This window comes from Myotis nattereri, assembly GCF_964212035.1.
Source record: "Myotis nattereri genome assembly, chromosome: 16".
Lineage (NCBI taxonomy): Eukaryota > Metazoa > Chordata > Mammalia > Chiroptera > Vespertilionidae > Myotis > Myotis nattereri.
This window is the reverse complement of record NC_138091.1, coordinates 39,152,565-39,617,017: the sequence shown is the minus strand read 5'-3', so window position 1 is coordinate 39,617,017 and position 464,453 is coordinate 39,152,565. Positions and strand designations below refer to the sequence as shown.

Genomic DNA, 464,453 nt, shown 5'->3' with positions numbered 1-464,453 from the left:
ACATAAATAAGTTTCCTTGTGCCTTCCTTCAGTCAACCTCTCCTCCCCAAACTCACTATTCTGATCTTTATCACTATAGATTAGTTTTGTCTGTTCTACAATTTAATATAAATGGGATTATACAATTTGTACTCTTTTGTGTCTGGCATCTTTTGCTCAACATAATATTTCTGAGATTTAAAACAAGAAGTTTCCTCCTGGTGCTGATGTTTTGCTTTGTTTTTGGATTTTATTATCCAAAGAGGTAAGGTAGGGGACAGATGACACAGGACTCATCGGGCACTGGTAACACTTCTCCCCAGATAGGTCTGGGAAAGCGTCAGGAGAGAACTGGTAAGTACCTGCTCCCATGGGAGTGAATGGAAAGCTCTGGGAGTTGCTTGGGTCCTTGTGCAACTAGCATTTAGCCACTTGCTAAAAAGCAATTGAGAAGCAAGGGTGGTGGGTGCGGTTGTAAGTTTGAAATGTGGGCTCCAGGGTAAATGTTGTATGCGCCCTCCTTGGGTCATGTCTTGCTTCCTAACTCACAGTCACTGGGGATGCAGGGACGTGCATCTGTCAGTTTGGGAGGGAGATCGGGCTTGGAAGACAGGAGCTCTCAACTCAGTTCCTCTCAAACGAGGACGTGGTGAAGTGGAAAAGGACCAACCCGCCTTGCATTTGTACAAGACTTTAGGACGTACCAGACAAATACTCTTCTGTTCAGCATCCCGTTAAATTCTTTTTAAAAAAAAGTATATATTTTCATTGATTTCAGAGAGGAAGGGAGAGGGAGAGAGAGATAGAAACATCAGTGATGAGAGAGAATCATTGACCGGCTGCCTCCTGCACCCCCCAGTCTGGGGAAGGAGCCCATAACCTGGGCATGTGCCCTGACCAGGAATTGAACTGTGACCTCCTGGTTCACAGGCTGACGTTCAACCACGGAGCCCCACCAGCCCGGCTGATTAAATTCTTAAGAAACTCCTAGGTTAGTTAAGACGATCCCCATTTTTTTAGATGGAAAACTATAGATTTGGAGAAGTTAATTTATCCAAGTTCCACCATCCAGTAAGTGCTGGAGCTAGTACCTGAACCCCGGTCTCCTGAGAGCCACACCTTGTGCCACAGCTATGGCAGGAAAACAGAAGCAAAGCGAGAAAAACACTTTATGGAGGAAGCTGGAATACTGGACACCAGGAGCTCCGAGGGCAGTCCACTGTGGACTGTGGCTAAGGAGTGGGTAAGGGACAAGAGTTTTACATAAACCACTCTGGTTTGGAATCATCAATTTAGTGGCCTGGCTTTGATCCCAGCCTCCAGACTCTGGGTCCCCCTGCTCTAGGCAACACCTCTTGAGAGTCTCAAGCTCACTCCTCTAAAGGCAGAGGTCACAGAGGAGGGATCAGAAGGATCCTACAAACTCCGTGTTCTGTCTACCATTCTCTACCATTCCCTTTTCTTTCCTGCAGGGTCCCCATGAAACAGCAGATGTAAAATAATCAGGGCCCTAGCCGGTTTGGCTCAGTGGATAGGGTGTTGGCCTTTGGACCAAAGGGTCCTGGGTTCCATTCCAGTCAAGAGCATCTACAGGCTCCTCCTCGGCCAGGGGTCCTGGTCAGGGCTCATGCAAGAGGCAACCAATTGATATGTTTCTCTCACGTTGATGTTTCTCTCTGTCTTTGCCTCTCTTTTCCACTCTCCCTAAAAATCAATGGAAAAACATACTTGGGTGAGGATTAATAATAAAAAAATAAAATCGTCAGGAATGCCCAGACTGACTCCCCACTCCCTCCCCAGGGGTTCTTTCTGTAATCCCCTCCACCTGAGGGCTACCCAAAGTGGTTTCTCAGGTGGATGGGCCAGGGCCACCTGTGGTCACATTCCCCTCAGTCCTTGCCAGGGGCAGTGTTACACTGCTTGATAATTCTCTGCTCCAGGCGCACCCCACCCCACCCTTCCAGTTGAGCTGAGCTATAAGCAAGCAATTGAGCACTCAAGCTTAGCCCAGCTATCAATCAACAAACTTCCAGTTAGTTCTCTCCACAAGGAACAACAGTAATAAATGAGGCAAGAAAGCAAAGCCACAACCTGAAATAAAAGCAATGTATTTCTCCATCTGGTCTACCCACTGCTGCCATCAGTCACTCTGAACATAGATGTGCAGGCTGCTGCCAAGGCCCATTAGTTCTTAGCTCATCGTCCCTATTACTTTGTTCAGGAATTCCACTATCAGCAACCCCAGCTTCCAACTCCCCCATGTCCTTCCTCCACCATCACATCAAGGCATCAGATAAATAGAAAGAAGCTTGTCTTCATAAAATGTGTGAGGACCTTTGTCTCATAAAAATGGCTGTGAGGAAAGAATCATTTGTTTCATTCTACTGTGCTCCCTTTGATTTACGATTATTAAACAACTAGAGGCCCAGTGCACAAATTCGTGCACGGTGGGGTCCCTCGGCCTGCCCAGCGATCAGGCCGATTGGGGCAATCGGGGAGGGACCACGGGAGGTTGGCTGTGGGAGCACACTGACCACCAGCGGGCAGCTCCTGCATTGAGCATCTGCCCCCTGGTGGTCAGTGTGTCATCATAGGGCCCAGTCAACCTATCATAATGGTTGCTTAGGTTTTTATATATATAGATTAACATCCACGGCTTGAGATGCCTAGGGTGTTTGGTGGAGAATTGGATCTACTTTCCCATCCTTTTTTTTTTTTTTTTAAAAAAAACTCCTTTGACTGGAGAGGCCTCTATGTATGGTGAAATTTCTAACCAGATAGAATATCAAGCAGGTGCCGTCTCTTTAAGCACCAACTACACTGGCTGAAGGGATTGGACATGGGTCAGTAGTGTGTGTGTGCCCCATGAAAGGCCAGTCAATAGCTTGCACATGTTAAAATATAGAAGACATTCTTATCATCTAGCACTCAATTAGGCAATGTTAAAAAATGGTCACCTGACTTAGTCTATGTGAAATGCTCTAAGATAGTACATAGCTTAGAATTTTTTTTTTTTTTTTTTTTTACTTCTTGAAGGGTTAAACAACATGTTTTCTTTCTTTCTTTTGGATGTTATGGATGTCAATGGCATTTTATTTTATTTTTCACCCATCTTCCACCCTCCTCCCCTTTGACAACCATCAGCTTGTTCTCTGTATCTAAGGGTCTGTTTTTGGGTTTTTCTCTCATTAAAAAAAAAAAAGATTCCACATATAAGTGAAATCATACTTGTCTTTCTGTCTGACTTATTTCACTTAGCATAATACCCTCTAAGTCCATCCATGTTGTCACAAATGACTAAGATTTTATTCTTTTTGATTGCTGAGTAATATTCTATTGTGTGTACATCTATACTCACACACATCCTATATAATAAAAGCCTAATATTCCAAGTGTCCAGTTGTCTGGTTGGCCTTTCAAACAATCAAAGTGTAATATGCTAATGATATGCTATGGCCGCTCAACTGCTTGCTATGACGTGCACTGACCACCAGGGGGAAGACGCTCCGACCTGGAGGTTAGCTTGCTGCTGGAGTCCAGCTGATCCGGACTGAGCGAGATTGGTGGGACACACCCTGGAGCCCTCCTGTGTCCCCTCCCTGGCCCCGATCGTGCACTGGTGGGGTCCCTTGGCCTGGCCTGTGCCCTCTCACAATCTGGGACCCCTCAGAGGATGTCAGAGAGCTGGTTTTGGCTCGATCCTGCAGGCCAGGCCAAGGGACCCCACTGGTGCATGAATTCATGCACCAGGCCTCTAGTCTTCCTATAAGATTATATATTTCATGTGTACAATTCTATAATACATGATCTGTATATTGCTGTGTGCCCACCACCCAAAGTCACATCTTCTTTATCCATTCATATTGGTGAACTCAGGTTGCTTCCATCTCCTGGCCCTGGCAATTGTAAATAATGCTGCAATGAACATAAGGGTGCATATGTCTTTTTGAATTAGTGTTCTTGTTTTCTTTGAATAAATTCCCAGAAGTACAATTGCTAGGTCTACGGCAGCTCTGTTTTTCAATTTTTAAAAATATGTTTTTATTGATTTTAGAGAGAGAGGAAGGGAGAGAATGACTGAGAAACATGGTTGTGAGAAACACCTTCTGGCTGCCTCCCACACGCCCCCTACTGGGGATCTGGCAGCAACCTGGGCACCTGCCCTGACCAGGAATCAAACCAGCGACCTCTCTTGGTGCACGGAGGACACTCAACCAACTGTGCCACACAGGATAGGGCTCTACTTTTAATTTGTTGAGGAACCTCCATACAGATTTCCATAGTGGCTGCACCAACTTTCAATCCCACCAACAGTGCACGTGGGTTCCCTTTCCTCCACATCCTTGGCCAACACTTGTTGATTTTTTTGATGACAGCCGTTCTGACAGGTGTGCGATGGCATGTTCACTTCCTTGATGTCCTCAGCTCATAAAGTTGACTTGTGAACCTCGTGAATCTGACCATGAAGTTAAACACTAGTGAAATGCCGGGAGAGGGTTGTTTCCCTCGTGTATTTTAGCATCCTCCAGGCAGAACTGATAAATATTCAGCAAGCGATTAGTGGGTGCATCCCCAGTGCGTCTTTTGCATATGCATGCCAGCTATCCTTTCACAAGCACTTTCACTTGGTAATTTACTAATGTACTGGCTGCACTCCACACCTGCCATTACTGAAGTAATTAGCTTAGTATGCAAACGATTTCTAAATTAAAGTTCTGGACTGGTAAAATCAAGAAAGCCTGATGATCAACGCTGTAACTGTGGCAGACGACAAGTAAGGGGATAGATAGGAACAAGTCCTTTCGCTAACCTACGTGCAAACCAGAAGGCTATACGAGGCGCAGGTGAAATATAGGGCCACGACTGGAGACGAGTGAAAGGGTCAACATTCAATGATTTTGTTTTTATTAAATGTATTGGGGCGACTTTGATTAATAAGATTATATAGGCTTCAAGTATACAATTCTAGGATACACGATCTGTTTATTGCATTGTGTGCACACCACCCAAAGTCAAATCATCTTCAGTCCTCATATATTTGGCCCCTTTACGCTTTACTACCCCTCACCTCCCTTTCCTCTGGTAGCCACCATGCAGTTGTCTGTGTCTCTGAGTTTGTTTTATAGCCCACACGAGTGAAATTTAGAATCGCTCCCTTTCTCCCGCCATCCATATATAAACAGCGAGAAGGTGTGGGGGAAAGGCATTTTAAGGCACACACAATTAGAGTAGTGTTAGCCAGGCAAACTTCAAATTGATACAAGTTGGTAAAAGGGGCGGCGGCGGTGCGTAGGAAGCTGGGCAAAGGTGGGAGCAGGTCCGACCAGGCGGGCGGCGCTGGCGGCCCATCCTGGGACCCAAGGCTCCTCTCGGCCTCGCACGGGCAGCGCAGGCCTCCCACCTGGAGAGGAGAAAAGAGAAGCGGGGAGGACGAGAGGAGCTGGGGGGAGCGAGTGGGGATGGGAGGAGGGAGACGGGAGAAGAGCTAGAGGAGCGGAAGCAGAGGAGGGAGGAGAGGCGGGCAGAGGAAGGGGAGGAAAAGGGAGGAAAAGAAAAAGGCGGCGGAGGAGAACGGGTGCGCCCCGCCCAGCGTCCGCCTCCGCTCCCAAATTCGGACAGGCTCTCCCCGTCCGGTTTCTGGGCTCTCGGAAATCGCGGAGGCTGCAACTGCCCGGCATTCGCGTCCTCGCCGCGCCACTCAGCCCCGCGCGCCCCCGCCCCGCGCGCCCCCGCCCCGCGCGCCCCCGCCCCGCGCGCCCCCGCCCCGCGCGCCCCCGCCCCGCGCGCCCCCGCCCCGCGCGCCCCCGCCCCGCGCGCGGCTCTGGCGTCGGGGCATGCGCAGGGGGCGGCGCCGCTCCGGGCCGCCTCTGCCGCCGGGAGTAAGGAAGCGCGAGAGCCGGGCGCCCGGCTGTCAGTGAGCGTGGGGCCAGCCAGCGAGTGAGCGGCTCCGCTCCCGCTCCGCGCCGCTCCGCCCGACTCTCCCCGGCCGCCGCCGCTGCCGCCGCACCTCCTCACAGCGACCTCCACCGCCGGCCCGCGCCCCTCGCCCGTGGTCGCCCGCGCCCCGCTGCTCCGCCCCCGCCCACCCGGCCCTCCCGGGCTGCTGCTCCCCGGCGGAGGCAAGAGGTGGTTGGGGGGGACCATGGCTGACGTTTTCTCGGCCAACGACTCCACGACGCCTCTGGACGTGGCCAACCGCTTCGCCCGCAAAGGGGCGCTGAGGCAGAAGAACGTGCACGAGGTGAAGGACCACAAATTCATCGCCCGCTTCTTCAAGCAGCCCACCTTCTGCAGCCACTGCACCGACTTCATCTGGTAGGTGCGCTCGGGCGGGGCGCGCGGACCGGCCCCTGGACCCCTCTCGCGGCGCCCACGGCCGGGGGGCCAGTCCCTCCCCGGTAGTCCGGGATCCTTTCGCCCCGGGGACCCTGCTCACGCCCCCAGCCCGGGTTCCAGGGGTGCGCACTCCAGGGCTGACTCGCTCGGGGAACTTGGAGAGCCGGCGGGAGTCCGAACTCTCGCCTGGAATGAAACGCGCGCGCCCGGCCGCCCGGGCCCCGGCCGCCCACGCGGGCAGGACTCCCGGGGAAGTCATCGCCCGATCACACGCCCCCTGCCGCCGGGGGGCGGCTGGCCGCGCGCGGTAGTGACAGGGATCCCTTCCACGAGCCTAGTGGCCCCGCGGCCCCGGGCGCGCCCGCCTTCGGTGCCGGCGGCGGGGCGGCCGTGCGCCGGGTGTGTGTGAGCCAAGGGGAAAGTGAGAAGCAGGATCCAGAGGGCAGAGTTTGCCGGGGAGCACGCCCGGGAGGAACCGCGGCGGCCGCGGCGACTGCGCCTCGCGGTCCAAGTTGGCGAGCGTGGCGGGGCGCACTCGGGGGCGTGTTATTGTATGTTTCCCAGCGGGCGTGGACTCCACTGGAGCCTTGGGTCGCTGCCTACTGTAGCTTGTATCTGCTGGGCACGGAAAGGTTTTGACTTTGCTGGGCGAGCCCAAAGACAGACGAGGCAGCAAACTGTTGAAAGCTTGCAGTGGGGGAGGGGGGGAGGGGGGGACTCAAACAGCCGGCAAAAGGCCGAGGAACAGAGGGAGTCATTTAAAATAGACCCTGTCAACACCAGATTAGACCCGTAACCCTGTCGATGAGGACAGCAGCCTTATTTAAGAAAAATACTGTAAGGGCTGAAGGTGTCAGAGTGCAGGTAATTTCCAGTGTCCTCAGCTATTCTTAACTCGGGGTGGGGGAGGTGAGGGGTTTGAGAGGCACTGGTAAATGGATGGGCTTCAGGGGCCTCTGAACCCTGTAAAACTAGGTGAAATTGTATGTGCTCTTTAGTGGTGAGATAATTACAGCTTCCTTTTAGACGATTCTTGAAAGATCGGTGACCTTTCCCTCCCCCTCCCTCGCCCCCTTAAAAAAAAAAAAAAGAAACTCAAAAGTTTAGAAAGCTGGAATTAAGGGAACTCCAGCTCTGCAGTTTGGGGAGCTGCAGGTTTTTGTTGGTTTCCCCCCTAGGTTGCCGGACAGCCTGCCCTTTCTGTGGCTTGTGCATGGGTAGCTTCCCAAGGCCCCCAGGTCAGAGCCGTGGCTGGGGTTCCTTAGCTCTGCCCTTTCCAAGGGGTGGACGGAGAGCTGCACCCGGTGACAGTGCCACGGCGTGCGCCCCGCCGCCAGCTGGCTGTATCTTGCTGGCGGCCTGGAGAGCAGGATGGGTGGCTCTGTGTGAATCCATCCCATGTGGGAAAAACATCTCAAAGGGCGAACCCCACAAATGTGGTGCTAAGGTGCTTCGTTTCTCCTTTTCTTTTTAGAAATCTGCTCAAAAGTGCGCTTTTATGAAAAGCACAGCCACCTCTATGAATGATTTCCATTGTGTAGTCAGCCTACGAAGCAATTGCTCTCAAAGGAGTAGGTAATTGTAGATAAGGCCATTTAAAATAAGTTCTTGGAGCATCAGGGGAAAGAGGATATTTAATGCAAAATCCCCTTAAAAGGGAACAGCCAGGCTGCTGGTGACTTCTGCAGGATAGGTAGGCAAGTTAGGAAAGGGTCTACACATACATACCCAGGCTAGCAACTGTTTTTCCACTACCACCAGCTGCCCTGGAGAATTAGCCTCTGGTGACCTGATGTGGGAGTCAGGTCACCAGGTCTAAGGTGAAGTGGAAAATGAAGGTCAACCTCTGTTCTCCGCCCCCACCCCACCCCGGAACCCCAGCAATGTTTCCCCACTCAGCTGTAAAGCTGCCGCGTGGAGGTTGCAGGATAATGATCACCAGGCTTGTCTAGCCCTGGTTTTCATTTTTCAGTGTTTCTCTGGGTCCTCGATTTGAGTTTTATTTAAATCTTCAAGCACTGGTAACTTAAACTAAGTGTTTGGGTTTCAGGTATTTTGTGTGTGTGTGTGTGGGGGGGGTATGACTAAGTTAATTATAAAAATATATGATGTGTTTTGTAAATGTAAAAAGCTAAGTAAAGCAAGAGATTAGGACCAATCACCTTCTGAAAAAAAATTCAGTTCATCCTAGTTGGAACCCTGTTGGTAATTTAATGCCCATGTCAAGGTTCTCCACTTGGGGAGTGAATTCTTTACAAAAAACAGCATAGCCTCCATATGTGTTTCAAATGCTCTTGGTTCTTAGTAAAAATTAGATCATAATGTTAAGTGCAGACAGTAGGAATGCTTTGTAAGACCTGGCTCCTTTAAGCTAACATTTAATAAAAGAGTGATGCTGTTTGGTAATTTCTAGACAAATAATATTTTAAACAAGTTCATAACAAATGAAGAAACCACTTTTTAGCTGTCTTTAGGGAGAAAAAAATTTTTCCAGTTGGTCTTTAGGGACCAAATTAAGGCACTTTGACTTTTTTTTTTTTCCTTCATCATAAGGTCCTTTTATGTTACTTGAATGTTGTGGCCAACTGCTTTGAATGTACAATTATGTGCTTGTCTTGAAATTTAAGTGTTGGTAACAGTGTAAAATTTTGGAGAGAATCTGGATACATGGGAATAGTCCAGTGAGCCCTGAGAGGCCAGAGAGATTTTTTTCCAAGTTGAATTTACGCAGTCCTTTGAGCTGTGTAGGCATGTTTTCCCAAGTAAATCATTGGGTTTTATGTACATACCTTTAACGCTGTAGAATACTTTGTCACATAACTGGCTTAAAATATGGCGTCCAACACAAGATATGTTAAGCTATTTTGTTCTTGTTTCTGTTTTTCAGGGGGTTTGGGAAACAAGGTTTCCAGTGCCAAGGTAAGCTGCCATGTTTTCTTTTCTTTTCAAGTACAACGTGAAATTGGCATTCCAAACAGGGACTGTATTTTCTTTGTCATCCAAAAAATGTTATTTAGATATATTCAAAATATGAGGGCTGGACATGTGGGCCTTAAATAAGCATCATGCAGTGTTGCCTAGTAGTCTACATATAGAGCTGCCTTTTTCTCATTGAAAAAAAAACACACACACACCACCAAAACCTTCCTGTAATTTTATCGTTCGCCAAGAACATTCTTGTCAGAAACTGCTGTCTTTGTGTGGGTGTTCAGAAAAAAAAAAAGAAAAATGGAAATCGCTTTGTAATCCTGTGGCCTTTCTTGTTCTTCATCCGTTTTTGTTCATCTCTTACCCATGCATTGAGTTGGACTCCTAATTTTAGGGCACACATTATACTAGGAAGTTGTTTGTTATTTGATTAGTGATAGTCACCTGGAACAAAGTTTGCAGGTTAAAGTTGGGTAGATGATTGGATCATGACTGTGTGCTGTGACACATGGCACGTTTTTCCTTCAGCTTAAATCTGTGACAATATATGATACTGTCCATTACAGAAAGAAATCTCTGATTTCACACATGTAAAATATATAACTTTTTAATCTCTCCATTCTATTTGTTTATGTGTTGGTTTTTTTTTAAAGCATTTTGTAGTTTGTGAAGGCATCCCAGGTTTTATTAGCCTACCTTCTGGCTCTCCTGCTCACTGTCTATATTATGTTTATTTAGTGCTGGTTACATTTCCCATCTGGGCATAGGTTTATTATTAGGGCAAGTGGAAAGTACATTCTAGCCTGGAAAATATTATCCTAACACTGTGTAATATTTAGTGCAGGAGAGAGAAGACCAGATTTTCTGTATCTTTACAAAAAGTTGTGCTAGTAAATTGAATTACATTTAAAACCTTCTGCAAATTGGTGAACTTTTTTTTTTTTTTTTTTATATGCAGGGTAGGGCAAAAGTAGGTTCACAGTTGTAAGTACAGGAAACAGTTTATTCTTGTATTATTAAGTATTGTATTTTCCATACAAGTAACTGTAAGTCTACTTGTGCCTCAGCCTGTGCATTTTCTAAAGATTTTAGGTGTGGGTATTTTATGGTGTGGTTAATACTTGACCTTTCTTCAAACCCCTGTGCTTAAAACCCCTATCAAATAAATCCTTTTGAGAGTTACATTAGGAAATCAAGGGATATTCCTTTAAAAAAAGAGACTAAAGAGAAAGATGTGTTGCGCCAGTATCTTCATAAAAGATGAAGGTGTAACTCTTTCCATCTCCCAAGTGGTGGACCTGAGCTTCTGAGGCAGTGCTTGGGCCCACACTGGAACATGATGTTAGGAAGCTTAAAGATGTGAACGTGAGCTAAGGTGGATCACATCGGTTATTGCTGGTAATGTGTTTGGGTGGGGACCTATGGAAACCTGTAAGAAAAAAAAGTATTTACTAAGTTTTCTAAATAATAACTAGTAGAAAGTGGGTATGTTATTTTAAAAACTATGATTTTCTTCATATAAAGAACTCTGGGTCAAGTTGGTCCCTTTTAGACTTGCTCTTCGGAGCAGATTTTATTGGTAAAATCAAAGAATGGCTGCATTATTGGGCCACAATGGGGAACCTGAGTTTCCTCCCCTCACAGAGGATCTGTTGAACTTTTGGTGACTTAGCAGATTCATAGTCTCAGCATAACTCCCTTTAACCCGAATTATGATAGTGATAGTCACAAAAATTGTGAACACGTTATAAAAATAAAATTGTATTCTTTTCTCCCTTTCCACCCTCAGTGACAACTTCCGTTTAAGACAACCATTCATTTAGTGTTTTAAAAAGTGATCAAATTTTTAATCATTCTGCAACTTAGTTTTTTCACTCAGCAGTATATGGTGGATACCCTTCCATGTCAATATATCAGTTCTACCTTACTCTGTGTAGTGATTGTATGTGAGATATAATCAGGTTTACTCACCTATATCTCTCTTGATGGGTATTTTAATTGTTTCTACGTTCTTAACAGTACAAATATTGTTGTTGATAATATCCTTGGATACTTGTGTAGGTATTTCTACAATAGATACATAGAAGAGTGTGTATATACATCTAAAAATTAAAAAAAACGTTTTATTGATTTCAGAGAGAGAAAGGGAGAGGGAGAGAAGGATAGAACATCAATGATGAGAAAGCATCATCGATTGGCTACCTTCTGCACACCCCCTACTGGGGATCAAGCCCACAACTCAGACATGTGCCCTGACTGGGAATTGAACCCGGTGACCTCTTGGGTGATGCATGGGTCAACATTCAACCACTGAGCCACACCAGCCGGGCATGGGAAGCACTTTTGAATCTTGAGCCTTTTCCCTATTAAGATTATACCAAACATTGTACTTACCTGTGTCTCTCCCTGAAACTCTGCATTTTTTAGGAGTTAAGGGTTAAAAGCAGCCTTTGCTGAGGACATTCCATTGTGAAGGCCTGCTTCGGGGTAGCTGTTTCCATCAGCTCACCTGAGCAGGGTGGTGTTTTATATTCCTCCTCTAAGAATGAAATGAGATGTTCGAGGGAAGAGGAAGAATAAAGAATGAGTCCCCCTTGGCCACACAAGGTGAGGAATTCCAGAAAATCAAGCCAGTGAAAGGGAGGGTGACCTTTAACAGAACGGGGATTGAGTTGGCAGCTTTTCAGAAAAGAATGTCTAGTTATTCTAATCAGAATGCAGGGTCTGAGAGCCAAGAAGTGCAGGCACCAAGTGCCAGGAGATAGGAATGGGCTGAGGTCCAAGTTGGGTGGAACATGAGGTTGGCCCCTTTAACAGAGCATTTGTCCTTCCTATATATGGGGTTGGCCACCTCTGAACTCAAATAGGCCATTGATTTTTAAAATTGATCCCAATATTTTTTTTTCATTTTCAATTACAGTTGACATTCAATGTTTTATTTGTTTCACGTGTACTGCATGGTGGTTAGACATTTGTGTAATTTACAAAGTGATTCTGACCCCCCCCCCCCATAAGTCTGGTACCCACCTGATGTCAGGATTTTCCATCCTTCATCTTCAAAACATGGGTCAGCCTCTTGGCACCGCACTTTTCATTGGTTACCCCGGATTAGAAGCTGTGCTAACCATAGATGAACTCTTGGGGTTATCTATAGAGTGCCAAAAAGACAGGCCCATGGAAGAGTGAGTGTAATTTGAACGTTTTACACTGAGGTCAGATCAAAGCATTCAGATTTGAAGATGAAATTGTCAATAATACCTAAAATATGGAAAACTGTGGTGGTGGTGGGCAGTTAAAATTGCTTTTCGCCCTGGCCCATTTGGCTAGGTTGGTTGGAGCATCATCTCATGCATCAAAAGGTTGTTCGTTCAATTCCTAGTCAGGGCATATGATCAGGTTTTGGGCTCAATCCCCAGTAGAGGCCATACGGGAAGCAGCCAATGGATGTTGCACTCTCACATCAATGTTTCTCTCTTACCTTCTCCTTTTCTCTCTCTCTCTCTCTCTCAAAATCAATAAAAAATCTAAAAGAAACACAAAAATCCCTCTGCTTTTCTTTTCAATAGTTCCCCCCCCCACCCCCACAAAGATGCATTAATACTTGCTAGAAATGGGACACATGGGCAAAACTAGTGTTGGGTATTTCCATTTGATGCTATATACTTGTCGTGAAATGATTTCTGATGCATGGCTTTCGGAATTGTACTTAGTACATTAAGTGAAAGTGTTTTATTGTTTTAGTCACACATCCCCACCCATAAGCTGATGTAGCATATGAGTGCTTATTCTTCCTACGAGGCAGTAGAAACCTAATAAATATGCATATTTTTGAGGATGAATCTGACATTCCAGTTTCCTTTTCTAATTTTTTGATGAAATGATTTACTGCCCTCTGAGTGTTTCACCCTCCCGGGATGCTGTTATTCAAATTTAAATTTTTTAGGCACCTTCACCCTTCCCTTGCTCACTCATTTTCCTTCTGAGGATTCAGATTTCAAGCCGGCATTCATTTCAGAGCTTCCCTCTCAGCTGCAGGCCATCTCCTGGTCTCCTTAGTGGGAGGTTCTGTCTCTACAGTCCTGCTGCCTTGCTTTTGCAGACTCCTCTCAGGATGCTTCCTTCTCCCCGTCCTCCCAGTCATTCTGAACACATTGCCGTTTCCCAGAAAGTGTTTTCTTTCTCCAGTTCTTTCCCTGCCCTCTTTTTGCCCCTGAAATGTCTGTTTCTCCAGGGAGTCGTGGCCCAGACCTTTCCCGTCCTCTGCCCTCCCTGTCCTAGGCCCCTCACCTTGTGTGGCTTCGTGTCGGTCCCTCCGCCAGCCAGCGAGCAAGGGCCGAGGCTTAGTTCGGTCTCCAGTGTTTAAGGCAGCGCCTGGCGCTCAGTGGACGCCATGTAAACATTAGGAGAGATATGATATGCCGGGAGGATTACAGTGACTTCTGCCTGCCTATTTTTTAAAAATCTAGTTTATGATCCAAAGTTATGTCAACTAGGGTAGATCTTTAGGTGGCTGAGGAAAAACTGCTTTCCAAAGCTAAGTCTACTTATTCAAAACATGGAGCAGAAAACTTTAATTTGTACCTCTAACTAGTTATATGTAATGCTAACCTTACAGCATTAGTACCATAGGAGGAAACCACTTTATGTGCTCTCCTATCTTTAGAGAGGTACCCAAGCGTCAGAAATGAATTGTCACAAATAAAACGAGCATGTTATGGGCCACAGCAGGAGGGGGGAAATGTCCTGGCTTTGGGGGACGGGGAGGGCGGGGGAGGGATGAAAAGCAGCCCCCATCCACGTGTCTGGTGCAGCCACTGAAGGGTCCCGCTTTATTTCGAGATTGCTCATAGCTGAAACCTGGCCCTGCTCCAGAGGCAGTAGCTCAACACGACTGGTTCTGGTTTTCTTCAACAAGAAACGTACCCAAGACGTTTCTGGGCCTTGATGTGAGAGGAATGGACGAGGGCACAGTAAGATGCCGGAGGAGGACAGTTATACCTGCATTACAGCCACTTTAAAAGTTTCATCCGACCGGAAGGAAAGACAGAGTATGGTGAATTAGACGGTGCAATAAGCTGGACCTTCAGGAGTTCTCACATTGTATATAGTTCCGTTCCAGAAGCATCCCATTAAGCAGGGGATGGTATCCCCTCCTTAGAAACGAGCCTGCGGAAGAATCTACCAGGCCGGCGGGTGCGGCCTGGGTTCAGATTCTGACTGTTCTGCAGAAAACATCTTTCAGAGCCAAGTGGAAATTTTTTGGGTGCTTACGCAGCCTGGATTTATATTAAGAGAGGAAAGAATGATGGCGTTAAGGGAAATATGGAACATTTCTTGGTGACAGAGAATTAAGGCTTCCCTGTCCTCGACTGTCTGTCAGAATTTCCATGACACACCCTTTATTTAAGGTCTTGTTTTCTACCAAGCTCTGAAACCTCATGGTCGACTTGAACCCTATCCGTGAACATCTCAGTATTGGCACAGTATTAACAGTAAAATCTAATTGAGATTACTAAGGCTACATTTTTTTTTAAGCCCTCTGTTAAATTATATAAAGTGGAAAATGGTTTCTGGAAATAGATTTCTATCAAAAAAAAAAAAGGATGGAAGGGAATGATTTGATTAATTGTCAGCACAAGATAAGAATTATTTAAGAGGGAGTTCACAAAGTAAGATTGGCTTGAGGGCAGCTCATCTCTGGTGCTTTTACTGGCTATATTTTTTGTCCAATATCTCTAGTTTGGGCATTTGGGGAAATACCAGCTCCATCGATAATTTTCAGGGTGACCCCAGTAGGCACTCAGGAGATAAATCATGAGGGTAGAAATACAGGACGGGAAGGTGTTACAAGTTTAGCTCCAACTTGGACAAACCTGTATGAGAAAGGGATAAGAGGAGAGTCCAGGTACCAGCTGAATCCCGAGAGCCAAATTCTGTTTCAGAGCCGCTCGAACTCCGGCCAGCATCAGTGACCCTGTGGGTGAGACCGTGAGTGTTTAGAGATGTGTATAGTAGCTCACGGACAGCAGCGCACAAAGTCCGATGTAGATCATTTCCTGCACTCAGTGTTTCCTGATTGAAACACTAACCATCACCTGTGTGCTTATTCCTAGACACTGTTCTAAGCACAGAATGATTTCAGAGAGGAAGGGAGAAGGAGAGGTAGAAACGTCAATGATGAGAAAGAATCATTGATTGGCTGCCTCCTGCACGCCCCTACTGGGGGTCGAGCCCCCCAACCTGAGCATGTGCCCTGACAGGGAATTGAACCGTGACCTCCTGGTTCACAGGTTGACGCTCAGCCACTGAGCCACACCAGCGGGTATAAGCACTTTTCATTAACACATTTGATCCTCACGATTCTGAAATGGGTAAGCAGTGTTATTATTCCCCATTTTGCAGAGGAGGAAACAGGCACTGAGACACAGAGAAGTTTAGTAACTTGCCCAAGATCACCCAGTCAGGAAATGGCAGAGCTGGGATTCAAACCCAGGCAGCACGGGTCCAGGCTCCATGCTGGTAACCCAAGTGCTCTCTCTCCGTGGCCTCACAGTTCCCCTTGTGTCGGACTTAACCTGCAGCACCACCTCGGTTGTGGAGGTGTGGAAGAATGAAGTAACATTCACTCAACTCGGTCACACTGACGTGCTTACTACCTGTCGTGAGAGATAATGCCAGACATGAGGCCCTCCGTGGTATCTGTTGTGCCAGACACTACAGGGCCTGGGACAGTCTGGTGTCAGGGAGCGTAGAGTGGAACAGCCCCGATGAAACAACTCATTGTTGTCTAAGTCTGAATGAAATAGTGTTGAAGCATGCGAGGAGGAGGAGGATGTTTTCTGGGCTCCTTAGGCGGTGGCTTTGAATTGGGCTCTGTAGGATGCATAGAATTCCCTCTGGAGAGGTGTGGGAAGATGTTCTGCTGTAAGAAAAAATAACACAAGAAGTGGAGAGACTGGTACACTCAGGGAGCCCTGTAGACCAGGAGGGAGGCCAGACTCAGATGTTAGTGCCGAGCCCCCAGCAGGAGAGTAGCTTGCAGAAATGGATGTGGAGTCTGTCTTTTTATGTGTACGTCATGCTTCCTTTTCAGAAAAAAAATGTTGCAATTACAGGAGATTAAAGCTTGTATCTCCATGAAAGATCTGTGGTGTTGAAGCTTGGAAAATAACGTCTTGTTTTACAAACCGTGCTGCTTGGACACTAACCCAGGGTCTCTAGGATGACCAAGCTGTTACTGTTGGTTACAGCATCCTGTAGGGAATCCAGGGGTCTTACAGCATGGCTGTTACGAGCGGGGAGGATAGCTCCACTGAGTTACGCTAGGTATGTTCGTATGCCTTCATAAGGGAAATGGTAAAGAAAGAAAACATTTACATATTTAAAACCAGCACTTTCTATTTGAAAAACTCCATCCTGACCCGTTCCCATGTCTGCACTTCTGTTTCATTATTCCTTCCTTCTTCTCTGTGGGCCACACTCAGGAGAATGGTCTAACCCTAATCAGAAAGGATGTGAAGGATGGTGCAGGGGTGCTGCAGAGCGGCCCAGGTTGGGTTCTCACCCGGAGTTCAGACTTGCAGACGAAAAACTCACATAATAGCACTACCGTGATGACATGGACTTGTCGCTTTGCCCCCACTGCAGGGGGGCTGGCGTGGCTGTGCTCGCCCTGCGGGAGCGGACGCCGGGCCCAGCGAAGTAGCCAGCCTGTGGTCACGCGGCTTTGAGCCCCGCTGATGGAGTATGTGTTTCATCGCAGTTGTTTTTTAGCATCGGAAGCCATGCACTTAAGTAGCTCATTCCTTTTAGTCCTATCTTTGCTTTTGTTTTTTCTTCTTCCGTCAGGGTTTCTCATGCAGTATGATTTGTGGTGCTGTTTGTTGTCGTTGGTAAAGCTCTCCTTGATTCAAGTAAGTTAGGCTCACACGTAGGAAGGTTTTCTTTTGGTAGCTTCCATTGGGATGTGTCTTGAACTGAAGTGGCAGTAAATGAGCTTACATTATTTTCCTGTTGAATGTATGCAATGTCACTGCGTAACTATCCGAAAACGTGAACATGGGAGGTAACTCATTTATTGCACCTTGATTCTTAACCACTTACAATGTGGAAAGTAGTTTAAATCATACTTATTTTCTCATATTCTAAACAAAAGGTGCTCTTAAAAATGCAGTTGTAGTCATAAAAAGTTGTGCAAGGATGTTTACCGTTTCATAGGTGGATTATAAAATGCCATGTGGTGAGTCATTTGCCTAATAATAACTTTGAAATCTCCTTTTGAGTAAATCTCGTCCTTTCACATGCTGAGTGTTCTTGATCACTAAAGTGATTTTTGTCGCTCTGGTTTCACATTAGTTACTTTGATCTGAGTGACTCATTAATGTGGAAAACTTCATCGTTCTTCCGTTTTGATTTCATTTTCTCTCTATACCACACCTGTGCCTTTAAAAGTCAAATGATCATTCATTTTAAATAGTTCAAAAGGCGACCCGACTGATGTTTCTTTTTTCTTTTTCCTTTTCCTTTTTAGGTCCAAATTCAGGATTAGGTATAAGGGCTGAGGGATGAATTATCCTTATTTACCCCCCCCCCTCCTTTTTAAAAACAAAATATTTATTTAAAAATGTTTTTATTGATTTTTAGAGAGAGAGGAAGGGAGAGGGAAAAACAGATAGAAACATTGATCGGCTGCCTCCTGCAAGCCCTCTACTGGGGATTGAGCCCGCAACCCCAGGCATGTGCCCTGACTAGGAATCGAATTGGCAACCTCTTTGTTCATGGTTCAATGCTCAACCACTGAGCCACACTGGCTGGGATATTTTTGGTGCTTAATTGCACCATAGCACCTGCTGACAGTGAGCCAAGTCTGTGCCCGTGTGGTACAAATTAACTTGCAAGATTGCATTTTATACAGATGAATTATTGGGCGGGAGCTGGAATAGTTGGTATGCTTAAGACTTGCCTTGTGGTCTTAGAGGAATCTAATAAAATGCTGTGGAAGCATACGTAAGATAAAAGGTAAAGTACTAGAGAACATAGGAGCACTCATGATCGAGGCTCTGGGCTGATTAAATTCTTCAGTCACTATGATAATGAGAGGTGTAATACTGAGGTTTGTTGTAACTTATTTTAAATTTAAAGCATAAACTTGGGTAAAAAAAAGCATGTGTGATAATAAGTTTGATAGGATCATGATCTGAGCAATCAGATGTTTTCCTGGATCATAAATCAGACCACTCCTGTAAAACAATACTGTTGCATTGGAGTAATGCTCTTCTGGGTGGGTCAGCCTGTGGCCACTGTGGCTGCTGGGAGGCTGTCACTATGAGTGTATATTGCTTCCCGTTGTTGGGATCTTACTTACAAGCAGGATAATAGGAATGGAAGCCTATTCTGAAGGTCAGGGGGCTCCTGCCTGGTCTTTTCTGGAGAGATGAGCTAGGAATTCAGAGCTTCAGAGACCTGGAAAGCAGGCTTATGTGGTTCTCAACCTTCCTAATGCCGCAACCTTTTCATGCAGTTCCTCATGTTGTGGTGACCCCCAATTTCATTGTTACAAAGTGAACATAACTAAAGCATAGTGATTAATCATAAAAACAATATGTAATTATATATGTGTTTTCTGATAGTCTTAGGTGACCCCTGTGAAAGGGTCGTTGGACCCCCAAAGGGGTTGTGACCCACAGGTTGAGAACCGCTGTTCTAGACTAAGCATATCAAACTCACGGCCCCACAATGAAATTTTTGCAGCCCAGCCAACATAACGGTATGTAAGAAGCGTTTTCATAAAAGTTTTGTAACTTAATTTTTACACTATCCTGTTATACATAATTATTAATAACAAACTACAACGTTCATTCGCTAATGACTGATTACCATAATCGTGTTGGATTCATTTCCCTTACGCACCTTACGCACAGGCACACCATTTCTCTCCACTAATATTAGCCGCGAATATTTTAGCAGCCGATTGCCATGTCATTAGTCTTGGACTGACTTTTTTGGTGTGCACAGCAGGAAATATTTCACTTTTGGAGAACAAGAAAAATAGGTTTATTTGCCTTATGCTTCTTCATTTGTGCAGTTATTCAGTGTCTGGTAAGTTAATGTTCAAGTTAAGAATATTAATATTTATTAAAATGTTCTATTATTTTATGTTAACAATGACTCATTTATTTCAGCCCTTTGTATTAACATGTCTCTATAGAAATAAACCTGTTTCTATGAAAATTGTAGCTTTTGTTTTTTTGTAGCCCACATACACTTAAACCTTGTGTATTTGGCCCGTGTTAGCCTTTGAGTTTGACATGCTTGTTCTAGGCTATTGGCGTTCCATAGCATTTTGTGCGATGATGGGGATGTTTTCTAATCTGCACTATCTAATATGGCAGCCACTAGCACTGTCTGGCTATTAAGCACTTGAATTGTGAAACTGAATTTTTGTGGTTTTTTAAAAATAAAGTTTAAAGTTCAGTGGCCACACGTGGCAAGTGGCTACCACATTGGAGAGTTCAACTTTAGAGCATCCTTAGGGAGTAAAATTGGGTCATGCTTTCCTTGTAAAATAAAATGGATGTCTAAAACCACACAAAAAAATGCATGGTTTAATGAATTATTCTAAAGCTAACATCCCTGTAACCACTTACTCCAGTCGAGTAGTAGAAATGGGTCAAGTTTTCCGTCAGCCTTGTCTGTTCCTCCAAAGTCATTGTTGAGACTTTTAGACTCATCAGTTCTGTGCAATTTCTTTTAGTTTCATCATCCAAGTGGCTATGCGTAGACACGATAATCTTGTACATTTAAAAATAATTGCAAGTGTCCTTGAATCTTGCAATCTACAATTTCTTCCTCCATCCCTTCTTTCCCTTATTACCTATCTGGGAGAGGACCTGGGCTAAGCCCAGTAGAGCTTCCTGGGGCATTTTGCTGATGGCACACTCCTGGAGCTGGGCACCATATTCCAAATTGGCAGCTGGGTCTTGAGGTTTGACGGATTGGTCTTAGGTTCTGTCTGGGTCGGATAGTTTTTTAAAAAAATGTATCTTTATTGATTTCAGAGAGGAAGGGAGAAGGGAGAGAGAAATAGAAACATCAATGATGAGAGAATCATTGATAAGCTGCCTCCTGCACGCCCCCTATTGGGGATCGAGCCTGCAACCCAGGCATGTGCCCTTGACTGGAATTGAACCCAGGACCTTTCAGTCCACAGGCCGGTGTTCTATCCACTGAGCCAGATCAGCTAGGGCTGGGTCAGATAGTTTTTGAGATGCCTTTATAACTTCACATACTTGTTGGTTACATGTATGTCAGTGTGGAAAGAACACCAATGGAGTGTTTTCCATCAAAGGAAGTATCTGATTGAGAACAGTTGACCTGGTTAAATTGGCTTATGCTAAATTTTGCAGTATACAGTCTGCAACATGAACACTTCTGTGTATTACATGTAGAAAACGAGGTCTTTCTAAATGTGTGGTGTTCATAATACTTGTATGTGCATTTTAGTTTTTAGTAAGTACTTCTGTGAGCAAGAGGGGTGGGTGTGGGTATGGGTGTGGGTGTGTGTCTGCCTGTTGGGGGTGGTGGAAAGAATTGCTAATTGAGTTGTAATATAGTCCTTTGCCTGTCTAAACCTCACCCACATGGCTCTACGTACCCTCTTCTCTTGTTCTTGGTCTTTTAATTTCCAACACAGGGCCCACTTGGGCTTCAGAGTTATTTCTGTGCACTGGAATATCTAGGGGCAAAGAGAATAAGCCTGTGAAAAGTGAACTTGGTGTGTTCTTATTTGAAGAAGCAGATGGGTAAACAACTCTTGGACCTTCTGTGTACAGAACCTTACACAAGTTACTGATGTGGAGGAGGAAAGGTTTCTTAAGAATTAGAGGGCCGGTTCACTCTCATCGGGGAGTTTAAAATATAACTGGATAAGTATGACTAAGACACTCAAGAGTTCTTTTATTTAAAAATATCAACCTGCATAAGTGTAAGTGTAAAAAAAAAGTCAAAAGAGACCTTTCTCTGTGGCAAATAAGCACTAGATGGGAAGTGAGCTAATCTGGCGTTGAATCCAGGTTAGGCCTCTGTCCACTTTGTAACGGGGGAGCTGGGCTCTGTTAAGGGTAGTAAACGTGACGTTCTTGACAATTGCTGTGGCAGACAACACTAATTAATGTGGTCCTTTTTCAACTCCAGAATCCTTCCTAACTCAGTGCTCCAGAAGCCCATGGCACATCCCTTGGCTGGAATGGACAGGGAAGACCAACTCTACTTGTCTTCCCTGGTTTCCAAGATCCCTCTCCTAGCTCTTGTTTCCCAAGGACGGACATAGTTGGAAGTGCTCAATCTCCCTGCTACTCAGTTTTTATATATTTCTCCCTCTCCTTTTACTACTTCCACAGAAGCATCATATCTTGGAAAAACAACCTATGGTACTGAATTTTTTTTTTCTTTTAAAAATATTATCATGAAATATTGAAACTTTCATGCAAAACAAACCATCAGTTGCTGGGAATTGGCTGTAAGCCAGTAATGGAGTTGGTTTAGGATGAAAACACACACACACACACACACACACACACACACACACACACACCCTGTCCATGCCTGGATGTTGTTTTTCTTTTTGAGCAGCATGTAAAATGTTCGATTTTCCTGACTTCCGCTGAGTCCAAGACAATGTTTTTTACTCTCCAATTTATGTGAATTCCTTATAGTCGAAATCCGGTATTTGAGTCATGTTTTGGTTTCGTGGCGTTTTACAGAGCTCTGGTGACCCAAGTAATCACTCCTGCAGCCCGCCCGTCCCCCCTTTTCTCTCCTAATCTAGAGAGGAAATAAAATACTAGGAGTTGAGCTTTGTGTTTGATCTTGTAGGAACCATAATGAAGGCTGAAATAATGGTACCCTAAGCCCAGCGATGGCTGATGATAGCAGAGTACATAGCGGAGTACAGATTGCTCTATTCAGAAATGCACAGGAGAGGAAATTATGTTGGAAGCAGCCAGCCAGGATGCAATGTTCCTCAAACTGTTTGGGAACAGAGTTAAGGGAGAGGAGAGAAGCTCTGAAGGGTGGGTAGCTGTGATTCTTTTTTTTTTCTTTCTTTCTTTGAAAGCTTGCTTATAATCCTTTGAGCTAGATAGAGCCCCAGCATTACTTGGGGTTTATATACTACAAGCTTTTGCATGCACAAATCCTAGTTGTGAACATTAAAATAATTGTCATTACTGCCTCCCACCCTCTCCTCCTTTCTCCCTTTTTTAAAAAGCTGGCCACTGTGTGAACCTTTAGGTTTTGTGGTTGATGTTGAGGCCCTAAGATCTGCCTATTTGGCTGGCTACCCTCCATCTACCTATAATTATATATATTCAGTGCATATTACCAACCAGGCATGGTGTTAGTTGCTGGGGATAATAATAGTACCTAATGCTTAAATGAATATGTCCTTTGCGTATGGTCCAGTGTTAAGCACTTTGCATATACTAGTATGTCCTGTTTACTCTTCACAACCAAATGAAGACAGGTTATTTTATGGATGAGGCTCAGAGGTTGTTGCCTGAATCATACAACTAAGGGTCTGGGTTAGGTTAGTATTGGAATATCGATCTTGATTATTGATTCAGTTTGTTGATTTTTTGGGAGGGGGAATTTCATCTGAAACATGGTTTTTGAAAGGTAAATTCTTCATGGATTTGTATATTTTTTTTTTAATTTTTTTATTGCTTAAAGTATTACAAAGGGTATTACATATGTGTCCATTTTATCCCCCCGCCCTAGACAGTCCCCCAGCCTCCCCTATCCCCCAGTGGGATTTGTATATTTTTAAAAGCAATTTCCCCCCTTTGACAGCTTGGATCCAGATGTTGTCTTCCCTCCCTGGCGGCCCCCGACACCCATTACACTCAATAAAATGTAGGCACTCTGTCTGCAAGAACACGCTCTTTAATTTCCTGGTTTATATGTTACTGGTATATGGGGATGTTATAATACAAGTGCAGTCAAGCCTCACAAACATTAAATCTGGGAGGTTTCCGAGACACGTGGAATGGGTTTATAATTTAATAAAAAGATTCATTCAGCCCCAACAGCTTACTTGCTGGGAGTGTTCTCTTTTCTGCCCTCACCCGAGGTGGGGAGACACACGGTAACTGTGTGTGTGCTGTGTGCCTACGCTGTCCATCCTTTTGAAACGTTGAGATCAATTATGTTGACTTTATCCAGAGTCGGGAAGGAGTCTGGTTATCACAAACGTGGCTTCTCTTCGAGGTTGCTGTGTGTACTTACCCGTGTTCGTGGTGTGGGCTTCTATTTAGAGAGGCCCCTATTTTATCAGCGTTTGTGAATTCTTGATATTTTAAAGTTTGATAAAGGGGAGACCTGCCAAAAGTGATATCAGATGGTACCGTCGTTTTCCATTTGATAATCAGTTTATTTAAAAATAATTTTATTTAAAAACATTTTATGTCATCTACCACTTCCATAACCCCCAAATAGTTTAAATCAGCTTGGTAAACTTCTGTCCTTCTTCATCTATAGCACTTAATTCTTGCTGTTTTTAAATAATAATAATTTTTATTTTTTTTAAATGGATTTTAGAGAGAGAGGAAGGGAGACAGAGAGAGGTAGAAACATCTTTCCTGCATGTCCCCTACTGCGGATCATGCCCGAATCCTGGACATAGATCCTGACCAGGAATCGAACCGGCTACCTATTAGTGCATGGGACAGCACTCAACCAACTGAGCCATACCAGCCAGGGCCTTAATTCTTTAGTTCAATCTATTCTTTCAGCTCTATTTTTATATCTTTTTATTTCTTATTAATTTGAAATTTGAAGTCATCTTTTACTTAGCTTTTATTTGAATATTAGTGTGACAACTTTGGAGGAGAATTTCAAAAAATGAGGTCTAAAATTTTAGATGGCTATTAAAACATATATATATATCCATCCTACATAATAAAGAGCTAATATGATAATTAGACTGGATGGCAGAATGACCTTCCCGAACGACCGCTGGAACGACCAGTGGGTGGGGCTTTGAGGCAGCGAGGCAGCTAGGGTTTCAAGGGCCGAGGCAGCAGGGGCTGCGACAGCCAAGCCCCTTGCACGAATTTCGTGCATTGGGCCTCTAGTGTGAGTGTGTGTGTGTGTGTGTGTGTGTGTGTATGTATGTATATATACATATACATATATATGTATATGTGTGTATATATGTATGTGTATATATATATATGTATATATATATATGATAGCTATATCTGCCAGGCCTGGTGTCTAGTGCTAGAGCTATAAATAAGCCAAACTGAGACTGTTTATGCCATAATCCCTCCAGTAACAGACCCAGCCACTGATCCAGTAATCATGTGGACCAGCAATGATAGGCCGCTTATGGAATTGGAAAGGAAAGGGCCTCAGGTCTCTGGCTGTGGGTAACAAGGAGGCCTAACTTAGTCTGGGGGTCAGGGAAATCTCACCTAAGGAAGCAACATCTGAATGAGCTCTGAAGGGTGAATAGGCAGCTACCTAGGTGAAGAAGAGAGGAAAAGCCTCTGGGCAAGGCAGACACACGGACATAGGACAAAGGACAAAGCTGTGTGATCTAGGAAGGGATGCAGCCCTGTTCCCGGGTTGAGGAGAGCAGGGCCAGCAGGGGCTGGAGAGGAAGGCAGGGGCCATCTTGCAGGCCTTAGACCATGTTGAAGATTCCTCCGTCATCCATGGAAATCCATGGAAAGGCTTTCAGGAGGGAGGTAGCCTGATCAGGATTTCCTTGGGATCATGCCTGCTGGTACGCGGAGAGCTAATCAGGAGTGGGCAGGAGTGCCTGGGGCAGCTGACTTGATGCTGGTCCTCATTCTAGTGAGAGATTTGGTGCCTGAAACCTAGAGGGGTGGTGGAGGGGCTATTAGGAGGTGAAAGCAGCGGGAGATGGTGAGTAATTGGATGTGGAAGGGGAGGGGCAGGTCAAGGAGCAGGAGGGTGGAGCCCTTCACTGTTGGGTAGCAAGCTAGAGGAAGGACGACTAGGTTTTGGGAAAGAGCACGTGGCTTTGAACCTGTTGAGTGAGAGGTGGCCGAGGTCTCTAGAGCGGGGAACGGGGACTGCCAACTGGATTTGGCGCTGGATGGAAGAGGGGTGGGCCGTCTGAGAGGCATCTGCTCACGGTTGGGATTGATCGACTGGTAAGGATCAGCGTGCCGGGGAGAGGTCACGGGGAGAGGTAAAAGGATGATAGGGCTTATGCCCTCATGTCGTGGCAGAACCCTGACATTCATTGGCTGTGTGGGCAAGAATGAGCCTGCAGAAGAGAGAGGTGGGGGAGGGGTCAACGAGGCAGGAAGCAAACCAGGGGCTGTGGGAGAGGAAAGCAGAGGGAAGAGGCAGACCTGGTGCCCTAGGCAGAGGACGTTTTGGGACAGGAGCTGTGTTCGTGGGCCAGTGGGTTGGAGCTTTATTGTCATGGGGCAAAGAGGAAGGGGAATGGGGACAGTAACTCGCTGAGCAATAATGCCCTGGACCAGCGGTTCTCAACCTGTGGGTCACGACCCCTTTGGCGGTCGAACGACCCTTTCACAGGGGTCGCCTAAGACCATCCTGCATATCAGATATTTACATGACGATTCATAACAGTAGCAACATTACAGTTATGAAGTGGCAACGAAAATAATTTTATGGTTGGGGGTCACCACAACATGAGGAACTGTATTTAAAGGGCCAGAAGGTTGAGAAACACTGCCCGGGACGGTATGAGGACTGTTCAGTGAAATGCATCCGGTTGTTTGTTGGGGTAGTTCTAGCTCCCCAAGCATTGCTGTTAAGTAAGGTTCTGGCATCCTAGAGATGTCCGTCGCTATCAGCCAATCAGGGTAAAAATCCTCACCCTGCTTTCAGTCTTTAGAAAGGGATAAAACTGAGTTTTTTTAAAATTTTTAAATTTTTGTGCATTCAATACCCAGTTCCTTTGTTTGTTTTGTTAATCCTCACCAGAGGATATTCCCCCATTAATTTTTAGAGAGTGGAAGGGAGGGGAGAGATAGAGAGAAAAAGATCGATATGAGAGAGAGAAACAACGACTGGTTGCCTCCCACATGGGGCCCAGGATCCAGCCTGAAAGCAGAGGCACATGCCCTTGGCCAGAATAAAACCCGCAGGCGACCCTTCAGTCCGTGGTCGGACGCTCTGTCCATTGGACCAAACCAGCCAGGGCTACATCCAGTTTTTACTGAGCTGATCTCAGTCGACCTTCTCTCTGCTTGTCTCTTGGGTATTAATACAGAAAGAAACAGCTGGGAAGATAAGCTGTCCTCAGATCATTAATTTGGATGTGACTCAGGGAGGCATCAACCCTAACCATTGCCCCTTGCCTGTGTTTACTCAGCTAGGACATTTGTATGCATCAGTAGGAGGACTGTTGAATTATTTTTTTTTTAGTCACACAGCTGTAATACCTACTCATCGTATCAGAAAAGATAAAATGGATCAGTAGGCAAGCAAACATTTGTCGGTGTTTGGAAGAGATTTTATTAAGCTCGAATATTCTATTAGAGACTCAACTCCATTTTCAAGTATTTTGTTAAAAGGGTCTCAGGGAGATTGCCGGAAAAGGGGTATTTGGAGGTTCATGCGCTCAGACATTAGCTAGATTACAGAATTTTATGTGTAAGTTAAGATGGACTTTAAAACAGCCACGGGGGGAGCGATTTTGGACTCATCTGTGTGTGGGGCTGAGGCTGGTAGTGGTAGGATTATGAACTCCGACGGTGGGGATCCTGGGAGGAATGAAGAAGGCAGATGGCTGCTTGTACGTTCCTTCTACTCTCAGATAGATAGTTTATTTCTGTTCTTTCTTCCTAAGAATTTTGTCTGTATTAGTAACTGCTCCATGTTTTGAATCCCCGGAATAACTCCATGAGTTAACAAGGGGGCACGTTTAAGATGCTGCTGATAAGGGCAGCCCAGGTTCCGCTCCACCCTCAGCCTTCGGTGAGTGGGCTGACACTCTAACCACTGAGCAGCACCAGCCAGGGTGGTCTGAACCTTTTTAAGGCCTTGGATCCTTATCGTCATACTGCCTTCAGAAATGTTATTAAATTCCATTTCAACAAAGTGCTCATTTCATCTTATCTTTTCAGACACTATATATTATCATGAAAAGCAAATTGCCTATTAAGCCAAACAATGGCTTGTCATCATTGTTTTCGCTTGCATCCATTTTCTTACTAGTGACTTTAAGTAGGTTTCTCCCTTTCATTAATCGTGCCTGAAATCCAGGGAGTGCCTCATTCATTGAGTGAATTTGAGTCCCTCCAAGGTGCCAAGCCCCTTCTTAGGGCATAATATCAAACCGGACATACTGTCAAACAAGATTTATGCACGTTACAGTTTTCTTTCTGTGCTTACGGTCTAGCCGAAGCGGCACTTACACAATTACAATAAAATTGAAAGGTGCTATCAAATGAGAAGTAAGCCTGACATGGAAACAAATATTACTGGCTCTTAACCCAGTTGCAAGAGACAGTCTCCTCTGTAACTGAAGGGTGAACAAGAGGTGTCCACGGGGTGAAATGGAGCCCAGAGGAGAAGTAATGTTTCCAAAGAAGGTGCAACTCAAACTGACCATCTGTATCTATTTATCTATTGATATCTGTATATTTACATATTTTTATATGTAGGTTTTCTATATATTTATTTTTGTTAGGATTTGGCTACTCATTATATTTTGCTCCCCCCCCCCCCCATTCACTCATTCCCTTTTTTTCTGGTTAATTTTCAAGTACCGTTTAAATTATTTATTTTATTATTATTTATTTTATTTCTTTTGCCACTCATAGATACAGGGTCTCCCCCCAAAAAATGTACACACACCTTCACAGCTGATGGCTCAATTGCTGTTTCTCTCTTTAATAATTACTCAAAGTGTGTATACAGTTTTTGGGGACACCCTATGTCTTAATTTTGTATCTTTCTTTGGTTTATACCCCCTCCCCCGTAACTTTTGCTTGTGATTTTTTTATGACAGTCGGTGGCAGGAAGGACCTGGCACAGAAGAGAGTCCAGAGGAGGGGACTGTGCTTCCCCACATCTCAGGCCTGCGTCTGTGCACGGGGGCTAGGCCAGCACCCTCTCCACCCTCTGGACCGTTCGCGCCCCCCAGGCTCTGATCTGGGCCAGCACGTGCTCGTTCTGGGACGTGCCAGGTCCCAGCTGGATCCCTGCACGGAACCAGAGATGTCAGCATTTATTCCGACTTCCTAGGAGGCCTCTGCTGATGGCCATGTCTCCTGTATGTTTGTAAGAGTCTGTTTAATGAGAGTAGATCATTATTGTCACTTCCTCCAAAAGAGTCAAAGTAAAGATGCTGGAGGGCAGGGAAGAGTTAGGGGTTGGGGAGTCTTCCCCCGCTCGTCCCCCACTGGGGACCCTGAGCCGTCTGAGGGCTTGGACAGGATGGCAGGTGAGGGAGTGGAGGCAAAAATACAGGCCACCGGCCCAGCACCCTTTCACGTTCTCTCCGGCCTCAGCATTGTAAGTGTCTCCCACCTTACAAACCAGGAAGGCCAGTCTCCATGAGGTACGTCACTTGCCCAAGTTCAAAGAGCCATTGTTGGTGGCGGACCGACGACGGAAACCTGGCTGGACTGGTAACGAAACCGCCTCTTTTCCTAGTGCACCTCAATGCTTTTTGTTAGATAAGTAAGACTTGGCATTGGCCTTTGGACTTTGAGTGCCAACAGCTTGATTCAGTGGAATTCTTGAAGAAATCCTAAATGCTGAAGCTTCAGCCCGCGATGAATTAATCAGTGTTGCACTGTCCCATGAATCCAGAAGTCAGTCTTTAAAGTCTTGTTGCTAAAATGTATAAGTAGCATAGATATATATTTTTTTTAACCTGGATTTTTTTTTTTTTGGCTGGAATTTTTCACTTTTGATAGGTGACTTATTCTCGGTGAGGTCATGTGAACCCTGTGGATTCCTCCAGGAAGGTGTCCAAGGGTATTCTGGGGTAACCTAGCCTCACACGTCATCTTGCTTCTGTTCAGGGAGCATTGGGAGTTGGCACCGCCTGAGGCTGCCAGGTCTGTCTGTCGCAATCCCCAGAAAACATGGGCTTTCTCTGGTCTCTCACCAAACGCGTCACTTTTCCTTTCTGCCTGGCTCTGAACTGAAGACTTCAGTCCAGTTTTCAGGACTGGCTGTTTGGCCTTCCTGTGCAGAACCCCCACCTTGGCCGTGAACCATGCTCTGCATATTAGCATAAGTACCTAATGGGGCTTCACTAAATTGTTGTCGCGAGGAGACTGGGCAAAGACTGGCAGCAGGAGCATCTGCTGGGGCTGGAGGTGTTCCTTGCACTGGTTTTTCTGACTTCTAGGATGATTTTCATGATGCAACTATTAAATAAGCAAATTTAGTATGCTAAAGACATCCCATCCCCCCCCTTTCCCCCAGGCATTTTAAACACGGGGTCTGGGGGTTAATGTTCAAGCTGTCTTATAGACTGGATTTTTAAAATATAAATGAACCAACACTCTGCAGCTGCATCTGGGCTCCGACAGTGTTCTGAGGCGGTTACAGCAGGAGGAAGGAGGGGGAAGCATATTTTGTGGGATGGACAAATAAGCTGTTTTTGCAATTTTAATTGGCTCTTCCTGGCAGAGGTTTCATACAGCTGTTTCTCAGAGCCACTGACACAAACTATTTATGGTACAAGGGGTTGTAGATAGCCACAGACACTCACCAGGAGTATTGCTACCCCACTCAGAAACAGGTTTCCTGACCCTCAAGGTAATACAAGGAAATGAAGAGGACATGCTTATGGCCACTCATCATCCTAGGCCTACTCGTCTGGCTGTGTTTGAGTTTTGCCTTTCTAAGGTGTTAATTGCTGCAATGCAAAAACAGGCTTTGGTCTGTCTTGCTGTTGTCATTCCCTAGCTACTTATTGAAGGAGATGGGTGTATGTCTGAGAGGAGAAGAAGATAGGCTGGGGTGGGGGTGGGCGATCGTTTTGATTCCGATACCTCTCCTGCTAAAAGGAGTGGAATAGGCACAAGTTCAATGGTTACTGTTACAGTGACAACTGGAACAAGGGCATGGCTGGATGTTGAAGCTGACTCTCAGCACTCGGATCTGGAGCTGCCACCTTCCAGGGTGTTAAGCGAATGTACTTCTTACATCACTGCCTCTGAGCTGGCATTGTGGCCCTGTGGTTTCTTTGTCATAGTATTGAATCCATCTTTTTTTTTTCTTTTTTCTTTTTTTTTAAATTAGGCCTTCTGAAAACTGAGAGGCTCAAGAGGGAAATGGATTCTTTTGTAAAACCCACATTTCTTAAGCTTATACTCGGACCAGGAGTCCTCTCATTCACTCGGGGATGTTTCTTTTTAATTTTTTGTTTATTGATTTCAGAGAGAGGAAGTGGGGGGGGGGGGGAGATAGAGGAGGAAGGGAGGCAGGGAGGGAAGGACTTCGATTTGTTCCACTTATTTATGCATTCATTGGTTGATTCTTGTATTGCCCTGACCAGGGGTCAAACCCTGAAACCTTGGCGTACCGGCGACAAAGCTCTAACCAACCGAGCTACCCAGCCAGGACAAGGTTTTTCTTCTTTTTACAGACCACTTTGAAGCTAACTTAATTTTAATTTTAGTGTATGCTAAAACAATTTCTTACATGACTCCTACAGTTTTCCTCGAGTTATTGAAATGCCATTTCTGTAAAGGAAGTTTCTATGCTGCTGTTCATTTTACCTATCTAATATTGTTTTGTCATTACTGCTTGAGGGGAACTTGGATTTAAAGAAATATGACAGCCATTCTGGAGCACTTGAAAGGACTGTAAACTCCAGAATCTGTTGTTTTTCTTTGCCTCCCTCCTCTCTCCCCAAAGACCTTTAAATAGAAGCTGCTTCCTTTGCTGCGCTCGCCCCAGACCCTATCTGATTTCTCCAGTTGCCGAGCAGAGAGAGGGTGGCGGCTTGCCTCTGAAGGCCACCCGAAAGGACAGAAATGTTTTATGGAAATAGCCTGATGTTAACGGAGGAGGTCCTCAAACTGGAAAGCAACAAAATAACCCAATACGAAGAGCCCATCTTGAAATCTGCCAGTTCTGATACGAATGCATGCTTAATCAGCTCTCCCCATGCTTTTACCAGAGGTGAAAGTGCACGGTCTGAATTAGAACTTGGATTGCATGAGCTAACGTAAGCCCTAACATTTGATGTGTACTTTATTTACTCCAGGCGTAACAGGAGGACCATTTGTATGTGTGTGTGTGTGTGTGTGTGTGTGTGTAAACATGGTGTGGATTAGTTCTGGGTTACACACGCCTTCATCTTCTTACTGTGTTAAACTCTTTGGGGGAACAGATAAAAAGGACATTGAAGCCTTAGGAACAAACTGCACACCATAAAATGTTTGTCTCAGACAACCGTGCAGACACGAGCCAGGGACTTCTGCTTGAAGACAGGCTCATAATGGAAAACAATTTCGAAGGCCTCGAGTGGGTGGTTGACCTTCGGCAGGCACTGGGGGATCCTGGCTGGTGTCAGAGTGTCCGACGTGGTTTGTCAGCATGAGGCCTCGGTGTGGCTCAGCTTGGGAACAGTCGAAAAGCTCCAGCCGAGACCTGGTGCTTCTGACATGCAAACACTGTTTTCCCAATAGATGAATTTGGCCCATGTGTAACTGTGGCTCCTTCGTTTCTTTAAGGGAGGGAGAGAGAACATAACTGTTCAGGGAGAAAAATTAGAGCATAAATGTTTGGATATTGAAAATGTTCGAGGGAGAGCAAAGAAAAATGTCATAATTAGGTGGCGCCTCTGGTCTGAGCAGGCAAAGCCTATCGGGATTGGGGTATCGCAGAAATCCCTTATTTAAGAAGTCATTCCTGTTCATCATCGACAGAGCAACTGTGAGCGCTGTTAGGCCAGCGCAGTCATTCTGCTAGAGGGGAGGGAGCCAGTTGCAGCCTGTAGGGCCCGGGAGGAACTTGAGGGCGAGCTCCTGTTAAAAGGGCCCATGCCAGCAGTCGGAGCAGCCCAAGGCTAGTTATGTGGGGTCAGAGGAGAGCAGGGCAGTGGGGGGCTCATGTCCTCTGTGCCTGCAAGAAGGACAGGTAACTTCTTATAGATCCGGAACGTCATGTGCATGGTAATTTTCTTTTTTTTACTTTTTTTTTTTTTTGAAGGGCGGGGCGGGGGGAGGGCGGGAGACTAAAAAGAACAACAACCCCCACCTCATGACACCTTGCTGAATCTTTATTTTTTGCTGGTCTCAGACCCCTGTCTCTAAAAGGCTGCCAGCTCCCTACTTTATGATATAGACATTTAGGGAAATATGGCAAGACTCCTGGTTTCTTCACTGTGAAGCTATTTGCTGGCAGTAAATATTAAGTGAGCTCTTCACATTCAGTTTCGTCCCATCAGATCACGGCCACTTCTTCTGCGTTTAACCTCTAAGGTGCAAATGGATAGGTATTAAGTATTTTAAAAAAGCGATGTCTTCTGTTCTGTGTGAAGCCTCCTTGTGCAGGTGCAGAATTGAGGGAGGGATGTTGTTCCGAAGTGTGTGCTGGGGACTTGCATTGTGACCGCTTATTAATTTTGAATATCTTGCCTTGAAAGGTGTTTGAAAGGCTTTTTAAAAAGCACGTTATAAGCAACCTCAGGGCTTTGACTTTTTGAAGAGTGGTTATAACTACGGAACTGTTCTGATGACGTGAGTTATAAATGGTAATCAGTCACAAATAATTAACTAGATATTTGACCGTGCCAGGACGATCCTAGCACAGTGTGATAGCAACTTGGAATTTGAAATTGCACTTGACCTGGTTATCTTCTGCATGTTGGTTTTTCTCTTATGTGACGAAACATCTTTTGTGCATGTTGCCCTAAACATTTATATAAAAAAGCCACCTTCAGTTTATTGCAATGTATTAAATAGAGGTCTCAAACAGGAAGGCAGCTTGTACAATTGTGATAATTATTTTTAGTGAATTACTTTCTTATAGCTCTTATACAAGGAGTTCAAGATTTTGAATTACCTTATAGGTGCCACAGATATAATATAGCTGGTTTAATAGAAAAACTCTTTATATACTGTGTTTGCTATAAATTACACTATTCAGCAAATGTTTTCAGAACACCTACTATCCACAGACACTCGGGGTGCAGCAGTGTGACTCTACATTTAAAAGGGTGCTGAAATCCATCCAAGTCCAAGCTGTGCATCAAAACGAGGAATTCAGAGATAGAGATACTGTAGGAGGAAGGGTGAGCATCTGAACCTAATTAAATAAATGTAGGTGGAACCAATGTCAAACAATTAAGGAATTTATGGGAACAGGACAGAATGTGAAAATTACATCCTTTTTTTTTTTTTTTACAGTCTCTAGGTTTGTAACTGAACAAAAATATGAAGGCAGAGAGAAAAAATGAGAGGAAGTATTAGCATTCTGGTAGCCACATCTTTCAAAATAGAGTCAACCAATTCTGCCTAAAATGGAAGCACATCATTTAAAAAATTACTCCAGTTTCTATATATATATAATACATATATATTATCATCTCTTCATTTTAAATTCTGTTTTATTACAGGCAAGCACATTTAAATTTAATATATCACAAATGAAATAGCATGTCGACTATGATCCCATTTTCATAAAATTATTTCTGCGTACCCATGTCCTCATTCGTCCATCCATGTATGTGAAAAGATGCCTAGAATGGCTTTTGCCTAATATTAATGATATTATTTCTGTTTGTTGGTGCTTGAATTTATCTAATTTTGCGTTTGTCTTTTTTCTCTGCATAAATCCTTTTAAAAATATTTAAAAATTGTGGAAATATGCCAAGACCTTAAAAGTAGATGATTTGGGGTGTTAGGGATATGAAGAGTTACTATTTTTGAATATTTTTTATTTTTTTAATTTCTAAAATTAGAGAAGAGGGGAAGTGGGAGGGAATATTGGTTACTCTACTGAACATTGGTTATGTTACACATACTGCCTAAGTCTCCAAAGTAACTAAGAATAAGGCCTGTGGATATTTTTGATATTTCATTCCTCCCTTCTCTGCCATGCTTAATTTTTTTCCACATCACTTTCTTCCCCCTGCCCCCAACCTGTTCCAGGGTGTGTCCCACTCATAGACTGGTGTGGTTTCCTTTCAGTGACAGCTTTTCCCTTGTTTGTTTAGGTGGGTGTGAGGTGGGGGAAGATGGTTTTGATAGGATGCCTTTTAGCACTTCACCCAGCCTGCGGTACAGAGACCAGGCTGGAGGGAGACCAGAGAGAATGTGAGTGGACCAGTTGCAGCATTACTGAAGCCATCCTGCCCAAGGCTGACAGCGGCCTGGGGCAGAGGAGGTGGACATAAGAGAAATGGACAAGACCTATCGGAAGATTGGTTGCAGAAGGGGGAGTGAAAGAGGGAGTGCCCAGGGTGACTCGTAGGCTCTGAGTTTGCACAATAGGATGGATGGCGGTGCCAGGCCCTGAGAATGAAGCATCAGTGATGCAAGACAGCCTTGATGTTGGTACACCTGACTCATGACACCGGACCAGGTGACCTTAGGCTTCATTTCAAAATCGATAGCCCGTGAATGGGCTTTTTGGGACCCCTCCCTCCGGAACTTAGAGTACTTGTCAGCAGCATTTTCTGAGGAGAGGTTCCTTCCCTGTCTTTCATCAGACTCTCTGGGAGGGCCTGACTCAAGAAAGGTTAAGAGCCACTAAGTATGTTTCATCACAGTTACCACTCAGTACATACTTGTCATGGGCTCGTGAAGCACAAGAAACAATACTGACAAATGGGAATTTCCTGTTCAGCTTGGTCACAGGGGATTTGAACTGTTCTTCCCCGACCACCTGAGACCAGCGATCTCTCTCCCTCTCAATTTCTTTGGCAGTTACTATGCTTATTACTTCTGCCTTATTTTTATATTTTTTGAGTACGTCGCTTAGCCTTTAGAATAGAAACAGCCTGCAGTGATTAGCATATCCCTGTGATGGGTGGTTTATGTAAATATCTCTGTGAGATTAGTATTGGCATTCCCATTTAACACGGGAGGAAACTGAGGTGTAGACAACATACAAGTGAATGGTAGGTAGTAAGTGGCGGAAGTAGGATTTGAATTCAGTCTAAAGGACTCCAGAAGCTCGCGGCTTTGCAATATATAGACACGTCCTGTTGGCTGGCAGAAGCACTGCCTGTTCTTAGATCTTGGCTGGCGCTGTGTACTCAGATCTTTGCTGAAAGCATGAATAAGCATACTGTAGTTTGATCAAGCCTCTTTTATGTAATGCCCAGAGTAAAAAATTACCCCTTTTGCTTTTCTAATTTGTAAACAAAATGCCCTTTCTTATCCTCTATAGCTGGGTTTTCTTAGCAACTTATATATCCTATCTTGTTTTGGAAAAAGCAAAATTATTCAGGTTCACAGAATTATTATACCCATGTCACATATTTGAAATTTATTTCGCTGTGACCATCCTTAGCTCCCAATCCAGTTCCTAGCTAGTTTTTAAAGTACGTGGTGGTGCTGCTTGTTGTTATTTGAATGAAAAACCTTGTTAGGAAGTTGAATTTCTGAAGGAGTCATTTATGTTCAGGCTGTGTAACTAATGGACAATTACCTTTTGGTTTTCTCTGGAATCTTGCTTTAATGATGGTCACAGTAGTGTTTACATATGCCATCGCTTGCCTGATTAGTTTTATAAGGACATCCATGCAGTCTTGGGGCAGCCACCATTTCTCTTCGCCCTCACAGGCATTCTCTAGGTCCCCCTTCAAGTACTGAAGACTGGTTCTCCCTGAGCTCCTGGTCAGGGGACCAGTCCTTCACCCAGGAAAAGGGGAGAAGGTGAGCGTCAGGGGTGGGTGAGAGTACCAGCTTTTCTGATTGTCAACAAATCTCTTCCTCTTATCGTGAAACTGAATTTTTATCCTGAAATTGTGGACAGGACACATGACTATAGCAATGGCCTTCAGATTTAGGGTGAAAAAATTTCTTAACACCAACAAATGTGGAAATGAGCAGAAGCTGAGAACATTTGAAAAGTATTCAGAGCCCTGATGAAAAGTGCAGTGAAGTACATCAATACTTTGGTTCTGAGAAGATGGCCAAGTGCAGTGCCTGGCATATAACAGATCATGCGTTAATCCTATCGAATGAATGCATAGGTAGAGATAGGTGGATGAATGCCGCCAGAATATAAACTCCATGAGGGCAGAGTTGCTGTATTGCTAGTGTTATATAGAAAATATTCAATAAGTAGATCATGAATGGATGACTGAATGAATACATATAAGCTATAGACCCTAAGAGATAACAAAGTATGCTTGAAAAGTCAAGCTTGTTAGAAATATCCCTGATTTTCTACCATACCAGAACCCCATTTTTAAATTTGAAAATATTAAATAAAAACTTACATTTTGAATTTTTTAATATAAATTATATTAAGGCTGTAGTTCTTAAACTTTTAGGTCTCAGGACCCCTTTATACTAAAAAATTATTCAGGACTTTAAAGAGCTTTTGTTTATGGAGATATTATCTACCAATATTTACCTTATTAAAAAGGAAATTTAAGAAGGATTTTTTAATTAACTTAATATCAAAGTAAAAAGTAATAAACCCTTTACATGTTAACATAAATTACATAATTTCATGAAAAAGGGTATTTTTCAAAACAAAATTTAGAGTGGTATTGAAAATCTGTGTGATGTCCGACTTGAATACAACACTGTTGGACTCAGCTGGTTTTGCTTTCGATCAGTTGTGATATGTTGCTTTGGTTGAAGTGTATATCTAACACAGATAATGTAATGATAAGAGGGAACAGCACTAAAAATATACTTTTTAATCCTCACTTGAGGATATTTTTCCATTGATTTTTTTTTAATTTTTATTTTTTAGAGAGAGAGTGGATGGAAGGGAGAGAGGGGAGAGACATCAATGTGAGAGAGAGACAACTATTGGTTGCCTCCCACATGCAGTCCGACCCAGGGCCAGGGATCAAATCTGCAACCCAAGTACATGCCCTTGAAGGGGAATTGAACCCAAGACCCTTCAGTGTGCAGGCTGGCACTCTGACCACTGAGCCACACCAACCAGGACTGGAATAGTATTTTCACAGCCTTTTCAGATGATTGGAGGCATTTTTGTTTGATAGTGATAGTTGGCAAGTGAGCGCTGAAAGTTTAGTTAGAATATGAAACCACATCTGTGTCCATGGGTCTGTCTGGAGTGCCTCTGCCACATACATGCCTGTATGACCTCATTCTTTGTTTGGAAAACACCATTTCATTTAGCCCCACAGGTCTTCTGAGCGTTGACATGTTTCATTATACAACATCAAAAAGTCAGTTGTTAAGATCAGCATCAATCTCATAAAAAAAACAAGACCTTTCAGCACTAGGAAGCTGTCAAGCGCATGGCTGGTACATGTTTTCCAAAGTTCTGTTTTTCACTCGGAAGCTTGAATTTTGTCATTGGCAGGAAATACTGCCAGTTCTTTTCCACGAAGTGACAGGCTCTCACTTCATTCATTTGCAAGAAAGGATCTGCCAACTAGCCTCGTCTGGAGAACCCTGGTTTGTAGTTTTTTCAAATAAAAATGGGGTTCCGTGGGAAGAGTAGGCGAGACAGCCCCCCTGCTCGGAGTGCAGCCTAAGTGCTGTATGCGTCACACAGGATGTTAACATAGAATCGACGCGCCCTCAAGACATTCTTAAACATGAAACTGGCATTAAAATATAACAAGCCCTGGCCGCGCGGCTCAGTTCATTGGAGTGTCGTCCTGTTCACCACAAGGTGGTGGGTTCAGTTCCCAGTCAGGGCACACGCCCAGGTTTTGAGTTTGATTCCTGGTTGAGGAGCGTATAGGAGGCGAACTGTCAGTGTTTCTCTCTTGCATTAATGTATCGCTCTCTCTCTCCCTGTCTCTCTCTCTGTCTTTCTTTTTCTCTCTCTAAAATAAATTTAAAGAACAAAAACAAAACACAGACCTGGGATTTCACAGTGGGATGAATGTCATGCCATGCAGAATGGCGCTGCTGCCTTGGTTCTTGCTACGTCGCCAGTGGTCTTACCAGCATCGCTTTCCCACCTTCAGCCCGATGTCAACACAGGGAAGAAGGCAGATAGCGACTTGGCATTATCAGGAGAGTAGTTTCATCGTGCTGGTGCTGGGAGGTCTGAGGAGCGTGCTTGGAACAGACATAAAGAGTTTGGGAATAGCCCATTGAAATTCATACTTCACAAATTGAAATTGTGGTACCAATTGTCCAGAACAACACATAACTCAAAATTCAGATTTATCTTGGAGGAGTGCATTCCAAGGCATTCACCATCGCTTCCTTGTTTTGCTTCTGTGTGTATTAAAATTGGTTTGCATACCCTTGGCCTGTGTCAGCAGGTTCTGGACATTGGATCCAGGGGCAGGTTGGACAAGAGAGCAGGGGGACAGCCTGAAGCTAGGAGTAGTGGACAAATGAATCATCCACATGTGGATGGATAATGGAGCTGGAAATGGCTCTTTGCTTTCGTCAGCTGCTTAGTCAAAAAGCAGTGAAAACTATACACAGTTAAAAATTACAGGTCTCCAAAATAGATACTTTGTGCAAACTGGCTTTATTTAGTTAGTTTTTATTGACTTCAGAGAGGAAGGAAGAGGGAGAGAGAGACAGAAACATCAATGAGAGACAGTTATCGATCGGCTGTCTCCTGCACGCTCCCTACCCAGGATCGAGCCCGCAACTCGGGCATGTGCCCTGACCGCCAATGGAATGGTGACCTCCCAGTTCATAGGTCGATGTTTAATCACTGAGCCACACAGGCCGGCTGTGCAAACTTTCAATGTAGCCATTTAACTGAGAATGAATGTAGCATCGGGTTGAGAATTTTCATAAAGCCTTTGTCTTAAGAGCTTAAGTAATTCCTCTTACAAAGCGTTCAAACTGCACCGGAGGCTGCACAAATGTCAAACGCTGAGGCTGCTCTTCTACGGATCACCATCATGCGGGGCACCTGTGACCCTCTTCCTGTGCATATTGGAGAGTCGTCCAATAAAAAGAAATTATTTTACACCTATGGCAGCAGGTCTAGAGCGAACATTTTATTTCTGCCTGCCACTGAAAATGTGAGACTACGGATTTTCTCTCGAGATCTGTATTTTAAAAAGGAGGAAAATTAAAATTCCTGCAGAGGCTGGGTTTCTGAAGGCACCTGTGCCTTTGGTGTGCTGTGAACTCCTTAGGAACAGGGTAGGGAAACAGTAGCTTGCACAAAACGCTGCCACATAAACCAGCCTTAGTGAGGACAGGGCTATGCAGAGCTTTGCAAATAAGTTGTCACATCCTTTGTGTCCTCGCTCCTCCCGTGTTTAATTTTTCTCCTGGCCTGAGGGGTGGAAGAAATGAATCACCCTTTTCTACCAGTTTGGCTGCGAAGGGCTCGCCCACGTGGTGGACTTTGGCAGGGCAGAGAGGGTTTTCCGGGGCCTCCCGGTTGTCCGGCTCCTGTGTTTCTTGCACCTTCTGTGGGCTGCTGACTGCGCACAAAACCCCAAATTCATTCCTCCGGTAGCAAAAACATTTGGCCCGCTTCCCCCAAACCGCTCATGCTCTCCTCACTTGCTCGGCTTTGATTGAGTGTTAGGTATCTCCCTGGCTGCCTCCGCTGCTTCTTATTTTTAGGGCCTTCGTGAATGTCTTCTGTGTGTGAAACATGAAAAGTGAGCCACAGCTGCTGGAATTGGAAACTTAGGGTTTTTAGGCCACCGGTCCCTTATCACATGGCCCTATCAGGTTCTTTAGTTACAGAGGTTAAAAAGAAGTCCATCCTAGGGGCTGGTAGACGGGTGTGGGGGACGGAGGAGGAGGCTGCACACCTAAGGGGCAGTGAAAAAAGATATTGTAACTAAAGCTCGGGCCAATGTCCTCAGAGCTATGGCCTTTCAGGTGCTGGCAGGCGTCTGCTTACAGCTCAGCCCACTTACAAATGAGGGGACACACTTGTGATAACAGTACTTTTTATTTCCCCCTGGGACTGGCTTCTCACATGTTGAAGTGGTGCTGAGGAAAACTTAGATGCCCCGTAGGCAACATGCATTTCTACCCTGAGAGGGAGGGCTCAGGAGAGGCACGGCCAGATGAGCCACGTGGGTGGCTGATGGAGTGGTCCGTCCAGCCCAGGGCACACCCAGGCAGGAAGCTGGGCTCCCTGGGGTGGGTGTCTGTGAACCTTTAAGAGACAGGGAGGGGTTGATTATAGGGGTGATAATTTCATCTCCTCCTTCCTGAAATAGAAAAATGAAATAAAGTAAAAATATTTAAAATTTTGTTATTTTCCACCTTCGGAAGGCTGAGCATTTGTGTTGGGGCCAGGTCTTGATAGTCACTGCGGTTAAATGAGAATTCATAGCAAGTTCACAGGCCTCACTGAAACCTGAGGCCTGTTTGTTCTGGCTCCCTCCCTCCCAACGTGTGGAGCTACATAGAGCTTCTTTTCTCTGCAGTCCTGCAATATACTGTGTTTATCTTCTCACTTCGTCACAAACCACAGTACATTATACTTGTGCATTCATTTTCTCTCTCTAACTAAAGTGTGAATGACTGATGGAAGAAACTGTGGGCAGAGTCTTCTCCCCATTACATGGTACTGAACCTGGTACATGGTGGGGGTGTATATGCAGTGACTGTTTGTTGAATGGGTGGAATAAGTACAGCCAAATTTATTGGCCAAATTTTCCAAATTTATTGGAAAACCATGGATAGTCAGCGCTGCTCTGGTTTTATTTCTCCTTCCGACTGTAGATGCATGCCCTCTAGCATAACAGGACAGAGGCTGTGATGGCTAGAGGCTGTACATTACCTAGCCCACAGCACAGTTTGGGTACCTCTCGCTTCTGAGCCTTGAATGAGCTTTCTCAACATTATAGCAATTCCTTTGGTCTGTGTTTTAAATCTGTGAGACTCTTTCTGAATTTGAAGACTTGGAAGAAATACCTTTCACCCAAGGTCTTTAGATTTTAACATGTCATCCCTTAGGACAAGGAGACTATTAATACTTATTTAAACTTCCTCCTATCCATGTGGCTGTGTTTTAGAAAGGGCTATGGGGAAATTATAAAATATATTTTGAAATTGGAGACAATTATATTTTAGTACGTGCTGCTCAAGAAATAGTCTTCTAAGGGTTGTAAATCATTAGCTGTGAGTTTTTGAATGATTAAACATATGGCTACATTTTAGTAGTTACAAAAAAACAAGTGCCTACTGAAACAAGTTTAAGACCTAAAGGTAGGATTTATGTAAGGACCCACAGAGCACTTTGCAGGAGCAGGGACAGGAAATGCTGCCCAGCTACAAGGGGTCTTGGAACTGGGATCTGGCTGCATGGGGACCCAAGGCCCTTTCAACCTGAGGCCCCCTGGGGCCCACCCCACTCCCCTTCCTGGATTGGCTTCATTCCTCTATAGGGGAGCAGCTGGGCTTACTCCACTTCCCTGCTTACAGGGTCTAAAATGGCCAAGTCAGATCCTCAGAGTACAAGTGCAAGCAGATACAAGTCTCAGCTTAAATTCCTGGGAGAGAGCACGGTCGGGTGCCCACCCCGATCCCATGCATTCTGCCCGGGCAGGAGGAGTCTGGGGAATAAATGAAGCTTCAAGGGCTGGAGTGAGATGCCAGCGCCAGCAGCTATCTCAGGAGTCTGGAAATAGTCAGCAGGGCTGCACCCCTGGGAGCAGGCCACAGGGTCTGACGGCACCTCCATTCCTTTCCTCCCGATTCTTTCCCACTGTTTCTTTTGGGAAACGCAATGCCTGCCTGGAGACCCATCCTTGTGCGCGAGATGGAGTTTTCAGAGCTGGGCATGGTGTTGGCAGACCATCTCTGCCCTAGGGTTGTTGAAACAGACATTCTATCCAAGTGGTAGAGTTTTCATGGACAGCTCCAGAGCGAATGAAAGGGAAAGATGGTAGGAAAGAAAAGAACATCTCAAGTTTGTGGGTTTTTGGTTTTTTTTTAAAATTTCTGTTTTATGAGTTGTGTTGTTTTAAGGGGTTAGGAGAAGGGAAGTGGTGGAGAATGGTATGAAGGACATTCTTGAGTTTTTCTCTCAGATAAAAGAATTTTATCAGCCAACTTCATGGTTTGGAAATATTTCTTAGATATGGCCGTTCAGAAATGTTTTTAATAACAAGTTAGACATTTTAATCTGTCCAAGATTATTGTTCATTGTCAACTAACTTTACGCTGGTTGCAGTGAAGATAGTTTTGTTGTTATGCCAGGCTCTGAAGAGAACTATTCAACAGCTGGGTAGCTATGATTGCATTAAACTAATAACATTCCCTGGTTAAAGGGGTGTGTCCTAGATTTGACATTGGAAATCCTTTCCATTAAGTGCAGCACAGGCAGATTTTTCTGCACATTTTGGTGAAGCTTAACCATGTTCGATGGCTCACTTGGATCATAGTCTTTATTTATTTTTCTGATTGCTCCTGGTAACCTCCTGTTTGGGCTGTTTGCTCAGTGGCAATGCTGCTATGCCCCCCTTGTCACAGCAGATACAATGGGCTCATTTGATTCAGAAACTCAGTCTGTTCTGAAAGCTCTGAGGAGGCCCCGACAGAAAGACGTTGGGAAATACTTGGAAATGCGGGGCGCACGGTGGCGTGGGGTTTCCGTGGCTTGCTTTGAGTTTGGTGGCCCTTGTGGACTGCTTCCAGAACCTGGGAACAGATGCGAGGCCCTCACTTCAGGCCTCTAAGCATCCTCAGTTACTGGGGACTGTTCTTTCTTTCTTTCTTTTTTTTTTTTTTTTTAAATAAGAGTTGCCTTTTCATTGTCGTGAGTTAGAATGTCCAATAGAGAGAAGCTCATTACTGCTTTGCTTGTATTATTACCTTTGAAAATGTCCCATCTTGAACATTTCTTATGTTTCGGGCATCGAGCCCTTTAAAATAAATGTGTGTTGTCTGTTTTGTGGGAAGAGTTGTTGGCTGGGATTGTAGACATGAGCATTCCCTCATATTCGATTGTGTTCTTGTCCATACACATCTCTGGACTTCACAGTTTTGTTTTGCAAAATGAAGGAGGGTGGCTACAGTGATCTCTAAGATAACTTCCAACCCAACACGCCAGGGCTCAAGTTAGAGGCACTCGATTCTGTGTCATTTAAGTTCTCATTGGGCAGATTCATTCATCAGTTACATTAGCCCTGCTCCCTGCACGTGGGCTCTGGGTCTCACATCACTGTCACCGTGCTTACCATGGTAGTTGCGTCATAAACATGGCTGGCTGAGCCAATGAATGCACAGATGCATGGGGCCATCCTGAAATTGCTCTGTAGGATGCACGCCGTGTGTCAAGCCAACCTGAGTCCGACCTCTGTCACTTGGAGTCTGTTTTGAAAGTGGAAGATTAAAAATCTTCTCCCTGCAGATCACAATCTAAAGTCCCAGACCAACCTTGGATGGCCCAGGTCTTCCTCTGTGGGACATTTATTCCCAGAAGCAGGGGGGCTGTTCCTGTCTCCTGCTTGTTTGCCCTGGGACTGCCTCCCTGCCTAATCAGTTTAAGCTCTTCCCTCTTAGGCCGCTAATCCTATTTCTCCGGCCCAGAAGCATCAGGGTAATAGTAATGCGTCCCGTAGCTATTACAAAAATGACATTGCCTTGCACATAAATAAATAAAGTACTTATTATATTTTTTCCTCTGGAAAAGGATGATTAAGCAGAGATTTAATTTTCATTTATGCTTTTGTCTTTTTGTGATATTTCTTTATATCTTCCAGTGCAGTCAGGGGAGACATGATTTTATTGTTGTTGTCAGTGCTGGCTATATTCTACTTATTTTCAGCATCATAACTTCCAGGCTGCTTCCTTTCTCATATGTGCTTATGTTTTACCAAACCCATTATGAACCCTCGTTGCCAGAGGGGAGAAGACAGTGAAAATGGAAATGATCTTTGGCAAGTGGTATTTTCTGAAAGATTAATTTGAAATAAGCACATTTTTATGGTATTTGCTAATTAACAACATTCTCCAAATTCCTACAGGTCAAATTCTCATTGAACACTCTGCCCCCCCCGCCCCCAGCTTACATATGTAATGTAGAAAGGGCTTCATTAAAACTGAGATCATTCAAATTCAATGATAAGCAGGCAGTCAACCCAGATCTTTTAAAAGCCTGCTGTTTGTGCTAATGAAAACCCGGAAAGTGCTAAGGAAAAGGAGGTGGTGAGACTCCTCTGTTGCCTGCCGATTTAACTAGTAAATTTCTAGGGTTTTTGGAGTTAAGTATTGCAGCTGCTTATCTACTGGTGATGGAATTCCTCATGTTCAGCTGCTTTTGCTCCTGGACCTTGAATTCGCAACATTAACTTTTCAGCCCGGGGATGAGGGCGTGAGTGTTTATTGCAGCATTCTCTGAACTTGCGTGTGTGTCTGAGACATTTTCTCACCATCATCACGGCCGTCTTCGTTTTGATTCGAGAGTCATTCTGTGATGGGCTCTGGCTTCTGAGAATCAACCCGCAGGAAGTAATCTGAAATATGGAAGCTTTTTGCACAAGACACGTGTCCATTGCTGGTTTATTTATAACAGCAAGAAATGGGAAACATCCTTTATGTCCAGTTTTGGGGAAACTGGTTCAGTGAGGATTAGTGCTGTATATTCTTCTTTAAATCTTTATTGTTGCGAGTATTAGAGATGCCCACCCCCGCCTTCTCTTCCCCCTGGTCTCCTTCCACCCAGTCCCCAGCCCGCCCCAGGCTTTTACTACCCTCCTGTCTGTGTCCATGGGTAATGCATACATGCATGTAAGTTCTTTGGTTAATCTCTCCCCGCCCCCACCTTCCCTCTGCGATTTCTCAGTCTGTTCCATATTTCCATGCCTCTCGTAGTACTATATATTCAAGTAGTTGACTATTAAAGTGTTGAAAATCACTGCTTAGGGCAAATATGGAAAAATGCTCATGAAAATACTCTGCCACTTATTAAGACATTATCAGTGGTCCTCAACCTTCCTAATGCCACGAACCTTTAATACAGTTCCTCATGTTGTGGTGACCCCCAACCATAAAATTATTTTCATTGCTACTTCATAACTGTAATTTTGCTACTGTTATGAATCGTACTGTAAATATCTGATATGCAGGATGTATTTAGGCGACCCCTGTGAAAGGGTCGTTCGACCCCCAAAGGGGTCACGACCCACAGGTTGAGAACCGCTGCATTAGATGCTATTCACACTATGATGACAGTGATTAGGTAAAATCTGTAGGTAAAACCCGAACAGTGATGGTGATACGTGATGAGATGGTGGATGATAACTGGTTTTCTTGTCATCATTTTCTCTAATTTTCTATATTGTCCAGTTTTTTTTAAAAAGGGAACCCACATTACATATTTGTATAATGAAATGTCACATAGATGGATATTTTTAAAGTGAATAAGGCTTACAAAACAGGTGGAAATGGATGATTGGATAATCAAAGTATCCCTTAAAATGAGTTTTTTTGAGTGTAGAAGTCTTTTCTTTTGTAAAGGGAGTTTCAAGGGGACAGTGTTGCTAGGAGGTGAGAGTCTCCAACTAACAGCTCTGTAGGTCACGTGTCATATAGCTCCTGAATGCAGCTCTAAGTCAGGGGAAAGGGATTGGTGGAAAGAGAGGGAGGGCGCTGCGGCAGGTAGGGGGTGTTTCGGCAGGTGGGGTGCTGCAGCAGGTAGGGGGGATGATGTAGCAGGTGGGGGTGCTGTGGCAGATAGGGAGTGCTGCAGCAGGTAGGAGGGGGCACCAAAGGAACTGTGGTCTCATGTTTGTGTCTGGACCAGCTGTCTTGCATTCAGCTTTCTGTTTTATTGCTATTATATTTTTTATTGCCAAGTCAGCCTTGACTTAAGAATAGTAAGGTCTGCCCTGATCAGAGAGATAGCAGAGGTATAAACAAACAAATCTCAAATAATAATAATAATAATAAATAAAACTTAGATTTAGAATGTATTATGACCCTTATAGAAAGTGTATATCCCTAATTCTGTGTAACTGAGGAAGGTAGACTGGCTGCAGAGCTTTGGGATTAAACGGGGTTGAATCCTGGCCCTGCTGCTTAGTTGCTCTGAATTTTGGACAAGTCATCCAACTTGTTCCTGTCAGAGTTTCCTTATCTATAAGATGGAAAATACCTTTCTGCTAGGGCTTGGAGCTTATTAAATAAGAGATCGTGTACATTCAGGCTCTAACGAGAGAGTCTGATTCATTGTGAACTTGATCGATGATGGTTATCATGAGCTAACAGTAAAGTAAACGTTGTTATTTAAAGACCGACTGAGTGCTGTGTCATGGGGGACACAGTCTGCATCACAGTAGCTCAGAATAGAAACCTGGTCCAGATTCTAAATGGTTCCTTGGAAGTGCAAGTGGACCGCAGAATGACTGCAGAAGAGTTCCTTGGTAAGACTGTCTTTCTGGTGAACTCGGAAGCCAATAAAGGGGTAGCAAATTATAGAGAGTGTAATGCTATTAATCAGAATTAATATGACAGTTATAATCGAATTATCTTTTGTTTTGCTCTCTATTTAATATTTTACAATTTGTAATTCGATCTCTCAAGCAGTTTGAAAAGAAGAAATTCAGTGAAGTAGATTTAAATGTTAATGCTTAGGCAGAGTTCTTGTGTGTGTTTTTAAAAGACCGAATTTAAACATTATTCCCAGGAAGGCAAAGGAACTCTTAACTGAAATTGAATCATCCATGTCATCCTTGGTACCAGGTGGCCCAGCTGATGCTCTTTATTAATGGGTGCAAAATGTGTAAGTTCTTTGAGGTGAGAGCCTGACTCATTTTTTTGTCCTTTCAGTATCTAGAGTATTCTTTGCACATAGTAGTGAATAGATGGCAAACTATTTCAGTCCACCTAGTTCCTTTCTCATAGACTCTATTATACAGCTAACCTAATACTCAGAAAAAGAAGAAACACAAGCAGCTACTTTGCTCCTTACAGTGCAATGGCCAATTTAAGAATTTGTGGGACTATAGTATTCAGTTCTTCATTCATTCATTCATTCATTCATTCATTCATCAGTTCATTTATTCATTTACTCATCAATTCACTCATTGGCATTCAAAACACGTACCAGCACCTCCTTGATTGTTCTTTTAAAATTATTTTCCAGTCGATGTTGGCACATTTGCAGCGCTCACATAAATTCAAGATCTCATTACAGTTGATTCATGTAGTGATTAAAGTCCAAATGGCCCTACTCCCACAACGAAGCGTGTCTTATTTTCATACTAACAAGCGTGTTCTTCTACTTGATTTCCATAGTTATATAGACTGTCAATCTGAGGAGTGAAAAAGAAATTTTTTTTAATTGATTTTGTGAGAGAGAGAGGGAGAGAGAGAAACATTGATATGAAAGAGATACATGGATCAGTTGCCTCCCAAATGCACCCAACTGGGGCTGGGAATTGAACCTGCAACTCAGGTATCTGCCCTTGACTAGGAATTGAACCCAAAACCTTTCGGTGCGAGGGCTGACGCTCTAACAACTGAGCAATGCTGGCCAGGGCACAAATCAAATTTATAAATGATTTTGGAATCTGCTGAAAGTGTCTTTAAAAAAAATGACAGTTTCTTAGTATGTTCAGAACTGGATTTGATACACAGAAAACTGATTTCCCTGTCTCCTTAGGAAGCTATCATACCACATGACATAGACTTCTCAGTAGCTATAAAATTGACAGGATTGACGTTTCACTTATAGAAGAATCCCTGGCTGGCCATGTGGGTCTTGAAATTCTGGAGGGCTTATTGTCATCTAAAGAGAAGGCAACTCAGTGGTTTTATGTAGTAGAAACACCTATGATGTGTTCAGATTACGCAAGGGGTAGGTTGAAGGATGTTGACGGACAACTCAATAAATTGTGTCCCAAATGCTAATAATAACAATTCATTCTAGGCCAATACCAAAAATATTTCAGAGTTTTTTTTCGGCTTCTCTCAAGCAGTTGGGAACAGAAAAGGATTATAGAAATATTTATAGTAGGCATAAACTTGCATATAAACTCAAAGTACTTTAAGCAAGCTAGTTGCAGTTCTTTTAGAGAACTGGAATAAGTAATTCATTCCTTGTCGCCTCTGACTACTTAACTCCTCCTAAACCATGCCCATTCCTTCAGCGTCTCTCATTTAGTCTGTGTTTCATCCCTTAAACGTAATGTTCTCTAGACTGGAGTTACAGCGTGATGGCCAGGGCATCTTTAAAGACAATTAGAGTGTGAGAAGGCCATTTATATGTAGAACTGGGAATAGCTCCTGTCACTGTGAAATGGGACCAGCATTTCAGAATCGCCTTTCCACTCAAACATAGCTGGGCTTGGTTACCAAGACCCTAAATGTATTTTACTTCTTCATAATATTTGAATCTGGACGGAAGAGCTTCCTCCACGGCTGTCAGGTTCAGCAAACCAAGAGACCCTTTCACGCAGGCTGAAGGTGAGTGGGTATTAGAAATTATATCCATCCAATGATGGTCACCCTTAATTGATTGGAACTCCCCTTCAGTACTTGGGGGTGGGACGGGGAAGGACTGGAAGGAATCTGTCCTCCATGGAGTCTCAGTTGCTAACAAGAAAATTGCTCGCCGTTTCCTTGTAGCCTTGACACAGTATCTATTCCCTGATGTGTGTCTAAGCAAGCACGGCCCTGGTCTTGGACCTTTTCCTTAGCCCTCTGCTCGGAAGTTGGGAGGTGGGGACATGGACTGGACAAAGCCTTGGGGTGGGCGAGGAGCTCTTAGACATTGCGTGTGGCAGCAGGGAGCATGGGTGATCCCGAGGAAGGATCAGCTTTGACAGGCGGTTCAGGAGCAGCGGGTGGGTCAGGTTTGAGGGCTACATGGTGTGTATTTGCAGGATCTTTTCACCTGTTGAGGAGAGAGTCTCAAAGGTGTGCTCCTGATCTGAACTGGGCAATGCAGTGACTTGGCTTTTGTGGCCCTTGGTTGAATCCAGGGGTTAGAAACAACTGAGCTGGTGGGTGGTTGGTTCCAAAGTGGGGGAGAGAGAGAGAGAGAGAGAGAGAGAGAGAGAGAGAGAGAGAGAGAGAGAGAGAGGCTCTGTGAAGTGCTAAGGGAGATCAGGGAGTGAATTTGGAGTGGTTTCCTTTTTTCTGTTGAAGGAATGTAGGGGATAGTCTTTGTGTTGTGCCGTTTGACTTTCCCTTTTGTTTTGGGTAGGCGATGAAAAATAGAAAGGAGAGGAGGAGAGAAAGTTAGGTCTCAACAAGCACCCAGGGATCTGTGACTGTATGGCTTTCGTTGGCGGTTCTTTACAAGGTTGGGAGGCCTTGAGCGCTGCTTGGCAGGGCCCAGGGCATGAGACCTCTGAGCAGCTGCTGATTGCTCCTCGTGCACATGCAACATGGAACCTCTCAGCCAGTGACTTCCGTGGCCTCTCTCATTTCCACTTTTCCATCCCATCATGGTCTTCTGCAAACATCTAATTTTGGAACCATTGGTGTGATCTTTCCTATACGTGCATGGGCTCCGTGAATCCTTTAAAATATGTTCCCACTCGCAGACTATATCCAAACTGAAGAATGTAAAATCTAATCCCACCAGGCCAACGATTCCCATTATATGTGTTCATGACTCCCCTGTGTTCTATCTGTAAGACTCTCTTGTAAGAAATAATTACACCCTAAACATTGGAAGAAAAGAAAAGGGGACTCCTGTTAAAAGCCACGTTTATCTTCATGTCCTGATGTCCTTAGAATAGGTTCCTGCCCTTATCGTGCAGTTTTCTTGAAGCTTTTGGGAAGGGGACCAGCTGGAATGAGGAGGGCAGACTTTCTGGAGAGCCCCCGTGAAAGTTCAGCACTATGTTGGCTATGTAGTATGTATTGAGCCAGACAGTGGGCTGATAAGTCTTGGCACTGAATACATCCTGCATGAGAGGAGAGGAGGAAGGGGAGGAAGACTTCCAGGTTGGCTGGCTACTGACAGCCCAATACAGCAGAAGCAGAAAAAGCGGCGGGTATGAGGGGATGACCCAGCCCCGGGCTAAGCGCTTTACATGCGTGATCTCATTTAATCCCATTTCATCATCGGAAATTGCGTATCTTAGATAGATTTGACTCAAGAATGTATGCTCTTAACCACTCCACTCGCTTCTTTACTGATGATTTTACATTTCCCTTCTCTCATAGGTACTGTTACATTTACTTTCCCCCAATAGATTAACTCTTTCTCTACTCCGTGGTACCTAGAGTAAGCCTCATCGCATCCTAAATGCTCTGTGAATATTTGCTCACAGGAAGACGATTCTCCTTGACAGAAAACTGATTTTGTTCAATGTATATCCGCTGAGAAAACAGGCTTATGAATGTTTCATACTCCCCGATTACCATAGACTCCCTTATTTAAGCAGAAGGATGGAACCCATGCCAAAGCCTACCATAAATGATTTATGATGCACCGTTTAACGTTATCTGAGCCTTGGTTTTTCATTGTTGTTATGAATTGAGTGTTGACAGTAATGCAGCGTTCATGTTCTTTTTGTTTAGGCACAGAAAGCATTTGAAAAAGGTAACTGCTCCTTTCCCCAGCAGCCCAAGTGTGAATGGAGATGTTTAAGTTATTATGTGTCCACACCATGACTGTGCTACTTTTGTACTTTTGGAGTGTGCTTTGTAATTAAGAGCGTGGAAGCTACAAGTCTGCCACTGAAACCATCCCCGCATCGCCATGGTCTTCCCTGTTATACAAAGGCTCTCTTTCTGCATTTTTTGATTTGTAGCATTAAAAACAACTATCACATAGGTGACCTTTTAGATGTCAACACAGATGACCTTTTTTTTTTGGTATTTTATTTATGATGCAACTGTAGTACTTTAATGGGGGGGGGGGGGGATCCTTCCTAAGCCAAAAGTTTTCTAAGATTTTCAATAAATAAAATATAGATTGCTATGGGTAGAAAATGCACCTTAAAGCAAAACTCACTCTGTTTTCTGGGTGACTTTCCCAGCGAGGCTTATCCCTAGTCATATGCACCTGACGAGCTTATTAAAGACAACTGGCCTGTGTGTGAGCTCATTCCCAGGGCCTGGTACTGAGGTTAGAAGCTGGTTGGGAAGCGCTCCTTTCTGTCGTGAATTCAGAAGAGACAGTCACTGACTGACGGAATCGGGGCCCTGCGAGGTGGGGAGTTTGTCAGAGTTAAGTAAGAGCCATGAGTTGAAGGGGGGAAACAGCAGGACTGGAGGGGAAAGTGAGGAGTGAGGAGTGACTCTCGGGCAAGCTGCACTGTGGAGTAGAGGACCTGTAAGTGGCTGGCCCACTCCAGCTGACTTTCTTGAAAGGAGAGGATGGGGACTTGCCTACTCCAGTAAGTCTCACGTGTTCCTCACCCAAGAAATTGCCATTGACTCAATGTGCTTGAAGATCAAAACAAAAGACACGGGTGATCCAAAAGTCAGTCTTAAAAAGCATTTCAGCCCTGGCCAGTTTCTCAGTGGTTAGAGCAGTGGCTCTCAACTTTCTGGCCCTTTAAATACAGTTCCTCATGTTGTGACCCAACCATAAAATTATTTTCTTGCTACTTCATAACTGTAATGTTGCTACTGTTATGAATCGTCATGTAAATATCTGATATGCAGGATGGTCTTAGGTGACCCCTGTGAAAGGGTCATTCGACCGCCAAAGGGGTCGTGACCCACAGGTTGAGAACTGCTGGGCTAGAGCGTCAGCCCATGGCCAGAAGGGTCTCGGGTTCGATTCCTGGTCCAGGGCATGTACTCGGTTGCAGATTCGATCCCTGGCCCCAGTTGGGGCACGTGCGGGAGGCAACCAGTCAATGTGTCTTTCTCACATCAAAGCCTGTCTGCCTCTCTCGCTCTGCCTCCTCCCCTCTCTCTCCTCCATTCTCCTCTCCTTCCTTCCCCTTTCTCTCCCCTTTCCCCTTCTCCCTCCCTTCCACTCTCTCTAAAGATCAATGGGAAAAATATCCTTTGGTGAGGTTTAAAAAAAAACACATCATAATGAGTAAGAAATTTTAATTAAATCATTATCTTAAATGCATTAAATGATTTGAGAAGCACATGTGGCGTTCTTATTCCATGTTGGCCTTTGTAGACCAATCATTGTGATGTCAAAGTGACCGCGATAGGACAGTAATTGTGATGTCAAGTGACCCGCCCCTCCCTGTTTTCAGGTCATTATTTTGTCAGGGCAACTAAACTGTCTTGAAAACATTGCGTTCAGGGTGCCAGAAATAAGCTACATGTGACTGGTCTCCATTGACAAACAGTTTGGACGATTGGAAATTTATAACTGGACCATCCTGAGTTAGAAAAATCAGATTTCTCTAAAGGAAACAAAAGAGATCCGAGTGTTCTTGGTGGAATCGATGTTAGGAAATAGAAAGGAAGAAACCAGCCGTTCAGTCCCTGCAGAAGTAGCTGGGCCATTGGCCAAGAATTCCCCGACTTGGAACCTGAGCAAAGAAAAAGCCCCTGGTCACACCAGTGGATACAAGAGGAATGAAAGCTTGGAGCACAGGTGAAAAATTATGGTGTGAGTGCCAGAGGCTGTTAAGTAGAAATACAGGGGTGACAGAGGTATCGAGAAAAAGCCCTGGCCATACCTAAAATGAATTTACAAAGCAAAGTTTCAGAAATTTGCGGCTTTGCTATTTCTATGCTGTTCTGAATTCTGTACTCAGTCCTTCAAAATCTGTCCAGCTGTTGTCATTGTAACAATCTTGCTAGCAAATGGACGGAAATGGTCTTAGGATATTTGTCTCTCCTGGTGAAAGATAAATTGGGGTAAATAAAAGCAGGTCTGTTACATTTGAAACAACCCGTTCTTAGTCTCCTACGACCAGGTTTGCATCTGAGCTGCGTCCTTGCTGGCCTTTTGGTTCTCGGCCAGTGGTCAGCTTCGCCCTGTCGCCTCACTTATGGAATGGGGACAATGCCGACTTGTAACCCCTGCGGTGAGATGTTGAGATGGTACCTGTGAAAGGCCCTCCTGCAGAATGGGTGCTTGCCAAACCCGATGCCTGTGCCTGCCGACCCCAAAGAAGCAGTAAGACTGTCTGTCCCTCAAAATGAATTCCTGTGTGAGTGAAACACCCTGCAGGTGCGATGGGGCGTGACACGAATGAGTGACGTGAAGACATGACGCTGTACTGAGATGCTCGGGGAGCTGTCCAGATTGGTTAGCGTTGTGAACTCAGCACCCAACCCCGGTATCCCAGCTGTCCACGCAACGCCATTTCTGTTGGAACATGTTTAAGACAACGAAACTCATATAATTTTGGTGTTTCTTACCTTGAATTGAATTCTCTGATTTAAATTGCTGTGGCTGACCGGGCATTTTGCAAATCAAGGCTCAATCATCCCCTGTTCCAGTGACTTTGAGGCCTGGAGCAAATCACTTGGCCTGTTTATTTGATGTTTCTCATTCATAATATAAGGATACCTTCTTTAAACAGGGGAAGGTGCATGTGAGCCCAACTTTATAAAATATGAAGTTCCATACAAGTGCAAAATGTTGTGATTCACATGGAGCCTCCTGATTGGTTGTGGGGGCAGGTAAAGGCCTGGGTCTTACTTCCTGACCCAGAGACGTCTCAATCTCTCATCTGTAAATTGAGGGAGCTTGGCTAGCTGATTCCCTGAACCCCTTAACATTTTTTTAATTGATTTTAAGAGAAAGATAGAAACATCGATTTGTTGTTACACTTATTTAAGCATTCATTGGTTGCTTCTTGTATGTGCCCTGACCGGTACCAACCCCACAACCTTGGCATATCAGGACGACACTCTAACGCAGTGGTCGGCAAACTGCGGCCTCTTGAGTGTGGCTCTTCCACAAAATACCACATGCGGGCGCGCACATACAGTGCGATTGAAACTTCGTGGCCACACTCAAGGGGCCAAAGAGCTGCATGTGGCTTGCGAGCCCCGGTTTGCCGACCATGTCTCTAACCCACTGAGCCACCCGGCCAGGGCTCCCTGAGCCCTTTCTTCTCAAACATTCCATTCTAGTTGATCCCAAAGATCCTTGACTGGCACCTTCGTCCCAAGGGCAGTAAAAGGGTGGCTGATAAGCAGGCATGATGTCAGAGCTGTGAATTATCTGTAATTTAGATACTATTGTTTATAATTCAGCTTCTGTTGATTAAGCAGAAGTTCTGCCCAAGGGATGGGCAAGTTAAACATGTGAAGTGCTGGGTCTCATCCTAAAACCCTGCTACGGCAGGGCCTTGGGGTTCCCCCTTCTTAGTGAGCTTCAGTGAGTGTACCTGTCTAACGAGGCCTAAGATACTCTTGTACTTGTATGGGGAGTCCTGTGAAGATTGTTCTTTGTGCTCAAGATTCACTCAGAAAGCATCAGGGGTTTGTGGGTGGAGAGACGGGGATTTCTTCTCCTCCCATTCTCACTCCAATTAATTCCCTGAGCCTGACTTCAGCTAGTTGTTGGTCAGGTGAAAGCAACCGATGCTGAAATGAATGATTCATTAACTTGGAAATTTTTCACTTGGGGGCCTTTTAATTTCCCAGTATTTTCCATCCCTACCCCAAATAGTCTAGCAAAATGCATGGAAGCGTTGAGCCATAAACAGTCCACCTGTATTTTTTTCACTGTTGAATGTGGTAGAGTTCACTCTTTTCTGGAAAAACAGGGAGGAAGTGGGGTGACAGCTCACCGAGCCTCAGCCGTCTTCACCCTCCCGTTGAGGTGGCCGTGGCCCATGCTGGGCATCCCCACCTGACCTTTGAGGCCCAGCGGAGTGGCTGCCTCTTCCAGGTGTCTTTCCTGCTCTCCATTCTGTCAGGAGCGTCAGCAGCCTGTTTGTGTCACTGCTGTGGGACCCAGTAAGTGCTGCCACATCATAGCTTTGTGGGGTTTTTTTGTTCAGGTGTCTTATCACTAGGGTGGACATATAATTTATCATCCAAACCAGGACGCTTTTGACAGTGAAGCGGGGAGTGCCATTGACTTTAAGCTGAGACAGCAGGTGTTAAGCAGGACTGTCCAGGCAAACCTAGACATATGGTCGCCCTGCTTGTCACTTGTCCTTGATTGAAGCCTTCTCGGTGGGAAGGACCATCCTTGTTTATCTCAGCCTCCACAGCCACAGCGGCACAGGTGTAGTTAGTTCATTGAGTGACTGAATGAAACCCGTTGGTAAACTTGAGGATCAGGGGTGGTTAGTAACCAGGGTGGTTAACAGTTAACAGGCAGTATTGTCAGATGTCACAAAGACTGGGCCATTAGATGGCACCTTTCTTGTTCTACCGTATCACCTGGTGGCCTTTAAAAGGCACCCTGTAGCCTGGCCAGCATGGCCCAGTGGTTGAGATTTGACCTATGAACCAGGAGGTCATCAGGTCGATTCCCGGTTGTGGCACATGCCCAGGTTGTGGGCTTAATCCCCCGTAGGGGGGCGTGCAATGATTCTCTCTCATCATTAATGTTTCTCTCTCCCTCTCCCTTCCTCTCTGAAATCAATAAAAATATATTTAAAAATAGATAGATAAAAGGCAGCATGTAAATTATAGGTAAAACAGTTAATAGAACTCCTCTATGCCAGGCCCTATTATTCTAAGAACTTCACCTATATTGAATTAATTTCTATGGCAATGCCAGCGTAGCTAGTGGTACTATTATCCGTGTCTTACAGATCAAGAAACTGGCAGGAAGAGGGAGAGATGGGACCTGTCTGAGATCCCCTAGTCCTCTCTTTACCTCCACCTCCACCTCTCCCCATTTGACCCAGCCTGCCCCCACCCCCCAACCCGTGTTCACCTCGTCACCTGTTGTGGTGCAGAGTGGTTGGTGTGGCTGTAGGGGCCCTTTGAAGGTGGGCTGAGGTGTCTTTCCTCCCGAGAGACTGTTGAAGGCTATCAAGGTCGTATGGGTGTCACCTTGGTCTCCTCTGCTGTTTACTCGGCCTCATGCACGTTCCTTACCATGGGACCCATCCAGCTTAGAGGAGCCTCCGCTATCTAATTTCCTTCCTCATCCTCCTGTCCCTTCTGTACCTCAGCCCCTGAATGAGTTCAGCAAGCAAACAGTTCCCTGGCATTGTAGACAGGAGCTGGGTCCCAGGGTCGGAGGTCCTGGTCTTCTGGAGGGGAAAGTAATGACACGTTGCATCTGCCGCTTTACCGAGTGCCCACACCTGTGAGGTGCATCTTTCTATGTTGAATCTCTACCCCTGTGCATGGCGTGCGGGCTCGGGGCAGTTGTTAGTTTCATGGAGGTCTTTACCATCTAGTGCAGTGGTTCTCAACCTTGGCTGCACATTAGAATCACCTGGGAATCTTTTTAAAATCCTGATTTCTGGGTCTCATCCTCCAGAAATTCTGTTGCTTTGTTACTAATGTTGTGGCCTCACCCCATAACCAAAAAACAGAATTTCCGGAGGATGAGGCCCAGAAATCAGGATTTAAAAAAAATTCCCCGGTGATTCTAATGTGCAGCCAAGGTTGAGAACCACTGATCTAGTGGAAGGATTTATCATCTTACCTGTGTACCTACAGAAGATTTCTGGGGCCAGAAGTTCCGGGAGGATTAGGCAGGGAGGAGAAGAGAATGAGCAGAGTTGAGTTAGAAATCGTTCCAGCTGTAAGGGGAAGCATGTGAGGAAAGGGAAGTTCCTAGGTCGGTTAATGAATATTTATTGCCTGTCACGGCTTTCCACACAAGCAGCTTTTTTCCGTTTGACTAGCTAGCTGAAGACAGGTAATGATTCTCTGCCGCCTAGTGATGGATGGTTGGTCTTCCCCTAGTCTGCTGTTTCAGAAACAGAGCCAGTGATGCTCTCAGCCGGTCTTCTCGCCTGTCTGCATCTTATCCTGTTAGCTGCAACCCCTTGGTGAAGCCAGTGTAGCATCCCACTTACGTTGTGTTCCAGATTTTCTGTGTATGTCACACTTCCTTTAACAGAACATGTGTCATTGAAGCTTTGGGGGCAGAGTGTGTGTGTGTGGCTTCTCTACCATTTTTAAGGGTCAGTTTTGTGTTTTTTTTTTTCTGGGCTTGTTTTACCACTCGGATCATCTACCAGGGAAATGCTAAACTGGGGAGGAGCAGGTGCAATGAAGAGTAACATATAAAGACACAGAGGCTCAGGGTAGCTCCAGTGGAAACCTCACAGTCCCTGGCTTCTCAGCTTAGTCCGGCCCATCCGACCCGTGTGGAGTGGGCACTCATTTCTGTGAACCCTTCTGAGCCTGGGCCCCTCAGGCAGCTGTGAAAGGGGTGTTGCCACCTGCCTTGCTGATGTGTTGAGTTGTAAGGATCAGCCGAGGTCACAGATAGTGGAGTGCTGGGCACTTGAAAAACAGGATTGAGGATCTAGGTAAAGATCCCATTATGTACTCGGTACATGTTTACCGACTTCCTGCTGTAAGCTGGGCACATCTCCAGGCTGAGCTGGTGTAGAACCCAGGTTCCCAGCTGCTTATTTCTGTTGTCACTGATGCCCCTGTTCCGCGTGAAGGGATGAAAGGGGAACTAAAGAATCACCAATGGACACACTTGCACACACCATATTTTAATGTCAAGGTTCCTTTTGTTTTGTTTTGTTCAGCCACATGTTCCATTTTAAATGACAGATTTATTGATATAACTCACACGCCGTAAAATTCATCCTTTTAATGTATAATTTAGCAGTTTTCAGTATAGTCACAGCATTGTGCAACTGTCCACACCCCCTGATTTAGGGTCTTTTCGTCGTCCTGGAAAGAAACCCCACACTCAGTGCCTTCCCAGTCCCCACTCTCCAGGTCCTGGTAACCAGGAATCTACTTTCCGTCTCTTAGGATTTGCCTGTTCTGGACTTTTCATGTAAATGCAGTGATATCCGATGTGGCCTTTTGTGTCTGGGGTGTTTCAAGCGTCATCCATGTTGTGGCACGTACCATGCTCCATTCCTTGCTATCGCTCCACGGCATTTCATTGTATGCATAGACCACAGTCCGTTTTCCATTCATCACTTGGGGTGTTTCCACTTCTTGACGATGAGGAATGATGCTGCTGGGAACATTCATGTACACGTTTTTGTGTGGGTGTGTTTTTCATTTCTCCTGAGTATATGCCTAGGACTGAAACTGCCGAGTCATGTGCTCTCTATGTTTAACGTTTCAACGGTCCGCACAACTATTTTCCAAAGATGCCACCCCACTTTACCAGCAACAAAGGGTTCCAGTTTCCCCCCGTCCTTGCCAACACTTGTTATTGCTTGTCTTTTTTATTCAGTCATCCTACCAGGTCTGACGTGAGGTCTCATGGCTTTGGATTTTATTTTCCCAATGACTACTGTTGTTGAGCATCTTTTCATGTGCTTACTAGCCGTATCTCCTTTGGAGGAATGTCTCTTCAGGTTCTCGGGTTGTCTTTCTATTATTGTTATGCATTCTCCGTATCGTCTAGAGACACAAGTCCCTGACAAGACATTTGTAAATATTTTCTCCCATTCTATGGGTTGTCTTTTTCCTTTCACTTTTTTTTTTCCTTTCCTTTTCTTTTTAAAAAATCTTTATTGTTGAAAGTATTACAAATGTGCCTCTTTTCCCCCCCCCCCCACTGAACCCTTCTAGCCTACACCCACTCACCACCCCAGGTCTTTTCACTGTCTTAATGTTGTTCTTTGAAGCACAAACATTTTTAATTTTGATGAAGTCTAATTGATGCATTTTCCCCTTTGGTTGATTATATTCTCGGTGTCAGATATAAGCAACCATTGCCAAATGTAATGTTGGAAACATTTATTTCTTTGTTTTCTTCTAAGAATTTGATAGTATTAGCTATTATATTTCGGTCTTATGCTCCCTTTACAATGGAGTTTTGAAGCTTTTCTACTTTATTTTTATTCAATGTAATCTTTGGTTAGGGTTATTGAAGTATATAATAGATATAAAAAGCATTCCGACTTTTCTAAAAAGGACTGATATTGTTGAAATTACTAGCTACAGGATACAAAAATTACAGGTTGTGTTTTTTAAAGGAGTAAATGCCCCAGACTGAAATTAATTTTATTCTAAATTGAGCTGACTACTAAGACAAGATCCAATTTAGGAAGTGTTTTGACATTGCCCATTTTGAGAAACACATGTTACAAGAATAAGAACGTAAACATTCATGTGGGTTGCTTTGAGGGATTTTTTGGTAAGCATTGTATTTGACTTTATGGGAAAGGCTTGAGAGTATGTGACGTGGTGGTCTGCCGATACTTATACATATTCTTTAGATCTGTAAATAGACCATCTAGTTTTCACCAGGAAGAGGGTAGATACAGCTGCTCAGGTTCCTTATAATCACTATTTTAAAATGGGAACTGAATAGTACATATATGCCTTATGGGGTTGTGAGGATAATATTAGTTGATATATTAAAAGGCTTAGAATAGCCCTAGCTAGTTTGGCTCAGTGGATAGAGCACTGGCCTTTGGACTGAAGGGTCTTGGGTTTGATCTGGTCAAGGGAACATACCTTGTTTTCAGGCTCGATCCCTGATCTCAGGTTGGGGTGCATGCGGGAGGCAAACCAATCAATGTGTCTCTCTCATATGGGTGTTTCTCTCTCTCTCTCTCTCTTCCCCTTTCTTCCACTCTCTGAAAAGTCAATGGGAAAAATATCCTTGGGTGAGAATTAAAAAAAAAAAAAGGCTTAGAATAGAGCCTAATGCTTAGTTAAATGTTCAAGTGCTTATTGTTAAATATATCATTTACTTAAAAGATATGTCTAGTATACAGTTAAGCCGCCAGCATAAATTGTGCTTCGAGTGTTAAATACTAATATAATGTTCTTGAATTATTGTGTAAATATATGTTAATTATTAATTTTGCCCACAGTGAAGGAATAAAGTTTTTATGAGTAATTTAATGAGATCGTCTAATAACATTTAGATTATTTGTAACATTTTTTACTTAGTTATAATCTTGGCTCAGAAGATCATTGTAGAACAGCTTTGTGGGGAAAATGCTGCGAGGGTTTTCATGAATGGCCCCGATGAAGGCGAGAGCAAAACCAAACAGGGAAAAATGCTGCCTGCTGTAGAATTTGTTCCTTACGATTTGTTCATTTCTCCTGGAAAGAATTCTCTACTGAGACATTCTTTTTCTCCCAGCCCAGACGTGAGATAAGTCATGAGTTTGCAAGAGGAGCTCGTAGGGTTTTTTGGAGACAGCTTCAGGCCAGTTACAAGCCAGCATTTATAGCTCTGGGTTCCACCTCTGTCCGCAGGGAGTTCCCAGTTTAGGGGCGCGGTAAGGATGTGTTGGGTGGGTGGCCTGTGGAGGTAATGAATTCATCAGGTGGAAGCTGGTAGAAGACGAATCCAGGCCACCTGACCACCAGGAAGCAGCGTGTGAAGGAGGGCCAGGCTTACTTTGAGGGGAGGAGGACTGGGCAGTCAGGTCGCAGAGGAATTGGAGGCCAGTGTGGCCTTAATTTACAAGCCATCACGGGGACGTGCCGTTAGGTGTAACTAGCATGGGGCAGCAAAATAGAGGTGGATTTGCCAATGCGTAAAGTTGAAATACAATGTCATAAGGACTGTCTCCTCCTCTCCCCCTCTCACGGTGTATTAAACGACTGCTTCACTGGCTGGAGTCTGAGAAATGGTTTAACTTGTTTTGCTGTCCTTTTGAAGTAATCCTGTGATTTCTCTCTCATCTGTTGACTCCAAGGCAATAGCATGCAGCCAGCATGCTCCTTCCTGCTTGTTTGTCGAGCTCCGTGGTAATCGGGAAAGGGTTTTTGATGCTCCTTTTGAACTGCATGCTAGGGACGTGACGATGCATTTCATGGCTTCTCCGTGGAGAGTGAGGTTCTCGCGAGAGGACGGCAGCAGAATCCCAAAGCCTGTGGAGGAGATGGTGACACGGCGCATCTCCCTCTGTTAACTCCTATTACAGAAACTTTCAGATGTGGATTAATTCCATAGGAGGGGAGTGCACGGAGCAAGGCAGGGCAGTGCTGGGAGAGCCGAGCTGCTTTGGTGGAGACAAGTCTGGTGTCCCTCCAAGCCTCGGCCTTCAGAGCGGCCGCGGGGATGAGCCCCAGCACAGGAGGCCAAGGGCTGAGGTTGAGGAAAGAGAACCACCCGCCCTTTGGTCTGGACTGGAGGCCATGCATCCACCCAGGCTCTCAGCTTGGAGTTAGTCATTCACTATTGGCTTCTGCTATTCCCCTTTTTATTTTTAAAACTCTATTTTAGTATATAATACATAGAAAAATAAGAAAGCAGAGAAAAGAGAAAGTAGCTTCAACCTAGTGGGTCTCAGTCGGGTGATTCTGCGCGCCCTCCCCCCACCCGCCCCCCACCCCCCGCCGCTTTTGCGGTTGGGCATTTGGCAATGTCTGGAGACAGTTTTGATGGTCACAGCTGGCGGTGACAGTGCAGTGGCATCGAGTGTGTTTGGGTCAGGGACGCTGCTTGATGTCTTACATGCACGGGACAGACCCCACCGCAGAGCACGGCCCAGCCCCAAATGCCATCAGTGCTGGGGTCAAGAAATGCTGTGATGATCCCACTCTAACATACACTCATCCCACCTCCAATTGGGTTATGCTGGGTTATTTCCTGTCATTATTGTATATGCATATATATAGCTGTGCACATAGTGGTTGTATCTAGATCTTTTCACTAAGCATTATATCCTAGTTAAAAGGGCTCATCTGTAGTCTTCCAGACTTTGTATCCCATGTTGCTTTCCTGTAAATATTCTAAATTACTGCTCTTATGTACAACCCATAATGAACAACTTTGTGCATTTTGTCTTCCCTGAATTTCCCATTGTTTTCTAAGGGTAGGATTTGCAAGTGTTCATATTTTTCTAAGGGGTGGATTTAAATATATATATAATTTTTATTAATTTTCAGAGAACAAGGGAGAGGGAGAGAGACAGAAATATCAATGATGAGAGAGAATCATCAATCTGCTACCTCCTGCACTCCCCCTATTGGGGATTGAGCCTACAACCCTGGCATGTGCCCTGACCAGGAATCGAACCATGACCTCCTGGTTCATGGATCGATGCTCAACCTCTGTGCTATACCAGGTGAGCAGTTTTTAATTTTTTTAAACGTTAAGGTTTGGAAGCAAGCTGGTTCCTGCACTACTTCCTTGTACTTATCTCTCGTTTAGAGGACATGACAGCACATCTTGTGAAATGCTGGCGTGGTAATCTGAGCATTGTGTGGCTCTTGTGGAAGAATTGATGAAAATGTGAAGGAAATCAATGGTCCTTGGCCTTGTGGTTGCAGTGGTCTCCCTTACAGTGTGCTCCGCTGAGAGTAAAGGTTACTTCCTGACATTTGCATGTGAGCAGGCGCCTCCTGCCTGACAAAGTGTTGACATCCATTGGGACGACTGACATCAGCTTCTGGTAAAACAGGAACACTTTCTGAGACTCGCTTTCCTTTGCTTTGCGTAGGGTTGGAGGGAAGACACAAGCGAGACGCTAGGCTACGGTGAGAGGCACCGTCTCTGCTGGTGAATAAAGGCTGGACAGTCGTGTGGGCAGGAAAATGGAGGTTTCTGCCCGCAATACCTGGTGAGGCAGGCCTTGTTACCCGTCACCGGGTCCCATCACGTCCAATAGCTGGCTGCTCCCCGCGGGAAGGGAAGCTAGAGGAGGCAGACAGGGCTGAGCAAGAGGTAGCCGAGGGGCTCTCGGCAAAGCCTGGGGAGGACCCCGCCTCCTGGGAGAGCTCCCCTGTCCTGGAGTTGGTGGCCCTGTCCCCTTTGTGCAGGGACTCCTGATGGTCCAGGCAAAAAGCTGTTCCTCTAGACTTTCCTGAAGGCCTGAGAGGGAAGGGTCACCGGGCAAAGGGCCTTTACAAGAGCTTGAAGGTTCTCCCACACTGGCCTTGCTGCTGCTTACTTTGTCATCATCCTTCAGCATCTGCCCTCTTTCCCCCTGGTTCCCTCTAAGCAGGGGCCTCCTGGCTCAATCCCTGCCTGCTCACCCATGGGAGCCCCACAGCCCCTGCAGTGCAGGGCCGAGGGAGGGAGGTGCACAGGAGCTGGAGAAAGCCCGCCCCCTTGTCCTGTCTGTCAACTTTCTCGACTGCTGCTCACGCTACTGGGTGGGAACATGCCTCCCACAGCGCTCGGCCTTGACTGTGCTGGCCCTGGCTCCTTCCCACCTGTTCCTGCTCCATGGCGTCTAGACCTTTGTTCCAACGTTGGCTGTCTCTTGTCTTGGTGTGGAGCTCTGGTCTCCTGTTGAAAGAGGAACCTCAGCTTTAAGGCAGTGGAGCAGAGAGCCTGCGTCTGAGATCAGAGAGGGGAGGTGACCCTGGAGCAGGATGGGCGGATATTAACCGGATCCCTGGTCTGGCGGAGGCCCCCGGAGGAGCTTCCTCACAGTCAGCGTCAGGACCCAGAGAGGCTGTGAGAAGGGGAGAGGCGAGGGTTTAGGTTTCCATGGAGTTGTAGACATGCTTGCTTTTTTATTTTTTTGTAGAATCGAAGAATTCTGGAGACAGATTGGACCTTGGATATACTGGAGTCAGTGATAACAACCTCTTACTGGTCACAGTTCTCTTGCAGAATTTGGGGAAAACTGTGACCCTCTACCTTAAAAGAGGCACACAGTGTAATTGCAGTAAAAGCCTGTGTTGAGGTCCCCGCAGGGAGTTTCACAGGGGCGTGCGTCTGTGGGCTTCTCCGTCACATGAAACTTTGGGCACAGCTGAGCAAGGCCATTGGAGCTTATTCTCTAAGGCAGTGGTCGGCAAACTGCGGCTCGCGAGCCACGTGCGGCTCTTTGGCCCCCTGAGTGTGGCTCTTCCACAGAATACCACGTGCGAGCGCGCACATACAGTGCGAGTGAAACTTCGTGGCCCATGCGCAGAAGTCGGTATTTTGTGGAAGAACCACACTCAAGGGGCCAAAGAGCCGCACGTGGCTCATGAGCCACAGTTTGCTGACCACTGCTCTAAGGGAATGGCAGCTGTGAGCCTCCAAGCTGGAGGTGTAGATTGCTCCCCTACCCCAATTCGGAAAGGGAGGCTGGTCTCCCCTGTGCCGGGGATCAGTCAGACCGAGCCAGGCACCACTTCGGGGCTGTGCGCACACGGAGCCGAAGAACCAGACCTGCAGGGCCACCTCTAAGTGTTTCAGGGACGAAATCACACCTCCCGAGGCTTCTGGGGGATCTGGGTGTGAGAGGGGCTTTCCCATCGGACAGGTCAGGTGGCCTCGTCTTCAGCCAGCCTTTCAGCAGGTGTTAAAGTACTAACTGGCCCGCAGGCATCTCCCACTCTTCACCCTCGGACCACTAACCTTGGCTGCTCATGGCTCTACCTCGGCCACCCGAGTAGAGGGACCTGGGACGGGGCTGTGGGGAGAGGAGAGCGTCCGTCCCCCTGTTTCGGGTACATCTGGGCTGAGCCACAAGCATAGCCAGCCCTTCGCAGTGTCCACATCTACCATGTTGACAGGGAACAGGCACAGCCTTTCGAAGAAGAGCTTGCTATCTCCTCGGAAAACTCCTTCGCCTTTACCATATTTGGAGCCTTCGCTTTACAATTCCTCTGTGGTTTTGCAATAACCACACTTACTTCCTTCGCCTCTGGGGGGCCGGCGTTGAAGTGCCTTTAGTTTTGCTTGTGTTTGCTGGCAGGTTTGTGACTGCCGAGGGGCTGTGCGCCCAGCGACGTGTTTCGTCAGCTGGGCTCTCCTTGCTGTGCGACATGCTTAGAGCCACAGGCAAATCCGGCTCTGGCATTTAATCATCGCCCTGGCTTAATTTTGTAATTATGCTTAAGAATTCTCTGCATCTCTAAATGAAAGGCCCTGCAGGCCATTGCCAGTAGTCAGAACTTTGGCTGTTTCCACCATACACTACAGGGCTTTGCTAAATCTAAAAACATGCTCTGGACGCTGGAGGGCCACCTCTGGACCACTCTGGGGGGACTGCGCACACTTGCCAATTTCTTGAGGCGTACAAGATTCGAGCCACCGAGGGAGGCGCTTCCAGGCTGGGAGGCATTTCATTGGGTACCTAGGAGGGAAATTGCAGAAAATAAATATTCAGTATTGGCTTGGAGTGGGAATAACAAGAGCTAGAGTGAAATGGAGGTAATTGTGACCTTGGGCCCGTGGACACCTGGAACATAGGGAGCCCTGGGGAGAGGCGGAGGTCACCCTTCGCAAACCTGGGTCTGGACTCCAGACCTCTCTCTGGGTGGAGTAAGATTGACCACTGCTTGGTTTTGTTCGCATTGGAGCAGGCGGTGTTTCACTGGGAGAGGATCTCTAGAAGGTGTGGTGAGTGGGAAGATGTGGGATAATGCCAGGCAGTCCTTCCTAGGTACTCCCGGCTTTTGGTTGTCCCCTCTGTTCCAGGTGTGCTCTGGGTCTCAGGCACCGGCCACACACACACACACACACACACACACACACACACGATCCGCATTGTCACCCAAATCCAACTCGTAGTCGTCTCAGTTCAGTGAAGGACAAAACACCCCAAACAACAGAAGCCCACACAAAAGAAACCTGACAAAGGAACCCACCCCAGTGATGCGGGAGCAGCTCTGATGGACAGGAAGGGGCCACCCGTTTCCTGTCACAGACTTGAGCTCTGGGCCCCAGGGCCTGGGTTTGTGCAAAGTATAAGATAGAGCATGGTCAGGACTCAGGGCTTCTTTAAAGGGGGGGGGGGGGGGAGGGCGTTGTCCTCTTATGTCATTGGCCTTTAGAGCAGATGATGAGGAGGAGACTCCCAGTGCCAGGCAGACATCTGCAGAGGGGGAATCAGAGAAGGGCAGGTGGTCCCACAGTGGGCGTGCTTTGCACGGAGGGAGACTGTGGCCATATATGGGGATGGAGGCTCTGGCTTGGCATTTCACATGAACAAAGATTATTATTATCGCCTCCGGAAAGCAGAGGTCCGCAGAAGCCACGGCATGGCCAACCTCAGAATTCTTGGAACTGGGTGCTCTCCTCACTCCCAGCACCAGCCCACCCTCGGATCTGTTTGTGTGGGTGTGGGGGCAGTTAGAGAAAAAGTGAGAATGAATTTTCAAGGAATAACTCACATCCAGAGTATTAGTGAGAAGACGAGCTGGCTGTGTGAAGACCTAGGAATGCTGGTCTTGGTTATTCATATTCATTCATGATCTATTCCCCGTTGCTATGTGGAGTGCGCACCCTGGGTCCTAGGTTCTGGGTAGTTAGCAGTGGACAGAAGAGCCCTGCTCTAGTGGGGCTTCTGTTCTGTGGGTGGGGACCCCATCTGTGAACAGGGTCGGTTTGATGCACACCCTAAAAAAAGTAAGCAGTTTCGTGGCTGAGAGTAATTCTGTCTAAGAGAGATACAAGGTAAGCCACATGCAATTTCAAATGTTCTAGGAGCCAAGTAGAAAGAAATAAAAAGACACATTCAATCCAATATATATATAATGCTATCATTGTAACATCTACACTAATAAAAAAGAAAGATGCAAATTGACCGTACCTTCACAACACCCACCAGCCAATCAGGGGTGAGTATGCAAATTAACCCCACAAAATGGCAGGTTAATTTGCATATGCAGGCACCGAGTGGCCAGGGGCGGGGTGGGCTGCAGGCGTTCTGCACCACCCCAGCCTCTCCAGGCCTCTGGGCAGCGTGGGAAGGTGGAAAGGCGGCTCCGGGATGGAATGAAAAGCAGCTCCTGCTGGAGCGAAGGTGGTACAGGCAGCCAAGGGAAGGAAGGCCCATTCTTGCACAGTCTTCGTGCATTGGGCCTCTAGTGTAATATAAAAATTATCAAGATTTTTTTGCACCTGCCCTTGTAAATCTGATGTTTATTTTGCACTTAGACATCTCCATTTGGACTTGGATGCATTTCAAGTACTCAGTGGCATCTGTGGGCTGTGGACAGTGGAGGCTCAGCACTGGGGTGGGGTGCAGGCCCACTTTAGTTTGGGTGGTGGTCTATTAAGCAATGTCCCATCAGCTGAGGACAAGGAATAGTTCGCACAATTCATCTACCTTAAGCGTTGCAGCTAATATGCCCGCACATCATGGTGCATTATTATTTTTATCTTACTTCAGCGGATTAGAACAGCTGGCTTTTCTTTTCTTTTTTTAGCAGTCTTGCTCTGGGCACTGTTGCAAGGGATACCCTGAGGACAGGCAATAAGAGATCACTCAGTGTTATAGGAGGTGACAGTGGAGGGAGAGGGCTGCAATCCTTCAGGAAAAGCTTTGGGGCCTCCAGGGGCCACCTTCTGCCAGAGACCTCATTCTGCATGCGGGGAACTTGGTGGTGCAGGTTCTGTTCTCTCCACGGCTTTCCTTAATGATGGGAAGGAATCCCACCATCGTTCATGTGTGACCTGGAAAGTCTCCCACTGGGAAAAGTCCTTGGCACAGGCAGCCTGCCTATTTTTAACATTATTTCAGTGCGGGTTTGAACTGTTATTTTATTGAATATTGTAGCTATTCATTTTAAACTTAAACAGGGAAAGGTTACTGAATACAGTTTTGTTTCCACCTACTCAGCGTTTGGCTGGGTGAAATACTGTTTGTCAAATGGTATTAAAATTTCCTTCTGAGATTTTTCCGGGTCAGCTGCCAATCAGGGAATTGGTTTGGAATCAGTTTATGAAGGAGGTCTTGGAAAACATTGGAGAGTGTTGTGTGAGAGAGAACCAGGTTTGCGATGAAGGGAGTGGTAGAAAGTACTTGCAAAAAAACAGGCAAGCAGTTTTCACACATTAACTGCCCCTGCCTTCACGTGTAAAAGTAATATATGTTCTGTGGAGCCAATTTGAAAAAGACAGAAGAATAAATCATTCATAATTCGTTATCTTTTTTTTTCTGTACCTCTAGACATCTATTTTATAATGAGCTTTTGTGTGGTTTTTATCTTGCTTTTCTACAGTTAATGTATCCATGAGTATTTTTCTCATTTGTAAATATATTTTAAGAATACAGGGTGGGGCAGAAGTAGGTTTAGAGTTGTGAGTATTTGAAACAGAGTGTACTCTTGTATTCTTTATTAATTATTGTTTCATTTTCCATGCAAAATACTCTAAAATACTGTAAAAATACTCTACCTTATGTTCTGTCATTAATTTAAATTTAATTGACCCTCTATTGTTAGTTTCCATTTTTATTACAAGCAATGCTGAGATAAACATCCTTCTACATATATATTTATATGAAAATTGAACTATTACAGTATAAATTGCAAGAAGCAAAGTTATTGGGTTAAACAGTATAGATATTTGTTAGGGCTTTTGATATGTGCTGTCAAATTATCTTCCAAAAATATCACACAGATCTACATTCTTACCTACACTTGTGTGTGTGCCTTTCTCCCCACAGCCCAACTCATGCTGGGATTTATGGTTATAAAAGAACTTATTAAATTGATAAATGATGGGCATGTCTTTTTGATGCAAGACTTTAAAATTAAAAAGATGCTACATTAAAGGCACATTTTCCATTTTTCTTAGCCTATCTTTTGGAGCCCTGGTCTTTGACTAATATCGAGCAATGTCTTTGTGAGCCTTAACTAAGAGATGCTGGGAACAGGGGTCAGAGGTGGTTTTCATTGCCTTTTGTTTTGTTAATTCTCACCCAAGGATATTTATTTTTTCCATTGATTTTTTTTTTTTTTGAGAGAGTGGAAGGGAAGGAGGGGGAAAGAAAAGAAAAAGAGAGAGAAACACATTGATTGCCACAGGAGCCAGGAATCAAACCTGCAACCTGATATATGCCCTTCACCGGGAATTGAACCCACGGCCCTTGGATGCTCAAGCCGATGCTCTAGCCACTGAGCCAATGCCAACCAGGGCACGGGTGGGGAGGGGTTATTCTTGATGGTGCCATATTGGTGATGCCACGTTGATGGCTGAAGATACCACTTGAGTCCGACTCCTGAGTTTGGCAACATTTTCCACGGCCTCTGCAGAGTGCAGGAGCTCAGCAGGAAAATGCCGTGACATTGTTTAAACTCCAGAGGATTATAGCTAGTGTATTCCTAAAGGCATCTGGCATCTATTCTCACTGACCTGTATTCAGTGATTCTGTAACAGCCCATGAGCCTCCCCACTTTATTTCACGATTAATCCTCACAACAGCATACATGGTAATACTGTTATTTTCGTCATTTTATGGTTGATATGATCGAAGCTCAGAGTGGTTAGATAACTTCCTCAGAGTCACAGAGCCAGGGATGGGCAGACCTGGGGATTGAGTTGACTCTAAAGCCCATGTACAGAGTCCAGGCTCAATGTCCTTGATAACCGGAAGGCAGTGAGGCAGAGATTCAAATCAGAGTGAAAATCCCACCATTTGGATTCCAGCTCAGACGCTTTCTCTAACTGCCACACACAGACACGGTTTATACCGATAAACAAGGTCATATAGCAGCATTGTAACCAAATAGAGGCTCTGGGTGGCTTTGAAATGTTGGAGAAACATCAGGGGATGTTGGGTTAATTTGGAAGATTAAATGGAAAAGAAAAGTAGCTCAGAGGAGCTGGTTGGAGTGAGGGAGGCATTTGGGTGTGAAGAGAAGGAAGAAGTGGTGGTCAAGTTCCACGAGTGACTGTAGGAATTGTAGGGAACTAGAATATCCTGGTTCAATCAGACGGTTAGGAAGCAAGACAGAGAAGGTTCCCCAATTTGGAGGATGTTTGTCAGTGCTCAGGAAACCAGGACTGGAGGATCAGAAGCATATGTAATTGATGAATGGGAAAAGATAGATGGATGATGGGGAGGTGGGTGGTGTTATGTTAGTCATATGTTCTTTTAATAAGGAACACTAGAGGCCTGATGCACAAAATTCGTGCATGGGTAAGGTCCCAGGCCTGGCCAGTGATCAGGGCCGATCTGCAGGGTGACCGGTGGGGCGATGGGGGGACCCCGCTGGGACCCGATTGGCTGGCCTGGGGCCTGCAGTCTGGGGGAAGCTCCTCTGTTGATTGTCTTCCCCCTGGTGGTCAGTGCATGTCATAGCAACCGGTCATTCCACCCATCATTCCTCCCTTTGGTCAATTTGCATATTAGGCTTTTATTATATAGGATTATAGCATCATTTCATCTTCTCATTTAAAGCAAGGTTGTGCAATCAGACACCTGCCGCTGTTAAAAGCTTCCAGAGGTTTCAGTGCACGAGGCAGACAGGGTTACTGTGTTCACTTTAAGAATCAAATTTGTGCTCTTTCCAAAGACTTCATTTCATTTAATGCTCAATTTTTGTGTGTGTTTACTGGTTCTTCACTTTCTCATGTCGATTCAGATCCAACTTAGAGATGAAATATACGAGCAACGTCGCTGTGGAAAGCAAGGGGAAGGGTGGCATGGGTGTGAGGGTCCACTTACTTGGTGAACATCATTTTCATAGGGTCTTGTGGAACTTTCTTTTAAGAAAATAGCTATCACATGCAGGAAATCATTTCTTTAAAGCAGTAAATGGAATTTTGAGATGTTTCAGTCTGCAGTTGTTGTTTTTCATTGTGGTAGCAACGTATAACATACCATTTTTAAGTATACAGTTCGTAGCATGTACTCACACGTACTCACATTGTTGTGACATGGGTCTCCGAGCTTTTCCAGCTTTCAAAACGGAAACATTGTCCCTAATAAGCAGCAACTAACTCCCCAAAGCCCCTGGTTTTGAGGAAGAAGTTGAAGATTTAGGATAAAATAATGATGTACAGAGCCGAGTTCTAGAAGATGCCAGAGAGGGTAGGCTGAAATCTTTGTGAAGTCAGCATTTAAAAGAAAAACAGAGATGAAAGATGCAAAGTTTAATCTTATTGGAAAGACATTGAGGGAACGTGAATGACATTGGGTAGAGAAAAGCTCCTGAATATAGGTGGACTGGGCGCTAAAGAAAGATGCTTGAAGGATGGTATTGGTGATGAATCCACTGTCTCATCCTCAACGTTGTCACGGGCCCCCGCACCGACTCAAAGCCTACCTTCTGCCCATCCCAGGTGCAGCAGTTCTGGTTTCTTCCGCTGTGTGTTTATGGATCGAATCGATTCGTTACTCTCAAAATTGAGCTGCCATTGGGTACGGGACACTCCGTAATTTGAACAGCGTTGTATCAAGAAGAACCTACTGGGGTTTTCTTAATAGCCCAGTGACATAATAGCATGCATTACATTTTAATTGGTGACCTGTGCCAAGAAATGTTATGCCGGAAGCATGTGGAAATCATTGTAATATGGTTTAGTATTACATGTCTAAATACCAAGAGGCTTGTTGGACCTTCTGAAATATACCTGCATTCTGATCTAGCCTACAGAGACGTTCTTCCTGACCCTGATTCGGTTGAAAAATAAAGTGGTGCCAGTGTCTGATGAGGTCCCATTCCACACACACCTGCACAGTCTGCAGCGGAGTGCTTGCTGGGGGCGCGCTTCATTCCGTGATGCGCACACGCAGGTGTGACTCACATTATGTTACAGCCCCCGAGGAAGGTGCTGGCGCTGGTTACATATGAACTCGCCCCGTGAGCTATCATTCAGATCCTTGGCCGATCAGATGGGAAAATGAATCACTGGGAGTAATGATTTACTTAGAATCCATTAAAGCACTTTAAGTGCAAGTTTTCCAGGTATAAGTGCTCAGGTCTCTGCAGGAGGGCCAGTGGAGGCGTGGGCAGATCGTTATGAATGCACTTGGTGCAGGAGGGCGGGTGCGTATCACGCAGCCTTTCAGAGAACCCAGAGGCAGCCCTACATCCAGTTAGGAGCCATCCGAGCCGTAGAGCTCTGCCCCATAATGCTAGTTTCCAGTAATGTTATTAAGAAGAATCAGAGGTTTAACTCTAATGCATGGAGAAATGGGGCATTATACGTTTCAATCAGTAGGTATTAATTTTCAGTGGGTCCCGCCGATTCCATTATCATTGTTTCATTTATTGTTCAGGTTGTTGAATTAAGGTTGTTCAAACAGAAAACGAGGCGGATTCCAGGGAAGAGCGCTTGGCTTACGCTTTTTGTGAAGGACAGCTGTGGCTTTCCCAGAGCTACACACACTTCATAATGCAGAGGAGCAGAGTCCAGTAGTCAACGGGCTGCTCGCTTTATATCTTAAGAAGCAAGACTGCAGCCCGGCTGGAGTGGCTCAGTGTTTGAGCGTTGATCTATGAGCCAGGAGGTCACAGTTCGATTCCCAGTCAGGGCACATGCCTGGGTTGTAGGCTCGATCCCCAATGGGGGATGTGCAGGAAGCAGCCGATTGATGATTCTCTCTTATCATTGCTGTTTCTCTCTTTCTCTCTCTCCCTATTTTTTAAAACGAGTAAGGCTGCAGGCAAGCACCAGGCTTGTTATTCACTCTGAATTCTCACCATTTGCTCCCCAGTCTCTTCCACACACTCATATGCTGGGTCCCCACAATGGACATGAACTTAGTAGTTACAGTATCCAATCTAGGGCCTTGTGCTAGGAGATTCCCAGGAAATGTTTGTTGGTAGTTTTTGTTGTCCTTCTCAGAACGCCTCTGCAGAAAATCCCCTCTGCCTGTCAAGTATCATTTTTCAAACAATCAAGGAGGCGCTTCCTATTCCTGACTCCTCCAGGAAGAAGATTCTTAGAACTGCCTTTGGTCAAATGCATTGCCGCGTCGCACGCACCACTGAGCGGGCAACAGCGATTGGGTAATGATAGTCTTAGTGTCCGTGACTTGCAGTTCTGGTTGGTCTCACTGATTTGGGGCAGCTCACTATTTGCAGGCTCTGGGAGGTGAGCTGCAGGCTGGTCCTCCACAGCAATAACTTCAAGAATGTTATTCCTTTTGCTATCACGACCTCAATACTGCAGAGCTTGGAAGGCCTTCTTGATGTCACTGAAACCCACCTTCCTGGAATTTCAGCCCATCTCTTTTTTATCCTATCAGGAGGGATGCTGGAGAGCTTTGATCCTCCATATGGATGGCCTTTGTCACTTTGCCACAAGGGCACATATAACGCACATTTCTCAGGGATCTGCACATGGCGGGTGAGAGAGAAGGTCTTCCCATAGGCCATGTGTGTGTGTGTGTGGGGGGGGGGTTCATAGCCAGCTGGCCACCACACAGTCCCTGAGACATCATTACTTAAGCCCCGGTTTTGTCATTCACTTTTGATTGGCCTAAATGGCCCGTAAACACAGTGATGATGAGCCATGTTCCTCTGTTGTCCCTGGATTTACCTGTGGACCATCCATCCTCTTCTCTCCCGTGATGCTCTCTGGCTTGGGTCCAGCTGTCGTTTGATGTGGAAAACTTCTGCCTATATTTAGTGTCACCGCGAGATCTTCCAGCATCAGGGTTCTGTTACTGCATATCCTATATAATAAAGAGCTAATATGCTAATTAGACCATACAGCGGAACGACAGTTCGGACATTTTCCGGACAACCTTCCAGGGACTGCGAGGGCCGGGGCAAGCCAGGGTGCGAGGGTGGAGCCCCTTGCACGAATTTTGTGCATTGGGCCTCTAGTTCATTAATAATAAGATAAAAATCAACACACCCAGCCCTCTGTGCATGTGCTCTGTGAATTTCACAGTTAGAGCAGACATTTAAAGATGACATTGGCTTTACAATGTAAATGTCATAGTTCCTGGTAGGCGAAGCATATTTCTCTGAGGGTTTGTAATCCCATCATGCAACCCCTGTTCCTTTGCATGTAGAATGAATCCTCCCCAATAGGTGTAAATGCCTGAGCGGGAGGTGTCTGGAAATTCTGGGCAGAGGGCTGTCTGTGCTCTTCATTGGCAGTTCTTTGTCTTCCACTCACGGAATCAAGCATGTGGGTAGGAGACTGTGCTCTGCTGGGCTCGGCCAGGTTTTCAGTGGTCAGGCTCCTGTTAATGGGACTCAGGGGCTTCCTGTGGACAGTTATGACAGTTGGTTTGGAGGAAGAATGGCACACATTATTCTCACCTCTTTACCAAAAATGGGGGGTCGGGGGGAAGGTGGCTTCCAGCCAGCTGTCGGATTTGTGTGCCTGCCCCCGTTTGTGCCCCCCTGTCACACACTGAGTTAGTGGCTGAGTTAGAGTGATCGCCAAACACACCCAAACCTCTTCCTACAGGTGTCTAAGAAAACAGGAGAGGAGATTTGTATCTGGTTCAGTCCAGGCACACCTCGGAGATATTGCCGGTTCGGGTCCAGACCACCGCAACAGAGCGAGTCGCAATCTTTCTGCTGGAGGGTCTCGCCTTCAGTTCGTGAAAAACACAACATCTGTGAAGTGCAAGAAGGCAGGGCGCAATAAAACGAGGTCTGTCTGCCCACTGATTTCTTGCTCATGCTGACAAGAAGGCTCTCATTAAGGAAAGAAAAAAGGCTGCTTTGAATTAACAATGTGATTTCTTGATAGGCGTAGGCTCTCTCCTGGGATGACTTGCTGTCAGAAAGTTTCACTGGATACGCTCAGATATTTTACTTCATAAAAATACCCGCATTGTGCAGATGCTGGCAACACTTTGAACAGAAGACTTGTCTGGGTCACCGAAGGGTATGGTTGGAATCCAGAACGAAATTGGTTCCGGGGGCGCTAATCACCGCCTTCGGTATCCTGCCTGCAGGATGGCACTTCTCTTGCCAGGAGTTGTTGGCAGGGCGGACAGCGCTGCTGGGGCAGCTTTGTGAAGCATCGTGGAGCTTTTCCGGGTTTTTCCGAGGATCTGGCGGCGGATGTGAATCTGTTGTGCTGGTAGATATCCGTCTGGAAGTTAAAGCTTAAAAATCAAAGGAATCCATTTCGTCCTATGGACTGATTTCTGTAGCTGGTTGGGACCTGATACCGAGGAGGTCGAAATAAAGGCCCCACACCTTCACTCTGTCAGTTGCTGGCATGCCCTGCCCTGCCTGTGAGTGAGAGGTCTGGGGACTGTGCGGGGTTGTGTCCCTCCTGGGGAGAGAGCTCCAGTCTGCTTCTGACTCTGAACTCTTGGCAGCCGCATCTGTGGAAGACACTTCATTTCCAGGAAATCTAATTTCAAGACAGTGATTGCATTTCTGAAAGTCTTCTGCATGTGACCCCTAATCGGTCTTCCCGGCGTTGGAAAAGGAAGGCCCGGGTGCTGATGTCTTCCCCCGCCGTGTGGATTCAGTGCCCTGATTCTGTGCCTGTCCAGCAAGCATCCTGTAGAAACAGGAGTTAACTGTATGAATTGTGGTCTTGACTCATCGTTGTTTTTGTTTTATCTCTCCATCTATTTATTTGGACCTAAACATGTCCCAGAAGTTGTTAGACTGAGACTCAATAGACGTTTGTGTGATTCTGCTACTCTGAAAACCATTTTACATTTCCTGTAAAAAAAAAAAAATCAAATAAAGATTCCTTTACAGTTTAATCAGCCTATTTGCAATAGTGTTGCATTTTGTGGTCCATGAACAGAACGTTACCACGTCTTAACATGCAAGGACAATGATGTTCCTTCTGGAACATTGCAAGCAGCATTCAAAGTCTGTCTTTCACATGGGTCCACACTTTCCTGTTTGTTTCTTAGAAATAGGTGATGGATTAGCAATTTAAAAAATCATTATTTTGAAAGCCGGAATTCATTGTTTTGAAATGGGATGGGTCGGGACCTGAGTTTTTATGTAATTTGTTGTTAGAACCACCCAGGACTCCAAGAAGGTTACACTCAATTACATATTGTCGGAATTGGCATTGACACTAACTCACTTTCTGTTACCTCTTTTGGGTAGATGGATGATACACAGCATAAGGAAGATTTACTGGAAAACATGCTCTAATCAAAACAGACTCTCAAAGGCAATTGTAGGTCTACGACATGCTATTTGCAGATAACCTGAAATCATGCAAAAAGAAGAAATATTTGGAAGGAAAAGAATTTTGATCTGAGTATTTCATGTTTAAAAAGATGCTAGCTATGAGACTGTGTTGATTATATTTCATCAGTTGCATTTTAGGGCAGCATTTTAGTCTGTAGGTTGTCAAACATTTTAATGTCATAACCAGAACTTGGAAAACTAAGTTTGTAAAAAGAGAATATACTTCATCTATGCCAGCTAACCATGTGAGTTCATGATTTAAAATCAACCTTGGGTGTTGAGGTACCGTATGTGTGTATGAGAGTGCCCGTCCACGTGAGAATGTTCAGACCCCCAAATTTGTTACCTACCTTTGCATTTTTTGGTTTATCTCATTTTTTAAAAGAATCGGTTTTAGTCTTACTCCCTCCATTTTAGCGCAGATATTCTTTTTATTTTACCTCCGCCAGCGACGAGGGCAGGGAAGGAGAAGGCCAAACACAGGCCTGTGTGCTTGCTGCTTGCCAGTTGCTTTGATGTGAGGGAAGTGGAGCACTTTTGATGCAGTGTTTGGCAGCTAACAGAAAAGTTTAATTTTTTGGAAGCCTTTGGTTTCCACTACTAGGTGATGGCTGGAGGAAGTTTAGAAAGGATTTTAAAGTCCACTCATGAAATAAAGGGTGGGGTGGGGGAGGAGAGGGTAAAAAAGGCTTAAGGGGTCTGTCTTCCCTTTCTCCTCCGCTTCACTTGTTGAAAATCTTGGCTGTTTCCACCAGGTGTTGGGGGCTGGCCTGTGTATCCTGTACCCTCTCTCTTGCATTCACAGCAGGCAACACCCTCCTTATCTTGATAGCCTGTGTACAGTGTTTGTTCCATTGATGAATCATAATTTATACTAAAGATTATTCATGTTTCTAGGGAAGGGAAAACTTAGGAAAACAAACGCATTAATATATCCAGTAGACTTACACTGTATATCTTCTCACTCTTTCAGATGTGCTGGAACTGTTCACAATTATTTGCATCTCAGAAAATTAAACATTTGAGAAAAGTTTAATATTTAGATAGAAGTATGCTCTCCAGCCCTTTTTAAATAGATGAAATAAGAAGTTCTCCTTATTCTGAGAGTTCCAGATAGAAATCAGACTGTTAGCAGATCCTACTGGTCTATCTACCGTCATCTGCTATATTCATTCATTCATTTGTTCAGCCAACAGATACTAGCGGAACACCTGCCAATGTGCCAGGTGCTGTGTAAGGCTGGAGTGAATGTGGCAACGGCCAGCATCTCCCTAGTTCCTTTTTCAAAAGTTCATAGTATACGTAATGGTGGATTTCTGCCTTAGCAAATTATTTAATTTTGTAGGGGATATTACGAGGGATTTTAAAAATTATTACTAAAAGTCATATATATATATCCCCGTCATTATTTGAGGATGCCTTTTCTTTATGTGAGGAATATTTGTGATTCATGTAGACTATAAGCATTGGAAAAGACCTCCCAGTATATCTTAACAAGTCATGAGCGAATTTGCAAGTGGAGAGTTGGAAATGACTAGCCTGTTACTTTGTCACTGGAAACTACTGAGTTATTAGTTTTCCTGGTTTGAAAGACAATTTACAGTTGATCAAACTGCTCAGTAAATACCCTAATATAAGAAAACTTCATCTTGGACTTAAAAGAAAAAGTGATATATTGTTATTCTTGGTTTCTGAAAGCAGTTGTATAAATTTCGTTCCAGTTCATTGAGGTTCTTAAGTGGTTGAACTTTTGAACTTGACCAGCAAACGACTTCCTCAAATGTGTGCTTTACGGATTGAGGTGCTTCTCTTGCTTTGGCTCAGAGATGTGTCTACCCCTCACTGAGCCATAGTGAACCGACATCTGCAGAGAATTAGTATTTTCTGTGTTTGATTATTGTTTGCTGTTTCAGAATCCTTAAAAAAAAAGCAATCTTTTTTTTTTTGATGCCTTAAATATTTAAAGAGTATTTATGTACTTATTGTACACATAAAAGGAAAACCATACTGAAGTTCCTGTAGTTTTCCTGCCCTCTGGGCCAGTGGTCCTCAGAGTGTGGTCTGTAGATCCCTGGGGGTCTACAACGTCTTTCAGAGGGTCTTCAAGGTCAAACTTATTTTCATAATCACACTCAGCTGCTCTTTGCCTTTTAGTGATGTTGACATTTTCCGTGACAGTGCAAAAGCAATCGTAGGCAAAACTGCTGGTCCCTGGACCTGCGCTGTACTAGCAGTTGTAAAAATGTCCACTTACTGTCCTCAGCAAAGTATTAAAAATGATTAACTTTATTAAACCTTGGCCGTTGAGTTACGTGGTTCTTTTTATATTCTTTGTAATAAAGTGGGAAGTATGTGAAAAGGGCCTCTGCAGACTGCCGTTAGGTGGTTGCTTTAAGAAAAAAAGACTTGTGCAAAATTGAGTTATCAGCTGAACTAGCCACTTTTCTCATGGATCACCATTTTCACTTAAAAGTGACTGACCAGTCATGGTTATACAGACTTGGGCATTTGTTAGACATTTTCTTTACAATGCATAAAGTTAGCTTTTCACTTCAAGTAGAACAGCTGATAGTATCTGTCCTGAGCCCAGAAGTGTGGGCACTGCGGCTCTGGAAAAACGGGGGATTCCACAGGAGCGGGGGGACCCAGTGGCTCTATGAAATCCTGTCTGAGTCTCGTTTGGTCTGCTTTCAGGTACCCAAGCACTCCTTACTCATTTCAGCTGCAAAATGGATGTGTTCTGTTCTGGTTAATAATCTCATTAACAATATACCACTTTTCCCTGCTATTGTGTACAGAACCAGACATGTGTTTGCATTTCTTAAATAGGATGACTGGCTTGACAGCGATTCTGGTCTTCTGGGGTCTTTGCTACTAATTCTGCGTGGTTTCTGTTTATGGGTGACAATGTGATTGGAGCAGATGCTATACTTCATTGACTAGGTAGGTATTGTTTTAAGTAGGGCTGGGGAACGTCTGGCCCTCAGGCCGAATCATTTGGTCTGGCCCTTGCAAGGCAACTGCAGGTGGGACTCAAAATTCAATAAATTTAGGGGCTTTTTTCATAGCAGCATAATTTTTAAGTTGATCATTTTGTATGGCCTGCAAATGATGTTATAAGTATCCAAATGGCCCTTGGCAGAAAAAAGGTTCCCCACCCATGCTCTAAAGGAAATTGAAAACATAGGGGGCTGTTTCAATACTTTGTGACAGAGTATGAAGCCACTGAAAATTGTTCTTAAAGACTAATTAGTGACATAGTATTTTTAAAAACGTCAGGGTACAAATGTGTATATATCAACCCCAGAGGAAGCATATTTGCATTTACTCGGAAAAAAAAGAGTGGAAGGAAACATACCAGCATGCTAACGTATCTTTTTCTTTATATCTTTATGCATTTTCCAAATTTTCTAAAGTGAGCTTGGGTTACTTTTATCATCAGTAATTCAAATAAACCTTTTTTTTTTTTTTTTTTTACCAACTCATAGTGAAGTCTTTCATAGTAAAGTCTATATAATCTTTGCTGACCTTAAGTTCAGCAGCATTTATATAACTGTGATCAAGATAAAATATATTGTCCTTTAATTTATATTTTGGTGTGATTTTCATTTAGAAAATAGCAAGGTAGCAGGGAACCTCCTGTGGACTTTCTTCCTTTGAGGTCAGAATATCAGATTAGCATGAGGTTGACTTACACTTGAAGAGAATGATCTCTGTAATTTTCACAGGGATCCATAAGAGATTAGAAGCTTGCTCTGAGAAGCAGTTTACCTACACCTGCTCGGCTGTCAATTATTAACTTTTGGCCCAGAGGTAGCCCTGAATGTCCTAAGCTATTCATTCAGGAATACCTTTGTTGGAGGCCAGAGGTTTTAAAACCAAACTACTAAAGTTGTAAGAGCATTTAAAAAGTATTCTTCTTGTCATAAGATCAAAGATTTTCTTTTTTTAAAAAATATATTTTATTGATTTTTTACAGAGAGGAAGGGAGAGGAATAGAGAGTTAGAAACATCCATCAGCTGCCTCCTGCACGCCCCCTACTGGGGATGTGCCGGCAACCAAGGTACATGCCCTTGACCGGAATCGAACCTGGGACCCTTGAGTCCTCAGGCCGACGCTCTATCCACTGAGCCAAACCAGTTAGGGCTCAAAGATTTTCTTATATTGATGTTAGAGATGTTACCTTCAAAGAATGAAATCTTACCATGTGCGACAGCGTGGACGGACCTAGAGGATATTGTGCTAAGTGAAGTAAGTCAGACAAATACCATATGATTTTACTTCTATGTGGAATCTGGAACACAACGTAAATGAACAAACAAAACTGAAACAGACTCATTGACACAGAGCAGACTGATTGTTGCCAGAGGGCTGGGGAGTTGGGGACTGGGTAAAAAAGGTGAAGGGATTAAGTAGTACAGATTGGTAGTTATATAATAGTCCTAGGATTTAAAGTACAGCATAGGGAATATAGTCAATAATATTGTAATAACTATATAGGGGGTCAGGTGGATACTTGAAGTATCTGGGGAAACACTCTGTAAAGTATATGATTGTCTAACCACTATGCTGTACACCTGAAACTAATACAAAATAATATTGAATGCAAATTGTAATTGGGAAAAATACCTTAAGTTTTAATAATCTGAAACAAGAAAAGAAAAAAATAGTATTTGTTGAATGAGTAAAGAAGCTGACTCTTTTTCTGGGTTCTCTGTTCCTAAAGACCAAAGCACTGGCTTTGTCTAAATTTTGGGGAAAGTACAAAATAGTTACAATAAGAGGAAGAGAAGAGATTTGCAAGACTTCTGACAGGCTATTTTGACCAAGTCTTATAATTTGAGGCCAGCTTTTGATCAAGAAATATTCCGATGGTCCCTTTCCACCTGGAGTTCTGGAATTCAGTCATGTCCTTGAGCCTTGCTCACCTCCCTTTCCTGGTGTTTCCAAATCCTCTTTACGTCTGAAGCTGATAAAAAATAATGTTGATCCTGGCCAACGTGGCTCAGCGGTTGAGCATTGACTTATGAACCAGGAGGTCACGGTTTAATTCCCGGTCAGGGCACATACTTGGGTTGCGGGCTTGACCCGCAGTGGGGGGTGTGCAGGAGGCAGACAACCAATGCTTCTCTCTCATCATTGATGTTTCTATCCCTCTCTCCTTCTCCTTTCCTCTCTTAAATCAATAAAAACATATTTAAAAAGATAATATTGAGTGCAAACTGAAATTGAAAAATAAACTTAAAAAGAAGAAAAAAAAAAAAAGGCCCTCTTTACAGGGAGAAATCCCGAACAAAAAGGATTGGAATTTCTCATCGCTTATTGGTCATGCATCCATTTTATACTGAAATGGAAACATTCTTAGCTTCTAAACCAGGACATGACTGATGGTCACGGTCAGAACATTATTACATGATGGACCTTGCCCGGGAGCCATGAGAGCTCCTTCCACCACTTTCCCGCCCTGAGTTCCACATGCAAACCACCTCCTCCTGCTTTTACTCAGGGGAAAGAGAAGTGAAACCGAAAGGGTTTGGTTGAGTAATTTTGAAAGGGAAAAACTAAAAATCTTTGGCATTTGGGGGAATTTGTCACAGAAGTTCACAGGCTCCTGTCATGGAAAGTGCTGCAGCGTTGGTTGGAGGCGATTTCAGGGTTCCTCCACCTGGAAGGAAGGGGTGGCCCCTTTCCCTTTGACCACTCACTTCTAATGTCAGTCTGTACCAATGTGTCACCATTTAGCCAAGGCATTTTTACTTTTATTTTTTAGAGTGGGTCTATTTAGTGGTTTTCAGCTTTGTAGGGATATATGTGTTACATTCCTTTTCCCCTGCCTTTCACTTTTTACTCCTCTCACGGTTGCTTTGGGATGACTCTGTAGTGCTGGGACTTCCGGAGCTGGATTCTGTGTGTCTCAAGAGCTCAGTTTATAATCATCTTATGTGTCATGACTTAGAAGGGAGGGATTTTGTCTGTTTCATTCATTCAGTGATGCCCCTGTCACTGAAGCCTGGAGCAAAGCCGCAGTGAAGATTGAACGTTGGGCGGATGCGTGTCATGTAAGAAAGTTAAGGGAGAGAGCCATAAAGCCGTGCTAGTTTCCAGTTTTTTAAAAAGTAACTCAAAAGCAGCCTTGGTTTTCATCAGCCACAGGCCTCCATGCAGCGATGCTAAGATAGAGAGTCTTGCATTGGAGACAGCAGGACAGACTTCTCTTAGCCCTCACTTGACAGCACCATGAAACACAGCGTGTAAGAGATCCCATGTCAAGTCTTATTTTTTTTTTTTACACTATGAAACTATATTAAAAATGCGGTGCTTGGATCATGGATAGCAATCTTAAAATTTATTGAATCAACACAGGTAAGATAGTGCTCTGACTTCATTTGATTAAAGTATATTGCGGGGGGAGAGTGTCCTTAGAATGCTGGACTCCTAGGAAAAGGTTTGGTGGCCTGCCCGGCGTGGCTCAGTGGTTGCGCATCAACCTATAAACCTGGAGGTCACTGTTCGATTCTTGGTCAGGGCACATGCTCGGGTTGTGGGTTCGTTCCCGAGTGTGGGGCGTGCAGGAGGCAGCCCTTCAACGATTATCTCTCAGCATTGATGTTTCTCTCTCTCTCTCCCTCTCCCTTCCTCTCTGAAATCAATTATATGTATATATAGCATTGGGAGTTGCTGTGGAATTTCATCTCCTTTGTGATACCCAGACGGTGGTGTCCGCCAGAGAGCAGAGCAGATACTGTCCCTGCAATTTTCAAGGCAGTACTTTCTTTTTTGCTCAGATTCCTGCTCCATGCAACCTTTTCTGCACCACAGAAAATTGCTGTGCTTCTCTTTTTTATGATTCCATACTTGGACATCGTGTGATAATTAGAAATTTACAGGTTTGAACCTTTGAGAGTTCAGAGAGATTAGACTAAAATGTACCTTTATAAATGAGGGATTTACAGATCAAATTAATAGTATAGAATAACCCCACCAAGAAAGACTTAGATCTGCTTCACGTGGATGCCTTTAGAGGCATCATTTACATACAGTCATTGTTAACCTGACTCCGCAGGCAGTTTCCTACGGGACCCCGCCTGCCGGCTCTGGTCTCCTGCGTGGACGCTGAAGTAGGCTGGTACTGAGGCTTTTTAATGCATCCCGGTGTTCTTCCCAGGTAATCTGCCGTGATTATTACGGTTACTTGAATGGCCTGCCCCCAAGTGAGAAACACAATCATATTATGCAGTAAAAAAAAAATACTTAAAGCCTACTCCAGTTCCAGAATCTTACATGGATAGCTCTAATTAGCCTGGGAGCACCTCTCTGGAGTGGAATGTGTTTAAGAATTCAGTCTTTTAAGTGCTGGCGATGTCAGTTTTTCAAAACGCTGCATGCTGATCATGCCACTGCGAGCCCTCCGCTAGCTGCCCTGCACTTTAGCTATAATAGAATCAAGTGCTTGTGTGCAAGTTTTGCAGGAGCCTGAAAACCCTGTTTATTGCAACAGTTCTCTTTGGCACTTTGTAGCATTATGCTAATGCTGCCTTTGCAGAAGTGGAGGAGAGCTGGGAGCCCGGAGGGAGGCTGGAGAGGAGGACGATGCTTTCTCATGGTGTGACTTTGGGAGAAGCGGATTCTGGCCATTTCTTTCCTGAGACAGTGGCTGTTTCTCTCAGCTTGCACTGCACACCTTCAGGCCTTCCCGGCGAGAAGGAACGTCAAGGTTTCCGATACCGGCCCTGATTTTGTGCTTATGTAATAGAAACTCCCATTCTTCTAGAAATTCACATATTTCTGAGGTAATGTCCCTTGAATAGCAATTAGTGATAGGGAAAGAAGTCCTCTAAATCTAGAATTCCATTTATGGAAGATCCATAAGTAACCTGACTTTGCCTCATTGCTCCTGCACACCATGCACGATGCCTTTTCCACGTGGAAGTGTCTAGCACGGTGCCCTGTGTAGGCAGACATCCAACCCCGGTTGCTGGTCTGTTGCTCCTGGGAACTGTATAACTCGCACGGTTGCTGAATGGGTGTTGCCAAAACTTGCTGTCGCTGACTGCTGCCGGGGTCTGCCCTTTTCTGGTCAATGCGGAAAAGTGGCATCCCTGTGAGATGCCCCTCCCTCCACCTCTGTCAGCATCCACACGAGTCTCCCATCAAAGCCCCCCCACGCAGCCTGCTTCCTGCTGTCATCCTACCAGCCAGGTTTTCTGTACTCACCTTCCGTGTCTGGTTTTCTTCTCTCTGCCCTGCTCACCCCGGCCAGGGCTTCCCATGGTGCTGTGATGGTACTGCTATTTGCTGCTCGTTGTGTGGAGGAAATTTGTCAACCCTCTATCAGCCTGTTGTCTGAGGCCTTCTGTTTACATTGTCGAAGGTGTCAGTGATTGCACACTGGCAGTTCCACTGAAAAATCACAGTTGAAGGTCTATTCATAATAGCGTCTAGGGTGCGAGAAATGGTGTTTCTGTGGCCTGTTTGTCGGCACCTGAAACGAAACTTCATGGCATGGAAATTGATTACATGGAGCTCAGAAAAAAAAAAAGAAAGAAAAGAAAAAAAAAAAAAAAGAAAGCACTTTAGCCCAGCCAGTTTTGCTCAGTGGTTGAGCGTCAACCCAGGAACCAAGAGGCTACTGGTTCGATTCCCAGTCAGGGCACCTGCCCGGGTTGTAGGCTCAATCCTCAGGAGGGGGTGTGCAGGAGGCAGCTGATGGATGATTCTCTCTCATCATTAATGTTTCTATTTCCCTCTCCCTCTCCCTTCCTCTCTCTAAAAATCAATAAAAACATATTTATTTTAAAAACAGGACGTTGTGTCATTTTCAAACCCAGCCATTCAAAGTGGCACATGGCCCTGGCCAGTGTGGCTCAGTTGTTCGGAGCGCCATCCCATGTACCAAAGGGTGGTGGGTTTGATTCCCGGTCAGGGCACATACCCAGGTTGTGGGTTCAATCCCTAGTCGGGGCACATATGGGAGGCAACTGATTTATGTTTCTCTCTCACATTGATATTTCTCTCCCTCCCTCCCTTCCTTCCTCTCTCTCTCAAATCAATTAAAAAAAAAAAAGATTTTTAAAAAAATGGCGTATTATTTGTTTGCGTGTAACTTATGCTTTGGAAAGCCCTGAGGTACCTGCAGTAGGTTAACTCTCTTTACGTTGTTAATTTGTGGGAGTAGGAATGTTCTTGAAAGTTCTTGAATGTTCAGGGGCGGTGTGATTCAGGAGGAAGGAGGGGATTACTGCAAGCCTGGCCGGTGTCACCTACACCTTCCATCTTTACGGCGACTCTGAAGTACTCACGATGGCCCTGACTTTAGGGATGAGGACGATGGCTATCAGTGTAGCTGAGTCACATGGCAGCAGCAAGTGGGAGTCAGACCCAGACCTCCCATGTCTACGTGGGTTGCTTTCCTGTGTGTTCCAGCGTTGGAAACTGTGAAAGGGGTAGTTATTTGCAGAAGAGGGCGGCCGTTTCAGGTTGAGAAAGCAGCAAAAGAGAAGGTCTAGGAGAGGGCTCATGAGCTGAGCATGGGGCAGCGAGTCCTGCTGGAGTGGAGGGTTGGTGTAGGTTTGGAGGAAATGGCTGGCACAAGGTCAGACACCTGTGCAGACTAAGGGGTTGGTCTGTATTGGCTCACCCAGTGCTCAGTGGTAAGTCCTGATTGGTCTACGACAGTCGTGGGAATCCCCTTCAGGGGTGGGTCTGTGATTCTTGTCAGTGAGAGAGGTGGCTTCCGGTACAGGTTTCCTTACCCTAGAAAGGGACACAAGGAAGAAGCCATTTCTGCTTCTGCTGGGTGTTGCCATGTGTGCATGTTTCCCACTCTGTGGCCATGAGGAGGGCTAGCATTGTCCGGTGGCTAAGGTGGAGGGAAACAGGACCTTAGGGTATGGTTGAGTGGCTGAATTAATCCATCCTGGGATTTTCCTGCCGCAGGCCTTCCTTGTTTTGTAAGATAAATCATCTTTTTTGTTTAAGCCATGGGCCACCCACCACCTGTTTTTTTGGTGAATGAAGTTGTGTTGGAACACAGCAATGCCCACTTGCCCATGTGCTGACGTGGCTGCTTTTGCATTGGAACAGCAGAGCCAGTGGTTGGGAAAGAGATTATAAGGCTCACAAAGCCTAAAATATTTATCGTCTGGCCCTTGGGAGAAAAATTTGTTGACTCTTGGTTTAAGCTGTTTCTAGTTAGATATGCTATTTATTTGCAGCCAAAGTTGCTTCTGTATAGATGCTGGCCTTGTTTTGTACATAGTAACTGGAGACTGTTGTGTAGACAAGGGCTTTGTAGGTCACAGGCGTAGTCAGACTGAAGATATACGTTTGGGATTCAGTAGCAGGTCTCAGAAACCCAGGAGGAAAGGGTTTCCAACAGTGGGTGGTGGAGAATGTCGCCTTCTGGTTGGCTGCGATTTCAATACAATGGTGAAGAACAGGAGCTCCACGGCAGGGGTTAGAAAGAGGGACTGACCAGGAAGAGAAAGCCAGAGGGCAGGTTAGTGTGTTGTAAATTGAGATAAACATTCCAGAATTTCACCCAGGAAGGGAAGACATATCTTGATGGTCTTAGACATGGATATTAATGTTTAATCTGATTGTCCCAGACAAGGAAAAAGTTAATTATCTTTACAGTCTCTGTGACTCATTCTCTTGCTCCCTAAGAGTTAAGGAATACCTGTGACCCTTGGTTTAGGGCCATTGGACTTATGACCCTTAACTTTTATAATCTTTCTTATCATAGATGAGACCTTGTCCCTGTAGTAATGGCCCAGCTCATGCCATAGGCTGCAGCAGATCGCCTTCTCTGTGCCTGACCTGCTGTGAGCTCACTGGCCCTGGGGGTGGAGAGATAGATTTGGTGGAGGGATGTATGATTTGCAGGAAGCAATGAGTTTAGCAAAGAAATTGAACTGTGTTCAAAACTCTAACAAACAGGTCAGATGAGATGTCAAAAAGGAAGACAGCCTGAACCAAGGATGACTGACTTAATCACTTCGGGGGGGTGGGGGTGGGGGGAAGGGGAGTGGAAATGATTGGTACTAGATCAGCATTCAGGAGAAACTGCACACGACATTTCAAAAAGTTGAAAGGTGTTCCAGGAAAGTTAGGTTGAAAACTTTGTAGAGGAAGGCTACTCTGCTAACCACAAGTATTTAATCTCGATGAAGCGGTGCAGAGGGGATCACTGAAGAAGTTCAGTGGCCCTGGCTGGGTGGCTCCATTTCAAGAGTGAAGAGTGGAGTGCTGTGTCCAGTGACATCAGCTGCTGTGGCCCCAGCCTCCCAACCAGATAGCGACCCCCCGCATGCCTCAGGGCCCAGCAGATGGTCCTGCCCATGAGCAGCATCGTCCAGGTGTCGTCAGAAGCTGCGCGTGGGCTCTGAGCGCTGAGCCTGAATCAGGGGAAAGGGGGTCTTCAGAGGTTTGGGGGGCCTCCCTGTGGTGCAGTGAGCCCCAAGAAGGGCTCGGGATCAGAACTGACTCCAGATCTACCTCCGGGAGAGCTCGATTTTTATTCACGGGGAAGTTGCAGGAACCGAGTCAGTTCACAGCTCTCTGCTGGCACTGTTGCCGTTGCCCACACAGCTGAAATGCGAGGATGACGGGGAGCACCAGGATGTGGCCGGGTGGTGGGGCGTAGGGTGGAAGATGGCTGTTTCAGGCCCAGGCTCCCAGCAGCACCCCCGATTACTGCTTCGGTTCTTTTTCATGAATCCTTTACCTTTCCCGCAGAGAGGACAAGTCCAGCCTGCTGTCTGGCCCGGGCTTTCCCGGGAATTCACAGGACCTGTGGCGAAATGGAGTGTTCATTTGCTTCCTAGGGTGAGACTGCTGTGTGGAGCAGGGCCCGGCCTCAGGTTTTAATCAAACCACAGCCGGGCTTCCCCGTTCACCCTGGAAAATGTCGTTGTGTTTGTGCCTCGTGAGTAACCAGCTTTGAGAATGCTGTGCTTCTTCTCATAACTGTCCACCCGTTCATTGTCTTTTCCGACGGGAGGGGAAATCACAGTATATGTGGTCACCACTGCTCCGTGGGTGACTGAGTTTGTTTTCGAGACTTCAGACATTTCGAACGTGGAGCTTTATGTGGTGCGACATTCATGTTTATTAGGGCCATTTCATAGCAGATGGAACTGAGTTCAGTGCGGCTGTGCTGGATGGCAGGCCTGGGAATGAGTTCATTTTGTTGCCTTGTTTTTGCTTTCCTTTGATACTCCAGATTGTTTCTTTTTTGTTGTTGTTGAGATTTTAGTTATTGATTTTTAGAGAGAAAGAGGGAAGGAGAGGGGGAAAGAAATATTTTTTGTTGTTCCACACATTTATGAGTTCATTGTATGTGCCCTGACCAGGATCGAACCCATAACCTTGGCATATGGGCATGATGCTCTAACCAACGAGCTACCCAGCTGGGCCTTTTCATATTTTTCTTCCTTTTATCCTCACCTGAGGATATTTTTTCCATTGATTTTTTTTTTTTTTTGTAGGAAGGGAGGAAGAGAGAGAGAGAGAGAGAGAGAGAGAGGGAGAGAGAGATACCTTGATGTGTGAGAGACACATCGATTGGTTACCTCCTGCATGTGCCCTGACCAAGGCCAGGGATGGAGCCTGCAACCGAAAATGGAATCCACAGCCCTTTAGTCTGAGGGCCGATGCACCAACCACTGAGCATACTGGCCAGGGCTCATATTTTCCTTGATGGGACAGATCAGGGTCGTCAGGCAAGGTGCCCTCACGTTTTCCCCCACCTGCCAGGAAACGGTGTGAGTTCCATTGCCTCCTCTGGTTCCTGACCCAAGTGGGTCAGAACAGAAATTGACTGCATCAGAACAATTTTGTAGAGGTTCTGCCTCTGCCCTACAGAGGTCTGCAGGGGGAGCGCTGCTCTGGATGAAGCTGAGGGGCTTCGCCCCTCTGGGTGCCAGCATACCTCTCCGTGTTCATTAAGGCCCCCTCCTGCTGGTATTACAATTCAGTGCCTCTGAGACTGGGACTTGAGGACTCAGTGGAGTTGGCTGCTGGGTGGGATGGGGATGTAGTTCGGTTTTCAGACGCTCCTTTGCTATCTCCCCTGGTTGCCAGCTTCTTGGCTCTGCCCTGTTTCATTTTCAGCTTTTACTCTCCAGTAAGCGCTGAAAGCCAATAATGGAGCATATTAAATTCTATCTAAAACAAGGCCAAATTGGCACTGGGTAAACCTCAGGACTCCTCCTGTGGAAAAGCCAATACGTTTTCCCCACATTCTCATCCTTTAGTCATCTGTTCTGAGAGTCAGCCTTTCCAGATCACTTTCAAGTCCATTTCTCACTTCATCCATTGGCGGAAATGGGCCCCGAGAGGCAGGCAAAAACGTTTCCATGATTCCTGTCCAAGAAGGAGCCTCTAGTCCACATGGGAAGCAATACAGTGACTTTATTGCTCATATAAGTAGAGGAGGAGAGGTGCGCTTTGCAGACAGTTTCTCTGAGCCAGGCTGGGAGCTGGTCCCGGGGAGGGTTTGGGAAAGCATGAGGCACAGGGCCGGGCAGGTGTCAGGAAGGGGGCGTGAGTGGGCGTCCGCTGTCCAGGTCATACCTGTGAGCCTGTTGCTGATTGGCCTCCTGACAAGAACATGGGGATGGCCAAGCCTGTGTCCTGGTGCTGAGCTGCCATTGATCATTTAAACAGTGGTTTCTTGTTACCATGACTACAGGTCAGGTTTTTTTTCCCCCCAGGCCTGCCCCGCTTGGTGGTTCATTCTCAGACAAAGCTGCAGGAGACCTTCAGGGAGAGTCTTCCGGTTGTGATTCATTTTCCTTCCTGGTGATATTTCATTTGCAGAGGTCTGGATTTCCTTGCACTGAATATTCGAGAAAACTGGGGCTGAAGGAGATGATGTGGCTTTTCTTGGTGCCCAGGTGGTCATCGGGAGCACACAGTCACTGTAAATCCTCTAGGTCTTAAGCATCACGATACCCCCGGGCTCTGCCTTATGCCCATGGGTCTTTTTAGTGCTTCTCATACAGTAGGTGTGCAGCTGATGTTTGTTGATTGAATAAAGTGAGGCTGCCAGGTTTGGTTCATTCCTCAAAGCCCAGGTCCACTGAGTACTGTGGAAACCCTCAAACGCCCACCTTTACAGTCAGCACAGTGTCAGTCGGTGAGAGGGCAGCTGGACACGCCAGGCAGGCTGTCAGGCGTGAGGAACTGCAGGGGGAATGTCCTGCACAAGGCTCTGTGTGATCAGCCCGGGGAAGGAGGAAGCCCAGAAAACGGGGAGGGGCTGACTGGGGTTAAGAACTCCTAACCTTGTTGGATCTTTACTGCCTTACTTTTATTTTTTTAAAGCAGAGAGGATTCTAGAGATCAAGTCTTGCAATACCTGGGGTGCTCTGGGGAGGCTGCGTGTGGATTAGTCCGAGTGCTCCCAGTAGCACACGCCCGAGGAAATCCCAGAGCCTGAGCCTCCCCGCGGCCCTGGAGGCATCGTGTAATGAGATTACCTCCAGGGAAGTTTCCTATAAACAGTCTAGAGCAGCCTCTTCCTGGCCCTCGCCCTCTCTGGTCTGGTCTGTTCTCTGAAACACAGAGTGAACTTGTTTGTTGTCAGCACAGAGGGGCTGAAGGGACAGGGGTGGGGCTTGAATTCCTCAGCCCGGAGGTTCCCCCAGGACACCCGGGGAGTGTTTCCAAAGCCTCTGACTCAGACCCTCCACGGAGGCCTGGGCACTGGGTTGTTTCTGTAGAACTTTCCCGAGGACCTGGTACTCCCCCTTAAGGGCTCCGTTCTAGCCCAGTCCCTCGGCTGGTGGGTGGAGCAGGTGGGGCCCGCTGAGGTGAATGTCCTGGCCCAGGAGCAGTGGGGCCAGGATGGAGCCTGGCGTGTGGGCTCCCTGTGTGCTTACTCTTTCTCTCTTAACCAAAGGCTCCCTGGGGTTCTCGCAGCCCCCTGGACATGTCAGGAGCCAGCAGAGCGAAGAATCCTATTTCCGCTTGAGGTTTGGAGCAGCGTGGATGGGAGGCAGGGCAGTAGGTGATCCTTAACATGAACAGCAGCTTTGTTTTACCCAGCGGACAGTGCTATGCTGTCCCGACTCTCATCCCTGGATGAGGCTGTCAGTGTAGCCCCACGAAGGGGCGGGGCTGGGAGTGTGAATGACAGCCAGCTGCTCTCTACTAGACTTGATAATCAAATGCAGTCTGTGTGGGCCTCCTTAAGCTATTACGGACCCCACAGTGCTGTGGGGGACCTGAGTCAAAGGAAATCGATGTCTCTAAATGATGATTTGGGAAAGGCAGGTAACGGATGCATCGATCTGGTGGGGTAGGCCCTGTCCAGAGGCGAACGGCATTGCAGAAGCCGGAGGCCTGTGGATTCGTTCCAGCCGCCGCTGCGGGAATTGTTGAGTGGGGCTCCCCTTTCTTTGGTCTGCGCTGGCATTTCCCCCCTTGCTTTGGGCATCAGAAAGTGCAGGCCCCGCCGTGGCCTTGGAGTCGGGCTGTCCATTTCAGACGGCGGCTCTACGGCTTGCTAGCTCTGTGGCCTGCACAGGTTGCCTAACTTCTCTGTGCCTTCATTACAATCATGGTGCCCAACTGTCATCCTCGTTTCTCAGTAATAAAAGAATGCCATCTACCTCCTGGGGTGATTGGGAGGGTTAAAATACAGTCATAATGTTAAGTGCTCAGAGCCTTCTTCAAACACAGCGACTGCTCAATCGATGCCAGTAAAACCAGCGCCACCAGGAATCTTTGCTTTGAACATCCGCATTATTCCATCTCCCACACTGGACTCTTTCGGTTTGATTCATATTTCTCCAAATGCTGTTTTTCAAATATGTTTGCACTTTGCTGTTTGCATTCTTGTGGGCAACCTGTGATCATGTGTAAATGAAATAAACAAAAATTCAAACACCAGGCTCTTGCCAGGGAGTCCAGGGCGCTTGGATTCCGAGTGACAGGGAAGATTTTTCTAAGCACAGGGAGGCTGGCGCTGTGTCCTGACCTCCCACCTTTGGGCTGTTGCCTGCGTTTTGGTGCCTTCCCAGTCCTGTCCCTTCTGTAGTCAGGCCCACATAACGTCCTGGGACCGCGCCCCTGCCACACCAGCAGAGACTGAGACTCTTTCTTTCTTACTCTGACTTCTTTTCTCTTTTAATAAGATTTCATTGATTTTTTTTTTTTTTTAAGAGAGATAGGAAGGGACAGGGAGAGAGAAAAACATCGAACCTCGATGAGAGAGAAACATTGACCAGCTGCCTCCTGCACATCTCCTACTGGAGATCAAGTCCGCATGTGCCCTTACGGGGAATCGAACCCTTACTTCCTGGTTCACAGGTTGACACTCAACCCACTGAACCACACCAGCCAGAGCTCTGACTTCTTCTTAAAGGGTAGTTTCTAGTGTCAAATAAGCAGCTCCCAATGTTGTGGTAATCAGGCTTGGTTCTCTTTATCCCTGGCAGTTGAGCATGTTGGTGGGATGATGCATGTGTACCACTTCCTTATGAGGACCACAGAAGCCGCCACCGGGCAACTGTGTCCCATTAACAAAATTAGGCTCCCAGAGTAGGAGGGTGGACAAGTACATACTTAAAGAGTCTGCAACTTGGATGGGGGTTGGGTATATGTTAAATGGGGAGGGGAGTATATCAGGCAGTAGATACAAGACATGTGAACGGGTGTATTTAAAACAATACACATGAAGCACAAAGTCCCTGGACTGGTTCTAATGAGCAAGGCGGGAAGACTCTTTAGGAGTCAGTGATTCTGAGCTGGATCTTGGAGAGAACAGAGGAAGAGAGCTTTTCGGGATGGAGAGGGTGGCAGGTGTTAAGTTGGTGCAGGCACAGAGCTGAGGGTGAAGATGTACGTTTGGCACGACCACCCTGCAGGTCCCATACTCTGTTGGACCTGGTAGTGAGGTTGGACTTGGAGAGGATGAGTTACAAGGTGAGGAAGGCAGCTTTGTCATCACAGGTGCTGGGAAACCGCGGTAGGAGTAGATCTGTGATGCAAATAGAGGCCCCAGGTGCACACTTTCCATCAGACGGGAGCGAGCCTGAAGACACTGTAGCAATCGATGCAGGAGGAGACTGACGCGGCTGCACCGGATGCGGCCTCGGAAAGGGGGCCGGTGTTCAGGTATTATGGGGTGAACGTCACCAGGTTTGTTAAAAGAAAAAATGAATAGTAAAGGAAAAGGAAGAGGGAAGAAAAATATTTCTAAATCTCCAAAGCTTGGAACTGGTAGGATGTATGGTGCTAGTGTTGAATGAAGATCAGGTGAAAGCTGGAAATGCATAACTTGGCAGGAGGAAGGCGTTAGCTCTTTTCGAAAGAGCAGAGGAAGTACGTGTCCCTGGTTAGAAGTTTGAACCCTGGTCTCCAGACTCCTCAGACTGGTTCAGACTCCAGTACCACAAGCTACTTAACTGTGCAACTTTGGCCCAAGTTACCTCTATGTGTCTTTGCTTCCTCTTCTATAAAACGAGAATGATGCTCGGGCCTGCCTCATAAGGTTGTTGTGAGGACTGAGATAACTAACAACTGTGGAAAGTTTAGAACAATGCTTGAGGAGAAGTCTAGATTTGGGAGATGCTGATGATAAAACTCGGATCTTCCGAACAGAGTGAACCGCAGAGGTTGGTAAATGGGGTCCAATGCAGATGGAGATTGACTCCGTGGGTGCCTCGGGGGATACCCCCTGTGGATTAGTAGGAGGACAATAAAGAACCCAGGAAAGACACAGATAATGAATAACCCAGAGAATTAGGAGGCAAATCAAGGGACTGTGTTGTCATGGAAACCAAGGAAGGCGAGCAGTGTTTTTTTTCCCCCTTTTTTTGAAAAGATGTCATCCAAGTCAGATATAATGAGAATTGCGTGAAAATTGAGAGGGAAAAATGTGCCGCTGATTAGGCCTGGAGATTGTTAGAGATGCTAGATCAGTTCAGTTGAGGATGATTTAGAAGCCAAGTTCAAGGGAAATGAGAACCAAGATGAGAGGTGAAAGGCAAGAGATAAGATGGTTTTAGAGGAGCCAGCAGAGCCCGTGCAAACCCCCGACGTGCCCAGGAGAGAGTTGGGTGGGGTTTTTTTGTTGTTGTTGTTAATTCTCACCCGAGGATATTTTTTCCATGGCTTTTTCAGAGCGAGTGGAATGGAGGGAAGGAGGGGAAGTGAGACAGAGGAGAGAACCATCAGTGTGAGAGAGACACATCAATTGGTTGCTCCCCCCACAGTTCCGGACAGGGCCAGGGATCGAACCTGCAACCCAGGTATGTGCCCTTTGGTGCACAGGCCGATGCTCTAGCCCAGGGGTGGGCAAACTTTTTGACTCGAGGGCCACAATGGGTTCTTAAACTGGACCGGAGGGCCGGAACAAAAGCATGGATGGAGTGTTTGTGTGAACTAATATAAATTCAAAGTAAACATCATTACATAAAAGGGTACGGTCTTTTTTTTTTTTTTTTTAGTTTTATTCATTTCAAACGGGCCGGATCCGGCCCGCGGGCCGTAGTTTGCCCACGCTGCTCTAGCCACACCAGCCAGGGTGGAAGTTGGGCGTTTTAAAAGACATGAGAAAAGCAGCCAGTGGAAAACAGGAAATTGGAAGTACAGATGCAGGAGGGAACACAGGTGGCTGCCAGGTGGGGAGCTGGCGGCATGGCGCGGTGCTCACCGAGGAGGAGGAAACAGGGAGCCGGTGGAAAGGGCCTGCCCTGCAAGTTGAGGGGGAGAATGCCGGCGTGGAGGGCTGTGGGGGAGGGTGCAGGCCTGTACACAGGTTTTCTCTCTAGGAAAAAAGATCCACGGTTCTGACTTGTATGAATGTTGACGCGTCTCACACCTGAAGAGACGTCCGGGTTGGTTTTGTTTTGTTTGGGCAGTGTTTCTTATTCATAAGGCTTCCGAGCGCTGAGAAAGGAGCGACTTGGGGAGTTTTGAAAGCGTTTATTTTAAAGAGGTCATTTCTCCTAGGAAACATAAGTGTGGAAACATTCCCAAGTCTATTGACTGGAGCAGTGGCTGGGAGCCAGAGGCCCTGCCTGCGGGGCGGCCCCGAGCAGGTGCGGTTTAGGAAAAGGTGGCCCTGGGGAGCTTGAGTCATGACGCTGCGAGTTCCAAACATAAGTGGCCGGTTCTTTTACGTTTCCTCAGTTTCTGGCTTCAAATAGATTATCCCAGTGAGTAGGATAATGCCTTAGACCAGTGGTTCTCAACCTTCTGGCCCTTTAAATACAGTTCCTCATGTTGTGACCCAACCATAAAATTATTTTTGTTGCTACTTCATAACTGTAATGTTGCTACTGTTATGAATCGTCATGTAAATATCTGATATGCAGGATGGTCTTAGGCAACCCCTGTGAAAGGGTCGTTCGACCGCCAAAGGGGTCGCGACCCACAGGTTGAGAACCGCTGTCTTAGACAGTCCAAACCCATGGAGCCACATTGTCAATAGCTTTTAACAGGTTCCCTTTCTATGTGGACAGCATGGATCACTAAGTCATGTGACTTTACAGCTCCACAGCGGCTTCTTGGTGAGGCGGCACTGAGCTGTGTATAGGAGCTGCGGAGGGTTGGGGAGTGGAAAACAAGTTCCCAGCCGCAGAGAGGGCAGGGAACAGCGTCCTGGAAGAAGAGGGCTTCATGGGGAAGAGCTGGGGTCCTCTTCCCTCCACCTTCACGTTGCGAGACCAGGGTTGGGAAAAGCCCGAGGGTTTTGAGAACCTGGTGACCTCGGACCCTGTCCTGAGTGTTCGTTCAGTGTCCCCATCGGCAACGCAGCCCTGTGGGCAAAGGGCGGATTCGGGCTTTTCCAAGCCTCCGCACCCACAGCCTCTGCACCCGTAGCCTCCGCACTGGATGCCACCTGGACGTGTGTCTTGTGAAATGAGCGGCTGGAGTAGGAACATGAGCCCGCCCTCGGCTGTAGCACCCACCTGGGCTCTTTCCTGGCCATGAAAAGCTCAACGAGGGAGCACTTAGGAGAGGAAACAAGTTGCCTTAAGAACTTCGTTGGCTCAGCTTTGATCATTTTGCACCAGTTGCTTCACTTAAACCAGACGGAGAAGAGAGCATGAAGGGTGGGTGGGGGACAGGGAACCAAGCATCCCTCCCAATAGGGAGCAGAATACTCATCATTATTCTCAGCAGTCACTGGCCTTTAGTGAGGGCCTCCGCGCATAAAGCCTTGGAGTTTGTGTCTCATTTGATTTCATTCAACCCTCCCAGCAACCATAATGCACTGGATACCACTGTGCCCACTTTAGAGGGAAACAAGTGGTTGCTCCCAGCCTTGGGACACGTGGCACTGGCTGGCCTGGCGCCGGTGGTTCCGAAAGCGTTCCCCGGGGTGGCTCCGCGTTCGTACAGGGCCTCTCGTTGTCCTTTTATGTTGGTGCTCGAAGGTGTGCGACCCTTGGTGTTTGAGGTCCGTGGGAGCCCGCGGTTGGAAAACAGGGCAGGGGGCCCCCGCTGACCTGCATCTTTGTCAAAGGCCGAGACACGCTGGGGCCCTCTTATCTTCTGCTGAGGTTCCTGGCAAGAAGCCCCACTGTTCGTCACGGGACAGGAAAACCTTCTGTGCGTTTGACCGCAGGGACCTGATCCGCACAGGCAGAGAAGGGGAAGCGGCACCGCCGTTCCTGAGCCTAAAATAAGGGCGGGTTGTTGCTTTTCCATCCGTGCCCACACGCCCTGGAAATCCCAAAATCAGTGCAACAGCCTCTGCTGACGGATTTCCTAAATCTCCCCCAGGAAGTGCGGGCCTATACGTAGGCCCTTGGAGCTCAGGGGCTTGTCTTTGCCCTCTCCCCAAATGTCCTTTCCTATGAAACACCAGGAACGTTGAGCCCTAGGATAGCGTGCGGCTTCCTAGGGTCGAGAAGCTCGAGTTTCTGATGAGGTGAATCCAAATAACAGCTGTAATAATACGCGTCTCCAGTCCTCCTCCCACCCTCAAAAGCTACAGGACAGAAAGGCTCCTCGTCCTCTGTAGCTGAAGAGGGTGGTGACTGGGACATGTTTTCATTCTTTTCTTAAGATTGTATTTCATTCAGCTACTTTTGACTAGTGTGGTCCTTCAAGAATGGACAAATATTTACCAAGTTCCCCTTCTCTCAAGTCCTGCGGGAGATTCTGGAGATACAAAAAGGGGCTCCTGGCCTCACGGATTTCGGAGTTGAGCGAGGAGATGGATATTCAGCAATAAACCCAAATATTTACAGAGTCCTAATGACGGCGAGCGGCACGACGGTCACGTGCGGGGCGCTGAGCGTGCTGGTGACGGGCTGTAACCTGGTTTGGGGCTGGTAACCCAGGGGCATGCAACTGGGACTGCGGGTGGGCTGGCAAGCGCCGACGAGGTGGCGTGGGACCCTGTCCCCTGGAGCCCAGGACACAGCACCAACAAGACCAGGGTGTTCCGAGTTCACCGCTCCAGCTGGCTCCTTTCCCCCTGGCAGCGGGAGAACGCTGTCCCCGAGGGTGGAACCCACTTCCCCTTGCTCTTCAAAGTCTGTTTCTGTATCTAAAAATGAACCGAGGCCCCATCTGTCTGCTGATTTTTTTGAAAACCCTTGAAAATGTTTGTTATTTCTGTACGGCTCCATGTGACTCTCCTCTCGCGGAGGGAAGCTGCTGTCTCATTCAGGTGGTTTTGCGGTCATGCTCCCTTGGAGAGGGAGTGAGAGGCCCTGAGCGCCTCCCTCCAGAGGGGGCGGAGTTGGATGGAGCTTCCAGGCTGTTCTCTGCACGCAGCCTGTTTTCATATTGTCTGTATTCTCGACACAGTGAGTTTAATTCAGTTGAAGATGGAGAACATCTACCTAATTCACACAGAAATGACCTGCCCCCAGCCCGGTAACTAAGGCCGTGTGTTTATTTACACGGTGATAGACACCACTGGGTCACCTCCGGGTGATGGTTTTCATAGAAGGAATGCTCGCCGATTGTAAGTTTCTTGTGGTCTTAGTTACCCGAGGCCGCCTCACACCCCCTCTAAGTGTAGTAGCCTTTGGTGACTGGTGGGTGGGTGGATGAATGGCCAGAAATGCCACCCAGGACTATACCAGGTTGTGGCCCCAACGTTGCCAAAGGGAGATTTCTGCTTGGCATCATCTTATTCCATCATGGTGGCAGTCTCGCCTGCTCTGGGTCTGGCCCCCAACCTCTCAGCGGGTCTCCCGTGTCCTTCCCTGCCCCCTGGGTCACTGTCCCCTTCACTCCCTGCTTACGTTCCTTGAGAGGCTCACCCTAAAGGGTGAAGTCCAGCCCTGTGTCACCCGCTGCCCCTGCTGCTTTCCACAGCCCCTTCCCTTACTCTCCAGGCGCCCGGAGTGGCCCTGCTCCCTCCCATCCCAGGCCTTCGCCTGGCGGTTCCATTGGCTGTGAATGCTCTTCCCCCCTGACCACCTGGTTGGGCTGCTCCTTCCGTTAGCACCCGCCCCAAACACTGTTTCACTCGCAGGCCTTTTCCTTGAACCCAGGACCGTCTCAGGTCTCTCTCTGATTTGCTCTTACATCAGCCACATTTTTTCTTCCTAGTGTTCATGCTAGATGGATATATTTAGTCTTATAATTATTTAACCCATCGTTGTCTCTCCCATTGGTCTGCAAGCTCAGTGGGGCCAGAGACCTTCTTGCTGTTTATTTACCCTGAACCCCGACACTTAGCACATATAACTACCCAATATATATGTATCAGATATTCACTTTTAACACGTTTCTTTGCTTTTTCATACATTCACGTGCACATACTTATCATTTCTCTCTTTGGGGATAACGGTTCTGGGATTGGGTAGCTGTGAGCAGTCCCTGGGTCCCCGTGGGCCTAGCTCTGCCCACCATCTCACGTTAGTGTGCTTCTTGGATAGAGCAGTCACACACACAGTGTTTCCTTCAACTCAGGGGATTCCCTGGGTTATCGCGGACTCATTTTATTAGGCCAATAGCTGAAGCTCAGAGAAGGTCAGTACCTTCTCCGTTGCCAGTGGTGGACAAAGGTGTGGAATCAAGATCTTCTGGTTCTAGTTTGATGCTGGGGCTGTCCTTTCTGAATCGTGTCCATGCTGGTCAATTACATTTCATAACGACCAACAGGCGGATCCCTCCCAAACCGTACACTGATGGGAGCTCGAAAGGAATGAGTGAGAGTGACTCTGGGGCGACTCTCATGAGGTGGTTGGAGCCGTGGTCCCGGCGACGGACAAACCCAGCCGACCTCTGAGACGTCCTCGGGTGTGGAACTGAGAGCTTGTTTGCTCTGGCTCAGAGAACCCCCGTGAGATGTGTGGAAGGAGGGCCTTGGCTCAATAAGTAACTCACTGAACGGTTATACACTTTTCTTCGGCCGCAAATAGACGTCTTGGTGACGATGAGTAACAAATTGTGGTCCTTGTTGGGATACGTGAAACTGAGTCGACCGAAGCCTCCTGTGAGCCTCCCCATTCCCCAAAATGGGAGGACTGGTCCTTGGTAACCAGCTCACTGCTAACGGGGCTTGATGTTGTGATGTGTGGCCCACTGGATGAGAGGAATAAATTGTACAGTGGACGGAGGAGAGATTTAGATAATATTAAACTCCTGATCACACACAACCTGATGAAAAGGAATGCTTCTTCACTGCCAGAAGCCGTGAATTGGGCTGGCAAAAACCAAGGGAGAAGGGAAGGCATGTGGGTGGATTCCTGCCTCACCTGGGGAAAGACTTGTCCAACATGCAGGCTGGGATGGGAAGTCCCGGGCTTTGCACCCAGACCAACCTGCGTGGGAACTTGTGTCCTGCCTCTGACTAGCCTCAGGAGGCTATTTTGCCTTTCTGGGTCTCAGTTTCTTATTCTGTAAAATGGGAAGGTGATCACGCTACCTCACAGAGCCACTGGGAGACACACATGCCACACATGTGTGAGTTGCTAGTACATGCCTGGTGCATATTCACGGAGTGAATGGAAGGCAACCCTAAAAGTGGTCCTGGCGCACTGCTGTGGGTTCCGGTTCTCGCGACCCGGGACCTCCTGGTACAGCCTGGGCCATCTATTGTCGCCCGGTCTAATTGCATGTAAAGCACACATGTTTTCACATTTCCATGGTCTGTAATCCAGGGGTGTCTTACAATCGCTGGCATGTCATGGTTTAATCAGTAGCGTTCTTTTTTTCCTTAGAGGTACACCTTACAATGGATGGCATCTTGGGGTCCCTGTGACCTTTGGCCGCCTGGTAGGTGAGGCCTCAGAGCTCAGAGCCCTCCTCCTTCTGAGCTTCAGGGGCTCCCTGTTTCCTGGAGTTGAAGGAATTGCCTATCATGTGTGCAGTTTCTGGAGTTGCTGATGAAGGGGGGAGTGTCAGAGGGCTGAGGCTTATTTATCTTTGAGGCTGGGGTTCAGTGGGTTCATCGGGGAAGGTGTGTTGGCAATGAATCTGGGGGAGGATTTTCCCCTGTTGTCTACCTGTGGAGGAGTTTAATTTTAGCACTTGGGCTGGTGGATTATTTGTTGAAAAGTACTCCCACCTCGGAAGCCTTTGTTTGCACCTGGTGGGGAGAATGCAGCTATTAAGAGCAAAATATAATTTCCTTCCCTGCATGTTCCTTTTCTTAGTGTTTTAGAAAATTGCACTCAGTGTTCAGAGTCCTTGAGCACCTTTCCCCCCTGCTCAGGACACATACCGCACGCAACACAGTGCGCGCACACACACACACACGCACATGCACACGCACACAATGTACCACACCACACGCATGCACACTGACTGGCCTACGGGGCCTTGGCGGGCACTGGGCTTTGTCATGACACATGCCTGCCCTGACGTTGCCACCTGCCTCGCCTCTCGGCATCATGTCTGCGGCACTGGCCCAGGATGGGACTTCCGAGTAGAGCCCGTGTCCCTGTGTCTCCGGTTCCCTTCTCCCTGGGGTTTGAGTCCCTGCGTGTCTGGGTGTTGGGCATGCTTCCAGGCGTGAGACCCAGGCCGGGCTGAAAGAAAAGTGGGCGTGAAACTGAGCTCTGCCCCACGAAGAAGAGCCTGGACGCTGACATGTCCAGGCCGGCCGGGCACCATGGGTCTGGGGGCTGTTGAGTGGGGAGTCCAGGTGTTGGAGACCAGAGGCCATTCAGAACAATGAGCTCCGAGTGGAAGGCTTCTGGGGGCGAGAGGAGGAGGGACCCCTGGTTATTAGGGCACAGGCATAACTGAAACCCTCCTGGGAGGAGAAGGCTAATTGAGTGTGACCCCTAGAGGACCTGAACGTGTAGAAACACTCCTATGTGGCCTTACACGGGCCTTACACGTGGCCGGGCAGCTGAGCCAACACGCAGACACGTCTGCTCCCCAGCGCTCCGTGCCCACAGAGCGTGCTGGGTGCGCAGTGCAGACGGCAGCCACCCCCATGTTCCCTGGCTTCGCAGAGGAAGCGGCATGGCCTGGGCTTGTTTGTGGCGGTGGTTTCAGTGTCTGCGTTCGGGCTGGGTTCACCTTCATAGCGGGAGTTAAGCTGCACCTTTGAGCCTGGCCTTGTCTGTGACTCCAAGGACCTTGGCTCTGCAGGAGGTGCTGCTCTCTAACTCTCTTCAATGGTACAGTCTCTCTTCCCACCACCAGTGCCCACCCTCTTCCAGAAGACGGGGGCGGGCTGTGGTGGAGACAGCCATCCCCACTGTGGCCTGCCCAGGCGCCACAGGACAGCACCTGTATCTGCCTTCTCCATGGAAATACCTTCACTCCTTTCTGCTCAGAAACGGGGTGCCAGACACGTTCAGCACCTCTCGGCAGATCCTGATGGGGACCCAGTCTAGTTCTGTTTGAAAAGTAGAGGCTGGGGTTGGGTTTCGTAAGCAGCTGTAGTTTGAAGGGTTGTAGATTCGGGTCAAGGGCTCCGGAGCGCCGCCTGCCCTGGGCACTGGGGTCCGTACAAGCCGGTGGCTCACTGCGGTTTGCACTGTCAGTGGTTGTGCGTTGAGCGGGCCCTGATGCCCAGGGGCCTGCACACAGGTCACTCCAGGCAGCAGCACCTTGCTCTGCGTCTGCAGTGACTCATCCCAGGAAACCCAGGGCTGGGAGCCTGGAGAACGGAGGTCCCTCCTGGGGCTGACGTGAAAGGAGTATCTCTTTTGGGGGCCCTGGCGACCCCCAGATCTGTAAACAAAGAGACAGCTGACGTGAATAGAGGATTTGGTCAGGGTGTGTGGGGTCGGGGTGGGGGGATGTCTTCTTGCTCTGATCTCAGGATGAAAACTTCTAGCTTGTTTTGCTTTTCATCGCACAGTTGTTTCTGAAGACACGTGAAATCCCTCCAACAGCCGTAGGAATCCACTCTACTCATATTTACTTATTTATTTTTAGTGAAATAGACTTCATCTCTATAGGATCCATATGTTTATGAAATTCTTAAGTTAACAGCATCATTTTTTTTTTTTATTAAGTTGGCTCCTAGCCCAGAGTTCTTTCTAGCCAAGCAGGCGCTGGCTAAAACGAGTCAGGCAGACGGCGAGCGTGTCTCGTGGCAGCAGAGGGTGTCCACAGCCTCTGTGTGGACACGTTTTCCAGTCTCTCGAGCGTATGCCTAGGAGTTGGGTGGCTGAATCGTACGGCAACTCCATGCTCACCTCCTTGAAGTACTGTCAGGTTATTTTCCCAGCGGCCACTCCATTTTACATTTCCGCCAGCGAGGTTGGGTAGTTCCAATTCCTCCGTGTCCTTGGCGACACTTGTGGTTGTCTTTTTTATGGTCGCAGATCCTGCTGGGTGTGAGGAGCTATCTCATTGTCGTTTGAATTTGCATTTCCTGCATGACTAATTATATTGATCTTCTTTTCATAATTGTATTGGCCATTTACCTTCTTGGGAGAAATAGTTCTTTAGATCCTTTTCCCAGTTTTTAATTGGTTTGTCTTTTTATGATTGAGTTGTGAGAGTTCGTTTGTTCTGAGTGTGAGTCCCTTATCTGACATATTATTTGCAAATATTTTCTCCCATTTCATGGGTTGTCCTTTTACATTCTTGATGGTGTCCTTTGAAGCACAAAAGGTTTAAATTTTGACGACGTCCAGTTTATTTTTCTTTTGCTGCTTATACTTTTGGTGTGATAGCTAGGAAACCATTGCCTAAAACCAAGGTCATGAAGATTCATTCCTTTGTGTTCTAAGAGTTTTATAGGTTTAGCTCTGACATTTAGGCAGATGGTCCACTTTGGTTAATTTTTATATGCTGTGAGGTAGGGGGTCCAAAGTAGTTCTTTTGCATGTGTATTTGTCCCAACACCATTTGTTGAAAAGACTATTCTTTAAAAAAAAAATAGTTTATTTAAACTAAAAATAAAATTTACCCATTTCCCTCACTGCCCCCCCGCCACCTACTGCCTCTGGTAACCACCAATCTGTTCTCTGTCTTTATGAGCATTGGAATATATATATTTATTAGATTGCTCATATACCATGTTTTTCTCAGTTATTTTACTTAGCAAATGACTCCCTTTTATTTATTTATTTAAATATATTTTATTGATTTTTTACAAAGAGGAGGGGAGAGGGATAGAGAGTTAGAAACATCAATGAGAGAGAAACATCAATCAGCTGCCTCCTGCACACCCAACACTGGGGATGCGCCCGTAACTAAGGTACATGCCCTTGACTGGAATCGAACCTGGGACCCTTCAGTCCGCAGGCTCATGCTCTATCGACTGAGCCAAACCGGTTAGGGCCAAATGACTCCCTTTTAATTAAAGAATTAGTATGCTGTAGTCTTAAGTTCCAGAATTATTTTGATATCAAGCCATCAAAACGCCATGAAGAGGGTAAGTCCTATATTTGGAGGGCTAGCTCCCTGAGAATGTTTTGGCCAGAAACTTAAAATGTTGTTCCTGTGTGAACAGCGAGGGAAGTATCATATTCATGTACAGGATACAGTGACAGAGCTGAGAGGTAACGGGGAAAACTAGGGAGAGGGGATGTTAACAGTAGGAAGCAGTTAACATATGTCCTTTTCAGGTCTCTGTGGGGAGGGAGATGGACAGGCACATCCCACAGGGAGAGGCACCCAAGGAATGGAGAGCTTGGAACGGGACAGGGGTCCCAGGGCAGGTGGCACTGGTTATCCCCAGGGAGACTTCCACCCGCAACTCAGCTCTCTTTGCCCTGGAAGTTTTGGGGGAACATAAGGGTCTGCTGCTGTCACATACAGCGATGAGCACACAGCAGGTACTCCAGGCCAATGGTGGTCCGACGTTTAGGTTGCCCAGTAACCGGCTCCTGTGCTGTAGCCTGTCTGTCTTGAGTCAGTTGTGCTGTGTCATTTATGGAAAGTACTAACTCATGCACCTGGTAAGGCATTTTGATTTCTCCATTTTAACTGGGGAAGAAAATGGCATTGCTTGTAAGTGCTGTGTGGAGGTTTCCTGCGGAGGGATTTTTTAGAACCGGGCTGAAAGTAGAATGACCTGGTATGGGGCTCTCTCTGTCACTTTACCTAAAAAAAAAAAAAAGTTTGGTGATGGGAAGAAAAAGAAGAGATGATGAGTTTCCATCGATGCTGGAAAAACCACAAAACAGATGTAATCTCAGGACCTCTGTTCTTTCTTTGCTTCTTCAATTCATTACCCAAGTGGCACATTGATTAAAATGATGAAATTTAGGAAATTAGACATTGGTATTCATCTTTAGAAGGAAATGGACGGTGTACGTGCTAGCCTGGTGAAGCTGCATATTAAATTCTCTTACTGCGTAAGCTACGGGTTTAGTGTGTTTTTCCCTCCAGGCTTGATCTATAAGTGGCGGTTCTAACAATAGAATATTAGAATATTAAGGAGTGCTCTTAATTTAAAAAAAAATTGTTAAAGCCCAGACTAAGAAATACTTTTTTCCCTGGAACAAGTTAAGTGAAAGATGCTTTCGCTTGTGCGTCCTGGCTTTTGTTTTGCTCTGACAACATGCAGGCCACATGCAATCTAAGTTTTGCCGTCTCATCGAATGGCGAGAGCACTTTCCTAATAGAATGTGTGCACAGGATTTTAGTTGTCATGTCCTAACAATGTCAGAGGGTCGCACAGGTATTTTGCAGGAGTGGTTGTCCTTCGATCCCGTGTTTCCTTCTCCGTTCGCAGTGGAGCGGCTCAGGGAAGCCCTGGTGGACAGAGGGGCATGGACCGAGCCCTAGATCCTGCCACCCTTTCCACGGCACAGCCCACCCGCCACGGTGCCTGACTCTTAGGCTCCCCGGCAGAGCCGGTATGGGCCTTGGGCTTCCTGTGCAGTCAGCTAACTCTAGGGTGACCAGTGATAAAGACAAAGGCCAGGGGACAGAAATAATTTTCTGTTCCTGTTAGCAAATGCCTTTTTGATTCGGTCTCTGTCTGTCGAGAAAATTGGATGGAAAGCAGGACATCGCCGGGAAGTAAATGTGATTAGGGCTTCCTATGCCGCCGCAGCCTCCAACAGCCAGTTCATGTGACAGGACACGCCCCTCGTTTATGTAACGTCGTGTTATGGCCGCTCCTCGTAGCAGGGTCCCTCCCTTGCAGACTGACCCAGGGGACGGAGGCATTGGGCAACCTTCCTATCCTCGGGGCCTGGACGATTCCATCGATTGAAAAGCCTACACTGCTTTCATTTTGTCTAGAGAAGCGTCTCCCTTCCTTTGCCTTCTCTTATTTGGGTGCCTCTGATGATAACCACTGAAGCCTTGAGACAGGACGGCAGTGGGCGCCCAGGTCCAGGTGCAGCACTGGTGTGTCCGGAGGGCAGCCTTTTACTAGTATTTGGGCGCTTCTGGAAAGGGTAATACGTTTTTGAGCTTTCACAGGAAAACAGAAGTAGGATAGCAGGTAAGGGCCTGCCCACCTTTCTGCCTTGAGCTTCCCATTCCCTCTTGGGACAGTCCACATTCTAGGGACCGCGAGGGGCCTCTTCATCACCAGCTACGAACCCAGGGGTTGCAGTGAAGTCCGCAGGAATGGGCCTCTCCACTCCTGGCTGAAACGCCGAAACCCACTCAGGGGCTCCAGACTTCATGTCTGTAGTGACTAAGTCACAAACACAATGTCCCCCAGAAATTATGGGACTTGTCAGGCTGGGTTTGCAAACCCCGCTGTGCTTGGAGTATCGAGCTGTGCAGCCACCACATTCAACCATGCGTGTACGGGTGTTCTTCCCCCGCCCACCGCCCCGCCCCCCCCCCCCCCCCGCCCCCGCCATGGCGGTCTAGGACACAGAGCAGGAAGTCCTCCGGCCCCTCACTTCCCATTGGCTAGGTGGTCATGGGATGGAATTGCCCCAAGTCGAAAACCATTGCGGGTGGGGCTGTGGCTCAGGGTAGAAGCTGTGAGTGGCAGGAAGTAGGGACCTCAGGGGACCCCAAAAAGAGACTGGGGACCACTACCCGCCCTCCTCTACCATCAGACAGTTCTTCACAATCACCTTTTTCTCTGTTCCCCATCATCTCCAGAATTGGTCAGCTTGCTGCCCTTTCCCTTCCCATCATCTTTTTTGGGTCAAATTGGGTTGAAAGCAGGATATGACTGGGAAGTAGATTAGATTAGGGCTTCCTACCACATTTCTGGGTTTTCTTCTCCTAAAATTGGTCTCACTGTTTCCCACTAGCTTTCTCCCTGATGTAAACACATATCTTTTTGGGGTTTTCAATAGGACCATTTAGCTTAAAGGGGAGTCAGAATAAGTTAGGTTTTTTTCCAGACCAATACCCGGGACCTCCAGGTTTTATAAAATGTGAGATGTGATCTTTATGTATTGGAGCAAAATAATTTTTTTTTTTTTATCGATAACTCCACTTGGCAGCATATTTAGCTGTCAGTATTGGATATGAACCCAGCCCTGTGGAGACATTGGTTTCTTTCCAAAAACAATTCTTCCTCATGCCCTAATTGCATGATGTGATTTTAGCAGAATTAATATGAAATAACTTAAAATTATGCAATTAATGGCATTCAGCTTCCAATTACAGCTTGCGCTCGCTGTGGGGTGGCTGCTTGCCTGTGGAGCTACTGCGGGCACTGAGGCTCTGTGCTCCGTGGTCAGCGCGCCAGCGTCCCGGGCAGCACTTTGGGGCTGACAGTCTCCGATGGGCAGTGCCCAGTGGCTGCCACGCGCAGGGTGGACGTGGGTCTGAAATGCCGGGATACAGTACAGACCAAGGAGGTCAGCGTCATGGTTTTTGAGAGTGAATAACTTTTATTTTTATTTTTTTTAAATATTTTTTTATTGATTTCAGAGAGGAAGGGAAAGGAATAGAAACATCAATGGTGAGAGAGAATCGTTGATCGGCTGCCTCCCGCACCGTCCCCACTGGGGATGGAGGCCACCACCCAGGCATGTGCCCTTGACCGGAATCGAACCGGGACCCTTCAGTCCGCAAGCCGACGCTCTATCCACTGAGCCAAACCAGCTAGGGCTGACTTTTATTTTTTGAGAAGAAAACCCAGATTCAGGTACTTAGGGCTGGAGGAGGTAGGGTCCAGGCAGGTTTAAGGATTCAATGTTAGCGCGTCCACCATTAACCCTGGGCTAGGCCAGACGAGGAGAGATGCCGGCCAGGGGATGGAAGGGCTGAGGGACCAGGGGGCTTTGTGGAGGGGAAAGGAAGCTGGCGGAGGCAGATGGCAGAGAAATGGACTTATTTTTCTCAGATGAGGGATATCTTTAACTCAGCACAAATAAGTCAGGGACGGCCTGTATTCAACGTCTGCTTCCTCTGAATGTTCTTATTTTCTTCACAAACTGACTTTGTTCACACTGACTGTTTGGCAGTCCATGACCGAATTTGGAGCCTAGTTCTTTTTGGCAAGAAAAGTTCATTAATTTTAGTCAGCTCCCCACACATTTTACAAATGTGCTCAAAGAAATAAAGTGCCTCTTCTGGCCACACAGACGCCATGTTACTGCCAGGAGTGCAAGTGTTCAGGAGGAAAGGACCACCGTTGCTGTGGACACGATGGGAAAAAAAGACGGTCCCCTAAAGCATTAGGAGCTAGAGCTGGCAGGCAAGGACGCTCACCACTCAGTGCAGGCAGGGCACGGGCTTTATGTATCAGTCCCAGCTTTCCGAATCCATCTTCATCTCCTGGCTTCTGTGAACAGACATCCACTATGAAAGTGATGGGAGGCAAGCCTGGCAGGCATGGCTCAGTGGTTGAGCATCAACCTATGAACCAGGAAGTCACAGTTCAATTCCTGGTCAGGGCACATGTCCATTTGCGGGCTCGATCCCCAGTGTGGGGCAGGCAGGAGGCAATAGATCGGTGATTCTCTCTCATCATTGATGTTTCTATCTCTCTCTTCCTCTCCCTTCCTCTCTGAAATCAATATCTATCTATAAAGAATAAACTGTTTTCCGACTCACAACTGTTAACCTACATTTGCCCCCCACTCCCCTCTATGGAGCCCCAGCACAGCACCTGGCTCTCCTGAGTTCTCAGTCGTTATCATTAGCCTCTGGGATCACCTACTCGACATTTACAGGATGAACAAACGAGGCCTGATGCCCTTAAGAGTTCCTAGCGACGATGCAAGCCTGTCACCTCTCATCCATCAAGCCTGTTTGGAGCAAGCAGCCTGACATAAATATTATAACCGTCACAAAGTCATGCCCTGAAGGTGGTGATTTCCAAACGAGGCAGCGTAACACGAGAACTCCAAACTACTCAGTTGGTGGGGTACACCAATCTTAATTTTTTAAAATGGAGATATTGAAGCATGAAAAATAATCTGTTTTTCAGGACACACAGTAAGGGTCCTTTGTTAGGATCCGTGTGTGAATTCATGTACTTTCTATTTAGGCCATTGGAATAAAGTTATAGCTAAAACATTTATGTAAGGCTCAATGAGATCTAGAACTTTCTGGAACAGAACCTAGACTCAAATTAAACAAATACTGAATACTGGAAACAGCTATCCTCAAAACCCCTAACATCCATCCTACCCTGTCAGGGGCCCCCTGTAAGGCCCCTTTTAATATTCCTTACAGCAAGCATGTCAAACTCACTTGCCTTACAGGTTTGGCTACTGACTTTGCTAGTTTATATGTGGCTAGAAAAAGCAAAGGAAAAGGGTAGAAGGAGGGAAGTAACATTTATTAAAAGCCTACTATGTGCCAGCTGCTTGAGTTTATTATCCCCATTTTACAGATGGGCAAGGAGAGTCTCAGAGAGGAAAAGTCACCTGCTGACGTTTACCCAGCTACAAGGGTTGCCGTGTAGCTTTTCCACTCATGTGCGGACACTACATGGTGACAAAAAGCAATCTGACTTCAGAAGCACTAACGAGCTCCTTGCAACACTGTAACCAAAGATCAGCATAATCAGGACTCCCTGAAAGGTCAAGTTCATGTCATGCAGCTCCTGTTTGAGAAGGCAAGAAAGTACACACCACCATACTCTTTAGAAATATTAATGGTTCGCATTATTTTAAAAGTTTTGGTCGGTGCAGAACAAAGTTTGGATTTTCTGGAAAAGTTCTCCGGTGGAACCCCTTGCCCTTTTATGAAGCCGAATACATGATATTTCGCTGTGTCTCATTTTGATGAGAATGCCATCTCGTCCAGGTCTCCCTTGTTGAAATTAAGAAGCAAGGAGAGAGCGTGGTCAGAGGCTGGGAGTATTCCTGCTGATTTTCCCTGTGTTTATGATCCGAGTCCCTTGGGAGTGCTTTAAACAAATAATTACTTGGGATTTTGCTGGGCTTTTTTGTTTTCTTCTCTTTCGGTGTATAAGTATTGCTCTCCACCTCCTTCCTGGCAATTCTCCCCCCCCCCCACCCCCCACCCCCACCCCCCAAGTACTATCAAATGAGAGCGCATGCGGCCTGCTGGGTGCTGGTTGTCAGTATAACACGGAACACGTGCAGGAGGCTCGCGTCAGCGGCCTGAGTAATCCATCCGCAGTCTCACGGATAAATCATTCATGAGAGCAGCTTTCCATCCTGCTCACCGGCTTTTCTTGCAAAGTTGTTTTGTTTTTTTTAATTAACCTTTGCCTTTCTGTCTGTTTCTCACGTGGTTTTTGAAATATGAAGTTCACAGTGTTATATTGTGGTTAGTTTTTTTCTGAGTCAGTCCAAAGGCATGGGCATGGTTAGCACCAATGAGCATGCCACAGAATAAATTCTATAAATGAAATCTGTGAAGACTAATGATTGTGGACTTAGAAATACCCAGCAGAGTTGAACATGGTGTGTGGGTGTGTATGTATGCAAGTATATATTCATGATCTGTATACCTGAAGTCATGGTTCTTAACCATGACATCATGGTTCTTACTACTACATAAGGGTGTTTTTCTTGAGCTCCCTTGAGATTTTTTTCATTTAAACACTTCAAGTATGTAAATATCTTGTGTATATATATTTCTACACACACAATTAACATACAGGGTTGGTGAGCTAAGGCAAATCATCACCCCCAGGCCCACCTGTTTCATCCCTTAACCCCACCCCTCAAACTTGTGCATGTGTGCTGTGGGCACCTGTTGGTTCTAAATTCAGCAATGCAGGCGGGAGAAGCCCCTACATCCCTCTCTAGCCGCTGGTGCTGTTGAGGTCGAGTGGAATACACCTTGTCCTGCCCTCCCAGCGATCCCGCCTGCTGAGGCCGAGAACCTGCTGGGCTGCTGCACCTGGGAGTGTCGCGGCTGGTGTTGTGCCAACCTGCCAGGTGACGGGCACACCACCAGGCTCCAGTGTCTCCTTCGCTGTGAAGCAGAACATCATTCCCAGGGTCAGACACGTGGGAGGTGCTGCAGATTGGCGAAGCGGCGGCTAGAGGCTGCGCGTGCCCTAGCGCCTGCCCCGGGGTTTATTGCAGAAGCGGGGTGATGACTGAAACATGCAGCCTTCTCTGAGATTAGGTCTTAATATGTTCGGTCTTTAGAAAAGCACATCCAAGTACTTTTGAACGTCACATGCCAAATAACAAATGCTCCTCCCCCCGGGCTTCTGGGTCTTGTCTTGTGGAGTTGAGGTGGGGGGTGGGGGGGCAAAGATATTCTGGGGAGCATTTCTCTCCCTCTCCCCCCATGTCATTTTTCCTCCCCTGAGAACAAGACAGGCTCCTTTGCTGTGTGTTATTGACCGGGTTTTGGCCACAGTGAAGCTTTAAAAATGAATCAAAGATGAAATCTCAGCTATGGACAATTGACAAGAATTGCACATAGAATCTAGACGTCTTAATTATAGACATTAAGCCAACCTTATTTCTCCTTCTCTTCCGGTACAGGACACCACAAGTAGGACCTTCACACTGAGGTCAAGAAAGGGAAGTCAATATGGGAATTTGAACTGTGGCCTCTTCCTTCATTAGAAAAAAAAAAATACTCGTGTCCTCAGTTTAAGTTTGAGCCTGCCATTCGATACTGTGGAATGGTGGAACAATTTATTTTTCATCATAGCAAGAGATGTTTATGTGTGTGTCTATTGCATTGCATATTTGTTCTCTAAAAGTTAGAAGAAATTTTTTAGATGAAAGCAAAACTACGCCCACATTCAGAAGGAACCTACAATAGAGTTGTTTGCTGATGGCTTCTTTTCCCCCAAAACATGCATGATAGAAATGGCTCTTCATTTAGTAGCTCCTTATTCTCTTCTTTCTGTGAGCACCTTAGAGAAGGATGCTGACACCACGTCTTGCCCTGGTTCACAGATGGAGCTGTGGAGAGAGCTTTTCATAGAGGGGTCTACCAGCTGGCATTTCGGCCATAGCATGGTGCAACCCTGTCATGAGTGGGTCTCATGGATGCCGGTGTGTGGAATGGGGTGACGTTAACAGTATTCTAGTTTCATGTTCCATAGCCAGATTTCTTGCAGCTCACCTAGAGTTATAAACACTCCCATTAACAGTGGTTCTCAACCTGTGGGTCGTGACCCCTTTGGGGGTCGAACGACCCTTTCCCAGGGGTCGCCTAAGACCATCCTGCATATCAGATATTTATATTACGATTCATAACAGTAGCAACATTACAGTTATGAAGTAGCAACGAAAATAATTTTATGATGGGTGGTCACGATATGAGGAACTGTATTTAAAGGGCCAGAAGGTTGAGAACCACTACATTATAATATGGCGAGTTGACTGCCTCATTTTCCTCATCTATAACTGGGGGCTTTTGACCAAATGATAGCTTGGATTTCATCGTGAGCAAAACACTTGAAGAATGGCTAGCTTCAGCTGGGCAAACATGTTATTTTGCAGAAAAAAAGAACCCTGTAATGAATAGTATTCTGCACTCGTGCGTTTTAGCGTCGGCGTGCAATGTATTTGTGCTTTTATTTGTGAAACTTCTCTTTGCTCTGGTGAGTGTTGATGTGACGCTAATCGACTTCCTTAGAGTTGTGTCTCCTTGCTGGTGCGCCGTGGCCCTGAAAGCAGGCATCCCGGAGACGGTGCTCCTTTTGCTGACTCCTATAGCCACTTATTAGCTGCTTTCAGGAGCTGTGTTCTCCAGTCGACACTTCTTTTCCTTCTGGTCGCTAAAACGCAAGGCGAAGCCGTGTCTCTGGAATAGTAGTTATTCAAATAAGTACATCTTTTCCATTGGGTGCATTTTGGTTTACAGATATGGAAACTGTAGAGTGACTTTTCCCTTGACTAGGTCTATACTGTGTAGTTACCTATCGGGAAAGAATATGCACCAACCTCCTCTATTTTTTTAGTGAACTAGAAGGAAACAACCTACTTTTCGTTGTCTCCACGTCCTGGCAATTACTCTCCCAGCCACAGCACTGTGAGTGTCTACCATACAGCCGAGGAGGTCCGTGTCCTGTTGGGGTGGCTGGTTGGGTCTCTCTGGCTGTAGCTGAGGAGGTCCGTGTCCTGTTGGGGTGGCTGGTTGGGTCTCAGGCTGACAGCAGCTCACATTTGTTATCTCAGTGCAGCAGTTTGCAATTCGCTGACTGACTTGTTCCTGCGGATGCATATTTTGAGGGCAAATCATAATTCATGCTCTTTCCAAGGTCCGACACATTTGCAAGTGACAGAGCGTATCTGGCTGAGAAACAAGCTTCCTGCTGTCCTTGCTGCTTGTTTTCTGATGTGTTTGTTGGTGTACTTTCCCCGATAAGCTGACCGGGAATAAATGCCAGGGTTGTCCTTCTGGCTCTTCAAGTGGAGGATGTGCTCTGCAACCCAAGTACAGCAAGACCCCAGAGTATGCCCCAGAGGGAGGGAGGGAAATCAGGAAAGAGGGAGGGAGGGAGAAAAGAAGGGTGGGAGAAGGACTAAAAACAAAGGGAACTCCCCCTGGGTGTTGTCAGGGGAGAGAAGCAGGCTCACCACTCACCTTCCTAAATTACCATTCCTGTCTAGTCTGACATTCAGAAAGTTCTGCTTTTGTTTCTCCTTTCCTGGCAGGGGATGTAGCTCAGCTTCATTCTCTTTGGGAACTTCACTTTCAAGGTAGACGTCCTAGTCAGCTCCCAAAAGGATGGTATTCTAGAATCTTCATCGGGCCCCACATGGTCCAGCTTCCCCTGCCAGGACCTCCTGCATTTGTGGGGCTGGGCCACTGGGAGCGCCCCCTGGTGGTAGCCGGCTGCGGGAGGCATGCACTCCCTTTCTTCATGGGTTTCAGGTGCTTAGCTGTGAGCCAGTTTGCTGAAGACACAAAGGGCTTGCTTGGAACTCGTCGCCCCCTCTCTTTCTGCTCTGCCGTCGGCGTGAGGACCTGTTCAGCCTAGGCGTAAGGATGGCGGGCACTGGACTACCTATCTGTGTCCAGATACCTGTTGAGCAATGGATCTGTCATCCTGTGTAATCTTTATGGGCTCGTAGGAATGGTATGCTTTTGTATATTGGAGAGTCACTGGGCTATTAAACCTTTTCAAGCATAGTGTACGTTATGTGCTCACCAAGCTGCCAGATTCTGTCACTTGAGTTATTGATGAAGCTTTTGGAAGTAGAAGCAGCAGCTGCCTGCACATACATACATGTGCAGGGAAGTGGCTGTCATGCTGCTTCTGACAGACACGTGTGATCCATTGGGTTAAATCTCCCAGCCCCTAAGTACAAGAATTCCTGGGGTATTTTGAAATGAGAAAAACTCTGGAAGTGGTACTAAGTGCCAAGGCCCAATAGCCAGAGTCTTAGAGGAAATCAGAGTCAGGATCCATCCGAAGGAAATCAGAGTCAGGATCCATCCGAGTGTCCATAAACTTCAAGGCCTAGAGAGAACTGTTGGTTTAGCTATTTTTAAAAAAATATTTTTGTATTGATTTCAGAGAGGAAGGGAGCGGGAGAGAGAGATAGAAGCATCAATGATGAGAATCATTGATTAGCTTCCTCCTGCACGCCCTCTCCCGGGGATCAAGCCCCCAACCTGGGCAGGTGCCCTTGACTGGAATCGAACCTGCGACCCCTTCAGTCTGCAGGCTGATTAATTTATTTTCATGGCTATTAATATTTTAATGAATATTTTTCCATTGATTTTTAGAGAGAGTGGAAGGGAGGGAGGAGACAGAGAAACATCGATGTGAGAGAGACACATCGATCGGTTGCCTTCTTCACGCACCCCTACCAGGGCTGGGGATCGAGCCTGCAACCAAGGTACGTGCCCTTGATCGGAATCAGACCTGGGACCCTTCAGTCCAGAGGCCAACTCTCTAACCACTGCGGCAAACCGGCCAGCGCTTGTTGATAATCTGAAAGACTTTCAGCCTATCTGGAAAGATAGGCTCTTTTAGTCAGTAATCCTCACTAAATGTATCTGTCCATTGATGCGTTATGCTGTATGTGTGTTCTTTTTTTTCTTGATTTTTTTGTTCGTTTGTTTGAATGGGTCCTGTTTTAGGGGAGAAAAATGACAAGGTTTGGCTGTATGTCCCAGGAAGAGGCCACAAAAATGAAACCTCAGAGTCACATGCCAAGAAAGAAATTCCCCTGACATATTTCAAGCTGATGCTTAACGGACTGGAACCAGTTTGCATTTTTACAGGGCGGAGACCACCACAGGCGGAGCCCCCCCGGGCCCCAGCTGGCTCTCGGGACCTGTTCTGTGCAGTCCTGGTGATTCCCCGCCCGTCACGCAGCTCACACTTACTTAAAGGGTACCATGAGCTCATCACTTCAATCCCGACAATTGCCCTTTTGAAACGGTCTTGAAGGACTTGATATTTTAGGGTTTAATTATCAGGGAGACAGCAAAGGCGATGCAATGCAGCTCTGAAAGAAATGTCAAATACTCGAGTAGAAGAGGAAAGGGAGTGAATTAAAAGGTAAAAAGCAGTCTCCTGGTCAGCTCTCGCCTCCTGGGCTGATTGGGCACGGAGCAGCTGTACCTGAGTGTTAGTTAATTACACAGTGTGGGAGAGAAAGCCCACCCTTTTCTAAATCTTACGTCTGACCTGTACAGGGTCCCTATTTTTTTAGTTTATTTTGTGCCGTTTGCACAAGCTGTTCTATGAGTTCTGGAGCCTGAGGAAATATTGAATGAGTGAACTTCAATCTGATTTTGGACATATTCTCTAATTTCTGAAACTTCAGACTCATTTTGCATTTGCTGATATAGTTCATTTTCCTAGTGTTTTTGTTCCCACAAGTAGCATTTGCCAGAGCAAAGTTAATTTTACGTGGGTGGCATCCTCAAATCATACCTCACCAAGAAAGACTGGATGCTCTGTATCAGATACCTTCCCAGCTCTGTTCTCAGGCGGTGTGATGGAGGGTAATTGCAAGTTGTACTCCAGGGGAGTGTTTATCATAGGTGAGTGGCATTGTGTCTGTTACTAATTAGCTCCTGAGCGCCCTGAGGCTATTCATCTCTCCTGCGCGGCCAGTGTCTGGCACAAAATAGATGCCCAGTAAAGGTATATTGAACGGAATTGAGTGGCAACAATGGGTATAGACTGGACTGTCGCAGGAAAACATTGTCATCACGAGCAGAACCCTCAGCCCTCTGTGGTTATAGGGGAGAGCAAATCTAAACCTCATTTTCACACCTTTGAGTCTGAACCAGTTTGACAAACCGAATGAATGTTTTTCTGCACGTGGAACAGTGAAAATTACTTTTTCAAGCTGGAATGGGGAGCTGGAATGGCAATCTGATTTCTTACGCCCTCGGAGGGGAACATGTCTTGCTGTGCGGCCCTCCCTGTCCCTACTTGGTTTCGTGAAAAGGTGTGGCAGAGTTGGACTTGACCTCCGGAGAGAAAGTGGCTCACCTTCAGGGCCCCTGTGACCCACTCCGGGGTGGGGGTGGGGCGAACACCTATAGAAAGCCCCTGCAGGATTCAGAGGGGAAAGATGAGGAAGCAGGAGCATCAGAATTGGATCAAGCAGTGTGATCGATGAAGCTGAAACTGGGTTAACAGCCAGTGAAGCCACCCCTGGAGCCCGGGTGGGGTGGTAGCTTCTAGAAGACCTGAGCTTGGCCTAGCTGGTTCCCAGGGCTGTGGTCACCAGGGGAGGCAGGCACCCCTGCTCACAGCCCACCCAGCCAGGTGCAGACACCCCGTGAGTGCTCACTGAAGGCAACAGGGTGGAACCAGCCGAAATCATTACTGAGATAGCCCACGAGCCCTGTTAGCATTTCTCCAATTTCCCCTCTTTTGTCAGGAACAGAACTGCATTATCAGGTGTTCCCACAAAATTGACCTGGTATTTCCTCCCTGGGTTTAGTGCTCAATTGCCGAGAAGAAGTGAAGAGTCAGCAGTTTAGGTCAGTCGCTGGCAGTGAATGTCTCCAATGAGCAAGACTCGATCAAAATGGGTCAGGGCCTCCACCTCAGTGCCCGCCCCCCTTCCCCCGCACCCTCGTGCAAAGGAGGTTGTTGGAAACCAGGTCCAGTCCTCTTTGGGATGCTGCATGGATCCCTGGTGAAAAGCAGGGTGAGGATTGGGTTACGTGGGCAACAGCTGTAGGTCATTTTTAAATTTTCAGAGAAACTGGCGCCTTTTTAAGAGGCGGTAGCTTTTTCTGCCACTGTCTGAGGCTTGGACCTGGGCTCGCCTGGTTCGAGTGGTGAACGGGGCAGCCGGTGTTTACCAGGCTGGAGTCAGGGCTTAGCAGTCGGTTCCTCCTCCTCTTTCTTACCGGGGCACACATTGGCCGGAGCTGGACAACTACCTGCCTCTCCTCCCCCATCCTCCTTCCCTCCTGTTCCAGCGGCAGGGATTTCTCTGACCGCACTGGTGGGACGGACACCCCCCCTACACACACACACACACACACACACACCCGCGACCCAGTGCTTACACCTCGGCGCTGGGTCCCTGAGGCTCTGGTGCCTGTGCCTGCCTGTCTGCCCTGGGCCCAGATCCTCTCTGATTGTCCCCTGGCCTGGGGTTTCCCTGTCACCGTGCCTGCTCGCCACACCTGGGGGCGTTGCATGGGCTCAACCCGGGTTGCTACCCATCTGTTCCTCTCAGCCGGAGCTGCTCTGCCTGGCTCAGGATCTGTCTTCACACCTGGGTCCTGGCACGTTCCCCGGAGCACCCGCCTTCGGAAAGGGAACCCCTTGCTCTCAGGACCCTCAGTAACCATGGAGTTCCTCTGCCCGGCCAGTCCTTTACCGTCCTACTGTTGTTCAAACCCAAGTATGACAGGAGGGAGAACCAGAGCCCAGTAGTCACCATAGCCACGCCAAAAACAAGGGCCCAGGAGTTGCTGCCATGTCCTGGTAGAAACCTGAGCCCGCGAGCCAGACCGGCGGGTTGGGAAGTCAGCCTCCCGGGCATTAACCGTGTGACTCCGCGGTTTGCTTCCCTGCCGCACTCTCTCCTCACCCTTGGTGAACTTATTTAGTAAGCATATTATGGGGACTTACTCTCATTGTTCCTTATTTTCTCCTGTGGCCAGCCCAGGCCCAGTGACCCAACAGCGTGCGATAAAATTTAGAGATCCTCCCGCAGCAGCACCCCCAGATCGGGACCCCAGTGATGCCGGCGACATTAGCAAAGATCCCCAGTGACAGTGCTGTCTGTGTGCATTTGTGTGCACTCCTGAGGGCTTTAGCACTGCTCGGCGCCCTGGCCTGCAGCAGCGTGCTCCCTTGCCTGAGGCCCAGCGAGGCGTCTCCACGGGCATCTCATCAGCAGAGCAGGCCGTGGGGCCCGTGGAAAGGCTACCGTTGCTATGCAAATCGGAAAGGGACACTCTCCCGCTGCCCCCTGGGAAACAGCCGGGTGGCGGTGCGTCGAGGCCACGCTGTGCACTTACTAGCCGGAATACAGCAGGTGGAAAAGGGCCACGTTGGCAGCTTCCCGGCCCACATTCGAAGCCTTGAGCTTTCAGACATGCTGAAGGCCTTGTCCCATCCCTGAAAGCAAAGCAGCTTTTTCTCAGGTCTCCTTTGGGCGGGTGTTCTTGTACCGGAAGTTCATTTCTTTCCACTGAAGGACATGGTGAATAGTAAGTACAACTGTGAGAACTAGGATCGCTGCGGTTAGTGGCTCTGGTTGAATTTGGCTGTTTGAGGGTTTCGGGTGGCTATACTAACTGTAAAGTCCGTGTGTCATCTGGGGCCTGTGGAGTATCGGAATGTTTTCCCCGGTATTCACAAAGAGCAGTTTTCCAGGCTTGGCCCAAGCAACCAGCTCGGTGACCTCCCAGTCCTCCTGCAAGCCACCTTCATTTTCATACAGCCCTTACCTCATCCCCTCTTATAGTTAGCAGAAATGCGATACCCAGTCACTTTCTTTAGTCCTATAGAGTTTCCACCCTTTGGGGACAAACAGGACAAGCTTAATCCTTCCTACAAATACCAGACATTCAAGTATTTGCAAAGAGCTGAGTTGCAGGCTGTCTTCCCTTTCAGGCAGCTCCCCCTCCCCCCCACCCCCGCCTCACGCCCCTTCATTTTAAGATGTGATTCTGAGTCTCACCATCTTGCTTGTCTTTGGACATCCTAAACCAGAGAGAGACTGGAACCACAGTAATGAAAGCCCTTGAAACCCCAAGCCATGTCTCAGGAGGAAGAAGGAGTTGTGTGGAATTCTCACCTCCTCCATTCTAGATGGTAATACCTCTGTTAATGCAGCCTCATCCAGTAGTTCTTCTGGCAGCCATACCACATGCTTAACTGTATCAGCTAAAATGCCTCCGTCTTTTCATCTGTACTGTGGTTGATCTCGCTCTCTCTCTCTCACTCTGTGTAGTTTGGAGGCCAGATGTGGGAATTTGAATCCTGCTTATTATTCAGTGTCTTATTGATAGGGTCCGGTTTTTGGAACCAGCCTGGTCTATCTTTGGAATTTTCTTTGGGTTTCTAATTTGATCAGCCAGGAAGTATCCTGTGTTTCCCAGTTTCCTGTTTCCTGCCCAGTTGAGAACTTTGCCTCCCGTGGGATCCCCCAAGTCTGGAAGGGAAAGCTGGTTACCAGCCTTTACCTCGCATAAGGCAGTCTCCCTGTCGGCACACGTCCAGAATGGATGCATTTGCTCTCACCTGCCGGTCAGGAGTTTCTGTCACAGATGCAGGTGTTTGCACTGCAGACATGAATGGGCATGGAGTTGGGTTGGGGAAGGAGGGACTTGGGTGGCTCTCGATGAGGATTCAAAGGAATGCGTGTTGGCGAGGAGCCCTCCTCCCTGCTGTGGTGGTCCTTGTTTAATCTTGCCTAGCTTCCCCCCACGCCTGGACTGGAAGAGACCAGGGCTTCTGACGACCTTGGCAGCTGACCTCCTGAGACTGACAGGGGTCACACTTCTGCAGCCTTCACCTGTCCAGATTGAGTACGGGGCAGGCCCAGGCTCTGCTCGCCGGTCCCCTGGGGCCCGTGGCTCTCTGCACCAGGGCACCTCCTCCCCTTGTCCTGGCCCGGCTTCCTGAGGGGCCTGGTGAGGGGAGGCCCTGGGCTCAGAGGGAGGCTGTGAGGGGCCGTGAGAACATCAGCCAAGGCACCGGCTGCACCGAGGCTCTGTCAGCATCGGCTTTGGTCACCCTTCAGTCTGCGCGGTGGCTGTTCGCGTCCCCCGGGAGGCTGTCCCTCTGTTTCATAGGAAGCAGGAAGTGCTACCTTCTCCTGGGCCCATGGAGGCTGCAGTTGCCTGAGGCCCAGGCTGCCGTTGTGTCTCCCACTCATTGATTTCCATGTCAGCTGGATTCTGTCTTTCCATTTTTCTTTTCCCTTAATCTAGTCACTAGTTTCAAGTTATTTTGGAACCCCCTAAAAGGATGAGTATTTTTTAAAAATAAATTTCCTTTCTCTCCAGTCTGGTGAAAGGGAAAAAGAGTTATCTGTGGATGCCTACAACGTCTCAGATCTGGGCTGGAGCTTAATTTACACCACCCTGCCTGGCCCTTCACAACCCGGGGAGGTCGGTGGCGTTCATGTCCCCCATAGAGCTGGAGAGAATGGAGGTTTTGAAGTGAAAGTGCCCAAGATCATGTGGCTGGTGAGTGGCGGGGGGAGGATGGCACGGGACCCGCACTCTGGTCCTGCCAGACCGAGAGGCTGTGCTGGGCTCACATTGCCCAGAACCCCCCCTGCTGCGGTCCAACCCCAGCAGGTCCAGGGGTCCCCAAAGGTGTGGACGTAGTCGGCGAAGAAGGAATGACACGGAGACAGTGTTCAGTTGATCAGCAGCCTAGCCAGGATCTCTAGCCAAGTTCTGGTCAGGATCTCCAGCGAAGTTCTGGTTAGGATCTCCAGCCAGGTTCTGTGTCCATGTTCTCTTGCTAGGTTCTCCAGCCAGGTTCTCCAGGTTCTCCAGCCAGGTTCTGTAGCCATATTCCCTCACTAGGTTCTCCAGCCAGGTTCTGTTCAGGTTCTCCAGCCAGGTTCAGTCACCAAGTTCTAGTCAGGTTCTCTTGCCATGTTCTATCCAGGTTCTGTAGCCAGGTTCTGTCTCTAGGTTCTTCAGCCAGGTTCTCTCGCTAGGTTCTGTCTCTAGGTTCTGTGGCCAGTTTCTGTCCAGGATCTTTTGCCATGTTCTCTCGCTAGGTTCTGTCTCTAGGTTCTTTCTCCAGTTTCTGTCCAGGATCTTTTGCCATGTTCTCTCCAGCGAAGTTCTTCTGTCTCTAGGTTCTGTGTAGGTTCTGTGTCTAGGTTCTGTGTCTAGGTTCTGTGTCCTGTTGTCTTGTTACATCTGTATTTATACCAGTTGATTCCAGTCCTATCAATCTCTATTCCAAAGGTTTCTTATCTCCGTTCCAGGGAGTAAAGATTATGTAGCTTAAGCATGATTGTTCGTAGTTAAAGTGATTAATTACCCGCCTGGCACTTAGTTAAGGGGTTTTATTCCCTCCCTAACTTCAGGGGAAAATCCCTACCTGAGGAAACAACCTTTCTCAGAGAGGTGACCTTGATTAAAACACATAGTGCCAAGAAGGTGAGCAAACATATTAAGAACAGTATGCCGTATATGCCAGGTCCCTTGAAACCGCAAGGATGGACCGGCTCCCGGCACCCCCCGAGAACGTGCCCCAGGTGTCAGAACAGCACCACATCAGAGGCCCACGCTCCGCCCAGAAAACACAGAAATCTCCAAAGGGATAAAAATACATCCTTTCAATGTCGAGAAAATGATTTAAAATTCAGAAAGAAAGCATAAAGGTGAGCGGTATGAGCTGTCAGCGTTATTCAGGGACGCCGCTTAGCAAGGCCCACCGAAGGGTTATTGAATTATCCGGGGTGTGATACTGTTTCTGTTTATTTTGAGCGTTTCAAAAATAACTTTGAGATAATTCACATCATACACAATGCACTCATTTAAAGTGTTTTCAAAGCTGGGCACCCATCAACACAGTCCATTTCAGAGCATTGTCATCGCCCCAGAAAGAACCTGTCAGCAGTCCCTCCCCACTCTCTGACTCAGCAGGCCTTTCCCACAGTGAGTCTTGTTCAAACCAGCCAGCTCTACCAACTTAGTGGTTGCCTCATTAACAACTTGAGTAGTTTCAACAACTAGGCATAGTTTTACTACAGCTTTTATGGCTCGCATAGGAGTATCTCAGATGGACATCTGGTAACATAATTCCCATTGTTGGATTCTTAGCTGCCTTCCAGCTTTCTGACATTATCTATAATGCTGTTTTAAACATCTCCTGTGCCACATTTTTATGCACATCTCTGGTCATTTTCTCTTAATTAATTGTTGAGTGTGGAATTGCTGGTGTGCAAAATGACAAGTTTTTAAGCAGACAGCAATGAGATGTTATTCCCTTTTGTGTGCCTTTCCCCCCCTTTTGCTGGTCTCGGTCACTGTCCTTAAGCGCTTGCCGGTTCTGTCTTCTAGCTTCTGTTTCTGTGCACCCAGCAGCCTGAGTCTCGGAACCGTACAAAGTACCTGATGGACGTACCGAATGACAGAACACACTCAATTCTAAATATGTACTAAGGTTATGTTTTTAGGGTGATGACTTGGAAATCACTTTGGGAGCTTGTAGCCTGTTACTAGGAACATCATTTTTAAAGTCATATTTTTAGTTACTACACGAATGATTGAAGAAATTAGAAAAGAGAGGTGAACGAAAGGAAAGAAAAGTGAAATGAAATCTTCTTAGACACCATCTCAGACACCGTCCCTCCGCCACTTTGGTCTATATCCTTAGCACACTCTTCCCCACGGGGGCAAAAACAAAAAAAAAGCACATGCACATTTTTTAAAATTACCAGATGGCTCTCCATGACGATTATTGACAAATGTAAGTTTTTAAAACACGTGTGCAAGTGTAGATTAAAAAGCAGTTTGGTCTTAAAATTCTGAATCACAACTCATAGTTATAAGCACTGACTCTGCCTGTGGTGCCTGGCGGGCTGACTGGAAGTGCCCTGTGTTTGTTCCGCGAGGCTGATTTTTTTTGTTGCCTCCCCACTGTCCTTCTTTGTATGAAAACTCTCCTGGCCCCTTTATGTTAGGCCTCCCCAGTTGCTCCCCTTGTTCCCCGTGGTCCCCGTGGGCATCGGGATCCCTTGGACACCTTCACATTTCCTTTCTGGAAATTTCTGGCCTCATTGCCTTGTAATTATGTTGTGTTCCACATCCCTAGTGCTTTATTGGTTCCCAACATATTGGATAAAAGGGAGGTAATTAGTGGATTATGGCTTCTTTTAAGTTGTTCTCCAAGATAAGCAGAGGGAAATGCTGCTACATGGGTAAAAATTTACATCATAATGCGAACAGATTTTGTCGCCTAAGCTCCATGTAATCTGAAGAAAATTAAAGCATTTTATTTATGGAAACTTGGTTCATGTATTTATCGCTAAGAATTAAAAATCACCATGGCTTTGTGGTCGCCCTATAATTTTAGAAGCAATGCTGTACTGTTTTTTTGGTTAATCCTCACCCGAGGATATTTTTTCCATTGATTTTTGGAGAGCGTGGAAGAGAAGGGAGGGAGGGGGAAGGAGAGAAAGAGAGAGTGAGGGAGACACATTGACCAGTTGTCTCCCGCATGCACCCCGACCCGACCAGGGCAGGAAGAACCTACAACCCAGGTATGTGTGCCCTTGACCGGAAATTGAACCCTCGACCCTTCAGTGTGAAGGCTGATGCTCTGACCACTGAGCACACTGGCCAGGGCCCATGTTCACTTTCGGGAGGCCCCACATTTGTAACTAAACGTTAACGTCCTTCTTTCAATTCTGAGACAGTCCCCACCCCCATCCCATCATCGACTGAAAGAAAACCAAGCCAGGACATTACGAATGGAACACTTTTCCCCTCACGCACCCACAGGAGCTTGGCAATCATGTGACTAAAACAAATAAAATAGACATCACACTGGATTCTGAAATGAGAGTGTTTACGACAACATTTGGAACAACTTCATAATTTCTTTCTGTGAAGCATGACCCAAGGCAGTATTTTCTTGGTCGATATGAATCACATTTCTTTCCACCAGAGCGTGATTTTCCTCTGACCTCCTACCTGCCCCGTGGTTTGCATGAGGCGGCCAGGCCTGTTTTCATAATTTCACATCGGTGTTGCTGCCGACTGCCCCATGGCCGTCCCAATGAGGTGGGAAACCTCCCGGACTTGTATCCCTTCGGCCTGGCCACGGGCGTCCTTTCTGCCACAGGCCTTCCGTGAACCGGAGGCTGGAGTAAGAGCCCTTCCCTGGGCACTCACAGCCCACAGGCCAGGCTTCCTTCTTGACCGTGAAGTTATCTATTTGTGATTCTCTTCTCAACTAGACTCAAAGCTCGTGGGGCAACCTGAGCCGAGTTGATCTTGACCATCACCAGGGCCTATTGCAATAGGTGGGATGTAGCTGCTGTCAGTAACTATTTGTTGACCAGAATTTAAATATTTTTTATTGATTTATTTTTATTTTTTTTTTGAGAGCGAGAGAGAGGAGGGAGAGAGGGAGGGAGGGAGGGAGGGATGGAGAGAGAGAGAAAAATATTGAGGTAAGGGCGCAACATCGATTGGCTGCCTCTTGCATCTCCCCCCTCCTCCCCCACTCCCCCACCCTCCCATCCCCTGGGATCGAGCCTGCAACCTGGGTATGTGCCCTGATTGGGAATCGAACCAGCAGCCTTTCAGTGCAGGGGACAGCGCCCAGCCGACGGAGCCACACTGGCCAGGGCTGTTGGCCAGAACTGAACTGAACCGAAAGTTGCCTCTGTTTCTTTCCTGCCACCTGCATTGTGTTCCTCTGGTTTTACCACTGCCAAACCATGACCTCCGTGTGACATGACCCTGCAGTCCCTGACCCAACAGACTAGCCTCAGTCACCTTCCTTGGGCTTCTTGAGAGAGGGGCACTGTTGAAACGGCTCCCTCCTGGAAACGCTCCTGCCTTCAGGTTTCAGGCTCCGCTCTCCGCTCTCCCCTTGCCTCCCTCCCAGGCTTGTCTCCCCTCTTCTCCTGACTTCTGGCCTCACCCCGCAGGCACACCTGTTCCTAGACACTGCTTTCAGGGCGCCCACCGTCTCTTCTTGGGTGGCTTCCACCATCTCTGCTAAGCAGATGCTCCAAAGGCTCGTTCATGAAACCCAAAGGCCTCACACATCTGCCAGCCTCCCTGGCTTTCTGCTGGGAGCATCCCAGGGACTTGTGTAAAGGGGGACCCAGCTCTTGGCTTCACCCTTGACCTTCGGCTTGTAACCAGATGGTTTGTTTACTGACCGAGTATGTGCTAAGGATGTTGACTGTTGGTGAGGCTCCTAGGATATCAACACTTTGGCTTACGCATAAAGCAGGGATTAAACAAGAAGAAAGAGAGTCAAGGAAGGGGGGTAACCTTGTTACTCACCTGCCCGGACCCCCAAAAGGCTTCCGTTTGAAAACCACCATGGCAGGTTCTTTCCGAAGTCTTGTCTGATGCTGTTATCGTCGGGCCCTCGGCCATGTTTCCTGCTTGTAAATGAGTGATGTCCTCCGTGAAGGCGAGTGCTGCACGTCACGTCTCTGGGCTCCTGGGCTCCTGGGGGTTCCAGGTGTGTGTTTTCTGGGTGGGTTTATGCTTGTGCGGGAGCCTCCATTGCCTCCCCCGTGAAGACTGAGACAGAACTTTCTGTCATCAGCAAGCACCGTGCATACACTTATGAATGTGATTGCACATACCAGCCAGGATGTTAAACACGCCATATTAAGAAAAGCGCCAGTGGTTTTCATTTGGGGCTTCTGGTTACACTTCGATATTGAACCCTTTAAGTGTTTGGACTTTATTAAACTCCTTTGTAATCATGACCAAATGAGTCTTTACAGATGCCCCAGATGTATTTGAAATTTCACAATTTCCATTTCACACCCTCAGTTCGGGTTCAAATCACTTTTTTGCTTAGTCAGCCATCATCTTTGTGGGCGCTTATCTTTCCCTTTGGAGGTGTGAACAGGACCTTAGTTTATGAGTTTGCTGTTGTTCGTTGCTGCTTTGGACTGAAAGGCCCTCCCCGTCTGCATGGGTGGTGCGGGTCAGTGTTACGGACCCAGAGTAGCATGCAGTTCACAGGGGGAGGAGAGAACTGTCTCGGGCCGGGCGTTCATGCTGGAGGCAGGCCTGTGTTCTGAGACGTGAGCCACCTGGGATCCCAGGAAGCAAGTCCTGTTCCCCTAGAGCTGTGGTTCTCAACCTTCCTAATGCCACGACCCTTTAATACAGTTCCTCATGTTGTGGTGACCCCCAATTTCATTGTGACAAATTGAACATAAATAAAGCATAGTGATTCATCACAAAAACAATATGTCATTATATATGTGTTTTCCGATGGTCTTAGGCGACCCCTGTGAAAGGGTCCTTCTACCCCCAAAGGGGTCGCGACCCACAGGTGGAGAACCATTGCCTTAGTGCCTTGCATGTCTCTCACAAACCCCGCAAAGTTATCCCAGGCAAAAGGAAAAGACTTAAAAACAATGCAGTGAGAGTGATGTAAACTGTGGACTTGGGTGATTACAATGTATCATTGTAGGTTCATCAGTTGTAACAAATGTACCCTCTGGTGATGGTGTTGACCAGGGGGCGGGGCTGTGCATGTGTGCGGACACGGCGTATACACGGGAAATCTCTGTACCTTCCATGCAATTTTCCTGCGAACCTTAAACTGCTCTTAAAAAAATAAAGTCCCTAAAAATATATTGCAGTCCAGTATGAGGGGCGTGATGAAACCTTGTGTTGAAGGCATGCGATGTATTTTTTTAGGGTCAAAATGCACACGGGTTTTGGTGTTCACACATGGAGCTCGTATTGCCAAGTCACGTGGCTCTATGCCCTTAGGGACGGATGTAAAAGGAAAGTTGGATTCTTCAGGTGATTTTGAAATCCGCACAAAAACACTGCAGGATCGGAGCTTAAAAATCAACCCTTAGGATGTTCCCTCAAACACGTTGGCCTGATTTGTCATCAACTTACCTTTAAGGGATTTTTTTGTTTGTTTCCATAAAGCAGATGAGCCTTTATAATACAGTTACGGGGGCATTAAGATTTTATTACTGTGTATACCGATACACAGTTGATATCAGAAAAGTCTATTCCATTTCATCTGAGTTGAAGAATAAGGGATTGTGGAACTAAGTAAAAGGAAGGAGGCTGTTCAGCAACCACCTGTTGGCAAATGTGTTGCCACCATGATCTGCCTTTTCCCATGAGTGTGGCTTCGGGGCCATCACCGGCCAGTGATGGTCAGAGCTTCCCTGAACATTCTTTCTGCCCTCAGCCCCAGGCCCCGCGCTCTGCTGACTGCCTCACCCCCCAGACCACCTCCTCCTCTCCGCCATCAGCCACAGATGTGGGCTTCCCCATGACTCCACGGCTAGGAGTCCTCATTCACTGTGTTGCCTTCAGCCGTCAGCCACGTAGATGCCTCCCAAACCCCTGCGCAGTCCAGACTGTCTTTACACCTCCACCTTGACCTTCCACTTGCTTGCCTGACACATCCACCTGGGAGGCCCACCAGCACATCCTCCTCCACTTGTGCAAACGGAACCCCCTGTGTACACCACACAGAGGATCGTTTCTCCCGCAGTCCATATCCTTCCTGTGGACCGTGTTCCCAGGCTGCCAGTCCGCAGGTCCAGGTAAATTCTTTCTTACCTCCTGGTCTCTTCCCTTCATTTCCCACAACCTTCCAGACCTCCCTTTACATTTAGGGTTCTTTCTCTTACAAGTACCGAAAAGTCAGGCAACAATGCGCAAACAATGCAAGGCATGTATGATATGATCTTACGTGTTGAGGACTATTGACTTCTGCCATATGTATGAAGGCATAGATAGATGCGAAGAAAATGACATTTTAAAGGGTGTCCGGGGGTTCCCATACCTGAAAAGTCCGGAGGTGAGCGCCGTGCCAATGCGGAGATCTGACTTCTCTCCCCTGGCTCTTCTACTCTCTCAGTTTCACCCTCTTAGGTCCATGATGGTGACAGCGGTGCCCAGGTGCCCTGGCTAATAACCTAGGGCCACCCTTGGCTCCCCTTCCTTCACCCCTCATATTTAATCCCTCAGCCCTTTTCTTCAAAATGTATTGCAAATCCAACCAGGGAGAAACGCAGAAAAGGGAGCATCCGTCAGACTTGGTGACGTCAGAGAAAGGGAGCTGAGAAAAAGGTTAGCGATGATTCTCCCGGGGGAGGGGAGGAGAAATGGGGAGACCGGGATTCCGTGGAGAGTTTGATGGGCGTGTGTACCAAATGCCTAGAGCCCGAATCCGCGTGCTGCCTGAAGAATGGCCCTCCTTAGACTGAGATAAAACACGTGGACTTGATTTGTTTTTATACAGTTTGAACGTGGATCCCACGAGAAGACTGTTTTCACTGTTACAAATGTGAAACCAATAATTTTCTTTTAACGTGCAAATATAATATGAGCTCCGCTTTTCCTTACTTTCCCTACAAAGCCAAGAAACAGTTCACTCGCCTTAGAGACTTTCACTGTCATTGTGTTCGGATGTGCCGTTACCGTTCATCATCCCTTCCAGCTAAGCAAGATTTAATTAAAGCCATCTCACACGAAGGCAGCCATTTATGCCTCTAAAAAAGGAGCTCTCAGACATTCAGCTGCCAGTCTTCTGTTCTAAGCAAAGTTGAACTATTAAATTTAGTAGGTTCTCTCTGGGAGTCAGGATTTGCTACGCAATGGCTTTAACCCCATTAATTTGGGATAGCGGGGAACTTTTATGCATACTGTGTCTCTGTTTATTCATGGGGGATATGTTCCCAAACCTGCAGGGGGTACCTGAAACCTGGTAGCCCGGAGCCCTGCATGATGCATATGTTTTCTCCTATGCACACACGGCTGCGATAAAGCTTCATTTACACCTTAGGAATAGGAAGAGATGAACACAATAACGAAGACCAGCTATACCAGTGTAGTCTAATGCAAGTTATGAGGATGTGGCCTCTCGCAACTCTCTTACTGTCCTGCACGCATCCTCCTGTGGTGATGGGTGACAATAAATTGTCTTATCAAGTCGAGAACTTTCACCTCCTCTCTTAGGGGAAGTGCTCCGTGGCTCCTCTGTGGCACATCTGATCGCCAGCTCTTGGAGGGCTGACCCAGCTCTCTCCTCAGTCACTCAGGCCTGGGCAGGGTCTATATATCTTCCTTCAGATCATCCGTTCTGAACCCCAGGTCTTTGGACAGGCCTCCCTCAGGGTCTTTCTCCCTCAGGTAACCCACGTGGAAATGGGTCTCTGGAAACACACGAGCCTTCTCTCCATGTCCCTATGGGGCTTCCAGGCGCGTCTGGGTCCGAGACTTCCGTGGAAGGTGGGGGGCTCCCAGGCAGGCGGGAAGGAGTATTCTGGGGTCGGTGGTGGGGCTTTGTGCTGCCTGTAGATTATACTGTGCAGGGAGAGCCTGGTTCTTCTTAGGAAAAAACATGGGTGTGAGATTTGGGGGGCATATAGTAGAAATAGTGTTAGCTGGAGACGTACGATCGTGTGGCTGGGTTAGTGGGGATAGGAAGGACAAACACAGGAAAACAAACTGTCCCTCCAAAGGGATTTGATAAGTATGCCGAGCTGGATTAAGAAAAGGGGGAAAGAGAGATGAAAGACCCAGAATGTTTGAATGATTAAGTAGGGAATGAGAATGTTTCTCTTCCCTTTGAAACACTGTATCCATAAAACAGGCCCGCGAGGCAGTAAAGCTCCTGCCAGCCTCTTCCTTTAGTAACTTCTCCTGGCTCCAGTGCATGAAGGATGGCTTTGCGCCTGGGGAGAGGCAGCGGGTGAGACTGATTTGTGCATCAGGGCGCTGCCTTATGACTCATCCTTAGAGTGTGGCCGTGGACATGCTTTCAGCAGGAACACGGTGGAAAGGCCCTGATCGAGGGCTGGTAGGAGCTGGCACATTGGGTGCTGCCCAGGCAGCAGGAGGTGGGGTCGGGGGAGGGGGAGGGCGTTGGGGGGCTCTCTCCCACCCCCTTCTGCACCAATGTGCATGGCAGGCAGTGAATAAGAGCCCCTCATCCAGGGCATCTCTGCTCTAAAGTGACGCTCTTTTAAGAGCTCTTCAATTGTCGTGTTCCTATAGGTGGTTCCCTCATAGGTCCAGCTCTGCCTCCTCAATGCCAGGCCTGCATTTTCTTTTTGTTAAATGTACTGTTACAATGTATTGTATTATGGCAACCCTAAAAGATAATTATTTAAAGAGAAAACAATCCACCCTATCCTACTTCCCAGGCTCTGCATACCCATATCTTCGCCCTCTGGGCTTCATCCTTCTCTCTCTCTCTCTCTCTCTCTCTCTCTCTCTCTCTCTCTCTCTATATATATATATATATATATATATATATATATATATATGTATATGTATATGTATATGTATATATTATATATATACATATATATAGATAGATAGATAGAGATAGAGATAGAGATAGAGGTATAGATATAGATATAGATAGATAGATAGATAGATAGATAGATAGATAGATAGATAGATAGATAGATATATCTGTGTGGCCAGCAGACAGAAACAGGAAGGCGTGAGGGGGTTCGCCAGCCTTTCTTCATTGCAAAGGGCTGGTCCCCATGAACTGGGTTTGTGTCTTCAGGAGTGTCCTAGTTCAGAATTTTGCTCAGGGAGTTCTGTAGCCCGCATTTGGGGGTATCCATGTATTATTTATAGTTACAAACGCTCTGTACTTTACGTCACCTACAGGTTGTGGCATTTATAAACATGTACATGAGCGTGAGTGTGTTGGTATAGGACAGTGCAAAGTAATTTAACTTTCGATCCTGGGTTTATACCTTGAGACACTGTGTGCCAGTCTCTGCAGGCTCTCTTGTCCTCAACTGCAAACAGCGGGCATCGCGGTTTGGGAATCCCCAGCCGGGTCAGGGCTGGCGTCCTATGATTCTGTTATCTGCGAGTCTCATCGATACCAAATGTGGCTGAGTCCTGAATGAAATGTCTGGTTGATGTCTGAGGTCTGGCTGCACTGAAATTAAATGGACTCCTAGCAGTACATAGCCCGTGTCGGACGCTTGTATATACTAAATCCTGGCTATTCTAACTCTCACTTTCTTTTCTCTCCCCCAGTTTGCTGTTTTGTGGTTCACAAGAGGTGCCATGAATTCGTTACTTTTTCTTGTCCGGGTGCGGACAAGGGACCCGACACCGATGTAAGTAACCTGGGAACTACTGCTCGATGTCCATGCGATTTCCGACTTGAATGTTTTTAATGCCTGTACAGCTGTTCTGGGGCCCATCCTCCTGATGGGAAGACTTTCCAGTTAGTCTCGTGCTGTTTGCCTTGTGCTGATGAACAGATGTGCGGTCCTCTGAGCCCGGTTTGGACCATGTGGGGATCAGAGGAGAATTTCGTCCTCCCCTCTGGGCAGCCACATGGACTAACTCCACTAGCAGTAGCTTCCCCGAACACAGTGCGGCTTTTCCCGAAGATGCATTATACACATACAGTTTCCGCGAATTGCCCTTCAAGTTACTGATGGGCCTGTCATTGCTTTTGGCCCACGTAATACACTATTTCTGGTTCGTATCGTGAGAGCCTTGCTGCCTTTCACGACGGGTTACAAATGCTCCTGTTGATTTAAGGAAGTTCACATCTGCCGGGGGTGAACCCGCCGTGGTGCTGATCCGCCTTGTGCGTCTGCCTGTCTCCACGGAGCACCTCTGCGGCAGCGTCTGTGCGCCCAAGACAGGCTCAGCCGAGGAGAGTGGGGCATCAGAAACAGGGTGGGGCAAAGTAGGTTTGCAGTTGTTCGTGTGGAAAATAATGCAAGAGTGAATAGATAACACGACAAGAATAAACTCTGTTTCGCATACAACTATAAGCCTCCTTTACGTGCCCCCCCCCGCCCCCGCCGCCGCCCCCCATGTATGGAGCGGAAAGAGCCTTGGGCTGTTACACGGAAAGTAATATTGTAACTGAAGAAAATAGTGTTGCGTGGGAGGCCTGACGTGTAGGCCGGTCTACTCTGAATTGCCTTCCCCGGGTCACTGTAGTCACTGGTGCTTACATTGCGTGCTCTAAGGGATTCTACCCGTGGCTTTGGTGCCCGCCAGGAAACTGATTTCCCTGGGGCACGTGCGGTGGGGGCAGGGCTGGGTTCTCCCCTTCCCAGAAGAAGGCGAATCCATGGACTGGGCGCTCCGAGCAGCTCAGCATTGCGTGTTTCGGTACATGTACCGAAGGGACTTACCGTGAGGCCCTCAGCGTGTGGGAACCTGCCGCGTTCGATGAGGATGCGGGTGGAGGCAGCACAGCGTGGGTGCCTGGCTCTGAGCCACCACCGTCCCCACAAGGACTCTCAGATCGTGGGAGCCAGAGGTGACCTCCGAGATGATCTTGTTGTATGTCCTCGTGGGCCAGGACATGTTGAATGACTTGCCTTCATACAGAAAACTGTGGAGTGTCACGGCCCTACCTTTCCCATGCTCCCCATCCATGCCCCCATTTGGGGCACTTTTTTATAAAATGGGTGCAAATGAAGAGCAGCAGCTTTTCTGAAAGTTGGCCTGAGGCATCATGAGGTGGTCCTGTCACCTTCTTGCTCATTATTCTCAGCTCCATCTCCCACTGCTCATTTGTCTCTGTCTCTTCTCATTCCAGCCCCATCAAGAATTGGGGTTTGGGGAGGGAGTGCCAGGTACAGGGCTCTACACAGCTTTTGCCTGACCCCCTTCCTCCTGCTCCTTCCTCCTTCCCTCTTCATTCTTTTGGTTAACTACACCTTATGGAGAACTTAATATGGGGGAAGATAGAGATTAAATTATCACTAATTAAAATAGGATACAGGTGCATCTACCTGAGGGTTCTACTCTAGGTAGTAAGAAGGCTTCCCCCAAGGAAATGGCATTGAAGCCAGGCTCCCAGGGTAAATAGGACATGGGCAGTAAAACGGAGGGTGCATGCGTGCATGCTGGGGCATGAGGAGCCTTGCAGAATCCTGTTTCTGATAAAGGGAAGATCAAGTGGGAACTCCCTGGAGTGGGGAGGAGAGTTCCTGTACATGAAAGAACCCAAGCGGCTGGGCGTCAGATGCCTGGTTAGCGTTTTGAACACAGTCTCGGGAACAGTGAGGTCCCAGGGAGAGGTTTTAACCCAGGAATGACATGATCCTGTTTGCATCCTATGAAGGTGGCTCTGGTTGCCTGTAGAAGATGAGCGGGGTAGGAAGTGAGCTTGATGTGCAGGTGACAATGGGGAGGCATCCGTGGATGGAGAACCAGCACGAGGCCCTTGCTCTCAGGGCAAGAAGACAGAGTTTGGAGTTGGCGGAGGCAACAGGGAGGGACAAGTGAACCCACTCACGATGCCGAATCAGCACTTCTTGACCCTTGTGGGATCAGGGAGATGGAGCTGTTGAAAAAGACTTCCGGGTTTCTGGCCCAAAGGGAGAGCCTATTTGGGGCCCATGGGTAAAGCTGATCAAGGGAATGACCTTGGACATGTTTCATCTGAGAAGTAGGACATCGAGAGGACAGTTGTGTGTGAGTGTAGGAGTGGAGGTGAGCAGTGGGGCGAGTCCTGAAGATGCAGACTTTTTTTTTTTAAGCATCATCTGTGCGCCTTAAGGGAGGAAAGCTGCAAATTGGCCCTTTCAGAGAATCATACCAATGTCAGTCCTGCTCTTAAAGCCATAATGTGCATACACATGCATACACATGCATACACACACACACACACACACACACACACACACACACACATTGCCACGAAGCAAAAGTAATATCTGCTGTGAAGCTGGACGCTGTGGAGGGCTGCACATCCGGAAAGCAAAATTGCTTTCTGTTCTTCACGACAGTCTTGAGGATTCTCTGCTCTCAAGTTCTTTTTGGTGTCTTAGAAACGAATTGAATTTAAAAAAAAATAATAATAATATGTAAAGGCTGCTAAATTGTTTAAAATTCAACATTTCAAAGCTTCGTTTATAACAAAACTCAACACATTTGAAACAAATCTGGAAATAATTTTAATTAGCAAATCTATTTTCTCAAAGTGTGCTCTTACCTTTACTATGGAAATAAGACAGTTTTGTGAGCAAACGCAGTTACACCCAAAAGGTGTTTATACTCTTGAACTGACAAAGTAGAGAGAGACTTGTAAAAGGTGCAGGTGCTAAAAACGAGGCATTTGCAGTGCAGCAGAGGGAGCTCAGGAGGGCCCTGGCGTGGGAGCTGAGGTTCTGTCCTACCAGGTAGGTCACTGCAAACCTTCCTAGGCCTCGCTTTTCTTTTCTTTCCTTTCCTTTTCTTTCCTTTCCTTTCCTTTCCTTTCCTTTCCTTTCCTTTTCTTTTTTAAATAAATATGGAGGATGAACTTAGTGGTCTTTAACATTGTTCTCAGCGCTCAATTCCATTCCATCACTAAGTAGGTATGAAGGACTTCATGCTGTGAAGATGTGAAGGTGGAGACAGTTTCATTCCTGCCCTCCGAATACATTCTCTTATATCACAAGGATGAGCGAAGCAGGCAAATAATTATGATTGCATTTGGCCTGGCCGCCGTGGCTCAGTGGTTGAATGTTGACCTATGAACCAGGAGGTCACGTTTCCATTCTGAGTCAGAGCACATGCTCGGGTTGTGGGCTCAATGCCCAGTGGGGGGCATACAGGAGGCAGCTGATCAATGATTCTTCTCTCTCATCATTGCTATTTCTCTCTCTCTCTTCCTCTCTCTGAAATCAATGAGGACATCCTTTAAAAGGAGTTTGAATTTGCTAGCTGCATACGTGGCAAAGAAATAAAATGCTTTTGAGTTGGAGGGAGAGAATGCGGGAAGGCTTTCTGAAGGTGGTGACATGTTAAAATGGATTATAGTTCTTTTCAAAATTTTCTTTTACAAACAAACAGACCAGTGTTTTCGTGTCTCCCCTACTTAAGGGAGTTACATCTCTCGGCAAATGCTGTTAGTCCAGTGGCACACAAACTCAGGTGACACATACAGGTTGTCCCCCAAAATGTATGTGCACTTTAGAAGCTGATGGCTCAATTTTGAAAATGAACTGTATTTTAATAAACACTGCCTTTATACTTATTCAGGCTGCGTGTGTGTGCATTTTTTGCAAGAAGCCCTGTGGGAAGAACACCTGGGAGAGAAACCGAGAGAAACCCCAGTCCTCTGGGCTCCCCGCAGGGGCACCTCTGTGGACGCCCTCACCAGGTCCTGAAACCACCCCTGTGCTCGCCCACCCAGTACCACTCCTCACAGGCTGCGGCGCCACGGGAAACCTTAAAAACAAGCTATTTCAGGGAAATAAGCCTAACAAAATCTCCTGTGCTAATTCCGTCCCCAGAGGGTGGGCTCTTGTATGCACCAGATTCGCAGCAGCAGAAGCATGTCCCACAAGGGGAAGGGACTCCTGCTACTTTTGCACCAAATTAATTTAGCTTGGAATTAAAAATAGCCCCAAAGACGTGCCCCCCTCGTCCGCCGCAGTGCTGACGATGCGCCTGGGGAGACAGCCGGGCAGTGGAGCGCCCCTTCACCCCCTCCCAGGTTTTAGCCGGTGAGAAGTGTGCGTGGTTGATGACAGGGGCTTCAGAGTTTAGCCAAAGGCCTGCTTTCACAGGACCCTGGGGGCTTTTCAGCTCAGTCCGACAGTTGAGGGTGTCACTGCACAAATATCTTTGGAACTCCGCTCTTAGAATAGCACAGGAGGCCAGGAGCACATTCTTTTCAAAACCTCCCTCTTGGCAAATTGTCAGCCTTTGAGAGCGTGGGGATTGTTTGGGGAAAGCAGCCAAAAGTCAGGCGGAGCCAGATCTGGAAAAGGGGCGTGATTAGGTGGGCAGTGCTGTCGCGGGTCCAAGAGGAGGTCAGAGGATTTGGCAGGAAGTGATTTTTCTCGTGAAAGTTATGAACTGTCTCTGACATCAGGTTTGAAAGGGACTTGTGCGTGAAGCGTGCAGAGCACACAGGAACCCTCCAGTAGCCTTCAGGCCCTTTCAGTTAATGCCTGTGTGTTTTCTTAAGTTGTTGCATTGCTTAATGATGACGTGCGCAGTGGATGCTCCGTGAGCAGATCCTGTCTTTTCCCTTTAAAAGCAAAGAGCCCAGCCCATCGCCTGGCACAGAATGGATGCTGGAAACATATGGTTGAACCAAAGAGAACGAGCGGATGAAGGTCTGATAACCTAATTTGATCGCCCGCTGTTTTCATCTGGACTCCAGTTACTTGAGTAGTTTTCGCTGCACCTGAGATGTCACTGAACTGCCCCAGCATCGGGAGTGGATGTTTCGTCCACATCGTTATTATGGTGCGGGATCCACATGGCCGGCTTGCCTGCTTTTCAAAGCAGCCATTTGGAACCATTGTCTTATTTCTTTGGAGTTTAAAAAATGGTGGATCTGGACAATAACAGCCTTTGGACTGGTTGGGATCCAAAATGGATAGGATGGTTTCCTTATTTATTCTTCCTGACCCCTACAAGTGACTTAGGAATATCAGATAGCTGATGTATAAATAATCAAATTAGCCTGCCTCTGAGGACTGATGCTGAAATGCCCCCTGGGGAGCCTGGCACTGGAGCCCGACTCCTTGGGAGCCTGAGCTACAAGTTTGCTCGAGGTTTTGTGGGGGTTTTTTTTGTTATAAACCCACCTAAGACAAATGCCTTTCAGGCGGCAGTCTGCATGCTGCGTGCTCTCTGCATTTTGCAGATCCCTAGCCTGTCCCTCCCCACTCTCTTTCAGGACAGGAAGCTTTGTAGCATTAAGGCGGGGTAGGAATATTTAAAGCAGGAGAGTTTCAGACTTGGAAGTGATATTCTCCGTGGAGGAGGGTGATTGTAGGTTTCTAGATATTAAGCTGTATCATGACTCATTTGTTCTTAAACAGGTCGTTCCCCCGTTACTACAATTAATCACAAAAGGCCAGGGAAGCTTGAAAAAGAAGAGGAGTTGAACACAGCAGTTCCTAAGATTAGAAAGGCAGGCTGCTCTCTTGAGCATTTGCTAAGTTTGAATGATGCACCAAGGCTAAGGTAATTCACTTTAATCACGTGTTTGTGTGTGTGTGTTTTATTATAAATCTGTAATTTAGAGTAACTTAATGTGCAGAACTAGAATGGGGAAGCCAGTGGTAAGTCGAAAATTTAAAAAGGAATCGCATACCTAGGTGAGGCAGACCTTCTCTGCCAGTCCACATGCCCACTTCCGGTTAGGAGCTGTTGGCCTGTATCCCATCGTATCTTCACGTAGTAAACGCCTGTTCATCCAGGAGCCAAGTGATGGGAGACTGCAACAAAATAACCTCTGCAAAAATACAGTTTTCCCAGTTGCCTCCTAACTTGCTGCTCCCTCCTGCTCTTGTCTCCTACCGTGTATCCTCTACACAGCAGCCAGAGTGCGTTTTTTGTTTTGTTTTGTTCTTTGCATGTATCAGGCAGATCATAGGACTGCCCTGCTGTGTCTAAACCCTTCAGGGGCTTTCCTTGACCATTAGAATAAAATATGAACTTCTTCCCTTGGTCAACAAGGCCCATCGTGACTGACCTGGTCCCCGTCCACTTCCGGGAACAGAGCACGCAAGCTCATTTGCATCTCAGGGCCTTGGCACTGGCGGGTTCCTCTGCCTGCAACTCCTTCCCGGAGAGAGGATGCTCGTTCACACCACTCCAGTCTCTGCTCAGATGGCCCTCTCCTCATTATTGTCTGTTAGTCTTTCCTCCTCCCATGCCCTGCACAGCCCCATCCCACCTAAACCATACTTTTTATTTGTTGTTTCATGATTGTCTGTCTCTTCCACCACCATGAAAGCAGGGACGTAGTTGTGCTAACTCTTCTATTTAACCTAGAACTGGCACATAGTAAGTGCTCAATTAATGTTTGATGGGTGGATGGGCGACGGCATGTTACTTTTATGAGAGACATGAAAAATCTTACAGGGTCATGTTTGTTTGTTTCCTTCAAATAATATAACTGAAAGGAAATGTCCAAGGCTCCATAGAGATTTTTCGTTTTCTATGATTATAACGTCATACCACATGGCTAATAAACTGGCTGTGCCAGTTAAACCCAAGGCCTACTGTGTGATTGGGTGTATCTTCAACACAAACAGAAACCCACAGCATGTTGCTCTTCATAATCTCCCCCCCCCCCTCCAAATTTGCTTTATGTAATTGGGTGGGTATACATTAATGAACAAAACTTAAGCAAGATACACGTACACTTTAACTGAACCTGATAGTCTTATCTTTCATTTTTTTCTCAAATTCATCTGTAAGGCCCATAAGAAAATTAACCCACATATGGGTACTACAGCCAAATGCCAAGTCTTTCAGAAGTAGTTGACACCGTAAATGCCTCTGTAATGCAGCTATGAAGAAACTTGTGTTTTGTATGTAGAACAGTATCAGAGTCAAATTTCAGTTCACTGTAAAATAATAAGCATTTCTGATTTATTAGGTTGAAATTGCTTCTCCTTTTGCTAATGAATTATATTTTTTCAGCCATAACATCACTCAGCCGAACAAATAAATCACCTCTGAGTTCATAAGGAATAATATGCACCTGCCCAGTGGGTAAAACTCCATCCCTCCTAGACCATCTCTACCTCTAACCCTCAAAGCTTAGAGATTCTGAGCTCTCACATTAACTGCAAGAAAATGACACAGAGACATTCCTCCTTTTTTGAGATCACAGCGATGAAGTCATGTGGTTATACAAGTTCGGCACTTGTGTGCAAAATGTGAAATACATTTCTCTTCATTCTCCCTGCTCACTAGACTGCCGGTCAGCTAGCAGGACTTCCCAAGAAGCAGAAACTGAACTGTGTTTTATAACTTCAGTAACCTCAGCACTGCAGTAATAAGAGATGCAGTATCTTTTTGCTATGGTTCAAGCCAACACAGAAGGAGGTCACAGGAAAGAAGAAATGAAAATTGTTAAAACGTAGAAACTCTTCTTAGTTCTACCCTGGCGCTGCTGTCATGTTTGCACCAGCATCGTGGCCTAGTTCAAGCTCAATAAATCAGAAACCTCAATAATTAAAATATACGTTGACTTTTAATTATCACCATGTTAACCAAAATAGTTAGATAAAACACGTAGAAAAGGGCCTTGTGTCACTGAGCCCAAAGAGGCAGGAATTAGGAATTAAGATCATGCACAAAAGTTTCCTTAAAATTCCTGATTGACTGCGGAGGTTGGGGAAAAGTGTGCTGTATTTTAGAAACGTATGGGGAAAAGTAGGATGATGTTTTTATGGAAAGCCTTGACCCAGTGTTTAAATATGTCATTGTATTTGGACCTTGCTTTTCTCTAGTAAATAGGAATTTTGCAGAGTGTTACAGCAGCTGTATATGTTTAAATGTGTGTGTTGAACATCAGGAAGAAGGTAGTAGTTGTTTTTCTCAATGAAATAACTTTCTTCTTCCTCCCACCCAAATTCTTTTCTGAAGTTGCTGGCATTTATTTTATTTTTTAAAAATATATTTTTATTGATTTCAGAGAGGAAGGGAGAGAGAGATGGAAACATCAATGATGAGAGGGAATCATTGATTGGCTGCCTCCTGCACACCCCCCTCCCCGGGGGCCGAGTCCGCAACCCCAGCATGTGCCCTTGAACGGAATCGAACCCTGGACCCTTCAGTCCGCAGACTGATGCTCTATCCACTGAGCCAAACCAGCTAGGGCTGAAGTTTAGGTCAAGGTTTTATTAAAAGCTACATTCTATAACACTGGTGCATACACACACACACACACACACAGTTGTTTTAGGCTTGTTTTCCCAGTTCTTTTTTTCCCATTAGAACTGGAATTCATTGCCTTAGGTTTTTGTAAATAATGTATCATTATATTGTTGGGGCTGGCTTTATGCTTGAAAACCAGTTTACCTATAGCCTGTGATAAGTGCTGTCCCTGTTCGCAGTTAGGAAATGCAGGATCTGAAGTGGTCTCCTAGCTTATAAGCAAACTGAGATGTACTGTCCCTTTTCTATTAAAAAAAAAAAAAAAGAGTTCATGTGTCAAGAAACCAACTCTGGTCAATGGGGTTTCATGTTCCTCATAATCTTCATGTTAAGAATATGTGGCCGGTGAGGTTCACTTCTAAGTAGCATATCTGTAATCCACCTTAGAAGACCTCATCACTGCCAGGTTCTGGGTGGCAGCCATTCTGGATAAGTGGGACAATGTCACTTTAAAACCTTGAGAATAATGTTCATCTAATGGGATCAGCATCGAGCGTGCGGCGTGGCCGGATATTGGCCTGAGAGCACATTCTCCCCGTTAGGTTTCCCTCCGTAGCCATCGGTGTCGTCTACGCACATTCTTGCTGCTCAGCAGGCGGCTATTAAGTCGATTGTGATACATCAGTGTGATGGAAAGTGAGCAGGCATCAAGAGTGATGATTATAAAGACGTGGGAAAAATGCTTCTATGACGCAAAAGCTTAACCTAAAGCTGTTCCTATGATTAGCACGATGGATCTTGTATTAGTCCATGTAGTTCATAACTATGGTGAAATGGTTGCTTTTCTCTCATCATTGATGTTTCTCTCCCTCTCCTTTCCTCTCTGAAATCAATAAAAATAGATATTTTTAAACAATCACATTTGGCCTCTCTTCTCTCTGACCACCCTCTCCATCCCCGGACTCCTTTCCCCCACCCCATTCTCCCTGGGCTGCCTCTCTGGAGATGCTTATGATGCCACTGTAGCCGTCATGGTCTAGAGTGGCACCGAAGGGCACACCTGTCTCTCACCTCCCCATCCCCGGTGCTAACTCTCAGTCTGGGCTCTCAGGAAGTGACCATTGAGTTACAAGCACATGAAGAGAGATCAGAGAGGTCCTGCTCAAGTCAACCTCCATGTTATACAGCATCTCTGTGTCCCTCGAGCCAGCGGCAGTCTTTCAGCATAAGGGGTGGTCACTGAGAATAAGAATGGTACGCAATTCTTTGTACACGCGCCCTCTACTCTCAGCGTCTGGCTTCCATGCTTGTGACGAGGTTGAAAATCACCCCTGGGGCCTGTGTGTGCGAAGCACGCGGTGAGCACGTGGACTGCGGGGCAGGGACGGTGCTCAGAGGGACCGTGAGCACAGAGCTGCCAGCCTCGCTGTGGTTTATGGAAATAGAATAAACAGAGAAGAACAAGGCAAGTTTCAAAAATAACCCGGTACACACGTAGGTGAAGGAACCTTGCTTCCCAGTGGCTGCAAACAAAATAGGCTCCAGTTCCGGCTGCCATTCCAGCATATTTGTAGTCCGTGGGCCCTTTCTTCTCTGATCATCAGTGAATGAAGAATCAGGGTGGGTCAACGTGTTAGGCAGGGAGGAGGTTACTCGAGTTGCTTGGGGTTTCATTTTGGTTTCGCCTCATCTGTGAGAGAATAGCCAACACAGGAGAAAGGGAAAATGCCATTTCCCCTCTCGTATGTGTTGATAACACGAGATTTAGTGAAAATGGGCACCGCTCTGCATTGTTTTCAGTATGTGACTTGGTAAATGGTTTGATGGGCATTTGAAGGAACTCCTGCCTCATAAAATATTTCCAATTTTAATTTTTTTCAGAAACAAATTATGGTTTGGGGAGTTCCCTATAAGCTTGTAGCTGTTGAAGGAATGCCATATATTCACCATAGCATTTGAACTAGCAGCATTTCGCTGCTCTGGCCATCAGAGAGGTTTGGTCTATTTCTGCTACCATTTTCTAAGGGAAATTGATGAACCTGGTAACCTAATTTTAGATTTGAAATTTGGCAGATGGGTGGTATATACAGTGTTCTGAATGAATTTCTATTAGGTGTTTTAAAATAGCCACATTAGAGGATACATTCAAGAAAGAAAATACTTCAACCTCAAATCTCATGCCCAGAAAATTGCTTTTAGTCTCCTAAACTGGATATGCATTTTGGTAACAATTTCAAAAGAGCCTTTCTGCACCCTCTTCCTTCTCTTGCCTGTGTGATGCTGCTGTTGTCATGGAAACAGATCTTGGAATTGCTTTGTGATACAGTGTGAGGGACTCCCTGATAACGGAGAGTTGCTGCAGGTCATTATCAACACAGAGCCTTTATTACGTGTTGTGCTACGATGCACGTTGTAGAAAGCATGAAACTCTGTGTTTTGGGCGCTTACATGAAACACATACCTTTGACCCCCACAAACACAAAGCACGCATCCGGGTCGTCAGTTGTAGAAGCCTTGGAAAATGCAGGCAATGGCCACTGCTGTTTTTAACACAGGTGGTGCGTTCCATTCTTGGTCAGGGGCAGGTCATTACTGTGCACCAGTGAAGAGCTTGGCCCACAGGCTTATTGAGAAAGGAGGATTTGGGGAGATTGTTGAGTGGAACAGGACGAGGAGCAAGCCAAAAGTTAAAGGGGATTGTTGGAAATTCCCAGCAGAAATGTCCAGTGACCATGTAGAGGTGGAAATTGGCTCCCTAGACGAGAGATGGCCGTGCATAATTGTTCGAATGCTCCGAGGCCTCCAAGTTGGAATGTTTTATTAGCAAGTTGTCAGGTAGCCCACTCAGGTATTCATGCAGGGCGTTTCACCAAGTATGTGACTCTACTGATTGGGGTCTAGGTGGGGTGAAGCACCTGGAAGGTGTGGTGGCCCCTCACTGCTTGGTAAGTACTGCAGTGTTCCTGGGGGCAGTGGTCCTCAGAGCCCTCCACCTGCCACTCTACTGTTACCTGGGAACTCGTTAGAAAGGCAAGCACTCGGGTGCCGCAGAAGTGCAGTTAATGCAGTTAGCAACCATTTCCCCCCCTAAATTTCAGGGGTCTCTATTTACTATTAATTTATACTCTTTGCTTGAGCTACAGAAACAAGTGACCACATTCTTTGCTTTTTCTTAAATATATTTTTATTGATTTCAGAGAGGAAGGGAGAGAGAGAAACATCAATGATGAGAGAAAATCATTGATCGGCTGCCTCCTGCAAGCCGGATCGACCCTGGAACCCCGGGCATGTGCCCTGACCGGGAATTGAACCTATGACCTCCTGGTTCATAGGTCAGTGCTCAACCACTGAGCCATGCTGGCTGGACACAATCTTTTCTAACTCCAGCATCCTGCCTTCTGATTCCTGAGTGATGGTTGATGGCTGGGCTTCTAATACCCAGAAGATTTGTCCTCAGACTTAACAGGAAAAGTTGAGGGATTCCAGTACCACCTGCAGCTGCTATTTTAGACTCAGTGCAGTTGTCCTGGGTCTGTCATTCCCCATTTCATTTCTTTTTAAAAAAATCCGCTACAGAATATTTATAAAAAAAAAAACAAAAAACAAGTCTGCAGTGACTGAAAAGTCTCAAACCAGGGCATCGCTGGTATGTTAGGAGGCCAGGGGCCTTACTTTATGAGGCACTTCGGCTACCTTGTGACAGGCAGCATTGGCAGGACACTTTGGGAACCTGCCCACTCAACACAAACCAAATTGTAGCTTCAACTAATTTTGGTTTGGAAATTACCCCCCTGAAAAGAAAAGGACTAAAAATGTGTGACATTTACAGGGTTTCTGCCGCAGTCTGCAGTTTCTCTAACAAGGGTTTTCACAGGCGTTGAGGGAAGGTGGCAATAGCTAACTTGTTTTTATCTGGCGGAGGAGTACAAAGACAGTCCCGGTGGCATACTGGAGTGAGGGGAACGCAGACTGTGATGACGATCCAAGTCAGAATTCTCGTTCCTATCCTTTTCCATCGTCTCCAGCTTCCAGACGTAAACTTGTCTGTAAGGATAATGGTCGTGCGTGACCACAGAGAATTTTTTTTCTCGATTCTGAGTTGCTTTTCACGCTTACCTTTTCTAGTCAAAGTACTGTCTCTCGGGTCCCAGAAGAGTCGGGAAAAAATGAGAAGGAGAGGCTCAACTTTGTTCTAAGGAAAACTGAAATGTGATTTTTTTTTTCTTGTTGGCTAATTAGGACAACTAAGAGTAAGCATCCAGTGTCGGTGGTGAATCTGGTCTGGCCCGGCCTGTATTCTTTAAGGAGGAGAACGTATGTTGGAAAGAAGGCCAGTGTAAGACAAGATCCGATTTCCTGGAGAGGACGAAATGCTTTTGGTTTTACAGGTTTTTACCATAGACGTAAGAAAAGAAAATAGGGTCAAGTATTGTTTCATCCCTTTACTCTGGAAAACAAGAACACGGGCTTGGGAAATGGCAGGACCTGGTTTCTACTTTTGGATCTGTCTCCAAGATACTGTTCTCTGAAATAACAGAATGCTCGTGTGAAGAAAGAATTGAGGAGCTAACTCAAATTTAGCTCTGAAAGAACCCTTCCTCAAACCACGGCCCCCTTGGCTACTGGTCAGTCTCATTTCCCTCCTGGCCATATTTTGTCTCCTATTCTGCGTGACAGGGTAGGGAGACTTTCTCTTGGTCTGGACCACTAATCCCACCAGATGTCCAGCGGGAGCTGCTGGGGTCCTAGCTGCACATCCTCCTGGGAGCCGGGAGCCGGGAGCACAGGCAGCAGGCCTGCGAGGTCGTACCAGGTCTTGGGGAAGAGCTGACGGACATCCCAAGACTTCCTGTGAACTGGGGTGAAGCCAGTGAGGCTGGCTATAATGGGATGGGACACCTACCCATTACAGAGCATCCCTGCTTTTCTTCGGCTTCCTGCAATTTCTGTGTCTTTTGTTTTAGTATTTAGTACTGTCTTTATGAGTCAGCAGTGCTGGGCAGAAAGGGGTTCTGGGTTCTGAGCAGAGCCCGAAGGAGAGAACGGCTGAGGGGGAACAGTAACTGAAGCAGGAGAGACCCCTGATGAAGGAGAAACTCGGGGATGTATTAAAAGCACATGGTTGCACCCGGCCAGTGTTGCTCAGTGGGTGAGCATCAACCTACGAGCCAGGAGGTCGCGGTTCGATTCCAGGTCAAGACACATGCCTGGGTTGTGGGCTCAATCCCCAGGATGGGGCATACAGGAGGCAGCCAATCAATGATTCTCTCTCATCACTGATGTTCCTATCTCTTCCTCTCCCTTCCTTTCTAAAATCAATAAAAATATATTTAAACATTTTTTTTAAAAAAAATCCATACCCAAAAGAGGGGGGCTAGAGCATTAATCACCATGAAATCCCCATGAACAATGGAGCCTTGAACTCTGCTCCCTCCCGGGCTGTGCTGTCAGGACTGGCTTGGTCGACCCTCCGTGCTGCTCCTGGAACAGCTTCCTTGTGCCCCCGGGTCTCTGGGGGTATCCAGATAGGCCCTGGAGGGGTCCATGAAGGGCCTGAGCACAGGAGAGAAGACAGCACTCTGCAGTGTGTATGACCCGAGTCACCTGAGGAGAGCTGGTCAGGTTCTGGTCATCCTATCATTCGGTTTCAGTAAAACATAAGCAGGATCGATCAGTTAGGGTTGCAGAGTGTGGGGCAGTAACCCCCAAAGCTGGTGTGCCCCTGACTCATCTGGCACATTTTCCAATATGCATTTCCTGGGCCCCACTCCAAACTCAGCAGGTCTTAGTTGGAAAGGACCAGGGCTTAGCATAAACTTTAAGAGTCACATAGTCCTAGGGTTGAGTCTCAGCTCCAAATACCCTTCCTAGTTGTGTGACTTTGAGCAGGTCAGCTAACCTAGACAACCTCAGTTATTTGATCTAATGACAAGGGACAAATAATCATACTTTATAATAGAGTTTGGGGACGAATGACATGAAACGCTCGTAAAATGCTTAGCTCACTGCCTGCCCCATGAAAATCATTCAGTAAGTATTAGGCTCTGACTACACTTAGCCAAAATGTGCATGTGTCAGATGGCTGCTCAGTACTGTGGGAATGTGCAAAAGAACTAGGAAAATCATGCTCCCTGTCCTGACAAACATACAGTCTAGGTGGCCGAGAACAGCACGTGCACACGAATGTTTGGTGAGCTTTGGGAGAAGAGAGGACATTGTTGTGGCACTGAGATTGCTAGAAGGTTCTAGATCAGCCGTGGGCAAACTACGGCCCGCTGGCCGGATCCAGCCAGTTTGAAATGAATAAAACTAAAAAAAAAAAGACCGTACCCTTTTATGTAATGATGTTTACTTTGAATTTATATTAGTTCACACAAACACTCCATCCATGCTTTTGTTCCGGCCCTCCGGTCCAGTTTAAGAACCCATTGTGGCTCTCGAGTCAAAAGTTTGCCCACCCCTGTTCTAGAAGGATATGGTCTGGGCCTGAGGGGGCCCAGGGTGGTGCTGGTGGAAGGGAAGAAGGCAGTGACTCGGGAGCTGTTTCAGTGCGTCAAATGGGCTCGCAACGAACAGAGCTACCTTCGGGTGACGTCAGCGTGTCTAATACAAGATGCTGACTAATTGCTGTTTATAGTTGCTTATATTCAAAAGCTTGTTTATACCGCCGACGATGGTCAGCAGGGCGCAGTGGAAGGAGCTCAGCGCTCAGTCTCACCTCCTGAATTCCGGTCCCACTCCGCCCTCACTAGCCGAGCGACCTTAGACAAGCCACTTCGTTCTGAGGCCTCCGCTTCCGCGCTGTGGGAAGGGGGTCAGGCAACCGCCCCGGGCCCTGGCCTCCAACACTAACCACCCAGCATTCCAGCGTCGTTAACTGCACTTCCTGTGCAAAGCACCTCCTCTGTGCACCCCCGGTTTCCAGTTCCTGGTGCTGTGGACGCGCCATTGTTGAGTGGAGGACTGTGTGTTTTGCAGATTTCTTGCTCACAATTCGCATTCCTATAATGTTAACAAGGGCAGACATTCCCACTTCTGAAAGCATTTATTGTTCTGTCGGAATGATGCAGACAGTCTACTTCGTTCTGCTTTTTTTCAAAAAGCTTTCAGTGGCATTCCGGAGGATTCATCTGGGCACATCGTTTCTCTGCTCTAGTCCTGAGTACTGGTAGCCCCTGACATCTAAACAGTTGAGTTCCGATGACCCATACTCACAAGTTACCATGGTCTCGGATGTCAGACACGGTCCTCATCTCCCACTGCAGAACTGCTCGGTAATTTGCAGTTCAGAACTCCTAGGAAGCGTTCACCCTTTCATTTCAAGATCTTCATTGCTTGTCTGCTGTGGGCCAGGCCCTCTTCTGTGCACTGGGATCCATCAGTTGAACTAAACAGACACTAGACTAGTCCCTGTGCTCACGAGGCGTATGTTCCAGTCGTATTCGCCTGGAGATGCGCCTACCCTGTTCCCCCAGGTGAGGAGCAACCTGTGACAGGTGTCTGGGTGTGTCTTCCTTGATCCAGGATCACTTCCCCCCGACCTGTCAGGATCTTCCATGTGACTGCAGGGAGACTAAGTCATGAAAACTGCAATGCACCTTTACATAGAAATGGTAGAATATACGATTCAGAGGTACAGGTGGTATATTGCAAAACAGGGCCACAGATCCTCCATCCTTGTTGCCTGCTCCCCTGTAACACGGCTTTGCCACACCTTTGGTCAGGAGTGGAGTCCATTTCTCCAGTCCAGCGAGTCTAGACTAGCTTCATGCCCTCCTTTGACCCATAGAATGCAGCAGCAATGACCCTGTGGGGGTTCTGAGCCAAGGTTTTACAGCTCCCACTCCTTTTTTTAAAAAAACATTTATTTCCTCTTCACCCCAGAATGAAGATATTTTTCCCATTGATCTTTTAGAGAGAGTGGCCGGCATCCTGTTCAAGGCTGTTTTTGTAAACAGTTTCACTGGGACACAGTCGTGCCCATTCGTTAATGTATGTACTGTGCGTGGCTGCTTTGGCCCTGTCCCATGAATTGAACATGAGAACTTGTGACAGAGACTGAATGGCCCAGGGAGCTGAAAATAGTTACTGCCTGGCCCTCTACAGAAAAGCTTGCGACCCCTGTTTTATACTCTGCAATGGCATCGTGTATACGAAGCAAATTCCCTTGCAGTCTCCACCTCCCTGCCCCCCTCTCCCCGGCCCCCAGTTTCTTTTAGGTTTTTCCTAGTGTGTGTGCCATTCTTGCTCTTGTGTGTTTTTGTAACACAGAGCCAGTGGGGAGACCAGGTAATCCTGGCACCTGGATTTGGCAGGGGCAGCCGATACAATTTATGTCCACAAGCTACAATCCTTAAACCAAAGTGTACAAGCCGACAAATTGCAGACTATAGGACATACAAGTGGGAGAGCCAGTTGCTTGCTGCTCTGGCCTTGACTGTTACCGCTTTGTGGTTCTGCAGGTCATTCATGAGGTTGGACAATAGGGTGATTGTTCCGTTCTGCTGAGAAAGACAGTCTGATTGTGTTGTGTGTGGAATGGAGTGCCAATCTGCTCACCTCTGCTCCCATTGGAAACCCTTCTCTGCTCAGACCTCCCTTCTCTGTCAGCCTGGTGTGGGAGGCCCAAGCCTCCTGGGTCAGCATATACCCTATTTTCCTTCTTTTTCTTTTTATTAATAACACTCCTTTGTTGTTAAAATATTACATAAAAATGTTAAAAGAAGAAAAAAAACCCCACTGTATTATACAGTGGGGCCTTGACTTACGAGTTTAATTCGTCCCGTGACTGAGCTCGTAACTCAAATTACTCGTATGTCAAATCAAAAAGTGAACGAGTGAGACGCGTGATGGTGGGCTGATGTTGTGGCGTTCACTGTGACGTTCGCTGGGCCAACTAGCGGTGGGGTATCTGGCTCGTAACCCGAATTTTAGCTCGCAACTCAAAGCAAAAAATCGGCCGAGAGAGATGGCTCGTATCTCGAAAAACTCATTAGTCGGGACACTCGTAAGTCAAGGCCCCACTGTACGTACTACCTCCTCAGCATGTGGTTTTCTCAACCAGGTGGGAATTATATGGTCTTAAAATGATAATCTTGATGACTATGTGGAAATATGGAAAATGCTTGTGATATGGTCTTCCATAAAAAAAGATCACACAGACTTGCTGCTGGTACACCGTTGCAACCATGTCATCAATACGTGCTTGTATGTAGTAGACAGTATGTTACCTTTCGTGGCAGAAAGTGCTTTGCAGATGTGACTAACTTAAAGGTTCATGAGATGGAGAGATTATCCTGGAGTATCTTGGTGGCCCCAGGACAGTGAAGCAAGAAGGTCAAAGTCGGAAGAGGCCGGAGGTTTGTGCGCTTGGAAGATGGATGAGCCAAGGAACACAGTGTACCCGAGAGGCTGGACAAGGCACGGGAACAGAGGCCTCCAGAGGAACACAGACCCACCACCGTCTTGATTACAGCCTGTAAGATTCATTTCGGACCTCTGACCTGTAGACCTGTCAGATAATACACTTGCGTTGTTCTAAGCCACCAAGTCTGTGGTATTTCTGTTATAGTAGCAATAGGAAACGAATCCAGCACATATAACTGGAAGGGAAGATATGTCAAAATGGTAGTTGGACGTCATTTTATATGTTTTAGTTGGCTCTAGTGTTTTTTGATTGGGTGGTTGATGGGTTTATTTGGGTTGGGTGGTTAAGACTAGAGGCAGCAAGTGACCTGTCAATGTTAGAGGAAGGGGGAAATGAGAGAATTTGATGTTCAAAATCAAGCAAATGATATATAAACCTAGCAAAATTGTTCTCCAGTTTGGATTTTGCTGTGTCAGTGTGGCAAATGGCTCCAGCCTTAATAGGGAAGCCAATTTCTTTCTTTCTTTTTTTTAAGCCTCTCTCTGGTTTTAAACAGACTTTCTTTGAGCTGAGATGTCATTTTTTTATTACTGTTGATATCCTTGTACTTAAGATCTTTGCAGAAGTTGGAGTGCAAGCATTACGCTAAAAACATTTGCAAACTTCCATCAAATTCTATAAGGCGACCATAGCATGCTGTAACTTAGACATTATGTTATGTTCCAATTTTCTCTCCACCCCTATTTGCCCCACTAGTCCCAAGGTATAAGAGGCTGTTTCCTAGTCCTGCCTCTACGATTCCACAGTCATGTGACCTTGCAGAGAGTGGGTCTTCATTAGTAAAAGGAGCTCCTCCCGAATTTGATGAGCTCGTTGTTGGGTGGAATTCCAGAAGCTCATAGTTGGTCTTTGCATTTTTGGCCACAAGTGAAATGAGATTTTGAAAATTTTCATGTGTCCCAAGGCTGGTTTTACATATCTTGTGTAACTAAATGGAGATCACTGTGAAAATGTCCTTATGGAAGTCCTCTGTAGGGCTCATTGGGTGAGTCCTCGTGTGAAGTACTGCATATTGTGGTCCATGGCTTCTTAGCTAGTTAAGTCAGAGCCATGCTCTCCTTCAGCCTCACTATCAGCTAGCTGACGGTGATCCCACCTGATGGTGTGCAGGCGGATCAAGTAGACATGATGTTTCAGCTGACTCACTCCATAGCCTGTCCTTTGTTGCTCCTTCTCTGTCCTCTGTCAGCCCAGGTCTGCCACAGGCAGTAAGAGAAACTGAGTCAGAGAGGAGTTCGAGCTCCTTCCATCACTGTGAGTCAGATGAGGAGCCATGCTCTTGGCTTACTTGGGTCAGGTCAATATCCTGCACCGTTAGAAGTTCTTGGAAAGTAAATGATCGTAATTTGGCTCCTGTCCCAAGTTCAGCTCCCTCAGACTCCCTGCTGCATAATGTATCCTGTCTAGGCTCCGTCTATTCCAATCCTTACGCTCCTGACGTTCATCAACTATTTTGAACTCTCAAAGTAGGAGATGTAAGCCGAGTACATTTATTCCAAATGAGATCATCTTTAGAGTTGAGAGATGGAAGAAGGGATAAACACACGAATTATCTTTTAATTAAGCCAAAGACCATGGCCCCATCTTATTGACCTAGACAGCTGTGGGCGGCAGAATGAACTTCACCATTCACCTAGGTTCCTGAAAACCACTTGGGCAGAAAGAAAATACGCAACACCACGTTTTCCAGCTGCAGGCCGGGCTGGATGCAAAGGGCAGGATAGGACCTTCGCAGTCCCTTGCCTTTTGGACAGCCCTTGGTGTGGTGTCAGCTTCCATGAGGAATAAAATGGATGGCTTCCCGGCACCTTTGTTCTCTTCTGGAAGCGTGGAGTCCCAAAGCTTCTGTGTTGTTGTTAGAGGGGTGGACTGTTGGTAGCTCAAGCCCAGGACTCCCTGACCCACTTACAGGCGCCCTCCCCGCCAGCAGGAGAGTCCAGGGATCTGTGAGGCCTGCTCTTGAAATGCTAATATGCCTCCCCTGCCTCTCAAAGGTGGGAAAATTGGGGCAAAGGGGGAGACCTAGAAAAAAATCATCTTTGTGCTCCTGCCTTGCCCTGGCTGTGGAATAAACAGCCAAGCCTCTCCTCTCCTCTCAATATCTCTCTCTCTCTCTCTCTCTCTCTCCCTTCCCCAAGACCCTCCTATGTCCTCCTGATAATACTCAGTGGCTTAATTGATAACCTGATTGCCTAGATTTTTGTTGACAGTTCAGGGTTTTCCAGTGGCACTCTTTGCCCCAGTGGGACCCTCTGCTGCTTCCTACCCACTCAGCAAACACTAGAGCAGGGCTCCAAGACAGCCTGCGGCAAAGGGGCAGGGACTCACAGCTGGAAGGTGAAAAATCAGACAGAGGCCGAAAACCAGGGCTACAGGCCCTATTAGAGAAGGACCTGCCGGGCTGTCTCGCAAGGGGAGGACAGCAGCACGTGCAGGGGTGGGCACGCCTTTTGAGGGGCGGAATGAGAAGGGGTGGGGGCTTAGTGTACTTGGCGCACACTGATTGGTGGCTTACTGCATTGTCCATATAGGACAGGGCTTAGGGTATTTGGCAGGTGTGGATTGGTGGTCCAGTGTATAGTCCATATAAGATACATGGTTAGTCACTCAGGTATTTCCGGGCTGCCGGTTACATCATACTCCGCCCACCAGTTGGGGGAAGGGAGGATCTATCAGAAGGTAGGGCAGAGGCCTGAGGGGCAGGCCATCTACAGGAGCATCTGCAGCCTGGCAGGCGGTCCCTCTCAGGCCCCTATAGACCAGTGCTTCTCAGCCCAGACTGCACCTTCCAGTCATCTGAGCTGTTTTTAAAAGGAAGGCCAGGCCTGGGTGATCTCAGGATAAATTAAATCCCGGTGGCAGCCATGGCTTCCCAGGTGGTCCTGATGGGTGGCAGGAGCTGAGAACCTGGCTTTAGATTCAGTTCTTTTGCTTGTCTGGAGGGGAGAGTAGACTCCCTTCATGGCTGGGCCTGTCCTGCTGTGGTGGTGTGACTGTCTCAGGTGAGGTGGCCTGGCCCATGCTTTCAATGTCATCTTAACAGTGGTCTCCGGTCTGCCATCTCCCTGTAGGGCTCAGCCCCTGTGCTCAGCAGGAGCAGCAGCAAGCAGAGGTTCAGGTTCAGCCTTCTGTCCCCACCCCTCCTTTTCTGGCCCCCTCTTCCTCCCTCACCCAGTGCCAACCTCCAGGGCAGCACATGGATCCCACAGAGACCACCCATCATGGTGTCCGCAAGTGTCTGCTTCACAACCGGGATGCGGACGGAGAAAGTGGGCTTTCTTCCTAAAATGACTTTCCCGAGGCTTCACCTCCCCGTACCTCACGGTCTGGAGCCCGCATTTCCAGGGGTGGAGTTTGATTTCCCCCGAGAGGAGCCGCGTGCTTTGGCTGCCTGGCTGAGGAGCTAGGCAATCATGTGTCCCCACCCAGCGCCGGCCACATCTCTGGGTCTTGCTTCTGTGCACTTGCTTCTGCATAATTTAGCTCCTTCGCCGCCCGAGCACCGAGCACCGTGTTCCACTTCTAAGCAGACCAGGGTGAATTTCCAAGAAGGAGAACTACAGATGGCTTTGCCTTTGGGGGTGTTCCCCCCACAACACCCCCAGTGACTCACTTCTGGGAAACACCTGGCTCCAGCTCGAGTCCTGGTTGTCTCTCTCAACCACTTTTGTGCAGAAGGAATTTCAGGGCCAACAGAGGGCTTTTACAAAGCCATGTGGTAATTCATTAGCCTTTTTCTGGTTGTTTTTAACCAGACTCACTTCTTTTTTTTCCTAAGTACCATTCACTCCCTCCCTCTCCGCCCCGATAAGCCTCTATTTGTCCTTCTAACTGAATTACAACCCCCTGCATACCTCCCCCTCTTTGTGTGGGATAAAATGCCAAGGGCTGGCTTGGACTTGTGTTCTCACCCCCAATGACCTGACTTCGCCATTGGTGGCCGTGGCCCTGGCTGAGCCAAGTCCCACAGTGGCCCCCCTGAAAGTCAGCATCGCAGCCTCCCTCCTGAGAGCTCTGAGGTTCAGCTTGTTCCCAGCAACTCAGCTGCCGCTGTGGGTAGGGCTCAGGTTGCACGCACAGCACACCGTGGCGTGGAACGGTGCTTTCTCAGCACAAAACACATGTTCGCTTTCCTGTGCTCTGTGGAGGGAAGCCCGTGGCTGGGAAGCGCTTGAACGCAGTTGTAACTGGAGGCAGTCAGCAGCACTTCTGCCCTTTGAAATGAACTTTAAGGCCGACGAGACTTCAGACATTAGGGCTTCCCCATGACGTGTGCTATAGTGACCTTTTTATTCCCCGACTTCCTCTCTCCTTACTAAGCATCACTTAAAGCAGTGATGCTCAACCTTCCTAATGCCGCGACCCTTTAATACAGTTCCTCATGTTGTGGGGACCCCCAATTTCACTGTTGCAAGTTGAACATAATTAAAGCATAGTGATTAATCACAAAAACAATATGTAATTATATATGTGTCTTCTGATGGTCTTAGGCGACCCCTGTGAAAGGGTCGTTCGACCCCCCAAAGGAGTCGCGACCCACAGGTTAAGAACCATAGAAGGGATGCCCACACGTGAGCAGAGACGGGATAGACTCCGATTTCATGAAATTAGCCATTTTTCTTTCCTCACAGCTTCTCTCAACCAGTGTGACTGCATGCGCCTTGCCTGAGAGGAGAAACGTGTCCTGTGCTCCCACGTGTGCTGTTACTTCACACAGCACACGCCTCTCCCCCGCCTCTAGGAGGCACCAGCACATTGGCCACCCCCCTTGTCTCTGAAGTCCTTTCTGGGACTCCGTGCTTGCCTGTCCTGGACCCCATTGGTTTGCTTCATGCTAATTATTAGGCCGTGTGTCTTGGGACACGTCACATCCAAGGCTAGGAGTGGGCATGTTCACCACCTGGCTTATAATTAGGTCTTCATTTGGCTGAGCAGAGGAGGGCTGCATTAAGTGCCAGCCTTCTGCTTCCTCTTGAGTGACAGGCCAGTCTTGTCCATCGTTTTTCCCCTACGGCTCTATTTAACTGGATGCCCGTGGGCCAGCCACGGCGGCCAGGAAGGATGGGAGGACATTCTGCATGCCGCCTCCCACTCTGGCCTGCTGAAAGGGGCCATTGTCGGCTCAGGAACGCTGCTTCGGATGGCGCGGAACATTCCTGCCTCTGCCCAGGCGCCTGTCCCCCAGAGGAGGCCGTTGGACAGCGCAGCCCAGACAGCCGGCGTCTCCGGCATGAGAACAAGCAATGGAGGTGTGTGCTGGTGGCGGAAGTGGCCTTGCATTCTTTAGCACAGAAGCACTTCCCCTCCGGGGTGGGGGGGGGGGGGGGCGGGCAGAGCTCACAGTTCCAACCTACACTTTTCTGTGTTTCGAGTCAGTACACAGATCATGACCTTTGCTGACCTCATTCCCCACCCCAATTTGAAAGTGATTGGTTTTGATGACACTGGCCTTGACCAGCCCCTTCCCCGGGGGAGATGACTGTGGTTTGGTGTCAGAGCCCGAGGGTCATCTTGGCGCCCTCCCTGGGACGGGAGCCGCGCAGGGCTCGGCCGTTACGGTTCTCTCTAAAGGGCGCAGTCGGGGTCTCCGGTGCGTGAGGGAGCCTCCGCTGCCCTCGGTGGATTCTCGGTAAACCTGACGGAGGTGGCGTTTTAGCCCTAAGAGTCTGACTTCCTCTGGAGTTTTGGATTCTGATTCTGGACATTAAAAGTCGCAGGTTGCTCTTTTCCAAACTTTTGGGCCGAAGGTGTGTGGATAAATACATTTCCAGCGTGAGGGACACAGGCCAATGGACTCGAAGACATCACCATTTGACCCACGCCTGGATTATTGTCACCAACAAGGAAATAAAGGACGACCGCTCGGCAAGCCCAGGCAGCGTGTGCGGATTTTATTGATGGAAAGGGACACAATTTGGATATATTCCCATTTCAGGGCGGCCAGAGCACAAGGAGTGCTTCGCTGTCACCATCCACTGACACCAGCCCCGTCGTGAGAGCCGTTAGCCTTTGCCCCACACCTTCGCTTTTCAGTGGAGGAACTGTATTTAAAGGGCCAGAAGGTTGAGAACCACTGGTTTAAGCAAAAGCAAAGGCATGGGCCAAAAACAACGTCATGCCTGGGACATATGGGGCGGTCGACTTTTATTTTCTCCCCTCCGCTCCGTGGGTAGCTGTTGGCCTGCCCGTTGAGACTTATGTTCCCGTGATTTCTGCTTCTTCCCTGGGTTTTGGCTCATTGCTTGGGGGAGACATATTTTCTTTTTCTTTTTAAAGCCGTTTTTGCATGTGTCCCCCTTTTCCAATCCTGGCATCTATTTCTTGTGATCCCTCGGCCTCTGCCAACCTCCGCCCTGGACAGGGCACCGTTGTTGGGGTATGGAGATGGCCTGACAGGAAAGTGATGTCTCGGAGCTGTGCGGGGCGGCCGGACCCTTCCCCCGGAATTCATTCGTCTGATAGCTGAATGGATCCTCCTTTGGTCAAGGCAGGCTCCTTCTCAGAAGAGCCACCGAGAAGCACACAGATTGGAGAAGAAAGCCCCCGGGGACCGCGCTACGAGATTACAGCCTGTATTCGATTATGCCGTCTGGGCAGAGGAGGCTAATGCAAATGAAACTATCCGTATGTTACCAGCTCGACGTCCTTCTCCAGTTCCGGGCTCTGTGACTGTGGGCCACCTGCTTCCCCACTCTGAGCTGTGGAATGGGGGTGCTGACCCCGCCGCCGCCACGGCAGCAGTGGCAGCTGTCCCTGCAGGGCCCCTGCGTGGCTGAGCACACAGTTAAGTGCTGCGCCTTCAGAGGTTTGTCGCGGGGCTTAAAGGGGCAAATGCGTGTGAGTGTTCGGCACACAGCCGAGCTCCCAGCAGGCCCTGGGCCGAGCCCTACTCTCTCCCGGCCCCTCCCCGCATCTCTGTAAATAGTTTGGGAAAGTCCGATGCGTATTAGAAACACTTCCCTTAAATGGGGTCCAATCAGGGTTCCAGCTCAGAAGCCGTGCGCCTTAAACTAGCTGGAAGGTTGCTGCCAAAGAGTACCCTCGTTCCCAGGAATTAGGAATCAGCTACCCCTGTGTGCGAATAAGCCGCATTCCCAAGTAGAGAGGGAACCCAGCATCTCGGCATTGTTTTCTGTGGGAGCAGGGATGTCTTAAAGCCACGAGTTTTCTCTTGTGGTTAGTCATTGGGCGAAGAATGTGGGTGCTGGTCGGTCGGTGCCAGATAATATGGACGTTACCGACATGCTTATAGTTTCTTGTCTTCCTGTTTTTCTGTGATCTTGACAAGACTGGCCTTTTCTCATCGTCGTCATCTCACAGATTAGGAAGTGAGTCCAGAAATCTTAATCACCTCAGTAGTGAGCGGGGGGAGGACCTGGGGGGGCCCCCTCAGCTGGGAAGGGGTGGGAGCCTGGAAAACACCACGAGATGTAATTCTGGTGGAACTTGCTTCTGTGTAAGACTGATCATCTTCTCACCTTATCTTCGCTGTAGAAGAGTGCACAAGTTTCTCTGAACAAAATTGAGATAATTTCTGAAGTCCTTAAGTATGTCTGTCTCCGTTGAGTCAGAGTGTGCCTTCACTTTTGGGGTCCTTCCCAGGGTGTCTCTCTCTCTCGATGCTCCCGAAGACTCCATGTGGGGAGTAGTGCGGGCGGAGCTGGTCTCTCTGGAGGTGCATGTCTTTCAGTCACCTCACCTCTCAGCCTGAGTGTCCTCGTCTGCCAGATGGGAGGAATAATACACCCAGGAGAATGCCCAGCAGAGAGTGAGTGGCAGCTGTTGTGTTCATTTTTCAGCCTCCTGCGTGGCTGGCAGTACTGTCCTGGCCCAGATGTGGACATCACGGCATTTGGGACTCGAGCATGACCGATCATAGGCTGGAATGGACACCAAGCAACACAGAATTGTATGCTTAGCCAGGAGGCAGTCAGGGTCACAGATGCCTGACAGTAGGATGTGCCCACAGGACACGGGGGCGGGGGCGGTGGGGGGGGATCCTGGAGAGAAGAGCCACTGTTTGCCCGTGGTGACCTCTCTCACATCCTGTCTGTGCAGCCGCGTCCCAGGCGCACCAGGGGTCAGACTTCTGGACTTGGTCCTTTTATCTTCCAAGCCAGGAAAAGGACCTTCCGCCCCCTCCCAGCCCCTCCAGCAGCCATCTGAGCTCATCTGTGCACAGGCTAATGCACACAGTGATTTTTGAAGGCCGTTTTGTTTTTGCAACGTCATATTTCTTTGTAGCTTTCTCACATTTTCACTGTTGAGTTTCCTTTTAGTCTGTTTTAACCCCGTGACTCCCTCTGCCTTAAAAAAAGAAAAAAACACACACAAAAAATACTCCTTTGCATTCTTAAGAACATCAAGCTAGGGTGTGTGTGTGTGTGTGTGTGTGTGTGTGTGTGTGAATGAGTGCTATTGGTGGAGACTGTCTTTCTGTTGCATTAACAGTCATAAGGTACAACAAGAAAGGACACACGTCTAGTTCATGAATTATTCTTACATTTCCCGAGACTAAAGATTTCAATTTCAGCAGAAATGGTTAATCTTGACATGAGAGGGTGACGTGCGGAAACCACGTTGGGCCCATAGATGGTTCTGGCCACTCAGAGCATAGGCCCCGGTTTCCCTGCCCTGGGTTCCACGGCGCACTCAGACGTACGTGTACGTGTAGTCCTAGGTCACACCAGTTAAAAAGGAGTGAAAAGCATAAAACAGTGTTAGAAAAGATCACCACGCTTAGAGATAGGAATCCAGCATTGCTCATGCAATCTGAGGATTTGAAAAATCAGTTGAAACATCAGTTGAAACATGGAGGCCTCCTGTCTTTTTGTGGAGAAATCCAGTCTGTGTCCCTCCTTCAGACGGGGAGTTATAGAGCCGTTGCCTCTGCTGCTAGGAAGGCATAGTCCGTCCCCCTCAACCCTTCCCCCCGCCCCGAAACCCTAGGCCAGCAAACTTCTGGAAGCATCTGTGGAAGCTTTGAATGCTGCTATTTAAGAGCTGATGAAGAGGCAGCTTGCAGAAAAACCTCAAAAATAAATACTCTGATTCATCATTGTTGTTCAGGCTCTCCAGCCCGCAGAGCCAGCCCAGGGCTCCCGAGACAAAGGGTAACATTCAGCACCGAGCAGGTTCAGCCCCAGTCGGGAGCCCTGACTGTCAGTGAGGGGGTGGAGAGGGAGGCAGCTGGCTGCAAAACCCGGGACAGGCTCTGCGCAGAAGGGGCAGCCTGTGCCGGTTCAACTTCGTGGGGGGGGGGAGTGGAGAATCTAAAGACGGGCGTCTTCTGAGATCAGGGACTGTCTCATAAATAGCCCAGCGCAGTCAGCCATGTGGCTGCTGCAGTGCGGGGGCCGCAGGCGGAAGCAGAGCCTGCAGTGGGGGTGGGGGAGCGGGGCCTGCAGCCTTGAGCTCTGGACCCCCCAGCAGTCTGCGGGGGCCGCAGCGGCGGCATGGAAGGCATTGAGCCGGAACACCTGGATTGTTTGCGGACGGTTTCTAGGACTTGGGCCTGTGAGACCAGTATCCGAGGATCCCCAGTTCTGCCATCGCTTCTCTGGCTCCACCTTCTGCATCTCCGTGGGTCCTCCTGCCCGGGACAGAGGGATGGCCGGCCTCCCTTGTGGCGCTGGACTGCGCTGGCATGTGACAGGTGCATAGTCAGGGGTAGTTATCAGTGTGGCCTTTGACCTCTGGGTCTGGCAATCACTGGAGGTGTTTCCTTGTGCATTTCACTCTAAACCCTCTGAGCCTGGGTTTTCTCAGTGAGGAAAAACGGCAGCCCCTGTCCCGCCCCACCCTGCCGTGAGAGCCCAGTAAGACGAGGCGTGGGCCAGAGTTTAGTAGAACTCTACAGAGGTCGGAAGTGGCTGTTCCGAGTTTTCCCTCGTGCATCCATTCTCTGGCCACCACATGCTGGTTAGTGACTACGGCAGCGACAGGGAAGGCCAAGGTCTAGATGAGACTCTCAAAAGAGTCTGGCTTGTTCCTTACAATAGTTCTAGTAAGAGGGTTTGCTGAGCCAAGATGTGGAAGCGAGGGTGGGTTTGCTTCTTAACGAGACTTCAATCTGTCGTGTGTGTTTCTGCGTTGCAGAGGTGAGCGAGGGTGCAGTGTGGTCTTGGGGAAGGCGCTGTGCCTGTCCCATGTGCTCCTCCCCCTCGGTTCTTCAAAGGGACCGAGGAACCTCAGCAGAGCCAAGGGAGACCAAAAGATTCGGGAGACGTAGCTCTCTCATTTTTCCCCTCTGTGGCCTGAATTAATTTCTGCAACGGCGAGCAGTTGACTGAGATTCAAAGCTAGTTTGCCCTTCTGGGCGTGGATGTGGAAGGAGAACTAGTTCCCACTGTCCTGAGGCGCATCCGGGGCAGCAGCTGGCACACGCGGCTCTGAGACAGGCGTCCGTGTGGGAGGCAGGGCCGGCTGCTGAACCCCCACCCCCCTCCCCACCGTGTCCCAGCCTTTCAGAAGTGCAGCGTGTGTGACTCTGGTGTCGACTGTATACATACGAAAGCCACACAGGGAGGCAACCAGTGATGCCGAAAACCAAGGAAAAGTATTGCCATTTGATATTTACGTATCTGTATTGGGGGTTTCAGAAAAATATGTGCCCTGTAAAATGTGTAATTCTGTTGTTTAAAACTCTCTGAGTCTGTTCAGATTTTCCATCCATGTGTGCCTCTTGGTTATCACCTAAATGTCAAAGGCCTAAGCTTGCATGAGCCCCTGAAACATTTTTGGGTCTCACGGGAGATTTTCATAGATACTTTGACCATATTTGTTCTAGGTGAGGTTGATAATAAGGCACCAAGTGGAATCCCATGGTAGGAGTTTAGTGCCAGGCATTTACACGGGCCCTAAGCTTGTGTCACAGTTATTAATGGTGCTATACAAAGCCACAGGGCAGAGAACAGTTATTCCATGCCTTTAAAACTTAATAGTTAACATGTTAAGAGTTTATACAGAGTTAAGCCAAACTCTTTTCCTAACCTTAAAGATAATCACAGGGTGGTGTATCAGACAGTGTTAGAAATAGGATCTTCTTTCCTGTTTATTATGTCTAGGATTTCCATGGCACAGTTTGCAATTAGTTGACTCAGGTCACATTTACTCACATCATTCCATGCACAAGCTTCGTGGACATTCAGTGGTGGTACTCAGCCTAAAGAGCTTCTGGTATGTAGATAGGAGACGGGCAACTGGTAAACCCCTGGGATATGAGCAAGCCAGGGCACTGGAAGTGCCGAGTGCTGTGGAGGTGAGAGCTGGGGGGTTCCCTCTGCCCGAGGAAGGCTTCTTGGAAAAGAGAGCAGGTACAAAGGACCTGGGAAGATGCTACAGGAAGACTTGGGTGAGGGGACACTGCGGCCAAGGGCAGAGCATTCTGGGCAGAGGCACCATGTTAGGAAGTGTGAGAACTATTCAGATGGTTGGGCAGTGTTCGGTGAAGGCTGGGAAGATCAGTGGGAGCAGCTCGGAGAGACTAACGCCTTGTGTCTGCTTCTCTTGAAAAATGTTATCATGCTATTACATGACAAGGTACAGGTTAATGCCTATTCTTTTTGTTTTATTGAATTGAAATTATATTTGGCAGGTCATGATTATTCTAGTGTGTGCCCGTCAGTTTCTCAGAACAGGGGCAGCATGTTAAAGGTAGCATTTGATGAGTCAATGAGATCTTTCCAAGATCCTTCTGTACTTGAAAAATGTAATAGTTATAACGTAGCTTGGAGTTCCAGCTAAACAGTCAATGATTGCTTCATCTGTAAGCATCCAATTAAAGTCGATTTATCCTATTATTTTCACACAGTTGCCAAAGCTACACACTTCTGTAATCTCTACTCTTTTGATAGTCAGTAAAATGTTTAGCACAATATGCTTGACTGAGCACCTGACGATGTGTGAACTTTGCCTCCTACATGGTCACCTGCCTTTTCTCTTCGATGGCGGCAGGTTTCTGAGCGGTGAATGGAGCTGAAGGTGTCATGTGAACTATAATTGGGGGTTTTCTTTCCAACAGTTCAAGTGTACTAATTGAATGTTCCACAGAATGCCCATGTCTCATGGCTTCCTGGCAACCTTGAAACACCATGTGTCTCCTTCTTGCTCTTCTCGCCAAAACCCTACTCGAGGTCTCATTTACATAAGGAAAAACTAAGATACTAAAACATGTCACTGTGAGATGAGGCTTTGGATGTTATTTGAAAGAAACCAGCGCATTCCAGCTTCTCTGCCAGCATTCCTGAGGGCTCACAGTGCAGCGCTGCGGACACCAGATGGGGCAGCATAAGTGCTGGGATGAGGCCCATGCACCCTGCTCTATACAAGTAGCCAGCGGCCAGCATCCATTACCCAAAAGGAGCCCGTCCTCTGGCTCCCTGTGTTAAAGGTTTTGTTCAGGAAGACAGTAGACTCGTTGAGAAAAGGACTAAATTTCGTTTTTTTTTAATATGTTTTTGAAAATATGTTTTTATTGATTTCAGAGAGAGGAAGGGAGAGGGAGCGAGAGATAGAAACATCAGTGATGAAAGAGAATCATTGATCGGCTGCCTCCTGCACGCCCCCTACTTGATTTTCGGAATCAAGCCCAAAATCCTAGGTATATGCCCTGACCTGGAATGAAGCCATGACCTGGTTCATGGGTCGATGCTCAACCACTGAGCCACACCAGCTAGGCTAAATATATTTTTATTTAATTTTTAGAGAGAGGGGAAGGGAGAATGAGAGAGAGAGAAACATAGATGTGAGAGAGAACCATCAATTGGTTGCCTCCCTTACGAGCCCTGACTGGGGACTGAACCCACAACCTGGACATGTGCCCTGACCCCGAATCAAACTGGCGACCTTATGGTGCAGCAGGTGATGCTCAACCAACTGAGCCACACCAGCCAGGGCAGGACTGAATTTCAACAAGCCCAATAAGGAAATGAGACTGCTCAAGGCCACACAGCATAGAAACAAAAGCCCTGGATAGCTCACAGACCCCATCGCAGTGGAGTAGAATACTATAAACACTGATTCGGGGTTGTCATGGTGACCATTGAGAACATGTTTAATTATATTTATGTATTCTGTGTAAGAAAGCAGGGTACTTACAGACAGGTTAGAAATATTTGTATACACATTGGTTTAAAAAATAACCAACTGAAAACAAGCCTTTGTCCATAAAATGCTGATTTGCTTCTGTGGCTGATGAAAACAGGGGATGAGGACTGGCCAGGACCCCACACAGTCCAGCCGATCATTCCCTTCCACTTTGGAATAGGACTCACTTGAGGCCCAGACCCCTCTCAGGAAACGGAAATCTTGGGGAGAGGCGGGTGATGTGGGCAACAATAGACGTGACTGTGTTCTAGCCACCCCCTTTCAATCAGCACCAAAAAGGGGACAGACACAGAAAACTTCATACTGATTGATAGTCAGTAGTTGTGCAGGTTCCGCTTGGACTTCCTCTGGTTTGGCCTCTAACCTTGACCGGGAATCGAACCCTTCGGTCCGAGGGCCAGTGCTCTAACCACCGAGCACCCGGCCAGGGCTCAGCACTTTAAGTGAGACAGGTGCGCAGGAAGGGCTGCTCTTCCTTCCGATTGGGAGGCATGATGGATGGGGTGGAGCCATGTAGAGTGTGTGTCACCCTCTTTGACAGCCAACTTCTGGGCTGCAGCACACGAGACCTCCTGGACGGAAACCGCCCCCCACAGATCCCTCCCCACTGAGAACATGCTTTCCCGCCATCTTGCAGAATCCTGGCGGAGCGATGCTTTCCTCCTTAACTTCCTTTGGTGTTGCTCATCCCCCCGTGTCACTGGGTCACCTTTGGACGGAGAAGCCAGATTGCTGCCTCCCCACCCCATGTGGCAGATCCTCTTTACAGATGTCTTATCAAGTGTTCCTCCTGGGAAGTGTATCTTGTCAAAAAGCCTAGTTTCTAACTTTACCTGAGAAATGTCGAGGCCGTGTGGTGCCCATCGCCTCGTGTACTTGCACTACGGGGGCACCACGCCTCCCAGCTCTCCTCTGAATTACGGGGACAGGAAGTCTTTGGATTTATATTACTGTTGTTACTGGCACATCTGTTAGGAGCTACGCCCAATGACAGACTGTTTCCGTAGTAATTTTAGACTGTCGTTAGGTTTCCCCTTCAGGTGGCTGTTTAAGATGAAAAACCGTGTGGAATCCAAGAGGAACTCATAGAGTGTTCCCTTTGTCACACCTTGGCGATGGACGCAGCTAATTATTTTTGGTTCCTGTCATCAAATAGCCTTCTCTTTTGTTTGGCCGAATGAATTTCCAATCGCTACCGGTTTTTCTTAAGAACAACGTTCTGGGAAAAGGAAGGCATTGCTCCAGCTCAGCTCAGCATGGGGAGCCATCCCTGGAGCCGGCCCGGGGGCGGGCATTCTTTTCCCCTGAGCTGCCTCTGCGCAGGGAACACCTTACGCTCCCAGTTTTGAACACATTTGGGTCTTTTGCTGAAAGGCACTTTCAAAATGGAAGAATAGAAACATCTATTAAGTAGGCATCTGCCCCTGGAGCTGATACCAATGAGTTAATGTATGTGCTCTGAGAAGGATCTTAAAAAAAAAAAAAAAAAAAAAAAAAAAGTGAAGACAGTAGTTTTCATGGGCATTAGTGACCAAAGCTATCCAACGCCATTGTAGTCCACAATACATTATTCAAAGAGATTATGGCAGAGTGGACTCAGAAATGGAAATATTTGACCCAAGAAAGAGACAGTTGGAAGAGCTCAAAGCTGTTTTTAGACATTTGATAGGCAGTGGGTGATCCCCAGGGAAAGACCAGGCAGGACCAGGGCCGGGGAAGAAGGAAGCAGCAGCTCCAGGACCTGACCAGGCGGTTTCACCAAGTTGTAAGCCTCTTCAGAGGTGAGTGGGTGACTTCCCCCGTTCTCCCAGGGGCATTGCTTCAACTGGGGGAAAGGGATGGGTAGGACTCAATGAAAGGGTAGAAAACTTTCTACAGTCTCTGATTTTCTTAAGGGACTTGAGAAAGATACATAATGAATTATTCAGAGACACCTCCCTGTGAAGCAAGTTGCACCGAGCCAGACAACTTAATACAAATTGGAATTCTAAAATTGCTAGTAATAGATTTTCTTCATGCACTCTACTTACAATAGCAGCTTCCTGCTTGACATTTCTTAGACATATCACTCCCGCTCCCATAGTTACTCATTGAATGGATGTGGAATCTGACGCAGAAAATGATGTACGCTGTTGAATGTGTTATGCATGTCTTAAAATTTGGGGAGGAGGAGGGAAGGTTATTCATTAGGATTTTTCAAATGCATATATTCAATATAATTGTTGGTGTAACAGCTCTCTTCATGGAGTAGAAACCAAAATATGGTTTATCTTTTATATGGGGGGGGGGGCTTTTTTGAGCAATTTTAGCAAAGGTTAATGCCTCTTTTAGGGTGCATTGTAGTGGAGCCCACAGAGATTTCTTCAGCAGGCACAATGGTTGTTCATGTCATATTTTCAAAATTGGAAACATGTTCCCAGTATTTGTTTCCCTAATGAATGAGACGCACCTTGGCAGGTTGTCCTTAGGCGTGTGAGGGGACGTTTGCTAGACAGCAGTGTTTTGAGTTCATATGCAGACAGATGCATCAAAGTCCCGGATGCTCTCCCTCTCCCCCTTCCTCTCTCTCTAAAATTTATATAGATATATATCTTCAGCTGAGGATTAAAAACAAACAAACAAAAAGATGATCCTGACTACAGCCCTGAGAAAGAAAAAAAGGGAGAATGGGCAAGAGAGAAGGTGAGAGCAGCAGTGGGCAGTGGGCCATCGCAGTTGCTCAGGTGAAAGTCAGTAAAGCCCACACCTGGAGCGGGGACCGAGAAAGTGGAGGGAAAGGAAGGACAGCCAGGGGCTCGGTTAGGGACCAGGTGTGGGCCATCCCGCTGTGCAGCTTGGATAGGCTCACCACGGGCTGGGCGTGCTCTTGATGATCGTTCGAAGTCCTCTTACTAGAGAAAGTGAATGGGTCCCAAGCGGCACTCTGTGCCAAGCGGGAGCAGTGCTGGCGAGAACCGAGCTAGGCTCAGGTGGGGCTCAGTGCTGGAGACGTTCTCCCTCGCTGTGACGGCCCGTTAAGCATCCCTCTGGGCTCAGAGGCACAGCTCAGGGACCCACACATTGGAATCCATCAAAGCTTTTGTAGGAGACCATAAAGGATTGGGGCAAAGAGTCCTCGCGTCAGAGCCTGTTCCAGCAGGAATGAGGCGCAGGGGCCCTCTGGCGCCTCATCTTAAAGTTTGGGAAACGGAGGCTCAGAGAGGTTCCGGATTGTTCATCCAGAGACACGCAGCCAGGTGGGGACAGAGCTGGAGAAAGGCTGTCAATGGAAGCTCTCTTACTGAGAATTTCGAGTGATACTTGTGCAAATCTTCAATATAATCCTCCTAGGGTAGACTTTAACAAGTCCTTTTGGAATGAGTTTATTTAAGGATTAAGCCAGTCAAAAAGCACCAAAAAACACACAACCACCCAGGATTGTTTCAAGTAAACAGCTTAGAAGTGGATCTCAGTGTTCTGAGCATCGTTTCCCTCGTGCGTGCACTGTGCTAATTGGGCTCCAGGCTCTTCTGTGAGTCAACCAGTTTCAGATCGAATGAGTCCTGGCCTCTGGGGCAGGTAGATTTGGGAATTCACTGTTTGTGGTGTGTTTAAGTGTCACTTTCCCCCTTTTGTTTTAATAAGCTCTGAGCTGTAAGACGGCCACGGAGGCTTGGTGCATAGAAACGAGTGCTCTAAAACATTGTGGCGGGCCTCGCAGCCGCATGGTCTCTGGTTCAGATTTGGAGTTGAAGGTTGATTAGGATGCGGGCTCTTCCTCATACATGCGGAGGTCCTCTCCCGTGTGAACAGTGTGACAGTCATTTACCAATCGGGGAGCTGAGCATGTGGGTGTGCTTGGCAGAGAGCGATTCTCCTGCCGATGGCTGGCGGGGGACTGTCGCATTCGAGTGCCCAGGGGAGCTGTGTAGCAGCTAAATCAGAACTCGGAAGCAGTTGTCAGGGAGGGCCTCAGCTGAGCCCAGAGGAAATCGAGAAAACAAGAATACAATTTAAAATGTAAAATACAAACTGAAGTTGAAGCCATTTCTACAAAAAAAAAAAAAAAAATAGGAACATTTCGTAAGTATTGTAAGGCTCAGGAAAATAGAAGAGGTTGTCTTCATTTCAAACCCATCACCAGCGTGTTCTTTAGGGGGGAATTTCTGATTTTTTGTTGTTGTTAATCTTCACCCGAGGATATTTTTCCACTGATTTTTAGAGTAGAAGGAAGGGGAAGAGACAGAGAGAAACATCCATGTGAGAGAGACACATGGATTGGTTGCCTTCCACACGCACCCCAACTAGGGCCAGGTATGTGCCCTTGACTGGAATTGAACCCAGGACCCTTCAGTCCATGGGCCAATGCTCTATCCACTGAGCCAAACAGCCTAGGGTGAATTTCTGATTTTTGCCAGAGAGTTTTCCTAAGTTGGGAAGCATCCTGATGTAGAGGGAAGAAGTGGGCTGTCACTGTGCAGCCCCAAGTTGGGTGTGGGACTCTAGGCAGGTCACCCAAGCTCTGAGTCGCCATGTCCCCATCTGCAAAACAGGCATAGCAGCATGAGCCCATCTGACCACACTGCATTGTGGAGAGGGTCAAATGAGGCCATTTGTAAGCAATATGACACCATTCAGACAAAGTCTAAATTTCCTCCCAGCTCTGTGCTTCTTTAATTCAGGCTGTACTTGGAGAACTTAAAAATATCACCAGCCCCATCTCTGATATTTCCCTTCCACTTGGTTTTGGGTTGGCACCAGGTCTTGAAGGTTTTCAAAGCACTTGAGGTAATTAATTCTGGGCTAACCTGGCTGAGGCCTGACAGGTAGGGGGTGCTATAGGGAGTTTGAGGACCTCCATCTTCAAGAAGTCAGTCATCGGTCCAGGGAGATTGTTGGCCGTCTTCTCAAAACAGTGCTTCCTTTCTCTCTGCTCACTTCCTGACCCTCCCAGGTTTTCCCTGCAAGTTTCCCCATTTAAATAGTGATTCAGCCAAAGCCTGCTGGGGGTTGAAGTACTAGGGAGACAACTGCATGAAAAGGTGGGCCCATGGAGAGCAAGAGCTACTGTTTTCCTTAAAGCATATCATTTTGAGTGATTCTGCAGCCTGTTAAATTAGACTGATGAAATTAATCTGATAAGGTGGTAGCAGGTTAAATCTGCAGAAATGATCTTTTTCACATGCTGTTTAATTCAGTCAAGATTAATGATAGCTCTGTGTTTACTGATAGAGCGGAAGTTTAACGTGTCGAGTACAGAATTCATTATCCTGTTTTAATGAAGAAATCCTGCTTCCTTGTCAGCTTCCATGCAGTACAGCTCGATGCTACTTTGAGTTACAAAGATCACAAGGGTACAGGCAGAGGGAGCTGCGTTTTACCCTTCAGCTGGGTTAGCTTTGACCCTGCCACTGGGAATGTGTCTTCTAATCTGAAGAGAGCACATCCTCTTGGCTTTAGATTGCCCTTCACTGGGTGTCATTTCCACACCCGGGGATAATGCTGCTCTGAATAATAGGGTGTATGATCCAACATTTCCATTTGGGGGTATATACCCAAAAGAAATAAAAGCAGGGTATTGGGGTATTTGCACATGCATGTTTATGGAAGCATTCGTCACAATAGGCAAAAGATTGGAAGCAGCCCAAGTGTCCATCAGTGAATGAATGGATAAGCCAAATGGGGTCTATCCATACAGTGGAACAGTATTCAGCATGAAAACGGGAGGGCTTTCTGACACATGCTACGACATGGATGAACCTGGAAGACATCATGCTAAATAAAAAAGCCAGTCATAGAAGGACTAAGACTGTATGATTGCACTGACAGTCTATGCCTAGAGCAGTCAAATTCTTAGAACAGGGCTGGCGCTGGGGAGAGGAGAATGAAGGCGTAAGGTCTAATTGATACAGCGTTTCAGCTGGGGAAGATGCAGAAGTTCTGGAGACGAGTGGTGGCCATGGTGGCTCGGCAGGGTGAACGTCCTTAATGTCACTGAACTGCACACTTAAAAATGGTTAAAATAACAAAGTTTGTTATAAATCTTTTACCACAGTTTTTAAAAATTGTAAAAAAACAACAACAAAAGAATAGGTATGTCCGTAGGACCTCTCTGCCCTAATTCAGAAGGGTTCTACCCCAGGAAAAGGTGGTGAACTCTTCAGTGTTTTAGCCAGCATAGCAGCCACCATACTCTTCCTTCTTGCTTAAAGCTTTGGGGGATGGGGATGGGGGGAGAATAGCAGTTACTGAGAGGTGTTTAGGGCAACCTGGGAAGGAGATCTTGCAGGAACCCAGAGCGTGGTGAGGACAAATGGGAGGAAAGCCACTCTAGGGGTCCATTTTTCCCCTTATCAGTGGCTCACCCACATTTTTTAGGTCCCATGAGCCTTTTGTGTCCACCCTCTGGTGTTCTCAGATATCCCAGTGTATGTGAAAACAATCATAGTAACAACAGGAACACATGTTCCAGTACAGTAGGCCCTCGGGTTATGTCGGCAATCCCTTCCTACAGTGTGAGATAACGCGATTTTCGCCGTAAGTCGGAACCCACCTACATAAGCACCTTTGTCACCCACATGGAGCACACACACAGCAGTAATGAAGTGAAACAAAGACATTTAAAAGAAAGATAACAATTCCTGACCTTTACTTGTGGTAAATAAATAATAAGAAACATAAAGCATATATTTATATACGTCAAAATGACGGAACTTCTTTTTTTTTTTTTTATAAATAAATGGGAGATGGCGACGTAACCACAAAACGACGTACGTCGAGTCCAATGTAACCTGAGGACTGCCTGTATATGTGAAAATTATAAGTAACATTAAAAAATACTCCATGCCAACCCTTGTGAGAAACGCTTTAAGTAGAACAGCAACCGTAAAAGCTTCTGTTGTGATCTCCATGTTAGAGATGACCAAAGTGAGGACAGAGCAAGTAATTGTCCATGGCACACAGCTTGGCAACAGGCATCCGAGCCAGGATGGGACTGGCTCCCGCCTCTGTGGATGGCTGACGTGTGTCCAACTTGCATTATCTCCTCTGCATAGAGTGGGTGCCCAGACATTAATTAGCTTGGTAAATTTTTATACAGAAGGTGTTTTTTTATTCAGAATGGAATGATGGCCCTTTCCCGTCATGTCTGCTTGAAGGACCAGCAACTGTGGCAGTTATATCATCCTGTACACTTTTTAAAAAATTAACAGACTGTTTTTTTAAGAGCAGTTGTTTTAGGTTTATAGAAAAATTGAATGGCAATACAGAGTTCCTATATTAACATGCAATTTTCTGTTTTATTAACAACTTGTATTAGTATCATACTGTGTTATAATCATAAATTAGTATAGTTATAAATTAGTATCATACTCTGTTATCAATATTGATATATTATTAACTAAAGTCCATAGTTTATATTAGGGTTCACTCTTTATGATGTATGTAGTTCTGTGGGTTTTGATAGATTTTACATGTGTCTATCATTATAGTATCACTAGAGGCCCGGTACACGAAATTCGTGCACATGGCAGGGGTGGGGGGTGGTCCTTTAGCCCGGCCTGTGCCCCCTTGCAGTCCAGGACCCCTTGGGGGATGTCCACCTGCCACGGAGGCAGGAGAGGTTCCTGCCATGGCCACTTCGCTCACCAGCTGTGAGCCTGGCTTCTGACTGAGCAGCGCTCCCCCTATGGAAGCACACTGACCACCAGGGGGCAGCTCCTGCATTCAATGTCTGCCCCTAATGGTCAGTGAGTGTCATAGCAACCGGTCATATCGCTGTTCGGTCAATTTGCATATTAGGCTTTTATTATATAGGACTAGAAGCTGGTGCATGAATTCATGCACCAGTGGGGTCTCTTGGCCTGGCCTGCAGGATCGGGCCAAAACTGGCTCTCTGACATCTCCCGAGGGGTCCCAGATTGCGAGAGGGCACAGGCCAGGCTGAGGGACCCCACTGGTGCACAACTGGGGCCAGGGAGGGACCGTCGGAGGGCTCCAGGGCGTGTCCGGCCCGTCTCACTCATTTCCGATTAACTGGACCCCAGCAGCAAGCTAACCTACCAGTAAGAGCATCTGCCCCCTGGTGGTCAGTGCACATCATAGTGAGTGGTTGAGTGCCTTAGAATATCATTAGCATATTATGCTTTGATTGGTTGAATGGATGACCGGATAACTGGACATTTAGCATATTAGGCTTTTATTATATAGGATACAGAGTAAGGTGAGCCCAGCGCTCCCCCTGTGGGAGCACACTGACCACGAGGGGGCAGCTCCTGCATTGAGTGTCTGCCCCCCTGGTGGTCAGTGCGCATCATAGCGACCAGTCAGAAGGTCGGACACTTAGCATATTAGCCTTTTATATATATAGATAGGCCATCATTTGGATGTGCCACAGTTTGTTTATCCATTCACCTACCTAGGGACATATTGGTTGCTTCCAAGTCCTGCAAGCTTTTTAAAAATTTCCGTTTTCTACAGATTTGACCCTTGATGTCATAAGATAGGAAAGGCCATGAAAAACATTATTGTCTTTGCCCCATTGACTTAGGGTCTGATTAATCAAGACTCTAGGCCAGGGGTGGGCAAACTTTTTGACTCGAGGGCCACAATGGGTTCTTAAACTGGACCGGAGGGCCGGAACAAAAGCATGGATGGAGTGTTTGTGTGAACTAATATAAATTCAAAGTAAACATCATTACATAAAAGGGTACGGTCTTTTTTTTCAATAGTTTTATTCATTTCAAACGGGCCGGATCCGGCCCGCGGGCCATAGTTTGCCCACGGCTGCTCTAGGCCAAGCGGGCTGCATGTTTGACATGCTGGCAGGCTGTGCTGTCCAGTCGAGGAGCCACAGAGCCCATGAGCTTGGGAGCACTCGCGATGTGACCGGTCTGAATGGAGGTTTCGGTTCTGCCATGAAAAATATGCATCGCATTTCAAAGACTTTGCATAAACAAAAGGGTGCAAGATACCGTTAACAATTCCTTGCATTGATTATGTATGGAAGTGATAGTACTTTAGAAATCTTAAATAAAATATGTCATTAAAATCGTACTGGTTTCTTTTTACCTTTTAAATGTGGCCAGTGGGAAAATTTAAGTTATCCACGTGGCTCACACTATATTTCTGTTGGGCAGTGCTGCTCGAAAGAAGTGATGGTTGGCCTCTGTCTACTATGCGCCTCTAAGTCTGTCACTCAGCTGCTGTGTATTAGGCTCCCACTGTGTGGCAAGCACTATTAAGCACTTGAGATGAGTCAGTGACGGAAAGAAAAAGACCTATGACTTCGTGGGTTTTAGTAGATCTTAGATATGAATATCATACAATTACATTGGCATTTTTTTTCCCTCGAAGTGGTTCTCAACCTTCTGGCCCTTTAAATACAGTTCCTCATGTTGTGACCCAACCATAAAATTATTTTCGTTGCTACTTCATAACTGTGATGTTGCTACTGTTATGAATCGTAATGTAAATATCTGATATGCAGGATGGTCTTAAGCGACCCCTGTGAAAGAGTTGTTCGTCCACCAAAGGGGTCGCGACCCACAGGTTGAGAACCGCTGCTCTACAGAAAGCACTCTAAAAAGACTGGTGCCCCAGTGAAGAGAATGGAGGCTTTAGGAGTGGAAAAAACTGTTGTGATTGTGGCCCCAATACTCACTACTGGTGTGACTTTCAGTCGTTTCCTACCCTGGGAGCCCCCGGTGCCTGTCTGTACAATGGGGGGAAATACTAGTGGGAGTAAAGCAGGGGTCCCCGGGAGGTCCTTCTCACTCAGCGCGGATTCCACTCGAGCACTGCAGCCCCCAGATCCCAGTCCGCAGCCCAGCTCTGCAAAGACTGTGGGTTCTCAGGGCACTCAGGTGGGGAGAGCTGCACGGATTCAGTGCCCATTGTCTCTTCTCCATTTACATTTCCTGACCTTTCCCTGTCTCACCCAGCAGTGGCCCAGGAGGCCTGTTCTCTGAGGCACCCACCTGAGCTTTAATCCCAGCTTCAGCTCAAAGCCTTGAAGCAGAAGATGAAATCCTGAGCTGTGCTGTGGGATTTCCTTTGCACAGTGAAGGCAAAGGGCATTGCTCTGGCAGCGAGCTGAGGCTGTAGGGCAGCAGTGGCCTCAGGACTTGCAGCCTCAGGTTTGCAGCGGGTGGTCCCTTTTCTGGCCCTGGGGTGGTGCTGACCCCTGCTGGGGTGGTACTTCTTCAGATATTCTCCCAACACCTTGGTAGGTAGATAGCAGTACATGGAAAGGTCTGGAACCTGTCTGCTATGCTACTAAGGACTCCACTGTAGCCCGCTGATCTGCCCACTATAGGTGTGTCTTCATTTAAATGCTTCTTTTGAGACCATAGATGACTGGGAAATCAAAGTCAGCAATCACAGTCCTGGTCCTCAGGTGGCTTATATACCGAGGGATTATCTGTCCATACTTGAGTGAGAGCTTAATTGAGGGGCTGGAAAGGGAGCCCCAAGAAGGGCCATGGGCCCACCCAGCTGTGAAACAACAGCTTTCCCCACTTTGGGGTAATAAAAACCTTCCCCTCTTGAATGTTGTATTCGATGGGCCTCAGAGTAATGAGGGGAATCTTTTTTTTTTTTTTTTTTTTTTAAGGAAAAGGTAATTGATGCAAGTATAGTTGTATCTCATCAACAAGAAATATCCTCATTTATTAGACTGGTTTAGCAACGTGTCCTGAATGAGAGCCACCCTCAAACTTAAAGTACAAATAGGTTTTTCAGTCTCCTCTGTGACACCAGGTTTTCTTTGCTAAGAAACTGAATTAAGATGAAATATTTTAGAACATGTTAGTGTTTAGTAAATTCCGTGCAGTAAGGCAGGGAGCTTGGGGTTGGGGAGTCTGGGCAGCGCACCTCTCACTGGCCTCCCAGGGATGCAGAGAGGCTGTGTTTGGGGGAAGAGGCTTAATGAAAGGATGTTTTGTAATTTCGAAAGACAAAAGTTACCACGTAGATCATTGAAGCCTACATGGAAATATTAGAAAATGCAATTGTCACGTTATAAAACGTTTAAACATTTTCCATGGCACGTGGGAGTACATCCTGTACTTGCTGTGGAAAATGTGGAAAAGACAGACCCTTCTGCTCATGTAAGTAAATATCAAGGGGAAGTTCTCTGACACAGAGAACTTTCTCCAATCATTCCTCTAGCTCAGCATGAACATTTCAGTCTAAATATCAGCAACGAATTTCTCTAGTAAAATGCACTATTGAGCAAATAGGAAATGGGGTACTGAGGTGACTGCGTAGGAAGGCAAGTTGGGTAGTACTTTATGCAGCCTCACCAGTCAACTTCCAGAGCATTCCAGCCTGTAGCCCCATAGCTGGAGAGGCCATCTGTGTGGTAGGGGAGCCTGACCCCTGCTGGTGGGCTGTTACCAAATTGTGGGTGTTAAGGAAGCAGGTGTCAGTCCCTTAACTGGCCAAAGGTCCTACCAGGCTACATGCAGGTCTGTCCCTGAGGCCATGCTTTGCACCCACTCTTGATGCCCTTGGCAGAATTCCCAGTGAAAGGGGAAATGGACCTGGTAGGTTATAGTTTTTTGGTCCAAGAATCCACTGTTTCTACCCTCCTCCTATCCAGGACCTCACCGTTCTCTCTCCCCACCCTGCCCTCTGTCATCGCAAGGTTTCATGGAAATAAAGCAGTGGATCCCCCGTAACAGCACATAGAGGTTGGCAATATGATGTTCATCAAAGAAATATTTGAAAATATTTCATCTTAGACATGGAAATCAGATGGGAAGAAATCCCAAAATCTGATTTCATGTCACGACTGTGATATAAGCAAAGTCGCCGTGAGTTGATGGGTGCGGTGGGGAAAGGAAAGCGATCACGTTCCAGAAGACTATTATGTGCACATTTCCTGGGTAAAAATTCTACATAGAACAAAAAAAGCACCAAACACAAAGGAAAGGATTGATGTACTGGACCACATTGAAAAACAGAAGAACAGAGGTGGCGTGCCTGTTCAGGATGGCATTTTCTCCAGCTCCTGCTTGGTGATGCTGTCGGTGCTGCCGGTGAGGAGGAATCCACGGTTTACCCAATGGGAGCCCAGGTGCTCTCTCAGAAGTGCATATCTTACGTTAGCATATCAAAGACCAAGAAGGCTTGCACCGCAGGAGTCTGATTAGTTCTCACTCATGCAGCCAGTCACTGTCCCCTAGCACAGCTCTCTGGAAATAGCTGATGTGGAGTTAACGAAGGAGGGATGTTTCTGAAATCAAATGTAAGAAACGGGCTCTGAGAAGTACAGCAGGAGTTCCTGTACCCTGGTACAGAATGACATTGTCATCATTTCATTTTGAGACGATTTAAAAATCATACCCTCATGTTCTGTGGTCTAAAGCCTACCAGTCAGGGAAAATAATAATGTTACATCACTTAATGAAGTGGTGAAGTTGAGTACAAGGCCTTCCATCCTGAGACTTACGCTTCCTATTCATATAGGAATCACGCAAGGATACGTAGGGGAAAGGAAGGCTGAAAACTTGGGTCGTTGGGAGCTTTTCCTGTGTACATGTAAGGTCCACTTTTCTATAGTAAAGCTCTGTCTTCAACTGCTGATCAGTGGAGGAAAGGGTGGTATTTTCGGTAAATGAGGCTGGGCCAATAGGGTATCTATATTAAAAAAAAAAAAGCCTCCCCAAGTCACACCCTACCTGCCTGGGTTGCGGGCTCAATTCCCAGTAGGGGGCGTGCAGGAGGCAGCCAACCAACCAACATTTCTCTTTCATCGAGGTTTCTCTCTCTCGCTCTCCCTTCCTCTCTCTCTAAAAATCAATACGAACATTTAAATCAACCAATCAATAAAAAGAAAGTTTAATTTAGAAGGGCCTTCAAACAAGCAGGCCGGCTACCGGCTACCGTGCGATGGTGTCCGCAGGGAGCGCTGAGCATAGTGAAAGGAGGGGAGAGGGAGATTGTGCGGCCACATCACTCCCTTGCATGTGAAAGACGCCTCCTTCGCTCTTTTTTCCGCCTTCCCCGCCATCCCTTACTAGCTTTGGCAGCTTTCCTGTTGGAATGGCATGTAACGCCTGGCTACAGCTGCTCCTCTGGAGCCCAGTATGTAAATACTATCAACTCCTCAACCTCAAGGGTGGGAGTGACACTTGCACCAGCCGATGGACAGCGCCATCCAGTGGGCTGTAGTCTGGGCGGGAAGCCAGGGCCCTGGATTCCAGTTTCAGCTTCCAGTCCTCGACCTGGAACACGCGAGGTAGCCGTTCTCTGCAGATACTCCCCCCACCCCTAAAATAGGAACATGAAAGCTACATATGGAAATCATGCCGCCCACTCGGCGATTGCTGTGAGGGTAAAGCCAGGCAACATCTGTGAGCGTGCTTTCCAAATTGTGACAGTGGGGCGATGAGTCTGCCTGCATAAACCACACATTGCAGTGAGATTCCAGTCACGTTTCCATGTTTTTTACATTTCCTAGTAAATGCCTGTAGACATGCGAGGTGTGAAAAAAGCTCCGTTTTAAGGAGCACAATGGAGGAATTCTGGAGCAATCTTAATGTGCAGGATTTTCTTGTTCCTCGTGCCCTGTCATATTGCTGCATATCAGGTACTTATTTCTGTGTGTTCCTGTTAATGTCACCCACAGGGGGCGGCTGAACAGTATATAGGAGAGGCGCTAGCTCTGGAAATTATTGGTGTGTTACCCATATTTCTAACGTAATTTTTGTCAGTGTATACAGACATGTTTAAATGTAATTACTAGCCTGTTAACAAATCATAATATGCCAGATGAGCAATAATTTTCACACTGCGTAATCATTGTAACTGTTATCACTGATATTTGGGAGAGAAAGCTAATTTGGAACTTCTAGTCAAATAAATTGGTCAGGAGAAATATATCTGAGAAGAAGAGCCAAAAAAAAATAAAACACCAAACAAGCAAAACCCCAACACAATGAAACCCATGTTTTAAATAACTATACTTCAATTGAACAACCTTTCGAAGTGAATTCCTTGGAAATTGTTATTCTCAGAAAATAGACTATGGGTCTAGGCCAGTGGTTTTAAAGCTTTTGCTTAACATCAGATGTATATTTCTGCAGATAAAACCTTCCACTAGCCTTAGTTTATAGGGCAGATAAAATGAAGGTTGCTGTGTTGGAAGCAGGGGTGCAGAGGGGAGGTGTATTTGCTGAGATTTGAAAGGCCTGACGGACACAGTGGACAGCTGGGTGACCATTCCTCCATGCTGTGGTGGAGGGGACGTGCCATACGTGTGATGGCATTGTGTTGGAATTCTGCCCCCACGTGTCATCCCGTTAACTGGGGTGCTGTCTGTTCAGCAAACTGGTGGAGATAGAATTCAGTGACTGGGAGTCGGAGATGCTATGAGCCCAGACAAAAGAAGTCCGATCCCTAATCCCTCTAGATCAGCGGTTCTCAACCTGTGGGTTGCGACCCCTTTGGGGTCGAATGACCCTTTCCCAGAGGTCGCCTAAATACATCCTGCATATCAGATATTTACATTATGATTCATAACAGTAGCAAAATTACAGTTATGAAGTAGCAAGGAAAATAATTTTATGGTTGGGGGTCACCACAACATGAGGAACTGTATTAAAGGGTCGCGGCATTAGGAAGGTTGAGAACCACTGCTCTAGATGCTGGTCAGTTACCCTTCAGTTGAGTTTATACACTTTTCAGAATGAATACTGTGCTTTGTGAGGCTGTGAAAAATATCAACAATTACTCCAAGAAAATGCCCAACATGAACCAGCTCTCCAGGAATGTTTCAGTTAATCAAATTGTCCAGGTAACCTACATTTAACCTCTTAACCACTGAAACTTTCCTATGAGACTTTAACATATTTAAAAACTAGAGGCCCAGTGCACGAAATTTATGCACCAGTAGGGTCCCTAGCAGCTGCCAGCCACCAGCCGGGGCCTTCTTTCATTCCACACCACCCCCTGGTGGTCAGCACATGTCATAGCGAGCAATCGAACTCCCAGTCGGTCGAACTCCCGAGGGAACACTTTGCATATTAGGCTTTTACATATGTAGATATGTTACACAATTTTTGTTTTGTTTTGTACTAGTTTTAGCTAGTGTATGAGGGATGTATATCTGTCCCCTTTTCAGTCATTTTCCATTTTTAAAAACGCAGCATCAGTAATTCAGTAGGAGAGGCATTAGGGAAACCTTACTCTCAGTCTCACAGTGTGACACCACCCGCCACCAACATTTTTGAAAAGATTCTGAGAACAGCTGTTCCGGGAGCTTTACAAAGTGTGTCTGGCTGAAACCGGTTTGGCTCAGTGGATAGAGCGTCAACCTGCGGACTGAGGGGTCCCAGGTTCGATTCCGGTCAAGGGCATGTACCTGGGCTGCGGGCACATCCCCAGTGGGAGATGTGCAGGAGGCGGCTGATCGATGTTTCTCTCCCATCGATGTTTCTAACTCTCTAGCTCTCTCCCTTCCTCTCTGTAAAAAATCAATAAAATATATTTTTTAAAAAAAAGTGTGTCTTTGTTTTCATGCATTTGAAAGCTGAATTTTATCTACAGAGGAACTTTTTCCTGGGATCCCCCTGCCCCCACGACAGTTTATATAGAAACACTTGGATCGGGGGTCAAACCAATGAGAGAACTGTAGATTGTTAGAAATAACAGTAACTGTAGATTGCCGATAGCTCTAGATTGTTAGCAAAATGTTGACAAGCATTTATAATAGAACATAACACCATTCTTTGACTTCGTGCTCCGCCGTTGTTTTCCGTGAGCTATATCTGGCCTCCTAAGTGTTATGTCTCATTTTGAAGGGCCATATCTGCCCACCAGCTCATAAAAATATCCCACCCTCTCAAAAGATGAAATGCCACTAGTAAAGAAACGTCTAGAAAAATGGTCTCAAAGGTAATAAAACAATGGCAGACAAAATCCTTCTTATTTTTATTTTTTCTGTTAGATCCTTCTTATTAATGAAGGCGATCATAACACCTAGGGTTGGCAAGGGCGTTGCAATGAAAATGGCAATCGCATATCTCGTCTGCGACCTGCAAGTTTATGTGGTCTTTTTTGGAAATGAATTTGGCAAATATGTATCGATAAGCTTTTCTAGTTATAACCTTGACCTAGCAATGATTTCCCTTCTGTGTTCATTTACCTGAAGAAAGAATCCATATTTTAAAAGCTGCATTGTTAGAAAAATCGTAAAATGCTCAACCCAGTGGAGCAATGGTATTAGAGGGTGGGGCAAAAGTAGGTTTACGTTGTGAGTATGCAGAACCCAGAGTTTATTCTTGTGTTCTTATTGATTCAATTTATATTTTCCATACAAACGACTGTAAACCTACTTTTGCCCCGCCTTGTACTAACCTCCCAGTCCATGGACCACGCCTCAGTGGTACTTGAATTCAAATGGCTGTCCACCAGCTGTGTGCCTTGGGCGAGTTACTCAACCCCTGAGCCTCGGTTCCCGTACCTGTAAATAAGGATGACAGTCATCTCTGCCTCTGAGTGTATTTATGAGGATTAAAATAAAATTTTAATAGGCACATAGAAAACACACTTGTAAACAGGGTCCGTGTACAGCACTGTAAGCATTGTTGTATTAAATGAAGTAACGCTCACGCGCAGTGTCTGGATAATAGGTGTTAGTGTTAATATTAGTACCTAAAACTAGAAACACCTAGTCATCCAGTAACTGGAGGGAAGGCAACATAAATTATAGTGGTTCCAGATGGTGACTAAGACACAGCACCGACACTCACAGCGCAGAGGTGAGCTGAAGGGTGCCCAGGTGTGCACACTGTTGTTGCGTATAGGAAGACACACTGAAAGAAACTTCTCAATTGTAGTACCAACTTCTATGGTGATTGACAGCGTGCGGAAGCTTGGATGCTGACCTCCTGGAATGAATTTAAAGCATCAGAGAGACGCAAGCCCCTCCCACAGATGTACCATTAAGATGAAAGAAGAGCTTGAATCATTCCAGACCAGCCTATAATTTGCAATAAATGCCTTTTGACGCCCCAGAGCCCATGGATCTTTACTTGGGCGTGTAATTTGCTTCCTATTGATGTTTGCAAGGGGCCTGAGGACTTTTTTTCATGCTGGCATTCATTTCTGCGGTTCACAAAACAAGAGAAATTTGATGTCCATGTACAACTTCACCAGGCTCGAAATGCCATTGAATGTGCTTGCTCAGCGCATCACATAGAAACGGGCGGACTCAGATTTCGGGGGGGGGGGGGCACCCACGCAGGGGAGCACCCTGCCCTCCTGTCTCCTGAGCGAGGAGCCCTCCCGGCATTCCCACTCACAAAGGGGTCGTGGTGGGTGAGTGGGCTCCATCTCCCACGTCTCCCTTCTCCAATCCCTACATTGTTTCTCAGTGGAAAGAAGCGATTCCCTTTGTATCTGGACAGCCTTTAGTCAGGGGGTTAAAACTGATGAAACAAACCCTTGGGGGGTGGGGGGCATGGTGCCACCAGAGTTCTTGAGACGGGGACGTTCGCATTCCTTACTCCGTGTCTGCTTCTGAGTTCCACTCCTGGTTTTGGGCCAGGGAAGTACAAGTCCCCTTTCCAGACTAGAATGAAGGCGGATGAAGTCTCTGAGGCCCAGGACCTCCCAGGATGTGTCCTGTGGCCTGGGCAAGGGGTCCTCTGGCGATGGGGGAGGCGGTCAGCCACGGCCTCCTTGTACCCCCTCCCTCGCTCGACCATGGTTAGCCTCTCTTGGCTGCAGGAGCCGAAACTGCCCGCCCCCTCGCCTGCTTCAGACCTGGTGCTCAGTAGGCCTGCCGCTGCGGCCCTAACTGCAGCGGGGTTTCTGCTCCACCTTGAGCCCATGGAGGTGTTCATTGTGTGTGGGAGTGGACTCACTTCAAATGCCCTCTTTTCTAGTATTTCTCTGTGTGTCCATGTACTTGGTACTGAAGGAGAGGTCCAGAACATGAACTTACAATAGCATCTTACCCAGCAGTCCCCATCACACTTATCCTTAGAGCAGAGAATGGCTCTGGGAAGAGGTGGGGGTGACGGGAGGGGAGGGGGCTGCTCCCCGCCTGTTCCCTGATGCCCCTTGAGTCACTGTTTTCCATCCTGTGCACTTTCTTCCGATCCCTCGCCTCCCCTCCCGCTTCTACCCCCACCCCCAGCTGCCGGCTCAGCCTGCGCACCTGCCCTGGGGCACAGAGTAGCCCTGAGGCGGGTCCGTGGATGCCTCCTCCACCCCTGTCAGTTCTTTCTTTAACCTCTCTCCATCCACCCCCTCAGCTGCCTTCGAAATGCCAGATCCAGAAACTGCTGTGTTTTTTCATCTGTGAGCAAGGAAGAGACTGATTTTTTTTTTTTTTTTAAGAAAACACGGTGAAAAGAAACAATCCCACATTCATCATCTGCTTTGATACTTGCCTTCATCTTGCCCCAGAGTCAGGGCTCCCCCAGGTCAGCACACCCGTGAGACTGTCCCCCTGTGGCAGGGAGGATCCCACAGGCTGGGCGGGGCTGCCACTTACCTTGTCCGCGGGGTTCGGTCTCAGAAATCCTTCCATTCGCTGGGGTTTCAAGTCCTTGGAGAAGGATGACGTGGGAGAGGGATTCGGCAGAGGCGTCTGCCTGTGTTTTCACCACCTTTAAAAGGAAGACAGGCCAGGAAGCGCACCTTCCGGGCCAGGGGACAGCAGGTCTGCGAGGCCACAAGCAGTATCGGGGGTTGGCCTGGTCTGTACAGACCGTTCCTTCCTCCGAGTGGGGTAGAAAGAAAGAAAGAAGTGAGAGCGATTCCCTGGGCGTCTGGAGAAGTAGCCGGTCCAGGGGTCACCAGGTTCCAGCCTTTCTCATCTTTTGTTTAGAGTCAGGTCTCGCCTCTGCAGCCGGGGTGGTGGCTCCTGTTCCCAGTTTAGGTGAAAATCAGTTCCCTCCTGGTCCCCCGAGGCCCAGAGCAGGTGTCACTGGCCCTCTCTCCTCCACTGCATTGGGCTCCCCAACATCGGGGGGGTGTCCTCTTGGTGAGTCCAGCATCTCTCAGGGCCCCCATGCACAGCGGACACTCGACAGGTTTGAAAAATACAGGGAAATACATGTACAGAGCTACGAAGGCAGATGGTTTCCTGAGTAATTTGATTTTTCAAAGTCATCTTAAAAACTCCGATGATAGAGGGTTCCTCCTTGACCGAACTGCAGTCCTCTCCCAACTACCCTCACGCCCAGCCCTGACCTGTGGGCCTCTGTGTCTGTCTCCACATTGTCCGGTTCTAGCCAGGTTCCTGCTAAGTCAGCTCAACCAGAACACCCTCCCCCCCCCCCCTCCATTCCTCCATATCCGATCACCTCTGAATCTGATGGGGTTCCTCACCCTCCTCCGACCTCCAGGCGATGTCTGATCGCCCGGCCAGCCTTCAGCAGGAACCCCTTCCCCCCGATGTTTCCTGGGTGATTTTCCATCCACCGCCCTCACCCTGCTCTCGCACCAAGTTCCCACTCTTCCTCGTTGTGTTCAGAGCTGAGCCCAGCATCTCTCCCCTGCGACAGACCCTGTTGCAGTGGTCCCTGTACCCCGGGATAAAGGCCGCCTTCCTGTCTGTAGCACGTGTCATGAACAGTTGTTTCTCTAACCTTAACCCCAAGGAAAATAAATTCATTGTGGGGTACCAGAGTCTGCTGTGAACGCTGAACTTTCCGTTTCCTGCCACCACGAAGCTCCGGCTCACGCCTCCAGCTTCGCATTCTTCAGGAGTCAAAAGGTTCCTTGGCTGCAGCCAGCCCCACGCTGCCTGCTGGTGTGCCTGCGTTCCTGCTCTGATCCCCAAAACCCGGGACTCAGGGGCTCTGAAGCCAGCAGGATCCGGCGGTGGGGGCCGGGGATGGGAACAGCCTGACCCTCCGGGCTCTCCCCTGGAACTTGGCACCCCTGCCGTGCAGCGTGAGACCACGGAGCAGTGTTTGGGCTCAGACCTCTAGTTCCACTCATCTCAGTCCCTCAGACCTGAGGACAAACACTAAGCCCTTTAGCTGCCACACGGCCCAGTGAAAGAGAGGCCACCCATTTTCAGACATTCAAACATCCTTTTTTTTTTTCTTTTTTTTTTTTTTTTTTTTGCCCTAGCCGGTTTGGCTCAGGGGCTGGAGTGTTGGCCCTCTGACCGAAGGGTCACAGGTTTGATTCCTGGTCAAGATCATGTGCCTCGTTGCAGGTTTGATCTTGGCCCTGGGGCACATGCCGGAGGGAACCAATCGATGTGTCTCTCTTGCATGGATGTTTCTCTCCCCTCCCTCCTCCCCCTCCCCCTCCTCTCTCCTCCCTCCCTTCCATTCTCTCTAAAAATCAGTGGAAAATATCCTCGGGTGAGGATTAGAAAAACAAAAGCCATACTCTTTTTATTGATTGCTTGATTTTTTTTTGGAGGGAGGGAGGGAGGGAAAACATCAGTTTGAAGCTCCACTTATTTGTGCATTCGTTGGTTCTTTCTTGACCGGGGATGAAAGCCACAACCTTGGCATACAGGCACTCTAACCCGCTGAGCCACCCGGCCTGGGCCTGAGACACACATACGTCATAAAAACTGCAATGTCATGAGCCTGCAGCGAGCTGGGTTTTCGCCACCTGAACACACCCATGTGATCTGCACCCAGATCCAAAATGAGAACATGACAGCCCCCCTGTGCCCCCTCTTGTCCCGTCTTTTCCCTGCCCTCCCCAGGCAGGTCACAGCTGTCCTAGCGTCCTGCTGCCTGCATTCATTTTGCCTGTGTATGAACTTTATACCGATGGAATCATACAGTGTGCAGGAGGCTATATATCTAAGATGAAAGATGTTTTTCCTCCCTACAGTCCTCAATTTATCTCTTTTCTATATTTATCTCTTTCCTATGTCCTAGAAATAATAGAAGTAAGATGAGTGGAAAGTCAGCCTCATTAGAGGAAGATTATCCATCTAAAATCAAACACATTTGGCACAGAGCCACCCTTTCGAATTTATAGAATTCAGTAATTATAGTGACTGTTTATTGGTAAATTGTTTTATTAGTACATTACTGCCTTGCTTATTTTGTATCACCAGAAAAAGAGTGATTCCTCTAAATAAATTTTCTAGATCAGCGGCTGGCAACGTTTTCTTGCAAAGGGCCAGGTAATAGATAATTTCGGCTCTTCAGGCTGCATGGTCACGATCTGTCGTGGCCACGCGGCTCTGATGATGGGACGCAAGCCAGCCGCCGACAGGACATGTACAAGCGAGTGGGCTGGGCTCCAGAGAGCTTAATTCCCAGACCCTGAAATGTGAAGCTCACATGATATTTGCTTGTCATGAAGAATTCGTCCACCCATTTTTTTTAACCATATTTGAAAGGGAATCTCTGTAAAAATTTTAAACACTTATCTATATCCTCAGATAACGTTTTCTTAGTAAATGTGGGTAGTGGATAAATGAATGTGATATAGTCATACATTGGAATATTATTGGCTTATAAAAATGAATGGAATACTGATACATGTTCCAACATGGATAAACCTTGATGACATCATGCTAAGTAAAAGGAGCCAGACACAAATGGTCACGTGTTTTATGATTCCATTTATGTGACATGTCCAGAATAAACAAATGTAGAGACAGAAAGCAAGTCATGGATGGATGCCTAGGGCTGGGGGTTGGGGGGGTGGGGGGAGATCGAATGGGAATGGGGAGTAACTGCTACTGAGTCTGGGGTTCTTTTTAAGGGGTTAAAATGTTCTAAAATTGATTGTGGTAATGGTTGCAGGGCTCTGTACTAAACACCATTGCATTGTGTGTGGTACAGGAATTGTGTCTCAGTATCTGTACATATTTTTTAAAGGGATTGGTGAACACCTGTGCCTCCTCCCCAGCCCTCAGGAGTGGTTCAGCGTTGACATTCACCGAGGAAACCCGGTCTACCCGGTGCTTTCGGAGCCTAGTTTGTGAGCCTCTGTTTCACTGTGGGCCCTTGTTCCTCTGCGAGTGTTTGATGGTGGGAAGGAGGCAGCCCAGGAGCAATGCCAATGGTCACAGGCACTCACACGTTCCTTTTCATTCCCCTGCACCTCCCCAGGGGCGCTGAGGACTCCCCGCAGATGGCCTGTTTCATGTGCCCTTTTAAAGAAACCCTGCCCTCGCCGGTTTGGCTCGGTGGATAGAGGGGACCCTGCGGACCGAAGGGTCCCGGGTTCGATTCCGGTCAAGGGCACGTGCCCGGGTTGCAGGCTCGATCCTCAGTTGGGGGGCATGCAGGAGGCAGCCGATCAATGATTCTCTCTCATCATTGATATTTCTCTCTCTCCCTCTCCCTTCCTCTCTGAAATCAATAAAAATATATTTAAAACAACAAATAAATAAAGAGATCCTTTCTGGCAAGAGGAAGCCACTGACTGGACAGGACCCGTGATTCTAAATCTCAGGGCAGTGCGGGGCCTGAGCAAGGAGTCATGCAGACCAGCCGCTGCCACGACCCCCTTTACACTCAGTCTTTGCAGCATCAAGGCCGTCCCGGGTCCGCAGAGCAGACACTGTGGGGGATGGGGCTCTCGCCCCTGGGACCTTCCTTCCCCACCACAAGCCCTCGAAAACCCACTCCCTGTTTCAGGGTTTCCCTGCCTCACCAGGAGTCCGTGCTATAGAACAGCCCCCTTTATGACTGTGGCGCCAGAGCCCCTGCACGCAGCCCTCGGTCACCCCCAAGCGCACTGAGTTTTCCAGTGATGGGCTCTTCTGAGACAGTCATTAGCTGAGCAGCATGTCCCCAGAGGCCATTTGAGTAAGGAGAGGGCTTTCCTAGACGGTGTGCAGTGCAGCGAGATTGCAGTTGAAGAGTAGAATCCCTCAGCCGCCTTCGGGGACTCACTCACTCACAGACGCCCTGCACTGTGCTGGGCGAGGCCTGGGGGAGGCCAGGGTCCTGGAGCCAGTGTGAGGACACCTGCCACTACAGAGAGCAAAACAGCTGCACAGATGTGCTATGACTCGTAGTGCCCGTGGGAAGGACGTGAGAAGTGGCGGAGTCAGGAAAGCTGCCCCGCTGCGTCCAGGACACCTCGCGGCTGCCTTGGGCCTTCTGATCCTCCTTGGCTTTCCACACAAGTCATGCTCGCCACGTGAGGTGGAGAGACCACCACGGGGATGAAAGTTCGATGAAACCAGGGTTCCTTATTTAAAATATATATATGTGTATATTTTATTGATTTCAGAGAGGAAGGGAGACAGAGAGAGAGAGAAGCATCAATGAGAGAGAATCATTGATTGGCTGCCTTCTGCACACCCCACACTGAGGATCAGACCCTGACCAGGAATCAAACTGTGACCTCCTGGTTCGTAGGTCAGTGCTTAATCACTGAGCCACGCCGGCCGGGTGAGACCAAGGTTCTTGTTGGGCTTTCTTCCCCGTTTATAACTATACCTGACACATAGTAGGCACTCAACAAGTGTTTGTTGAATCAACAAATGAATGAATATTAGATGGTCCCCGGTAGTGAAAGACAGAAATTAAGGCAAAAGATGAACAAATAGCCCTGGCTGGTTTGGCTCAGTGGATAGAGCATTGGCCTGCGAACTGAAGGGTCCCGGGTTCGATTCCAGTCAAGGGCACATGCCGGGGTTGCGGACTTGATCCCCAGTAGGGGGCGTGCAGGAGGCAGCCAATCAATGATTCTGTCTCATCATTGATGTTTCTCTCCCTCTCTGAAATCAATAAAAATACATTTTTAAAAAAGATGAACAAATACTTAAGGTATGGAGCTAAACATCTGTGACAGGTATTAATAACAAATGGGAATTAACATGATGCAGATGCTGAAACAGACGGCTGTGTTTCTCCAGCTCTCCACCAATTTGTTTTTATTTTATTGACCAGACCCAGACCGTAGAATTCTGTTCCAGTTGTCAGGGCTGTTGCCTAGTTCTTACTCTCAAGATACTTCCTTCTGTTTAATATACATATATATGCACACATACACACAGCACAGACATGTATATCTTATATGTCTGTTACATATGTGCCTATGTTTGCATTCACACATACATACATACATACGTATATCAGTACAGTCATCAGTTTGTAACATAAATTAATGAGGTTCTGGTCCCGTCTTTCTGTGCCACCCACATTTTTCCAAGCATATCCTTCCCTTGTTGGAAAAAAATGCTGCTAAATTTAATTGTTCTTTAAATCTAAACTGCTACTTATCAATGGGAAGTGAAAGGTTACTCAATAATTATTTGGAATAAACTCATTAGTAATTTAGGAGAATAATTCATTTGATGCTTATTTCATACCATGCATGCAAATAAACCTAAGAGAGATCAAGGGGTTAAATATAATAAAGTTTAACCAAAGAAAAGCCAGGAAACGATAGAATTCAAGAAGTCCAGTGGAAGTTTATAAAGCTCATACAGATTTATAAAGGACTCCAGCAGATAAATGGGCAAAAGTTTTCAAAAAGAGACCTCACAACAGAAGGAATATAGTTAACAAAGAATGAATGAATGACTAGTTAAAATGAACAAATGAAAGAATGAATGATTGGCTAGGTAAAGGTGCCGGCGACTGAGTGATGGGACTCTGAAAATGTTTTCTTCATTTTATTTTATAATGCAGTTACTTTTAAAATTTTAAAACATTTTTATAAATAGCATATTTCTAAGGTTTATGTTCCCTAGGATATCTATTTCATGCAGATGATTTCAGTCACTAAAACTTAAAAGATTCAGGCTTACTTGACTGGCTTTCAAATTAAAATAATAATTAGGTAGTATTATCTTAATGAGAACATGTGCTTAAGACACATGGATTAATTCTACTTTTGCAAAAACACTCTAGAGTTAAATGTTTCTGTCGCTTTTCCAGTTCGCATAGTTCAGTGGAAAAATTCAGACATGTAATCAGTTAAGTGCAGACTTTGTTGCAAGCAAGCTATGAATTACCCTTTAGAAGTGTATCCCTTTGGGGGAGGAAGGCATGGACTGCCTATTCCAACCCCCCTGTTAAAAACATAAAAATAAAAATCTGAGTCTTGTTTATTTAAAAATAAACACACTTGATTTAATTTTTAAGAAGAGTTATTGTTGAGGTCCAGTTTAGGAAACACACCATGTCATTTTCTCCTCCTGTGTGTGTTGGTATTTATCCCAAGGAACATATGTCAGACTATACACATCATTTTTATTGTACTTTTTTGTAACAACATCTGGTTCCTTGGCCACCCCAGGGTACTTCCTACGTGGATGTGCTCAGAGCTCTAGCTGCTATGTCTAGGTTCCACCTCCTGCCAGCTGCTCACATGTAGCCCACTTTCTCTCAGGTACGTGAAGCCTGATCTTAAAGCACAGGGGCTGTTTGGGTGCCCACCAGGTCAACCAAGTTTCACTTCTCGATTTATATTTAACTAGAGGCCCAGTGCACAAAATTCATGCACTGGTAGAGTCCCTAGTGGCTGCCCGCTGCCAGCCGGGGTCTCCCTCCCTTCCCCCATCCGGCCCTGCCCCCTGGTCGAACTCCCGGACGAGCTCCCAGTCGAGGGGACAGTTTGCATACTATGCTTTTATTATATAGGATCCAGTGGACACTGTCATTTTGATTGTACTTACCCTCCAAGTAAAAGAAATTAAAAGCAGTGTTTAAAAAGGAACCGATTCATTATGAATTTGGGGAGCTAAGGATTTTGTGATCTCAGAGCAAAAAGAAGGCTCTTTGTATTGTAGTTGGAAAGCTGGGAAAAATGGCTTTTAAATGTGACTGCCTCTAAAGACATAGATGGTTTCTTCTGAACAAGACACCATCAGAATATTGGACTCATTTTGGAATCAAAAGTGGAAATAGATAATATAGATTTAGATTTAGAATTAGATAGATAGATATAGATATAGATATAGATATAGATATAGATATAGATATAGATATAGATATATTTAAGCAGTATCTGGTGAACCAAACAGCCAAATCCAAAGCAGAAGTAGGAGAGACCAGCCACATACTGGAGAATTAAGATGACAGGACTGTGACTTTGCCTGTTGGTCAGTTCCGTCAATAGGGCTTAACCTTCCAGAGCTCGTCAACAAAATATACAGTTGAGTTGCCTGTCATACAGATGCATCTTTTTGGTTTAGTTAAGCAGCTGGCCTGGCCAATTCAGTTAAAACTATGTCAAAGTGTCTGAATGATTTGACCTGAAGCTCCAAGAGATGAAGGAGGAGACAGAGAAGGAGGAGGGATAGAGAAAGGGAAACCCCGCGGAATCGAAGTTGAAGAGAATTATCATAGGAGCTACCGTGGTTTTTACTTTGGTGTGGCAAGGATTTTTTTTTTTTAATTGTGGAAAATGGGTATTGCATTGCTTTATTTTTTTGCTGTAAATATTTCTTTTAAAAAAATACACTTTTCCATATTTATTGTTTTTATAGTTTTATTAACATGCAATCGATGTAACATAAATTTCAGCCACTTGATGTATATAGTCCAGTGATTTTTGGTAGTATATTCATAGATTTGTGCGAATAAAACCATAATTTAATTCCAGAACATTTTATCACCCCTAAAAGAAATTCCATACTCATTCGCAGTCACTCCCTACTTCCCTGTTCTTCCTACCCCTGGCATCAACGATTCTACTTTCTGTCTCTATGGCTTTGTCTGTTCTGGCCAACTCATATGAATGGAATAATAGAATATAAGTGGTCTTGTGTGACTGACTTCTTTCACTTGGTATACTGTTTTCAAGATTAATCTATGTTGTAGTCTGTATCAATTTCATTCCTATTTTGTGGCCAAATAATATTCCATTGTATGGTGCATCACATTTCAAAAAGCTATTCATCAGTTGATGGATATCAGGCTGTGTCCACTCTCTGTGAATACCGCTGCTATGCGCATGGCTGTACAGGCTTGGTGGGGACAGGTTTTCAGCTTTGGTTATATATGGTATATGGTATATATTATATATGGGGCTGGGTCAGCTTTGGTTATATATGGTATATGGTATATATTATATATGGGGCTGGGTCAGCTTTGGTTATATATGGTATATGGTATATGTTATATATGGGCCTGGGTCATGTGGTAACTATGTGTTCAGCATTTTGAGGCATGGCCAAGCAGTTTTCCGAAGTGGCTGCACTGTTTTATAGTCCCATCAGCAATGGATAAGGGTTCCAATTTCTCCACGTCCTTGCCGATACTTAGAATTGGGGGTCTTCTTGATTCTTGTCATCCTGATGGGTGTGAAGTGGTGCCACATCGTGGTTTCTTCGGTTTTCATGTCCCTAATGGCTAATGATATCGAATTGAACCTCTTTTCATGCGTTCATTGGTCATTATGTGTCTCTTTTGGAGAGATGTCTGTTCGAATCCTTGACCCATTTTATAATTGGGTTATTTATCTTTTCATTGTGGAGTCGTAAGAGTACTTAATTTTGCATTATGCATGTCTCACCATGTGAGTAGAAAAATGAAAGGAAGAATAGCAAGTATTTTACACACCACAGAGACATTAGAACACTTTGATTGACTTATAATTCCATGTAACCTAGTTTCAGGGATCATTCTGGTAGTTGGAGAAATCTGACATTGATAGTATAAATGTAGTAAATATAGCACACATATAGAATCTTCAGTCCTAAGGGGAATACTGAGTTAGTGGAGATAAACTGTTTTACTGCGAGAACTTTTTGGTATCTATGAAGTTCTCACACATAATAAATTTGAAAGTCATGTGCGGTGGAGAATATTTGACAGATTCTGTTGGAGTTTGGTTTTTGGTGGGTTTTTTTTTCCTTTAGCTAAGTTGTATGGAAACCGAAGAGATAAGTATCTCATTTGTGGCATTGTGAAATTTTCCAGGGGAAGGAAACCTCTTTTTCTTGCAGGCAGTTGAAGGAAATTATCGTTTCTGTCTTTAAATTCTCATAATTGACTTTCTCCACCACAGGCCTATAAAACTATGGGGTATGTATAAAGCCATGAATACTTACGTTCATTTGCTCTTCTGAACATAAGTATTCTAAACCGAATCGTGTTAATTTCAGAAGAATAGGACAGTGTGTTTAAAATTAGGCACTTATGCGCAAGTTGTCATTGTGTACAGGGACTGCTTATCTTTCCAGGGTAAGATCTAATCTTATCCCAAAATCTGATTAGCAGCTGCTTATTGGTGTTTCTGGCATACAACAGCCGACTTTTCTCACCTCCATCACCAGCACACCACAACAAGGTAAGTAGAGCATTGACCGTTAATGAGAGCCCTCGGCCAGGTGCAGGCTCCTGAGAGTGGAGTCAAGGCCAGCACAGTCTGGGTGGGGAGGAACAGACCCTCGAGGTCAGAGGCACAGCAGTCTGCAGGAGAGAGAGTTTCCAGAGACACAGAACTGGACCTCAGGATTATAAACACTTTCAATCATCAGTGCTCTTTGATGCTCTAAGTCTGTTCCCAGGCTGTCAGTTTCCTAGGGATGCTGCAGCAAATCACCACAAACTGGTAGATTGAAGAGGACAGGAACGTCTTCTCTCGCAGTCCATGAATGTCCATCCCACTATTGTGTTTTTTCCTGGCTGTTTTGGAGGGTTGTGCGTGCCCTGTTTTGTCATCCTGCCAGAGAGGGTTTAGGGCAGAGCTATTGCAGACATCCCAATTCTCCATAAAGACATTGTTATTCACGGGCATATCCGTTAAGAATTGCATGCAGCTGTATGCCATAGAAAAGCCCCATATAACAGCAGATACAATAAGAGCCTTTGTTTCTCTCTCGTGTGAAGAGCGCACGGAGAGAAGTAGGCCAGGGCTTAGGAAGCAGTGCCACATCGTCAGGAGCCAGGCTGTGTCTCTGCTGCATCCTCTGAGCCCCTGGCTCCCATGCACAGTCCCCTCTGCCCCAAAGTGGCTGCGGGAGCTCCAGCCCTCGTGTTTATGCCGCATGCCACGGGTGGGCAAAAGGGCACGTCTCCCCGCTGAAGGACCTGCCTCAAGCAGCTTTTCAGGAAATCCACATGACACTTCCTCTTTTATCTCACTTGTCACAAGGCCACACTTAGCTGCTAGGGAAATGTTTTCGCTGCAGATCTCAGTGTGCCAGGTGAAGACAAGACGGAGGTTCTGCCAGGCAGGAGAGAGGGAATGGATGTTGGGATGGGTAACCAGCATTCTCTGCTCTGATGGGGTTATATTCTCGGGGCTCTGAAGACAACACTTTGGGACTGAGGGTCTGATCTGGGAAGTGACCTACATTTGTAGCCCTGGGGTGAAAATATCCTGCTCTAGAACAACAGCCTTGCAAATGATTCTTACGACAACCCTTTGGTAAGTTAGAGAACTGCCTGTGCTCCCCACTTGAGAGGAAAGCAGTGATTTGCATCTCCATTTTGATCATTTCCCGAAGTAGCCATTGGTCCTTCCAGGCCTGCGTATGCTCTAACAGGGGTGGGGAACCTCAAGGGCCATTTGGATATTGATAACATCATTCGTGGGCCATACAAATTATCAACTTAAAAATTAGCCTGCGATATTTAGTCAGACATTTAACTAACTCACCCTAATGCCTTGGCAGGGCCAGACCAAATGATTTCTCGGGCCTTATACGGCCCGAGGGCCAGCCGTTCCCCACCCCTGCTCTAGGAGATAAAGCAACGCTTTGGTAGAGCTGCCTCCAGTTTACAGCAAATCCACAAACTATAATTACTAAAACTCGCATCACAGTGCAATGAGAAGAGCCCCCCGCCAGGGGTCGGGACCCTGTGCCCATCTGGGGTTTACGTGAAATCCCTTTCCTGCCTGCACATCGGGGCAGGGGCTGGAGCTCCAGGTCCCTGTACACTGCTTGGGTTTGAACTTTGAGTGTTTACTTATAGACCCAGAACTAAGAAAAGTGCTCAGCCATTCTGCCGAGCGAGGTTTTAGGCGACAGGACATCCGTCACTGCTCTGGATCCTGGTTTTAGATGGCAAGAAAATAGACATATCTTTCTGTAATTCACAGCCCTTCCTGGGGGCCCAAGCAGAAAGTCTGGCTGGCCCCTAGCAAATCATTACTTGCTAATTGTCCAGGAATTTTAGTTCTGTGGAATATAGACAGTCCATAGTATGTGGACTTAATTTAGCACATTTAAGTAGCTGTGTGAGTCTTTGCCCCGTCACCTCCACCCTAGTCATGATGACAGAAAAAGCATTGTACATTCAACCATCAGGCTTGGATTCTAATTCTGCCCCAGCACCAGATAGCTGAGGATCTTTCCGCAAATCCTTTAACTGTAAAACATGTAAATCCTTTAACTGTAAATCATGAAGAGCCCTTAGAGCACTGAGATCGATTTACTCGTTTATCTCTTCAGTTCATTTTTCAGATGCCTTTGAGCAGGCCCTGTGCTCAGCACTGGGGGGCACAGGTGAATAAGGCCTGATGGCTGGTTCCATCCACCTTGGTGACTTATGCAAAGACCAGGCTTGGAGCTGTTACATGCAGAGGCACATCCGTCCCCAGCTACTGAAGATGGTAAAAACCACTGGGTGGAGTCTACTCTTTAATGAGACAGATTTGCTCTGAGCCTTGATCACACAATTAATTAATTAGTGAACAATCGTGGTAAATGTCGTAAGCTTATATTCCAGAGGAATCCAACTGGGAGAAGAAGAGCAGCGTGGCTGGAGGGTTAGGCAGTGAGGAGGCGGGAGGGGCCTGGGGCCAGGAGAAGCCCTCGGGAGCCTGGGAGCTCCACGCAGCCTAACGGTGGGGCCGGTCCGCTTCCTGATGGGAGCAGGAGTTCTAGCTTTCCTGTGGCTGCAGGGGAGGTCCAGGTTCAGGACACAGGCCTGAACAGCACACAATATTAACCAAAAAAAGGAATAAAATTAAGTTCCTCATTTATAATTCTGGCCGACACAGAACATTAATAAACAACAGGCTCTGGAAAAATGAGACAGAAGGCAGTGCGGCCTGTCTGTTCTCCGTCTCTTCTGAATGACACCTGTGAGGAGCCCCAGATGAAAGGCGGCAGGTGCCATGTCAGCTCAGGGCCCGACAGGGACAGGGTGACGGGAGAGTTTTAAATGTGGACTATCTGGGCTGTTTCATGTCTTCTGACCTACCAGGCATGGGCTGTTTTTCTTCATCTTTAATCTAGTTTGGGATTTTTTCCTCTCCCGGCCCATTGGCGGGATTTAAAGCCCAGCTTTGTTCTTCAGAAGGACCCTACTCCATCTGCCACCAGCTGTCTCCTGTCATTATCTGACTTACACCAGCTTCCTGGGTCTCAAAGAGGGAGCATCCCAGAGCCACTGAGATCAAACAGAGAGCAAATCTGATGATGAACCAGGAGAAACAGGCCAGAGTTTATGCCTCATCGGCCTGTTCCATTCATTTGGGTGAATTATGCAGGAACTGGCTGGGAGCCCCATCAACCGTAGGCAGCTCTGCCTCCCGCTCTCAAAACCCAGGGATCCAGAGATGGAAGAAACTGGTGGGCAACTTCCCGACTGTGGCCACAGATGGGCACATTGCTCACCCTCATCTCTTAGAATCCATACTGAAATTGGGTCAGAGCTCCATAGAACCGTCTGAGGACCAACAGCCTTTCCTTTGTCAAATCCTTGTAAAGAAGATGAAGGACTTTTGGAAATAAGGCACCTTGATGGACCATCGAGTATGGTAGGGACTTCTGTGTTACAGTGGGAAAGAAGCTGGCATTGTTTTGAACCAACGTTGAGATTTTATCAGACTAAGAGGCCGGGGCTGATTTTTCAAGGCCTTCTTGGTGGCAGAAACATACCGTGTCATGAGAGTTTAGTTGGCCCAATGTGGTCACCTGTTCACGTAGGCGCAGAAGTGCTACATTCATTTTTAAGTCAAGGGTAACTTTATTCTTTCAGTACACTACTGAGTGAGTCCTGACCTTGCTACACACGTTAAACATGGTTAGTAATCATTTAGGCTGGCAGGGGTGGCTCAGTGGTGGAGCATTGATCTATGAACCAGGAGGTCACGGTTCAATTCCCAATCAGGGCACATGCCCAGGTTACGGGCTCCATGCTCAGTGTGGGATGCAGCTGACCAATGATTCTCTCTCATTATTGATGTTTCTATCTCTCTCTCCCTCTCCCTCCCTGAAATCAATAAAAAAATATTTTTTTAAAAAAACTTCATCATTTAGCTGCTCATTCATGCATTCTCATGTATTTTTTCCTCCCTAAATGTTTATGTTTATAATCTTTGCTCTGTACCTAGACCAAACATGTCAAACTCGTGGCCCACGGGCCACATGCCTCATTTATTAGGTACGTTTTAGCCTTTGAGTTTGACTGCTTGACCTAGACTCTCTATATACATGTTACAAGTATTTTATTTGTAAAACAAATAGGTTATTTTTTGAACCTATTATTATGACTTTAAAAAAATCATGACAGTTTTCTCTGGTATTCCAAGTCAGTTGAAGGAGCAAGGGTTAGGAAAATAACTTGGCAAAATGGCAAAAGGATGGGTTCTTCCTGGAAATGGCTGTCCCTGAGTCTGCATCCTGAACCGTGGCATCATGGAAGCCAGAGCTGCTTGCAAAGGGAAACTAATAGGAGTCTCCCCTCAGTGGCCCTCTTTCTGGTCACCTGTGTGAACTGGTCTAAATTGGGGTGTGACTCTGGCAGAGGTTAACCCTCCGCGTGGCCGTGGATTTGAGGAAACCCTGAAGCCCAGGGTGGAGGCAGAAACATTTGACCTTTCAGAGCGAGAGCAATCGCCGTCTTCATCTAAGGAGGCCTGTTGGCTTTTTTCTTTTTCCTTTTTTCCCTGGGAGGAAGTGACAGCTGAAAGCCTGGCATTTTCACATGGCCTATTTTCCCCGTGGGAAATGTTTTAAAATATCCATTAAGGCTGCTTTGTATATGCAACAGAAGGGCATATCATGCCCCTCCAATGAATATCATTATCTTCGTCTGCAGAGCCAAGGCCTCTGAGGGGTCGCGAGGCTGTGCAAACTTCTTGAGGCCACAGGGTTTGGCAGAGCTCAACTGTGTTGAAATCAGTTCCTTCTCTTCCCCCCACTCTGTCTCAAGGCAAAACCTCAGTAAGCAGATGTTTCCAGGAGTTTGTTGTAGCCTCGTTTAGCCCTCGAAAAGGGAGGGAAGGAAAGAAGGAAGCTGGGAGTGAGGCTACCTGTATAATGTCCAGAAAACTATGATTTTTTTTTTTTTACCTTGGCTTTGCTTTCCTGTCTCATTATGAGGTTACACAGGAATGGAGGGGGTTAGACTGAGATGTGGGTAGTTGTTACTTAGGAACAGCCCAAAGCATTGAAGAAAACAGGCTTTGGGGAGGAATTAAAGATTTCTTCCCAGTAAGCCACACTGTCACGTGTTCCCGTAAGTGGCCACAATGGAGTCATGGTTAACTCGGGTCCATAAGCCTGACCAATGCAGAAGGGTTACCCGGCTTTCAAAGCAGGTTTCCCTTGGTGAGCTTCGTCACTCTGTCATATAAACAGCAAACGACAAGAGAAAGAAGCAGTGATTCGGTGGGAACGTGAAGAAATGGGTAAAAGCCACAAAACTGCTCAGTGACTCATTGGACAGCCTCTGGTGCCTGTTTTCCTGAGATGCTGAAAAAAAAATAAAAATCCAACTCCCTTTTTAAGAGAGTTGCCAAAAGGCTTCATGTCCAAAGAGGGAAGAGGATTTGCCTCTGATCATCAAATGACTATTCCACCTCCTGGTAGGAAGATGGAAAAGGGAAGCAACGCGGGGGGGGGGGGGGGAGTAGCACCTGTAACAGGACAGTAGGACGTGTTTAGAAGTGAGCCGCAGACTGTGTCTACATCTGATGGACCAGAGCTGTGTCACATGGTTACTTACATATTCTGTTAGCTAGACATGTTGTCAGTCCAACAAAAACCAAAGATCTCTGCTTAAGTGGGGGAAAAAGGAATCGATGTGGGTTAGGTATCTAATAATGTCTGCTGTGGGGGCGGGGGTGAAGGCACTCAGGCCCCAGTAAATGGAAACCGAGTGATTCTAACAAGTCAAAGTGAGCACGTTTTCCACAGCCCATTGACGCTGGATGGCGTGTGCCCTGTGCCGCTCTCGCACCGCCAGCTGTCCACAGGAAGCGTACAGTTGTTTCCCTGGAGAGGCACCATTCCCGCTGAACCTCTCTCCTAATTCTTCCCTTTATTCTCTGCATGTTTTGTAAGAGGAACTAGCTCCATCTCTCAGCTAACAAAATAGCCTTGAGGGTTGGAGTGCATTTTAGCATGGAGCGTCCGAAAATAACTCCGCGCTGAAGTTCCAGGATGAAGTTGTCCTCTGGCGATCGGGTAGAAATAAGTCATTATCCGTTCGTCAGCCCGCGTGGCGCTAGGCGCTTGCAGTGGCTTAGAGCTGGCCTCTGCACCTCCTTCTCGAGCATATGGACGCCTCATAGCCTGGCTCCATAGAGAGGACTCGGTGGACCCCGAGTTCATCAAGAAAGGAGGCTCCTGAAACATTGGGTTAATGGATTTGTCCCAATCGTGGAATCTTGGGGCCTTGGGCTGCAGAGACCCAACAGGGTCGACCCAAAGGAATGGCCGCGTATTTGAGTTGCATGACATGGCATTTTCTTGATGACAGTTCTGCGATTCAGGTTATGTCTACAAATATTTCTCTTTGAAGTGCATCGAAATCATGATTTTTATCCATTGAGGCATTTACATAAAAATTATTTCTTCACCAAGGACCCGCTGACCCCAGTTTCCTCCCTTTGCTTTATGTTTACCGACATACTTGGCTCTAAATGTACTGCTGCAAAGCCCAGGGTAATCGATTAAACTCTACCACCGGTTGTGATCGCTTAGCATTCAAGCAGGATGATCATGGGCTCCATGTAGGAAATTGGTAGAACCCTTTTCCCCTCTTCATCAGAACCAGATTTCTTTACAAAGCCTTTGATCCTTGGGGTGAGGGTTAAGTGGAAACATTAAAAATAGATGCTTCGTTGAAGGAGGAGGATGCACTTTGCAGGACAAATACCCGTAACCGATCTTTGTGTTGACGTGTTTTCTTAGAAAATGTCATGGAAACCTCAGGGAGCAGCAAGGATAAGAGCGGATACCCACTCCAGCCGCATACAACTTCCAGATGTGACCAGGAGAATTACATCTAAAGCAGAGTGCCTGGTTGTGTCAGAGTGACTTCTGATCCTCAGATGCCTGTGTAGTGCTAAACCTTAGCAGGGTTTTGCAACTAAATGCAAAGAGTCTACATTAAGAAGAGGGTCTTTAAAAAAAAAAAAAAAGAAGAAAGAAAGAAAGAAAGCGGTCTTAAAACAGAGAGAGAGAGAGAGAGAGAGAGAGAGAGAGAGAGAGAGAGAGGGAGAGGTTTAATAACAGTCGTCACAATTGTCTGCCTACAGACTTCTCAGGAATAGTGAGCTGCTCATAGTTAATTGCATGCACACGTGGCCGTCTCCATCTGTAATCTAAGAAATGAAATTAACAATAACAGAGGAAAGCTCATTACAAACAGATGTGTTTACCACCAAAACGTTAGCCCGGCAGAACAGATCCCTGCCCCCGAAGACGGCTCACTCCTTTTCACCAGAGCTCAAGGACAAAATAGCCGTGTAACCGAATCGTTTTAATGTGAGTCGTAATCAGACTTGACTCCCCGTGGTTGTCTCCCCTTAGGACCATGGTTTTCACACATTAACGTGGGCAACTGACATCCCCAGGAGATGAAATGTCAAAGGGACCCTGGCCTGTCGGGAGATCAGCTCCATAAACCGGAGAGGACTTACCTTTCCCAGGAAACTTCATTGGTGAGAAAGTTTAACAGCCAAGACGAGAACAAGAACAACAAGAACGGAAGGACACACAAGGAAGGGTTTTCTCTCCTCTCTTGCCCTGGGGGGAGAGCGTTGCCGCCTCATTTCTTTGGTGAGAGAAGGTGACGCCTTCCCCTTTCCCACCAGAAAACCTATGTCATCCCTCTTAGCCGTGTAAGTTCACCACTGAAATCAGTTAACATTTCTACAGTGTTCCTGAACAGGTGACAATGTGTCTCGCACTTGATTATCCCATCCTTAACCCTCGACCTTAGCGAGATGTTTTTATCTAGATGAGCAGCCCAACTTGCCCACTAGCTGCAGAGAGTCCGACAAGCCCTCCCGCCTGTCCCAGCCATCGTGGCCCTTTTCAGGAGGAGGAGAAAGGAGGTCCAAACACAGCATCTCTGGGAAGAGACATTGTCCCTCATGGTAGCCACTAGCCATCGGTGGCTGCTTAAACTTAAGTGACTTCAAAGTAAGTGAAAATTTAAAGATTTTGCTCCTGCCCCATTATCATGACTCAGTGGTTGAGCGTCAACCTATGAATCAGGAGGTCCCGGTTCGATCCCGGTCTGGGTATATGGCCAGGTTGTGGGCTCGATCCCCAGTGTGGGGTGTGCAGGAGGCAGCCTATCAATGATTGTTTTCATCATTGATATTCTCTCTTCCTCTCTCTCTCTCTCCCCCCCCCCTTCCTCTCTGAAATCAATAAAAATATATTTTAAAAGGAAAGATTCAGCTCCTTAGTAGAAGTCACTATATTTCAAGTTCTCTGCGTGTAGCTGGTGGTTACTCTGTAAGACAACACAGATACGAGACAGTCCTGTCTCTGCAGAGGTCCCATTGGACACTGGGGGGCTGCATCGTTAATTTCTCTGATGAACAAACCTTTCATCTTTCAAGACCCGTGAGAAAGTCTCCCAGGGTGAATTATGTGGCACACTACCTTCCCTGTCGCCGTTTCCATCTGCATCCACGAACAGAGGCCAATTAGACCGGTTTAGCTGTCAAGAGCTGCGGACTTGATAAAGGATCATAGAAAATGATCTTCCAGAAAGAACAGACTGTTTGAGCAGCTCGCATCCTGGAGGCTGAGTCAGATTCCGGCCTGACTTAACTTCTCGGGAACAGACTGTATCAAGAAGAGGACCGCAGGCTCCAAAACCCACATTCATTGGCACGGCTGTGGCAGCAGGAGCCCTCTCCGCCTCTAAATCCCTTCGACCTGCGGCCCTTGACCTCACCTGTTCCCCTCAGTAGGAATCAAGAAGTATCTGTTTTTCTGCTCTGGCTTGGACCTGTGGGCAATAGTAGGAATGGAAACCTAGAGATGTTGAAGGTGGGAGATGCTGCTACCTTTCATTCCCATCTCGTGATATACAGGCTGCGTCTGTATATGTTATCTTTTGTCCTGTCCTCAGAGGAAAGTGGTCTTCTAAAAGAAGTAAGTTTGGGCATCTCTGGGTCAAGTTCATCCTGACACCAGAACGAGCCTCTGCCCAGTACATTACTGAGTCTGCCCACCGTTAGTTCAGTAGGGTCGGACCCATCAGTTGAGTTAAAAGGCGAGAGTTGAAATCCTGGCTTTGCCACTTACCAGCTTTGGATCCTGCTTAAATCACTTTCCTGGGCCTCAGTTTCTTCATGGTTCACCTCGCCCTGTCCTCCATGACCCTCCAGGGCCATTTCACAAGGTAACAGGCAGTAATGCAAGCCCTTCGAGAGCTAAGCAGTAAGTGTTTCTGACCCCCTTTCCTGCACCAGAGCACCCTCTGAGGGAGGATGGACGAGCAGGTAAACTGGAAGCCTTTCCCATCCCTGTGTGTGCAGGCGGAGCAGCGGGCTGTGGAGCGGCCTTTGAACTGGTTACAGGGGCCCACGGCTACCATTTGGTTTTGTTACACTTCCTCTTCCCTTTTATTTTTTTAAACACATTTATTATTGATTTCAGAGAGAAAGGGAGAGAGAGAGAGAGAAATATTAATGATGAGAATCATTAATTGGCTGCCTCCTGCACGCCCCCTACTGGGGATCGAGCCTGCAGCCCGGGCATGTGCCCAGATCAGGAATCACACCTGGGACCCTGCAGACCCCCGGCCAATGCTCTACCTACTGAGCCAAACTGGCTAGGGCCCACTTTTCTTTTAAATGTTGACTTTTCTAAGGTTAAGCCAGTTAATAGAGGAAAGAATACTGTTGTTTTCTAGAATACTCGCCCTCACATTATTTCTGTGTCCTCAAATAAAAAGAACAGCATGTAGAGGTACGTGCACAAATGCAGTTTAACGGCACCCCCTCTGCAGAGAGGACAGAAGCACTGAAGACGAAACCCTTGGGCGGGACAGGCAGCGCTGAATTTCCGCCCTAATTGTGACACCACTGTTTGCTTCAAGTAGAAATCTGAGCCTGCCCTGAGTGATATTTTTGTTAGGCTTTTGTTTTGCTTTTTAAAAAATAAAACAGTAAAACAAATTTCAAATGTGCATAGCATGTTTCTGCCACCCTAAGGCCCAGCTTCCGTGTTTCACACGAGCTGTGCAAACAGAACCGCAGTCTAAGATGAAGGATCGGAGGTGTCCGACGCGGTTCGGAGGCACAGAGAGCTGAGCAAGTGCTGTTTTTGCCGTCCTTCAGGCTGAGCTCCAGGAGGCATTGCTTAGGATGCATTGAAAGTCCCAGTCGGAGGAAAGCGCATCAGCGTGACCTCCTGTTGTTTAGGGAGAGAGGAAGAGAGAGGCACGCGTGTGCCTGGCACCTGTGGGTGCTCCAGACTCTCCGGCACACAGCAGCCCAGCGCAGAGCTGCTTGGTGAAAACTGCGGAAGCGAAATGCAGAGTTCGCACAACAGGCAGGTAGGAGGGGACAGTTCAGGTGCACCTGTGACCGTGCTTTGCATGATGGAAGGCCAAGGTGAGTGTCTCACCAGTCCCATCTCCACACCGAGCCCAGTGCATCCGTGTGAGACTAAGCACCAGAGACGACAGCGGGCGAAAAGAATGGGTTTTTAAAAACACGGAAGATGTTCGGCTGCCGTGTGGATTCAGCCCAGCCGTCCTTCACTGACAGATGAACCTTCACTGCTGCTCAGCTCCCCGTCTTAGCAAAGAAACGAAGAGCCATCATGAGAAAGAACTGTCACTTCTTGAGGCCGGGGGAGGGAAGGCGGTGTCAGCCATCATTTGGGGGAGGCTCTCGGCAGGCACGGAGCGCATGGGAGCAGCCAAACTCCAAGACAGACGCCTGCACCTCACAAAAACCAAGTCCAGACCAGGAGTTAAAAGGCACTGGTTAGCCGAGATAGAAACTGGTTACTGACAAGCTTCTCCAGAGCAACCAGACGGCCTTGATCAGAACCAGACCCCCGGCTTGTCGTGGACGGGGAGCTTTTAAATTCAGTCTTTTCTGTTTATTTCGTGGCCCAGATCTTCACTCTGGCCTTTGTCCTGAGAGCTGATGAGCCCCTCGTGCAGTGTGGGCGCACAGACAGGTGGGTAGCGTTGCCTGTACGAGGGAGACTGGAAATCACCTCCATGCCCAGGAATATGGTGCATCCTTGTGATGAAATATCACACAGTAAAATGTGATCCTGCTTTATAGTTAACAGCATGGGAATTTGTTTAAGATGAGCTCTTAGGTTGTTGTTTTTAAGAAAAAACTAGAGAGCTAGTTTATTTAAGATCATTCCTAAGAAAACACACACACACACATGCACACACATCATTCTTGAATGAAACATAACCAAAACATTTATATATACATATCATTTTCCTTTTTGCTGCACTGTATCCTGTTACAACAAGTATGATCATATCTGCATACATGAAAATATCATATCTGCATACATGAACATGTGAATAAACAACTGAAAATAACAAGTGGGCGATGAATATTTTGCCATAGGCTGCATGTTTTCAAAAATAAAGCATGAAGTTATAGTTGCAAAGATCCTTGGGTGTCAGGAAGTAAATATCTCTCAACATAGCTACGCGGGGTGGCTATCTGGGAGAGATTAATTGGGAGTGATGAGTGACCTGCAGGAAGAATCAGAGGCACCTGAAGAAAACTGGGCCCCTTTGGACGTTGCATTCAAGAAAGAGACAGGGATCCACCTTCCACCGCCTCTGTTGGGTTTAATCGGTTGAATAAATGCCAGCTTCTGGGCAGTCTCCCAGCCTTCTTGCAAATAATGATAGGCTTTTCCAATCCGTGACAAAAATAAGGGCAGCATCTGGGGCACATTATCCACCTGCAGCAAACGTGAGGCTTCTGAGCATGTGCCACACCATCTCCTCAGGCCAGGCCAGGCTCCTCACGGGAACAACGGCCCGTTCTGTCTTCACTCAGTTAAACAAAGCTGATAGGATCTCGGATGCTCTCAAATAAACATGTCTCCATTTATCTCTGATTGGTTCTTAGATAGTCACATAAACTTGGCCTGGGTGGTTTTTATAGGAAACAGCTTTGTTCAGGACTGGCAGGGCATTACATAATGAAGATCCTTCTTGTATTCCTGTTTTATTTCCCTTCCAAACTATGGTCCTGGAGCTAACGAGGTCTTTAATGAGCAAAAGCCTGATTTGTGCTAAAATAAATTGCTATGAAACTTTATCTAATGGACATACCACCTGGTATACCGTAGGTGTACAGTGAATCATTTTTATATGTTTTTATTGATTTCAGAGAGGAAGGAAGAGGGGGAGAGTGATAGAAACATCAATGATGAAAGAGAAGCATTGATCGGCTGCCTCCTGTATACCCTCACACGGGGGATGGAGCCCCCAACCCCAGGCATGTGCCCTGACTGGGAATCAAACCGTGACCTCCTGGTTCATAGATCGATGCTCAACCACTGAGCCATGCCAGCCAGGCATGAATCATTTTTAAGATGAAATGAAGAAATGGGCTAGCTAACTAGGAAATGATAGGCTTTGTGGTTTGAATATCTGCACATTTTAAACATCTTATTTTAACATCAGAACTTCAGACAAAACCATCAAAGTTTTTTTTGTAATTGATGAGACAGTGACACGTGTCATGCTTTCGTCTGGAAGTGGTGACACCATAACTTTTTCTTACAAGTAGGGAGATGTAGCTTTTGTATGATAGAGCTTTTCATTAAGATTGCAGCTTTATTGATGGCCGGTAGTACCAATATCTGCACAGTGATCTCCGCAGATTGCTAGAGAAGCTATCGGCAAAGCCGTTTATCACCAGGTACAGCAGTTGTGCCCCAATTTCTCCCATCATACTGGGGTGTCCCTCTAATGCAGTGGTTCTCAACCTTCTGGCCCTTTAAATACAGTTCCTCATGTTGTGACCCAACCATAAAATTATTTTTGTTGCTACTTCATAACTGTAATGTTGCTACTGTTATGAATTGTAATGTAAATATCTGATATGTAGGATGGTCTTAGGCGATCCCTGTGAAAGGGTCGTTCGACCCCCAAAGGAGTCGCGGCCCACAGGTTGAGAACCGCTGCTGTAATGGCATCTCATGAACCAGTTGAAATATAACCACATATGTTCAGGTGGGCATCGTGGTAGTGTGGATTACAGAGATATGTATGAATTCTTTTTTTTTAACTTAAACCTTTTCAGGTACTATTTAAAGGCTCCTCTCTCTGCCATCTCCATAGCCCGTCTGTCCCCACATTTCCCGGGAGGCATGTTACTTATATATCTGTCCTGCTATGTTACCGTTCTGCGCCTGGCAGTTATATTTAACCCTGTTTTTACGTAAGTGACATTATATTTTCTGTTTCATCCTATGGCTTCCTCTTTCCATGAGACACTATGTCTTGGAGATCTGTCCATGTTGCTGCAGGAAGATTGAGCTCATTCGATTTAGCTGCTACATAGTATCGCTAGGTGTAAATATGTTCCGGTTCATTTAGCTTTGCCTTGCCGGTAGAGGTTTATATAGAACTTTATTCAAAGAGTTTGTCGACATAAGGATTAAAGCACCTTGCACAGCTTGGCAGAGGACCTATACGAATCTTTCTACCAGCAAAGCCTGGTTAGACAAGTTAGTACAGCTGTGAAGGCGGATGTTAATCACGAGAATAAAACAGGGCTACATTAAGAGCAAAAGTGAGCTGTCACCAGACATGGAAGTCCCTTAGTTCTTTCTTGGAACAGGCAACATGCAATGAGGCCAGTGTAATCAAAGGCAAAGTGCCCTCCCCGAGCCCGAACGGTCAGCCGGGCGGATTCGGGAGCCCGAGGCGGGCGGTGAGCACCTGGCTCAGTGCATGCCATCCAGTGTAATAACTATAATGGTTCCCAAGTCACATAAAATCACCCTGCTCATATGATCTGGTTTGGGTGATAGTCTCACATCAACAAAAAATTTTAAGTAGGAATTTAAAAAAGCAGAGAGTTAATAAAACAAACAAAAACACATACAAACCTGCTTCCCACGAAATTGAACATCACAGGAATGTTGCCAGATTCCGCTGACAGCAGTGTTTTTTTGGTGTTGCTTGTGTAGTCAGCACATGGGTGACATTTAGACCCAGGCTTGGCTTGCAAGCGTGATTCATGAGGACACGTCAGATGGCGAACGTGGGGGAAATTTCCCTTGGTGTTCAGAGGGAGCAGCTTGAAGGAGCCATGGAGCTCTGGGCGGTTGCAGAAGTCACACCGCAGGGCGCGCCCCCATACACACACACACACACACACACACACACACACACACACACGCCCGCCGTTCAAAACAGACTTGTCCAGAAACTCAAAATCTGAACTCCAGCCCTCAATGACAGCCATTTGGGTCCTTTAAGAGAAACATGTGGAAGGGAGGGGTTGAAGGGGGCCTAATATATGAAGATGGAAGATGATTTGATTTCGGGTGGTGGGCACATGGCTTAATATACAGATCTTGTATCATAGAAATCTACACCTAAAACCTATATGACATATGATTTTTTTAAAAAAAAAAAAAAGACAGGAAATTTAAGACCCACACAGCATCAGCATTTGGTGCAGCGTGGTCCAGGGGTTTATTTTTAACACTCTGTACAGTGATGGTGACGGAGGTGGCATTGCTGATGAGGAAAGACCTAGGAAGTCCTGATAGGAATGTTTTGAACACAGGCTAACAAAGCCCCTGCGTTTAGCAACAGACTCACAGAACTTGAAATGTTTGTTGTTTTTCCCCATAAAAGGTCTAGCTTCGGGTTTGTGGGTGAGACTTCATTCGTGCCTATGAACATTGGTTTAGCCGAAAATCTCTTTTTCCTCCCCCGACCGTGTATATGACGGAGCATCTGAGCCGAGCGTTTTCCACTTTCATGAGGCTGTGCTGGCAGGCGTGTGACCTGTGACCGCAGGGTTCCTGCTCCACTGAATAAGGGGCTGCCAGTGCCCGGGACGGAACGAGGAGGCTTTGCCTGCATCGCACTAAAGGGGGAAATGTTGCTAACTCGGCAAGAGTCAAGGCTGGGTGTGTGTGCCAGCCATTTCTGTGTGGCCTTGGGTGCAGCCAAACTTAGCTTACATGGGAGGCAACTTTACCTAGAACCTTCCAGTGAGCAGGGACAAAAGGATGCTTTGTTAAAGATTCAGTCGTTCCTTACACGTACTGAAGGTTCCAGCGTGTGTGAGACAATGCTGGGGGGGTGGGGGGGGTTAAAGACAGATTTCTGCATCCTGGGGCTTTGTAGTCCCAGAGGAACCTGCTGTGATTCTTTTCCCTTTTTGCTTTGGTTTCCAGGAAGCTCGAATGGAGATTAACTTAATACTTAAAACCTCATTGTCAGCCTTGGTTCTGGTCCAGTTGCGAGCTCCGCCACATGCTTTGGGAACTGTCTTTTAGGCTGCGGTGTCTGTCCCCCAGGTGTGTGTGTGTGCATGTGTGTGTGTGCATGTGCGTGTGTGTGTGCATGTGCGCGTGTGCTCTGCGAGGTCAGGGGAAAGAGGAACGTTGGCTCTGGCGCAGGCCTCTGGGGAGGCGTCCTGAGTGAGAGGAGGAAGCAGCCCTCACTGTTGCCTCTTTATGTGTTTCACAGGCGGGTCATGGCACACGTTGGTCCCGGCAGGTAGAGGGAGCAGCCACAGCAGGATGAGAGAAGCCTGGGTGCTACCTGGGGGTCACGCAAGCGAAGGATGGGGGTCCAGGTTTATGATGTAGGAAGGCATTCGAAGGCCCCGTCCATCAAACGGGGCTGCTCACAACCCGAGGACCAGTGAGACCTGTCCACCTGAGACTCCTGAGTCTCAGCGCCACTCCCCCCCACCCCCTGCCTCCCTGGCCTCACGGAGCCTCCTGTCACAAAGCCCATTGGAGCCAGTGGGGCGGCTCCTGCCACGTGATGTCCTGGAGGCGCCTGTTCCTCCGGCACCAGAGCTGACACACCGTTCCCTGTCCTTGGCCAGGCGGCACCGTGTATGAGCCCTCAGGCAGCCGGTGCCTCAACATGGTTTTTGTTTTGAAAAACTGATGAGAAAATTTTGGAAAGAGTATGTGTTTCCTTAATGTAGAGAAAAGCATTCTGATTCTACTTTTCAGACACATCTTTAGACTCGCCCTCCCATGACCCCTTCGCGTGAGATTCCAGGGGCTGTGCATTTTATAAATCAGTGACATGTACCAAGCAGATATCACTGTATTCCTCACGCGGTAAACAGTGCATTTCACTCACAAGCTGCTTAATAAAAGTGCAGGCACTGGCATTACGCATGTAGGAGCTGGCGAAACTCTTAACGCCTGCCGTTTAGGTAACGGTAGGGCATCGGTGTCTACGGGCTGGTCTTGCCACGTGCTGTGGTTGTGTAACCTGTGTCGCTGCGGAAGGCTGGCTGCGGGAGTGTATGGGAACATCCACACTATTTTTGCACATTCTTACGAGTCTTAAATTATTCCAAAGTAAAAACACGTTTGTTGTTGTTGTTTTCTGTTTTTGTGGGGTTTTTTAAAGCAAGACAGAATCAACGGGATCATCGAGTGTAGATTTCAAGCTCTAGTGTAGCAGTGGCTCCCCTCGCCCCTGGCATCCTCCGCAGCCCTGGCGCTCCTGCCCACGTAGGGCTCCGTGAGAGGCCCCTTCAGAGAGGATCACCCTCCCAACGCCTGTGGCTCCAGGTGGGGACATCGGGGCCCTCAGAAGTAAAACGCAGTGCTCATTGGTGATTATTGACGAGAACCTGGGGAGGGTTTAGTACCGTTGCTCTCTGTAAATCCCATAAGTCACAGTGTAGACTGGCTGCGACCCGGGAGACAGGAAACGAGGCTCTATGCCCCTGCATCTTCTTTCTGGTGTGTGGGAGAGGCCCTCATCCTACGGTCGATCCATGCACAGCCAGCTGGGTTGGCAGGAGGTGGCACAGTTTACCCCTCAGGGTGGGCGTTTGCCACAGAAGGCCCGTGTCCACCAGAGGCAGGAACCCGGGACCCGGGACCTGGAGGAAGTCCCCTGGCTGCTTGCCACCTTGGCGTCCACTCCGATCCCCAGGAGGACTGGGCTATTAGCGTTCCTCTCCCTTCCCAACCAGGCCCAGGTCACTGAAGTGAGGGAAGCCTGGGCACCTCGGCTCACTTCCAAGGAAAATACAATCGCAGTCATTTCCTCTCGTATTTGCTTACGGACTTTCAGGTCGCAAAGCCCTTAGATGTTCCCTAAGCTGCGCCTCGCTCCAGGCTCTCCCCTGGGCAGACTGGCTTTTTTCTATTTTATTAATAAGGGGCATGACCTCTCCAAGGTCATTCACTGGGTTTGTGTTGAGGCAGCAGCCACAGAAAACATGTCAGTGGATGAGCATGCCTGCGTGCCAGTGAAAGTTTATTCACAAAGCAGGTGGTGGTCTCGTTTCCAAAAAAAAAAAAAAAATTGTGTTGTGAATGCAGACGTTTGTTTAAAAGACGTTAAGACCAGAGCCTCATTCTGGGTGGATTTCTGAAAACCCTGGGGTGGGAATCAGTGTCAGAGACACAGATGCGGTCAAACCCGATCTCCGACATGCATTGGCCATGTGACTCTGAAGGTCACCATCACCTCTGTCGAATGAGGGTAATAAGTACAGTAGGTCCTCGGCTTACGTCGGACGTCCGTTCCTATGGCGTGACGTAACACGATTTTCTCCCGAAGTCGGAACCCACCTACATAAGCACCATACGCACCTACGTCACTCACATGGAGCACATGCACAGCAGTAATGAAGTGAAACAGTAAAAAAAATGTAAAAGAAAGATAACAATTCCTGACCTTTACTTGTGGTAAATAAATAATAAAAAACAAAGCACATATGTACATACGTCGAAATGACGGAACTTTTTTTTTAATAAATAAATGGGAGATGGCGACGGAACGACGGAACGACATACATCAAGTCCGACGTCACCCGAGGACTGTCTGTATACAGCGAAAAACTGGGAGAAATGCTGACGTTTATCAAGGCGGGTGGTGCTTACACCAGCGCGCAATTCCCTGCCTTCTCACGGTTCCCCACCTTCCTCCCTCCTCCTTCCTTTGCCGCAGCATCGCCACCAGGATGGGCAGGTGGCTCCCGGGGAAGGGAGAGGATGGGAGTGAGACAAACCCTTGTGTTGAGGGCTGACTTTCAATAGATCACAGCAAGGGCGCTGCTCTGCTACATACAAAACCCCAACCCAGAAGCAGGTTTAGCACCTTTGGGGGCCGGCCAGCAAGGGGAAGGGACCGCAGGAGGTTGACTGTGGGAGCACACTGACCACCAGGGGGCAGCTCCTGCATTGAGCATCTGCCCCCTGCTGGTCAGTGCACATCATAGCGACTGGTTGACCGGTCGTTCCGGTCGTTCTGGTCGTTCGGTCATAACAGTCGCTTCGGCTTTTATTTAGAGAGATCATCAGAGCCTTGAGAAAGAGAGGTGTGCACTGCTCCTCATGGATTTGCCCATCTGAGCACTTTACTAAGATCGACTTCTTTTGGCTTCATCCCAGCCTGGTTCGATTTGGAACCTCGACATGGGAATGGGGAGTCGGGGGAAGGGTGCTGGCCTTGGCTCTTAGCCCACAAAGGTGCCCTTTTGTGACCAAAATGAGCAACCTTGCTGCTTCTCCCCGCAGGACCCCCGGAGCAAGCACAAGTTCAAAATCCACACCTATGGAAGCCCCACCTTCTGTGACCACTGCGGGTCGCTGCTGTACGGGCTCATCCACCAGGGGATGAAATGCGACAGTAAGTACCTTCTCTTTTCCAGCCCATGGCCAGACTCCCAGCCTGGGCCCGGGGTTCCCTGCGCGCATCGGGTGCAGTAACGTTTCAGCTCCAACTCATCGAGAGGGAGCACTCATTCCGGTATAGACCAGACCAATAAAGTGTCGGATTTTTCCCCAGCCAAAGTTCTGGCTTATTAAACGACTTCACTGCCTCATTATGGACCCCAGAAAGCACCCAGTTGATCCACGACGTTGGTGCTGTCACAGTTTTTCGTGGTAGAAATCCTCAGTCCCTATGAAACGCAGACGCGTCAAACCCCGAAGCAGATGCATGCGTTGGAAAAAGACTCCACGCTCTGCGTTTGGTTCGGCTTCGGAGTAAGCTAAGCGATTATGGTCGCTGTCCTCCTGGGTCTCTAATGAGTGGGCGGATGTGGAAAAATCCAGGAGGTTCTCCTTAAACTGAAACCACAGTGAAAACAAGAGACAGGGTGGCATCTCACTGAAGTTCACTGGCCCTGCGTGTCCCTGGGCGGCTCAAATTTCTATCCGTTCAGTTAGGATGAAGTCACCAGCGACCACGGGTGAGGACAGCCACCCACCTCCGTGCCCCTTGCCTGTTCTGTGTGTATCTCCACTGGCTACCAGGGGAAAGAACAGCTATGGAACTCTTGGCTTTGACAGTTCCTATATGTTGAGATGCATTTCCCAGACTATTTATTTGCTTCGGTAAAAGTGTATACTTTGAGGACACGAAAGGTAATGACTAAGTCTGTTTTTCTAGTAGACAAGAAAGCGTCAGGGGAATACCAGCATCTGGCCATTCATTAACGACTGTGATTTCGGCCAGGAGCGCAATATGTGTATCCTAAATGGAGCAAACACGGGACATAAAAATAAAGACACATGAACTTCACAGAGTAGATGGGCAGTTTCTCAGAACACAGGGTTCTCCGCTTCAGCAGGCTGTGGAAAACTTTTTAAATCACATTAGTTTTTTTCTTTCCTTTTTCTTTAAATATATTTTTATTGATTTCAGAGAGGAAGGGAGAAGGAGAAAGAGATGGAAATATCCATGATGAGAGAGAATCATTGGTTGGCTGCCTCCTGCACGGCCCCCACTGGGCATGTGCCCTGACCAGGAATCAAACTGTGACCTCCTCGTTCAGTGGTTCTCAACCTTTCTAATGCCGCGACCCTTTCATACAGTTCCTCATGTTGTGGTGACCCCCAACCATAAAATTATTTCCGTTGCTACTTCATAACTGTAATTTTGCTACTGTTATGAATCGTCATGTAAATATCTGATAGGCAAGATGTATTTTCATTGTTATAAATTGAACATAATTAAAGCATAGTGATTAATCACAAAAACAGTATGTAATTATATATGCGTTTTCCGATGGTCTGAGGCGACCCCTGTGAAAGGGTCGTTCGACCCCCCAAGAGGTTGGGACCCACAGGTTGAGAACCCCTGTCCTAGTTCCCAGGGCGTCACTCAGCTGCTGAGCCGCACCAGCCGGGCCAAGCTGTGGAATTTCATAGCCTAACGTAACCCAGGGATCTCAAAGACATGGTTTTCAGGGCTCTGCAAGTGCACATTGGAGGTGCATTTGTAAGTACATTTGTCACTGCGTTCAACGTTGGAACAAAAAGGAGTGCTTGAATGTGTGACACACTCAGCCCTGACGCGTTGAGGGTGGCGTGGGAGACCGGATGCTGCCCGGCGTCACTCACTGAGAGGAATGTGTAGCCAGGTTTCTCCTGCTGCATCCACTGCACCGAAGCGTCCCCGGGCCTGGGAACGGGGAGCTAGACAGTGTTGCCGCTGGTGCACACTCTTCTGTAGGAGCCGGGGCTCTGGTCCGGCGTCACTGTAACGAGAAGCATCAGTAAACAAGTTCTTGAGGCCGAACTGGGACTTCACCCAGCATCCCTCACAGCTGGCTTCAAAATGTGTTTGGATCTGAGGGCTTTGTTGGTTGTTCATGAATGTCTTAATAATAAGTAAATGGTATAAATTTGAATTTATTATATGCTAATAAAAGAATACTCATCTGGTTTACATATTAGGATTCCGCTTAAGTCTTTATTGGAAAATGGGTTCTGTTGGTTTTTTTTTAAAAAAAAAAAATCTGAAAACCAGTGCTTTTAAAAAAATATTTATTTTTATTGATTTCAGAGAGGAAGGGAGAGGGAGAGAGAGATAAAAACATCAATGATGAGAGAGAATTATTGAACGGCTGCCTCCTGCACGCCCCACACTGGGGACCAAGCCCACAACCTGCGCATGTGCCCTGACCGGGAATCAAACTGTGACCTCCTGGTTGATAGGTCAGTGCTCAGCCGCTGAGCCACACTGGCTGGGCTGGAAACCAGTGCTTTTTGTTTTGTTTTGTGTTAAACTCCTTACCTTGGAGTCCTGAGGCCTCTGGGGTGGCTGCCTGTGCTCCTTCCGGGGGGGAGGAGGGGAGAAGGCAGGTGGGTGCCAGGACCCAGCCCCTCCCTTACCTTCTGCAGCAAAGGACCCTCTGCCTGCACGTTGTAGGATCGTAATCCTTTGGTGGGAAGAAGCTTATCAGCCACTTGTCTGGGCCAGCCTCTTAGTTTGCAGAGTAAGAAATGGAATCCCAGAGAGCAGATAAGCTTCCCAAGATATAAAAGCCACTAATGGGAGAAGCCACGACCAGAACAGAGCCCCGTGCGCCTTCACCTCCCTCCCCCTCCCCGTGGTCGGATCCTTCGCAGAGGCTGTGGCCTTTGTCTCCTTTACGTTGCAAATGCTTCCCAGGCGCTTGAAGGTACTTTCCAGAGTCAGTATCTTTGCTAACCCAGATACATGGCTTTGAACAGGTGACTTTGGAAATAGAAGCCTGTGCAGAACCACGTTCATGAATCAGCTCATTGTTCTTTCTTCCTGCGCCCATCATCCTGCCTTCCGGGCTCCATCCCAGCACACAGACATCCCCCGCCATGCTTTTTGCAATTTCGTTCACCCAATTGAAATTCAACCCTCACAACGAAATGGCATGATGGCTCCACCTCGCAGGTCACAGAAGGGCCCCGGGGCACCCCTGGGGGACCGGAGCCTGATAGTGCAGGGACCGGATCCTGACGGTGCAGGGACCCTGGAGCCTGACGGTGCAGGGACCGGAGCCTGACGGTGCAGGGACCGGAGCCTGATGGTGCAGGGACCCCGGAGCCTGACGGTGCAGGGACCCCGTGGCACCCCTGGGGGACCGGAGCCTGACAGTGCAGGGACCCTGGAGCCTGACGGTGCAGGGACCGGAGCCTGACGGTTCAGGGACCCCGGGGCCTGATGGTGCAGGGACCGGAGCCTGACGGTGCAGGGACCCTGGAGCCTGACGGTGCAGGGACCCCGGAGCCTGATGGTGCAGGGACCCCGGAGCCTGATGGTGCAGGGACCCCGGAGCCTGACGGTGCAGGGACCCCGTGGCACCCCTGGGGGACCGGAGCCTGACAGTGCAGGGACCCTGGAGCCTGACGGTGCAGGGACCGGAGCCTGACGGTGCAGGGACCCCGGGGCCTGATGGTGCAGGGACCGGAGCCTGACGGTGCAGGGACCCTGGAGCCTGACGGTGCAGGGACCCCGGAGCCTGATGGTGCAGGGACCCCGGAGCCTGATGGTGCAGGGACTGGAGCCTGACGGTGCAGGGACCCCGGGGCCTGACGGTGCAGGGACCCCGGGGCCGCAGCGCCTCCACGCAGCCTCGTGCCTGTGCTCTGCACAGGGTTCTTCACAGGGTGTCTCTGGTTCGCTGCAATGACTAGTCTTTTTTTCATCCTCCCCCGTCTCGCCCACGAAATGTCAGCCGGGAAGGAATGGCATATCATGCCAGGCGTGTATTTGTTGTACTTGCAGTAATATTTAAATATTTGAAGTCAGGTTTAAAATATCAAATACAAGTTCTTTAAACACACACACACACACACACACACACACACACACAATAAACCAAAAGCAATGCATTTAAGCCTTCTTGAAAATACAGAGTTCGCTTGGGAAAGGAAAATGCTATGAATTTCCTCTACTCAACCCACAGCTTCTCATGCCTTCTAAGTGGTGAGCTGGGAAGGCATAAGCAATTCTCTGGCAGAAAGTGGCCTCTGTGTAAAATGTGCGTGTTCTTTGCCTCTGTGTCCGTCGCGTGTGGATCCGTGTGGGCTCCGCAGGCACTGCCCGGTGCGTGCTGTGCCCTGTTACATCTCTGAAGCGGTCACAGAAGACCAGGCAGGGGGGTTGCTTCAGTTACGACTGAGCCAACATGGTGTGGACATTTAGAGGGGATTGTGGTGCACAGGACGCCTGTGCTGTAAGGAACATCTGCTCCCAGTTCTCCATGTGGCCAACAACATTATAACAAAGTATCCATGTCACCAACAACATTATAACAAAGTATCCATGTCACCAACAACATTATAACAAAGTATCGAGTTAAAGGGTGTCTCATTTTCACTTGCGCTCCTCCAACCAAAACACCGAGCAAGTGACGGTTCGGGTCCATATGCCCAGCCTCACTCACCCTCGCCTTCTCGATCCGCAGCCTGCGATATGAACGTGCACAAGCAGTGTGTGATCAACGTGCCCAGCCTCTGTGGGATGGACCACACGGAGAAGAGGGGCCGGATCTACCTGAAGGCGGAGGTCACCGACGAAAAGCTCCACGTCACAGGTAAGGCCTGCTTGGGAGGTGGCGGGCGCACAGCTTCCCGGCGGGCGGGCGGTCGGATGCGGGCCGGGGTGACACCGAGGCAGGGCGAGACACCTGGGCTGGTCGTGGCCTCGAGCTGGTCCCACTCAGAGCCACTGATCCCCATCAGCGCGTCTCCCAGGAGACTGCTCTGGACGCGGATTCGAGACGCTCAATGTCATTCAGAGTCGTCACTGCCGTGTGGATTGGGGTACTCTGACAGCGTGGCCAGTGTAGCATCCCCTGGCGACAGGCGGGCGGGGAAGGCAATCAGGCAGAATGCTGTGAGTGAGAAGAACTAGGGCAAGGGGAGGCGTCAGGCGTGATGACCTGGCAAGTCCATCTTAGTGACAGTAACAACAGCTTCCCCCCGCGTTAGGCATCATGCTGAGAACTCGGCGTAGATTAATTTATTTAGTCCTCACGACCACCCGGTTAGGAGCGTCATTTCCCAGAAAGGGAAACTGAGGCACAAAGAGTTCAGTAACTTGCTATGTCACAGAAGAAGTAAGGAGCCAGGCTGGGAACCAAGGCCTTTTGACTCCACGCCCTGTGCTCCTAAGGAGCCCATCACCTTCACCTCCTACAAACAGCCCGGCCCCGGGGCTGCAGTCCTGTCCACGGGCCAGGACACTCCCTCCTGGGGCTGTGACTGCGTGGGCTCCACTGCAGCCTGGCTTGGCCTCTGGTTGGCCCCCGCGTCCACTTTGGGCAAATCAACACACTCGATTGAGTTACCCTGGAGTCTCGCTGGCCCAGGACCGGTCCGGTGTCCTCAGATACCTGCTGTACTTGCCACGCGCCACTCATGTTGACTTGTGGTTCGGCTCTCAGGTGTCGCCCTCCTGGCCTTGCTCGGGGGGGTTCCCTCACGTACCTCCTTTCCTCGGACAAGGGCACTCATCTCCATGTGAGCAGCAAAGGTGTCACGTGGCCATTTGTATAGGAATGATAAGCGATGCTAAAAATGGAAAGACTAACTTTAATGTTATTGACTTGCAAATAGCAGAAGATACTATAGGAAGGGTGGGGCGAGGGGGGCGGGGAGAGACCAAAAGGGTCTATTTAAGGGGAAAAGAGAGAGAAGGAGCTACAGAGAAAGCTCACTTTTGGAAACATCCTCATATTTTTTTATTTGAAAAATAAGCAAATTTTCTAACCAAAGCTGTCCTCTCAGATAAGAATTCAGGGACAATTAAAGGGCTTTGAGGTATTACTCATAGGCTCTGGATAACCTTATGAAACAAACCAAATATAGCCAGCGGTCCAGACTGCATGGTGAATAAACTCCCCATCTCAGACACACAAGGAGCTCGGGGGGGCGCGGGGGCGGGGGGCGGTCTGCCCGCCTCGGCCCCACACCTGCTTCTCTCCCTGCGGCTAAGGCTCCTACCTTGTCGGACTCGTGTCTGGGGGGCACGGAGCATGCAGTTTAGGAGAAAATGACCCTAAAACATCTCTTCTTATGAAGGCACTAATCTCAGTAGGAGGTAAGGGATTGAGAAGTGGAAAGTGAATGCCTATGGGCTGGACACTTCAATGGTCATCCTTCGCTTTATGAAGCCACCGCCCTTGGCAATAGAATGGCCATCACGGCAAACTGTCAGAGCTTCCCGTGCGGTTCGCAGCTCCTGCAAGGCCAGAATGTAAGGCAACGTTCCTAAATGCCCAGCTCTCACTCATTGTGCTTCTGAATACAGCAAAGCACAGCCTGAGCGCTGGACCCGGCCTGGGGCTGCCCTGGAACGAAAGCAGCCACCGTCCGGCGCTGCCGACTTTTCCGGTCTCCCGTGGGCCCCGCAGGCCCGCAGCGGGGACACTGCACAGAGGGCGCCGGTGCCCTGGCTGGGGGCACAGGGCACCAAGTCGCAGAGAAAGGTCGGGTCGCATCCTGCAAGGACGGCCAGGCAAGTCCTCCTCGGGCCTCCCTGCTGCTTGCCCCACTGCTGCCCTCGGTTCACAGTCGTAGAGGCATCTCAGGGGACAGGCCCTTCCCGGAGGTAGGCACCGGCTTTTCATGAAAGCCAGCCAGTGTGGCTTACGACAGCAATCTAGGTCGCGTCTCTCGAGAATTCGTCTAAAGATGTTTGCATAGACACAGCTCTGCTCTGGGAATATGAACTCAGCAATCGTTTAATAACAGTCACAGCCACGGCAGCCACACTGATGGAGCCCTTCCCATAAAAGGGACGCTTTGCACAGATGCACATACGTGTACCCAAACCTCTGTGGAAGTTTGCCTTGTTTCTCTTCCTTTCTACATGAGGAACGTGAGGCACAAAGAAATTAAGTCACTTGTCCAAAGTCTCACAGATGGTAAATGTAATGCTTAGATGGTTCACGTAGAAAAGGAGAAATATTTTAATGATCGTCTCTCAACAACCATTGCAACTGTGTCTGCGTTCAGGCTGCTGTAACAAACACGCTAGGCTGGGTGGCTTAATGTTTCCCTCTCACAGTGCTGGAGACGGGGAAGCTCCAGATCAAGGCGCTGCCTACTGGCTGCTGGCCACAACCCTCTTCCTGGCTTCTAGCTATGTTCTCACCTGGAAGGGAGGGCGGGTGGAGGGAGGGAGTGGAAGCAAGCTCTCTGGTATCTCTTACGAAGGCACTAATCCCATCTTGAGGGCTACACCCTCATGACTAATCACCTCCCCAAGGCCCAGATCTCCAATCTTAACAAAGACAAAAAAAAAAAAAAAAATAGCTGTGTGTACACGCACACGAGTGTGGCAAGATGTGTGGCAAGATGGTAATAATTAGTGAATCTAATACATAGCTGGTCACTGCACTGTTCTCTCAACACTGTTTTTGAAATTTTCAAACTGAGCAAACCTGCAAAAATTTGGGCGAGGTTAAGTCAGAGTGCCCGGCCGTTTCCACGGCGTAGCTCCCACGTGCTCTCTGCAGGGGTCCCTCCGCGCTGGCGGAAAGCCGCCAGGTGAACCAAGCGAGCGCTCCCAATGGGGATGCTAACGCAAGGCCAGCCCATCAAAACACATGCCGGGTGTGGGAACGGGCGCGAGCAGGCCGGGGAAGCGGCTGCTGGCGGAGGGCCTTGCTCTCCCGGGAGGAGAAACCAGCATTGGCTAAACACCTTCCATGTACCAGGCCCCGACCGGATGCTTCCCTGTCTGTCATTGCATCACAACCGCCCTTATAACTGGGGAAACTGGCCGGGCGAGCTCCGCTGGCCTGTCCAAGGCCACAGGGCTGCCGGGCGTGCCCCGCCCATCCCTTCCCCAGCTGACACCTGGCGCTGGCCCCGGGAAAGGGAAGGTGACAGGCCGGTCCACGGCCCTCTCCCTTTCCTGGCCCAGGGTGTTGCCAATGTGCTGGCAATTCCACGTCTCCACCTGCAGTGAAGAGTTGAGGCTGCCCTGTGCTGGCTCTCAGACACCTGTCCTTACCGCAGTGTCCTGGGCACCATCGGGTGAGGGCCTGCCATCCTCCCCCCCCCCACCCCCCCCGCTCCTGACCTCCACCCCTCCGGAGCCTGCATGTCCCAAGGCTGAGGGAATGGCTGGAAATAAACATGGCAGCAGGGAATCTGGCTGCACTCCCCTACCTTCACGTGAAGAATTAAACGGGCGAGGAGGGAAACGTACCCCTTCAGGACGTGTTCTGGTTGGGCGTGTGTTGGCCAGACAGACATGTGACTTGACTTGGTCGTCCTTTCTCATCCTCCGCCTCTGGCTTTTCCTTACTGGCCCCGGTTCTTTCCCATCACAGACCTGTCCTTGCTGTCGCAGTGCCACAGTCCGTGGAAGCACCCATCTCTAGCCGTTGTCCCCCCGAAAGATGTGCTTAACACCCAAGCACATCCTTTGCCAAGAAAACAGGAACTACCTCTAGTCTAAGAGAAAAAGAAGTGGCAGTTTCTTGTGCCAGAAGGGGGTGTGCACGTTGCCCGTGCGGACGCACCTGCTTCCAGGTGATGGCTGGAATGCTGGTAACGGATGTATCGACTCAGCCTTCTTCTTGATTGGCCATCCCAAATATCAGGTGGCATATGTCGGTGGGACCCCTTCAGCAGCCAGAACCTTGCCTGCCTCCCCAGTTGTTTTTTAAGATATACTTTTATTGATTTTAGAGAGGGAGACAGGAAGATAGAAACATCAATGATGAGAAAGAATCATTGATCGGCTGCCTCCTGCACGCCCCCTACTGGCCATGAGCCTGCAATCCAGGCATGTGCTCTGACCCAGAGTCGAACTGTGACCCCCTGGTTCATAGGTCAGTGCTCAACCACTGAGCCACCCCCGCCGGGCCTGCCTCCCCAGTCTGATCCCTCATACCCTCCTCGCCATGTCCCTCCACCCTCGACACTGTTCCTATGATAAAGAAAAGCCGGTGCTGCTCCCCGTGGGCAGCTGCCCCCCACGCCACACCTCTGCTCGCGCTGGTCCCTGCTCCCTCTGGAGTACCTTTTCAACGTCCTGTTCCCTTACCTTTATGCAGCCTCTCCCACCATTTCCTGCCTCGCCGAAAATGACCACTTTCTCCGCCTGCTCTTTATAACATTTGTAATGGGCTTTCACTTAGGTTAGTTTATATGTTGATTTCCCTCCACCCCTGGAGGTCAGAGGTCGTGTCTTATCCCCTGTACACCGCCCAGTACCTTGAATGTGTGCTTGATACACGTTTGTTGAGCAGATGATGATAATGATGATGATGATGGTGGTGGTGGTGGTGGTGGTGGTGGTGGTGGAATTACCCAGTAGGCACAACATTGAAAAAAATCACTCAGCTTTATACTGTGCTGCTCCATCCCCAGCCCAGGCAGCTCTTCCCACTTTAACCCTATATCTGGATCAAGTTTAAATGACCCCCGTTTTAGCCTAATTCATGACTAGCCAACTGACTTCCGGGATCCTTCGGAGAAACACAGCCAAGGAAAGTTTGCATCTTCTCGGAGACATTTCGCTATTGCAGCCTGACGGGGGGCCTCGTCCTGACCTAGCTTTGGCAGAGCTGAATGTCAACTGTGTGCCAACGAGCCGTGTGCCTCCTCCGGGGGTTATTCCTGCGCCGTGCTCCGTGCACGGATCCCGCATCGGTTCCCACCCCGCGGCTTGGTCGCCGGGTGTCGGTGGGAGGCAGCCAGACGAGGGTGAGGGGCAGAGCCGCAGGTGTCACTTCCTGACGGCAGCGTTTGCCTTCGTCTTAAATTACCCAGGTATCCAAGCTCCAAGTGGCGTGGCTTCCCTTTCTCCTGCGTAAGAGGATCCCAAGCCCCTGGATTCTTTTCTTTTTCTTTACAATTTTTTAAAAAATTTATTTGTTCATTTGAGAGAGGAAGGGAGAGAGAGAGAAACATCGATTTGTGGGTTCACTTATCCATGCGTTTATTGGTTGATTCTTGTACGTGCCCCAGCCAGGGATCAAACCCACAACCTTGGCATATCAGGCCCACGTTCTAACCAACCGAGCTACCAGGGTGCCCTGGATTCTTTCCTAGGGCCTTGGTCTTCCATCCACTTGGACTTCAGTGCCTCCCGCCAGGAGGAAGCATCCTTGAGCTGGCTTTGAATGCCTGCATCCCCAGGAAGAGAGAAACAAATTATTTCTGGGGCCTCTTTCAAGATTACCCCGTTAGCATACAGGGACAGCCACACTCACTGAGCAGGTCATTCCGGTGCAGGATTTTAATTGCTTCTAATTATAGGATTATCATTTAAGCACAAGATTAATTGCCATGAAATTATTGCAAAGAACTTCATCTCCTTCTGGAAAGGAAATGCGTCAGCCAAGCGAGGAACCTCTCAGAAGCTTGCACATGCTGCTTTTTTAACCACTTCCTGGGAAACTTTCTTTTAACTCAGATGGGGGAGGAGGTGTTAAAGGGGTGGAAGTGGCACAAAGAGCAGATGGGTGCCCCTCTTGCTCCCCCACCAAAAGGTTGGAAAACGTGAACATTCCGTGTTTGGGAGTCATCTGTTCGCCAATGGAAACGTTTCCTCTCTGATCCAACCACGCTGGGAGCCGCCGGTGCTGCCTGATGGCTCCTTCCAGCACCAGGCCGCTCGGGTGCCCCCAAGCATTTGTTTGTCACGTGTTTTGTGCAGCAGCCTCCAGTTATCGTGTCTGCACGTGACCTGGTTATGGCGTCGCCGTGGAGCAGGGAGATGTCAGCTCTGTGCTTCTCAGCTCCAAGGCACTTCCACCCAGAAAATCCGAGCTGTGAACTGCTGGGGTGGTTCTAAAATACCCTCGTTCGAATCGAGGGGAAGGGCCACCTGCACGGAGCTCTGCCCCCGAGCCTTCCCACGGGGGACGGTCTTCGCTGAGAAGAACAGTGGTTGTACTGTACCTCCCATGTGGTAATTAGTGCAAGGTTTGCAGTTAATTAAAGCCAGTCGGGGTTCCTTTTCAAACCAAGGCAGGCATTTTTCTTTCCCTAGAATAATGAAGCGAGAGCAGGTGCCAGGCAGACTTCCTATCAGAGTTTCGAGGTGGGGGTGCTGAGCAGACAAAACAACAGGTAATGCCCAAGCCATGAGCCCTGAGCCAGGAGTGTGCACCAAGGTGCTTTGTGGGTAGGGACTGGAGCCCATGAAATGACTAAGGAGCGGCAGGGTCTGAGCTTCTGTACAAAAGTTGGATATGACTCATAAGTGCCTTTCGAACAAATGAACCTCTTCCTGGCCTGGCTAGTGTCCAAAAGCAGCCAAGGATAAAGAAACAATTTTGATTCAGCAACATGTGTCCAATTCAGCCGCCGGCCCATTCATCACCTCCTCTTGTTGGGAAGCTGTAAAACGCAGCACGCTGGACTTTCAGGGGAAAGGAGGCTTAGTGATGGCCGAGCCCGCAGGAAGCAGAGTTCTTTAAATGGGGCCACAGTCAGAACGACCCGGGAAAGGTGCCGGCCTGTGATTAGGGCAGGCGGACTGGACAAAGCCCACAGCCTGCGTTTTGAGCCTGAAACCACTCTCTCCCCTGGGCAACTTTGTGTGCAGGCTGCTTGCTTGCTTGGCCCTGGCAGTCCTGTGCCTCTCGCCCCCGGAGCTCGGCTCTCCTGAGGAAGTCCAGCTGTGAGAATGAACTAGTTGACAGTGTGGTAACAAAGCCCTGGATTCTTAGCCTCTCTCCGTGGGGGTGGGAGGGGGGCGGGGAGCCAGGCTACCTGGCTCTCGATCAGCCAGGAAGAAGAAAAGCCAGGTACATTTTACCTGTGAGTCATCACCACCCGTCACCCCACGGCTAGGAAACTGAGGTGTCTCCTGCTTCATTTGTAAACTGGGGTGATTATGCTGGGAACAGCAGGGCCCTCTCCACTCTGTCCTCCCCAAAGCACTTAGATCTCACAGGCCCACCTCGTAAGGCCTCACAGGGGCCAGCATCTCATCCTGTGGTTTGTCTTTGACTTGGGGGCCTACAACACTGGCCAGTTGATCTCCCTTCTGCTTGGCACTTCTGATTCAGTGAGTGCCTTAGCCCCATGGCCGGGTGTTGTGCAAGCACTTTGGTTAACTCACTGGATTAAAAGTGTCACACCCAAGCCCTGGCCCGTGTGGCTGTGCTGGTTGTGTGTCATCCTGTGCACCAAAAGGTCACCGATGCGATTCTCGGGCTCAGTCCCCAGCAGGGGGCGTGCAGGAGGCAGATGGTTGATGTTTCTCTCTCACATCGGTGTTTCGCTCTCTCTCCCTCTCCCTTCCTCTTTCTCTAAAATCGATTTTAAAAACATATTTTAAAATAATTTTACATCTGAGATACTCAGTCCCCAGTCTTGTCTTTGCAGAATTAACTGAGTCCCGCACTAGGTTGGGTGCACCTGATCCCCTTGTGCTGGTCTGAGATGGTGACAGGTGGGCCCAGTAAGACAGAGAGACCGAAGGTAATGAGATGGCCCAGATTTTTTTTTCCTTTTTTTGCATTTTGCCTGTGGTTGAGGTGATCAGAGGCTTTGCCAGGTAAACATCTCTTAGCCTTGACATCTTAAGTTTAATTACTGTTCATCTTCAGCTTCATATTCTCAGATTAAAGACTGCAATGGTATAATGAATGGCTAGAAAGGCTGAAAAATGGCTCATCATTATAACTTTCTCTGTCTCTGCAAGGAATGTATGTTCCAAAGATAAAGACTCATAGTCTCTCATTCACATGAACCCCCAATAGCCCCTGAGAGGTGTGTCCCTCAGAGAATCAGGTCTGAGGGCCTGCAGGTGGGGAGACAGCCCCGGGTGGGACAGCTGGTCCCTCTCCTGCCACTGATGGGGCATGTGGACTGTCGCCCGTAACGAGGCATCAGGCATGATGCTCAGCCAGGACATGCCTGCGGGGAAGCCCAGCGAAGGCCCCTAGGACATGGGGGACCCTCAGGTGAGTTCACAGACCAAGTTCCTGGGGTCCCGGCCTCCGAGGTGTCTGCACTGAACCCGTTGTGTACAGGTGATAGGAGCAGGTCTCCCGGGCTTTGTCTCCTGAGGAGTCAGCCACTTCAAGGGGAAGGAAAAAAAGAACCAATTTAAAAAAAAAAAGAAGAACCAACAAACATTTTTGTCTCTGTCTGCCACGCTGAGGTGAATGATTATGATTTTATTAGCAGCGGCCTCAGAGCCAGATCTGATTCAATTCAATTCCATCTCCCCGGCTCTGTTCAATTCGGCTCTGTCTGTTTCAAGCACAGATGGAGGGGAAGCGACCAGACCGAGGGGCACCACGTTCCACCTCCTGCGCGGCCTCGAAAATGGGGGCAGATCGCTCCTGTCCCGAGTCTCGCCTGGTACCAAGGCAAATGCACAAGGGGACCCCTAACCCCCCCGAGTCCCCGTGGAGCAGGGACTGGGGACGTGGCCTTGAGAACACGCTCCCGGACTCCCAGCTGTGGCGACAGCTCCAGGTCTCCCACCTTTCGGTCCTGGGTCTCACCAAGGGAGCTTCCGCCCGCTGGACTGACCTAGACGACCTCCTCAAACTGGGAGACCCTGGCATCCTCGATCTCAGAGCCACAGAGCGCCCCCGAGAGAAAGCTGCAACCACAGGACGATACCTGGACGCGGTTGGCCTGCAAGTCTGGGGAGCTTCCGGCCCGTCTCCTTAGGGAACTTGGCAAAGCTCTGCTCTGACCAGACACTGGCGGAGCCTGGAGTTTGTATGACAAGGTTTCTCTTAGAGCAGGATCTGGGCTTCTGATCTGTGCTCAGAACCCCACCCAACCTTCGCTCTCCGGGGCCAGGGAGACCTCCAAAATTATATGCAGAGTTCTATATGTACATCCTGGGAGGGCAAGCAGCCATAGCTCTCCCAGGCATCTGGTGACCCCCCCTCCCCAAATGTGAGAATTATTTCCGGGATGAAGGACAGTGTAGAGGACCTTTCAGCACCTAGTGTCCAGGTCACCTGTGGACATAGGCGAATCATCCATGAAAACCGGGGCATGAGCACACTGTCAGTCCGCATGCAGGCAGTTTGTGCTCACAGTGGAAGGAGTTTTGGAGATTTCCTACTCCAGGCAGCTTATTGCTTTCTAGACAGATTACATGGTTCACTAGAAACTGCCCAAGACAGCGGGTGGAGGGCTGAGCAGGCCGGAGACCCATGCTCCTCACCTGTGCGCTTCCCCGGCCTCTCCTGCCCTGTACGCCCCGCCCGGAACATCTGAAGGTTTAGTAACATCATAGCTGGAGGTGAAATGACCAACGAGACGATGTAGGACTGAGTCAAACAGACAGCTTTGACCTTTAAAGGACAGACCCCCACCGGGGGAAGCACGTCGGAGAGCTACCCACCCAGTGGCAAGGGGACAGTAAGACGCACAGGCAGGGTGTTTGCCATGAGAAACGAGGTGGGCAGCTTAGGTCAAACGGAGACTGGCATTCGGACTGAGTGGTCGAGAGGAATCGGTCCGCCTTCCGAGGAATCAAGCTTTTGAGAAGCAGTGGGATTCCGAGAACTGTTTCTACATTGAATTCGGTGAACCAGCTGGTGACCCCCGAAATGCAGCCTCTCCCGTGTCCCCTAGAACAGTAAGGAGACCCAGGAAAAGATAGAAGCCACAATGGAGACAAACCACCCACTGCCATCTGAAATTTCTCAGCCGACCTGGGTCTGCATTCAGAAAAAAGCTATCCGTGGTCTGGCCGTCCTTGGCCCATGAAACAGCAAAGCCCTGAGCTGCTGGGAGAAGGCAGGAGAGGTCTGTACGCCTCCCCGAGGCTCAGAGGCACAGGTCTTCTCCGGCCAGGAAAGCTGGGGGTCCCCCCTTACTGCAGAGGGTCTCGAACGCATCATTCCGCACAATGTCATTTCCAAAGGAGAAGCCAAGGACCGGCCATGGGGAAGGGCTGCTCTTGGCACAGTGCGTCCTGAGGGCCCTGAGCCCGTGGATGAAGGAGAAGGGGCAGGTCTGGAAGTAACAACCTCGGGGTCGGTGGGACCTAAACGGGTGCCATTGGCTCTGTGGGTGTGATGGCCATGCACGAGGGAATGGACGAGCGCCCTCCTGGGTCCACAAAGACACGGTGACACTGGGTCAGGAGTGCGCGTGCGGGTTAGTTTGAGGAAAGTTCTCCAGTAGCCAAGTAGGCAGTGGACAGAGCCCATGGGAACATCTTTTGGTTTCTTCATTTAAAAATGAGCAAAGAGCCCTAACCGGTTTGGCTCAGTGGATAGAGCACCAGCCCTCGGACTGAAGGGTCCCAGGTTCGATTCCAGTCAAGGGCATGTACCTTGGTTGTGGGCACATCCCCAGTAGGGGGTGTGTAGGAGGCAGCTGATGGATGTTTCTCTCTCATTGATGTTTCTAACTCTATTCCTCTCCCTTCCTCTCTGTAAAAAATCAATAAAATATATTTTTAAAATTAATAATAAAAGAATTAAATAAAAATGAGCAAAGAAAGAAAACATACACATATTATGTGACCCATGAATGAATATCCTATATAATAAAAGCCTAATATGCAAATTCTCCCCTCCACTGGGAGTTTGACGGGGCAGGGCCGGCAGCAGCAGTGGCAGGCAGCCAGAGGAAGGGAGGTGCCCCGACAGGCAGCCGGCAGCCACTAGGGACCCTACCCATGCATGAATTTCGTGCACTGGGCCTCTAGTGTGTATATAAAGGGCAGGGAAATATCATGAAGAATGTGTTTGAAAATGGGTTACTGAGTGAAAGACTACAAAAGGGGATTTGAGAAAACTCCAAATAAACTTCTGTAGAATGGGAGAATACACCTTCTCCATAAAACACGAACAGGAGACCATTTGAGCAAACAGGTTGACCGGAAATGCAAACAGTGATATTTTTTAATATATAATGACCGAGAGGTATAAAGAGATTTATCAGGTGAGCAGAACAAAGCAGCCGAGTGGCATTGCCCCTAGACGGAAAAGGCTATTTCCAAACCTGTTGGAAATGAGAACATTGGGGCACAGCCTTGTTGTAGGAACTGGCACAAAGTGGACTGTGGCCTGACAGACAGAAGCAGAGGCCACGGGGTCCAGTAGAGAAGGTGGGGCTCAGTCCCCAGTGTTGTCGGGTAAGTTGTCTGAGCATTTGCAAGAAAAAAATTAAATTCGATCTTGCCTCACCCCACACACCAAAACAAATTCCAAATGGATTTAAAAGTTAAACATAGAAAAGAAACAAAATAATAATAGAAAAAAATCCCAGAAAGGGCAAGGATTTTCTAAACTTAAAATAAATGGAGGAAACTTTTAAAAAATGTTTGACAGGTTTAACTGTATAAAAACATAAGTGCTGATGTTTCTAGAAGCAGTAAATGAAATCTAAGTGCATTTTGCAACAAATATGACAAAGAGCCATTATCATTCATTTACCTCTAAAGCGCTCTTCTGAGCCAGTAAGAAAATTCCTTAGCTGACACCCTGCAGGAAACTGGACGAGAGAGTAAGTCCAAGAAAGACAGGTGGCAAATAACCATATAAAACAAGTTAAACCTCAAAGGTCATCAAAGAAGCCAAAATTACAATGTCATTTTTTACTTTTCTCACCACACCCTCAGTAAGACTTTGGTACAGGCTTGAGGGAATAGCTTGCCAATATATGTTAAGCATCTTGAATGATTTTGTGCCCTTTGATCCACTTATAAGAATGTATCCTGAGGGGGAAAAATCAGAAATTCAGGTGAATATTTATGCATGAATGTGATCAGTTGCTGTTTATTTAATGCTTTTATTGATTTTAGAGAGAGAGGAATGGAGAGAGAAAGAGAGAGAGAGAAACAAAATCTATGTGAGAGAGATACATAGATTGGTTGCCTCCCATTGAACCTGCAACCTGGGCATGTGCCCTGACTGGGAATCCAACCAGTGACCTTTTGGTACATGGGATAACACCCAACCAACTGGCCAGGGCAGCTGTGTTATTAATGAAGGTGAAGAATTGTAAACTAGCTGGATGGCCCCCTACAGGGGTTGATTAAATCAATTATCATATAGCTGGATAAGGGGATGCTAGGCATTTAAATGTTTTCAGAGCATGCCTTGTTATGTTATAAAGGCAGGATCTAAAATTGTGTTTATAGATATAAACTCTATAAAAAATAAGTATTTCAAGCTAGATATATGCAGAGCGGAGAGTCTGGCAGGAAACACCACCAGTATGCCATCAGGGGTTCTCGCTTAGAGCGGAAGTAGGGGTGATTTTAATTTTCTTCTTTGTACTTTATGCATTTAGATTTTTTAAATTGAATTTATTGGGGTGGCATGGGTTTGTATTTAGATTTTTATATGATATGTGTATCTATTAGTCTTATAATCATATATATATAAAAGCCTAATATGCAAATTGTCCCCTCGGGTTCGACCGGGAGACCGGGAGTTCAATCGCTCACTGTGATGTGCACTGGCCACCAGGGGGCGGCATGGAATGAAGGAAGGCCCCAGCCAGCAGCCAGGGAAGGAAGGCCCTGCCTGGCAGCCAGAAGGCCCCAATCGGGCCTGATTGCTGGCCAGGCCTAAGGACCCTACCCAGGCACGAATTTTGTGCACCAGGCCTCTAGTAAGAAAAATATTTCTTAAAATATTTCTGTGTTGTGTATGGAGAATCATACTGGTCTCTCGATACCTAGAAACTATTATTTCTCTCACACCCAGATTCGATTTCCTTTCAGAACATCAGGCTTAGGGAACATTAGCAGAAATGTTTACTTTCCACTAACTGTCAAAGAAAAAGTGGTGAAATATTTACGATCTGTTCCCAGGGTCCACGGGCTGCCCTTGCTTGCCTCTCAGTTCTCTTTCATAAGTTCTATTCCAGTGGGACTTGGGTTGGAGCGTTGCTGGCTTATGTTTTTGGGGACGTGACTGGCCACTGAATTTACCGGGACAGAAAACGCATTCTTAGCACCAAGCAGTGAGTCTCACTAATGAAACAGGACGTTCACAAATAGGTGCAAAGTGTGAGATGATTGTGTCCCTGAGCCCAGGTTTTCGCATGGATTCTGCCCAGTGGGATGGGGATGGCTGAGCAGGTGTATTCTTAGTACGTCTCATTCTTCCTGCCTTTGTCTTTGGCCAAAAAGGAATAAATATTACAACGTATGGGTCATAACGTATCAACATGCAAGAGATCAAATCCAAAATTCTGTAGGTTTCATCAGTACAGACAGTGTCAGCTGACTTGGCACAGCAGAACGGGAACAAGTGGATCGAACTGAACAGCACCACCCAGCCGGTGTGGCTCAGTGGTTGAGCGTCGGCCTATGAACCAGGAGGTCATGGTTTGATTCCAGTCAGGGCACATGCCCGCGTTGCCCACTCCATCTTCAGTGTGGGGTGTGCATGTGCAGCCAATCAATGATTCTCTCTCATCGCTGATATTTCTATCTCTCTCTCCCTCTTCCTCCCTTTCTGAAGTCAATAAAAATATTTTTTAAATATTTAAAAAACACACACACAACTTAACAGCACCAAGGCCCCAGTTTGTTCGCAGAATCGCAGGCTGTGGTGACCCCATCACAAATCATTCATGGGTGATGACGTCTTTGCATTTCATTCTTGAAGTTCTGAGAATTTCTACACCGATTTTTTTTCCCCAGGAGAAAACGGCCCTTTCTGATACATTTTTCCTGAAACCTGGAGCCGTGTTTTCTGTCCTTTAGCCTTTGTGGGCTCGGCGATCATTTCTCCAGAGCACAGCCTGTTGTCTAAAGAGCGCCCGACTCCCTCTGGCCTGCTTGATCCTCCCGGCACAGGCCGTGAGGTTTCTCCTTGTCCGACAGTCCCTCCACATGGAAGCTTTATGTACTGCAACCAAAGACGACCGTGTGCAAGCTTTCCTGTCTGCTCTCGCTTTTCAGCCAAACAAGAATCCATGGGGCACTCAGAGGTTCTGCCTCACCCTGTGCTGACCCTGGAGCCGGGGTGGGAGGGCAGCTGGGGGAGGAGAGGGACAGGCCACACCCAGGTGTGGAGTGGGACGCAGCCTCCACTGCCAAGTGGCTGTCAATCTGTAGAGGTGACACTCTGGGCTGGGCTGGGCCAGCAGTAGATGGAAGGTCAGAGGAGATGGGTCTCGTAAGGGCCAGCACCCCTGAGACAGATGGACAGCTGTGCTCCAGGTGCCCGGGAATGGCAGCATGACCTCAAAGGCACAGGAATGGGGTGGCCTGGAGATGGTGAATTTTGCAGCCAGCGCGTGCCAAGGTGCTGTGCTAGGCAGTATGGGTTCAAAATAATTACCCACAAAGAGCCTGGCCTCACAGGTGTGGGTGGGGTCCCTGGGGTTCTATAAATAGTAAATGTGAGAGGTTGGGTGCAGTTAAATATTTAACGTATCTAGCGACCCACCCGTCAGAGCCGACACCAGCTCCCAAGTCCTGCCACCACGTACCAGGTGACTGTGGACCAGAGGAGGGAGCGTCCCTAAAATGCAGATTCGATTGTTGAGGAAAATAACAGAGAACACGGGCGATTGGCCTCTTGTCCGTATTTGGGAGCCTCAGACACACTGTGTCGCTCGAGCTGGGACTGAAAATCTCTCCGTTCTCATTTGTTTGTGAGAGAAGAAGGCGGCTTTTGTTTCTCCCTGCGGACAGTTTTATTGAACCCTGACCAGCGCTCACCTCGCCTAGCAGCATGCAGCCTTATTTTCCCAGACTGAGCTTGGCCTCTGGTGGGCGCCACTAACACGTACCCACCCCGTTGCCCCGGACGGAGCACCTTACTCACACCTCCCACCCAAGGGCAGCTCCCAGCCAGGTCTCCGTCCAGCTGCCAGGACCTCCCCCAGCGCCCAGCCCTCCTCGCCTCCCCGGCCACAGGAGGAGGCGCCTGGAGGAAGCTGCTGTCCCTTTGCTCTCAGCCCTTGGAGGGCCGGGCTGTCAGGGCAAACAGCAAAGGTCCTCAAGCCGGGGCCTATGGGTGCCTGCAAACTGTCATAAAGCTGTGATGCAGTGCTCTGGGCTGGGCTCGCCTCCTCTATCAGGGTTCTGGGTGGCACCTCAGGGTGTTTCCCAATCGTCATGATATTTGAATGGATTTAGGCCAGGAATGATACGTTACATTATCAGGACGTTAAATAACCTTTCAACCCAGGCTGGCTTTTCTAGGCTTGACGGCTGATCATTTCAAAACAGGCAACTCTGCCCAAAAGATGGTAAGATGGTTCATGCTCTGTATTCCTATTTAAGTTCTGGAATCAAGAACCGACTTTCATTCTGAAACTGCGAATTCCAGCGCCCAGACGGATTCCTCCAGCACAGATGTGTCCTTACGGTGGCTGCTGAAATGCTGACGAGAGGGACGAGGTGGGAGCGTGCTCCCACCTGCCTGCCTGCCTTCCCTGTGGGGCCCAGCCCCTTTGGGAGCACAGTTAGGGCTGCGGCAGCTGAGTGAGCAAGGGGCCTGCGTCACTTCTCTACGGCTGCATTTAGAGACCATCTACCTTCAGAATAGAGCTTTACCAGAAAAAAGTCTCATTCGCAATCGTTTATGGTTTTTTTTTTTCTATCTTAATTCTGTGGGTCAAAGCAGTTTGGTTCTTATGGAAAATAAAAGCCAAGAAATGAGGTGCTGTGTCCATTCTTGGCCCCCCTGGTGCTCATAGACTGAAACACCCCACACCCTTACTGCCTCAGAATTAGCAGCCCCCTGCCCCACCCCAGCTACTTCCCCATTGGGGCGGGGCCCCCAATGGGCTATGGCTGTTGGTCGTACTTTGAGACCATTTCTGAAGGTACTGAACTGACATTAAAAAGCATTAAATGACATGGTGAGAAAGTTATTCCCTTTTCAATCATCTTTCCATCTAGAAAAAAGACTCTCTCTGGGGCTGGAATCTTCTTAACACTCGAAGCCTCGTTAAGTTCCGCCTTTGTAACCAAGAGCAGGTCTCGGGCAGCTGTCTCCGCCAGAAATAAGGAACGCTGTTGTGTTCTCGTCATATTTATTTTCCTGGTAACTTTGGATGGATGGCAGACAATCCCGGTTTCCCATGTACCACAGTGGTCAGTTTTGAGTGATGCACTTTTAACTCTTGAATGTTAAAAAGTGAGTAGATTTTTTTTAACATGAATAAGGGTCTGAGTCCTCAAATGGTGCCAGTGATGCCAGTCCAGGGACCACACTTAGAGATACTCAGTTGGGAAGCCAACCAGATGCTCATGCCTGGGCCTCAGACCAATTAAATCAGACTCTCGGCGGCGGGGTGGGGGCGGGATCACTATTCGCTGGAGCATCCCAGCTGTTTCCGGCGCGCAGTGGAGGTGGAGACCCAGTGCCGGCCCCTGTTGGGGAGGGGAGGGCAGTGTCCTTACCCCTCTGACTGCATGGCCATTGCATTGCCCTTCTTTCTCTCCCCTGCCTCTAGCCCTTTTGATCATCCACTTCCACGCTTGTGTTGCCCACCCACCCCCCGCCCCCACCCCCCTCCCCGAGCTCCCCTCTTCCAGCGTCCCCACACCTGCTCCTGTCGGGGACGCCGCTGCGTGGTTGAACACAGTGCTGGCACCGTGCAGCCGCACCCACATTAGGAAATTTCCACATCGCGCTGCTCTTCACGGGTTTGCTTGCCAGTGCATGCGCCGCCTGTCCCGGGCATCCCTCCGTTTGCTGCCATCCCGATTCAGGGTTCGGCACGCTGTTCTCCCTGCAATCGGAAATGGGGATTTGGACCCACGTCTACTTCAGTGACATTGGGAACTGATAACCTCTTTAAACGTTCAGCTTGAAGGATAACGTCTCCATAGGAAGCCCACAGCTTTCAATGCTGTTGGTATTTTAACTCATCACCATTCAGGAGAGATGGGCCTGAAGTGACTGTGTCACGGCCGTACCCACAGTTGTTCCAGGAGGACAAGAGCTGTTGGCAGCCTCGACGGTTCCTATGAGACCGTCTGGAATGCAGCTCAGCGCTCGCTCGGCATGCGGGCTTTTCCTGCTTTTTAAAAGCTCTGATTCATCCCAGGGCTTAGTTGCAGGGAGGGACCTATGGCTCATCCCCAGGCCTTGTCCGGGAGCTTTCTTTTATGCTCCAGTGTTTAACCTTCTGTGATCCTTGGGCTGCTGTTGCAGGAGGCTGGTGCTCCTGCATTGCATTAGAAGCTGTCTGCCAGAGTTCCGGGGGGTTGGCGGGGGGCGGGGAGGGGCGGTTCTCAGGCAGCCAGAGGCAGCCAGGTCCCCTGGAGACCACCCCCCTCGTCGGCTGGGCAGAGTGGGCACTCACAGCGTGAATCTCTTTTCCCTCCTTCGTTTCCCAAACCACCAACTGTGTGAAGCACATAGCACCCCATTTCATTTAATTCTCCCAACAACGCTAAGCCACTGGAAACATGCCCCGTCCATTTCCCTAGCTGAGGAGAGAGGCTGGTGAGGGTGAGTTTCTCTGCGGGGTTCCCTGGTGAAGGAGGCAGGATTGGAAAGCAGGGCCACCAAGCCGCCAAGCGCGTGCTGTCCTGTCCACTCCCTGCTGGGTGGGGGTCGGTTTTCTCTCTCTCTCTCTCTCTCTCTCTCTCTCTCTCTCTCTCTCTCTCTCATTTCATCTTTCTTCCTTCTCCCTTCACAGTACAAGATGCGAAAAATCTAATCCCCATGGATCCAAATGGACTTTCAGACCCGTACGTGAAGCTCAAGCTCATTCCTGATCCCAAGAATGAAAGCAAACAAAAAACCAAAACCATCCGCTCCACACTAAACCCCCAGTGGAACGAGTCCTTCACGTTGTAAGTTTTGTCTTTTCTCCTTGACCGAGTGCCCTCCCTACTCACCACAAACCCGCTCGCCTTGTGGCTGGAGATCCTGTAGGGGGGCTTGTTATAGATGTCACTCAACATGGCTTCAATCCGAAGGCTTCGCAGGCTGCTGCTGGGAGGTGGGGGGGACCAGGTCACTCATGTCTGATGGTCAGTAACTTGGTTTACCAAGAGTTTCATGATGCCAACCCCGAATTATCATCAATCTCTACTCTGTACAAAAAGTCTCTTACATGACAGTTGATATAAAAGCATAAGGATCAAGGTATGATATAAGAATTTGAATAATAACTTTTAAAGCATGAAATAAATGAGTAACATCGACGACACCATTGCCACTGAAATGGGAAGGTCATCCTGACCTTTAAGCAGGGAAGACTTCTTGGAGGAGGTAGCATTTAAAGTGGGTCAGAGATAGAGAAGGTAGAGGAAAGGGGGTATAAATAAGTCAGGGATGACAAGGCACAGACAAGCGGTCCTCTTTGTAGACTAGAGCATAGGGAGCCATTCACCTGGGGTCAGCCATGAAGATAGCTCTCAATCGTATAGAATAGAGGCCGGCAAGCTGTGCTCTGTAAAGGGCTGGATGGTAAATAATTTAGACTTTACAGGCATACAGTCTCTGTTACAGGTACATAGTTTTTCTGTTCTAGAGTCAAAGCATCCATAGACCATATGTAAACAAACGGTTATGGTTGTATTCCAATAAAACTTTATTTACAAAAACAAGCCGTGGGCCGGATTTGTCCTGTGCTAACCCCTAGTTTAGAGCATTGGTTTTGCCAGAAGGCTGGTTCTTTGTTGGCAGTGGGGAGTCACAGGAAGAGAATTGAATATTGAGATTAATGCTTGCATTAATCTCAAGCTCAGATCATGAGCATGGGGTATCTCCCAGGAAACCACAATCAAGATAATCGTGTGTGTGTGTCTATTCATTTGTAGCAAATTGAAACCTTCAGATAAAGACCGGCGGCTGTCCATAGAAATCTGGGACTGGGACCGGACGACAAGGAATGACTTCATGGGGTCGCTTTCCTTCGGCGTTTCGGAGCTGATGAAGATGCCGGCCAGTGGATGGTAAGGAAGCCCAGGTGATGATGTCTGTGTCCACCCAGGGCTGGTCGCCTCAGAACCTCAGAGCACTTAGAGATCTGGAAACCAGCGGGTTCCCGTCTGAAAGGACGGGGCTGTGTGGTTGCCTGGCTGTCCTCCCCGTGGGGTGCCTGCAGCAGCAGCCAGGCGCGAGGTGAGGGAGAGGGGTTGCTGAGCCCGGGACCTGACTCTTCTCCCTCCTCTCTCTGAAAGGTACAAGCTGCTGAACCAAGAAGAAGGGGAGTACTACAACGTGCCCATTCCAGAAGGGGACGAAGAGGGGAACGCGGAGCTCAGGCAGAAGTTCGAGGTGAGGACACCCACACACCCCCAGGGCCCCTTTCCTTGAGAAAGCTTCGCTTCAGGCAGGGCCAGGCTGGTGTGGTCACATCCCACAGCAGAAAGGCAAAGAGCAGCTTAAATGCTGCTCTTTCTCTTCATTTGAAACCAGGAATATTCCCTGATCCGTGTTTCCTTTGCAAGCAGTTGGCATTCTGTGTCTCTTAGCATCTAGAGCAGCGGTTCTCAACCTGTGGGTCGCGACCCTTTTGGGGGTCAAACGACCCTTTCACAGGGGTCGCCTAAATATATCCTGCATATCAGATATTTACATTACAATTCATAACAGAAGCAAAATTACAGTTATGAAGTAGCAACAAAAATTATTTTATGGTTGGGGGTCACCACAACATGAGGAACTGTATTAAAAGGTCGCGGCATTAGGAAGATTGAGAACCATTGATCTAGAGAATGGAGACCAAACGTCCTGGGAAGAGGACGCGGCTGATCTCTGCATAAGAAACTGGTTCGCGCATCTTGGGGAGCCGGGCAGGGCTCCCGTGAGGAGGAAGGGCTGTGTGCCTCCAGATGGCAGGGGTCACTGTGGCCTTCACTTGGGAGTGTGTTTGGGGGCGATTGGTTCGCCAGCATCTTCATGTTGGCTCTAGATCTGTGGGGAAGGCCACCAGCTCTCTCTGCTCCCCATTGGGTATCTGTGTTTGCCTTCTAGTGTTTTCTAGCAGAGGTACACAGGGATGAACGTTAGGGTAGGGGTAGCTTCAAGCAACTTTGCCAGGCACAGCCCTTTTCCTATTTGCTTTTTTCTTCACTTGTTGGATTATCTACTGCCTCCTCCACCCCAAGCTGAGGACAGGAGCCCCATTCCCAATGCCACACGGCCCGTCTGAGAGATGACACAGCCTCACTGGCTGTCCCGCCGTGGAGCGGTCATTAGCGATCACAGTGGCGGGGGCCACGGAGGGGAACGGTGTCGGGCATCACGAGGGGGGCACCGCGTTGATGGCTGAGACGTCGCTTTGCTGGAGGAGAAACGTTTACCCACTTTCAGTGCTCCATTCCAGGGCTTCCTAGTGAGTGGCCTTCCTGTTTTTCTGGGCAGCGAGTCCAGCTTTTTATAAAGGTCAGAGTTCCAAACTCAAAAAAAGAAACACAGACCAGAGGGCTTGCGGCCAAGAGTGCAGCGTTTCGATTCTCCCCAGAGGCTGGTTAGCGGCCGTGTGTGCGCGTCCTGCCGGTGGCTGCCCTCCCTCCCGGGAGAGCCGTGCCCTTTGCGGTGGAGCACCGGCCGCGGGCGAGTCCCACCAGACGGGAAAGGTTATGTCCGCGGAGCGGCATGCGTGGGGCGCCTGTGCGAACTCGCATCCCAGCTTTCCCTTTGATGGACTTTCAGCGTGTGCTTCCTAGAATCTGCTGGGATTCTGTTAGTGTGTTTGCTTAGAGCGTTTGTAAAACACGCTGCAAGAGACTGGGCAGGAAGCCCCGAGTGATGGTGTCAAAAGTCGCCGAGGATGTTACGACACCTGCCGTCCTGCATTTACAGGGAATGTCCAGGTCGGACTCCAGGCCTGGGTTTGCTCAGACAGTGGCTTTTTGTGGGGGTTTGTAAACGTGATCGTTGTGACATTTCCCCAGGACCAGACTGTTGAGAAGATGGGGGACAGCCAGCCCTCCCAAATGGGGTGCCATTAGGCCTCAGGATGCACTTTGGGGGACTGGCTTTACCCCATGCCCTCCCGCTCAGGCCTCAGTCACAGTTGGATCGCTTCCCTGTCTCCAGCCTCCCCTCTCTGCTCCTTTCTCTCCCTGGACCTGCATTACAGACTTGCTTTCCATCATACCCGTCTGCCCACACCCCACCCACTCTTTTATAGACACTTTCCCAGCCTCTGGTAACAGTTTCATTCAGCTGAGTGCAATGTGTTTTCATTTAAAAGTCAGTGGTGAGTCAGATCAATGAAACACCACCTGGCAGCTGGTCCTTCTAGGGGCAGGACTCACTCATTGAACAGCATCCCTCCTCGAGGGCGGCGATTTTCAACCTGTCCATGTCAACCTGTGTGCGGCACATCAAAAAATATATTCTATCTTTTGCTGATCTGACCAAAAAAAAATAGGCATAACTTGGATTCATTCACATTGGACAGCTATTGTATTGGCTGTTGTCATTTTTTTTATTTGACAATCTAAAGGGAAAGAGGTCCGGGCCCCCAACTACATGGCCAGGTAGTACATGTTTAAAAATTCTTTTTTGTGGCACACCAGCTGGAAATCACTACTCTGGGCCATGCTTATTCTTTTCTAGAAAGAGTTCCCGAAATGTGGTTTTCAAATCCTTCCCCAGAAATCTGAAGTCATTCAGTCTGGTGAAAGAAAGAATAATAATAAAACACCCAGCAATCATAACTCTGCCACTGTGCTTGTATTCATCTGATAAGAACATGGAAAAAATTTCAAATTTGTTGTTGATTTTAAAAATCCTGGCCAACAGCATGATCAGTGAGTGAAGCTCTTAGGAGCCAGGGAAATTCCCGGGATGCCTGAAAATGACCTTACCCTGTAAGGCATCATCCCCTGGGAGCCATTCATCCGCCCGGAAGGCAAAACTGACCAGGACCTTGACCGCTGTCTCCCAGGCAGTGCGTCAGTGGGCCTTAACCTGTTCCATGGTCGTCTTCAAATGAAGCACAAGAGGTCCCTGAGTCAAAAGCGTAAAGTACATATCTGTTCTTTGTTCAATAATGTTCCAGCAATGAATGGAAGCCAGCAGTCCCTCTGTCTACCGGGTTCTTGTGGGCCCTGCTTCAAATCGTTTTGGAAATGAGGCAGGAAGCTGATTGAGGCATGAGCGTGAGGCCCCCTGTGCCAGTCAGCAGTCCTCCAGCCCGCCCGTCGCTGGCGAGGACATAAGGTGCCTGGGCTTCCTCTAGTCCCAGGCCTCCACTGCCTGCAGGGAGGTGTGTGCGAGAGTCGGAGAGGGTCAGCCTTCGCAGGATGGTGTAGCCCTTGCTCAGCAAACCTCTGTAAAAAGTCACGTAATAAATAGTTTAGGCTTTGCAGGCCTAAGGTTCAAAGTAAGTACTTATGAGGTAGGGGGTCTCTTTGGCAGCTCCCAGCTCTGCCTTTGTAGCACAAAAGCAGCCACAGACAACATGTAAGCAAACGGATGAGGCCGGGTGCCAATAAAACTTTATTTACAAAAGCAGGCGGCAAACCAGAGTGGCCAGTGGGCCAGTTTACCAGCCCCTGGCTCAGCCCTGGCTCCTGTTCTTTGTTAACCATCTGACCTCGCTGCACGTGGCTTCACTGTAAATGGGACTAGTGAGCAGCACTGTCTTAATAGTCGTGTGGGTTTGTGTTTTTTTGGTTTGTGATTTTTTTGTTGTTGTTAATCCTCACTGGAGGATATTTTTCCCATTGATTTTTAGAGAGAGTGGAAGAGGAGGGAGGGAGGAGAAAGAGAAGAAAAAAGAAACATCTGTGTGAGGGAGACACATCTCACATCCGTTGGTTGCCTCCCTCACACACCCCAACTAGGGCCAGAGGTCAAACCTGCAACTCAGGTATGTGCCCTTGACCAGGAATCGAACCCAAGAACTTTGGTGCACTGGCCAACGCTCTAACCACTTAGCCCACCGGCCAGGGCAGTCATAGTGTTTTAAAAAGATTAAATTAATCAATAGAAAAGTCCTCAAAGCAAACTTATATACAATCGTTAGCTCTTATCATTATCAAAATGTTTCACTGCAGAAACTGGGTTAAAGAGGGTGGGGTTGTGTGTGTGTGTGTGTGTGTGTGTGTGTCTTTTTTTAATTCTGACGCTTCCCTAAAAATATTTTTTTTTATTTTGAAAGTATGCTCTAAGAAATGGGCATGCTCTCTGTCCTGAAGTCGAGCCATTTTATGAAATAGAGGCCTATTAGAACATTACCACCATTTATAACATTGTTTCTGTGGGAAAATAGATCCCCATGTAAATTTAGATGGGTTTCTGGAACATGATGTGTTTGTGAATCGGGAACGTTGTGTATCTGGCAATGGGTCAGCTACTCTGGACAGAACAGGGTTTCGGCGGTTGTCAGGGAGTAGATAGCCTCCCACCGAGGAGTCGTCCGCACTGGCTTTGGGGTCCTCAGTAGAGACTCAAAAGTGAGCACATCTGACAGGCGTTGGACGTAAACCACACGGAGAAAGGGCACAGCGTCAGGGTAGCGGCAGCCATAGGTTAACCACAGAAACGGCACCGTTACTTGGTTGCTGATTGTGTTCACGGGAAAGCTCAGTATCTCTGTTGTTTCCACGTTGCTCTTGTACAAAATCTGGGATCTGGACCGTTCATTTGCCTCTGGAGCTATGCCTAGCGGGTGGTGTGCGACATTCCACTTCCAGGTGGAAGGAAAGGTATCATCTGGCCACGCCTTTTCCTTGTTCCCAACGTCTCCAGAGAATCTTAGTGTCCGCGTCCACGTTGTCGGCGAGCGTGAGCATGTCCCTGTCGTGTTTATCAGCCAGTGAGCCTTCCCCCGGGCCATTTAGACCACATCTACCTCCAGACGTGGGGTTGTCCTAGAATCAGGAAAATGGGAGGAGGCCTGGGGGAGGAGAAAGGCGAGGCGAGTGCCAGGACCACTTGTTGGCCCTTCCCTTGGAGCCCAGCCTCTCCCTCCCCAGGTCCTGTTCCCTCCTCTGCCCGCCTCTCCTCTGGTACAGAGCCTTCCTCCTCAGGCTCCCAGACCTTCCCCCATCCTGCTTCCCGCAGAGAAATGGAGCAGAAGGGCTGATGGCCCTACCTGGCGCCCTCAGGCCCACAGCACCTGAGGCTCAGCCCAGGAGTGCCCGCACTTTTCCTATCTCAGTGTTTAACACAATGAAACCTGAAATCCCTTGTTTTACTCCAGCATCCCGACGTCTGCTTCTGATTTGTCTGCCGATGCCTCTCTCGCTGCAAATGGACTTGAACTCATTTCCCGCGGTGGAGGGTGTGGGGTGGGGGAGGGCGCGCTTGCCTGCTGCACATGTTGCTGACAGTCACTGGAGGTCAGCAGCTTTCTTCAGTGAGGCACACCCTCCCTCCTGCCAGGGGCCAGGCTCTTTTGTTTTAGATCAATTTTTTAAAAAATGGAACAAAATAAGCTAAAAGCACACAGAGCCTTTTCCTGTTTTTATTGTAACTGTCGCCATTGGGACCATTCAGAACCGCGTGGGGTCTAAACCCAGAGAGGCCAGAATACAATGGATGCTCATGGCCCGTAAGCATGAGCTGCTCTGCGGGTGGGGAGAGACGTCCAGACTCGGTGGAAGGCCACCCTCCCAGTAGATGGCCTCTGCAGGTTGTCTGCGGTCACATATGTATCTCCTTTATTTATTCCACGGACACATTTTGAGACGGACCCTGTTGCTGATGAACAAGCGAATAGGATCCCATTCCTATTCTAGTTGAAACACTTAAATTAACATAGAGGACACTCTGTCGCTAGGTTATGTGTGGAAAGAGCCAGCAAGCACCTTTCTGTTTACCATTATGGAAACTGGATTTTCCAACAGCCTCCATTGGCTTTGAAGACTTTATCTAATCAGCTCATTGGAGACCTTCAGATAAATTGTAGGTATTTGTTGATTTGATCAGGCCTACTGTTACTGTTACTATGGAAACTGAGTACTTGCCAATGACCTTTTGAACACCAAACAGAAAATCTATGGATTCTGCCTTTTTTTTTTTTTTTTGTAATCCCTCATAGTTTATTTACTTTCTAAACTGTGTGGTGTTAAGGGCAGGGAGGGGGGATCTATAAAATGCACATCAGTTGAAAGATTTTTATGTTTTGGTAATAAATGGCATCCACTTCTTTTTTTTTAAGATTTTTTTATTGATTTTGAGAGAGAAACATTGATGTGAGAGTGAAACATTGATGGCTGCCTCCTGCACGCCCCCTACTGGGGACCCAGCCTGCAACCTGAGCATGTGTCCTGACCAAGAATCTAACCATTGACCTTTCCATGCACAGGACAACGCCCCTCCCCCAACTGAGCCACACCAGCCAGAGCAAGAGAGAGAGATTGTAATCTCTGTACTTCTGTTCTTCCTTGGAAGCAAAACCTTAAACTGAAATAAGACAAGTTTCTTTGTCCAGGTCCTAGTATCCCCAGCTCCCCAGACACCGGTGAAGCCTGGCTGCAGAAAGAGTATGCCTGGCCGGGTGGGCGTGGCATTCACAAGGACTCAGACCACAGAGGCCTCAGAGGACTCAGACCGCCGGCTCCCAAAGTGAGGCCCAAGCCATGCCGAGCATCTCTCAGGGCATCTCAGCCAGTCCAGGGTCCTCTGTACCTGGAGGTATTCAAGAAGATAGGGCATTTCTGTCAGAAAGGGGCCGGAGCAATGCCAGATGGCATTTCCCTTAAGGTTCTTTCCAACAGCAAGATGCCAACAAGGATGTTTTCATTGCTATTGTTGGTTCCCTTTAATCTCGACATGGATTAAGATCTCGCCTAAAATAGAGCTTTGGGGTTGGAATAAAACGGCCTATTTTGAGAAAAATTATAAATAGATGTGTGATTATGGATTTAAAGGAGCACAATTACATGACGTAATGGAAGACCATCTATCCCAGCAGTTCTCAACCTATGGGTCACGACCCCTTAGGGGGTCAAACAACCCTTTCACAGGGGTCGCCTAAGACCATCCTGCATATCAGATATTTACATTACGATTCATAACAGTAGCAACATTACAGTTATGAAGTAGCAATGAAAATAATTGTATGGTTGGGTCACAACATGAGGAACTGTATTTAAAAGGCCAGCAGGTTGAGAACCACTGATCTATCTGCATCTGTTCCAAGGGATGTGAGATCCACAGTGTGACCCGAGTCCTGTCTGAGCAGTCAGAGCCTCCCGCGTACAACGCGTCATTGGTTTGTCTCTGATCTTCGCTCTGTCCAGGCTCAGGGAGGTTGTGGCCCTTTCAGGCTGTGGAATTTGGGTTCAGAAAATCAGCTTCTCTCTCCGAGTTTTCTCCCAGAAAATGAACTTGTAAGATATTAATTCCACGACCGATCGTAGGGAATTCTGTTAGGATGCCTTCAATTTACTTGTCTCTCATTGGCCCCTGAGGAAGCGACGTCATCTCGTTAGGATGGGTTACTGTAGACAGGAGCTGAAAGGTAAAAAGAGGTAAATCTGAAAAGCAAAACCTGATTACCTGGCGTTTGGTCCTCCAGCTGCCTGAGCAGTTTCTGTTTCACCATCATCTCGGGTACTTTGAGATACTGCAGAGCCTCCTAAATCATCAGGAAAAGACTAATTTTGTTACAAATAGTGTTCATGGTCAGTGGGTTTGGTTTTATTCTCATTTATGGAATAATGGCCGTCTACGTATAAAATGATCAGGTGACTCGGCTGCTTGATTAACCAAATGCCCCATTACTCCATCACACGGACTGGCCAGAAGCAGAAGGAACACACCTGGAGGGGGAGAAGCTGTGTAGGCACGTGAACAGCGCAAGGGAGAAGGGAGAAGGGGCGCGGCTCCCTGTGGTTCGACACCCACCCTTCATCCCGCTCAGTACTCAGTCACGGCTGGTCCCCAGGGACCATTTCTCTCTGGTGTCCGTCTGAAAAGAAATGTCTTCCTGACTCTTGCCAATGATGTGGGTGGGCAGCCAGATTGGCACAAAACGGATGGCTTTGAGGGGAGGGGGGCAGTGTGGAGGAGAGGCAGCCATGGTTTTATTTCTTTTTTTTTTTTTTAGCATCTTTATTGATTTTGAGAGAAAGAGAGAGAGAGACATCGATTGGCTGTCTCCTGCACACCCCCTACCAGGTATCCAGCCTGAAACCTGGGACTGTGCCCTGACCGGGACTAAACCAGCAACCTTCCGGTGCACACGATGACACCCAGCCAACTGAGCACACAGGCCAGGGCATGGCCTCATGTCCTATTAGAGGTGTGCCTTCTGTGCCCCAGTTCCCCCAGGCCCTAGCAGTGTGTGGGTGCTCGTGGGGGCACAGTAATTAAATTATTTTAAATTTCATTAGCTTTTCCTCTGCCTGTTGACATCCTCCCCCATCCATTTCCAAGGCAGGGAACATCCTGTCCTCTCCCCTCCACCCAACCCCTCCCCCACCCCAAAGCTCCTCCTCAATGATCCCCTGCCACCCTGGAGACCCACCCTTACAGCAAACACTAGGACCTCTTGCCAGGGCAGGAGGGCACCGCCCTCCCAGTCTCATCTGTGCGAGGTCCTACCTACTGTCCCTTTGCTTCCTCGGAGCAATCTCTCTTCTGATGGCCCAGCCTGGCAGCAGCTCCTGAGCTCCACTTACACCCCCGTCACTGTAGCGGGGAGAAGCTCCCCACAGGGGAGGCAGGCAGTTGCAGTCCATTTTACAGATGAGGAAACTGAGGCCTCTGCCAAGTCAACCGTACCACAACCGGAGTTCCAGCCACATCTGATGGACTGTGACTTCAGCAGTTGACCCCCCTCCCGCCCCGCCAGCTTCCCCCGTCACCCCACTGCCACAGGGGCCCCGAAACAGCCCAGAGCCCTGCAGCTGCCACCCGCCTGGAAGCAGGTGTCCCATTGAGCTATAATTAGGCTCCTCATTTTAAAAAACTGGTGTGGCTTCAAAACACTCAGTGAAGATGGGATGAAATCAACAATTATGTAAATTTTGATTATGCTAAATGTAATTGCCATGGCCCCACTTTCAGAACGCTTGCGGCCATCAATTAGAGACATTTATAAAAAACTTACTTTGAGTGATTAAGCAGACATATGAGGATCACCTTTCTCTGTGGGCACCTCTTCGGCTAGGTGCCCAGTCCTGCCCACCTCTCCTGAAGGCTGCAGACAAGCAGAGAGAAGTGTCTGGAACCGTCCCCAGGGACCTGGGCTTTATTGCCAGTTATGGCTCTTTTTTTCTTTCTTTTTAATTCAGGAGATGCCATTCCGTGGTCATTTAGCTCCAATTGAATTTCCCCGGTGGTGGCTTTTTTATTGAATTCTGTCCTCATATGACTATCATCATTTCTCATTACTTCTCAGATTGCTCTGTGATTCTGCCTTAAAGATAAACCCGTGGCTCTCGCAGACCCCTCCAGGGCCCCCGGAGACCTCGGAGCCTCCCTTCCCCTCTTCTTGTACCGTGACCTGCACAGCCTGGGCCCGGCCACGGTTAGATTCAGAAGACAGAGATGTGTCTGGTTGGGGGGTGGTTGTTTTCTAGGAATAAAGCACCTGGAGATCCTAAAACACACCCGTGGCATCAGTCCACACCCGTGGGCTTCCTGCAAAGGCCCAGCTGTCTCGTGAGAGGTTTGAGCCGTCTCTGTGAAGGGATCGCTGGGCAGATGGAAGCTCTGCGTGGTTTGTGCCGTTTTGCAGCATTTATGGGAACTTGGACTCTTGTAGGCCAGACTGGTCACCTTAAGCACAGTTCTGCTGAAAGATCCCACTCAAAATGCAATCTGTTCAGCAAACAAATGCCACAAGAGGGCAGTGAAGATTTGCAAGTGAAAGGTCCCATGGAAACCTGCACGCAGGATGGCGGTGAACTTGTGCCCGCGTCTCTTTACCTTTGATGAATGTGGAGGTGGCATTACCTCGGGCCCCCAATTGTCCTGTGGTTCTGGGGTGCTGAAAAGGCAAGCCATCAGGGTTCCCCTAGGTCTGGTCGGCTCCCGCAGGCTATTCCGGCATATTTCACACCCACCCTGCGTCCTTTGTCCTTCGTGTGGAGAACTCCCCGCTTCTGAGCAGCGCTGGCAGGAAGGCAGTTAGTTGACTGTGATGCATTCCTGCGGCTTCTGATCCCACCACGGCCAGTTCACAAGCCGGCGCAGTGTCGGTTCCCGCGGGGAGCAAAGGACATAGGATCCCAAACCTACTAAGTGCCAAGAATCCTCTGACGGTAACGTGCTCACTCAGGCCTTTCTAAGGCGCCATCAGACGAATGTGCACTCAGCTCCCTGGTAGGAAAAAATGCCGTCTTTTTGCAGATGGAAAACTTAGAAATAGGGTGTTTTGGGTCTCTGTATCCTCATGTAAGTCTGGACTCTTAGCAGCTGGGCAGAACTAAGGGTGGCAGCTTGCTCGGACCCATGTAGCAGGTGAGACAGGTCGCACTGCTTCCGCCTGTTAATGGCACTCCGCCAGCCTAGGGCGTGTGTCCGTGTTCATCCGACAGCTCTGCGGCGACGGGAGAAAGATGGCTGGTGGAAACAACACAGCTGGATAGTTGAGGTGCATCATACTCGGTCCAAGAGAACCAGGCACCCTGATTTCCACAGCGGGCAAAGCACCAACATGTCACAGGTGCCACCTTCCTCCTCAGAGGGTGGCTCGGTTGCCATGACAACAGAGGCCCTCCCGCTTCCTGTGAATTTGTTTCCACAGGGCAACGGCATAAATGGATGTGTCCATAAAACTCTTTCTCATTAAGAAGATGGCTTAATGTGGTTTCCCTTCCGTTCCTGCTCCACGGAGTAAGCGCTGCTCTCCCTGCGCTGTCTGGCCGGCAGGCAGCTTTTTCCAGGGCTCATCAGCAAACCGCGTCTCATGAGCAGACTGGGTCGTAATTTAATTCAAGTGCATTTCAGGTTCTTAATTGGGGCTGTTCTGATAAGTTAGCAATGAAATACAGAAGTTTTACTTAAATCTAATTGCAAATGAGGATGACTACACTGGAGAACCGCCTGATCCAGGGCTGAGGTAGGCAAATTGGAGTCTGCCGGGCAAATTCTGGCTGCTGCCTGTTTGTGTAATTTAAGGTCTTACTGGGACACAGACACGCTCCTTCACTCATTCGTTCGCGTGGGACAACAGGGACAGAGCTTGGTTTGCAAAACCCCCAAAATTTCTTACCTGTCCTTTCATATTTACCTACCTTCTAGCCAGGAGCCCAGGGAGGAGGACGGGTTTAGACACATCACTGAGCCCCCGTGGCCTCAGTCTCCTCCTCTGTAAAGTGGGCGGCCTCGCTTAGCTTATCTCCAACTTCCTCTCAGGTACTAAAAGCTCCCTCACCCTGTGCTGTGGGTTAAAGACGACACCCCGGGTGGAGCAGCTCTTCGCACAGGGGCACGGTCCTCTGCAGGGAGATGCACGGCCCTGTTTCAAGGACGGATACAGAGGACACGCACTCCGGTCTTCCTCCCCCCCCCCCCCCCCCGCACGGCCACGCCCCTGTGCAGTGGCAGGCAGTGGAGCTAGTTCTCTAGGCCTCCGTGTCTCCCCCTGCACCAAAGGCAGGTCCGACCTTCCCAAGGACCCTCCTACGCTGACCGTCTGGTTCCGAGGAACTCCCCCCTCCCCCGGCAGGTGCCAGCGGGAGAATGAGGGATGCACCCTATGAAGTGCTGGTCACCTGTGAACCCCACTCCAGGAGGGAACACAGGTGTTGCCACCGTTGTCCCTGGGCCCCGTGCCTCCAGGTCAGAGCTGTGGATTGGATCGCCCAACCTGAAAGAGAAGTCCTGTTAGAACTTCCAGTCATGAGATTAGATACGAGACCCAAAAGAAACCAAGGTCCCGCCTTCAGGAGTGAGGCCGACCCTTGGGGTTTCCCCCTTTGACTCTGCAGGGTCAGGAGAAGAGATCTGGACTCGTCCACCAGTCTTTGCACCACCGACCCCTCTCGCCCCGGAGTTTCCACGTCAGGAATCTGTCCTGGGGAGACCAGGGGTGTGCAGGGAGGCAAGGGTGACCATGTTCATCGGCAACAGTGAGCGAAAACAGGAAAACGGGGGACAAGCGAGCTGTCCAACAGGCGGGGACTGGCTCAGGCAGCCGCAGGGAGCCCACAGCGGGGCACGTGCAGTCACGAGAGTGCTCATACAGAAAAAGCCCACGTCGCCTGAAGGGGAAAAGGGGCCACACACAGCATAACTATCCTATATGTGTCAGAGAAGGAAACATGAAAACGAGAATGAGGAGAAGAATATCCACCAACATGGTAACGATGATGATCTCTGGGTGATAAAATGATGGCTATTTAAAACTGCCTTCTCTTTTTCCTCATCCGTGCCTGTTAGGTTTTCTAAAATGAGCATCTATTACGTATAACAAAAAGCAGCGTCGTGGTAGAGATTACATAAGGGCAACCATTCTTCCTTTCAAAACGCTTTCTGTGAAAAGGGACTGCCTTCCGCTGTGTCCCTTCACCCACTGGCTCTAAAAGTGTTTGAGGGCCCTGCCCCAGGCGCTCTGCTGGGCGCCGGCACCACATCCGTGCAAGCGCAGATGAGGACCCTGCGTGCCTCCCGGTGGGGGGAGAAAGGGGAATATATATAACAGGTCGTGAGGAGAGCGTGAGGGGGGACAGGGTGCCGCACTGACTAGGGAGGGTGGGGAAGCTCAGGCTCGAAGCGTCACCCGAGCCGAGATGGGAGCACGCCCTGGGCCTGCACGGGTCCGAGGAAGCACGGAGTGCAAAGGCCCTCGGCGACAAGCAGGCTCGGTGTGTTCCAGGAGATGAAACCTTAGCCAGCGACCAGCAGGCATTTTATGCACCCAGGCGTGCTCCCCAGGAGGCCAGGATGGCCGTAAAGGAGCAGAATCTTAATCCGTTGCCCGGTGGCCGAGCAGGAGGTAACAGGCTCCGGGACTCATGGCTGGTTAGAGATACACAGGCGCAGCTGCACTCCGTTAACGGAGTCACTGAAACACCTTGTTAGTCCTTTGGGTTGTCGGCTCCAGGAGCCACGTGACTTCCCTGAGCTAGCTGCCGTGGCTGCAGGTGAACGGCTACCTTAGATGTAAGGCGCTGTGCTGAGGTCCCGGTTGTCCATGGCATCGCTGTTTCTGTTACCCATGGAGCGGCACCGAAACGCCATCCGCCTCCTATTGCTAGGGCTCTTGGGATGAGCCCTGAACACAGAGCATTTTCATCGTAGGGAGAAAATTTTAGAAGAAACACACAGTATTGGTCTGCTCCTATGGTTGGTCGCTGTTGGCCGTCCACCCTCGGGATCTTAGAAAGAAGCTTCCATTGTTCCCGGTCCCTCTCTCTACACTTTGCAGACATCTTCGATCAATATGTTCTTCCAAGCCGTGTTTTCTATTAGGCAAGAGGACACAGCATTGCCGGAGACATTCTCAGAATAGGTAGGAACGGACGCAGGGATAGTGGAATGGAGCTGAACAGTCCAGTATTCTTTGGAGGGTCAGCCAAAGGCTCTGTGGTCATAGGATGGACCCCTGGGAGACCTGGAATTCTTCGTCTCTGCATTCTCATGGTAACGAATCTTTGGGGTTAGGTTCCTACTGAAGAGTTCTTTCTCTTGGGCGCTGTCATATCAGCGGCTGGTGACTTAGGACTCCACACTTTCCCCTGGTCTTCATTCTGTCTTCCCACATCCCGCAGATAATACATCGTCATTATGCAAAACCCCAGCGTTGCAGAGTAGCTATGGTATTAAGTGAAACCATTTGGAATTGCCATTACTGTCAGACAGACAGTCCCATCTCATCAGTTACAAATGTTCCAACTGAGTAGAAAACGAACATCCCCCGCGATCCGACCCCTCCTAGCGACCCGGCGATGTAGTTTGGCGCATCCACCGCTCACGTTTAATTTGAAAAGTCCCCCACAGTGAGCTGCAGAGCCTCTCGCAATCCAAACATGGGCTTTAAACGCACCCACACGGCTCCACCCCACCTCCGAGAATCGGGCAGGGGCGGGAGGGGCGGGGGGGTGCCGTCCGGTTCACTTGTCCTGATGTGCTTTACAGAAACAGCAGCACAGGAGTCCTTTCAGGTGGGCGCGCCTTCGATGGCGGCAAACCATTGTGACTTTTCAGGAATAGCTCTTGTGTAAGAGGAGGTGTGTGTCAGTTATTAGTGAGTGAGTTTCCTGATGGGAGAACACTGCTCATCCCCACAACCCCAACTTATTAAAATGGCATAGGACATTTTAAAAGAGAAAAGAAAAACGGAAGCCACGGTACATAGTGCTATAAAATAAAATGACTTCAACTACTGAAGATTTCGCAGGCTTTTTTAAAATTAGGCTAAAACTCAGCATGGCTTACTGGCCATGAGTTAGCAACTCAGAATCCAGGATTTTCCCGTCCCTTGGAAGATGGCCTGGTAGCCTTAGGTCCAGTCTGGCCCTGGGGAGACTGAGAGGCAAGGTGTGAGCTGGGTTTTGTGGGGATCGTGAGGGCCTGGCTCCGACGGGAGGAATAACCGAAGACCCAGGGCAGGAGCGAAGCTGGCATGGCCGGGACAGAGGGCTGGGGCGTGGCAGGGGCTCCGGGCAGAGGCAGAGCCCAGCCAAGCGCCTGTCTCCTCGTCCTGTGTGAGGACGCAGCCTTTTCTCTCCGCCCCGTGGGGACCGGAGCCCTGGTTGGGTTACGGCCCCCACGTGCCTGGTGAAAAGGCCCATGTCAGTGTGGAGGCACCCCCACCGCCCACTGCCCCCCTTCTCGGCCCTGGCGTTGAAGAGTGTTGAAGGCGGGGGACGGTTGGGAATGCCGGTGAGGCGGAACCCCTGGCCTGGCCCGGCCCATCGCCGTGTCCCCCTGAGTTACAGGTGTGCACGCTCCGCAGCTGCTTCGAGCGCCCGGAGCAGCGAGTCCGCGGCGTTTGGGCCTTTTCAGATGTTGCTGCGGACGGCGCTCCTGATAACATAAACGTCATCTCCTTGCGCCTCTTTCTGATAACGTTTTCTTCTTATAAATCAGAAGAGCATGATAGAGTGGCTTAGCCGGCGTTCTCCTCTCAAACTCGAACTTCCCGGTTAGTCATTTAAAGTTAGAGGCAACCCAGAAAGCCTCTCAACGTGGGACGGGTCCCAGGGCAGCCGCCGGGAGGACGGGCTGGTCCTGAGGTTGAGGGCGGCTCTGGTGGGACCCGAGTCCTGGCTTTCCTGGCAAGTCTGTCTTAAATGGCCTTCCATCCTCTGTCGGAGGGGAGGCCGGTCTATGTGTCATGGCAGCTCAGGCTCTGGTTACAGAACATCCGTGTCCCCTGCGGCCGCTAAGTCCGCCTCCCACGTGCGCTGCCAGCAGGGGTTGAGTTCAGCTGTACTCAATGCTTTTGACCTTAAAGCAGAAAAGTAGGGCCCATTTTGTTGTTTTTTTTCTACCCCCCCCCCCCTCCCCGCGTGTTTTAATATCTCTGCTTAACTGGGCTGCTCAGCCCCTCCGAGCATGCATCCAGGCCATGAGGTTTGATCCCTATATAGACCAGTTTTGTTTTGTTTTTATAAAATATATTTTTATTGATTTCAGAGGGGAAGAGAGAGGGAGAGAGAGATAGAAGCATCGGTGATGAGAGAGAATCATCGATTGGCTGCCTCCTGCTAGCCCCCTACCAGGGATCGAGCCCGCAACTCGAGCATGTAACCCATGTAGCCAGGAATCGAACAGTGACCTCTTGGTTTATGGGTGGATGCTCAACCACTGAGCCCACCCAACGAGGGGTTACTATGCCTCTTAAAGGAGCAGTACATCATCCCCACAGCTTGCCACGGAGGTTCCTCTCCAGGGGTCGTGGTCTCCCTTTTGGCAGGGGTACGGTTTCCTTCTGCAGGGGAGCCTTCTGTTGGAAAATCTACCAATAAGGAAAAGATCAGCGCACAGTTTATTCCTTTCCTCGCATGGTAACTGTGTGAAGCCCCCCCCCCCCTTCCCCAGCCGTTACGTCTGTATCCCGGGGTGAGACCCAGCCTGCCCTGGGCAGAGCCCCAGACTTGGTTCTTGGTTAACCAGGGAGTTGTCTCTGCATAGGTCAGGGCGGCTTCTGGGCACTTTCCAAGTGTTGCCCTTCGTGTGAGTACAGCCAGTGAGTGGGAATAGATATGTCTCCTCAGGCGCCTCGCCCCCTTTCTCGCCGCCTCCCACCTCCCCCCTCCCAGGGGCATCAAGCCTGGTCACAGTGTTTCCTGTCTGTCTTTTCCCGGGGAAGGAATGTCTGACTGTGTGTCCCTGTCTGCTTGTTGTTCAGAAAGCCAAGCTTGGCCCCGCTGGGAACAGAGCGTACGGCCCCTCGCCAGACAGGAGACTTTCCAACAACCTGGACCGCGTGAAGCTCACCGACTTCAATTTCCTCATGGTGCTGGGGAAGGGGAGTTTTGGAAAGGTAAGAAGGAGGGCCCGGCCCCTGCCACAGCCGGGCCTTGGTCCCGCGTGCGGGGTCCGCTCATTCCTCCTGGCGCTTCCGGAGCAGCCTTGCAGGTTCCCCTGCTCCCTGTCCCTGCGTCTCAGGTGCTTCCCACCTCATTTCATTACAAACAACTGCATCCGAACAGCCACCGAGGGTCGCCGTGCAGCACCGTGCATCTCGGTGCTCGGAGCAGAGTGGGTGCTCCACGGTGTTGGCCGAGTGAATAGCTTTCACGCCTGAAAATTAAGCGTTGACTTGTAGTAAGTGAATGGAATCATTACGAGATGCCGAGCTGGGCGTCTTCAGCCTGTGTGTCCGCATTTGGCTTTTCTGGCCCCAAATCTCACCCTACATGCAGCTCATTGCTGTCCTGCCTGCTTCTTTGTCTTGGTTCCTGGCTCATGAGAAGCTTATGAAAGTCAGTCCCTTTTTTGCCCTCAGGATGCTCCCAGAGAAACGCACAGTCCCACCCCAACGCTGATAATGTCGCGTATTCCTATTAGCAGCCGCAACAGCGCCATCGTGTGGCGACAGCCTGCACAGGGTGCAAATCTGGCCGCCTTAAAAGAAAGGGCCGCGTGCGGGAGGGATTTAATTGGCAGTGACCTGCGATGTTTCCTAGTTTGCACATCAAGTGGAGCTTTATGAATGCTTTCACGTCACACGCTTCCATCGTGCACGCACTGTCTCACCGACCGGGCTGCCCCCTGCCCCCAGCCGGTCTCAGGTGACCCCTCCTCTGCTCTCAGGTGATGCTGGCGGACAGGAAGGGCACAGAAGAGCTCTACGCCATCAAAATCCTGAAGAAGGACGTGGTGATCCAGGACGACGACGTGGAGTGCACCATGGTGGAGAAGCGCGTGCTGGCCCTGCTGGACAAGCCCCCGTTCCTGACGCAGCTGCACTCCTGCTTCCAGACCGTGGTAAGGACCCCGACCCCGCACACCACGCGCTCGGGCCGCCCCGAGCCCACGCACCGTCCTGCCCACCTTACTTTGCAGAGAAGGTTGGAGACCGCTCAGCCCTGAGCCTTCTCCGCCCGGCAGAGGCGACCGGGGAGAGCCCCTCTGCGGTCAGTTCGGAGCGTCCCCTCCTGGTGGGGTGCCCTACTTAGAGAGTTGGCATTCGTTCCATTTAATTCAGCAAACGTTTGCATCAAAGGTTTTCTTCCTGCCAGGCAATGTGCTGGGACTTCGAGACGGAGCAACAATAAGATAACTCAGAGTGCTGGCTCGGTAGCAGGCCAGCTAGCCAGCTGCAAGCGTTGCCTGGGGACTCTCGGAGGCTCAGTTTTGTAAAAGAGTGTGTTCCTTTTCAGTGCACACAGCAGGGGTGGGCAATCTGGCCTGTGCTGTTCAGCCTATGAGCTCTAAGAACGGTTTAAGAAGCAATAAGAATTCCATTTCGTGGCATGTAAAAGGTAGATGGAGTTCAGGTGTCAGCGCCATGAGAAGGTATCTTGGCGCACAACCAGGCCCAGACAGTCACCGTCGTCAGTGGCCGCCTTCCTGCTACGAAGGCAGAGTTGGATAGTGGCAAAACACGCACACAACCTACAGTATTGACTGTCTGGCCCTTTAAGGAGAAAGTTTTTGCTAAGCCCTGTCCTAGGCAGAGGACAGAGAATATTCCGGAGCACTAATCAGCTAGTGGCGGGACCCGGGCCCTGGCGTGGTGCTTGCAGGTGGCCTGCAAGAAATCGGAACTCAGAGTTGGCACCCAGTGCGGCATCCCCAATGCTCAGCCGCTCTCCTCGCTAAGATAGGGCTCAGTCATCGGTCACTGTAACGTTACTGTGGCGGTTACAACTCCCTCCGCCAGAAATTGACTTTCTGTTTTCTGTCTCCCTTTAAAAATCTGTTGGGAGGCGCCCCCTTAAAGCTCTTGGATTTTAAAATCTCACAATGGCAGTGCAGCCGCACAAGATCAGACGTGGGGTGCAGAGCCGGGCGCGGCCATCGTGTGCCCGCCTCGCGCTAGGGCCCAGGCGGGCAGCTCCCCGCTCCCAGCAGCATCCGAGTAGCACTGAGGAGAGAGAGACAATGTGCGCGGGAGAGAGAGCCGCGTCTTGAATCCCAGCCCAGATCCTGTAACCCTGGTTACGCTGATTAAGCTCCAGAACGCTACAAAGCAGAGAAATAAAGATGAAATTAAAGTTCATAACGGCGAGGCTGGAGAAGGAAGCTCCCGGAGCCGTTTCCTGCCTGGTGGCAGCAGCTTCATCATTTCTCCTTCCCTGGGCAACACTTCAGTGTTTCATAACCTCTGAAATGGCGTTGTTTTCTAGAAGGGAACAGAAGCCAGCTGTCAGCTGGGCGTGCTGTCCCTGCGACCCCCGCTCCTTCTCCCCTCTGTCCCAGCACACTGCCCTCAGACGTATGCACATTTATTTGGTTCTATGATGTGTGCCTTCCTGGGGCCAGCGCTTAGCATACCAGTAAGAGAGGACATCAGAGCCACACGGGCATATTATGGATGCCAAAGCGCTTTTGATTTGCCCTCCATGCGGTCCCCTCCCCCACAGTAAATGTGGTTGAGCATTTATAATGCATAGGCCCAACCTGACTCTCCGGGTTTGTGTTCAGAAGCACCCAGCTAAACATATGACTGCATTGCTCTCGCATGCCTCTTCGTGCAAAGCAGAAACACTGGTTGAAACTAAATAATTGGCCCCTATGGATTCCTCAGTCGTCCCTAACTTAGGACAGTGTTCTGTGTGTGGGAGCAAAGGGTAGACCATTTGAGGCCATGACTGTCACAGGGAGCATACGTGACCAGAGGGGCCGTGACATCCGAGTTAGGTACTGACCACCTCCCCAGGGCCCTCACGCAGTAGGTCCGTGACTTACTCTTCACTGGGGAAGAGACGTGTCGAAGGGCGGCCCTGAGCGGACTGTCAGTGTGGCCCACGCTTCCCTAAGAGAAAGCCATGCCCGGTCTGGGAAGCGTGAGGGGCGCCTTCCCCCCACTCAGCTCACCTGTCGCACTTGGCCTTCAGGATCGGCTGTACTTCGTCATGGAATATGTCAACGGCGGGGACCTCATGTACCACATCCAGCAAGTAGGAAAATTTAAGGAGCCACAAGCAGTGTGAGTATTTTAAGTCCCTTAGTTTAGACATACAGCAGCCCCAGCTGGAAACTCCTGGCTGGGTGAGATGCAGGTGGGCTCTGCCCAGTTCAGGGGAGGGAGGGCTGTCACCTCTGGGGGTGGGGGGGGAGGTTTATTGGTGGGGTCCATCTCCGTGTGTCCTAAGGAGAGGGTTACGTGCTTCTTGTAAGTAGGGATGTGGGCGCAGTCCGCACTTGTTGGTTGGCTCAGCCCCTCTGCCCCTCAGTTACTGGACTCGTGGTCATGCGCACCCACCACGCCCCAGGCAGCGGGACGGTGAAGGCGTGAGCGGCCCCTGCCCTGGGAGCTCACCCTCTGGCCGGAGTGGGGGGACTCACTCGATAATTGTAACGCGTTGCCATAACATTAAAGGTGGCCCAGGACACCATGCAAGCCCCCAAAAAGCGGGGGGGTGAGGGAAGAGCATCCTGGGGATTGCCCATCGCAGAGGCTTAGGATGTGGAGGGGCAGTGGAGGGGGTACTCGGGTGACACTCCCAGTTGGTGCCAGGCCAGGGGACGGGAAGGTAGGTGTGGCCACGAGGAGGGGGAGATGGGAGGGCGGTGTGGCTGGTGAACTCTATGGAGAGCAGAGAACAAAGGGAGGGACTCGTGTGTTTGAGAAGTCTCTGGAGGAAGAGCACCAGACGTGGCGACTGTGCGGGTGAGCAGAGAGAAGCCTCTTCGTGTGACGCCCCATTTTAGGTGGTGGTGGGGGGGGCAGCCAGCCAGGAGGAGGGGGTGGGGCGGGGGGAATCGGGAGCTCCATTTGGAAGGTTTCATTAGGACGCGCCTTGGATGCCGGGATGGGCATCAGCCACGTGGGAGAGAGACCGGCTCCAGGGAAAGATGGAGAGGATTCCGTCCAGAGGCGGGCGTGGGTGCCTGAGAAGCCATCCCCCTTCTCTGGCCAGGAAGCCCCAGGCAGCACAGGGAGCAAAGCTGACACACAGCACTTCCTTCCCCTCCACGGGGACGCCGGTGGCGTGTGTCCCGAGGGCTCCCGTCTGCACGTGTTCATGGGACTCTGGCTGACGTTCATGGGAGAGTTGAGTCGGGGACGCTGGCCTGTGTGCAGGGCCTGCCCCGGGGAAGGTGGCGCAGGCCGCTGGGGAAGTCCGCTAGCAAGCGTAGAAACCGTGGAGGCGGGTTTCCTTCTCCTCCGTTTTCAGAAACGCCTGCCCTTACCCCCTCGCCCGTGTCGTCCGTCAGAAAGCCTTGGCGTGCTCGGACTGCGAGGGAAGCAGAGCTACAGAGCACGGCGCGGAGTAGCCACCTGTGTTATAAAGTGACAGAAAGGGCCAGTCCCCTTTCATGGTATTTGTGTTGCCAGGAAGGTTTTATTTTTAAAAAGATAGAAAAGCACGAAAAATATTGTCCAAGCCGCCTGTAACCCATCTCTTATTTCTCTCTGATCTCTCCCCTCTCCCACCAGCCCCCTCCCCATACACACACACACACACACACACACACACACACACACACACACCGGTGAGGGGTTTGGTCCTTGTGTTCGGGTTTTCTCGGCTCACGCCGACATCTGTGCTCACCTAGGCCTCCTGGGTCGATGTGCGCACAGGCAGTTCTGTGGCTCCTCAGACTTCAGAGCTTCCTGAGTATCAGCGTTTATCCTGCGTGTTAGACATGCACCTACGAATGACTCTGACGTGACGGCAGCCGCTGCTTTCTATTATGAATTATTTGGAAGGGTGAACTCGGGCATGAGTCAGCGTGTGTCCACTTACCCCGGCGCTCGGGGTGGAGGTGGCGGTGAGGAATCCAGCTCAGGAGCTCACCGCACACTCCGCTTCGTCTCCCAGGAATAGCCGTGTGTTTAACACGGATGCATTCTGTTCACGAGGAGGAACGTGGAAATCGGCTCTGCCGCAGTCCCCATCGGCTCTGGCAAAGAGCCGTCTAACAGCCACTCTTTAAAATATATATATATTGATTGGTTTCAGAGAAAGGAAGGGAGAGGGAAAGAGAGAACCATCAATGATGAGAGAGAATCATGGGTCAGCTGCCTCCTGCACGCCCCCTACTGGGGATTGAGCCCACAACCCAGGCATGTGCCCTGAATGGAATTGAAACCCTGACCTCCTGGTTCCTGGGTTGCCACTCAACCACTAAGTCATATCAGCCGGACTAACAGCCACTCTTTAAGAGATTGTATTAGGACCCAGCCAGTGTGGCTCAGTGGTTGAGTGTCAACCCAGGAACCGGAAGGTCAGGGTTCGATTCCCGGGCAGGGCGCATGCCCGGTTGCTAGCTCAACCTTCAGAGTAGGGTGTGCAGGAAGCAGCCGATCCACGATTCTCTTTCATCATTGATGTTTCTCTCTCTGAAATAAATAAAAAATATATTTAAAAAAATTTTTTGAACAAAGATTGTAGTAGGAAATTCTCTTATAAGTTACCTGCCCACCTGCCCCAGACAAAAAGTGCTTGTTTCTGGGCAGGACCTAAACCCATCTGGTTGGTTTTATTCGCTGTGTCATCTGTAGGGGCAGTTGGAGCGATGAACGGCAGAGGGAGGGGGAGGGGCGGGGGGCTGGAAGAGCAGGCATGGGGCGACGCTAATCTCTGACAATCTCACTTCCCCAGCGCCTGGACTAGGTGGGAAAGGGACCAAGTCTCCAAGAGTCCAGAGGTGCCTGACCAGCTTTTTCTCTCGCAGATTCTATGCAGCAGAGATTTCCATTGGACTGTTCTTCCTTCATAAACGAGGAATCATTTATAGGTGCGTGGCGAAACTCCCCCACCCTCCGTGCAGCTGGGCATTTGGCCGGACCCCTGGGTCTCTGTGGGCATGTAATTCTGGGATGGGGACTTCGTGGAGTCCATGACCCCCCAGGCAACAGATCCCTGCTGGGACCCTCCGGGCGATCGAAACCACCTTCTGATCTCAGGACCTCACATATTCGTCTCCTTTCTGCTTCCCACAAGAAAACATGCTTTTCTTTCCACCGACCGCTCCCCCTCTGCCTTGGATGTGGGAGGGAGGTCAGAGGGCGATGGAAACAGGATTTCTGTGAGACCCTCAGCTGGATGAGGACATGGGGAAGGGGGTGAGGCCAGGGAAACACTCCTGAGTTAAATCCTTCTGGTTGTCAGCTGTCACGAAGGTCTGGTGCCAAAGGCAGAAGAATGTCTTCCAGCATTGAGTGGAGAGAGATCGAAAGGGCCTGTGGTCCGAGGCAGGAGAGGGGACACGTGTGGGACCCGTGGGTGGTGCTGTACCTGTGGTCTGCACACCTGGGTCAGACCCCTCTGCGTGGGATGCAACTAAATCGGACGACTGGCCTGTCCCAGATCTGCTAACTCGGAATCTCTGGTGATTCCCTTGTGCAGCCAATGGTTGGGGACTCACTAGTTCGGCCATTTAGTCGTTCATTTAACACCCATCTATTAAGAACTTCCTGTGTCCTGGGCACTGTATGTATTACGCTCTGGAGATGAAAAAATAGTAGTTTCTGGTTCCTGGTACTTGTAGTTCATGTGCCGCTGAGGCGGCTGCTCGTCAGATATGCGCCTCAGTAGCTGCAGAGCGAGCCGTGCTCCCCACACGGTGGGCAGGGCGCTGACGCTGTGCCCTTCCCCGCAGGGACCTGAAGTTAGACAACGTCATGCTGGACTCGGAGGGGCACATCAAGATTGCCGACTTCGGGATGTGCAAGGAGCACATGATGGACGGCGTCACGACCAGGACCTTCTGTGGGACCCCAGATTACATCGCGCCGGAGGTAGGGACCCCCATTCTCCTGTTTCCTAGACCAGCGCCTTCACACTGCAGCCACTGCTCCCTCCTGGGGTGCGGAGCCGCCCTCGAGTCACTGTGTGGGCCTGTGACGGCAGAACGCACTACACAGCGAAACAGGAAGTAGAGACACGCACGCTCGTGCCACCTAGTCGGTGCACACCTTGTTTTTTTGGATCTTTGCTCTCCTATGTGCACGGTAAGCCAGTTGCACGGTAAAATGTACTTCGTGGTCACGGTCCAAACAGCTTAAGAAGCTGGGCAGGGAAGGAGGGCTCTGGCTTGTCAGGATGTTCTTCGTGGGAAAACTGGGTCAGATGGTGGTTCCGGCCCTGGCTTTTTCTCGAAATCGGAGTGATTAATGCTTAAAGGGCCCGTGGGCATTGACTGCGTGTTTATTCTGGGACGAACGCACCGTGTGGCTCTGAGCAGAGGGGCTCTGGGGTCTGTGTGCTGACAGCCGAGGCCGCGCTGCTTTGTCTTGGTGATGCTGCGTGGAGTGCTTTTCTTCCTGGGCTGTACCCAGGCGCCGTGCAGCCAGCTCTGCCCACACACCGCCCGCGGGCGGACCGTCGCTTCCCGGCGAGCTCCCGCAGCTGCAAGGGGGTGGCTCAGAGTCAGGCCAGCCCGCGGCTTTCCATGGCAGCTGGTGACGGCTTTATGGTATTTAGTCAACATATCATCCCTGGTATTTCTCTCGGAGGCAGTCGGGACAGTGGGAGTGACATGAGCATAGAAGTCAGACCCCGGGGAGCTTCCGTCCTGACTCTTATGTACAGGCGTGGGACCTCGGGCCAGCTCCTTGCCCTCTCAGAACCCGTTTCCGCAGGGCGAGCTGGGAGAATGATAAGTTCCAAGCAGCATTTGCTGTCAGGACTCCAGTGCCCAACATGATGCTTGGCACCTAGTCAACCCCCAGGAGTGGCCATTATTCCGGAAGGGAAACTGATGCATATCCCTTTGTTAAGGGCTTCTTGTTGGTTATATTCCTAGAGCATGTGGAAACATAGAGTTAGACTATATTTTTAGAAACTTAAACTCTGAATTACACGGGCAAAGGCATTATGTTATCTTGATGAGTAATTTATTGGGATTTTTCTCCCAAAAGAGCTCACACATTAGTATCCCCAGGCATAACATGAGCTGAAATAGCCCTATTTTCAAACATGAATAGCAAGATCTTACAGTAGAAATACCCCCCCACCCCACCCCCGGGCCATGTCATGCTAGGAACCTGGGAACAAGCTTTCAGACGGAGGGATCCTGAGGACACCTGGCAGAGAGAGGGATGCTGGGAACACGCCCTCAGAGAGAGGGATGCTGGGAACACGCCCTCAGAGAGAGGGATGCTGGGAACACGCCCTCAGAGAGAGGGATGCTGGGAACACGCCCTAGAACAGTGATGGCGAACCTTTTGAGCTCGGCATGTCAGCATTTTGAAAAACCCTAACTTAACTCTGGTGCCGTGTCACATATAGAAATTTTTTGATATTTGCAACCATAGTAAAACAAAGACATATTTTTGATATTTATTTGATATATTTAAATGCCATTTAACAAAGAAACATCAACCAAAAAAATGAGTTCGCGTGTCACCTCTGACACGCGTATCATAGGTTTGCCATCACTGCCCTAGAGAGAGAGGGATGCTGGGAATGTGCCCTCAGAGAGAGAGATGCTGGGAACACGTCCTCAGAGGTGGATGCTAAGAAAACCAATTTGGGGCCTCGCAATCCCCGGAAGATAGCACGGGCTGGCCCCAGTACCCTCCGTGTCCACAAGCCTCATTGCTCTCCTTATACTCACTGCACAAGCAAGAACAAAGAAAGCCCTCTGTTCATCGAGTGTCTACTACGTGCCAGACACCTTACATACTCTCCCTCCAGTCCCATACCCAGCCCTGTAAGGGACGCAACATCAGGCCCCGGTTGCAGGGCAGGCGCCTACAGGGTCAGGAATGGTCTGAGGCCACCTTACTAAGAGATGCTGGAGTCAGGCGTCCACCCCTGGACCGCCTCCAGACCTTTGCACACCCACCACACTAAATGCTGCTCACACCGCAGGGAGTCACGTGTTCAGAGAGCACTGTGCATGCTTTCCTGGGCGAGCGGTGCCACCAGGGTGCAGGGCGATATCAGACGAGGGCCTGACCTCAGAGTGCTTACAGCTTAGGGGCGGGGAGCCCCGTGCATACGAGCAGGAACCGAGATAGGTTTAGGTTCCAATCAGCCTTCACTGAGAACTGAGCGGTGCTGCTCTGGGAGCTCAATCAATAGTGGCTGGAGGTTGTTTCCCCTTCGGCCAGTGTTTTCCTCCTAAGGGCCCCCAGGGGTCTTTGTGGGGTGGAGAAAGACCATCTAGGGTCGAGGTTTCTGAATTGGGTCAAAGGTTAACATTCTCCGGTCCTCTATGTAAATCGTCCTGTCAGGTGGAGGCAAAATAATTATCTTAGATGGCATTTCCCTTAATAGGCAAAGCAGAGGCTTAAATAGTTATGGCTGTTGGTTCAGAAACCTTGAAATGGATTAGACCACAGCATCTCCTCAACCGGGAAGAGGAGCTACAGCGGAAAAGGTCGCCAACAGGTGTGATTTTGGAGTTGAGATGGTCGCCCACGTAAGGGGCGCCAATCAGAAAGTAATACCTGGCCATGCCCACATGTTCAGTGGTTAGAGTACCGGCCACACACTGAAGGGTCTCAGGTCCAGTTCCTGGGCAAGGGCGACTACCTGGATTTCAGGTTCTATCCCCGGCCCTTATCAGGGCACATCCGGGAGGCAACCAATCTCTCTCTCTCTCTCTCTCTCTCTCTCTCTCTCTCTCTCTCTCTCTCTCTCTCTCTCCCCTCCCTTCCACTGTAAAAATCAATGGAAAAAATAACCTCAGGTGAAGAATAACAATAAAAACCCAAGTGATTCCTGAAGCCAACTTGAAGTCTACCCTTTGCTTTGACCTGGAAAGACTTCTCCGCGTCAGTGAGAGTCCTTGACAAGGCCACACAGACACTCTATCTGGACTTCATCCCCCACCAGAAAGTTCGTGATGTGGGTGTCTGAGAGCCAGCTGCAAATCAGCTGTCCCCCAGCCACGGACCAGACTCTGGTTCCTCGCCTCGCCCTTTTCCGGAAGAGAGAGAAGCAGCAGGAAGAGCATGTGCCTCCGGCTGGTGGACCTCTGCGTCCCTCCCATGGGATGGGAGCGAGGCTTTCTGAAAATGCGCCACGTGGAATGCTCCCTTGCAGCCTGTGGAGGGGGCGTTAGACCGCACACGAAGGATGTAAGCCGCGACGCAGTGACTGTCTTCTGCCGTGTCGCATTTCCTGCATGTGCAGGCGTTATGTGACCTGCCCGAGGTCACACAGCTGGGAACATGCAGAGGTGGGATTAGGGCCCAAGACAGTCTGGCCCAGAGCCCATGTATGGAGTCTTTCCAGATGTTTGCCCCATCTCCAGAAGTAGGAGAAAACTCCCGGAGTGACAAGGTGCTCAGATGTGATAGTCCATCTTTTCTTTGACATCCTTTAGGCCGAGTTGCACATGTGGCCAAGTTCCAGATGTGACCCAAGTTGCACATTCCTCCACCTGAACGGCAGTCAGAGCCCTGAGTCAGGGGCGGCCCCCAGCACCTGTAAGGCGGTCGGTGACTTGGGATCTCACTGCAGCTGTTAAGACCAAGCAGGTCCCTCAGAAGCCAAGGGTGAACTAGCAACACAAGTCCCTCTCCCTCACGTGCTTCCATTAGTCGGGTGTTTAGCAAGTGCCTACTAAGTGCCTGGGCACGCTGGGCAGGAAAGGAGAGCCCAGAAGGGACCTGAGAGGAGGCTGGGGCTGGGGGCAGTTAGAAATACTGTGTGGGTTTAGAGACACGTGGGTTTAGAGACGTGGTGAGACAGTATTCCCCTTGCCAGGAACAGGTGGCACCTCCAACACGGCTGAAATGGCCAGGAGAAGTCTGCAGGCACCTTGGCCACCCCATGGCTGGCCAGCCACAAGCAGAGGTGTAAACCCCTGGGAGTGTGGGGGCCGGATGAGTTTAGAGCTGACGACCTGTCCTTCCAGCCCAGCATTGCCCGTGAGTCTGCATCTTTATGTCACATCTGCCTAATGGTTCAAGTTGACTCTGATATCTATTAAGAGAAAGGTCTCCAGGTAAGATTCAGCCAATGGGCCATCAGCTGTGACCTCTCTTCTGGAGGGGTCAAGGGTCCCATCTGGAAGAGCCACATATTAGAGACAGGAGGGAAAGAGAAGACCAAGAGGTGTACACAGAGGCAGAGAACCAGGAGGCTGTAGCGTCCACCTGGGATGTCCTGACCTTAGGTGTCCACGTGGCTCCCTCCCTCACCTCCTTCCAGCCTCAGCTCAGATGTCCCCTCGGGGAGGCCACCTTTCCTGACCATCCTGTTTAAAACTGCAAACCTCCAGCCCACCCACACCCTGACCCCGTGGCCCTGCATCCCTTCCAGGCACTCATCAGCTGCTGATGCACTCAGGTATTCGTTTCTTATCTGCTCCACACAGCAGAACCTGTGCCTCCTTCCTGGCGGAGCCCCGCCCCCGGGTCTGAGGCCCCGCCCTGGGTCTAGAACCCCGCCCTGCAGGCAGATGCCTTTGGGACTGCTGGGTGCGACATGCTGCCTGCCAAGGTGCGGCTGTGGCACAGGAGACCAGGAGCAGAGCTGCAGGCTCGGAAGCTGCTGTTGGAAGGGTGGTTCCCAAGGCTGCCAGGGGCTGAGGCAGATGGCAGGGGATGGAGTGCAGAGGACAGCCAGGGACCCTGAGTGCCCAAAGGTTGGCGGGACATCAGCCCGGGTCCACCAGACAGCTAAGGTGCCCCCAGGGTTGCATCCTGAGACCTTTCCTGGCCGTGGGGGAAAGGGTTGTAGAGAGGGACAGAGGATAAAAGGAGTAAAAGTTAAATGAGAAAGAGACTCAGGCGGTGCCCACAGCCAGGCAGCCAGGCAGTAAATTACTTGGCAGACGGAGAAAAGCAGGGAAATGAGGTGGAGAAAGGCCAGGCGGCTCCGGCCACCCTGGGATCCGTGCCTCTGAATCACAGCCCCACACGCCCCACACACCTGCACGGGCGTGAGCCAAGAAAGCACTGATTGAAGAAAGAGGATGATAAACCGAAGGGCGCCTTTCTTTCTGTCAAAGGCCAGTTTCCTCCATGGAGGTCACGAGCCAGTGACTCCACTTCGCAAGAGAAATGAAGCAGCGCTCACCCGCCCAGAAATATTTAAAGAGCCGAGGCCAGGCTTTTCCTTGGGTTCCTCCTTAAATTGTGTAACTCTCCCCAGGTCTTTTCAAGGAATTGTGCCGAGTGCATCAGCTCCTATACTCAGTTGTCTGCTTGCAGCTCTTTAACTGCCTCCCAGCTGGGCCTCATCTGGGCACCTCCAAACCCCAAACAAAGAAGAGGAATCTGCAAATCTCCCTGTAGCTCCTGCTGGGTAGCCTCAGGCAGAGGCTAAATTAGCACCTCCTTAGAGATCCAAGAGCCAGTGTACCCAGTGGTCAGAGTGGGACCATCCAGATTACAACTCCTCAGATCCATAAGGTACACACTCGGGGGCAGACACAGAGAGCACCAAAGCCCCACTGGAGCAAGTCTTGCCCCATAAGGGTGTCTCCAGCACAGGAGTTCTCCCACCATAGACACAGCTGATTCTCACAGCCAGTTGGCCTGGAGGTCAATTCTTCCCAGTGATCCTACAACAATCAAGGCTTAACTACAACAAGACTGTGCAAAAAGCCCACAAGGGGGTACACCAAGAGTGTCCACCTCAGGTAATTGGGGAGGCTGAGCCACTGGGCCCTATAGGACACCTAGCACAGAAAGCCACTCTATCAACACAGGGGAGCAGCCAAAATGCAGAGAGAAAGAAACAGGTCACAAATGACAGAAATGGAGGAAAGCAAACTACTGGATATAGAGTTCAAAACCACGGTTATAAGGTTTTTCAAGAATTTTCTAGAAACCACCGATAAATTTAGTGAGACCCTCAAGAAATCTAGTGAGACCCTCAAGGATATGAAAAAGGACCAACTAGAAATTAAGCATACACTGACTAAAATAAAGAATATTATACAGAGTTCTAACAGCAGACTAGAGAATCACAAGAATCAAGTCAAAGATTTGAAATACGAGGAAGCAAAAAACACCCGACTGGAAAAAGAAAAAAGAATCCAAAAACATGAAGATAGTGTGAGGAGCCTCTGGGACAACTTCAAGTGTACCAACATCCAAATTATGGGGGTGCCAGAAGAAGAGGGAGAGCAAGATATTGAAAACCTATTTGAAGAAATAATGACAGAAAACTTCCCCTACTTGGTGAAAGAAATAGACTTACAAGTCCAGGAAGCGCAGAGAACCCCAAACAAAAGGAATCCAAAGAGGACCACACCAAGACACATCATAATTAAAATGCCAAGAGCAAAAGACAAAGAGAGAATCTTAAAAGCAGCAAGAGAAAAACAGTTAGTTACCTACAAGGGAGTTACCCATACGATTGTCAGCTGATTTCTCAACAGAAACTATGCAGGCCAGAAGGGAGTGGCAAGAAATATTCAAAGTGATTCAAATATTCAAAGAAATATTCAATAGCAAGAACCTACAACCAACATTACTTTACCCAGCAAAGCTATCATTCAGAATTGAAGGTCAGATAAAGAGCTTCACAGATATGAAAAAACTAAAGGAGTTCATCACCACCAAACCAAACCAGTATTATATGAAATGCTGAAAGGTATTCTTTAAGAAGAGGAAGAAGAAAAAGGTAAAGATAAAAATTATGAACAACAAATACATATCAACAAGTGAATCTAAAAGTCAGGTGAATAAAAAATCTAATGAACAGAATAAACTGGTGAGTATAATAGAATCAGGGTCATAGAAAGGGAGTGGACTGACAATTCTCGGGGGGAAAGGAATGGGGGTACAGGAAGAGACTGGACAAAAATCGTACACCTACGCATGAGGACAGGGATGGGGTGGGAACCGGGTGGAGGGGAGCTATAGGGGGGGAAAAGAGGAACAACTGTAATAATCTGAACAATAAAGATTTAATTTAAAAAAAAAAAGAAGGAAAAAAAAAGCTTCTGCAGTCGAACCAGTGTGGCTCAGTGGTTGAGCATCAACCTATGAACCAGGAGGTCATGGTTGGATTCCTAGTCAGGACATATGCCCAGGTTTTGGGCGCAATCCCCAGTGCGGGGCGTGCAGGAGGCAACCAATCAATGATTCTCTCTCATCACTGATGTTTCTATCTCTCTCTCCCTCTCCCTTCCTCTCTGAAATCAATAAAAATATTTTTTTAAAAAACAGAAAGCTTTCCCAGCCCCGTCCTGGCTGGGAGGCCTTCCAGTGTGTAGCCCGGCCAAGCGGGAAAGGGTGGACAGCCTTACAGTGCCATCTTCCCACCGCTGTGGGCCTTGGGCCGGGCAAGAGACTCGAGGCTGCTCCCGGCCCCTTGCATTCCTGGTCCTGCGCCCAGGCAGGCAGAAAGCTCCTGCATAGCTCAGTTTTATCAGACAGGCAGCCATTTATAACATCCGACACCCCCCCAAGCCGTGGGCTCATGTTAGTATAACCGTAATGATCATGATGACAGATAGCAGTGCACTGAAGGCCCGCGGCCCTGCTGGGTCTGTGCTGGCAGCTGACGTTCAGCCTCCCACATGCTGATGGCAGCCCCTTGCCTGGGGTTTCAGGATGCCAGGCAGCTCCCCACCCCCACACCGGGCTTGACTGGCAGCCTCCATTGGCCCACAAGTGCCAGAGACACCTGCCCCGATGGGGGCAGATGAGCCTGGGCCGGCTCCTCCCACAGTAGTTGGTTAGAGTGTCACCCTGTACACCAAAATATTGCGGTTCGATTCCCAGTCAGGGCACATACCAAGGTTGTGGGAGACAACCAATTGATATTTCTCTCACATCAATATTTCTCTCTCCCTCTCTCCCTGCCTCCCTCCCTATCTCCCTCTCTACTTCCCTTCTTCCCTGCTTCTCTTCTCTCTAAAACCAATAAACATATCCTCAGGTGAAGATTTTTTTAAAAAAACACCACCACTAGTAAAACGCCGATTGTTAAAAATAGATCTCAGGGACTGCTTTTAATATAGTTATAAGAACAGATTTCAGTCATGTACTTTTCAAATATAGATACTAAAGTGAAATAATGATTTCAAATCTCTTTAATCCTCAAAGCCCTTTGATGAATATTTTGTTAATCCCAGTAGGAGTGATTATATATCTTTGAAAGATACAAATCGTATTTTTAAGACAAATTTGTCGCTATTCTGAGCACCACCTGTTAACTGATGGGCTTCAGGCAAGTCTCCCAAACGCTTACCCCTCGGTTTTCTCACCTGTAAAATGGGGACAACGGTCACTGCTGTCTCGTCGGGTCACACAAAACATGTGGAGACTATCGGGCCGGTGGTAAGTGCTCAGCAGGCGCACTTTCATTCTCCCAAAGACAGTTTCTGTGCTTCTACTTGGCCAGGACAGGCGGTGGTCCAGGGGTTTCCTGTCTGGGCCCTGGAGGGATATCATTTCGGGTCACTAGGTAATGACTAGAGACTCATTTTGGCTGGGTTTTTTAGTGCTTCGTGTGTGTGTTTTCCAAGTTTTCAGAAAAGAACAAATGCCGTTTTAAAAAGCAGTGACGGCCTCCTTGTGGGCCCCTTTGTGTGTCGTTTTCTTGTCGAGGAATAAGCCACAGAGACACCCCATCCAAACCCCGACCCTCTTGTCATCGCCTGCACTGAAGTGAGCCACGGGCTGTGCCTCGCATCCCATTGGGAGAAATGGCAGCACCGCCTTAAAGCAACAGGGATGGGCAGACAGACAGGGAGAGTGGGCCAATAAAAAAATGTGTGGGCCCGGCAGGCGTGACTCAGTGGTTGAGCATCAACCTGTGAACCAGGAGGTCACGGTTCAATTCCTGGTCAGAGCACATGCCAGCGTTTCGGGCTCGATCCCCAGTAGGGGGCGTGCAGGAGGCAGCCAATCAATGATTCTTTCTCATCAGTTTTATAAGACAGGCAGCCATTTATAACATCCCGACACACCCCCAAGCCGTGGGCTCATGTTAGTATAATCATAATGATCATGATGACAGATAGCAATGCACTGAAGGCCCGGGGCCCTGCTGGGTCTGTGCTGGCAGCTGACGTTCAGCCTCTCACGTGCTGCAGGAAGTCTGCCGCCCGAGCCCCTGTTTCTGTCTCTCTCTTCCTCTCCATTCCTCTCTGAAATCAATAAAAATATATTTTTAAAAAATACCTTGGGCCCTACCTGGTTTGGTTCAGTGGATAGAGTGTTGGCCTGCGGACTGGAGGATCCAGGTTCGATTCTGGTCAAGGGCACATGCCCGGGTTGTATACTTGATCCCTAGTAGGGGCTGTGCAGAAGGCAGCCAATCAATGATTCTCTCTCATCTTCGATGTTTCTATCTCTCTCCCTCTCCCTTCCTCTCTGAAATCAATAAAAACTTGTTTAAAAATGCCTTGGAACATTTCTAAGTCAAATTCGTATGCAAAGTGGCAGGGCGGTCCTGCCGAGTACCTGTTGGTATGTCTTCACCTGGAATCCTGGGGCGTGATCCTGGGCCTGGGGATTGTGTTAGGTGCGCAGCCTGCCTGCGAGGCAGTAAAGCCAGAGTTTTAACAAGCCGGCTAACTGAAAAGGACACTCTAATCACCATACCATTCATCCTGCCTAACAATATCAGCAATAACCCCTTAAGATCACCTGATATCAGGACCACATTTAAATGTTCCCACTTTCTTTTTTACAGTTGGTTGGTTAGAACCAAGATCGGACAAGGTCTGAATATTGCATTTTATGTCTTTTGTAAAGCATTTTGAAACTTCAGTCATTCAGCAGCTATCATGGTACCTCTGTGAAATTTTACTTTAGTCCTCTTTTTCTTTTTTATGATGATGATGATCATCATCATCATCTTCTTTATTACTTTTAATGAAGTTCTGTTACTTCGTTTGGTTATCTTATTTATGAGACTCATGCTTTGAATGACCTCTGCTTTTTCCAAATATTAAATCCACCTCAGTGCCCAGATATTTTCCTCCAATGAGGATAATTAAATCGACCTCAGACAGTGCTGTGGCGTCTTGGGGGGCGGGGGGGATTCGGAAGACAGGTTCCAAATAGGTTTGAGATGATGAATCGTGGGGTGACAGTTCTTGGCATGCCCAATTTGAGGGGCGCTCTTCCCTGGGTGTAGAAATCAAAGATATATCATCACCTCCTCATTTGCAAACAGTGTGAATGCCAACGTGCCTGATTGGCCTGTCCGAATGCAGGCTTTTTGATTTGCCACTGAATGTAATTGATGTGTTTGTTTTCCCACAGATAATCGCTTATCAGCCGTACGGGAAGTCCGTGGACTGGTGGGCCTATGGCGTCCTGTTATATGAAATGCTGGCTGGGCAGGTAACGTTTCCCTGTGTTTTCATGCTTGTTTATCGCCATCCAGTGTGAACACTTCTGCTCCACGGGGGCCGAGAGAGCAGGACCCGGTGGTGTGGCAGGACAGGCCTGGTCTGGCTCCCCGGCCCGGGTGAAAGGTGGAGAAGTGCCCCTTGAGAGAGGATTGTATTCAGTCTGTACAGAAATTCTCTTCCGATCACAAAACCTGAATTGAAAGCTACCTTCTGGAGAATAGGCAGGGTATGGCTGTCACCTTACCCACAAAAGCCCCCTGCCTGTTGGCGACAACATGGCCTCTGTGAGTTTTCATTTTTTTTTTTTTAATATTTGTATTGATTTCAGAGAGGAAGGGAGAGGGAGAGAGAGATAGAAACATCAATGATGAGAATCATTGATTGGCTGCCTCCTGCACGCCCTCTACTGGGGGGTCAAGCCTGCAACCTGGGCATGTGCCCGTGACCGGAATCAAACCCGGGACCCTTCAATCTGCAGGCTCTATCCACTGAGCCACACTGGCCAGGGCTAGTTTTCAGTGGCTCAGCGCTGGGGTAGGTCCCTGCGGGCTTGTCTGCAGAAATCACCTGGTGCCGCCATGTGTATCCGCTGTCCCTGAAGACGTGTCATGGCTCCTCCCTGCCTCCGCTCATCTCACCGTCGGCAGCTCACTGTCACGTCTGCAAAAGTCCGATGAGGCTGGACATCCAGCTAAGAAAAGGCAGATGTGGTCTCTGGGGAATGTGCATCTAGCTGATAGCCGAGTGTGTTGCTGCTGTCGTGGCACTTCTAACATAATGGCCCCGAGGTCTGTATCGGAGTAAGTCACACTTGCCATTTTAACAGGCCGCCTCAAAGCCTCAGCGGCTTAGCACACGGCGCAGGCTTCTTTCACATTCTGGGCGCAGTCCTCCGTGGTGTGGGGGAGGGGAACTCGCATCCACATGGTGATTCAGGGACCCAGGCTTCTTCCGTCCCTTGGCTCCGCCTTTTAGGGCCTTGAATACCTCCACTGACTCCTCATTATTCAACCGGCCAATGAGGAGAGAGCAGGAGGACGGAGGCAGGAACGTCTAGGGGCCAGGCCTGGAGGTGGCACTCATCACTCCTGCCTGCACCCCATGGGCCACACAGCCCTGATGAGATGCAGGCCTGAGAGGGGCATGTACCTGTGAGCCCGGCAAGGGGAGGGAGGTTCGGGGAGCAGCTACCAGGTCTCTGCCATTATACCTAAGAACCGTTCTGTGGAGGTGGCTTTTATAGTTGCCAGCACTCAAGTACTGGTGACAAGGAGTCGGACCCTCCGTCGCTAAGAGCCCGAGGTAGGAGAATGGAAAGAAATGCTTGTGTTGAGCAGCAGATCTACTCCCGAAGAAATCTTTGTTTCGAGGGGGGTGGGGAAGGGAGTCAACCCTTTCTGACAAGTTACATCCATGGACTTGGTCGTTTATTCATTCAACACATACTTATTGAATGCACGCTTTCTGTGGTAACAGCCATGGACAGACATGACCTGTACCTTCATCAAGATTACAGTATAAAGAAAGAGAGACAGTGGACATGTTAAAAAAAAAAAAGGACTATATAATAGTTGAAAAGCTAAGAAGAAAAGTAACAAAGCAGGACAAGAACATAAGTGTTGGGGCAGGATTGACATTTTAGCTAGTGTGGCCGAGGAGGGCCTTGTGTACAAATAAAGTTAAAATGAGAAGGAAATGAGGAATGTCTGTGTGCATCTCTGGGGGAAAGCACTCCAGGCAGAGGGACTGGAATGGCACGTGCAAAGGCCCTGGGGTGGGATTATGTTGCCATGTTTATTAAGCCAAGGAAGGGAAGCGCCAGTGTGGTTGGAGCAGAGTTGGGAAGCTGGAGAGGGAGTAGGAGAGGAGGCCTGCGGTCAGAGAGGAGGAGAGCACCAGGCCATGTGTGCAGGGAGGCCACTGCAGACCACTGGCTTAGACTCTGGGTGGGAGGCCACTGGTGATTGGTCCTTTATGTCTCTCTCATTGCATCTTACACCTCTTAATACTAGTCTTTTGGATATTAAAAGATAGAAGGTACCAGCCTTCACGTGGTCATTATTTCTCAGGGATGGTAAGACTTGATTGACATTTTAAAAAGCCGTCTGTGTATTATTTAGGTTCTCATCCCCAGTACAATGTTGGTTTCAGGCCCAATACTTCCGTTTGTAAACACGGAAAAGCAGGTTATGCAGAACAACTGTCAGGAAGACAACAGCTGGCAGAACCCACGTCGCCTGCTCCTCAAGTTAACTTCCCCCTTTAGGAGTTGGACCGTGAAATTGGGCTGATTCTCGGCCCCTGAGAGCCGGGCTGCTCCTGAAAGCACGAGGGCCTGAGTTCCCCTCCTGGATGCCAGTCGAACGTTCTGACCCTCCGCCCAGCACACAAGCCTGCTTTCATGAAGAGGCCCGTCTGCATATGCCAGCAAAGGAAACCGTAGGGTGGAAATGGGCTCTGGTCCAGGGCACGTTACAGGACGTGAACGGAGCTGTCTCCTTATTGGCCGTCTTCCTTCCCCTCCAGGCCTCCTGGGTCTTCACTCTGCAGGGAGAGCTGGGAAATGCTGGCTCCCGCGGGGAGGGCCCCTCTGGGGTGCATTGTGAGGTCCCACCTCACCTGCAGATTGGTCCTTCCTCATCCCCCAGAGAGCACAGGGTCCTCCCACTCCCAGCGGCTCCATAGACATTCTGACCCATTTTCATGGTTTTCCATCCCGTCTCTCAGTCAGCCTGCCTTCGATGGTCTCTGGAAGTTTCCATAATCTCCATTGAAAATGGTGACACTCTAAATATGGCGCCACAAGGCAGCCCACATTCAGGCGCAATGGCAGACACTGCCGCTATCCCTCAAGGCCAGGGGTGGGACCCTTGTATCTGCCGAGGGCCATTTGGATGTTTATAACATCATTCTGGGGCCATACAAAAGGATCCATTTAAAAATCAGCCTGCTATCTTTGGTCAGACATTAATTAACTCACCCTAATGCCTTGGCAGGACCAGACCAAATGATTTCACAAACCTTATACGGCCCGAGGACCGGACGTTCCCCACCCCTGACCTAGACCTTCACCGCTCCTGCCACAAACACGGTGTTTTCACTCCAGAGCGCCCCACACACACACACTTCCTAGTTTTCCTCTCTGACTCGATGCAAATTTCAACATATTCCTGGGCTGTGACTCAGCCCAAAGGATAATCAAGGCTCCACGTGTATTGCCCACACCCACCCCCTCAAAGCTGCCGGAACTCGGAGACCCAGCCGAGGGAATACATACTGTTACTGAAAAGTAAGACTAATTATAAAGTTGCTGGTGGGGTTGTGGCCTAAGTTTGTCCTCTGTAATCAAGAGAGCTGACGATGAGCAGAAAAATCTTTCCTTGCAGTTCCCTTCTCATTTGCTTTATTTACGGTCAGCAGCCAGGGGGCCGTTCAGCATACGCAGCGGAGCCTGCGGTTCCGATTGCCTGACAAATACGATTACGTGCAGGCCTAACTGGTGTTTCCCTGGCGCGCTCATGAGCACAGCGGCTCCGGCGCTCAGGTGTTCCTCCTCCAGGGCCCCGCCCGCCTGCTCTGCCCTCTGCCCTCTGCCCTCTGCCAGGCCCCTCCATGCTATGCCTTCATCCCTGGCGAATCTGTGCTCGGTGCTTTGTCCCACGACACCGCCTGATTGTCCTTGAGTTCTCCCCCGCCCCACCCCGGTCACCAGTGACCACTTCCTGGTGAGGGATTTCGGAATCATTTTGGAAAGAGGGATCCATCATCCCTCGTTTGTGTGTTTAACATTCACAAATTACATATTGCCAAGGAAGGCACCCCCAAGCCAGGACGTTAGCTCAGCCGGAAACACCGAGTCCAGATCTGTAGAAATTTAAGAAACAATCATGGGAATGCGGGGGAGAGGGGAACAAAGCAATACCCAAGCGGTCATGTCCTAAGTCCCTGGGCCACGCATTGCCCCCCCCCCCCCCCCGGTGTCCCCAGGCTCCATGGCTGGCGTGTCTGGGAAGGAAAATGAATAATTATAACTTTTCAGCATTGCCCCGCCTTCAACGGGGCAAATTAGCATATGTGGCCCTCACTGGGAGGTTACAGAGCATCGGCCCTGAACCAAAGGGTCACGGGTTCGATTCCTAGTCAAGGGCACGTATTCTCTTCGGAGGAAGTTTCTCTTGGGCCTGTGGCCTGGCTCATCTGTGGCTCAGCCCTGCCACGTTCCTGCGCTGGTGCTGACGTCCCCCAGGAGGCTGGTTGAATCCCTGCTGTCTGTCGCTGTCCAGCCAGGTACCAGCCGGCCACCTCTGGCTAGCGTCATGGGCGGGACCTATGCAGGCGCATGGGCCCAAGCTGCATAGCTGGGCTGGTGCTCTGCTGTCGCCACCTTGACGTTCTAACAATTACCTCACAAGGCCCACATCTTCCCTCGGCTCTGAGACCCACAGTGATGTAGCTCGTCCTGGCCAGCGGCTCTAAGGGGCCACAGTGTGAGTTGTCGATTGGTTGGTTATCCAGAGCAGAGCCTGTGCCCTGCTCACCTCCAGGGCACTGGGACATTGCAGCGTATCCACTCACAGCGAATTCGAGGAAGTGGGATCCCTGTAGGTGTGCAAGCCACAGCCCCCACAGAAGCCACACCACATTTGTTTTAGTTATGAAAATCTCCTAGGCCCGTGGTCGGCAAACTGCAGCTCGCGAGCCACATGCGGCTCTTTGGCCCCTTGAGTGTGGCTCTTCCACAAAATACCACTTGCGGGCGTGCACGTACAGTGTGATTGAAACGTCGTGGCCCATGCGCAGAAGTCGGTATTTTGTGGAAGAGCCACACTCAAGGGGTCAAAGAGCCGCATGTGGCTCATGAGCCGCAGTTTGCCAACCACTGTCCTAGGCCCAAGCTCGGCCACATGTAGAGGTCGCTTTTTAGGGAAGATGCGGTGTTCCGTGGGTGTCAGGTAACAGGTGGCTGGGAGAAGTAGGCTGCGTGATATCGGGCTGAGAAGACTGTGGGATGGACTGTGGGGCTGGCCTCCACTGTCCCTCTTGCAGGTGCAGCCACACCCTCACGCCCACCCACCCTGCCCTGCTCTGTCGATGGAAGTAGCACCTCCCCCTGCTGGCCCAGACCACCATCTGCTGCCTGCACTGCCCAGTGGGGTGGCCGCCTCCAACGGGCTTGCGAGGTGGGCATCCCAGAGCCATGAGACTTCTGCCCACGGAACCCCACCTGGGGCAGGCTGCCCCTGCGCTGCTCTGAGTCACCCTCACCCACCTGCACGCTTCCCCCAAGTTAGACGTTCGTAACACCGGGCACTTACAACCGGAAAACGGGCCTATTTATTTCTATTTTTAGACACACACACCAAAAAAGCATGAGCAGCAGCCGTCACCCCATACCTGGTCCGAAAGTGGGGTCCTTTATAGGCTCGGCATCTTCCCTCTGTGGGTGTGGTTCCCGTGTGCCAGCCTTGCTTCCAGCTCCTGTTCAGGGCGGGGCTTGGGGCCAAGGAGGAAGGCGGGGGCCAGATGAACGGCTCGGGATGGTTTGTGAGTGGTGGTTAGGGGAACGCTCTGCTTAGTTCAGCTACTCTTCTACTCGGGGGAAGATGTTTGATGAGAAGGGACCGCATGTTGGTTTTGGTCCATGGTATCGTTTAAATTTAAGCGAGACTTTGTCATTATCTGAGCCCTAACCCTGTCAGCCAGAGGGACTGGAGTCCTCCCTATAATGAGAAGGAACATAAAGATGAAACATAGAACTCTCTGCACGAGGGCTGACCTGGTCTGCCTTTTGCGTGCTGAGCTCACAGCTAAGTTAAAGGGGACGGTAAGCAGGTTCCCCTAAGCCCCCTCGTGCTGTGGGTTGTCCAGAGGGCAGGGGATTTGCTGACCTCAGGACTGAAGACATGCTGGAGGCATCCTGGGCTCCCCCTTCCTCCCAAGGACCCCAGCAGCCCCCAACGACAGCTCGTCTACCTGAATCACAATACCAGTGCTGCTAAGCACCCTTCACTGGGCTCTTACTGGATACAAGACACAATATCAGGCACTTTACAGACTCCCCAGGGAACCCATTTTGCAGATTGGAAAACCGTGTCTTAAGGAAGCAAGTCACTTGTCTCTGGACAATCAGCTCGGAGGAGGTGGAGCAGGAATTCTGGTTTATGTCTGCCTGGCTTTAAAGCCGGGGCCTCCCTCTCTCCACAGGGAGCTGCAACCCACCCACCCCCACCCCCACCCCCACCCCCGAAAAAGATGGGAGGTATTGGGTGGAAGCTGAGCTCCTGTCACCGCCACCACATGGGGGGCAGCTCTGTGTTGGGTCAGAGGGGCCCTGATGTGTATTCTGGACCCAAGGAAGTCCTCTTTGCCCGGGTTCTGATGTCCCCCTCACCGCATGTTCAGAATCCAAAGGCATTAGCGTCCTCCACCCCACACCCACCCTCTGAACACACAGCCGGCTAACCTAACTAGGTCATAATTCCATTTTAATACATAATTGCAAGATTAATGGGTTAATTATCATTTATTTGAAAAATCAAAGCATTACTCAGAAACACTTTTCTCAAAGATTGTTTTGGGTTGCCCAGGGAGAGATCGTTAGAGGAGCAGAGGGAAACGGGAAGGCATACCACCTGCAAGCGAGGAAATGAAAGCTGGTCCAGGAAGCCCGCTCGCGTCTGGGCTGACTGCAGCCTGGGGGGCCCCCCCAGTGTCGCACGAGTGCGGCCCTTGGGGCGCCGCCTTCATCAACGACCTGCCTAAATATTTCTCCATCTTCCTCTTTTCCGGAACAGCCTCCGTTCGATGGCGAGGACGAGGACGAACTCTTTCAGTCTATCATGGAGCACAACGTCTCTTACCCCAAATCCTTGTCCAAGGAGGCCGTCTCCATCTGCAAGGGAGTGAGTGCACTGGGTTCCTTTTAGGGTCACAGACCGAAAGGGTGGACGGGTGATCTTTCCCACACTCCCCAGCAAGAGGGCGCAGGGACCCCGCCACTGCCTCCCGCCTTCACGGGCGAGGGCCTGGGGACCTGCGGGGCACGGTGGGGAAAGGGGAGCCTGGGACACGAGTTGACACCCCAACACCTCGGAAACTCAATAGCTTTAGTTTGCCAGTCCGTGCCGCCCCCCCCCCCCCCCCCCCCCCCCGCTCATGAAGTTGTGGTGCCATTTAGCGGAAGTGATCACAGACGCTTAGAAAACGTTAGTTCTCCTCCGCTGCACACCTCCGTTAGTGCTGTGCCCATTGCTGTTTTTGAGATGTAACACACGTGTAGAAAAGGGCGCCCGTCATCAGTGTGCAGGCCAATGAATTGTCACAAAATGGACACGCGTGCCCGGCACCTCAAAGGCTGCCCCTGTCTGGCTCGACAGTCACCCCCATGCGTCACTGCATGCGTGCACTGTGCCTGTTTTGAACTTTGCACACGCGGATCTTGCCGTGGATGCGCCCTGGGCCTGGCTTTTCCCCTGACACTGCGATGGTGAGGTCTCTCCACGGTGCTGCGTGTGGTGGAAGCCCGTCTTCCGCTCGGCCGCGCGGTATTCCGTCGAGTGGACGTGCTACCCTCTGTGTATGTGTTCTGCTGGTGGGCGCTCGGTTGATTGCTCTCTGGGGAGGGGCTGCCATGAGGCTTCTGGGTCATGGGTTTTGAGGAACGTGTGAATGAAATTTTCTGCTTTTTCAATTTGATTGAGGTACAATAGACAAATAAAATTGTAATATATTTAAAGTGAACAACAGGACGATGTGATAGATGTATGTGTTGGCCATTCATATCCACGGGTTCCACATCCGTAGATTCAACCAACCGCAGATCGAAAATATTCCCCCCAAAAAGTGACATGGTTGCTGACCTATACCCATGGAGGGAGGCCTACGATGGCTGTGTCTGTGCTGAACATGGACAGACTTTTTTTCCTTGTCATTATTCCCAACAATACAGTATAACTGCTATTTAGATGGCATTTGCATTGTATCAGGTGTTATAAGTAAGCTGGGGAAAATTGAAAGTACAGTGGGGCCTTGACTTACGAGTTTAATTCGTTCCGAGACCGAGCTCATTAAGGAGCTCGGTAAAGAGCTCGTTAACTCAAATTACTCTGTCAACTCAATGCAAAAAATCGGCCAAGAGACAGCTGGTATCTCAAAAAACTCGTTAGTCAGGACACTCCTAAGTCAAGGCCCCACTGTATACAGGAGGATTTGTGCAGGTTAGATGCAAATACTACGCCTTTTATATGAGCATCTGTGGGTTTTGGTGTCCACGAGGGGCCCTAGAGCCAATCCCCGTGAACACGGAGGGTGCCGGGACCTTATGAGAGGAACCCCACAGTCACGCTAACGCATCGTCGCTTCAAGAAGTCACTCGTTTTGTTTTTCTTCTCTGGAGAGAGAACACTTAATTCTTCTCTCTTGGCACGTGTCAGTCATACAGCACATTACTATCAACTGCAGTCGCACGTCATGCATTCGATCCTCTCTCCTGCCTCCAGCTGATGACCAAGCACCCGGGCAAGCGGCTGGGCTGCGGGCCCGAGGGCGAGCGGGACGTGCGCGAGCACGCCTTCTTCCGGAGGATCGACTGGGAGAAGCTGGAGAACAGGGAGATCCAGCCGCCCTTCAAGCCCAAAGTGGTGAGTCGGGGCGCCGGCTCCCCAGATCCTGTGGGTCCCGCCCACCCCTTTCCTGGAGAGCGGGAGGCGGTGACCCCTGGGCTCTGCAGGGGGAAGGCCAGTGCCTGCCTTGCCCTCCATTCTGTGTCTGGGCCACCAGCATTCCTGCTGACTTGGAGAGTCAGGACAGACGGGCAGCGAGGGCAGCCTGTGTCCGCCGCCGGGCACTCCAACAGGGCGACGGCCGAGCGCCCCCAGAACCGTTAGAGAGCCGGGGCGGGGCTGCTTGGTTTGGATTTCATGGTCCGTGTTCCTTGCTGAGAGGCCTTGGGCGGACTTCTCCGCGGCTCCGGTTGTCCCGGACTTGCCTGGCACCGGAGCAGAACTCATTGGCAGGCCCTGGGCGCCGGTCTCAGCTTGGGGGTGTCAGCCACCATGTTTGGTGTCGCCACCTTTATTCAGACTCTTCCTGTAGGGCCCCACTCTCTTCATTTATTTAACAAATACTGTGCACCGGGCCCTGTCCTGAGGCCTTTACAAAGTCATTCATTGAACCCTCACAACAACGCTGTAGGTCTGCTGTAGGTGGATACTGTCGCTCCCAATAACAGTTGAGGAAACTGAGGCTCAGGGAGGCTGAGTAACTTGCCTGAGGACACACAGCCGACAGGTGGCAGAACCAGGATTCGGACTCAGTGTTCTGGCTCCTGGACCCGTGTCCTCACCCCCCACACCATCGCTCCACCTCGAGGGCTGTCACCACCAGCTCTCTGACTGTGAGCTGCTCCTGCTCTTGCCTTTCTGAATGTTTCTATCTCTGGAAGTAAACTGCCTCCAAGCCTCCTCGCTCGCCCACCTGCCATGTGGCGGTGCCCCCAAGGAGGCTGTTCTCGGCACCCGTGTCTGAAAGCCGGGTGGGTCCATGCCTGCAGCTCGGCCAGCGCCTCGGCCGGCGATGCAGACAGGCGGCGTCATTGCACAGTCGGTTTCAGAAGCGGTCCCTGGGTTGGTCCGGCCCAGATCTGCCTCCCGAGGGGTGCCCCAGAGCAGGCAGAGGGGACCCCCGGGTGGCTGAGTTACTGACTGGGGGGCACGCGGCTTCCTCACCGAACGTGCTTACGTGTCCTCCACTCCAAGAATAGAACCGCGGGTGGTCAGCCCGTGGGTTTTATTGCGCGAAGGCATTTTTAGCACGAACTGAAGAAACACTACCGTTAATGAGGTCAGTTGCCTTTCTCCTGAATCATCGTTTCAGGTGGAAGCCTGATGCACCTGCTGCCCACCTTCTCTTCAGCCAGTCTCCCTGCGCTCCAGGCTACAGAGCCTGGTCTGACGGGGGCGGGGGATGAGGACAGTGACGAGTGGTGCTGGGGGCGGTCTCCGCAGAACCCTGTTGGGGATTTTCCGCTGTCCCTTTCATCGTTACGTAGCCTCCTTACATGGAACCTGAGAGGTGCACTCGAACGTGGTACCCGCAGCCTCGTTCTTGCAGGAGCAACGTAGAGACACGCTGCCCGGCTCGGGGGTTCAGCAAAACCCACTTCCCAGAACAAGCCGAGACGCAGCCCAGCCCCCCTCACACACAGCTCTGTCCCCACCGCTTTCAGAAGGGAGTGCTGGTTTGCAGGGCTTCCCCTCCCGTGGGTGCTCAGCCCTGGACTCGGACGTCGGGGAAGCGAGCGCGTGAGGCGGTGGGGCAGCCGGGAGTGCAGGTTGCCGCTGGGCCGTGGGGATCACTGGGTGGGAGTCGCCGGCGGTGAAGCCACAGGCAGAGTGTGTACATGTGTTTATTCCCGAGGCCCCGCTGTCTGTCTGGTGTGTAACCAAGTGCCAGTTAAATAAAAAGCCAGTCACCTCCGGCTGTGAAGGACGGCCCAGAACTCACCAACAGGAGCAGCAAGCACGGCCGAGACCTTGACACGGACGGCTTCGAGGGAAAGGCCTGTTCGGCGAGAGCCCTGGTCAGAAGGAAGAGAAACCTCACGCGCTCACAGCCGGATTCCTGGGGCAGAGGCCGCAGCCCACCAGGGGCCCGCAGACCGCGGGGACCTGGGCACCGGAGGAAGGAGCTAGCAGCGTGCAGGTGGGCAGAGATGGAACCGCTAGGGAGAGGAAAGCACAGTGGGGTTAGGAGCAAGTGGCCGCAGGACTGTGCAGCCGACTCTGTCCCAAAGCAGTTGAGCACCAAGCGGATGAGGAAAGTGCTGGTCCCTGGGCGGCTCCGTCCCCCTGTGCACTCGGTGGGCAGAGTTGGCTCTGAGCCTCGGGTGCAGGGAACACCACGCTGACCTCTGACCTCGTGGTGCCTGGAGTGGAAAGACCACACGCCAGCGACAGGAGAGAGCCGCCTGAGTCCATGTGTCATCCTGGCTGCAGCAGGTGCTGGGTGGACACAGCAGCGGAGGGAACAGGTGTCATCCCGGCTGCAGAGGGCGCTGGGTGGACACGGCAGCGGAGGGAACAGGTGTCATCCCGGCTGCAGAGGGCGCTGGGTGGACACAGCAGCAGAGGGAACAGGTGTCATCCAGGCTGCAGAGGGCGCTGGGTGGACACAGCAGCGGAGGGAACAGGTGTCGTCCCGGCTGCAGCAGGCACTGGGTGGACACAGCAGCGGAGGGAACAGGTGTCGTCCCGGCTGCAGCAGGCACTGGGTGGACACAGCAGCGGAGGGAACAGGTGTCGTCCCGGCTGCAGCAGGCACTGGGTGGACACAGCAGCGGAGGGAACAGGTGTCGTCCCGGCTGCAGCAGGCACTGGGTGGACACAGCAGCGGAGGGAACAGGTGTCGTCCCGGCTGCAGCGTGCGCTGGGTGGACACGGCAGCGGAGGGAACAGGTGTCATCCAGGCTGCAGAGGGCGCTAGGTGGACATGGCAGCGGAGGGAACAGGTGTCGTCCTGGCTGCAGAGGACGCTGGGTGGACACGGCAGTGGAGGGAACAGGTGTCATCCAGGCTGCAGAGGACGCTGGGTGGACACGGCAGCGGAGGGAACAGGTGTCATCCAGGCTGCAGAGGATGCTGGGTGGACACGGCAGCGGAGGGAACAGGTGTCATCCAGGCTGCAGCGTGCGCTGGGTGGACACGGCAGCAGAAAGAACTGACTGAGGAGACAGGCTGTTATTCTGCAATGTTGTCATTAAAAGGTCCAAAGAGTCTACAGAGAAAATACAGGCGGTTTTGTTCCTGTAAAGATGCGACAATACCAGCCGCGCTGTTGCTGCTGGAAACACCAATCTGCCGCCGCATGCGGCCAGAGGCTGACTTAGCCCGTGCAGCCAGCCCCTCCCAGAGCCCCTCTCCTGCGTCCAGCCGGCAGCCCTGGCGGATGGAGCTCGTCTGTCTTGGGGTTTGCCTGGTGCTTTTGGAGCAAGCGCTGGCGACTCAGTTTCCCTGAGGCTGAGCGGATGAAGGACCTCGCTCCTGGCTCCCCGTGAGCTCAAGCCTTTGGGTACTGCAAAGGCCTCAGTAAGACTCCCGAGTCCCCACGTTACCCAGGGGGCCGCTGGGGGTCGGTGTTGTGCTCCTAAGCTCAGGAGACTCATCTTTGTTATATTTGTTATTTTTGAACCTCCAATGAAAGATGATCCCCAAATCCAGAGGAATTCTGTCGCTCAACCACACAGAGCTCATCCGGAGGAACTGGGGTCCCTCAGTGCCCCGTCTTTCTTCATCTTCCTGCTGACCACAGTGACATTGCTGAAACGAGACCCGAGGGCCTGGGAAGGCGGAGACCCACGACAGGGACACATTGTGCTGGGGTGGATCCATCCGCAGGCTCCAGGCAGGACTTTCCATGGCTCGGTGACATGACAGTCGGGACCTACAGTGCGGCTGCGGCCTGGATTCTCTCTCTTTTTTGGAAAATAGTTTTTTAACTGATTTTTAGAGAGGAAGGAAGGAGAGAGAGAGAGAGAGAGAGAGAGAGAGAGAGAGAGAAACATAGATGTGAGAGGAACATTGATCAGCTGCCTCCTGCACACCCCTCACCAGGGACCGAGCCCTCAACCCAGGCATGTGCCCTGACCAGGAATCGAGCTGGCCGCCCCCCTGTGCATGGGACAACACGCAACCACCTGAGCCACCGGCCAGGGCCTGGGTTCTCTTTAAGGCCGCATATAAGGTGGAGCAGAGGGAGGAGAGCGACCGAGTCAGGTGTGGGACGGTGGCCATCTCCCCCGAGGGTGGCAGGTCTGAGGTCACACCCAGGCACAGGGGGGCCATGGGGAAAGGCTCAGCCAGAAGGGACAGCCTGCACGCGGCGGCCCATTGTGGGGAGGCCCGTGTCCCCGAAAGGCCCCCATGTGCACTTGTGACGGTGGAGGTGATTTTCAGGAGCGAGGGGTGATCGCTGTGACCTGTGTGGCTTTGTAAATTAAAAGCAGGAACAGAAACACCCATTCTGCCCTCCTGGAGATGAGGCCGCACAGAACTCTCCTTCGTTATAGAAAAGGGCCACAGCAAGCTGCTCTCATTTCCCTCCAAGGAAACCCAGCCCAGAGGAACCTCTGCCACAGGCACCCGACCATCCGCTCAGCATTTGGCTGATGTTCTGAGCGAAAAGCACAGTCATCAAAAACAGGCCGGATCAGAAGATCCCACAGAGGAAGGTGCCTTTTTTATTTTTAGGTTTAACAAAAAAGTCACTCATGCAAAGGTGAATATTTAATTTCTGAAGGGGACACACACACATACACACGCATACACACGCACACGTGTGCACGCTTATGTTTTTCTGAGTCATTGGAGAGTAAGTGGCAAACCTACTGCCTCTTCACATCTGATGCCTAAAACGAAGGGCACTCCAGGCCCGTGTCCTGGCCCTGTCCCGGTGGGGCGGCCCCGCGGGGCTGTCTGAGCCGTCACACGGAGGCAGCCTGGGCTGCGTCCAGTCAGGTCCCGGGCAGCGGGAGGTGCATTGTCCTGGCCTCTCCGTGGAACCGACAGCCGTGACACTAATTAAAGGTGAGAGTCCCGGGACGCGGGGAGCTTCGCCGGCACCGTAGGAACACGCACAGCCGTCGGGGCCAGAGGTTCAGCCACATCCTGACGCACGGAGGGCGCCTGGAAGCCTTCGACCAGCCTACGACAGCATCTTCTACTTGGCTAATTAGAGGCAAGAAGGCTTCCTTTTGCTGGATAATTGCTCTCCCAAAGACGTTTCTGCTGGAAAGAGACGGGAAGCAGCGTGGCCTTTAGAATAAAGGCCACAGAGGCCAGCAGGTCCGTTGCAAGCCTCAAGGAGCTCCCGTGGGAGTGGCGGGCGCGGGGGGCCCTGTGTGCCTGGCGTCGTGCGAGTGGACAGGCTCCCAGTGTCTGAAGTAAAGGCTGCGACGCAGTGGTCACCGCAGCAGCCTTTCTTGGGAAAGGAGCCTGAGCAGCCGGAGCCGGCCACTAGTATAAGGGAAGGCCAGCCCGGCCAGCGGGGCTGATGTCTGAACATCGACCTATGACCAGGAGGTCCCAGTTCGATTCCCAGGCACATGCCCAGGTTGTGGGCTCAATTCCCAGTGTAGGGCGTGCAGGAGGCAGCGATCAATGATTCTCTCTCATCACTGATGTTTTTTTCTCTCTCTCTCTCCCTCTCCCTTCCTTTCTGAAATCAGTAAAAATATTTTTTTAAATAATAATAATAATAAAGGAGGACCAAATGGAGGGCATGTTGTCATTCCATAGAACAAGCCCAGGTCAGCGAGGTCTCAGCCCTCAGACACACGTGGCTCTCGCACCCACAAGAACCCACTCATGTACCGTGTGGCTCACAGCCCGTGTCCGTCAGCAAAACTGCGGCCTCCTGACCGGGACTGGCCTTTCTGAGAGCAGCTCTGAGGCAACGGGGGAGATGAATATCATTTAATTTCGTCTGAGAAACCACAGCCTGGCCCGTCTCTCTCACCACAGGTCATGGCAACAGATGAAGGAGGTCCCAACCCCGCTTTTTAAAAAGTCATTATCCAAACACTAGCTGCAGGTGGTGAACTAGACAGCTCAGCAGTGGAGAGGGCTCTAAAACGAAAAGACTGTCTCCCCCTCCCCGGCCACGAGCCCCAGTGTTTACATCTGTTCTGTAACCTTCCGGAAAGTGGTGCGCGTGCGTGCACCTACACCCGCGTGGGGCCGCGCCACGCAGCCTGGCTCGCACCTTACGGCTTTCCCAGGACAGTGGGCCTCAGAGGCGTCTCCACGCCGGCTCCCGCGGGTTTGTGGCATCCTGTCCATGCCGCTCCGATGCCAGGGTTCCGGGGCCGGGCACTGATGTGTTCCAAACACTCTCCCTGTCCGTTCTTATCCTCCAGACTTTCTGTACCAAAACACTCTGGCTGCAGTGGGCATCCAGGCCCTCGGTGAGCACACCTCCAGCCCGCGGGTGACGCCACGCGCGCACTAACCTCACGTTTAACCCTCGGCGCCTGCACCTGCTTGCGTTGGCCGTGCACGGAAGACCCTCCCCTGGGCATGCTGACCTTTCTAGAAAGGGCAGACCAGGCTGCTGCCCCGTGGCCCAGCGCCCTCCCTGGGTGGCTCCGTAGCGTGGACATGACCTCCCAGGAGGCCCAGAGCAGACTGTGTCCGTCATCTCTGCGGCGGGTTATTTAATCCAATGAAGACAGCACCCAGTCGGGAGGGAGGGGCCACGCAGATGTTGGCGGCGTTCTTACTAACACACGGCGCTAGGACCCAGCACAGGGCTGCGGGGCTTGACATGTGGGTACGGCTCCCCTAAGGCCAAGCACCTCTGCTGCCTCGTAATTGTCAGCGAGGGTCCCACCTAATGAGTCTCCTTTCTCCTTCCCGTTGCTGCACGCCTGTTCTCTCGGTTGGTTGCGTGCTCTTCCTGCTCTGCTGGGTTTTGTGTGGATTTGCTTGAAAATGGCGGTGTTCTCGTGCTACTCACACACCCCCTGGTTCCCGTGCCAGTGACCCTGGGTTACACTCTCATGCCCGGCACCGAGGGAAAGGTGAGACCAGCACGTGTGGCTCAGTCCCGGTGGCCTCTCCCAGATAAGGCCCGGGGCAGAGGGGCCCACCTCCACGGCCTCACACACAATGCAAAGGGCGGCGAATGGCCCGTATGCCCCATGGGCCCTGGGCAGGGCGTCTCGCTCCCAGATGCCCCTGGAGTCATCTTTCTGTGCTTTGTCACAGCTCCGCCAGGCCTGGCATCTCCTAGGTTCGTTTTAGTAATGGGTGATTTGACCAAACGGGTAGGAATGTCAAGACAAAACAAAAAACAAAAAAAGTGACATCCCGGATCCAGAGCTAAGGAAGAGGGGTGGATTACTCCTGGTGCTCATTCTCGCCTCGCATATGATCACACACCTTCTGCACGCCAGCACCTGCTGTCCGTGCGGTGCCTCCGTCAGTGTCACGCCCGGTCACTGAGAAAGGGTGGCGCCCACCTCAGCCCCTTGGATCCTCACAGCGGGCATGGAGGTTGGACATTCACAGCCTCCTCTGACCTTTACAAAGGTACCCGCGCAGTGAGTTGCCCAAAGCATTGCCCTGGGCTTTGGAACTCTGGTGGGTCCTTCACCCCACTGTACCCCCACTTCTCCTTGGTGTCAGACGCAGCCCAGTGAGCACCGATGCTCTCTGGTCTCTGGGAGGACCAGTGGGACGGCCTGGGCTCACACACCGGCCCAGGCAAGCTCGGGCCACCTCCCGCAGCCTCTCCCCTCCGTCTGAGTCCCCATCAGTTGTGTGGGGCATCGCAGCCCAGAGGCCTCCCTATCCTCCCTCCCTTCCACTCTCTAGAAGTCAATGGAAAAAATATCCGCGGGTGAGGATTAAAACAAAGAAAAGAAGCGCGGGTAGTTGAAGATCGTCTCCAATAGGTTTAGAGTGTGTCTGTTCCCAGGCCCCGCTTCTCGGGGATTGTGGAGGACTGATTTTCCAGGCATGAAGAGCCCCTCTGTGGTGGGAAAGCTAGCACTGCCTCTCCCAGGGCGGAACCTCTGGTAAAAATAGCTGTGCTCACGCCCCCGCCCGCCCCGTGGGAGAACGTGATGTCTTTCTGGTGTGACTCCCCTGAGAATAACAGTTCCTCCTGTGTCCTCGATCCTCCGGGCCTCCCATCCCGCCTCCCGCTCTCCAGGCTTTCTCCGGCGGGCGTGCCAGGTACAGCCAGAGGCTGGTTCTTCATCTGCCCCCTCCACCATCCTGCCTCAGGGTCCTGTCCCAGGTGTCCTCGCCTGAGGGGACAGGTTTCAAAAGGCTTCCATTTGCCAGCATCCTGTTTCTCTCTCTGGGATCAGGAAACTTCCTCAGAGACAGACCTGGAAAGAAAAGGGGGCGATTCGCGGTGGCGAGCAGCGTTGAGACCTGCGGGCACACTCCCGTGGGCAGTGATCACAGGGCAGAGCTCCAGTTGGCCCGGGCTCGTCCTTGCCCCTAGCGCCGTGGTCAGCGCCTGGCGTGAGGCTTTCAGAAGTGGGGGTTTCTGCCCTGGGTCTGACAGCATGTGGCCCCCCAAAGCGGGGGCAGCCCTCAGGAGCACCCCGCTTTAGAACTTGATGCCCTGAAGCGTGGGCTGCCTTTTAGATCTTAGGAGCTCTTCTTTTAGTTGTTTTCATGTGTGTGTGTGTGTGTGTGTGTGTGTGTGTGTGTGTGTGTGTTTATTGATTTCAGAGAGAGAGACACAGCAATGATGAGAGAGAATCATTGATCGGCTGCCTCCTGCACGCCCCCTACTGGAGATCAAGCCTGCAACCCAGGCATGTGTCCTGACCGGGAATCAAGCCATGACCTCCTGGTTCATGGGTCAATGCTCAACCACTGAGCCACGCCAGCCGGTGGTTTTTCTCGTCTCCTGTTCTGTGGCAGCTAAGCACTGGCTTTGGGACTTCCTACTGGAGGAGGATGGATTCTCCCAGCTACCAAGATGGTCCTCACGGGAAAGGTCAGACCTGCGTGCTCTGTTCACACAAGTCAGGAGCGAGACGGGGACCCGGCCAGCAGAGGGACATGTGCTGCGCTTGCCTTCCTCTTTCTTTTAGAGACTTCGCCTTCTTTTCCATTGTTGCAGGAGTTCTTCTTGCCCATCTTTGCCTGGTTAGTGAACAGCAACAGACATGCAAGTGGTTGCTCCTCCAGGGAGCACTGCCCCAGCCCCTGGGAGCACCCCCAGCAGATTCACTTGAATGGTGTCGATCAGTCAGGTTCCCAAAGGACGTTCTCCTTGAAGCCAGCTCTGCCGCGGCGGGAACGCTTGCTGACAGCACCTGCGCCGTGGGCTGCTGCGGCTTGGCCATTCTCTGCTCGCAGGTGGCCGTTCTTGCCTAATCTCCCTGTCTGAGCTCAGGACCGCCTCCACCTGGCATCGCCATCTTGGTATCAGCACTGTTGACATGTTGGACCAACAATCCTTGGCAGGGGGTGCCCTGTGCACTGCAGGGTGTCTAACAGCACCCCTACCCCTGCCCACCAGATGCCAATGGCACCCTCTGTCCGAGTCATGATAACCAAAAACGAATTCAGACATTGGCCGGTGACCCCAAAAAGGAGGTGGGGTGGCAAGTTGTCCCTGGTTGAGAACCACTGGAGCATCCGAAGGAGGGCTGTTTCTTTAGCTGTCATCACAACAGCAGTGTCTGGATGGGGTGCCCCAGGCAGGCTGGGGCCTGTGATTGGGGGTGGGGGGTAGGGGAGTATGGTTGTGCCCTTCTTCTGGGTGAGCCTCTGAGTGGCTCAGAATGGCCTGTGTGGTGGGAGGTGCCGACCGCAGACTCCGCTCCCGCTGACCTTTATTTCAAAGGTGCTCTGTGTGCCTCCAGGGAACAGGGAGGCGGAGGGAAACCCCGTGATAGCAGGACCAGCAGTTAGCATGGCCTCCGCAAGGGTTGGAAGGGGCCCCGAACAGCTCCCCACTCCCGCAACACCCCTTTTCCCCACCAACACGCCCCTCATTTCCACGCACCAGCCCCTGGTCTGAACTCTCCGTGTTTAAGAGCACGTGGTCACTTGTGAAAACGAAAACCAGCCGGAAGGAACGCCACCCGTGAGGAAGGCCTGGCTTTGCCTGGATGGCCGGCCTTCCGCCGCGATGGGTCCCTGGGGCAGGTTCTGTCGCCGATAAGAAGGTGGGGAGAGCGCAGTGAGGCTAGATTCCCAGGCAGCCTTCTAGGAGAGGGGAGAGACATGGGAAAGGGCGAGAGGGGTGGCCCCGGGCCTGGACTGTGCCATGCGCTCACCACAAGCCGGGCTGTGTGCGAAACTCCACATGTCACCTTCCTCACCGCCCAGGCAGGGAGCCTCGTCTTCCTCCCGTTTCACAGATGAGGGGACGGGATGGACCCCCCCCCCCCCACACACACACACACACACACACACAGCTTCCCTAGAGCATCCTCTGGGAATGCTGGGTCGTTCACAGCCTCTGCTGATGCAGCGTTTGTCCCCATGGCCCATGGCCCTGCCGGTAAAAGGCCTCACGAGTGTGGGGGTCGTGGTTCATGTCACCAGGCACCTCCCAGCTCCCTGTCTCAGAGCCGCCCGGGGGTCTGGGGACTTCACCTGTCACAGCCCCTCTTGGGGGGCGGGGACAGTGGGGACACCCCTTGGCCTCACTGGGGGCTGGGCTGCCATGGCCGCTGTGTGTCTCAGAGCCTCCACAGGGCAGTTCTGCCTGCAGCCCTGTCTGCCGAGCACCGGGGAGGGGGACTTGGAGGAGAGGAACATCCCTGCAGACAGTCAGCAGCCTTTGCTCTGCCCCCTCCGGACACCAGGGCAAACCCCAGCCTGAGGCCCCCCTGCACACGAACTCCACGTCCACCCGTGGGCTGGCGGGCCAGTTCCGTCCGACACGTGGAAGTCCGCCGGGGCCCAAGGGGGATGCCCGTCCTCGCCTTCACCCTCCCCCAGCGCGGGTTAGAGACGGGCCTAGGGGTTGAGCAGTTGGAAGGCACGAATCACAGCGCCTTTACTTTATTACAAACACGGTCGCAAAGAACCAGATGTGGAGCAGTCACCCCAACGTCTGGGTCCAGGGGTCACTGCCTGCACCCCACCCACATCCCAGCCTTCCACGGGGACCAAGACTGGTGCCTCGCGCGTGCGTGCGTGTGTGTGCTTGTGTATGTGCGTGCGTGTGCAGGCGTGTGTGTGTGTGCGTGTGTGTTATCCATGCTCAGGCCCTGCTTGCTCTGTAAGATGGACATGAAGCAGCGGCCCTCTTGGGGTCCCCTCACTGTCCACAGTGCATTTCTGCCGAGGGGTTCACTGCGGGGCGGGGGGGTGGGGGGGGAGATGTACACCCGAACGAGTCTCGTTCTTGTTGGCTGTGCCTGGCTTTTAACCCAGCGACCTGCAGGCCTCCAAGTTCTCCCGCCTAACCTGCCCGACGCCCCGGGGGCTCCTCCCGTGGGGTGCCCCGTGCTTTGTGCTCCGCATGCTGACTGACCTCCCCCCTTTCCTCTTCCTCCGCAGTGTGGCAAAGGCGCGGAAAACTTCGACAAGTTCTTCACACGCGGGCAGCCCGTCCTAACGCCGCCCGACCAGCTGGTCATCGCTAACATCGACCAGGCTGATTTCGAAGGGTTCTCGTATGTCAACCCCCAGTTTGTGCACCCCATCCTACAGAGCCCAGTATGAAGCTCGCCCACGAGAACACACGCCTCCCCTGCCCCCGCCCCCCCGCGCCCCTCCCGCAGTGGGAAGTGATCCTTCACCTGACACTTTAAGGCCGAGGCCTGGTTTCTCGGTCCAGGCGGAGGCCAGAAAGATCGTACGGTTGTTAGTCCAAACGTGACCTCCCGTTCAGGGCCTTTCTCTTACAACCAAGAACCTTATCTTAGCGGAAGAGAACACAGGGCTGTGTCCAGTTTCGTCATGTGGAGGCCGCCTCCGGCGTAGGGCAGCCCTTCCTGGAAAGCAAACAGACTCTTGCCCCTTTTTGGTACGATTTGATACGTTTCCCCGTCCTGTCTGTCGGTTCTCACCATCAGAATCCTGCCCCCGCCCCAACCAGAGCTCTGGCCGGACACGGCCCCACCCAGGCGCCTTGGGAAGGAGACAGGGACCCAGAGAGCAGAGCGCGAGTCGGGCGGGTGGGGGTGGGCCGGCGCGGAGCACCTGCCCTTCGTTCTCCATGGAAAGAGTCGCCCGTTGCCAGCTCCCTGTTCCCAGACGTTGACAGTCATGACCCCATCACGGCCCGGCGGTTACCGGATTTTTTAAGAAAAGAGAGAGAGGAAGCCTCGGGTGGGTGTCCGTGGGCCTGTCGTCTCGTCCCCACGCGGTCGCTCCCCGTCGTGATGCCTGCATTTCTTTGTAAGAGGCCAAACCTTCTAAGGACTTTGCACAGGACGTCACTTCCCATCCAGGACACACCGGTGCGTGTGCGTGTGCGTGTGCGCGTCCGTGTTAACCTCTGGGAGATGATGCTGCGATCTGATCGGGGTGCCATCCGCCACACCACCACGCACCAGTGTTGTTAGCCAACCCTCCTCCCCCCACCCCCACGCACACCCATGTTTTGCTACCTGCTTCCTAGGGAGCGAAGTGTACGCCCCGCCCCTTTTGTATTTATTTATTGACTAGGCTGCGGTGTCGTGTAGGGGAGTACCATGTACAGTAACCTAAAGTGTTGACCTGAGACTCGGTCCCTCCCGTCTCTGGCCCTGACGTCCCCTGAGGGATGAAAAACAATCCAGCTTCGGCCCCACGTCCGGCTCGTGCCGAATGACCCACTGAGGCTGTAGAACCGGGAGACCGGGCCGCGCAGCCGCTCAGAGATGCTGTCTTGCGAGAAGGGTTTTCCTGTGTTTTGCAGATGCATCATGCAATGAAGTCTGCATGTGTCTGATAAACCTGCATCACAAGCGAATCTATACACTGATACAAGCGTATCAAGCATACGGAGAGTATTACCCTAATTTCATAAGAGAAAATTGTGCTATACTCATGAAGGCTCTTGTTTCTAACCTGCTTCTGTGGTTAAGTTTTAGTAAATTTGTTGCTGCCCCGCTTCCTCTCCCCTCCCCGACCCCGTGTGCCCCCTGCGCATTGCCTCTGTATCGGAAATACTGATTTTTTAACATAGATCTAATTTCAGAAATGAATGGCTACTTTACCCGATTAATTAGCTATATATATACGTATTTGATTCTACCTGCAAAAGGAAGCTTTGGGGGATTATATGTGGGAAGAGATCGTCTCTTAGCTTCTTGCACCAGCTTCTGTGCGGTGCTGTGTCCCTCTTCCTCCCGGGGAAGCAGGGATGTCAGACTCCAGTGCGAGCAGAGGTGATGTGATCATGGCCCCCCCACCGCCAGTCCTTTCAGCCGCAGAGCTGTGTGTGACTCCGGGAGGGGGGAGGGTGCCCCTGCCGATCCGTGTGCGTGGCCACACCAGACGCCTCGTGCCCTGGAGGGACCGCATGCCTGCTCCTCACGTGCAAACTTCCCGAGACAGACCGTCCCTGGAGCTCCCAGCAGACCCCTTCGGAGGCTCCAGGGCCCCCCAGCTGCCCTGGAACCAGCCGGGAGCCCTCCGTGGGGGGCAGCATCCCAGGCCAGGCCCTCGAGGAGCCGGCTTTTGGGCAGAAAGAACGTCCCGAATGGAAGCCACCTCGTCCCGCCAGGGTTTGTGTCTCTCCTGGTTCCCGGGAGCAGCTCCAGGCTGAGTGCCTCCTCGACGTGGTTCCGCTGTTTGCCTGATGTTGGTGGGACACACGCCCACACAGCTTTGAGCTGGGGAGTGGGGGGGCGTCTGTCCTGGGAAGGAAGGGAGGGGGGTGGGGAGCAGGTCAGCCCCGGAAAGAGCAACTCCTCAGCCGCCTCGGATGGGCCGTGGATTTCAGAGCGGCGGTCCTGCTGGTCAGCGCACGTGTGGGGGTCGCGTCCTCGCCAGGCCCACCTCCGTTTGGTCTGGTAGAAAAGGGACCAGTTTATAGAAAGAGCCTAAGAAACAAAAGAGCCTGTCCTCATGCCCAGAACGGAGCCACGACAGACAGTGCCCCGCCGAGCTGAGAGGAGGAAGGCCCCGGAGAGGCCCTCGGGCTGGGTGTCACTTGTCCTGAGCCCTGAGCCCACGCTGCCCGCCTGGGCTCAGCCCACCTGTGCTCAGCCCGCCTGGGCCCAAGCCCGCCTGTGCTCAGCGCACATGGGCTCCGGCTTTCCGGAAGCAGCGACTCATTTCCAGTCACTCAGATTTCCCCAGGAAACACACTCACCTCCCGGCCGCTGGCCTGCTTTCCGAGCCTGTGACGTTTTCAAAGAAAAGGCCCCGTCTGCGGACCGGCACTCCACCCGCCCGAGGGACAGCAGGCTTGGGGACGGGCAGGGAGGCTGCCCGCGATCCAGCCTGCTCGGTGCGATGCTGTGTCCTGGATCCTGATAGAGACTCCTGCTTGGAAGGTTCCAGCAGCCCAAACAGTCACTGTGGGAAGATAAGGCACGTGGAGACCATCCCAAAGCTGCCAGCCGCAGCGCCTATGAGATTCCATGGTGCCGTCCTGCTCGCAGGCATCATGCGAATAAAGGCCCAGCAGCCTGGTGGGGGCTGGAAGGAGGAGGACCTTACAGGTGATGGGCGGGGGCCGTAGGAAGTTCCAGCGAAAGCCCCCAGGTGTTTGGTTTGAATGGAAGGCTCTGGAGCACGGCCGTCGGAGTTCACGGGAGGTTCACTCAAGGCAAGAACTGACTCCAGAGGTTGATAAAGGACTGCTCGTCAACATGTCTAGTCCTCTCCTATCCCCCTGGCCAGGCACAAGTTCGTGCAGAACTGCTGCCTGTCTTTCCTCATGAGGCCTTCTTATGGGGATTTGGTGGAAAATCAGAAGGTTGGGAGCTCTCTGGGAACGACCTGAGACTCTGCAAGGCCAGGATGAATGCAGCCCGCACGTGACCCCTGAGCTCGGCTCCCGCAGAGTGTGGGACCTGCCGGGGGTGAGGGTGCAGACCCAAGGGGGCCTCCTGGTGATCTGAGAGGTGAGAGGTCAGCGGAGGCGGAGGCGGGTGAGGCGTTGCGGGAAGAGCGGGTTCGGTGTGTCTGGAAGGAGGCTTGCCGACGGCGGCAAAGGAGAGGGCCCCGGGGAGGGAAGCTGTTCCGTTTCCAGGGCTTCTATCAAGGTCTTTGGTGCCGATGAAACACCGCCGGCTGGTCCTTGAGAGCAAGTCCGTTGCCAGGGACGTAGCCTCGGCCTCACAAAGCAGCTCCCAAATGCCAGCGGCATCCTCACCAGCTGCCAGAGCCCCACCCCGCCCTGCGTGGGAGCAGCTCAGCCCCCACCACCCACCCGCCCTGGAAGCCAGCGGGTCCCACCATCGCCAAGCACAGGGCAGCCGGCAGCCGGGGTGGATGGGGAAGCCACCAGAACTAACCGTGGTCCCCGCCTGATTCCACTTTGCAAGGGAAACGCGAGGGTTTTTGTTTTTAGGGGTTTTTGCTGGGATTTGTTTTCTCTCTGCTGAGGAGAGAAGAAAGCGGGAGTCCTGCGTTTTCAGAAGCCTCAGGAAGTCACTACCCTCTGACAGTCATTGTCTCACTTGGGTCTTATGGAGTCACCTGTTTCTCGTGCGTGCTGTTCACACCAAACAATCGCGATCTCTAAACAATGGGCTCCAGCTTTCGGGAAAGCTGAGCCAGGCACCGCCAGGGCTGCGGGAGCAGCGACGGCTGACAGGCTGTGGAGGAGAGGGACGGGTGGAGGGCCTGCGCCCTGGCCTGACTGAGTGCTGTATGTGTATTTTTCACACATGCTCCTCGAGTTGCCCGGGCTACATTTTGTGACATACAGCCGGCCGTAAACACGTCCGTCCCTTCCCGTCTGGGGATCTGTCTATTCCTGCTGTGAGGAGATGCAGAACGTCGGGGAAGGTGCCCCGAGGTAGGCAGGGATGAAGGCCGTCGTCATGGTGACCTCGGTTCCGTTAATTCTGTGATGTCCTGGACTCTGGGAGGGTTCCCTGTGCCTCTGTCCGTGAGCAAGTGTCCGTCAGTAACCCCAGAGGTGGGACTCGGTCGTCAAACAGCCTTACGACGCCCCTACACTAAGGCCCACGGGTCCCAAAGACCTTTTTCTAAACCTTAAGGGAGACATTAACTCCAGGAGAACAACTGGGTATACTGGGCTCTTTGTACTTTTTTATAGAGAACTTTAATAACTCCGGCCTTCTTTTAAAATGAGTTTTTAAAATAAAACCCCTGACAATTTGATAAGATTCCCATCACATGCTCCCTGTGGGAGGGCTCGGCGGCGGTCAGCTGGGGCGGCCCCGACCTGCACTCCCTCTGCGGGTTTCCCGTGCCGGTGGGGTACGGCGACCTCCTCAGAAAGACGGGAAGTTCAGGTGGAGCAATTGGCCGACTGACGCCCTCCGTATTTTTAATAGACACGAGGGACAGCTGTCTAAGATCTAGGAACTCGTAGGCCCTGGAAAGATGGCTTTATTGTCCCTCTTCCAGATGCAGCCCTAGGGTAGCACTCACGGGGGTCCCTGAGCCCCTCTCCTTGCTCTGCAGGGCTCTGTGACCACCCTTTGGCGGGGGGAGAGGGCGCTTCCTCAGCTCTGTCTCCAGTCCCCGGGGGTCCCCAGGCCCCTCCCACTTGGTGGAAATTCAGAGACGTCCCCTGGGGACGCTGCCCACCGGGCAGCTCAGAAGCACGTCAGCATCCCTGAGAAGGAAGAGGCGGCGGCAGGCGCCCCCTGGCATCATGCAGAGTCCTTTCCTATGTGCGTAGACGGAGCCCCACTTTTCAGAAAATAAGTATCAAGTCCACTTTATAAGAACCCTTTTTTCTAAAACAAGACAGAGGGTGGCTTCGCACTTTCCGATTAGACAGCGGTGTCTTGTCTCCGCTGCGGCGTAGCTCGGGAGGGCGTTTCCTGGGGTTTGTCCTCAGTGGTGGTGGCGCTCTTCCTGGGAGAACCTGATTCTTTTCCCGAGGGGGTCAGTGGACGCTGTGAAGTCATCCATGAAGGCGGTTATTCTTTTAGGTCCAAAGGGTCTAAAAACTCACCTCATATCCCTTCTCTTAGGGTATTTCAGAATAACTTTTCTAGATGGTCAGAAACATTTGAAATCATTGCTTTTGCTACGTAATATCGTGTGTGTGTGTGTGTGGAGGACCTGCCATGTAAAGTGTTCATTGGAAACCATCGCGTAAGACCCCCAGTTCGTGTGAAGGAGGAAGACAGAGACGGAGGTTGAGGTTTCTTCTGTATTAGCACCTACGGACAGCTGTAGGCCAGCAGCTGCCTGATGGCGCTGGGTTTAGAGCGGGCGAGATGAATGTATAAATTACTGCATTGCTTTCCTCAATTCGTATGACCTCTAACCTTTGTTTGCATGACATGCTTTGTTAGATACATTATTAAGTGTGTATGAATAAACATAATGATCATTCCTTAGTGTGCCTCGTCTCCTTGGCATCATTGGTGATACCCGAACCATTACTGTGTCACGGCCCATGCCCTCGTGGTGTTCACCAACTAATTAAGGACACCAGATGTACGCACCAGGATTAATTAAAGATCAGCTCTCCAAGACATCTCCCGAGCTCGTGCCCAGGAAACCCAAGTTCCCATCTCTGCCCGTCAGCCCAGCATCTAGAGCCAGTGGCCACCTGTCATCAGGCGGGAGTGAGTGGCACAAGCCCCGAGCTTCCCCTCCGGCCCCTCACGTGCTCTGGCAGTGACTCACAGTTCAGCTGAAATGCTGGTGCGCACGGCACAAGCAAAGGTTATCTGTGTTCACATCGTGTTCCCATCCGAGAGCCCACACCACAGGGAGCAAGGCTGTGCCTGCAGGGAGGGTGCGAGAAGTGCTTTTGGCTCCGAGGAAGCAGAACTGGATGTCTCCCCAGGATTCTTTTTTTTTTCAAAAGCTAATTCGATAAATATATTGCAGAGAGGCTTATTCTAGGCGTGAGAGGGGAAAGTACAGTATGGTTCCAGAGAAACAGAAGAGCCGGTGGTGGGCTCAAGGACTCAGAAGCAGATGAAAATGGCAAAGAAACAAAAAAAAAAAAACCAGAATACTGTGCGTGTGTGCGCACACACGCGCACACACACGCACACACACATGCGCGTGCGCGCGCACACACGTGCACGCTGCTGATCATGCCAGGCACTTTCCTGGTACTTTACATGCATGTATTTGAAGTCCACAGTGACCACTCGAGGTAGGTCCTCCTTACTGTGCCCATTTTACAGAAGAGGAAAGGTGAGTCCAGGGAGGTCAAATAACAATTCCTGGGTGAGCCACCTGGAAGAGCAGAGATGTGGGCCACACCAGGTGCCTCCCTGGAGGAGGAGGCTGAGGCTGCAGCCCCGTGGAGGACGAGATGGAAAGGGGAGGACACGCACAGGCAGAAATCAGTAAATAGGCGGAGGGGAGGGTCTTCCTTATCCAACAGCTGTTGCATCATGTTGACGCAATCCTCTCATGTAATCCTCATGGCACTTCTGCAGAATAGAAATCACTGTGCACATCTTACAGATGGGAAGACTGCGGCCCAAGTTCATTAACGGCTTCCGGTTACGTAACTCCTCACAGCACAGCGAGGCTGGGCACCAGGTCTCTCTGATGTTCCTGACCTTGCCACACTCAGGAGACCAAAGAGGCAGCCTGGGTCGGGGAGGCGGGGCCCTCCTGGGGCCCTCCTCCCGGAATGGCTTCCTTCCAACCCACCCCATCTCTTGGCTGACTCTGAAGTCTGCAAGACTAGATGCCCTCCTGGAACTGTTTCTGGAACCCTCTCTTCTACCTTCACCTGACTTTTTTTTAGCTGCCTGGGTGTGGGTGGAAGAGAAAAATAGCACCGCAATTCTCGGAACCTGCGGGTCCCTTTGCAGCCACCTCCACCGGGCTGACTCTTGCCTGAGAGGCCCTAGCGGAAGGAGCAAGGGGCAGGCAGGCCCGTCTGGCCCCAGGGGCCCACCCTCTCACCATAGGACAGCCCTGGCATGAAGCCCACCAAGATGGCAAAAACAAAACTATGTGCCCGCAGGTGAGCCCCAGGGAGAGTATGTGTGCTGCGGAGGTGGGGTAGGGTGGGGGGTTGAGGGCTGGCCAAGTGGGGCCAGTATCATCATCCAGTGACCAGAGAACTTGTCAAAGTGAAAGGGCCGATGTCTTTGGCAATGGGCAGCCTAGGGAGGCGCCGTTGGGCTTGGTTGGAGCACGATACAATGGGAATGCTTTTAGATCATTTGAGAGAAATTTAGAGCATTTACAAAAATGACACCTGATTCTTGTAGCCACTATAGGTAAGGGGGGAAAGCCCCCCATTCCCAGATACCCACTGCCATGCTTAAACCGCTTGGTACCTTGCTCACTTCGCTTGATTTTTATTAATTATTTTGTTACCTTTTCATGATGGAGCAGTGAAACCCTCTAACTGAACTCCGTGGGGACTCGAAGCTGAGCTTCTGAGGCAGGGAACGCGACATGGGCATGCACATGCTATAAACATGTGACTTACTAAAAGCCTCTACACGCGTGATCGTCAGAAAGGATGGCCCATCTGAGCGGCGGGTCGCACTCTTGCATAGACGCTCTGCCCATAGTGCTCGACCTAAAGTCTCCAATTTGAGTTTATTTGAAAGGAAGCAAAATACTCACAAAGCAACCTTCTGTGCACATCGCCTGCCACGGTGGGGCACGGAATGGAGATGCAATTCTGCGCCCTGCTGTTTTGGGTAGTGTCACTGCACACACTTTTCTTCCAGTCCTGAAGAACTCTGCACACAGGACATTCTAAATGGCCACCACTTCCCACTCAGCAGGTCACCACACTTCGGTGACTCATCCCCCGATTATGGGACTCGTAGGTTGCTTCCTGCTTTTACATTATTTTAAACAACTAGGTGATGGGTGTCTTGGTGCCTAGAAAGTTGAAGGCCTTCTGGGTCATTTTTTAGAAATAGAAAGGCTGAGCATGTTTGAGACTCTGGGTGCTTCCTTCCTTTTGTCTTGCTTCCGGAAGCCCCGCTTTCCATGGTAACGTTGTCCCTCTCTTGGATCAGCTAGTAGCTCATGTTTCTTTTCGATGTCAGTGCCTTTCTTAGTGGGTCATTGTGGAGTGCCTCCATTCATTCATTCATTAAACAAATATTTATGTGAGCACGGTGTTCAGTGCCAGTTCTGGTCTAGGTTTTAGGGACATGAAAATTACCAGAGTTTATCACATGAGAAATTTCAGCCTTTGCCTTTTTCCGCAGGATTTGGAGTGGTTTGCCAGTAAAATACTCCATGTGGTTTATAAAGTAAAAATAGAAGGTCAGGGCTGAAGACCATGAAAACATAAATATATTTCCCACAAGAGTTAACAAGAAAGAATTGAGAGAGTGTGTGTGTGAGAGAGAGAGAGAGTTAACAGAATTGCTGTCACTGATCCTTAAACTTGGCTTTGCACTTCCTGGCAGCCAAAAAAAAAGGTGAGAATCATGATCCTCAGTTACAGGGCTCTCATACGTGGTAAAAGGGAAGCAGACGCGTTCCTCTGGGAACAAAACGCTGTTCTTAGCACTCCGTTTCAGAAGAAATTTCTTGGATGTGATTTCATTGCCTAGAAGAGAGACAGCAATGTGAGCAACGATGTCCCCAACAACGTTGCGGGTGTTGCAAAAGAATGAATTTTCACACGGCCTTTCTTTAGTGATCTTTACCCAGTTAGGGGCATCACACTGAAATGCAACTTCATGGAGGTGACCGACCAACTGGCCAAAGTCAAGTCTCCAGGTAAGTAGCCGATGATGTCATCCAACTTGGCTCACACAAAAATAGTTTAGAATTCCTGGAGGAAAAAGAGCAACGAGATAACTCTGTGTTTTACCTATCGACTTGGCCTCGATTAAGCTTTGTTTGAAGATTAAAACCCATTTTGGCAAGAGCTGGGGAAGCTCCTGCACTGAGGGTGGGAATATAAATGGGTACCATCTCTCTAAAGGGCAATTTGGCACAAACTAGCAAAAGTCTTTAAAATGTGCTCACACAGCAAGTAGCGGGGGTGGGGGGTGCCCTAAGGAATAACCACAAGTGCAGACGGAGACTCATGTGTAAGAGTTGGTACTGCTCAGGCTCCTTGGTTTGCAATAAACACAGAAAAGTCTGGATTTGAGGCAGCTCTGGGAGCTGGATTTTTTTTTTCTGCCCATGTTAGCATCTTAGCTTCTCTTTTATTTTAAAACCTTTCATTTTAAAATAACTTAAGACTCGAAAGAATTTGCAGAATAATAGCGAAGGTCCACTCCAGAGCGCATGCTCGAATCCAGTGTGGATAAATGAGTTCCAGGTGTACAGAGGGCCTCCCAGCTGCAAACAGCCCTGACCTTTCACCCCAGGGGGCCATCCCTAATCATCCCTGTTCTGGAAAGGGGTGGGAAAGACTGGCTGACCTAAGCTCCCTCCTGGAATGGACAAGTCGGCCAGGACATTCCCCAGTAGATGGCAGTGATGGAGGGAACTGTGGGAGCCGAATCTATGATCTTTACAAGTGACGGCTGAGGGGTTGTCCTTCTTAGTCAAGGTTTCCAGAAGCCCGAGGCGTTCCGATAGCCCGAGCTGCTTCGTTTTGGGAGATGCCGATTTGTTGTGTCCAGAGGGAGTGCCGCATCCTGATGCCAAGCTCCGAAGAATCTGCAGACCTTGGTTTGGTCTGAAAGGCCTGCCAGAGCCCAGGAAAAGCAACAGTGCTCAGACTTCTGGGACCGCCTCTCCCAAATATGTTCATAATAAAAAATAAAAACAAACAAACTTTTGAACAATATAGAAAAGTATGAAGAACACAATCATCATAATCTCTCTTCCGGGTTTAGTGGCTGTGAACACGTTGGTATATTTCCCTGTAGCTCTTTTTATTTTGATTTTTATTTATTGATAGAGAGAGAGAGAGAGAGAGAGAGAGAAACATCGATTTGATTGCCTTCCCGTATGTCCTCTGACCAGGAATTGAACCCACAACCATTTAGTATTTGGGACAATGATCCAACAAACTGAGCCACACCTTCTCTTTTTGATTTTTCACAGTGTGTCTATGCATACAATTTCATTTTTTCACAAAGTGGGTCATATGATGTAAATATTTCTGGGTCCAAATTCTCATGTATCTCTCTAATAAATACATAGAAGGATATAATAAATACTAATACTATTTACATACTAAGAGTGCCTTTCTGTATCCTTACATTGAAAACCTGATTTTAATGGCTGTATAGTATTCCATCCTATGGGTATAACAAACTTATCCTAATTGACTCCCAAGTAGTAGCTATTTAGGGAGTTTCCTATTTCTGTGCATCACAAATAAGGCTGTGATGAAGACTGATCATTAGATCCATAGAAGTGGGGTTGCTGGGTCAAACGGTCCTAACAGTGTCAATGCTTTTGATCCCCACGGCCAGACTGCCCCTCCAAAGGTTGTCCCTGTCCCCAAGCTGCAGTCACTGCCTGGGGGGAGGGGGCCTGACCAGCCCAGTCGGGGAGCCCAGGGGCCTCCAGCTGAGCCGGGGCTGGAGGACGGTGGTGGCCGGAGGGCACACATCTGTCTTCTCAGAGGCACACACAGCTGCCTTCCCACACGCTGCTGCGGAGAAAACCACCCTCACTCCTGTCATCCCCAGCTTTTTTCATTAACTTCAAAGCCAGGAAATGGCTCTGTAAGTCGCTATTTTCTGTCATCTCCATCCAGAGCCAGGTAATGGGATGGGGGGGGGGGGAGGGGGCAGGCTGGAGCCTGGCCCTGCTGGCTTTGTTCTGAAAGAGGAGCGGGGCTCCCGTTTCCTGGCCTCCCTTTCTCCTCACTCCATGCCCCCCCTCCCCCTACAGGGCTCTTGGCCTTCGTTATAGGAGCTCCCCCACTCCCCCCACCCCCCGCCCACTGATGTCCACACTGCAGTTGCCCCTCCGGAGGCAGCCAGTCACCTGACTGGATCTTAGGTGCAGGTGCACTGAGCTGCCCTTCCTTGGCGCCATGGAGAAGGGTGCTGAACTTACAACCAGAGTCCTGTTCTCCTGCAAGTTCTCTAAGGAAGTCCTGTGTCCCCAGGCCTAGTCACACCTCAGCTGCTGCAATCCATGCCCACGGCAGCATGGGCTCGTTTCAGATGAGACTGGTGTCTCCCTGCGTCCTGAATCACCAGACAGAGTTTTTATAGGGCTCGTGGGGCCTCAATCACCTTTCACAAAGATCCTCCCCCCAGGCATCAGGCTCCTTGCCCCTGCAGGGAGCTGTCCAGGTGCTGACCGGGTCGAGAGCACTCTTCCTGACCCACCTTCAGACCTTTCCTGCTGTGGTCCCTTTCTTCCCGGTCCCCCGCTGTCTTCCCCCCCCCCCCCATCCGGGGCCTTCATTTCAGGGTCATGTTCTTGAACACCCTGCAACTTCTCAGCGGTCAGCATGGAGAGAGTCTTATTCTGTGGGTGGGCTCCCTGCCCTTGGAACTGTTGTATAAGCAATAACCTCGTTGCCAAGGGGACAAATGACCAGAGCAGAGGCTGAACAGCTGGTCAGAGGGGAGCAGGGAGGGCGGCTTGGACCAGGGCCAGTGGGAATCCAAACGGCCGCCCAGTCACCTCGCAGGGACATAGGCAGCAACAGGGTGTGAAACCTCCAGGTTTCTCACTCTGCGGAGGAGGGGCACCTTCTAATTGGAGAAAAGAAATCAGTTAACAGGCTGCACCTGGAGGCCTGACAAGGCACGTAGCGGGGAGGAGGGGTGTCGGCTGGTGGCATGGAGAACAACTCAGACTGAACTGAGAGGTGATGGGAAAGGACAGATGTGCTGAGGTCTGAGTGGTGGGACCAGTGAGGTAGAGCGGGTGTCCCTGTCGACCCCTCCCCAACCGGCAAGGTCAAGTCCAGGAGAAAAGAGGGAATGTACAGGACTGAATCCACAGTCGGGGAAGAGCAGGTGAGGAAGCCATCTCACCTGTGAGTTTAACACACCCCAAAGCACAGGCCCACTGTCTGGTCCCTGCCAACCAGCCAGACAGGAAACATCACTGGTGGCCCCACCTCTCTTGGAGAAAGACGGTGGCTCCTTCTCTCTAGCTTCCTAAAGTCCAGTCTTCCTTGAGGCCTGGATAGCTCATGGCTGTGACCCTGTCGCCCCAGCCTTCCTGTCCGCCCAGTTATCCAGAGTGTGTGGCCCCCTGGCTCCCCACTAAGACCAGACCCTGTGAGCCTGGGTCCTGACCCCTGGCCTGAAGATTCTGGTGGCTCTGCCCACGCGAGGCATGAGTGATGCCCATGCGGATGGAGCCTGAACGTGCCCCTCTCCAGTGAGTGCTATAACTTGGCCATTTCTGGGGCGAATTACTTCTTTCCGCCTCCATTTCCTCACTTAGAAATAGGAAACAGGAATGTCCTAGCTCAGTGGTCGGCAAACTGTGGCTCGCGATGGCTCTTTGGCCCCTTGAGTGTAGCCACGAAGTTTCGATCGCACTGTACGTGCGCGCCCGCACATGGTATTTTGTGGAAGAGCCACAATCAAGGGGCCGCAGTTTGCCGACCACTGTCCTAGCTCATAGGGTTGCTCGCCTGTCTCCACAATCCCAGAGGCAGGGAAAATAGGATGGCAGAGACCTCCGTGGCTCCTAAACCTTCTACCTGTGAATGACGCATGTCCCTTCCGCTCATATTGCATTGGCCAAAGCAGACCCTCCGGACAAGCCTGACTTCAATAGGCAAGGAGAGAGCTCCTCCCATAGGAAGCCCAGCACCAAAATACCGTTTCTTCTGGGGGGTGCAGGTCACGTGGGCCTTCCCCCACCAACCCGTTCCCCCCAGAGCAGCTCCCACCTCCACCTCCAAGGGGCCCGGCTGGACCTGTGCCCTCTGAGACATAACTGGGTATTTCCCTTCACTTGAACACAAGGCACATCCTGCAAAGCTGGATGTGCTCGTGTGTGTGTGTCCCTCATTAAGATCTAATGCATGAAGCCATCCGATTTGCTCAGATTGGCCCGGGATTCAGCAAAAGCTGAGGTTTTATGAAACTTCTCAGCCAATGTGGAATGCATGAATTATTGAAAGGACAGAAAAAGACCTAGGGAGGAAGGGCCGTTCCATTATTCATCGGGCCCGGAGTTCCCAAGTCCCCGAGTGCAGCTGCCGGCTTTGACACCTACAGCATTTTCCCATCATGCCTACAGGGAAGGTTTCAAACACGCCATAGTGGCAGCCTCCAAGCAGGGCTCGTGCCCACACCATCCACTGCCTGGCTTGTTACCTGAACCAGTCCAGGCCGAACTGTGGGCTAAGGGTGTTGATGTTTAGTGCCCACCCGCCTCCCCTTCCTAGCGCTTTCTGCTCACAGGCCTCAGAGCTGAGGTCCAAACTCTTTAAAAGAACCAGAAACGCTTTCACTCTGACCCCAATGTGTCTCTTCAGTTTTATCTCCATTCTCCACTTCCCACCTTACCCAGGACCATTTGCCTTTCCCTGAATATAATTTCATATTCTCATACCTTTGCCCATGCTGGCCCCTCTGCCTGAAACACCCTCCCCAGCCCTTTCTCTACCTGACAAACTTCTATTCATCTTTAGGACCAGATCAGAGAACGGGAAGCCAACTTCTGTGGAGACCCCTGAGTTAGACATCATCTCAGTGAAGTGTCACCATAACCCAGTGAGGTGGGTGTTATAACCAACACCAGCTCCATACGTTGTGGGGTCCGGTGCAAACTGCAAATGCTGCACCTTGTTCAGAAATGATTTAAAATTTTAAGATGGCAAAAGCAGATCACAAAACCAAGCTTAACGCCTTTCTAAAAGCAGGGCTGTGTGCACAGGTCACATGCCCATAAAGGCAGCCTTGGTTGTAGAGGAAGAAACGGAAGCTCAGAGAGGTTAAGTAACTTGTCCAAGGTCACACAGTGTGGCAGAAGCAGAATCAGGTTGAAAAACCTCGTCCATCAAATCCCAACTCCCTTTCTCTCAACCACCCACCTTATGAGGCCTCCCCATTTGCCGCTGGGCAGAGAGTGCCTGGGGAGGAGGCTGTGAGCACCCCTAGAAACCATTTTCCTTTTAAAGGGTGCCTTCCGCAGGTAATGGGTCCATTACTCCCCTGCCCTGGAGAACAGCATCACACACATCAAAGAGGGCCTGGGGGGCAGGGGGCATCTCACATCCCTCAATCAGCCCACGAGGGAGGATGCCCACTGCCCCAGCCGCCCCCTCCCTCATGCCCACCCTCAGACAGTCTGCTCACCCCCAAACACACTCAGCGGTTGCCTGATCCAGGTCACACTCTGCTGCTGACCTGGATCCCAGGGCAGCGTCCCTGGCCTTTGCTGGGAATATTAAATGCAGACGTTGAGACAATACATCTCCTGGCTGCTATGCCCATTTTTCATCTTCTCATGTCACTGATTCAGCTTCACCAGGTTTGTGTTTTTGTTTTTTTGGTTTGGGGGTTTGCTTTTTTCTTTTTTCGGTTGTTCCACCTTAAATGCTTTCATTCAACAGTCATTCATTCAACAGTGCTAACCGCACACCTACTACGTGGCAGGCCTTCTGCCTTTAAGGAGCCACTTGCTTAACACCGCACAGACAGAAAACATGGGGAGGCTTCAACAGAACGGCTCCTGGAGCCGCAGAGACCGGAGCGGCAATCCTGACTCTGCCATTTTCCAGCTGTGTGTCCTGCAGCGCAAGCCATTGCTCTGTGCCTCCATTTTCCCGTCTGCAAAATGGGGTTGTTGTGGGGGTCCAATGACTTCATGCATGCAAAGCGCTTTGCACAGGGCCCCGTGCACAGTGAGTGTCCAATAAACGCTAGGTGGCCTTGTGGTGGCGGTTGTTACGATTAAGCAGCAGCGGCAGTAACAGCTGGAATTGGAAGGTAAGTTGGACCCAAGGCTGAGCAAACCCCACTCGGCGGTGTTCAGCTCCAGGGGGGAGCCCCGCTTCCGCAGGGTCCAAATGCCCGCGGTTGCCGGCGGCGCGGAGACGGGAGGCCCCGCCCACGGCCCGCCCACCGCCCGCCCTCGCCCGCGGAGTTCGCAGCTGGCGCGCGGCGGCTGCAGACACGGTCGCGGGCGCGGAGCTGTTCGGCGGGACCCGGCCGGACGGGCGCCGGGGGAGCCTCGCGCGGTCCCTCCCGCCGAGACGCGGAACCGGCGGGGGCCTGGCGCCAGAATCGGGTCGCGGCCGCTCCAGCGAGGTAGGAGCCGGGGAGACCGGGAGGCTCTGCGGTCCCCTGCGCCGGCCGCCCGGCTCCCCCTGCACCGCGCAGCCGGGGCGGGGGCCGGTGGTCCCGCGCGGTGCGGGCAGGGGCTGCGCGGGGGGAAGAGTGTGAGCGATGTGCGCGGAGGTGGCGATGCCCCTTTGCCGACGCCGCTGGCGGTTCTTGTCGCCACTCCGAAGCGGAGGGCAGACTCCGGGCGGCCTGAACGGGGCTGTAGGGATTACCGGGCGATGCGGGAGGGCCAGCCCCCGTCACCTGTTGAGCTGGGCTGTCTACGCAGGTGGAATTCACAGCCCGCCCGCCCGTCCGACCGCCCCGCCGTCCCCCTACCCCGCGCCCCTCCCGCCTGGCTGCAGGGACGGGGCGGGTGCCTGGGTCCGGCTGGGCTGGAGACAGGGTCCCTGCCAGGGGCCACGGAGCAGAGAGGGACGCGCGGGCGAGCCGGGGTGGCGGCCAAGGGGGAGCCGCGGCCGATGCGCTACTTTCTCCAGTGGCTCCAAAGCCCCGTGTTGGTTACTGGATCGGACTCTTCGCCCTCCTTCTGATCTGGCCCTTGATGAAGATGCAGTTCGGTAGAATTTTGTAAGTGAAGTCAGACGATCACTTGCTGGGACTGATGATCAAATGGTCACTTTCTGGGGCTGAGAGTTGGGGAAACCTGGCTGGGAGGGAGGAGGCCCATGTTCTGAGCCTGGCCACTCTCAAGGTGCTGCTCCGGGGTTGGGTGCAGCCACGCTCTCATCTGCCCCCTAGAGCCTGCTGGGCACTCCTGTCCCCTTTTATGGTTGGAGAAGCTGATGTTCAGAGAAGGGAAGGGATCCGCCCACTTGACACTGGATTATCAGTGGCCCCATGCAAGCAGGTCTCAGGACAAGGTCCCCACATGTCACCCTCCCTCCAGCTGCCGTGTGCCCGCTCCTGCTCCACGCTGTCCGGGGAACCGGAGATGGGCCCACTCTCCAGATGGCCTCAGGCTCGCTCCCTCATGTCCCTAAACCCTAGGGCTCGATGAGCGAACATCCCAGACCGCCCTGGAGGTGGGCGAGGGGTGACTTTGGCCTGGATCCCTCTGATGTACTGGGGTCACGACACCTCAGGACCACGGGCAACTTGGTGGCAGGTTGCTGGCATCTTTCTGCTGACACCACAGCCAGCCGGCTCCCCGGAGTCTGCCAGCGACGCCCTCGCTGTGCCTCGCTTTCCGGCTGACTTGGCAGCTGGAGGTGGCTGGGGACATCCCGTTTCAGGGCCACGTCCCTAGGGTGCCTAGAAAGGGTGACATCTGTTACTGTGCCCGAGACATCCCCACCGCAAACGTCTGCCTCTGTCTCACACGGGGAAGGTAGTGGGTGCCCCGAGGGTGCCACACATGTCCAGTGTGTGAGGATCCTGGCATCCTGGTGGGCTGCATCCATGGCACCGCCAGCTGAGCCGGCTTGTGAGAGCTGGGCCATCCTCAGGTTGTGAGTCCGGGCCTGTGATCTGGGGCTGAGGTGGGGGTGGGGAGGGCGGAGGGGAGAATCGGCTGAATCGTCCACACCTGGCTGCAGGCAGGCCTTCTGTCTGGGTGGAAAGCAGGCTGCAACCCCGGCTGGGTCACCAGCAGCAAGACTCAGTGTCCTCACTGAAGCATGGGTCCGGGGTGTTGTGGACAGCAAGCACACAGGTGTCGTGTCCAGCTCACTGGGGGTGTCCAGGGCAGGTGTCTCTGCTTCCTCCTGCCCCGGCCTGACTCCGACATTGCACTTGAGGGAGGTGGTCATGCGGCTAGGACCCTCGTGCCATCCTGAGGGCTGGAGGAGCGTGTAAATGTCTGTGTCCGGGTAGCTCACGGGTGGGGCTTGGAGTCCCCGAGAAAGAGGGCAGGAGACTTGGAACCCAGGCTCCACCAAGCCCCGCCTTTGGGGGAGTTGGCATTCCTGCCTCAGGGTTCCAGCCTGGGCCTACCCCCTTACATTCCCACCCCCCCACCCCCACCCCGCACTCATTCCCAGGTGGTCACGGGGCACCAGTGTGCGGTTTTATTTCATCCTGGGTCTGGGGTCAGCCTGTTTCCCTGGCAGAATCGAGGCCAGCTGCCTGTGACTGCAGGAGCCCCAGGACAACTCCTGCCCACCGGGCATCATCCTGTTCCCCCAAACCTAGCCGCCTGCTGCCCAATATTCCACCATTAGAGACTCGTTCCCTCGGCTCCTGGCCTTGTGCTCGGTTATGTCAGCTGCTGAACCGTAGCACTGATGAATTGTTTAAAAGCTTTCAGGGGCGGGCAGAGGGCAGAAGAGCAGGAAAGGGGCACTTTCCCAGCCTCAGAATTTACAGAGAAGGGCCCAGCTGGGAGCCCAGGGAGGCCCCTGGGAGAAGGAAACGCGTGGGGGGCTGGGGCAGGCAGCAGGCGGGAAAGCTGTGAACCTCGGGTGGGAATTCCTGCTGGGAGTGTGGGCTGGGTGGCCTGCTGAGAGCGCAGGTGTTGATAGAAGCTTCCAGAGGCTTCCAGTCCAGTGGCCGGGTGGGGCCTCAGAGCCTATTTCTGGAGGCGATCTAGGCCCAAAGCAAAGCATCCTTCCTTTCCGCACTGCTCTCCCATCCGTAGACCACGGCCACGCGGAGTTGAAAGGAGCCCATCGGTGGTGTTCTCCGGCCGAGGCCGCTGTCAGTGTGATTTGTTACGTCAGCAAAAGGCCTGGGCTGAGCCGTGCAGCGGGGCTCCAGCACCTGTGCCTTCCTGAGCACCCACAGCCCTCGCACTCCCCGTCCTCGAAAAGAGCAACAACGCCCGAATTCCCTCGGACCTGTAGCTCCCTGGGCTGGGAGGGGCCGCCGGGGTCACCCCAAAAGACTGTGTAGGGGCTTCCTCACTCAGGGGGTCGTGGGGGTGAGGACTGACAGGCCCTGCCCAGGGAACCGCAGGCAGGCTTTACGTGGGAGGGGCAGGCTGCGTAGCTTGGGCTGGAGCTGTGGGGGGACCTGAAAAATGGACTCGTCCTGGCCCGTGGTGGCCCAGCAGTGAGCAGGTGGCGGCCCGTCCTGGTGCTGCTGAGGGCAGAGCTCAGACCCTATCACCTCTGGCCATGAACTCCCAACTGTCGACCATTCTTAAAGATGATTCTCACCCATATCCGTTCTCAAATAATAACAGTGATAACATGACAACAGCTCCTCGTGCTTCCCTCACTGCATGTATGAGCGCCTACTGTATACATGCCGGCTACTGTGGTGAGCAAAGGGCACACGACTGTGGCACTGTTGGCATTTGGGGCCGGATTATTCTTTTGGGGAGAGGCCTGGACTGTGCATTGTGGGGTGTCAGCAGCACCCCTCCTCCCACTGCGACAACCGAAAATGTCTCCAGAGAGGCCCAGTGTCCCCTGGGGGTGAACTCACCTATGCTGCAAACCATCGGGAATGCAGCTGTGAACCAGACAGAATCCATTGCCCTTCCCTGAGGAGGAAGCATTCGCCAGCGGGAGGTGAACAATAAGTACGCGAAAGAAGGGACCTGCACAGGAGGCTGCTCCGTGAAAAAGCCGGGTGGGGGTGGGCGCCATTTTCAAAGGGGCCTTTTCTGCAGGTGACATTTGAGCAGAGAACGGAGGAGGGAGGGAGACGGGAGGGGAGGGAGGCGCACACAGACCTGGGGGAAGGGCCTCCCAGCAGCGGGGGAGGAAGGAGGCACCAGCAGGAGGCGGGTGTGGGTGTGGCCGGTGGGGACAGTCCAGCAGGCTTTGAAGAGCCCCATCAGGTGACCGGGAGGCCACAGCTCTCTCCCTGAGGCAGGGTCACTCCCGCCAGGTGCAGACACCGTCCCAGGTGTCCCCACACGTGCGCACAGCGTCCTGTGAAGTGGGCATTGTCCTTACGTCTGTTTCCAGGCGCACAGGGCCAAGCCACTTGGGGGGATACCAGTGGGACAAGAAGTGGAGCCGCCCACACTCTACTGTCATCCCCCGGATTGTGGACTTGGAGCCGCACAGAAGGGTGTTAGGTCCCAGTTCAGTCGCTCAGTGGCAGTGTGAGACCTGGACTAGTCACAGAATCTCTCTGGGCTTTGGTTTTCACAGGGTCTTTATGGGAGTGGTGTCTTGTCTGCCTGTGCCATCCATGCTGCCTGTGCCATCTCTCCTACCGCCTGTGCCATCTCTCATGCTGCCTGTGCCATCCATGCCGCCTGTGCCATCTCTCATGCTGCCTGTGCCATCCATGCTGCCTGTGCCATCTCTCATGCCGCCTGTGCCATCTCATACTGCCTGTGCCATCTCTGATGCCCCCTGTGCCATCTCTCATGCCCCTGTGCCATCTTTCATGCCACCTGTGCCATCTCCCATGCTGCCTGTGCCATCCATGCTGCCTGTGCCATCTCTCATACCGCCTGTGCCATCTCATACCGCCTGTGCCATCTCATGCCCCCTGTGCCATCTCATACCGCCTGTGCCACCTCTCATGCTGCCAGTGCCATCCCTCCCTCCCTCTCCATACACTCGTGCCAGCAGGAGGCAGAGGGCGGGCAGCACCCTCGTTTCCCCCGGCCACAGGCTGTGTCCTGGATTTGTGCATCTACTCGCTGAGTGGCAGCAGTGCCATCTGGTGAGCTCAAGGCCAGTCTCTCGGGAGGTCAAGGGAAGTTCAGCGCTCCCTTTCATCTCTGGTCCCAGAGTCGAGGAGGAAGAACCGCTCTCCTGCAGTCACTGCCTCCCTGCCCGTCTGCCCGTCTGTCCGTCTGTCCGAGGAGGCTGGCCTGGCCTCTCCAGGGAGCTGAGCGGGCGGAGCTACAGATCGCTGTGTGCTTGAGCAGGACAGGGAGGCGGACAGAACCAAGACTCTGTGGCCCCTGAGCCCCTGAGACTCGAAGAGGGTGTCAGTGGACCCAGTGCCAGGTTCTCACTTTCCAAGCGATGCACGTCAGAAATAGGTTCTCAACTGGAAATGTGGGTTTGAAAGTTACCTCAGAGAGTTGAGACCTGCAGACACCTCCTCGATCGTGGCCAGTCGAACCCCTTTCTTCCCCCGTGTGCAGGAGTCTGCCCTGGGGACGGGCTGCAGTGATGGGAGCTCCCAGGAGGGACGTCCCCAGGGCTGTTGGCACACGGGTGTGTAGTGTGTGCTGGAGAGCGGATGAGGCCCCTCGGGAGGCGTGTGTATCTGCCCTGTTGGTGTGTCCTTGTATGTTTGCCATCTGATGGGATGATGGGATGCCCAAGGCCCTCTGCCTGTGCCAGGCAGGCCCCACCCAAGTCCCCACGGCCAGATTCTTTGGTTCACCTGAAGATGATGCCCAATGAGTGGATGCCTCCTTCTGTACCTCCCAGCAAAGCATCCTGTGTGCGGATCTTCTTGGGGGGCTGCCTCAGGAGTTACCCTGGCCTACGATGGGTGCCAGGAGACCCCTGGGCAGGGCCCACTCCTCTCCGGGGCACTCTTTCCCATCTGCTCAGGCCGGGTGGGGAACGTCCGGCCCGCAGGCCACGGGAGGCCCGCGAAATCATGTGGGCTGGCCCTGAGCTCATTAAATGTTTGACCAGATAGAGCAGGCTGATTTTTGAGTTGATTGTTTTCTGTGGCCCGTGAATGGTGTTATCAATATCCAAATGGCCCCTGGCAGACAAAGGAGGGGATAGGAGCGAGGACTCATTCTCTCCACACGTATTGTGGACACCTACTGTGTGCCAGGCTCAGGGGTGCTCCAGGGACTAAAACAGCCCCTCCCGTCGGGAGCGTCCAGCCACAGCCTCTGAAGCCCTCCCAGCTCTAGAGCTTGACGGGCCCTGGCTCTGGGCGTAAATCTGGACCCAAGTCTCCCCGAGAAAGCAAAGGCTGTCTCATCACACAGCAAGCAACGGCCAGAAGAGGGTGCCCCTTCCCTGGAGCTCTTCAGGGGAGCCTCAAACTCTTCTCCCCAACCTCCCTCGCCCACCCACCTGCTGCGCCCCTCAATCCACTGCCAAAGGGGTTACGCTGGCGGTCTGCAGGGGATGCTGGCATCCGCAGAGGACATCTGTGAAAGATAAAAATGATTCCAGGGCTGGGAGTGTCCTGCCACCAGGGTGAGGCCAGGCAGCAAGATGGCTGTGGGCCGGCCTTGAGGACTTCTATCACCACCTACTGTCAGGGGCCTTGACCAAGTTACTTGTTTTCTTTCTCTCTCTCTCTCTCTCTCTCTCTCTCTCAGCTTTCCTATTGGTAACCTGGAAATGATAATAGCATTGTTCGGAGGGGTTTTATAGCGAGTGGGTTTTGGGGTGGTGATTTTTTGGCAAATAAAAGAAACTTTACAGATGAGAAGCCTGAGGCTCAGAGAGGCTGAACAACCAACCACAGTCACCCAGTTAATAAGCGGCAGAGGTGAGATTCAAACCCAGGTCTCTCAGGGCCCACCGCCGCCTGGGAGCTCCTGCTGCTCAGCGCAGCTCAAGCGGAAGAGGGAGCTGATCAGAGAGGCCCCAGGCATGTCCTGGAGTGCAAGGATGGGCCTCGAAGTCTGAGTTCATGAGAACCTGGAATCAGGACGAGAGGAGGTGGGACCGTCTCTCACAGCTTCTCCAGCCACAGGGCCCTATGGTGGCGTCCTCGGCAGACCACAGGCCACGGGAACGAGCAGTTGGCTTGATCTTAAGAAGAGCATGGGCACTCCCCGGGGGAGAGTGTGGTTGAACCTGCTCAGGTCAGGCGTCCACCTCTGGACCGGTCAGCTGTGTGTGACTGTGGGGACCACTCCCGGGGCTGAGAGAGCAGAACTTGGAGAAAGGGCAGGGGCCATGGGCGGGCTGACAGGCCACAGGGTGAGTGGGACAGAGGACCCAACCGTGCGTACCTTTCTAAAGTACTGTCTTGAGTCCCACGTGTCAGGCAAATGGGAAGAGAATGATTTGGGCCATTTCCAGAAGATGGTGGCTAGTGACAGCTCCATCCCTTCCGTGCTTCTGGGTTATACCTGGCACTTCCGCACGAGGGTGGCAGGCGTTACCCCATTTCACAGGTGAGGACACTGAGGCTCGGAGTCCTAAATGAGTCCGTGGTTGAGAGGTGGCAGACCAGGCCTCTCTGATGCTCAGGGGAACCAGCTTTCGCTGCGCCGCCCTGAGGCTGGCCCCTGCGGAAGCCAGGCATCAGGCAGGGAGAGAAAAGGCTCGGAGGGGACTTAAGTTCTGATGAGCCTTTTTGCTTATTGTTTTCATTTCCTTGGTATTGAAACAGTTGCTGGCTATGGAGGAGGTTTGGGAAAGGAATTGGCAGGAAAAAGAAGTGGCCAGGAGCGGCCCTGTGTGAGCTCAGGGAAGCCTCTGCTCGCGTGGTGGGCTGTCTGGCGGGGGGTCCTCGCCTCCCCGGAGTTCAAGGCCAGGCTGCCCAGGTCACAGTCCAGCAGGAGGTGGCCCTGCTCCAGGCATCTGGACTCCCATGAGCCCCTCATGGAGGACGACGTCCTGACATAGACTCACACACACGCCCGAGGGCAGAAACCATAGCCCTTAAACCCCTGTCCCGCCTGCCTCTCGGGTGGGGGACAACGTGCTGTATGAAGGGGCGTGGTCCGCAGAGGCGAGTTCTCCAACAATGAGGAGCCAGTGGGAGGGAAGCTGGAGTTCACTGAGCCATTCCTTTGCGTCCAAGCACTTCACACCCAGACTTCTCTAACTATGCCACCGCCCCTGTCCCCTTCCCCACTAACTACGTCCCCCGCCCCCGTCCCCTCCCCCCACCCCCCTCAGCCTTCCCGACTCTCCCATAATTGCTTACATGCATATAGTACATTGTTCGCATGCACTCCTTACATTGTGGTGAATCATATTCTTTGCTATAAATAAATGCAATCTGTTGGGGGTTTGATTGTGGTAAAATACAACGTAAAATCTATTTTAACCGTCATCCAGTATACAATTTAGTGGCATTTGGTACATTCAGATGTTGTGCAAGCGTCACCACTCTAGTTCCTGGGCATGTTCCTCACCCCAAGGGGAAAGCAGTCCCAGTCCTTCCTCGCCGCGTCCCTGGCAGCCGCGCATCTGCTTCCTGTCTCGGTGCATTTGCCTGTGTTGGGCACTTCTATCAATGGGATCACAGCCTGTGGGCTTTTTCGCTTTTTTGTATCTTCCGGGTTCATCACGTTGTAGCCGGTATCGGTACTTCGTTCCTTTTTGATGCTGAATAATATTCCCTTGTGTGGCTGTGCCACCCGTGCTCTTCCATTCTTCAGTCCATGGGCAGGCACTGGTGCTATTTCCGCCTTCTGGCTATGGCAGATAATGCTGTTCTGAACATCCAAGTACAAGTATTTGTTTTAACCTTCTTGCCAGGTTTTTCAGGCTTATTCCTGGGAGTGGAATCGCTGGCTCATGTAGTAATGATATGGGTAACTGATTAGGGCCCCACCAAACTGTTCTCCACAGCACCCTTTCACATCCCGGCACCGATTTCCCCACGTTCTCACAAAGCTTACGTTTCCTAAAAGCCTTCTGAACCATGGGCACCCGTGTTTTATGGGCCCATGGAGGCCCAGAGCAGTTAAGCAACGTGTCCAAGACCACACAGCTGGTTGTAGCAGAGCCAGAGCCTGAGCAAGGGGCTCTGCCCTCCAGGCTGCCGACCTCTTCGTCCCGCCTCCGGGGTCAGAGGCTTGGGCCTCACAGAGCCCCACTCTGTTCTGGCTCCCGACTGCCCCTGGCGCTCCACCACCCACCACGGCCTCCCCTCCAGACAGAGGCCCCACCGCGTATGGAGCTCCTGGGCAGTAGGTGTCGGCAGGCAGGAAGCTCTGCCTGCCCCGCGGGGTGACACATCCAGGCACCCAGCCCTTGCCCTAGGAGGCAGGTGACTCCTGTGTGCATCTCACTTGGTCCCAAAATAGCTGGCTGCTCCCTGCTGGGTGACCTTCACTTGCACCTCTCATCCGGGAGGCCCGAGATGCCTCTGCCAGCCTCGCCTTCTCCGCAGAGCCAGGTGCTCCGGGGCCGCCAGGCACAGAGCACCCAGGCCAGCCCCGCCCTTCCAGGGCACCAGGCATCGGCTGCCCCAGTTCTCGAAGGGGAGGGCGCCCGGCCGGGGGCTCGGCCCCTGTGCGCACAGTTTTCTGGGGGCAGGGCTGGGCTTGGCCTCCACCGGAGTCGCAGCGCCCAGCGCAGTGGCAGGCACATGGCGGTGTCCGGGCCCCACTGGCCCTTGGCTCCCTCACGCTGCCCCTCTCTGAAACCTTCCTGCAGGACATTGCTCCAGACTTCCAGGCACCCCTGTACCCCCTCTCCCCTCCCTCAACACACTTCCGGGAACCGGAGGGGGACAGCTGCCATGTGCCAGGAGCTGTGCCGAGCCCTGTGTACCTCACTCACCAGAGCGAGGCTTGAACAGCAGCTGGTGACAGCACGGGTGTGGGCTGGGACCTGTGCGAGAGTCGCCTCGCCGTGTCCCCGAGACAGGTGCTGTGACATCCCCAGGGAGGACAAGGCTCTGTAAATTCAGACTGAAGTGCTGCTGGCTGATGTGTCTGCACCCCTGGGGTTTCAGCTCAGCTTTGAAGGTATTTAAGCCCGAGGCAAGTAGGAATCTCTTTGTGTACAGGAGACAAGAGGTTGGAGCTGTGGTGGGGCCCTGGTTTCCCCTTTGACCTTCTCCCACCCCCCACCCCCCAAGTTGGTGACCTTTGCCCCGACCCTGCTGGTCAGGCCCCAGCGCTGTGTGCAGAGGGGAGCCCGGGCACCCATATCAGCTAATGGGTGGCCCCGTGCGCATTGATTGAGAGCCCCTTGTCAAGCCAAGTGCCAGCAGCCATGAAGGGGGCACCACTGGGTTCACCCAGCTTCAAGATCAATTAGAATAAAAAGGGCAGCCCCATTTGTTTCGTCGGCCCTGCCTCTGCAGAAGGAAGCAGTGCGAGGAGGCCCAGCACAGAGGCGGCATCCTCCATTATTGATTTCCTGGCTCCCTCTGCCTTCCCTCCGGGCGGAGGGTCTGTCTCCCTCCTGATGAATGTGTTGTTGTGGGAAGAATGAGGAACACTCATCACCTGATGGACCTGTGGACACACCGGGAGGGGAGGGGCGGTGCGGGGCAGGGAGGGTGGAGGCAGCCAAGGAGGGAGGCGGGCAGTCTGCCCTGCCCTCTGGAGGCAGAGAGAAAGCAGCAGCTCTCCCGCCTCGCCTCCTACCCCAGGCAGGGCAGATCCAGCACAGATCAGCCCAGGGTGCCCCCTGATCCCAAGACCTGGGGACTACACTTCCTGGCTGAGTGGCCCCCTGGAGTCTGTTCCCAGGGGCGCACCTGGGAAAGCGCCTGCCTCTCTGTAGGGATAATGGGGTGAAACAGGCTGAGGACTCTGCTCAGGAGACAAGTTCAGGTCCCATCCCAGCTCCCTGGGCAGGACGCCTCTCAGCCTTGGTTTCCTCACTTGCAGAATGGGTCGTGCCATCCACGGGGTCGTGCCATCCACGGGGTCGTGCCATCTATGGGTCGTGCCATCCACGGGGTCGTGCCACTCCTGGGCTGGATGAAAGGACCCCAGGTAAAGCATCGTGAATGCCAAGGGTCAAGGTCAATGCAGTCGATCAGCAAGGGCTTCTGATGACTCGCCCATTGTTTTCTAGGCCCTGGATGTGCAACCTTTGTGGGGTCAGTGGACAGATGCTGTGTAGGTCACTGTGAAGGTCTAGAATCAAATGTCTAAGAAAGAGGATGAGGTAGAAGAATAAAACCCCTCGTCCTCCAGGAGGCGGGTCTCAGGACAGCTCCCAGCAGTCTGGCCAGGAGCTGAGCTCAGTGAATGGTAAACAAGCCAATCGGGGCGAGAAAGCAAGTCGACAGCCGGCCTCCAGCCCCATGAGCCGCTCAGCTCCTGAGAGCAGACTGCAAGTGGCCTGAATGCCGCTGGCTTCACTCACTCCTGTGTGCCCCCTTGGCAGCCCCATGCCTGCCCTCTCTGCCTCAGACTGAGATTGGCAGGGGCAGGGGCCCTGAGGACACCTCCCTGCCCCCACAACAGCCTACGGAGCTCCATGTGACTTGCACCTTTGCAGATGGAGGGCCATCGTCCATTAAGCTATGGAGCGAGCGCTCCACTTAGCGTGTATATTGGACACAGTTAAATAATGAAAATAAAAATAGAGCATGGCTAAAGCCTGGGGCAGGCTGGCATCTGCCCAGGAAGGAGCAGGGAGGCCATCCCAGGAGAGCAGAGGGAATTCACCGGCAGCCTCCCTCTCCCTGAAGCTGCTCTGCTTCAGAAAGCTTGATACAGATATATGTCACCTTTTGTAATTGTTGGATTAGAGCTCATAAATGTGTATACATGCACACACACACACACATATGTGCACACACCCCCATTGGAGAAATAGTTCGTGCTGGTTATGGCACATTGGGAAATTCAGAAGCATAGAAAGAGGCAGTCTCCCCCCCCCCCCCCAGAATGCTGGGGGGAGGGGCGTTAGAGATTCCTGGTACCACCGCTAGGAAAAGGGGGGGAGGGGGCGTGAAACGCAGGTACTGCATTAGACACGTCCAGTTTCAGCAGCAGAGTGAGCTCAGCTAATGCACACCCATTCACCACCAGCACTTAAGGAGGTTTTAAAATCCATAGCTGGCTCTTAAGAAAGACTGAAGCAAGTCTTTCCTCAAACCCAGAGCCTTGAGCAGGTGAACTGCCACCAAGGCGGACCAGGAGGTATTGGACCCAGATATGGCCATAGTAGCTCAAGCGTGAAATGGTAATGGCCGCCCAGGGACAGGAGGATGTGGCCTTGGGCCCTGGCAAGGCCAGAAGTTGCCGCTGAGACGACTCTTGGAGGCTAGCAACCCACCTAAGAGTGGGATGGCTGGGTTTGCAAGGCAAGGGCATGTTTAACTTTATAAGAAACGGCAAACTGCCTTCTAAAGCAGCTGTGTCATTTTGCATTGCCTCCAGCAATGTATGAGAGCTCCATTTGCTCCAGGTCTTTGTCAGCACTTACTATTGTCAATCTCTTTCCCTTTAGCCATTCTAGTCTGTGTGTAATGGTATCTCATTGTGGTTCTGATATAACCTTGATGATGAAACTAAACAGGACAGTGGAAAACTTTGTAGGTCAATCTCACTCATGAATATAAACACAAATGTCATCAACAGAATGTTAAGCTGACATTTGTATTTATATTCATGAAGGAGATTGACCTGTAATTTGTATATAACTAGAGGCCCAGTGCACAAAATTCGTGCACAGATAGGGTCCGTAGGCCTGACCGGTGATCAGGTCAATCGGGGCCTTCTGGCTACCAGCCGGAGCCTTCCTTCCCCGGCTGCTGGCTGCTGGCTGAGGCCCTCCTTTGTTCTGCGCTGCCCCCTGGTGGTCAGTGCACGTCATAGCAAGCAATCAAACTACCGGTCTCCCGGTCAAACTCCCAAGGGGACACTGCATATTAGCTTTTTATAGAGAGAGATACTATATATCACAACAAAAGCAACATTCATCCCAGTAATGCCAGAGTGGTTTAACACTAGAAAACCTGATACTAGATAACTACTGGGAGGCCGTTATCCAGGCTGGTTTTACAACGAGGTAAACACCAGCCCAGCTGGCGTGGCTCCGTGGTTGAGTGTCGACCTGCAGGAGGTCACGGTCTGATTCCCGGTTGCTCCTGGACCCACAGCCTCCTGGCCAGCTCTCTGTCTGACCCAGGGCTCGGGGCTCAGAGGGGCAGGGGTTCGGGGGTGGAGAGAGGGGAGGCCTGGGCGTGTGTTGTGGACCATTAGAACCCTGAGTTATGGCAGGATAAGCTGGAGGCGGGAACGGGCAGGCAGGAGGTATTTATAGAGGCACATCGGCCGCTTTGTAACCTGGCCAGGCCTCATCGATCGGCTCCCCAGAGTCCTCATGTATCAGCAATTCTCTGAGGGAGTGCTCTCTGCAGGGCTCCCAGCTGGCCTGGAGCGCCTCCCAGGCGGCACCTCCAAAGCCAGGCCCCTGTCCCTCCCCGGACTCCCCACCCCTTCTCCCGGGAGGAAGGATGGGCAGCAACAGAAACGTCTCTCTTGAAACACAAGTACCAACTCCAAGCGTGGAGGAGGGGCTTGGACAGAACCAACACCAGCTCGGAGTCCGGCGGGAGTCGGCGGGAAGGCTCGGTTCCTCGCTCCTCCCTCCCAGGCCTCCTCCTCACGCACGCGCTGTCTCATGTGAAAAGTACCTGGTGTGTCCATCCCCCTGAGGGACCCAAGAGCCAAGCAGACAAGGACACGTAGCCTTCATTCCTCTTCTCTCAAGCAGGAGGCTGCGGAGGTTGAGCAGAACTAGGTCAACGTTTTCCCTTCGACTGTCAGGAATCTCCGCTCTCCGGAAGCGAGTTTCCAAGAGACGAGCTCAGCACCCTGTCGGACCGACTGCCGCTTCTCAGGACGAGATGCACAAGGGACAGCTCTGCTCCATAGGGAAAGGGGCAGATTGCTCGGTTCCAAGCCCAGCCCCCCCACTTTCTAGCTGATGACCTTGGCCAAATGGTGGGGAACACCCCCCCCACACCGGTAAAGCGGAGATAATGACCACAGTTAAGATGACTGTGTGCATGCACTGTGCACCAGGCCGGAGCCCCTATTTTAAGCTGGTGACACGTGTTGGTTCGTTTAATCCTCACCCCCCTTGGAAGAAGGTACCAGTACCGTCCTCACTTTACTAACAGTGCCCACCACAGAGGGTTGTTTTGGGGATTAAGTGAATTAATGCGTGTAAATTGCTTGGAACTGTTTTTGGCATGGAGTCCTCCTGATCCAATAAACATCAACTGGCAGGAACCGGGGAGACAGAAGGACACGGAGAAGCAGCAGACCCCGAATCAGGGTCCCAGGCAAGGACGGGCTGTAGGCCCGCTCTCCCCGCCGGCCTCTGTGGCCTGGATCTGATAGATGGCCCGTGTCACCACAATTAGATCAGGTCTGAACACTGTGCCTGCCCACGCATTTAGACACAGGGTAGGAAGTCGTTTTCCATTTCTCGCCGGCTCTCCTGGCCCCGGAGCCGCGGGGGCACTGCTGGTCCAGGCTGGGCGGGCGCTGCGGGAGGCGGGAGGCGGGAGGCAGAGTGGGAGAGGCAGCTGCAGGGTAGGCTTCTAATTGCGGGCGATTAAGACTTCATGTCACTGAAGGCGGCGCAGTGGTGTTTAAGGGGGACTGAGAGGAAGAAGGAAGTGTGCGGCTCTGCCTTTTCTGAAGCAAATGCTACAGAATAAAAATCCTTTTGTGTTGGGGTGGGACTGGGGGCGGCTGCTCTCACTGTGGGGCTGGTGTCGGGGGCGGGGCGGACATCTGCTACTGCTGCGGGTGTCCCCGATGTGTGACTCAGGGGGCAGGGGGGAGGGCGACCTGTACTATTCGTGGCTGATAGCAGGGCAGGGATTGGTGGGCTTCACAGGTCAGAAGGACAGAAGGCTCAAGGTACAGACACGTTTGCTCAAACTCGCAGATGTATGGAATGGTCTTCTGGCTCCTTATTTACTTATATTTTACTAGGGGCCCGGTGCACGAAATTTGTACACTGGGTGTGTGTGTGAGGGGGGAGTGTCCCTCAGTCCAGCCTGCCCCCTCTCACATACTGGGAGCCCTCAGGCGTTGACCCCCATCACCCTCCAATCGCAGGATCGGCCCCTTGCCCAGGCCTGACGCCTCTGACAGAGGTGTCAGGCCTGGGCAGGGGACCCTCATTTCCCCCCATCACTGGTTCTGCCCCCAGCCCAGGCCTGATGCCTCTGGCCCAGGCGTCAGGCCTGGGCAGGGGACCCCCAGAACCCTCCAATTGCTGGCTCTGCCCCTTGCCCAGGCCTGATGCCTCGGCCAGAGGCGTTGACCCCCATCACCCTCCGATCGCCTGATCGGCCCCTTGCCCAGGCCTGACGCCTCCGCCAGAGGTGTCAGGCTTGGACAGGGGACCCCCATCTCCCCCCATCACTGGCTCTGTCCCCCGCCCAGGCCTGAGGCCTCTGGCCCAGGAATCATGCCTGGGCAGGGGACCCCCATCTCCCTCTGATCGCTTGCTCCACCCCCCGCCCAAGCCTGACGCCTCTGACCCAGGCTTCAGGCCTGGGCAAGGGGACCATCATATCCCTCCAATCCCCGGTTCCGCCCCCCGCCCAGGCCTGATGCCTCGGCCAGAGGAGTTGACCCTCATCACCCTCCGATCACCAATCACCGGATCGGCCCCTTGACCAGGCCTGAGGCCTCCGGCAGAGGTGTCAGGCCTGGGCAGGGGATCCCCAGCTCCCCGTGGTTGCAGGCTCCGCCCCTGCCCAGGCCTAACGCCTCTGGCCGAGGCGTTAGGCCTGGGCAGGGGACTCCCAGCCTCCCGCGATCTCCCGCTCTGACCCTGCCCAGGCCTAACACCTCTGGCTGAGGCATTAGGCCTGGGCAGGGGACCCCCAGCTCCCCGCAGTTGCAGGCTCCGCCCCTGCCCAGGCCTAATGCCTCTGGCCTAGGTGTCCGGCCCGGGCAGCGGGGACCCGCAGTGGCAGCAGGGGGTGCTGCGATCGCACGGGCTCTGCCCCTGCCCCTGCAGGACGCCTCTGGCTGAGGCGTCCGGCCCAGTCAGCGGGGACCCGCAGCTGCAGTGGCCCTGCGATCGTGGGCTCTGCTTTAGGCCCAGGCAAGGGACCCCTAGCTCCCGGGACTGCCAGCTTCGACCGTGCCCAGCTCCCATCGCTGGCTCCACCCCTACTTCCTGCTATCACTGGCCAGGGCGGCAAAGGCACCTGATTCTCCAATCATGCCTGGGGCCGCCTTTGCCCTGCCCCCCACCTCCTAGCTCCCCCCTGGGTTTCCAATCACTGTCAGTGGCAGGGGGCTTCTTCCTGCTTTCCCTTTCGCCTCCCTGCATTGTGCCTACATATGCAAATTAGCCGCCATCTTTGTTGGCAGTTAACTGCCATCTCAGTTGGCAGTTAATTTGCATATAGCCCTGATTAGCCAATGAAAAGGGTAGCGCCGTACGCCAATTACCATTTTTCTCTTTTATTAGTGTAGATATCATGTATGCCCTTGATTGAGGACAATTTTCAACATCAAAATCCCTCCTCTGTGTTGTTGAAGAGAGGAGGCAGAAGTTTTTGAATGTCGGTGAAATGGAAGCGAGGGCCGATCTCCGTAGCTGCCCGGGAGGCAGGGGAAGCACAGAGCCTGGGCTGGATCCACTCCCTGCCACTGGGAGCTGGGTGGCCACCATGTCTTCATCCTCAGGCTTCTCTGTGTAAAAGAGTAATCATAACGTGACTTGGCCGGGAGGGTATCAGAACGGGAATGTGGATGCTGGCCCGGCCAGCGTGGCTCAGTGGTTGAGCATCGACCTAAGCACCCAGAGGTCATTGGTGTGATTCCCGGTCAGGGCACATGCCTGGGTTGCAAGCTCCATCCCCAGTGTGGGGCAGGCAGGAGGCAACCCATCAATGATTCTCTCTCATCATTGATGTTTCTGTCTTTCTCTCCCTCTCCCTTCCTCTCTGAAATCAATAAAAATATATTTTTTAAATCATTTTAAAAAATGATTCTGTGGGTCAGGAATTTTGGGAGTGCTCAGCTAGGCAGTTCTTGCTGGGGTTTCTCACGCAGGTGCAATCAGATGTTGGCTGGGGCTGCCGTCATCCGAAGGCTCGACTGGGCTGGAAGTCCAGGATGGCTCGATCCCATGGCCGGCAGCTGATTCTGGCTGTTGGCTGGTGGCCCTGCTGGGCTTTCAACCAGAGCACCTGTGCATGGCCTCCAAGCCGGTGTTCGCACCCAAAGGAACTTTGCTGTTTATTACAGCTGGGGTGCTCCCAGCAGCCGGTGGACAGAGGCAGCAGTCCTGCTGACATCCTGCACTCCCGTGACACCCACACAGGACTGTCCAGCCCCAGATGTCAATGGGGCTGAGATTGAGAACCTGCTCTAAGGCACGGCAGTCTCAGGGAGGTCGGACTTCCCACATGGGGGCTGGGTTCCCCGTGGGGGAGCTCTGGGAGCATTCGGAAACCGCACCTCCTTTTATGACCCAGCCTCAGGAGTCAGCATTTCAGTGCACGCTGTTGGTCGAAACGGTCCCAAACCTGCCTAGACTGAAGGGGAGGGGACATGCGTGGACCCCACCTCTCAATGGGAAGAATGGCAAGGAATCTGTGGTCCCTTTCTAGCCACCGAGAATGCAATGGCATTCAGCACGGTGGACAGCAGGCAGAGCCATGCGACCACTGGGGGCTGATGGTCACCAGTCATCCTGCTGGGAGCTGGCCAGGCTGATGCTGAGTCCCTAGACCAGCACACAGGAGCAGGTTTCTCTGGGCCAGTAGGAAACTGAGGTCCGCGTTCTGCATTGGACTGTCCTTCCACCTTCTCCTTCTCTCCAATTAAACTACTGTCCCGTCCTGTAGCTGGGCTCCCCCTCACACCGGTACCCTCACCTGTCACTGAGCACCTAAGCACGTCACTGAAGTCCTTTCATTACTGGCTTGGGCAGGGAAGTGTGCCGTTTGTGATTTAATTCTCCACAAGACATTTTCCCGTAATTGCTAGTCACGGATGATAATTAGCAGCTGTTAATTCCTGATAATTAACAAGGTAATACGCGGAGGTAATGCACCCGGGAAATCATCGTAAAAGGCTCAAAGCTGCCATGTTTCCGCTTCTGGGCCCCACGCCCCAAAGGGTAACATCGCATTTCAGCAGCTCCTGCCCAGGGGTTAGCTGGGGCCCCGCGCCCGAGGGCAGCGAGTGGTGAATTGATGACTCTAGTCTTTGTACTCCTCTCTGGGTATAGAAATAATACGTTTTCCTAGCAGCTTTGTCGAGCACAGGAAAGTGATAAAGAAAATCAAATATACTTAACCTTATTACCTGGACGTGTCCACCGTCCTGGCTTTGGTTTATCTCTTCCCAGCTTATGAGTTTTTCCCCAGTTGGATTCCTTCGAGACCTGGTTTTACATCCAGCTTTATTCACTTATTATTACATGTAACATAAACATCTACCCTGGTGGCAGCAACTTATAAAAGAGTCTGCCTTCCCCGTCAGAAGATTCAAGTGAACCTGGTAAGGGGGGATGGGGTTCGTGGGGAAAGCAGCCACCGTGTAAAAGCAAAGACTTAGACCGACGCCTGGTGACTGGGAACTAGAAATTCATCCCAGACCAGTCGGCGTCTCTCCGGGGACCCCCATCCCTGCTCCCACCAACGGAAGACACGGGGTGCTCCGATGCGGTTACATCGGAAGAAAGTCAGGAAGGCAATGAACTAAGATGCGACGAACGGTGTTTTTAGAATGGGGCGGGCCGGTCATCGTCATCGGCTGCCTGACGATTTCCACGCAGCACCGGGGAAAGAGCATTGGACCAGCACCCAAACGTGACCCGCTCACACTCTTGTCCCCCCATGGGCCTGGCTGGGTGGCCTCCGGTCCTTCTTCCCTCTGCACCTGGACGTGCTTGGATGCGGTTTGGGAGAAATGTCAGTCTACCCACCCTGCAAGGTGGTTTCCGGAATCGGGAATGCTGAGTCAGAGCACCTCCAGGAGGCGCAGGAGGAGATCTGCCCGGTGACTGCCCAGAGGACGCCCAGTGGGATCAAGAAACGGCCCTTAGCTTTGGCCGGTGGTGCTCAGTGGTTAGAGTGTTGGCCTATGCACTGGAGGGTCTCGGGTTCGATTCCCGGTCAAGGGCACATACCTGCCCCAGTGGGGGTGCCTGCGGGAGGCAACCAGTCGATGTGTCTCTCTCTCTCTACCTCTCTCTCTTTCTCTGTTCCTCTCTCTCTCTCCTTCTCCCTCTCCCTCTCCTTCTCTCTCTCTGAAAAGCAGTGAAAAAAATACCCTCAGGTGAGGATTGACAAAACAAAAAGAAAGAAACAGCCCTTCGGTGACACTTGGCCATTTACAAAGACAGTCCTCCAAGTATTGCATCACATACGTTTCTAGGTTCCCTAGTGACCCATGCGGATGTGTCGCTTCACCCCAGCACCTCTGGGACGGTGTGCGTCTTTAGGAGGGAGACAGTGGAGCCAGAGCTCGGTTTTGGGACCAGACCTCGGTTTCAGTCCACAGTCTGTCACCCACTGGGACTGTCCTGTAGGCTACTTACCATCTCTGAGCCTCGGTTTCCCGATCCACAAAATGGGCCTAACACTACCTACCTACGGGGTGTTGTGAGGCCCTGATATTATTTATTTGTAAATAAATATAATTTTGTGATAGAAGCATAATGACACGTGTGCAATGAATCGGGTTGTTATTTTTTTTTAAATATATTTTATTGATTTTTGACAGAGACCTCTTGCACACCCACCACTGGGGATGTGCCCACAACCAAGGCACATGCCCCTGACCAGAACCGAACCCGGGACCCTTGAGTCCGCAGGCTGACGCTCTATCCACTGAGCCAAACCGATTAGGGCCGGGTTGTTATTTTTCACTCTGGGCCGGGTTCCGTAAGTTTGCCACACACTCTGGAAGGACGTTCCCCTTTTCCCAAGCTCCCTCCAGGCTTCACGCTCGGCTGTTACAGAGCTCGGTGGGTCATTGCCGCTTCTTTTGTTTCTTGCATTTGGAGATTCAGATCCAATCTCCTCTCCACTTTCATCCTCCCAAGCCTGCAAGACCCAAGGTTTTTGTTGTCTCGCTGCCAAGATTATCATTAAAATCGACGTTCAGCTCCAGCGAGCCGTTAGCTGTCATATTTCAGAAGCCCTGATCTGGCCGCCTTACAGGAGCGCGAGCTTAGCAGTATCTGCCCATCGCTGCTTAATAACAGTCCTTACACCAGCATCGTGCCTGCAACTTTCCAAAGCCCTGGCATGGCTGCTGCGCCATTTCATCTCCCAGCAGCTTGGGGATGAGGGGAGGGGGGGGGGCAGGCCTTGTCATTCTTCATGGGGGAGAGCCTCATTCCCAAGGTGGGTTCACAGAATGAGACGCCATTGTGTGGACAGATATGCTTGGAAAACACTGGAACGAGTGCAGCTAAACACACTTTCCGAGGCTTTAACCTGTGAATGTGCAATGAGGTCCTTCATGGCCTAGAGCAGCGCCTCCTGCGTGAGCGTGACTTCTGTCCCTTTTCCGCTGGCTCAGCCAGGACCCACCTGTGCCTCAGCCCTGAGTAGGACCCCTGGGTCACCACAGTGTCTCCATCTCCTGGCACAGGTGCTGGGGCCTGACACTCAACGAACATTAACATTAACGTCCTGTTTCAGCATTTCTGGCTGTGTGTTATTGCCAAGGGTTGACGCCTCGGCAATGTTGCAAGCATGGCCACTTAGGCGAGGCGCGCCAAGTGCCAGGCCCCATCCTCTTCCCGTCCCTCCAGCTCCCCCCTGGGTGACCCTCTTCTGGGCTCATCACTCCTGGCTTCCCTGCCACCGGTTGCTTGGCACGGTTCTCAGACTTGAGCAGGTACACACTCACCTGGATCTTGTTACAGCGCGGATTCCATTTACAAAGTTGGGGGAGCCTGGGCGGCCGCATTTCTAACAGGCTCCCAGGTGATGCTGCGGCCCATGGTTCACACTTCGGGTAGCAAAGGCCGTCGTTCTCTGCCCGGGCTGCCCGTCAGGGTCACTGGGAGCACTCGGGAAGCGCGTCGCCCTCATTGGAGCCCAGCTGCACCAGGCGCGGGGAGGGGCGCCCGGGTGGGGGTTGCTGGGCTCTCCCTGGTGATTCTCCATCAGAGCCCTGCGCTGGGCTGTGGGCTCCGTGGGAGGAAGAGGGGGTCAGCATCCATCTGCCCTATTCCTCGGGTCTCCCAGCTCCGAGCCCAGTGCCTGGCGCTGGCAGGGATCTGCAGACGCGCTTGTGGCTCACCATGAACAGACCCTTCGCGTCTCTCTGGCTAGTGCAGAGCTGGCTCCTGCCGATACCGTGTGCTGAGCAGGCAAGAGTCACACGGCTCCTAACGCGGTGGGTGCAGGAGGCCCCTTGACCTTGGACTGTGGTCTGGCGCCTTTACTTCCGATGACCTAGAACTACAACTGATCACAGCCCAGGAGGAAGGCCCCTTCCCCAGAAGCCTGCTCTGCCCTCTGCCTGTTCCCGAGGCTGCGGCCGCTCCCCTTCCGGACGCCGCGGCTCTACCAGGGTGCACGGGACCCTCGGAGCCCTCCACATGAGAAGCCCCCAGCAGAGCTCACCCTCAGCCCTCCTCCTGCGCCTGAGCTCTCGGGCAGATCCCCTGGGTGCCTTGGTCCTTCTAGGCGGGACGTCTTCAAGGTCAAGGAAAGCGTCATGTTCAGTCTTTTTATCTCCCATGTTGGGCACCATGGATTACTGGGTGAATGAATGAATGAATGAATGAATAGCGTTATCTAGCACGGGGACTCCCACAGAGGCCAAGGTGGCCCCTTGTAGCCTGGGAAGAAAGCTGTGAATTCCTGGCAGGGGGAGGAAGAGGGTGGCACCTCTGACCAGTGGCCTGGTGTCCAGAGAGCCGGCCTGGTGGTCTGTACTCACCAGTTAGCCAGGTGGGGTTCGCTTCAGTTACCTCCCACGGCCCCTCATCGTGGCCTCCTCAGAGCCCTGGCTGCTCCTGCCCGAGTGCCCAGCCTCTCTCCTGTCCCCAGAGCCTGCCCCCTGCTGGCGGGACCACGGCTGCAGGCTGTCCACCTGACCGTCTGGGAAGATGAGCGCCTGCGGGAGGAAGGCGCTGACCCTGCTGAGCAGTGTCTTTGCCGTGTGCGGCCTGGGCCTCCTGGGCATCGCCGTCAGCACCGACTACTGGCTGTACCTGGAGGAGGGCGTGGTCCTGCCCCAGAACCAGAGCACGGAGATCAGGATGTCCCTGCACTCCGGCCTGTGGCGCGTCTGCTTCCTCGCAGGTGAGGGCACAGGGTGAGCCTGCCCAAGAGTCCCCTGCCCCACCTTGGGAGGAGAGGCCCCGCTGGAAGGAGGCGGTTCCCTCGGACAATCCTCATGAACCCGGGCCATGTCCCTGCGGCCACCAGGACCCACCCCAGACCGGAGCCTGGAGTATAGTGTCCATTTGAGCAAGTCCTCTCGTCTCCCGGGGCCTGGGCCCTCCCACGGGAAAGGTGACTGTGACCACGCCTCCCCCCGCTCCACCTCCAGCTGAGGACAGCTGGCACAGCTCAGGGCTAGAGGTGCCCTCCGCGCCTGAGCCAGGGATTCACTGATCTCCATGCCCACAGCACTGCCAGGCAGGACTGGTTACTGATCCCACCCTGCACACGAGGGAATGAAGGTTCGGGAGGCGACCGGGTCCCCTTGATTCAACGTCGCTGCATCCACCAGTTTCCAGGGTGGGCGATACTTCAAACCCACCTTCCAGAAGGACCTGGACAGGCAACCGATCCTTGTCTTCATAGGTGAGGAGCGCGGACGCTGCTTCACCATAGAATACGTGATGCCCATGAACAGCCAGCTGACGTCCGAGTCCACGGTCAACGTTCTGAGTAGGTGCCTCAGACTCCATCCTGGGCCCTGGCCAGATAGCGCAGTGAGCAGGGCGGAGGGAAGGGATGGGTGACCACTTGTTTCTTTGGAACTAAGGTCCTCAGACTCAGCTGGTGGTGCTGGCCTGAGCTCCCCGGGACTTACTGTCGATTATTGATCCAAGGGTGGTGACGGGTTCGAAATGTCCCAGCCCTGTGACCCAGGCAAGTGAGAGGCCATCCATACCCAGCATCTTGGTCTGGTTGGGCTGCTAGAGCAAAACCCCACAGACCAGGGAGCGTATGAACACCAGAGATGTCTTTCTCTCGGGCCTGGAGACTAGGAGTTCACAATCAAGGCTCTAGCATGGCCCGTTCTGGTGGGGCCTCTTCCTGTGTCCTCATACGGCGGGAGGGAGGGGTGAGGGAGCTCTGCGGGGCCTCATTCCCTAAGGGCACTAATCCCCTGCGTGAGGGCTCCACCCTCGTGACCTAAGCACCTCCCAAAGGCCCCACCTCCTGATGCCATCACATAGGAATTTGGGGACACAGTCATTCAGGCCATAGTACTCAGGGAACTGAATCAAGCCCTCTGGCCCCCAACAAGACTGACCTCCAGGCCTTGGCCCCCAGAGCTGGTTCTGACCCCTAGGGTGCATTTGCAGTACAATTCCCCTGGGTTAGCACAGACTCCACAGGCTAAGGGCTAAGGGACAAAGCCCTGCGAGGTCCCAGGCCACCGCAGGAGGGGGTGCAGGCCGGGGAGCGCCTGCAGGTGCAGCTCTGGGGACCTGACAGCTGGCAGACACTGCCTGGAAGCCTCGCCTGAGGAGGGTAGGCAGCGAGGAAGGCGCCTGGAGCTGACGGAGGCCTCTTGTCCCTCCATCAGAAATGATTCGCTCGGCCACACCGTTCCCTCTGGTCAGCCTCTTCTTCATGTTCATTGGGTTTATCCTGAGCAACATCGGGCACATCCGTCCGCACAGGACCATCCTGGCCTTTGTCTCCGGCATCTTCTTCATCCTCTCGGGTAAGTGTGCTGTTTTCGTGCACCGTGGGCTTCTGACTCCCACAGAGCTCTGCTCCGGGAAGTCCATCCTTCCATCTGAGAAGCCATTCATTCCTCTGCCCGTCTGTCCATCCATCCAGTGCACTGTTATCAGGCACCTGAAGAGAGCTCAGCCCGCCCTCTGCGGGGCGGTACTTCCCCCTCGTCCAGAGGCAGGGACCCGGTGACGCTCTTTCCCTTTCTATGAACCTGGTGATAGTCAAGGCTACCCCGTAGCTCTGAGGCACCTGGGATGTTTCAGCAGTGGGCTGAGGGATGGGAGCCGGGATGAGGGATGGGATCTGGGCTGAAGGATGGGAGCCGGGATGAGGGATGGGATCTGGGCTGAAGGATGGGAGCCGGGCCGAGGGGTGGGATCTGGGCTGAGGGATGGGATCTGGGCTGAAGGATGGGAGCTGGGCCGAGGGGTGGGATCTGGGCTGAATGATGGGAGCCGGGCTGAGGGGTGGGATCTGGGCTGAGGGATGGGATCTGGGCTGAGGGGTGGGAGCCGGGCCAAGGGATGGGATCTGGGCTGAGGGATGGGAGCTCGGCCGAGGGATGGGAGCTGGGCCGAGGGGTGGGAGCCGGGCTGAGGGGTGGGAGCCGGGCTGAGGAGTGGGAGCCGGGATGAGGGATGGGATCCGGGCCGAGCGATGGGAGCCGGGCCGAGGGATGGGATCTGGGCCGAGGGGTGGGAGCCGGGCTGAGGGGTGGGAGACGGGCCGAGGGGTGGGAGCCGGGATGAGGGGTGGGAGCCGGGCCGAGGGGTGGGAGCCGGGATGAGGGGTGGGAGCCAGGCTGAGGGGTGGGAGCCAGGCTGAGGGGTGGGAGCCGGGCCGAGGGATGGGATCTGGGCCGAGGGTTGGGAGCCGGGCCGAGGGATGGGATCTGGGCTGAGGGATGGGATCTGGGCTGAGGGATGGGATCTGGGCTGAGGGATGGGAGCCGGGATGAGGGATGGGAGCCGGGATGAGGGATGGGATCTGGGCTGAGGGATGGGATCTGGGCTGAGGGATGGGAGCCGGGATGAGGGATGAGAGCCGGGCCGAGGGATGGGAGCTGGGATGAGGGATGGAAGCTGGGCCGAGGGATGGGAGCTGGGCCGAGGGATGGGAGCCGGGATGAGGGATGGGAGCCGGGCCGAGGGATGGGATCTGGGCTAAGGGATGGGAGCCAGGATGAGGGGTGGGAACCGGGCTGAGGGGTGGGAGCTGGGCTGAGGGATGGTAACTGGGCTGAGGGATGGGAACTGGACTGAGGGATGGGAGCCGGGCCGAGGGGTGAGGACCGGGCTGAGGGATGGGAGCCGGGACACGGGAAGTTGTTTTGACGATAGCGATGGACAGGGTCCCCTGGGCCCCCAGTGATGCAAACACACGTTAAGTGCCAAGGATGGGAGCCGGGCCGAGGGGTGGGATCTGGGCTGAATGATGGGAGCCGGGCCGAGGGGTGGGATCTGGGCTGAGGGATGGGATCTGGGCTGAGGGGTGGGATCTGGGCTGAGGGGTGGGAGCCGGGCCAAGGGATGGGATCTGGGCTGAGGGATGGGAGCTCGGCCGAGGGATGGGAGCTGGGCCGAGGGGTGGGAGCCGGGATGAGGGGTGGGAGCCGGGATGAGGGATGGGAGCCCTCGGCCCAGATCCCATCCCTCGGCCCGGCTCCCATCCCTCGGCCCAGCTCCCATCCCTCATCCCGGCTCCCATCCCTCAGCCCAGATCCCATCCCTCATCCCGGCTCCCATCCCTCATCCTGGCTCCCATCCCTCAGCCCAGATCCCATCCCTCATCCCGGCTCCCATCCCTCAGCCCAGATCCCATCCCTCGGCCCAGCTCCCATCCCTCATCGCGGCTCCCATCCCTCATCCCGGCTCCCATCCCTCGGCCCAGCTCCCATCCCTCGGCCCAGCTCCCATCCCTCATCGCGGCTCCCATCCCTCATCCCGGCTCCCATCCCTCGGCCCAGCTCCCATCCCTCGGCCCAGCTCCAATCCCTCGGCCCAGCTCCCATCCCTCATCCCAGCTCCCATCCCTCGGCCCAGCTCCCATCCCTCATCGCGGCTCCCATCCCTCGGCCCAGATCCCATCCCTCGGCCCAGATCCCATCCCTCGGCCCAGCTCCCATCCCTCATCCCGGCTCCCATCCCTCAGCCCAGATCCCATCCCTCAGCCCGGCTCCCACCCCTCGGCCCGGCTCCCACCCCTCATTGATTGAATCATTGATTGAATCATCGATTTTTCTTCAACAGTCATCCTTCAAGAGGCCCTAGTTTAATCACATAAATGGAATTAAACCTGAATAGCTCAAAACAGAGCAATTAGTTATGTCCTGATTCGATTACAGTCACTAACTGATGGGACCGGTGCCTGAGGCCGTCATTGGCACAACGGCGCCAGGAGTTTGGGCCCCGCCGACTTAACGATGGCTAGGATCTGGACACACTCTCCTTGCCTCTCTGCCCAGCGATCTCAACAGGCCACACCCAGGGGTCAGGTGGGCTGGGCAGACCGTGAGCCACTTGGTCTCCTCCATGATGTTCCTCCGCCCTGGAGACAGGAACCAGAGGCTGCTGCCTCTATCACGGGGCCTGTCTTATTCCTCCGTTTAGCAAAAGCCGCCTGCTGGCTCAGGTTCTCACCCGTCCTTCACATGAGGTCACCGGGGTGACTCAGAATGTCCGGGGGGGGCGGGGGGGGCGGGTCAGGCATCTACGTCTGACAGGTGATCCTAGCGGGCAGGTGGGGTGAGAACCCTCGGGCTTACCATGGCTCGGGAGGCGGCCGGCCAGGGCGCTTGTTTTCTTTCTTTTTTATTATTATTTGAATTTATTGGGGTGACATTGGTTCATGAAATTACACAGGTTTCAGGGGTGCAATTCCATAATCTGTCATCTGTGTATTGTATTGTGTGTTCATCACCCAAAGCTAACTCTCAAACAAAACAGGACGGGAGCTGTCTTACTGCAGCTCCGGACAGGGCCTCGGAGGAGAGCGCCGGCTCCCTCTGACCTCCAGAATGAGCGCATTGTCGCCACAAGGCCCGGGCTTTGGTCCTGAGCCCCAGGGGAGGCGGGCGCCCCATCCGCACCCCGCGGCCCTTCTCTGAACACCCGCCCTGCTCCAGGCCTCTCTCTGGTGGTGGGCCTGGTGCTCTACATCTCCAGCATCAACGACGAGATGCTCAACAGGACCAAGGACGCGGACACCTACTTCAGCTACAAGTACGGCTGGTCCTTCGCCTTCGCTGCCATCTCCTTCCTCTTAACGGAGGTAACGCCCCCCGCAGGCTGGGTGGGGAGCGGGCACTGCCCGTGCAGACCCGTGGGCGCCAGGCCCCCAGCGGTGAGCTCTCCTCTGCTCCCTCCCTCTGCAGAGCGCGGGCGTGATGTCCGTGTACCTGTTCATGAAGAGGTACACCGCCGAGGACATGTACAGGCCTCACCCCGGCTTCTACCGCCCGCGTCTGAGCAACTGCTCCGACTACTCAGGCCAGTTCCTGCACCCCGACGCCTGGGTCCGGGGCCGCAGCCCCTCCGACATCTCCAGCGACGCCTCGCTGCAGATGAACAGCAACTACCCAGCCTTGCTCAAGTGCCCCGACTACGACCAGATGTCGTCCTCGCCCTGCTGAGCTCACTGCCTACCCCCTCCCCTGTCCCCATCCCCCTATCCCCCCACCCCCCCCCACCGCCCCCCGGGACCGTGGATGGCCAGACAGCCTCTCCCGGGCTCACCCCTGCTGGCCTGTGCGCCCTGGGCCCAGCCCGTGGTGGACAGGCCAAGGCCACCCCCACGCTTAGCTGTTGTCACATGACCATGTTGTCTCCCTGCTTCCCCCAGAATGTCTCTAACTGCCCCCCAGTGGTGTCAGGAGTCTGGAGTCAGTGGGCAAGCAGATTGGCAGAGAGCATGGGTGTAGCCCCGCCTCTTGAGTGCCAATCACTCCAGCCGCTCTCCCCTTTCCTGGGACAGGTGGGTGTCTAGCTGTGTATTCATCCCTGCACACCCAACTTCATGGCCCCAGGCCAAGGCCAGCTCTGGGACGCCAAGCTCCTTCCACACCCCCAGCTGGACGTGTGTCTGCCAATGGGCCTGGCCCTCACATTCAGGATTTGGCCCACTGGACAAAAGGTGACTGATAGGGCTGTCTGACTGGTTCTGCGTTGCCAAGCAGTGTCCTTGTGAAATCTTTTATTCTTTTTGTCACCACGTCCCTCCATACAACACACCCGTCTGTGCTGCCCCCCCCCCCTCTCTGCCCACAGACTGTGACTCCTCCTCCCACCAGAACTCAGCTGCCCATCTTGGTCCCCAGGGGCTGAGGGCGCTCTGAGGCCACTCTGACGAAGTCACAAAGAGGTGTTAGTGGCTGATGATGTCTTACTATGTATGGCCCCTCCGTCCCTGACATATTCAACAGGGGTCTTTCATGCCTTAACCCCAAGAAGTGACTCTGATGATGAGAATTTTGCTGGTCCGAGTGAATATTCCCAGGCGCTGTTTCAGGCCCTGGGGATACTGTCCTTGCTCACAGGGGCCTCACTTCCAGCCCACGGCCCTAACATCGAATCATGGGGACAGATGTCTGTACCACCCGCAGAAGGCAGCTTGCGAGGAGGCTGCGTGGGAGTTGGAGCTGCCGACACCTGGTGCATTTTGAGTCTGAACAAGCCAGGCTGGGACTCTCCAGCGTCTCTCCTGAGGATGTCCGGGAACATTGGGGGGCTGCCAGTCGAACCCTAATAGAGGGTCTGCTTCCTGGGTATGGGACCTGTGTAGGCATATAGGTGCCCCCAGAAGGCAAGGCGGCATGATGCCCATTTTCCTGGTAGGAAACCTGGGCTAGGATGTGGGAGGCACCGACGTGAAGTCCACGGGGCGGAACACGGTGGGAGCACCTCTGTGGGCGTCACCCCTCAGTTCTCGGGGGTCTCAGCCGGGCGGCTTGGATCTGAGGTTTTGACTAGTGAAACTGCCGGCTGCCTGCGCGTCTCTGCCCTGCCTGCTTTCCGCTCTTCCGCGCTCTAAGGTGGCATTGTTTCTGGGCACAAGGCTACAGTGGCGCCTCGTGGGCTCTGAAAAGTACAGAGATGTGCATGTGACGTGTGCAGCCTTCCAAAGGGCAGTGGTTTGGGTTTTTGTTGGGTTTTTTTGTGTGTTTTTTTGTTTATTTGCTCAGCTGCCATAACAAAATGCCGCAGACTGGGCGGCTTAAACGGCATACACTTTTCTCACATTCTGGAGGCCAAGAGTCCGAGATCAAGGAGTCAGCAGGTTGGGCTTCGTCTGAGGCCCCCCTTGGCTTGCTGATGGCCACCGCTCGACCATGTCCTCCCGTGATCTTTTCTCTGCACCCGTGGTGTCCACACCCCCTCTTTATAAGGACCCCACCCCATAGATCGCACTAGTCAGCTTCCTGGAGAAAGCCCCAGGCGCCCTCGTGTGTGACTTCAACCCTTGCCTATGAACCAGTAGCAACTCTAAACCCAACTCTCCCTCTGTGATGGTTGTTGCGGTCTTTGGCTACTGTTTACGGAATAACATGGAAACCGCGTTCTCCCTGCAGCGAGGGGACCGGCGAGAGTCCCTGGAGGCCAGTAGGTAGCTTTTCCAGCCGGGTGGGCCGGGCGTGCAGATATGCTCTCCTACAGCTTTCTCCAGGGGAATGAGCTCGCAGGATGCACTTTCCTCGCCCTCCCGCGCCCTTCCTCTGTCACGGGAAGGAGATAGACGCCCCTCGCCCCGGGCGATGGCTGGCTGTGCCAGCTTTAGGGTGGGCCCCTCGTGGCCTGGTGCTGAGCTGCTCAGTGAAGCAGCTCTGACCCTGGGAACGTGCAGTTCACACTCATCTTAGGAACTGAGTGCCTCCTCAGTCACTGCGCAGCCATCACAGTGGCCTTTCCATCTAGGACAGTGGTCGGCAAACCACGACTCCCGAGCCACATGCGGCTCTTTGGCCCCTTGAGTGTGGCTCTTCCACAAAATACCACGTGCGGGCACACATGTACAGTGCGATTGAAACTTCGTGGCCCATGTGCAGAAGTCGGTTTTCGGCCTGGGCGAGTCTATTTTGAAGAAGTGGCATTAGAAGAAGTGGGGGTACGTTCGCTGAGGTCGACCACTCAGATTGAGGACGTTTTTAGCAAAGGCCAGCTTAGGAGTACCCTAATTAAGTTAATAACAATGTACCTACCTATAGAGTTTAAGTTTAAAACATTTGGCTCTCAAAAGAACGTTCAATCCTTGTACTGTTGATATTTGGCTCTGTTGACTAAGGAGTTTGCCGACCACTGGCCTAGGACGTCATCTCAGAGCGGAACCCTACTCGCCGCCTCTCCACAATCAAGAGGATTTGATCAACCATTAAAGTATATAAACTCAGCTCCGAGATCATGAATTAGGGTCCCTTCCCCAGTACACTTTTGGATCTTTTGTTTCCTAAGCTCTTCAAAAAATACATGGATGAGCGCTTTTCCTTTTCACCCTCAAAAAGTGGGAGGGGAGACTCATACACCAAAGTCTGATGAATTTTGGGAATAAAACCACTGAGGGTTACCAGCCATCGGGATGTCGGTTCCCTCCCACCTGGAACTCACCACCCTCCTTGCCTCAGGTGTGAGTGGGTGATGCCTCAGCACCCAAACACCAGGAGATGGCCTGCAGAGGAAGGGTCCGTTTCAGCTGTGCACCGAGGTGAGGGAGGAATTACGGGCAGATCCACACGTGTCCCCGGTTTCGTGGGGATGTTCCAGAGCCACACGTGGGGAGAGGCCCCTCCTCCGTGTTTGGGTAACTCTCCTTTCTCCCTAAGTAAACATGTTGTCCAGGCTTTGGAGAAACAGAACCAACAGGATGTGCGTATAGAGAGATTTATTTCAAGGAATTGGCTCCCCTGATGATGGAGGCTTGGCAAGTCCAAGATCTTAGGGGGAGAAAAAGATCTTACGGGGGAGGCCAGCGGACTGGAGACTCAGGGAAGAGTCCCAGTTCAAGTCTGAGGGCCGTCTGCCCAGGGGAAGTCAGTCTTTGTTCCGTGCAGGCCTTCAGGTGATGGGTGAGGCCCACCACATTATGGAGGGCAAGCTGCTTTACTCACAGTCCACGGATTGCAATGTTAACCTCATCCCCAAAGTAACATCTTTACAGGCGTTCCACCTGAAGAAGTGCAGGGGCAGTACCCGCACACCCAGGGCCTTGTGCCTCAGGCTGCCCCTCTAGCGGCCACCTGCTCCATGCGTACACAGAGCCCATTTGCCACTCTCCAGTCTTGACTCTTATCCCACGCTCAGTCGACACCCTCTCACATGCTAAGAAGACCCTTAGGATGTTAATTAGCCTGTGGGACACAAACACTCCACGTCCTGAGTGGGTACAGATGTGGATGAACAAGTGGGTTCTGCCTGTTGCAGGGATGGTGTAGAGCAGCGGTTCTCAGCCTTGGCTGCACATTAGAATCACCTGGGAATCTTTTGAAAATCCTGATTGCTGGGCCTCATCCTCCGGAAATTCTGTTTCTTTGTTACTAATGTTGTGGCCCCGCCCCATAACAAAGAAACAGGATTTCCGGAGGATGAGGCCCAGCAATCAGGATTTTCAAAAGATTCCCAGGTGATTCTAATGTGCAGCCAAGGCTGAGAACCGCTGGTGAAGAGTGTGGAGTGGAGGGGAGTCAGCATATCCATGCATGTTCGGGCCTAGACAGGCCGGGACCCAGCCTGAGCTGCGAGTGTGGGCTCAGCCACGGTGAGGCTCCGCAGCCACCACCTGAAGGCTTGACAGTCCCCGGAGGGTAGAGGGTGGTGCACCACAGCCCGGTCGTAGCCCCTCCAGGACCTGGAGACCTAACTTTTTCCTTCATATAATGAGGGCGTTGGATAACATTGTCTCCAGGTTCTGTCTCCAACTCTGCAGGCAAAACCCAACCAAGTATAAGTGATGGACTCCCTGCCTCTCCCCCAGCCCCCACCCCCCAACTCCTTCCTCTTGCCTGAAGCACCTGGACAACAACACAAAGAAAATGGAATTTGGGTGAAAGAGCAGATGGGCTTTGTCAGCGGTGCTCCCAGCCCAGAGCCTGGGTTTGCTCCCAGGTGGGGCCGAAGAGCGTTTCTCCAACGAGCTTTCAGGTGCTGTCAGGGTTGTGCCATGCTCTTGGCTCTAGGGCAGTGATTCTCAACCTTCTGGCCCTTTAAATACAGTTCCTCATGTTGTGACCCAACCATAAAATTATTTTCGTTGCTACTTCATAACTGTAATGTTGCTACTGTTATGAATCGTAATGTAAATACCTGATATACAGGATGGTTTTAGGTGACCCCTGTGAAAGGGTCGTTCGACTGCCAAATGGGGTCGCGACCCACAGGTTGAGAACCGCTGCTCTAGGGACTGGGTTCCAGACACAGGAATTGTTTAAAGCTCCCAATGTGGCCCTAAGGTGCTACCAGGGTGAGAACCACCGGCTGAGATCTACCAGGATCTACCCCTTGGGACTGGGCTAAAGCCCCTGCTCAGGCGTTTAGTTGCAAGTCAGGTGGCTCCCCAAACAAAAATGCAGGAAAAGAAGGGGAAAGAGTGCCGGGCGGGCACCCAGGGATGCTTCAGACCCAGGCATCCTCCTTGCTACCTCCCGGCCCCCGCAGACTCGGCCTCCTAGACCAGGGCTGTGTGTGCCTCGGGCAAGTTGTCAAGTCCGTGGGCTCATGCCCAGCCTCTCTCTCTGGGGCCCTTTCCCTGGTGAGCTGGTCTTCACTGGGGGCAGCAAGAGCCCGGCCCTGAGAAGGAGGACAGCAGCGCTCAGCTTTCTGGAGTTGGCGTGCTCTCGCCTCACTGCCGGGGCCCAGGGACGGGCTTCCGGCCCTGAGTAGGCGTGATGGATGTTCAGCAATGACCTTGCCGTCTCAGGGCTCCGGCTGCAGAGTTTAAACCAATCTTCACCACTGGTCTTTGAATAATTCATGTCACACTCGGCGAGCATAAAGAGAACAGGGCTTGAGGGCTCTGGAGGTTTCTGATCAGGCAATAAAGAGACCATGTATTACAGGCTTCTCTGCAGAACGATTTTGGGTCAATTGTAATATTAAATCCACCCACATCCGCACGTCCACCTCCTACCCCATCTCAGATACAATAAAATCTGAATGAACACACTGGAATCCATGGGGGTGGGGAGTATGTATGCAAAGTGTAAAGTCCTTTTCTGATTCAGTGACCTTTCTTAATAAAATGGTAAAGAGCCTGAATTAAGCCCCACAAAAGGCTCCGGGTGAGTGGCACATATTAAACCCAAAGCGATTCCTGGTGCCCTGAACGATCAGGCTGGATGGCCTGTCCTGCAAGGTCAGCCCTGGGTTTGGGGGAATGGATGTGCCGTCTTGCATCAAGACATCACCAGACGTTACCATCACCAACATGCACGGGAAGCCCTATCACAGTGGTTGGCACATAGTAGGTTCCTTGCAAGCACTGTCTCATTGAACCCTCCTGATCCTCTACACTGAGACCTACGGAGGGTTAGGGACTTGCTCGTGGCCATGCAGGTGGTCATATTGCAATGTTCTGGCAGTCAGTCCTGTTTCAACGCAGTCGGCATCTTCATTTCTAACGCCCAGCGTGGCCAAAGCACCCACTTCCACCATCAGAGACATCCCCCGTCTAGGTTTCCATGGGGAGGAAAAGGTGTCGGTAATGGGACGGATGGTGAGGTGGTGTTCCCCTGAAAGCTGTCTGCTTGCTAGTCCTGGCTTCGTGTCACATCTCTGCTCGTGATGCTCAATTCTCGGTGACACCCGCTGGGTGTCCTACCATTCAATGCTGACACTAACCAGAGTTGGCAGAGATGCCACAGCTGAAGGGCTCAGTCCCACAACACTGCCCTCCCCCCACCCCACTTCAGACGCCGGTCACCAGAAGAAGCCCCCCACCCCCACCCCATCACTCACAACTTCTGTCCAACTTGCCTCATCAGGTCCAATCATTGCCAGAAGAGCTCACAGGACTCAGGGAAACACACACACTCACCACCTTATTACGTAGTAAAAGGTACAATAGAGGATACAGGTGAGCCGCCAGATGAAGAGAGACACAGGGTGAGGTGTGTGGGTGCGAGACCCCCCACACAGAAGCCCATCGGCTGGGGAGGGGAAAGGGTATTTATGTTTGTCCCACACAACGCCTCCTGGGACAACCTGGGTGTGAGCTGCCGTGCTGCCGCTGCGGGAGGTGCAGAGAACAATGCACAGTGTGAATGACTTCCCCTTCGCCACACGGACATGCGACACCTGTCACCTTGTTCTCCTAAGTCATAGTAATCCAACTGTGAGCCACACTCAGCCGGTGGGTGGAAATTCAATGTCCCCAAGGGCTGCCAAGGATTCCCCGGGGAGTGGACGGTATAGGTTAGTTAGCAGATGCCTGGAGATCCACAGCCCAGCGCAGTGTGGGTCCTGGGGTCCCGGCAGAGGCAGGGCCCCGACTCCTGGTGGCCACTGTCCTCAGAAGCCCCACTCTACACCCCCCCTTGGGCCCTGCAAGGGACTCTGGTCTCCATCACGCTGGGTACCTGCCAACTGCACTTCCTGGCTCACTTCTTGCTCACGTGGCATGGGGACTGTCCCCAGGTTCACTATCTCCCTTGACCGCTTCCAACCTGTCCCTGTGGGAAGACACTGCATATTACCGCCCAGTGAGTCCCTGGAAACACAACAGGGGACTCTCTTCCTGGATCTTGGGAGAAGGAAAAGATAGGGGAAATGGTCACAGTGTCCTTCAACACTTGCCCTGCTAGCCTATTAATAATAATTACATTAAGGCTAATATATTGTTTGGCTTGGCTGTTGCTACCACTTATTACTCCATCTATTGGAAAAAATCCGCATTCTTAACCGGCACACCTGGGAAGTCTCGGGTGGATGCAAACAGGGCCACGTGGAGATTGAAGGGATGCGGCCAGGGGCCCCCAGAAAGAGAATAGGCAGGAAGGACCCTCCCTGGGGAGGGGAGCCCTTCGAGGGACCACAGCCCCGACACCCTGATTTCACATTCTGGCCCCAGAACGGGGAGAGCACGCGTCCCTGTTTGTCTCAGGCAGTCTGTAGTCGTCGGAGCAGCAGCTTCAGGAAAGAGACCTTAGCTTCCTCCTCCTTTTGGGGCTTTGACCGGGTCTGGGAACAGCTGAGCCCTGTCCCCCGGCACAGGGGACCCCCTAGACCTCTCACTGCAGGGCTCACAGGGAGATTCACCTCTGTGTCTGTGCCTCAGCCCTGTCTCTCGCTGCCCGGGGGCTCCTCGGCAGTGACAGTGCAGTGGGCACACCAGGGCAGGCTGCTTGGTGGGAAGTGCAGGCTTCGTGGCTCAGGGCCTCCTGGCCACCTTGGCGAGCCCCCAGCTGCAGGATGATGCAGGGCACCCCACATCCCCGCCCTTCCCTCCCAGGCCTTCCCACCCATGAGTCCAACCTGGGCCTCCGCTTCCAGGAGCATCTGGGTTGACAGGAGCCAGCAGCTGGGTTGGTGTGCCCATATTCTAGATGCCAACACTGAGGCTCAGAGACGGGGAGCAGAGGACCCTACCCTCAGCCCACCTCCCCCTCAACTCAGCCCAGCTCACAGGCGGCTCCATCAGCTACCAAAGGGGGCAAAACCACGTGATCATGCCAAACAAGGGGGAGGGGCCACCTGAGCAGCCAGAAGTGGGCAGGGGAACAAGGGGGCAGGGCCAAGTGATTGGCAGGAAGTGGGCAGGGGAACAGGGGGCGGGGCCAGGTGATGAGTCCTACCAGGTGTACCGGTTAATAATGCAGATTTTTTTTCAATAGATGGAGTTACACATATGTTGATATATATGAGACTTGATAGGTATGCTATTTTGTTGTATTGACAACAAGCTTCAAAACTTCATATGTCAAATTTTCTGAAGGTGTTAACATCATAGATATTTTTATGCTTAAAAATGTCGAATTTCATGCCAAAAAAAGAGCATTTGCGGGAAGTTATAATTCATTACTTTATTTTGAAGAAAACTGCTGCTGAAAGTTATAATATACTTCGGGAAGCGTATGATGAACATGCTCCATCTCAAGATACTTGTGAACGCTGGTTTAAACACTTTAAAAGTGATGATTTCGATGTGAAAGACAACATCCAGGTCAATCTGAACCACGCTTTGATCGTGAAACAACCAGAATGGGCCAGAAGACACGGCAAAGTAATTTTGCTTCATGATGATGCACCATCACACACTTCAACACCAGTTAAAGACACCTTAAAAGATCTGGCCTGGGAAGTAGTAACCCGCCCGCCGTATCCACCAGACCTTGCTCCTTCAGATGACCACTTGTTCCGATCGATGGCACACGCGCTTTCTGAGCAGCGCTGCAAAGCGTACGAAGAAGTGGAAAATTGGGTCTCTGAATGGTTTGCCTCAAAATCACAAATTACCTGAAAGATGGGGGAAATGTGTAGCTAGCGATGCACATTACTTTGAATAAAGCACTTTTGACATTTCTCTTGAAATTATCGTGTTTCCTTTGATGACAAACTCCGCATTATTAACCGGTAGGAACACCTGGTAATCACTGCCTAGGACACCAAGGTGGACATCCACTGTCTTTTGCCTACATCCCGGTGAAAATCCCAGTGACAGACCCCAGGAGCACAGGATCGAGAGGCCGGAGCTGTGAGCTCACCTCCCAGATCTGACCACGGTGCCTCCAGTCCCCACCACTCACAGAGGGCGATGCTACAAGAGTGGCTTCTGCCTCTCCCTCCAGATCGGGCGGCCACTCCCGAGGGATCCGCCGAGGAGGGAGTGCCGGCATCACAGGATGTGAGCACGCTGTTCGGTCAAACACTGCTCTTTGCTGCTCCGAAGGCAGGCTACAGGTTTTACTCCCCCAGGCAAGGCATGGGTGCCCCTCTGTCCCCACCCCACCCCCCCACGGACCTCCCCTGCACCCATCACCCAGGTTCAACTAGGATGAATGCATGTCCATTCCCCGATTATTCAGAAGCAGATCCCAAACCCCACATCATGTCTTCCGTAAATTTTTACTGTGTATCTGCAAAAACTAGGACTCCTTAAACACCACCATGCCAATAAGAACACCTGTAAAATATGAACAATCCTTCCCTCGTGTCACCATCTGAAATTAGGAGGCAGGCAACCTCTGGCTGTCTTCCCATTGTGAGGTGAGTAGCCATCGACAGCCATGGCCTAGGTCCCTTATCCCATTGGTGGTTGCCAAATGGTGATACCACTCTTCGCGCTTTGCTGAGCCGGAATGAGGCCGGGCAGAGGGACCTCCCTCGCCCGCTCCCTGGTTTCTGACCCTCGGCCATCGCTCCGTTCGCAGCTGCGTATGCCCCGTTGCGTGGACCTGCCCAGCCACCAATGCGTGTTACAGCCCTGTGACATGTTGCCAGGCCTGACTCAGAAGCCCCCTTTGTTCTCAGCTTCCTGTCCAACGCAGACCTCCAGGTCGTGAGCATTCGTGTGATTCTTCTTTCTGGCCCTTGCGCTTTCCCTGGGCTCCAAGGCCGTGAAACAACCACGTCACACAAGTGCCTCCTCTGTGACGTCTGCCCTGGTTAAATGGCTCAGGAGTGGCCAGTTCTTTGCCATCTTGTGGAGGGGCCCAGAACAAGGCCTGAAGGCCATTCCCAGGGAGGCTGGGCGAGTTCCCCGTTCCCATCCAAGGCTGCACTGCCAGGAGCGCCCCCCGCCCCCCTTGCCCCCATGGAGAGGGGCCTTTCCAGGAGGCCCCCTTTAGCTGTGAGTCACCAACTCTCGAGCCCCAAAACCCACAAGAAAAAATGCAAATAGATTCGGTGAAGAGGGAAGTAGAGCCACCACTGTGTGGGAGAGGATGTTATAATACCAGGCTGTCACCAAATTAACGTTATTAGACGAGTGTGCAAAAATAGCAGCCATCATTACTCCCATACAGTAGCTCAAGCTGAGCTTTCAGCGCGTCTTTGTGCCCCCAACCCAGGGCTGCCGCAGCTCCGGCCCCTCTGGTTCTTCCTCCTTCCCTCTCTCCAGGATGCTGCACAGGAAAGAGGCCCAAGCAAGCCCCCAGAACCTCTTTATTTCCTTGGGAAAGAAGACAAGGATGGGAACTGAGATTTCTCCGGCACCTATCGTGCCAGGCCCTTTATATATGGAACTCCTTTTAATCCTCAGAACAACCTAATGAAGGAAGTGCTGTTATTCCCATTGGACAGATGAGCAAACTGAGTCCAAGAGAGGTCGTGTAGCTTGCCTAAGGGTCGCTGGGCTTGTAGATATGAAAGCCTGGGTTTGAACAACTCCAAAACCTCTGCCCTTTGCCCTTTGCTCTTTGCCTTGCTACTCCAAATATTCCTCTGACCACTATGTCCCCAAACTCCTCCTCCACCTCTCCACAGACAGTTCACGCCAAAGTACCCACCCACGGCACCGTGGCTTTTAGAGTCGGCTCTGTCCCAAGTGAGCTGCGTGTCTCCCTGCTCGTGGCCTGGCCGCTGCTCAGCTCAGCCCGGGGCCAGGTGTGGGCCATGAGCTCTCGCAGGAGAACAGAGCAGGTGGGAGGGGGGAAGGTTGAGGTGCAAGCAGAGGCTGCCTTCCTGGCAACGGGCTGAGGACCCCTGGTCATGGCAGGGAGGCCAGAGGCTCAGGAGGGGGTGGCCCCAGCACAGAGCTGGTCGGCAGGCCGCAGCCTGCTCCTCATAGCAGCAGCCCGCTCCTCGCTCTGACTCGAGAGGTGGCTTCACCACTCTGCCCGCCAGCTCATCCATCAGGTGTAAGTAATCACCTGCGTTCATGATGTTCTTTGTCATAAACAACGCATTATACAAAGGCTGTACATAAAAGGTGGCCATGCATCCGGCGGGCACATAGCCCCTGAGGGCCTTCCCAAGAACCAAGCTCTGGGCTGGAGCTGGGGATGAAGACAGCGGTGGTGAGACCAGATCTTGTCCCTTTGGCCTTAAGAAGCTCACAGGTGAACAGAGCAGTGGTGAGGAGGAGGAGGAGGAGGAGGAGGGGGAGAAGGAGGAGGAGGAGGAGGGGGAGGAGGAGGAGGAGGAGGAGGAGGAGGAGGGGGAGAAGGAGGAGGAGGGGGAGGAGGAGGGGGAGGAGGAGGGAGGGGGAGGAGGAGGGAGGAGGAGGAGGAGGGGGGAGGGAGAAGGGGGAGAAGGAGGAGGGGGAGGAGGGGGAGAAGGAGGAGGAGGAGGGGGAGGAGGGGGAGGAGGAGGAGGAGGGGGAGAAGGAGGAGGAGGGGGAGGAGGAGGAGGAGGAGGGGGAGGAGGAGGAGGAGGAGGGGGAGGAGGAGGAGGAGGAGGGGGAGGAGGGGGAGGAGGGGGGAGGGGGAGGAGGAGGAGGAGGGGGAGGAGGGGGAGAAGGAGGAGGAGGAGGGGGAGGAGGGGGAGGAGGAGGAGGAGGAGGGGGAGGAGGAGGGGGAGGAGGGGGAGGAGGAGGAGGAGGGGGAGGAGGAGGAGGAAGAGGAGGAGGAGGGGGAGGAGGGGGAGGAGGGGGGAGGAGGGGGAGGAGGAGGGGGAGGAGGAGGAGGGGGAGGAGGAGGGGGAGGAGGAAGAGGAGGGGAGGAGGAGGGGGAGGAGGAGGAGGAGGAGGAGGAGAGAGGAGGAGGGGGGAGGAGGGGGAGGAGGGGGGGGAGGAGGAGGAGGGGGAGGAGGGGGAGGAGGAGAAGAGGAGGGGGGAGGAGGAGGGGGAGGAGGAGGAGGAGGAGGAGGAGGAAGAGGAGGAGGGGGGAGGAGGGGGAGGAGGGGGGAGGAGGGGGAGGAGGGGGGGGAGGAGGAGGAAGAGGGGAGGGAAACGGGGAGGGGAGGGGGAGGACCCTGTCAATGAAGAACTCGGGTCCCTGTTGCTGGGAGCGCTGTGCACGGACCCTCAGCCATCGGCTCCTCTGCTTGGGGACTTGCCTCAGCGGCAGGGCCACCTGACCATGGCCATGCCCTTCCCCGGGCAGCGGACATCCAATGACTGCTCCGTTGGGGAATGTAAAGGCCTGGCTGTAACCGAACCATTCAGCCTCTGGAGGGCCGGTCTGGCTCCAGCGCCCCCTAGAGGTGGAGCTTGACCGCAGCTGGGCGCCTCCTCTGCCCAGGGCTGGGCGGTCTCAAGGGCCCTCTCCCACCTCCCGCGGGCACCCCAGCTCCTTCTCATGGCGCTTCCCGGGAACCCAGCCTGCCACGGGGCGTCGCTGTGATCATGTAATTGCTGCCGGCCTCTTCCGGGGTGCTTGTGGGTGAGCCCAGCCACAGGATTTGCAGGCAGCCTGGGGAACGTGCGGTAAAACACATGCCCTGCCCAGCGGCTGGCTCCCCATCTGCCCAAGGAGTGGGCAAGGGACTCAAGCGGCCGATTAGGGTCCCTCTCACCGATGGGCTAAGGTGGGGAGCTCCCTGCCCCCACCCCGCTTCAATGAGAGCAGCTCAGCCTGGTACCGATTTCATGTCAGATGGCTCCCTGTGCGGTTCTGTCTCCGCATCCAGTCCCTTCGGGCCAGTGGTCTTGCTCTGCCCTTAGGAACCACCCCACAAACGCCCTGCTCCACAGCCTCACATCTGAGCGTCGTTCTGGGTCCCCACGGGTGGGCCACCTCTTCTCCAGGGAACTACGCCCACCCCCCTTTCCCAGTCTGTGGGCACTGTGTTTCTGGTCCATTTCATCCTCCTGGTCACCGGTCTCTGCACACGCTTGATTGAAATGTCTCTTTTCAGTGTGATTGGCAGAATCGACCAAAACTCCGGGGCCTCAAGCTGGAGGCCAGCCCTGTCCTTGATGGGGGCGTCGTGCGTGTGTCTGTTTGTTACGAAAATGCCATGAACCTGTCAGGGAAGGTGCCTTCCCGGCCGGCAGCCCTTAAGCCAGTCCTCGCCAGCCAGTACCTGGAAATAGGGCTTCCCTTTACCTCCTCCCTTTATCAAATTCCGCCCTCGTCCATGCAACCTAGAACGTGCACCCACGTAGCAGCTTTATTTCCTTCACATTTCAAAGGCTGCCCCAATTTTCTAAGAAAAAAAGCTAACAATGCTGCCCTCTTGTGGCCAATGTCTTGCTCTCCTCCTCAATGCATTGCCTTGCGAGAGAATGAAGCCGGCTCCTTTCGTGGTTCGGACGTTGCCTCGGCTGCATTTCCTTCTGAATGACCCACGCCCGCTCGTGGGAATGCTGGTGACGGCAGCCTCAGGCCGCTTGCCCGCCGCGAGCCCCGCCTCCGTGCTGCTGGGTTTATGGAGCTTTCTGCAGCGCCTGGCCGGTGTCACCGCCCTCGGAGGCCGGGCACGCTCCTGTCCACGCGGAGCCCGAGTGAGGACGCTGAGTCGACCTCAGGGCTTCATGCTTTATTGCAAAACAATCCGAAACGTACAGAAAAGTTGCAAATCCAGAACAAAGAATCTTTTTCTAAATTAGAGGTTCCCAAACTTTCTGGCTAAGTGGCACCCTCGGGGTCCTGGTAATATTTCCATGGCACGCCTAGGCCAAAGGTCACAATCTCTATCCACGCTGAGCATGGATGCCCCCTGCGTGGGTTCCTGGTGTCCTCCAGGGGACAGTGGGAGGTGACGGGAAGGACTACGGGCCTGTGGTTCAGGCTTGGGGGAGCCACCGCTGGGGAGTCTGTTGGGAAAGCAATTCAAAGGTGATTAAAATTAGTTTCTTTAAAAGAAGAAGACCCAAAGCCCACCACCGTCCAAATGCATTTACCTGAACAGACAGGAAATTTTTAGCAGGAAAAAAAAAGAAAAAAAAGACAGCTGGGATACACACACACACACACACACACACACACACACACACCCCGGATGCCCAGCTTCTGCAGGCAGGCAGCTTTGTTCTGCTGGGAGGACGCTGCGATCAGGAGGCGGATAATTAAGCTGCAAACATAAGGGAGACACTTCTTTGGCGACAGAGCATTGCAGAATGTTCTGAAATGCCACCCTCTCCGGCCAAGGAGAAAGACAGTGTGGAGAATCTAGCAGTTGCCTCCAACAGCTTCCGCCCGCCCTGATGGACTGAGAGATGAAGAGGGCAGGGGAGGCTGTGACAGAGGGAGGAGGAGAGGACGGGCAGACACCACCAGGGGGTGAGCCTGGGTCTGAGGCTACAAGGCAGGAGGAGGAGAAGAGGGTGAGTACCCCAGGCTGTCCCGTTTTTTGGCTCCCAGCCTTGGATCTGAGAATGCACCACTCATGTCCTATGGTCTTTCTGTCATTGAGAAGGAATTTCTCAGCAGCCAGGATCCAGCTGTATGAATTCGCAAACTACAACTTTAAAGCAAGTTTCCTGCCTTAATAGAGGCACATCTGTAATTAACTCGGGGGGGGGGGGGTCATTTCGGGAAGCAAGTGCTCCTCACCAGGCCCCAGCTGGTTGGCATGGAAACGCCTGGCACACAGCGGCAGGTTCTGGAAGGTTCTGGCAGAGCATATCCATGCTGCTGTTTTGATGAAGCTGTCTTGGTGCCGTGGATCCTCTGACTGTGGCTAAAAACTAAAAAGCTTTAACCTTCACATATTGGCCCCTAACAAGTTCCCACTCAACAAATCATGGGAAAGTTAGACATGGAGGAAATAAATCCAAGTGAGGCCTAAAGGATACAGCTGATCCAGTAGGGTCTGTGATCAGGGAAGGCTTCCCAGAGGAGGTGGCATTTACTAGTAAGCCCACCTGATGAGTAAGAGTGCCCCGGGGAAAGGCCTCCGGCCATTGTTTGCAGGCTGGAACCAGCTGTGCAAAGGCTCTGCTATGGGTTTGAAGACCCGAGAGGAGCCCAGGACAGCAAGCAGGAGGCAGGAGGGACAGAAGAGATGGAGGTTAGGGTTGGGCATCCAGATTACATTGCTTGCACACATTACGTGGTGTTTTGGGAGAGAAAAGGAACAGCGTCTTAGAGAACCATTTTCCATTAAAATGTCAAGTCAAAACGTCTGCTCAAGCCAGAGACCCGTTCCCAAGGGCCTGCGGCTGCTCTTCTCTGCCAGGTGTTCTGAGTCATCTATTTCTGAGCACACCGCAGAGAACACAGCAGAGAGAAGGGTGAATTTTGTGTTTATTCCCAGGAATTATCCCCAGGAAAAGGCGGGGAACCACTCCCATTTGTTAGGTGCCAGCCATGTGCCAGGTGCTGGACCCGTCACTGGACATAAGTTGTCTCCCACCTGATCTTCAGAACGACCTGTCCCAGGAGTGACCATTTTCTCCACTGTGTCCCCGAGAAGGGGGACTCTCGGGGAATCCAAATTGCTTACCTGGCCAGCAGAGGGTGGATCCTGACATTGGAGGTCAGGTTTATCCGACTCTAACACCTGTCGATCTTCCATGATTGCCTGCCACCTTCAACTATTTTCTTTAAGGTTTTTAAATTGATTTTTAGAGAGAGAGGGAGAGAGAGAGAGAGAGAGAGAGAGAGAGAGAGAGAGAGAAACATTGATGTGAGCGCAGAACGTCAGTCAGCTGCCTCCTACACATCCACTACGGGGGATCGAGCCTGCAATTCGGGCATGTGCCCTGACCGAGAATCAAACCAGCAACCTTTCGGTTCACGGGTCGACCCCCAACCAACCGAGCCACACTGGCCAGGGCTCAACTAAGTTTCTTTGCGGAAGGGTCACTCAGCCATTGAATGGTATTTATTGAGTACCGACTGCATGCCAGAGGCTGTTCTAACCAGAGGCCCTGCCATTCGGGAATTTACCTGTCAGTGGGCAGGGCTGGGGATGGAACTCAGTAACCAACTTGGCACACACCTGAGACAGGCTCAGGGGCAAGGACAGCGAGAAGGCGGGAGGGAATGGGGGCAGCCTCTCTGAGGAGGTGGCATTTGTGTTGAGACCCGAATGGTGGGGAACATTTGTGGAATCTATTAATAATAAAGGTTTGGATTAAGTTCAGAAAATGGTGGCATAACTCTGAGCAAGAAACGTGGTGCAGAGCCATTGGCAAGGTGGCCTGCTCAGACACAAAGCGAGAAGCCCCATCTAGTGGCCAGATCCCGCAACTGCATAAATGGGACCTGCAGCCGGGAGAACTCCAGTCATCCAACATCCATGGGTACCAGAGAGAGAAAAGAATAACCCCCTAAATTAATGAATAAAACCACCCAACTTCACATGGATCTGTGTGTGCATATCTGCATGCCACGTTTACTGCCACATCCCGGTACCACTTGTCACATTAATATTAACTTTTTTTCTATAGACCAACTTACTTGTTTACTTAAATACATTTCCCTTAAAAGAAAAGTCTTTGCAGCTGTATCCAGTGAATGGAAGTCCAAAGTCACGCACAAAAGATGTGGAAAATTATCCTCCAGAGAATCTATGGAACATCGAGTCGTGTCCTTGCCTTCCCGCTAGTTGCCGCTGCCACCTGAGGGTTCTGGGCTGCAGGCCTTGCTCAGCCAAAGGTGGGACGCGGCCGTCAGAGACAGGAGCAGAGCTGGGGCTCGCCTTAGTCAGAAGGCACCGGGAGAACAGTTTCTGACGGGAGAGCGGAAATTATCTGCCCAGGCTGCGCTATGTGTATTTGCTGGTCCAGGCCTGGAATCTTGATGACAACATTGGAAACGGCCCTGGTGACCACAAACCCAACTCCCACCCCCACACAGGCCCCAGGAGGTTAGAGCAAGGTCACACAAGGTGCGGTGCGCCTGCCCCCGACACTAGGTCTCCTGCTCACGATGCCTCTGCACCTGGGGAGGCCAGTGTCACCCATGACGTGTGACCTCCTCTTTGAATGACTGTCTGAGTTATCGAAAGCTGCTTTAAAACAGATTTGAGTGAGAGGTCGGCTCCTCTGAGTGCTTTTTAGGAAGGTTTTCTGCATTATGATATCGTAGTCCAGGGAAAGCACAGAAAAGATCATTATCTCAATATAATTTTTTTTCATTTTAAAATGTTTTATTTTTTAATTGATAGGCTGTATTTTTTAGAGCAGTTTTAGGTGTACAAACAAATAGTATACATTTCAAAGTAAAATTTTCAGAAAAGTCCTCAAGTGCAACTGTCCTTCCAGTTTTATTTCATGACCTCACTCCCGATCGGTCTGTAGAAGCAGGTATTTTTCTGACCTGCCTGGGGACCTGAGACAGGGCTGCGGGGCGGGGCCTGGGAGCAGGGGAGGTCAGAGCAGGTGTCTGCAGTTCACGGGCACGGGGCCTCGCTGTGCCAGATGTTCCTAATCAATCCCTTGCCAGTTCCCATTCGGGGCCCAGCCTGTGAGGTTGGGAAGCTGACGCTGCGATTCCGGAGGCTGAAGGAGGCCGGGCTGTGCGTCCGCCTCGGGGTCCCTTTGCTGAGCGTGGGGACCCCACAGGACCAGGAGGGACGCTTTCCGACCTTCCCTGGGCGCCCTGCACGGGAGACGGTGGGACCCAGCGTGCTGGCAGCTTGGATAACAAGATTCCCACAAGATTCCAGCCGGGCTCTGTGCTGGAAGCACGGGCTCTGCCAGGACCGGTGCCTGGAGGTCTGGGTGGAGGAGGAGAGCAGAGAGGCCTGGGAGGACTCCGTTCGGAAGCTATTGGACCGGAGCTTCCTGGCTGGGACGGTGCCGGCAATGTTTTCTCGGAGCCCACATACGTCTTGGCGGGTGCGTGGGTAGCGCCTGCTGACGGAGACTGTACCAACCACCAAAGGTGGCTAGGGAGGCCGCAGCGCTTTGCAAGGCGTCCGTAGCGGATTTATCGTAGCAGCGTTCACACACGTTTGGAAACAGCCATCTCTGGTCCCATGAGGCGTGGTATTGCCCGTGGGCGGAGCTGCCTCTCCACGTGGACTCTGACCAGCAGTTACTGTCCCTTCGGGGTCTGGGGTCGGCAGTTGGGAACCTCTGCTTTAGGTCACGTACATTCCGGGGGACCCGGGAACAGGGGCTCTGCACCCCACCTTTCCTTTGTCGTTAGATAGTCTCTGTTGAACCTCAGGGCTTGTGGCTCCAGAATCTTAGGTCAAGCCATTGCTTTGGATTCATGGGACCTGAAGAGCTTCCCTCTGGTGACCTGGGGCCCGGGGTCCATCCCTCTCCATCACCCCCGATGGAGCAAGTAGTTGAGGTGAGTGGGTCTGGGACACTGCTATGGGCGAGGGGTATGTGCCTCCTGCCAAAGAGAGCGTGCCCTGGGTGGACCCAGAGCCGGGCACAGTGAATGGTGACTTTGCCAGGTGAGATCTTTGCCTGGTACATATTCTGATTCGAGTATTTAAGTGAATACTAACAGTTTGCCCTTTTATTCTATCAAAAATACTGTCATTGCTGTTCTGCATAAACATTTTTCACTGTGTACATTCCGTGTATCTCGGGGCAGAGGTGGGCGGGAATTTTGCACTTACTGAGCACGGTCAATTATTTTCAAGGGTAATTTTTGCTTAACCTGTGTTTTCTCCTTAAGTGGTAACTTTAGAACCTGACCCCTAAGAAAGCGTGAACTTTGCAGCGTGAGAGAGGGGGGTGCCTCATGTCCTCGCACCGAGGGTGACGGAAGTGAAAGATGCAATCACTGTGCGGCCTTCAGGGACCCCGAGACGCTCTGTGGCACTGGGGTTCCATGGCCAGCATCGCTCACTCATTCAGTGTGATGGAGACGACATGTTTACCCCTTCAAGGAGGGGTTCTTCTTAACGTTTTCTATTCAAAACTGCTACAGGTGCAAGAGGCTCAAAAGCACCAGCGTGAGCTCTGACACTTTAAGGCCAGAAACCAGGTCATTCGTTATTCATTCAGCAACCGCGATGGCATTATTGCCCAGCTGCCGTGTGCCCGGCTCTTTGTTGGGGCTGGGACAGCCCACGGCACCCCTTTGCTAAATGGCAACGTCATGTTGTGCCAGAGGCTCGGACCGGGCCTGGCACAAGCCAGCGGGCACAGGAGACTTCCCATCCCTCTTGGCCGGCAGTGGGCACAGGACGGTCCTACTGGCCCAGACCTCAGTGAGGTGCCTGGCCTGGTCTCCTGCAAAGAGGTCGGGAGCCCTGGCTGCTCGTCTCAGCTCTGCCGGGAGCGCAGGGCCTTCCCCATTTGGCACAGTTTAGAGTCCACGGTCCCGGCCTGGACTCCCTCCCGTGGGCCCACACGCTGCGTCCCTGTCACCTCTCACTTCGCCACCCTTGCCTGGCAGAACTCAGACCCTGGTTCATCTCTCCTCACATTCATACCCAGGAGCCGTACTGGCCCTCAGCACAGCCAGCCATCGGACGGAGTGCCCTGAGCCTGGGCAGTCCCCACCCGCCTGATGACTATTGCAGGCTTGCCTCTCTGGCCTCAAACCCCGAGCAGGCCCTCCATCCTCACCCTCAGTGCAGAGCCGTGCACTCCTGCCCCGAGGAGACCGAGCAGCCCTGTCTGAGCCGCCGGCATCTCCTGCCTGAGTCACTGCCGGAGCCTCCTGCTTCCCTGGTCTCATTTCCTGCTCCTCCCCACCAGCAGCCGGGGACCTGGTCGGCCTGGAGCTTGCCACTCCTCTGCTCTGAGCCCCCATGGCTCTCATCTCACGCTGGGTCCTGGTGCCCTGTGACCTCAGGGCTGGTACCCCAGGCTGTCCCCAAGCACACGTCCAGGTCTAGATGCCCCCACCTGGAGGCAAAGACAAGGTCAGAGCCAGTCCTCCGTCTGCCCTGCACCTCCATGGTCTCCTGACCTCATCTCCTACTCCTTCCCCTCCTGCTCTTCGTCCACATCCCTGCCCCAGGCCCTTTGCTCCAGCTGCTTCCTCTCCCTGAAACTCCCTTCCTTCCCACCAACATCTGCCTGGCTTACTCTCTCCTCTCACCTCTGAAAGTCTTCCCTCAGCGCCTGGCCTGCCTTCTCTTATGGGCCCATCAGGAACTGCATCTGCAGCCCCAACACTGCGTACCTCTCCCCCCCCCCCCCCCGTCGCGTTTCCTCTGCCTCCAAGCACCCCACACACTTTGCTTTCCAATTTTCTATGTAGTGTGTCTCCCTGCACAATCTATAATAATAAAAGCATAACATGCAAATTGACTGAACTGTCGAACAGTGGAATGACTGTCCGGACGTCCTTCTGGAAGACCTTCCAGACAAAGCGAGGGCTGTGAGGGCCGAGGCAGCCAGGGCTGCGAAGGCCTACTCTTGCACGAATTTCATGCATAGGGCCTCTAGTAGACTATAAGCTCACAAGGGTGGGGTCTTTGTCTGTTTTGCTCACTGACATATCCCCTATCCTACACCAGTGCCTGCCGGATAGTAAGCATTCATTCTGCGTGCATGAATGAAACCACAGGCAGGCTACCACGCCCCACTGCGCTTCCACTAAGCCTTTGGGAGCAGCGCTTTGTAACCTTAGCGAGAAGCTCAACGTGCTCTGCATCTGTTGGCCACAGAGGACAGGATAGAACGGGGGTCACCCCTGGGCGTCTCTCTGTATTCTGTGAGCGAGGGAGGGCCTGGCTTCTGGGGGGCACAGACAGTGACCATGCTTCTGAGGTCCTGCCGCCACGAGGGGCACCTCCGGAGGCACAGGGCAGACAGGCGGGTGCCGCCGGCAGACTCAGAAGCAGCACCTTCTCCCTGGAGGAGAAGTCACCAATTTTTTAAATAAATACAAAACCCAAAGCAAAGCCACTTCCTCTGAGAGCAGCATCCTTGGAGGCAGTCTGTGTTCTGTTCTTAGAGATGAAAAGATCTGAAGCTCCTCGCCTCTCTCTCTCTTTCTCTTCCTCCCCCTCCCTCCCTCACATTCCCTCCCGCCCCCCCCCCCCACATGCACACTTTCCCCAGCCTCCCCCCCCCAACCCACAGGCCTCCCCTCTCCCGAAAGCTTGTTGGTGAGCTCAGCCCAGCAAGGCCGTCTTCCCTGCCTGTGTCAGTGGCAACATCAAAGAAATGTATTCCTTTCATATGCCCGTCTGGTTGTGTCTCAACCCGGAGTAATGAATTTGTCCTAAATGCACGGATCTTCGCTTTCTTCTCTCCCCGCTAAAGTGGAGCAGCCGGCAGTTTGCTTGTACTGGATCAGGCTACGCCCCGTGACAAGGCAGCATCTTGTTTGTGCGTCTTAGAAGGGACCCTTCTTCGCTTTCATGTGAGTTGCGTCTGCACGACTTGCTGATGCCGTGTGGCCTATCACGCCACGTGGCCTATCACGCGGGGGAATAGCAGCGGAGCCTCTCCGCGTGGTCGGTGGCAGGAGCTGAGGCTGTACCCGCTCTGGCCTCCCTCCGTCCACAGATACTCCCTGGGCATCCACCCTGCGCTTGGCATTCAGGTGCGATGTATGTGTCTCTCCCCGCTGAGAGCAGACAGTACCTAGCAGAGGGTACGACATAATTGTCCCATAAACGGGCCCTCGGTATCACTGTGTCGTAAACGCAGGAAGCGTCGCGTTACCCCGCAGTCTCATTCATAGGAAGCAGAGTCAAGTTCACCACCCTTTGCACCTGGGCTGGCCTTGTCCGGCGCGGACCAATGGAACATAATGAGAGTAGCATGTGATTTCCAAACTTAAACTTCAGGAGGCCTGGCACCTTTACTCCTTCCACCCTCGCCGATCTCAGAAGCCTGAGCCATCGTGCGAAGGAGCCCAGAGCAGCCTGCTGGCTGGGAGACACGTTGCCCTGTCTCCCCGCCAACGGCCTGCTGGCTTCCATCGGCAGCACGAACCCACGGTCGCACACAGACACAGGTCAGCCCAGCAGAGGCCTGACCCGGGCCCAGCAGAGACGGGCTGAGTCTGGCCAGTGTGTCTGAGAACGGTTTATTTAGATCGGCCTAGTCCAGAAGGCCCCCTCACAAAACTGTGGCCTCAAGGAATCATTATGGCTTTTTAATCTTTAATAACACTTTCCCCAGCTTTTCAATTAAGAAGGCAATACGTGTTTTTATAGGACACTTTGAAAATACATAATACTACTGTTAATGTTCTGTGCTCTCTGCTTGATGCCTATGTAGATAAACAACTTTTAAAAAAAAAATGGGGTCGCCCCCTACTCACTGAATTGCACCCTATTTTTTAACTTACTGAATTGTGAACATTTTTTGTTAAAATGAAGTACCATTATTTACTATTGTTTTTTATTATCTGCATATACTCTATTCCATTGTGGTAACTTACTGAAACAATTCCCTAAGGATGGATATTTGCGTTGCTTTTACATTTTGTGGTCTTAAATAATACGGAGATGAATCAACTTACAGAAACCTCTTGAGACGTATCGCTGCTATTTCCCGAGGACAAGTTCACATGAAAATGGAAATTCTGGATTAAGGAAAAGCCCCATTTCCAAGGCTTCGGGTCACATTGTCACATTGCTCCACAAAAGCACTTCTCAAACTTTCTGGTCTCGGGACCCTTTTATGTTCTTAATGATTGTTGAAGACCCTAAAGAGCTTTTGTTGATGAAGGGTTATTTTTATCAATACTAACCAATTCAGAAATTAAAGCAGACTTTTAAAACATTGATTCACTTAAATAATGAAAATAAACTCATTACATGTTAACATAAATAATATATTTAATCAAAAATAGCTATTTTACAAACCAAAAAAAAAAAATAGTGAGAAAACTGGCATTGTTTTACATTTTTGCAAATCTCATTCATAGCTGGCTTTCTAAGAGACGCTGGGTTCTCCATCTGCTTCTGCATCCGTATGTTGCAAAAGTCCAGATCCTGGAAAACTCCATTGTATGCTAGTGGGAGAACAAGACTGAAAAGGGTGAGTAACATCTTAATATTATTATGAAAATGGCTGCAATTTTCCAGGTACTCTGAAAAAGCCCCAGGGAGCCCTAGAGATCCATGAAATATTAGCTTTAAAAATAAGCAAACAAACAAAACAAAAAAACCAACCTTAGCTAAAAATGTTCATCAAAAAGCTAGATTTCTTTGTTGCTTTTTTTGGTTTTTTTTTTACACAAACACCTTTATTGAGATATAAATTACAATCTGTAAAGTTTACCCACTCGAAGTGTGTAAATCATTATTGTTTCAAGCCACTACGTTTTAGGGTTGTTTGTTACACAGCCAAAGCTAACTGATATAAATTACACATTCATATTGACAGTGAAAGAGAAACCTTGAATAATGCATGAAATAAACAGCTTCTGTACAGTCAAGACAGTTAAATCAATACGCGCATGACGACTGTTATTGTTACTATTTGTAACCGTCAAATATTTATTGGGTTTCTGTTATAAGCATTTATTATTCTCTATCTCATTCAGATTGCTCAATAACCAACCTATAAAATGGGTTTTATGAGCTCAGTTTCTGGTCCCCATAGATTTTAAGAAATTGTTATTGTCCATCACAGTGGTGCCCGGGAGGACCCAAGGCAATTAGATGACGCCACTTCCGCTCACAAAGACTTGATGAAATGTGCAAATGTCAAATGTCTGAAGGACACCGTCCCTTCTTTCATGTGTTTATTTCCTAAATATTGTTGGGTGCGCACTTTGCACAGCCTTCCTGAGGTTGGACCCTGGTTTCTCCACGTTCCAGGCCTGGGACCTGGTACAAGATATTTGATCTCTCTTGCTCAGTTCCCATGTCTGTAAAATAGGATCGCTCGTGTTGCTAAGAGGCTTGCACAGGATGGCACAGTCGGAGCACTCAGAACAGCGCCCAGCGCATCGCGGTTCTATCCAGTGCTCAGACTCTGGGTTTCTTCGTCTTTCTCCATCGTACAGTCAGCCAAGTCCCCCCTGGACTGAGATGAGAAAGTAGCGTTAGCAGAGGTGGGGGAGCGTGCGATGGTTAAAGCTTTGCTCTGTAGACAAGGACAGAGCCCATGACTACCTATGGTCTCTGGGGAGAAAAGGCCGGACAAACCATGGGGCATGGAGGAGGTAGCACCCTCCATCCCTGGCTCACAGTAGGGACACTCCTGCCACCAGCAGGGCATCGCGGCTCACACACGCCCCCACCCGCACCCTGCTGCTGACAGCCCGCCTCTCTCCACTGAGCGACAAGGTCAGCAGTGCCTCTCCGTGGCCTCACTCATGCCCCAGGGTCACTGTGTCTCTGTCCCCCAGTCACGCCTGCTCCCAGGCCTCCCGGATTCCTGCTCAGTAGCCACACCGGAGCGGATTTAAGCCCGCAGTGACTGGCACTTTCTTCCCTTCCCTTGGCATGTGAAATGTGTCACCACTGTTTCTGCAGCCCCCACTGCTCCCTGGCGAAAATAAATAGATAAGTAAATACTTTTTCACAAAACTAATTAGCAGAGAGGAAGATGCTAATGTGTTTTGCCAGCTGTGTCTCTCCCCAGCCCTGGTGTAGGGGAGGGGCTCGGGCTATTTGCTGCCAGTGCCTCCCGGGTGGCAGGGACTTCTCTCCACCCTCCGGCTGACCGGCCACCCGCTGACCCAGTGCCCCCCGCCCCCCCACACCCACCCACCCCACTGTCATGACAAACGAATCCTTGTGTTGGTGGAAAGGCCTGTGATGAGACAGAGCCGGGGTTCAGACTCACACGGGCCCGGGCTGGGTTTCTGCACCCGCGGTTTCCCAGCCTGAGTGTTTGCATCTGCGAAAGGGGCTGCTGAAGATGCCCGCCTCCCGGGTTGTTGTGAGGACTCAGTGAGGCGCCGCACGGAGGGCACCTGGGAGCCAAGTGAAGGACCCTGAAGCCCCGGAGGTAGAGTGACCTGTCCCGGGTCACGCCGTCTCCAGTCTGCTAGTCCAGTTTTCACCACGCACTCTGTGCCGTCCTCCTGCTGGCGGAGGCCACAACGTCCTCTGAACCAGCTCTTGGGGCCATGACCGCGGACATCAGAGGAAAGGCCCATCCTCCTTGAGCAGATCGCCGGCACCTAGGAGACAGCAGTGTCCCAGGTGCAGAGAGGCAAGATCAAGGCCCTCCAGCAGGAGGCGCCAAGCGGCTGGTGAGGGCTTATTAGTAGGGAGAGGGGAGCGGCTCAGCTCTCAGGGCTGGACTGGGGAGAGGGTCCTCACCCCTTCTCTCCTGGAATGGGGAAGAGGGGAAGAGGGGAGCTTCTCCAGGCATGTGGATTTGCAGGTGACAGAAAGGGAGCGAGGGGGCTCCTTCCTCAGAGAGCGAGGCTGTGAGGACCAGGCTGAGGGCTAGGAAGAGAGGGACAGTGAGCAGGAGCCTCACAGAGGCCTCCGTGGGCGGCGAGTCCCTCCACATGTGTAGGACGGGGCCGGGGCCAAGTGGTGGTTAAGCCTTCACGGCGGGGGGGGGGGGGCGCTCCTCTGGGAACTGCTCTGTGGGACCCACCGATGGCACACCCTACAGGAGGGGCCGGACGCAGGCGCCCCAGAGGGCGAGGTCAGGGCCGCCCCTGGGCATCTTGTGGGGCTCTGTGAGGCTCCCAGGCCGGGACCCCCTGGGAATGGGCAAGGTCTCCCGACCAGGATGGCAGGGAAGACACCCACACTCCAAGCGCTCAACCGGGTCCCAAGAAACAGCATTCCAGACAGAACGGGAGGACCCCCCACCCCAGACCCGGAGGAAAAGGAAGGAAGGGAGGGTGGGAAGGAAGAAACACAGAGGAGTCTCGTCGCCTGTCACCCATAGATTCAGTGGAGACCTGTGGCTGGAGCCTGTGCAGGCCCAGGAGCCCCGGGTTCCAGGCCGATATTGCCCCGGGGCGGGGGGGTGGGGAGCCATGGTGGGAAGAAGAACACGTGGGGGCAGGGGGGTGGGGAGGCAGCTCAGGCTCAGACTGCCCGGACTCAGACGCCGGCCCCGCCACTCCCAAGCTGTGTGACTTGGGGAGCATTGCTCAGCACTTTTGCGCCTGGCCGTCCTGTCTCTAACATGGGGTGCGAACCCCGGTCTGGGGCTGTTGAGTCATGGGGGCGGGGGGAGGGGGCGGGGAGAAGGGCTGAGGCACAGAAAGCACCGGCGCTGCTGCCACGTGTCCACTCTCCAGACTGCAGCCTCCTCTTGGGCCTCGACTGTCCGCTCCAGGACCAACGGGCTGGATCGCACGGCCTCCGAGCTGCCCTCCAGCTCTGGCGTTAGTGACCCGCACGTCAGTGAGGTGATTCGGGTTGTCCAACCCGTAGATGACTCGCAACTCAGGCTGAACGTTGCAGAAAGGGGTTGATAGGGTGGGGAGGGGCGGTGCTCACATGACTGGGGAGGGGACAAGAGCCGGGAGGGGTCCGAGGGCAGGGCAGCCCACACCCCAAACCCTTTCTCCGAAGAACCAGCTCCTGCCCGAGGGGTCAAGGTCTTCACATCAGACTCTGGAGACCTCAAATCCTTGACCAGCAGAGGGCCGGGCGCCTGGATCAGCAGGCCCACCAGGCTGCACTCAGGGGAGACCAGGTCCTCTGGGTTAGTGGGGTGCTGTGGTCCCCAGAAAGAGGAACCAATGCCCCAGGGGCAAAACCAGCTGCCACCACCACCCTGGGTCACACGACAGAAGCCGGGGAGCCCTGACGTCTAAAGACGAGGAACTAGCCTGTGCTGGGGGGGCTCTGAGATGCTGTCTCTTCCTAATGCCACTCTCCTGGGGTGGGGTTCCCTCATCGCCCAGACGTTTGGCTTGGGGGACCCCACGTGCCCGGGCGTTCCTCCAGGGCCAAGGCCAGCTCCCACTCGGTGCCCCTGATGGAAGCCAGCCGCGTGGGGACGGTCAAGTAACCCGCCCGCAGGTGACACTTGCAGCCTGAAGAAGGGAGGCAGCAGCATCTGCCACAAGGGGGAGGAGAGGCGCGCCCAGACCTGTGGGCCGATTTCTGAGTCCTGGTGTCCAGCTCTGGCGGCTCCACTTCTCTTTCTGGGCACCGTGGGCACTATGGGTGCTGCATACGTTATAAACTCACTTTCCCAGCCTCCTGGTAGGGGGCGCCGTTGGCTTATAAAGGCAGGGGCTTCTGGGAAAGGTTTGTTTTTTCCTTGATTAACGGGGACAGACATGGCTGTGGCTCCCACTTTCCCCTTCTTGCCTTGAACTTGAACGCCATGAAAATGTCTGGAGCTGCAGCAGCCATTTGCAACCCTGAGGTAAAAAAAAAAAAAAAAAAAAAAAAAGCCAAAACATGGCAGATGGGGAGAAGCAAGAAAGAAAAACCCTAAGTCTTTAATGACCCGATTGAGATGTCAAACCAGCGCCTTCCCTGGCTCACCCCCAGACTTCTCAGTATGCGAGATAGTTAAATGCCTTTACTAATTACGTCCTGTTTCCATCCCTTGCTGCCAAAAGCATTCCTCTCCTGCTCCCCGAGCCAGGATCCCAGGAGTAAAACTCCCTCCCTCCTTCTCTCTCACCTTCAGTGTCTCTCTCCTAAGTCGCAAGTCCCGGAGATTTTATCTCCATGGTGGCTCACCTCCTCCTCCTCTGCTGGCCATGCCCACGGCCCACATCTTAGCTCAGGCTTTCAGGCTCCCGTCTCCCGCTCCAAAGCCTCTCTCCACCGCAGCCCGAGGGATCTTTCTAAAATGCATACACTGCACATCGGGTAGTGTCTCTTTTTTGGCTTAAAATTTTGTACTGGCTCCCCATTGCCTTCAGAATAAAACCAAAACTGCTTAGCAAGGCAGGCATAGCCCTCGTGATTTGGCTCGACAAACCTCAGCCACGTCTCTCCTTGAACCTCTGCTAATAGTTCCCGAAGGTCGCCATCCCACAAGCCTTTGCAAACCCTGCCCACCCCACCCCCACCCCCCCCAACTCCAGCTTCAGCTCCGAAAACGGCCCAGATTCGGGAGGGAGGGTTGCTCACACCCTCCTCTGTACCTGCTTCTTCCCTGGCTTGAACCACGCTCCATTGCCCTTTCATTGGCTTGCTTTTCCCTTCCTCCCTGGCCAGAAAGTCCATTTCTTGACAGCAGGGCCACGTGTGTGATTCATCTCCGTATCCCCAGTGCCTGACACGCGGCCGGGACGTGATGAATGTGTGTGGAGTAAGAGAGTGAGTGAGTGAGTGAGTGAATGAGGCCGCGCATTCGGACCCGTGCAGGCAGCTGCAGGAGGAGCGGGCTGTCTGTATTTTTGCAGGAGGCGAGAACCGTCTTGGAAAACCTGCCTCATAACCTGGCTTCCTGGAGCCCTGCCCAGCCAGCTCTGGGGCGGGGAGCACCCTGCCCACGTGTAGACAGAGCAGGATCCTTTCTCCTTAAATAAATCTAGTCTCAGGCCACCTGCCACGGGGAATCACCTGGAAGCATGACTTCCCCCAGATGTTCCCATTAGTATTGGAATGCGGGGGGCGGGGGGCTGGGGAGCTGCGATTTCAGATGCATCTCTCAAAGTCCTTTGAGGTTTCCTGCTCCCTTCTTTCTCCTAGTTGGGGGTCGGGGGGCGGGGGGATGGCTTACTTAGCTCTGAGGCTGCCACACCTGTCGAACGGGAAGAGTGGCGGGGTGAGAGAGAGCCGGGCATCCTCTTAATGACACAAAGCGCCATTGGTCCCGCTGGTGAGTAAATGATCCTGTGATTACACAGCGACGCAGCGCCCAAGCCTCCCAAGTCACAAAAGCGGGCGTCATCAAGAATTACGGGATCCAGCAAACGGAAAATTGGAATCAATTAGTTCCCTTCAGACGAGAGCTGCTCATAGAACATTCATTAGCTCAGCCCCGCTGCGAGGGGCGGCGGGTACAGGGAACCTGTTTCCTTACAAGTGGCCGTCGTCACCCACGCAGCAAGCAGCTCATCGCGTTCTCTCCTGTCCGTGCCTCCCCCTGGGGCGGCACCAGAGAGACCAGATCTGAGGTGCGGTCACTCGCTCCGGCGACAGGCAGTGGTCCCTGGGGGCCTGGCGCCAGCCCAGGGCCTGCGTGTGGACTGAAGTCCTCCTCAGCTGCGCGGCAGTCAATGCAATTTCAGCTTTCATTCCGGAAGCAGCGGTTCCTCGGCTGATGTATTAAATCAATTAGACGCCAGCGGCCGCAGAGGCCAGGCCAGCTTCCCGAGCGCTGGTCCCAGGGTCCATGAATCACACAAGTGTCGGGGTGGTGACGTGTCCCGAAAGCTAGAGACAGGGCATGAAGACAGACGTGGCAGCGTGTCCTGGGGACCAGGAGGGGCCAGGAAGGAGTCTGGCATTTAAATGGTTGTTGTACCTCTTCGGTTTCCTCCTGAGATTAGTTTATGGAAATCTGCGTCTGAGAATTCCCAACACCATCTCCCTATAAACCCAAATCTCTCTCCATCCTGCGTCCCCACGGCCCCTGCCCAGCCCACACCAGCACCTTCTCTTGCCCAGGTGCCCCAGCCCAACAGCCCCTGCCCAGCCCACACCAGCACCTTCTCTTGCCCAGGTGCCCCAGCCCAACAGCCCCTGCCCAGCCCACACCAGCACCTTCTCTTGCCCAGGTGCCCCAGCCCAACAGCCCCTGCCCAGCCCACACCAGCACCTTCTCTTGCCCAGGTGCCCCAGCCCAACAGCCCCTGCCCAGCCCACACCAGCACCTTCTCTTGCCCAGGTGCCCCAGCCCAACAGCCCCTTGCCCAGCCCACACCAGCACCTTCTCTTGCCCAGGTGCCCCAGCCTCTTGCTCAGGGTCTCCCTCTGGGGCGATTCCTTCCCTGCGGACCCCGGTTCCGCCTCCCTGAAAGGTTGACCATGTTGCTCAGTCTCTTGCTTCCACATTCCTTCATGATGTCCATGGCTTTCAAGACAAGGAGGCTCTGCTCTTCTCGTGATTTGGGGGGATTGTGTACATGTCTGCTCCCCTGGCAGCGTCCCCTGCTTCCCGCACCTCTCAGTGAGCTCAGGAGAGAGCCCCTCCCTGGAGCCCTCAGCCCCTGCCTCGCCCTCCCAGCACTTGGCTTTGGTCCCCTGCTCGCTGGCCTGTCTCCCCTCCTGAGCTGGGGCTTCCTGGAGGCAGCCTGGGGTCTTGGACTTGCCTTTTTAGCTCCGCGCCTCGTAAGTGGCAAATACCCAGTCGGCCCTGGAGGAGGAGAATGTGTGTCTCCTGGGCCTGGTGCAGGTGAGAGGCGTATGAGCCGGAAGGAGACGGGGGGGGGGGGGGGGGGGGGGACCCAGGGGCGAGAGGGGCCAGGACCAGGAGCATGTCGGTCCATTCCTTCTGCATTTTGCTGTTCACTTTAGCGGCCACGGGATGGCGCGGGAAGAGGGTCTGGTAGAGACATCCCGGCACTGAGGGCAGCCGGGAAGCGCTGCTCATGAAGGTGACCACACCAAACACCAGAAACCTCCACTCTCGTTGGAGCAATCCCAGCCCAGGGCGGTCTAAGGAGGACCCTCGGGGACCGCGCCGCAGAGCTGGGACAGTGGCCAGCGGCACAGAGGGGACACCGGCTGGACAGACCAGCGGTGGGGGTGTGACTCCCGCCCCTGCCACTAAGTCCATGCAGGTGGAAAATGGCTTAACCCTCTGAGCCTCAAACCTCTGATGCAAAAGGGGAACAACGCCCACCTGGTGGGATTGTTGAGGGGGTTAAATGCGATGCGTTTACCCGAGCGCGGGCCTGGGGGGCGAGGTGGGTTTTACGGCAAATGGTTCTGTCCTCATGAGGACCCAGGAACGAGGGGAACTGGGCAAGGAGTACAAGGCAGGACCCAGCCGAGAGGGCTGCACCGGACAGTAGGGGCCTGTCCTAAGGACGAGAGCAAAGGGGGTCCCCGAGATCGGCCATGTCTGACCTTGAACTTAGCCCCCCAGAGCCCAGGTCCTGGCCCTCTCCAGACCTCCCACTGGTCCCACCAGCCCTTCTGGCTGCCATGCAGGTCCCGGCATGAATCAGAGCCCCCTGAGCGCCCAGCACAGGCCCCCAGCCAGCGCCAGGGCAGCTCCTTCCCCGTCTCGTTCTGCCCCCCAGGCCTCAGCCGCCAAGGAAGGGCCCACCCAGCCTGGCAGAGTTGGCTGCAGCTGGCGTGGCCTGAGGCAGCCCCCCGTGGAATTAATTACACGCCTCTCTTCATTCTGGCTCACAATCCATCACAGCCTTCATCCCTTTTTTTATTAGAAAATAATGGCAATTATGCCTTAAATAATCGATTTTTGCAGCTTACATTTAATTTTTGAAGGGATGGCAGACCCGGTGCTCCATCTGTGACACGGCCTCGCTTCCATTTGCCTTTTCTCCTGGGTGCCCTGGCCAGTGGCAAGGAGGAAAGTGCCTGGAGGGAGGGCATGGCCGGCCTTCGGAGTTCTGGTGGTTTCTTTGCAGCAGATCGAGCAATACCGAGGGCTCCTGTCTCAGCTGGGATGGGAACTAAGGAAGAGGGTTGGATAGGGGAGGTAGGGGAAGGGAGGGGAGAAGAGGTGGGGCCCCCAGAGAGAGGCTCTGTCTCTTTCCAGGAGGGAGACCCTCTGGGCCCATGCCCCTCATTTCGTCCACCTGATCCAGCTCCTGGCTGACTTCTCTCTGGGGAGGCTCACTCAGACATGTCCACACCCTGCGTCCGACCCTTCAGAGGAGCTGTCCAGGCTGCTTGTCCCAGGGCACCCACACCCCAGCTGGTCCCTCTCCTCCCTCTGTCCCAGATGTCTTTCTCCAGCCCCCTTTTCACTTACTTACCCTTCAAGTCCAGCCCTCCAAAGTTGGCTCTGGAAAGTCAACTCTGAGCACAGCCCTCCAGCACCCCCAGCACCCCAAGCCCCCACCGTCTACATCCCTGGGCCTCAACTGCTGATTGTCCTGGCTGCCCCATCTCAGGAGTGTTAACCAGGGCAGCGTAAGACCCACACACCTTCTATAACTCTGTCTCGCCCTGGAATCTGGTGCAGGGCCTGGCACTTAGAGAGTATCAGTGTCCTAAGGCTGCTGTAACAAGTGAGCACAAGCTCAGTGGCTTCAAACAACACAGACGCATTACCCTCCAGGTCTGCAGGTCAGAGGTCTTCATGGTCCCGCGGAGCTCACGTCCAGGTGGTGGCAGGAGGCTCCCCGGGAGAGTCTGCTTCTTGTCCTTGTGGCTCTGAAGGCCACCTGCAGGCCCGGCTGGAGCCAGCGACAGTGGCCACGCTGCTCTCCCCTCTGTCCCTCTGACCTCCTCAGGAGCCCCCCTTTTCCATTTTCAAGGCCCCTCATGATTACATGGGGCCCCAGATCGTCCAGATAGCCCAAGGTCAGCTGATCAGCAACTTTAATTCCACCTGCGACCGTGATTGTCCCATGATCAGGCAAGTAATTAATATAGTCACAGGTCCAGGGCTTAGAAGGGAGGCATCTTCGGGGATTCGATAAATGCAGGTTGAACAGAGATGAGCGAGTGAAACGAACCTACAAACTTCATGGCGGTGTACCTCCAACGGGAACAGTTTTGCACCGTCTTGCCACAATGGAACACCTTAAAAGGGCATCCTTAGACTCACGTGCTCAACAGACAACCCGCTCAGAGAAAACCAGCGGAGGCCCGCCCTCCCACGGCCCTGCAGCTGGCATCCCACTGTGCCCTTCTCCCCGACACGTGGGCTGTCAGTCCCCATGGACCCCCAAGGCACCACCCATGGAGCATCACCTGCGAGAGTTCACTCCCCGCTCTGATACCTTTGGTGAACTCCCTGGGCACAGTGGGTGGATTCCACTCTCAAAATCTATATGTAGGTTTTTTGTTTTCAATCTGAATTTCTAATAGAGACTTCTAGAAGGTGATGACTCATTACCGAAGGACCCAGCCCAGGGTCCTTTAAAGAGCAAGTTACCGGGAGCCTTTCATACAGGAGCTGGCAGACAACCCTGAAAGGAGCAGGAGGCCTCGGGTGGCGGGTGGCGGTGGCGGGGGTCAAACATCTTGCCGCCCACAGGAGCCAGCCAGGAAGGCGTGGAGATGGGGAATGAGTCTGGGGAAAGGGAACTCATGGCCCAAAGCCGGCAAAGGTCATTTTATGCTGGGAGCATAGACCTCTCACAACATGGACTGATAATTCTATTTGGACAGCTCCTTCTAACCAGCGTTAGCTGGCTCCTCCCCCCACCCCCCCAATTCCTTTGTTTTTCTTCTGGGGGAGAACCAGGGCTGGTTGCTACAGCAACCAATTTATTTCTGCAAGCGCATTTTAACTTTTATCAGATCTTTCCTTTAACAGGAAGTTTTTCCTTGGGGGGGGGGGGGAAGGGGGGACAGTCCTGACCTTTGCAAGCAGCTCTTTAAACACACCCTTCCCCTTCTGCTGTCCCTTTTACTAGGGGGGAGGGGGAGAGGCGGGGAGAGCAAACTTTAGAAAATGAGGCTTTGGGAGGAGAGAGAAAAAACAAAGTGATTGCATGTCCAAGACTGTTGTCATGCGAGAATGAACGTGTAGGATCCCGGGAGAAGTTTGCCACACCAGAGCCCCTTGACTCCCCCCTCCCCCCATCCCGCCCCCAAAGGCCTCAGGGAACCCACTCATCATCTTTTCATTCAACAAACACCGACCGAGCATCTCTGTGTCCTAGGCCCCGCGTTGGGTGGTGGAGAGTTAGAACCGAATGAAGCAGAGGTGGCCGCTGCCCTGCTGGGGTTCGCCGTGTGTGGAGAAGACAGACATGAAACATATCAACCCTCCGATCACCATGTAACGGAGGGGACAGGAGCTGAGAAGAAGGCACATACGGAAAAAGACAGAGGTACTCCATCCTAAATGGGCGGTGGGAAGGCCTCTCTGAGAAGGGGATGTGTAGGTTAAAACCAAGAGATTGAGACCCAGAGTCGAAGGAAGAACTTTCTAGATAGAGAGCGAGCCATGTGTGTGCGGGTCTTGGGCTCGGAACGAGTGTGGGGAGGCTGAGGAAGGATGGTGGCCAGCGTGGCCAGCTCCTCAGGGGACAGAGTGGCAGGCGGGGGCCGGATCCCAGGGGCCAGCCACACTCGGGGGCTGGGATTTGATCCTTGGGGCTTGAAACACTAAGACGTGGTTTCCAGGGGAGTGAAGTACAGATGTTGGCACAGGCCCCTCAGCTGCTGAGGGGAGGACGCACTGGAGCAGACGTAGGTGGCGAGAGCCAATGAGGGGGGTAAATGAGTTAGAGGAGGGGCTGACGCCATCCAGCGCAGGAGGATGGTGACTGGGTTGGGGGAGCCCTAAGACCAGGGGAAGTGGGCAGGGTCCCAGGTGCTGTGGAGGCGAGAGCTGGACAGACTCGGAGGTGGGTTGGCTGTGGGGTGGGGGGAAGGGTGGCTGGCAGGCTTGTGGACGGAGCAAGGGGCCAATGGTGATACCATATGAAGATGAAGGCTCAGGTTTAGGAGAAAATAGGTCCCATGGCACCCGCAGTGTCCTTAGAACCCTCCCGTGTCCATTGTATCGGTTCCCTAGGGCTGCCACAGGCAAGTACCACAGACTGAGTGGCCTCAAATATCACACATTTATTTTTCACACTCTGGAGGCTAGATGTCTGCCAGGAAGGTGTTCACGGGGTTGGTTCCTTCTGGAAGCTCTGAGGGGGCTGTTATTCCATGCCTCTCCCCAGCTTCCCGTGGCTGCCAGAAAGCCTTAGCTCCCCTGAGCTGTAGCAACATCACTGCATCCTCTGCCTCTGTCTTCACGTCGCCTGCCCCTCTGTGCATCTCCCTATCTATGTATATAAAAGGCTAAGCAACTGGCCGACTGGTCGACCAGCCAACCGGCCAGTAGGTATGACGCGCAGTGACCACCAGGGGGCAGATGCTCAACACAGGAGCTGCCAAGCGACAGCAACTTTGCAGTGTCCTCTCGCACTCCAGGACCCCTTGGGAGATGTTAGACTGCTGAATTCAGCCTGATCTCTGCAGGCCAGGCCAAGGGACCCCACCTGCCAGAGGGACCCCAATCACTCCCCAGACGCCCTTTGAGCCCCGGTGCTGTCCCAGGTGTGCCGGCCAGGGAGGTACTGGGGGAGGTTGGCTCCATGGCGTGTCTAGCCCAGTCCCGCCCCACAGGCCACCTTCTAATTAATTTCCTTTCAATGTGCACAAATCCGTGCACCAGGTCTCTAGTTCTCTTATAAAGACCCTTGTCATTGGACCTAGGGCCGATCCAGCTCAGGATGCTCTATCTCGAGATCCATATCTTAATTATATCTGCAAAGGCCCTTTTCCCAACAAAGGTCACATTCTCAGGATCCAAGGGTTCAAACAAAGACATTTCTTTTGGGAACCACCATTCAACCCACTATGTTTGTCAACTGAGTCAGTGGATGAGTGAATGGTATTTACTCTTCATAGTCACTCGTCAAAGAGAATGTGACCAGCCGGGGACCAGACAGGAGTAAGAACCTGACGGAAACTACCAGTTGATGCAGAATCAAGTGTAGCTCACACGTCTGTCAGGAAGCAAACTCTGCCTTTGAACCCGTGGACTATTCAGCCCAGCCTTAAAACGCCCTGTCTCCCCAGAGCCAGCACCCCCCCCCCCACCCGGGGTGGAGGGAGGCGCCCCATCCACTGGGCCTTCCAGCACCACTCTCTTCACGTGTGGGCCCCACTAGCACTGCCCTGCTAGCTCCTCAGCCCCCGGGGCCTCTTTACCCTTCTCCCTGGGACTCCCCTAAAAGCCATTTTAGCCTCTGCTCCGCTTGTAATAAAGCCCCAAGGCAGCTGAGTTTAAAGGCACAATTATGCATTATGGATAAAGGGCAGCCTGGCACCTGCGCAGGCGCCCTGGCTTCCATTGAAGGCCGGGGCAGGGCCGTCCTCTCTCCCAGCCACGGGGCCAGCTCGGGGGCCCCTGGGTGCTGGCCGCGCCAGAGGAGGCCTGGCCCTGGCTGCTGTGCTGGGATTGCGCTGCAGATTGATGAACGTTAAAGATCTGCGCCCCCATCTGCTGGCAGTAATCATTAAGAACGCTGGGAGTTTGGGGGCAGTTCTTTTGTTCTTCTTCCTTTTGCCTTTTTTTTCAAATATTTATGAAGAGACTTTCCATTTATCCTGACACATCTTCTCCACTGTGGGTGTCGGCTGGGAGGGCTCAGACAACAAACTCCAGAAGGTATTTCCCACAAAGCAGCATCTGGCTCCGTTGGCAAGTGCAGCGGGCGGCTTGCTGGGGATTGGCGGAGGCAGCCGGGGGAGGAGACAGTCGCTCGGCCCCCAGCCCGGGGACTCGGCCTTGAGGTGTCCCAGTGGGTAGGGCCGGGGCAGGGTGCATCCACCACGTGGCATCCTACAGCCCCAATTCCCCGTGTGAGCCAGGGCCTGCCTCCCAGCCTTAAGGCCCTGTGGCCTGATGCCCAAGCTCCCTGACTGTCCCAGGGGAACCACCTGGGTGGTGACAGGTCCCCAGGGCAGGTTCCAATGACCAGTGGGCCAGGTGCTGGAGGGGAGATACTGGCTCAGTCGCAGGTCCCCAAGCTCTCCCATCCCAGGGGGCCTGCTGGAGGCAGAGCCAGCCCTGCTTGGGGGGCCTTTCCCGCCTGCTCTGTTCGGTGGGGAGGCAGGCAAATGGCAAGACAGCTGGGGCAGGGGAAGTCTGCCGGGTTGCAGGGCTACAGGTGGCAAGGAGAGCCTCAGAGACTCCTCTCTGCTCCCCGGGAAGGAGTGGGGCACAGGCCAGCTGGGCTGACGCCAGGCACCCCCAGCCCACCATCCCTGTTAGGTACCACAGAGACTGGGCCAGGCGGAATGTGCTGTCGATGAATTCCATTGGAAACCACTTTCCAGGAGAACAGGGATCCAAAGGCATCATGGCCTTGTGCCCGGTTCTTTCCCAGACTGCAAATTAGAAATCATTTGGGAGCTTTAAAAAATACCCCTGCCTCGGCCCCACTGCGGAGCGGCCAGAGCCTCCGGGAGGAGAGCATGCATCTCTCCAGCGTCCCTGGGCTGTGGGCAAGGGCACTCCAGGGCTGGAATCGGAGGAGCTGTGGGAAGAATATGTTCTCGGGAGACAGGCCGAGCCTGGAATCTTAGCTCTTCTGTTCACTAGCTGTGGCCTTGAAAACGGTGCCCTCCCAACGCCTGTTTCAGCCTCTAGAAAATGGGGATAATAACGTCCTCCTTGTTGTCAAGTGCCAGGCACATGGAGCTGCTGTTAGTCATGTTCCATGGTGAACCCGTCTTCCGGGACAAGCCTGTTGAAGCCGGGCACACGGAGGAGCCAACAGGCAGCGGAGTCAGGAGCAGGGCCAGGAACACCGGCTCCAGGAGGCGCAGACCTGTGACCTGAGAGGGAGCAATTCAGGCACCCAGCCGGTGCCATCCTCCAGGTGACAACACTCTGCGGAGACAGCATCAGTCTGGGCGTATTTTTCCTGGAATTTTAAAAGATCTAAAGCATTTAAAATATCTCCTCTAGGAACTCAATTCATTTTCCATCCCCTGTTTATCTGGGAATGGTCTGTTATCAGATCCAGCTGAGCGTGAAGTCAGAGCGAGTGCCTGAGAATTCGCTCTGCCTGGTGCTGCCTCGGGCCAGGAAGGGGTGGGGTGCGGGTGGAGTAGGGGTGGGGGTGGGGTGGGGAAGGGGTGGGGGGCAGGCCCTGAGGTGTACAGTGCCCTCGCCAGGGAGCAGGTACTTCTGGGAAGACACCCCAGTGAGTCTGCAGACCACTTGAAGAGGGCCCTGGAATTCAGGGTACATCACTCATCCATATGATAAATATTATTTATTTCATACTAGAGGCCCGGTGCATGACATTCATGCACTGGGGATGGGGTCCCCTTAGCTCGGCCTGTGTCCTCTCCCAGTCAAGGATCGCTTGGGGGATGTCCGCCTGCCAGCTTAGGACCGATCCCTGGCAGGCAGACATCCCCTGAGGGGTCCTTAGCACTGCTGCAGAGGTGGGAGAGGCTCCTGCCACTGCCACTGTGCTCACCAGCCATAAGCTCGGCTTCTGGCCGAGTGGCGCTCCCCCTGTGGGAGTGCACTGACCACCAGGGGGCAATTCCTGCATTGAGCGTCTGCCCCCTAGTGGTCAGTGTGCATCATAGCGACCAGTCATTCCTGTTCAGTGGATTTGCATATTAGCCTTTTATTATATAGGATTATGTGCCTCTTGCAGTGACATCTGCTGATGCCAAACCACCTTGCCTGGGCCAGCTGGGGCCACACACACACACCCCTCACACATGGTTCTCAAATTTTGCAACAGCTCTGAGGGTGAGCTCTGCAAGACCACATGGCAGCTGAGGAGGAGAGAGTCCCCTGCACCACTAGCTGCCACCAGCCCAGCTCTCCTGCCACGAGGATCTCAAAGGGCATTTAGGCAACGGCAGCAATGGTTTTCATTAAGGCTCTGTCACCCAAAAAATCCACATGTATAAGTTCCCAGGGGCCAAAATGAACCAACAGAGTGGGTCCCCCTGTAGTAGGCGGCAGGTACGGTACCAGGTCAGACCAAACCTGGGTTCCGCTACCTTGGTACTTGAGTTCTCACTAGGAAAGAATCCAGAGCCAAGGCCCAAACTGTAAGACAGTGGTTCTCAACCTTCCTAATGCCGGGACCCTTTAATACAGTTCCTCATGTTGTGGTGACCCCCAACCATAAAATTATTTTCGTTGCTACTTCATGACTGTAATTTTGCTACTGTTATGAATCGTCATGTAAATATCTGATATGCAGGATGTATTTTCATTGTTCGCGACCCACAGGTTGAGAACCGCTGCTGTAAGAGGACGTTTATTGAGTAAATTACAGAGGTAGGAAAAGTAATTCCTAGAAGAGAGGGGCTTAGGAAATGAGTTATGAAGGCAAAGAATGGGCCTTTGGAGCTTGGGAGGGAAGGGGAGAGAAAGGGGGAAGGAAAGGAGGGGAAGGGAAGGGAAGGGAAGGGAAGGGAAGGGAAGGGAAGGGAAGGGAAGGGAAGGGAAGGGAAGGGAAGGGAAGGGAAGGGAAGGGCAAAGGCCTGTTCCCAGGAGGGAGAGCCCATTGGGTCGGAGAGCTTAGGGGCGGTCCCAGGGGAAAATCTCAATAAAATATTCAGCAGTTTTCCAGGTGTGTCCTTTCAGGGTTGTGGTCTCCACTGATTGACTAACTGGTCAGCACCAGGCCAGGGGGTCAGTACTCCATGCAGCTGTCCGGAGGTTTGTTGCTTACCTTGGCCTGGAACTGAAATACAACAGAGGCAGAGCTATAATCTCTAGGGAGGAGAGGTCAGGGGGTCCAAACCACAGGACCAGCAATATGCCAGGGGAGGAGACGTCCCCCTGGGGGGCAAGGTCCCGCCCTCCCATTGATTGTCCTTCCCACTTGGGGCTTTCCACCCTGGTGACCGGCTCTGGCCCTGCTCTGCCCATGTCTGTCTAACTGCCTAGACAGCATCACTGAGGAAAAGCTGATGTTTCTGGTCTGGCTAAGTTGATGGGTGGGGGTCCACGTTACGAAGGAAGCTTGGATCCGGTGAAGCTAGTGATTGCTGGTGGATTCTGAATAATTTAACGTGAACTGTTAGGGAGCATTAATGAGCAAGATAATAGAAGCTACCATTTACTTGGTGCGTATTTCAAATATATAAAAGTATAAGCATGGGTCTGGAGCCTGACCGCTGAGGTTCAAAACCAGGTGGCCTACTCTACAACCCTTGGCAAGTCCTTACCTTCTCCAGGACTTCATGCCTCTTTGCCAAAATGAGACCCATGATAGTCCCTGGCTCAACGCATTTGGGCGAAATCAAGTGAGTTAATACATGGTAACGCATTTACAATGGACCCTGGCGTTTACGAAGTGCTGAGTACACATCAGCTATGGGCAGCGTTGTGCCCATGCCTTGCCTGGGCTTCTTCAACCTGGGGCACAACAGCCCCATGAGGCAAGTGCTTGGCTCCCCATGGTACCAGGGCCCAGAGAGGTGCAGCCACTAGTCCAAAGTCACACAGCTGTAAATGGCAAAGCAGGACCGGAAACCTGGGGTCCACCTGAATCCATGACCTTCCTTTTCCTGTTCACAAGATAAAGAGCCAGCAGCTAGCTCTTCAGGAAAAAGTGAGCGAACTAACAGAGGAGGCAGATGCAAACATTCAATTAATACTCCTGGTTCAAAAAGACACCTGCGATATACAGCCCGTCCTCCCGCCCAGGAGCAAGCACAGCTCCAAGCAGGCCAGGCATAGCCACAGCCTCCAGCTCCCAGCAGGCAGCGGAAAGCCACGGGAGGCAGATGAATAGGAACATGTATTTCAGACGTGGGAAGCAGCCAGACCTATCCTGAACCAAACCTTTCATTCAGCAGCCAGGCACTCTGCAGCAAAGTCCTGCATGAAACGCTGCCTTTTTCTCCCAGCTCCTGCACAAGGCGGCTATATTTTAGGTATTAAAAGCCCCGCTTTGGTAATAGGCACCCGTTAGTTGCAGAATGCGTTGTCATGGACCGTCTTCCCCACCCCCATCTTCAAAAGTCCCTGCCGGTGTCTTCCTTGGAGTGTTTTTCTCAGCCCTCTGAGCGTCGGCTCAGTTTTAGAGGCTGGCTGTGGACAAAGGAACACCAGGCCTATTTGTCCTGTTGAGTGTTTTGAAAAGAATGTTCTCAGAATAACCAGTTACCTATCCAGCGTGCTGGGCCGGAAGCTTTGGCCAAGCCAGGTCATTAATATCAGTACGCTCATCACCAGGCCGGCTCTAGAGCAAATTCTAGTGGGGAGTGTGCAGCCCGGCACTGAGCGCAGCCCCTAATGCCGTGGTTGGCAAACTGTGGCTCGCAAGCCACAGGTGGCTCTTTGGCCCCTTGAGTGTGGCTCTTCCTAAGCCTTAGGAGTACCCTAGTTAAGTTAATAACAATGTACCTACCTATATAGTTTAAGTTTAAAAAATTTAGCTCTCAAAAGAAATTTCAATCGTTGTACTGTTGATATTTGGCTCTGTTGACTAATGAGTTTGCCGACCACTGCCCTAATGGGATCCATTTTGGAGACACACAGATCTTCCATAAGCCACACAGACTCCACGCACAAGACAATGTGTGGTTCCGTTTGGAGGGCTGCGTTCTCCTCTGATCACAGTAAAACAGAAAAGGCCCAGAGAGGGTGGCTGCTGGAGGCCAGAGCTGTCTCCAAGAAGCCACCGGCCTGGGATCAGGGCTGGCCCTCTCTCTCCTCCTCTCGGGCCAGCACCAGGACAGGCACTGAGGTGCCAGGAGGGAGAGGAAGAGGATTCCTCAGGCTGGTGGCTTCCAGCACCTGCCATCAGCCCGGCTCTCCCTACCTTCCCAGGAAACGGGAGCCTGCGTCCCCCCACCTGGGTGGCAGGTGCAGCCTTTTGCTAACCTCTCCACCCCCGTGTGACTTTGACAGTCATTTGAACCTGATTTCATCTGGATAAGTACATGCAGGAGGACTGGGGGAGGAAGCAGATGTGGGAAGAGACTTGGAAGACCCTGAGCCTCTGCGCGCTCCAGGGCGTAAGTTGCAGCAGTGTAGCAGCTGACAGCGCCTGGGTTCAAACCCCAGCTCCTGCCCTTACTCTGTTCAGCTGCAGGTTTATCTTCTGCAGAATGGGAGGAAAGGCGTCCACCTTGTATAGCTGTTGCCATGATTCAGAGACCCGGCACTCATTAAATGCTGCCTCGTTTCCCTCTGCACTTCTAGGGCCTGGCCTGGCGTGGGGACCCCAAGCGAGCGTGCCACTGCTTTTTGGTGGCAGAGCTGAAAAAGAACACGGCGTGTCCAGCTCCAATCACCTCGAATGGGAGTAAGTGATAAGCAAATGAGATGGAATAAACTTGGACACAGGAAGCTAAGCAGCATTTTCTGGTGTGCACGCTCCCTACTGAGATACTGGAGGGAGCAGACCATCATTCTTGCAGTGCGCGTAATCCGATGGGGGAGGCAGTCAGCACCGGGTCCGAGGCATTCTTCTTGGACTCCGAGCAGCTCAGACGGGTCGCAGATAAGGCTCTACACTGAGCCGAGCCCTGGAACCATCTAAGACTCATCCCCAGCCCTTAGCTATCAAAACTCAAAATCACTCTTTATGTCTCTTCACACGCGATCTCTCCCAAGCTCCCCAAATCCCCCTCCTAAGCTTCTGAAATCGGCAGAACCATCTGCCTCGGGCATGGAAATGAGATATCACAGAAAGTGGCCACACAGAGGCCATTGTTTCTGGAGGACAAAGGGGGGAACCGAGCTTTTCGTAAAGGCTTTCGGAGCCGCGGCAGAAAGCGACACGTTCCCTGGCTGGCGGGGGGGCCTCTCCCTGCCTTCCCCCTGTGACTGCAAATGCAGCCTGCTCGCAGCGTTGACATGCACGTTCCGCAGTGTGAGCAGCCTAATACTATATTCCTCTCCCACCGCAGCTGCCTGGCCGCCTCACCCTGGGGTTGGGATGGTCGGAGGGTTTCTGAGCTCATTACAGCTCTGTCTTCACAGCCAAAGGAAAGGGGAGAATTGTGGTAATTACCCCAATGGTCCCATGAGGGGGAAGAAACCACTTTGTGTTGGAAAGAAGACAGGCTTGGAGGACAGGTCCAAACATCCCCACCTCCTCCGCTGTCCAGAGAGGTAATAATATGTGTGATGCCAACTCCCCCCCCCCTAACAGTAAAACTTATACTGAGCAGCTCCCTGGGGGAGGATGCCGTGTGTCCAGCATCTCCAGAACAGGCCAACCCAGAGCCGAGCCTCCCCCGGAGCAAGCAAAGGGCACATCCCTCGCTCAGATCTGGAAATGTCACATGGGAGAAGCTCCAGGGACCTCAGGCAGCAGCTAAATACTGCCATTTAGAGTTCTCTAATCCGGCTGAGCAGAAATTTCCAGATTTAAATTGTGCTCACCCAGGCATGATGAATGGTCGCAGACAGTCCTGAGTTTGCTCCAGCTCCCTTCACCCGCGGTCAGGTCCTTATTTAACTCCACAGCCTGCACCCTCACAATCTCAGGACTCAGCATGGGTGCCAGTGGGGTGTCCACAGAAAGAAAGGCAAACCACCAGGCCCCCACGGGAGTCCCCACCCCCTGAATTAAGGGGTCATCATGACACTGCGGTCGACGCGACCAAGAGGCGGGTTCGTGTTTGGCCTGGAAGTCATCAGCTGGGGTCTTGCAGATGGAGGCATTGAATTGAGCAGGTTACTCGACTTCTCTGTGCCTCGGACTGTCCAGGTGTTGGAAGGGGGAGAGTGGTGAGGATTAACAGAAAAGGTAACAGCCATCCCTTACGGTGTCTGGCGCATTGTCTCCAAGGGAAGGTAGAAAAAGGAGCATTTACTGCTCGTTCCACAACAAAGTGTATGCACTGTGCAAGGCTACTTATTTGACCCTCAAAACAACTCTGAAGCGGGGACGGGGGAAGTGTCTTGCTCCCAAGTGGTTCTGGCTTGTCCAAGATCACCCCGCCAGTTAGTCTTGGAGCCAGCATGACATGGCGACGGTCTTGGTTGCTAGTCCACTGCTCTCTCAACTCTCACATATGCTCCTTTGCGAGTGGCTAACAGGGCTGATGCATGAAGATTTCTGGTGTCTCCCTGGGATTAACGTGAGGATCTGTTGCTTGGAGGAGGGCCCTATCACCCCATGTCATCTCCAGGTGACCCAGGAGCTGTCTCAGGATGTCGGGGTTTTCACACCAAGTTTCATGGGACCTGGGATCCACAGAGGTGCTTTTGGGGCTGCCAGGGGTGGTATGTGTGTGTGTGTGGGGGGGGGGGTGGCGGGGGGAGACAGGTACTCTGGGTTGCCCATTCGACCAGAGCAATGCCAGCTTTTACCTACAAGGCTAACTGTTGGGAGACCTGTTTAAGATTTAATATGAAGCAATGATTTGTTTCTTGAAGAAGGAGGAGGAGGAGAGGAAGAAGGAAGGGGAGGGCAAGAGAAGGAAGAGGAGGAGAAAGAAAAAAAAAAACTAAAGAGAAAAGGAAGCTTGAGGTGCACCCTCCTGGGAGCTTCTGAGAACAGACCCCAGAATCTGCCCTGTGGATATCAGGGACAGAGGGGTAGCCTGCTCTGAGCCACAGCGAGCCCTCTCACGCCTGCTGCATGCCTGCAGGCACACACTGGGCGCCTGCTGTGTGCAGAACCCCAACCAGGTGAACCAGGCGGCGGTGGGTGGAGGTACTTAGAGGTGATGACTCCTGCCCTCTGAGACTTTGAGGAAGCAGAACAGACATCCCAAAGGCAGGAGGAGGCCAACGAATGCTAATTAATGCGGCCAGTCTGGTCCTTGTAATTTTCCCCGTTATTTATGTCCCCAAACCAGACTGTAATTTTCCAGGGGGCAAGAAACACGTCTCACTCATCAGTAGTCCTTCTCATATATGTCAGATATGAGAAAGGCTCACAATCTTGTGGCTGAGAGACCAGCAATTCCAGCCGGGGGTCACTGATTTTCCTCCGGGTAGTGGGGCCTGGGAAGGTCCCACAAAGGAGGCGAAATTTCAGCTGCATCTTGCAAGAACAGCAGCGCTCCATATTCCTCTTCCACTTGCGTGGAGGTTCGGTGCCCAATCCCTCAGGAAAGCCATCAGGGATGCCAGCGTGAGCTTTGCGGGGGAGGGGGTCCGAAGGAAAGGCATGCTGGACTTCCAGGGGCTGGTCTCAGAGCCTCTGGAGGAGAGCTTGGAGCTGGCTTTCGAAGGAGGAGGAGCCTGAACTGGCTCCGAGGGGAAGGGAGCGTGTCCAGGTTGAGATCATGCCAGCAGCAAAGGCAATTAAGCGAAGCCAGCCGGGCTTGAGGCAGAGACTGGCAATGAAGGGGAGGCGGGGAGGGAGAGCCAGTTAAGCTCGAGTAGACCGAAAGGCAAAAGGAAATAAAGGCGCTGAAGAGTGAGCTGGGAAAGAAGAGGGAAACGGCTCAGGGGCTGGGACGTTGGAGGCCAGTACCACCCAGGTGTTCCTGGCTTCACAGTAACATGCCGTCAGAACTGTGGTCATGGGGGAGCACTCCGCCTCAATCACAGCCTCGCCAGCGCCCTATGAAGCAGGGAGTTCTTCCCAGGGGACCTCTGGCTGACCCCTCCCTTCTGCCTCAATCCCAAAGTCTGGGCGCTCCCTAGCCCCGCCAGGAGCCCCGGGAGACCGGAGCCACGTGGGTCCGGGAGCAGAGTGGCAGCGGCCTGGCTGGGCTGGCAATGCCTCCCAGCTGTGACAGATGTCTGGGGTTTCTGGAAATCAGACCTGAACACTTCCACACGCGCTCCTCTACGCTCATCGCCAGTGAAGGCACTGATCCGTGCGCGAGGAAAGGAGGGACACACACACACACACACTCCGTACGTTAAAGGTCCCCAGGGCCGGCTAAGGACCGGCGGGCGTCCGGGGTTGGTGAGCGAGGTAGCTGGAAACGTGGTTTGCGTCCGTGCTCCCAGAGAAGCGGCGCCGCGGCTTCCTGCGCGCAAATACTGTGAATGAACCCGGGGAGACTGAGCGAGGAGAGAGCGCACGCGAGGGCGGGGCGGGGCGGGAAGGAGAGAAAACCCGGGCCGGCGCAGGTGGGGGAAGAGCAGGCAGCGCGAACCCAGGTGGGGGCCGAGGGGCGGCGCCGAGAGGAGCGGGGCGCGGGCCCGGAGCGTGGCGGCGGCGGGCGGAGGCGCGGAGGGCGCGGGGCGGAGGCGCGGGCCGAGCGGGGAGGGCGGGCCGAGAGGGAGGAGCCCCCGGACGCCGCAGCCAGCGGGTCCGGCGGTCCGTGCAGCCCTCACTCGCCGCCGCGCCTCGGAGTTTGAGCCCCGCGCTGCGGAGCACAGGCACGCCCGGGGCGCGGGGTCGGAGCGCGGAGCGCGGCGCCGCCCCCCGGCCCTCGGCCCCCCAGCCCGGGCGCCCCCGGCGCGGCGCGCAGAGGAAAGAGGGCGGGCGGGCGCGGCGGGCCGGGCCGGCGGGCGGCGGACTATGAGGCGCCCACCATGGTGCGATGCGACCGCGGGCTGCAGTTGCTGCTGACCACGGCCGGAGCCTTCGCCGCCTTCTCGCTCATGGCCATCGCCATCGGCACCGACTACTGGCTCTACTCCAGCGCGCACATCTGCAACGGCAGCAACCTGACCATGGACGACGGGCCCCCGCCCCGCCGCGCCCGCGGGGACCTCACCCACTCGGGGCTGTGGCGGGTGTGCTGCATCGAAGGTACGACCGGCTCCGGCAACCCCCATCCCCAACACACACATACACACACACACAAACACACACCACCCCCTGTCCGGGGCGCCGGCCAGGAAGGGGGTGGGCGCGGCACTGGCTGGCTCCGCGCGAGACACAAAGGAGCCGGAGCTAGCGGGCGGGTCCCCTCGCGGCCAGCTGGGTACCAGCTTGGGGTCCCTCCCGGTTGGGGACCCCCCAACACACCGATCCCGCAAACTCTCCACTAGCACACGCACACCCCCTCGCACACAGACAATGAAACACACCGAAACTCACGCGCGCGCGCAGCCGGACACCAAAACGATCCCAAGGGACCGCGCCGACGTCCCCGGGGGAGGGGGAGGCTAGCTGGGGGGGTCGGGAGGAGGCTGGGATGGGGGGAGCGGACACGAGAGGAGGGGAGGGCGGAGGGGGAGGGGTTGCTTGGCAACCAGTGTCTCTGCGATTGCTATGGGAACTGGTCATCCTGGGGCGGGGCCGGCCGGGGGTGGGGAGCGCCAGGACCGCTCAGATCCAGCTCCAGGCCCGGGTCGAGCGGTGAGGGCTCCCAGCGGGTCTGGGGGAGCCCTGGTTACCCGAACCTGACGCCGCCGAAACCTGTTCCATCCCCTCTTCTTTCATGGGGCTATTCGTCCGCTCCTACCTGCTCGGTGGGATGGGCAGGGGAGCGACACCAGTCTCCCCTGACTGAGGCAGCGAGCCCTCCGTGGTGGTCCCTGGGCAAGGAGGCTGCGGGAGACCTCGATAGAGAACTGGGGCGCGCAGGGGCGACCCGCGGACCCGGAACGGCCTGGGAGGGGCGTGGCCGCCCATCAGAGGGCAGGAGAGGCGATGAGCCTTGACCTCCGAGGCGCGAGAGGCCGAGTGGTGGTGTAAGGTGGGAATGCCTCTAGGGGCCGGAATTGGGTGCCCCGGGACTGCGGGGGCCGCTCCCCCCGGGGGCGTCGGGGGTGGGGGCGGAGAGGGGAGGCCCGGACGCCTCCAATGGCGAAGTGCGCCGGACCTCAGCGCCTCGCGGTGCCGCCCGCCCAGCTGCGGAGCTCGTGCTACAGGTGGTTGTGGAGGGGCCCTCGGCCCCAGGCAGGTGTGGACGGGTCTGCCTCTGGGGCTTGGCTTTCCCACTGGAGACGAGATGGGGGAAGTGGCAGAGCGTTCCTTCCAACCATCTTTCGATAGAGTTTCGTTGTCGTTTTTCTGTCACCTTTCCCGCGTGTTAACTCCGCCCCTTTGTTTTTCGGGGGAAATTCTCCCCCACACCTAGCCTCCCCTGCAAACAGTGCGGCGGGGTTGGATCTCGGTGGAAGTTGGGAAGGAGCTCTTAAAAAGATGGCCCTTTTCTGGCCGCGTTTGGAGTCATCTATAAAGAGGCTCTGTGGAGCTGGGTAGCTCGGTGAGGCCCAACTTGTCTCCTTTCTCTCCTCCTAGAATCTAGGACCTCCTAGACCTGGAATCCTGCCCACCTCCGCCCCCCACATCCACTCCCAAACTAGGCTGCTTTGCCCTTTGCAGTTTGCAGCTTAATGCCAGGGGTGACTGTGCAATCAATAGTTTGGGAAACACAGCTGCACAAAGGAAGGGGGGGGGCACGATCACACCCTCCTCCTGCCTTTTGAAAAACGTCATTTTGGGTGTGCAGTTGCTCAGATCACGAACACCTACTCCCCTCATGTGGAGGACGTACCCACGTCACTCCCTGCCATGGCACCTGAGTTAGACACAGAGCAGGGGCTGCAGAGCCCGCCTCACAGGCTGCACGGGGCGCTGTCCATGTGGCACCGTAAGTCATGCTACTGTCACCACCCAGACAGAGCTTCCAGTTTCCCTGTGGAAGTTGGAGCTGCTCCACGCCAGCAAGCCGGGTCTCTGCACAGCGGCTCCAATGCCTCCTTTATTAATTCCTCGTCCTAATTAGGATGGATGTGTTCATCAAGAAAGCCCCAAGCTCCGGGCAGCTGGCAGAGGGAGGGTGGGGGACTGCCGTCGGGGGCCTTCACCAGGGCCTCAGCCGTCCCCATGAGGCCTGGGGTTCCAAGGCCAAGCCAGGCCACCTCCCAGGGCCAGAGCTTCCTTGGACCAACCCAGGTCTGGGAAAGCTGGTTCAGAATTTCTTGTCTTGACTAGAATCCTCTTGACCGTCCCCCAACCTGTGTGGAAACCGCCAGCTTATCTCATCACAGCACATGGCAGAGCCCAACAGGGGTGAATCTGACATCTACAATTCCACCACCTGCCAGCGAGTGTCTGGGCTGAGCTGCAGACAGCACATTAACCCCAGGCCACTTCCTGGGGGAGTGGGGGGTGGGGGGGTCGGGCTCCAGCACCTCAGTATTGGTTTTTGTGTATAAACTGCATTATCTCCACCTGTTCTCTAACAAAGTGCCCCAAAGCATGACATGGGGAAAAAGAGAGAGAGATCCAACCTCTGGGCGGAAACGGGAGAAATACTGCAGCGGGCAGCTAACAAAGCGCCGGTTGTGATGGCGGGACTCTGAAGGGTTCGCTGGCAGCTCACAAACAGCGGATTCAGTTTCCGGGTGGTTCCCCATCAATGATGTTGCCAGCCCAGGAGAGCCCAGCTCTCAGTGTATGTGAAGCAGCCATGCAGTTTGGCAGGGCTGCCTGCAGAAGGGCCCCTGGGTGCCGCCCTGAGCCCCCTCCCCCCGCAGGGCTCGCATCCCACAGCCTCTTTCTGACACCTTCCCCCCCTCCACCCCAAAACCCGGTCTTCCCCTCTGCCCTTCTATTGGACAAGTGTCAGAATACTCCTGTGCCAGAGCCTTGTGCAGGTTCCCGCATGGCATGATCACAGGGGTCCTGAGAGGGCGCTGTCTTCACCCCATCTGCAGGCAGGAAGCAGGCTCAGAGAGGGTAAGGCACTTACCCAGAGGCCCCCAGGAAGGAGGCTGCAGGGCCAGGTTTGACTCACTATAGGGCTCTTCCCACCATGTCTTCCTGCCCCTTCCCGACAACTTCTGGGATGCGGTTAAAATGCAGCACATGGAACAAAGTACCTGACTATCCAGGAAGGAAGGCATTTAGAAGTGAGAAAGTACAAGTGATACACAGATATTGCATAATGCTCGCACTCTCTCGCTCTCTCGCTCCCTCTTTCTCTCTCCCTCCCCCCCCCCTTCCTCCCTCTCTCCCTCCTCCCACCGTGTTCTGGACTAGCTTGTCCCAACCATAATCGGCCACCTGCGCCTTCCCTCCCCACAACCCCTATTTATTCTTTCTTTGTATCTTTGGTGACACTCAGCCCAAGTCTGAGGACATTGGAAAAGAGTAATAAATCTTTGCAGACTTTTCAATCACCGGAATCGCCAGCCAACATTTGTCCAATCTCTCCTGCATTTGGAATTAGGCAAGCTGTAGATAGAATGTCAACTAGCATTTCGGAGCCATTGCTGTGTGTGGGGACAGGAGACCTGTGAAAACAAGGAGAGGACCAGGAGACTCGGGGCCCAGACGACAGCCGCTCATGTCAAAGCCCGCATGCCCACTGTTAGCTCCGCAGCGGCCACGAGGGACCCTGTCCCTGTGCGGCCATCAGGAGAGCTCTGGCCCCTGAATAAACAGTCCTGGCAAAGTACAGCCTCGGCAGCGCCCCGCCTCTCGCTCTGTCTGAGCCTTAAAATGGCAGCCTTGGTGCCAGGGGTGAGCCCTGTGCCTGCTGTGCCAGCTCCGGTCTGGGCACTAGCCTGGGAAGGTGTGGAAAGATTCTGGACCCTGAGAGTGACAGGGTCCGTTGCCCCAATCACGCTCACCTTCCTACCTGGGCAGCATCTCTCACACCAGCGTCCCCACACTTCATTCACACCATGGCACACAGAGAACAAGAGAAGATTAATCCTGCTCCCTGGGGCCGGGGAGGGAGAGGGCAGACATCCATGACTACCCAGGGCTCCGGCCCCTCTTCCCAGTCCTTCCAGGTGCTCAGAGGAGGAGGAGAGCTCACTGCTCCAGCACCCCAGCACCCCAGCACCGGGAAGCCTCTCACAGCAGGTCAGCTGGGAAGCTCTGCCTTAAGCCATGCTCCCCACATCACACCATTCAGAGAGGTTTAGATCCAAATGACATCCTTTCTCCACCTGCCCCAGGCCAGGCACTGGGCTGGGAACCATTCCTGTGTGTGTTTGCTTTCATTTTCTCTTGCAATAACACACGACAGCCTGTCAATCGGGCCCCAGGGCTTGACAGCAGCCGGCACAGGCCCCCTTCCCGCCAGCCCAGCCAGTCACCCCCGCCCGGCCCTCCTCTGCCCTCTGGTGTTAATACTAACAGCCTTCAGGCATTGAAGAACTCCTGCAGGACTTACATTAGTTGGTGTAATTGTCAACAACACCTCGAGGTAGATGTTAATTATCTGCCTTTTACAGGTGTAGAAACTAGGCTCAGGGTGGCCACAGCTGCGGAGAGCAGGATGCCTTCTGCTGTCCTGGTCTCGGCTGGGCTGCGCATGAGCAGACAGGCCAGGCTTCCACCGGCCAGGGGGTGCCCTTTTTTCTTTTTTTTTCTTTTTTAATTGCCCAGATTTGGGAAGGGTGTTGGAATAGTCAGCTCGGGCTGCCATAGCAAAATATGATAGATTCAGTGGCTTACACAGCAGACATTTCTTTCTTTCTTTCTTTAAATATCTTTTTATTGATTTCAGAGAGGAAGGGAGAGGGAGAGAGAGAAACATCAATGATGAGAATCATTGATTGGCTGCCTCCTGCACGCCCCACACTGAGGTGGGAGCCTGCAACCTGGGCATGTGGTCTGACAGGGTTCAGGGAATTGAACCGTGACCTCCCGGTTCATAGGTCGATGCTCAACCACTGAGCCATGCCGGTCGGGCAGACATTTATTTCTCACAGTTCTGTAAGGATGGGAGTCCAAGATCAAGGTGCCAGCCATTTGGGTTCCTGGTGAGGGCTCTCTTCCTGGCTTGCAGACTGCCGCCTTTTCGCTGTGTTCACGCGGTCTCTTCATATAAGGGCACTAAGCCCATCATGAGGACCCCACCCTTCATCCACACTGAGTCACCTCCCAAAAGCCCACCTCCAGCACTATTGGGATTAGAGTGTTCACCTACGGATTGTTCCTGCTTTATAACTGGTGCTCACTCTCTAGTCATCCGGGGAGGGGCCCTGGCAGTCCCCTCTTGTGCCTACCTTCCCTAATGCCCTGCGCTGTCTCTTCACCTTCCTCTGTTCTTCACTCTTTTCTCCTGTCTCATGATAAAATACTAGCTCCCTTTAACTGGAGCCTCCTGACTGAGGAGAAGCTGGGGATCATGGTGGACCCCAGCCTGGGATCTGACTTAATGGCCCCACCACAGAGCTGGCTTTGGAGGAGCCCCGTGTCTAAGGCTTCAGAAAGTTTCAATAGGAAACTGGCAGTTCTTTAACAGAAGCATCCTGTGTGCGTCTCCTCAGAAAGCCACGATCCTGGGTGTTTCAGGACAGAGTCATGGAAGTTCAGAGCAGGGGACGCCTTGGGTCATCAGATCCAGGGTTCAAAGGTGAGGGGGGGCAAGGAGCAGGATAGCCCGAGTGGGGCTGTGGAAGAGAGCCTGGTGGGCCTCTGCTTCCTCGTCCGGATACTCTGGAACATTCCTCCTACCTTGGACTTCCTGGTACATAAGCCCCAGGGAGCGTCCCACCCTCAGCTTCCAGTAGAGCCAGGTTCACAGCAGCCTTGTGGCAGGCTCATAGAAACAGGGAGCGGTTTCTCCAACTGGAAGAGCCTTTGAGGTTACTTAGTTCAACGTCTCCCACCCTTTTTTCTGCTAAGACAGTCACCTACCTGCCAGGGATCCTTCTGTTCATTCATTCACACATGCATTCATTCATTCAACGCATGCTCACTGAGCACTGCTCTGTGTGGGACCTGGGAGGCTCTGAGTCTCGGTGGTGGATGGACAGAGCCGGTCCCTGCTCCCCTGGAGCTGGCATTCTAATGAGGTAGCTGGCACTTCCAGGTACTAATGAGCGCTGTGATGAAAACAGCAGGGGCTGTGCTGACGGAGGCTGGGAGGGATGCTGTCAGCAGAGGGGACAGGCAAGAACTGTCAGAGAAGGGCTGGCGAAGACCTTCCAGGAAGGAAAGCCAAGGCCCCAGGAGGAGAGAAGCTGGTGAGGAGGGAGGAGCGTGACCAGGAGGAGGGTGGGGCAAGGCTCCTCCCTGCGTGGGGGTGGGGCAGAGGCTTGGGGGGCAGGGGCCGGAGCCTGCTTTATTTTATGTGGGATCCTGTAAAAAGCTTAGGGGGCCTTTAGGGCAGGGGAATGAAGGGATCTGATTTATGCTTTTGGAATATTGTGTGGCTGCATGTGGAGAAGATTCTGGGAAGCAAAGGAGGCCACCAGGGAATGGGTCTGGACACGGTTGCAAGTGACTAGACTGGGGCCCCAGGGCCACGCGGCAGCAGCAGAGATGGAGAGGAAGAGGGAAGGGCGGGAGGAGGGGGTGACGAATCAGGGGTGACTGCCTGGATTTGGGCAGCTGGTGGGTTAGAGGTGTCAATGCCCAAATTGGGAAGATGGAGGAGCAGGGTTGGGAAAGGAAATCAAGAGTGTACCCATGAGGGACCCCAGATTTTGACACTACTCCCCAACACCCCCACAGCCAGGTAGTGCCGGAAAGTACCGCACAGCCTAACTCCGGAGAATCGCGATAACTCGGAATAGACCCAAGCACGTAGGCTCAGAGTCACCTGTCCCTCAGGGCAGGGCAGCGTGTCCCCTCGGCCCTGGCCGCGCCTGGGCAGAGCATCCTTTGCGTGGGGCTGCCTGCGTGTGTGGGAGGCGTGGCAGCACACCCGGCTCCTCTCCTCCAGCAGCCAGTAGCATCCCCCTTCAGCCCACCACGTTGTGACCACCAGAATACCTCCAGACTTCGTTAAACGTCCCCTGGGGTTGGGGGAGCGTACTTGCCCCCCATGGGGAACCACTGCTCTGAGGAAAGCATCATTTAGGTGGGGACAGGGGCCGAGCCGGTGCCTGGCAGCTGGTAGGAATGCCACTCGTTTCTCTCTCCTTCTAGAAAACACATGGAGTGCAAGTTGGGGGAGCCTCTCTCCTAAGGGGGTGACCCAGCTTTAGGTGGCGGGAGTCATAGATGGTGCCCGTTCCATTCCTTTCCTAAGAGTAATGACTTCTGCTGGCGGTTGCCTGAGGGGAGGGGAGCGGGATGAAACAGGTGAAGGGATTGGAAAGTACACGTTGGCAGTTACAAAACAGTCATGGAGACGTACAGCACAGCAAATGCAGTCAGTAATATTGTAACAGCTATGTATGGTGCCAGGTGGCTACTTGAAATATCAGGGGATTACTTTATAGAGTATATAGGTTTGGCTAAACACGGCGCTGTTCACCTGAAAGTAATATAAAATAATATCGAATGTCAACTGTAATTGGGAAAAATTATTCTTAAGTTAAAAAAAAAAGGAGTAATGAGTTGCAGGTGACCCAGCTCCCCCTGCCTGTGACAGCCCAGCATGTGTCCACACTGGGGATGCAAATTACTGATGTGGCCCCATCCTCACGCTCTGCAAGCAAAAGGGACTGAAGACCAGAGAGGTGGAGGGACTTACCCAAGGTCACACAGCTCGTAGGTAAACGGAGCCGGTAGCAGAAGCGGGTGTGGGGGCTGCCTGGATAGGGCTCTGTCTGCACAGCCTCCCCTGGGGCCGGCACCTGAGTGAAGGTTGGGCCAGAAGCAGCCGCCATAGCACAGGGTAAGAAGCAAGAAATGCAGAGAGGCAAGGAACTCACTCCCTGGGGGCCTTTCTGTGCCGCAGCTCGGCACCCCCCTCACAGTTCACTGCAAACACACACTCTGCGAAGCAGCGCTGTCCTCCAACAAGGGCCGTCTCCCATGAGTGTGTGCCTGTGCACGGGCTGGCGCTCCAGGGAACAGCTCCAGAAAGAGAACAGACCGGTTCTACCCCCCAGGGACGGGCCAGGCAGGACCTGCCTGGATCTCCCCCGGAGCCCGCCTCCTGGCGCTCTGGGAAGTGCCATACAAGACCATCTTTTCTGAACTGTAAGTCAGGACCTGGTACCAGACCAAGGGCCTTTTTTCCTAACGTATCAATTTCTTCATATGAAAAATCTTTTCCAAGCTGTGAAAAGCACATCACATGGCTTTCCTCTGTTTGTTCTTTTTGTCTCCAACCAAAAACGGAAAGAAGGAAGGAAGGGACAAAGTAAGTACTGTAATAGGTGAGGGACTGGGACGGAAGTTAAAATAAAATTAGGCAACTAAGACGGTTGAGTCCGGTTAGTACACAAAAGGCTGGCTCAGTTGCCAGCGGTGGGCCACCGATGTGTCTCTGGGCTTCCCGGGGCGGGGACAGAGAGAGGAACATGGCCACAGGTCAGAGTTGCAGTGTCCGCGTAATAAAAGGAAACTGGAGCTCAAGAGAAGCCCAGCTCTTTCTGACACAGAAGCCTGGAAGAAATGTATTCGTGACTCTGTACACACCAGACAGTCTCCTGTCACATTAAAATAGACTTTATTGAAAGGCAGCAAGGGGTAGAGGAAAGAGGCCAAGTTCGGGGGAGAGAAGATCCCAGTTTTGCCAGGTCGCTGTGTGGCTTCGAGCAGGTTACTTAACCTCTCTGAGTTGTTGCTCACATGTCTGAAAAATGGGATAATGAGGCTATAGATGTGAAAGTACCCAGCACACACCTACAGAGTAGGTGCCCTGGCCTCTCTATCCCGCCAGGCTCCTGGGTGTGGGCCGGCAGCCAGAGGAGGAACTTAGCTGCCAACCTCCAGCGCACAGGGGCTGTGAGGGAGGCCCGGAAGGTCATCCATCACCTGGCAGCCATGGGGCAGGGGCTAGACATTCTTGCTCCTTTGTATTTCCAGGCATTCTGGATGTCTCTGCTGGGTCCGCACAGGACTGGGGTCCAGAGGACACCCTGCCCCCCTCAGTGAAGTTCCAGGGTCTTTGCAAAGACCCCAGGCTCTCTGCTGGGTCAAGGAGGTCAGGGTGTGACTTCACACTGAGCCATGCTTGGCCGTGGCTTTGGGCCTCCTCCTCCGCCCCTCCCACTGCTAGAGCCAGGAAGGGGCCAGAGGGCCCCACTGTTGGGGTCCTGGAGCCAGAGCAGTGCTTGGGTCTGAAGAGTCCTCTGCTTGTTTTGGCTCCCCCCTCCATCCCTCCATCACACCCACATCCACCTACCCCCTACACTTCCTTCAGGCCACCTCCTCCATAAAGTCAACCCCAGCTCCTTCCTCGGGCTCCTGGAGCCCTGGTCCTCCAGCCACAGGGGGCTTCACAGAGCTGGAATTTGTAAGGGCTTTGGGTTTTAACTGGGGGCGGGGGGGGGGGCTGACCCTCCTGTGCCTCCTACCTTGCCAAGCCCATCGGTGTTCAACAAATGCTGTTCGTGGCTCTCTCCTCCCCGCCATGGCCCCCTCTCTGAGTGGGGAAAGGCCCAGGGGAGTTTCTTGACTCCAGCCCAGCTCCAGAGCCTGGGAGAGAAGCGAGTCACTAAAAATGCTTAGACTCCCTGGCTAACGTGCCGTCAGCCTCTGTCACCTACTCTCCCTGAGGAGACAGGCGGGGGCTGGATGCTGTCCCAGCTCGCGCTTTCCACCCCCCATTCGTCCACATGGAAGCAGCGGCCTCAGACACCAGCACTGAAGTCACACAGACCTGGGGTTGAGTCCAGACTCTGCCCCTTGTCAGCTGTGTGTCTTTAGACAAATTACCTGCCCTCTCTGAACTCCAGTTACCCTCGTTGTAAAACAGAAGCATCATCGAATTAACCCCTGGGATTGTTTAAAGGTTCTAGGAAAAAACACACACAAATAACCCTCGTGGTGCTTGGCACCCTGTATATATTCAGGTGTTACCTCCTCCCCATTTCCATGTTTCCTGAAACGTGGAAGTTTTCCCGAAGAATTCAATGGCCCAACCTTGGCAGCTTGAGCTGAGTGAGGCCCCGGGTCAGCTCCTTGGTCCCCGGGGCCTGGGAATGGAGAAGCTGTGCCTCCCCAGGGATGTCGGGCCAGTGGCAACACCTCTCAGAGGCCGCACCGCTCAGAGTGGCTTCTGTGAACCATAAAACCAGAACCTGAGGGCTGTCAATTACAGGGTGCAGCTCAGAGGCAGCGCCTGGGGCGGTGATGGCAGCCCCCCAGGACGCCCGTCCCCGCATCCCATTCCCTGGCAGGCACTGAGGCTGCAGCTGTGGCCTCCAGGAACACGGGCTGTGGTAAAGGAGGTCAAGGGGCCGGGGTGGGAGTCAGGAGACTGTGGCCTGGTCCTGATTCTGCCACTAACCATCTGGACAACCACCTGTTTATCCCTGAACTGCTTAGAGCCTCTGTTTGCTTGGCTGTCAGGTTGGCAAACGATACCTGTCCGTCCCCCCGCCCCCCCAATCCGTCTCTCCTCCCTCCCTCCATCCTCCCTCTCTCTCTGTCCTCCTTTTATCTCTGTGTCCTCCACCCCGCCCATGGGGGTGTGAAAATTCAATGAGATGATTCTTGGGAAAGTGCCGTGAAAAGCACAGTGGCTCCCACAGAGGCACCGCGGAGGGGACAGGGCTGGAGCCTCATTTTCTTGGACACACTGCTGGCTTGGTCTCTTTTCGCCCTGACACCGCACGCTGGCGGTAGCCTCAGATGTCCCTGCTCTCTCTTCTGTCCTCCAACCCCCATCTAGCCTTTCAGTCATAGCCAGGAGGATCTATAAAAACGTAAGTCAGATCACGGCACCCTTCAATAGGACCAGTCCCACTTGTGATAGTGTCAGGCTCATTCCCCTACCTCCCTGACCTCTCCCGCCAGGAGTCACTGTCTAGGAGCGAGTCAGGGGAGGTGATACCTGAACCACGTCCGTGTGCTGGTCCGTAGGACAGGTGCTGGGGGCAGGGTGGTCAGAGAGATCTGCGCTTGAATCCTGCTGGATCCTGTATGAGCTCTGTGGCCTTGGGCAAAGTCCTTAGTTTCTCCGAGCCTGTTTTCTCATCTGTAAAATGGGCATCATGACAGACACCTGCAGGTCTCACGTCTCATTTTTTCCCCCAAGGCTCACTGCAAACGCCCCACAGAGCCGGGGGCTGCCTGGAGAGCGGTGTTCCTTACAACTCTGTCATTGTTAAGCATTTATGGGGCACCTGCTGGGCACTGTTGGGTAGAGAGAACCCTTGGGCAACTTACTCGCTGGGTCCCACAGGGGAAAGATGGGCAGCAGAATGCAGCCTAGGATGTGGAGAGCATCCGAACAGGCCTGGATGGCAGGGCCTCCTCGTGGGGGCTCCAACAAGGCCTGTCTCAGGGTCCTCAGGAGGTCCACATGGAAAACACTCTCAGGGCTCCATTTACCTCTGCCTCCCACGGATTCGAAATACACAGCGGCTATTGGGAGCAGCGTCTTGGAGAGGACGTGTTAGCGGAGGGTCCAGATCCCGGAGTGACTCAGGGTTTGAATCCAGCCTCTCCCTCCCACTAGCTGCGGCCCCTCAGCCAGTCATTTCATCTCCTTCGAGCCTCAGTTGCTTTCTCTGCAAAATGGGGATGTTAGCAACACCTGTGCTGACTGGCTGGCAGGAGCCGAGATGAGGTAGGCCTGTGCTTAGCCTGGGGCTGGAATCGGGTGAGCTGTTCTCATTTGCTAACAGGAATGCCCAGCACACAGGGCAACGGGAGGGAAGGGGGTCCAGCGTGAGGGTGGATCTCGGAGGAAGGGAGCCCTTGGCCAGCCCCCGGCCCCCAGACCAACCCACAGCAAAGAAAAGAGGATGGATCCCCAGACACCCGAGGACATTTCAGGACATCTAGGCTCCCTTCCAGGGGCTGGCCCGTCTGGCCAAGGCCATGTCACCAGCTCATCTTAGCCCTGCACTTGTGGGGAGGACGCCCCACACTCGCTTCCTGCTCCCGCTCTGAAAAGCCGATAACAAGCCCACATTGACGGCCCGGGCTCCCCAGGGCGAGCGCGCTGTTCCCGGCTCGCATCTGAGCCCTCGCCCGAGACGTTTCCTCGCTTCAGCAGTTTGGCATGTCATACAAAGGGGCTCTGATTTTCCCTGATGACCAGCTCCTCTCGCATGAAAAATAGCGTTTGTTGTCTTTCTGCCCACGGATTCATTCCTGCAAGGGAGGCAAGGCCAGATGCCTGGTGGGCGGAGAGTCCCCCGTTTGCCTGACCGTTAGGAGGGTCTCCCTTCTTCCACCGTGGTGGCCACTGATGGCCCGTGGCCACGGCCTTGGGGTTCAGTCTTTCGGGGAGTGGCCCGCTGGCCCCTCCCCTGTCCCCCACCTGCACACTCCTCAGATACTCTCCCCACTCAGTGGCTCTTTTGATGTGTCCCAAGGGTCCACTCCCCCTGTCCCTACTGTCACCACACCCACCTGGCCAACTAGTGGGCCCCATTCCCAGCATCCTCTGGAAGCCAAATCCTTTCTTTCCCATCCCCCAACCTTGCTCCCCTCCCTCTCTTCCCTCTTTCTTTCTTTCTAATTACTTCTCCTCTTGGCCTTTGCTATCTGCCATAGTTAAGTCACACAAGCCCTGTCCTTCCTGTTCCAGGCAGCCTTTTGAAAGTTCTTGACGCATTGACTAGATAAAAATGTATTATTTTAACTCTGTGATTATTAGAAGGGTTATTAAACACGGGGAAAATTCTATTAAATAGCAAATTGAGTGCATCAGAAACCCACAGATGTGGAACCTCCGAAAGGGCGCCTGGCACAGAGCAGATGGGGAAGTGGCGGGGCTGCTCTGTGATGCTGGGAAAGGCATTGGAAGGAAGTGCACCAGAACGTCCCAACGTGGTCATGGGAACTCTGCGTGGTTTAGTGGATCTCCCTCTGTCTTTTTCAGATCTTCTGTTCTGCTGAGGAAGAAAAGATATAAGCCTGATGTTTAAATGTAACAGGCCAGTCTGTCCTCAGCCAGGTGAATGGGTGTATATATTCATTTAGCATTGATGGTGCTTCTTCCCTTTATCCTTTTTTAAAAATGTTTTTATTGATTTTATTGAGAGAAGAAGAGAGAGGGAGAGAGAGAGCACCATGAAGGAGAGCATCCATCGGCTGCCTCTGCACGCCCCCTACTGGGGATGGAGCCCACAGCCCAGGCAGGTGCTCTGACCGGACTCGAACCGTGACCTCTCCGTGCATGGGAAGGCGCTCAGCCAACTGAGCCACACTGGCCAGGGATCTTCCCTTTATTCTTTTTTTTTTTTAATATATTTTATTGATTTTTTACAGAGAGGAAGGGAGAGAGATAGAGAGTTAGAAACATCGATGAGAGAGAGACATCGATCAGCCGCCTCCTGCACATCTCCCACTGGGGATGTGCCCGCAACCCAGGTACATGCCCCTGACCGGATCCGAACCTGGGACCTTTCAGTCCGCAGGCCGACGCTCTATCCACTGAGCCAAACCGGTTTTGGCTTCTCTTTATTCTTAAACGCATCCAGGAACACACTCCCTGGCATCATGCCCAGCCACCTTTTGTCAGAGTTTTATTATCGGCCACCCTGACTTATAACCAAATTGATTCCTTCGCCAGCCATCCACCGTTGAGTCTTTATTTCCCGGAAGCACAGTTTACACACTGGGTTTTCATTCCTGGAAATCCATCTCATATCATAAAAGTGCCCCAACTGACCACAGAAGTGAGCATAAAGAAAAGGAAGACCTAGATAGATGGCCTTACCAACTTTGATCACATATGTAAAACTAAGCACTTAACATAAAAGCTGCGTCAGGAAATGTCCCTTTGGGGGAATTTTTCTGCCGCAGCCAGACTGGCCCAGGTTTCTTAAAATATGAACCCGACGAAGTATGAACAGAAGATGCTTGCTTTGTATTTTCCCTGAAAGATCTCCCTGTGGCTTGTTTAAGCATGCTTCGTTGCACCCCAAAAATCTTCAAACGCTTTTAAGGAAAGGGTTCTTCTGTCTTGAAATGTGTGCACTGCCAATTCCAGCTGTGTAAATTCTGTAGAAAGAAATCTTTGCGTGGTGACACTGGAGGAAAGGCAATTTCCACTGTGCCTGGGCCACTCTGAGGATCCCTTGCTCTTTGTGTCGATGAGTCGTTGACCCTTCAAATGCCAGTTGATGCCAAGGTCTTAGCTTCCGTGGGTCCTGTTGCCACGTGCTCATGAATGCTGCTTTCAGCTGTTAGCGGCCGTCTGAGTTAAGACTAAAGACTATACGTCACATAGTTTTCGGATATTAAGCCCTTAACAGTTATGCCACGTGCAAATAGCTTTTGATCACTTTGTGAGGTTATATAAATGTGGCCTCACTATGTTGTACACCCGAAACTAATTAAAAACAAACTTAGAAAGAGATAAAAGCGCCAGGGGACGCAGAGAGAGGCCGGCAGTGAGGTCCCGAGTCCAGCAGCCCTGCGCTGAGATGTCCAAGACCCCGGGGGACCCAGAGAACTTGGACTAGAAAGCTGTTCCTTGGTTCTCGTCGAAATTGCTGTGTCTCTGATGGCGGCTCCTGTTCCTTCTTGTTCAGTCTTTCCTGGAGCCGAAAACAAAGCACTCGGCTCCAGCCCTTGAAAGCCCTTCATTTTCTTGGAAGCGGTGTTTGTATTCTCCCCCAGCTCCCCAGCTCCCAGGATCAGAGAGGAAATTTACCTGGTCTCTGGGTGGGTGTTTTTAAACCTGGTCGCATTCTGGTTTTTGACCCACAAGCCTTGGTGGGGTGTCTGCTGGTGCAAAAAAAAGCAGTCAGAGAGGTGCTGGGGCTCAGAGACCCCAAGGAGACCCTCCCACTCATCAGAGGTGGGCACTGCTGGAGAGAGAGGAAGAGCCAACACCCACCTGGCTTTTGCTCTGTGCCAGGACCTGCCCCAGGCACTTTCTATGTTGATTCCCTTCCTTCTCAGCCACCCTATGAGATCGGTTGGCATTACTTCCATTGTGTGGATGAGGGAACCGAGGTACAGAGGGGCCAAGGAACAAGGGGTGACGTCAGGGTTCAAACCCAGGCCGTCTAGCTCCGGATCCATCCTCTTCAGCACCGAGCTGTGCTGAAGCCTTGACCGCGGCAGCCGCAGCTTCTGAAAAATGGTTAAGTGCAGGCGCTTTGGGTAGTTCCTTTCATCCTTACCACATAGCACGGCTACCCTGTGGGACGTGGGGAGACTGAGGCAGGCTTATCGGCCTGGGGCACAGGCCAGCATTGCGCCCGGGTCTCTGGCTGCTAGCCCGGCCCCACGGGAAACACCGTCCTCTGCCTGCTGCACAGCAGGGAAGAGAGGCAGCCTCAGTTTCCCTGAGGGGAGGCTGTGGGTGACTCAGTGTCCTGGAACTATGGCCCGGGGAACCCAGAGAACATAGTGCAGGCGGCTGATGCTGGTCGGGGAGGGAGGTCAGATGTGGCGAGAGACCCAGGCCCACAGGTGCAGCCCAGTGGTTGCCAGGCACAGGAGGTGGGCCCGGCTGGCTCGGCAGGCTTCTCGGAGGAGGTGGGCACGGCGTCGTGACCAGAACCTCGCAGGATGCAGGGCCCGGGTCTGACTCATGCAGCCTGGAGAGGAAAGACTCGCTGCCGGACTGAGGGCGGCTCTTAAGATGGGGTGCTCTCAGCAGGGAAGGTGAAACGCGTGCTGCTCCAGACCGCTCCTTGAAGGCGGCATGAACTGCACTTCCCACCCCCGGGCCCCACATTGGGCAGGGATCCCACCTGCCAGCACGCTCTCACACCCAGGTTCCTGTTAGGTTCGGTGGCTCAGGAGGCGGCATAGGAAATAAAGAGAATCCAGTGAATCAGAAAAAGAAAGAAAAGGAAAAGGTTTATTGCGTCCCCGGGAGACCCACGTACCCCAAAGACAGGGCGCGTGGATTCACGCCAACAGGGAGGGGGGAAGCTTTGTTTTATACTGCGGTTGGGTGAGGGGCAGGGACCTGAGCTGAGGTATTCAGCTGAGGAAGTTTCCGCTGCAGGGGGTCAGCAGGAGTATTCAGGAAGGAGTCAGTGTCTGTGTGGGGGTCGTGTTAATTCAGGGAGAAGCCACTTTCTGTGTCTGGCACGCTGATCTGTTAGAAATGCCAGGGGGAGTCCATTATCTCATCACAGGTCTGCATGTGTCCGATCCTGGGCTCTCTCTGACCTAACAGTTCCGACAGTTGGCATTCACGGGGTGACTCCCAGCTCACAAAAGGCAGATGGGGAAACCGAGTCTGACCATCCCGCACGCCTCCATTCGCATCCAATTCACACGCAGGCAGAGCTCCTCTAGGGTCATGGAGGCCAGCAGCGTGGCTTCCTTCCTGGAGAACTGCCCGGGAGGAGGGAGGAGCCTGTGGGGCGGTGAACGCGGTCTACACCTCATCTGGGTGGTGGTCACATGGATGCAGACATGCACTCAGCAAGTGCATTCTTAGGATGACTCATTGCATATTATCCTCAATAACAATTTAAAACAAATACACATCTGGAGTAACGAAGACACTCCCTCCCCAGGTGGCTTGCCACCGGGCCCCACCTGCTGCTGGTGTGTTCTTCAGGTCTAGCCAACCCAGCAAATACTCATTGGGAATGTGTGTACCCAGCCTGTGCCAGGTTCCGAGGACTCGGGGATTCTCTCTCTCTCTCATTCATTTATTCATTCATTCACCTGCTGGAGGAAAAGACATTTCCGTGTCAGTGAGTTCCGTGGTTCAGAGCTGTTTCCAGTGACAAGACTTCTCACGTGTTCACGCCTTGAGGTCTGTCCTCTCTTGTGGCCCGGGGTGGCATCAGTGTGGTCACCGGAGTCTTTCTAGATGGCAGGTCACCCGAGCCAGTTTGGAAAGACGAACACGAGTTCAGTAAGAAAACGAGGAGGAGGAGCGAGTTCCAGGCAGAGTTACTTGCGTGGACGAAGGTGCGAGCCTGCGTGTGTGCGCTCGGGCTCCACGTCATCGAGTGCCTGCCAAGTCCCAGGTCCTGAGTGAGCCCCTGGGGAGGTTCCGGAATGTGAAGAGATTCGGAGGAAGTGTGGAGGGAGCAGGGCTAGAGGCAGGGAGACGAGGAACGGAAAAAAGAGGAAGAGTCCAGACCAGGGGTGATGAGCCCTGAATTAGGACGATGGAATGGAGGAGGGGCGATTGTGCGGGCCATCTTGGAGAGACTGGATGTGGGAAGGAGGGAGGGGAACCCATCATGGGGCGGCAGGGCGGGTGGTGTGAGGACCAGAGGACTTTGTGAGTGGGACTGAGGGGTCCGGCTGCATGTGTGTGGGAACAGCGGGCCCTTTTCAGTAGCTGGTCTGGTTGAACCAGACTGTACAGGGCTCTCGTGTCTTCACTAATCTCTCTCTTTTTTTTTAATCTTTATTGTTGAAAGTATTACATATGTCCCCTTTTTTCTCCATTGACCTCCTCTAGCCTGCCTCTCCCCCACCCTCCACCCCACCCCAGGCCTTCACCACCCTATTGTCTGTGTCCATGACACACCTTGTATTATGAATATATGCATACAAGTTCTTTGGTTGATCTCTTCCCACCCATCCACCCCCACCTTCCCTCTGAGATTCCACAATCTGTTCCATGCTTCTATGTCTCTGGATCTGTTTTGTTTAACAGTTTATTTTGTTCATTAGATTCCACATATGAGTGAGATCATGTGATCCTTGTCTTTCTCTGACTGGCTTATTTCACTTAGCATAATATTCTCCAGGTCCCTCCATGCTGTCTCAAAGGGTAAGATATTCTTTTTTTTTTCTGCTGCATAATATTCCATGGTATAAATGTACCATAGCTTTTTTATCCACTCGTCTACTGATGGTCATTTGAGCTGTTTTCAGATCTTAACTATAGTAAATTGTGCTGCTACAAACATAAGGGTGTATACATTCTTTCTGATTGGTGCTTTGGGTTTCTTAGGATATATTCCTAGAAGTGGTATCACTGGGTCAAATGGCAGTTCCATATTTTATTTTTTGAGGAAATTTCATACTGTTTTCCATAATGGTTGCACCAGTCTGCATTCCCACAAGCAGTTACTCGGGTTCCCTTTTCTCCACATCCTCGCCAGCACTTGTCATTTGTTGATGGTAGCCATTCTGACAGGTGTGAGATGATACCTCATTATCATTTTAATTTGCATCTCTCCGATGATCAGTGAGTGACCCTGAGCATTTTTTCATTTCACTAATTTCTTCATTATTTATTCCCATTTCACAGGTGGGCAAAGTGAGGTACAGTGAGTTACAGTAAGTGTCCCAAGTGGCCGCACTGACACTGGGATTTGAACCCAGGCGGTCTGGCTCTGGATGCCATGCTCCTGACCTCCACACCTCGAGGCAACCCTAGGAAAGCCCCTACCCCTGGTCCCAGGGGAGAGCTGGGGACTTGTCAGGGGCAGGAGAGGAGCCATGCAGGCAGGTACCTGTTTCTCAGCAGGACATGGGGTAGCCCTGCACCCCAGGACCCCACAGGTGTGACCATCAGGGGAGAAACAGAGCTTCCCAGCTGTGTCTCCTGGGAGGGCTGGGCGTGCCAGCTAAGTGAGCCTCCACCTGCAGTGCTGGCAGGCAGAGCACCTTGGTCCGCTATTGAGAGATGCCCAGCTCCAGAACTGAGCCCTAGACTGGAGGACAGAACCCAGTGATGAGACACGCAGACACGGGTGAGCCTAGAAAACATCATGTTAAGTGAAAAGCCAGGTGCAAAGGTGAGGGCTGCTGTAACCAAGTGTCACCCACCGGGTGGCTTAACAACAGGCGTGCATTGTCTCATGGTTCTAGAGGCCAGAAGTCCAAGATCAAGGCGTCCGCAGGGTGGTGAGAGGACCCCTGTCCCGGCCTCTCCCCCCGCTTCTGGTGGTGTGCTGTTCCTCTTCCGGGTTCCTCGGCTAGTCCATCTCCTCCTTCACCCTCGCGTGGCGTTCTCCCTGAGTGCATGTCTGCATCCAGATTTTCCCCTTTTATGAAATTGTCCGTCACATTGGACGAGGGCCCACCGAATGGCCTTCTTAACTATATCTGCAATGACTCCAGGCCCAAATAAGGTCACATTCTGAGGTTCTGGGGGTCAGGATCTCAACATAGGAATTTAAGGGGAAAGGGTGCAATTCATCCTTTAACAGCCACATATGGTATTATTTGTGTGAAATAGTCAACATACTCGTAGAAACAGAAGGCAGAGTAATGATTGTTAGGGACTGGGGGGAGAGGGGAATGGGAGTAACTCTGAGTGGGTACGAGGTGCTGTGATGGAGATTCCAGAACTAGGAAACAGGCATAGAAATGTTAGGTCACTGGCCTGAGGTCAGACAGCTCAGGGGTCAAGATGAGCGTTGTCCCAAAGCTTGTGTTCTTTCCATGACAACTGAGTTCAAATGGAGGTTTCTCTGGACAAGTTATTTACGTTCTCTGAGCCTTATTTTTCTCACCTATGAAATGGAGTCCATATATCCACCCCATCCGCTACTCATGTGAGAATCCAAGGAGGTGACGTATTGAGAGGCGCTGGCACACTCTAAGTGTGTAATACATGGTCATCATTACTCTGACGTCGGGGTCCATCTGGGAAACAGAAGCCACTCTATGTCTTTCAGACAGAGGACATTTAATCGAGGGAGTTGATGACCCAGGAGATGGAAGAGCTGAGGAGTCATCTGGGGGGACCATGAGGCACCTACAGTGGAGAGAAAACAAGAGGAGGTGGTTTTAGCAGAGGCCAGGCCATCCAGCAGGTGCCCGGGTGATGGAGGAAACTGAGAGCCCAGAGTGAGGGACCGTCCAGAAGGAACTAGGACTCCTCAGAGAGATGTGGCAGCTGCCACACTGTCCAAGGAAATATCCTGACTTCTCCCTTCCTCCTACCCTCTCATGTTCTATCAAGAGCCTCTTATTGGCCAAACCTACTGGGAGTCAAGAGCAAGGGAGCCTGGGAAACGTAGTTCACTGGGACATGGGGGTACGCTTGGCTGCCCTGGTGAGTGGTGAACAGTGTCACTGTTGGTCTGTATGTGCAGGTTTACGTATGATACTGGTGTGCTGAGATTGGATGTGCCCCTGGTGTGTGCATGCCACAGGTCTGCAGCAAGGGGGGAGGCAGATGTGTAGCACAGGTGTGTGACTGCACACAATAGGGCCACAGAACCACCAGCTTGACAAGACACAGGCTGGCCATCTGAGTCCCATGTGCCAACACCTGGAATGGTGTGAGGCCGTCACAGGGCCTCTGGAGTTGCATCTGCCTGCAGCCCATCCTCTACTGTTGCACAAGCGTCCAGGCTCAGTGCTCGCTCCTCCGTGGTGCCCTGTGGCTCAGCCAGCCTCATCATTTGAGCCAGTGGATGGCTGCATCTTCCTTCTGTAAACAGCCCCAGTAGGAGACAGGGCACAGGAGGCAGGAGAAGGCCCCCTGGAATCTGCAGCACCAGCTTTTCTTTGGAGGGAGGAAGCAGCTCTTCTGTTTTTCTTAGAAGTCCAGCTCCATCATCGATGCATCTGCCTATTGACTTCTCAGTCAGCCTGGCCTCCTGCAGGCCTGCCTCCCATCCCCCTGTATTTCATTTGGCCCGCGCATCTCCCGCCATCAGACGGCAGTGAGCAGCTCCTGGTCCCCGCTGCTCCTCAGAGGGTTCCTAGGGATACGGGACACAGGAAGGATGGATTGCTCTTCACCTTTCTGAGCCCAAAATGTTCCAGACATTCCTTGATGGGCGGCTTCCCATTTCTGATTCTTTCCTGTGTAAGGCATTGAAAAGGCAGGAGAGTTAAATGAGAAAAGGCGGATGCTAAGGGCTTTTTACTCCTATCTTTAGCATTGGGGGGCGGGGGGGGGTGAGTTGAATTGTGTCCCCCAAAGGAGATGTGTAAGCCCTAGCCCCGATACCTGTCAATGAGGTCATATTTGGAAATCGGGGCTTTTCAGATGTGATCAAGTTACGATGAGGTCGCATTCGATCTGGGTGGGCCTTAATCCAATAGACATCGTCCTGAGGAGGAGAAGAGACAACCCAGGGAGACGGCCAGGGGGAGAGGGGGCGGAGTGATGCAGCCACAAGACAAGGATGCCGCAGGCACCAGGAGCTGAGAGGAAGGCAGGGACAGGTCCCGCCTCAGGTCCTCCTGAGGGGGCAAGGCCCACCACTGCTTTGGTTTTGGACATGAATCCTCCAGAATTATGAAAGAGTAGGTTTCATCCTGGTTTGCGGGGCCTTGTTACGGTGACGCTAGGAGAGGGATCCAGGGAATTAATTCAGCCTTGCAAATAGCTACCAAGTTAACCAGCCCCCGAAATTATTCCCATGGCACTTTCCAAGGGTGGGTGACCTCAAGTCAGAGGAATGCCATTTCCTCAGGACCCGAGAGCTCACTCCGTGAGCCGCGAATACATGTGTTCTCTCGTTTAACCCTCCCACCAGCCCTATGACGCAGGCGCTGGTATGATCCCCGTGTGCACTTGAGGAAGCGGAGTCTCAGGTAAAATCTTTTTCCCGAGGTGACATGAATACTTTTATTTCTTTCTGAGTCACTGGCTGCTTTCAAGGTTGTACTGAGCTACTGAAGGCTAAATGGACTTGTTGGATGAGAAAGGTATTGGTTTTCTATGCGTCTTAACAAATTGCACAAGCGTAGGGCTTAATACAACACAGACGCATTCTCTCCCAGTCTCCCTGGACCCGCTGCCCAGGTCTCCCGGGCTCATGCCGTGGTGTCAGGAGGCCTTCGTTCCTTTCTGGAGCCTGGTGTTCTCTTCCCAGCTCGCCGGTTGGTGGTAGGATTTGTTTCCTTGTGTCTGTATGACTGAGGCCCTGGTTCTCTCGCTAGCCATCCCCCAGGGGCCTCTCAGCGCCTAGGGGGCCCACAGTTCCTTGCCAGGTGGCCCCAATGATAGTTCACAGCCTGGCGATACGCTTTCTTCCAGGCCAGCAGGGGCCTCTCTCTGACTACCCCGCTCCAGCGTGCCAGTGGAGTCTTATGTAACTCACCTGATCTTACTCACAGGTGTCGCCCACACTCAAGGGGAACACACCAGGGGGTGGGGATTTGGGGAACTATGTTAGGATTCCGCCTACCAAGTTCAGATGAACTTGACTTGGAGGCCAAGATGAACTTGACTGAGTCCTGGCTCTGGCCGTGACCTGGGGGAGTGGACTTGGAGAATTTTCTTCCACCCCCTTAAAATCCGAGTCTCCTTATTTATAAGGAGACAGTGATACCAGGGCTGTTGTGAGGATTAGATCAGTTACACCGTCAAGCACTGCCAGTTGCTAGGAGCTCAGTCAGTGGCAGCCCCCTCCCTTTCCTTTGCCACCGTAGCCACCGTATCTCCTCCACAGAGAGAACGTGGGGTGGGTGGTGCATGCGGAAGGTGCCTGGCCGGCTCCGCCTGCCCTCTGGCCAGGGCCCGCCTGCCCCTCCCCCTTCTCCCAAAAGGTAGGAATCACTAACAGCTTTGCCTGGTAAAAGGTGAAGATGAAAGGAGATCCCTAAACAAACAAAAAATTCCTTGGAAAGGCCCACCTCCCCCCTCCCTATACAGTGAGAGCTCGGTTCTCTTTCAGAGGCGGAGGCCGGAGGCCATAGGAGGAGGGACCCACCCTACTGGTGCTGAGCCAAGCAGTGAAGCTTGTCTTTCCTCCCGCGTGATCGACCGTTGGTCCATTTGGCACCTCTAGTGTGTTCTCTGTCGTGAACCTCAGAAGAGTCTCATACAGACTTGATCTTCCCAGCCAGACAGGGCATGGACCACCCTATGCAGCCCCACATAGGATGGGGCCTGGCCACTCCCTTCCGTGATGAGCCTTGGGCAGGTAGACAACCAGGAAGTTGGCCGTCTCCGTGAATCAAGCTGTATGGGGACAGGGACACGGGGCTTCTGGCACTGAAACAGAGTCAGTCTCTAGGGGTGGAATTAGGGACCGCTCCTGGCTGAAGCCAACCTGCTGGTCCTGTAACTGCACTGCGCCTGGGCCAGGTAGCACACCCCCTACCCCCGCCCAGTAAGGGTGGTGAGTGCTTTTCCTTTCCTTGCTCTATTCCCCAGCTCTCCAGACAGTTCGAAAACACGGATCACACTGACCTGTCACTCCAGCCAGCAGAGCCCTCCAACCTGGATTCCCGGGGGAAATCCCAGAGGAACGCCCACCCCACCTCCAGCATTCCCACGTGGCAGGCAGCGTGGACTGGCTGTGTGAGATCTCATAGCCCCACGTGTGGCTCTGCAGGCCGCCCGCCCGGCCTCACAGCCCAAGGCTGCCTGACTAGTTCGTGTGGGTCCGAGGCCCGCGGCGGGGGCTCGACGTTTGCTGAGAGGTTTTCCATCATTTATTAATGAGCTTTGGCAGCAGCCTGTGAATTAGGGCTCGGCTGGACACATAGGCTCTGCGAGGCTGGGCGGGCAAGGCCGCTGGCTTCCAGGGGCTTGTCATCCACGGCTGGAAGATGCTCGGTGCTCCCCCCCCCCCCGCCCCCCAGTGCTTGTCTGCTCAGAGCCAAACGCACGCACTGCGGGCAAAAGGTGGCTTCTCACCACCGCTGGGGCAGGGGCAGGGGCAGGGGCAGGGGCTGGGCCAGGTACACAATGGTAGACCCGCCTTTGCTGCCATTGCAGTCCCAGCTGGAGCCGCCGTGCACCGGCTCACCCACGTGCCTGTCCGCGCGCACCCGCTGTCATTCAGGGAGAAAAGCATTTCAAGATGGGAGCTAAAGTTACAAAGTGCCTCTCCCCTCAGGGCAGACACCGCGGGGAGAAAGCACACCAGGCCCTGTGCCAACAGCCTCTCCTGCTTGACCTGATCCTCACCCACGGGGCGGGTCCTGTGATTGTCCTGGCGAGGGGAGCAGGAAAACGAGGCACGGAGAGGCTGAGCAACTTGTCAAGTACCAACAGCTCATAACAAGGCTCAGCCGACTGCCAAACTGTCCCCCAGCCCCCGGGGCCCACTCCTGGCGGCCACTGAGCTGGGTGTCGTATGAGGAAAAAGCATGTTTGGGGACCAGATCATGGCGTTCAAGCCCTGCCCTCCACTTGCACTTTATATCACTTCCGGGAGCCTCAGTTTCCTCCGCCGTAAAATGGGCACATCAGTACCCACCCGCTGGGTCTTCAGAAGGATTTGGTAGTGAACATAATGGTGGCGTGGCAGGAGGCCCACGCAAATCCATCTCACAGGTCCCCTTCCTTCGTTCTCAGAGGCTGACGGTGGGAAGAGGGTGAGTGACAGTTCCATGGGGGGCAGGGGGTGAGGAATCGGGGGTCATGGCATTGATATGAGGAGGGCTAGAGCCATTTGCCCCCCACAGGCTCATGAACGTGGGTGGAGAAAGCCACCTCGCCAAGCACCATAGATTCCATCTAACACCCTTATTTCTCTCACAGATTCCCCCAGGGCCCATTCAAATCAAGTTAATTCTGGTGTCCAAAGGTGGAAAGCCCATAACTCAGAGGCATTAGATGTAACATATTCCCGGCTCGCGCCGCTGACCTGGATGAGCTGTGTTTTCCGGCTGTTTCTTGAACGGGGGCGGGAATGGGGGGCCTGGGCGTCGGGGGCTCTGTCCGCAGACAGGGAGCGTGCTGCCCGAGCGGACCCTGCGCTGTCCCCGCCCGCCCGCGCTGGTCTCACCAGCAGGAACACGGCTTGCTGAATAAGGAAAGTTTTGTCCCCACTCTGCGGTGGCTTCTCACGGGGCCTGAGGACCTGCAGGTTTCAGCCCCGGCTAAGAAAGGAGGCCGGATGGAGGGCCCGGGCCTCGCAGGGTCCACGCCTTGGCCTCCAGGTTGGCAGCATTCCCTCCGTCACATCGAGGCTGTGGGAAGGTCTGAGAGCGTGTGTGGAGTTGGACATGGGATCCAGGCAGACCTCTGGGTTTTCCTTGTTGCTCTCACTTCAGCCTATTTACACGGTGGCGATTTTTACTTGGGGTTTTGTGTTGCTGAACATGGCGCTTGTCTGACGGCGGCCACCCGGGATCCCAGCGATGGGTCGGAGTGCGGCCCGTGGGTTCAGCGCTAGAGCAGCCGCATTTATCGTGTTACACTTGGCTCGTGCTCCGGGAGTGATTTGTTGACTCAGGAGGGTTGATGACAAGCAGCGCGTGGCATTGGCATCTCGTGAACAGAGAGGCACTGCGGGGCCCGCCAGAGCCTTTCCGCTTTGCTGCTGGGCACCCTGGTAGCATATCTGGGGTAGTTCACCCGCGGGGGGTGGGGGGGAGTGCAGGGTGGATGTTCTTCCCACCGTGGACATGAAAACGGGGCGAAGAGAAAGCCATGCCCCCGCCCCACCGAAGCCCCTTCGGAGAAAGGTTCCATGCAATTTGACCGGCATGAATGGAGACCCCGGCTCAGGGGGAGACGATTTGAATACAGTGCCGGAAGTTGCAATGATGGGGGTGTGCACAGAGCATCAAGTGCCTGTGAAGGAAGAGGGGAGACAGGTCCAGAAGTTTCTTGGGAGAGGTGGCTCCTGACCTGATGACTTTGGGGAGTTCACACAGCGAGGGGGAGAAGGGAGCCTCCGGGCAAGGGAAGAGCCGGAACCAAGATATGGTCCAGAAGAACGGGCATGAATGAGGAACCCTGCACAGCTGTGTGGGTGTTTGTTTTTTAATGTATTTTTATTGATTTCAGAGAGGGAAGGAGAGAGAGAATCATTGATTGGCTGCCTCCTACACGCCCCTCACTGGGGAGCGAGCCCACAACCCGGGCATGGGCCCTGACCACTGAGCAACACCGGCCAGGCATGCACAGCTCCTTGTTGTTGGAGGATGGAGTCAGCCGTGAGACTCGGGCCAACAGGAAGCAGGCCGTGATGGCTGACCTGTCCAAACTTTGTCTTGCATCATTGATGGCAGTGTGGTCAGAGTCCCGTGTCACCAGGTCACCCTGCAGGTGATTTTGAGGGAGGCAGTGACAAGGCATGTTTAGGAGATAACATCGCAAGATCAGCTGATGGATGAAATCTAGGCAGAGTGCAGGAGGAGGAGGAGATGAGACACCTACCAGTGAGGGTGGGCGCATAAGACAAGGAGGGGTGGTGGAGAATCACCAAGGCAGGCTGATCTTCAGTGTGAGCCATGCCAAGTCTGGTCCCTGCTGGGCACCCAGGTGGAGGTGTCCATGGGGCAGTTGGATGCTGGGTCTGAAGTTGCAGAAGCTGTGGACTGGGGACCAGAGCCTGAGAGTGGCGAGAACCACCAGAGTGCAGAGGTCACAGGAAGTGTGAAGACAGGAGTGGGGCGGCAGAGGAGAAACTCTGAGAAGAGAGACTAAAGAGGACAGTCAGGGAGAAATTGGGAGAGCACACGAGAGAAAGGCCACAGAAGCCAGAAAAGAAACCTTTGAGAAGAATTGCAAAGGTCCAGGATGTTGAGCTGATCCCTTGAAATGTCGGGGTGCAGGATACTTCAGGGCAGCTCTGGACAGAGAGTCACTGGGGCAAGACATCCATCTATGCTGAAAATTTGAGGGCCTCTAGCTGGGGGACCCCAGAGTGAGGTCTCCAGGCTTTGTTTAATGTGTGTATGCCTGAGCCTAGGATTGAAGACTCTGGTCGAAGTCCCTGTCCTCCAGGACTCGTGCACCCACTGCCCTGAGTGGCTCCCCAACCCCCAGGCAGGAAGGAAGTTCCTTTCCAGCAAGCAGTGCATGGCTGAGCTCACCCAGGGTCAGGCGGGGGGCCTCAGCACCCTCCCCAGCCAGCCCATGCCATGCCGTCCAACCCCCGGCCACGTGCCCTGCGTCCAGGTCCATTTCATTTGCAGGTGATTGACACACCACCTTCTCCCTCACCCTGCCTGGCTCTGCCTTGCCACCTGAGCACACGATTCCAAGGAGACACACCCATCATCTTGGTGCACTTGGGTGCCTAGCATGGTACAGAAGCTGGTGAGAGGGATGCTCCTGAGATGGTCCAGGGAAGATGGTCCAGGGAACTCACTGAACAATCCATCGTAGGGGTTGGGCCCCCCAGGCCCTCGCATGGCCAGCTGGTGCCTGTGTGTAGTACACACAGTATGTGATGGTGGTAGAGCCGAGTGGCTTCAGGCCTCAAGCTCTGAAGGCTGACTGTCCTGGGTTCTAATCCCAGCTCTGCACTGAGGATCCGGGCGACCCTAGGCAAGTCACTTAACCTCAGGGCCTCCCTTTTCTCATCGATATAAAGGGATTAGTGATAACAGCAGCACGCATGTGAGAGGGTTGTCGTGAGGACTAAATGAGTTAACGTTGAAAGCACTTAGATCAGTGAGGTCCTCCATAAGTGTTAGCTGCTGGTGGCGGTAATGGTGGTTGCTATAGTAACAGCGTTGCTTAGCATGGGAGCAGCTGTTTGACCCCAGAGGGGCTGCCCTCCGCAGGCTTTGGCCCTGTGTCCCTTGCACACCTCCGGAGACTGGTGAGAAATCAGGACAACTGCAAACTATTAGGACAGAGGAGGCTTCGAGTTTGAGCTGCCGGACTGGGCCGCCTCCTGCGAGCACGGCTTATTCAGATGGATTAGGGAGAGGGCCCGCTCCTCCTCCCTAGCTGCCCTGGGAAGGAGTGATGGGTAATTGATGAAGAAGCCCCGAACAGGAGATTAAATGAGTGATGTCCAGACACTGATTGCCTCCTAATCAGGTGATGAATGCGGCTCCCCACACCTGTTTCCAGCAGGCTTCCATGCGGCCTCCCCGCAGGCTCCCAGTGAGCACAATCCTGCTCATTCCGGGCCTCTTTGTTTGCTCTTCGCCAGCATTTCTCTTGCTTAATGGTGAGGAGCTGGAGTATGGCTTCCCATTAACTTTTATCCTCCCCATAAACGGCCTGCTTGACTCACAGTGACAGTTGTTCCGCTCTGTTCCCGGGGGTTCCTCCATCCTCATCTGCTCACAGCCAGCCTGTCACGCCTCAGCCCCGCCCACCAACGCCCCACTTGGGGGCCCTGCTGTGTCCGTGGAGGTAGGGAAGCCGGCTTTTACATTTTATTTACTTTTTTCCTTTTCATACAAGCAAAAGCCTCAGGTCTTAGCTTCAAAGTCCCTGGAGGGAGCTGAGGCTGAGTGAGCTGGGCCTGGGAATTGAAGGGCCTGGAGACAGAAGGGCCATGGGGTGCCTGCCCTGGAACCCTGAGCCATCAGCAGAAACTGAGGCCTCTGGAAAGGACTGGGAGGGGCGCAGGAGGACAAGTGAGGGCTAGGGACCATGTCCCCCAGGAGGACAGGAGTGAAGCAGCTCTGAGAAGGCCACTTTCAGAGGTTCTAGTGTCCCTAAGCCAAGGTGGCTTTCCCAAGGGGATGGATGATTAGTCTGAGGATGGACTGAGATGGGGGCACAGATCAGCTTTGGGGAACCCTCCTTCTCTACCCCAAATCAGCCGGTGACCTGGAGTGAGGCTTTTGTCCCAGAGCCTGGATTCCGCCTGGCCTTCCTGCCTCAACTCTGTCCCCCACCCCTCAGAAGGACAGATCTTTCTAAGAAACCAAGTCTGGAGAGAACCAACATGGGGGCGTAGGTAAACGCCTGTACTCACCGCCTCCCACAACCACACCGGAAAGCTGGCTGAATGAAGTCCTACAACTAGAGAAGTAAAGAAAGCACACTGAGACTGTAGGAGGGGTGGAAAGGGCTGGACCAGCACCCACGTGGGCTGCTTTTTTAATGGGGAGGGATATTGTCTCTACGGAGGCCGCCCATGAGGAGCAAGGGGCCCCAGCATCACACCAGATCCCCAGCCCAGGCTCCCAGAGCTGGGAAAAGGTCCTGTAAGTATGGGCTGTATAAACCAGCAGGGATTGGGGTTCAGTGACACAGAGGCTGCTGGAGACCCAGGTATTTCATTTAAAGGGCCAGCACACAAACTGAACTTACAAGGCCCCACTTACTCTGAGCTCCAGCACCAGGGTGAGGCTCTGGGGGACCCAGGCACATATGAGGAGGAACTGGATTATCTGGCATTAGATGGGGTGGGGGATTCCTCGCAGGGGTCTTGTTCCTATGCTGGGACCTCCCCTGTCGCCAGGCTGATTGGCAGTCTTATCTGTGTCTCCATCAGCCCAGGAACACTGTTTGCTCCACTCTGGGGATTCCCTGAGACCTGCTCCATCGAATTTGCAACCGCACTCAAGCTGTTTGCAGCAGCTTTTCTATATGAATAGCCTGTCCTTGCTCAGGCTTCAGACTTTGCTAAAATCTCTCAAACAAGCTGCAGCTGGTGACAGCTTGCCCCCAACATATCAATAAAGAGCCCAAGACCTGGCACTAGCACCAGCCTGCCTTGCTTCACAGCTGGGCCTCACCTGGGCACCTCCAACCCCAATACAAATAGCAAATAGCAGCCGTCTGCTGATCCAAATGTAGCTCCTGCCAGGTGGCCCCTGGCAGTGGCTGACTTTGCACCTCCCTGGAGGCCCTAGAGCCAGTGAACCCAGTGAACAGCTTTAGACAATAGCAGATTACAACTCTACACATCCACAAGAGGCAGACTCAGTGAGCACCAAAGCCCCACTGAAGCAAGTCCTGCTCTATACGGGTGTCTCCTGAACACAGCTCTCCCCACTGTAGTCGCAGCTGGTCCTCACAGCCAATTGGGTTGGAGGTTAATTCCTTCCAGTGACACCAACAGCAATCAAGACTTAACTACAAGACTATGTACACAACCCACAAAGGGGCACACCTGGAGTGCCCAGCTCAGGTGACTGGGGAGGCTGAGCCACTGGGCACTATAGGACACCTACTATGCAAGGCCACTCTACCAATTCCAGGAGACATAGCAGCTCTACCTAATACATAAAAACAAACACGTCACATATGGAAGCAAACTACTGGATAGAGTTCAAAACCATGATTATAAGGTTCCTCAAGGACTTTAATGAGACTGTCAAGGATCTTAGTGAGAATGTCAAAGACATGAAAAAGGACAGTCAGAAATTAAGCAGACAGAAATTAAGTATACACTAACTGAAATAATTTACAGGGATTCAACAGTAGAGGGTTCTGAGAATCAAATCAACGACTTGAAATATGCTCATTTTGAAAGCTGCCGTGGAAGAGTCCATGTCAGTCCTGATAGGGGACAAACCTGGCCAGTACCCTTCAGATAGTGGGACCAGCTGCCTCTTTGTCATGAGAGCAGGGGTGATGATAACAGCTTATGCCCAGCTGGTGTGGCTCACTGCTTGAGCACCCACCTATGAACCAGGAGGTCACAGTTCAATTCCTGGTTAGGGCACATGCCCAGTTTTCAGGCTTGATCCCCAATAGGGGGCATGCAGGAGGCAGCTAATTCTTTCCCATCATTGATGTTTCTATCTCTCCCTCTCCTTTCCTCTTTGAACTCAATAAAAACATACTTTAAAAAATGGCAGCTTACGTGTTTTAAGCACTTATGATATCCCAGGCATAGTGGCATTCAAACACTTGTTTAATCCCTCAAGCAGCCTTTGGAAGGTTTTCCCATTTCTGAACCCCATTTCACAGATGGGAAAAATGAGGCACAGATCAGTTCATTAGGACCCCAAATCACAAAGCTAGTAGGTGATGAGAGAGCCAGGACTCAAACCCAAGTGGAATGATTCAGAACCTGCCACCTCTATGGTATTCAGCCACAGGATGATCTAGGTATCACCTCAACTGGTCGCCCTGCATGGAATACTGCTTTGAGAAGCATTTAGACCAAGCATGTCAAACTCAAAGGCTAACATGGGCCAAATAAACGAGGCATGCAGGCCGTAAGTTTGACATCCTTGATTTAGACTGTGATCAGGGGAAAAAGGACTGTAATTGATTAGCAATGTCTGCTCTGAACTTGAGGAGGGAAGAGTCAAAGCTCTGCAGGCCACTCAGGCATCACAAACCTTTGTTGATACTCTGGGTGGGATCCTTCTTTATTATGGGGCTGCCCAGTGCATTGTAGGATGATTAGCAGCATCCCTGGTTCCCACCCACTAGCTACCAGTATCACCACCACCCCCAGTCCTGACAATTAAAACTGTTTCCAGACTTTGTCTCCTGGAGGCAAAATTGCCAGTTGAGAACCCTTGCAATGGGGGATTGGCAAAAGAGCACTGAACCTGAAGTCAAGAGAACAGGGTTCTAGCTTGGCTCTGTCACCATGGAAATGGCCCTACTCCTCCACAGGCATCAGGTTCTTAATGTGTCAAGTAAAGAGGAAGAAGTGGATGGTCCCAGGAGCCCCTTCTAGAAGCCTGTGGTTGCACACCATGGTTCCCTTCCCTCATTCAGGCCTTCAGTTAAAACTCTCGGGAGCATAACTTTCCAGAGGAAACCAACAGAAAAGCCTGGAAGCTGCAGCAAGCTCTTTGACCCCTTGGAGCTTCATATTTGCTCCTTATTAAAGGAGAGAAAGAAACAAAGGGAAAAAAGCATTCAAATCTTGGTACTAAGATTTCCTCCAAGCTGCAGTTATCAAGCAGACACGAATAGAAAAATCACAGAGACAATAACCGAACACCCATTTCTCTGTGTTAGGAGAGAAAACCAACTATTGGTTGGGGAAATCTCCCCAGCTCCGTTCAATTATGAATCTCGGCAGGAAGCCTGGAAAATCCCGGCTTCTCTGCTGCCAAGGGTTGGAGGAGGCGGAAAGCGGGCGCGGTGGGTTCTTGAAGAACTCACGGTGAGAGATGAGGGATGGCGGGTGGTGAGAGCGAAGCCAGGATCCTGCCTCCTGTCGAGGGCCAGGATGGGTGGGGGGGATGGGGGCCTCTGGGACCCTAGAGCTGTATCTGAGGTCTTCCCAGCAGGCATCCCTTGCGATGGCAGCACCATGTGGGAGGAGACGTGGTTCCAGGGCTTGGTTCATGGGCCACCCCCGCAGGTAGGAAGACTGTTTCTTATTGGAATGGAGGAGAAGTAGCCACTTCTGGAGCTGTTTCCATGCTGACTCCAAATGGTCTCATTTCCTGTTCCTCCTGGGAACTGTGTGAAGTCCATTGACACCCCACATTGTCCATCAGGAAACAGATGCTGTACAGCTAACTGGTCAATCAGTGCTTGCTTTCCCAGATGACTGACACCTCAAGAGGCTGAAACTCACAGGTCACACAGCTTCCACATGGTGCACGGGGACCGGCGATCAGCACCCCCATCCCACGATACAATGCCCCTTCTCCCACATTGGCCCTGTACTCTCCAGGGAGCCTGTGCCCGTTTTTGTACCTTGTAAAAGTGTTGCAGGCCTGCCCTGAGGAAGGAAGTGACTTCGGAGCCTGTGAGAACTGGGTTGGAAGCTCCTTTCCCTGAGGAAGGTTGGCTGGTTGGAGGTTAGGGTTCTCCTGGTTGCAGGCACAGAAATCAACTTCTTCTGGCCTGATTTCCAAAGAGGACTTTATTGGGTGTGGGGGGGGGGGGTCCCAAAGCATTGAAGGGTTTAACAGCCAAGACTGAGGGAGGGGAGAACCAGGAGCTTTGTAGCCGGCATCACAGACCACTGAGAATACCCCGTTGGTGAACTCCCCAATATCCCTAGTCCCTGGGTCTCCTCTGATCCAAATCCATACTCCCAAGAGTGCATCTGATTGATCAAGCTCAGGACAGATGTGGGCTAGGATCTCGGGGGGGAGGGGGTGCGGGATCACCTATGTGAGGGACCCATTCCCACAGGTACACCTCAGAGGCACATCAGAGCCTCGATATGGGCTTGGCAGTGGGCAGATGGCCCACCCTTTCTCTCCCCATTTCCTGCCCCCTGAGTCACTGCCAAGCTGTCCAAGCACAGAATCCCTAGAGCCCAGGATCTAGAGCAGCGGTTCTCAACCTGTGGGCCACGACCCCTTTGGCAGTCGAACGACCCTTTCACAGGGGTCACCTAAGACCATCCTGCATATCAGATATGTACATTACGATTCCTAACAGTAGCAACATTACAGTTATGAAGTAGCAACGAAAATAATTTTATGGTTGGGTCACAACGTGAGGAACTGTATTTAAAGGGCCAGAAGGTTGAGAACCACTAATCTAGAGAGATGCCTCAGTTTACCAGACTAACTGATCTCCAGTTTGAGGTCTATAGAGATAAGAGTTTGGGGCAGAAATAGAGTTGTCTGGGGAAGGGGCTTGAACCAGAACTGGTTCCGGACAGACCCCATCACCTAGTGGACATTGAACCAGAGCCCAGCCCCATTGCAACAGGTGCCACCTTCCTGGTGCTGATGACAAGGGTGGCTTCTCCCCCAAATCCTCCACCAGCCTTCCTCTGGGTTGTCCCATTTGGGGGGAACAGCCTACTGGACCTAGTTGTCACCTGGACTGCTAGAAGTAGGAAGTGGCTTGGAGATGGAGACCTCTGCCTGCTGCCTGGTCACAGACTAGAACTGAGGGAGGAGACTTGGGGTCCAAGTTGCTGTAGAATTCATCCTTCTCTGTCAGGTCTGAAATGCTGCAGGTTGAGGCCCAATGCTCCTCAGCATGGCTCTCTCCTTGTGAGTGACAGGGAGCGAGGGGGCGGCAGGCTGAGTCCAAGGTCCTGCTGGCCTCCTCACCCTGCACTCCTGGCAGCAGCGGCTACTGGGGCTGCCATGGCCCGTCTGACAGCTGCAGGAAGCTGCCGACTGAGCCAGAGTTTAAATGTGTTCCTCCTCACAAGGAGCTCCAATGTGAGGGGAACAAATGAAGAGAGAGCTTGTTAATCCTGGGGGAGTGCATCCTGCAATCTCCCGGCAGCTGGGCTCCTCTGAGACTAAAATAAGATGCCCAAGAGGCCCCAGGGTGGGGCCCTACAACCTAACAGGTCAAGTGACACCCCGCCAGGCTGGGAATAAAATCACAGACGTGCAGAGCCGAGGGAGGGACTAGAGCTCCTGGCATTAGCCATGAAGAGACTTTCCAGCTAAAGGAAAGCTCACGGTGGCACCTTGGAGCCGGTGGCATTAAATCCAGTCCTTTTGCAGGGCAATCCAGGCCACCTCCCTGACTGCAGCCGCACCTACATTTTCCAGCCTCAATCGCCACCCCCACACCTGCTATTTTCCTAACTCCCTAACGTGCCTCTGTGTCAGAACCATCGGACATCTAATACTACTTACCCCTGGCTCTGTGAGCCCAGCCCCTTCCCAGAACTGCCCAGATGACCCATCCAACACTCAGGCCCAATTCTTTGGAACTCTGTGAACCTGCCACCTCCCTGTAGCCTGTGCCAGTCACTGGCTGCTGTGTTCTAAGGCGATGTGTGCACTCACCTCTCTAAGGAGGCTCTACGTTCTTGCTGGCAGGACCCATGTCTTTGGGCTCCTACAGCCTGGCATCAATAGATGACTGCTGAATTAAAAGGAAGGATGAGCAAAGGGCTGAGTGGATGAACCATGTTTACATCAAAACCCAAGCAAGATCCTATAAGGACAACAAGGCACCTCAGTGATTCTCAGCAAGAAAAGAGCGTGTGTGAAACCCTGGTTGTCGGTGTGGTCATTGCCCAGGGACACTTTAGTCAGAAAACAGGTCTGTTCAAAGGCATCTCCAAGAAACAAGGAGTTAAAAACTGTATTCTCACCGTGACAACATCATCAGGATTTATCCTTCTCAAAACGCTTTGACCACCATGGGCCTCCTTGGGCCTCCCCTCAGCTCTGAAAGATGTAAACTATTTCCCCACTTTCCAGGTGGGGAGAAGCTTTCCTGACCTCAGCCCTGCAGCTGAGGCCAGGTTCCTCAGTGGAGGCCTTGCTCTCAAAGCGTGGACCCCTCTTGCAGGCTTCTTCCCTCGGTCATCATTGAATGACTAGAAGCAGTAAGCTCCAGAATGGCAGGGACCATGTCTGTCTTGGTTTTTTCTTGTATTGTTGATTATGGCTGTAACTGAAACATGCCAAAACGTGTAATGTCTTGAACGTAAAAGAAGTGGATTCATTGTTCATGGAATAGTGGGTGGTCCTCTTCATAGCAGGTTTCCTCCACAATGGGATTCAGGACCCAGGTCCTTTCCATCTTGTGGCTCCCCCATTCCCTGTGGCTGGTGGGAAGGGTGGGGGCACATGGAGTTGGTGGGGGCACACCAACTTCTCCAGAGCCTTATCCAGAAAGGGCACACATCACCTCTGCTCACACTCCATTTGCCAACCCAGTCACACAGCCACATCGAGCTATAAAGGAAGCTGAGAAACAGTGCAGCCCTGTGTCCAGTAAGAAAGGATGGGAGTTATTAGTGAGCAGACACTCTGCTGGATCCCCAGCATCTAGCACAGCTGTGGGCAAACTACGGCCCGCGGGCCGGTTCAGGCCCGTTTGAAATGAATAAAACTATTGAAAAAAAAAGACCGTACCCTTTTATGTAATGATGTTTACTTTGAATTTATATTAGTTCACACAAACACTCCATCCATGCTTTTGTTCCGGCCCTCCGGTTCAGTTTAAGAACCCATTGTGGCCCTCGAGTCAAAAAATTTGCCCACCCCTGATCTAGCACATAACAGGAGCTCCATGAATATAAGTTGGGTGAAGGAACTGAAGGTCATAGTGGCTTAACAGGGTTTCAGCCGGGAAAGTCCAGCTGAGTCCAGGCCGCCTCTCCAAGCCTGGAGTTTCTTTATCCGACAGCCTGCCTAGCTGCAGCTGGAGAGAGGCCAGCCCTAGGAGGACGCCAGCGGATGCCAATTGATAAATCACAGCTATTAGGAGTGTTCTTTGGAGATAGCATGGAAGTCAATGAATTATGAGGGAGAGCTCTGAGGGGGGAATTACGGGGAGCAAAGAGCTCAAGGGTTGGGAGAAGGGAGAAGCATGAAGCCTGGGTTGACAGCAACTTGGAGCACTGGCCTGGATACCTAGCTGGGCATCGGCTCCGAAACCTGTGTGATGAGCTGAATTGTGTGCCTTCAAATCCTTACATTGAATTTGCAGGGACACAATTGAAGTCTTACCCCAGTGCCTCCCAATGTGACCTTATCTGGAGTATGGGTCTTTAAAGAGATAACCAAGCTAACACGAGGTCATTAGGGTGGAGCCTAATCCAGTATGACCGGTGTCCTTATGGGAAAAGGCAATTTTGGAGATGGACAGACACACACAGGGAGAACGCCATTCGAAGATGAAGACCAAAATCAAGGTGATGGTCCCACAAGCCAAGGAACACCAGTGATTGTCAGCAAACCCCCGGACGCTGAGAGGCCTGGAGCGCATCCTTCCTCAGAGCCCTCAGAAGGAACCAACCCTGCCCGCACCTTGAGCTTGGCCTTCTGGCCTCCAGAACGGCGAGACCAGGTATTTCTGTTAGTTAAGCCACCGTGTTTGTGGTACTTTGGTACGGCAGCCCTAGAAACGAATACTCCTGCCTCTTTGCACTGGAATGAACTTGGCCAAGTCATTTCCATCCTGGCCTCTGGCCCCTCACCTGAAGGCACATCGAAGGACAAGAACTGGGTCTCCCCAAACCAGGCGCACCGATTGTCACTGCCTTTCTTCTTTTCACACCTTGCTGCTCTTTTCAGGAGTGGCCCCTGCCCACTCAGGGTCTTCCAACCTCGGGTGACTCCATGGAGACTGTACCATCAAAGCCCATCTGAGCCTGTCATGTGAGACCTCAGCCCAGCTGCTGCACCCCATTGCTGCTTCCTACCCATGCCATACTGTCTGACTTTCTAGAACACAAGGCTGGCCTGCCTGCACACCCTCTGCCCGAGCATCTCCATCTTCCAGTGACAGGTTAATTCAGCCTCAAACATCAGCCAATGCCCTTAGCCCAAGAGTTTTCCCACCAATAAAGCATGTCCGGCACCTACATTCCCCCATCATGCTCCAGCCAATCAGAACTACATGTAGCTCAGAGAGCACACTATGTCCTGCCTCCAGGGTAGGAGGGGTAGGGGCACACTCTGAATTCTGGTGGCGTAGGTTCAAGTCCTGGCTAGGGCACCTAGTAGCAAATAGTGTAGGGTTGTGATGAAGGTGACAGAAGTTCATAAATGTCAGATGCTTAAAAGTAGTGCCTGGCACATCATAGGTGCTAAGTAAATCCTTGCCATCATTCTTTTTGTGAGATAACACTCTTCCCCCAAGTCCTCACCCACCAACCTGGCCAAAACCCTGCCACCCCTCAGCTCTCCACCTCCTCCATGAATGCCTCGGTCCTTTCTGGAAACATACAGCCCTCCAGTCCTGCTAGTCCATTCCCACAGGAGGTTAGGGTCAGGACAGGAACCAGGCTCACAGATAAGCAGCTCTAAGAAAACACCGGAGGGGAAGTCATCCTGGCAAGTGATTGGCACCGGGAAGGGGAGCTCCTCCCAGGTGCCCCACTTTGAGATAAGGACTTGGTCCATTTGGCCCTTGGACCAGGGCCGTGACTGGCATGCAATGACCCAATGTACAGTAGGACACAGCCACTTCACATGATTACAAAGTTCAAATTGATAGCCATTTAGAAAAATATGTTGTTTTCCAACACAGATGATTCACATGAAGCTGGTAGAATGTCTGACCCCATGTGGTTCTCATTCTCCCTCCTCCTCCCATCTGAGCGGCCCCAATCAGCCGCTGGGCCCCTTCTGGGACTTTCCACTCCTCCAATTGACTGGGAGGATGGAAATGGTGAGGATATTTTGAAATCCCACACCGGTATCTGTTTGCAGATGTGGGCCCACACCTGAGGCCCCAACCTGAGCTTTGAGCTCAGCCTCAAGTTTGGGATAGGAGCCCCACACCTAAAACACCTCCAACCCCTTCCCCTGCCTGCCTGCTCTTATCACCACCCGAAAAGAGACTGACAGTCACTTATTTCATCTTTCTGTCTTACCAGTCCCCCTAGAACGGGGGCTTAGGGCGATGCCTACCTCAGACCTGTAGCTCCAGCGCCGGGCACAGTAATGTGCTCAGTACAAACAGTGTTGTGGGAAGGACGGTGCAGGAAAGCCTCACTCAGCACCCTCTTCTCCTGGCCCCTTTGGCTGTGTATTCACATCCTGTCCTGGGGCCGGAAGGGGCTTTCCACGTGGGCCTCCTTCTCCAACAGCCCCGCCCACCCCCAGCGGCCTCCACTGAGGCCTGGAGACACCATTGGAGAGCATCTGAAAGTCCTGGTCAGTCCTGGGGAGAAAGACCAGCGGCCCAAGGGTTTCCTGGAAAGGCAGCGTCAGGGTGGGGCTGGAGGAAGCAATGAGACTTGGAGGAGCTGGACTCCAGGGGCCACGCTCTGCCACGTGCACCCAGGTGTCCCCTGAGCGGAGTCTTTAAAGTGGGCGGAGACTTTCCTTTGCAGCGTCAGGGAGATTGTCTGACCGTCCACAGCGGGGCCTCTGAAGCCAGGGCAGCGAGGACAGGTGCTTCTACATCTCTAAGCCTCTATCTTCCGGTTTCAAAAGAGCCTCATTACAAAGATGAAGTGGGCTGATGCATCGAACGTGCCCAGCGCATGAGCTTTCGTCGTAGCCTGCGCAGGGCTTGCAGGCAGGCGGTGTTTATTGGGGGGTCCTCCTAGGGACGGGCACGGGGGAGGGCTGGGAGGAGTGGAACTGAAAGAGAGGGAGCACCCGTGCAGGAGTGACCCTGAGTGGATCATCCCTTGACTCGGTACTGCTGGACCTGCCTCCCTTAAGCGGGTGGAGTGGATCTAAGCCTGGAGGACGGGAGCATTTATCCACCAGCTCCCATCCTCCTGCTCGAAGCTATTCCCTCGAGCTTTTAGCATCCACACATGCAGGTGCAAGGCAGCGCCCCTGGGCCATCCCCCCAGAGCCATGGGGCAAAAAGCAAGAAATAACTGAATCATGGCTCCGGCAGGTGCTGCGAGGGCGGAGCTGGTGGCTGCATCAGTGAAGGCTGGAGTCAAAGGGGGACAGAGAGGCACGAGGCGCGGCTCAGGGTGTCCGTTCGCTCTCAGTAGGTGTCCGCAGCTGCCGGTTAGAGCAAGTGAGGAGCACATGAACTCGTGCTTGTGAAAAGCAGTAAAGGGTGACGCAGGTGATCACCATTGTTAAGTCTCCCTCTAGCATTCTGTTCTCCACGGTTCCCTTCGTCACGACAAACCTCTGAGGTGGCCCATTGTGGGGCACCCTGGGATGACTCACGGGGTGACCAACTCATCCCCGTTTGCCTGGGATTTTCCTGGTTTTACTTATGTCTTTGTTCCCTGAGGCCTGGTCATCCTAGCTCAGGGCATGTAAATAAGGGCATGACCTCAAGACACAACCAGCCCAGCCCAGAGGCTCACATGCTGCCGGCACACCCTCCCGGCACCACGGTTCACATTCCATTCACCTGCTTCCACATCCAGGCAGATCTGTACTCATTTCAGACACACCACCACCCTTTCCCTCAGAATCAAAGATTTGGTTTCCTTTCCTTTAATAAGCCATATTGGTTCATTTTCATACATCGTAGAAGACTCCAAAAATACAGAAAAAAATCTAAAGAGAATTTTAATTCACTCATAACCCTATCACCCAGAAACGAAACACTGCACACACTTGAAGATATTTCTTTCCAGATGTTTCCTTTAACAAAGGTGGTTCATGATGTAGGTGTACATTCCTACACTCTTAGGGCAGGGAGATCTCCCTCTGGCCCAATTCCTGAGTTTGGGGTGTTGTTGTTTTTTTTAATATTTTTTATTGATTTTTAGAGAGAGAGGAAGGGAGACGGGGAGAGACAGGAACATTGATGTGAGAGCGGAACATCAATGGGCTGCCTCCTGTAGAGATGAGGTTAGCAAAATACATTGGAAGAGATTTGGAACAATTGTGTGTATACCCAGGCTAATGTTTCAAAACCTGAGTTTTATTTTCAGATCGAATGTATAAATATATGGTTTCCTCATGTCTGTCAAAGCGTATTTTCCTTTTAGCATTACCAGTGTTGGAGCAAGATTTATTCCACTGGTCCCTACACTATTCGTTTCCTTCTAGGATTTTCAGCAACTTTTGGATTAATATCAACTTATGGTTCTTTGGGTTAATATCCAAGATTGAAAACACTCAGACAACTCAACAAAAGGAAGACAAAATCCAATTGAAAAATGGACAGAAGACCTGAATAGGCATTTCTCCAAAGAGGACATACAAATGGCCAAGAGATAAATGAAAAAATGCTCAAAGTCACTGATCATCAGAGAGATGCAAATTAAAACCACATGAGATATCACCTCACGCCGATCAGAATGGCTATCATCAAAAAGATCGCCAAACGACAAGTGCTGGCGAGGATGTGGGGGAAAGGGAACCCTAGTGCACTGCTGGTGGAAATGCAGACCGGTGTAGCCACTATGGAAAACAGTACGGAGTTTCCTCAAAAAATTAAAAATAGAACTTCCATTTGACTCAGCAATCCTACTTCTGGGAATATATCCTAAAAATCCCAGAACACCAATCAGAAATGACATTTGCACTCCTATGTTCATAGCAGCACAATTTACAATAGCTAAGATTTGGCAACAGCCCAAGTGCCCATCAGTAGATGAATGGATACAAAAGTTGTGGGACATTGACACAATGGGACAGTGGTTCTCAACCTTCCTAATGCCGCGACCCTTTAATACAGTTCCTCATGTTGTGGTGACCCCCAATTTCATTGTTAAAAATTGAACATAATTAAAGCACAGTGATTAATCACAGAAACAATATGTAATTATGTGTTTTCCGATGGTCTTAGGCGACCCCTGTGAAAGGGTCGTTCGACCCCCAAAGGGGTCGCGACCCACAGGTTGAGAACCGCTGCAATGGGATATTATGCAGCTAAAAAAAAAGGGATCTCTTACCCTTTGGGACAGTGTGGATGGACCTAGAGAATATTATGCTAAGTGAAATAAGCCCGTCTGAGAAAGACAAATATCACATGATCTCACTTATTTGTGGAATCTAATGAACAAAATGAAGTGACCAACAAAATAAGACCCAAGCCCAAGGAACAGACTGACATACCTTGATGTGGGGTTGGGAGGATGAGAAGAGATACCAAAAAACTTACATATTTACATGCATAGCCCATGGGCAATAAGGTGGTGAAGACCTGGGATGGGTGGAGAGGGGCTGGGAGGGTGGGAGTAAAGGGGGTGTCAACGGAAGACATCTGTAATACGATCAACAATAAAAAATATACGTAAATAAGCAGTAAACAGGTTTTCTTAAAAGTAAGATCTATAGGTATTGACCTGAGCAATGTTTGTACATATTGTTCAATGAAAAAAAGCAGGTTTTAGAGTATAATTCCATTTTAAAAATAAGGGTATAGGCATTCTCGAAACCCGTCCATCAGACCCTTATAAACCGAAACATGCAACTCTCGTATGAGCCAGCATTTGCACTCCTGGGCATTTATCCCAGAGAAATGAAAACCAAGGTTCCTCCCAAAGCCTGTACCTGAAGGTGTTTAGCAGCATTATTAGCCATAGCTGGAGTCCCGGCCAGTGTAGCTCAGTTGGTTGGAGCATCGTCCCGTGCACCGGAAGGCCATGGGTTCAAACCCCAGTCAAGGCGCATGCCCAGGTTGTAGGTTCCATCCCCAGCCAGGCCAGTGCGGGCGGCCCACAGGCCTGGAAAATGCTTGCTCTGAGTCGGGGGTACGGGAGCCAGGAAGGAGAGGAGGGTGTGGCTGGCCCATTCTGCCGCCCGCGTTCCCCACCCCTGGCCGTCCCGACCCAGCCCACCCTGGTGATTCTCTGCCAGCGCCCTCTCTCACTCACGAAAGAGGAAGCACTCGCCGAGCAGAGGGTGTGTGATTTCTGGGTCCAATAGCAGCGAACCTGCTTAGAGCCATCACCAGGGGCCAAGAAACATCTAAGGGCCTTTTACATCTTATCTTGTGCCAAATCCGTAGGCGATAAGGCCTGTGGTTATCTCTGTTCTACTGAGGAGGAGACTGAGGCAGGTGGTAAATTGTGTGTGTCTGACTTAGCACGGAGAACACGGTCAAAGTGCAGAGCACTCAGGCACCACCTGAGACCCTCTGTCCCTCACCGCCCCTCACCAAGCCCGCCCACCCACCAGTGGCCCCCGAGGCCTGAGTCCTGTGGGCCTGCAGGAAGCGGGGACCTTACCCAGCACCCTCGCTCTCCGGAGGCAGCAGACGGCAGGGGAAGCAGCTAGGAGGCCGGCTAATGGGTAAACGACGGGAGGGCAGCGTGCCATGCCTATCAGCGGCTGCTCCTGGTTAGACGTGCCGAGAGACGGACGCTGGCCTGATGCAGGCCCGGCTTCCCACTCTGTGAGGTCAGGCTGAGCTGCTGGGGCCAGCAGGGCGCTTGGCTGCAGCTGCAGGACATGAAGTGGACCCAGCTGGAGACCGGCCCCGCCTGGCCCTGCGGGGCGGGGCGGGGCAGGGCGGGGCGGCAAGATGAGCTCCTTGCAGGAGCCGGGAGGCTGCCCCGGGTGTGAGGGGTTGGCTGGCAGGGCCGGGCCGGACACCCTGTGTGCCCCCCTCTCCACAGTGTCCAGTTCTGCCCTGAGCGTGCCCAGCCTGGGGGTGAGCAGGGGCTGGAAGAGCTGGACAGAAGGTTCTGGAAGGGAGGACTGCAGTCACTAAACTACCCACGGGTCCTGCCTCCCATCTAAGAAGGTGCTTCTCACAGTTGGGAGGGGAACCAGGTGATCAGGAGATGCCCCGGCCTTTCTGGAAGTTTCTCTCGCTCCATGTTCTCTTCCTCCCATCACCCTGAATGAGGGGATTGCAATCTGTTGTGCGGATTCGGCGTGTACCTGGGGGAGGGACTGGCCGTACCTGTGTTTGAGAGAGGGGGAGATACGGACAGACAGACACAGCCCCTCTCCATACAGCCTGCAGCCCCCTCCTCAGCCCCAACTCCTCCCCCTACACAGGCCCGCCAAGCTCCAGCCTCACCGACCTCCCCTCCCCTCCCCAAACTCGCCAGCCCCGCCCGCACCCTGTCTCCTCACCGCCTCCTTCTCTGCCCAGGAGGCCGCCTCCACCCAGTCCCCGGTGGCAGATTCTTGGCCATTTTTTCAGACGTGTCTCTGCTGTCCCCTTGGGTTGGGGACCGCACATCCTGCTTGCCCAGGTCGGCTCCACTGGAGGTCTCTCGTCCCCGAATAGTTATTGATGGTGTGTCCTTTCGCTGTAAATGGACGGAAGGTTCTGGAATGGAGGACTGCAGTCACTAAACTACCCATGGACACCTTCCCACTGCGACGCCTGAGCCTTTCCTCTCTCTCCGTGCCCAGGGCCTGCCCAGGGACCGGCACACGTGCAGTGACCAGGTCCGGGGTGAGTGGGCGAATGAATGACCCCCTGGCACAGCTACCACGTCCTTTCCCTCTTGTTCCCTCCAGGGATCTACAAAGGGCACTGCTTCCGGATCAATCACTTCCCAGAGGACAATGACTATGACCACGACAGCTCGGAGTACCTCCTCCGTGAGTGTCCACACTCCTTGCTTCCTGTGTGGGGGGGAGCCCGGTGGCAGGTGGGCGGCTGCAGGAAAGACGGGGCCCGTGGGGGTGGAGAGGGTCCCGTTCTCTGGATGCACTTGCACTCCCTTTGTGAGTCAGAGGATGGAGTTTTGTCCTGCGTTGCCATGACGTGCTGGGGATCCCATGGAGTTATTTGGCTGATAGGCCCATATCCGGGGAGACTGAGGCCTGGGGAGAGCAGATGCGGGGGGCGTCCCCACTCCTCGAGGCTGCTGGGTGTGGCTAGCTCAGAGGAGCTGGCTGCTGCCGCTGGGCCTGGCTGGGGCCAGGAGGCTAGAGATGCAGGCTTGCCCAGGCCGAGCGTCCCTGGGGGACTGTGACACCCGAGCACATTCCCCTGCCAGCACTGAACCCGCCCACCCCTCCCCACACACCAGCATTCTACCCTCCAAAAGTCAGAGTAGGTGGCACACTAAGACAGCCTGCTGAGTGCCAGACAGCCTGTAGGCGAAGGCGAGGAAGGTGGCAAGAGCAGCCTCTGACACCTGGGCCTTAGGTGTCTTCAGCACAGACGGTGGAGCCCCACGAGCTGCCCCTTGAGCCCCTGCCCTCCCGTGTCCTCTGGCTAGGCTGGCCACAGAATGGAGCAAGTCACCGCACATACTGAACCCGAAGGACCAGCCCAGCTCCACATCTCATCCCTCGGCCTCCCTGGGAGGCAGCGGCGGCCGCAGCCAGGGAAGGGGCCTGGAATGGGAAAAGCAGCGCCGCTTTGAAGTCATTTTCCCTTTCACATCAGCCCAGACACACGTGGAGCTGCTCCCAGTGGCACCCCCAGGGCCTCGGGCCCGGCTTCCTTTATGGAGAATCGATACCAGTGTCCTCGGAGGAGGCACCAATCACTCGGCACCTGCTTGTGGATCTTTCTGTGTGTTATTTTCTAAGAGGAAGGATTTGAGTTCTGAGTCATCTGGTGAAATAGAACAGCGTGCTATTCTATCCGGTGGAGCCTGGGGCCGTGTCGGGCTGTGCTGGCCAGGCCCAGAGCCTGAAATAATTCGGCCAGATCTCCCTCCCGGCCATCCTCCCTCACCTTCTGCTCTTCCTCTCCTGTCCCCTATTTCTGCTTTCTGGGGGCCAACACTGAAGCAAGCGGATGATATTCCATGGGGCGGCCACGAATGGCTGTTCAGGTTGCCCAACACTCGCTTAGACAATGGTATCAATGTCACCTTCGAGGTGCACAATGCGTGGCCTGCACAGCCATCCGGGGCGGCCCCTGGTGCTTAGCCGGCTGAGATGGCTCAGCTCAAAAATCCGCCCTGACTCAGAACTTGCCCTTGGCTGCCCGACGCAGGGCCAGCAGGTGGTTCCTGAGGCTGCGAGTGCGGGTCTGCCCCCGTGGACCCACCCCGGGACTGCAGGAAGGAGGCCCTGGAGAAACAAACCACACCCTCTCCACGTCCCTCTTGGACGTGCCTGGCACACTACGGTTGTGGGCACTGGTGCTGGTTCTCCCTCTTCACCCCCCTGCGCCTGTCCCCTCATGGTCCCCAGGGCTCTGGGACCTCTTCCTGGACTGGCCTCCTGACACCTCAGCCGAGGGCAGATCACGTGGCTTCCTGAGGGCCCGGCACAGGGTGAATGAAGGGCGTTAGTGCAGGGCTGTTGACAGAGGTGTGGGCCAGGTTAAGGGATGGTGAGCACACCAGGGCGAGCTGCAGAAGGAGCCTGTACACTCTGGGCTGGACTGGTGGAGGCCGGCGGGGACCTGGAGCAGGGAGCCGTGAGGACAGGGCAGGAACTGGATGCAGCCACCTCCTGCGCAGCCTCAGGAGGAGCCAGGGAGGGGCTCTCGCCTGCACTCTCCTCCCAAAGCCGGAGTCCAGAACAGGATGGAGACGTGAAATGGGCATCCGAGGGGCAGACCAGGAGTGGGCCACAGACTCGCTGCCCAGCCTAGGGCTTCTGCTGCCCTCAGACCCCCCCACCCCCCACCCCTCAGTGGTGCCCCTGGGTTGGGCCCCAGGGCTGGGAGGGCCCAGCAGGGATTTTCCCAAATAGAAGGATGGTGATGGCACAGCAGCAATGGAAGCTCCTTGGGAAGGAGGAGCTCTCCTCAAGTGTACGCTCATGAGGACACCAGCCAGGTCATTAACAAGCCCAGAGACTCCCCAGGAAGAGAAGGGGTGACCGGTTTGGGGCAAAGACAGTTGCTCACATGATTTACCTGGGCTGGATGGATGGCTCTGAGCCAGGCCTGACCTCAACCACCTGAGAGGCGCCGGGCTCCCTTCTCTCCACCCCTCTGAGCCCTTTGCAGGATGAGGGCGTCCAGGGAACCCCGATCCTGGCTTCTCTGGCCGGCACTGCTCACAGGCACGTCTCAGAAACCCACAGGAAACCTCCTCCCAGAGCCTGCGGCTGCAAGAAAGCAGAGGGAGGAAGAGGAGGTGGCGGAGAGAAGAGCTTCATTTAATGCCCCGAACAGACCCCTGTCTGTGAGGCAGGGCACACAGTGGTGTGCTCACAGAACAGGAGACAAACGCCGTCTTCAGAGGCTGGAACTCCGCAGGCCGGCTCAGCTGGCTGAGGAGGCCACGCCTGCCAGCACTCCCTGACTCCCTGTCCCTGCCAGGGCCACCAAGGGCCCACGTGGCGAGGTCTCTGCTGGGCTGGGAGACATGCAGGCCCAGGGGCAAGTCCGAGCTGGGCTCCTCTTCACGTCCTCCTTCCCCTCCTGCCCTTCCTTCTCCTGCCAATTGCTAAGCAAGAGGACCCACATCCCCAAGCCCCCACTAAGTGCTTTATGACCCTTATTCCGTCAAATTCTCACAACAACCCTCAGGGCCAGGGTGTACCCTTTTCTGAGAGCTTCCATAATAAATGACCACAAACTGGGTGTGGAAGATCCTTCATGCAATCACACCTATAAGGACCTTTTTTCCAAGTAGGCTCACAGTCACAGGTACCCTGGTTAGGACTTGGGCATGCGGGGATTTTGCCACGATTCAGCCCCTTACCAGTAGGTATTACTCGTCTCCCAGGTGATAAAGAGGGGACAGTGGCAGAGCAAGGGTGCAAACCTATCTCTGTTGGACACCGCGGTCCACGTGTGTCCCTCTGTCCAGACGCCTTCTTCTCTGTGACCTCAGGAGGCCCTGCCCTTCCACATCCTCGCCAGTTACTGGGGGTGATAACGACGAGATAACGACAATAGCGATAAAGGCTGTCACTCGGGAAGTTCAAGTCTGGCCAGGCCCTCGGCTAAGCTCCTTGTTGGTACAAAACCAACCGTGGAATGTGGGTACTAATTATGAACTGCATCTCACAAATGAGGAAACTGTTTTCTAGAGATGACATGACTGGACCAAAGCCACACAAGCCAGCAGCCAGCATGTCTCAGGGCAGGGCCTGCACCCCGACCCACCCAGTGCCAAAGCCTGAGTCCTTAGCCACCCACCGGAGCTGCCTCCTGACGACATCGCTTCCCTGCCTCCCAGAGGCCTCAAGGAGACTGTGTCCACGGCTCTCACGGTGGCCCCTGGTGCCACTGAGGGGCTCTCCTTCCTTCTGGTGGCAGAAGTGTGACTCACACCCAGGGGAGCCTAAGCAAGACCTGGGCGGAGGTGACCTTGGCCCACTTGGTGTAACCAGCCAGGCAGGGCCATCACTTACATGGAGCCCAGCTGCCCCCACGCTGCCCCAGCTCCCCACGCACCTCGGTACCCAGGGCCTGATGGGACTATTCCAAGTCAGGGGGCTGGGCCCTGGTCTTCAGGGCCCCTTGCCAGCATTGTGGCTGTGCCCAGGCGCAGGTGGCCAGCCTCACCGCCCTCTCTGCTCTGTCTCCTGCCCGGCCAGGCATTGTGCGTGCCTCCAGTGTCTTCCCCATCCTCAGCACCATCTTGCTGCTGCTCGGCGGGCTCTGCATCGGTGCCGGGAGGTTCTACAGCCGCAAGAACAACATCGTCCTCAGCGCTGGCATCCTGTTCGTGGCTGCAGGTGAGCCGGCCACTCTGGTTCCCACTGCAGAGCACACCTGGGGGGCAGGGGGCGGGGGGGGGGGTGTAATTAACCTCAAAAGTCCATGTGTGTGGGGGCTGGGGCAGGGTGTGGGGAGCAAACGGGTACAGGGTCTCCTTTTTGGGGTGACAAAATCTTCTGGAATTAGAGAGAGCTGGTAGTTGCACACATTGTGAATGTCCTAACTGCCACTGAATTGTGTACTTTAAAGGGCTAGTTTTATATTACGTGAATTTAACCTCCATAAAAAATAGTAAGTCCAGGTGTGCAAATACCACAAAGGGGCAGTACTATTGCCTCCCAAGCCCATAACAGGGGTGCCTGGCTACGCTGGGGGGCCAGGGAGGAGCCCAGGGGGACTCACAGACACCAAGACCTGAAGGAGTCGGCCAGGTAAAGACAGGGTGAGGGGGCGCGGGGCTGGCCAGGCGCAGAAGGAGCAGAGAAGCCCGTATGCCGGGGCAGGGTGAGCGAGGGGCTCGGGATCATGAGAATTCCTGACTGCCCAGCTCTCCGGCTAAGAGATGACAGCCGCCCCACTCTGGCCCCGTGACAACCCAGAGCGACGGCTGCTCTGGGCCTCCATGGAGACAGTTCTCTGCCCAGCCCTGTCCCCACTCTGCCCCTGGGCTCCATATCCTACAGGTCAGGAGGCACCGGATGCTGGTAATGAGCATTCCAGCAACGGTGGTGGCCCTGCCTCCTTTGAGAGGGCAGGGAGGGGACTCGAGTAGCGCCCAGCCCATGCAGGTGCCACCCATCTGTCATCCCCCGAGAGCTTGTCTTCTCCTCACCGTTGCTCTAGGAGAGGGAAGGCAGCTTCCATTCACATCCTGGAACTGAGGGCCTAGACAAGTGAGGGACCTGCTCAAAGTCCCTGCCAGGCCGGCGGGGCAGGGCCCCGTGTGCAGGTTCTGTGCACTTGGCTTCCTTCCAGGCAGTAAACACGTGGGTGTGGGATGTGTGTGCGTATCTAAGGGCACAGGGGGATGCGTAAGTGTCAGGAGCATGGTGTGTGTGTGTGTGTGTGTGTGTGTGTGTAAACTATGGGGTGTGTGTGAACTGTGGGGTGTGTGTGAACTGTGGAGTGTGTGTGCGTGAACTGTGGTGTGTGTGTGTGTGAACTGTGGGGTGTGTGTGTGAATTGTGGTGTGTATGTGTGTGTGTGTGTGAACTATGGGGTGTGTGTGAACTGTGGGGTGTGTGTGAACTGTGGAGTGTGTGTGTGTGAACTGTGGTGTGTGTTTGAACTGTGGGGTGTGTGTGTGAATTGTGGTGTGTATGTGTGTGTGTGTGTGTGTGAACTATGGGGTGTGTGTGAACTGTGGGGTGTGTGTGAACTGTGGTGTGTGTGTGAACTGTGGGGTGTGTGTGTGAATTGTGGTGTGTATGTGTGTGTGTGTGTGTGTGAACTATGGGGTGTGTGTGAACTGTGGGGTGTGTGTGAACTGTGGTGTGTGTGTGAACTGTGGGGTGTGTGTGTGAATTGTGGTGTGTATGTGTGTGTGTGAACTATGGGGTGTGTGTGAACTGTGGGGTGTATGTGAACTGTGGAGTGTGTGTGAACTGTGGAGTGTGTGTGTGTGAACTATGGGGTGTGTGTGTGTGTGTGAACTGTGGGGTGTGTGTGAACTGTGGGGGGGGTGAACTGTGGAGTGTGTGTGTGTGTATGTGACCTGTGGAGTGTGTGTGTGTGTGTGTGTGTGTGTGTGTGTGTGTGTGAACTGTGGGGTGTGTGTGAACTGTGGGGGGGGTGAACTGTGGAGTGTGTGTGTGTGTGTGTGAACTGTGGGGATTGTGTGTGTGTGTGTGTGTGTGAACTGTGGGTGTGTGTGAACTGGGGGGGAGTGTGAACTGGGGGAGACTGTGAACTGTGGGGGGGTGTGAACTGTGGAGTGTGTGTGTGTGAACTGTGGGTGTGTGTGAACTGTGGGGGGTGTGAACTGTGGCGTGTGTGTGTGTGTGTGTGTGTGTGAACTGTGGGGTGTGTGTGAACTGTGGGTGTGTGTGAACTGTGGGGTGTGTGTGTGTGTGTGTGTGTGTGTGAACTGTGGGGTGTGTGTGAACTGTAGGGTGTGTGTGAACTGTGGGGTGTGTGTGTGTGTGTGTGTGTGTGAACTGTGGGTGTGTGTGAACTGGGGGGGAGTGTGAACTGTGGTGGTGTGAACTGGGGGACTGTGAACTGTGGGGGGGTGTGAACTGTGGAGTGTGTGTGTGTGAACTGTGGGTGTGTGTGAACTGTGGGGGGTGTGAACTGTGGAGTGTGTGTGTGTGTGTGTGTGTGTGTGAACTGTGGGTGTGTGTGTTGGGAGGGAGAGCCTGCATTTAGGGTCCACGCCTACAGCTGGTTTGCTCAGGGCAGGGTCTCTGGTCCTCTAGCAAGAAACAGTGTAACCATCCGCCCCGGGATCAGGCAGGAGAACGGACACGCGCGTGGCAGTGCCTCTCCACTACGTCCACGAGGCCATCAGAGGCCTATTGTCCCAGCCTCCTCGTCTGCATGCGTGACTCCCCGATTCCTCACCCCCTCTTCCTGGAACTCCCACTCACTCACTGCCCTCTGCCCACCGCCCCCGCTGAGGAGGAAGGAGGGGACCTGAGAGAGGCTGGAGTTGAGCACAATATAGGAAAGACCACAGCAGCAGCCACTCCCCGGCGGGGAGCTGGGAGCTCAGAGCCCTTGCTTTATTGTGTATCTCATCTCAACCTTGTACTTTGATACCCACTCAAAATTAGTTACTTAAAAGACAAGTTAGCAGCCAGAATTAAGCTGGTGGCCACTCCCATCAAAGCAGGGAGTGGCCACCAGCCCCTCCCCGCCCACCTGCCCCCTGCCCCCCGCGGGTCTAACCTCGGCCTCTCCCCTCCGGCCCCCTCTCCTCCTTCCCTTTCAGGCCTCAGTAACATCATAGGCATCATCGTCTACATTTCCAGCAACACGGGCGACCCGAGCGACAAGCGCGACGAGGACAAAAAGAACCACTACAACTACGGCTGGTCTTTCTACTTCGGGGCCCTGTCGTTCATCGTGGCCGAGACCGTGGGCGTCCTGGCCGTGAACATTTACATTGAGAAGAATAAGGAGTTGAGATTTAAGACCAAACGGGAGTTCCTCAAGGCTCCCTCCTCGTCCCCCTACGCCAGGATGCCCAGCTACAGGTACCGGCGACGGCGCTCCCGGTCCAGCTCCAGGTCCACGGAGGCCTCGCCCTCCAGGGACACGTCGCCAGTGGGCCTGAAGATCGCCGGGGCCATCCCCATGGGCGAGCTGTCCATGTACACGCTGTCCCGGGAGCCGCTCAAGGTGACCACGGCGGCCAGCTACAGCCCGGGCCAGGAGGCCGGCTTCCTGCAGGTGCACGATTTCTTCCAGCAGGACCTGAAGGAGGGCCTGCACGTCAGCATGCTGAACCGGCGGACCACCCCCGTGTGAGCGCCCCTGCCTGGCACCAGCCTCTCCCCAGAATGGCTGCTTGGATCCCACGCGAGGCCATTGAACCCTTAAGATGGACCCGCCGTGGACTAAAGCCAAACCCAACCCTCCTGGTCTCCAGATGCGTGGCGGGCTGGCGTGGAGCAAAGCGCCAGGACACTGGCATCCGAAGGGAGAGGCTGACTTGACCCCCCCAAAGAGGGTGTGTGGACGGATGCCCTGGGTTCCGGAGTCTCCCAGGAGGCTTGAGTGCTGTCCTGAGACTGCCCAGCCTTCACCCACCTGGGAAAACACAATCGAGCCATTCTCTCCTCTTGGAAACAAATATTTCCGTGAGAACGAGCTTTCGGGGCCTTCCCTTCCCGCCGGGGCGCTGGGCCACTGGGAGGCCACCGGCTGGGTACATGGGGCCTAGGATGCCGGCCGGCTGCTTGTTAACCTGAGGTTCCTGGGCCTGGGAGCCGGAAATGTGGAAGCCGAAGCTCGCCCCTTCCTTCCCTCCATCCATCTGTCTGTCTGTCTGTCTGTCTCTGACAGTGGCCTGTTGTTGATATGGCTGTGACCCCGAGGAGAAAGGCCTGCGGCCAATGGTGCTTTGGCCTCCGTGCTGTCCTGGGGCCGGCGCCCCTCGACCGGAGGAGACCGAGGCCTGTAGGGGAGGGAACCCACAGAGGGAGCCTTCGCTAGCCTGGCGGGAGCTAAAGGCCAGAGTCTGTGGCTGGCTTTCCTATCTGCTTCTGGAAGTTTCTGCCTCACACGGAAAGGGCAGAACACACTGACTGTGCTTGAGAGGCCGGAGGTCCCGGGGTGACGGGGGTCACAGGCGGCCCGCGCCTCCTGCTGGGTCCTCCTGGGGAGAGGACAGGTGGGCCTGCCACACGCCGATTCGGCATCAGCGTCCCAAACTGCTGGGCCAGAAAGGGAGCCGGAGGGTGAACCGGGACCAGAGCCTCAGCAAACACACATCCGTTCCCGAGTGGTTGTTCATCGTGATTTATTGCAAAGAGTAGCCAGGAGGGCACGTTCCATTCACTTCCTCATCTTCCAAAGTAGCAGGACGCCCCCCCCCCCAACTCCCGTTCTGTAACTTATTCTGTCGTCCCCCCCACAAGGGCTCAGCGAGGAAGAGGAGGGGGCCCAGGCCTCGGCTTTCTTCCTCCTCAGCAGAGGGATGCTCTGCGCGCCGGCACCGAGGAGGCGGTTCCCTGGGTGACGTTTTTCCAACCCCGCCCCCCAAAGCCAGCAGAGGCATGGAAGCATGTCGGGTTCAGGAGAAACACGTGTGGCACACAGAGCTTACCCTCTTTTGTATAACAAAGTCCTTTCTTACTTGTTGAGACTTGGGGAGCCGGCCTGGAGCAGTCAGCTGGGATCCCGGGAGCCGTGGGACTTGGAAGTAACAAGCAAATTCTTACCTCAGCCCCCTGCTCACAGACCCCTGGGTGGACTTGGCCCCTAGGAGTTCAGATCCAGGCCAAGGTCACTGCCATCCTCCCTTTGCCCCGAGAGGACATTCCACGTGTCCCGCCTCCCACCTCCGCTGCGTGCTGGAGTGGAGGCTCAGGACTCCGCCCCCCCCTTCCCCCCCACACCACCCCCCCCCCCCCGCTGACCTGGGCTCTGTGAGGTTTGTCCAGCATGTGCCGCCATAAATGCTGGGGTGTCGGGGCGCGCGGCCGCCCCTGCCGAGGGCTGACCCCAGCTGTCCTGCCTCACCCCTGCCACCCTCACCCCTCCACATCATGGCACCATCTTTCCAGGCTGGAAGGAAGGGGTGAAACCTGGGGACCCATCACCTAGCGAGGCCCCAAGATTCCAAAGCCAGGCAGCCTGGCTGTTCCTTCCATAGAAGTCCCCACCCGCCCCCTACCCACCCCGCTCCCCCGGAAGTCTGTCCTTTCGTGGAGAAAGCTGTGTCCAGCGAATCCTACCTCTTGCCCAGTCCCAGGCGGAGCTCGCACAGCCCACTCTAGGGACCGAGAAAGTAGAGAGAAGCCACCAAGTGCAGGGAGCAGAACAGCCTGAGACCCTGGTCTCCATAGCCTTTCTCCACACACCCTGCCCCAGGCTCCGGGAGGGACCCCGGCTCTGGTTCCCGTCCTCACGGCCTCTTACCTGGGGCCGCCCGGGGAGGGGCGGATGGAGCTGGCCCCTGCCCCTGTCATTCTGAGACCTTGCGCTCCAACCAGCCCTGTGTGTTTTGCCAATTAAGCACCTGTGAATCCTGTACCTACTACTGGTTTGGGGTTGTTAGTTCGGTCTTTTTTTTTTTTTTAATTAAATAAAATGATTTTTAAAATGTTCTCTTCCTGATGTGGGGGGAGGGGAGAGCACCCCTCAAGCCTGTGGACACTTAGAGCCAAGAGTGTCCCTGAGTCTTGGGGGGGTGCTGCAGACCCCCAAGAAGAGGGGGGTTCAGCGCGGGTCAAGGCCAGTTTCTCTGGCTTTCATCTGGTCGCTGACCACTTCCCGGCACCACCTGCTGGTTTCCGACCTCTGGGAGGTGCCGTGGAGGGGCCTCTGCACAGCAGGGCGAGATGGGCATCTGGGCAGCTGAGCAAGCCAGGCCTCAACCTGCCGGTGAGGCCGCAGGGAGAACCACAGCTCAGAGGCCGCACGCTGCTCAGTGGGGTTCCTCAGTCCACCGACCAGCCTCCTTTCCCGTCCAAGTTCCAAACGGGCTACGAAGCAGAAGAGCCTGAATTCCAGACTGAGCTTTAGTACTGAGACAGCTGGACGGGGGAACGTGGCCCCGACCAGAGGCCAGAGGGGACAGAGCCACCCGCTCCCAGGCCCCAGGCCCCAGGCCACCAGGAGGAGTGAGGAAGGGAGGGAGAGGGGGTGAGATGGACATACTGCGCAGGTCCCGCGGGACACGGTGTCACCCACCAGGTTCAGCCCAGCAGATGGCACTGGCTGGACGTCACCCCCACTCTCTTGGAGGCACAACGAGGCTAAGCAGTGTCCCCTAGTTCTCCCCAAGCTGCAGCCCAAGGGACCTTCGCATCCGATCACAGGCTCCATCGCCTTTAGGACTAAGGCCTTGAGTTTTCCTGAGAGCCGTCCCGGATCTGAGAGGCGCCAACTCTTGAGTGTCACAAAGTCCTTGCCAACCCTTGTCCCAGCAAAGAAGGCAGAGGGCCCAGTGTCCCCGTGTTACCACCCTTGTGGATGCAAGAACCACTCCCAACTTGTCCAAACTTTCAGCCATGGTTTTTTTTTTCTTTTTAATCTTCACCCAAGGAGTGAGAATATTTTCTCGATTGATTTTTAGAGTGAGTGGAAGGGAGGGGAGAGGGGGCAGAGAGAGACATCCATGTGATAGAGACACATCAATTGGTTGCCTCCCACATGTGCCCCAACCGGCGGGGGCGGGGGGAGGGCCAGGCAGGCAGAGATCAGACCTGCAACCCAGGTACATGCCCTTGACTGGAAATCAAACCTGAGACCTTCTGGTGTGCAGGCCAATGATCTAACCACTAAGCATGCTAGCCAGGGCCAGCCCTGGCTTTTTAACCCTCTTACTGATGCCCCAAATGTGCTGAGCCACCAGGTCTCAGGGCGAGGGCAGCTTAGGACCCACCCCACCAACTAACCCCCTGCTTCACCAGCCTGGAGCCAGTGCCACTCAGCACCATGTGCCCGAACTTCTGTGCCTCCTGTTCATTCTCAGCCTGGAAGAAACTGGCTCGGCACACTGGTTCCCACCTGGTGGCCTCCCATGGCAGTCTGCAGGTCGTGTCCTGGTGTGGCCTCCGGTATGGGGCTCATGGGGTCACGTGTTTCATTCATCTGAAAACTCTGCCTCCATAATTTGCATAGGTAGAGCTACAGAACTGACGCAGAAGTGGATGGTCTGGTTCCCCAACCAAAACGCCACTCAGAGCCCCCCTCCAGCCCTGCAGCCCCCATTCTGACCTTCACTTATATTATTTAGAATAGGCCAAGGACATAACCAACAACCCTCAAACGAGGAATGGCTTCATACAATAGAAATCTATTTCCCACCCATCAAGTTCAATCAACTGGGCAGGTGAGGGTGCTCTGCTCCACACAGTCATTCAGGGATTCAGGGACCCACTCTCTGGAAGCTCTGCCGTCTTCATCATGGGCTTCTAACGTTGCCTCCTGCATTGACACCGGCAGGCAGATGGAGAAGGGAGAGGGAAGGTGTTCTTGTGAGTAGAGCGTCTTGTGGGAGGTTTTAGTGGACCAGGAAGTTGTGACTCTCTCCCCTGCCCACATGCCATTGGCCAGAACTCAATATCACAGTCCCATCTAAGAGCCAGGGAAGATGGGAAATGTAGTTTAGCCCAGGGGGAAAGGAAAACAGTTTGGGGGAACAGCAGTCTGGGCTCCCTGGTCTATGTCTTTCTGTATCTCCTTCTTGCCGCCCTACCCCCAAGTCGTTCTGGGAGTGCCTCCTTGACACTGATGCCTTTGTCTGGGATTGGTCCACCTCTGCGGCCTCAGCCCCTCCTTCAGCTCCAATGTGAGGTCTGGCCTCTTCTCGGCTCCAGATGCCCATCTGTAAAATGGGTCTGTGCTACCTTCTTCCTAGGTTGGAGGAGCAGGCTTGAGCTCCTGCCTTGACCCAAACAAGAACCACAAAGTCACAGGACACCGTGACCCAAGCAGCAGTGGCAGGGACCTTAGGAATCATCTCATTCAACATTCTCATCATAGAAGAAGAATCAGCCCAAAAAGGAAATGACTGGGGTGGGGGGTAGGGGTGGTGTGAGGAGGGGGGGGGGAGGGGGTTGGGGGAAGAGGAATAGGAGGAGAAATAAAAGGAAGGAAGGAAATTTATAACAACCATGGAAGGGAGATTCCACTGGCCCAGTGGTTCTCAAGAAGGGGCAGTTTTGCTCTCCAGGGGACATTCATCCATGTCTGGAGACATTTTTGATTGTCACAGCCTGGAAGGCGGGTGCTACTGGCATCTACCGAGTGGAGGACAAGTGTGCGGCTAATGCATGGGACAGCCCTCACCCCCACCCCCAAGAATGATCGGGTCCCAAATGTCCGGCTGAGAAACCGTGCACGAGTCTGATTTTACAGTGAGGGAAACTGAGGCACGGAAGGGTGCAGTCACTTGTGCACGACCACACAGCGGCTTCTTGGTGCTCGCACCGAGGCTGTGGGCATATTAGGAAATCTCACTTACTCACTCACCGCATTTCCTTTCCCTGCAACACATTCCAGTTTCTGCCTCTTTTGAGCCAACAGCTTTGGAAACAGAAGTTGTGGGTTGAAAAAGGAAATGGGAAAACAGCCACCTGTCCTGGGTTGGGGCTTGGGGGTGCCTTTGCCCCTGGGTTTGGGGACCAAATACGGATGGAATTGAAGCGGGCAGCTGGAGGAACCTGGCCCAGCCTAACACCGGACTCGGTGGCCTCCTGCCCCGCTCACCCGCCTCCCCCCTCCCCCGAGGCTGCAATGAGTGGACAGTGAGGTGGCCGAGAGCCAGAAAGACAGGGGTCATATCCTCCAGTCACCCGCGGGCAGCCCTGGGCGAGTCGCCCAGCCTCTCTCAGAGCCCGCGGTCAAATGCGGAAGGTTACAATTCCCTCCCAGGGTTGTTGGGAGATGAGTTCAGCTTTAACGTAAACAAGGAAACAGGAGCCTGGCCTTAGAGTGAGCTTCCAGAGGTGTTGTTGACTGAGAAGTTTGCCAACACTGATTGTTCTAGAGGAGTGCTCTGAGAGCCAGGCCCAGCTGCCCAGGTACTGTGCAGTGCTCCCCACTTCCCTGGAGAGGGGTCCTCCCCCAGCTGCTTCCCTGGCTGATGCCCATTCATTTCTGCCCTCAGTGGTCCCCAGCTCTGGATTGGTGGTCAGCGCAGCCACATGGCTGCAGCTGTCTTTGCAAGCCCTGCAAACTCCAAACCCCACTGGGGTGTTCCCGGTCCCACACAGGTGATCCAGGCTGCAAAACGAAGTCCCAAATGCTCTTAGATGCCCTGGGAGCAGGACTGCATGGGGAGGTTGTCCCGTTCTGGGTCCCTAGTGTGGAGCTCACAGAGAGGAGAGACCTGGGGGAGGGGAATAATATGGAAGGGGAGGGGAGGCCTCCCTGCACTGGTTCCTGATATGAGGGGCAGGGGAGGGAAGAGGGGAGGAAGAGTTGCTCAGGGACCCTGGACTCCAGAGGAGGAGATGGGCAGATACACTTGAAACAGGTATTTTTAAACCTGCAGTGTCCAGGTTTAAAAGCCGGTGCAACCTCAGAAACAGAAGTTTGTGTCAGAGGAGGTTACGAACTCATGTCCTTAGACATTTTGCAGGAGCGGAGAATGGTGGGGGTGCTGATACCTCCAAACCATTACTCCTCCACCCTCCTGGGGAAAAGCTTTCTCCGAGGGCCTAAACCTGTTTTCATCACTGTCATCTCCCCAACTCTTTCTTGGCCACTTCCTTCACCTTCATCAGAGACTTTGCCTCTGGCTCAAAGCTTTCCTCTGTACCCCAAGTCCTACCACCATCAAACTGAGCCACACCCATGTCAGTAGGGCCAACCACACCAATTCCCTGGCCTCATAGCTCTCCTGTCTTCTCAACTCCATTGGCCACCTCACCTCCTTGCCTCCACTGACTATCTGAGCTCACCTCCTTTGGCCATCTGGTCTTCTCATCTTCAGTGACCTTCATCTCCAACCTGGATCTTGCCATCACCCCCCTGTCTGTCCCCTCCTATAATCTTCAGAGACGTCATCCTCCTCTCAGACCACAGCTTCCAATGTTCCCAATTCCTTCATTCCTGACCATCACTACACCTGTTTTCCAGCCTCATCAAGCCCTTCAGGGCCTGGACCTCCCTATTTTCTCCCAATATATTGACCCTTCCTGACAGCAGGGCCATCCTAACCAGCCCAGAATGGCAAGTCATCATCTAAACCCACCCTTGCCGAGGCCCTCAGGTCCCTCAGCCCCTTCTCCTTCTCGCTTTTTCCTCCCGGAAGAGCCCCAGCTCTCTTTCAATCTCACTTTCCATCTTCTCCATCCCTGCACCTGAGCTACAGGCGATGCCAGAGAAGATCAAGCAAGTTGTACATCAATGTCTGTGGTAGGCAGAATAGCAGTTCCCAAAATGCCCAAGTTCTAATCCCTGGAACCTGTGAATATGTCACCTTCCATGGCCAAAGGGACTTTGCAGATGTGATTAAATTAAGGATGTTGAGAGGGGGAGATTTTCCGGGGTTGTCAATAAAACCACAAGGATTCATATAACAGAAAGGGAGGCAGGAGAGTCAGAGATGAAGATGCGATGATGGAAGCAGAGGTCAGAGTGATATGATCGCTGGCTTTGAGGATGGACATGTTCTGGGTCCCGTGGGCACCCTGTCCCAGAGGCACAGAGTGGAATTGGGGGCAGCGAGACGAATGCAACAGAGGGCCCCAGGTGAACGGTGCAGGGAGGCAGACGAAGTGGCATAAAGAGGTTGGGATCCATTGGCTGACACCCCGTTTTTTTACGGTACCTTAAGGTCACGCAGGGCCATTTCTTAGCCTCATTAAGCCTGAGCTCAAAATTCGATCAGCACATTGCCAAAGAGAGGTTATTTGCCCCCGACCCAGGCGTGCCCTGGTCCCAGCTCTGGATGAGGCCCCGCTGTGGGAGATGTTTTCCCTCAACCTAGTATGTCTGGTCCTTCTTGGGACAAATGAAAACTGGTTCATCTGGATGAGAAAAATACAGACATCGCCCGATCAGCTTAGTGTGGGGATCTACTTTGAAGACTGTAGAGAATGTCCTATCTCAGGAGGCTGCTTCCTTTGAACTTGATCACAGAGGTGACAGCGGTGCCCTCCCGGGGTGTCCCTCAGTGCCTGGAGGCAAATCAGCCACTGGTCCAAGCTGTCCCAGGGCTGCCCTGGCTGCCATGTCTTATGTCCCCGTGGCCTTGAGTCACAGAGAAACGTCCTTTGGATCATCTGGTGGAGTGAATTATTTGAGTTTCTGTCTCCTTCTTTCAGTCCATCTGTTCATCCTTCCATCCATCAGTCATTAAACAGACATTTATGAAGATCCCAACCTGGGCTCAGATTGGGTGGGTTCTCTGAGGGACCCAGAATGAGTACATAATACAGTCTTGCCATCTCTACCCTCCAGAAGCTTATGGCCCATTAGAGAAAGCTGATCCATCTGCAGTTTATAAATAATAATAACAACAGCCATCTTGGATTGGATGCCGACTGTACTAGTCAGCTCGGGCTCAAGACCATACCCTGGATGACCTTAACAACCAAAATTTATTTTCTCACAGCTCTGGGGGCTGGAAGTCCTAGATCAGCATGGTTGGGTGCTAGGAAGAGTCTTCTTCCTGGCTTTCTCCTCCTCACATGGCAGAGAAAAAGAGACAGCAAGCTTGCTGGTGTTCCTTCTTAAGGGCACTAATCCCATCATGAGGGCCCCACCCTCATGGCCTCATCTAAACCTAATTACCCCCCAAAGCCCCATCTCCAAATACCATTACACTGGGGAATTCATAAGCTTCAACATATGAATTGGGGGGAGGGGGCATTATTCAGTCCATGGCACCCACCCTGAGCAAAGCTGGTAAATGCATTATCTCTAATTATACAGCAGCTCCCAGTCAGCGCCACTGCCCTCATTTTATAACTGAGGGGAGGGCAGCTCAGAGAGGTTGATGACTGGCTGGAAGCCACACAGCTGGACACCAGTAGGGCAGGGATCTGACCCTGAGGTTGCCGACTCCAGTGGGAACAGGTTGGTTCCCACTCCCTAAGGAGCTGTCTTTCCTGATGCCTGGACAGCGTAGGACCATGCGGAGCAAGCATGTCAAACTCAAAGGCATGCTTACACGGGCCAAGTAAACGAGGTTTAAGTTTACGTGGGCCGCAAAAGAACAAAAGCTTCAATTCTCATAGAAACGTGGGTTTATTTTGAAAAGTATAGTATAAAAAAAAAAAAGAACAAGAACAATGATAAAATTAATGTTTTCTTCCTGACATTTGGCATCTCTTCTCTGCTACTGTCTTTCCTACTTCAGGGGAAATCTTGTTCGGAGTGAATACTTTCAAAACTGACCCAAGGTGAATGTCAGTAATTCTGGATCTGACAGGAGACATATTTCCTTTCATAATTGTAAATAACTGCTCACACCGTTATATTGGCTGGGCCGCAAAAATATTCGTTGTGGGCTGTATGCCGCCTGCGGGCCGCGAGTTTGACATGCTTGATGTGGAGGATGCTGACGGTATCCAGCCCCAGCTCCCAGCAAATGCCGGCATCCACAGGGCCCCCTTCTTGGCCCAATAAGGCCCTGGAGCGGAGGGTTTAGGGGGGCGGGGAGGGGGGGCGAGCAGGAAGCCTGGCAGTGGGAGGTTCTATTTAAAGGACCTTTATTGAACGGGAAGAAGAATAGACTTGCCTACAGTCCCTGGTGCTGCCAGCCTCCATCTTTAACGCATTTGCTGGCTGGGTTGGCGGACTCAGGACCCTGCTGGGCACAGACCTGCCCCCTCACCGAGGGAAGGTGTGAAAATTAGCTCAGCAGAGCGCCTGGGATATGGTAAGCTCTTACTGAGGACCCGCTCTTGTTACGGCCATCACTGTGATCAGTGGTCTGTGAGTCCAAGGCCGGGCCTCGCGTGTTTCTCCGCACACAGACCATCTTTCCGTTAAGCACGGTCACCCTGAGGCCAGGATCTCGAAGCTCAAAGCCCTGCCCAGCTCAGGGGTCTACTCCTGGCCGTGCATCAGCCTCAGCTACACCCAGAGCGAGCCACCTGGTGACCTGAGGAAGAGGAGACAGACCCCAGGAGGTGTGTCGGGGCCTGGAGATCGGCTGGGGGGGGGGGGGCGGGGGGGCGGCAGGCAGGCCTCTCAGAAGCTGGCCCCAAACTTTCACAAGTTCTCTGCTATATCCACCCACCATTAGCCTCTTAGTGGTCACCTGTAAATCAGCTTACTTCTGCTCTTTTTGACGTACAGAGAGTTGTTTTGTGAATATAAACATAACTGGAAAACCTGTATCCCCTGCCATTCATAGAGGTCATACTAAACCATTACAGCAAAAACAGCCGATGCTCGATCCTCTGAGGGCCTTTCTTCGACGTGTGAGGATCAGGACGGTGTTACAGATGCCTCAGACGGTTGTTTTTTGTTTTTCTTCTGGGCCCAGCTGGGAGGATGGGAGAATTGAAGAGAAAACAACGTTCCCACGCTGGGCAGAGTCGGGTCTCTGCTGGCCCAGGAGCCACTTTCGCTCCCTGTAGCTTGGGGATGTCGTGGGGCTTAGGGCTCAAGCTCTTGCTGGGTCGTGGGATCCAGAAGCCCCGGGCAGGGGAGCCCCACGCTGTCTCTAGGCATGACCCTGGGTCCCCCCAGTCTTCCAGGACAAGGACCCACTCGCCCCACTCTGGTAACAGAGCTGCCCAGTGTGAGAACGGAAGGTTGAGCCCCCTGAGCCACAGGGTCTCCGCCCTTGCCCAGCAGTGACCTTCAGCTGCACGGTGTCCCTCGTCCTCGCGCATGTCAGGCATCCCGAGCAGGTGCTCCGACAGGTCTCCAGTCACCAGCTAGAGCCTCCCCCCACCCCTCCCTGGGGTATTTCTGGCTCCAAGAGGGTAAGAAAGCCCTGAAACCTGAGACGAAGTCATCCTCGGTGACGGTGACGCGCCTGTGCATGTGCATTAATAGAAGCCTCCCTCAGGCCCCTGTCACGTGTGGGCAGCTGCTCAGCCCTGTCAAGTGGCCCTCAGCCCCAAGGCCAGCCCCCTCTGGCTCGGCCAGCACACTAAACTTAGCCTCGCCCCTCTGCACCATAATTGCCGCCACCACCCCAGCCCGGCCGCCACCTGCCCGGGGAGACACTGCCACCCGACCCTGCCCAGAGCACCCACTCCTTCGCGACCACCATGTCCCAGACCAGAACGCTGAAGGTCCGCCTGACGCTCTTCTGCATCCTGGCGGGCATCGTGCTGGCCACAGTGGCCGTGGTGACCGACCACTGGGCTGTGCTGAGCCCCCAGGTGGAGCACCACAGCGCCGTCTGCGAGGCAGCCCACTTCGGCCTCTGGCGGATTTGCACCAAGAGTATCATCGTGAGCGGCAGCAAGGACAAGAGCTGCGGACCCATCACCCTGCCTGGGGGTAACGTACCCACGCTGTCCCCCATCCCTGCCTCCTGTCCTTGTTTGTTCCTTCCGGAAAAGTGGCTCAGAACAGCCCTCTGTGCCCGGAGAGAGGGGGTCTGAATTGCATGAGGCTGTGCACCACAGCGAGGGGAGCTCCCTGTACAGAACCCCGGGGTCGGGATGACTAGTCTCCCTGCAGCCATACAGCCCTCTGCGACCCTAGTAAATACAGTACAAGCTCAGGAAAGAGCCCGCTCTAATCACACATTACCCGTGACGCCCAACATGACAATTGGCGGGGCGGTAGGGAGACAAAGCCCATCACAGCCTCTGCTTCCTCCCCTGGTGCTTGGGCTCAGCAACGCAGTCCCTTCCCGTGCTGACAAATGCCACTCCGAGGCGGCACGGACCAGGCTGAGCGCGGCATCCCACTTGGCGTTCAGAACTATTCTGTTGTCGGACCGGGTGTTCATTGAAACCCCCCCTTCCAGGGAGCCAAGGCCAAGTCCCCCAAAACCTTGCAGTCTGGGGGGGAGGACAGAGGAGCCCAAACCTTGTTTCTCCCTCTCCCCTCTTTCTTCTTCCTTCCCCGCCCGCTGGCTCCCGCCTTGCTCTTTCCCACTGGACACTCGGAAGATTCATAAATACCCAGCTGTCTTGGAAACACCGAGTCCCCAGGCTGAGGGCTTTAAATGGCATGAGCATGTGCTTCACGGGTATCACATGGCCCCGATGCCCATGCCCCTCGGCCACTGCTGAGCACGCCCGTAAACAGATGCATCATCCAGCCAACTCCCCTGGGCTGGGCTGGGCAGGGCAGGGCAGGGCAGGGCAGCTTCTCCAGACACGCACTGGGATGGCCCTGCCCACCTGTGCGGGGAGGCATCTGCCTTTTAAAGTCTGGTGAGTTCGCAGAGCAGAGGAGCAGGGCGGCGAGCTGAGTCTATACAAGGGAGAGACAGGCTGGCAACAGGGGGCTGAGCCAGCCACTGGGGACCAGCAGGCACAGCTTGGCCTTGAACCTGGTCAGTCTATCTCAGGGCCTTCTCACTCTGATCCCGAGTGAATCATACTTGTGAGCACAGCCTTACCCCCAACAGGCTGCTGCTGGGTGTTCTTGACTTCCTCCCTCTCCTTTCTTGCACGTGAACATCTTTTCCTTCCCCCGACCCTGCCTGTGCATTACAGGACCACTTTCCTGGAGGGATGGACAGAGTTCATACATGTTCCTTTTTTTTTATATCCTCACCCAAGGATATTTTTTCATTGATTTTTAGAGAGAGTGGAAGAGAGAGGGAAAGAGAGAGAAATATCGATGTGAGAGAAACACATCGGTTGGTTGCCACCTGCACACGCCCCAACCAGGGCCCGAGCCGAGGAGGAGCCTGCAACCGAGGTACGTGCCCTTGACCGGAATCAAACCCAGGACCCTTTGGTCCTCAGGACCACGCTCTATCCATTGAGCCAAACCGGCTAGGGCATACAATGTCCTTATGTATTATTAATAACAGTAATAATAAGAACTGCAAACACAAATAGAGGACTACCTGCCAGACATTGTCTTAAGTGTTTTACATATTAACTTTGGATGACATCAGAAAAAAAAAAAATGACAGAGTAAGACCTCCAAAAATCCTCCTCTCCATAAAAACAATGTGAACATTGGCGAAAATGATCAGAATAAACTTTTTCAGAACTCTGGAAATGTATACTGCTTAGTGGAGTGCTTCACGCTCCGCTAAGCACAGAGCCCCTCGGTACATACTGGGAGATATATTCGTTCCAGTAATTTCAGGAAATCTCTGTGAGCTGACCACCAAACTACCTGAGCAGAGGTTTCAGTGGCCACACATGACAAAGAATATAGACTTTACAAAATTAATTCAGAAAGTCACTAAATAAACAACAATAACAAACAGAAATAGGAACAATCCTTGGGTAAGGTTAGAATCTGATTTCTAGAGTTGCTACATTATATTGTTTAAATTTTCCAGTTTTAAATTTAAATTTTAAAAAGTTTCAAGACATGCAAAGAACTAAAAATGCATGGCCTATACAATAGTAATGTCAATAATAGATTCTTAAGGAAGCCCAGATACTGGACTTACTAGACCAAGACTTTAAGTCACCTGTTTTAGATATATTCAAGAAATTAGAAGAAACCACTGGCCTTCCTCGTGTGCTAAGAATGATGTCTCATGAAGTAGAGAATAAAGATAAAAATTATTTTTAAAGGGTCTAATAGAAATTCTAGAGTTGAGAAGTACAATAACTGAAATGAAAAAATTCACCAGAGGAGTTCAATAGCAGAGCTGAGCAGGTAGAGGAACAAATCCATGACATTAAAGATAGGTCAACTGAGATTAGCTAGTCTGAGAAACAGACAGGAGAAATAATGAAGAAAAATGAACAGAGCCTGTGGGATAGAATGAAATGTATCAATATACACCTAAGGGTACTCCCAGAAGAAGGAGAGAGAGAGGAGCAGGAAGTCCATATGAAAAATAATGGTCAACATTTTTCCAAATCTGATGGAAAACATTCATCTAGAAACCCATGAAGCTTAATGAACTCCAAGTAGGATAGATCAAAATCTGGACACATCATAATCAAAAGGTAGATAAGTTGAAAAATAAAGACAGACTCTTGTGAGAGCAACAAGTGACTCATCACATACAAGAAATTCTAACTAAGAAAAACAGCTACTTTTCCTCCTAAAACCATGAAGGCCAGAGGCAGTGGAATGACATATATATTAACTCATCTAATTCTCACAAAATCCTCTATGGGGTCCATACTGTTATCATCATCCCATCTTACAGATAAGGAAAACAAGGCACAGAGAAGTTGAATAATTTGACCGAATTCACACAATTACCATGGCAGGACGCTGGGCAAGTCTTGAGCGACAGTGGCAGAGGCCTGGCTTGATTGGCCCTAACTGAGCATCTTGTTGCTGCCGGAAGTGTCCGGACTGAGCACTGGGTCTGACATACCCCACCCGTGCTGGGGCCATCAGGGCCCACAGAGGAGCCTGTGGTCGGTCTCCAGTGGGCAGCCATGGGGCCCCGAGCAGATGCCCCTCCCAGGCCTTCCTCATGTGCTAAGTCCAAGAGAGGGGACAGAGTTGGCCTGTCTGTCCTCAAGCCCTAAGTTCAGCCACGTGAGAGAGAAGCTGAGACTTCCAGATGTCCTCAGTGGGAGCCCTGCCCACTGGGTGCCCCTCGCCATGTGTGAGAGCATATAATTGGGGAGGGGAGGGACAGGAACACTGCCCCTGGGCCACTGAGGGGAAAATCCCCCCACCTCCCAGAATCCACAGGCTGGCTTCCCAGACATGCTGTCCCCCCCGGGTCTGAGCTAAGAAAGCTTTTGAGCAAGTGCCTAGTGGCAGCAGCGGTTTGTCCAGAATGGGGCCTGGTGTCTATCTCCTGGGGTTGACAACCCGAACACGCCCTGCGCGAGAGTAGCCTCGGCACCCCAGAACCGACCATAGCTGGGCCTTCATCCCATGCCCCCTCCCCCCGCCCCGCCCTCTCCCTGCTCCAAACGCCTTTAACTGGAGGATGGCGAGTAGTCACAGAAGCAGCTGGCTGTGAAATACACTTGAATTCAATCAATTCTTTTCAGAGGGTTTTCAATGACGCCTGAAATTGGCCCTTATAGAATGAAACAGAATGTTCCTTTGTCCAGAGAGAGGCCTGTGGTGACTTAGGACACAGCACAGCCATTTTGAAGCAGTGACTGGAGACAATCTATAGCGAACAATCTAACAAGTATGAGAGGGCTGCATTATGTTCTAAAACAGCCCCGGAAGCTGTGAGAGACAAAAGAGCAGCTCGACTCTGACATCACCACTTACCGGTGTCAGACACCCCAGGTAACTCAGATAAAAAGGAAAGCGATTTAAATATAGAAGCTCAAAGAGAGGGCGGTTTACCTCTCAGAACATTCACTGCTGCTCACTACGCCAGGCTCGGTCTCCAAGGGCCATTTCCTTCCTCCACCGTGGGAGCAGCGGTGACCCTGAGGTGGGGGAGGAGGGGGGAGTGGGAGGCCACAGGCTTCGGGGGCAATGAGAGGATTTGGGCCAGATAGAAGGAAGCCTGCACCCACATGAAGGCAGCACCTCGGGCGCGTCTCCGTCCGTGGCCTTGTGAAAATGCAGAGACAGCCTGGCCTGTTTGGCTCAATGAATAAAGCTTCCGCCCACGGACTGAAGGGTCCCAGGTTCAATTCTGGTCAAGGGCCTGCTCCTTGGTTGCAGGCTCAATCTGGTCAGGACATGTGCAGGAGGCAGCAATAGACGTGTCTCTCTCACACATTGATGTTTCTCTCTGTCTCCCCGCTCCCGCCCACTCTCTCCAAAAAACAAAAAAAAAGGAAAAATATCCTCCAGTGAGGACTCACAGAAAAAAAGAAAATGCAAAGACAACCTGAAGGTCAAGAAATGATTGCAAAACCAGAGGCTCTAAACAATCAATAAAGAAAAAGCAATCAATAAAGGGCCTCACACAAGTAAAAAGCAACTTGATTAAGTTTTCTTAAAGAAACAAGATAGTATAAAATAACCCAGTCATCGACTTCCTAAATCAAGAGTAAATAATATTAACCTGTATTCAATATGCAATAGGACTATCCTTTCATTTGATAGTATGTCTAGTTACAGGAGAGATGAAAAGGAAAAACAGAAGAGAAATTATACCTGAAATTATACTTAACATCGGCACGAATTTCTTTGTTCTGAGACCTTCCTCTGCTCCCCCATCAAAGAACATCCTACTGTCCGCAGGTCTTCTTCCGCTTTCCTGATAGTTACCAGGGAGACCGAGCAGCCGGCCGGGGAAGGGCTGGGCTGGGCTGCCTCTGCAGCCACGGGTGTCGAGGGTCCGATGAAACAACCTGCTGGTCACATTCGGCCCTTGAATGGATCCTCTAGCCCTCACCCAAGTCCCTCCAGGTGGCCCACTCCAAAGAGCACTTTGCGGGGCATTTGAAGGGGCCTGGCGCAGGGCTTCCCAATGTGGCTGATTATCAGAATCTCCTGGGAAGCTTTTGAAAAGCCAGTGAGTGAGGGTGGGCCTGGTGCTGAGAAACACAGCTCTAGACTTCGGTGGGATCCAGGGTTTCTTAACCTCAGCGCTACTGGCACTCTGGGGCTGGAGAACTCTATGATGCAAGAGGCTGTTCTGTGCAGAGGGATGTGTAGCAGCATCCCGGCCTCTACCCACTAGATGCCACTAGCAGCCCTGCCCAGTTGTAACAGCAAAAATGTCTCCAGACATTGCCCAAGGTCCCTGGCAGATATAATCGGACGAACCACTGTGTAGCCTTTTGTTGACCATGTATCCTGTCCCCCCTGACAAATGACTTGAGCCCTGGGCCTCAGTTACCCCATCTGCCTAATGGGCTCAGTCCCCAAGTGCTGTCTGTACCTTTGACTCAATCAGCCTTGGCTCCCCGAGGGTCTCCCAGCCTCTTATGCAACCCCCTTAACCTGGTGGCATTTTGGTGTCAGGGTCAGAGAAAGGTATTTGTCTCAGCCCCGGGTGAGGGTTTGGGGAGAAGACACCAGCCCAGAGGTCCCTTCCGCCCACCCTGGTGGGATCACACCACCCTCTCTCAGCCGAGCCTCTGCCTCAGCTACGGGCCCTTTTCCCTCACCTCACAGGCTGTCTCCTCCTTTGCAGAGAAAAACTGTTCCTACTTCCGGCATTTCAACCCAGGCGAGAGCTCAGAGATCTTTGAATTCACCACTCAGAAAGGTGAGCCCAGGGCGTCAAGCCGGGAGGGCGGGGAGAAGTGACTGCGGTCACACCGCTGAGGCAGGAAATCATCTGGCGCAAAAACCCGACTTCCCTGCGCCTGGTGAGAAGAGCCCTGCCACCCTCGGTGTGTCCCAGCCTCCGTCCGTGGGGCTGGGGCAATGGAACAAGCGCTCACCATCCCTGGGACGGGTTTCCGGCTGGCGGGTCAGAGTCTGTGGGGAACTGATCCCCTCCCACGCCATAGATCACACCCCAAGAATCAGGAGGGCAGGGGGTGGGGGGAGACGCATCAGAGTCCAGGAGCCCCGAGCACATGTACCCTGGGATCTTCTAGGAGCCATGGAGCTCACATGCACCCCTCTGTCATGGGTACAGACCCACACCTGCACGTATACAAATGGCAGCACACGGTGTGGGCTTGCACACACACAGGCACACACACGTGCGCACACACTCACTCTGGTAGATCCTTATATGCCAGTGCAACACTGAAACACACACTCTGGCAAATCTTACACCTGTCACACACACACACACACACACACAATGCAAATCTTACACCTGTCTCATACACATACACACACACACCATGCAAATCTTACACCTGTCACACACACACACACCATGCAAATCTTACACCTGTCACACACACACACACACACCCCACACAAACCTTACATCTGTCTCACACACACACACACAACACAAAAATCTTACACCACACACACCATGCAAAGCTTACACCTGTCACACACACACACACACACCCCACACAAACCTTACATCTGTCTCACACACACACACACAACACAAAAATCTTACACCACACACACACACACCATGCAAAGCTTACACCTGTCACACACACACCATGCAAAGCTTACACTTGTCACACACACCACACACATACACACACACCACGCAAAGCTTACACCTGACACACACACACACACACACACACACACATGCCCATCCTCTGTAACAAGCCACCTTCCAGAGGCTGCTGTCAGTCCAGGACAGACCACCCTCCACCGAGTGCCTGCTGCTTTCTGCCCTGTCACTCAGGAAGTTTCTGCTCCGGAAAGGCCTCCAGCCACGTGCCTCCTGCCCCTTCCCAGTCCTCTGCCCGGTGGGGAGGTTGGGGGAGGGGTTGCAGTTTCGTGCAACCGGGAGTTAGAATTGAGTCTCTACTCGTGTGCGACTTGAGCGAGTGATTTCTTCTCTCGGGGCCTCAGTCTCCCCACATGTGCAATGGGAGTCATAACCCATGGTGGTGTCACTCACCTGGTTGGCGGCACAGCCAGCGGTGACCCGAGGCCAGGACGAGGCCACTGCTGAGGTGCCCGTCGGCCCCTGTGTGTGTTGCAGAGTACAGCATCTCGGCCGCCGCCATCGCCATCTTCAGCCTCGTCTTCATCATCATGGGGACCATCTGCGTGCTCCTGTCCTTCACCAAGAAGCGGGACTACCTGCTGAGGCCGGCATCCATGTTCTACGCCTTTGCAGGTAGAGGGGGGTCACTTGCCTGTGAGCCCGGGCTGGGGGCGCGATGTCCGGGGTGAGGGCTGCTGCCACCCCATCCTCCCTCCAACCTTGAGATGTAGGTCTGGGGAAATTCCCGGCTCCACGCAGGAGCAGATTCGGTCAGGACTCACCAACGCTCAGTGGGTCTGGGAGATGTTGGCAATTTGTCCATTTAATCCACAAGCACTGAGAGCAATGCCCGTCACTAACACATTTTAAATTAATCCAAACAAATACTAACACAAGAAGGAAAGAAACGCAGTTACCCTGAGGTTGAGCGAGTCATGCGCTAGGCAGGCAGACGGGTCACGTTGCAGGTCCCCACGTGCACCTCCAGCCTCGAGACAGTCTCCCCCACGGCCAGGTCTCCCCCTTGTCCCTGCGGAAGCCCCAGCCGACGGTGGGCACAGGCCGGGTGGGGCCCTGAGCGTCCCCGCTCTGCCCTCAGGTCTCTGCATCTTCGTCTCGGTGGAGGTCCTGCGGCAGTCGGTGAAGCGCATGATCGACAGCGAGGACACGGTCTGGATCGAGTACTATTACTCCTGGTCCTTCGCCTGCGCCTGCTCCGCCTTCGTCCTCCTCTTCCTGGGCGGCCTGGCCCTGCTGCTCTTCTCCCTGCCTCGCATGCCCCAGAACCCCTGGGAGTCCTGCATGGACTCGGAGCCTGAGCACTAGCCCTCCTGGGGTCCCAGCGATTCTCAGGGCTTTCCCCCCAGGAAGCCCAGCCCAGAACATTCTAGAAAGGAGGCGGGAGCATCACATCTCTCCTGTTCCCACCTGACCCACACTGCTGCTGTGGCTTCCCCTCCCCTGGCGCCTCTCTGGGCTGCGACAGGCGCCTGGGGAGTCCAGCAAGTGGACACGATCCAGACCTGCCCTCGGTGGGAAGGAGGCGGGCCCAGCAGGTGCACAGGTGTCTGCAAAGGCCCGACCTCCCGCTGGAGCTCGTAGTCGCCCCCACGGCGCCAGCTGTCTGAGAGGCTGGCTGCCGTTGTCCTGTGAGCCTGATCAGGGACGCCCTGTGCTCATTACCAGCTCGGGGCGTCCTCCGGGGCAAGCAGCCAGCCCCTCGGTCCTTGGCGACAAGACACACTGTGTTTGGTGAGCTGACCCCGACCTCGCCTTCTCTGAGGCCGGAGAAGCATCTTTAACTGGGTATTTTCTGACTGTGGTTTGAAATAAAAGTTCTTTGAAAACTTGCTTTTTCCTGTGTCTTGCGTAGAAAACGCGAGGATCCCTGACTGCAGCTCAGGGGCCGCAGGGACCCTGGCGGAGAAGGGAAAGGGGTCTCTGGGACGCACGTGGGGACACGTGGGGAGAGGGGTCCTGTTTACCGAGACTTACCGTTCTGAATTCCAGCGTGCATCTCGGGGCCCTGGGGTTTTCTCTGGCAGAAACCAGAGACCATCCAACTAGGCAAGGGTGTTAAAAATAGGAGGGCTTATTTCCAGAGCGCTGGCCTGCCAGGCGTCCAAGTGCTAACACAGCAGTCAAGCCGCACAGCCACAAGTGTCTGATTGCCGATGCTGGGTTGTCGTTGCAGAGAACATGAGGAAGCGGGGCTTAGCAGTTAGACATGGAGGGCGCCGCGGAGGGCCGTGACTCACACACTTCCACCTCCCAGAGCCCCGCTGTCCTCGCCCAGCCCGCCCAGCCCGCAGGAGCCGGCCCAGGGAGGACAGGGAGCAGGGCGGGCGGGCGGGGGGCTCTGTGAGTCCCAGAAGAGGAAGATTGCAAAAAGCTGAGAGGAGGGCTGGTCCACGTGAAACCCATCTGGGTTTGCTGACTGGCACTCATCAAAGTGAGCTCCTCCCCTGCCGCGGACCAGGAGACAGGCCCCATTTTCAGGGGTTTTCTCAGGTGGGCACTGAAGGGGGGCTGGGGTCATCCTACGGGTGCGGCCCTGAGCTGTTGGGAACAATGTCAGTGTCTGCTCAAGTCTTTACACAGCGGAATCGAGAGGAAGGCTCAGCAGAGCCTGGCTCGGGTCTGGTCAAGGAGGGCGTCGGTCAGAACACAGCCCCCCCTTCCGTGGCTGATTGCCGGCCAGGACGGCAGCAAGGGGCAGGTGAAACACAGGCCGGCTGGGGCCTTCATCACACCCTACTTCACTGCTTTCCCTGCCAGTGTGACTTGTCCCATTTCGATCCAATGTTTCATTTACACACTCATTTCTAATTCATATCCTGCCCGCTTGCACAAAAGATCCGAAGTGGGGACCAGGTATAAATAAAGCCATGAGGTGGAACATTCCCATTAAACCCAGGACTGGTGTTCGGCCGGGTGCCGCTGCCCATGGCCTTTCGAGCCCTCATTCCCCGTCTCACTCAAGCGCAGCCGCCGAGGCCTTAATTAATCCCCACACAAGGCATCGATCCTGCGGGTGAAGCAAGTTCATTAAGGTAATTGCCGTTTCCAGGGGCGATACTGTCTTCTCCTTTTGCTCCTGACAAGAATGTCTGGCCTCAATGTGAGAGAGCCAACCTTCTGGAAATGCTTGTTGATCTGGGATTAGACTTTGCCTCTCTATTCACCCACAGTGCGGTCCTGCTAACCCCCCAGAGAAATGGAGGACCGGGGGTTTGTCACCACAACTTAGAGTCCTGGGCTGGAGGAGTTCAAAACCGATTTCCAAGTCGCTGATTTAACGGCGAACACGCCTCCCGCCCCCAGCCCGCCAGGGGTTTCAAACAAGGTCTTCCGGTGACCAAGGGGGTGTTTTAAAGCACGAAGGAGCTTAATAAAACCAGGGATGCAGCTTTACCTGGAAACGCCCAAGAGGCAGGGAGGAGACCATGTATATAACCTGCCTAACGGGGAGGAAAATGAGAAAAGGGAAAGGCCACAAGCCAAGACCGGCCCAGCCTGGGACAGAGGCAGCCAGGGAAGCGGCGACAAATGAGAAAGCGGCCAGGCCACCGCCCGCAGCCGTTGTTCTGGAGAGATGATGGGTGTGGCTGAAGCTGAGAGGGACGCTCTGGGGCCACGGCCGAGGGCCACCGTTATGCCGGTTTCACAGAAGTGAAGTTTACAGAGGACACTGAGAGAGCCTCTCCTCCTCCTGTCTTCAAATGGTTAGACCAGCCGTGGGCAAACTACGGCCCGCGGGCTGGATCCGGCCCGTTTGAAATGAATAAAACTAAAAAAAAAAAAAAGACCGTACCCATTTATGTAATGATGTTTACTTTGAATTTATATTAGTTCACACAAACACTCCATCCATGCTTTTGTTCCGGCCCTCCGGTCCAGTTTAAGAACCCATTGTGGCCCTCGAGTGAAAAAGTTTGCCCACCCCTGGGTTAGACGATGTCTCCAGACCAGAAAGGGCCACCTGGGAAGTGTGCTAAGACCCCGCTCCATCCTGAGCCTGGGGAGCCCCCTCTGGCCTCTGTGCACACAACAGACTTCAACTTATTCCAGCATCACTCGCTTCATACGTTACAGGCACCGAAAGGACCTCCACGGAGTTCAACCTTCGTGCTGGAACTTTCTTTGAAGGAGACCTTCCAACCACATTTCTCCAGCCCTTTCTCTGCATACATTTCAACTTCCTGCCTGTGTTTCAGGGGTCAGGAGTTTTGTTCTGTATTCGTCTCTGTGAAATTCAGGCCTGGGCCCATCTGCGCAGATAACATGGTACAAGCAAATACCCCTCTGTTTATCTTTCTGAATCACAGCGTTTGCTCATATTGTTCAACCGAAAGAAAATAAACCAGGGCCAGATTTAGATATCAAATGGCATCTGCCTTTTATAAATTCCTTTTTCAAATGTTTGTGTGCTTCTGCATGCCACAATTGCTCTAACAAATGGATTTTACAAGAAGCTACCATAAATGTATTTACGAGAGTAAAGAAGTAAAACATGTATTTCATGTATTATCTAGGTAGGCCTTACATTTTTGGGTTCTAACATAACACTGTGGGTCTTTTCTGAACAAGGATTTTTGTGGCTTAGATTTTGGGAAACCACTGACAATCCTCTGATCAGATGACCTTCGAGGTCCCTTCCAGCTACTTTCCATGAAGCAGATTTTGGTCAAAACTTATAAGAGTTCAAGAAAGAAGGCGCTCCTTGGAATACATTTATCTTGCTTACCTGACGAGGGCCAAGGAAGGCTTTTGAGGAAGGAAGTGACAGATCCAGATACAGGAACAGAGAGGTGCAGGTGAGATGGGTCTAAAGGGCAGAGGTCACGGGCAGAGACAGAAGCTAGAAAGTACTGGGGAAGTAAGCGTCCCTTTTTCCCGACCTCCACCCTTGCCTTTCATCTGTCAACTGACAAGTGTCTTGAAATAATTCTCTGCATCTCCTGTCACCACTGCTCTTGAGGGACCATTATTCTGTCCACCCCACTGAGTGACAACACCGAGTCCTAGGCATGTCCTAAACGAGGACATAACTGGGAGGTTAAAGTCGGCAGTGTGCGGGCCGGCTAAATCGCCATCTCAGACGGTGATTAAAGAAAATTGGATTTATTTAAAGAAATGGGGGATGGGGAAGTCCAAAGGGAAGGGCTCCGCAGCACTGCGCCAAAGAGTACCGGATCCATGATGGCAGCAAAAATACACTTAGGACAGTGAAACCAGGAAGGGCATAGGAGAAGCCACAGGAGAGCCTCGGCAGGGCTGCTCTGGCTCATTGAGAAGTCAGGGAAAAGGGAGCCTTGGAGACAGGTTCCGGGGGTGAGCCCAGAATGAGCTGCCGCTGCCCATTGCTTCAATGGTTGCAAGTCTCGTGGGGTCCCTTAGAGGTTAGGGGATAGGTGCCTGTGGGGAAGGAGAGGGGACAGGGAATGGCAGGGGCATGCTCCTTGGAGAGAGAGTGCAACTGAGTCTTCTGTTTTGAGCATATTTCTCTCTCTCTCTTGCAGGTGGCAATCTTAGGGAGGTCTCAGGGGAGGGTCTCAATAGAATATTCATCAGCTTCCCAGGTGTGCGCTTTCAGGGTCACGGTCTCCACTGATGGGCTGGCGCCTGGACAGAGGGTCATTAGTCAGTGCAGCTGGTCCTGAGGCAGCACGGCTCACTTGCCTGGTTCTGCTGCTTTTCTGGGCCTGGAGCTGAAATACAACGGAGGCCTAGATGTTATCTTTAGGGAGAAGACGTCAGGGGTCTAAACCGCATGACCAGGGATAGGCAAGATCCGGGGTCCAAGCCACAGGACCAGGGATATGCCAGGGAGGACAGGTTCCCCTGGGGGAGAGGCTCCTGTTTTCCCTTGCCAGGCACCCAGGGCTTTCTGCCCTGGGAGTTTCTGTCTCTGGCCCATCGTCCTTGCTCTGCTCATGTCTGTATAACGATAACGAGGAATAATACCTTACGGTCCTGTCCTTCAGGAACTTAGCGTTCCATGGCAGATGGTTTAAAAATAAGTTGTAAGAGCCATGAGGGCGGGCGGGTTCCTCGGAAACACAAAGGGGCCTGTGGTCTGCCCCTCTCCGAACCTGCTGAAGTCCTGCTTATTCTGCAGGGCTCCGCTCAGACATCGCCAGGTGCCACGTTCTCCAACCCTCAGTGCAAACTGCATGCTTCCCTCCTCCTTGTGCCCTTGACACTGGGCTCCTGTTCCCGGTGCTGGGTGTCTGTATAGCTCGCGGCCTCTGCATGCCTTGCTCTTTGAAGGGAAGGGCCTTGCTTTCTTCCGACTCATGTTGGCAGTCAGAACCTCCCCCGCATCCTTTCCTCCAAACCTCTGCACAGCGGACAGTATACAGCCCTGGGGTCATGCTGGGACCTTGACCACGTGCATGGCCCAGAATGCTGCGAAGGAGGAGGCGGACAGATGGGGAGAGCGTGTGCAAAGATGCTCAAAGAGAAGAGGCGGAAAGTGCCGTCAGGAGGCCTCGAGGAGCAAGAGAGGAGCTTGAAGGAGCTGTTCTCCATGTGGCTGCCTGACCCCAGGTGTCTGCAGCCCGAGTGGCTTGTCCCCGCGCTCGGCCTGAGTGGGAGGAATGAGGCCAGGTTGGCTGTGTTCCCTGCAGCACAGCACACACCGCGTTTGTCCCCATGAGATGATTTTTGAGCGACAGCACAGCAGCTGACAGACAGCCTTTAAGAACAGACAGATTTCCGGAAGTACTTTTTCCAGGAGGTTCAAAACCACCTTCAATTACCCTCGATCACAATTTTTTTCCAAAACGTTTTCTCTACCCCGCTAATAGCAGAACCGGCCTGGTAGGAATTAGTTCAGTCCTAGAAAGCCTACAGGGTCTCCCCGAGGAGATGTGACTCACCAGGGAAAGCCGGTTTGTTTGCCCACCCACCTTCCAGCACTTCCTGCTGCTGTTGCCCCAAATTGGGCAACTTACTTAGGCCTGGTCAGGAAGCGGAGGATTGCATCCACACAACTCTCTCTTAGAAGAGCCTCTGCCTAGTTTTGTAAAACCACGACCAAGTCCGCATTCCAGCTAGGTGACAGACCTACCCAGCAGGTGGACACGGCCCCTCCCTGTTGGCTGCCAGCGTCTTTTGCACATAAAGGAAACACAACCCTGAGGACTGATTAGAGCATTTCTGAGTTTCCTTTGCAAGCTCTCCTCTACTTTCAGGCCCTCTGCTCACCTCAAGAGGGCTTGCCATCTGATTACATTTCTATTCAATTAGTGAGCAAACAACCTCAAAGCACATTCTCTCCGGGTTTCTTTGATCTTTCTTTGCTCAGAGCCCAGAGCCCAGAGCCTGGGAGCAGCAGCCAGCAGCCACACCCACCTTCCAGAGCCCTCTGCTGGCTCACCCCTTCACCTAACCAGGGCCACTTCCTGCTCAGAGATGATCAACAGTTTCCCGAAGCAATGATTCAAAGCAATTTGCAGAGCATCGGTTTTAATGAGCTAGAATAGAATAATACCCTAGACTTTTGCAAGCTGCAGCTTCTGTTCAATTTAATTACCTCCCTCTGAGAATTTAGCATCAGCTGGAGCTTCAGACAAAGGGGGATTTCATCACTTTCCCGATCGCGGTAGGTATGTGCCCACAGACCCCGATGCTGCTCAAGTAGGCAGCATCCATCACGACCCAGGTAACCATGGCGAAGCTGTCAAACTAAGGGATCTAACAGTGATACCTGGCAAGTCACAAAATACTCATGAATGCTAATGCGTTGTCACTGCTGGGAGAGCTGAGTGGCGTGGGCGGGATGTCACTGCACAGCACAGCTTACTCCTCCTCCACCCCAAGCCAGCACCCTGCCATCTGGCCACACATCATTGCAAAGGACGTCAGGGGAAGGGGAGGGTGTCTTCTTTTTTTTAAAAAAAAAAAATGACTTTAGAGAGGGGGCGGGGAACAACATTGATTTGTGGTTTCACTAATTTATGCATTCATTGATTGATTTTTGTATGTGAAAGATCAGACGGAGGCCTAAAACCAGGACTACAGGCTTTATTAGAGGAGAAGCACCTGCCGGGCTGCCTCACAAGGGGAGGACAGCAGCACGTGCAGGGGTGGGCACACCTTTTGAGGGGCGGAATGGGAAGGGGTGGGGGGCTTAGTGTACTCGGCGCACACTGATTGGTGGCTTACTGCATTGTCCATATAGGACAAGGGCTTAGGGTATTTGGCAGGTGTTGATTGGTGGTCCACTGTATAGTCCATATAAGGTACCTGGTTAGTCACTCAGGTATTTCTGGGCTGCAGGTTACATCATACCCCGCCCACCAGTTGGGGGAAGGGAGGATCTATCATTCCAGGCTTTTGGTAATAGTAAAAAAAAAAATTGAGAGTCCGGGCAAGGTTAGGGGGCGAAGGTCTGTCTTCCATAGCTACTTCCTGCTGAGAGGGGACGTCGTCAGGGGCATCTGCCCGGGGTCTCAAAGATTCCGGTAACATAGGTGTCTCTAGGTTCTGAATTCAAGGCCAAATAGATTTCTCCCACCTTCTGGTTGGCGAATGCCTGCATTCTGTTCTGCAAAAAACTAGTGAAACAGCGCATGAGACAGGGGCCAAAGAGCATGATTAAAAGAATAAATACCAGTGGGCCTAATAGTGGGAGGAGCCATGGTATAAGTGAGCCAAAGATGTCATATCCCCCTTTTAGCTGGTTACGTCGTCTTTGGTCAATCCTGTCCCGGAGGGATTTAATGTGATCTTTGTCAATTCCTGATTCATTTACAAAGTAGCAGCATTCTTCCCCAAGAAAGACACAGGTACCTCCTTTTTCAGCTGTCAAGAGATCTAAAGCACGCCGGTTCTGTAGGGCTACTGCTGCTAAGGAGTCTACCTGCCTTTGAAGGGATTCCAGGGAATTGCTAATGATGGAGATATCTTCTGAAAATTCAGCAGACAATTTGTGGTAGAAATGAACAGAGGAGGAAATGCCTCCTACGCCTGTCCCTACTGCAGTGAGAACTCCCGTACCCACTAAGAGGGGAACAAGGGCCCCCCTTTTGTGGCGAGACCTGAGAAGACCAAGAGAAGATTCGAGTTCTCCCTCTGTTCTGATAGAAAGGTTGGGAGTTAGGAAGACATAAAGGCAGAGCGAGTGTGACAGGTCCCGGGGGACACAGGTGTAGGCTGTAGTCCCACAAAGGAGAAAAAATACCCAGTGGAGGGCAGGCTAAGGGAGGGGGTAAATTTATAGATTGTGTACAGTAGTAAGGTGCTGGAGTAGTTGAGGTAGTGGTTTGAGACGTATTTGTTAAACAGGTAGTGTTTTCCATATTAAAGAGAGAGATGTTGTATAGGGTGCATTGAAGTCTGGTATAGGTAAGAGTTAAGTTAGTGGTCCAATAGGTTGGGATTGGAGTGGCTATGATGAGGGTTCGAGCCAGTGACAGACAAATCCAGCAGGATGTAGAGAAGGAGGGATTGATGTTAGAGAATAGATAGAAAGTTGTGTTGAGGAGGGTGGGCAAAGGAGTAGGTCCAGGGTTTGCAGGGCGAGAGAGAATGTCCTTTAGTGAGGGAGGGATAGGTTGGGATTAATAAAGACAATTATAGTAGAATTGATGACTCCCTCAACATCCCAAGTTCGTTTCATCTGAAAATATTAAAAACCTGAGCTTCTTCCAGAGTAAACAGTCGGAGGGTCCCTTGCCAGGTAAGAGCCTGTGAAGAGTGAGGAGTCATCAGGTCCTGGATGGTGTCACCGAGTCTTCTTCGGGGATGGTGGGAGGCATTTGGTGAGCCTGAGAGAGGAAGGTATTGCAGTGAAAGTGGGAGGGAATGTTAGAATGGGCTGTATCCAAGGGAAAAGAAAATAGGAAGGAAAGGAGCAGTGGAAGCCGGGGACCTGGATGGTTGGATAAGAAGTAAGACACTGTGCTGGCTTAACTTCTAATTTTTACTGAACCTTAATCCTTGCTGTTTTTCTGAATATTCTGGTTTAGCTTGAGAAGTGTCCAGCTACCTTGTCCTGCCAGGCTTGGAGACCGAAACCTCACTTTCTTGCTCAGAGTAAAATGGCCCTTTTATAATTCTTGTAAATAGTTAACTTAGAAGTTCTCTTTCTTTCTTTCTTTCTTTCAACATTTCTCTTTTCCTTCTCATCACATACACAACCTTCATAAATTTCACACTTTCAAATTAGCCTTCAAACCTTCTTTCTATGTCCTTCAAAAATGCATAACCATGCCTCAGACCTTCCATTACTTTCAATAAAGTATACATTCTAAGAGCAGGTGAATTCATTTAACCCAGCAATGCTCCAAAGTCTTTAAGTTAATAAAGACTTTGGAAAATTATGTATAGGTATATGAGGCTGGAGAAAATGCAGGGGGAGGAGGGAGCAGGCCCTGCAATCTGTTCTCAGGCCTCTAGCCGCTTGGATTTTAAAACTGCCACATTTTTCCTAGAGATAACGATCTCAGTTTCTGATAGTAGCTGGACTGTTGAGTCCTTTGGAAAGGGTGGAGTGGGGGAGAGGGGTGGGGTGAGAAGGCGCTGAGGTCAGAGGAGTTTTCAGAGCATTAAAGGGGTGAGAATGGTGGCCTTGGGATCTAAAGGCTCAGTGAGGGGGGTCCCTTCGCCATGTCATGTCATGGAGGAGCTTTGCAAGAAGACCTCAGTTGTGAACCCAGAGGCGAGAGTACCCAGTGAGCCTGAGAAAGAAGATTTCTTTTTCAGAGGAGGGGACAGTCACAGAGGAGATAAGATAAGGCATTTACAGTCCCAGGAATGGCGCAGCCTTGTGGGGTGAGACAGTGAAACTGAGGTAGGTGACTGTGGTTTGGGACAACTGGGCTTTATGAGGGGATACATGGTAGCCCTGGCTGGGCACCGAGGTAGAATAAGAAAAGAGTGAATGGGGGAATTTAGTAAGATGCAGTGTGGACATGAGGTGGCTAATGGCTGTGAGACTAATCCATCAACCCCCATAATAGAGTCTGAGGAGTGGACAAGGGTCCCAGCGAATTTGGAGAGGGCAGAATAAGTGGCCCAGTGTCAATTAAAAAGGAGATCGGCTTACCTGTCGCCACATTTGTTACCCGAGGCTCTGTCCTGGTGGTGTAAGTCTGTGGGGGCCTGGGCAGCTTCTTCGGTGGCCAGTCCCAGGAGGTCTGGGAGCTCCAAACCGGATCCAGAGGGTGGCCATGCTGGACTAGCTGAGGCCTGACCCCGAGGGCCAGACTACAGTCTGATTTCCAGTGGCCTTTCCCTTCCGCACCTTGGGCAGGGCCCAGGCGGGGGTCTCGGGTTTGAGCAGGACTTGGCTCAGTGTCTTTCCTTGCTGCTTTTGAGGCATGGGCCCGGAGGAGGCTTAGCCCCTGACTTACCCGCAGTTGGAGGACCGGCACTTCGTTTGGGGTTTGAAAGCGGTGGCTAGGAGCTGGAAGGCTCCTAATGGGCCTCAGCCTTGGCCTGATCTCGTCTTTTGATTTTGGATATGGGCTTCCTCATCTCTATTATTAAAGACCTTAAAGGTTAACGAGGTCTTCTTGAGGGGTTTGTGGAAGTTTGCTGCGCGTGTCGGGGGGAGTAAAGGTGGTCAGGTCAGTGGAAAAAGAAACCTGAGATGCCTCTCAATCTGTGAGGCTGGATACAGAGAGTGGGGCATGGACTCAAGACTATGTCCTCAGTTCCTGCTGCCTCCCTCAGGGGTAGAATGGATGCAGGAATAAAAGAGGCTGTTGAGGAAGGCAGTCTGTGGGTGGCCTGAGAATGAGTGTTAGTGGGAAAAGCCGTTTTAGAGCTCACGTTCCCAGGATTTGGGCTCTCAGGGACTGGGGAGAAGGTGGCTGCTGGTTAAAAGGTCTGAAGAGAAAGAGTCAAGATATTTTGAGAAATATCAATTTGAGAAAGATCAGAGAGTGAGAGGGGAATGGCTACCCGGGTAATACCCTCCCCCCTGCGACTTTCCAGCAAAGGGAACTTGCCAGCCACCTGAATTCGGTTGCTGGCGGTCAGTGGGCGGAGATTCGGCAGAGAGCGCACAGGGGAAGGCTGGCGGTTAGAGATCTCAGAAGGTAGAGGATGCAGGTTTCTACGCCAGGGTTGTAAGAGTCAGAAGACAGAGAAAGGAGCTGAGAATCAGTTTGAGAGGCAAAGAAGACTTTGCGAGGAGGATCTGATGAGTAGAACATGAGAAGTAAAGCGAGGAGCGAGAGCAGAGGGAAAAAGAAGCCTGTTTGTAGGGATTTCGAAAGCCTTTCCCTGTCCGGTGGCAAAATTATCTAGATCTCGGAGGATATTGGAATCGAAAGTGCCGTTTTTGGGCCACTGAGAACCACTGTCGAGTTTATATCGTGGCCAGGCAGTGTTACAGAAAAAAAACGAGCTTCTTTGGTTTGATATAGCCAGAAAGACCAAGGGTCGAGAGATTGGCGAGGAGACATCCTAAGGGTGTGTTTCGAGGGGGTTTGGACTGAGAGGTCCCCATGACCGGAGGGAAGGGCGATTGGAAGTTGGGGAAGGAACAAGGAGCGTCCTCCTGTTCCCTCAGCCAACCTGTAGCGAGAGAGACGAGAAAAGGTTCCAAGGTCGTCACCCCGAGACCTTTCCCGCGGAGTAGAAGAGAATTCCCGGCCAGGTACCTGGGCTTTCGTAGAACGCACGAAACGTGTAGCAGAGTAGACGGGAAACTCTGTAGGCCCTAATGCCCCTCCAGGTCACAGGGAGCTAGCAAAAAAAAGTGGCGGGGGGGGCGGGGGGTTCCTGAAGCCTACCGGAGAAGGGAAGCGACGAGATCCCCACGTGTCCTGGTGCGGCAGGGTTCGAGAGGTGTCTGGAGCGGGCCAATCAACTCAGAACCATACCACCGAGCAGAGCCAGAGCAGGAATCAGAAGCTCGGGCCTAGGTTCGAGGATCGTCCACGCTCCTGTTCACCTCTCCCGGGTTTCGGCACCAAAATGAAAGATCAGACGGAGGCCTAAAACCAGGACTACAGGCTTTATTAGAGGAGAAGCACCTGCCGGGCTGCCTCACAAGGGGAGGACAGCAGCACGTGCAGGGGTGGGCACACCTTTTGAGGGGCGGAATGGGAAGGGGTGGGGGGCTTAGTGTACTCGGCGCACACTGATTGGTGGCTTACTGCATTGTCCATATAGGACAAGGGCTTAGGGTATTTGGCAGGTGTTGATTGGTGGTCCACTGTATAGTCCATATAAGGTACCTGGTTAGTCACTCAGGTATTTCTGGGCTGCAGGTTACATCATACCCCGCCCACCAGTTGGGGGAAGGGAGGATCTATCAGTATGTGCCCTGAGGGGGATCGAACCCACAAACTTGGTGTGCCAGGGTGATGCTCTAACCAACTGAGCTCCCCTGCCAGGGCCGGGGAGGGTGTCTTTAAGTTCTTCTCTCAATCAAGCCTGCGATCCATCTCAGCAAGTGTGCAAGGGCTGGCTGGCGCTGTAGAGGCCCGAGGACATACCCTCTGCCTTCCAGAATCTCACAGACTCCTAACTACAATCCAAACCTGTGATGACAGAGGTATAAGGCTTCACTGCAGGCAGAGGAGTTGGAATTCACAGCCTTGAATAGTAAGTGGAGCTCCTGGTAGTAGGAGGGGGTTGGCGGTCTGAGTGCTGAAGGGCATGCTCCAAGGGAAGCCCAGAGGCACGAGAAGCAAGGGCTGGGCCAGGGAGGGAAGGGCGACTGTCTGCCTTAGTGCGCCGTGCGCTCAGGAAGAAGATTTGGGGTGCCTCCGAAGTCCAGCTGAAGGTGTGATGGGAAACCTCTGAGGGCTTCTCAGAACAGAGTGGCACGATCCCATCTGTTGCAGGGAGGTGACTGGAGAAGGGAACCAATCGAGGCAATGCCATCAGCAAGGGGTTTCGGAAGGAAAGGATTTGCATCCACAGGGACTGGTTTGTTAGGACAATGCTGTGTAAATGGAGCAGTAGCGCCCATGTCGGACCGGGGCTCTTCGGCTACACGAAATCAACGGCAGGGCTATGTGGATGTTTCTAATTCAACCAAGTTAAGCCCAAACAATTCTGCATTCACTGAGCCAACTTCCCATCTTCACGCTTGGCCTGCACTCCACACACGGTGCTCCCACCTTGCAGTCTTGGTGAAATTACACTTTCCTGCTAGCTCCCACACCTTCAAAGAGCACGGACAGGACATAGAATTATCACCCGAGAGGGTCTGAATTGCATTTTCCCACCGCGAATGGGGCCTTGGGTTACTTCATCTAGAGCAGGTAGCAGCTCAGGGAGTCCTCCACATCCAGTTGATTTATACATTGTTTTTCTTTCCCAAACCCAGAGAAGATTTATGTCATTATCACATCAACTCAAAGAAGCAAGGTACTTGGCTTTAAAAAATGACTCACCGTGATGAGTAAGAATTTATAAGTCGTCCTTATGAAAGGCTGACTGTCCTACCTACTTATATTTACTAACTTTGAGCACAGTCTATTCCAGTTAGATTTATGGTGCCACATTAATAAGATGTTAAAAATAAAATCGCCGGGGCACACAAAGCATTCTGTGACCTGCTAAGGCTTCTCAGAACCGCCTTCCGGCCGATGCAAAAGATGATTCCCCAACAAAAACAAGACCCTGATTCGGGGCAACTTTCTGCACAGTCAGCATTGCGGGGAAGAGATAAAAGAGGGCGTGAGGCGGCTAATTCATGCTTGTCACATGCCACCGTCAAGAGTATTCCTATATCAGTGACGGCGAACCTTTTGAGCTCAACGTGTCAACATTTTGAAAAACCCTAACTTAACTCTGGTGCCATGTCACATATAGAAACTTTTTTATATTTGCAACCATAGTAAAACGAAGATTTATATTTTTGATATTTATTTTATATATTTAAATGCCATTTAACAAAGAAAAATCAACCAAAAAAATGAGTTCACGTTTCATAGGTTCACCATCACTGTCCTATATCCTCACAGTAAATTGCTCTAAACTAGGTTTACACGTTCTGAAAGAAATCCTGGGCTGCATAAGCCCAGCATTAACAAAAGTCATTCATGATAATTTTGTTAAATTCCTAAGATCTGCATTGAATGACAACTTGACAAGGGCACATTTTCTCGCTGACCTCTGATGTTTAAACGTTCAGGTAACACTTTTAGCCCTTAGGCCTTTCCTACTGCTGATGTTCAGAGATTTAAGTCAAGTCATTGTTTTCTGGCAACTGGAGTTACAGTTTTACAAATGAACAGTGAGTTCTGTTACATTAGCTACTTTTACCAAATTCATATTATGAATAAAAGCAAAGGGCTGTGTTTATGTTGATTTAAACGTAAAAGGAGGCAGAGAATGGTGGTTCACACAGAATAAACAAATCTCCACATTATTAAAAAGGCATTTTATTATAAATACATTTTAGTTGTAGCAGTAAAATACATTTTGTGTTACCATGAATCTTTTAAAACAAAAGAACTTCACTGAGACAATGATCACAAGGGAGGAGCTGTAGACCCCTAAACTGAAAACTTGTTCTAAGGAATCCAAGTGGCTACAGTAATTCCAAAACTAAGTTTAAAAAGAAAGAAAAAGACCAAAAGAGGAAGAAAATAAAACCCCAGAGAGTGGCATTGGGTCTCTTCAGGTACTAGAACCTCTCAGATGAGGTATCATTAACATCAGGAAAAAAAAAATTGTTATAATTTTGCCGTAAATTAGAAATGGCCATACAACTGAGACTTCTCGGAGGTGGAAGTTGACCACCTCCGTGTTACATCAGCCTCCCGTTGGAAGACTTGCCAAAATAAGGCCCAGTATGAACGTAAGTGATTTAGCATAAGAAGTTAGTTGAAAAGTTTAGATAAGAACTATATTTTTGAAGCATTAAGGAAAAAAACACTATGTCACTAATAGCAGGACCCTTTAATAAAATGCAAACCCTTTAACAAAACCCATTACCTTTATACTTTAGAGGAGAGGTATCTCCATCACCATGTTTACCTAGGATACAACTACGCATCACCAGTACCTCCAGGGGTTTCCATGAATCAGGTCAGATGACTGGCACAGAAAGTGGATACAGTACAATGTCATATACGTGGGTTCATAGGAAGCAGGCATGGTCTAGAGAGACATGAAAATCCAAGACCCTTCCTCTGGATGGCAGGGGGGGGGGGTTAGAAACACTCTCAGGTGTGATTAACAGGTTAGGACTTCAACCCGGACAAGGGTGCCCTCGGAGCTACTGAAAGATGTAAGTTTCCGCATACAAGGTATTGTGCAAAGCAAAATGTAAATAAAACAAAGCTCCCTGTGAGGTGGAAGTGGGTAAAGGAACCTGTGCTGAACAATAAACAATCCCCACTGAGGGCATGGAGCCTTGCGCGTCGGAGGTACTGGGTGAAGAATCCCAAAGCTGTGCAATCTGTGATGCTTATCATATGGGTTTCTACAGCTAAGTCGTTCTACAATTTATTATCTTAAAAATATCTTTTCTCTTTCTGGCATCTCAGTAAATTCAAAGCCAAACTAAAAATCAGAGGCAGAGCCCAATACCCCTCAAGCTACAGTTCAGAGAAGAATAGTAACAATGACATTAACACAAAATTTAAAATATCCAAAGACTTGTCAGGTTTATTAGCTCATAGTTTCCTTCTCAAAAAATAACTTGCTCATCCATATGCACCTATAGTTTCTGAATAATTCATGCTGTGTAGGTGGTGGATTCCCCTATACTATTTTGCAAACATATATAGGTGTTTTTAAGGTAACAAAGCAATCAGACAATTATCAGTTTTCTGCCATATATATGTCTATATATTACTGCAGCCTCCCCTAATACCTGCTGACAAGGCAGAGAATCCAAAATAATTCTGTTAACCTGAGAAATACATAATTTGAAAAGAAATCCCTTGCCCTCCCCCGCCCCCCAAATAATAAAAACTACAAATACATTATTTAGGGATTATGGTTTTCTATGTCACTGGCATCCTTGTGACATTCTGATGGCTTCCTTCCACAAGTCTCATCTCCAGTGGCACGGATTACCGAGACAGACTCTATGCACGTCAAACAAATGCAGTTTCCAGACTAAAGCCCAGGCTGCAGTGAACACAAATTCAGACCCACCCTAGGCATGAGCTTCTGCACCCTCATGAGGAGGAGGGGCACTGACCTCAGAGGGAGCCGGCAACGGGTCCGGGTGCCAGGCAGCCCAAAGGGCTCCTCCCTCAGAGCGTTCTTCACGGATGTTCCACTCAGGGCATCCGAATTATAAAAATGCCTTGACAGCTCTGTTTTTATACAGAGTAAATAAATGCATGGTTGAAAAGACTGTCAGCCTTTCTCTAGACCAGTGGTTCTCAAAGGGTGGTCCCTGAACCTGTTTCCATCACCTGGAAACATGTTGGAAATGATGGGGCTCCAGCCGGGAAGCAGAAACTCAGGGCGGAGCCCGGCAACCTGTATTTTAATAAGCCCCTCCAGGCACTGCTGCTGCTGCCTTACGTTTGAAACCACTGCTCCATCCTGCTTGACATTCTCAAATCTTCAAACAGGACAGACTTTTAAACACACTTCTGAGTGGCTTCCACTCCGCGTGGAAACCTTTATAATTTGCCACCCCTACTTTCTCAAAGATCAAAAAGTGTATGAATGAAAAAACTTATTTCAAAAAAATAGATTTTTTAAAAGTAATACTGATTTCTCCTCATCCACATAATTCTACGGTAGGCCGTCACATGCTATAATGCAAAATCAAACACAAAAGAGACCTCACATAAGAGGTGTAGAAATAGCTAAAACAACTCCCCAAGAATACAACGAAAATGCCATAGTATCGATTAATGAACCCATAGAATTATATAAAACTTACTTGATTATGCTTAATATTTGTATCAAAATAAAATCTGTTGAACAACTTGCAAATAAAGTCCAGTAATCTAATACTCAGATTACTGAAACTACAGGTATCTGAAGGTCTCTGGGTTTCTTTCCTTAACATTCCCGTGTTAGAAGCTTTAAGCTACTATTGCATAATTGGGCTTAGGATTTAACCACAACAGCTCACACTACTAAGTCTAGATTCTTCTGTTAGGTAATTCCCCTCAAAAAAACATTTAGAAACTCCTGTGACTGTTTCCTTCAAGTTTATTCCAAAGTAGATATTTTTCAATCATTTCAAAAATTGTAAATGTTACATTAAAAATTTATTGTCAATCTGTTTAATCTGATATTCTTGTTTAAAGCAATAACAATGACATTTTCTGCATGTGTTTTATAAGAACGTTCAAGGTTAGTAACATTCATTTCTTGTAACAATGGTCTTGAAATGGCTAATTAAACAGGCATGAAAGTAGTAAGTGTGAATGTAGCAGCTTCACAGTAAAATCTCAGCAAATAGATACCAACCTCAAGTAGATGGAAATGTGAGAAGCCCAATATAATGAGCACGTTGAAGACTAACATGCCACTTACTCCTGATATCTTTACACCACGTGATGGACATAACTGAAGTGACCATTTGGACAAGAAATCATGGTTAAGACATTATCCATTATTTCTATCTGCTAGGTCATTTGTGGATAGATGGCAAAAAGAGGAAAGAAAAATCAGAACCATGGGAACATCTACTTGAGATTTAGGAAGACACATAGGGTGGTGTTAGAAATGAAGGGTTTTCATAAGCTAAGGGGATGGTTAGCAAGGAATAATGTCTGGTGAATCACAAAAGGCAAATTGCTACCTTTCTGGAGCTACAAGAGAAAAAAAAATGGTAGCCTAAATAACATTTTAAGGCAGCAATTTGTAACTTTTAATATATTTAAAGTTTAGACTCTTTCTGGAATTCCCTTTTTAAAAACAACTCCAATAGAAAAAAATGCTATCTACCATAAGTATAACAGGTGTCTCTTTTTAAATGGCTTTTCCAGTAAATCTAATTTTCTTAATAACAGTAGTTGAAATCTAAAATTTATCTTGAAACTGTTTTTCACTCTGGCTCTTAGGCAAGATGGCTCTCTCTAGCCAAGGTACATAGAGATACATTCTTATATGTTTATAGCTTTGCTCTTGAGATGTATATATATGAACAATATTAAACATGTAAAATCAACTACACTAGAGCAAAATACTACTACATATTACCTCCAAGTTAGAAAATTCAGTTAGCTTTCTCAGCAATTTCAATGCCTCCATAAACAAGGAAGCTATTTTCACAAATTGGTCTTGGAGATTGCTATGTTTAATTAGGTAATGCTTATTCAGTGGGAATTCTGCTTATTTTACTTATTCTCCAACTCTTTGAACTGAAAAGACCAATTGATGTTTATACCAAACCTGAACTTATTCTAGACTCTCTGATGAAAAAACCCCACAAAGCAGTTTGTTATTTCATACATACAAAACGGCCTAGATAGAAAGCACATCTGCCTAAGGAAAGAAAAATTAAGGTCATGTTAGTTTAAATGGTCAATAATTAACTACCGATGAATCAAAAACAAAGTTCTGCTATAACAAGTTGGCAAGGCATATGCCAAAATGACAATCAAAACCCCCTTTAAAAACACACCAGAAAATATCCATGTTCCACTGAATGAGGCTCTTCAAATCTTAATAAAAAATTAATTTTCAGACCAGGAAAAAATTTTCAGCATGAATTTTTTTTACAAATTCTATCACCCAAAAGAATTTCTTTAAGGGGGAAAAAAATCTTAGTAGCTGAAGAAATTAAAAAGTGAAACGAATAAAAAAAATAGTTCTGGCAAGAAAGAGGAAGCTTCCTCGTGAAACAAAGGACAAAGAAGTAAACAATGAACCTCACCTAGAAGAAATCTGTTCTCGAAGAAAAGGAAGTTGGTAATACTGGGTACTATTCAAAAGCTAACACAAAGTTTTCTTAATGCTAGGGTTGAAGCTAGTCTTTAAATTGTTTAAAAGTCTTATTTGTGGGTACTTGCTAATATTACCCAAACAACACCAAAACAGCATGACTGGTCCTCAGAAGCCAAGCCTTGTTTCCATGGAAACTTGTAATGATTCCTGCAGTAAGACTTGCTCAGAACCATTCAAGAGATTCTGCATAGACAACAGGTTTAATGACCAACTGGAAGGATGGTATTAACTATTGCTGAGAAAGTAAACTTGCTGGGAGTGGAAACACAATCAAAGCCAGACTCTCAAAGAGGACCAGACGGAAACAGCATCCGACCCTATGGCTGCAGAAGAGACTCAGACACTCACGGCAGAGCGAGGGACTAGTAAGTGGCTACTATTTTCAGTTTTGTTTTAGAAATAACCACTTAGAAGAGGAGTGTCACAACTTAACAGCTCCCTTATCCAAAGCTCCCATCATCAATATATTTATATAAGGTGGCGGGGCGTGCACATGGCTTCTTTAAGTAAATATAAATATAAATAATTTTAAAACGGATAATTTTTAAGGTTCAAGTATGGAAACCAGAAAATGAGGCTAGTATTTCATGACAAGAGGTCAACCTGACATGACAGTTTTGTCTTCATATTATTCAGATGCTTCTGAACATTTATCTGGTGTGTGTTACAGTCGGTAGATTTGGGGGAGAAGAGATCATCAGTGACGAGAAA

The 464,453-nt window shown here is 51.2% G+C and overlaps 4 protein-coding genes across 4 annotated transcripts; all 4 read left to right on the top strand.

Moving 5' to 3' along the window:
* The first annotated feature begins 5,813 nt into the window (after positions 1 to 5,813).
* PRKCA (protein kinase C alpha) lies at positions 5,814 to 288,232 on the top strand. The gene is made up of 17 exons (XM_081109906.1): positions 5,814 to 6,294; positions 9,203 to 9,234; positions 130,864 to 130,946; positions 208,749 to 208,860; positions 213,407 to 213,535; positions 231,525 to 231,681; positions 232,654 to 232,788; positions 233,017 to 233,113; positions 249,051 to 249,185; positions 249,959 to 250,132; positions 252,208 to 252,299; positions 254,996 to 255,058; positions 255,923 to 256,061; positions 266,454 to 266,534; positions 273,340 to 273,447; positions 275,044 to 275,184; positions 286,585 to 288,232. Exons 1-17 carry the CDS (start codon positions 6,122 to 6,124, stop codon positions 286,747 to 286,749), a joined length of 2,016 nt encoding a protein of 671 aa, XP_080966032.1. The 5' UTR covers positions 5,814 to 6,121; the 3' UTR covers positions 286,750 to 288,232.
* A 35,634-nt stretch (positions 288,233 to 323,866) lies between these two features.
* CACNG5 (calcium voltage-gated channel auxiliary subunit gamma 5) lies at positions 323,867 to 334,921 on the top strand (the record flags this gene model as incomplete). Its single annotated transcript, XM_081109695.1, has 5 exons — positions 323,867 to 324,062; positions 324,570 to 324,656; positions 325,525 to 325,665; positions 328,807 to 328,952; positions 329,056 to 334,921. 5 exons carry the CDS (start codon positions 323,867 to 323,869, stop codon positions 329,311 to 329,313), a joined length of 828 nt encoding a protein of 275 aa, XP_080965821.1. The 3' UTR covers positions 329,314 to 334,921.
* A 40,330-nt stretch (positions 334,922 to 375,251) lies between these two features.
* On the top strand, positions 375,252 to 426,151 carry CACNG4 (calcium voltage-gated channel auxiliary subunit gamma 4; the record flags this gene model as incomplete). The annotated part of the gene is made up of 4 exons (XM_081109751.1): positions 375,252 to 375,471; positions 418,612 to 418,695; positions 422,557 to 422,697; positions 425,613 to 426,151. 4 exons carry the CDS (start codon positions 375,252 to 375,254, stop codon positions 426,149 to 426,151), a joined length of 984 nt encoding a protein of 327 aa, XP_080965877.1.
* A 10,883-nt stretch (positions 426,152 to 437,034) lies between these two features.
* On the top strand, positions 437,035 to 445,743 carry CACNG1 (calcium voltage-gated channel auxiliary subunit gamma 1; the record flags this gene model as incomplete). The annotated part of the gene is made up of 4 exons (XM_081108854.1): positions 437,035 to 437,269; positions 442,944 to 443,018; positions 444,390 to 444,527; positions 444,994 to 445,743. The coding sequence occupies 4 exons, from the start codon at positions 437,035 to 437,037 to the stop codon at positions 445,218 to 445,220; spliced, it is 675 nt and encodes a 224-aa protein (XP_080964980.1). The 3' UTR covers positions 445,221 to 445,743.
* Positions 445,744 to 464,453: the final 18,710 nt, after the last annotated feature.

Coding starts and splice junctions, on each gene's coding strand:
- PRKCA (XM_081109906.1), top strand. CDS start 6,122: ATGGCTGACGTTTTCTCGGCCAACGACTCCACGACGCCTCTGGACGTG. Junction 6,295..9,202: donor CACTGCACCGACTTCATCTG/GTAGGTGCGCTC, acceptor TCTGTTTTTCAG/GGGGTTTGGGAAACAAGGTT. Junction 273,448..275,043: donor CCGTCTCCATCTGCAAGGGA/GTGAGTGCACTG, acceptor TCCTGCCTCCAG/CTGATGACCAAGCACCCGGG.